Source organism: Rhinichthys klamathensis, unplaced genomic scaffold (assembly GCF_029890125.1).
Source record: "Rhinichthys klamathensis goyatoka isolate OS25496 unplaced genomic scaffold, OSU_Roscu_1.1 h1tg000240l_1, whole genome shotgun sequence".
NCBI classification, from domain to species: domain Eukaryota; kingdom Metazoa; phylum Chordata; class Actinopteri; order Cypriniformes; family Leuciscidae; genus Rhinichthys; species Rhinichthys klamathensis.
In genome coordinates, this window is record NW_026606762.1 from 676,795 (window position 1) to 1,253,510 (window position 576,716).

Genomic DNA, 576,716 nt, shown 5'->3' on the forward strand with positions numbered 1-576,716 from the left:
ACAACACATTAATGATATTGAATGTTTTTTGTTTTTTTGGAAGGCACATTTCCTTTTATTATACTTAGAAAAACAATTATTGCTTTTGAAATACAAATATTTGCAGTCATGTCAGCCCGTCTTATTGAGTTCTTTCTACACATGTATAGTGTCTCAAATTACTGACTGCACAAATCAAAGCAAACCTTCTTATCAACCTGTTGGACACATATTACAAGCTCAAAGTGATTATTTTCAGTTTTCACATTGTTTTAGAGCAGAGGTCTCCAACACGTCGCTCGCGAGCTACCAGTAGCTCGTGGCCTGATTGGTGGCACCTCGACAAGGGGCCGTTCACATATCGCGCTCACATATTTTGCGCGCTCAAGTTCGTTATTTCAAATGTAGGCGCGCGGCAAGCGCGCTCATAATTGAAGGGACGCGCTCATTTTTTCCAGGCGCAGTATGTTTGTACTTCGCGGTTGTCTATGACAACTATTGACAACAAACCCACCGTAAGCTGTCACGAGACTATCTATGGTAGACCATAAGGGATAAAAAAATATATATATTTTTTTTTAAACGCGGCACACGCAACGACGGGCCGCACTAACATTAAACTTTAATGTCAAGTAGGGGGCCACAAAATATCACCCTGCGGGCCGCAAATGGCCCGCGGGCCGCGAGTTTGAGACCACTGGCGTAGAGGCTCCGGCGTAGGTCCGACGCAGAAGTATAAATCAGCCTTAAGAAGTGACAAGTGTCAACAACACACGCTCTTCTTTCAAAATAAAAGTCTTGCGTAAGAAAAAACATTTAGAATTGCGTTTTTGACGTTGTTGTTGTTTCTTTGACTGCACACTCTGCAACGGTCTTGAGAAACCACTGTGCTAGGACACATTTCTTCACTACTTGGGTCACTTTTTCAAAACTTTTCAAACTATGGTTCTCATGACCAACTTTCAGCTTGGCACAGCAGTTCATTTTACGTTCAAAATCCACTAAAACTACCAAAACACTACAGCCCGGTTTCACAGACAGGGCTTAGATTAAGCCAGGATTAGGCCTTAGTTCAATTAAGGGCATTTAAGTAGCTTTTATAAACGTGCCTTAGAAGAAAAAACAATATTACTGATGTGCATCTTGAGACAAAACAATGGCACTGACATGTTTTAAGATACGTCAGTGCAAGTTGCTTTCAGTTAAAACAGCTCACACATGCATTTTAGTCTGGGACTGGCTTAAGCCTTGTCTGTGTAACTGGGGGTACGTCTCAAATCAAGTCATTCTACCATAACATTAGCAAAGGCTTTCACACAACAACACGCTTTGTCACTCATGGTTTTGTCTGTAGTGTCTAGCCTTAAAACAAACATTATAATCGGTTAACATCATGTAATATGTAACCTATTATGCCCCTCTTGTGTTGTTCATGTTCATGCCTTGCAAAATATATAAAAAGCCAAACACTCTAAATCGAAGGACATTTTCTCACACAGGGTCATCAATCATAATTATAATCAGAGTGTATTACCTCACCTCTGCCTGATGGACGTCTGATTAAATGTCCCCTGGCTGTGGTGAATAATTGAATTCTGGGAAGTCTGTCTGGTGAGATCACACTAATAGTGATACAGAGTTGATCTTTCGGCTTCTCTTTGAGCTCACCGGGTATTTTACTGCACTGTGGAATATCAGCTGTAATTGGAAAGGGAAAAAAAACACCAATTAATGGGAAAATAACATAGGACACCTAAAATGAATTTTTGATCAAAGGATAGCAGCAAATCTTATGAAAGCATGTGTATAGAGGTTACAGAGAGCTCAGTGCTTCAGTTATGAGCACAGTTCAGTTCACTGCTGTTCTCAGATCAGCCCTGCAGGTGTCAGTGTTTGCACTGACCATAGTTAATGTAGCCTGAAGACAGCTTGACTGCTCTGGGAGTTATGAGCTGTTCCTACTCATTTTATTCTGCAGCAAAGATCATCTGCAGGTAATAAAAGGGAATCTGAACAACAAGCATTGTTTATCACTGACCTTACAGCCTAAATTGAAATGTTCATCAGTGCCTAACCATAACTGTAACAATATAAACTGAACATATTAATTAATTACTCACATTAATAATTAACGAACTATACAACTGTATATCCAACCTTACCCAAACACATACAGTACATTCACGTTAAAGTCGGTATGAAACAAAGTTGATAGTCTTCCTTACTGTGACTTATGTATCCAAGTGAAATGGCTTCTTGAAAGAGGAAAAAATTAAAAAAAATGCAGGGCGGGACTTGATTGGTTGGTTGTGGTTTGCTATTGGTAAAATGCTATAAAAAAAAACCCACACATTTTGAACAAAAATCGTATTTTGTTAACGACATTTCATTTGGTAACAAGGCAGTTCTATCGTTTGTTTCTGCTTCTTCGTGTTTATAGGTTTTGATCCTGAAATTCTTTAATCTTTCAGATGTGTAATAGCGCCCCCTACAACATAACAGTGAAAACATAGGCCCTGTCCCAAATGGCGCACTTAATGCGGACTTTCGGTCTCGTGGACTTAAATTGCGCGTGCTCGCCGAGTCTATGAGTCCGTAGGCCGTCCCATTGGGCATTTTAACGCTCTGAAGTGTGCTCAGCAGCGCCCCCTTTGTATGGTCTTCCGCGAAGCCCGCATAGATGCAGGCTCCACGCACTTTAACTACCCAGGAATCCTTGCGCAAGGCCAATCAGACAACGGATGGGAGGAGATTTCGCTCACGGACAATTGTTAACATGGCTGAGAAGAAAATATTTAAGTGTAATTATCATTACAGTTTTTATGACAAGTTTATACAAACATTATGATCATCGACCAGTGGTTGATGTCTAAAACATAGGCTAATAATAGCGAGCTGAATAATACGATCGCATTATGATTCATTAAATAAATAGAACAGAATGTCAGGGCTTTACTGAGTCATATGTAAACACAACAACAATAGGCAGCATATTTCCCCGAACCTGTAGCTCCTGTTCATAACAACAATCAGACCGTCTTCCTGTTTCCGGCGAGACGATCGAGTCTGTGCCAAAAATACCTCTCAATGCGCCCTCGCGGTCTGCAAAACATGACGTCACCGAAGTGTGGACTCTGAGGAAGTCCACAAGTCCGGAGTGTGCCATTTGGGACAGGGCCATAGAGTGCAGAGAATATACGGTAGAAAAAAAAAGTGCGGGTACTTTTGAGGGATGACATCGCGTTGGGACGGGAATAATAATGAATAATATAACGATAATATAATGGGGGTCAGAATTCGGAACAACACCGGTGCGTACAGGCACACAACATTACTCATTTTGGATTTTGGGGTTCCGCCGCTACCCTGTACGGCCGCGTCTGCAGTTTAACTCAACACACCTGCCTGTAGGTGAAGTAATCCTGGCGACCTTCAACAGAAATCTCTTGTGTGTATAATTAGGATAGAAGCTCAAGTCTGCAGAAATGTGGAAGGTGAAGGATTGACAGCCCTGCCTTGTGGTGTGTTTGAAGACGAATAACTGATGATATGGATCATGTGTTTTAAATCAGGGAGCCATCCAAAATGTGCCATGCTGGGCAACTTCAGGCTTCCCACTGATAACTACTGTAGCCTACTGACTGGATTGTTCATTAGAGTTGCCGGTTGTCATCCTTAGTAATTTAAATGTTCATATTAACAAATGAAAGCGTTCGCATAATTTGTGAGCAATAAATTAGCATGATTTTTTTTTTCATGACTAATTGTTGCTAAATGATGACTATAGTGATTTTTATAAATTCTTATAGGCTATCATAAAGCAACATTTTGAAGAAAAAGATGGGTTTTTTTTTTTTTTCAAAGACTACAACGTGCATAAGAAATGCTTTTATCGCTTATTTCTGCTTTTTCTTTGCATGCGTTTTAATACGGATTGTTGTGTAATAGCGCCCCCTACCATATAACAGTGAAAACACAGAAGAAAATTCTGTCAATGGCGGGAAAGAGTTTTTAAAAAGTCCATAGATATCGCTGTCGGTTCATATACTGCCGTTAACACTTTCTCCGACAAGCTAAAGGGAAAAGACTAGTTTTCCTGTTTTTTCATGCTAAGTTTGACAAAGTTTTGTGCAGATGTATTAAAAATGCAGTGATCCAATTACCACATTACAAAGTGCCGCTGTGTTCACTTCTTTAATCTTGAAGATAAAACCATAAAATTGAATCACAGAATGAATTTGACATTTTCAAAAAATATGGTTATTCCTATTTTCCTGCGAAAACATAATTTGCCAGAGTCTAGACATGTTTTGACTTCTGCATATCTAAATCATACACACACAAAAAAAGAAAGAAACACAATATACAGATATGCTGTACACTAATGAAGTTCAACACACTATTTCAAAGCTTCCGGAAATACAAACAGAACAGCAGAGGCCTGAAAATCAGAGAGCAAGCGAAATAACCCTCAGTGGAAAGCAGTTGGTCATGTTGTGTTTTTTGTGGATTCTCAGCAGAGGCCTGTTATCTCTGTCAGTACACAGTAGATCTGTTCAATGACTTGCAGCCCAATTGCATCAAAGACGACACAGGGTTTGACCGCCGCCTGGTCAGTGTTGATTCCAGCAGTATGATGAAATATTCTAGCAATGTTTTTTTTTTGTCAGAATAACAAAGACATGCCTCATCCACAGGGGATTAACCTATCAAAGTACAGGAAGTTAATATTCATGGGCGCTCTGTGTTCTCTGAAAGAATGATACAACTGCTGCATTTCACAAGCCGAAATATGAGAGGATGCGAATTAGAATTCCAGGGTAAAGTGAATATTACAGAAGCACATGAATAAATTTGGCGGCTCTGGTTTATACAAACACTTCAAACTTTAAAAAAAACAAAAAAAAACCTGTTGTTGGGCTAAGTATACTTATAATGTCAAATAAAGACTGTTTTCTTTAGTTAAAGTGCCTTCAAAACTAAGAATGACGAAGGTGTTTGTTTTTTAATTTAAGCATTGAATCAATGTAAGGTCAGGTGCTGTGCAACAGTGCAAGCATCCTTTTTTCTTTTTCAGTCCCTTTTTTCTTTTTCAATCCAAAAGAAACAAAAAAAAATACACTATGTCTGAGAGGAAGAGATGATGACTGGAAATTTTCTCCTTATACAATTGCTCCTACTGCTGGCTAAACCTGGAAGCTGCATGCGACAAACACTATGATGATCATTAAAAAAAAAAAAAAAATTGCACTGAAAACAGCAACTGAACATAATAACAATATATTTGCAATATTATGCGGGTGAAATTATTGATACTATAAGCCAAATCGGGCCGGTGTCCGTTTTGGCGTCATAGGCGCTTCTTCTTTTCTTCCTGGGGTGCAGATCTTGATTGACCTGATTGAAAATGATGAAAAGACATTTTTTATTACAAGATGTTGATTTAAATAGAAAGATTGTGTATGTGACTGTAAATGTGCCATGCATCAGAAGTTGTGCGATTTGCTCTAAGGTTGAATGAGAAGAAAGGACAGTGTGTGTCTGTGGGGACCTGCGGGACACGGGTCTGATGTAGCTGACAGGGCGATGTATCATCTTTAATTACAGCAGTGCACAGCTCTCCTCCTCACACACATCCATCAGGCCGTGACCCTCCAGCTCCACACCTCCATCAGTTCACTTACTGATGCTCCCGGCTCAACTTTTAGCCATTTTAGACCTTTATTTAATCAAAGATTACAATTAACTAGATTTTTTACATCCTCTGATAAAAATATGAGTTCGAAAAAAACTCTCTGCCACAATTCGCAATTGAATTTAGACATTATTATTAAGACATCATTAATATTACATGAATCCCTCCTTCAAATCTAAAGGTCCTAGCACACTGAATCTGAAATTTTCATACAAGTTTTTTCATATTCGTCATTGAATTGCTCTGATTTGTCAAAACACCTCACAAAATGCTTGCTGCAATGAAAAACGCAGAAAATCTAACCGGATCCGAAAAATTTTTTTATAACGGATGAAAATTTCAGAGGCAGTGTGATGTAAATGTAATTGACACAACATGAGGTCGTATCGATTTTTTTAAGTGCGCAAATTTCGGTCGACAATTTCGGACTCGGTGTGCAACGGCCTTAAAGCTCCTGTAGGTAACTTTTGAAAACATGTATTTGCTAAAACTGTCATTATGTCCTGACAGTAGAATATGAGACAGATAATCTGTGTAAAAATCAAGCTCCTCTGGCTCCTCCCAGTGGTCCTATTGCCATTTGCAGAAATACACGCTCCCGGTCAGAAACAACCAATCAGAGCCAGGAGGAATGTCTTAGCAGTGTCAGTCACGCTCGTGTACGCGCTGATCACACCCCTCTCTTGCACAGCGCGAGCCGTCGTTAAAACTCAAGATTGCCGGCGTGCTGCAGCTGTGCTCATGACGGAGAAACAACCTAAACTGCCAATTCTCGAGTGACACCTGCTCATAAAACAAAGAGGTAAAAGGAAAAAGACCGATGACGATAAACAAGCGAAAAAGAAAGAATTACACAGAGCCCATTGACTCTGTGTCAAAACTCTAGCCGCATAACATGTAGATAAAATGTCACGCACTCTGCTAAGCAACAATTGAAACCTGCTAATTCACTGGCTTGTCATGTTGCTGAAATAATGTACTAGCACACCTTATCTAGCATTATATATCGCTAGAATAATTACTTACATACCGTAACGTTAGTTACCGTTATATTAACCTTATCTTACTAGCTATTTATAACTTATAGAAAGAGTGCAACGTTATAAAGTTACATGTAGGCTATTGGAAAATACATAGTGATTTGAGGACCAAGTTTGTAGTCAAAGTATGGGCAGGCCATAGTCAATGTAAAGCATATTATTGACGTTTAGTCCCTATTAGTGAATGTGCCATATAACTTTTTATCCGCCTTTATCGGTGGCCCTGTTTACTAGCCTGCGCGTTCACGACAGGCTCCGCTGTGGAGGACGAGCTGTGGAGGGAGGGCTGTAGCGCAGCAGAGAGCAAGGGGGTGGGACCTGTAAGCTGTGCTTGTTCAAATTTTCAGGCTAAGTCAACGTTTTCTCAAAACTCCCTACTGCAGCTTTAAGTCTGAGATTTGAGTTTGAATGAATCATATTTGATACACAAATTTCTAAGGCCTCTTAATATGATCAAAACTTTGCTGAAAAAACCCTTTGTACACAATATACTACGGTACATGCCTTCTTGGGCCATCTGATTGATAGTTTATACTTTTTTAGCTAGTAAAAGGCCTTATAGTATCATTCTGAAAAACTTTTTTCTGTGAAATCTTTCATTATTTTTATAAAGTAAACGTAAGAACAACTTTTATATTGTTAGTAATATTTCAAGATGAACACTTACTGGACCTAAGCAACTTACTGTATGCTTACCTAATTATCCATACATCACTTTTTTTGTAAAAATCGTGTTAAAATGTGATCCATCAGGCTTTTGAGGAACGTTTAAATGTGCATCTCTCAATCACCATTGTTTTGCATTGCATTATATATTTTCTTATTATATGCTTGTTATGCTGCCTGATACGGCAAACTAGTATTTCTTACCATATTATTTTAATGTATTGTCTTAATCATAAACACACTAGTTTGTAGCGCAAACAGTTTCACCGTTACTCTTCTCGTTACTTCCCCACAGTGGCTAATGAATCGGAAGTCTTGCACATTCACAAAAACTGCTAACGCTTTACAATAAGGTTCATTAGTTAACATTAGTTAATGTATTAACTAACATGAACTAATACTGAGCAATACATTTGTTAATCTTTGTTAATGTTAGTTCACAGTGCATTAACTAATGTTAACAAGTTTTTAATAAACTATTAGTAAATGTTGAAATTAACATTAACAAAGATGAATAAATGCTTTATAAGTGCAGTTCATTATTAGTTCATGCTAATTAATGTAGTTAACTTATTGTAAAGTGTTACCCAAAAACTTCTTATTTCCGCATTGAAAACTAAGGTGGATATAGCACTGATTTCCAAAGCATTTTCTTTAGCAGAAATGTAAAATGTCCTCTAAGTGACCTAAGGATTAAGGTCAGGTGAGACGAGATGAGCTGTGATCTCATCTTAGATTCCTATCAGCTTATTTAAAACCCCATGAAGGCATCAGAACCCAAGAGGGAGGCCGGCACCTTAATTATCCATCTCCCCATCATGCAAATCAAAAGTCTAATCCCCACTTTTAATGTGATTATTGTCAGGACGTCCATCAAGCGGACAGTCAGCCGAAGGCTTTGATGCAGAGATAAAAAGTCCTGATTAATTAATGAAGTGTTATTTTAGAGGACACATTTCCCGCTTTTGTGGAGCTGACAGGTGTGTGTAAAATTAATTTCCCGGATTAGTGGGAAAAATTAGCGTCTGTCTCTCTCTTCCCCGTCTGAGGCGGTACAATTTAAATTGCTACAGTAATGGGGGTCAGGCAGGAGTCAATATTATTTCTTTTTCTCTCCTGTGGAGACGGGAGGTGAGAAAAGCTCATCATGGAGAAGACAAGGAGACGCTAGGTGAGGAAAGAGAGGAGGAGGGTGCGAGGGGGATAATCGTCTTCCCAAAAAATTGCGACATTAGTATTTCAGCACGGCAGCCGTTTGATGGCTTCCTTCTAAATAGGATGATTCAGATTTCATGAGTGCGAGCAGGAAGTGACTCTAAACCCTGAGTGACAGCGGTTTTTGTGATGGCTAAAGTACCTGACACTGCCCAGGTTGTTCTTCCTGTCCTGCTCCTCTTTCCGTGCCAGGATCTGTTGTTGTGCGAGGGACATCTCCTCCTCCATGATGGTGATCTCCTCCTTGGCTCTCCTTCGGTTCTCCTGGAAGAGGGACCAGAAGTGAGCGAGACCAAAATAGAGGCGAATATCATATGTACTGTAAGTGTTGAATCTGTGATATTGAGGAAGGATGTTTCTCACCTGTCTGCTCTTGTTTGCATGTTTGATGCTGTAGAACATGGGCCCAAGCTCAGCCAGCCACTCGCCGTCCACTGCCGTCACACACTGCATGTACTCCTGAAACACAAACACACATGCGTGTCATCAAATAACTCTTCACCAGGGCTCTGGGATATGATATTTACAATATACTGAATAGTATTTGATTTGTGTGTGTGTATATATATATATATCAAAATTAACGCACACGATTAATCTTTTTAGTTTAACATGTTAAAACCATGTAACGCAATTAACGCAGCACCCGTTTTTTTACATCATGCTTTGGCTGGCGTTGCACTATATGACCATGCTCTTATTCATGCAAATGCTTTTAACCTCTTAACCAGCGCCCCATTTTTTGAGAATTTTCTGAAAATGACATACCCAAATACAAATGTCTGTAGCTCTTAAACCCTATGGTCCACATTCATAACTCTGATCTTTTTTTAAACTAGACACTTGAAACTTTGTTACCCAAGAGTCATTATTACTCAAAGTAGCATAGGAACAGAGTAAAACAAGGTAAAATTTACATGAATGTGACTCACGATTTCTTTTAATTAACTTCACTTAGGGAAAAAATGATCAGACTTTTATGTTAAGGGCCTGAAAACACCATAAAGATAAAATTGAATGTCTGACCATGTTTAGATTCAAATTTGAGGATGATACTCCCAAAAATGTAGCTTCTGTAAGCTTTTATTCAAGAAAAGTATAGGCGTCCTTTCCAAAATGCAATTTGGAGACTCCAAATGGACACCTGGCACCCAAACACTTTACATAGGGAGTAAACACTATAGGTCTGCAACAACAATTCAGAACTGTTATGCCCTTCAAACCACACAAGAAAAAAACGATTTCAGCACAACATTTGAACATTTTACCAAAATTATCTTTATTTTGAACAATTCTAATAGCAAAAACAGTGATTTCTCACTATGTATAGACATTGCAGAAGTGTTCATTTTCCAACTAATGTATAAAATATATAAAAAGAAAAACATAAATGTTTTAGAACATTTGTAATTACAAACGTGGTTTTTACCCAAATAAATTGCAATAAACTGATACTTATAATGAATATCCTATTACTTCCTGTTGCTCTTCGTCATTTTCTGCAAAAAAACCTTCAAATCTCTTCTGTAGTCGACGATCCATGATACAGATGCTCAGATATAAGCTTTAGAGTAAATCCGTGCATTTATGCAAGCTCCATGTGTCAAAACATCGCGTTTATGTGTCTGTTTACATTCTGGTCGGAACTATGTGTGTGCGTGCTGCGCGCGTGGCGAAAGCGCACATGTGAATGAAAACTTTGCGCAGTTGAATTTGACGAATGTGCTTGCATGAACTGTCTATCACTGCAATCGATTTTAGTTGGCTAATACTCCCATCAATCAAAACGTAGCTCAAAGGACATTGGATAGCATTATCCAGGCTTTTATCCAGTCGAAAGCCCAGCTGCGCGATGGACAGCGCGCTCAGCCTGTCAGGGACTCTCTTACTGTTTTGGTCTGTAACAGAGCCTGTGATTGAAGGACAGAGAAGTAGGATGTATCATTCGATCCGGAAGAGTCTAAACTGCGGGGGTGAGATGGCTTTTGAGTGTTGGAATATGGATTAGAATCGATATTTCTTTGAAAATGAACATGATGCGAACTCTATCTCGAAAACGCTCATGAAAACAAAGGAGGATATTTCATTTTTTTCCCCTATTTTTCGTTGTTTTGGATTAAAAAGTGGGATGCATTTTGAAGAGTGGACCCTTACATTGAAATGTATGCTGTTGTTTCTTGGATTCTTCCGAACTGATCTGAACCATACGAGATGAAAGATGAGTATAGCGGTTCATTTTTCTCATTTTCAAATGAGCAGTCCTTTTGCATTTTATTTAACCCTTTCCTCTCTGGTGTATTGATTGCAAAAACAAGTCTAGAACATGGTTCTTGAGTGTTTTAGCTTTCAAATGATGCATAGTTTATGATAGTCAGATGAATATTTGTTATAAAACAAAGCTTAAAAAAGGTAATAAAAGTATAGCCACGCCCTCGACGGCCCGCTCGCGGGCCGATGCGGGTTAAGAAGTTAAACCATTCACGCATAATAAGACACAAAAGAGAAGGCAGTGCTGTACTGGCGCGCGTCTGTGAATCTCCTGTCTATGTGACACACACACGACTTGTGCGCACAGCTTCAGACAGCGGTTGAACAGACAAAAATACACACAATTATGCCAAAATGCTTGTTTTGTCGAGTATCCTCGCAAGCAAAGTCTTAAATGAAGCCTTAAATCAGCGGTTCTCAAAGTGTGGGGCGCGCCCCACTGGTGGGGAATAGAGACGTGACAGGTGGGGCGCGCCAAACGGGAGGAAATTTTCCTTTTTATGCCTTTATATCTTTATCCAGACATCCCAAATGTTCCGGGAGTCTCCCGCATATTGATAGCGGCTCCTTGACGCCCGCAAATGAGATCCAATCTCCCGGAATCTGGAGCAAGACGGCGCACTAGAGTAGAGAGTGACTGAGCGCGCGCGCGCGTGTGTGTGTGTGTGCGACTATTAATGCAGCGCGTGTGAGAGCAAACCGTCCTTATAGCTGTGTGTTGCCGCTTATTAGACAGGTTCACCCCCGGGGGCGACAACAAGTAACAGGAATTCCCCACCCCCAAAATAATGATTGACGTGACGTCGGCATATTAATTGTAGCGGAACAAACTTTTGCGCCCATAGATATGTAGCCTATTATGTTTCGCGCCGATGGCCAGGCGCGCTGGAAGCTGTTTCATGCGTAAGTGGGGGCTGAGGGCAGGGTTGGAAAATATGTGACGTCATTATGTTGTGGCTTACGACAAGACATGAAATTTCTCTGAACATTGAACATGATTTGAGAGTGGCAGTATCAAGCCTGCAACCCTGCTTTGAGAAATTGTGCAATGCAAAACAGGCTCATTGCAGTCACTAATGCAGGGATAAATAGACCTGTCTTGCCAAATGGATTTCTCTTTTCTTTTTTTAACAGATTGCAAAGTGGCACTTTTATTTCTTTTCTATTTTTGAGGCACTTTTATTTTCTCTATTTTTGAATTTCATGCAAGTTATGACACAGATGCACTTCATTCTCTGTATTTTTTTAACTTGCTGTTATTTGATGTAGATAGTTTGTATTTAGATACAACGTGTTACTATACTGATACTACTTGTTACTTCAATAAATTGGAACATTTTAAGCTTGTTACGTATTTCATTAGCATTGTGTCGGGGCGATGGGGGCAGTGGGGCTTGAAAATTCCCCCTTGTCCAAAGTGGGGAATGACCGAAAAAGTTTGAGAACCACTGCCTTAAATGAACGTAAAGAGGTGTGTGAAAGAGTTGCGTCATGTGTGTCAGGTCTTAAAGTGACAGCAGCCTAATAAATCTGCTGCTGTCTGTTATCAAAGATAATCAAAGAACAAAAGACAGAAATTAATTCACCCACTGCTCTTGACCGAATAATGTGTGTAGCTTTAAGAAGGATTAATCTATATTTAATTTATAATTTATGCAGTGAAGACTGTGAAGTGTTTGATAACTTTATTCAACTTCTGTATATATCCTACCTGTTAGACCTACCTGAAAACTGTTACATGGGTCAAAAACAACAAAAACTTTGAGCATTTTGACTAGGCTAGTAAAAACCTGAACCAGTCTGACTGGGTCAGTAGAAAAAATTGAGCCCTGATATGTTAAAGCGCACAGGTAAATGTGACATTTATTATAATGGGTTTATGTGAAGATTGTTTTAAGTTCGCTTAAATTAAAAGTTGTTATATTATTTTATTTGTTTGTGTTGTATTTTGTGGTTTTAAAATTTTGTTTTGCTGATTGTTCGAGATAAATAAATAATAATTAAAAAATAATTAAAAAAATAATGGTGAATGCCTATAATTAATGGCTAAAATTGAGAAAAAAAATAATCAATTTCATAGAGACATCAGTAGTGGTATTGGTATCGGTGACATTGGCCATTAAACAAATATTTAAAATATAGGCTACTGTCTTTATGTTGTTTCTACATTAATTAGGAGATTAAACGTGAAATTATTAGAGTACAAAAATTATATTGAAAACATTAATGTTAGTTTTTATTAATGACGATTAATTACAGATTAATTAGTTAACTTTTTCAATCGATTGACAGCACTAATTACACTACAGTAATTGAAAGAGCTCAATACAACAAATGTTTCAAATGGTTTTGAACTAACTAAAAATGCAACTTTTAGTGACTTCTGCAGTTTTTGTTATATATAATAATATAATTGATATTTAATATTACTCAGTTCTTAAAAGTATAACTGCACTGAAACAAGGACACCTTAAAATAAACTGTGACCATAAATGCAAATAGTTTATAAACACAACAGTGGAAAAAAGACAATAAGGAAATAATCTGAGGAAAATAAAGGAACAGGATCAGGAAATGTTGCAAGCTAAATTCAAATTTGCATCACCCATATAAGCGTCTCATACTAACTTATGTCACTTCACATTGAGGGGCTGAGGAGGAAGTAGTAGTACCTTTGTGGTCATGACCAGTTCATGGTAGATGATGTAGTCAGGGGTGTAACCCATCCCGAACAGAGCGCTGGTGGGGTGCAGATGGCAGGGCATCCCAGTTCTCACATTCACATACTCCCCTATTCCCTAAACACACAAATACAAGGCATGAAGACACTTCAGATGTGACTTGATGAAATTGAATCATTACAATGCCAAAAATGCTAAGTAGCTGTGAACCTTTAATTTAGCAGCCTGGTGAAAGTACGCAGCACAGATGCACTTCCTGATCACATCCCAGTCGGAGCCGCTGGAGATCAGGTTCATTTTCTGCTGCACCATGATGTCTTTGAGCTGAGATCGAACCTCACGCACCTGTGACGCGCGCACACACACACACACACACACACACTGTTAACTTATTTATTGTAAACTCTACTAAAATAAAAAGCATACTTAATTTTGCACCTAAACTTGCAAAGCAAATATACAGTTAAACCTGTTAGATGGACATACATATTTAAATAACATCTGTGAATATTCTTCAGAAGGATCTCAACATTAGAAAAGTTCCTTATTTCAGTCTGATCTTATGATTGGCATTTAAAAAATGTGGTTGTGGTCAAATAAAAATTGTGTACATTATATATATATATATATATATATATATATATATATATATATATATATATATTTATCTTTAGTGTTATAAATTCATATATTATGAATTTAAATCTTTATACTTTTTAAATGAACCTGCACAGGGAATAAATGTGGCAAAATCCGGCACATATTGCATTAATCATTATTTGGATGGATGGATGGATGGATGGATGGATGGATGGATGGATGGATGGATGGATGGATGGATGGATGGATGGACGGATGGACGGATGGATGGATGGGACAGAGGCAACTTATATTGCGACTATTTTTCCATGCAAAGAGAATATTGACATAGAAGTCTTAAAGGTACAGCAGTAAAGAGCACATTAGCTGTAATGGTCAGTGTACTTCAGGAGAAATTTAAAATAACATGTCATGGAATGATATTGCCCCTTTAAATTCATGAATCTGATTAGTTGAGAGTGACGCCTCAGGTTGACACACCTTACGCATGGCTTTGGTGTGGATGAAGTGATCATTGCACCAGATGCTGGAGTAATTGTTGTTCTTCCACTGCAGGTAAACGTTGAGGTAGGTCAGGTGATCACTCTCAGGCACTGAGAACTTCTCTCTCACCTGGTCACTCTCCTCCTCTCGACCCTAGACAAGTAACGGCAGTTTGAGCACTTTGAAAACAGAACCCGCATGCACAGCACATTTGATAGTAAATAGGTTCTAGTAAAGAGCCTAGTAACGTACCTTTGGTCTGTAGAAGATGGACGGCACTGACAACATAGAGACGATGATAAGAATGTCAGCGCTACAGGCCATGTCACATGACACGATCAGCATTTTGGACAGAGCCGGATCCAGAGGAAACTCCACCATGAGCCGCCCGGTGGGCGTCAGAGCGCCTGAGACAGAGACGAGAAGAAAGCATCCTCAAATACAGGCAAAAGTCAAAAGGGATTAGAAAGCACCTCTTTCCAAAGTGCTGATGGTGGGAAAATGACTCCACTTTGAGATTCTGATCAAACTTTTCAGAAGCTCAGATTTCAAAGATTACATGACAGACTAAGAAGATTAGTGAGAGAGCGCCGTGAAAAGCAGAGAAGATATTTGGGCAGGTAAGCCTTAATCAGAAATAATCTGCTGTTAACACGAGACGAGAGCTAGAGGGAAAAGCGCTCCACATAGTCAAATCCCCACAAACCCCTGAGAGATACGCAGGAAATGAGATTGAGATCCCTCTCTGGTCACATAGACAGTTTTACTTCAGTTGCTACTGCTGAACTTTGAGTAAGACCTTAATACTTGACTGCAGCACTTCACAAGCTTAAGTCTCCTCAACTAGAACGCAAGTTACACTCGAGAGATTTATCCCAAATAAAAATAATGTCACTACCATCCGTTATCTTTAAACATTGATATATCCAAAACACTGGTGAGTGAATATATACTCAGCAAAAAAAAATAATAATAATTTTTTCAGGATACTGTGTGTTAAAGATAATTTTTTAAAATACAAATAAGCTTTACAGATCTTTCTTGGAAAGGGTTTGAACAATGCTTTTCATGCTTGTTCAAATAACCATTAACACACAATTTACAAACCCGTGGAACAGTCCTTAACAGTTTACATACTCTTTTTCATACCGTTACAGCAGAATACAAAAGAAAAAAAATCCAGCGGCTGAAAAGAGCTCTTGCCTAGATATTCTTATACCACGTCACATTAAAATACCAAGTGTAACGTTATTCTCTAGAAATTTTACAGCTCTTTCAGTCAAACTGACGGATAAGGATTATTTGTAGCGCAACCTTATGATTTGAAATTATTTGTTTCAATCTTTTTGATTGGAACTTCACCAAAACCGGAAGTGCCTCCCATTTAAAAAAAAAAGGTGGATATAGTGAAGTGATTTACAGCTCAGGAAAGTTCGTTTTCTGAGGTGAGAGACTTTTTATTTTGTAACAGGTTACAAAAATAAGGTTAGATTAATGACACACATATAGCCTGACATCATCTGACAGCAGTACTGAGTCAGGTTAACAGGTTTTTCTCAGGCACTCTTTACCTAAACTGCGTCTGACAGAAGAGTCAACAGCTTTCATGCACGTCTTTCAAAATAAAAGTCTCTCATCAGAAAAAACATTTAGAATTACGTTTGTTGTTGTTGTTTCTTAGACTACACACTCCCTGACCTGCTCAAAGTGGCTTTGCGACCCACAAGTTGAGAAATGCTGCTTTAAACAACGTCCAAAATAAATTGTAGTGATGTAGTACTCGAGTCTGGTCTCGAGACCGATTTCTGCTTTCTCGGACTCGTCTCAGACTCGTTCCTTCAAAGACTCGGTCTTGACTCGGACCACAATGGGAGGAGGACTTGTAATTTCAGACCGAGTCCTCAAGATTTTTTTTTTCCAAAGCATTTTTTTTTTAATGTTCATATAACATATGGGGGGAGGGAGACTACAACTATACATAGAACATAGTTGTTAACAGCAGTGTGACGTAGTGTGATATACATTATGTGTGTGTGTGTATTTGGGTGTGTGTGTTTGTGGGAGGGGAGGGGAGGGGAGGGGAGGGGAGGGGAGGGGAGGGGAGGGGGGTGTAAAAGAGTCAGTATTGTCATTAACTGCATTACACAGTGCAATTGTGTTTATGTAATGTTTGTGTGTGTTATGGGGGAATAAAGTTTTAAAAGATACTGAATTCGAGTGTATTGTCAAAATATTTAAAATTGGGAAATATTGGAAAATGTTATAAAGTAGCTAAGCCTACTAATTTAGACATGCCACTAGAAATTTTTGATTTGCTCTGCATGTCCTAACTATGATTAAAAAAGTCAGGATGGGCTTAACATGTTGATGACAGAGCAGCACTGTTGAAGCATTTTAGAAAAATAGGCAGAAGATGATGCATGTGGTAGGGATTTTTTAATGATAGTAAAAGCATAGTCCATATTAAGACTGCTCCTCTAAACAATTCCCAATCTAGCTTAGGTTGTAGGCCTAACTGTTGATTATTAACTGGGGTGATATTAAATCATGAATATCAAAACTGACATGTCGAGACAAAATCTCGACTCGGACTCGACCCTTCAAAGACTCGGTCTTGACTCGGACTCGACTGTATTTGAAAACCAACGGACTCGGTCTCGACTCGGACTCGACCCTTCAAAGACTCGGTCTTGACTCGGACTCGGCATAGGTGGTCTCGTCCCCATCACTAATAAATTGCAAAGATTGCAATTAAACAAATTTATAAAAATAAAAAAATAATTAAAATAGTTTTATCTACACTGCTGGCTTATTTTCTATTATTATTAATTAGCTTCTCTATTTAAGCAGTTGCTTTGATTCTGAAACGTCCCCATCAAGCATTTTCCCGGTTTCCCGTTATGGATGTGGCCTTACACCGCATACTGAAGACTTTTTGACTGGAAAAAAATACTACATAATAAATGTACACTTCATCCTGACGTTATTTGATCATTCCTGATACCATCTAACTACACAGTTCAACTCTAAATACCAGATTCACTCTCTACTGAATGTGATATAATGTGATAAAAAGTGGCAAAAAGAACAAAAAAATAAAAAGAAAGAGATTGATGTGGTCCTATGCTGCCTCAGTGGTCTCACCTGTGTTGTCAAGAGCTCCCAAGATCCACAGCTGGTACATGGAGTTCAGCATGTTGTCTTCAGGTGGGGGATCCATGAAGTGGAAGAGCAGAAGGTCTTGCACTCCCAGTGACTTGAGCAGCAGCACAACATTGGCCAGGTTAGTGCGCTGGATCTCTGGGATAGTGGTGGTGAGCATTTCATTCTTGTAGGCACTCTGAGTGTATAACCTGAAGTGAACAGACGCAATGGAAAGAAAGATTCATTCATTTTCTGTAAACATTACAAAATGTCCCACCCGACACAATGTGACACAGTGGTAAGCAAAAAAATCCAGTGTATTCCTTGTTAGGGTGCTAACACACTGCAGAGAGCTCTGCGTAATATTTAGATATGAAAGGGATGGATCAGTTAGATTTCCAAAACCATAACTAGACTTGCAGTTATCCTTGGTCAATCAAACTTCAACTTAAAAAAAAGTTACCTTGGCAAGTTTAAGTACTAAATTTCCTAAACAATAATAACAATAAAATTGCCGAAAAAAAGAAAAAAAAGAAAAAAAAAGTACAATAAATTAAAATTACAGTGAATTAAAAATATAACTGATACTATAATAGTATATAAATAATACTAAAATAACACTGTGGTTAAAATATGCCTATATATCCGACTGGAGTTACTATTTTCTCCATTTTTCTCAGCATACGTCATTATGCAACAAGACGCTTGCGCTCGACTGCCGTGAGCGCGCTCAGGACCGTTTGCTGAGGCTGTGGATTACAGGTAATATACTGTTGTAAATAATGTTCAGTTTCTTGCACAGACCGGTCGTTTCACTTCATAAGACCTCAATGTATCATCAGGAGCCACGTATTGATTTTGTCTTGCCTGTATATGTTTTTTGACTCTTAAAGTGACGGTAGCCATTGACTTGCATTATACGAATCACCAAGGACCACGGTTTCAGCAAGAAATCTTCTTTGCGGTCTGTTAAAGACACAATAATGACAAAGTAGTATCTCCCAAAGCTTGCCTACTCTTCTGCTACACACTCAAAAATATGTATTTTTCACCATAAAAACATGCATACATAGTGTAAGTAGGCGAAGTAAGCGTCATTTGAGCTAGTCATTACCAGTTCCAACCACAGCAAGTGACACTGCAAGACAATTTTAGTGCTGTTGATCTAGGTAGCTCCGCCCACAGTGAAATCTCATTGGTCCAAAAACCCACAAACCCCTGAGATATTTACATATTAAATATGTTTTGACTGGCAGTGATTTGCTTCATTCACTGCACCAGTTTGATGAATTAAATGCTTCATTATTATACAAGTCATGGAATAAAATAAAGAGAATTGGGCGAGATAGATGAAAATAATCTGTGTAAACATTCAATGCAAAAGGTCCAAATAAAGACGTATACATGACATATGCATGCAGCACATTCCTGAAAAAGTTTTCTACCTCCAACCTTTAGAAGAGCTAGAGCCATTAACAATGAGCCATTTCCAAGCTACCTATGAGGATCTTAAAATATCACAGCTCTCCTTGCTGCTCCATAGAGACAGATCTGAGAAAACAGCAGATTTCTGCAGCTATTCAACAAAATCGGTAATCCCTCAGAAGATGGCGTGAAGAAGGAACTCTGGGAAGCTCTGTAGTACAGCGTATGCATTTATGTATATCTGTCCTTCTGGCTCTTGTGCCGCAATCACAGCCAGAGCTTTTGAGTTATGCATTCATCACACACACACACGGCTCTTGGCCACATTACAAAGCGTCTGGCTGAACAGAATTGATTCTTGATGCACAGATGTTTGGTAAAGGACGCATGCAACTAATCCGATATGTGCCACACACTTTCACAAGCAACCAGAAACACTCACAGGGAGGCAAAACAATCCCTTGTGTGACAGTGAAACAGCGAGACAGTGTGTCATCAGATCTTTGGGGCTGTGCAGATTTGGAAAAAGGTCACAGTCAAAAAGCCCACAGGAGCCTTTGTATCAAATCCTCAGAGGTGTAAACAAAAAAGAAAATACGTTAAATCCTCTCAAGATCCCCCTCCTGCAGTCACCCAGCCTCACTGATAGAGGTTTCAGAAAAGAGTGAGCAAAAAAAAAGAATAAAGCTCATGAACACACTGTTCATCTGCCTGTATTAGCACAGAGACACCTGAAAGATTCACTTCCTTTGGATGATTCGCTTCAAAAAACTGATTCATCACTCAAGTCTGTCTCACCTTAAAGTCAGCATGAAATAAATATTGTGTTTAATGACATGCGTTTAAGCTTTGTTTTTGTTTTTTTACCTTGTAATTTTTCATCAAATTATGTTAATATTGTCGATCTTCTGATGAAATGACAGACTTCTCTCTGGTGAATTTCGCAGGACTTCTCCAATCAGTTAATGTGCTTAAACTCCGCCCCTTACAAGCTCACGTTCATCTGCCTCCACACATCTCAAAATCCAATCACCAACCATTGCATAGAACCAAGTCCCATCCTACATTTTTTTCTTTACATTCAGATGTACAACACAATATGGAAGAAAAGATCTGTCGCTACTTCCATTTCAGCAAGACTTCAATTTACAGCCTGCTTTGAAGCATCTCTGTCTTTTGAAATAACAAAAAAGCACTGCACAGCACTTTATATTTTACTTTTGTAGTAAAATACACTATCGTTCAAAACTTTGGAATAATTAAAAAAATATATATTCTTAATGCATTGATCAAAAATGCAGTAAAAACTGTAATATTGTGAAATATTATTACAATTCAAAATAATGATCTATCTGAATTAGCCTGAGTTTCCCCATGCTGCCTTTGCGCAGCGCGATTTTATTCACGCTGCTAGGCAGCCTGGATTCCATGGACCAGATTTTCGCCTCAGTGAGGGGACCAATCACAGAACGGGGAGGGAGGGGCAACGCTGGCAGGATCTTCTTGATTGCCCTGACCTAATAACGCTAACCTCTCGGATAAACTCTGTGGTTTTTTCAGGATTAGAGTATCCAGAGCCGGCTCTCCCTATTAGCGAACTAAGCGGCTGCTTAGGGCCCCGCCGCCACTAGGGGGCCCCCTAACTACAGATGGTAGTCGCCGGCGTCGCCGCTCAAAGTGCGGGGCGCGCCCCACTGGTGGGGAATAGAGACGTGACAGGTGGGGCGCGCCAAACGGGAGGAAATTTTCCTTTTTATGCCTTTATATCTTTATTCGTTCATGGCGAGTCCGCATCGTCAACTTAATCTTTGCAACGACGCAGAAAACACCAGTTTATTAATAAACAATTAAATGTCTCCTTGCTATTTTTTTACACATTCATAATCATTAGCCTGGCTACTGTTGCCGGTTCGTGCGCTTGAGTGCGGCTTTATAACACTCATTATCCTGTATAGCCTATTTAAGTTATTAAATCAATATAAAGGGGCGATTTGTCCACTAATGGCTTGAATAAACAACTACTAGTCGACTAGAAAAAAACTTTAGTCGGAGGCAGCCCTTATTCCACATTTTCTCGAACCAGCAGGGTTGAGCGCGCGACCCTGAGCGCCGGAATGAGCGAGCCGAGGAATATTCAGAAATGCGCTCTCCACTCACATGCTCTGATCGGAACAAAGGAATATTGAAATAATTCATCATTAGTTTATATCTCATACATTGCCCATCATTTTAATCCCATATCAAACACAGTAGCCTATGTTATGTCTATTTTTTTTTAAATAGACCTGACTTGCCAAATGGATTTCTCTTCATTTCTTTTTTTAACAGATTGCAAAGTGGCACTTTTATTTCTTTTCTATTTTTGAACTTGATACACATTTTGACACAGCTGCACTTTTATTTTCTCTATTTTTGAATTCCATGCAAGTTATGACACAGCTGCACTTTTATTTTCTTTATTTTTGAACTTTCTGTTATGTTATTTGATGTAGATAGTTAGTTTGTATTCAGATACTACTTGTTACTTCAATAAATTGGAACATTTTAAGGTTGTTGCGTATTTCATTAGCATTAGTGTTGGGGCGATGGGGGCAGTGGGGCTTGAAAATTCCCCCTTGTCCAAAGTGGGGAATGACCGAAAAAGTTTGAGAACCACTGCGTTAAGTCAACCAACCGTGTCAGATCGTTGTCTTCCCTGGACTTGGAAATTTGACCGCAAAAATGAAACAAGTCTATCCATCGGGTGCAGAAAAAAGAAGAATGTGTTTAAATCACTTTAGAAGGAAGCAAAGAAATTACTGGTCCAACTTCTCCCTCTTTTTAAAGTGTGGAAAAGGGAAAAGAAGTTCAAAGATCGAGACTCCAGCAACACCTGTAGCCTATATGCAACAATTTTATTGAAGATTTGTTAGATTGGGGTTAGATTGTATTTGCTGGTTTGCGGTGGCAATACTCCATTATTTACTGCAAGGCAGGGCCCCAAAATTTTCCTGCTTAGGGCCCCCAGATTTACAGAGCCGGCCCTGAGAGTATTCATATATACCTTCTACCCTCATGTTTGTCTTGCACAAACGGCAATAGTCGCTGAACGCCATCGTGTACACATAAATCTCTGACCCATCGTCTTCTTCCTCGTCTAATTTCTGTCGCTCTACATACGTCATCTGGTATAATTGAAACGATTGGCTATGAGCTACGTACAGGCGCATTTGATAGACATTCGTAGCACCCAATAAACAGCTCTGGGCATTCGTAAACCACGCCTCAAATACGAGAAAATGAACGTGGTTCCCAGACCGGTCTGACGTTAGCCAGGCTATATCTGAATATATTTTAAAATGGAATTTATTCCTGTGATGGCAAAGAATGATTTGTTTGCAAATCGAAAACCTTTTTGCCCCACTGCAAAAGGACAATCAACTTTTGAGCATTGTGTCTAAATATGGATAAACAAGTATAATATATGATGTTTTTGGATGGTCTTTTTTGAGGGAGGAACTGACTGATCTTACCTGTAACACTGTCCTGGGCCTGTTCTTCCGGCTCTGCCAGCCCGCTGGTTTGCGTTGGCTTGACTGATGGGGTACACCTGCAGCGCATCCATGCCGATGCGAGGGTTGAACACCTAAACAACACAAAGTAATACTTCTGTTAGCATCAGAAGTGCAATTCCTCCATTAAAGACTGGTCATTCATAGCAGTTTAATTTACCTTCAGTTTGCAGTAACCAGAATCCACCACAAACATGATGCCGTCCACTGTCAGAGACGTCTCAGCGATGTTTGTAGCGACAATACACTTCCTCACTCCATCAGGAGCCTGTCCCGTAAACACACAGGTTTAGTTCACAAACGCCTCATGATCAGGATCTTCCAGTGTCCAACAGAGATAGATGTTTACCTTCTGGAAGATCTTGGCCTGCAGGTCTGAGGGCAGCTGGGAGTAGATGGGCAGCACTGCCAGAGCCGGAGCGTTCTCTAGATCCTCCAATCGCTCCACAATCTGATCTGATGTCACCTGCAGGAACACACACATCATTTGTGTTATACGATGGCACAAACTTACCAAACACTATTTCGAACTAACCTCATACTTCTTATATTCCAAGAAATCTGACTACAATTGGCATATATATATATATATATATAGTCAAACCAAACCAATGTATTCAGACACCTTAAACATTTCTCACATTATCACAGTTTATTCGTTATAGTTTAGAAAATGGTTATAAAATATGACAAGAACTCAGTGTTATCAAATCAGTTGATATTTCACTGGTTTTGGCCATCCTTCTGTTTGACTGTCTCGCAAATAAATTAGGTTGAAGAGCTGTCAGCTGTTAAATTTAACTATACAATTAGATAATACCAATGTAAGTCAAACAATCACCAAGCAATGCTAAATTGTGTTCAGTCTGTGGCGTAAAAAGGTCGCATTAGCAATTAAAGAAAAAACACTTACGGTAAGCAAAACATGGTCAGGTCAAAGTGTCTGAATAATTTTTGGTCCCAAATATTTATAAATTTTACTGGTAGTCCACTGTATGAAGAATATTTTGGGTATAATATGACACAGTTTACTTCATTTTGCTATCCTAGCTTACATAAATGAACTATAGAGTCATGCACCCACTAATAAAACAAAATAAAAAATTATAGCTGGTGTCTGATATTTTTTGGTTTGACTGTATGTGTGTGTGTGTGTAAGATTTATTTATTTTAGTCTTTTTTTAGTCTTTTTAACTTTCAAATCTATAATGCTCGCGAAGGCTGCAGTAATATTGTGAAATATTATAAAATAACTTTTCTATTTGAATATATTTTAAAACTTAATTTATTCCTATGACGACAAAGCTGAATTTTCAGCATCATTACTTCAGTCGTCAGTGTCATATGATCCTTCAGAAATCATTATAATATGCTGATTTGATGCTTAAGAAATAATATTATCAGTGTTGAAAATAGTTGTGCTGCTTCATATTTTTGTGGAAACCGTGACACACTACCGTTCAAAAGTTCGTGTATATATATTAAAAGAAATGAATACTTTTATTTATTAAGGATGCATTAAACCTGTCACACTGTCCTGGGCCCATTCTGTCTGCTCTGCCGTCCCGCTAGTTTTCATTGGCTTTACTGATGGGATGTTTTCAACATTGATAATAAGAAATGTTTCTTGAGCAGCAAATCAGCATATTAGAATTTCTAAAGGATCAGGTGATAAAGTTTTGCTTTGCCATCACATGAATAAGTTTCATTTTAAAATATATTCAAATAGAAAACAGTTATTTTGAAATGTTATATAATATATCCAATAAAAGCAGCCTTGGTGAGCCGAGACTTCTTTAAAAAAATATTACCGACCTCAAATTTTTGAATGTCAGCGTGTATATAATATCAATAGTGTATAAAATCTGATCCCATTCATAACATCTTCTGCACAACTAAAATCTCCTCACCTCAATGTCCTCCTGACCCGGCATGAAGATGAGGATGTCACCCCCCATCCCGCTGAGATGAATCTGTAAGGCCTGTTTCACAGACGCCTCCACATAGTCCTCCTGAGGAGTCTGAATCACACCAGCACTCAGCGTCAGTCTATAGCACACCAACCAGCTTTAACTAAACACGCTATTAACACCTCACCTTGCTGAACAAGATATCCACTGGGAACGTTCTGCCGGGAATGTGGAAAATAGGAACATTGCCGAAGAATGCCGCAAATTTGTCAGAGTCCATGGTGGCAGATGTGACAATGAGCTTCAAGTCTGAGCGTCTAGACACCACCTAAATAATCCAAAATAAAGAAAGAAGAGAGAGAGTGACTCATCAGTATCAACCTCTAAACTCAACAGTACTCTTTAAAGGTACATGTACATCAAATTGGTGTACGAAAACCAATTATATTCACTAGGGTGCAATCAATAGTATGCAATACAATCCTCCTCGGTTCATGTGTAAGTGTGTGAGGAAGACAGACAGCTGGAGACGCGGCTCACCTCTCGGAGCAGCCCGAAGAGCACGTCAGTGTTGAGAGAGCGCTCATGGGCCTCGTCCATGATGACAGCGCTGTAGTGGTCCAAGTCTGACTCCCGCAGAGATTCCCTCAGAAGAATCCCGTCCGTCATGTATTTTATTACGGTCTTCTCTGATGTACAGTCTTCAAAACGGATGGCATAACCAACCTGGTATACACATTAAAGCAATAAAACCCCTTAGCCATGGTAAAAATACAATTATATAACTGTATAGAATACATAGATAATGTGTGTGTATATATATATATATATATATATATACACGCATACATACACACACACACATACATAGATACATTACAAATATAGTTTTTAATTTTTATGTCAGTTAGTTTTAGTACTTGAATGTTACCTTATTTAAAGGTTTTTCAAATTGAATTTCAGTTAACTTTTTTTAAATTTTAAGTAACTACTGACGAAGGCAAAGAGCCAAAACGTTTGTATAATTCTTTATCTCCTGTTTGTAACAAATAAAGTATTCTTAGAGTGCAGACCTTTTTTGCATATTTAATTTTAATTTCAAGTAACACTTTTTTATTTTTTTTAATGGTTTTAGTTTCGTTTTTTTGTTAACGATAATAACCCTGATTTAGAGACCTGCGCGGGACACAATTTTCAGACCCGCTCCCGCAGTGTTCAGTCCCGCTCCCGCAAAGATTTGTCATTTTTAGTGCCGCTCCCACCCGCATCTGTGATATAATGTCCCGCTCCCCCCCGCACTTTCTGTCTGACGAAAGGTCTTGGGGGAAAAAATGCGTGCGCACAAAATTCCTTACCAATACTTGGTAACATATTTATTGGTAAGCCTGCATATGTTCAACCATACAAAACATTAAATAGGCATCAGTAACTAACGCCATAAACATTAATCGTCCCAAATTCCATTAGGCTTAACGTGTAACATAAAAACAGCCTTAGGCATTGCCTACACATAGGAACATTTGTAAAACGGATAATTCTTATCTACTATATTATAGACTTCACTATATCACAGGCCATTTAAACATTTAAAATGTGATCACAAAACGGTCCCATATTACGAACAGCATAATATTCACAACAGTACTAACAGCTAACATGCAGTACCCAAAAACAAAAATATATTCGATTAGGTAATATTATTATCTATCTAATATATAGCTATAATTAGATAATGTTCCTGTCATATTATAGGCTAGCCATGAACTAAAACATTGAGACTAAAAAACTATTTGGGCTTTGAGCCGCTCAGTAAGGAATTGTCTCTAAACAAGTGTGCGTGAGATTAGGCTCCGCCCTACCCGACAACATTCACAAGTTTAGGCTGCTTAAAACGTTTTTATTGCTGCCAATTAGAATCTCCCTCACAACTACAAATTATGTACGCTACTTTAATCATTTATATATTTTACTTTACACTCATATTTAATTTGCGGGAGTGCAGCATATCATCCCTCCCGCCCGCACCCGCAAGTGCACCTCATCATCCCGCCCGCTCCCGCAATGACATTACAAAATTTGTCCCGCGCCGCACTGTTTTGCGACGGGACCCGCGGGTCCCGCGGGACTCCTGCGGGAGTGCAGACCTCTACCCTAATTATCATTATTCCACTGTATCACCCTCTCTTTAGGGCAAAATACATAACATACAAGTCACCTCAAATCCACCAGGTGGCAGTGTGTCCTTTAAAATCAATATCTTCTGTCAAGTACATGAACAGAAAATTGCTGCAAGCACACAAGATGTTGGGCACCAACCTCTTCTCCCAGGTTACTGTTTATTTCTTCGCTGACTCTCTTGGCCACGCTCATGGCTGCCACTCTGCGAGGCTGTGTGCAGCCCACCATGCCATAGCCGGTGTAACCGTCCTCATGAAGATACTGCGTCAGCTGAGTCGTCTTACCACTGCCCGTTTCCCCCACCACAATCACAATATTGTTATCCCTGCCAGAGAAGATACACAACACAAAGAAAACATCAGCATACCGGGTGGCCAGACACATTTAGAGTTAGATTGGAAGCTGATGTAAGTGAATTGATTTGAGTGTCACCCGGACCTGATGATGTTGAGCAGCTCCTGGCGAACAGCAAAGATGGGCAGATACTGTCTCTGCTCTAATAGAGTCTTCTTCTTAGAAAACTCACTGCTCGCTTCATTCTTCTCCTTCATGTGATCAGCAAACTTCTGCTCCGCTCTGAAAGATGGAAGAGAAGAAAGATGAAGAGGCCAAGAAAGGATCTACAGACTGCAAAATTCTGTGGAAAGAATTTAAACATGCCGGAATGTACCAAGGGGAGTGTGTATGTATATGTATATGACATGTATATGTATAACTACACACATATAAAGAAAAAATATCTACAATATTTTTAAAAGATTTTGTTTTTGAAAGAAGTCTCTTATGCTCACCAAAAATACATTAATTTTAAAAAAATACAGTAAAAAAAGTAATATTGTGAAATATTATTGCAATTTAGAATAACTTTTCTATCTGAATATATTTTAAAATGTAATATATTCCTGTGATGCAAAGTTGAATTTTCAGCATCATTACTCCAGTCTTCAGTTTCACATAATCCTTCATAACTAATTTTAATATGCTGTTTTGCTGCTCAAGAAACATTTATTATTATTATCAATGTTGTAAACAATTGTGCTGCTTAATACTTATGGAAACCATGATAGATTTTTTCAGGATTCTTTGATGAATATAACGTTTAATAGAAAATAATTTATTGAAACAAATATTTTGTATTATATGTATTCTAAATGTCTTCACTGTCATTTTAGATCAATTTAATGCATCCTCGCTGAATAAAAGTATTAATTTATTTCCAAAACATATTATTGACCCCAAACCTTTGAACGGTTGTTTATACAACACAAGTCATACTTTGAATAAGTCATACTTTTAATACTTTGAAATGCATCAAGGTATCATAATTGGATCCCAACCAATTGTCTACAAAAGTGAATGAATCTAGAGATTTGTCCCCTTACAGATATACTGTGAAATATAAAATTCTGCTATATTTTTATTTTAATCAGAAAATGACGAGAACACGGATATATCAAAGCAATATAGTGAGAAAAAGAATCACTATAAATATATATATGTATATATATATATACACATACATACATACATACACACACATATTGTGAGACACAATATCTACCTGTAATCCACATTTCCATCTTCTCCAACAGCTTTTCCATCTTTTCCCTCCTCCTCTGATTTCTTGATGCCCATGATGTCACCCAGCTTGGTGCCAGCGAGCTCCCAGTGTTTGTGTTGTGCCTGTCAAGTGGAAGAACCAAACGCAACAACAATTACATCTACACTACTGTCCAGGAGTGAGAGTGGAGTCCAAATGAAACAATAAAAACAAGATATGCACCTTCTTTCTCTCTTTCTGCTCTCGGTGTCGTCTGACCAGCTGACTTCCCTTGCGGGAGATGATGGCCATGTCTGAGGTTGCGTCTTTCACTGGAATGACCGGCTCTGGCTGGAATCGCCAAGACAAACGTGCAATCATCAATTAAAGTCTCAAAAGTTTGGTGACTCACCAATAAAGCACATCTGCATAGAGACGTCTGTACCTGCTTAGTGAAGACAATCCTCCCATCCAGGAAGGGTGGCACGAGGTTATGGACAAGTAGGTGGACTCTGGTCGCATTGTCTTCCTCAAAGTCCTCGTCCACCTCCAAGCGCTGAACCACTCCACTGGTGAGCATGCGGTTGGTTTCCCAGCGTTCGTTATCCTGGAGTGAAACACACATGTGAGCAAACAGTGGGGTGAACACCGGATGTGTATCAGTTTATTAGATCTGTGCATTCGGTATTAAGGCTGACACACCAAGCTGACGTCAAAGAACTAGCTGTGCCGAAAGCTGACTCTATTGACGTCTCAAAAGCTGCTCTTAAACACACCACAAAGACTACAGCTGACTGCCAACTAGCAAAGTGTGTTCTGCACCTGTGTGAAAGGAAATAACTGTCTATATCAGCAGCAGGCATATTTTCTATAGTCTATATTTGTCATTCAAAAAGCAAAAACAAAACTAGAACTGCAGATATATAGACGGTAAACAAAGCAGCGCTTGCTTGCCAATTTGAATTTCAATCATGATGAACCCTTTCTTCATTCCAGGCTGCTCATGTTATTATGAAAATATTTGTGCATTCAAATTCTCATGTAAGGTGACGTAAGATTATAACAGCCTTCTGTCTGTGCTTGCTTTTAATCACTTTCGCTTTTATTCTCATGCACTGACTCGTTCGCTAAGCTAGACTGCCAATCAGAGCGATCTCTCTCACCGCAGCAATTTAACATGCCGAATCAAGTGATTACAGCTGACGTGTGGAACACAACGCAATAACTATCCCAACAGACGCTCACCGACAGGCCGACCGCTGGCTAGGTGTGTCACGGCTCTTAAAGTAACAGCAGCCTGGCTACCTGTGTCATTAATGTTAATCAAACAACAAAAGACGAGGTGAAAATCACTCACTACTAATTAATTCATACAGAGAAGACTATGCAGTGTTTTATCCTATTGTTTGTAATTTGCTTCTAAGTTCTTATTTTTAACAACAAAAAGAAAATAACAAAGGCTGACCATGTTCACCGAGGCTGAATTTATTTGGTCAAAAATACAGTAAAAACAGCAATATTGTGAAATATTATTGAATTTTTTAAATAATTGTTTTCTATTTTAATATATTTTAAAATGTAGGCTAATTTATTTCTGTCAAGCCAACTCCAGTCTTCAGTGTCACATGATCCTTCAGGAATCATTCTAATATGAGGATTTGCTGCTCAGTTATTCATTATTTTTGGTGCTCAATTATTAATAATGGTTCTTAATTTTATCAATGTTGAAAACAGTTTTTGCTGCTTAATATTTTTGCGGAAACCGCGATAGATGTTTTTTCAGGATTCTTCGTTGAATATAAAGTTCAAATGAACATCATGTATTTGAAATAAAAAATTTGTAACATTATAAATGTCTTAACTGTCACTTGAATCAATTTAATGCATCCTTGATGAATAAAAGTTATTTTATTAAATGAATTTATTAAATTATAAAAATATTTCACAGAATTACTGTATTTTTCATCAAATAAATGCAACCTTGGTAAGCATGAGAGACTTCTTTCAAAGACACCTTAATTCTTCGTTCAGTGCTGAACAGTGCAGACGGGTGAGGACGTGTTGCGGTACCTCATTGATTTGCCGCTTCTGCGCTGAGATGCGTTTCTGGGTCTGCTTCTGTAGGATCTGCTCCCTCTTCTTCACATATTCTTCTGAGGTGGACGTCAATGGGTTGTGAAACTCATCATAACCTTCATCCATCATGTACCAGTCTCGATCAGCTTGCTGTTTGGACATGACAGTTAGTTAGTACTTGACAAAATACCAACTTGAACATGAAATAAAAGCCCATTTTACTTTCTATATTATGATGGATTACTAAATGAAACAGGATATTGATAACACTTTGTTTTAGGTCAAGTCAAGCCAAATTTATGCTTCAAAGAGCTTTACAGAAAATATCCATGTTAATGTTTAGAGTATCTTCATATTTTCATGCCTTATAGTCACATTTATCATAATAGCCCTGGGTGATAATATAGTTGCAAGTATATTGTGCTATCAAGCAGTTGAGATATGCTATATTTAGCATATTGTATATTTCGCCCTGCATGAGTATGCTGTATGTATGCAGATCGAGTTGAACATTATATATATATATATATAAATATATATATATACACACACACAACTCATATAAAGAGCTATATGTATTGTAAACTATCACACAGCTTCATATATATATATAAGCTGTGTGATAGTTTACAAATTGTGATGACATAAGCAGGACTTTATTAAGCATATATTACTTTCTGTTAGTATACTGAATGGTTACAGATAAAGTAGGACGTACTATATTTACATCTTTTAATATATCGCTGGGCAATAATATATTTGACATTTTTTTGATGATATAACAATTAAGAGATTTGCTGTATAGTGTAATTAAAATATATAGCACTATATATGTTTAAAGTGGCTTTATTATACAAGTTACATGCACCTTCTATAGTAATAACAGTAAATTATGTATAATTAAAAGCACCTAACCATATCGTAAATACATGTTAATTAATACTATTCAGTACCTTAATATGAAATGTAACTGAATATTTAATAAGAAAAGTGAAACTGACTGGATCGTGAGTTGTTTGAATTATGAATAGTGGGCATTATTAACCAGAATGGAGCCAGAGTTTTCTAATGTGACTTAGCTAAAACAATGACTTAATAGATATTTGGCTATGGCTATTGCTTATTATTTTCCAATAAGCCATATGGCCTACACATGACATCAGTGGAAATGGAAAATCAATTCAAAGATGGATCTAGGTATTACACTTTGATAATATTGAAAAAAACATTTGACGCACATTAAGACTAGGAACATATATTAAGAATCTGAAGAATGTAAAAGGGGTCAATTCTGATTTCCAGCTGACTTTAAAGAGCACTCACCCTCTGATCTTCCTCCCACTGTTCCTTCTCATCTTCATCATTAAACAGGATGCCGTCCTCTCTATCCTCCCTTTTATCTCCTACAAAACAAGAAGCCATATAAATACAACACTATAGGCGCTGTACATACACTACTGTTCAAAGGTTTGGGGTCGGGTTTTTGAAAGAGGAGTCTGTTCACCAAGGCTGCATTTATTTCATTAAAATATACTTAAAACAGTATTGTGAAAATTGTGAAAGAGTATTGTAAATATTGTGAAAAATTATTACAATTAAAAGACCTGTTTCCAGTTTTAATATATTTTAAAAATGTAACTTATTCCTGTGATCAAAGCTGAATTTTCAGCATCATTACTCCAGTCTTCAGTGTCATGATCCTTCAGAAAACGTTCTGATATGCTGATTTGATGCTCAAGAAACATTTATTATTATCAATATTAGTTGAAAATGTGCCGTTTGTGTGAAAAGTGTTTTTTCTTTGATGAAAAAGTTCAAAAGAACAGCATTTATTTCAAATGCAAATATTTTGTAACATGGAATGTAAATGTGTAAATTACTATAATTTCTGCTCAATTGAATGCATCCTTGCGTAATAAATGTATCAATTTCTTTAAAAAATAAATAAATAAATTCCTACTGTCCACAAAAGTTTGCTTAATATGTGTTCTTGATATTAAGATGGGAGATATTAGTAACACTCTGGGTAAAAATAATGAAAAAAGATTATAAAATATATAAAAAATATAAAATAGGAAAAATATTAATAACCAAACGGTAATAAACAGTAAATAAATCTAGAATAAATCTGATATAATGTACATTAAACAAAGTTTAAAATTTTCACATTTGAGTTAAAAGGTGTACACAAAAAAAGTCTCACAAATTTGACCACATTCTCCACATAAAGAACTTGTAAGGTGTGTCTTTACCTTTTCCTCTGGACAGGCGTGGTGTGGAGCCAAGATGCTTCCTGTCATTGGCCCACTCGTTGTACTTATATGATGGGGTTGGTAGAGGAGTATCTGCCGGATACTGAGGTTTACTTGACCTGAACAACAAAAGTGACAAGGAAACATCTATTAATATTCCTTCAGACCAACACAAACCATGTCACCACAAATAACCTTCAACCACACATTGATCACTGAGGCTTTGAGGAAGTGAGTCACACCTGTCTCTCCTCTCACTGTCCCGGACTGAACGATGGCTGCGCTCGGAGCGGTCAGTCTCCCGGTGCGAGGGGGCAGGAGACGGGCTCTCCCAGTGTGAGTGACGTGAGCTGGAATATCCACTGTCATCTTCATCCCAGCTGGAGCGTGACGGAGTGACCAAGCCTGCGTGGACATATGAAACACACTTAACACTTGTTGTTCCTGAAACAGCATTGCTATCAACCAATCGGATTTTTTAGGTTGATGTTTATAGCTAAGGTTAGGTCTGCACGATTTAGGGTGAAAAACTATAATTGCGATTTTTCTGATAAAACTGTGATAGCGATTTAAAATGTAATAATAAAAAATAAATAAATAAAAATGTGTGGTTATGATCTGCTTGCGTGTAAAACAGTGCTGAGCTTCACTCTAAAACACACAGCACATATTTATTTAATTAAACCGCAGGCTTTGGGATTTGATAATCGCACTTAGCCATATTGCGATTTCAAATTATTTTATTTTTTTATTAATCGTGCAGCACTAGTTAGGGTAAAACCAGGGTCAGGTTTGAGGGATGCAACAACATTCTTCTCAACCTATCATCTCATTCTGGTTCCAATAGTAGGTTATAGTTCAAGGGTGAGTGACATTAATTACTCCCCCTCATGTCATTCAAAACCTGTAAGACTTTCGTTCATCTTCAGAACACAAATGAAGATCTTTTTGATGAAATCTGAGAGCTTTCTGTCCCTCCATTGACAGCTACACAACTACCACTTTGACGCTTCAAAAAGTTCATAAAGAGATCGTAAAACTAATACATATTAATTGAGCGGTTTAGCCCAAATTTTCTGAAGAGACTCAAATCACTTTATATGATGAACAGATTGAATTTAGGCTTTTATTCACATTTTAAACATTGATCAGCGGAAATAAACAGAAGCTCAAACGTGATGCGTAACACAAGAATGAACCTCATTGGTTCTCGCATGTCAAGCAACTGAACTTTCTCTTTATGAACTTTTTGAAGCGGCAAAGTGGTAGTTGAGTAGCTGTCAATTGAAGGGACTGAAAGCTCTCAGATTTCATCAAAAAGATCTTCATTTGTGTGTCTTACATGTTTGGAACAACATGAGGGTGAGTAGTTAATGACAGAATTTTCATTTTTGTGTGAACTATCCCTTTAAAGGAGAACTCCGGCGCAAAATGAACCTTTGGTCTAATAACACATTGGTACCTAGTCAACCGTTCTCTGAGATTTGTTTTCATGATAATCGAATGTAAAGAGTTTTATCTCTAAAAACTGTTTAGAGTATAAAGCTACTATATAGGGCATAGAGTAATGAAAAATAAAGATCGCTAGTTAATAACACTAACAAGGCTCAAAATAGCCCCACACTAACACGGTAGCATAATGAGGGTCCCTACATGCAAACCGAAGCATTGAGAACTTTAGAAGTGTACAGACCGTTTAATAAGAAGATATTTTATAAAGACAGTCCACTTTGTGTATACAGACAGGAGCCATCTTTGGAAAACAGTCTCAACAAGTCGAACCACGAACGCCCTGCCAAGTGGCCCTTGTTTATGAACTGTATGAACGGCGTTCGTGGTTTGACTAGTCGAGACTGTTTTCCAAAGATGGCCCCTGTCTGTATACGCGAAGTGGACTCTCTTTATAAAATATCTTCTTATTAAACTGTCTGTACACTTACAAAGTTCTCAATGCTTCGGGTTGCATGCATTGTTAGTGGTATTAACTAGCGATCTTTATTTTTCATTACTCTATGCCCTATATACTAGCGTTAAACGCTAAACAGTTTTTAGAGATAAAACTCTTTACATCCGATTATTATGAAAACAAATCTCAGAGAACGGTTGACTAGGTACCAATGTGTTATTAGACCAAAGGTTCATTTTGCGCCGGAGTTCTCCTTTAAGGTTAGGAATGCATACATAATACATAGAAAGAAAGGTTCTACTTGAGTCAATCTCCGGAACAAATAACACAGGAAATGTATTGACAACTGACCTTCAGTATTGTTAAAACTGATCAGGCTAGAGCGTTCTGAGCAAATCTGGGAGCGTGACTGACCTTTGGTTCTGTTACGGGGTGAATCTGGCTCATCACGTCGAGTGCCACGACTCATTCGTTCGGACGAGCCGTCCCTCTGAGAGCGTTCACTCCTCACGCTGCCTTCACCGCGCTCAGAGCGACTGCTGCTGGATCCACGGTTGTGGCAGCCGTCCCGTACATCTGCACAAAGCCCATAAAACCATGATCAGAGCCTGAAGTTCTGTGCTGAGATCTCACAGGCGGAGAGACCACCTGACTTACCTCTGTCTTTTCTTCTGTCTCTGTCACGGTAGCGGTCGTGGTCTCTGTCCTTGTCTCTGGATCTGTCTTTGTCTCTGGTCTTGTCTTCTTTGGAGGATGCATAAACCCCATGTTCACGTCTGTCTTTTTCCCTCTGTTGATTTTTCAGCTTGAACTCCTCACTAACCCCTCCTGGGTTTGATGGCGTTTCTGAGCCAGTGACACGGTACTTCCTGTAGAGGCACAAAAAAAACCCCAGTAAACTCATGATGCATAGCATTTATTAATTTGCTTGTGTCCTTGATATTTAAGATGGAAGATATTAGGAATGTTATAGATACGAAAAAAAAAAAAGATTACAGAAATAATAATATAATATCCAAAAGTAGAGCTGCACGAATAATCATTAAATCTCGATCACAATCTCGATTCAAACACCCATGTGATCCTATTCCTAAATGACAATGACAGCTTCACAAAGTCTTTTCACCCACAGTTTGATTATGTCTGTTACAAAAATAAAAAATGTTGTAAAGGATTGTAAGGGGCTGGTTTTAGCACTAAAATGCTTTGTGAAATACTCTTAGAGCAAAAATTTAGGAGTTCTAAAATTAGGAATGACACGACCATTATTTTTAATAGGGATACATGATATATCGGCCACCATCAGTATCGGCCGATAAATGTTACATTTTAATCTTATCGTTATCGGCCTGATAAGAAAATTTGGCCGATATATATTAAAGCCGATAAATAATGGATTATTTCGTTCGGCTGAGACACTTCAGATGCACACTGTTCACCATGATGGTTTTGAATCACTTGAAATATGATTGAAATCACTTCAAAAAGGAAAATACGGTTAAGTGCAACGCAAGTCTGTCACATAGCCTACATAAAATTATAATAAAAACATTATAATTTTGTGCTTGGGACATGTCTTTTAATGGTGAGACTTTTTTTTTAAATCAGGCTCTCAAAAAATATATAAAAATTACAATATATCAGTTATTGGCTTTCAAATATAAAGAATTATCGGTATCAGCCAAAAGTTTCATATCAGTGCATCCCTAATTTTTAAGAGTTTCTCCTAAATCGGCAAGTTAGGAGATACTTTTAGCCTTAAGATGTTTTGTGATTACAGACTCTGTCTATGTGGCACAAATAATTTTTGGTTACACTTTATTTTAAGGTGTCTTTGTTAAGTATTACATTGATTGCTACATGAAGTTCGGTACTCTATAATGTTAGCATTAGGGTTTGGTTTGGGGTTAGTTGCATTTTATGCATAATTTACTATTATTACTATAGTTAGTAAGTACAGATGTCACATGTAACAAGGACACTGTAAAAATAAAGTGTTACCTAATTTTCTTGAAGAACAACCCACCTTTCTTTTTTCCCATTCCTGCTCTCGCCATCCTCTTCAGTTTCATCATCAGACCCTGAATCACTTTTACCCTCCTCCCAGTCCTTGTAGGACGACACCTTGGATTTCTTGGGTTGATCATCCAGCCCTTCCTTGCCCTCACGTTCCTTGCGTTTCTGGGCGGCCAGCAGATCCAGGCCCAGGAGCGAGGTGCGTGGAGCGGGTGCTCTGAACACATGTTGTTCTGTTGAAGCGATCTTCTTCTTCACTATCAGCCCCCCGACCTGCACACTGGGGTCACTGCCTTCTAGTCGATGCAGGGAGGAATCATCTTCCATCTCTTCCATCTCTGCTGAGGTGTCAATCACAGCACTCAGCTGATGGATTTCTGGTGTATCTAAAAAGACATTGACAAAAGTTACTCATAATAAGGGCCAACAATACACAGACTTTGTGTTAGAAGTCAAGTAAACACATGCTGATACAATATGTGATTAATATGAGTACATGGAACGAATAATAAGTAAAAAAAAAAATGGGAAATGGACGTTTAACTGATAACTTGTTACATTAAAAAAAATATATATTGTTACATAAATATATCTAAAATGCCCCTAAACAATACAACGGGTAGGTTTTGTCATTTCTAGCACAGTTTCTACCACAATACCAGTTACTACAGCTATCATTGTTCAAATAAAAATGTAGTTCTTAGCTTTAGCCATGGCCACCACTGTGACAACAACAATAAACGATAGGAAGATTTTTTAACCACCTATAACTTTAAAGGAGATCGCAACATAATTAAGGATTCAATATAATGTTTAATGTTTGGTGTGCGTTTGGTGTGGATAAGATATCCCTAATAAGTGTAGTGACAACAGTATTTTGGTTGCCACGGTAAGTTTGCTGAAAGGTTAGAAAACCTTAATAACTGAATTGATCATATAGCTTTTTGATAATAAAACCAGCGCTGCCGCTGTATTATCGATATGTACGTTAATTAGAATGAAGCTGATTAAACCGCGGTCATTGATGTACATGATAAATCTCTCAAATGTGTTAATGCAAAGCAGCACTGTGGCACTACTCGTTTATAAGGAAAAAACGGGTTTACCTTTGAAACGATAGGTTCCTCAAACCTGCTCTACACTGTATAATAAAAGTTATGTACTGAATGATACAATAAAAAAAACATTCAGTGAAATAGCATAGCGGTAAACGTCAACAATGTGTACAGTAGGCCGCCATTACTATCCCAGCATTCACAGGGAAGTGACGTCTGTGGTTTTCGTGAATCGATTCCTGAACGATTCGAATTTTTCAACCGGTGTCGTTTTAAACGACTCAACTTGTCAACTTGATTGCAAAGCTTTAGTAAACGAAGGAACGTGGCGATAACTATAGGCGATAACAGCATGCTTTAAACAAACAACACAATAAAATTGATTGCGAGCGAATTGGTTAATTTTAACCGATTATTTGAAACAATCCGTCCAAAAGAACCGACTCCCTAATGAATCAGACTTACCAGCACTTTTTTTTACCAAGCGATTTCTTCTTTAGAATAATTTCCAGCATATTTAATGTATTGTTGTTATTGTTATTATTAGTAGTAGTAGTAAAATGTGTGAACGCACAGAACCATCCTAATATTTTTACTTCTGTGGAGAAGATATATACAAATTGTTCAGTACTGGCAAATTTACAGATAACGGGTCTCACAGTGTTCATGTGACTGTGTAAATACAAATTGTAAGGTCAAATTGACCCCCATTCAAATGATAAAAATAGTAATTAGTTACTCTTTTCTTTTTTTTCAACCACATAAACTCAAATCCAGAAAAAAAAGTGTATTTGTGTTTCCGAGGTCTTGGACCACTCCGATGAACACAAATTTTTTATATTTTTTAAATGAATGAGTTTTGTGTGAAAATGACCTGAGGTTCAGTCAAACTGATACGGTTTTAAGTGCTTAAATAATATAGAATACATTCCTAAGTAAACAAGTAATTGTTAACCACGATATTACCACGTTGTTATCAACCAACTTTGTATGTGGATGATACCTTTGTACCTGCCCATTTTACATTTAAATGCATGTTCCTAATTTAGTCTGAAATACAATATAGACAATAATTACATAGTACACAGACATATTTGCATTTTTAACCATTTATTGAAACGTAGCTGAAATTTTTATAACACACTGACTGATTCAGTACGTCAATTCACTGACATACCACACATATTCCTAATCAGACGGATACATTATCATGATTATTCAATATATCACATGTATCTCAGCAAAATTAAAGGCCTTGAGCTTTGATTCTTCTGCTGTTGAACTAAAAGAGCAGATAGTGACCTAGAGATTAACACATTTGTACTCAACAACAAAGTTGTTGTTTTTCATCGCTATAATTAAATTATGACAAAAAAACTCACTATGCATTCATGCAGAATCCTATGACAATATGAAACTATGACAATATTTTCTAGTTTTCCTTAAAGGGATAGTTCACCCAAAAATGAAAATTCACCCTCATATCGTGCCACACCTGTACCTACCAGAATATATTTTAAGAAATGTTTTTTCCCCATAAAATACAAACATTCTTCAAAAATATCTTCTTTTGTGTTTTTGTAGAAGAAATAAAGTCATACCGGTTTGGATCAACATGAGGGGGGGGGGGGGGGGTAAATTATCATTTTTTCCTGAACCATCCCTTTAAACCATGTTGTATTTAAAATAGAAATGTCTTTTTAGTACCATGACTCCATGCTCTTCTCTTGGAGATGCAACTTTCAACTCCACTTGAATCATTTGGTCAAAATCCTCAGGTAATAAACCTAAGGTAATACATTAACAAACATCAACTAGCAGCTATGTGAAGGACATGCGATTTGTCAAAATGCTCCCTAAAATAGGATCCATCAGCAAAAGCTAGACCATACCTGACCTTTCCAACTACACTCTAGATTAATTTAAAGGAGTTGAAGTCATTTCCAAGTACATTTAAAAAGACAGATAGTATAATGCTGCAGATAAAGTCCTGCAGGCTAGACAGAATTGTGGATTCTGAAGGCTGGTAGAAAAACCCAGTCAAAATGAGCCAATGGGCTATGGACCATTTCCAGTCAGATGAGTAGAAACTAAAAAAGAAAGGATGAGCAGGAGTTTAGAGAGCGATCTTATAGGCTCACTCACTTAAACAAGTCAAGGCCTCCAGACAAGAGAAATACAGCGGTGACAAAGTTCAGGACGATTTGTGTTCCAGCATGTAGTAACGGTACATGATGCCCACAAGCACCGCAGCTATGGCAGGAATTAACCAGGTGGTCAATGACCTGAGCAAAAGACAAACAAACGGTTAAAGAAAAAAACCCACACATGAGCACTGTAGATCATGCAGAACTGAATCGGACTTCTTACCATGACTCCTTGGAAGTTGTAATGTAGACATCCTAGAACAGAAACGAGATAAAGCGAGGAAACATTAACAAACCGCAACTTATACATGATTGACAGTCGATATGTTTTTGCATCGGTCACAATGGTTCACAAAGAGTTCTTGGAATTGTTTTTTTTTTTTTTTTTTTACCTTTTTTGATTCATTCTTTCGATCATCCTAAAACAGGAAAGTAAGCATTATTTAAGTTTATGAATTCGCAATCTCTGAATGATTAATTGTATTAGGGATGTCCCGATCCGATCCACAGCATCGGTATCGTGCCAATACTGGCCCAGAACGCTAGATCGGAGATCGGAGGGGAGAAAAAATATGATCCGATACCTGCTTGAATATTAGCATTTCCCTTATCCAGATAAGCGGCGCAGCCTGCAGATTGGGCCGTTTTGCAATCTATTTTGCGGGCAAAAATGGGTTTGGGCGGGTGGATAAAAATTGGGCTGGTTTCGGATCAGTTCGGCGGGTTTTTGTACCCGAAACACCGGCACTTCAGATCCTGAAGATTTCGGCGACCGTCTCCCTCTCTCACTCACACACACACGCACATCTCTGGCTGACGCGTGCCCCCTAAACTCACATCAGACACTCCCTCCCACTACCTTCGGTGTACTATAGACGCGGTTTTGCAATCCGTCTCCTCGGTTTATAAACTGTACACAAGATTTTGACGCATAAAGCAAGTGTGTGTGTGTGTGGGAGTGTGGAGCGCGCACTGCATGGCACGGAGCGCGGGCGCGAACACTTGCGTTATTTATATATAACTTACGTCAAAATGTTCAACTTTGCGTTTTAAAAATACAACAACCGTTAATTTTTCGTTTTACGGGTTAAAAAAGGAAAAACGAATGGACGCAAGAGTACACGGATCAATGGGTAATTTTAAAGGGATACTCCACTTTTTTTGGAAATAGGCTCATTTTACAACTCCCCCAGAGTTAAACTGTTCAGTTTTACCGTTTTTGAATCCATTCAGCCGATCTCCGGTTCTGGCGGTACCACTTTTAGCATAGCTTAGCATACATCATTGGAGTGGACAAGACCATTAGCATTTCTCAAAAAAAAAAATACCAAAGAGTTTCGATATTTTTCCTATTTAAAACTTGACTCTTCTGTAGTTACATCGTGCACTAAGACCGACGGAAAATGTAAAGTTGCGATTTTCTAGGCTGATATGGCTAGGAACTATACTCTCATTCCTGCGTAATAATCAAGAAACTTTACTGCCTTACCATGAGAGCAGCAGGCGTAATGATATGACACAGCGCCTGAAAATAGGCTGCCTTCCGTCAACACAACGGAACTATTTTCAGGTTCTGTAGTTCCATAGTTCCGTTGTGTTGACGGAAGGTGGCCTATTTTCAGGCGCTGTGTCATATCATTACGCCTGCTGCTCTCATGGTAAGGCAGTAAAGTTTCTTGATTATTACGCAGGAATGAGAGTATAGTTCCTAGCCATATCAGCCTAGAAAATCGCAACTTTACATTTTCCGTCGGTCTTAGTGCACGATGTAACTACAGAAGAATCAAGTTTTAAATAGGAAAAATATAGAAAATCTTTGGTCATTTTTTTTTTTTGAAATGCTAATGGTCTTGTCCACTTCAATGATGTATGCTAAGCTATGCTAAAAGTGGTACCGCCAGAACCGGAGATCGGCTGAACGGATTCAAAAACGGTAAAACTCAACAGTTTAACTCTGGGGGAGTTGTAAAATGAGCCTATTTCCAAAAAAAGTGGAGTATCCCTTTAAAGCTTGTTAATGATTAACTTTAAACCCGTTGGTACTTTAACTTTTGAATAAAGGGTGGCAGTCTTTCCTAATCAACTGTGTTGTGGACTAGCCTATAGCCTACTGGAGAAGTATTTGTTCTCCATTTGAGTGAATGGTTTTTAGGTTGCTAATTGAGCAAAGTGCTTCCATAATATTATTAGTAGCCTTTTAGTATTAGTTCAAGAATAAAATAGAATAAAATAAAAATATCGGATTGATATCGGTATCGGCAAATAGCCAAAGCGGCGGAATCGGTATCGGAAGTGAAAAAGTGGTATCGGGACATCCCTAAATTGTATCACTCTACTCATATTTGCAGATGTGTTTTGTCCATAGAAATGCATTATAAAAATCAAGCACTACCATATGGAGCTCCCCGATGTAATACTGCTGGAGCATCTCTCTGGCATCTGTGGAATGACCCACATCCTCGAAGCTTTCTGTCGCATCTGAACCTGCTTGCTCCAGCAGAACCTCTTCACCTCCTGGATGCTATGAAAGAAAAGGAGAAGGAAAAGTTTGTATCCTCTGACCACAGGCACTCTTCATTGATCAACTATTCTGCACATCCCATAAATCCAGACACATCTGTTGCACAAAATGTAACCTCTGATCTCATTTTACAATTTCTGATTTTGATGTTACACAATGGTGAGAAAGTGTACCATCCAAGCAACTGACGTCAAATTTCTTTGCAAGCCTTTTGCGGGCAAAATCAAGTCCCACCCTACATTTTTTCATGTTCGAGAAGCCGTTTCACTCAGATATACGTCACAATAGGGGGAAAAAGACTATCACAACTTCTGTTTTATGCCGCCTTAAAACAGGAACTGAAATATTTTACTTTTTAATAATAATAATATTTTTTTAGTTTGGTCCTGGTAACGGTTCTGCCACAACACCGAAATAAAATACTTTTTAGGTGGATCAAGTACACCAATTCCAGAACAAATGACTCGTGTGACTCATGTCAAATGACTATGAACCAGCTTATTTTAGTGAATCAAACACTTCAGATTCAATTGCAGCAGTTACTAAAAAATTCGACAAAGCGAAAGAGAACTTAATTCAATAACAACATTTTAAATACATAAACTTGAATGAACTTTCTCTTTGGCGTCTTCTTGCACTTGAACGAAATAAATACACAAAGGCAAGTCGCATAGACACTGTCAGTTTACTGTCTTAACTATACGTAAACATTTGAGAAAAAACTCATGTGTAACAGTATTTTGGATCCGTGCATTCGGTCTTAAAGTGACAGCGGCCTTATAAACCTGCTGCTGTCTGTGTCATTAAAGTTAATCAATCACAAAAGACAAAGAGAAAATCACTCACTGATCTTGACTAAACAATTTTTCCAGCTTTAACATGGATTAATAGATATTTAATTTGAATACTGAAATACTAAATACTGTTAGTTTTCCCTGAAAAACACTGTTTATTTCATTTGTATCTTTGTTCTGTTGTATCTATTTGAGCTGTTGCTTGTAATTTATTTATATTAGTTAAGCTAGTAGTTTTTGCTGTGGTATCGAAATTGGAATCAATCAAGAATAGTGAAATTTCACAAGAGTCAAAACAAAAAAACGTCTAATTTTATTCATTTTTATGGCGGGGCCAGTGGGAAAAATCTTTAGTGTTGAGCCCTGTTAATTAGCTCACTTCCATCTTATAAAATAATTATTATCTTCCCTATTGTGACATATCTGAGTGAAACGGTTTCTCAAGCAAGAAAACAAAATGTAGGATGAGACTTAATTTTGTCCATGGGGAATTGATTGGATGGTTGTGGTTTGCTATTGGTCGATCTCATGTGAGCGACAGGTTGAGACGTAAACGTAGTCAATGAACTTACAATACTGAATGGTTGTTCATATTACAACATTACATAAAGTTGTTTTGTAATTAGAAGTATTTTATAATCGATGCATTATATAACAAATGAATGTAGTATGACATCACATTTTTTTGTTTAGTATTTTTGAACAAATGGAGCAACCCTATGGACTGCTTTTATGCTGACTCTAAAAATTGTGAACACACCTTTCTGATTTTCTATCTAATCAGCTGTAAACTGATTAGATATAAATAAGGAGGGCAGTATATGCAATATTATTTCTTCTTTCTTTCAAATATTACTTTTCATGTTCAAGAAATGAAAGTGGCTGTAGCATTTCTATCATAAAGAGGTGACCATTTGAATGAAATGTTGTTCGGACAATATTAAACAAGGAATTGATCTTCTGTAAAGTGTAACACCACCAGGCCATTGACGCCCTATGCAGGCATATGTACTGCATAAGATGATTGTTTATATTGTTGTTCTATAAAACCATGATTACTTGCTTTTTCGATAATGTGTTTTAACCCAATTGTTAATGTATGTGTATTTTAAGTCATTTTAAAGGCTTAGGTCTTTGCTTGGGTCTATTTTTATTTAAAAAAATATATATCCGATTAATCGTCAAAATAATCGACTGATTACCAAAATAATCGTTAGTTACAGCCCTAATTCACAAGATTTGATTACCGACTTGCTCGTTTTCACACGCTTCTTGTAAGCAACACAGTAGTAGTGTGTCATACTAAAATGAAAAGAAATGTAGGTTGTATAAAACTCCAAACCGTGCCAAAGGATTTGAAGGAAATAAATGTGTCAGAGGTGAACCGCACAAGCTGGAATCATTCATTTCACTGTGACAGTTCAACGTGACTGGGCTAGCCGGGTAAGTTAGCTATGTGGCTAATACCCAATCATGTAAAGCCTTTCTTTTTTGCTATAAAAAAAAAAAGAAACAAAAAAAAGATTATAAACAGTGTTAGCTAGTTTAATCCTTCAGAGTGTTGTTTACTGCACTGAATCTAGTATGCTAACACACTGATCGGGCCACACAAACTTTGATTATCTTGACACTTGACAGCAGCTTCTGTTTAGAGTCTAGAGACATTCCAGCGTGAATTAGTAAGAGTAGCTCGTGTAAAACATATATATGTGATAGAGAAAAGTCAAGTAAAATCATGCAGGGTTTAGTGATGTGTGTTTGCACAGTGTGAGCTGTGGTGTGGAGGACATGATGAAACTCCAACCGTCTTACCTCCTCCATGAAACTTGTGATATCGTAAACTTTATCGTGGATGACGAGCCATGTGTCTTTGATCATGTTATGATCTTGAACCTCTTTGACTGTGTAGTATTTCACACCGCTCTCCTCCGATGTGCCTGTATTTTCATCCTTTATGATCTGATTCTCTCTATTCACTGAGCTCTCAGTTTCTTCCCCCATCTTCACTCAGTTTCTGGCGCTTCTCTGCTGGAGTTCAGTGGAAACCAGTGCGCAGGTTTTACCTGTAATCTTTTTGCTTGAAGCTTGTTTTTTTTTTTTGTTATTATTATTACACGCAGCCTGTCCTAGTTCTAGTCCAACCGGCACACCATTTCACCACCAGTCACGAGAAATGACTGAATCCATTCGCTTCAACCAAACCAGCCAATCAGCGCTCAGTTCACTCGGTACACGGCCAGTGACGAATACAATAGCAGCCTATCAGAATCATGAGCAGAGCATCGCGAGACCGTGAAACGACACACGCACTATGCACACGCATGGTTTACGCACAATGGCGTCACGTTACACAACCCCAAAAGTCCTTAATACTGAAAAGTCTTTTTGGTTGTATGTACTGTGTATATTTTGTGACTGGGTTATGTTTATCATCAATTTTCTATTTAGAAGTGTAAAAAACACAAAGAAATTGAGCCTTACATCAAAAATCAAATCAAAAGTAGGCTGTATAAAAACAAACATACAAAAAGGGTTTTGTAAAAGCAAAGTTTTTTACGTACATTTTGAAAGATGATAAATAATAAAGTAACTTTAATACACAAACTCTGTAAAGCTGCCTTTTTTTCCAAAAAAAAAAAAAAAAAAAATCCTGACTGAAAGGTTTTATGACACAACAGGTGTTAAAATCACAGATTGAAACATATTCGTCTGTGGTGTTGTGGTTACTGATACCAAAGTCCCTTATATCTCTTTGTTGATACATATCTTCACAAGAATGAATAATCATCATGGACTTTGAATGGGTGATTGACATAGATTTAATAGGCTATTTAAGGGGATAGTTCCCCCCAAAATAAAAAAAGATTATCAGAATTTACTCACCACCATCATGTTGTTCCAAACCTGTATGAGTTTCTTTCTTCAGTTAAACAGAGAAGAAGATATTTTAAAGAATATTGGTAACCAAACAGTTGCTGGTCCCCATTGACTTCCATAGTATTTTTTTATTTTTTTATATATGGAAGTCAATGGGTGCCGTCAACTGTGTGGTTACACCAACATTCATGATTTTCATGTTTGGGTGAACTATCTCTTGACAAAAGTCAAGTGCTGTGAAATACGTAGCCTATTTTTTGTACTTTAGTTTGTAATGTTAAGGAGTAAAAGGTTGTTTTTTTTTACATTTTTGACTTGTAAATGTAATTAAGTCTCAATTAGCATAGCCTATTCAAGTACCGTAATTTAAAAATACCCCAAAATAAATTGTTAAGTAATGAAGTACAATTAATCTGAAGGTTAATTATCAGCTAAACACCCTTGTGTGTTTTAATTTTTTGTATGTTTTACTATTTAAAGGTTTCAGGTTTGCCATCTCAAAATAAATATGACCGCTGCTATTGTTTCTTACTTAGCAAGGTATATAAAAGGTTTTTTGTTTTTTTCTGACACCACAACTCAACCATATCTTCTTCTTCTTCTTCTTCTTCTTCTTCTTTTCTATCATGGCGGATTGCAAGCAACTTAAGGTGCATACCGCCACCTACTGTTCATGAGTGTGTAGCAACATTGTTTTACATCTATTAAATTCTATTTTTTAATTTTGTATTCTGAAGATAAATAAATAATGCTTTCCTTAATCTATAAATATCTTTTAAATTTCCTTTATTTCCCAATAATCCTTTAAGACTACATTCTTGGCCTGTCCTTTCAACTACTCTTCTCAATTTCTCCCTTTCAGGTTCATATGTTTTACAGTTCATCAATACATGTTCTATATTTTCTATCTCTCTACATCCTTCACATTTATCATTATTTTTCCTCCCTATTAAATATAAATTGTCATTTAAATAAGTATGACCTACTCTTAATCTGATCATTATTATTTCTTCCCTTCGGTTTCTCTCATTAATATTTCTCTTTACTACTGACTTTTGTACTTTATATAATCTTCTTCCTTTTTTATCTTCATTCCACCTTTTTTGCCAATTTTCAATTTCTTTCCTATTAATAAATGATTTTCCTTCCCCTTTCCCTAAAGGAATTGTAATTGCTATTGCCTCCTCTAAAGCCCTTTTTGCTAATTTGTCTGCCTTTTCATTTCCTTTTACCCCTTCATGTGCTGGTACCCAACAAAACCAAATATCAATGCCACCCCTGTATAATCTAAATAAACTGTGCTGAATTTCTAATACTAAATCTTTCCTATTATTTCCTTCTCCCTGAATACTTTCTAAAGCTGCTTTGGAATCCGTGCATATCACCACCCTATCTGGTCTAACCTCCTCAACCCATTGTAAACTCAATATAACTGCCACCATCTCTGCTGTGAAAACTGATAGTTGATCTGACATTCTTTTAGAAATGTGTATTTTGAACTCAGGAATATATATTCCCATTCCCACACACCCTTTTAAATTCTTAGACCCATCTGAATATATTTTAAGGTAATTATAATAAGAGTTTCTTAAATATATATCAGTCTGTATCCCTATTTCGTTTAAATTCCATTCATTTTTCATTTTAAGAAGTCTCATGTCTACATTTATCTCAGGAAATAACCATGGAGGAACAACACTAATTGGATTACATTGTGCTATTTCCTTATCCTCTAATCCAAACTCTTTAATCAATTTGCTTATAACCCATCCAAATCCATTACTATGGAACTTTGAATATTCCCAACAAGTTTTTAGAATTGTTGAAGTTACATTTTCATCCATACTACTTTTAATTTTCATCCAATATACTAAACCTGATTTCATTCTTCTCATTTCCAGTGGAGTTTCTCCAGTCTCTACTAAAAGAGCATTGATAGGTGTTGTTTTCACTGCTCCTGTACATATACGTAAAGCTCTACTCTGTAATCTATCTATCCTTTGTAGTGTTGTTTTAGCTGCTGCTCCATAAATAAAACTGCCATAATCTATTATTGATCTCATAAGAGCCCTGTATATGTTTAATAATGACTGTCTATCTGCACCCCAGTTATTTCCAGCCACAGCCTTTAAGAGATTTATAACTTTCTTACATTTAGTTTCCAAGTTATCTATATGTGTTTTCCATGTATAAGAGCTATCTAACCATAGTCCTAGGTATTTAAATTCTGTAACCCTTTCCAACGTCTGTCCATATAATGTCATTGTTCCTATATCAATATTTCTCTTATTTGTGAATACCATAAAACAAGACTTGTTTGCTGATAATTTAAAACCCCATTCATAAGACCATTTTTCTACTTTATTAATTGCTTTCTTAATATTTCCTACTACATGTTTTATATTCTTTTCTCTCATCCATATGGCCCCATCATCTGCAAATAATGCAGATTTAATATATTTGTCAGTATCTGAAAAGATGTCATTAATCATGATATTAAATAAAATTGGGCTTATTACACTACCTTGAGGTATTCCATTTTCCACATTGAATTCTTTTGAATAATCGTTCCCCATCTTCACCCTTATTTTTCTATCCATCAAAAAATGTGCTATCCAATTATACATCTTCCCACCTATTCCCATCTGCTTTATTTTTATAAGTAACCCTTCTCTCCATAATGAATCATATGCTTTTTCTATATCAAAAAATACTACAACCATTATCTCCTTCATTTTAACAATATCTTCACTGAATGAATTTGCTTATGACTTTTGCAGAGTGCTGGAGTGCAACCTCACTCATTTGCATATCTAATCAGCTAGTGATGAGTACCATGTGTACTCTAACTCTACTGATATCTGTTTAGGGGAAACAGGTGAAACGTAATTGGTCTCATCTGTGAAATGGCTCATTAAGAAAGCCCATATGTAGGCCAATGCTGAGGTTGTGCACATTCACGGTTTCACAAATTGGAATCTACAGCATCTACGGTGAAGTTGTGCTAATACCAGGTGAGAAAACTCAACCAAAATTGTTTCCCAAAGTTATTTGCTAAGATTAGTATCTTGAGAGACTGTCGTCTTTATGACGAGTTTTATTTTTATTTAGTTTTACACTTTTAGTTTAAGTTAGTGTAGTTTGATTCCACAGCCCTCCAAAATACCACTGCTAAATAGTTTAATCACAAGTGACTGGCTGAATTTGAAATGCTATATTTGCCATAGAAATGCACTGTAAAATGACTTTAAATATCTTTAAGGCAAAAGACTATACAAATCCTATGGTAAACCTGTTGGTTAATGGGCACGTTTCTTTACGCTATACAATGAGAACTAGTTGTTTTTCATGCAACTTTTAGTTTCTCAAGTTTCAATTCATACAATTTGTATTCCCAGAGTTGACTGCTTTCATTAAATGTTATTTTAAACATACATAGGGTTTTGTTACATCTTAAAATGTTTATTGCATTATTTTAGTGTCACTGTGCACCTTCTAGTGTTTACCTCCGCTTCTGGAAAAGTTAATTGTGATAATTTCTTTACCACCTGTTATTTTTGGCAATATATTATAAAGATTAATTTTTATTTTTTTTGGGTAATTTGCCATTCTGAATTGAGCTTTCTCTTTGGACTCATTGAATCACCAGTTCCACTCATTCATGCAGGAGCAAAATGCCAAGATGTGCAGCTCGGACACACAGCGTCCCAGGTTGAGCCTGCTTTGGCTTGGTTTGGAACTAATTTCATTGGCGGAGCAGAAACCGTAAGTAGAAAATGTGAAATTTTACTTGTTACTCCATTTTGTTTACTTGACTGTTGTATAAAGTGACCTCAGTCCCAGTTCTCTACACTGAGACCCTGCAATTTATGCAAGTGAAAGATTCCAATGACAATTTGTTTTGTGGCCTAAGCTATTGCATGCTCTCTAAATTGGTGACGTTTGTGTGTACTTAGAGAAGATCATCCCTCAAAAGAGTCAACTCTGACACTGGCACAAAGCTTGAGCTGCTTCACTTCTGGATGGAAGACATCCAGGCCATTATTGAAGCTAAAGCGTTTTGAATGAGCCCCAGATTGGACCACCTCAAGCCTTCCCTGGACCAACCTGAACTATCTACACCGGTTACCAACCACCATGGCTAGGACATCACGGCTTCTGTTATCATGGTTTTGACATGGACACTATTTTCCTCTTTTTCACTAGGCTACTGCAAGAGTTTAATGCATTGTATCAGATGGTAAAATTGTGTCCCACACTTGCTTGCTTTATTTTTATTTTTTTTTATATATGAGATTATTGACTTAATTGTTTTGTTTTGAACAGGGTGGTGTTCGGTTTCTCTCCAGTGTGCATTTTCTTGTGTGCTTTTTCCATATCTCTCAGAGATGCAGAAACAATGACTCTTTCCATAATGTGAACACTTGTTGGGTTTGACTTCAATATGGATTTGATTGCTATCTCACTCTGACTGCAAGAGTGAAGTTATGGGTTGCCACGGTGGGGTAATATCTGTTCTAAGTGAACTTTTACTGTAGTTTTTACTTTCACAACACCCACATGTCATAGTTACTGTCACTATTGCTTTTAATTGTATTTTAACCAGTTTAACTTGATGTGGTTTCCTTAATGGAGTTAATTTAACAAAAACAAGTTAATACAAAGAAAGATTGCTCTTTCTTTGTATTAATTTGAAGGACCTGACAATTAAGGCAACCAGGTTACTTAACATTTTAAGTTAAACACACAAATCATTTTAATATTTGTACCTGGTCAGGCCTTTCCCTCCAACCACCTTTATCACTTTTCACAGTCCAGTACATCCCAGATATTTTGTTACACTAAAGTCACTTCACTTTTTTTTTTTTTTTTTTTTTTTTTTTACAAAATTACCAATGGCAATGTGAACTTCCAGTTTTTTTTTTTTTTTTTCAAATCCCCTACATGTCACAGAGACTGTCATTATTGCTTGTAATTGTTTCCACACTGAGGACATGTGAAAGGCCAATCTGCAGTGTGTTTTGGTCACGAGATCAAAGTTTACCCTTATTTTCCTTGTTCTCTGATACTGTGAATGATTCATGAGTGTTCAAGGAGAGAGCATGTCTTAATCCTTCAGTGTACTTGACTTGGATCATCTCTGTAATGGCTTTTAGATTTTAACCAATGATTTGTTGGTTTAACTTGACGTAACCTGGTTTCCTTAATTGAGTTAATTTAACAAGTTAATACAAAGAAAGATTGCGCTTTCTTTGTATTAATTTAAGGACCTGAAAATTAAGGCAACCAGGTTACTTAACATTTTTAAGATAAACCAACAAATCATTTTTAACTTTGCACCTGTTCAGTCCTTTCCTCAACCACCTTTATCACTTTTCACAGTCCAGTGTGTCCCAGATTTTTGTTTGCAACACTAAAGTCACTTCACAGAATAAAAAAATAATTACAAATGGTTTCAAGTTGTCTTTATAGCTGCTTTAAATTCTGCCCCTTTTTTTTCTTCTCCACCCCTCATGTTGCACAATGGTTTAACTATAAATTTAGTTCCAGCCTTTTCTAAAAGCAGTACACTTTATTAAAGCTATGAAATGGGGTCTGCGATTGATGCCATAGAACCATTTTGCGTTTCCAAAAAAGCTTTTAGTGTCTGGATAATTTTGTCTGTGTGATGTCTTAATCTAAACATTTAGCCAAAGGATTCATTGTTAAGTGTTATTAATGGAACTGGTTTGGTTGTATGTACTGTGTATATTTTGTGACTGGGTTATGTTTATCAATTTTCTATTCAGAAGTGTAAAAAACAGAGCATTACATCAAAAATCAAAAGTAGGCTGTATAAAAACAAACATACAAAAAGGGTTTTGTAAAATCAAAGTTTTTTACGTACATTTTGAAAGATGATAAATAAAGTAACTTTAATACACAAACTCTGTAAGGCTGCCTTTAAAAAAAATAAAAATCCTGACTGAAAGGTTTTATGAAACAGGTGTTAAAATCACAGATTGAAACATTCGTCTGTGGTGTGGTTACTGATACAAAAGTCCCTTATATCTCTTTGTTGATACATATCTTCACAAGAATGAATAATCATGGACTTTGAATGGGTGAATGACATGGATTTAATAGGCTATTTAAGGGGATAGTTCCCCCAAAAATAAAAAAAAAGATTATCATTTACTCACCATCAAGTTGTTCCAAACCTGTATGAGTTTTTTTCTTCAGTTGAACAGAAAAGAAGATATTTTAAAGAATATTGGTAACCAAACAGTTGCTTGTCCCCATTGACTTCCATATTATTATTATTGTTCCTATATGGAAGTCAATGGGTGCCGTCAACTGTGTGGTTACACCAACATTCATGATTTTCATGTTTGTGTGAACTATCCCTTTAAGAAAGATGTCAAAGAGTCAAGTGCTGTGAAATACAAAGCCTATTTTTTGTACTTTAGTTTGTAATGTTAATGTTAAGGAATAAAAGGTTATTTGTTTTAGATTTTTGACTTGTAAATGTAATTAAGTCTCAATTAGCATATTCAAGTACCGTAATTTAAAAATACCCCAAAATAAATTGATAAGCAATGAAGTACAATTAATCTGAAGGTTAATTATCAGCTAAACACCCTTGTGTGTTTTAATTTTTTGTGGTGGTATGTTTCACTATTTAAAGGTTTCAGGTTTGCCATCTCAAAATAAATATGACCGCTGCTATTGTTTCTTACTTAGCAAGGTATATAAAAGGTTTTTTGTTTTTTTCTGACACCACAACTCAACAATATCTTCACTGAATGAATTTGCTTATGACTTTTGCAGAGTGCTGGAGTGCAACCTCACTCATTTGCATATCTAATCAGCTAGTGATGAGTACCATGTGTACTCTAACTCTACTGATATCTGTTTAGGGGAAACAGGTGAAACGTAATTGGTCTCATCTGTGAAATGGCTCATTAAGAAAGCCCATATGTAGGCCAATGCTGAGGTTGTGCACATTCACGTTTTCACAAATTGGAATCTACAGCATCTACGGTGAAGTTGTGCTTGCTAATACCAGGTGAGAAAACTCAACCAAAATTGTTTCCCAAAAGGTTATTTGCTAAGATTAGTATCTTGAGAGACTCGTCTTTATGAAGAGTTTTATTTTTATTTAGTTTTACACTTTTAGTTTTAGTGGTTTGATTCCACAGCCCTCCAAAATGCCACTGCTAAATACAGTTGAGTCACAAGTGACTGGCTGAATTTGAAAAGCTAAATTTGCCATAGAAATGCACTGTAAAATGACTTTAAATAACTTTAAAGGCAAAAGACTATACAAATCCTATGGTAAACCTGTTGGTTAATGGGCACGTTTCTTTACGCTATACAATGAGAACTAGTTGTTTGTCATGCAACTTTTAGTTTCTCAAGTTTCAATTCATACAATTTGTATTCCCAGAGTTGACTGCTTTCATTAAAGTTATTTAAAACGTACATAGGGTTTTGTTACATCTTAAAGTGTTTATTGCATTATTTTAGTGTCGTGTGTATGACACTGTGCACCTTCTAGTGTTTACCTCCGCTTCTAGAAAAGTTAATTGTGATAATTTCTATACCACCTGTTATTTTTGGCTATATATATATATATATATATATATATATATATATAAGTTTTGTTTTTATTTTATTTTTTTATGGTAATTTGCCATTCTGAATTGAGCTTTCTCTTTGGACTCATTGAATCACCAGTTCCACTCATTCATGCAGGAGCAAAATGCCAAGATGTGCAGCTCGGACACACAGCGTCCCAGGTTGAGCCTGCTTTGGCTTGGTTTGGAACTAATTTCATTGGCGGAGCAGAAACCGTAAGTAGAAAATGTGAAATTTTACTTGTTACTCCATTTTGTTTACTTGACTGTTGTATAAAGTGACCTCAGTCACGGTTGTCTACACTGAGACCCTGCAATTTATGCAAGTGAAAGATTCCAATGACAATTTGTTTTGTGGCCTAAGCTATTGCATGCTCTCTAAATTGGTGACGTTTGTGTGTACTTAGTTGACTCTTTTGAGGGATGATCTTCTCTCTGACACTGGCACAAAGCTTGAGCTGCTTCACTTCTGGATGGAAGACATCCAGGCCATTATTGAAGCTAAAGCGTTTTGAATGAGCCCCAGATTGGACCACCTCAAGCCTTCCCTGGACCAACCTGAACTATCTACACCGGTTACCAACCACCATGGCTAGGACATCACGGCTTCTGTTATCATGGTTTTGACATGGACACTATTTTCCTCTTTTTCACTAGGCTACTGCAAGAGTTTAATGCATTGTATCAGATGGTAAAATTGTGTCCCACACTTGCTTTTTTTATTTTTTTTTATATATGAGATTATTGACTTAATTGTTTTGTTTTGAACAGGGTTGTGTTCGGTTTCTCTCCAGTGTGCATTTTCTTGTGTGCTTTTTCCATATCTCTCAGAGATGCAGAAACAATGACTCTTTCCATAATGTGAACACTTGTTGGGTTTGACTTCAATATGGATTTGATTGCTATCTCACTCTGACTGCAAGAGTGAAGTTTTGGGTTGCCACGGTGGGGTAATATCTGTTCTAAGTGAACTTTTACTGTAGTTTTTACATGTCATAGTTACTGTCACTATTGCTTTTAATTGTATTTTAACCAGTTTAACTTGATGTAACCTGGTTTCCTTAAAGGAGTTCATTTAACAAAAACAAGTTAATACAAAGAAAGATTCCTCTTTCTTTGTATTAATTTGAAGGACCTGACAATTAAGGCAACCAGGTTACTTAACATTTTAAGTTAAACCAACAAATCATTTTAATATTTGCACCTGGTCAGGCCTTTCCCTCCATCCACCTTTATCAGTTTTCACAGTCCAGTACATCCCAGATATTTTGTTACACTAAAGTCACTTCACTTTTTTTTTTGTTTTTTTTTGTTTACACAATTACAAATGGCAATGTGAACTTCCATTTTTTTTTTTTTTTCAAATCCCCTACATGTCACAGAGACTGTCACTATTGCTTTTAATTGTTTCCACACTGAGGACATGTGAAAGGCCAATCTGCAGTGTGTTTTGGTCACGAGATCAAAGTTTACCCTTCTTTTTCTTGTTCTCTGATACTGTGAATGATTCATGAGTGTTCCAAGGAGAGAGCATGTCTTAATCCTTCAGTGTACTTTGACTTGGATCATCTCTGTAATGGCTTTTAGATTTTAACAAATGATTTGTTGGTTTAACTTGACGTAACCTGGTTTCCTTAATTGAGTTAATTTAACAAGTTAATACAAAGAAAGATTGCGCTTTCTTTGTATTAATTTAAGGACCTGAAAATTAAGGCAACCAGGTTACTTAACATTTTTAAGATAAACCAACAAATCCTTTTTAACTTTGCACCTGTTCAGTCCTTTCCTCAACCAACCACCTTTATCACTTTTCACAGTCCAGTGTGTCCCAGATTTTTGTTTGTAACACTAAAGTCTTCACAGAATAAAAAAAATAATTACAAATGGTTTCAAGTTGTCTTTATAGCTGCTTTAAATTCTGCCCTTTTTTTTCTTCTCCACCCCTCATGTTGCACAATGGTTTAACTATAAATTTAGTTCCAGCCTTTTCTAAAAGCAGTACACTTTATTAAAGCTATGAAGTGGGGTCTGCGATTGATGCCATAGAACCATTTTGCGTTTCCAAAAAAGCTTTTAGTGCCTGGATAATTTTCTCTGTGTGATGTCTTAATCTAAACATTTAGCCAGTAAAGGATTCATTGTTAAGTGTTATTAATGGAACTATAGATTGCAATAAACAACCTTTATTTTTTTTGTGAGGAACTGGCTGTCATGTTGAGTATTTGCTTAAAATCTAATAAACCCCAATAACTAAAGAACTTTAAGTTCTGCTGTGTAGTGGCCTTGCCAAGCCACCTTGGCTGACCCTAAGTGAAGAGATTTTGTGCATTCACTTTTAAAGCAAATTAAATATATACTTGAGACCTTGAACAAAGTCTGGTTGACAATTACACCAATCTGAGACCCAACCAAACACAATAGGCCTACATAATGTGACATCCAGCTCTTCCCATACCTCACTTTCATTATTTTTTTTTAGTGGCTTTGTTTCTAATTCATGTGGATGAAATCTAATCTAGAGATGCACATTAAACATCAAATTTGTTCTGATTGGCTGTGGTTTTGAAGTCATGCAGCGTTTTTTTCGCTTGTAGCATGAACAGACCATCTGGCATTGAATCGAATCTGGTTAATATTACATGGGGAGTCCTAAAATGTGATCCCATACAATGGGGTTTTACAAAATCTAAAGTCTTGAAAGTATTAAAATTGGCCACAAGGTGGCAATAAATACATTTAGTATGCATCTTTACACACTTCGTTTGTCATGGGAACAAACACAAACAGACATGTTATGTACACCACCAGTCTGCTCAGACAAGTATGTTTAAGATATAATAGAACTAGCTTCAACGGCAGCATCACTTGAACTACATGAACTACACAAGTTTGTCCAACCTGATGATCATTTTGACCATCATCCAAAGAGAATCTTGAGCTTCAGCACCTGACCATCTGTCACATGATCAACGTCACACATTTACTTATTGCAGTGGTTCTCAACCTTTTTAACTCCAAGGCCAACTTCTTATTTGAAACACTGAACACTATTTGTGAGCACTAACCCCTATGTGCTTTATGGCAACACAACCGTTTGTTCTTCATGCTTGTCTTTCTCTGGCAGAAGGACAGTGGGCAAAACCTAGTAAAACCTAATGGTACGTATAACCTGCATAATGGCACATGCAGACAAAAACAATTGAGTTGGAGACAAGCTGACAATGGAGTATCAGAACAGAAGAAAGGTGGTCCTGGTAATCAATGACCCTGTTTATTTCCGTCCGAGAATTATAATTTTTTTCTAAGGAAATCAGCGATTGGGATCTCTGATTAGCGCTACTAAACAGCTGGTAATGTTTACACAGGAAATTGGATGGCGATCTTCACTTTCTGTTCCCCCTTGTGCCATATGGAGTGATGCATTATGATAATTCGAGAGATGAATCACAAGTCAATGCCTCTATGAATTTTATCAAGATGCATAAAAACCCATTCTGTTATGATGCAGCCACGGATGTGGTTTCATCATGTTCATTAGAGTGCTATCCCGTACAAAACCCGTGAATCTTTAGCTGAATTAGACAATAAGTCATTGTACACCCTGCCATGTCCAGGTCTTTAACGCTTTATCCTCTCCTTTTCTACCATCATCTGTGCCTTATGGTCAATGGCAGCAGAGTGTGCAAAGATAAGATGTGAGATGTTTAGAGGTTTTATTGAACTCCGTACAAACTGGGAAATCTCATCTCGAAATGTGGCGTGACTCGATATGTCACCACAGCAACGGATCGTCGTCTCCACAGCCTGACGGGCCAGAGAACATCATAGGAACACAGGCCTGAAACAAACACCCAAGGTCAAAGCTCACTGCAGAGGCATGACAGCGTTGATAATTAAATCCACCCACGGTCTTTAATACACCAGAGCATCTTTTGTAGCAGCGAGCTGGATAGTGCTATTAAACGCATCTTGCTTTTCTAGGCTGTCAAGGTTTTGTTAATTCTGTCGTGATGGAATAGTGCTGTTGAATAAAACAGACCTTAGCAGATCAATGATGCATGGAGGTACTAGAATAAAAAAAAAACCTTGTGAAATTCTCAGCGAGTTATAGAAGATGCCACAAAAGTTAAAACATAAGAGCCTAAAACCTCTCCGGTTGTAATCTTTCTCAACCCCATATTTCTGGTAGCCTACTTTAAAGTCTTCTTTAAAGAAAAAGCAGCTCATTTTCAAACTTTTTTATTTACTGAAACTAGGAGTGCCAATAGAAATGAATGTAATGAAATAGTTAAATATTTATACAAATATTCTATATTTACAATAGCAACATTTATTAAACATTAAAATAATTAGAAGAAATAAAATGACAGAATTACAGAAGCAGTTTCAATAAACGAATCAGAGTTTACATTTTAGAATTAATGAATGACCTTTAGTCATTTGTGATTACAGAGGGTTTTTTTTTTACTCACAAATTGCAATTTCTACCCAATAACATATTTTAGAGCTTGACAACAACTGTCAATAATAAGTGTGTATTTTTTTTATAGAAATGTCCATGACTTTTTAAATATTTTACAAATTTCCATTACTTTTCCAAGTCTAGAAATCACACTTTTAAAATCCCTCATATGGTTTTCTAGGAATGTGGGAACCCTGGTTATTAAATTACAGGAGTTGATGGAATATGACATCAGCTTACATCTTGTTTTAGCTTATTTTAAAGTATATTTTGTCTTTTTTTTTAAAATAATTTTAAGCTGTCTTGAGGTCCCTTAGTGGCCCCCGACCCCCTGGTTGAGAACCACATGTGGGTTAGCTAACCCTAACCCTGCAGGTCACTCAATAATTGTTTTCTTCAATGAAAAAAGTTTGACACAAAGAAATGAATGGCACTTTTGGAAAAGAAAATGTTTAAAATGATGTACATTCACATGAGATGAACATACTGATATTCATATTAGAAACCTAATAAAAGCTGATTTATGGTCCCCTCGTGGGGGCCGCTTAGTTGAGATCACATGACCAGCTGAATTATAATCGCATTTTCTTAGTAACCTCCCAGTTATTAGACATATGGCTCATGGAATTGAATCATGTCTCTTTGTGAACAACGCAATGGCATCAATTACTTAAAGGGGAGGTTGATTATGGTTTCACTTTTTTAACTTTACTTAGTGTTTAATGTTGCTGTTTGAGCATAAAAAACATCTGCAAAGTCCAAAGCAAAGGGAGATAATTTCTTTTAAAGAAATTGCTTTTTAAGGACTACAACAAACGGCTGGTAGGGACTACACCACATTCCTCCCAGGTTAGTGACATCACAAACCCTAAAATTTACATAAACCCCGCCCCCTGGAACGTGATTTATATATTATCATGACAGAATATGCTAATCAAGGACTAGAAGATAACTACACATCAGCTACATAAATTCATCAACTAACCATTCAGAAATGTCCTGTTGCATTCTACATGTTGTCACTTCTTCTTGAGACTTGTCTGACTCTGGTTTTAACATAAAAGGCTAAACGTTTTTGAAATTTTCAGTCTGTGTCTGTCTGAGGTAAAAGGACACAAGCTGTTGAAGCTCCGCCCTCTGTGCCGGGAGCAGCATCAGATTATTTGCATTTAAAGGGACAGACACAAAAACGGTGCATTTTTGTTACCCTCAAAAAGTGATAATTTTAACATGCTTTATAAAAATATCTGTGGGGTATTTTGAGTGAAAACATATACACACTCTGGGGACATCAGAGACTTACTTTACATCTTGTGAAAAGGGCATTGTACCACCCCTTTAAAACTTGTGTGTGATATTACATTCACGCCACTAGGTGTCAGCATGACCGCTGTATAGTTCAGTAAAACAAACAAATAAGGCAATGTTTAATAGAGATATATAGTGATGAGAATGTAAAAAGAGGTTCTGAATTGCTATCATTACAATCAGTATAATTAGAATCCTGCGTTAGCAGGTCCAGCTGGCACAGATGAAGCTATCAGATGTCACTACACATGGCTAAATCTCAAATAATCCTGAATTTTGATGAGCTCTCACGGCCATTATGCTATGAAGTGTTATTTGTCATTTCAGTGGCTATCTACATTTTTGCAAAGCTCCAAAAACGTGACTTAGAAATACAATTTACTGCTGTTTCCAGCTGAAATGAACACTAGTGGCAGTAAAACAATTTACCGGTAATCCCTTTCACACAAATTATGATTCCTGGGGCAGAGTATCGATTAATAAACCCTTTATTTCCACGCAGTTACTTAAACTGAACAAAATTATACACGCAACACTTTTGTTTTTGCCCCCATTTTTCATGAGCTGAACTCAAAGATCTAAGACTTTTTCTATTGTAAGCCCGACTCAATCGATCCAATGGCGGCATTCGATCAGCGGGTGAAGGTCTCTGAGTGTTACTGTCTTTACGCGTGTGCGTGGCAAAGTAATTTGATTAAATGAAATACATTTTTCATGTATTAACTCGTTATTTCATCTGACTCCATAAATGAAAAGGTTTTAATGATATCTGTGCATCATTAAATGTGAGCGAATGTTTGACTATTCTTTTGAACTCTTTACTGAAAATAATGTCAGAGTCAGTTAGAATAAAATCAAATGTTTACAATTTATTATGTCAGGTAAATGTATCATGCCAATTTCATAATCAGTTCAAAGATAATAGATATAAAACATCAAATGCTCTGGAATAAAGAGAAAAGATGCGAGCCTCGACATTATGAAATACATGATGCAAAGTGTTTTTCTTACGCTTCACATCACAGGCTAGTCTGGGTTACAGAATCGCCCTGAGCCTCTTGTTGCATTTCATTATATAGACGGAAACCTCTTTCACATGGAAACATCTGCTAACAATGCAAATTTGCATTCAGAGGTTACACCTTTTGTGAGCAGGATGCCATTTGCCTGGAAGACCCACCCTTCTTTGTGTGCAAGTTATCCCTAAACTCTTAAAAACTTTATTACCTTTTGTTTTACTTCTTTGGGAATGAGACCTTTGTACCAGTCACACTGAGACATTTCAAATGATACCAAACGTGTAATACTGTATGATAATTATTAACATTAAACCGTATAGATTTTTGGGTGAATTTCAGGTGATCTCAGCATGATAGAAAGAGGGAACGGGGGAATGGGGGGTCAAGGGAAAAAGATGTAGATTAGGATAGCTTAGGTGAGACTTGCGCCTTGAATGGCGGTGAGAACTTCACAAGAGAGAGTTCAAATGTTCATTTCCTTTGATTTCTCAGAGAGTAGCCCTCGCTTCCAGTTTCTCCAGTCTTGCCCTATGTACACAAAAGGCCTATTTCTCTCAAATTTTGTTTACAATATTGTTTACAAATCTGTCTAAATCTGTGTTAGTGAGCACTTCTCCTTTGCCGAGATAATCCATCCACCTCACAGGTGTGGTATATCAAGATGCTGATTAGACAGCATGATTATTGCACAGGTGTGCCTTAGGCTGGCCACAATAAAAGTCCACTCTAAAATGTTTTATCACACAGCACAATGCCACAGATGTCGCAAGTAGAGGTCTTCACGGGTCCACTTGGATCCGAAAACCCGAGGTCCGACCCGAGACCCGAGCGGGTTCGGGTCCAAAACTCCGACGAGTGTCTCGGACACGGGTCGGGTTCGGTATTAGTGGCCTCGGGTCTCGGGTAATTTAAAATAAATATGCCTTTTCCAAATGGACCCGAGAAGACCCGAATTCTTTTAAACTATGTTGGGCATTTAAGAAAATTGCAGTATTTAAAACAACTCTATGACACTGACACCGTTCTCTCACTTTTTCTAAGTGAGAGAGCGAATCCGCGCTTCTACGTGCAAATGGGCTATAAGCATAAGCACGGTTGCCTCCGCATTTATTTACTCAGTTGCTCGCTCCACATAAACCAACCCCTCCCTTTGCCAAGAAGAACTAGTGCGCCATCATGTGGATGGATGTTTGACTAAATGCAAGTATTTGAATTGTCGTTTAGCCAGGCCTGTCAATCAATTTTAAAAATACGCGACACTGTCAGAAAAGCATGGAGGCGATAACAGAAATTGCGAAAAATTTCAGGGAAAACGAATGGTGGTTCTAATCATCGTATGGACCAGTAAATAACATTATGCCAAATTTTATAGGACGTAATGGGTTACAGTGATGTGTGATTGACATTTTAGCACTTCAGCACGCTTACACTTGCGCGTCTATGTTAAGTGCATTTTTGAGAAACGCAGGGCTGCAGGCTGTGCACAATGTAAATGCCGTTTACGTTCGGGTCCAGTCGGGTTCTAAAGGAAATGCCGTCAGGTCGGGTCGGACTCGGGTCTAATTTTATCGGGTCTGTCTCGGGTCGGGTTTTTCTTTAAAAAAAAAAATGTATGCACGTCGGGTTCGGGTAAGTAGTGATTCGGGTCGATTCGGGTCGGGTACAGTTTTTAGGACCCGAGAAGACCTCTAGTCGCAAGTTTTGAGGGAGCGTGCAATTGGCATGCTGACTGCAGGAATGTCCACCAGAGCTGTTGCCCGTGAATTGAATGTTCATTTCTCTACCATAATCCGTCTCCAAAGGCGTTTCAGAGAATTTGGCAGGACATCCAACCGGCCTCACAACCGCAGACCACGTGTATAACCACACCAGCCCAGGACCTCCACATCCAGCATCTTCACCTCCAAGATCGTCTGAGACCTGCCACCCGGACAACTGCTGCAACAATCGGTTTGCATAACCTGTCAGAAACAGTCTCAGGGAAGCTCATCTGCATGCTCGTCGTCCTCATCGGGGTCTCGACCTGACTGCAGTTCGTCGTCGTAACCGACTTGATGGTAAATGGTAAATGGACTGCATTTATATAGCCCTTTCACAGACCCAATGGCCACCAAAGCGCTTTACAATTTGCCTCACATTCACCCATTCACTCACTCACTCATACACCGACGGCGGTGTCAGCCATACAAGGCGCCATCCAGCTCGTCGAGAGCAGTTGGGGTTAGATGTCTTGCTCATGGACACCTCGACACTTGGTCAGGTAGAACCGGGGATTGAACCACCAACCTTACGGTATGTAGACAACCTACATGAACCACTGAGCCACTGACTTGAGTGGGCAAATGCTCACATTCAATGGCGTCTGGCACTTTGGAGAGGTGTTCTCTTCACAGATGAATCCCGGTTTTCACTGTACAGGGCAGATGGCAGACAGCGTGTATGGCGTCATGTGGGTTTGCTGATGTCAACGTTGTGGATCGAGTGGCCCATGGTGGCGGTGGGGTCATGGTATGGGCAGGCGTATGTTATGGACAACGAACACAGGTGCATTTTATTGATGGCATTTTGAATGCACAGAGATACCGTGACGAGATCCTGAGGCCCATTGTTGTGCCATTCATCCACGACCATGACCTCATGTTGCAGCATGATAATGGACGGTCCCATGATGCATGGATCTGTACACAATTCCTGGAAGCTGAAAACATCCCAGTTCTTGCATGGCCAGCATACTCACCGGACATGTCACCCATTGAGCATGTTTGGGATGCTCTGGATCGGCGTATACGACAGCGTGTTCCAGGTCCTGCCAATATCCAGCAACTTCGCACAGCCATTGAAGAGGAGTGGACCAACATTCAACAGGTCACAATCAACAACCTGGTCAACTCTATGCGAAGGAGATGTGTTGCACTGCGTGAGGCAAATGATGGTCACACCAGATACTGACTGGTTTTCGGACCCCCCGGACCCCCCTTTATCCAGCAGAGAAAAGTAGTTTGCTACTGGCCATACAGCGGTGGGATGTTTTATCGTTTCATTCAGTCTGTAATTAAAATAGCAATATGCGTGAGGGCTCGTGCTCTTCAGAAACAATCACAGAATGTTTTAAAGCGAAACACACTGGAATGAATAATTCGCTGCAAACGCAACGTGAGTCTCTGTTCTCTCTGCCATCTCCAATCATTGTAGATGCTCCCGACTTCAAAGATCATCTAACTGTAAATGTGTGACGTAAATTACGTTAATGGCGCAATATCACGTGCTTCAGTATTTTATTTGCGTTAAATTTGAGATTTTAAAATGAATCGAATGCATTAACCCGTTAACGTTGACAGTTTTAATAAACAAAAAAAGTATTGAACTATTAAAACAAGTAAAGTGGGTTATGAATGCTGTCTAAAGTGAGTTCTAGTATGATATGATCAATTCTCTAAATATGAGTAAATGAGCTTAATTTCCTTCACTGTTCTTGCTGATTAGGGGGAGACAGGCATCCTTCGAGTGTTTCTATTTGGTGCTCTGCTGCCCATGAGGGCTTCCACGTGATCGAAAATAGTCTCCTACACTCATCCTAATTGCGTCACCATGACAACAAACAGCTACAAAGTCACTGCCACCTATACTTGTGCAATACTGTCGCCAGATTTGCTGTTGAGAAGCTGGTTTAATATTCAGCAGATATTTTGGCAATGGGAATGGTGGTAAACAGATTCTTTTTAAATCACTTATCTTGTGTCTGAATATGCATACTTACTTGCAGTACTTTAAATGTCCATACAGTATTGATTTTACACCACACAACTTGCAGCTTCAACTCTATACAACCCAAGGCCGAAACCATGCCTTGAACATTGGAGGGGAAACTATAGGTCTACTTCTAGTTAGGAAATAATCATTTTGAACTTAAAATATATTTGCATTAAAATATGCACGTGTACTTTTATTTGTATGCCTGTCGAAAATGTCAAACTTGTCTCTTACACTCTAATTCCATGAGTCACGTAAATGCATATTTTCAATTCAAAACAGCCATATTTAAAGGGGCGGTAAAATGCCCTTTTCACAAGATGTAAAATTAATCTCTGATGTCCCCAAAGTGTGTATGTGAAGTTTTAGCTTAAAATACCCAACAGATATTTTTATATAGCATGTTAAAATTGTCACCTTTTGAGGGTGAGCAAAAACGCACCGTTTTTGTGTCTGTCCCTTTAAATGCAAATGAGCTGCTCTTCCCGGCACAGAGGTCTCCAAGTACATAGATATCCATAATAAAGGCTAGTGCTGCGTCCCAATTCGCATACTTATACTACGCCCTAAAAGTATGTACTCTTTTTGTGAAGAAAAAGTACATACTTTTGAGTGTGTAGCAAAAGAGTATGCAAGCTTTGGGACATACTACTTCGTCATCATTAACGGACATATCTGTCGCGTGCTGCGTGCATCCTGTCACCGTAAACTGCCCTGTCAATCATCTCGTCACAGTTAAAATCCTCCATTCAATCTAAGTTCATTTCTTACGGTTTCGGAGAGAAATGTTGTAGCACGTTCATCTGCCAGTCGTGGGTCTTTCATGCCGAGACTCTCCTCATGTGTTTGGATTTTGAATATAATAATGCATTTAAAAGTTAATGGCTAAACATATCTTTGCAAAAGTTCACCAGAGGCGGACAGAGTACAGAGCTTTGTTACTTGAGTAAAAGTACAGATACCCCTTGCTAAATTTTACTCAAGTACAAGTAAAAGTACTACATTCAGATGTCTACTTAAGTAAAAGTACTAAAGTACTTGTTTTTAAAAGTACTTGAGTATCAAGAGTACAAGAGTAAATTTTCTAAATATTGCATTACTAATCTACTGCCACAGTGCTTACATTTATGCACAGAAACGTCCTACATGGAGTTATGAAAAATGTTAATGTTAATACCTTGGAGAATGTAAAAGGAATTGAAAGTAAAATCAAGTCATTTTCATCTACCATGTTGCTTTATTTAATTTAATTAAAATTTTGGGGGGTCCCATCTTTAAATGCGGGGACAACACACACACACACACACACCACATGTAAGGGTGGCGCTGCCAATAAAGCACCTAAAAGCTGTCACAAAGAACCGGCAAAAGGAATGATTATGAATATGTAAAATATAGCAAGGAGATATTTTAATTGTTTATTAATAAACACTTGTTAATAAACAAGTGTTTTCTTTGTCAGTGTCGGCTAGATGAAGTTGACGATGCTGACTCGCGATCTTCAGTAGTGGACGCGCCAGAGAGAAATGCACATTTCATACGGATTACATAAGCAGAGAACAGTCTGTAGTCTGTTTTCTTTCGTTTTGAATTTTTCTGTTTAAAAGTAGACATGTCTGTGAGAGGCAAGTAGGCTACCTTATACACGGAGTTTCGGTTCATTTATGAGACGAGATCCAGTTCACGTGCCGGCGCCTCCATTTCTTATCTATCGTCTGCTATTTACTTCTTATTTATTAAACCCAGGCAATTGGTTGATGAAACATTGATTAAAATTAAGATACAATTAATGCAAAACGAAATTCAGGTTAAAGAAAGGTTTTGTGTTTTCTGTTTGATGTCTCTGTGAAAGTTTTAAAGCATTTTTTATGCCGCTTTCAGAACGCTCACGTCCGTAACGGAGAACACGTCCATAACATAGTTTTTTCCTCATAAATGCAAACCCGAAAAATAAAATAAAACAAAATTAATATTTTATGTACTGTGGAGACTGAGCGCCAACCCTTCTTCATTCGCTGGGTAGTAGCCTATTTTTGGTTTGTGCAGTGTAATTCACACAATCAGTAAAATATTTTGCCTCCTGAAGTTTTTTTTTTAAGAAATCAGAAATCCCTCGTGGGTACGCCACTGCCACATTTGAACCTGACTGTGTTAAACACACCACATACTCAAGAACATCAAACCAAATGCTTGGCTTACATTAATGTGTAATATAAAATCTGACCATGGAGTTGACTTTGGTGGAAAGCTGAAGGTGATTGCTGATAGGCTGTCCCAATCAGTGGCGCCTGCACAATCCAATCACGTTTGAGAGGGAAACAACAAATTGAGGGTTTCCGAGATTTTTTTTTTTTTTTTACTCGGGTACTCACGTTTATGGATAGAAATGTATTGGAGTAAAGAGTACAATATTTGCCTCTCAAATGTACTTGAGTAAAGTCATGAGTACTCCCCAAAAATGATACTCAAGTAAAGTACAGATCCTTCAAAATTGTACTTAAGTACTGTACTCAAGTAAATGTACTCCGTTACTGTCCGGCTCTGAAGTTCACAATGCTGCTGCAGATGCAATATAATGTGGACAACATTGATTAATAGAGGGTATGCGCATGACGTCACCGTCGGCCGGAGTGAATGCGGTCACGCCCACAAGTGGCAAAAAGACTGAGCGGCAGCATTTGTTTTCAGCGTGAATGCCGTGAAAATCACACAAAACACATCTAAAACGGGAAAGAGCTTTGCGATGGACTGTACAACTAGATTTGACCAGAAATCTGAGGTACTGTATATTTTTACAGACTGCAAAAAGCTACAGAACAGACTATATTCTGCATAATTGGATGTTTTTAAATAAACACTGACAAAAAACTATACAAGTTTTAGGGCTGGACGATATGATGATATACAGTATAACATTAATGTAAGTGATCACTCGGATTTAGACCTATCTATATTGTATTTATATAAAACGTTTACAGGCAAATTGTCTTCATTTATTTCCCCGGCGTCGAAATCAGGCACATATAAATGTCAGGAAACACGATTCCTGGCTGCATGTCAATATCCATGGATCACTGGATCTTTGATAAGTTGTAAGGAACACTATATCGAGTCCAACTTTTAGTTTAAACTGATAATAGTTTGTTTTACTCGCGTTAACGCAGTTTCCCCTATTAACTCCAGTCACGCAGCAGCTCTTCTGCCACTCAGTCCCGCTGAGGGGGGCGTGTTCCGGCGGGGAAGTGACGTTAATGCATTCCCTCTATTATCAGTATCTAACCTGACGAAAATGTATTTATTCACTCAAACCCCTTTATCTAAACCTCTCTACATAACCGTCGGACTCACGTGTCCTCCATGTCTGTAGTTTTTGAACACTTTTCACTTGTGTTTGTAGTTCTAACCGAATCCTCGTCCAACGCGCGATGGGTTGTGGGCAATATCAGCCGTTAGAGTGTGCAACGATCTGCACTTCGGATTCTGACCGGATATAGTAGACCATCCGGGTCTCTTTGGGAGACTCATTTCAACATACTACGATTTGGGACGTACTAATTCTATTTTCGAATACTATTTAGGACGGATAGTATGCGAATTGGGACGCAGCATAGATGTCTCGTCCGCACTGCTGGCCAATGGAGGTCGACGTCCGCACCTGGCGGCCATCTTGTCACAGGCAGCTCGCTTACTGGTAACATTGTGTTTTAATGGTGCATGTACTTTTTAAATAACCATAACTTGCTCAATTTTCTACCGATTTTCAAACGGTTTGGTATGTTATAAACGTCAGAGATGTAGTTATGACACTGCATACTTATGAATAATAAGTGTATAAATAAATAATCATCCATTCCAGAATTATAGCCACATTAGTAATGTTTGTAAGAAACCAAACCGTTTGTAAATCCGTCAAGATTTCAACGAGATAAGAGTATTTGAGTTCGTGCTGATCACTCATCTTACATCAGGTAACACAGAGCCCGCCAGAAAGCTTGCCTGTGACAAGATGGCCGCCGTGATGACGATAGAGACTCCGCCATAAGACATCTAGCCTTTATTATGGATATCTATGTCCAAGTACAGCTGGCTGCACATGCAACCCCACCCATAACACTTCTCATTGGTTATTGGCACAGTAATGATGTCGACGCCACGGTAAACAGGAAATGTGGTTGAAAACAATGCTTATGACTTATACATGGTAGTATAAATCAAAACTTTGAATCCGTTAATTACTTATATCTGGTAATAATATATAATATTATAAAAAAAAATATTTTTTGGAAAACGTTCAATTATGTACATTTCCAAGTGTGATGACGGGTGCTAAGATGTCGTCATCACTGCCGTAGTCATCACAAATTGTGGGCTTATGTTTCTTTTTCATTTGTTATTTAGGGTTCTCTTTCATCCTCTCGTTTCGAGATCCACCTATGGGAAGGGCATCCGTACCTGACCTCTGCAGAAGCATCCAATTGCACCAAGTCTGGCTAACAGACAGAAGCGCGCAGCCAATGCCAGGTGAGGCCACACCCCCTTACCTACGGGCATATCATAGCTGGGCGCGCTGCTATTCCTCAGTTGACATTCGCTTCTCGCGATCTCTGCATTGACACAGTTCGGTTGGATTAACGTTTTACGCTGCTCACTTTCGAGTCTTCAGGAGGACATATCGCCAGATCAGCCTCCGCCAGACGTGAGTGACAGTCGTTTCTTCAGCCTATCCGCTGTGTTTTTTGCATCCGGAGCCGCCCGAGCTCTCACTGTCCTTCACCTGCTCCTCCTTTACATGGCTGCCCGCCACGGATTTTTCCGAGTTCTTCACCGTTGGCCCACCCATGGCTATGTGACCGTCTAAACAGCCGCTTCCCACGGGGGAATAGGACCCTATAAGGACCCTCTCGCTCTGCGCGGTCTGCTTGGGCTTAACACGCTCAAGCTTTGGAGAACCCGGAGAATTGCGGTCATTGTAATTGCTGCCCATGTAGCTTTTACTAAGCCGGCTTTTAGTTGCACGACACAGCGCACCGTGCTCGGCCTTTCTGACTCGGAGGGGAGACACGGTGATGATGACGCGCTACCGGGGGACTCCCGGAGCGCCACTTCTCTAAAATATTTGAGCTGACATCAGCCCAAACCGCATTCCCTGAAGAGGACATCTTCGCGGGAAAACCTCACTCTCGTTGACGAACCGGTCGGTTCCGGCGACGGGGATGACGCGGTCCTTTTAGCGTTCCCTAGGCTAGCGCTCACGTGGCTTTGCCTCAGTCCATCCTCCTGGAAGTTTGTGAGCGAGCGGCCGTGCGTCTCAACATTGTGTGGCCAGCTCCACAGAGCGCCACCGACCAGGATAGGAATATTTACGACGGGTAAACGCTGGGACCACCGCCCAGTCTGAGGAAACAACTCTTAAGAACTTTTTTCCAGCGTTCGCGAAGCTCATAAGCACGGCTGGAGCGTCCCGCTAGACTGTTAACACGGTCTCATGGGCCTTGATGTGTTACGATTACGTGTTGAGGTTTTCAATTTATGCCTTCCTAGGAAGGCGGTTCCGAACGCAAGCGGCCTGCCTGTTGTTCGACCATTGGGAGTAACGTTAACTCAGGGTCTCCCACCTACGGTCGGTTAATCCCGTCTCGTGGCTGCCCAGCCGGTGTGTTAGTGGACGTTGTGTGTGTGTGTCCCCCTCCCCCCCACAACAACAAGTTACAGGGGGGGGCTGTCGTAGGAAAAGTACATAGCAGTGTTACCACACCGCACGCACTTGGTTCCCCTCACCCAGTTATTAAAGGCTTCGGCCCCAGTGTTTCCCAACACAAAACACACACATTACTCAACAACACATTTAATAAACGAATCAAATGAATTCGTGCAGATTTATATATCTGCCAACATAGAGAGCAAATCTCTCTGATCTGATGCATGTCGCCCTGAGTCGGTCCACAAGAGGGCGCCATTGCCTCACAAATCAACCAACTGGGCTCACACAGCTCAGTTGCGGCTGTCCAGCCGATGTGTTTTTAGTGGACGTTGTGTGTGGAAGGCCCCTGTGTTCCCCAACACAAAACACACACATAACTAAATAACACTTAAAAAAAACAAAAAAACACACGAATTAAATAAATCCGTTACAGAGAGAGTATCTCTCTCCGCAGATATTATTTTTCTGCCTGCACTTGAGACTGCCCAGTTCATGTGTTCAGGAGATATGTGTTTTTCCCCACTTTTGGGGGCACCTTGTGAGGGAAAGTTCAGCACAGTGGACACCACACTATGTTCCCCTCACTCTGTCAATAAAGGCTTCGGCCCCAGTGTTTGCCCAACACAAAACACACAAAGCTACGAATCAAATGAATTCGTTTTGGAGAGAAGACCTCTCTCCGCAGAGAAAACTTCTCACTGCAGAGAGAGGAAATCCCTCCGAACCCCTACATGTCGCCTCTAGTGTGCCCACTAGATGGTGCCTTTGCATCACAAATGAACCAGCTGGGCCCATACAGCTCCGCTCCGGCCCGAGCGGGGGCGCTCGCGAGTCACAAACCCGAGTGGGTTTTTGCGTACCGTAACCCAGGGTTACAAGCTGCAGTTTGCAATAAAACCTCCGCATTTCAACGGCGTTCTCTCTTCTCACACAGAAGAAAACGCCTCACACATTCTGAAAGAGGAAATTTCCTCCCTCCTAACAAGGGAGCGATTCAGATGGTGCCACCCAATCTGATAAACCATGGTTTTTATTCCTGGTATTTTCATGTTCCAAAAGGCGTGGCGCCCCCCGCCCTTTATTGGACCTTCGAGTGTTGAACAAACATTTGAGGAAATACAATTTCAGAATGTGACACAAGGCTCTCTCGCCTGTGCCATAAAGCAGAACGACTGGTTCACATCAGTCGATCTGAAAGATGCTTTCTTTCACATAAGCATCTACCCTCCACACAGGAAATATCTTCGTTTCGCCTACCAAGGCATTTGTTACGAATTCACAGTTCCTTCCGTTCGGGCGCAATTTGAGTCCCCGAACTTTCTGTCTGTGTGCGGAGGTGGGCGTGGCGCCCCTGAGACTATCAGGGTTGAGAATTTTGACTTACTGGCTCATCATAGCCAAATCAAAGGAGAAGGTGTCACTGGACACCGGCCGGGTGCTCGCGCACATCACATCCCTCGGGTTCAAGGTGAATGCGAGCAAAAACAATCTGACTCCCAGTCAGAATGTCATTTTCCTGGGCTTGGAATTGAACTCAGTCTCCATGCGAGCGCGTCTCTCTCAAGAGCGCGTTCGCTCGCTGATGGACTGTTTGTCTCAGTTCAGAGAAGGGGCGAGAGTACAATATCGCACATGCCTCAGGCTGCAGGATCTCATGGCTTCATCTATCCAAGTTGTGCCATTGGTCTCCTGAGAATGAGAGCGTTTACGAAATGGGTTTTGTCACTACATTTCAGCCCGATTCGCGATCTCTGCCGCTCGGTAACAATGACGCGCGCCTGCTCGGCGGCCCTGCGCCATTGGGAGAGCGAGAACTTTTACGCACGGGGAACCCCCCTCGGGACGGTACGATGAGAAAAGTTTTGACGACAGATGCGTCCTTAACAGGCTGGGGAACCACCCAGGAAGGCAGAACGGTGAACGGTCTGTGGCTGAGCAGACGTTCAGCGCACATTAACTATTTAGAGCTTTTACTATTTGGAAAGCTCTGAATCATTTTCTGCCTTGCCTGCAGGGACATCCCGTTCTAGTACGGTGCGATAATACCACGGCAGTGGCTTATATCAACCGTCAGGGTGGCATGCGCTCGTCGAAACTCCACGCTCTAGCTTACAGGCTTTTGGTGTGGAGCAGACAGGTTTTTCTGTCATTACGCGTGACTCATGTTCCGGGCATTCGGAACAAAGGCGCGGATCTGCTATCGAGGGGAAACCCAATCTACGGGGATTGGTGTCTTCACCCGCAGATAGTGGAGAGGTTATGGATGAGATTCGGACAGGCAGCCGTAGATCTTTTCGCCTCGCGCGAAAATCACCATTGTCCTATGTTCTTCTCGCTAAAGGACGTGGACGCGCCCCTCGGGGCAGACGCACTGGCCCCCCCATGGCCCAAAGTGCTGCTGTATGCTTTTCCTCCCCTGTGCCTGATAATTTTCACACTGGCCAGGGTGAGAGAGCACGGCCTGTCTCTCATTCTGATAGCACCCAGGTGGCCCAAAGCCCCGTGGCTGGCAGAGATAATCCCTCTGTTATACACCGAGCCATGGCGCCTCCCCCCTCGCACGGAAATACTGTCCCAAGCCAACGGGGAGATTTACCACCCCCACCCGGACAGGGTGGCTCTCTGGGCCTGGCCCGTGAGAGGACGAACCTAAATGCACTGGGGCTCCCGCCGCGTGTAATCGCCACTACTCAGAATGCCAGGGCCGTTTCCACGCGATCCCTATATGGCTGTAAGTGGCAAGTGTTCGAAGGGTGGTATGATGGGCGTGGTTTCACATCTTATCAGTGCTCGGTGCCTGATATTTTGTGTTTCCTGCAAGACCTCATGGAAAGAGGCAGGTCCTTTTCTACTATTAAGGTCTACCTGGCTGCGATTTCAGCCTGTCATGTGGGTTTTGGGCCTCCACCGTCAGGCAGCACCCTCTAACCCACAGATTTATGGAGGGTGCACGCCGCTCTTTGCCGGTCATCAGGAGATCTGTTGCAGAGTGGGACCTCTCCATGGTGCTGGAAGCGCGGTCTCTGTATCCTTTTGAGCCTCTGGGGAGTATTTCCCTTAAGCTGCTGTCCCTCAAGACAGCTTTGCTCTCGGCCTTGGCATCTGCTAAACGGGTCTGTGAGCTACATGCACTCTCGGTTCACCCCTCGTGCGCCAAATTCTCCCTAAGTGGAGATAAGGTTTTCATAAGCCTAACCCGGCCTTCATGCCGAAATGCTTCCCTGCGTTCACTTCGGAGGTTTTGGAGCTATCCGCTTTTCACCCTCCACCCTTTGCCTCCCCGGAGGATCAGGGGCTGAATGCTCTGTGTCCCGTCCGTGCTCTGCAAGCATATATGACCAGGACCAGTGCTTTCCGCAAGAGCGACCAGCTCTTTGTTTCAAGGGCTCCCCTGCACAAGGGGAGTCCCATTTCAAAGCAATGCCTCTCACATTGGCTTGTGGACGCTATACTATGGCTTATGAAGCAAAGGGAGTGCAGCCCCAAGGGGCATCAGAGCTCATTCCACAAGGGGCTCTTGGGCTTTGTCAGGGGAGTGCCACTGCAGGACATCTGCTCCGCGGCCAGCTGGGCCTCTCCTCATACCTTTGAGCTTTACTACCGGTTGGATGTCACCAGAACTTCGGTGGCACACTCGGTCCTAGGGGTAGGGTCTTCTTAGCCCTTTCCCACAGCCCCGTTTGGTTAACCAACGAGGAGTGAATGGGCCGGCTGGCCATGTTCATTCCTGTCACCAAGCATTCGCATTCCTTCTTGGGTTTAGCTATGTGCATTGGTGGTGCGGGGGCCATTATCATGTATGTGTCTCATGCATGTTTCATGCCCTGCTTGTCCACAGCAGTTAGTGTGGCGGAAAACTTGCAGGATCATGTTTGTGGGACGTGTCAGGCACCGCCTCTCTGAGGTGACCGTCCTTCTCTGGCCTTCAGAACCTCACTGTGAGTGTATTGGGCAATCGGGGAGCTGTCCATGTCTCTCCCATAGGTGGATCTCGAAACGAGATGATGAAAGAGAACAATAGGTTACTGTCGTAACCCCGGTTCTCTGAAACATCGAGTGGAGAGATCCACCAGCTTTGCCCCGCTTGCCGCACGAGAAGCGAATATACTTACTGAGGAATAGCAGCGCGCCCAGCTGTGATATGCCCGTAGGTAAGGGGGTGTGGCCTCACCTGACATTGGCTGCGCGCTTCTGTCTGTTAGCCAGACTTGGTGCAATTGGATGCTTCTGCAGAGGTCAGGTACGGATGCCCTTCCCATAGGTGGATCTCTCCACTCGATGTTTCAGAGAACCGGGGTTACGACAGTAACCTATTGTTTTGTGTTTCTGTTGACTATGGTGCAGTCCCTTAGGTTCATTAGTCTATAATACTCATTTATAATAAGTTTAAGATATGCTGTTGGAGTGGATTGCAGATAGGTGCACATATCAGTGGTCTTCACAACATGTTATGTCTACTATAGTTTCTCTTTGATTTTCTCATTAACCACACAGACAAGTTTTTAGTTATGCATTTTTGTTATTTATTATTTCAAATTTGTATTTATTTCTACATTGCAAACAGTTACGCCACATGATGTCTACTCACCATTTCCTGTTCCTGTGACTCCTCAAAGGAGGGGGCGGGTCCACAGCTTTCCTTTTTCTTGGGTCGGGTTAAACCATTTTTACTAATAGGGAACTTAACCCTTGGTAATGTAGGCATGGAGAAATGTCTTTTGGTGTTTGCATTTAGTTTAAGTTGCTGAATGAGTTTATTTTACTTATTTTTTTAAAGTTCATTGGATAATGGTCATATATTTAAGCTACAAAGGTTTTGTATTGATACCCCTGTAGTTGGTATGGTCTTGAGTGTAATGAGCCTGTTCTAGGCTATATAAGACAGTCTAAACCAGTGGTCTCAAACTCGCGGCCCGCGGGCCATTTGCGGGCCGCGGGGTGATATTTTGTGGCCCCCTACTTGACATTAAATTTTAATGTTAGTGCGGCCCGTCGTTGCGTGTACCGCGTTTTAATTTTTTTTTTTTTATCCCTTATGAGCTACCATAGATAGTCTCGTGACAGCTTACGGTGGGTTGGTTGTCAATAGTTGTCATAAACAACCGCGAAGTACAAACATACTGCGCCTGGAAAAAATGAGCGCGTCGATTCAATTAGAAATAACGAACTTGAGCGCGCAAAATATGTGAGCGCGATATGTGAACAGGCCCTTAGCGAGCTACCACCAATCAGGCCACGAGCTACTGGCAGCTCGCGAGCGACGTGTTGGAGAGAGACCCTGCTCTAAAACAATGTGAGAAAAATCACTTTGAGCTTGTAATATGTGTCCAACAGGTTGATAAGAAGGTTTGCTTTGATTTGTGCAGTCAGTAATTTGAGACACTATGCATGTGTAGAAAGAATTCAATAGGGCAGACATGACTGCAAATATTTGTATTTCAAAAGCAATAATTGTTTTTCTAACTATAATAAAAGGAAATGTGCCTTCCAAAAAAACCATTCAATATCATTAATGTGTTGTATAAAGAAAATAAAAAGGACATAAGCAAATATAAATATCACAAATATGTGTTATAGACAAAGAAAGTTTGTAAAATGAACTTCAACTGTCAGAAGGACAGCTCATGAAGAACCAATCATGTACAGAGAGGTATGTTCAAATTCAGAGGAACAGTTCAGAAGAAACGTTAATAATAAATATTGAGAAGATTGGATCAGTTGTGCTCCTTTTTTGGAATACTTGAATACAATTATTTGTGGAATACTTGATGCGGCCCATCCTGACCCCGACTCTACCTCCAGCGGCCCCCAGTTAAGTTGAGTTTGAGACCCCTGGTCTAAACTGAACCTTGGGAGGAAAGGATGGGGTTATATTGCTGAACGTATCATAAAGATTTTTGCTGCCTGTAGCAATTTGTTTTTCTTTGGTTATTGTTCTATCAAAGTTTGCACTGAGTCCAGTGTATGTTTATTTTTGTAAATATATATATATTTTTTTGGTTTAATTTTGGAATTGTTTCTGTGACACTTCACTGAGAGTTTGTACACCCCTACTACTCCACTGGCCTTTAATAAAAATCCTCTTTGGGATGATATCTGAGTCCTGAGCCTATCTACCACCTCCCCTTGATATCTACGGGACACGTTATGACACCAAGCAATAATCCAGTTACTTCTTTTGACTTGTCACATTGCAATGCGAACGAACTTAGTTTCAAGTTATTTTTATTCATTTGAATGTTGTAGCGACTCTGACAGGGTATTCGGGCAGATGTATCTAAATTAGCGAATCCCGATTTGCAAACAAAGGTCAGTTCTTCGTGAGTAAACAAAGGGGCATTCTGTATACGACCCCCTTCGGGCCTGCTGACCAGATTGGTGCCACTATGGCTAGCACATGACACATTTGGAACAAGCCAGCGTTGTCTTCAACAAATGGTCAACCATTCAAACCTCGCCGTCTCACGGGACACGCATCCCCCCCCCCCCTCACAGAAAGAGTCCACAAAGCTGCCTGAACGCTTAAGGACAATCACACATTAATGCACACACACACACAAATGTCCTATAATGTGTATATAAATGTATATAACACAGAAATTGTATCCAACCTTCCTGTACGCATGCATATCTTATTAGCTTTGCTTTATAATAGAAGTGTGGTTTGCTAGTGTATAGCTCTGAAGTCTAAGAGTTCATCAAAAGAATGTTCCAACACATTAACACACAAACACCAGCCATGGAACTTTTCAGAGAAAAGTACCTCTACATGTTTTAAATGTATTCATTTTTGTGCTTAGATGTCGTCACATGCCATACTGGAAGTACTGACAATTTTATTGTGTGTTGAGCAAACTTTTAAAGATGCTTGTAATTCTGCATATGAATGTAACTCTATATTCCGATAATCTTCATGTGACGTGTCTGATATGTCTGTAATTCGCTCAATCTAACGGAGCCGAATTCCGATAGCAGAATGAAGTAAGGTGCATTATTTTACACATTTCATATTTCAGGAGCCGAACGCTCAAATACAATCTCCTCACGAGTCAGTCATGTGGGAATCCCCCACAGGACAAAGAGAACTGTGTCCGCTCCAAATCCGCGGACGGTCATGTGTGATTCGCGCAAACAGAGGCGTGAACCTAAGTGTCCTTAAAGAGACGCGCCGAGCTTCCCTTGGCCCTTCTAAAACGCTTCTGAAAGCTTCCTGAAAACTCTCTGCCAAAACTCCCTGGCTCTTCCTGCTCTTCGTGGCTTCATCATGTGACTCCTCGTGCGTCTGGACATCGCCTTAGTGTGATGATCCATCGTTTCTCTTTTTGTTTTCTTCAAGTTTATTTTATCTTTTTCGAAGGCTCCTCTGTTCATGTCTTCTCGCGAAGAAAATGAACACAGCCAGACTGGCAAGCTTCACCTACAAGGACATTCAAACACGCCGCGCTCGCTGGACGAACCCGAACGCTCGGCAGCCACATGACAGAGATACACACACACGCAAGACACAGTTTTCCTCAGCAACACCAGGAGAACCAAAGACCTTTAAGCCTTCATTCAAACTAACGCGCTTTGCCCGCTCTGAAAGACCACGTGAACGCATGACGCGAGGACAGAGACACGCACCCTTCTCCACATCAACCACAAAGAGCTTTACCTGTGCAAGTAACCGTTTACCATTCTTTCAAGGTTTAAGATCTGTTGAGTCTTGTTCTAATTCAAAAGGTTCTGTGTCTGTGATGAATTTTGCCAAACTAGAAGATCTCTCATCTTCTTTCTCTCTCTCTCTCTCACTCCTGTTTGTTATTCGTCTGTCTCGTTAGTTTTACTGTTTAACTGTACATACATGTATCCTGTGTTCAAATGTAGAATTCTGTATCCGTAGTTTCAATTATTAAAACCATATTCTTGATTGATCCTGAAGTGCTCATTTACAACAAGTCAATGAAATGAAGATCCTATAGCTACGAAAGCTTTAAAAGTTGTTACTATATCAGTAACGTAAATTTTATAAACATGAGAAAATTAATGTTCACGGCCGGAACATTGAGATTTCTTGGAGTTTATAAAAAGGGACAACCTTGTTGAGAAGTTGGTAAGTTGATCTTACGGCTGTTTGCTGGACAAACCGATTGTTTGATAAACTAAATTAATTCCCTTAAAGTTGTCTCATATAATCGATATGTAATGAGACCATTGATATATGAATGAGGAGTTATAATTCGTTATGATTTACCATTCATATATACAATCGATCTATTTTCAATTTCGATAATTTAACTGTAACATGCAATATATTAATCATATTCATGATTAATTATTAAAATTCCCTATGCATAATTTGAGCTAATTAAGGCACATCTCGATGTGGCTACAATGTTATTTCAGTATATGCTCTACAGTTACAAGTATTAATTATTAACATTTAAATAAAAGTCGAATATTTTCAGTCTGAAGTCTCAAGATGTTATTAATTTATAAATTATGCATTTACTTGATAATGAAAAGGATTATGGTTAAAATACCAGCATTGTTTGTATATGAATAACATGCCAAGACAATTATGTCATTGTTATTTATTTAGGTATCAAACGGTTTAATTAGTTCTGATAAAGATAGGTGAGACTTTACATATACATTTCTCTGTACATATCCGTTTGTACAAATTAATTTGATTTTTGTACATATACATCTGTGGTTAGACATTAACATCCTTATACACTTTCCTAAATCTCCTTTCACCAGTTCACGTCACCTGTAACACACAAAATCTAAGGTCATGTTAGCCATGATACTGCTATAGAAAATGCAAGCAGCAAGATTACTTAAAAAAAGCCAACCATATACCCATGAGGCCTTATGCCGCACACATTTAAACTTTAACACACTTGTTTCCTTTTGTGCCTAAAAGGATAGCAGAGAATACAAGTCAAAATATACATGGTAAGAGAAGTAAAAATGTCTTATTTAATGTCTCATACATTCTTTTCAGTATGCCTCATTTGCCTTTTTATTGCCCGTTTTTCTTCATTAGACCTGTAATGAAAAGTAGTACAGGAAAGGTATGTGAAATGCACAGGCTTTGTACACATTTCTACCAATACATTTAAAGGTGCCCTATGTAAAAATCGAGGTAAAATTATCCAAAAAATGAGCTACACGCATCAAAAGAATGAGAAGAAATAAGTGCAATGATGTCATTAAAAAATTGACAAGTTATAGTGCTGCCGAGATATAAACCTAAATTAGCATGCTAAATTACTAGCGCCGGCCCGACTGGTGTCGTAATACCAGTTTCGGCCATGGGAGGCGGTATGCGGGCAACATACATAACCACTAGCCAAACTGCAGTACACGAATAACTCGCACGGCTTGTGGGCGTACTTGAACCTGATGTCAATCGCTTCTATATGAGACCGGCCTTTATAATTTAGTGTTGAGATGTTGTTCATTGAGTCTCTAATCTCTAAAAATCTCCAAATGAACTGCGGTCTTACTATCGTGTCAATTCATTTGATTAATATGCGCGAGGGAGAGAGAGAGCAGGAGGACTGCGCTCGTATTGTTTGAAGACGTGAGAGTGCGCGCGCGCGGCCGGGGCGCTCTCTCTCTCTCTGCTCGTTATAAGCCCTGTCAAGCGCAGCAGTCATTATATTCTACATCACTCACCGATCGAAATAGGCTTTGGCGGGACAAAGCAGACAATTTGACGGTTTTAGAAGATTAACAACCCGAAACTAAAAAACAGACTAGAGTAGGCCAACTTTCTTGAGGTATACTGCCCCCATCTGGTATGGAATATGTGGAGTATGAATTTATTTTTTGGCAGACATTCCACATGGCACCTTTAAAATTACTTTTAGGCAAATTTTCATGACCTAACGTTCCATGAAACGTCTGTGTATACATGTAAAAAAAAGAATAATAAAAATGTCATGTTCAAATGTCAAAAATCACAGTATATCTTAACTAATTAAATGACAAGCTATGTGGTTTAATTAATACAAAATAAACACTGACACGCCAGTAAGCCGGTTACTGTGTCTGACCCGATCAACGGATTGATATACATCAATGGGAGGCAACAATAAGTAAATACAAGTGTCCAGTAACACTGAGAGTAACAGTAACTTTACAAGGTGACAGTGCCAAACTTTTGGAATACCAAATTCGGTAACTAAGAAGACTTTATAACAGCTTTGCCTTCCATTATTAATCTTATTTGATAACCATGAATTATTAACAAGATAACGTATTTGAATTCACCCAAAAAACAGTCGAGTTTATTTTATTAGAAAGGGAGCAGACAATGAAAGAGAAAAAGTGAAAGTGACACATGATGGCCTTAAAATTAAACATTACAAATTTAAAAGCAAAGAAATCAGAAGCATGCACAGTGCATTATTGGCTGGTTCGTCACTATAGTATACTTAAAACTAACTAAAGTGACATAGGCAAAAGACTGTTAAACTGTTGCACTGCCCACTGAAAGTGATTTTTGATGTGGTAATACATCAACTGTGGCATGCTGGTGTACTGGCAAATGGGCACTTACTACTGCAGTCTTTTAAATACTGCTCACACTCCCCCCTTGCTTAATACAGTTGTGTGCATTTTTGCAGGGGGCAATGGCTCTTAAAAGAGCCTTTGAGTTATAAAGTGAACAACAACAACAAAAAAATAGGTGAGAGAGAGGGAGGGGTAGTAAGAGTTAGAGAATAATTAACACAGGCTAATATAAAGTAAAATAGCAAAAGTGGTACACGGGGAATATAAATGGGGATGAAAATGCCTAGGATCTGCAAAGATAAGCAAGTATAGAGCATAAGAATTAGCATAAAATGTTGTAGTGCAGGGGTGTCCAAAGTCGCTCCCGGAGGGCCACTTTCCTGCAGAGTTTAGCTTCAACTTGCCTCAACACACCTGCCTGGAAGTTTCTAGTATGCCTAGTAAGATCTTGATTAGCTGGTTCGGGTGTTCAGGTTGGAGATTAACTCTATAGGACAGTTGCCCTCCAGCAGGATTGGACAGTGCGTATAGCAGCATAACAGTATGCAATATATAAGACAAGCCCTACTTTCAATGATCGTTAAACTTAAGTTTTATTGAATTTGTATTACTATTTTCATGTTTAATTTAATAAATGTATACTTATTAATAATAATAATATTAATATCAAAATAGTTTACATTGAATCAATTTATTCATAGAAGTGTGTGTGTGTGTGTGTAGAGAGAGAGAGATATAGTGTGTGTATATATGTGTGTATTTGTAAATATATACACATACACACTCATATACTTAGGCCTACGATGCTTTTGGGAAACGTTGCCTAGTTATTTGTGTGATATGGTGAGTAAAGTTACACAATCTTATTTTTAAAATACTTCCTTTTAACATCACACTAAACGCCACTCAGAATAAAAAAATGAAATAATTTTTTTTTTTTTTTTTTTAAAGAGTTGCTTACCTGTACTCACCATGCTGCGATGAACCACGGAAATGAAAACCTGCTAGAATCGAAGTTATGACTTGACGCCACTAACCAATGAGAAGAGATGTGGGCCGGACGAGACATGCAGCCCCGCCCCAGGTGCATATGGGGTGAGAATTGTTGCATTATTCCAAATAAATAGATTATGATCCACAAATAAATGTAAAGAGATTCACAAAAATATATAAAATTCACAAATACATAGATTAAGATCCACAAATAAATGTAAAGAGTTTCACAAATTTTTTTAAAACTCACAAATAAATAAAATGAGATTTTTTGTGAAACTCTTTACATTTATTTGTGGATCTTAATCTATGTATTTGTGAATTTGATATATTTTTGTGAATCTCTTTACATTTATTTGTGGATCATAATCTATTTATTTGGAATAATGCAACAATTCTCCCCCCATAGGTGCACCCCTGCCCCGATCAGCAGGCTGCAGCCAGGTGCTTCTCGAAGGCAGAGCTTCAACAGCTTGTGTCCTGAAAACTTCAAAAACTTTTAGCCTTTTATGTTCAAACCGGAGTCAGACAAAGATGGAGAGACTCAAGAAGAAGTGACAACATGTAGAATGCAACAGGACATTTCTGAATGGTTAGTTGTTGAATTTATGTAGCTGATGTGTAGTTATCTTCTAGTCATTAATAAGCATATTCTGTCATGATAATCTATAAATAGTGTTCCCGTGGGCGGGGTTTATGTAAATTTTAGGGTTTGTGAGGTCACTAACCCAGGAGGAATGTCGTGTAGTCCCTACCAGCCGTTTGTTGTAGTCCTTAAAAAGCAATTTCTTTAAAAGAAAATATCTCCCTTTGCAGATGTTGTTTATGCTCAAACAGCAACATTACACACTAACTAAAGCTAAAAAAGAGAAATCATAAATCAACCACCTCTTTAATGAAAAAGTCAAGTAGTTTGAATCACTGGATGTAACTGTCAATCGTTTGACATTTCTATAGCAAAACATTTGACATGTATTAAATGTTTCGCTTTATACTCCCAACATTAAACTGACCTTTAACCACCAAGGATGCTGGAAGCGGATTTGATATGCCCACGATAATAGGATTTATGTTAGACTTTATCCTCTTAATTTTTCTCCATTAGCCTTCAGAGAGCAGAAAAGGGCAGGTTATTCCTTGTTACATAAACAATGATTACAAAAGCAGATTCTTGATTAATAAAGACTTTTTCCACATGATTCCTTGTAGTATACAGTACTATGACCTCAACATTTTTACCACAGTGCATGATTTGTACGCTAATACAAGTTAGCATTACATAAACAGCTCCATGGTACAGCATTGCACCATTTTCTTCATTGTAGAACGTATAGGAGAAGAGCTGAATTGATCTCATCTTCTGCAACTCTATGATGGTGCTGCAGCAGATCTACAGAAGTTGCTGAGCCAGCACTGAGATTCACAGCTGATGTTCCCACATCCCAAAACAAGAAAGCTCACAGCGCATATGCTGCAGCTTTTATGTGGGCTGTTTACCATAGCCATATTACAATTTATATTCTACTCATTTTTAAATGTTAGATGTATACAACTGAAATATTTAACACAAATATAATTGTATAATGCAACCATTCGGATACTAAGCAGCTTTTCAGAGAAATTTGCCATAAAAGCTTCAGTGAGCAATCTAAAAGCAACAGTGGTGAGAAACTAGATAGAGTAAAATACTTTTTCATATGCCCCTGAGCTGTACAGTAAACAACCCACAAAAATGCAGCATATAATTTGAGATGCAGGAACATTTGCGGCAAACTTTGGCACATCCCTTACATATCATGCTCCCGAGGTTTGTCAAAATTAACCACTATAAATGTAATGTTCATGAATCATCTATGAGCAGAGCAGAACCTCACTCCTCACATCAAGTTACATGTCTGAGTGCTCATGTGTGGGGTTTTTTCTCTCAGTAGACGGGTATATTTCCTCAACTACTTGCTCAACAACACCTTAATGTTCCACAAAGCACAAGCATTACACTACCAGCCAATTAAAAAGATTATTTATGCTTTTTTTTTTAGCAACACCTGATTTTAAGTCAATCATAAAACCAAACCAAACAGTGATGCTTTAGATAGTAAATATAGGCTTTGACGCTTTATTTTACAACAATTAAGTCTTAACATTTCACAAACACTTTTATAAACCATATAAAAAATTATTTACACATCAAAAACCTTTAAACTTTTTGTAATCAATCATTCTTTCAGGGTTTATCACTCCCAGGTCATTAACAGCTCTTTATATGCACCCTCCACCACAGGATGTATTTTTTCCCCCCAATTTAAATTCATCATTCTGCAACAAGTGCTTATGCTAAAACAAACTTAAAATCCAGATTTACAGTTATTCTAGTACAACGCAATCAAAAAGATGCATAAAGCTTCACCCTTGAAGCACGACCACTTTATTCAGCATTCACTCCGGCTCCATGGTTTATTTACAGTTCGGTAATGCTGGCCGTACGATGTTCCCCATGTCTGACCCTGACCAAAAAACCAACTTAATTGAACATAAAAATTAATGTTTGCTTCAAAGATGCAATGGAAATGTCATGAAACAGAAAAGGTTAAAGCCAAAAGGCATATTTGATCTGACCTTTACATTACGTACCTGGCTAATTACTTCCCCTTCTGCATAAACTGCATAACTGAGATTTAAAGGTTAAACTTCCACAGCTGCTTTATATTGCGCTTACGAATAGATAAGGAATTGTGTGCAAATGTTTCAAAGGCTCTTGCATGTTTAACCTGAAATGGCAAACAAAGACGCAAAACCATTTCAGTTAAGAAACAAGACTTCAATGAGACTAAGAAACCTGGTCTGAGTGAACACGAGAAGGTGCCATCAAGAAGTTAAAAGGCACAAATAGCATTAAACTAAAAGAGCATGAAGCTTTGGAAATATGAGTGTTTTCGAATGCTAACTTGTGATTAAAAAGACACGTATTGGAGAAAACTCTGTCCGATCTGGTTAATAACATATCAGTTGCACTCATGACGTCTTCAACTTGACCAGAGCTTTTAAAACTTCATCAGATCACAAGAATAAAAGGATTCTCAAGCCGGCTCTGGTTCACGCATGTTGGTCTGATGTGGCATGAGCATTAGGAGAGCGAAAGTGGACGACACGCTAGAAAACCGCTCATGGAGAGAGTTGTTACCGTTCCATTCAGGAATCACAGAGGATTCTACAGAGTTGAAGCAACTGGAATTACTGTCAGAACCTGGACAAAGTCCAAGACATAGTCTCTGAAGAACCAGATGGAATTTCCTTCTAAAGCTATGGTTGATCCAGAAGTAGAAGATACAATTGAGGAAGCCATTGGAGGTTGGTAACCACACAGCAATGAACTCAATCCATTCTGGGACACCACTGCCTGAAATCGCTGTGAACAAGGGAAAATGCTTTAGGACTTATTTTTACGTTAATATGTTAGCATCATGTGATGCGCTTTGGTCGATCGGGTCACAAGTGGACGACGCTAAATACAGGTGCAAACGGAGTCTAAAACGCTTTGAACTTGTCCATTTTCGACCACTTTGGGTAGTCAAAAACGCATTTGACTGAATTGCTTTCGTAGTGTAAACGCTCATGTGGTCGAATAGCCACAAAAGACCGTCTACTCTCTGACTACTGAATGCGTAAACATTATGGGAAGCGCTCTAGCCAAACGGGATTTAAAATTTGGGTGGAGACCCAAGTTTGGTTTGAAGACGAAAAACGTACCAAGCACAATGTTCTCTCACCATTCCTGATTTTTGAACACACACTCAGTGTTCGGCTGGTCTTGCGGCTGTCAGAGCAGAAAGGTGTGTTTTTCCGTTTTCTCCGGTTGGGTTCATATGTAAATTACGTGAGCTTATTTCGTCCATTAGAACAAAAGATCTCAAAAAGTAATTTGCTCATACAGTCATACATTTACCTGCCCATAGATCCTCCCCTTGAAGAAATCAGGACAGAAGTGGTTGAAAGTGGACAAAAGAGTCGGATTAAAACACTAGGTGAAAACGGGAATGTGTCTCCCAAATCTACTTGTGATCTGATCGACCAAAACGCATCTTAACACCAGGTGTAAACAGGACCTATGACATTTACAAAGCAGTATCTAATCTAGAAAGTCAATGTAAGAAATGTCTGACTTCAAGGTTAGATTAAAAAGGACAATTTATTAATTTGTCAGTTGCTCAATTTATTGTCATTCCAAACCTACAGGGCTTACATTAGAAAGCAAACTGATATGTTGGCCGACAGAAACAAATCAGAAATGCACTCGATTTAAGCTCCTTTTTTATCATCACTGTAACATATTTTGCTTTTTGGATTAGATAAGTGTTCCAAAATAGAAGCAAATGAGAGAATACTTAAAATATACATGTGTGTAATTCCAATGCTCTGTCTTTTGTGTTGATATTTAAAGATGGCCATCTGTAAGCATGACTGTTTGGATTTATATGAAATGGTAACACCTTACAAGAAGAGTCCATTTGTAATATTAACTAAGGTTAATAAAATTAAATAATTTCAGCATTTACTAATAGATTTTTACATTTTAAAATTCTCTCTCTTGACATTAATGCACTATGAACTAACAAATAATGATCAAGGCATAATTCATATTTTTTTTTCTTTAAAAAGTACAGTACATTTTCATGGTTCAGTACTGTTTTTCAACTTTTGTAATACAGTTCAGCGCTATTTTATGTGTTATGTTTGTTTTCATTCAGTATCCATTTTAAAAACTATCAGTTGATTAATCTGTCATCGGCCAACCTACTTATAGTTATCGGTCGACCTCTATGCAAAAGTTTTTGCGAAGAAACGCAAAGTTTCTCGGGGGAACGCAAAACATTTGCGAGAGAACGCAAAAGCATTGACTTGTTTTTTTTCCTCCCATATCTTTTTTTCCCCCCACCACCATGTCCCCTTAGGACATGTACTACCTGTTTTCTAAACGCAAGTAGAAAATATATATATATTCCATTTGGAAATTTTACTCCATTTCACTCATTGCTTTTGACTACTTTAACTATTTACCAAGTAAAACTGGCACACTGCCTACAATACATTTGGCTCAATCCAATATATTTGTATTTCTTTCACCCCTGAAGTTATTTAGCAGAAAGCTCAAGCTGCTCTATTCCACACAACCAAAGTAGACGGTAACCAAGGGCTGTCAAACAAGTGCCATAAAAGTGGGCAATTTAAACGCTATGTAGGAGGGACTTCAGTCTCCTTGTCTTGTCTTTCATCTCAGTCCTCCTGTCTCTGTGATTATCTCTTCATGTCTGCTGAAAACAGCAGCTGCAGTAAGCTAAGGTCATTGCATGCAGAGTCCTTCCCTTATCAGTTTTTTAACATTTATTTCCCCCTCTCAAGTCAGTGATGCACCAGCCATAGGCACCATAGCCACAAATAAATTTAAAAAGCATGGTAACTGTATCAGCAAGGTTCAATTTGTTTGTTACCATGACCTAACAATGAAAAATACTTCTAAACCTTTCATTAAATCATCTTAATTTGAACATTTACTTATACATTAAAAATCATTAAAAATGCATTATTAAAATATAACCATCTGTTAAAGGGTTAGTTCACCCAAAAATTCAAATTATCCCATAATTTACTGACCCTCAAGCCATCCTATGGCTGAAACAAGAAAGTCATATCCGCCTAAACACAATTTGCATTATATTAAAATATATCCTGGCTCTTTCAAGCTTTATAATGGGAGTGAATGGTACTGTACCTTAGATTTTGAAGCCCAAAAAAGCACATCCATCCATCATAAAATTAATCCATAAGGCTCCAGGGGGTTAATAAAGGCATTCTGAAGCGAAGCGATATGTTTTTGTAAGAAAAATAACTATATTTCTAACTTTACCAACTATAAATCCCTGGGTTCAGATAATGGCCGTACTTGAGTCAAGTTCTGGCAGAAGTTACCTCTTGGCCTATAAGAAGAAAGTCATATTCTGACTTGAAGATGGGTAAATTATGGGATCATTTTTGGGTGAACTAACCCTTTAATTTTATTTAATTGCCCTGAGTTGCCATGAACTAAAATGAAAAAGTTGTATTTTTAAGTAATGAACAAAACAAAGATTAATACTGTAACATATATTGCTCATTGTTAGTATAGTGGGACGTTATTGTAAAGAGTACCAAAGCAACGAAATACACTAAACAAAATACACCACCTCATTCAAATAAAGCCAATCCTTATGTGAATGCATGAATGAAAGTTCCTCAACACTGTGGCTTAAGATAAAACGGATAAGAGTAAAAAAACAAAAAAAAAAACTTTACCGGTTTGGATGAAAGGCACTTAAAATTAAAGTAATGTTTCATGTTGTTTCAAACCTGTAGGAGTTTCATCAATTTATTTTATTAGGATAAACCCCTTGAGATGCATCATCTCGTTTTCGAGGGGGTCCTAATGTTTCTTTCTTGAAAGTTTCTTTCTTATGTTGAACACAAAGGAAGATATTTTGATTAATGTTGGTAACCAGACAGTTGACGGTAGCCATTGACTTCCATAGTAGGAAAAAAAAAATGCCATGGAAGTCAACGGGTGCCTTAACGGTCTGTCTGGTTACCAACATTCTTCAAAATATCTTCTTTTGTGTTCAACAGAAGAAAGAAACTCATACAGGTTTGGAACAACTTGACGGTGAGTAAAAGATGACAATATTATCATGTTTGGGTGAACTATCCATTTAAGTGCCTGTGAGGGTAGGCCTATTTAAGACAAAAAGACATTGAATTGACCTACTTTTAAGTGTTTGTAACATTTGATCAAAGTTTACTTCCATTCTATGCATAAAAAAATAAAAGAGCAGCTTGGATATTCCGCTAAACATCTGCTTTTGTGTTTGGAACAACAGGAGAATGAACAAATGATAATCAATCAAGATCTCACCATTGTAAAGCATGATGACCATGCAGGGCGTCCAGCAGGTGTAGTAAACGGTCATGACTGGCACTAGAACGCGTAAGGCGACTTTAGGCCTGTATCCTCCACCCCAGCTGTGTCTTCTCAACTTTAACCTCTGTCTCTTGGCTGCTATCCACAGTCTGAGGTTACAGAAGGTCATGATGGCCGAGCACGGGAAGAAGATGAAGCACGTCAGCGTGAGGGAGTAAGTGACGTTGCTGGAGTACATGGGGTTGCAGACGAGAGACGCTCTGGAGAAGTGCACTTCAATGATGCCCGCTGGGAACGAGATGGGAACGAGGAGGAGAGGAGGGAAAATCCACGCGAACGAGATTAAAAGCAGAGCTCTTCTCCTGGTCAACACGGTGGAGTATTTCAGAGGGTAAAACACCGCGATGTATCTTTCCAGACTGATGGTTGCGAGCGTGTACATGCAGGTGGAATAAATAGTTGCGTTGAAAAATGCCACGACGTGACAGAAGGGGTCCGGGCCCTTGTTATATTCCTTCATGAAACTCACGCACAGATTTAGCGGCATGATAAGCAGTCCAAACGCCGAGTCCGCTCCCGTTAACGATAAAAGAAAGTAGCGAGAGTTTCTCGACCACCCCGAAACAGCTGAAGCTATGACCATCACTACAGCAATGTTTCCCAAAGTTATCATCACTCCCAAAACTGATATAATTCCAATTTTAATGGGGCGGTGAGCCTCCAGTGTCCTCTGTAGATCCGTGACATTCAAGTCCACATGTGATGCGATGGAGACGTTTATGTCGGACATCATGGCGCATTAATCAATGACCCATGGTGATTTGAAAAATCCTTATTTTTCAAACGTTACAAACAGGTTTAACAAAGATCAAATGTAAGCACACAAAATCTACATAGCAGACGCTGCCTCCAGGAAAGATGAACACCTGTAGCAAATCAAGATCAGTCACGTGATGCCACCCTGTTGTTAATTATCATCACATTACAGGTGACCCGTTTGGAAACGGAGCAACTCAGTCGTGTTTTTAAAGTCTCCGTGAAATCAAAATGGAAGTTTTTTTGGCTTATAGTATAGGCTATGAATCTTACTTTTATCTGCTTGTGTGCTCCAAAACAATGACAAAATTCGCATTTAGAAGATATACACATTCAAAACTTACTTGGATATCAATATGGATCAATGATTTTGATGACATCACCCTGCACTTCAGCTTCTTGTCAGATTTTCTGTCCAATCAAATGCTCTCTATAATCTACAGCATCCCGCCCCCAAATAGAGACTGATAATCAAAGTTGACAGTTCTTTTTTGTTTATGGAATATTGCAGTATTAATTAAAAATATTTTATCAATGTACATCATTAAAAAAAAAGGAAAAAAGATGTGCCCTCCTAATCTTTAATCAAAATAACTTCCCCTCCCTCTTGCAGCTCATCTCTTCTCTTCTCTGATGAGGTGTTTACTGACACGAGGGCGGGATCAACCTGTCACTCACATGAGATCGACCAATAGCAAACCACAACCATCCAATCAATTCCACATGGACAAAATCAAATCCCGTCCTACATTTTGTTCTTGTTCGAGTGCTGTTTCACACGGATTTATGTCACAATAGGAAAGAAAAGACCTATCGCATCTTCCATTTGATGCTGACATTAATAAGGTAGTAAACAAAAGCTTAAGGCTGAAATTAGATACAAAAGTCCCTAAGTGAATTGTGCTGAATTAATTGCAGAGGTTTTTAATACGTTAGAGGTTTAGAACAAATCAGGCGTGAACCACAGTGAATGGCATGATATGCAGATGAATGTCAAAGAACACTATGACATGGACGAATGCATAGATAATGTGCAGTTTTCGGCTGTTTTTACACTGATGAGCTGAATTACTAACTTGACAGTAAAGCATTCTGCTGGATGTTTCCCTGCCTATTATGACAGTTTTCCTTGCAAGATAATTATTAAAGAAGTGCTATAAGTGCTAAAGTTAAGTTGTGCCTCAACTAGATGTTCTTCTGTAAAAATCACTGTCACTATCAAAAATACAATTATCCAAAACATCGACAACTTGCTGTTGAAGCTGTATATGAAAGCACAACATCATAGTCCAACTCCTCATTGACTTGATGTGTTCATTAAAGGATTAGTTCACTTTTAAAAAAACTTTTGCTGATAATTTACTCACCCCCATGTCATCCAAGATGTCCATGTCTTTCTTTCTTCAGGCGAAAAGAAATTAAGGTTTTTGATGAAAACATTCCAGGATTTTTCTCCATATAATGCACTTTACTGGGCAGCAAACGGTTCAAGGTCCAAAAGACAGTTTCAGTGCAAACTGCAAACTGTTCAAATGGTTTTAAACGACACCAGACGATGAATAAGGGTCTTATCAAGCGAAACGATCGCTCATTTAAAAAAAAAAAAAACAAAGTTTAAGTTTTATAAGCTCACATGCTCGCCTTTCTCTGTTCTGTGTGACTCTCCTGTTCGAACTCGTTCATCAAAATGAACAAATCTTTTTACGAGTCAATTCGTTCATTTCGGTCGTTAAATGAATCAAATGACTCGAAAAAAGATTTGTTCATTTTGACGAACGAGTTCGAACAGGAGAGTCACGAACGTGCATTACAGAACAGAGCAAGGCGGGCATTTGAGCTTATAAAACTTAAACTTTGTTATTTATTTTTTAAATGACCGATCGTTTCGCTTGATAAGACCATTATTCATCGTCTGGAATCGTTTAAAGCCCTTTGAACAGTTTGCAGTTTGCACTGAAACTGTCTTTTGGACCTTGGACCGTTTGGTACCCAGTAAAGTGCATTATATGGAGAAAAATCCTGGAATGTTTTCATCAAAAACCTTAATTTCTTTTCGACTGAAGAAAGAAAGACATGGACAACTTGGATGACATGGGGGTGAGTAAATTATCAGCAAAAGTTTTTTTTAAAGTGAACTACTCCTTTAAGAGCCGAAACATTAAAATGCATCTTTTGTTCGGTAGCTCTGGGGTTCAGATTATCAGAAAGCCTTGCATGAAGATCACAAATCATTCAATTTGTCTGCACTGTAAAAAATTATTGTGATTTTAACGGTGAAAGACTGAGGGTGAGACTGTAAAAATGCTACAGTGAAAAACTGTTAATTGGTTAACAGAAAGTTTCCTTACTATATACGGTAAATAACTGTGATATGTATAATGGTACATTTTACTGTAAAATACTGTTTTTGGAAGCGAAAAAGAACAAGTCATTGTAAGTCATTGTATAAATTGACATTCCCACAATTCCCTGCGTGACACTTCACATTTGGTGTATTTTTTTTAAATAACTGTTTTTTCATAATTTTCTTTTAATCAGTTATGTACATTGGGGTTTTATGTTACATTTAATGTTGTTAAATTAATGTTTATTGCATTTTTAAAATTTCAACATGTTACCATGATGGTGTTTAATGTTTGTGTGAATGACACTGTGCAGCTTCTACAATACATATTAGTATTAACTTTCTTGTGGAAGAGCTGCTTGTGAAGAGCTTTGATGATTGATCATGTGACTCATCACTGTTGTGATTATTGGCTGTCAGTTATTACAATAGTACAAAACAGATATTAATACTTCAAAAGGTCAGTAAATTAACATTATATCAGATAATGAAATACGGTTTATTGCTGTAAAATTAAATACGGTTAAAAGTCTGTAAAACCTAAAATGTTGCTACCGTATTTTTTACAGGAAATTTCTGGTAACCACAGCTGACAGCTGATTTTTTTTTACAGTGTGTGTAATTATTATTACACATAACCCAAACATGGGTGAGAGGGACTTGTGAATGTTTCAATCATCTTTTGATTCAGAAAAGAGGCTCTTGATTAATCTCCCTGTAGTGTCAAAAGAATAGTTCAGAATCTCTGTTATTCTCTTTAATAACATCAGAAAACCTCCCTGCTGTAACTTCCAGCATGACTTCAGTAGTTAGTTCCACCAAATGACAACTGGCATGAGTGAGCATGAAGCTTTGATTGATAGAAAATTGAGAGATTGTGAAGGGAAAGTGGAGTTTGATTCGAGATTAAATTCGTCGCCGTGTAAGTCATGTACGTCACCTCGGATATTTGCTCATCTGACATTCTCTTGTTGATTCACGGTAAAATGAAGTTTTCATGAAAGTTCAGCGCTTTATTGCAGTGTGATGGTTTGATGTCTCACTTTAACTCTTGACACGTGCAGGCTTTGGCCTACTTGCAGATTAGGCCAGTTTATGACGAGGATTCTTAATGGCTAATCTTTTCATAAATTAATCGCTTAAACCATTAGTCACACTGAGTTATAAATATACCCATTTGATGTAAAATAACATAGTTCTAATCAAAGCTGGGCAAAAACCCTACTGAAACCATGCCAGTACTTTGAACTATTTGTTTAGTCAGTTTCCCAGTAGCTGGACGCTTGGCATTCTTTGTTTATTGCCTTTTTTCCTAGTAATCATCATAAATTAGGCATCATTTGGAAGCTTTACACTCACAATTCATCTTGTGACATCTTTTGTTTTTAAAATTGGAGATTGCATTACCATGGAAACAGTACTTAATAATTTTACCTGCTCAATTTTTGTGGTATTTGTTAGATATGGCTTTTATGGCGCTTTTCCATTACCAGTACCAGCTCGACTCGACTCGACTCGCCTTGGCTCGCCTCGACTCGGCTCGCTTTTCGCTCCGTTTTCCATTGCAGAAAGTACCGCCACAAATAGTACCCGGTCGTCATAGCGACGCATTTCGTTCCTCGTTGCCCCATCAAGCTCTCGCTGGATCCTCTCTTCGGCAACCAAACAAAGGAATGTCTGCACCTCCTCGTTTGACCACGGCGTATTCTTCCGAGTTGCCATAATAATAGTAGTAAGTTTAGTAACTATCTCTGGCCAAACTATTTAAAAATGGCGGGGTTATTCTGGATACTCCATCTGGCGCGTGCAATGATGACGCAGATTCTCTGTGACCAATCAGCAGTCGGCATTGTTTTCACGTCACATTTTAGTATCGGCTTAGCTCGCCTCAGCTCGCTTAGAACCTCGCCGGAGGTGGTACGAAAAAAAGTACCCGAAAGCAGGTACAGGTTCAACTTTTACACAGTGGAAAACCAAACAAAGGCGAGTCGAGTCGAGCCGAGCCGAGGCGAGCTGGTACTGTGTAGTGGAAAAGCGCCATTAGATTCCAAATTATATTTAAAAAAAATATATATATATATATATATACCGTATATAGGGTATAACGGGGCTAAAGGTACACCCTGAGAAAAATTTGCTTTTTACTCAAATAGTGTATGATTGAAATGATAATAAAAAAACAAAAAAAAAAACATAAATATATATATTTTTAAATCTTACAAATGTATGAGGTGGCAATGTGGGCCTTTTACCCCACACACAAGGTAAAACCGGCATGGGGCAAAAGGCACACATGTTTTTAATAATCTAAGTTAATATTTTTTCAAAACAATCACTTTAGCAAAGTTTGTACTATTTTCTTTTTTTTTTGATAAATGAATTCATTTAGGTTCAATAAATATATTGTTATTAAAATGTTTATTTTAAAACTACAGAAAAAAAAATATTTTAAAAAGTAAAGATTCTAAAAGCATTGAAAGAGATCCCATAATAATTTAATATAGCTTTACAGTAGTAACAAATAAATATGATATTTTATTATATTATATGATTAATATCATATTTTTTAAATATAATGGTTTCATTATAATCTTCATTGATTATCTCTAAGGTGGACACCCAACTTAATATATGATACTTACCATCTGAATCTAACCATGTCAACAAATGGAAAAGGGCAGTCAGCTGTTTATTATCATGTTATTTCACCCCAACAGCAGAGGTGACTTTTATATTCTTCCGTTATTTAAAAACTGTTGCTTTAATTTCCTTGAACAAAACTGAAAATCATTAACAAGACCTCGCAGAATCAACTTTACTATCAAGGATCAGCCAAATTTCCACGTGTATCATCAAAAGCGGTTGTTAAGATAAGTACTGAGCTCATTTTTTGTGCCATTTGAGGGTTCTAAAGAGAATGAAGTTAAATGCGCCTTTTACCCTGGTGCGCCATTAGTCCCGCTGTACCCTATATTTTGTATAAAATGTTTACTTAATCTAATAATCTGCTGTGTCTTCTTTAAAAAGAGACCAACATTATGTGTAATTCCAAAGCTTCCATGAATTACAACCATTTAAGTTCAGATCTTTGCTCTAAAAGGGGTGACTGTGACTGAGTTAACAGACTAATAGGTGAATTCTTCCTTTATCTTTGTATATTACATGGAACTTCTAATGTTGACTGAATACAAGCAACTGTGCATCTGTGTAGTGGATGACTGTGTGGACTGTGCACATGCTGTGCTGGTGAGATAGGGACCAATGGCTATTGATTGTATTGCTTTTTGTGCATGTCTCACCTGTAACTTGTGACACAAGGCAGATGCTACAGAGAGATAGCGCCTTTGTTCATGTAAAGGGGGGTGACTGATGAAAGGCTGTATTGTCACATTGTGTGAGGAAGGAGAAAGACACCCAGACTGATAGAAGGACTCAGGGTCAGAGATGTTAACACATGCTCCCTATTCATGTACAAGTGCCCTTATGATGTTTTGTTTAAGGGGCTACGTAATAATTTTCATGTATTAATTGCTTTTCTTATTGCCAATCTGTGAACAGCTTGTAACAAAACTTAAAAACGAGACCTTCCCAGACTTCCTAGATTGTCTATGAAAGCCTGTAGACTGATTTTTATGAGAAGGACAGGGACATTGTTACTGGGAAAATCAAAGGGATGTGAGTGACGTTTACACACACTCCCGAGAGCCTCTCTTCCATCCAATGACACGTGAAAACGAATGCTTATACAATGTTCAGGATAATGCCGAAAGAGCTATTCTGTTCTGTAATGTCAATGTATAATATAGTCTCACATTGCCAGATCTATATAGTCTATAGTATCAAGTATAATTTATAATCAAACCATCATAACAGTGTAATTTTTAATGACCTCATCTGTCGACATGATGCTGGTGAATCGCAGAGCTGGTGCAAACACATCGCTATGATCACATCGCTCTCACCATTTTCATTTTTGTTGTGTGTTTATTTTGTTATTGCGAGAAAACCGCACAGCACATAATTACATATTCATCTAAACATCGCTCTCAGTTATGTAGACAGTGTCAGGATGTTTGTTAACAGTATATCGCTGCAACGGTATTTCCAAACTTTTACCTCTAAGCAAAGAATGAAAAAGAAATTCACAGTGAGAATTTCAGGGCATTGAATTGCATTCAGTCTCTTGTACATGAGTGCGAGCACGAGCAATAAGAATCTGGCTGCAGTTCCCTTAACGGCCAGCGTTGTCAGTAATAACAAGGGTTTCTGAAAAAAAATTAAATTTCAACATTTTTTAATTATCCTCAAGGCATCCTAGGTGTATATGACTATCTTCTTTCAGACGAACACAATCGGAGATATATTTAAAAATATCCTTGCTCTTTCAAGCTTTATAATGTCTCGCCCCCCATTCACTATTATAAAGCTTGAAAGAGCCAGGATATTTTTAAATACAACTTCAATTGTGTTCGTCTGAAAGAAGATAGTCATCAACACCTTGGATGGCTGGAGGGTGAGTAAATCATGGTATAACTTTTATTTTTGGGTGAACTATCCCTTTAAAGGTTCCTATATGGATGTCTCCTACAACAGGTTTACATGCATCAAAGGTCAAAAACACTTTAATTTTTTAATTTTGTCATAATATACATTGCAGCATCATCTCTTTTCTAACAGTTTCTGTAATGCTACGTTCACACCGGACGCGAATAGCGCGTCAAATTCGCGCCTACCGCGTCTAGTTATACGCTTGACCACTTTGAATCCATTCGCGCGTCAAGAGCGAAATTGACGCGCGTAAAAAACAAAACTTTGAAGCGAAATTTACGCGCGTCTGAATCGAAACCCGTTGGCGGAATATTTGCTCTGAATAGCATATATTCTGAATACGAGAGCAGAACGGCGGCGTAGGGGTCATCGTCGCCGTATTTGTGTCCACCAGACCCTTCAAAGGCGAACCCAGTGTGGCGAGTTTCACCATTTGCTCGCTCCAGGAGCTGCGCCTGGATGACGGCCGCTGTCAGCAGTACTTCCGCCTGTCCCGCGCCCAGCTTGATGACCTGTTGTCCCGCATCGGAGCGAGGATCACCCTCGCCCTCATCCACCTAATCTGTCATTTATTTTTGTTTTGATGATAAATGGAGCCAGCCTCCAAAAGTGATTAATCTGTCCTGATTTTTCTCTCTCACACACATCACTGTCCAGACACGAATGTTGGTTGTCTTTACATTATAATAATATTTCATATAGGCCTAATCTAGATATGGAATAAATAGCATTCAATACAAAATGAATATGTCTCATAGGCCTATATTGAAATCAAGTTTTATGTGATAAAATATCCACCGTCAAATTACAAAATAATTTATTGAAGCATCCAGATACTTCAAACAGCTAGGCTCCTGATTGGTTAACGCGGCGCGAATTGACGCAGAAGTTCACATTTTTCAACTCGGGCGGCAGACGCGAATTTGCGTCAAACGCGTGAATGCACAAAATGCACCATTCGCGCGTAACGCGCATAACGCGCCAGACGCTCAATTCGCGCCATTCGCGCGAACTTGACGCGCGAATGAGGCGTATTCGCGTCTACCGCGCCGCGCTCTACGCCTCATCGCCCCGCAGGAATTTTTTACGCGCGTAACGCGTCTTTGCATTGACTTAACATTGAAATCACTCGCGCCTGGCGCGCTATTCGCGTCCGGTGTGAACGTAGCATAACAGTTTACATGAAATTACATGAAAAATCACATGAAATTTCCAATTACCATAGGATATTTAGTCTTTTCCCTTTAAAATTACAATAATTTTTTACAGTGTGAATACCATATACCACTATTTGTGTTTAGTGTGGTGCTATTTAGCACATACACTCACCAGGATTATTATGAACACCATACTAATACTGTGTTTGACCCCCTTTCGCCTTCAGAACTGCTTTAATTCTACGTGGCATTGATTCAACAAGGTGCTGAAAGCATTCTTTAGAAATGTTGGCCCATATTGATAGGATAGCATCTTGCAGTTGATGGAGATTTGTGGGATGCACATCCAGGGCACGAAGCTCCCGTTCCACCACATCCCAAAGATGCTCTATTGGGTTGAGATCTGGTGACTGTGGGGACCATTTTAGTACAGTGAACTCATTGTCATGTTCAAGAAACTAATTTGAAATGATTCGAGCTTTGTGACATGGTGCATTATCCTGCTGGAAGCAGCCATCAGAGGATGGGTACATGGTGGCCATAAAGGGATGGACATGGTCAGAAACAATGCTCAGGTTGGCCGTGGCATTTAAACGATGCCCAATTGGCACTAAGGGGCCTAAAGTGTGCCAAGAAAACATCCCCCACACCATTACACCACCACCACCACCAGCCTGCACAGTGGTAACAAGGCATGATGGATCCATGTTCTCATTCTGTTTACGCCAAATTCTGACTCTTCCATCTGAATGTCTCAACAGAAATCGAGACTCATCAGACCAGGCAACATTTTTCCAGTCTTCAACTGTCCAATTTTGGTGAGCCTCTTTTTCCTATTTGTAGTGGAGATGAGTGGTACCCGGTAGGACCTTCTGCTGTTGTAGCCCATCCGCCTCAAGGTTGTGCGTGTTGTGGCTTCACAAATGCTTTGCTGCATACCTCGGTTGTAACGAGTGGTTATTTCAGTCAAAGTTGCTCTTCTATCAGCTTGAATCAGTCGGCCCACTCTCCTCTGACCTCTAGCATCAACAAGGCATTTTCGCCCACAGGACTGCCGCATACTAAACCCTAGAAATGGTTGTGCATGAAAATATCAGTAACTGAGCAGATTGTGAAATACTCAGACCGGCCCGTCTGGCACCAACAACCATGCCACGCTCAAAATTGCTTAAATCACCTTTCTTTCCCATTCTGACATTCAGTTTGGAGTTCAGGAGATTGTCTTGACCAGGACCACACCCCTAAATGCATTGAAGCAACTGCCATGTGATTGGTTGATTAGATAATTGCATTAATGAGAAATTGAACAGGTGTTCCTAATAATCCTTTAGGTGAGTGTATATCTACTTCCTTATTAGACGAGTCAAAATGATATAAAAAATATGCACACACAAAAAAACTGACAGAAAAATAAATGTTTTTGTTAAATGCAATCGTGCTTATGAAAAGAAGAGTACATTCCATAGCATTTAAATAAATATATTAATTTATTAATATACCTTATGCAAGTTTGAGAGAGAATTTGCACAGATATATGTGCGCATGTTTGTGCTGATGTTTGTGTCTGTACTGTGGTTAAGACAGATCCTTTAAATAGCATGTTTTAACTCTGAGGGAATCATCTGATCCCAGCTGCTCCCCCATTTCCAGCTCTCTGCAAATAGACACCGGTGACCTACTGGATGTGTTTAAACTACACTTCTAATAAGCCTCGGAGTCAGAAGGCACTTTAAATGATACTATATGATAAAATGGTGTAATTTTCTGTTACATAATCACTTATAATGTCAATATCTGTTGTATAATGCTCTTGAGCAGCAGTTGGTTGTGTCCCATGCGGTTTAAATGCATGAATAAATAAATGAATAGACAAGAAAGAATAGAAGTTTTTAACTGAAAAGCACTGAAAGAGAGAAAATGTAAGAGAAGGTGGGGGGGTGCTAAGTAACACTTGATATAACCGCAAAGCATGAATATTTATAAATAAAAAATAACAGCTTATTTACAATGGCAATAAAACTAAAGGCATTTTAAATAGTGAATATACCCTGAGACTCAACCTCTTGACTACTTCCACCTCTAAAGCATAAAAATAAAAGAATATAAAAAAACCCCCCAAAAAACACAGCTTGTCTACAGCATCTGCAGAAACACTCAAGGATATTGACTTTCGTCAATTGCGCTCTCACTCTTGTTTGTCAGCATTGATTTGAACCCCTCATCTTTGCTTTTCATTCTCGTTCCATAAACCGATTCGGAAAACACTGCATAAAGATCCTGTGAGGTGGCTGATGAAGGGCGGCTAGGCAGACGTCCAATGTCTTAACCTTTCCAGAAACAAAAGGAAGCTGTACACTGGCATATGCAGTCAGCGGGTGATGCTGACACTCTGCCAGGGCGAACTATAGATCATTCTGGAGGCAAAAATACTTTTGAACAAGTCAGAAATGGGTAATTCACAAGGAAATGTTAGACTTTTGAGAGCAGTCTATGAGAAGCCTGCGGCCTTCTACATTAAACTTATTATGATTCGTCATATTATGATTTATTATAAGTAAAGCAAAGCAAACGCCCACTTCTTAACCCTTTAAAGCCTACTGTATTTATCAACATGATCAAAAGTTTGCTGGAAACCTGTTGTACACAATCTATTACATGCCTTCTGTCGTCTGATTGATAGTAAAAGGCCTTTTAGTGTGATTCTAAAAGTTCATGGTACACATGTTTTGTTTTGTTTTTTTTCGCTGTGAAAATATAATAACTTTTATATTGTTAGTAATATTTCAAGATGAACATTTACTGGAATGATGCAACATCGTTTTGAAAAATCATTAAAATGTGAGTTTCAAATATAGATCAGGCGTTTATTTGTTCATCTCTCAGTCATCATTGTATGGCATTGCATTATATGTTTTTTACCCCCCACAATTAAAGCGACAGACATTTGATCATAAAACTATAAGCATTAAATATAATCTTACTAAGACATATTATTGGAAGACAGAGTGACAACTGATATTTATATGCATTTTACATAAGTAGTCTTATATATTGTTATAAAGATCCTATTGATTTACATTTTTTTTCTTCTCAAGTTCCATATTTACCTAAATCATACTGTATGAGCATAAAAGCCCGATGTACCAAATATTATACTCATAAAAAAATTAATAACTGTTCTGTTAAAAAAGAGAAGATTTTTCTTACAATTGTTTAATATTTCAGGCTTTACGGGGTTAAATGGGTAGTTCACCCTCAAATGAAAATTCTGTCAACATTTACCCACCTTCATGTCATATTTTGAAAAAAAAAAACTCAGCGTTTTACTGTCTATGCAATGAAAGTCAGAGGTCGAGTGTTGTTTTCAGAGGTCGAGTGTTGTTTTGGACCCCATTGACTTTCATTGTATCTACAGAAACATTCTTCAAAACATCTTCTTTTTTGTTCTGCAACCTCTTTTCCACAAAAAAATGGAAACAGTCTATATAAAGTATGTAAACTTTTCCAAAAGGATGAGATTGTTGTGGCAATAACTTTCCATGCTTTCAATTTCAAAGTTCCTTTGATTATTTTCCGTTTGCTCAAAAGGAAATCATCACAAAATCTCATCAAGTACAGAATGGGAGAATCAGATACGAAGCCGCAAACCTGCAGCCATTACTATTATCAGATATTCACAGTTTGATAGTTCCATCAGGCGTGGCGGTGCTCCAGGAGCGGGCGAGCATAAAAAAAAGATGCAAACCGAATAGACAAAATAGATTTAGGATGATCAAGAATGTTTTCACACAGACTTGATGATCATCACAAAGATAACAGATTATGACACTCCCGCTTTGATTTATTCTGCTTGTCTTCACCCCAGTGGGTAAATTAAATAGTGTTATCACGTTATGCCAGTGGCAGAGCTACTGCAGAATGATTTGCAAACTTTCCTTTGAGACAATTATAGAATATGGCAATCCTTTATTGGCTCTACCGCCAATGTAGACAAGAATGAGTAATTATGCCCTGGCCGAGGGACTGAATAGGAGAGATAGGGCAGGAAATGAAGAGGAGAGCATTATTTTCCAGGCTGATAGTGCATGTTATTGCAATGATAATTGAGAGTAAACATTTTTGCAACACACATTGGCCTGTGTGCTGATGTGTGATTTTGTGCATCCACATCCCCTGAGTATCGCTGAACTGATGACGAGACACGAATAAGACCCGACGGTGCACTATACGCACAGACATGGCTGAGTGTTAAATCTAATCAGACAGATACAATAGAGTGTCATTGAACGCTGCACAGAACCTTCTGAAGGTGTCTTAAATGTACAAAGCATTCTCATCCCAAGGTGTCATATACTAACGCTTTTGCCAAAGCGTCTACATCCGACGCACATGGCACCCTTTAGCGTCAATATAACACGCTTCGGTTATGGGTAGGTTTAGCTCTGGGGTAGTGTTAGGGTTAGACCACTAGGAGGCGCCATATACCTGCGTCTCATATTGACGCTAAAGGGTGCCATGTGCGTTGGATATAGACACGTCAGTGACGCCTTGGGATGAGAACGGGCTGAAATGTAGCCTACTATACTCAAGGAGATAAATATTTTCTTTGTGATAAGGTTACTGGAGCAATTGTTGGCTATAGTTCTTACGGAAATCATGGGTTCCATTTTGGCAGCACTTTTAACTTTATTTGGTAACACTTTATTTTACAGTGTCCTTGTTACATGTAGTTACTATATAGTAATTTAGTAACTAATATAACCATGTAGCTAATCATGTAGTTAATTAATGTTACTTTGTACTTAAATGTCAAATTGCACTGCAACATGGACATCTTAATAAAGTGTAACCCTTTGTTACATTTACTGACAAGTTGCTTGTTTCTTGTAATTTGGGTTAGTTACACTAAGGGTTAGTTACTTGTAATTATGCGTAATTTACTGTTTTCGCTATAGTATGGACATGTAATGTAACTACATCACTCTTAAATAAAGTGTTACCAATTATCTTTTTGAAATTTTAAAGGGATTGTTTACCCAAAAAGGAAAATTCTGTCATCGGTTACTCACCCTCATGTCGTTCCAAACCTGTAAGACTTTCGTTAATCTTCGGAACACAAATAAAGATCTTTTTGATGAAATCTGTCTTTCTATCCAGCCCGTTCTCATCCCAAGGCGTCATATACTGATGCTTTTGCCAAAGCGTCTATTTCCAACGCATGGCACCCTTTAGCGCAGGGGTCTCAAACTCAAATTGGCTGGGGGCCACTGCTGTGAACGAAAGCTAATAGGAGGGCCATTTTACCATTCAAGCACAATCTTTTTCTGGAAATTTACTTTTCTCGTTTATTTCAGATTATGTAACTAACATATTTGTGTCATTCTTGACAAAAAATGTAAACATCAGTATATTAAACAGATATATTTAACAATATATAATATAATTTTAACAGTTAGTGCAACTCTTTTTCCCTTACTTTATATTAACTTAAATAACTTCAAAACATTGGACTGAACTAACAACCTTGGCTTGCAGTGAACACAATCCCTGAAAACATTTGCACACTATCACTATTCTATTTCTTGCCAGACACCTGGCAGCGCTTCTGCTCACACAACTGAGCCACGTTTGCCCTGATGGAGGTCACAGTTGAAACCCTGAGTACAGCTTCAAGATGGGCGTCACTAAGCCTAGACCTGTACTTACATTTATTAAAGTTCATAGTTGAGAACAATTTCTCACACAGATATGTGCTTCCAAAAAGGCACATTACCCGACTGAACACTTTGGACAGCTCTGGGTAGCATGGAGGTAACTCTCTCAAAAACTGTCCAGTCTTGTCTGCTTTTCCCTGTGCCTCTCTGAATTTAGTTTTTAGCTCACTGTTGCACTGCAAGTCAATAAGCTCCATTTGCAACACACTTGGGACACTCTCCACGTCAGTTGAGAAGGGATCTGCGAACAGCTGGAAAGTGTCACGGTGTGACTTGAAGTCAGCAAAACGCTGATCAAATTCCTCCAGTAGGTTGTCAATAGCAGAAGCATATTCATCACCACTGAATCCTGTGCCCTGCTCCACAAGAGATCTGCATGTAGTGAAATGACTGAGGTTTTTTGCAGAAATCTGAGTTTTCCACAATCGCAGCTTTGTGGAGAAAGCTTTCACACTTTCATATGCTGCTGCTGTGATGAGCTGACCAGGACCCTGGAGCTTCAAGTTAAGGATATTTAGCTCCTGTGTTATGTCCACCAAGAATGCAAGGTCCATGACCCATTTAGGATCATCAAATTCAGGAACATCCATTCTACCATCTTCCATGAATCTCTTTACCTCTGCTCTTAAGTCAAAAAATCTCTTCAGGACATTCCCCCTGCTGAGCCAGCGCACCTCAGTAAAGTAAAGTACATCGCCATATGTTGACTCAATTTCTGCTAAAAAGGCCTGAAACTGGCGGTGCTGTAAACCTCTCGACCTGATGTAATTGACACATTTCAGGACAACAGACATGACATGCTCATATTTCAAGCATTTGCTGCACAGAGCCTGTTGGTGTATAATGCAGTGCAGAACAACTGCTGGATTTGCATTTTCCTCTTCTAACTTTCTTTGTACCAGCGCAACCAGCCCGTTTTTTTTGCCTGTCATAGATGGGGCGCCATCAGTGGTAATGCCTACCAGTCTGTTCCACGGCAAACCAGCGCGCTCAATCGCGTCGCACAGCTGCTGAAATATAGCGTTGGCTGTGGTACGGCCGTGCATTGGACACAAACTTAATAACTCCTCCGTCACTTCAAATTGTTCATTTATACCCCTGATGAAAATGGCTAGCTGCGCAATGTCTGTTTTGTCTGTGCTTTCGTCAAGCGCCACAGAGTACGCAGTGAAAACTCTAGCTTTGCCGCGCAACTGATCATAAATGTCACTGGACAACTCGCTGATCCGCTCTGCCACTGTGTTTGCCGATAGAGAGAGATTGTTGAACAAGCCCTTCTTTTCTGGACATAGAATTTCAGCGACTTTTAACATACAGTCCTTCATAAACGGCCCTTCAGTGAATGGCTTTCCTGCTTTAGCGATCAACTCACTCACCACATAACTTGCTTCAACTGCAGCATCAGCATCCTTTTTGGCTTTGTGGAAAAGGCTTTGCTGGGACGTTAGCTCTCTCTTCAACTTCATGGCTGTTTTTTCTCTCTCGTCTGCCTGGTACTTCTCATACTGTTCTCCATGTTTAGTTGAGTAATGACGCTTGAGATTATACTCCTTTAGGACTGCGACCTTTTCTTTACATATCAGACAGGTAGCATTTCCATTAAACTCCACAAAGAAATACTGCAATGTCCATCTTTCCTGAAACTGTCTGTGTTCATCGTCCACTTTTCTTTTCGGTTTGGAATGAGACATTTTCGTTTTCGTTAGCAGCCAAACAAATAAACTCCTATGACCAAAATCATCTCTCTTTTCAAATATGCTGGGTTTGCGCGGGTTTTTTTTTTTTTTTACGCTTTCAAGTTAATTTTTTTTTTTTAATTTTTTTTTTTTAATAGAATCGTGTTCTTGTTTTAATTTAATTTGAAGTGGTATTTTTGAAATTGCCATGAAGCAAATAAAATAAATAAATAAAAAATGGTTTTGCGGCCGGATTATGTTATATTTTCTACATCAGTTGCGGGCCGGAGGAAGGGGGAGGGGGGGCCGTAAATGGCCCGCGGGCCGGCAGTTTGAGACCCCTGCTTTAGCGTCAATATGAGACGCAGATATATGGCGCCTCCTAGTGGTCTAACCCTAACACTACCCCAGAGCTAAACCTACCCATAACCGAAGCGTGTTATATTGACGCTAAAGGGTGCCATGTTGCGTCGGATGTAGACGCTTTGGCAAAAGCGTCAGTATATGACGCCTTGGGATGAGAATGCGTTGTTCTATCATAAAATTAAAGAGCACTTTTTAATTGAATTGTTTAATTGTTCATACAGTATAATGTAATGCAGGAATCTTAAACACTTTTGGTAAAAGTGAAAATTACCAACACTATCTGTTAAGTATGCATTAATTTTTCAGCCCCCATCCAGGAAAAAAAAATTATTGGAGCATTAAAAAAAAACGTATCTATGATTATGATGCAAAGAAAGAAATTTACCTAAGATCATAATGCACTGGATAGATAGTAAGTGTTAAAGGGGTCATATAATGCCATTTTTGTACAAGCTAATATGATTCTTTAGGGTCTAAATTAAAAGTTTGTAATATACTTTAATTCAAAATTCTCATTAGTATTGTAAGAAAACAGTTATTTTACCTGGTCAAAAACAGCTCTGTTTTCAGCACGCCGTTTCAGTGCATATGACTTTAAATGATAATGAGCTTTGCTCACCCCGCCTCTCTGTTCTGTGCATACACCGTAACTCAATAACACAATAACCATAACGCGTTGTTCAGTATAAACGTGGGATTATGAATTATATTGAGAACGTCATACATAGAAAACATGCCGTAATGTACCCTGAGTGTAAACCTTAGACGCATATGCATTCATTGTGAAGCGTGCAGCTAGCGATTTGCAAAGATTAATATATTAATATAAAGTTTAATAAAACGTTACACTCACTTCCGTTCTTCTGGAGATTCAGCAGGAACACGAATATCTGGTACCGATGCTTTTTTCATGAGCAGCTTCTAAGCAAATCCAGCTTTATACTGATCCTCGTTTATAAAGCAGTCTGGTGTGTGAAATGATTCGCGCAAACATGAAAGCATTGACGTTGCTCGTGGAGAATATTCCCTTCGAAAACAAACTCAGCCACTGCGTCTTCAGCGGTTCGGATTTAGGAACATTAAAATGACTGCTGTGTTCGTTATTACACCCAAGAACACAGTGGCGTAACGAGCCAACACCGGGCCCTTATGCAGGATTATCAAGGCGGGCCCCCCTACTACAGCACGTGATGACGCAATGTCCAAGAGTAGGCTACCATGAATAGGACAGGATAGGATCATAGAGACACAGGCAGCATATAAGAGATGAGATGACTGAGAAAATCAGGAGTAGCCTACGCGCACCAAAAAAAACCTGGTGACTGCAACGGAAAAAAAATAGCTGATGTCGGCGCATCATGACACATTGTTACTCACTGCTATGACTTGATCCACTGGTGCTAGCATTAACCACCGAGCTGCTACTACCAACGGTCGCTTCAGCTGCTTCACTCGCTTCACTCTCTTGCTCCATCTCAATCTCGATCTCCCCCTCCTGTGTCATCTTTTTAAAGAAGCTTCCTATTTTTGGTAATTTATTAATTCATTTGTCAAATTCCTCTTTTCGTTTGCGCTTTTGAAAGCCACTTTTTTGTTTGTAATTTGCCGACTCCATATCTGTCTCAAGTTCAACGGTTTTTTTTACTGTTTTGGACGCAATACGCATGTTCACTCGGGGATTCCCCAGTCCCAATTCGAAACAAATTACACCAAAATCCATCATTGTTCGTTTCAAACATGTATTTAATGATCAGTAAAATATGTTGTTGTCATTATTTATTCAAATAAGTTCGCGAAAATTTTAAATGCGATCAGACTAAAAGTAGTAAAATGCGATAGGGGGCCCCGCCCCCGGCTGTCAATCAATATCTTCCAGTCACGCGGGCCCCTGATTGGTCCGGGCCCGTAAGCAACCACGTACCCTGCTTACTGATAGTTACGCCTGTGCAAGAACAGAACACCACAATCGCTTAGACGCCATTCTGCTCATAGACAGTGCTCCAGCATATCAACAATGACCGCGCCAGTCCGTGCAGACTATGATTGACAGCTGGCTCATGAGCGAGGGCGGGTCTGTGTTGAAACGCGCCTGTCATTCAACAATCGCGGGAGGGGCGTGCGAGCCTGTGACGTCACAGGCTCGAACGGCTCGATTTGAGGCAGGGGAAAACATATAAGGAGATTAAAACAAAACCACTGGATGGATTTTTTATCATTATATGATGGTTGTGTATAGACACTGCCAACACACATTTCAGTACAATCAACTTGTAAAAGTGCATGTACCATTATATGACCCCTTTAAATTAATATGTTTGTCTGTTATTGCATCAAACAACTTGAAATATCTTATAGAACTAACAGAATCTGCTGTAATGTCTGCCCATGCTTTTTCTCCTCCACACCTCAAGAGATCCTGTATTTGGAATTGTGACTCTTTATTGACTTCATTTCCTGTTTGGTACCTTATAGACCTTATGTAGCCCCGCCCCGCTACCTGCTGTTTTGGATTTGTTTGCCTTTTCATATTTTGTGTGGAACCTTGTTTGCTTCTCATATTTCTCTTTGTGAATTTACCTATTGGATTGTTTGCTGATCTTCTAATAAAATCTGTTCATGGATCCTCGCCTTGGGCTTTTGTCTAAACTGTTACATGTAGGCCCAAAGCCGCTTTAAGGCATGCCTCCAAGGTTAGCAAAAAAAAGAGTAATGTTGCAGTACACCGGGAAGGAGACCAGATTTCCAGTGAGGTTTTTTTTAATGTCAATAGAGGGGAGGCTTTACAAACTGCTAAACTACACCATCAGGGTTGCTTGGGTCCAAGAACTCACTGATGTGGTCTTCAAGGGAGTGATCATAGTGAGGAGGAGGCGAATGGCTGGAATATCCATATCAATCTTCTCTAGGTCCAAGATTTTGATGTCCTATATTCTGCATGAACAGTCAGTAACTGGCTAGTTTTCTAAAAAGGCAAACAGGTGTTGTGGCAAAAATTCATCTCAAGCAAACATCACTGCGTAAGAGACACTCAGAGTCAAATTATATAAAATAGAAGAATTTATTCTTGCAAGAATAGGAGCAGTCTAATACACAGTTGTTACCCTGTGCAGAAGAGTGACACACCCCCAGACAGACTGAACTAGCTTTTATCTTAGTTTCAAGGCCTTCTTCCCCCCAGAGCCTTCCTCCCAGTAGTTTTCCATAGACGTCACTAGTTGGCCCAATAAGCCCCCCTGCACCAAAAATGGCCTTCTGACATCTAGGTCAGAGGTCCTTGTTCGTCTGTTCTCTGGAGTGTCTCCCTCTTCTGCCTCCCCAGGTACATAAACAGAATCTTCTCTCACTACAAGTGAGAGACACACATGTGACATTCTTTGAATCATCTATATTTTACTAAAGATCAATGAATATCATTAAAATTTCCACTACAACTCCTCACTTTTTATCATTCTGATTACCCATAATCACAATAATAAACAATAAAACAAATTTTAAGTCATATCATCACACTTATACTCCTTATCTCTGATTTTTTGCATAAATGATCACTCTCCTTGAACCTGTGAAGAAAAGTTTAGAATGAAGAAGCATAAGGCTGTTTTTGTGGGGGAAAGGCCCCGTAATATTTTAGCTAGCAAGTAAACATTTTTACGACGCCGGGCTAAGCGAGAAATCACTGTTCCTGCGCTCCTGTAAACAGACCCTCAGTCACGCCAGTAAGGAAAAAGGTAGTTATAACATAGTAAGGAAACAAACAGATAAAAGTATAATAAAAATCACTCAGTTTCAAACCCTATCTTTGTACGCCATCTCGTAACACGGATGACCGCTGCTTTTAACCCTCTTTAAATCTTTTGCCCTTAATCTTTCTCAGAAAATAAACAAATAGAAGAAAAACAAACAGAACATACATTTAACACATATCTGACTGTAGCTCCTGCTACATGTATCGTCACATAATTTTGTTCATCCTTGGGATAGACTGTCATTTTTTACCACTTGAACAGACAGCATGTTTCACCTGTCACTGTAATCATATTCACCCATGAATAACAAAATTATTAGAATAACAATCCTATCTCCTATCATTAAGCCTTTTCCATTAATCTACGCCCATCTCCATATTTCACCTCGGTTTTCCTAACCATATTTTGTTCACTTCTAATTCAATTTAGTAAGCTCTATTTAATGCCATATTTAACAAAATCTAACCAGAGAAGTCTTATAATTTTATCCATTCTTCCAACCAATGCAGTTGTTCAATATTAACTCTAATATTTCCATTACGGACACAATCAATACATTTTCTACATTTACAATCAAATCAATACCTAGTTTGATTCAATCAAACCAAATCATCACAAAACCAGATTCTTCTGTTAAAACTTAAACCATCAGTTGTGTTGATCATCTCGTTCGCCCCACGGACGTTCCGTGTTCTTTTACCTTTAACTTTTAATTCAAACATGCTGTGGTTCTACTTAATAAGCTTCAACAATTATCCCTATAATTTACATTAATTAATAGATCTTCTCTTCCCAAAAACATTTTCCTTAAATATTTCCTAATGAATAAGTAACCAATCAAATCTTTTGATCTACTGTATATCAATACTAAGCCCTATTTTGATTTAATCAAATAAAATCCTCAAAATAATCACAAAACGACATTCTTAAACCATTAGTTGGTTCACATCCTCCTCCAGGCGTGTTGATCATCTCGTTCGCCCCATGGACTATGGGATGGTTGTGGCCTGTCGGTGTTGTCTAAGGTGAGAGGCTTGGACCCAGGTGTCACACTCTCCAACCATTTTCTGATCCTTATAAGGTTTTCCCTTATATCACGACCGCACCCCCACTGGAGTGAACTGTCACCTGTGAATGGAGACCTTAAGTATTTTGTTAGTGACCGCTTGTCTAGCAGCTCGTCCCCTTTGGTGTGACCTGTGGAATCAACAACCTGAAACATTATCTCCGGATAATTTCTTGCTCACTTAATAGCACTCGGGGTCCTTTTACCCTGAAAAACACTCAACCCACTTTGCTCATGTCCACACAATATTTATACATTTGGAACAGAATTAGTTCTGTTTGATCCAATCCATCCTGACATTCTGTAAAAGGAAAATTTTAAGTTATGCGCTGCGCAGGTGTAGCACCTTTCTGCCACACTAATAACCCAGGCCAGGACAGTTAGCCAAATTCATCCATAACCATCATTTTATTGGGCACATTTTGCCCTGTCTCCCAATCCTGCATGCTCTCTGTAAAGAGAAACAAATTTCGAGGTTATTGTCAGATAGTAAAGTACGCAGTTTCTTTTGTCTACTGTTCTCCCGTGTCCTTCGATGCCCTGGCGTTTCCTGTTGAAACAATCTTTGTTATTGGTGTGTGCACACTCACAGACATCAATTTTGTTAGGCAGAAAAAAAATGGCTTCTTTCAGGGCTTTTATCAAATTACCCCTACTGTTCTCCCAACATTTATTCAGCAAATGTGAACCCCTTAATAAACCATATTTGGCAATTGTTATACCATCTCCCTCTTGATGCACGACACAACTCGAGCATCAATTTAACATAGTGTTTTTTATAAAGTTTGCCATCAACACTAACCCAAACGGCGTCCTTCAGCCAAATTTTGCCTCTGAAACAAAATATTACATTCTTCACTTAAAGCCACAATCTCATCTTCTTCTCGAAGTATTTGAAAGGCAACGGCCCTCAGTCTCACATCGAATCTTGCTTTTCAGGCCTGTTATTTGGTCTCTCAAGTCAGTCATCTACAAACATTTCCAAAGTCATCAATTTTCCCTATCAGGTCAAGTCGTGCTGTACAGACTTGGTCAATGTCAGTCAATCATTTCTCCCCCTTTGTTCACAATAATCATAAATGTGAGAGGCTCTCTTGATAATTTCATGTTGACTTAGCCAATATGTCACTTTGTTGTTTCCCTCAAATCTACAACATTTTCATTTATCTCAGCCCATGCCAGATGGTGATCTACAACTACACAATTCCAATTTACTGATCTTCAAATCTACATTATGTATGACAAAATTATTACTACCAGACAGAGCTTGATGGCCAATCAACTTAAAGCTTGTCCCATGTTCTGTATTGTCTTTTCATCAGAATTATCAGCTTCTTTAAAGTTGTCATTTGCCTTAACCCATCTGTAATGATAAACTCATTCCAGAGGTTAATGACGCAATATACACACCATTCAGGCGGAATATTAGTGCCCCAAACTAATACATACAAGACATAAAGTGCTGTCACCATCACACACACTCGTACTAGACACACATATGTTAACTGTTCATTTTCAATATTCATTTTTCTTTATATTATTGCTAAAAGATTTAAATTTTAAATAAGATTTTAAACTTCCCATTTTCCGGTAGCTTCTACCTAATTTTACATGGTCTCCCAAACAGTTTCAAAGCATGTCTTGTTCATTATTCATTAGAATTTAAGAAGGTCAGCTGGGTTGTTTTGTTTCATTATCATTATTTTGCTTCAGCTTGCTCTAGCAGGCCAATAACAGAAAGACAGACACAGTTACCATCCCTTCCTCCGCTCAAGCAGTCTCTCTCACTATAAACAAATAATTTTTTCACCAGCCTCCTAAGGCTGTAACTTAGTCAAAATTTGTATTCATTACAATAACCTTTGACCATTCACCTTTGTCATCCAGACTTTCCTTAAATCAAAAGCTGTCTTCATCTTTAGCCACCACCATGTCTAACGACCTTCAAGAGTTAAAACTATGTTATAACATATTAGTTCAAAATCAACACTATGATTTTCCTTGCCCATAAGGCAAACCAGTACATAAAAAGTTTTGCTACTGTCTCCACAACAACTAATGGGAATCACTTCATGGCCTCAGCTGGCTCCTGCTCGCCCACTCCTGTTAGCCCTTTATCTATAATCTCCATCAGGGTGTTTTCCCCTGGCATATTTGCAGACGCTTGTCACAATAAAAAAAACAAGCCATACAATGAATGCGGTTTCTTCTGGCGAGTGGTAAATAGAGGAACTCACATTTTCTGGGTCAGACCGCCGTGACTGTTCCTCACAGCGCATCTCACCTCTCAATGCTCTGCTGACCCCGGTGGCCTCCAGTAATCAGCGCTCAACTCTCATACCTTTCTCACATATAACACCTCCATCCCGGAGGTGCCCAATGTTCGTGACCCCCTGCGTTAGGCTGTCCCCTGGCCAGGAAGATCAAACCCGTCATTGAGTAGCCACTGTACCCACTGGTGACCGCTCTTTCCCATCACAGGCTGTTTGCTTCAACAGAACTCAGCTGTTTTCTAGAGCTTAGGAAAGGCACGTTCAAGAGTCACCAGAGCCATTCCGATTGCCTAATAGTGTTCACATAGGGAGACAGGTCAATAACAACAGTATTTAATCACTTAAATCCATTAACTATCTTAAAAGCAGCAACCTAGCTACTTGGATTATACTCAGTGAATTTAGATCACAACCGTACATTCAGTGTACTTCATCTGTAGCCGGAGCCATCGGTCCTGAATGGTGGAGACTAAATGAGACAAAGAAGTTACTGGTCCTAAATTAACCTAATCAAAATGTCATCTCTATCTGTATTATTATTTTAAATACTTTTTTAAAGTCATTCAGTTTTATTTTTAAAACATCTCTGTGTCTATGATCTTCAACTGAAACACTGTGCTTTACATTATCACAGATACCAGCTTTTAGCTGACTCATTGAATGAGAGAGACTCTGAGACTCTATTGGATGGTACACTGCTCTCTCATATACTTCTAACATCAAACATTTATCTATCATCTTTTAACTCTATCCCAGCTTAAGGCATCTTTGCCAGAAATTACATACGGTTTCAAATAAACATATTATTTATATTTGTCTTTTGCCCACCTCAGGGAATTTAGACATTACAAATTTCCACTCAGATGAGTCTCTGTCGCACTGGCAGTTTCAGGCACAGCACACATCAGATTTTAGATAAGCGAGCTGTTTCATTACAGCCAATAACAAACTTATCTTTTGAAAGCAAAACATCAGCTCTGTTCTTTTCATGGTCAACACTAGCAGGCCTTTTTTTGTTTAATCAAATGCCTTTCAACACATTTTACATTTAGCAACTGTTAATTCAGTAGCCTACTGCATCTGCTTATTTGTTCTTACATAATGGTAATTATTCTAGTTCTCAATAACATTTCACATTTCTCAATCTCAATTTTAGTTGTCAAGTTCTCAATTACCATAACTTAATATCTGACTTCAAAATTTTCTCTTCTAGGAGTTTATCAGTCTCCAATCAGGATTCACACTAACTTTGACAAGGCTACTCTGCATCTTTTCAGTTATTATAAATCATCTTTGAGATCTGTCTCTCTATATTACCTTTACATATTTTGCAACTCACATTTGTTGGAGTCACAAAAGGATTCACTTTAAGACTTCAATCTTTTGACCTTGTTTTTTATCTCTTATTTCTCAGACCAAAAAATTGTCACTGTCATCATTTAAACACTGATCTACTTTCAAACCCACACTATTATCAGAAATGTGTCACGTGTTAAATGGTCCTGTTGACCACAGTCAAGACAATCTCTGTCATCTGGTTGGTTCGTGTGTCAGCCTCAACTACAGCATCAGACACCTTGCAGTTTGATCACTGTGAGCTTCCAAAGGGCTTCAACTTAACACGCCCTTGAAGCAGTGTGTGTCCCATTCAGGAATGTAAACAGACCCACTGATAAGCAGTTCTCTGTATTCCTTTGACCCTCCACCAATGGCGGATTCAATCACAATAGCCAAATCATACTCTTCATCATTATTATTGGCAGAACATAATTTTCATGAGCAGCACAGAAAATGCTCAAAATATTCGAATTTGTTTTCTGTCTTTACCTTACTAATTTGGTATTATCATCAACAACACTAATTACAAGTACTGTTGCTGTTATCCCAGCTTATCTTTTACAAAACATCATCTGCAAATCTCTTCAAAGTGAGATCTTCAGAGCAGAGCTGTTTACAGCATTTGCTCTCTTCTGTCTCACTATTTATTTACTTATTTATTTTCCCGGACTGTTCCGTTACTCTTCATAAAGTGTAACAATTTGTACATCATTATTTTCATTACAACTGGTTTGAAGCCTTTTTTCCTTCCATCACATTATTGTCTCAGTCTTATCTCTACTGTTTCCCCAAAACAGATTATATTACTCAGTCCGTAAATTACACAGACAATCTATTATAGCTACTTGCTTCTTTAATCTTATTTTCTTAACATTAATAAAATAAAGCAGACATATCATCATTTCAATCATTATTTTATCAAAACCTAGAATTGTTCCCCATTCTGCTTAAAACATTCTTCATATCATGTTAATCCCTGTCAATCATACAATGCCTTATTTTATTCTAAAACTTTTCATATCATTTAAACTTCCATAAATTCTATCAGACCATGTCTATTTTCATCACATATAGTTTTCTACTATATTTCTCCTTTCTTTTCCCTACATGCCAGTTCCTTCATTATCCTCTCCTTTCTTTTCTCAAACATGCCAGTTCCTTCATTATCTAACCAGTACCAAGTCTCACTTACAGTTCCCTCTATTTCACACAGACAGCCTTATTGCTTCTTGCTACTTTAATCCTTGTCATATAAATTTGAGTTCTATAGACATCTAATGTCATGCATCCATTTACTGGATGAAGAAGTAAAAAACATTATTTCTCCTGGCAGTTCGACATTTTATCTTCAACTGAACAATCCATTATCTGTTCACATTTTTTACACACATGTTGAACGCAGCCACAACAACCTTTTGTCCCGCTGCCCTGTTCCACTGATTCTCGCACACTCTTAGTCTATTTGTGCTCATGGTAGCTCATGATCATGGTATTTTCTCAGTTTTTTTTTTCCCTAAAACATACATTTCCCCCCATACTTTCCTAGTTCTACAGAAAACCGGTGTATCAAATTTCGCAAGCTTGCTTTTGAGACATCCCCATACTGGCTGTTTTCTGTTCTCTGTGGATTTCTCTTCAACGCGCGTTTTCTTTAATCTGTTAGGCGTCCCTAAACAAATCCGATTCTTTTCTTTTAACCCAAATCGGTCGGGTTGCACTATTAGTGCCCTCCTAATTAAGGTTTACCAAAAAATTCTGGTTCCCCCTAATTAGCCTCAGTACCTAAAAACAATTTGCTCCGTCGTGGAACAACTAATTTTCAGGGTACCTATCTGTTTGAAATCTCTTGATCTGTTACAGTTCTCACTTAATCCCAGATTATTTATCTGCTTGAAATTTCTTGTTCTGTTACAGACCTCAATTAATCTCAGATTTTTCCCTCGTATCTGTTTGAAATTTCTTGATCTATATAGATCTCAATTAATCTCAGATTACGTACCACAGAAACAGCCTTCAGCCAATATGGTTCAATTTCACTCTTCTCCCCAATTAAACTGAATTTAATTAACTTACCCAAAAGAAAATAAATTGAACTGTCTCTTACCAGAGATGCTTCTGTTGCCACCTGCGGGTTCTTTAGATTCCAGTGGTCGATTCTCCCGGCCCTGATATCGGTCGGCCCCTCTCTCTCAAGTTTACGAGGTAGAGCTGGAACTTACTTAGTCCAGGTGGCCAAACACCGTCCGATCTCAGGTCCAGGAGGCACGTCCAAGGAATATCACTTCTGACACCAAAACTGTTGTGGCAAAAATTCATCTCAAGCAAACATCACTGCGTAAGAGACACTCAGAGTCAAATTATATAAAATAGAAGAATTTATTCTTGCAAGAATAGGAGCAGTCTAATACACAGTTGTTACCCTGTGCAGAAGAGTGACACACCCCCAGACAGACTGAACTAGCTTTTATCTTAGTTTCAAGGCCTTCTTCCCCCCAGAGCCTTCCTCCCAGTAGTTTTCCATAGACGTCACTAGTTGGCCCAATAAGCCCCCCTGCACCAAAAATGGCCTTCTGACATCTAGGTCAGAGGTCCTTGTTCGTCTGTTCTCTGGAGTGTCTCCCTCTTCTGCCTCCCCAGGTACATAAACAGAATCTTCTCTCACTACAAGTGAGAGACACACATGTGACATTCTTTGAATCATCTATATTTTACTAAAGATCAATGAATGTCATTAAAATTTCCACTACACAGGCTTTAGTGTTTTTCACCCCTTTTTGCCTTTAGCTGCCACAGAGATTTGATTTCTCCATTTATCTATTTCAGTGATATCTGAAAGACAGATTGCTTACAGCACCTTTAGCCATTTTAAAAGCTTTATTTGTGCACATTGCAGCAGTATAACTGATGTGATGCCTGCTAATGTTTGTCTGATCAATGAAGCAGAAGGAAGAGATCAGTCCAACGGTGAAGATGATAGAACCGACCAGTGAGCTGGAAGTTCAAGTTATAAATGGATCTAACGTGTATGCAAATGTGCCCACAACTATACATAACACTTTTAATTACTTGATTTTGATAACCTGAAAAGAGCCCACCCTCATGTGTCTATGACACACAAGCCCTTAGATATGGCTTGTCCTTCTGTGTAAGTCTAAAGGTTTTCAGCTTGTTTTATCATCCACAAGGTAAAAATCATAAGTCCGGCCACATAGAAAATGTGCATGGCAAATCTCCTCAACCAACTGCATGATTTGAGGTGTTGTTCATGTTTATAACACAAATGATGCTGAATGAGTTATGCACAAAGGTTTTATGGTAACACTTACAATAAGGGTTCATTTGTTAATATAGTTATCCGCATTAGTTAACATGAACTAACAATGAAAGATACTTTGGTAACACTTTAGTTTAGGGTCCAATTCTCACTAGTTGCTTATTAGCATGCATATTACTATATTGGCTGTTTATAAAGCACATATAAAGCCTTATTCTGCATGACCATACTCTACATCCTTTAATCCTACCCAATACCTAAACTTAACACCTACCTCACTAACTATTAACGGTAAGCAGTAATAAGGAGTTTATTGAGGCAAAAGTCGTAGTTCATATTTAGTAATAGTGAGAATTGGACCCTAATCTAAAGTGTGACCGATACTTATAAAGCATTTATTAATCTTAGTTGATGTTAATTTCAACATTTACTAATTCATTATTAAAATCAAAAGTATCAGTTATTATTAATTTAATGGACCTGAGCTAACATGAATTAACAATGAACAGTTGCGTTTTTATCTAACATTATCAAAATTGACTAAATACTGTAACAAATATATTGCTCATTATTGAAGGGTTCACCCAAAAATGAAAATTCTGTCAGTAATTACTCACCCTCATGTTGTTCCAACCACGTAAGACTTTCGTTCATCTTCGGAACACAAATTAAGATATTTTGAAGAATGTTGGTAACCAGACAGTTTACATTGACTTCTATAGTATAAAAAAAAATAAGTCAAGGTGGTTGGTGCCCTCTAACTACGACTCCCAGAATCCCTTGCGGTGAGGCCAGTTGTGTGATTTTTTCCCCCAAACCACTTCAGCGGAAATCCCGTCCTGCAGCCGATTCTAAAGTCTTCATTGGTCATGTCAATCACTGGATTGCCTGAAGATAAATAGAGGCTGAATCCGAAATCGCCCCCTACACCCTCAAATAGGAGTTATTTGAGGGGACAGACATATGTAGTGATATCCGAAACCATAGTAGCAGAGGTGGAAAGAGTAATAAAATATTCTACTCAAGTAAAAGTACTACTACTTCAATTAAATTTTACTTAAGTACAAGTAAAAGTACCTGTCTAAAAATCTACTCAAGTAAAAGTAAAAAGTAGCTCATTTAAAATTTACTCAGAGTAAAAGTTACTGAGTAACTTTTTTAACAGCGGGGGTGGGGGACTCTCCCGTGTAGGCTTGTAATGGTATGAGATTTTCACAGTATGATAACGTCTCAGAAAATATCACGGTTTACAGTATTAATCAATTATTAAATAAATAAACTGTATTATTAAATTATGGGTATTATTATTATTATCATCAGGTAAAATGACAGTTAAATTAAAGGGTCACTTCAGGATTTAGCGTATCAGTAGAAAACCTGTAGTATTTTCGAATTACCGTGCCCCCTCTCCCCCCTCCTCCTCCTCCTCCTCCTCCTCCTCCTCATATCCCCTGATATGAGAGATTTATGTATTTTTAGTCTGGAAAAAATCCTCCGATGACGCAAAAATCGTCATTTTGCGTCATCGGAGGATTTTTTGGCCAGAGGCTAAAGACTACAGTCAGTAGTAGGAGCTGTCCCGCATGTTCTCAACCTGCCCATAGAGGGTTTATCTCACTCACAGAATGTACACATACTAGTGTCAGCCATCTTTTTTGGACGCTAAGCTAGCAGGCTCTTGTTCTGTGGAGAAAGCGGAGTAGTAGGGGTTACCATCCTCTTTTTCCCAGACGTCGAGATCGTACAAAATGTCCGGGATTCAGCTTCTGCTTTCTGCAGTCGCCATTCATTGTTTACATGCACACCTTTTGTTTTAATCTAAGGCCCTGTCCACACGGACACGGGTATTTTTATAACCGTGACTTTTTTTACGCGGTTCGGCCGTTCGTCCACACGAAAACGCACTGAAACCGAACATTTTTGAAAACCCCTGCCAGGGTGAGGATTTTCAGAAACGCCGGTTACAGTGTTGTCGTGTAGACAGTGAAACCGGGGTTTTTGCCTTGCGACGTCAGAGTGTGCGCCGTTATCCGCTGTGTTTGACATGAGATTTGCGCTTCTGATTGGCCAACGTGGCTTTAGGGTTAAGGTTTATATCGCCGCCTGCTGGCGTGGCATGCACTTGACCGCGCTTGATTGCGTGTTTTTGCGTTTTCATGTAGACGGAGACCGAGCACGTGTGGACGGGATTTTTTTTTTAAAACGCTGTAGGAAAAACTCCGGTTATAAAAATACCCGTGTCCGTGTGGACATGGCCTAACTGAATTCATTCCGATTGGTGAATCTGAATGTAGTGTTTACATGAACGCTAAACAAGTGATCGGTTGATGTGTGTTTTGACATTGCTAAGAAAATTCCCGCTCCTCCGTGAGGGCCACGTTCTCCCGCGGCCCTCACTCGTCCTGCTCGTCCACAGTAAACATAATGAATGGCGACTGTAGAACGCAAAAGCCGAATCCCGGACATTTTGGGCGATCTCGAAATCCCGGGCAGACCGTCACGGAGACTCACTAGTAGCCTAGACTTGTTGTTTAACTACTGCGCTCTGTTACCGGTAGGCATGGCCTCCTAGGGCAGCGAAGCAATTGCATTCTGGGAGTTGTTGTCTTTCATCCACATAAGCCAAAAATACATTTTCTGGCTTTTCTCAGTCTAGAAAGCTCCAAATTCAAAAATAATTTCACATTTCTTCAACATAAATGACCCATTTTACATACACATTCATCTTCCCAGAGGTGAAGAGCCCCTTTAATGAAAACAGGATTTTTTTTTTGGTTGAACAAATGCTTTTATTATAACAAACTTGAAACCATTTGTTTGTTTTGTTTATTCAAATTTCAATAAAACATGTCTAATCAATTACATTTGATAATTAATAATGAATTAGATTAACAACTTATTTTTAACATTAATAATTTATTAAAATGTTTAAGAAAAATATTGTCCTATGAAATTTTATTCAGAAAATTAATGTTTCTTTTTATGATTTAATCCAAATATATTATCAAAAACGGTTGTAATCAAATGTAAATTCAAAATTGTGTCCTTTTATTTTTGGGGGAAGCGCTGTGAAAACAGATTTACTAAATTAAACCATGGACAAAAAATATATTCCTTTAAATAATGTTTAAATAAAATGTATTATTATTGTTGTTATTATTATTATTTAGAGAAGTAGGCTACGTTCTATTGTATGCCTATAATAGTAATATATTTCTGTCCTAATTTCTCCTAGTAAAACCAAACTTTTATTTTGACGGGTTGTAGTGAAGACCAAAAGTGTAAAAAAAAGTGTTTCAAAGTGTATTTGACAATGGTTTATCTCAAATAAAATTATGAAAATGCTCATTAGGCGTTCTCTCAGAGCAGCTTTGGAAATGTTCATGTATTCATATCCTCCAATTGTTTGTGAGACTCTGAATGTCACGCGTACTTGAGTATGTAGTAAACAAAGCGGCGCAGCTCAGCAGAAATAGGGTTATATATTTACATGCAGTATTTGTGCTTAGCTTAAATATTCACAGACCATGTCGCGATTGGATTTATTGCACAGTTCTACTTTCCATGTATTCATCCATCCATTATTTTGCGTGTTTTACGTGACATCTGCATTAAGTGAATTTCATTTTCATGACTAGATTCCGGGGTTCCCTCTGCATCACATAAATCGGGACATACCTTTATCTGCAGGAGGGATGGTGTCCTATATCCTCCTTTTGCAGCCACTTTGCGTCCACATTTCTTGCAAATTGGATATCTATCCTCGAGGACAACCACGCTTTTTTTCTACAAAGTATTTTCATACTGGCCATAATTCGCTTGGCGCTTCGGTTTCAGCTTCAGCTGGTTCTGCGTCACCTTTTTTGCGCGTTTGTTCTCCCGCCCTTCAATCAATGCAGTAGTTTCCGGAGTGTGTTTTTTTTCTTTTTTTTTCTTGTATTATTATTTTTTACTCAGTAACGGATATGATTTCAAATGTAGCGAAGTACAATACTTCAAAGAAAACGTACTTAAGTAAAAGTAAAAGTACAGATTTTAAAAACTACTTAAAGTAGAAGTACACAAAAAAACTACTCAATTACGTAACGCGAGTAAATGTAATTCGTTACTTTCCACCTCTGCATAGTAGACATTATTTAGTGCACTCATTCAATCCCACATTGCACTTTAATAACAAGTGAACAACTGACGCTCAACGGCTGTCCGAATTCGCTCACTCCTTTTCATTCACGCCTTCAAGTGAACGGTATTAGTGGACTAATCTAGTGAATGGTGCATGAGGGTTTAGGGGGCGATTTCGGGTTCAGTCAGAGACTCTTAGTTGAAGCAGAAATGGTATGGGTTATGTGTTACTGCTAACTTGGATCACGTGTGCCTTGATAACCAATCACATTACAGCTTTGACATTGAATTTTGATGCCGATGAGATGAGAAGTGCCGTAAACAGAACATAAACTGTAATATATCAATCCAAAACGAATGTTTAAGAGCAAACATGTTGAAGATTAGCCGATGGGCTGTTGAGTCATTAAATTAGCTGCATGTTTTCCCACAAAAGTGGTTTATTCACATAGACAGTAAAAGAATTGGACACAGCGACCCCATTGATTTCAACGGAGAAGACTGAAGCCCGATTATTGCACTTCCTGTCTGATGTCTGAGCGACTGCGCAGGCTCAAACTGAGCGTGACGACAGTCTGACAGTTGAAAATCTTCTAGTAGCTGTGCCATGACAAATCTGAATCACCTAATTCCTCAAAAACGTTGTTGAAATATTTTGTCCCGTGGCTTTTATGGACTCTCTATTTATGGGCTTCTACCTTGACTTTGTGCCTCCATGTCCCCCCGATTGCCTCATAGACAGTAAAAGATTGCCTGCGAGCTTCTCCTCCTGTCTATACGGTAATGTCTCTATTGTGCGACAGAAAGTCCCGTGGTTATGACGCAATCTTTAGCCTATTTTTACAAAAACGGCTTCTATGGGCCCGTAACGTATAAGATACAAAGTAATGGAGCATTTTATACATTGTCGTGTTTCTTTAGAAATAAATAATGGACAAATTAAGTCTTTGGACGCCTCAGATGTAAAGTTATTCGCTGTCAAAGTGACGCCAAAATGAATGGGAGTCAATGGGATGCTAACAGCAGGTGAAGTTCTGCTACAATGGCGGCTCCCGCGAGGCTTCAACTTCCGGCTGATGGACTGGGAATACCCCCTTGTTTATTCAGCGTAGTGAAGCCTCTCCTCCATTGATGTCCATTTTAAAAACGGCTGTTTTTTCCCCCTTTTGGAGGCCGTAGGAGCCGACAACTTTTGTTGAACTGCTAAGTAAGAGGAAAGAACTTTTTTGTCTTGAATTTGATGAAGTTTGTATGATTCTGACAGAAGCTGTGCTGCTTTGCCTTCCTGTGAGTCACCATACAAAGATCCTCAACCCCACAAATTACTACATTGTCTTAAGAAATTCTGACATTAAAACAAAACCTATATTTAGAACCTAAAAATCTAACATTATATTATGTTCTCATTTTAATCAGCATCCAGTTTGCTCAATTGAGCTATTTTGTTCTTTCAGGGGCTGAAAAATGTTGCAAATGGCAGATTGATTGAGCAATTCCCTGAGAATGGAACCTTAAACTGTAGCTTTGTGTTTTTATCACGTTTTCAATAATGTAATTGTCAAAATCACTGACATTTATTACAAGTATACTGGACACAATCCACCTAATCATTTAATCAGACCAACACACACACACACACACACACACACACACACACACACACACACACACACACACACACACACACACACACACACACACACACACACACACACACACACACACACTCACACCTGCTTCCACTGCTGCCACACAAGATATCATAGCCAGGAGCCTCGTCTCTATTTAAAGCCTGAAATGTGAAGCAGTCGAGCGTTCCAAAGAAACATTAAAAGAACAATCGTGTAATGGGCACAGCCACATCCTCTAATCTCTGAACCCTAGCGTACTGTGGGGATCTATAATGAGGCTCTGTTAGCTGCTTCTGGCTGTGAAGAATCGCTGTGTCTCCTCCAGCTCACTGTAAAACAGATTTTAGAGACTGTAGATCTAATCTCTGGTTATTTTCCACAAGCTCTGCTCTTCTCGTTCAGTCGCTGGGAGACTTGAAGACTACGGCTCAAGAAGAGGAATCATTAGTCGAATTGCCTAATGTCACATCCTGTTTTCCTCTGCACTAATAAAACGATGTACTCATCATGAACGTTTGAAATTTGGGTGAAGGGAAATTCAAACCGCCATACTAGTACGCTTGTTTTGGTGAAATTATTTAGTCACTAATCAGATAATAACAGGTCATTTGCATCTCATTAATAGATTGTCTCTGGGAATAACTAACATAGTTGCTGTTCTTGCCAATCTCTTCCGTTGAGAACAACATTAATTAAAAATTAATGAGAGTCTCAATGGCACACAACAATATTCCTGAAAGTGCAAACAAAGCATGCAATAGTGTGTAATCAGCAGTCGCTGGAGAGACCGATTGGCTAAAGAATACGCATTCAATCTTCTACGAATTGTATTGTAATGGTAGAGAAAATAATTGTCTGAAGAAAATTTGAGTGGTGCTTGCTTATGATGCTACTAGTGAATGTGGTTTTATGTAAATCTATGGGGGTTTTAAGCCTGTATTACCATCTGGTGTGTGAAAATCATAAGTTCGATTGCTTAGAAAAATAAAAGCACAAGTATTATTCAGCCCGATCTCACGGCAATTCGTACGAATTTTACGAGGTGGCTAATTCGTACTAATTCATACGACCTCACTCGTACAAATTCGTACGATTTTTGCTAATTCGTACATATTTTACGAGTTACCAAATTCGTATGAATTCGTACGAATGACCTACCCCTGACCCCGCCCCTAAACCTACCCATCACGTGGGTTTAGACAAATCGTACGAATTCGTACGAGTGAGGTCGTATGAATTAGTACGAATTAGCCACCTTTTAATCACTCGTACGAATTCGTACGAATTGGTCGTGAGATAGCGTGTCATCATGCTGCACAATCGGTAAGCCTTGAACGCAGATGAGCCCATGAGTATCAGTTGTGCGGTGACCAGAACTCGGACATCTTTAGGTTTCAGCGGCATGAAGAAACATGGGAAGATCCTAAGCTCTCATCTGTTTGATGGTGTTTATGCTACAAACATGGTAAAACGATGTGTCTGGGGTACTTGTAACACTGATTCCAGGTATCCTGAGTGGATGGGCAATGGAATTTATTTTATTCCATTTCCTAAACCCAAACAAGACAGAGCAAATGTCTGCTTTGGATTAAGCTCTGTATTAATCCAATGGTGTGGGTGCAACCCAGGTTAGCCGGTTCCCTAAGGATTCAACCCCAATCCCAATGAAGATGAAAACGTTCATTTTCTGGTTGTCATATACGGTAAGTTACAATTAAAGTTAGTGAGTCCATGCTAATGTACAAACCTAAATAGCTTACTATTTTCACGTCATGTACAATGTAGGTCAAAAATACATAAACGAAGGTCTACTTGTCAGCGCCTCTCCATATTAAACTGGTTAAATGAGAATTAATTTAATCTTATCCTGCGGTATGTGAACAGTGTTGATCCTAGATAATGTCATCTGAGATCGTGACGGCCGTGAGGCTTATCCCGCTTGCATTGTGATCTGTAGCCTAAACCCTCGGTTCCAAATTAATCTTGTTACCCACCATATTTATTTTAAAATCTTAAGTTGCACGCTCCTCGACGAGAGGTGATCCTTCTGTGTCCAAAATTGATCAAAAACATCTTGGGACAAGGTTTTCACACTGACAGCTGTCATTGAATGTCCGAGTTCGCGACAGTAACTAAGGGGGGCGGGGCTTACCGACAGGTCAGTTTGAGGTATCATTCATGTGGTCACACAAACTGCGGTAAACTTACACACTAAAGTTTAACACTTAAGATAGGGCATCGGGTTACAGCTTCGAGATGTTTGCTATATCACTGCAAAGGTATTTCAAGGTACTTTTTACCTCTATAAGAAAGAAAAATAACTTTGCTGTGAGTATATCAGGCCTTAATTCATTCCCTGGTTTTATTTAAAAAGTGACCACACAAATGACTAAATAATGGTAACAAATTCTTAATTCTCGCTCGGCACCGAAGCTTCATGTTGTCAGAGATGATGTATTTGATCTTTTCATAAAATATCACAATACTCCTTAAACCTCATCACCTTTGTTAAATCATGATACACTCTTCATGCACTGTTGTAAGCTCTTCTATCATAACTATAACTGTGACTCATATTGTTTGTATATTCTGAAGAGACTGAAGAAAAAGTAACAATGAATCACATTCACATGCACACCAGAGAGACACAGATGAAACAGGAAGGCGCAGTGTTGTGGGCGCATAACCCATTTCGGTCCTAACATCATGACTTGGCAAGAGAAATAACAAAATGCATATTGGAAAGAAGGACCTTGATATTATAGCACATCAATCCCTGATGATTCAATGTAATTCAAAGGGTTCATGATAAGAACTGTGTCCGTCTTTGATTGTTGCATGAACACATCCATCATTTCTGTACTCTGGATGGCCTTTGGCCTGTTATTGAACATGAAGGCTTATTTTAGGATCAGTGGAAATGATGCACATTATGAACCATAGATGTTATAAATTCTGTTCATTTTTCAGTAAGATTGGCACTTATAGGGATGGCAAAATGCCTGCTTGAGTTGAGCTAATCAGATGCGGTCTCTGAATGATATGGAGAGAGTGATTGTATTGTGATTGGAAGGAATTGAACATGTAATTTCCAATGTATCCTGAAGTGTATTTGTGTGTTATTTACTTTGAGAATAGGGTGTGTAATAATCATGTTGTTATTATGTATTGCTTGTATCTCCACTGGGAGAATCTACATATCATAATCATAAAGCTGTATCCATTACTATGATTAAAAAACATAACAAAGTAAGTTGGTCCACATATACACTGAAACACTACAGGAGTAGAAATTGCTAGTGAATGTATTACAAATAAACCCCAAGTATAGCACATAGAATTTATGAATTAGAAAGACTGAAATAGTATTTTATTGTAAAATGTACTGCAATAATCGTTGTTTTATTTACAACTTTTTTTTTTTTTTACAGTCTACAGTTGTGCATACGTTTACATACCGCATCAGTCTTTTCTCATTAGTCAACAAATACTTGCAGAATCTTTAAAAAACAATAAGAGATGGGAAAAGCTTAATCAGAGCAGTACTACAAAACAATAACAATAAAAGATGATGAACATCTTGCAGATTATTTAAGGGGTATGTGAGGAATGCGAATTCATGCATTTGCATAAGCATAAACAAATCCTATGGAAAAACTCATATTCAGCAATCAGTCTTCTTTATTTTTTTGGTCTATTTAAAATTGTCTTCTCACCACCCCCAGTGTAATCTTGATAAGACTGATCTCCTGTTTCAAAGGAAGGTCACCGTAGTGTTTGCTTTCAGATATGCAGAAAACAATCTGCCTCTTGTGGACAAAGCGACTGACCAGTTCTGCCACTTTCTGCTTCTTTTTTTAGAATTTGGTAATATAGAAATGCAAGATAGCAGCAAATTATTATTTCCATAATGGACAACGCAATCTACCCAGAGTAGCGCAAATTAGCGACTAGTTTAAGATTTTTGGGGGCAGTAAATAATGGTGCAAATACCAATAAGTTGATGAGCGCAAACCTTAGTAAATCACGTTGCGTGATATAATTCTCTCCTCCCATACATTTTGTGTCTGAAAGGGAAACTACTACAAATGCATATGCAATAAGGTCAGCCGCAAAAATAACCCTTTCTACACCTTTTCAACTCATTTTTCACTGCGTGTCTTTAGTAAATCCTGACAGTAGCTGGCGCAAGCTGTTAGTAAATCTGCCACTTAATATTTTCTATTGTCACTTAATACTTTTAATCAGCAAGGATGCATTACATTGATTAAAAGTGACAGTAAATACATTTATAATGTTACAAAAGTTTCACATTTCAAAGAAATGCTGTTCTTTTGAATTCTCTTCATCAAAAAACAAAATGTATCATGATTTCCACAAAAATATTAAGCAGCAAAAACTGTTTTCAACATTGATAATAATTAGAACCATTATTATTAATTGAGCATAGTACCAATAATAATTTAGAAGCAAATCAGCATATCAGGATGATTCTGAAGGATCATGTGGCACTGAAGACTGAAGTCAAAGACTGGAGAAAAATCCAGCGTTGCCTTCACAGGAATGAAATACATTTTAAAATAGAAAACACTTGTTTTAAATTGTAATAATATTTCACAATATTACTGTTTTGATCACATAAATGTAGACTTCTTGTGAGCATAAGAGACTTCTTTCAAAAAAAACATTTTTAAAAACACCAAAATATTCCAAACTTCTGTCCGGTAGTATATTTTTTTGTGAGTCAGTGCAGCCTACCCGCTACACCAACACCCCTTGCCAAACCAAACTTGCAGAGAGCTAAATTAAATTGGGCGCAGGACATTGAGACTATTTTTAAGTTTGCACAGTGTGTTAAACAAGCCTTTCCTGGCCTCTGCTCAGTTGTTGTGTGGTCCCTAGTCATTTCACAGTCAAACTACTGCAGCTTTTTTCTTGCCAGACTACCAGCATCTGCCCTGCATGTCCCCTCAAGCATAATATGTGGCTGGCCAAACAACTTTTTTAAACTCTGGAAGTTTTTTTGTTATGCCTCTCTTTGGGTCTTGACACTGACTGCCAGTATTTTCTGGAATTATATTCACACTGTTCCTGATCATTTAAAGGTTTAAAATATATATAAAATATATAACATATATTTATAATATATATATATATATATTGATTTATGATGTTACATGCACACATGTCTGCAAAGACAAAGGTAAAATTAGTAAATATACAACACAGTGTAAAATCACCAATTGTATATCTAACTGTGTCTGTTTCATTTATTGTATGAGACACAACCAAACCATCTTAGAATATTACAATTGAATATTTAAAGTCCCCCTGTAGTCAATCATTCTATACCTCAAAACTCATCTTTGATCACCAAAATTACATATTTAACTTTTTTCCCTCATGCCATAGCTTAAATGTAACTCTACACCCTTGCCTCATTTAGTACACATGGTTCTATATAAATATACAAATTAGCCCCTCCTTCACTCACTCACACCAGCTCAGTGATCCACTCTTTGACGATCACACATTGACCTGATTGGTTACAAGGTAGTTTGTGACGTCAGAAACACCAATGGTGTTGACTTATGAATTTGCACATGGTTTGTCTTAAAGCATATTAAAAACACCACATAGACATATAAACAACATTAAAAGATTGATTTTCAACACAGGGCGACTTCATTAGGAATATTTTAAACCGGACATGTACGTAAATAATGATTCTCTAGCTTGTGACTAAGTCCAGTAGATCCATTGGAGTCTTAAAGTCACCCTGAGGAATGAAGAGCCTCTTACAAATCAAGATTAGTGGAGAAGTTTATCGCACAATCAGGCCTTTCTCACGTTTGCCTTAACTTCTCGTTCTTCATTTTAAATGAGCCAAGGTGTGGTGTCTGATTGGCACAGATTAGAGAAATAAGGCAAAAATTCAGAGGAGAGTCTTGAGTATCTGAGTATCCTTCATCTCCTCCTTCCCAGCAGCACCTCCTGCTCTCTCTATACAGTGCTCTTGCTGGAAGCCAGTGCCAGTTCTTATGTAGTAATCCAAGGAGATTTTCTTTTCCTACCGAGTCTGCGACACAGCTGCCATTGTGGTTTGCCTGCACCCATTCACGCATTTCAAAGGGAAATGTTTGAGTTTGCTGATCTCAGGATTACGAAGTGCTCACACCATACTCTGCTCAACCTGTGAAGTGAAGTTATACGAGGAAAGAATAGCATCTAATTAGTATTATGGCCATGTGCATGAAACTGGTGTTTTCGATATGATAATCTTCCTCTCTGTTATTCTCGAAACAGTTTTTCCTATACTCATATTCAAACCTAGGACAACACAGCAACTGAATTATGTACAAGTTGAATAAAGTTTGAAATATAGGTGGATGCTATGGCAATAACAGCATGAATTTAGATTTTTGACCAAGGCTCATTGGAAATATGTGACTGAATACTGAAGCAGGGTGAGGGCGAGAGCTGTGGGACCGGAGTGAGGCTGGTGGAGAGAATCCCAATGGGCCTGGGTTGGACTTGAATTAAAATAGTGTTATATGAACTAGTTTCATTGTTGTTGTTTTTTGGAATTTTTAAAGTTTGACAGCCCCTGGTCTCTATCTGCTTTTACTGTATAAAAAGAGCAGTGTGAATATTTCACATGGGGCCCTATCTTTGCACCCGGCGCAAATGACTTTGTACACTGACGCATGTATCATTTCTATTTTGCACCCACGCAAAGCGGACTTTTCCCTCCACAGACACACGTCGGTTAACTAAGAAATACACTTGCGCTCCCCGGGGCGGTTCAGCACAAAGAGGAGGCGTGTTCTGGCGCAAACTTTCCCTCATGCTATTTTGCTGTTCTATAAAACAATTGCGCCACTGACCAGAAAAAACCTAGTCTATAGTCAGTGGCGCGTTGCGCGTTGTTCATTATGCTATTTTAAGCGCGCATGCTTGGCCATAATGTAGCGGGTGCACAACGCGCATCCACTTTGATTCTCTCATCATCAACACAGATGCAGCAGTTTTTATTTTTGCAAATCATACATTATAACAAGGAAAAATATTAACACATTAGGGAAATCATTGTGGTGTCCATGAAAATGTAAAAAAAAAATAGTATTTTTCCTCCCACGCCTGTTTAACCGACGCTGATTTGGGTGGGTTTCTCCCATCCCCATACAACGTCACTTCTCTGTCTTTCACGGTCCTGACAAGAACGCCGGTCTCCTCGGCTGTGAACCGCTCCTGGCGCGCGCCTGGTAAATCCGCCGTTATAATAGCAATCCGCCATGCAACATGCGCACCTGCTCTTAAAGGGAATGTGAGATGACGCTCTGATTGGTTTATTTCACGTTACGCCCAAACCACACCTATGAATAATGAAGCTACTTCAGACCAACCCCTTTTAGATTTGCGCCAGGCGCAAGAGGCATTTATCCCGCCGGGAAAATAGCAACAGCGCCGGGATCCGCCCACAAAGCTACTTGCGCTTTGCGCTTTGACACTTGCGTTTCAGATCGTTAAAATAGGGCCCATGATGTGATGACATAATTTCAGAGCACCTCATTAAATGTATATTTGCATGGCCTTTGCAGTGAAACATTTCTTGAAGTTCCATGTTCCCATGGCTGGAGTGCCGAGTGCCGATTGGGCCGGAGAGGACACGCAGAGCAAACAGGAGAAGGGAGGAAGTCGGAAGAGTTGATGTTGCGATGGACTTCTTCTGCATTGAATGAAGACATCAGGGCTCTCAAGTGTCACGCATTGAGCGTGACAGTCACTCATTTCGGTCTTTTCTGTCACGCTCTCCCGCCACACATTGTATTTCTCACGCTGAAGAACTATTTGTAATATATTTAATATGCCGAAGCGCCCAAAACTCTGGCCACGCCGCTCTCACTGTGGAACCGGCATGAATCAAGCGCGTTTCCTCTGGTGTTGTTCGTCGAGCTACACAATAGCCAATCAGAAAATAGCACTATTGTATCTGGGTAAGATTTAACGCAACAACCAATGACAAAAATGTATGTAGGCCTTGCTGTTTGTGCTAATTTATACTCAAATAGATATAACAAACACACACTGCATTCAATGAGAAGGTGATGTACACTAAAGTGTGAGTCATTAGATGACGATTAATTAGATAGGAGACACGATACAGGTGGGGTTACATTGACCGTTGGTTCTATCATAAAATACATAGGGCCCTATTAACGATCTAAGCGCATGGTCTAAAGCGCAGGGCGCAAGTTCACTTAGGGCGTGTCCGAATCCACTTTTGCTAGTTTAACGACAGGAAAAAATGGTTGGCGCATGGTCTAAAAGGGTTGTCCCTATTCTCTTAATGAGTAATGGGTGTGTTTTGGGATTTACGTGCGTTAAACCAATCAGAGTCTCATCTCCCATTCCCTTTAAATGCCAGCTACGCTCGCGCCATGGCGGATTCGCTATTTACATGACGGAATTTGATAGAGGAAAGACCGAACGCGTCTCCAGAGCGCAAACGGAACTGCTTGTGCACGAGGTAAAAGTGCGCAAGCAGACCATCTACGGGACAAGCCGGATTCCACCATATCTTTATGTACACAATAATAATGTTTTACATTGTAATCCTTTTATTTTAAATATTTGGCATGTTTGTGTGCTGCTGTGCATCCCTGTGTGTTTAATAAGCAGAGTGTACGCGCGCTGTGGATCCGCCTATAGGCGCACATTACTAACGCGTTCTTTAAATAACAACAAAAAAAATATTGCACCATTGACTTTAGACCAGGTTTCAGTTGGTCAATGGCGCAGTCTATTTCTGTTGCCTCAAAATAGCAAAGCGCCAACAATGCGCCTAAACACACCTCGTTTTCAGACCAGCAGACCATGGGTGCACAAATGGGCACAAATGCATTTCCTATTTAAACAAAGTGGCGCATGACGTGAAAATGATAACTGTGTCGGACTGAAACTAGAAAAAAACACTTGCGTTGTGCTTGGCGCTACATTGCGCCGGGTGTAAGATAAAGCCCATAGTATCAAAGACATAATAGTATCAAAAGACACTACACAAGACAGTAAATCGTTCAAACAGTGTCCTGGGGTGCATGTTAATTTACAGATCAGTTCGTCCATAAATGAATGCAGGAAAGTCTGTTTTAAGGGCTGTGGGTCTTTCCTATGGCCTCTGCTTTTTCCACGTGACCACATTTTTAACAGCAATGAAACCAACTTATCTGATCGTTGTCATGGTAATCAAGACCCTTTTTACCCTTGTTGGGGGATGGGAGCATAGATCCCAGAGTGAGTTTTAAAGATTATTTGTTAAATATAACAAATAATTGTGTCTGTTGTCTCAGTCGTTACATATATCTGTGCTCCCTAGAAGAAATAAGCTACATTCACGCTGGGTTTTGTCTCTGAATCAGACTCTATAGTAACATTACTTGCTTTATCTTTACACGACAGTTTGGTTTGTTTGGGATGAATGCACTCTAAGTAAAGTGCGTAAAAATAGGGCCTAATGCATATTTAATTAGATATCGCCTTATTAGCGTATTTAACATAACATTTCAGAAAACTTTTAATACAATTTTTTTTTTTTTGCAATTCTTAATGTAATCAATCAACTGAAGTATGGTGATATATACTTTTTTACCCTATTCAACTGGTGTCTTGCCTTAAGTGAACTATTCCTTTAAAAGGTGGGTTTCTAACAAGGAACAATAATGTAGAGCAGTTTGATGAAATAAAGCTGTATCCCAGTGTTTATCAGACTGTCTGTTTTGGTCTTTGGCAGCTGCGAATACACTGACAGAGTGCAATGTAACCCAGGTGGAGACATATCATTCAAGGGACATTCAGCAACACTGCTGCTGACATGTTTAGCACATCTGAGGGCCCTCTGGCCTCACAGTTCAGTTGACGAACACACGCTCTCTCTCTCTCTCTCTCTCTCTCTCTCTCTCTCTCTCTCTCTCTCTCTCTCTCTCTCTCTCTCTCACACACACACACACACACACACACACACACACACACACACACACACACACACACACACACATACACACACACACACACACACACACCCAGAGGGGTTGTCACGCAGCCTCTCTCTCTCTCTCTCTCTCTCTCTCTCTCTCTCTCTCTCTCTCTCTCTCTCTCTCTCTCTCTCTCTCTCTCTCTCCCTCAGACACACCTCAGAACATGAGGGCTGGCACCCCTGTAGTCCCACTCTTAACCCTTCCAAGCTGCTTGCTGGCAAAAGAAACTCTGTCACATTGCCTGAAGAGGAAGAACAGGTCATTTCCTCACAGCAGCTCTGACACTTCCTTGTGGATCAGATGGGATTTTTTTTTTTTTTTTAACATAGCATGTCAGAAGCACTTAAATAAAAACACCAACTTTGTTTGAAAGACTTGATATTTTATTAATTTCTAGGATATTAAACGTAATGTTCATTTGAAAAAAAAGAAGAATTTAATATATATATATATATATATACATATATTTAAACAGAAAGCAGTTATTTTAAATGGTAATAATATTTCACAATATTACAGTTTTTACTGTATTTTTTTTATCAAATGAATGCAGTCGTGGTGAGCATAAGAGACTTATTTAAAAAATATAAAAAATCTTACCGACCCCAATTACCGGTATTTGAACATTAGTGTACTAAATTGCATTAACATTACAAATGTGTTAATACAAATATATTTCAAAACATGTCAAGTTTTATAGAAATGGTATTAAAGCATAGTTTTGTTTACCTTATGAATTAATTTAGGTTTTTTGGCTCATATAGGGTTAAATTATCGCAATTTAGTGTTTTCTCTCAGCAAACACAGAAATGCCTGACTAATAATGATTCATGTGATTAATTAATCTGTTTATTGTATAATTAAATCAATTAAACTTTTAAAAATTCTGAAAGCTAAATTGCTTCCTTTGTACCATTTACCAAGGGCATTAATGGGAAGATAGGACAGGCCATGTTTTATTCGACCCAGCAGGATGTCTTCCCCCTTATTATTAATCAATTAAATCCAATATTCTACACATGGTTAGGAACCTCTCATCAGTTACAGTACACAATATTCATTTCATAGTCCCTAAAACGAACAGAGAGCAAAATGCATAGTTGTCATATTCTCAGGGTTGGAATACTATAATTTACCCTTGACTGTGCTAACCCATTTTAGTATGCTTTCTTTCTTCTCACTCACTGTCACAAGTGACAAGAGACCCGACTGGTGTGAGGGGGAAAGTACTTGTTTCGATGGGCAGCCTGGGACAGGGTTCTGCTTACCTTGACCTCTTCTCCTTGCTGCTAATTCCAGCCATCTGTGGCCGACTTTCCTGCATGACTGCCCTGGTCCTCTGTTGGCATCATCTGCCTCACTGGACAGATTTTCTAAAGAGACACAAAAGAGTCGAAGTGTTCGCCCTGCCCAATTATCCACGGCGTCGACTCTATGCTTTGTGGTATGAAATGCAAATAGCTTCCACCTTCTGGAGATTTGACAGTTCCCATTTTATTCTGAAAAGTAATCTCCAACCACTTTAGCATTTCAGTCATGTACGGTCTACTTCTACCACTGACGTGCATAGATAATTTTTATGCTCTGCCTTTAGTGTATTCTACGGAGCCTCCCTAGTCCCACTTTGTCAAAAAAATGTATTATAACTATCTCGTGGCCTCAAGATAAGTAACTCGTGGCCTCAAGATAGTATCTCGTGGCCTCAAGATAGTATCTCGTGGCCTCAAGATAGTATCTCGTGGCCTCAAGATAGTAACTCGTGGCCTCAAGATAACTCAGTTACAACTGAGAATGGTCTGGTTTTAACCAGGCTAGGAAGTAAACAAAGAGGAGCAAAATCCGGCTGACATGCGGAGAATTCGCTCAAAATGTATGTTCAGATCAACCATGTATGTGCACAAGCTTTATCCTTTCGCAAATCCCCTCATAAACAACAAAGTCTAGACGCGATATAAATAAGAGATTCACTGTGCAGTGCGGACAACTTCAGTGTTTATGATGAGATTTTAGTGAGAGTGCAGAACGCGGTAAGTCAGTCATGGCTTAAAGGGAGCGCTATTGACAATCTAAATAATAGTTTTGTTTGACTACGGCAGCTGGTTTAGTCTAAAAACGCACAGTTCTTTGGCAGTTGGGTCTGTTAGAGGTCAGATCATGTTCTCACCACAAACGAACAGAGTTCGTTTGAAAGCGTACTGAGACCTCCTCGAACGCTTGTTTGGTCCGCTTTTGGTGGGCACCCGAGTGCGATTGCTGCTTACTCAAGATAGTATCTCGTGGCCTCAAGATAGTATCTCTACCCTTGGTGGTACAGGTCAGAGCTCTTTAAGTTGTTTATGTTCATTATTTTTGTAATGTTATATGCTTTGAGACATGAGGTAGTTTAACGCCGTCTCTCGAGACACTCTTGTTTGCTCCCTGTATGCGTTCATGTGTTTTAAAGAATGGTAAATGGACTGCATTTATATAGCGCTTTCACAGACCCAATGGCCACCAAAGCGCTTTACAATTTGCCTCACATTCACCCATTCATTCATACACCGACGGCGGTGTCAGCCATACAAGGCGCCATCCAGCTCGTCGGGAGCAGCTGGGGTTAGGTGTCTTGCTCATGGACACCTCAACACTTGGTCAGGTGGAACCGGGGATTGAACCACCAACCTTCCGGTTTGTAGACAACCTACATGAACCACTGAGCCACTGCTGCCCCCTAAAAGAAGGCATGACTTTGGAGACGCTCTGAGGGGATTGTGGGATCTTATGCTTTCAAAGCTAGCTTGCTATTGCTAGCCTCTCCGAAAATTGCCTACCCTACCTTTAAAAGATTAGATCAGCCAATTATGCTTCAACTGTCTTTGTCCATACAATGGCAATGAGCGGGGTCTAAGGGTGCTTTCACACCTGCCTCATTTAGTTTAGAAGAGGTGGTCTCGGTACGCTTTCAAACTAACTCTGTTCGTTTGTGGTGAGAACATGATCTGACCTCTAACAGACCCAACTGCCAAAGAACGTCTCAGGTTACGACTGTAACCATAGTTCCCTGAGAAAGGGAACGAGACGATGCGTCATCGACGGTTTGGGAACGCCCCCAGCGTGAATGCGTCTGAGCATCAATGTTAACTAGTCCAATGGAAAGAATGAGCGTCACGGGCGGGTGACGTCATGACCAGGAAGGGATAAAGGCACATCCGGTGTAAACCGGCATTAGCTTCAAAAATGTCGAAGCAAGCCGATCACAGGGATGCAGGAAGTATGGCAGGGTGACGCATCGTCTCGTTCCCTTTCGCAGGGAACTATGGTTACAGTCGTAACCTGAGACGTTCCCTTTCGAGGGAACTCGCGATGCGTCATCGACGCTTTGGGAACGAGAATACCCAAAACGCCAGAATTCCAAGTACCTGAGTGTCAGTCTGTTGAAACTAAGCACTAAGCACCTGAGAACCTGGGGCAGCATCCAGGTCCAAGCTGTAAAACCTAACGAATGTGAGCGGTGAGGACCAGCCTGCCGCATCACAAACGTCTTGAAGAGAAACTCCAAATAGTAAGGCTTTAGAGGCCGCCATACCCCTCGTAGAGTGAGCTCTGACCGCCAAAGGACACGGCTGGTCAGAGTACTCATATGCAAGTGAAATAGCCTCAACTATCCACTTACTAACCGTCTGTTTAAAAGCAGGAAGACCCTTCTTAGGTGATCCAAAGCAAATAAATAACTGGTCGGACTTCCTCATTGAAGATGTCCGATGAACATAAGTATCCAGTGCTCGCACTTGACACAAGAGGTTCAGCCTTTCCTGGTCCGCAGATGTAAAAGGAGGAGGACAGAAACCTGCAGCACAATAGGCCTCGGAATAATGGTAGGCACCTTTGGAACATATCCATGTTTCGGGTAAGATTGCCTTGGCCACCCCGGTGCACTCAAGGCAGGTGGGGACCGAAAGGGCCTGAAGGTCTGACTCTTATAGGGACGAAATAGCTAGCAGAAAATAGTCTTAAAAGAAAGGAACTTCTGTGAGACCAAATCTAAGGGCTCGAAGGGAGCCCCAGATAGGCCTTCTAGAACTATTGCAAGGTCCCAAGCCAGCACCCTAGTGCAAGTTGCAGTCCTCAGCCTCAAAGTGCCACGAAGGAAACGAGTGATCAGGGGGTCTCGACCCAAAAATGTACTACCCACCAGGGCGTGGAAAGCCGTAATGGCCGCCACGTATACCTTAAGCGTGGAAGGACATAGACCTGATACAAAGCGTTCTTGCAGAAACTCGAATACTGTGTTTACTGAACAGTTAACCGGATCCCACTGACGCTGGTAACACCAAGAAGTGAAAAACTCTCGAAATAGTGAATATAGTTTCCTCGTAGCGGGAGCTCTGGAGCTTAGAATGGTCTCACAAACCTCGGTTGAGAGACCACTCTCTATGAGTTGGGCCCCCTCAGAGGCCAAACCCGCAGTTTCCAAATCCCCTGCCGGGGGTGCAATATTGCATCCCCTGCCTGAGACAGAAGGTCTCTCCTGATCGGGACCTCCAAGGGAGGTCCGTCGAGGAGAAAAATTAGGTCCGCAAACCAAATTCAGCTCGGCCAGGGTGGTGCAACTAAATAGGCTTATACCATCCTGGCGGAATCACTCCAGAACTCCTGGGAGCAGAGCAACAGGGGGAAATGCGTACAGACGTAGCCTCGGCCACGTATGCACCATAGCAACCAGCCCCGAGGGGACTGGTTGAGTGAGGGATAACCAGAGTGGACAGTGCATCGTATGCTGAGACGAGAACAAATCCACTTCTGCCTGGCCATAAACTCCCATATTTGCTCCACCGCCTCGGGGTGGAGTCCCCTGGCCTCAGCCCCTGCCTCGATAGGGTGTCTGCTCCAATATTCTGGCCCCCCTGGAATATACACTGCCCTCAGACAGCGTAATTTCCTGAGGGACCAAAATAATAGGCCACCAACGTGTTGTCTGTGGGTCAAGAACCAGAGTTTCCTCCATATAACCAAGGCGCAGGGATACTGCCGCGTGATCTTGATCGTACGGAGTGGGTTTCCCCTCAGGGAGAACCCTCTGGTCCTGAGCCACCACTGTAAAGGTCTCACGTACAGCAGGTCAAAGGGGTATCACATTGAACGCTGCTGCCCTGAGGCCTAACAGTCACTGTTTCAGAAAAACACATGATGGCCCCTCAGGTCTGGGAGGAGATGTCTCAACGCATTGAAGACGACCATCATCTCTAGGCAATTCATGTGCCAAGCGAGATGATGACTCCTCCCAAGCCCTGAGCTGAGCGGCCTTCCAATACCGCTCCCCAGCCGGTGAGGGAAGCATCTGTCGAGATCACAACTCGATGGCAAAGAGCTCCCAACACCGGACCCTGGGCTAAGAACCAGTGTTTCCTCCAGGCGCGGAGACACCGCCGCGTGATCTTGATCATACGAAGTGGGTTTCCCCTCGGGGAGAACCCTCTGGTCCTGAGCCACCACTGTAAAGGTCTCATGTACAGCAGGCCAAAAGGTATCCCGTTGGACACTGCTGCCACAAGACCCAACAGTCTCTCGAACTGTTTTACAGTGCATGACTGGCCTAGCCTCAGCTCTTTTGTGGCTGTTAGGATAGCAGCTACACGAACGGGCGACAGAGTGGCCCGCATCGTCACTGAATCTCATACCACACCAAGGAAAGTGGTTCTCTGTACTGGAGAAAGCACACTCTTCTTGGCATTGAGCCTCAACCCCATCATCTGCATATGAGCGAGAACGACACCTCGGTGCCGAACCGCTAACTGTTCTGATTCCGCTAGAATCAGCCAGTCATCTATGCAATTCAGAATGCATATACACTGCAGCCTGGCGGGGCCAGAGCTGCGTCTACACACTTCGTGAATGTGCGGGGTGATAGAGCTAGACCGAAAGGAAGTGCCTGATACTGGTGTTCTTTGCCCCAAAGAAAACCTCAGGAACCTCCTGTGCTGAGGGAGGATGGAGATATGGAAGTATACATCTTTTAGATCTATCGTGACAAACCAGTCCTCGGATCTGATTTGAGTCATGATCTGTTCGAGTGTCAGCATCTTGGACTTGAGTTCCAGCACCAAACACTCCAACAGACGAAGATCTAGTATGTGACGCAGCTCTCCATCCTTTTTTGGAACAATGAGATAACGACTGTAAAGACCCGACGCAATGTCGGGTGAGTACACCTGCTCTATAGCTTTCTTTGCTAACAGGGCCTTTACCTCTTGCTCCATTACCAGAGAGATTACCTTTACCCATAGAGATATATTTGGCAGTAGCTTCCGCGCTGTCAGAAATCTACCAAGGGAACCAGCCCCTCGAGGCTGGCCTCTGGTGTAATAAAGACAGCCAGTTCGGGGTCCTGAAGCATACTGGCAGGAACCACCCGAACTGACTGTTTTCGAACCCCCCTCAGAGGACGCGAGTCCTACGCAATGTCGAGTTGACGCTGCGCCAGAAGCTCGCTGGAGAACGCTGCGCCCCGAAGCACCAAGGGTGGCGGGGTTGGCAGAACGGTCCCCTGAGGGCACCGAGATGGAAAGGGCACCGTATAATGAGGTGTACACCATTCCACCCCGGTTGGGGCTGCCCTTACCGGTCTGACGCCGGTGGCGCCAGACCTTTTCTTTTGAGCTGCAGCCTTCTCAGCATGAAGAACGGTCCTCGGATCCGGCTTCTGCTTTGAAGGCTTTGGCTGCTGTGTTGTGTATGAGAAACTAGCCGGCTGGAGCTGCTCACGCCCAGCAGCCAGGGGGTTGGACATAGCGAGGGAGAGATTATCTTGTATCTTTCTCCATGATTCCCATCAAATTGAGCCAGAGGTGTCTCTCAGTGACCACAAGGGCTGCCATCCCTGAGAGATAAATCTGAGGCCCGACGGAGTTCTCAAACCCCATCGGGCCAAACTCCCTCACTTCTGTCCAAATACCACAGCAGGTCAGCCTGATATGCTTGCAGCACTACTATAGTGTGCAAGCAGGCTCATGCTAGACCCAGTGCCATATATGCTTTTCCCACTAGATTAAAAAATAGTTTTCTTTAATGGTTTAGTGAGAGAAGCCAACGCCTTCAGGGACGATACTGAACCGGGAGACAGATAGCTCGCAAGTGTCTGTTCTACCCGGGGTATTGCCCCATAGCCATACTCTCTTAACCCTCAAATATCTGAATATACATGAATGTGGGGCTAAAAGATGAGTAAGGCTTTTTCCATGATCTAGACAGCTCGCTGTGCAGATCGGGAAAAATGGAAGGCCCCGTGATGGAGGTGGAAAAATAGAGGGAAGGAAACTCGTTCAATTTATTTTAAGGACGAGTGCCCCCTTATTTCTGCTGGCCATTAAATATTTAATTTATCTACAGCCTTAGTAAACTCCTCCACCAGCTTATTATTATTTTTTATATATACATTCTTTATATACAGTATATTCACTTTATTTTATATATAATATATAAACTATCATATATATATATATATATAGGCTATATATATTTCTCATACGCTGGGGAAGAGATGGCAAATCCACTTCCCCCATGATTGTGTCACTTTCAATGCCCAGCACATCTACCTCTTTGGAGGTAGAGCACTGAAGCATTGATTTCTCTCCCCGGGCGGAAGAGACCGCAGCGCGGGCTTCCGAGACCGGCGAGAGAGCACTGGATCCCTCGTGGAAAGGGAGGAGATAAGATCCGCGAACCCGTCTCCAACCCCGTAAAGAGATCCTATTCGCGATCCACAGGAATGCATTCTCCGCGCTGCCTCGGCAGACGCGGGTCCTGCACCCTGAGGATCGCGAGCCTGGCCACTTTCCTCGAAAAGCATCATGCTGGCAATCAGCCCCCTCGAAGGCTGACACCGCATGCTCCACTCTCAAACAAACTACACAAAGCTCGTGTGTGTCCCCACCCATTAAATAACGCGGGCAGGGAAAAGCACAGAGTTTGTTAAGTTGTTTCGCCATAACTCTTCCCAATAATATCGAACAGACAACAATAAATAGACAGAGACAGAGTAACACAGATCGCTTGCTGAGACACAGAAGCTAATGCCGGTTTACACCGGATGTGCCTTTATCCCTTCCTGGTCATGATGTCACCCGCCCGTGACGCTCATTCTTTCCATTGGACTAGTTGACATTGATGCTCAGACGCATTCACGCTGGGGGCGTTCCCAAAGCGTCGATGACGCATCGCGAGTTCCCTCGAAAGGGAACTGTGCATTTTTTGACTAAACCAGCTGCCGTAGTCAAACAAAACTATTATTTAGATTGTCAATAGCGCTCCCTTTAAGCCATGACTGACTTACCGCGTTCTGCACTCTCACTAAAATCTCATCATAAAGTTGTCATCACTGAAGTTGTCCGCACTGCACAGTGAATCTCTTATTTATATCGCGTCTAGACTTTGTTGTTTATGAGGGGATTTGCGAAAGGATAAAGCTTGTGCACATAGATTGTTGATTCTGAACATACATTGTGAGCGAATTCTCCGCATGTCAGCCGGATTTTGTTCCTCTTTGTTTACTTCCTAGCCTGGTAAAACCAGACCATTCTCAGTTGTAACTGAGTTATGGTCTGGCAAAGCGTCATAGACAAATCATTTCCAGAGAGGCGTCACCAACGGACGTCGCGGATAGACCTAAAACCAATCAGAGCGATGAAGGAGATGACGTATGCAGAGCGGCGGAAAAACATTGAAAAACAACGTTTTTTAACTAAAAGGGAAACGTTCAAATTGCTTAAAACAGACGCGATAGCTGTGATTCGAACGAGTGATGTTCGACGGCGGCATCCATCTTTGTAATGTATCAAAATCTGCTTCAAAATCCCAGCGCTGTCGTCATCGTGTAAAGCCCGCCCCAACGTCTCTGATTGGTGCCGCGATTTCGATGGATTGGAAATGGGCTTGAATGGGCTCTTTGCCAGACTAACTTTCAGAGCAAATCTAAATTTGCCGGAAGTTGTCTGGGTTTTCCCAGGCTATTTACTTCCAGGAGTTCTGTTGGAATTTTCCCGCACGTTAATTCTGACCAATCGAAGTGCAGTTATGGAAATATGTTCAAGACACATCTGGCCAACGAGTGATGTGGATGTTGTCACGTGACTATATTTTGGTTCGTTTCATCAACTCATCAACTGATTCGGACCAGAGCAATCAGTGTGGTGTGAAAACGAACCAAAACCCCTGAAAAATGCTCCAAAGTAAAAATTTTCGCCCTTGGTCCGGACCAAATGAACCGAACTACATATGTGAAAGCACCCTAAAACAACACTCATTGACTATCATTGAACGGACAAAAAATACATTTTTCAAAATATCTAGTTGCACAGCAGAAAGAAAGTCGTACTGGTTTAAAACCACATGAGAACGATTAAAGGTGAACCTTGTGAAAATAGTGTGCTTGATTGTAATTAATCAATTCTTAAAGGTATATATATATATATATTAAGTACATGTACTGCGTTAGATTAAACTGGGAAGGGTCATAGCACTTGCATATTGTTGTCCTACTGTTAGTTTAACTGCTTCTATTGTTCTCATTTGTAAGTCGCTTTGAAAAAAAACGTCTGCTAAATGAATAATGAGTATAATGTTAATTTTAAAAATGTATTCACAGATAGTATAATATTAATAAAATAAATGGCCACTTAAGTGTACTTAAAGAGAGTACACTTTTATGACTTTAGGAAACACTTTCATGTTTCATAACACACTTTAGTGCACTTTGTAATAATGTATAAAAAAAACCTACTTCTTTTTCACAATCCCTTTAACAATCTCACAAATTAACTCTGAAGAGACAAATTAGTGTTATGTGTTCTGAGTGGGTCTGAGCGATTGCCAAGCTGTTTTGTGTGTTTGGGCGTTGATAGATGGTTGCTTACTTGTCAAAAAAATTATATTCTGGTCCCATGTGGCTCAGGTTTTTCATTCAATGTAAGTCTATGGGATTTTTTGGCCAAATCACTGCACACAAGCCAAAACATAAAAGTAACAGCAGACTTCTCCTCAACAAGCTGCACTATTTGAGACTGCACAAATGGTTTGAGACGAGTTACGTGTCAACGTTTAGTGCTGTAGTAGATTGAACAAACCCGTAACACTATGGATAAGCAATAGTAAGAGTGATGTTTGCCTTGGAAAACATCACAAAATATGTCAAGTATTTGCGTTGTGTGAGATACAGCATTGCGCGATTAATATGTCTCAGAACAAGCAGGACATAATGGTATTACAACTTGGCAGCACAGTCAATAAATAAGTCCTGTAGCGTGTCTAAGTAATGGCCCGTAAAGAATTTATTGAGTCTTACACCAGTCGAGCTAACGAGAATGGCAAGGGCATGCAGGCGCTTGTTCGTGCATATTAAGATTCTCTGAAATGTGGCAGCCATTAGCCTGTCCTCAGTAACTGATTACCTGTCAACTGAAGTGTCTTTGTCAAATAACATATAGCATGTAGAATACATTCATACATCATCTGTACCAAGCATTTTCCTGTCCTTTATCAAGGGCTTCCTGATTGTGATCAGTGCATGTGGACAGAGATCCAGATATAGGAGAGGATGAAACTGGGAAATGTAATAAATGGCTCCATTTAACACAGAAAGAATGAATCGACATTTATGGCCTCGTGAGTTTCCCAAAAGTAATTTGGGAACCTTTTATAAATAGAATTGAAAAAAATATTAAAGTAATTAACAAACCATTACTGAACAATGCAGAAATCTGTTTATAAATGTATTGTGTGTGTGTGTGTGTGTGCGTGCGTGCGTGCGTGCGTGCGTGCGTGCGTGTGTGTGTGTGTGTGTGTGTGTGTGTGTGTGTGTGTGTATTATTCCCAATTGGCTGGTGCTTTACTTGCTGAGAGAGCATAAATAAATCTATTTCTTTCTGGCAAGTATTAAGAGGATACGAATGCAATATATAAGTCCTATATAAATCCTTTGTGGTCTATCTGATGTACAACTTTAAAAATCTTTTCATTCTTAGCTCTTCCTATTCCTGCTTACAATGAGAGTGACTTTAGACTTATTCCATCTGATATGGCATGTTGCCATTATAACAACTAATTCAATTCAAGTACTTTTGGTCATCTATTCAACGTTCGGAGTGTTCTTTCATGGCTCCATCCAATTATTCACTGGAATAAACTCATTTAGACCTTCCTCAGGCCTCTAATCTGGAATGTGAGGAAATCTGTGAAACTCACACCAACATATTGTAAAAAATATGAAATCAAACATGTCCTACAATATTTGTTGCAATTTTTTTTTATATAGTAACAACCAGAATCAATTAATCCAATTAATCCCTAACCCAAACAAACAAAAGTAGTGCTACTGTACCATTGTTGAAACTTTCAGTGTATTCTGTTGTTCAGGTAAAGGTTTGGACTTCATTCCACCAACAAAGGATCATTGTTCTAAGATCTTTAGGTATAAACACATAATTTGCATGACATCAACCTTACAAAAAAAAAAAAAGATAATGACATTTGTGTCTTATCTGAAAATATACAAGGCCTAATCATTGACCAGGCATATGCTGTAGCAAATGATTACATTAAAGCCCACCTCAACCATATGATGTTGGTGTTAGTGAACAGTTAGTTTTTCAGCCTAAAACATGATGGTGAGTTGGTACAGTGCTGCAAAACAAACTTTCATTAAAGTTAAGGGCAGTAAAGCTAGAACAGAGGTAAAATTGAGAGCAAAATGGTAACACTTTACAATAAGGTCTCATTTTTTAAAACATTCATTAATGAGTTGATTAACATGAACTAACATACAAATGTTAGTTTTCATACAAATTATTGTTTTCATACAAATGAAACCTTATTGTAAGTATTACCAATAAAATAATATTTTTCTTTCTATTTTCATTTAGAAGATGCATTAGACTTCCTTTATTAACAGTTGTAAGTCAATAGTTTGCCAACGCCCAGGAGGAGGCAACACTCCTAGTGGAGTGAAACCTCACTCCAAGGGGGCAAGGCACGTCTTGGGATTGGTATGCTAAGACGACGGCATCCACTATCCAGTGGGACAATCTATGCTTGCAGACAGCCTTTCCCTTCTGCTGACCTCCAAAGCAGACAAAGAGCTGCTCAGAGCTTCTGAAGGTCCACATAAACACGCAGGGCACGAACGGGGCACAGCCATGCAAGGGCTGGGTCTACCTCCTCCGGGGCCAGCGCTTGCAAGTTCATCACCTGGTCCCAAAGGGAGTGGTGGGACATTTGGGCACATAGCCGGGCAGGGGTCTCGGGATCATGTGAGAAAAGGCTTGCCCGAACTCAAGGCACGATTCGCTGACCAAAACTGCCTGCAGATCCCCCACCCTCTTTATGGAAGTAAGCGCGGTCAGGAGCAGTCTTTCCACAGGATCTTATGTTCGATTTACCCTAGTGGCTCAAAGGGTGCTCTCTTCAGTCCAGAGAGGACCACAGAGAGACTCTTGGGAGGCAAACAGGTCTACCTAAGCCGCTGCTGACTCCAGAGGAGGAGATGGAGGGATGAGTTGTGACATGCGACGTGAGCATACACCGCCTTGGTGGTTTATGTAAGCAACCATCGCTGTGTTGTCCGTGTGGACCAACATGTGCTTGCCCTGAAGCAACAGCCACAACCGACGGACGGCAAGGTTCCCGTCCAGGAGCCCGAGGCTGCTTGCCCATTGCATACAGCGGCCCAGCCCATTGTGGAGGCATCTGTTGCAACAACAACATGCCTGGACACTTGTTCTAAGGCCGCTCCTGCCTGTAGAAAGGCAAGGTCTAACCAAGGGTTGAAAGTTTGGTGACAGATTGGTGAGATGGTCACACAGAGTGTGCCGTGGCACCATCCCCATCTTGGGACTTGGCTCATATGCATCAATCCGATCAGCGTTATCGAGGCTGCAGATGCCATACGCCCCAGGAGCCTCTGACATTTTCTTCAGAGGACCTCTGTCTTCCCCCTGAACGTATTGAGACACGCCGTCATATTGACCGAGTCCGATTCCATACCAAGAAAAGAGATGCTCTGGACAGGAGAGAGTTTGCTCTTCTCCCAGTTGACCCGAAGCCCCAGATGGCTGAGGTGCCTGAGCACCAGGGGTCTCATTTATAAAACTGAGCGTCGGATCCTTACTAAAGGTGTACATGCGCCCGAAAGCCAAAAATGGCGTACGCGAAAAAATATTCAGACTTATAAAACCGTGCGTACGCCAGAACTCACTTTATAAATCCCAGTCAGCGGAAGATTGTGTGCACATCCCTCCTCCCCGAAATAACCATATATGGAGCCTACCATGCCTAGTTTTATTATGCATATCCTCATCTGCATATAATTTGCATATGATTATTCATCCACGTGATAACATGTTTAACGGTACAAGACGTTATGAAGATATGAAATACGGATGTCCCGTCACATTACATTAATAAAAATCATTTAGTAGCCTATCCTTGCCTTGTTTTTGAATAAATAAATCAAATCGTATAAAATACATTTCAGAGAAAGTTTTTCTCAATCTTTTCCACTGGCCTAATAGTATTTTTAATTGATTTATATTTTTAATAGAAACAGATAGGCCTTTGTTGTGCATTATTTCCACGAAAATATTTTCTCAGACAATCTGCTATTATCATGATAAGCAATTATCTCTGTAGTTACAACATTAAAACACAGCATGCCACAGGAAAAGTGTTCAAAAGCATCGCATCCTCTACAAATATTTCTATTGATTGAAGCAAAAAAAAAATTGTAACTTCTCAGTAATGATTTCACGTGATTGAATTGTTTAACTCCATTAATGAGAATGGCATATTTAATCTAAATGTTTATATCAGGAGTAAAACGTAGTTTAAATCATTCCTTTATTCATTTAAACTTTTATTGTGAACATGCAATTAATATTAATGATTAGGACTCATAATGAAGATTTACGGTTTTACTTCATCTGGCGTTAGATAGTATATGCGTCAGTTTCATTAAACGACCCAACGCGCGGACATTTAGGAAGGGATGGATATTTACTTTAAAGTGATAGGCTTGGTGAGTGAAATTATATTTGTATTATCTTTCCATATGTATCATTTTCTTAAAATTTTTGGTGTAAAAGTGACCAAAAAGACATTTAACTCCAGCTCACCATAGGTGTCGCCAAACTGCTCCGTCTCCAAAATGTTCGTATACGCATGGGTCAGAGTTTGCGTGCAGGTGCGCAAATTTTCCCGTCAAGTTTGTTTTTATAAATCACAACTTATTCGTCGGAAGTGGCGTACACCTCTTTCGGGGCCTGTTTTGTTCGTACGCAATGGTTATAAATGAGGCCCCAGGTCCCTGTGTTCGCACAACAGATCTCAAGAAGCTATAATGAGCCAGTCGTTGAGATAGTTGAGAATTAACTTAAGAGGTTTATTAAGGTGTATTAGACATTCGGCATGCAAGGCAAATTTTATGCTGCAGATTGCAACTTCTAATACCTGTAATACCCATTACTGCTCTTACAAAAGCTTCACTACCAATTATAAATAGGACAGGGGAAGGGGAGAACAGGGAACGCTGACTCTAGTCATAATAAGTGATATAATGCAGTTTACATAAAACAGCTTGACCCACTTGCATTTTTACCAAGTCTTACTTTGATAAGTGAGTTTTAAGATACAGCCATTAAACCCTATGAAGGCCTTCTTCAGCATCACTGATAGAGAAGCAGTGTCTGATTGTCCCTTTTCATGATAAAGAACATTCTGCACTTTTCTAGTATTATGAAATCGCTGTCTGGGGTGAAATTCATTCTGTTCAATCTAAATAGGGTAATGAGCCTCCAGTCTCCTCTTCAGCTTTACACAGTGTCTTTGTGTCTGAATATAAAAGGCTGAGAGGGTGCATGTTTTCAAAGTTTATGTTGATTAAAGCCTTCCTAGAACAAAAGGGAAGAAGACCTTCAACAATAGTCTCACCCGTTTGTTCGAGTTTATTCTGACAAACGAGTACACTTCCTGCTGTTCTTGTTTCTAAAAAGGATGTTTTATCCAATATATAACTTGTTAGCAGCTCTACTCACTGACAGTGTAATATATTGGAACGAGCAGAACACATTCTGTGGGCCATCAGCACAAACATCCACGTTTTATAGATGTTGAATCTTAAGACCCAGAAATGTCAACAGTTGAACACAACCTAATAATTTCAGGGTTTTAAAGGCCTCCCATGTTATACAGGGAGTTGTTTTAGATGGGTTAAATAATAAAAATCAACTTGCTTACCTTGGACATACCATGCTAATCAAAAATTGCATCAGGGATAACATAAGTCTGCTACACTTTATTTTGATTGTCCACTTTAGACATTCTACTAACTACTCTCATTAGTAGTAAACTGTAATAGACTGTTAGTTAGGTTAGGGACAGAGTTTGGGTTAGAATTAGTTGATATGTAGTTGCAAAGTTACTTATATTCAGAAGAAAAATGTTCTAGAAAATGTTATGAATTTTCAATACTGCAAAGACGTTCAAGAACGAGTGCACAAATTCATGATGGTTTTTGTTTGACTTGCATGAATGCACAATATATAAGGTGTTCTGTTTGTGTTGCAGAGTCACTAAAACCTGTCAATTATCTGAAATGCCACAGCTGCTAATAATGGAAAATGGTATTTCAAGCTTGGTTTTGTTGTATATTCAGTAAGCGTTCCCTTTAGTTCTGGCCTTTTATTAGCATGTGAATAAAGGTAAACAGTTTGTGGATTGACGGAACTTTCTATAATGGGATATTGATTGAGATATTATAACACATTCAGTGTTTGAAACAGAGAAATGGAGTCGACACTAATAGTTTTGTCACAAGAAATAAAATCAATATTAAGATTTAGCATTCTATTTTCATTAAGAGTGACATTTATATTTTGTGCGTGACGTAGTCTGGCAGCAAAACAAATCATTTATAATTTCATATTAGCATGTTAATATTTGTTTTTCATAAATATATACTATATATATATATATATATATATATATATATATACACACATATATATACTGTATATATATATATATATATATATATAAAACAGTAATTTAATTTTGTAATGGTAAATTACTTTTGAAAATATTGGATGGATGGATGGATGGATGGATGGATAGAATGACGGATGGATGGATGGATGAATAAATGAATGATGAATGGATGATGGATGAATAGATTTACATTGTTTTTTACCAAACTGCACAAGTTGAAATTGCTAGTACTGAACTTATTTCTCTTACACATAACTACAGTGTTGAAGTTCAGTTCTTTAGATTAAAATGTTGACTTTTTCAGTCTTCAGAGTCAGTCTTATGAGGTTTGCCTGGGTTATGAAAGAGCAGCAATGTTCTTGTTCAAACAGGGCATGTTTCGGAGGGATATTAACGCTCAGTGCATTAGGATGAGTCTACTGTGCTTTCTCTCTGTCCTCATCTAACACACCAGCGCATGTGTCTGCTTATGTCTCCTGCGACGAGGTCATGCGGGAGGTCACATGGATGGGGCTCCATTCTCTCATATCATGAACAGAGATTAGGTGATGGTGAATTACGCATCTGTAATTGCATCCACATAGTCTGCTTCATCTATTATCTGTAATCCTGAGCTAAAGCAACGGCAGCAAAGATGTCAGCCGGAGCAACACAGAGCAGAGCCAACAAGCCCCAGTAATCCTGTGTGGGTTCAAGAGATGTCGTGAATTAGGCTTCTTTTACAAAGTCGCCCCTGTTATCCGCTGTCTGTGTTGCTGCTGAATATTATGGAAAATGTGTATAAGTATAAGTGAGGTTCAAAATCTAAAGCAATCAGTGAAAATTGTTCTACTTTGCATTTTTCAGTACAAAAACTATTATCAAAACAATTATCTGAGTGAGGAGTGTGAAGTGGAAAAAAAAAACTGGATTGAATTGTTTGGCTAATTTTCGTGTTAGAATTACAGTCATTTCCACGCGGTTGGAATTTCACGTAAAGGTGAAATATTTTCTGTTTGCTGATGTTTGTTTGGAAAGGGACTTCTGTGTGAGCTGTGCTTCATATATCGCTACAATAATAGACAATGGACCTTTTTTGCTAATATGATCACACCTTTACAGTAGCACACAACCTGCATGAACACCATTTCTGTGTAAATGCTGATGATTATGTTCTCATTGTTCTGAAAATTATTCCATTGAGAATTTCGCCCTTCAATAGAAGCAAGAACATCTGACAGTCTGTACAAAGAGTCACATGATCAGTCTCAAATTTACCTATTCAATTAGTTACCTATAGAAATGCAGATATTTATTTTGATTTTACATAATGAATAATTGCTTTAAATTCGGTAACCCTTTACAACTAGTTTCAATACTTTTACAGCATTTATTAATGTTAATATTAATTTCTACATATACAGTAATATTATTATTATTATTTAGTACACATGTTAAATATTCAATATTACTATAAATATAATATGTAGTATTACTAATATTTTAACATTTTTGTAGTCTATAAATTAAAAACTTAGTTAAAAAATAACAAGTTCATGTAACAATTACGAATTAACAATGAACAGTAGCGGGTTATAATTATGAATTTAGATTTAAAAAGTGCAGTAAAACATTTTTTATTGTTGACAAATTGAATCTTTGTAAAGTGTTACATTTCTTTCCATGTTTTAAATATATGTTGAGTTCCAATTGTTTTAAACGTGGTGTCATATTGTTGGTCTTATATTAAAAGCAAGCACGAAAGAAAAAGCTTATTAGGAAAGACTGCGAGCGAAAAGCCGGCAGTGGGAATGAGTCCGATGTTTCTATGGTCTCCGGTTATTAGTAGGGATGGCCCGATACCATTTTTTTTCAAACCGATACGAGTACGAGTATTTACATTTGTGTACTTGCCGATACCGAGTACCGATACCGATATTTCTACCGCAAAAGTAATAGGCTCCCAGAAAAGAAGACGACTATTTTAGAACACAGGTTAGAAGACTGTTTTTATTTTCTTCTCTGCTTGTTTTAACAAGTCTAAAAATAAATAAAAATTAGTAAAATAATAAATGTATTAACACACAAACCACTGTTAATTTAACATAAAAGCAAGCAGGCTACTGCGTGCATGGTCTGGCATGACTGAATGCGCGCAAAGTGCGCTCCCTTAATAAATCCTAAAAGCTGACAGTTCATCGCGATCTCACACATCTCTGTTATTATCAATGAAGCTGACTGCACAATCAATCTTTCATAATATCCACACTTTGTTTGTTATAATTAGAGGATTTGCCAGCATACAGAATTCAGCACTGAACAAAAAAGTCCGTTTTGAGCGGTGAGGGGAGTCTATCTTAAATGCTTCTGATTGGCCATTGCGTTCCAGAAATCAACACATATGTCTGTGATTGGCTACATCGCTCAACGCTGTAACCATGTTATGAATAGAAACTCTGGCCTGTAAATCGTTTCTATTTTGTTGTAGTTGTTCTTGTTGCTTTTCTGCAAGATATGAATAAAAATCTTTTAGTTTTTATGTTTTATTCATAGATATTTCTAGTTTGCGGGAGTCCCGCGAATCGTTTTATTCTCCCGTAACCCGCACACACAGAGTGAGTGCATTACCGCCCGCGCGCGCGCTCGGCCATCAGATCTATGATGCGTCTTCAGATGTTTAATTAGATTGCTGGTGTTAAACGATGTACTTTCTTTCCCTCCTCTCAACACCTTAGCTGAACATAACTCACAGTCTGCCTTGCTGTTGTCATCATCCCTTATCTTGAAATGAGCCCAAACCGCCGACATTATACTTTCCTATGCCTCAGTTCACCTCGACAAAGCACTCGCGGCGGCCAGTTTTGTTTTGCAAAATGTACGTGGTATCGGTGCGTGGTATCGGCGAATTTTTATGAGTACGAGTACGAGTATATTAGGACAGTATCGGCCCGATCCCCGATGCCAGTATCGGTATCGGGCCATCCCTAGTTATTAGTCACTGTCATGGTTCATGCCTGAGCAGTCGTAGAAGCTTTTCAGTGGGGATGATATCCAGACACTACACTATACACCCGAACACACACCAGCCAAACGCAGTAATATTTTTTATGGCTGCAGATCCATGAACCATTCAGTCCTTGAACTTGTTTTATGTATCTTTTTCTGAACCCATTACTCTGAAGATGGGATGTGGAAGAAAATACTTTTGAAGTGTTATTTGAGCACAACCCTTCTTCAACTCATTCACCTATACAGTGAGCTTTCATAGAAGTTAGTCATGCATGTTAGGGGCTCTGGTAAATATGAGACCAAACAGCTGTAGCAAACTGCATCTTTTCGTGTCATTGGACATTTCATCGGCCGTATGCTGCAAACTCCAGTTACCATTAAATAACACATTTCAATTTTAGCTCCCACATTATACCAGTGCTTGAGGTCAGTGTGTTCAGAATGTATTCAGAGAAAAGATTTGATTAGAACTGACTCATGTATCCTGGCAAGATATGAAAAAAGCAACCTGAGTGCATAAGACAACTAAACTGAGGTGCTGAGAAGTGCTTTTCCACTGTGAGGGCGAAATATCAATGGGCTTTCACAGCATTACACACTAATGCTGGACATGAAAGGATTTTTATCCATGTTAAAGTCTATTCTTGTGTTTCATAGTGAGACCCATTAGGATCATTCCTAATATTCTGCTGACCAAAAAATGTATGACCTCACATGATCTTGCATGCTTGAACCAGCAGAGGTTAGATTTTCTGTTTAAATGATTTTATTGATTTTCTGGTAAAATACTGAAAATTGTGTGTGTGTGTGTGTGTGTGTGTGTGTGTGTGTGTGTGTGTGTGTGTGTGTGTGTGTGTGTGTGTGTGTGTGTGTGTGTGTGTGTGTGTGTGTGTGTGTGTGGGTGTGTGTGTGTGTGTGTGTGTGTGTGTGTGTGTGTGTGTGTGTGTGTGTGTGTGTGTGTGTAGAGTAGTGTATTTGAATTGTAAACATGAGTTCACAGTCTCTATCAAATGTGATGCAATAAAATGCCCATTTTTACTGTAATAATGGTAAGAAATGTTGTTCTTGTAGGCTGAAATAAATTATATGATTCAAAATTAAGTGTCTGCATTAGTTAGCAGACTCTAATAACAAAACAGCATTTCAATTAGTTGGACCATATATATTGGACCAATTGAGCACCAGAAAATCACAGGAACGGCTACTGGAAATAGTGGATGTTCACTGAAGAACACAGGAGCCAATAATACGGTAAGTACTTTACTTTGAATAATTTCCCTAAATAAAAAGTAGGCACTCCTTGCGTAATTTACAGCCTCAGAAGATTGATTGTTTCTTTCATATGTGACATTATACATTATATTAAACTAATTGGAGACGAGTCAAAGTGAATCAAGACCTTGTGAATCCGATTTAAATCAGGACATTTTTCATCAATACCCAAGCCCTAAACATAAACCAGTCTGGGTTAGCACTAGGGGTTGAACGACTTACAATAAAGTTACATTTATATGAATGCATTAGTGAGAGAGCAATTGCATGTGAAATAATTCTACCCAATAGCGTCTCGCTGCTAATAGTGAAGCTCTGGGTTCTAGTTCCTAAGAAATATATGCTAGAACTATTTAGTTTCTAAGCTATTTTATTGATAAATCACAGAATAGTGTTCACAATACATTTCTGCGATACTGAATGTCTCTGTGTGCGCGCAATCTGGTCATGATGCGCGCGCTACTGTCTAGGCTATGGCTGAATCCGTAATCGCCCCCTACACCCTCAAATAGGGAGTTATTTGAGGGGACAGCCATTTGTAGTGGTGTCCAAAACTATAGTGGACGTTATTGAGTGCACTCATTCAATCCCACATTGCACTGCAATAACGAGTGGACAACCGATGTACGCTCAACGGCTGTCCGAATTCGCTCACTCCTTTTCAATCACTCCTTCAAGTGAACAGTATTAGTGGACTACTGTTGCGCCCTATAGGCCATGACCAGCGACTAGTTGACATCATGGCAGAGTATTAAAGTTGACTAGTCTGTGTAACCCCTAGTTATAGCACCCAACAACAATTGATTCTGACTTATGTTGGTGTTTTAAGCAGGGTCTGCTCAGAAGATAGAGAATGCGTCCTATAAAGGCCAATTCACACTGCGCCGACAGACAGTCACCAGATTACAGCATGTCACTCCTCAGACATTCAAATTCCCATTCAGCATGTTCAATTGGCAGAAACAAGGTCTGACAGACGCCAACACCGACAGGGTTAACACACTGATCGACAAAACACAATGAATCTGTTGCCGTCAGCCGGTGCAGTGTGAATTGAATTGAGATCAAATATGATGGAAAAATCTAAATAGCTTTTGGTACAAAGTCAAACACACAATGCAAGCAAATAAACCTGCTCTCCTCACCTCGGATGACTCTGCTGCAGGGCTGCTGAAGCTGATTTCTTAATCCATCCCACCGACTAATACAATTAACAATTAAGAGTTGACAAACGCAAGATGGGGCTGTCTTAATATGGTGCTGATGAAACTGTGGGTTTGGAGTGTTAGAGATTGGGAGAAATGCCTCTAAAGGCTTTATTAAAACCAGCTAATGTCTCTTTCTTTCTGATTTATCAAAACAAATGTCTTGCTCCCCTAGAGGTGATATAAGGCGATATCTCTCAGTGCAGACATGGGACTATGTGTTGTCAGTGCTTGCACGTATTTAGAAGAAAATGAAATGAATTGGAATGAGGAATATAGCCACAGAATGCATAGATGACTTTTGCTCCCATGGCTTGCGTCGGCAATGTGAAAGACAGCTGGAGCTCCTGTGGACTGAGCCGTTTGACTTGGGGAAGCAGCTCAATCAATACTCCTGGAGATGGAAGATCACAACCTGGAGAAAAATAACTGGTACTAGTTCATTTGTATTCCATATTTATGAGTCGATCGATTGATAGACATACTGTGGTGCTTATGGGACATTATGTGCTCTGTTGGTGTACTTATTGCCTAACAGAGAACAATCTTGACTACTGTGAAACTTTTCAAACATTTCCATTACCGAGTTCTGCTACTGTCTACTAGCATAAAAGTTTAATGATATTGCAGGTCGCAATGACAAAGGAGGTCACTTTTAAGTAACAGACTCAACATTTTAAGTTCCTATTCAAGGGTCATATTAAACCCTGGATTCATCTTCAGCTAAAGTTCTTAACATTTTTATGAAGTTAAAAGACATTGACTGAAAAGTGCAGCACAATCTGTTGTCACTAACCTGTTAACGGTTTGCCTCCAAAAAAAAAGAAACTGAACATAGCACATGAATATTTAATGAGGCAAGCATTTTTTAGTTTATGATTAGTCTCACGTAGCCACTTTGACACGATGGCAAAAGGTCGGTTTCACACTGCAGCTTATTCTGGCCAAAAATATCCCACTTAGACAGGAAGAGAGTGTCTGACTGACATGCAAAGCGTTCTTTTGTTTAACGAGGTGCATTTATATGAAAAAGATTATGCCGCAATAATAGACCAATGTGGAAAAAAAAGTACATTTAAATGATGTTGCAGTAGTTTACGTGAATTGTTGTACAGAAAACACCAGCAAAATAACAGAATCTGATAAGATATTCCATCCTTACAAAAGTAATAAAAACAGACTATTACTATTTCATTGACAAACCAGTTTGTTTCTTGTTGTTACTTCACCACTAGAAAAAATTACCCTTTTCAGCTTTAAATGCATCCCTGTGAAAAAGAAGTGCGCTTTAATGTAGGCCTATTCAATGTGCACTGAGTGTATGCGAGTCGAGTTCTAGTGGATGAGTGACCTCTGACCCGACGCATGATGTAGGATAGGAGTAGCATAAGCTTAGGTGAGAGTTGACGCCTCTCGCGGTTCACACAAATCGGATTCTAGCTCCTCCAACATTTCTCTTTAAAAATTCTAGTTTTAGACTTCTACTTCATGACCGGTGTTTTGATTGTTTTGCTCTATCCTCTGCAAGTCATGCGTCGAAAGTCATATAGAAGAAAGTCATATAAGAAGAAAGTCATATACACCTAGGATGGCTTGAAGGTGAGTAAATTATTGGATCATTTTCATTTTTGGGTGAAGAAGAGCGTACACTTTCATGACTAAGTTTCTTAACAAACTTAAGTACACTGTGACAATGTCAAGTTAAAAGTTTTATGTTTTAATAATCTTTTCTTGTGCTTTAATGAAGTGCACTTATTTTGATGTGCTGAATAAAAGAGCACCCGTAAAGTTAAAGTACTTGATCATAATTTAAACTGCACTGTTATTCGATGTTACATTTAAGGTTAACACATTTTAAAATGACTAAATTGCAACTTCAACATTCTGCAGTGCCATATTTCAAACACACCATAATTATAAAACTACATATAAACAGGTACCGAAGTCCTACTTAAGTAGCACTCCAAAGTTCAGCTAATTGCATTTAATATAAATTTAAACTGATACATTTTCATTTAATTGCAATTAAAATGCATTTAAGTGTCCAGAAACATTACATTCAGTTCACGCTTAAAGGGATAGTTCACTTTGAAATTCATTTTTGGTATGTTTTAGCTTACCTCAAGGGCATCCAAGATGTAGGTGTCTTTGTTTCCGCAGTAGTTTCAATTTTGATATTTTTAGGTCAAACCGTTCTTGTCTGTCAGTCATATAATGCAGGTCTATGGTCACCACCTCAAAGAGCATGCACAGAGAAGTCCAAATTAAACATGATTTAATGACTCGTAAATGTTAGTACACATTGATGGCCTAAGACACGAAACGAGCGGTTTGTGTGAGAAAACGAACAGTATTTATATCGTTTTTACCTCTTGTAAACACAGCCACGTCCAAGTGATCTGAGGGCGCGGGCGCTTCGGCCTTTTCCGGCAAGCGCCGGAAGTGATCTCTCGCGCGTGTACGTCACTCATACAATTTTTTTTTTTTTTTTTTTTTACGATGGTTTAAACATCCCGGATAAGCGCAAATTAGTACCATTTTAATTAGCCGTCATACCTACAATCTCTGTTCTGTGTAAACAATGAGTGACGTATACGCGCGAGAGATCACTTCCGGCGCTTTCCGGAAAAGACCGAAGCGCCGGCGCCCTCAGATCACTTGGACGTGGCTGTGTTTACAAGAGGTAAAAACGATATAAATGTTGTTCGTTTTCTCACACAAACCGCTCGTTTCGTGTCTTAGGCCATCAATGTGTACTTACATTTACGAGTCATTAAATCATGTTTAATTTGGACTACTCTGTGCATGCTCTTTGAGGAAGTGACCGTAGACCTGCATTATATGACTGACAGACAAGAACGGTTTGACCTAAAAATATCAAAATTGAAACTACTGCGGAAACAAAGACACCTACATCTTGGATACCCTTGAGGTAAGCTAAAACATACCAAAAATTTATTTCAAAGTGAACTATCCCTTTAAGTATATTCTTTTAAAATATAATAAGCACTCTTTAGTATGCTAAACTGTTCTTCTTTTTCACAAGGAGCTCATTTTTCCTTTAATTATATCTCTCCTCAGCAGGTTAAAGGTCCCAAAAGGTGACATGTCTAATGGGTTAAACCAGCACATCAGTCTTCACCCAACAGACTGATCAATGGCATTGATCTAGTGGTTAGCACTTTACAGTCTGAATCTGAGGCTACATGTAGAGTTGTATTACGGATAGGGTTGCACATTAGTCTAGACACCACACATCCCATCCACTGAGAGGCAGAGTGAAGATTTACCTGCCTGAATACAAACATGTCAGACTGAAGGGGTGGGCATAAAGTTAAGGTTAGCGCTAATGATGTTCCAGGGACAACAAAGATGCTGATCCAAGAGCACGTCTTACTCTGCGAATCACGTTGGCTGTTGTGCCACACTGAGCAGTGTATGTGTTACAGGTAAATGTGGTTGGGTCAGTCTGGAGGTCAGAGGACTTGAAGAGTATGCAGGTTGAACTAGAAGATAGTTGACAGGGTGTCCTGGTATCCCTACACTGTAAAAAAAAAAAATTAAATTTACAGGAAAACCCTGGCAGCTGTGGTAACCAGAGTTTTCCTGTTAAAAATACGGTAGCAACGTTTTAGGTTTTACAACTTTTAACCGTACATAATTTTACAGCAATAAACCGTATTTCATTATCTGATATAATGTTAATGTACTGACCTTTTGAAGTATTAATATCTGTTTTTTTTCCATTGTAATACGCTGAGAGCCAACAATCACAGCAGTGATGAGAGTCAAATGGTCAACCAAAGCTCATCATAAGCAGTTCTTCCACAAGAGAGTTAATACTAACATACAGAAGCTGCACAGTGTCATTCACACAAACATTAAACACCATCATGGTAACATGTTGAAATTTAAAAAGTGCAATAAGCATTAATTTAACAACATTAAATGTAACATAAATCCCTAATGTACATAACTGATTAGAAAAAAACTAAGAAAATTATGAAGAAACAGTTATTTAAAAACAAAATACTTCAAATGTGAAGTGTCACGCAGGGAATTGTGGGAATGTCAATTTAAATTTTTTCACTGTAAATTATACAATGACTTGTTCTTTTTCACTTCCAAAAACTGTAAATTTAACGGTATTTTACAGTAAAATTAAATTAAATGTACCATTATATATATCACAGTTATTTACCGTATATAGTAAGGAAACTTTCTGTTAACCAATTAACAGTTTTTCACTGTAGCATTTTTACAGTGTTTTACCGTTAAAATCACGATCATTTTTTACAGTGTATGGGAACACAGTGTGCGTATGAGGACCAAAAAATGCCCCTACAAGGACAAGGATTTCGGACAGTGCCATATTTGCGGGGACATTTTTTGGTACTCATACGGAAAACAGATTATAAATCATACTAAATGAAGGTGTTTTTTTATTTTTAAATCTAGAAATTCTGAACGTTTTCTGTGATGGGTAGGTTTAGGGGTAGGGTTAGTAATATATACAGTTTATCCTGTACAAAAATCATCATGTCTATGGAAAGTCCCCATGAAAACCCAAATGTGTGTGTGTGTACAACAAACAATACCATCAATCTTCTGTTAAACCTAAAGCAATGTTCCCTTCTTTGTAATCTTCTGCTGTGGTTTTTCCTTTAGTTCAACTCTTTGTTATCAGGTGCTGTCAGCAGATATTGGCATTTTTGCAAAGTGCCTTCATCTACATCTTTTCAGGTTCTCTCAGAGGAAGACTGAAGCTGCAGGCAAAAGCTGTGCTTGTTTAAATGCTGCATGTTATTCTCTTATCCTGGCAGCTGCTTCAGAACGTTTAGCTCCTTTATGACACTAACCATATCTACTCCCACCCAGAACACTCACAATATTTCAGAACAAACGTTAGAATGCCGCTAAACCACAATGATGGATGTGAGAATCTCTTCGAGCTTCCTGTCAAAAGTTTTCAAAAACACTGCAGAAGTTCTTGGAGACTGGGCTGGGTTTATCTATTACACCAATCAGAGGTAAACGGTTACCTCATTAACCAGATTATTACAAGCCAGTAATCTTCAATATAGAACAAATTTAATGTAATTACAGCTCTCCGTGTCAGGTTTTATGAGAGCGGAGCGTTAAATTTAGGATCACAGTGGAGAAAGTATTGATTAATGTCGCCTTTGAATGGACACTGAGCAATTACAGAATATTAAATCTTGTGAACAAGATGGTGCGGCCGTTCGTCATGACTGCATTTATCAGAGCTGGAGATAATGGAAGATACAAAAGGCGGGCATATTATAAACCATACAAGCCTTATGAACGAGGCTCATGAATATTAAATAGGTGATGTAGCATATACTCAGTAATCGTATACATTCTGTAGGCTAAAGATGGTAAATTGGTGCTATAGGTGTATTAGGATTACCAGTCACACTATACTTAGGTGTTTTTTGCTACTTTTTATATGTGTTATGTAAAATTTACTTATTGTGTTCTAGGGCTGGGCGATAAAACGATAACGATATGTATCGCGATAGACACGTGATCGATATCAATAAAAAATGTGTTCGATAAAACGTTCGATATTTTTTTTCTTCGTCGGAAGAAACCACAGGTTGCAAAGCAAGTTTGGTTGCATTATCAAAGGCACGCGCTCTCTGGTAACCTAGCAACGTAGGGAGTGACACGCTCAGGCAATCATGTAACGTGTCAGTTTTGTTGCGCCATATCGTTGTCTCGTGCTGCTGGGTTCCTCTTCAGTAACCGGCGATTGATAAGCAGAAAATGAGTGCCCTTCATCTGCATGCCATGCAGGCTAGAGTTGCGAAACATTATTGGATAATTCGCTCTATTCGCGTTTGATGTGAACACAGCATAATGAACAGGCTGCGATGTCAAGATTTCAATGCTGGAGTGTGTGTGTGTGTCCGACTCCGCGCGCGCGCGCGAGAGAGAGAGAGACAGAGAGAGAGAGAGAGAGAGAGAGAGAGACACGCGGGCGCGATCGAACAGTGGAGACATAAAAACATACTCCGTCATTTTGTTAATACAGGACATCATTCAGTCTGCAAAGTGTTTACTTATATTTGTGTAGGCCTATACTCGCAATAAAACACAACATTGTGCTTTTGTCACACTGTATTTCTTGTCAAACTGTAACCTACAACTGTCACACACCGTTTTAAAAGCAAAACATATTTATCCAACCCTTTTTAAAACAGTCTGTGTGTTCCATCTTTTGGACATTCATCATATCGCATTGGTTTTTATTTCTTGTCCTCAAAACAGAGCACTAATCTGTTTATTTTTAAGTTACACATTGATTAAAAAGAAAGTGAAATATGTTGGTAGATTATTTTATACGGAAATCAATTATTTATAATTCTGATGAGAATAAAGTTAGGGTTAATTAAAATTAAGGAAAACAAATATATTGATCTGAAATATAGCAAATTAATTTTAAATTCATTCAGGTACAATTACCAAACATATCTCATATCTATCTTTTTATTAGTTTAATTAATAAACCAATTACATAAAACTATTATCAGTGCACTATAAATAAACTGGTTATATGCCTTTATTAATCAAACTTATTTAAAAAATACAAGGCTTAAGACATTTATAAAAATGCCTAATATATTTCTGTTTTGCTTTTTACTCCATTGTACCGAAATCGTACCGAACCGTGATGTCTCAAAAAAGAAATCAAGCAGGGGGCACGTACGATCACAACCCCCCACCACCCCCGTCCCGCCGCGCCACTATCACCTTTTTTACTCTGAGGAGTTTGCCGGTCTGATTGTGAATTTAGACTTATGTTTACATTCTAATTATTTGAGTTTTCCATGGTTGTGTTGACATTTCTGTCTTGGGATTGTAATCAGAGGAAGGGTAAGTTTAAAATAAAAATGTTTAAATGTAATATATTTTTTCTCCTGGTCCTTATTTTAAATGGGTCATAAAAAAATCAATAATTATCGATATCGACCGATATGAAACACTGATATCGTGATACAGTTTTCAGCCATATCGCCCAGCCCTGTTGTATTGCAAAACACAATGTGCTGTTGAGGTAGGATACGGGTAAGGTTTGGGACAGGTTTGGTTTAAGGGTGGGTTAAGGTGTAAATGAAGGGTCAACAGTGTAATTGTAATCACAGAAATTAGTTACAGCTGTAATTACATGCAGGTATTTTTAAATAGTACAATATAAAAACACGTATGTAGACAATAAGGGCATTGTATCAAATTATTCATTTAAATGTTCATAGTACATGGTAGTTAAAGACATAATATAAAGTGTGACTGGTTATACAGCTATAGCTCCAATTTACCAGTTGGGCACCAGTGGGCATTTGTATGCTGATGCAACCAGTTGGCAAGGTTTGTGCTTGGTTTTGAAGATGTTTTAAGCAAAATTGGTTCCACTTTAAGTGTCTTTAACTACTATGTACTAACAATTAAAATAATAATTCGATGCAGTGCACTTATTGTGTACGTACATGTTTTTACATTTTAAAAATACCTTTATGAAATTACAGCTGTAAAACTTACTGTAATCACATCTATAATTACAGTGTTTACCCAATTCCTTTACACCTTAACGAACCTTAAAACTACATATACCACCAAACCTGTCCCAAATCTTAACCGTATCCCGTATAGCAAGTTTTTTTGCAATAGGTACAACACGAACACAATAAATACATTGTACTTATGTTTGATGTAATATAGTAGTTAAAGACACCTAATATAAGGTGTGACAGCAAAATTAAAGGTCTTATAATATTTAACTGGTCAAGAATGAAGGGACAAACTTTGCAACCAACATGTCTAGGTTTAAAATGCCTGCTACCTCTTTGCACAAAAATCTTATTATAATGCAACTGTAATGTTAGCTAACAAAAATGTGTTTTTCTGCTAATATTAGCAATACTTTCACCTGATATTTTCCCTCTAGCTTAAACACCAATAAGTAAACTACATTTATTAATGACTGAGCAACTGGCTAAAAGGAATTTGCATTTATGTGAAACTTAATGTGCAATGACTGGCAGAAACTTGACAGATGCATTAAGAGCATAGTTTATTGTTCTTTTAAAGAATATCTGTCATTGGCCAGACCCCATGACCACAAATCCGAGCCAACGGATTGCCACAGAATTGAAATCACATCATATATACGATATAAGATATAAGATATATACACATCCTGCACCTCTTCCATATTCATTTATTAACTGTTTTTGGCTCATCTATTGACTGTTTTGTTCATCTATAATATCAGTAGTGCTCTCATGCATTGAAAACAATTGACCATTTTGTAATATATTTTCCAGCAAATGTGGGAAAAAAGTCTCCATTATGGACATAAATGCACTGCATAGTAAAGCCATTCACAAACGTTAGTTACTAAGAATTGTGGTTGTTGGTTAAAGCTCATTAATTGCACATTGGTCACCAATCAACAGCTTCTTTCATTAGACTTGATATTACTTACAGCAAGTTTTTCCAGCCCTTACAGTAGTTTGGAACAGCATTAGAGGCTCTGTGGAAGTTACTTTAGTGCGTTCAGTCAATTAAGTATACAGTTTGTTTCAAGAACTGAGTGAATGCTTGTCATGCTGTAAGTAATAAATAAAACACTGTAGAAAAACTAAAAAGGCACTTGTAATTTTCTGTCAGGACATTATCCGTTAAGTTTATGGACATTTCTTTTAACCCTACAACACAACACATTGCATAATTCAAAATGCAGATAAAACCCCTATAAAAAATCAGTATGGGAAATTCATTTAACTTTTTTAACATTTCTAGTTGCAATTTATTTTACAGTATTTGAACTTACGTGTACTTAAAGTGTAAGAAAGTACTGGAAATGTTATAGGTAACTGAGTTAAGGTTAGGGTAGGTTCAGGGTCAGCACCTAGTTATTACCCAGTTATTACAATTACTATAATAATACATAGTACATGGGGAACAGGACTGTAAAATAAAGTGCTAACATTTCTTCATTTTTTGGTTACACTTTATTTTGATATTCCACTTAAGACAATCTACTAGTAACTTTGCAACTACATGTCAACTAACTCTCATTCGAGTATTAGTTGAGTATTAGTAGACTGTTAGGGTTAGGGTTTGGCTTAGGGTTTCTAGAATTAGTTGACATGTTAACAAACTTAAAGTCAGTAGAATATCTGTTGAGGAGCATCAAAATAAAGTGTTAGCAGATATTAAGCAGCCATTTTACTAATACTCTAATGAGAGTTAGTTGACATGTAGTTGCAAAGTTAGTAGAATGTCTAAAGTGGACTATCGATATGTGTTACCCATTTTTCCTTAATATCTGCAATATCCACGTTCAAAGGTGAGAGTGAGAAAGAGATATTAACCTGTGGGGTTTGGTGTTTCTCATATTACAGACCACGTTTATTCTGCTTTTTATTATAACAGAAGATTTAGCTTTGTTTGTTGTGGGACCGGTTGCACACTAGATGAAACTCTTACAAAATCATGTAGTGGTTTGTTAGCTTGGTGTTTTTCAAAAGAACTGAAGACGATCATTATAATTGCACATTAGCATTTATTGCAGAGGAAAATAAAATATTAAACAGCTGCAGTGGAATACAAATCTATGAACAATTTAGCCCAAGGGATCATCTTTGTGTGCGATCAGGACGAGCCTTGTTGAAATTTACCACATTAATGAGTTTGAGATTGATTCATTAATAAGCGTGACCAAAATCTCTTACAGAAACACGAACTTAAAATGCACTGCTACTCACTATATTTCCACCATATGCAACTGTTGTTGGTTTTCCATAAGACTATCTCTAAATATAATTTCCAAAAGTATCTCTAAAATGCAGTTAGATAAATAAATGACCAATGTGATATTTAGATCACTTTGCAACTGGTGGGAATAATCAGTCTTAAAATCATGTTTGTTGAAATAGGGGTGTCCGTGTGTTTCACTATTCCACTGATAATTAGGAATCTTTGAAGAAGTAATGAAACTAACCTTTCTGAGAAGCTAATCTAAATAACCTGCTAATATCTAGATTAACAACAGAGTCTATTTGCTTTTTCAGACGCTGCAGTTGGTGATAGAAACGTCTCTTTTTGGGCACTGTGGAGTCAGTGGGGTGAAATGCCACTGTTCTGATGTGCAGCTTGTGCTTTGAACATTCATTTACATCAGAAATGCAAAGTAAAGAGGGCAGACATCAAATACACGCAGCTCAATTGAAGTTGTTGTTTGTTTGTGTGCGTTATCAAGACATGGAAATGGAACTGCCTGCCACCCTGCTAAAATACTGCCAGTGAATTTGATTAGTAACACAACGCCAGTTCATTTCTCTTATAAAAGCTAAAATGATAAACACATTTTCTACTGCTGATATCAGGAATCCTGCCAAAAAAAAAAGACAAAAGACAAAATGTAGAATTAAACTTGGTCTTGAAACTTTTGCATGTGGGTGTTTCTTTAGCTTCGGTTCAAATTGAACATTAGACTAAGACTACTTTTCAAAGAAATTAAAATAATTTAATAAAAAAATGTTTTAAATTATGTATTTTCTATCTCAACTAACAGTTCTGCCCAGTAACTTTTCAAAAGTTAGTGTACCTGTTAACCAAGTTTGACAAAACATAAACATTTCATATAAAATAAATTAAAAAAAATCTGGTAACACTTTATTTCGATAGTCCACTTTAAGTACCTTTGCAACATGTCAACTAACTCTCATCAGAGTATTAGACTGTTAGGGTAGGGTTAGATAACAACTTATTACATCTATAAGTACTTCCATTCATCTGGGAAGGCTTTCCATGAGCTTTTGGAGTGTTTCTGTGGAAATTTTCGCCCATTCATCCAGTAGAGCATTTGAGTGGTCAGGAACTGATGTTGGACGAGAAGGCCTGGCTCACAATATCCATTCCAGTTCAATCCCAAAGGTGTTTGATATGGATCTGTGTTGGCCAGTCAAGTTCTTCTACTAATCTCATCCAAGCATGTCTTTATGGACACTTGTGGACTGAGGCACAGTCATGCTGGAACAGAAACAGGGTTTCCCCAACTGTTCCCACAAAGTTGGAAACATAGCATTGTCCAAAATGTCTTGGTATGTGGAAGCATTAAGATTGGCCTTCCCTGGAAGTAATGGGCCAAGCGCAACCCCTAAAACACAGCCCTATACCATTATCCCTCCTCCCCCCCATACCTTAATGTTGGCACAATGCAGTGAAGCAGGTAATGTTCTCCTGGCATCCGCCGAACCCAGACTGCCAAACAGAGACTCATGATTGGTCAATCCACAGATCAGGTTTCCACTGCTCTAGAGTCCAGTGGCAGTGTGTTTTACACCACTCGAGCTGACGCTTGGCATTGTACTTGGTGTTGTGAGGCTTGCATGCAGCTTCTTAGTCCTGGACAGTTTCTGTGCTGGTATTAATGCGAGTGGAAGTTTGGAAATCTATAGCTATGGAATCAGCAGAGTACTGGTGACTTTTACACACCATGCGCCTCAGCATTCAATGTTTGTAAATGCAGGCTAAATGGCTAGTCATGTGCACAGACTACACATGCTTGTGGCAGTGGGTCTGGTTGAAAAACCTGAATTAAATAATTAAGAGGTGTGTCCTAACACTTTTGTCCATATAGTGTATGTATGTCCACTGTGGTAGTAGACACAACCAAAAGTCCCAATAGTTGAAAAAATACACATTTATATAACTAGTTAAATCTTAATTATTTCAAGCCATATTTATTAGGCATAATCTTTAAAATAGTTTAATATCTAAAGAATGCCAGCCCAATTCTCATCCCTAGGCGTCATGAAACTGACGCCTTGGGAATCATTTTGACCAAGCTTCAATATTTGACGCTTTAGGCACCCTTTAGCGTCAGTTACATGACGCGATCCTAGGGCGTCATCTCACTGACGCTTTACCTTTAACGTCAGTTAGATGACGCTATCTAATCCTAACCCTACCCCAGACCTAAACCTACCCGTCATCTAACTGACGCTAAAGGTAAAGCGTCAGTAAGATGACGCCCTAGGATCGCGTCATGTAACTGACACTAAAGGGTGCCTAAAGCGTCGAATATTGAAGCATGGTCAAAATTGTCATTTTAGTGACGCCTTGGGATGAGAATGCCAGAAAAATTTGTCAGATTTTTAGCCTGCTCTCACCATTGTCCATAAGACGGACCATAAATGCCCATGGTCTTGCCGTCTGAAACTGAAACTAGGTTTTGTTTGATCTGTTTTAGCTACAGTATATATCTTTATGATGAAAAACCTTCTAAGCTGGCTAAATTCAAGGACAGACATGACTATATAATTAGGCAGGAGGGGCCGGAAACGGAAAGTCAGAAAGAAGTAAAACATAATGTTGAGGAAAATTAACAGGGACAACAAGAAAACCAAATGTAAAAACCCTGTAGAGGAGGAAAGGGAAAATTACAATTGTGATACAATTTATGATTTCTGAGGGATGCATTGAAACCTATACATATACCCCATTCAATGTATACCTTTGCCAGTGTATATCATCCTCAATATGATGCTCATCCATGGTTTGGGCAAAGGGTTTGGCGATGGTGTTCATTTTCACTGGCAGTTCAAACTGACTAAATAGATTTAAATCATCGTTTTGGCAGTAGTTTTTCTTTATTTGGGATGCATTCTTCATGTAGCTGCTATGATGTGAGACCAGTCCGCCATTAAAACTGAAAGTTGTCACATTCAGTTAATTCATTCAATAAATCAGTTAAAAGTGAACATATTTCTCCACAAGATGTTATTTACAGTATGTGTAAATAGTGAATGGTAAAAAAAAAACGTGCATCTGACCCTGAATAGGATTGGATAACTGAATGTTTTTCTTCAAAAAAAAAAATAATAATTACACCCAGATCTTCAATAAAGAACATAAGTATTTATGCTCATACAAAAGCGCATTTTTGATGGTCTTAAAAGCCGTTTATAATTCAACACAGTGTCAACATCGTCAATTCTGTTCTTTTCTTTGAAAGCCCTGAACTTTACTCAAGGTTGTTCGGCTCCTTTTTAAAAAAATTATCTGCTCCAACACATCTCACTCTATTTCTTCATTGCTGGCCTTTAAGCACCCAGCACCATCGCCATGGCAACTACAATCATTCATGCAGTCACCCAATGACGTGACACAACCGAGGTACGCGACATGAGAAGACCTCATCATCTTTAGTAAGGACACCAGCGATCCTACTGGAGCTGGAAACCACATCACACAAATCACAAGATTCACTTAGATATGGCTTTAGTGCAGCGCGTTTCGCTTTAATACTCATGGTGTGAAGGCTGACAAATTGAAAACATTGTGGATTTCATTTACATGTGGTTTGAAATAGGTTTATAACAGAATTCATCTGACTGTGAAATGAAAAAGCATAAAAAATATGTGCAAAAACTGGTCATGGGCAGAAAAGAATATGACTTAGGTATTATATGACTTGTAAAAAATGCTGGGCTGAAACACAGAAATAAAACAAAGATTTTTAAGTGTGGGCAAGAATTTCACTTTGGACCTTTAGCTGAAAAATAAAAATATTTTCCCTTTTATTGCATCTAATAAAAATGCCAGGATCTGTATCACCCTTTTTTGCCAATCAGGACAAGTTTAAACATCTCTTTTTCTAAATAATCTTTCTTTTCCTCAATTTTGGATAGCAGGGTGTGAATTACAAGAATTATACTGTATGTACTCTATACTGTAAGTGACCTTCCACTCTTAGGTCCGGTCTCTATAGTGGAGGTCCCAACAATACGTGTTTGGAACAGTTATATATTTTGTGTGTGATATCTAAGATTCACACACAGTGATGTCTAAGATTTTTTATGAGAATTTGTAAAGTCATAATTTCTCTGAACTGAATATGAATCAGATGTTTTCTCAGGCTATTATTATTATTATTTACATTTAGACACTTGTGTGTAAGGCACATAGAAGGCATTGAGATTGAGAAAACATACTGGGGGTGCAGGTTTACCTCTTAAAGGGGTCACATAATGCCATTTTTGTACAAGCTAGTATGATTCTTTAGGGTCTAAATTAAAACTTTGTAATATACTTTAATTAAAAATTCTCATTAGTATTGTAAGAAAACACTTATTTTACCTGGTCAAAAACAGCTCTGTTTTCAGCACGCCGTTTCAGTGTATATGACTTTAAATGATAATGAGCTTTGCTCACTCCACCCCTCTGTTCTGTGCGTACACCGTTTGTAACACAATAACACAATAACCACGCGTTGTTCATTATAAACGTGGGATTATGAATTATATTGAGAACGTTGTACATATTAGCAAACATGCTGTAATGTACCCTGAGTGTAAACCGACGCATTCATCGTGAAGCGTGCACCTGGCGATTTGCAAAGATTATATAAATATTAATATAAAGATTAATAAAACGTTACACTCACTTTAGTTCTTCTGAAGGTTCAGCAGGAACACGAATAGGTTCCGATCCTTTATTCAGGTGCAGCTTCTCAGCAAATCCAGCTTTATACTGATCCTCGTTTATAAAGCAGTCCACTGAGAAATGATTCGCGCAAACATGAGAGCATTGACGTTGATCGTGGGGAATATTCCCTTCGAAAACAAACTCAGCCACTGCGTCTTCAGCGGTTCGGATTTAGGAACATTAAAATGACTGCTGTGTTCGTTATTGCACCCAAGAATAGAACACCACAATCGCTTAGACGCCATTCTGCTCATAGACAGTGCTCCAGCATATCAACAATGACCGCGCCGATCCGCGCAGACTATGATTGACAGGACGAGCGAGGGCGGGTCTGTGTTGAAACTCCTGTGCTGACTCCTGTCAATCAACAATCGTGGGAGGGGCGTCCGTTTTATTGACGTCACAAAAACGAACGGCTCAATTTGAGGCAGGGGAAAACATATAAGGAGATTAAAACAAAAACACTGGATGGATTTTTATCATTATATGATGGTTGTGTACAGACACTGCCAACACACATTTCAGTTCAATCAACTTGTAAAAGTGCATGTACCATTATATGACCCCTTTAAGAAAAGTATGGACCATTTTTATATTTTGCACAAAGTAATAAACTACTAGAAACAAACAACGTATATAATCTAATAATCAAATCTCTCATCATGAGGACAAAACAAAGTTAACTAGTAATTTCAAAGTTTTTTTTCTTCCCTTGCCATACTGTATCTAAATAATTGTCCAAATTATAACATTGTGTATTATGAAATGCTCTTAATATGCTGATTAAAGGGATAGTTCACTTTGAAATTAATTTTTGATATGTTTTAGCTTACCTCAAGGGCATCCAAGATGTAGGTGTCTTTGTTTCCGCAGAAGTTTCAATTTTGATATTTTTAGGTCAAACTGTTCTTGTCTGTCAGTCATATAATGCAGGTCTATGGTCACCACCTCAAAGAGCATGCACAGAGAAGTCCAAATTAAACATGATTTAATGACTCGTAAATGTAAGTACACATTGATGGCCTGACACGAAACGAGCGGTTTGTGTGAGAAAACGAACAGTATTTATATCGTTTTTACCTCTTGTAAACACAGCCACGTCCAAGTGATCTGAGGGCGCGGGCGCTTCGGTCTATGCGTTACAAGAGGTAAAAACGATGTAAATACTGTTCGTTTTCTCACACAAACCGCTCGTTTCGTGTCTTAGGCCATCAATGTGTACTTACATTTACGAGTCATTAAATCATGTTTAATTTGGACTTCTCTGTGCATGCTCTTTGAGGTGGTGACCATAGACCTGCATTATATGACTGACAGACAAGAACGGTTTGACCTAAAAATATCAAAATTGAAACTACTGCTGGAAACAAAGACACCTACATCTTGGATGCCCTTGAGGTAAGCTAAAACATATCAAAAATGTATTTCAAAGTGAACTATCCCTTTAATAATGGGGAAAAACATAACGTCTAAAGGCACCACGTGTTAACTTGTCACAAACCTGGTTTAGTTAAATGGTCGGATTCATCTTTATGACAGATACAAATAATTGTATATGCTGCATTCTCATTTTCTGCAGCATTTTAGCAAAAATATCTGTACTTATTATAGTAATTACAATTACTGGGTAATAACTAGGTACTAACCCTGAACCTACCCCTAACCCATGTACTTACCTTAGATTAGCCAGTACTTTCTAGGTAAGTACTGTACTGTAAAAGGAAGCGTTACCAAAATAATTTGTCATCTGCAGCTCTTAATGTGATGCTTTAGCGCTCATTAATGGCTCAATTATGTCCCGTGATCCTGACGGAAACAAGCTGGGGTTCGGAACCAGACCTCGGTCCACCATTTGAATACCACTGCCATAAAATAACCATTTTGGGATCCCAAAAGAAACTTCCTGTTAACAGTTCTTAAAATAACCATTTTAAATATTCTAAAGAACCTTTTTCCACAATAAAGAACCTTTTATGTGATGGAAAGATTCCATGCATGTTAAAGGTTCTATATGGAACCATTGATGCAAATTGAGAAACTTTATTTTTAAGAGTGATACTCAATTAAATTACCAGACACACATAACATTTTAGTGCATGATTGACAATTAGAAAAGCCCATTTTTCCAATGACATGTAATTTTCTCTGATTACCATTTTAGCAATAATTGCAATATAATTCACTTTCTTTGAAGCTTAGTTCTTTAAAACACATGTTCTAAGGTCTAAATGGGCCTGATATTGTTAATATGTACAGACTATTCCACATAAAGACATCTGCAGGAGAATGAATGGAAATAAAGCAGCACCTTTTCACTGGGTTTAGCAGAAATGACCTGGAATTATGATCTTGTATGCTTTAAAATGCTGTGCATTGCCTGGGTGGCTTCTAGATGCACATTAGATGCTTTCTGGATGTTTATTTAATGGCAGATATAGCTTCTGCCATAAATCTTGAGACATATTTATGTTGCTGGATGCATTTAAAGTACCACCACATATAATAAAATAAAACAATTTTCTGGAAGCAGCAATGTTATTCTCAGGTAATAAATCTCAGGTTTTGCAGATTTGCAATAAGATACGGGTCACTCAGTTTGGTGGATTTTATGTCCCCGTGTCACATGGTTTTTCATGCATAGATGTACCCCAATAAACACAAATTCATAATGGGTAACAAATAAAATGTTTTGAAGCGCTGGTTACACTAAGTACACGTACTGTAAAATAAAGTGTACTTACAGTGTAGTAATAGAAAGTACTGGTAATGTAAGGTAACATGGGTTAAGGTTTGGCTTAGGTTCAGGGTTAGTACCTATTATAACCCAGTTATTGTAATTGCTATAATAAGTACATATAATGTACATGCGAAACAGGACTGTAAAATAAAGTGCTACCAAAGTGTTTGACAGGCAAATTCCCTCGTCCTCAATCATGTTTCCTCAACTTCACTTTGAAATAAAGGTTACATGCATTTTCTAAATTAGCCATTTAAGTATTAGTATATACATTTCCTTCTTCTCTTTGACATAACATACATTATCGTAATAATAACATTATCGTGATACATATTTTATATTTTAATGTAAAACCATTCGTTTATGTCCATCAAACGCTAGTTTGTTACATTGGTGCTGCTTGCCCTTTAAAATCTTAATGTATGCCTTAAATCACATGACTTACTAGAAGTGACATCATTTCTCGGAGGGAAAACAACTCCAAGAACAAAGTAAGAATCAATCATAAACTTTTCTCTCTTTTCCTCATTTTTACATGACTTATCTAATAGCGTAAAACATAACGTGCCGATTGTGTCGATTTATATTGGAATTCTTTTTTTATATTTTATATAAATCTATTACAAATCTTCCTAAATGTTAATCTTCTGCTATCATGTTGTTCTTTCTTAGCTAGTAATGGGCTTTATTTGCTTAAAACGTCCACCCTGTGGTCCACCCTGTTACAATGTGTAACAGGGTGGACCGCAGGGTGGACGTTTTGTTTCACAGAATGTGACATTTGTAATATGTGGTCAAGATTATTAGGTTATAGCTATCAGCCTGAGCTTTTTCTCATTTTATGCTAAGACTAAAAATAAATGTAATTTAAAAAATGTTTTCAACAAATATGCTCAGACCAAAATCTGCCAAACTGTAGGAACGACCCATATACACTATTAGTTAAAAGTTTGGACACACTTAATTTAAATGTTTGCATGATCTTTCATGATGATGTTCTCACATGATAGTTCAACCCCAAAATTAACATGCTAAAATGTAATGGGTGAGTTGGACTAAATAGAGAAAGAGAAGCAGCCAGCAAGTGGCCAGTATACATGGGAAATATGTGACCATTATCCCCCATTATCACTTAATTTTAATAGTGCATTACACAAACTAAGGCTGACCTACCAATCAAAGGTGCGTCAATAACGTCACTACCTCATTTAAAGACATTTTTCTATTTCATATTACTATATGTGCAATACTGGATTATATTCACTTAATAATAGTAATAACCGTACATATTTATTTATTTAGCTCCCAGACAGCAACATAGTGTCGCCCCAGATCCGGGCCTCATCTGCCGACGCTATGTTGCTGGGTTAACACTTCAATACTATAATTCATTCATATCTCACAGCTGCTACACAGTTTATTTATATTTAATGTCTTACTTAATTGTCTGTTTTATGTGTACCTACCTTGTAATGTCTATATTTACTTTTGTCTTTTTCTTAATCCTTCACTATATGCATCACTGTTGTTTCCTGAAGGAACTGTGATTCATTTTTAACCATTTGCCACCCAATGTGCTAAAAATGAAATTAAGTTGACTTTAACTCTCTCAAACATTAAGACATTGACAAGATTTTTCATCCTTTATGACACAATGCTTCCCTGCCATTGGCAAGTTTTTCTGGCAATCCATGTTTTCACTGTTATACGGTAGGGGGCGCTATTACACATCTTCTAAAGGAGTACAGAACAAGCGAAGAAGAAATTATCCATAGAAAATTGCTTACGCGCATGTGACTGAGTTATCGCGAACATAAAACATTCAACAGCATATAGATGAAAACTGCCTAACGTTAATAAATGAAACGTTGAACCCATGAAGAGGTACAGTGAAGCTTAGGGGGTGTGATCTCCTCTATCTATGTTTTGATCATTGTTCTGAATCCGATTTGGATGTAGTTCGTACACACCGGGACGAATATAAACGCGCGTTATTCGTCAGCGTTTTTCAACGCGTTTTTTGTGTTCACACCCAAGCGATTTTCGCTGACGATGAGCCGAGTGAACATGCCAATTCATTCCCTGACATTAGATGGCGCTTAATGTAAAACAGAAATAGTCCTATGTTGTAGTCGCTGTCGCGTTTGTCATATAGTTCTTTATGTTCCGACACCAACGAGACCAGCAGCTCTACATTCATCTTGCCTCGCATCTTCCTCGTCTTATTTCTTCCCGGCAGTGTAGACCATAGATATCCATAATAAAGGCCATATTTGGCTAGCAGCGCAGATGAGACATCTAGCCTTTATTATGGATATCTATGGTGTAGACGCTACTTGGCTGGAAGACGCTACTTGGAAGAAGACGCATCTTCTTCGCCGTTACGTATGTATATACGTATGTGTGCTCAGCAAGACCGTTTTGTGTTTGAGCGCCCCCAAGTAACTTCAGAAGCTCCAGACACGTGAGCAAAAGCGCCAATCTTATTGGTCGGATAGTTTTTGACGCGGCGCATCAAACCAAAAAAACGAACCCGAGGCGTTTAAAAAAAAAATGACGCTTTTACGCGTGGCTTTTTTCGCGTCGGTGTGCACACACACATTGGCGCCCTTTGTTTAGTCACGAGGCGTTAAACGTCGGCGAATATCGCGCGCGAAATTCGTCCCGGTGTGAACAGGCCTTTAGACCAAAAAAATCTTTTTGTTCAAAATGTTGCTTTTTTATGTTCTTTCTTTTGATGAATTAAATGTTCAAATATTGATACAACAAAATATTCTGTGGGCCATGAAATTTTTGCAAAAAAGGATAAAAAATGCTCTCGCTGGCAGGCAACTTTAAAAAAAAAAATGCTGGTGGGGAAAGTTCTTAACAAATAATCTGACAAAGCGTAAATATGTCTCCACTTGCATCAAATGGACATACCACCAACACACCACCATTCAGTCAAATTATTAAAAGATTTATTAGCCTCGATGCAGAAGTCTAGACTACAGGAAGCGGGCTTGTGCAACAGCAGACTCGCTTCCAACAAAATAACACTGAAAGAAATCCGACAGGTACATTTCAACACAGAGGAGTGCATGCAGTAAATCACAGCTTTTGAAAGAGATACTTCCAGTAATGGCACTGGCTCAAATCAAAGCATTGTTAAAGCATAGATGAGACAAAATATGTTCAAATGACTCCTCTTCCTCCCTGTGATCCAGCGCCTTTGACAGTAATAACAATACAGTTTAATGAAAATTACGCTTTGGACAGCATGATCTGCCTATCTTTTCAATGATATAATGCTTTAGGATGCAGCTGAATGTCTGTAAGCAGACATGATGTGTTGCCTAATAACTCCGAGGTCTGCATGAATATCTAAAGCTGCAATTACCTCAGGCTGCAAGAAAACACCACCAGGATCATGACCCATGATCCAAATGAATAGTAGAAGGAAACTCATGCTTAACATTTTCCTCTCCTTCTGCTACTACGTGGAAGAGTAGCACCTCCTGAAAAAGAGGGAGCAAACTTCACCCCAGGATACACTGAACATGCAAATGCAGTCCATTTGGAAATGGATTAAAAAGACAAGCAAAGAAAAGAAATAAGTATTAATAAAATGCTATGTACAAGACCGCTGCGGAAATTGGAATAGGCTACAGTACATGTACAGTTCAAAAAGCCATTTCAGAAACAGCAACATGTTAAGATCTGGCGTCCTTCATTTACATAACCATATCACAATGGAGTGATAATGTTGCAGTTGTGCAATAAGGGCTTCAGAATAGCAGAGAGAAAGAGGGAGCGAGAGAGAGAGAGAGAGAGAGAGAGAGAGAGAGAGAGAGAGGAGAGGCCGCTGCAAGAGTACAGGCTGTTTCGTTTGTGCTCTTATATAGACGTGTACTAAGCACATCAAACATGTGACACTTTTCAGTTTTAACTTAAGGCTATGCTATAATCTTAAGAGCAATTCTGATTCTGTGCCAAAAAATCTTAATTGGTCTTTATATATACCCTGTTAATGGAGAACTCCAACCACTGATTTGCACTTTGTTGAAATGTACATTCATTAAATGCTTTAAAATGATGATTTTTTTCTTATCTGGACTCAAAATTCAGTACATTATCACATGCCTGTCTGTTTTGTTGAACTGACAAACTGTCTAACAGATATATAATGCTGCTAACATAGAGACAGTTTCGCTCTAGTTATGAAAAGTTGCAATTCAGTCGATTGAGAGGGCAGGTATTTTTGTGCTATAGGCAATACTGAATGTCATGATATATTTTAATGAAGTTTTCGCTGTTCACCCAGTTAAGTTCTAGAGTAATATGTAAATATAGGCAAGACAGCAACATAGTGTCGACTTAGATCCGGCCCACATTTGGTATGCGTGGAATCCACATGTACCAGATGTGGCCCAGATCTGGGCCGACACATGTTGCTGTCTGGGCTGTTTGTTTGTACGTGTTAGTATTTGAGGTCATGCATGTACTGTAGAACCAGCCTGTTCTCATGTAAATGCGTCTCTATAGTACGCATTGTGTATTATCGTGCAATTTATACGCGAAAATGAGTTTTTACGTGCATATGATACGCCGTTTTCGCGTGCATTTGATACGCAGTTCATTTGCGTGTAATACACACCACCCCACACCACTAATTCTACCCAAACGTATAATACACACGCACCCCACACCACTACTAAACCTACCCTAACCAACCCATGCGTATCCTATGCACGTAAAAACTCATTTTCGCGTATAAATTACACGATAAACACACTGCGTGCTATTAGACGCATTTAGTGTGATCGGGTTGGTAGAACTGTGCAGCCATCCATATTAGACATGGCTGTGTAAGTGCCACTACACCAAAACATAAGAATGAAGACAGCACTTTACATGTATTTTTTGTCACTTTTTATATTCACTTCGCCTGCTTTTTGAAAATTTCAAATGAAAACTTGCTTAACAGCTAAAATGTGTTTCAAAGTTGATATGCTTTGTTTTATCGCACATAATGTGGCTACCCTTGAGAAAAATAGGTACACTTTATCATACTTTTTTTGAATGTAATGTTTGAGGACACTTAATCACATCTTATTTACAATTAAATGAAAATGTATTATAGTTTTAATTTATATTAAAATCAATTAGTTCAAATTTTTTTGTTTTGGACCCACTTAAGTAGGACTTAAGTACATCTTTATATGTAATTTCGTAATTACTTAGTGAGTTACTATTAAATTATAGTCAATTCAAATATACTTTAATGTCATATATTTAAATATATTTGTAATGAAGTTGCAATTTAGTACATTATAAATATATTAACTTTAAAAGTAACTTTTCACAACACGCTACAGTTAAAATTAGAATCAAGCACTTTACATGTGCTTTAGTTTGTTAGTGAACACATCAAAATTTTGTGCTTTTTAAAAGCACAAAAGATTCAATTAAAAAAGTTATTTAAAGTAAAACTTTTAATTTGATATTACAAAGTGTACTTTTTAAAAGCGTACTTAAGTGTGTTAAACATTTGTGCAAAGTGGACTCTCTTTAAGTACACTTAAGTGGCCTTTTTTCATTAATATTATATCATCTACATTTTTTTTAAATATACTTTTACGATTTGAAGTACACTACAAGTGCACATTCAATGCAATAAAGGGCATTTTTTCACAAGGGAAGACTTCATTCATAGGTGAAGTGAGTTTAGGGCGGGACTATCTGTTTGGCCCACCAATAACAGAAGGGGGGAGTGTTCATGAAACAGTTCTGATTGGTTCTACTAATGGCACAAAAATTATACTTCACTTTTTTAATTAGAGCAGAGATGTATGCACTTCTCTCATGATTGACTCATGGCTGTGGCAACGTTTCCACAAACCATTAAATCAGGGAAAAAATATGAATTTTTATGAAATAAGAGCAGAGTTGTTGTCAGAATGTGATGACTAAGGATGTGAACAAAACTTTTTCAACATGTTCTCGGGCAACCTATGACTTTTCACCAATCAGACGTGTTTGTTATGGGATGCTAACAGATGCATTCAAGTTAGACACAATGGAATTAAACAATTTCAAGGGTCTCAAGATACATTTTTAAAAGGTATTATCCTGAAAACCAACTCTTTTTTACTTGCCGTTAGCATCTTAAGAATGCTCATGGCACAAGCTGCTTTAAAAAACAGCATGTCTCCATGCCTATGGCTGTTGCACCGGTACTTTAAAGGCGATGGATTTGAAAACACAGGTTTTCCAAGTGGGTTTCACCGTGCAAATAGTCAAACAGCGCTCTGTCGGATGCTTATTAAAGCACCGCCGCTAAAATATTTAAACGTCGACCTGACTGACCAGTCAGTTGATGACCATTCTCACACCCGTTATCTTTACATCAAAATTATCATGATTTTAGCTATGAAATATGCATATGTTTCCAGCGAAACCAAAGCGAACTCTTTCAGTCAATGGACATGCAATTATCTACATTGTATGATTGTGGCCAGTTCTGTTCCAGTTCTCCAGGAGTCCAGAAATGAAAGGAGCCCGCAGGCAGTGAGAGCAAAGTCTTGGAAAGCTCTGAAGGGCGTACAAAACAGCAGAATGCAGAAGTGGCCTTGTGCAGTTGTAAAGAGTCAGCGGGGATCAGAAGGCCTGTGGTGCTGATGGGAATGCAATGTACTCCAGTTTGCATGCTGAGGGAGCAGTCATGGTGTCACGGGTAAGACAGGCCACCGAGATCCAAACCGTCAGTCGTGTGTAAACACCTTATGAATGAACAAAATGTAGTCAATGTACTGTGTGTTGTGGCAGAGCAGGCCTGTCCCAGCTCTCACTCTCTTTGCTGGACCGTTGAGGAGTAGAGGGCTTGACCAGAGGTTTGAGTGTTATTCAGGTGTGTTGGCGATGGAGTTGGGGTTTGAATTCATCACTGGGTTTATGGGTGGTATGGCCTTGTGACTGAAGTACTCCACTACCTGTTTAGGCACCTCCGCTAGGACACACTTTGCCAGTGCAGCTGGTGAAGCCTGCAAAAGTTACACTTTTATTGGCCTCAGTGAGAGGGAAAAACATTAACAATAGTGAAAAAGAGCAAATCAACCACATTCATGGTAAGTTGTGTCCAAACAAAGGGATGAGGAAAGTACAAATTGCGATTTAAATTGTTTGGTGGAGAGCCAAGCAGCAGGCTGTTGAGAGTATTTACACATTTTTAATCCTCGCTTCTCTAAAATTATTGTTTTTTTGTTTTTTTCTGGGTGTTTACATGCGCGGAGGGAACAAACCGCTCTTGTGGAGAAAACTGTGGAGCTCTAAGAGATATTTCTGCAACACTGGCATATGCTGGTTCGCCTCGCTGCCTGCATCATTCACCAAAGCACCACATCATTTATGCAAGGCATCCGTTGCTCCTTTTAGTTTTCAAATCTTAAGGCCATAAAAAATATTACAATTTGTCTGCAAAGGCCTTAAAAACTATAACCTATAATTGTATTGGTCACATTTTGTATTAGGTTTCTTTAACGTACTTACAAAAATTTTGTTCATGTTATATTGCAAGGCACGACTACACTTTATTTTAAGGTGTCCTTGTTACAGTGTAATTGTACAATAGGCTACTGAGTAATTTTATTGTAACAATATGTATACTATGGGGTTAGGATTAGGGTTTGGTTTTATGGTTTAATCATGACTTTATTTCTCAGAATATGCAACATTACATCTCACACTTGCACATATAATTTCACTGGCCACTTTCTTAGGTACACCTGTTCAACTGCTCATTAATGCAAATATATAATCAGCCAAACACATGACAGCAACTCCATGTATTTAGGCATGTAGTCTGCTGAAGTTCAAACTGAGCATCAGAATGGAGAAGAAATGTTATTTAAGTGACTTTGAACGTAGCTGGGTTGTTGGTGCCAGACGGGCTGGTCTGAGTATTACAGAAAATGCTGATCTACAGGGATTTTCAAGCACAACCATCTCTAGGGTTTACAGAGAATGTTCAGAAAAAGAGAAAATATCCAGTGAGCGGCAATTCTGTGGGTGTAAATGCCTTGTTGACGCCAGAGGAGAATGACCAGACTGGTTCAAGCTTATAGAAAGGCAACAGTAACTCAAATAAACACTCGTTACAACCGAGGTCTGCAGAAGAGCATATCTGAACACACAGCACATCAAACCTTGAAGCAGAAGAGCATCTCTGAACGCTCAACACGTCAAACCTTGAAGCAGAAGAGCATCTCTGAACACTCAACACGTCAAACCTTGAAGCAGAAGAGCATCTCTGAACGCTCAACACGTCAAACCTTGAAGCAGAAGAGCATCTCTGAACGCTCAACACGTCAAACCTTGAAGCAGAAGAGCATCTCTGAACGCTCAACACGTCAAACCTTGAAGCAGAAGAGCATCTCTGAACGCTCAACACATCAAACCTTGAAGCAGAAGAGCATCTCTGAAGACTCAACACGTCAAACCTTGAAGCAGAAGAGCATCTCTGAACGCTCAACACGTCAAACCTTGAAGCAGAAGAGCATCTCTGAACGCTCAACACGTCAAATCTTGAAGCAGAAGAGCATCTCTGAACGCTCAACACATCAAACCTTGAAGCAGAAGAGCATCTCTGAAGACTCAACACGTCAAACCTTGAAGCAGAAGAGCATCTCTGAACGCTCAACACGTCAAACCTTGAAGCAGAAGAGCATCTCTGAACGCTCAACACGTCAAACCTTGAAGCAGAAGAGCATCTCTGAAGACTCAACACGTCAAACCTTGAAGCAGAAGAGCATCTCTGAAGACTCAACACGTCAAACCTTGAAGCAGAAGAGCATCTCTGAACGCTCAACACGTCAAACCTTGAAGCAGAAGAGCATCTCTGAACGCTCAACACGTCAAACCTTGAAGCAGAAGAGCATCTCTGAACGCTCAACACGTCAAACCTTGAAGCAGAAGAGCATCTCTGAAGACTCAACACGTCAAACCTTGAAGCAGAAGAGCATCTCTGAACGCTCAACACGTCAAACCTTGAAGCAGAAGAGCATCTCTGAACGCTCAACACGTCAAACCTTGAAGCAGAAGAGCATCTCTGAAGACTCAACACGTCAAACCTTGAAGCAGAAGAGCATCTCTGAACGCTCAACACGTCAAACCTTGAAGCAGAAGAGCATCTCTGAACGCTCAACACGTCAAATCTTGAAGCAGAAGAGCATCTCTGAACGCTCAACACATCAAACCTTGAAGCAGAAGAGCATCTCTGAAGACTCAACACGTCAAACCTTGAAGCAGAAGAGCATCTCTGAACGCTCAACACGTCAAACCTTGAAGCAGAAGAGCATCTCTGAACGCTCAACACGTCAAACCTTGAAGCAGAAGAGCATCTCTGAAGACTCAACACGTCAAACCTTGAAGCAGAAGAGCATCTCTGAAGACTCAACACGTCAAACCTTGAAGCAGAAGAGCATCTCTGAACGCTCAACACGTCAAACCTTGAAGCAGAAGAGCATCTCTGAACGCTCAACACGTCAAACCTTGAAGCAGAAGAGCATCTCTGAAGACTCAACACGTCAAACCTTGAAGCAGAAGAGCATCTCTGAACGCTCAACACGTCAAACCTTGAAGCAGAAGAGCATCTCTGAAGACTCAACACGTCAAACCTTGAAGCAGAAGAGCATCTCTGAACGCTCAACACGTCAAACCTTGAAGCAGAAGAGCATCTCTGAACGCTCAACACGTCAAACCTTGAAGCAGAAGAGCATCTCTGAACGCTCAACACGTCAAACCTTAAAGCAGAAGAGCATCTCTGAACGCTCAACACATCAAACCTTGAAGCAGAAGAGCATCTCTGAACGCTCAACACATCAAACCTTGAAGCAGAAGAACATCTCTGAACGCTCAACACGTCAAACCTTGAAGCAGAAGAGCATCTCTGAACGCTCAACACGTCAAACCTTGAAGCAGAAGAGCATCTCTGAACGCTCAACACGTCAAACCTTGAAGCAGAAGAGCATCTCTGAAGACTCAACACGTCAAACCTTGAAGCAGAAGAGCATCTCTGAACGCTCAAGACGTCAAACCTTGAAGCAGAAGAGCATCTCTGAACGCTCAACATGTCAAACCTTGAAGCAGAAGAGCATCTCTGAAAGCTCAACATGTCAAACCTTGAAGCAGAAGAGCATCTCTGAACACTCAACACATCAAACCTTGAAGCAGAAGAGCATCTCTGAACGCTCAACACGTCAAACCTTGAAGCAGAAGAGCATCTCTGAACACTCAACACGTCAAACCTTGAAGCAGAAGAGCATCTTTGAACACTCAACACATCAAACCTTGAAGCAGAAGAGCATCTCTGAACGCTCAACACATCAAACCTTGAAGCAGAAGAGCACCGGTGACACTCCAGTGAGATAAGAACAGGAACCTGTGGCTACAATTCACACGGGATCACCAAAACTGAACAATAGAAGACTGGAAATACGTTGCCTGGTCTGATGAGTCTGGATTTAATGGATCCATCCTGTTGTGTCTCAACGGTTCAGGCTGCTGGTGCTGTAATGGTGTGGAGGATATTTTCTGGGCACACTTTGGGCCTCTTAATACCTTTTAACACCTCAGCCTACATCAGTATTGTTGCTGACCAAGTCAGACCCTTTATAACCACAGTGTTCCCATCTTCTGATGGCTACTTCCAGCAGCATTACGTGCTATGTCACAAAGCTCAAATCATCTCAAACTAGTTTCTTGAACATGACAGTGAGTTCATTATACTAAAATGACCTCCAAACTCACGAGATCTAAATCTAATAGAGCACCTTTGGGATGTGTTGGAACGAGAGATTCACATCATGGATTTGCAGCCGACAAATCTGCAGAAACTGCGTGATGATATCAAGTAACCATGGACCAAAATCTCCCATGAGGAATGTTTCCAGCAGCTTGTTGAATCTATGCCACGAAGAATTAAAGCAGTTCTGAAGGCAAAGGGGGGTCCAACCTAGCCTGGTTAAAACCAGACCATTCTCAGTTGTAACTGAGTTATGGTCTGGCAAAGCGTCATAGACAAATCATTTCCAGAGGGGCGTCACCAACGGACGTCGCGGATAGACCTAAAACCAATCAGAGCGATGAAGGAGATGACGTATGCAGAGCGTCAGAAACATCTCCGAGTGTTGTTCTTTGCTCGGTTTTTAACAAAAAGGAAACGTTCAAATCGCTTAAAACAGACGCGAAAGCTGATTCGAACGAGTGATGTTCGACGGCGGCATCCATCTTTGTAATGTAGGCTACAAAATCTGCTTCAAAATCCCAGCGCTGTCGTAATCGTGTAAAGCCCGCCCCAACGTTTCTGATTGGTGCCTCGATTTCAACGGATTGAAAATGGGCTTGAATGAGCTCTTTGCCAGACTAACTTTCAGAGCAAATCTAAATTTGCCAGAAGTTGTCTGGGTTTTCCCAGGCTAGGTCCAACCCGGTCCTAGCATGGTGAACCTAATATAGTGGCCAGTGAGTGTACAGTATATCTCAGTGTGATTTCTTGTTTAAATATTTTTTTTTTTTTTATGTAACATATTTTACTCTGAGGTGGAAACAGTCTTGATTAGTTAACATAAAGACTTTTGATAGGGTGAGGATTAAAATAAATGCTACTTAGTTTTTGTTTTTCATTGCAAACATTTAAAAATTATATTACAATTTTGTTTTGTTTTGTTTTGTTTTTTTAATTAAGAAATATTTTTTTTTACATTTTAAGTTTAATTCTGTAGATACGCAGATACCCTCTTTCTGAGATGCAGGATCTACAGGAGATACAGGATCTACAATAACACATGTATTTGCAAATTCCCAGTGACTGACAAAAACTGACCGTTTTAAAGTCTCTAAAGGGCACAAACTGGACGATGTCCCTCAAGACTGGTTCCCCTTTGGGTGAGCGCAGGACTCCATCATCTCCATCGAGGATCTGCATGTCCGTGAAGTCAGCGTTTCCCACTCCCACTATGATGATGGACATAGGCTGGTAGGAGGCCCGAACAATGGCCTCCCGTGTATCGGCCATGTCGGTTACCACCCCGTCTGTGAGGATCAGCAGGATATGATATAGCTGGCAGAGAAAAGGGTTGTTATCAGGTATTTTATTTCATTTTTACAATGCACTGTTATAAACATGTCTGAGGCTCATCCATTAAGCTCGTAATTTCAATGAAAAATGGAAACATTTAAATTCTGTAATTATTTACTGAGCCTCATGTTGTTCTAAACCTGTTTTGTAGTTTCAGTGGAACAAAAAATCAATTTGTTTAGCATAAAAAGCCCCCAAATAAAAACTGAATTTTAATTTTGAACTGTTCCTTTAAATGCCTTGATAGTAATTAACAGAATATTAGATACATTCTAAAATAGGCAGTCACTGGGCTAAAATTAGCAATATTTACTGGCCTGAACATCCCAGGGGTCCGGCCAACATTCAACATGCAAAGTCTACAGTTTGAATGAATGGCCTGGTTTCTGAACATTGATCTCACTGAGCTCATTTACTGTAAAACGATCACTTTTGGGGAAGGGGTGATCTAAGTTTAATAATAGATGAAGATCGTCACAAGGACATAGTGTGTAGAAGACAGCAATGAAATAGAGCAAAGCATAGGAAATTGCTAAGCTTGAGGGCAAATATTTGACCTGAGACCATTAAATGCCATGTTAAGTGACTTAATATAATTCTAAATTGATTGTAGCTGCGCTAATTACCAAAACAGCCCTCAAGATAATCAGCTCTAAAAGGTTTTATTTGGATCATGATTAAATTCCTAAGGTTATGTGCACAAACCAATGACATAAAGGGGCGAACAAAAGGATAGTCAGAGGCAAATTCATTAAACCACTTTAGAGCTGCATTTCAGAGAAAAATACTGTTTTTTTATTCACATTTCACCTAGTCCAGAAACTAAATGATTTTCACCTGCATATTTCATCGTGAATATTTACCTTAAATCACATTAAATTTACTTCTAAGGGTAGAAACCATCACTGCAATTTGCATGATGAAATGAACACTGCAATATTATTGCTATAGGGACTCAAAGCCAAATACCTCATTTAGAAAGGCACAAATAATGAACTCTAATGAACTTATATTATTGCTGAAAATATTCGTTAGACTGATTACCTAACAAGCACAAGGATAAAGTTGTATTTTTTAACGACCATCTAATATTCAGCACAATGGCGAGTGTGTAAAGCCAGTGTGACTAAGGCCTTGTCCACACTAATACGTTTTCATTTGAAAACTCATTTTCTCTCCATTTTGGCCGTCCGTCCACACTGAGACGGCGTTTTCATCCTGCCAAAATTGAGCTTTTTGAAAACGCTGTCCCAGTGGATACATTTGAAAATCTTTGTGGACTGTGAAAACTGAAGGATTCGAAAAAGATGACGCATGTTTAGTCATGTGACGCAAATTGCACCGATAGAGAGCTATGTTTATACTGGTTTTGTGCCTGTTATGTGCTATTCACTTTCACACTGTTGCTAAAGATAATGTTATTTTGTCCTCTCTTTATATCACAGTTCTGCGAAGATGACAAAAATATTCACTTGCAATTGCCGTCCTGGGGCAAAACATGAGAGCAGTAGCGTTTTAGACCAAACGTACGGTATAATGGTGATTGAATACGACCAAAATTAGCAGATATTAAGCAGACAGTCTACTAATACTCTAATGACTGCTAGTTGACATGTTGCATACATATGCAATAAAAATAGTTGCATCTAAAATAGAGTTAAAATTGTGTTTACTGTTTAAACCCTGTACACATCTGGTTTTATTAGAATATGGATACAGGCAGATAAATATACAGAAAATAGCTTCACCGCACACCCTGTTTATTTTAAGGTGTCCATTTTACAGTGTAATTACACTACATGTACTTACTATATGGTAGGGTTAGTATTAGGGTTTGGCTTAGGGTTATTTGAATGCAATTATGCACAATTTATAGTATTTTATTTTACTGATATTAACTAGATAGTAACTACATGCGACGTGTAACAAGGACACTGTAAAATAAAGTGTCATCCACACCCTTAATTACTGCCCATAGAAAGCTGGTGGTTAAAGGAGTAGTTCACTTTAAAAAAAACTTTTGCTGATAATTTACTCACCCCCATGTCATCCAAGATGTCCATGTCTTTCTTTCTTCAGTCGAAAAGAAATTAAGGTTTTTGATGAAAACATTCCAGTATTTTTCTCCATATAATGCACTTTACTGGGAACCAAACGGTTCCAGGTCCAAAAGACAGTTTCAGTCCAAAATGAACAAATCTTTTTCCGAGTCAATTCGTTCATTTCGTTCGTTAAATGAATCAAATGACTCGAAAAAAGATTTGTTCATTTTGATGAACGAGTTCGAACAGGAGAGTCACACAGAACAGAGCAAGGCGGGCATTTGAGCTTATAAAACTTAAACTTTGTTATTTATTTTTTAAATGAGCGATCGTTTCGCTTGATAAGACCCTTATTCATCGTCTGGAATCGTTTAAAGCCCTTTGCACAGTTTGCAGTTTGCACTGAAATTGTCTTTTGGACCTTGGACAGTTTGGTGCCCAGTAAAGTGCATTATATGGAGAAAAATCCTGGAATGTTTTCATCAAAAATCTTAATTTCTTTTCGACTGAAGAAAGAAAGACATGGACATCTTGGATGACATGGGGGTGAGTAAATTATCAGCAAAAATTTTTTTAAAAGTGAACTACTCCTTTAATGTAATTTAATTTTTAAAAGGATGTTTGTGTACATTTTACTGATTATGGCACTAGTAATTCATCAAATAATGAAGATGCATGCATCCAGACAGATGCAGTAAAATACACTTTGACCATTTTAAACTGCCTCACCGGGGACAAAATGGTGTAGAAAATTCACTTGCAAACAAATTTCACAGGTATTTACGACTCGGCAAGTAATGCATTGAAGGAAACATGACATTTTGAAGTAGAGAGACTGGTATTTTCTTGCAAAACGTACTCTAGTATTCTTTGTTTTATCTACAATTTTGACAAATAATTTTTACAATAATTTTACAGTACTTCCATGTAAATTGCCAATGGCAACACTTTCGTGACCGTGTTTTCACCATTACCTGACTGCATGATTCCTGTAGTGATTGCAGTGTTCATTTTTATTGCATTTCACCTTCAGTCCTGTACCATAAACAGACACTTTAAAGATACTCACAGAAGCGTCTTTGATGGGTTCCTTCCCAGCTGCCAGTTTAGCTATTCTGTTGATGATGGGAGCCACATTAGTGGGACCGTAGAGCTGGATCTTGGGCAGGCAGTTTTGGTAGGCTTCCACGACCCCCTGGATCTCTGATCAGAGAGAGAGGGGACACGGCTATCACTTCTGTTCTGGAGGCTTATTTGTATTTCTCTCTCGGTCTCTGCGGGTTTCTGAGAGCAGTGCTGAAGTATTGGCAGCAAAAGCAACAGATTTTGGGATCAAATCAGTCGGAACTCTTCATCTTTTGCAGAAATGTGAACGGACTGAAGCAAGCCCAACATTTCCCACAGTCTTCACACATTCTCTTTGAGTGCTAAAGGAATTTTTCACACATAAATTTAAATTCGATTATTGTTTACTCAACCTCATGTCGTTCCAAAACCGTATGTCTTTTCTTCTTCCGTGAAACACAAAAGCAAAAATGCTGAGCAATATTATGTACGCTCTTTTTCATATTATGAAAGTAACTGGGGTCGGAGTTGTTAATGAGCATTATAAAAATATGCGTGAGGAACAGTCTAAAATTTTGTAATCCCTGCTAGAAGAACATGGAAGCTGGTTCAGTCAACACCATCTGACGACCAATTCGTACGAGTGAGTATGAAGTGGCTAATTCGTACGAATTTGTGCGATTTGTCTAAACCCCAGTGATAGGTTTAGGGGCGGGGTCAGGGGTAGGTCATTCGTACGAATTAGCCACCTCGTAAAATACGTACGAATTGCCGTGAGATTGGGTTGGTTCAGTCCAGTCATCAGCTGGACATTAGTTGGTCCAAAAAACAGCTTAACCACCTTGAACTGGTATGACCAACTGCTTTGTTGCTGGCCCAAGATTATCTACCATGACTAGTTGTCCACACAAACACGGGTATTTTAGTTTTTCCTCCTGCGTTTTAAAAAAAAAAATACCTTCCACACGCAAACGCAAAAACACGCTATCAAGCGCTGTCAAGAGCATGCCACACCAGAAGGTGGCGATATAACCCTAACCGTAAAGCCACGTTGGCCAATCAGAAACCTAACAAAAAGTTATTACCGGTTCCGGTAGGCGGATAATGACGCACAATCTGACGTCAAACACGGCGGATAACGGCGCACACTCTGACTTCGCAAGGCAAAAACCCCGGTTTTACTGTCTACACGACAACACTGTAACCGGCGTTTTTGAAAATTCTTACCCTGGCAGGGGTTTTCAAAAATGTTCGGTTGCAGTGACCTGATGCTGCGTTTCCGTGTGGACGAACGGCCGAACCGCGTAAAAAAAGTCACGGTTATAAAAATACCCGTGTCCGTGTGGACAAGGCCTTAGACTAACTAGAAACCAGCTTCCAAACAAAGTTTGCAGCTTAAAGTTGAAGTATGTAATACATGTTAATGACACATAGCAACACAGCTAAAAGTATTCCTAATATGTACTTTTACTAGCCTGGGAAAACCCAGACGAACTTCTGGCAAATTTGAGATTTGCTCTGCAAGTCAGTCTGGCCAAGAGCCCATTCAAGCCCATTTCCAATTTTTCCAAATCGAGGCACCAATCACAAACGTTGAGGCGGGCTTTTTTTATACGATGACGATAGCTCTGATTGGTTTTAGGTCTATCCAATTGCGCCCAATGGCATTTGAACGACGTCCGTTGGTGGTTGTTCCATTGCTCCATTCGTGAACTTTTGGAAATGGGCTGTGAATGAACCTTCCCCAGACCCACTATCAGTTACAACTGAGAAAGGTCTGGTGTCAACCAGGCTATACTTTTACTGAAAGTAGCCTACTTTTACCTGTTGAGACATGCCTTCACAAGCACCCATAGGAGCTGTATTTGTGATGTTTGAGATGGGAGAGGCGCGGAAGGGGTGTTTGCAAGGTTGTACATTTTTGTAATTCCGATAGGTGCCACTAGTGTTGCAGAAACTACATACTTCACCTTTAAACTATAGATTTTCTTGCAATTCGCCTTTGGCTAAGGCACACCCTAGAATGTAGATTGACCAATCACAGCGCAGCCAAGAACGAGCTCCCACAGAGGTCCGACACTTTTTCACAGCGCTCCATTCACTTTAACACAGGCGTCTCATATTTTTGGTCTCGGCAGGCTATTACCGTCGTAGTTTTATCAAAAATATGGTTAAACGTTGTGCCTGGGGCATTTGTAACACATATACACATTTCCCAGAGAGGTTGGAGGGGGGTGTCCGTTTTTTTCCCTTCCCAAACCGAAGTCAAATCCTGACATGTGTCGTCTAGCACACGCTTCTAAAAAATACAACGTTATACTCGCGTAGTCCGTTTGCTTTGTAATAACGATTATAGAAGTGAATAGAGACCTACCCAGCTTGCATGAACAGTGTTGCTCCTTGATATTGTGAGTGCCAGCCTCCGTCTCGATTAGTAGGATATGTGCTGGTTCATTTTTTGACTGTGACCGGTATGCTTTTGCCTCTATTTGGATGCCTTGTTCCTTGCGTTTCACCTGTATGTCGTGAATATAGCCTTCGAACATATATTGCAGCCCCTTTTGCCTACTTCTATCGGACACTTTATTTGCTGCTTTATAAAAGTTTGATAAAATTTCAGCAGGAAGAGCTGTCACAGCATAAGCCATGTTGATACCAGAGCCCAGATGAAGTTTGTTTGTCGGACGTAGCAACAGTAACTAAGGGGGGTGGGGCTTAGCCAAAGGCGAAATCCATTCACACTTGTGCCTGCTGACAGATTTACCATGCCATGATTGGTATGGTGCATGACGCAGGTCTGATGTCGGTCGATCGGTCCCGTCACATTGGCGTCACTATAACATTGAGATCAAACTTACTCAGCCTTAAAGGCACGTAATATTTGAATGGCTGGTGACAGCAGAGGGAAAGATTTTCTTGTTCCTCACACAAAGATGGCATCAGATGGATTCAAGAGAAAGTCGTGCACAAGTCCAATGGGACCACTTTTATGAAATGTTTAAAGTGCCTTATTGAAAAGAATGGCCATTCCTCAACATTTCTCCTTTTGTGTTCCACGGAAGAAAGAAAGTCATATAAAATCTGAAACGTCAATGAGGGGATTCGTGACTGAACTTTTCCTATAACTGCGACAATAGCTTCAGAAACATCACATCTGTCTCTGTTCAGCTCCCATGAGATGCTCACTAACATACAAAGTGCCTGTCACTCTTACCTTCACATTCATCATCCTCCGGGTTGAAATTGATGGCAAAGTCATGAGACACCTGTAGTTTGGAGAAGAAAAACAAACAGAAAGGTTTTGTTTATTCAACTTCAGCTTGTTTGGCATGCTTTTACACACCTGGTTTCTGGTTAAAAACTGTTTTTCTGCTGTTAAAACATAGCAATAAATCATGCAGAGCTTGTTGGTCTTATTTGCATGTTTCTAAGAAGAATACTTTCTGCAACACTATGCATGAAATGACCCGATGATAATGATGATGACGCTAAAACAAAATAGCATCCTCCCTACAGATTTTCCATTGTAATCAACAACCACTGTGAAAGCCCTCAAGTACTTAGCACAAATTTCATTGAAATTGAATTTATTTTGTTGACAATGACATTCTGAACTGAAGTGGACTGTAAATCTGCCTGAACAAACAGACCATAAAATGAAATCCTGTGATAGTTTACTTTCAAAACAAGGGGAAGTTATTACAAGCTGTTATTATTCTGATTTTATATTATTCTGTGAGAATAACCCAATTTTGCTGTAAAGGTTGGTATTTCATGAGAGAGAGTCTGTAAATAAAATAAAAAAATGGTTATGACTTGTGAGATAAAGGCTGCGGCCTACACTGAGAATGGTAGATACTTCCACATTTGTAAAATTATACACCCTCCTTGTGAAAGAGAAGTGCACTTAATTGTATTGAATGTGCACTTGCGGTGTACTTTAAATTTTAAAAGTACAAGGATATAACAAAAACTGCACTTGCAGATAATATAATATTAATGAAATAAAAGGCCGTGGACTATGTTTCTTAACACAATTAAGTACACTTTTGATCATGTCAAATTAAAAACATTTTAAATCATTATGTTTTAATAATCTTTTGTCATGCTTTATAGAAGTGCACTTATTTTGATGCGTTGACTTACAAACTAAAGAGTAAGTAAAGGACTTGATTATTTAGTGTATTTTTAGAGTGTTCTTTTATATTACATTAAAGTAATTATATTTTAAATGTACAAAAATTGCGGTTACCCTTTATTTTAAGGTGACGTAGTTACATTGTACTTAAATAAGTACTGACTTTAACTACATGTATAGAGTTAGGGTTAGGGTTTGGTTTAGGGTTAGTTACTTATAATTATGCATAATTTAGTGTTATTACTATAGTAACTACATGTAGTAATGTGTAACTACGTCAACTTAAAATAAAGTGTTACCGAAATTGCAACTTCATCATCATTACAAATATATTTAAATATGACATACAAGTTTCAATAGAAATTACATCAAAGAATATTTTAGTTAACCATAAATTCTTTCAGTATTCAGCATTTTAACTAAATATACAAAAATAATTACGAAATTACATTTTTAGATGTACTTCAGTCCTACTTAAGTGTTTTAAAAAGCACTCTTAAGCATGTGATATCATTTAGACTATAATACATTTTTATTTAATTGCAGTCAAGTCTCCAAAATACATTATATTCAATTCACATTTAAGTATCTTTTAAAGTATAATTACTCTTTTTTTAAAGTAGTCTATGCTAAAGTGTACTTGTAAGGGGTATTTGTAATTTAGTTTCTTGTAATTATGCATAATATACTGTTATTACTGTAGTAAGTACATTAAACACGTATAAGGACATTGTAAAATAAACCTACCATGGTCAAGAAAGCATTTTGTCTTTAAGCACCCTAATGTTATATTGTCTTTTTTCCAAAATATACTTTCCAGATGTGAAGTACACTATAAGTGCACAATCAATACACTTAAGTGCACTTCTGTTTCACAAGGGACCACATAATATATACAATATACAAAAAATATATATATTTTTACCTCATAATTAGGTGGAATTCTTGCCCCAAAGCCCAAAGCAGAGAACCGTTTGTCACTGTGATCAGATAAAAACATTCATTAGTAAATAAAACAGCAACTAATAAACGAGTTAAACAACACTTTATGTGCATATGTGCAACGCTTAGGTCCTTTCTGAAATATTTTATTCATCAAAACCCACATAATCACACACAATGCTTAATATCGACATATACCTCACTAGCTCAACAAGGTTCAAATATCAATAAGGCACTCGGGTGAACATGGTGTACTGCTAGCCTATGGGCAGAGCAGAGGTGTGTGTAAGATCATCGTGTTGAAGGAATGAAAGAGACTCGAATGAAAGTGAGAGGGGAAGACACAGACTCAGCAGGACAGCAGATTCACACAGCTGGTCACTCAACATGACGTGAGGAAGGGTGTCATGAGATCACAACCACAGAGCTGAGACATGAGGAGCAAGACCACCCCAGGCACACAGCTAGTCTTTCACTCGCTCATGAAAGCTAGATGAGGTAGCGCCGTTCTGATAGCTGTCACCACTCATGTTGGACAATCAATGACACCTGATTTGAATGCAACAATTTCATTTATTCTCTGGATGAATTCTCTAAAAAAAAAAAAAAAGTGAGTGCACAAAACTTTTATCCATAGCTGGCATTCATAGCAAACAGGATTCAGAATTGCAATTTGAGTATGATCTCTGTATAATATCAGTCTTTAAATGCAAGATATTTAAAGTGTACGTGAAGTATACTTGCAATAGTTCCACTTTAGCACAATCAAATATACTTTAGTTATCTGGAAATAGTGCTGAAGTTCAACGAAAGATATACTTAAGTATATTGAGGACAAAATTAGTTGTTCCAATTTAGCAGACTTTAAGTATACCAATTTTGTACACCAAAATAAAAATGTCATGGGTATAATAAGTACATATGTTAATTTATTTGTAGTATACTTGGCATAAAATAAATGGGTTAAATGTATTAACATTTTGGCATATTTATTTTTCACTAGGGTTTTTGTTTTCAAAGAACTGTAGATAATTGATTGCAGATAATATAATATTAATGAAATTTCATGTATGGAAGCTTGTTTCCGCCACAGAATAAAAAAAAAAAAAAAGGTAATTGCGACTTTTGTTTCACAATTGCGAGATATAAAGTTTTTTATATTTGATATTTATCGCATTCTTTTTTATATATATCCCAATTGAGTGTTATAAAGTCAGAATTGTCAGATGTAAACTGTCAATTCTGAGGAAAAAAAGTCAGTCTTTTTTTCCTCAGAATGTGACTTTATAAACTGCAGTTGCAAGTTATCTCACAATTCTGATTTTAAAAAGTCTGAATTGCAAGCTTATTTCTCGCAGTTGTGAGTTTATATCTCGCAATCCTGACTTTATATCTAGCAATTCTGAGAAATAAAGTCAGAATTGCAAGATGAGATAGATGCAATTGTGAAATAAAAAGTTGCAATATTCATGTTTCATAAACTTAAGTACACTTATTTTTAATGTGTTGACTATCATACAAAAGCACATTTAAAGTACTTTATACTTGATATTACATTAAAGGTTTAATATATCTTAAATGTCCTCAATTGCAACTTCATCATTACAAATTAGTAACTAAATATATTTGAATGCATGACAAGTTACAATAAAAATGGCATTAAAGTATATTTCAGTTTTCTATAAATGCTTGTCAGTAACTTCAGCACACTTTAGCCATATTTCAAAGACAATGGAAACAATAATGTAATAAAGATGTACTTAAAACAGCACTTTAAGTTCAACCAGTGCATTTAATATAACTTTAAATAATAATACATTTTCATTTAATTGCAATTAGCATGCATTTAAGTGTCTGAAAACATTACATTAACATATGTCCATAATAAGAACTCTTTTTAAAGGTCCGCTAAAGTGTTCTTCTTTTTCACATGGGCCTTTACAGCAGATCTCGTGACTCTGGAGTATGTGGAGCATCGATGCGCTCTGTCTGGAAAACCCTCCTGCGATAGAGCAGAACCCTGGACTCGTGTGTGGCTCAGATTGCTTTCCTGAAGACATCATGCTGTGACGGCTATTGAGAATGCTCCTGATCTATGAAGAGGAGAACACTAATCTCTAGCATGATGCAATCTCCATCTCCATAATCACATCATAGCTCAAGTTAATGTGAGCTATTGAGCTGTGGCTTGTTTACCATAGTGAAGAAAGGAGAGATTACTGAGATACGGCCGTGAGAAGACAACACAGAGACTAATATTACATGTGCTCTATCCTGACTTACTAAACCCAAGCCCAGCAGACAAATAAAGTTGACAAAGTCTGTGATGATAACTATAATGTTTTAAAACAAATGGCATAAGAGTATGACTTTAAAAATAGCTTTGGGTTACACTTTATTTCATTAATTTCCAATTGATGTCCAATGAGCAGGCATGCATGCAAATTTGTGCAAATCAGTTTGAACATAATGCAAAAGAGTTCATCAAAACCCAAAAAGCAGAAAATCCAGAATATGATTTCTGTGGGTCAAAGAGGCAAATTTGTTTTTCCATGCATGAGTAGAGTTAATGTTATATTTCAAGTCTGCTGAAATGGGTCATTATGGGTCATTTAATATTTTTTACATTCCTGTTGCTAAGCAACCACAGCACTTATCCATCCCATAATTGAGACATAGCCGCAGAGATGATCTGCATCAGTGTTATTGTAGTATTTTATTTTATAATTTTTTTTATTTTTATGTAATGTTTATTTTATTTCAAGAAATGATTTTCTTATAGCTTTAGTAATAACTGCAGTAATAATCCCAATCTGCGTGGAGTGGAGGCGGGGCTAATTTGCATATTCATAGAACCGCGTATACTAAATGAGGCAAAGGTGTAGAGTTATCAAGCTATTTTCAAGGAAAAAAAACTGTTAAATATGTAATTTCGGTGATCAAAGATTAGTTTTAAGGGATAAAATAATTGACTACAGGGGGACTTTAATAATATAAATATAAAAATATAAAATCCTCCAAAGCACTCTGTGCCATATTTCAACACTCCAAATGAATTTTTTGACGTGCTGTATCCATCAGCATGATTTATATGTATAATACAATGATGCCTGACATGCTAAACACTCACACATCCGTGATCGCGAGGCAAGCTGTTCCGACAACTGTGACTTCTTCCCTCATTGCCAACTGCTTTACAAATGAGTAAAAAAATAGTGCCTTCTCAGCTTCCCAAAAGCATCCAGCTTACTCATAGGCCTCTGTGAAACTGGGTCACAAGGGGTGCATCCAGGGGCGTAGCCATCATTTCAAAAGTGAGGGGGACAGAATGTCAAGACGTGTAATACCATTTTTTTTTTCAGACTTTTGTTGACAGGTTAAGTGGCTTAATATGCTATTTATTTTTAAAGCAATAAAACAGAAAGAAAGAAATGTAGATGTTCAGTACTTTATATTGCAGGGTTTTTCCTGGCTTAAAACGAGGCGGAGGTGGTAAAATCCTGATCATGTATTTTAATTAGATAATAACATTTTTATTTTTCGTAGACCATCATATAGCCTACTGTTTTTCCCACAGTATTTTTGTAGATGAATCTCGGTAGCCTATTTCTAGGGGGGTCCGGGGGCATGCCCCCCCCAGAAGAAAATTTTGTACATTTTAAAAATAAATTCATTAATGTGGTGCACTTTGAGTCCCCCGAATCCACTGTTAAAAATAAATAATCCACCCGTCAACCGCCCAAACATGATATTCTCTGATTTAGATATCTGATCATCGCATTACAATTATTCAAATTGTCAGTGTTACTGTTAAGCATGATAATATGGTTAAATATCACACTGAAGTAGGCTGATTTAAAAATAACATTTACTTAAAATAAAAGTTCTTCTTTTGGCAAAATAACATTTCCTTAATAGCCTATAAAGTCTGTCTTAGCCTACTAAACTAAAACTTTCCAATTGAAAACCTTCAAACGTCAAGCTTTTAAAAATACTTCAAACTTTCTAGTTAGGCTTTTTCAAGAGAACTTCAAGTTTGTCTACAAACTTTTTTATCTAATTGTAAAGTGTTACCGAATTATGGTAAACATCATAGTCTACACATGTTACTGCCTGATTCAAGCAGATCGTGGCTGTTGATGCATGAACATACAAATTCAGCATTAACAATCACCATGTTTATTCTAATTTGAACGGCTTTGATAACATATCTGTGAAAATAAAAGACATTACGAATAAAAAAAGATTGAAAATAGTGCACGTTTGTGCGGGTATAGTGAATATTTTCAATTTACAACAAAACTTGTTAATTATTCAACAAGAGAAATAGACAGAGTTATTTTACACAATTCCGATACCACATGACAACTTACTTACAGTGCTTACTTACAGTGCTTGACTTTTTCGTGAAAAAGGAGTGAAGAGTTTTTTTTGCCGTTTTGAACTATCAAACTGATGGATTCGGCGCGGCTGCGAGCATGGGCGTGTCGCACGAGCTAGTGACTGATTACCATGGAAGCGTGAAAGTCACGTATGTAGATAGACTATCCTTTCTTTGGATTTTAAATCTCGATGTAGGGCAGGCTATACACATTACACACCCGCGAAAACCTCAGCTTGTCATAGACACATTTGCCCTATGAAAAAGTGCGGGGGACGAATTTACATTTTATAAAAAGTGGGGGGACGTCCCCCCCGTCCCCCGCGTAATCTACGCCCATGGGTGCATCCATATTATTCAGTCATATTCCATTAACTTATTCCAATCACTTGCATACTTTCTCTCATTCAGCATTCTGATTTAAAACAATAGCTCCAACTTTTTTGCCACAATGAAATCAAATAAAGTCGTGCTCAAAAGTTTACATACCTCGCAGAACCTGCAAAATGTTAATTATTTTAAAAAAAGAGGGATCATTCAAAATGCATGTTATTTTTTTTTATTTAGTAATGTCCTGAATAAGATAATATGAATAAAATATGTTTACAGTCCATAAGACAAAAATGAATAGATACATTTATAAAAAATAACCCTGTTCAAAAGTTGACATAACCTTGATTCCTGATGCTGTGTGTCATTACCTGGATGATTCGTTTGTTTTGTAATGGTTGTAATGCTTGAGTCCCTTGTTTGTCCTGAGCAGTTGCATAGTTAAACCCTTTCCAGCAGTGACTGTATGATTTCGAGATCCATCTTTTCACATTAAGGATAATTAAAGGACTCAAACACAACTGTATTAAAAAGGTTCAAACATTCACTGATGCTCCAGAAGGAAACATGATGCATTAAGAGCCGGGGAGTGAAAACATTTGAACAGGGTGAAGCTGTCCAAATTTTTCTTATTTTGTTTAAAAATATATATATTTTTTTTTTCATTTAGTACTACCCTTCGGAAGCAACGGAAGATACACACGTTTCCTGGAAGACAAGTTAAGTACAATTTACCTTGATCTTCAAATTCAAAAAGTTTTCATCCTATTTCATCCAAATACTTTTTTGTCTTGTGGACTATATGTAAACGTCTTTTATGTAAAATATCTTATTCAGGACAGTACTAAATAAAGAATAACATGCATTTTGTATGATCCCTCTTTTTTTTTTTTTTTTTTATAATGAACATTTAGCAGATTCTGTAAACTTTTGAGCACGACTAGGATGCACCAACATAAATATCAAGCACTGTTGTTGCAGTGTATTTCAGGCATGTCAGTTGGAGAACATCCATCATGCTGTCCACAGAGGCACAAGTGGTTCTAAAAGCTGAACAATTACCAAAGCAAGAGCTTTCCTTGCTCTCTCTCTCAAGTCGGTACACTAGGAGAAAATGGTATTTTTTATTTTCCTCAGCACTTTTTTCAAGGCTCCCCTGAGAGATCACATCCGCACATATCCAGCAGAATCTGATGAGGACAGTCAGACTGCCACCACCGTCCAGTCTCAAACCAGAAGCATGGACACACTTTTGTAAAAGGACTAATCCTGCTTTTAATAAAAGCCCAAAGGACAACCAGCAGGGAGCTATACAGCAGCAACAAAGTGAAATTAGTCATGACGCTGCTTGCCAAAGTCACGTTGGCTCTGACAATGTGAGCAACTGCAACAATATATGCACCAGTACCATGTTGAGCTGTGTTAACTGTTTTTTTTTTATACCTCTGAGTGAGTCATGCTGCCAAAGTTTTTTTAGACAATTATTGCAAAGAATCTCAAATGCAAATTTCAATTATAAAGTCTTAATTAGTATATGATTAGGTCTCAATGGTTACTTTTGTTTTAGGTATTATCTGACACAGCTGTACCACATGTGGAAGGCAGTGTATTTCAGGAAACAGCCATTTTGTAAATTCTCTCTCTGCCATTTTCTCTGCCCACCAAGACGATGCATTAAGCAGGCAAAATGAAATCAATATCCTCTTATTTTCACCACCAAAAGCAGTGGGATGAATATTCCCCCAAAGCAATGTGTATAACGCAGCTGCAGTTATAGGAACGTGAAGAGAAAAAGATTTCCACAAGCATTTCTATAAGAGCTGCAAAAAGTCTTTATCCACACATGAAATAAGACAAAATAATTAATGGAAATATTTTTATACGTTAAATAAATTACTTTTGCACAGTCCTTATATAGGCTACTTTTTGTGAACGATTCAACAATGCATGTTATTGCAAAGAAAAAAAATAGCTGACATCGCTGGCTGCTCATATTTAGGCAATGTTTTAGCAAACTCGCATAAAAGCTCCATTTCAGTATGCATCTGTACATCAGTAAAATTGTTCATGTTTATGCATGACTCAATACATCAATATGGTACGCTTTAGTGCCTATAAACGTAAGTAAATGTATGTGTGGTAGAACCAAACTTTATGTAAAATACGTACGAATACTCATGACGTCATGTGTGAGTATCTACGTATAAACAATGAGACCAGGCTGGTTTATCAAGTAAAATTGTTTGCGAAGGACAATTCTTATTGAAGAATGTAAAGTATCTCACCGTTACTGTATGTCCTCGCTTGTATTTAATGACAGTTATATAGATCAGTTAAAGTCACCATGAAGTTAAAATCAAGTCATGTGCCCTAATAATCTTCAATCAAAATTACTTCTTCTCCTCTTGCAGCAACATCTCTTCTCTTCTCTGATGACGTGTTTACTGGCACAAAGGCGGGGCAACCTGTCACTCACATGAGATTGACCAATAGAAAACCACAACCATCCAATCAATTCCACATGGACAAAATCAAGTCCCGCCCTACATTTTTTCTTGTTCGAGACGCTGTTTCACTCTGATATACGTCAGAATAGGGATGACAAGACTATTGCAATTTCCGTTTCATGCTGACTTTAAGATAATAGGTAGTTCATGGGAGTCAAATTCTACTTCTTGTAGAAGGGGGGGACAAACAAAGCACGCACTATCCCACTAGCATTATCACATCCATCCTGTTTTTAACTTCAAGTGGTCAACTGATGTGTAATGATGAGTAACTTTCAGCCTGATCAGGGAACCCACACAGCGTAGGTGTACGACCCAGGAGATCTTTTAAACATCCTTCAGCAAATACAGTTCACACAAAAATGTAAATTATGTCATCATTTACTAACACTCATGTCATTCCAAAACCATTAAACCTTCTGTTCATCTTCGGAACATACGTTTAATATTCCCTCATCCTTTTTGTCCATCCACTGAAAGTCCACACAAACAAAGTACAAAAAGTAATCCATGTGAATCGAAGAGTTTAATCCAGATCTTATCTTATAACGGTTTCTATGGTTGCTATTATTCAGATGTAAATATATAAACATTGATCAACACACATAAAGAACAGCAAATTTGATAACGGAAGCTCAAACGTGTTTGGTTTGTTCTCATTTGTCAAGCAAGCTCGGTTGAAATTTCGGTCACACTTTATTTTAAGGTGTCCTTGTAACACTGTAATTATACATTTAAGTATTGAGTAATATTAATTAACCACATGTACTATGGGGTTCGGGTTAGTATTAGGGTTTGATGTAGGTTAGTTGCAATAATGTAAGAGAATTGCATTGATTCTCTTGTGATGCATATATATATACACTGTTGGACATTGTTTGTAGTAAAATGGTCCACAGGGCTAAACGTTGCCAAAGCTGAAAAAACACCCTCATATGTTAAGCTTTTTCATTAAGCATAATGCCTCCTCTCTTTTGTCCATTAGGGGGATATATCTGTTTATAACTCATTTGGCTTTGATCTGAGGAGAGAATCCTCCCTTTGGAACAGATCTCATTATAAATGTGTATGACTGTAATTAACCAGCTCCTATAAGGCTAATTGTAGTAAACCCACAACAACTTAAGCAAATATTGATTTAGTCATTGTGAGTCCAGAACTACCATTGGATTAAACAGGAACATAATAAATGATCATGTGATACGGCTGTTTAAAAGATAAACAGTGAACGCCTTTCCGGGAAATAAACACACTAATGCACAGTTTCAGTGAATCAGGCAGGAAAAGGGGAAGGTGAAAATTGCAACATTGCACAATTAGAGAAAATGCACCAACTATATTAACCACCCACACACAATGCTTTAATTATCAGTTTGAATAAATAAAGACCAAATAATAAATGGAAATTCTGTTTGGCTGATTAGTCAGTTCAGATTTCTTCCAATTGTCTCGCACACTAGGGTTCCACAAGCACAGTTGTTTAATAAGCCACTGACTGCAGACATAGACGAGTTGCTGGCAGGATCTGCGGAGACATGGGTTCTTAGGATGTAGCCCAGAGGAAGAACTCAGCCTCAGTCATTGGATTGGACAGACCCCTGACATCTTCACTGGGCATTAAGTGAACTACCAGGCAGGAACAAATTAAATAGTGACCTGAGCTAACCAACAATGCATCAAAGTCAGCAAACAGCCATACAGGCAAGCTTACTAAACCGATCCCCCTAGTATTGTTCCAAGGTCTTTGTTATTTAAGCCATTTAACTTAGTAACAAACATCCAACTGGGTTATTCATGCATTTTAAATTAAGTGTCAACATAAAGATGTATTCACAACCCAATTTGCTTCTGTACTGTGACAATTTTTTTTTATATAAACAGAATATTTAATTTGAAAAAGGTTGGGTGGAACCAACTCTTTTAAAGCTGCAGTCCGTAGCTTTTTTTGGGTTAAAAATTATCCAAAACATATATTTGAGAAAATATATAACCAGCCAGTGTTCAAAACTCAAAACATTACAGCTGCGATAAAGTTGTTCAAAAGACTCTGTAAGTGCTTTCAAGGTGCCAGGAAAAAAATGTCATACTGTGCCACCAGTCAGCGGCACACATTCAGGAATTGTTCTATATGTTTCTATGTTAATTTTACATCTGTAGTGGCATGTTGTTGTTGTTGTTAGGATTCTCTCAGTTTGAGGCCTCTGATAGTCAGAGACTCTAAGGCACTGGCCCCATTGGCCTGGTCCATAATCTATCCTTGGACTTGTTTTTTTCTGCTGTGATCATTGGGTCATGAAAAGTGGGCATTCCAAACCTGAATGCGAGTCGGCTGAGGAGCAGTGCTCTCTTCCTGAAACACTGCCGGCACACACTTTTGAAGGGGCGTTTTAAACATGAAGAGGGGGCTAAAGGTCAAGTTCTTCCTGCAGAGCATCCTGGTGTGTTCAAATTGTAACACTTCCTTTTGTTGTTCAACTTTGGCTACTACTGCTGTACATCATTATATTAAAGTGCGCATATAATAATCAAGTTCATAACTTTGGGATCTACTAGAATAAATTGTTGCAGCACCTCTTTTCACCTTCTGCCTGAAACATTTGGCCTGATCTGATTGGTCAGCTGATGCATTCTCGTTGTTGTTCAACCGCTTAGAGTGTGTGTCAGAAATGTACCATAATATGGTTTCATCTCCCGAAGCTTCATGAGCAGCTGTAAACTGTGTCATATCTGTGGTAACATTGGAAGTCCATACAATGTTTTTTTGACCATCGCAGCAAAAAAAAAAAAACAGTGTCTCCTCGCCAAATCAAAATTACTTACTGACAGTGGGCCACAGCAGCCAGTAGGTGAGCATTATGTAAATGTCACAGAAATAATGGCAAGACTACAAACAAGGCATTCAGGAAGGTGTTTTATGTAGGAGAGATGAACTCCCTTTGGCATGGACTTTGTGCTTTGTCACTTTGCAGATTGTTTACATGGACAAACAGCTATATTACACAGCTATATGGATATTGGTTAGAATTACCAAGTGCCCATCACCCAAAAAGGATAGTCAGAGGCCGAGCAAATCCTTTTGAAGAAATATTACGAAGACTCAGAAGTGACAAAGTCCAAAAAGTTGTGGACTCTACATTTGAGCTTTAGTCACTACCTTTCAGAGACATTCTACATGCACTAAATTCCAGATATTAAAAATTGCAAACATGCATGATAGTGTCCACCTGCATCAGCACTAACCTGTCGTAATCCTGGCAGATCTCTCCCACGGCTATCAAAGCTTTCAGATACTCGTTTGGCTGATATGGGTTGATGTAGTGCAGGGAACAGCTATTGCGAGGGTCCCCATTGGACGCCGTGAAGTCAATGGCAACCTAGAGAGATAATAGTATGACACACTCCTGATGAAACTGCAAAATGCACGGCAAAAATGTAATGGGTTACATAATCTGATCGATCGTCAAATACGTTTAATCGTTTTAGTTTTGCGCCTGGAACAATAGTTGTCTCCATTGTAGAAAATTGAAAGGAAATGTCTGTCTACAAAAAGTCAAGCACTCAAGAGCTGTCTTTCCTAGGAAGCTACACAAAACCTGACTTGAACAGATCTGCAATCAAATGCCCATCTGTATAAATAATTAAAGTGCTTAAAATGGACAATATGTAGATTTTATTTGCTTAGAGGCATGCTGATTGTATAGTCATTCATCAAGCAGATGTTATAATCCAAAATAGCACAAACGGCTACCATATGCTCTGTAATACAGAGATACAGCTCATATCCCAGTAAACACTCGATATTAGGGTGTATCAAATTTAAATGGGAAATTTTAATTTCAAAATATCAATTTGGCTGGCATTGCATTTTGTTCCAATTAACATAAAAATGACTTTTGCTAAGTTTTAAGGAATTCAATTGAGATTTAGGGGTCCCACCTAACACATGAACTTTGGCGAAATATCAATTTTTAGTCTAATTGCCAAAAGGTTGACATCGGAATGTTGAGTACAGTGAACTTTTATACAGTAACATATTCTATAGGGTTATAAAAGTAAAAGTTGTTTGTTTGCCATTTGGGCAACTTGGGCATTTCTCAGAATTCAACTTTCAAGATTCTCCATTTATTTGTCCTATAGACAAAATGAATGGAGGTCAATGGGACATGTTCATGTGGCCTTACCCTGAATTTTGTGCAGCATGGATGGATGTCGGATAGATGTCTAGTGGCTAACTCACTGGCAACTAACAGGGCCTAATGGTAAGAGCTGACACTAACTAAATTTTAAACTTAATTGCTCAGTCTGTGCCAGAGTCTGCTCCACTGAGCAACATCACCAGGGACAAAGAGAGAGGAAATGGAACCTGAACTCTGAACCTAACCAGTGCGTCTCCCCCAGATATGTCTCCCCACCCGCCACCCAAGAGTAACCGTCCTATTCAGGGATTGGCTAGGGATTGGCTTGCGTTTGCAGTGGGGAAGGTTTGGCTGTATGTTGCGGTCATGTTCAACTGCCTGCAGCACATTCTTTCCTTCACATTCTGCTCCTTCCTTGACACTGTGACGAAGTCGGATGTGAGCTTGACGCCACGATCAGGACACAGTCATTGACCACGTTCATTGCACGTACATTGACCTCACTGTGAAAACCTGGTTCAGGAGGACCTCACCAATGTGGTGCCGGCACCCAGACCAAAGCAGTGGTCGACCCAGTGAGAGCTGTGTATGGCAATGCAGGCTGCTGTGAGATGGCCGGCGTTTGACGCAGTGGTGTCAAATGCCATGTTGTGTCAAATGCCATGTTGACAACCTGGTCAGTGCAGCACCAGTCCTGCAGCAACTTGCATGTCAACCGGGCAATGATCATTCCACATGCCTCATTGGTCTGCTTCTTATACGCTGGGACACCAAGCAGTTTCAGCCCCTCTGTATCTCCAACCACTACTGTAAAACGCACCTCCAACTGGCGCACATTCCTGAGCATCTGTGTTAAAGGGATACTCCACTTTTTTTGGAAATAGGCTCATTTTACAACTCCCCCAGAGTTAAACTGTTCAGTTCTACCGTTTTTGAATCCATTCAGCCGATCTCCGGTTCTGGCGGTACCACTTTTAGCATAGCTTAGCATACGTCATTGGAGTGGACAAGACCATTAGCATTTCTAAAAAAAAATGACCAAAGAGTTTCGATATTTTTCCTATTTAAAACTTGACTCTTCTGTAGTTACATCGTGCACTAAGACCGACGGAAAATGTAAAGTTGCGATTTTCTAGGCTGATATGGCTAGGAACTATACTCTCATTCCTGCGTAATAATCGAGAAACTTCACTGCCGTACCATGAGCAGCACCTGAAAATAGGCCACCTTCCGTCAACACAACGGAACTATTTTCAGGCGCTGCGTCATATCATTACGCCTGCTGCTCTCATGGTACTGCAGTGAAGTTTTTTGATTATTACGCAGGAATGAGAGTATAGTTCCTAGCCATATCAGCCTAGAAAATCGCAACTTTACATTTTCCGTCGGTCTTAGTGCACGATGTAACTACAGAAGAGTCAAGTTTTAAATAGGAAAAATATCATAACTCTTTGGTCATTTTTTTTTTAGAAATGCTAATGGTCTTGTCCACTCCAATGATGTATACTAAGCTATGCTAAAAGTGGTACCGCCAGAACCGGAGATCGGCTGAATGGATTCAAAACCGGTAAAACTCAACAGTTTAACTCTGGGGGAGTTGTAAAATGAGCCTATTTCCAAAAAAAGTGGAGTATCCCTTTAACTTGCTGTCCCAGTGTAGGGTGCACAATGGAGGTGGTGTCCACTGCTTGTGCTGTTCCTCACTGATTGTCTCCAGCACTTGGCGTCTTGCTCAGTCAGCATTTGCGTAAGATGCAGAGATAACAGTTACAAGGACATTTTACTTGGGAAATTTAGCGGAGAATGTAGTAACAAGAAGAAATGTTTAATTTGGAAAGGGCCATTTTCCCTTTGCTTTTGGCTGTTTGTAATGTAACTGATTGTTACTGTTGGTTGCCAAGGTAACAGAGTCTTAGACCTAAGTTAGCCTGGGGGGGAAGGCGTCTAATTTTTTTGGTCTAAATTAAGTCAGTCTTTATTTTTGTGAAACAGTCTAACTTGCATTAGACTAGTCTATGAGCAAATTTTAGACTTGTCTAACACTATAGACCGGTCTAAAATAGCTTTGTGAAACCGACCCCAAATGTGGCCACTCTTTCATTCTTCATGCTGGCCAAGAAAGCTAGGTCTTCTGGGTTATCAATCAGCTTTTCAACATTTGGAGGCCACAGCGGAAATGTGGCATCAAGTCTGCACTCCATTTTCTCCAATTGTTTCGCTGTAGTCTCACTGGAGCGATTGGCCTGGGCGATTTTCCGCAGCTTGGTGTTAGCATTGACTAAGTCTACCACCAACTACAATGCTACTCTCAATAAACATGAGTCATCTATACTGTGAATATGACATTGTCCACTCTAGACTACTGTTGATGTTAAGCTTAATAGCTTAGCTAACATAGATAGCTAACTGTGGTTAGCAAACTGTTGCTAGCTAACGTTAGCTAAATGTAATGAGCACCAAATACCTATAAATATGACTTAAATGACTTATGATAAATAAGTATACAAAGATACAATTCAAGATATGATAGTAATATGTAATAATACATACCAAACACAGAAAGATCACCTCAAACAGAAAGATCACCTCAGATTTCTTGAGCTGTAGTATTGTTTACCTCAGATCTCAATGGCGACCATTGAGCACTGTTAACCACTTTATCCAACAAAAACAGATGTACGGTGGCACCCCTAAATCATCATGTACTGGAAAAATATTTTGCATTTGTTGTTTCTACATATATTGGAACACTTTTAGCACCCAGCCATATCAAAATTCAAGAATTGTGTTTTTTGATGCACCCTACTCGATATATTATATTAAACCAGTGCACTACACTTAAATGAAGATCCTATTTGAATCCTGCTCCAAAACATTGACTCCAACCATTCACTCTGAGGGTTGACATCGGGTTATCTTTCATTTTAACAGGCAACGGGAGAATTCAGATATTTAAATAATGAATATTCAATTGGATTCATTAATAATCTTGGCCCATTTTGCTGCTCTAAAAGGGAGCATGAGGTGTGGGACTTAAAACAGTTTGGATGAGGTATTAATTTGTTTTGTTGCCTCCAGCCGTGAAACAATCACATTCTTACTTAAAATAAAACTCAAGAGAAGCTGGTTGACAAACGTGAATAGGGATTAAATAACGTATTCTGATCTGGTTTTAAGAATTATTAGCTATTTTTACTGGCAACTATAATCAAGAACTTTACGTTTTGCAGTCTGCCTCACAACATCATGTATAAATGAGCTGCATTTGCTGCGAGGAGGCAGTTATCAGTCCAGCACGTCTGGCATCAGTGTCTTCATGCTTGGTGGAGAACTTGGGCAGTAAATCTGTGAAGGGTCTGGATCGCACCGCTGTGCTAAATGTGGAGCGCACTGCTGTTCCCACTTACTGTGAAGTGTATTTGGCAGCCTCCCATGATGTAGTCCAGGAAGGAATAGACTCTGTGAAGCTGCAAAATGAAGAATGGAGGGTGAGTAGAAAACCCTGCCACATTTATCTGCAAGACTATCTGCAAAAGTTATGATACTGATACTGATACTACATACCAAACACACACATGTACTGTACATGAGCTATGAAGCAACTCACATAAAGAGTACAAAACATATGGTGTCCAAAAAAATGGTTGGGACACCATGAAAATATTATACAAAATGGCATTATACCGTTACTGTACCATCGTAGCACCACAGACACAATAGTTGTTGAATGGTTATACCCGGTGTTGGAGTAACGCATTACAAGTAACGCATACAAGTTACGTAATCAGATTACTTTTTTCAAGTAACTAGTAACTAGTTTAAATCTACAACAAAATATCTGTGTTACTTTTTTAAATAAGTATGTTTTCCCAATTACAGACTGACAGCTCTCCAGTCCCAATGTTGAGAGAAATGGAGAGAAAGGCAGGAGTTGTGTGGCTGTCTAAACATGATGGTTTTTGGGGTTGTAGTTGAACTATCTTCTTCTATATCCTATTCTTCTGTACAATCCAGAATGGCAGCACAGCTGAAAGGTTTGTTTGAACTGCTATACAGGCGTGAATTTGCATTTACTTAGCCTGAGGCTTATTCATTTCACTTTTGGTGTGAAAGTGCCATTGAATTTGCCAAAATATTACTTTTTCTGTTATTAAAAAACACAAAAAGAACACAATTCTCAATCTGAATTGAAAAATGTGAAAAGGATGAAAAAAACTGACGTAAACAGCTCTATAAATAGAAATCTCCCCTATGTAAATGTGCACAAACCAGACGAATGCATTGGCCTTTTCCCACCACGCTAATGTCTTTAGGCTAAGCTTGATTGTCACACCCACCCACAACAATAATAACTATGTCTATTCATTGACAGCTTGTTGGCCAGCATTGTGCAGTACTAGCATTCCTAAAACAGGACGGGCATATCTATAAAGCTCTCTCTGCGTGCGCACAAACTGCCAGGCTCTTACCTTGAGATCGCTGAGAATCACCAACCCAGAGTTCTTGTAGTTCTTCTTCTTCAGTTTGTATTTTGGATTGATGCACTCCCACGTGACCTTCAGGAACACAGGAAGAGATCAAAGAGGTGAGATGAAAATTGAAGGTGGCACTGCAGCGAAGTCACTTTAACCACGCATGCAGAAGGGCTGTGACTTTTCTTATGCTAATGACCGATTTCAAACACCAATGTATGGCTGAAGGTCTCACACTGACCTTGTTTCCTGAGGAAATCTTCTGCATTTCTTTGAAATTAGTGTAGAATTCACCAATGAAGTCATGCTTTCCCCTCGAGTCATAGTCCCAGACTAAGCACTGCAGTTCACAGACAATTACAACTCATTAACTCATGTGTCTCTTATGTTTCCATGTTTCATTTTGATTTTCATTTGAGAGATCCTATACAGTTACAAGATAATGTCAGTACAGTCTACGCATTCAATTTCTCTCACCCTCATGTCTTTCCAAACCCCTAAGACTTTCGTTCATCTTCGGAACACAAATGAAGATCTTTTTGATGAAATCTGAGAGCTTTCTGTCCCTCCATTGACAGCTGCACAACTACCACTTTGACGCTTCAAAAAGTTCAAAAAGAGATCATAAAACTAATCCATATGAATTGAGCGGTTTAGTCAAAATTTTCTGAGGAGACTCGATCGCTTTACATTTTGAACAGATTTAATTTAGGCTTTTAATCACATATAAACATTGATCAGCGGACATAAATATCATTGTCTCTTTATGATCTCTTTGAAGCTTCAAAGTGACAGAAATCTCTTAGATTTCATCAAAAAGATCTTCATTTGTGTTCTGAAGGTGAAAGAAAATCTTACAGGTTTGGAATGACATGAGGGTGAGCAACTAATGGGTTCATTTTTTGGGTGAACTAACCCACACCAAAATAGTTATATAGCAAAATGTCCAAGATTCTGTCTTACAACAGATGTAGACTGGTCAATCAAACAAAATGATGAAAAAACACTATAAATTCACCACAAAGGTAGTCCATGCATTTCCCAAGACTGTAATGAATGTAATCAACAAATTCAATGTCCTCTGCCATAACTCTGTCAAACCCCATTGACTCTTGCACGTCCAGACTTGGGAAGATTTTCAGATCTGTTCCTAACTGTCTTTATTGATGTGCAATTAAATTAGAGCAGGGGTAGCAAGGACAACTTTGATAGTGCTTTTATTTTTGTCCTAATTGGAACTTGGCCACTGATCACAATCTGCGCTTATTGTAAAAGAGCATCTTGGACATTCTGCAAAACATCTTTTTTTGTGCTGTACAAAAGAAAGTAAGTCACAAAGGTTTGGAACCACATGGGTGATAGAATGCCCATTCTGGAGTGACCTATTCCATTAACATTCACCTTTAACTTCCTTTCGTCATCACAGCTGCACAGAGAAATGAGAGACACCTTAAAGGATTCCCACACAGGGTTCAAGTTGTTTTTAATCACCTGCAGATGAAAAACAATATCATTGTATAAACTAAATAGGAATATTGAATTGCAAAAGAAAGATTATTATCCGATGGGATGAAACTACTTACTTCAGTTCTGTGCACAAGCTGTTCTGTTCCATCATCATTGATCCGGTAAATCTCCAAGAATGGATCTGACTTGCTGAAGAGATCCTATACAGTCACAAGATAATTTCAGTACAGTCTACGCATTCAAAGGAACACATCATGAAATGGACGTTTTCTAAAAGACCCCATGGATTAATGAATGCAATCTTTTCTGAATTAATGTATTTTCTGAAACAGGAAGTTGGGCGAGGACGAAAAAAAGGACTTTTTAACAGGCCAATCGAGTGGTGAAGGGATGAAGTCAAACCACGGAAGACTGATTCGCTACTGGTTCCCTAGACAATTTTCTATGGGGTTTTATAATGGGGGTTTATGTTACAGAACAAAGAGTCAAAGTATCATTAAGTTGTGTTTACCACAGGCTTTTACTCATTAATTGAAAAAAAAAAAAAAAAACATTATAAAACCCCATAGGAAAATCTTGAGAGAACCAGGGGCGAATTAATCTTCTGGGTTTTGACGTCATCAAAAAGATCTACAGCATAATACGTGGAAAAAGCTATAGCATTTACATTCATCTTAATGTTAGTTGCTCGGCTGACGCCGATACCACAGATGTATGCAATTTGAAATTTGTCATCTTAGCTCATGGGCACTTTTATTTTTCTGAGCCATAAATGTCACAAAACTTATCAATCTGGAACATGACTTCATGACTAAACTAGCTGTGATGACAATGACCATGTCATTCTTTTCAAAGCCCTCTAAAAACAATCACTGGCATCACATTTTTTTCTGATAATATCATGCTAATTTTTTACATTTATATTTAAACAAAAATATTTTTCGAACACGTGACTACTTTTGATTGGCTGAAAGGAAAAAAATATGCTTTTTGCCCCATTGGCAGTTATGGCCATGCTAACTGTTTTAGCCATGCTAACCTGCCAAAACTTGACACCTATGCTCGCTATTTTAGGCGATGAAAGGTCCTGTGAACAAGGTTAGCTATTAGTAATTCTGGTCCTTTACCCCTGAAGATTGTAAATTTAACTCTGAAGGTATTTTCACCGTTACCATTGTTCTGCACATTTTCTTGGGCAAAACCCAGTCATTTCAATAGAAATACAGGAAATTCCCGATCGTGTGGATTTCTATGAGGTTGAAATATTTCTCCAAACAGATTTCACTACAGGTTGACGTTGGTCATCATTCGAAACTGTAAAGAGCCTATTTTTACTTGTGCACACTCACAATAAAAACAAAACATTGTGCTTTTGTAAAATAAAGAAAATAATCAGGATGCCACTTTCTGCCATCCTGGTTTCCTTTCCATGAAGTTTGTGGAGCGCGTTCCAAAAATGAATTGAAACTCAGCATATAGACTACTAGCAAGCTCTTGCGTGCCAACTAAACTCTTGTTTTTGAGTGTGGATTGCCTGTGACTGACTGTATTCATTGTCTGACTGTATGCATGCATGACATGAAGTCTGTACCGTGACGGTTCGGGACAAATACGCGTACCGTTACACCCCTATTTATGATTATATTTGGTTAAGTTTTAGGGGTATATTTCCATATTGATTGCAAAAAGAAATTCTGAGTTCACTTTAACTACAAATTAGTAAAGTGAATGTGCAATAACACTTTCGGTATGGAATAATTGGTCAGGGGAAAATGCATATTTCAATATTATTTTTCAGAGTGCATGCCCATGTGTGTTCCTGCCAATTGTGCTCATAGCTGTGGAAAATCAAATCAACAATATTGTCTGAAACAATGATTCAACATAAGGTTTCTGAATTGTGGCTCTCCGGAGAAGCCACTGAGGACTTTGTTCCTAAGTGTGTGCAGATGTGAGAGAGAGAACTAGGCAGAGAGAGATAAAGGGAGAGAGAGAGAGCGAGAAATGGGTAGAGCAAAGAACGAGCCATTTAATATCCCCATTTCTCGCTGCATTAGTGTGCGACATCTCCACAGGGACGCTGAAAGAGGAGGTGCCCCCACTATCTGGTTGTCAAGGTAACATCTTGCCAGTGGTTTGAGTGAAGACTGATTTAGACAAGTGATTTGTCTGTTGTTCGCATTCATCAAATGCATCGCACCTCTGAAATATGTCATTGCGTTTGCAAAGTTCACTATGGACCGATGATGATTACCGGCTGCTCATTATTTCCGGAAGACATTTAAGGCTCCCAGACTCCAATGAGACAAGAACCTTAACGGCATTTTCCTTTAACAGATGGCTTAATGCACAGATTAAAGGTTAATTCCGTGCTTGTCTTTTATGATCCGGTGAAAAATAGAGCTATCAATGTCCCCTGAAAAAGACAAAATATGTGCTAATATCTGCAAAGAACCCAATGTGAAGGTACAGCGCCAAATTAAGCATTAAAAAAATCACAGAGAAATTGCCATTTGAAGAGTCTTTGATAAATGTCACATAACCCAGAGCGACTTTTCGATTCAAGATGCATTAGCGACTTCTTCATAAAGAGAAAATGGCATTCACATAAAGGCACAGACGTCTCCAGAATGAGTCACGTGCAGAAGCTGTCATGAAGTCCAATATAGTTTGATTTGCCAATGTGTCCATTTTGTTTAAATCATATCAGTCTGTATTCAGAGAAAGCCAACGTTATTTGAACAGACAGATCCTGTCCAAAGATAGCAGCACAGCTATTATTCTGCCTAGCCGTTTATTAGACTCCATCCATCCTCTCACTATGATATCCGGGCCAGGATGGAGCCAACTCTGGATTTTGTGAAGAAGAAACGCCGATCAGCTCATGTAATACAGCTAATATTAACGATGCTACACATTCAGAACTCCCATATTAATGATTGTAAAACAAGTACATGAAGTCCAGTGAGGAATAATTAACAGACCTGAGGGTAAAAATGTGAAAAAGCGCGCTGCAATTTGAACAGCAATTACAAGAGGGGGGACAATAAAATCCCCCTCCCTGAAAAAGAGCATTAATGTGGTAAGCTGATGAATATGTTGGGGCTGATTGCAGAGATAGCTTGAAATGAAAGTTAGAATTCAATTTTATTGCCTTATGGAATTTGCCATCATTAGCCTTTCAGAATTAGCCTGGTTAATGTTCTGTTGGGCAGGCGGACAAGCTTGTCGCTAGTACAGAAATAAATTAGTGATGTGACCGTGTAGCAACCTCTGCTTTCATGCATATGCAATGTGCAAAGAATGTGGTTCCATATTCTAAACACGATTTACTGCGTCAGCATATGCATTTTACCAAGAGAAACCCTACTTTAATAAACTTGAGATGACATGCTGGATTAGTTTAGTGCATTTTTCAATTTGAGAGATGGAGGATTATTATTATAGATGGAGAGGGCCCCACTTGATATGATATTATGGATACATTTGTATAGAGCTGTTTTCACACTGAATAGAAGCTGTGGATATACTATACGTTTAACCAGAGATGGCATAAATGTATTTACACAGATTGACAATTGATCACATGCATTGATTGTTGTTTTGTGTGCAAATCAGATGCTTTAGGTGTAGAAATTGCCAGGGGTGCTTATCCTAAAACCTTCTTTAGCCAACTATGGTTACAAGTTATATTGTTACAAACATAGGCAAATACTTTAGAGTCTATGATTGGATCATTATTGCAGTGATTATTATGTTTCTAGCATGTTATATGTTTGGCAACAGTTCTTATAACTCTATAATTGATGGAGTGTGTAGCTTTTCATTCATTCATCATGGCCATATTTCAGGATGACAATGTCAAGATTCATTCGGCTCAAACTGTGAAAGAATGGTTGTGAGGAGCATGAAGATTCATTTTCACAGATGAATTTCACAGACCTTAAATTCATTGAAAGTCTTTGGGAAGTGCTGGAGGAGACTTTACAGAGTGCCGGACTCTTGCATTGTCAATATAAGTTCTTGACCAAAAACTGATGCAGCTCTTGATGGAAATAACATCACAACAATTATTTCCATCAAGAGGTGCATCATTTTTTGGAATAGTGAAAGAGGAATTGTTAGAGTTTAGGGCTTTCCATTCAGATCATCCAATCATATCCATCTAATTAAAAGGGAGAGAGGAATGGTGTTCCAGCACCAGCAAAAGATTTTGATCCAGGAACACGTCCTAGTTGGCAAAATTACAGTCAGCCAATGGTTTGCGTGGGTGCTTTGGCTTACTGTATAAGCGTCTCCAATCAGAATCACAGCCTGTGCTTTTTGTCATGAAACAGATGCCAAATAGCATTTCTGTCTCACTGTAAAAAGATGAATAGACGATATATTGATTTCACCACCTAATGTGGGGTTGAGGGGATGTGAAGCTTGAGTGAACAAGTCATAGATATTGATTTGCTGTTTCCTTTCATTACTTGAGATGTATGAATTCATGAAAGCCAGATTTAAAAAGGGTTGAGGAATGAACATAAAAAAAAGCTGTTTTAGAGATAACCGCTGAGCACAAATGTCGCCCCAGGCTAAGAGGACGAGAACAGCAGCATACGAAAGAGGAAGAGGGAGGGCGGGAGAAACAAGAGGAAAGAGTAGGAGAAGCAGATGAGATGAGTGCTGAGAGTAGGACGAGGGCTGCAGAGGCGTTTGTGTAAGTGCAGACACCTGCAGGACTCCAGGGCACGGAGAGAGCTGCACCGTGGGCCGAGCTGTGTGGGAGAGAGTCAGCCAGCCACCCTACGCTCCCTCCGCCAGCCCTCGCTATTCACAGAGCTTCCATTCTCATTAGGAAACCTCAGCTGAATGAATAGGGTTTCAAACATTATGCCAAAGCCAAAAAGAGAGAGTGGGATTTTATGAAGCCATAATAGCTCTAATGGCTCTTAACAGGGGTGAAATGGACAATCCAAAACATTAAAAGTGAGTTGAAAGGTTCTTTGGCAGCTGCGATTATTGGTTTCAAAAGGTAAAAAAATTACTGCTTTACCAACAAAGAATATCATTTACTGTCACTAGGTCTACTTTAATGAGTGTAAACTCTGGTGAGTTGGACAACCTGTTTTTTGGTTTTTTTTTGAAAAAGATAAACATCCCTCCGTACCTTGTCATCTAACTTCTTGGCACAGAAGGAAAGCTCCAAGTAACCATTGTTCCCAGAAATCTCTTCTGCGTGAATCTGGGGAAATAAGAAAGGGATTAGCTGAGACAAAGCCAACATACTGTTATTGTTTGTACTCTATATTTGGACACAGACTCCACATCCATATGTGCTTTATAAACATCTCTCTATCTACCGACCCACCCACCACCCATCCATTAATCTTATCTTTGTGAGTTTTTAGATACCCTCCATTTTAGACACCCATACCATCCATCCATCCACCAACCCACTCATCCATTCATCCATCCATCCATAAACCCATCCATCCATTTTATCTTTGTGAGTTTTTAGATGTATAGATACCATCTATACACCCATACCATCCATCCGTCCACCCATCCGTCCATCCATCCATCCATACACCCATCCGTCCATCCATACACACATCCGTCCATCCATCCATCCATCCGTCCATCCATACACCCATCCGTCCATCCATCCATACACCCATCCGTCCATCCATCCATCCATCCGTCCATCCTTCCGTCCATCCGTCCATCCATACACCCATCCGTCCATCCATCCGTCCATCCTTCCGTCCATCCGTCCATCCATACACCCATCCGTCCATCCATACACCCATCCGTCCATCCATACACCCATCCGTCCATCCATACACCCATCCGTCCATCCATACACCCATCCGTCCATCCATCCATCCATCCATCCATCCGTCCATCCACCCATCCGTCCATCCATACACCCATCCGTCCATCCATACACCCATCCGTCCATCCATCCATCCATCCGTCCATCCATACACCCATCCATCCATCCATCCATCCATCCATCCATCCGTCCATCCATCCATCCATCCGTCCGTCCATACACCCATCCATCCATCTTATCTTTGTGAGTTTTTAGATGTATAGATACCATCTATACACCCATACCATCCATCCGTCCACCCATCCGTCCATCCATACACCCATCCGTCCATCCATACACCCATCCGTCCATCCATACACCCATCCGTCCATCCATACACCCATCCGTCCTTCCATCCACCCATCCGTCCATCCATACACCCATCCATCCATCCATCCAACCATCTTATATTTGTGAGTTTTTAGATGTATAGATACCATCCATCCAAAAAACCCACCCACCCATCCATACACCCATCCATCCATCCATCTTATCTTTGTGAGTTTTTAAATGTATAGATACCATCCATCCATCCACCCATCCCATCAACAAATCCGTCTGTCAATTCAACCAACTGCTTTTCCCATCCATCTGCTCAGCCCATCTGATCCATTCATCCAATTATCCATCCGTCCATCTGTCCTTCCATTCATCCATCCGCCCATCCCATCTATCCTTCTTTCTGTCTGTCCTTTTGTCCAGCCCATCCGTCTGTTTTTCCGCCCAGCCCAGATCTTTCTGTCTAAACATCTAAAAACTCACAAAGGTAAGTACAGTATGAACTGAAGAGAAACTGTAGGCACTTGATCAAAAGTCTGTGTTCTGGAAATGTTTTACTACATAATTTAATGTGAACAGTACTGATTAAGGAAGCCATTAATTGAGTTGTCTTTGACCTCTATTAGTTTGTTTGATAAGAAAATAGAGGGTGAAATGCTGAAACCATCCCATTTTGTTTCGTCAGCATAAAAAAAAAATCTACAACCCGAGTGAAATCCAATGAGGAGGTCCAGCAAAAACAGTCATTTCTTTGTCGTTTAAACATGAAAAGGCCATTAGTCTGCAGAGAAACTGCATTAAAACTGATGAGAAAGCAGAGAATCAACACCCATGATAAGGATGTGGTATTACGTTTTGTCTTACGAATGAACCTTGTCTGCCTGCAATAGAAACATGCAAAAAAAAAGCTTGGGGCATCACTTTTTTTAATGTGATTTGTTTTGCATGTGTGGCTTGTTTGAATTGAGTCGAACTAGCTGTGATGTTGTAATTGAAATACTATTTTCACATATTGAAATTTATATTCTACATTATTTTACACCATGTTAGCAGATATTGTAAGAATGTCTAGCGCCCGTCTACTTCCAGTACACCGGCAGAATTTAAGTTGGTGGTCAAACCGCCCGCACTGCAACCCAAACTACACAGACCTTACACAGGTTAGACCTTATTCCTGAAACCTGATGACTTTTTAATGCACCAGTGTTATAGAGATTCCCCATTATCTATCTCTCAGCCATCACACATACTAGCGGTTTCACTCAACTGTATCAAGAAATATTTTAAAGTGACATTTCATTCCAGAAGTAATAGGAAAAAAATCACTCATTTTGTAATGTGCAGTCATCCTCTGAGTATAGTGATGAGCAACGTGGGCAGGATTTGGCATTTAGTTGGCACTTCAAAAAAAAAAGAGGGTGGTCCTATAGACAGTGATGAATATCACTTCTGAGTGATAACTCAATGCATAACTGTTTTTTGTATAGGGGTGAGTGTAGGTGCCAACAACCCACCCATAGTTAAGGTCTGTTCACAGCAAGGATGATAATTATAAGTCCACACCACAATGATAACAACAATATATAATTGTGATATTTTTTAGAGTGATTTTTTTCAGCTGATATACGATTATCACGTGCATTATCATGTGTTAGTGTGGACGCTAATACAGTTATCGTTATAGTTATCAATGATGTGAACAAGCCTTTACAGACCTAATACTAAAAGAGAGACAGTGATTGATTTTGTCTAATTGAACACATTGATTTAGACACCCTTTGCCAAACAGTGGTTGGTCTGGCAAACAGTCTCTGCTATCTGACTGTCTTGTGTTTCCAGTAAAGTAACTCAAATTGTGTTGTTGTTATTCTGTACAGAAAATTAAAATGCCTTTGCGGATGCTAAAATTAAGTAAAGCCCGATGAAACTTCTACCATGAGAGCTCTTTCAGTGAATGTGTAAATGTAAACAGCAGCAATTAAACATCAATTGTGTGTGTAGATTGTTTCAACTCACTGTTATAGTGGATTTTCCAGCATATTTTCCATATTTCAGCAACAGAGGTTTCATCATCTTTTTTTGGGCCACTATCTATGGAACAGATTAAAAGGTTTTTAAGTCACCATGAAATCAAAATGGACAATTATTGTTTTTAATGGAATATTGCAGTATTTATTATAAATGATTTATCCATGCACATCAATATATTTTTTTTATTCCCTCGTAATGTATAATCAAAATAACTTCTCCTCGCTCTTGCAGCGACATCTCTTCTCTGATGACGTGTTTACTGACACGAGGGCGGGGCAACCTGTCACTCACATGAGATCGACCAATAGCAAACCACAACCATCAAATCAATTCCCCATGGACAAAATCATGTCCCGCCCTACTTTTTTCTCTTGTTAGAGATGCCGTTTCACTCGGATTTACATCACAATAAGGAAACTTGCATTTCATGACGACTTTAAGGAGATCAATAGTTATAAAATAGTAGATAGTTGAGAATGGCACTGTACACTACATGGACAAAAGTTTGAGGACAACTGAGCCCCAAAAGGTGTCTGTTGAACACTTAATTTCAAATTCAAGGTCAATTATAATGAGTTGGTCCTCCTTTTGCTGCTATTACAGCTTTTACTCTGTAGAAGGCTTCCATTCGTTGTTGGAATATGGATGCAGGGATTTGCTCCCATTCAGACATGAACATCAGTGAGGATTACCAGAAATATCCAAACCCATTAATTAGAAGTTAAATAATGCTTTTGGAGTTAAAAACTACAGTCAGGATTTACTAGATGCGCTGAGAAAAAAAAAACAAGGAAAAGAAAAACATGAAAAGGCGTAGACAGTCATTTTTGCAGTTGACCATATTGCATTTGCAGTTGTAGGAGTTTCCCTTTCAAAAGCAAAAATATTTAACGGCTAAAAAAAAGACACAGCTGCGATTGTTGTAGAATTTTGTCCACTCGTGATCACTTATTTGGAATTTCAGAAGAAGACTGTATCTGAAAATATCGTTTGCCAAGGTATTTTTAATTTGTGCTGCTCTTGCCTCTGCTGTTATGGAAATTAGTTGGCAGCTTGTTCTTTCATATGCAGATTGCCTGTAGATCACCTGCAGAACTTCCCAACTCCCAATGGCACTTTTAAAGGGTTAGTTCACCCAAAAATGAAAATTATGTCATTAATGACTCACCCTCATGTCGTCCCAAGCCCGTAAGACCTCCGTTCATCTTCGGAACACAGTTTAAGATATTTTAGATTCAGTCCGAGAGCTTTCTGTCCCTCCATTGAAAATGTATGTACGGTATACTGTCCTTGTCCAGAAAGGAAATAAAGACTTCATCAAAGTAGTCCATGTGACATCAGTGGGTTAGTTAGAATGTTTTGAAGCATCGAAAATACATTTTGGTCCAAAAATAACAAAAACTACGACTTTATGCAGCATTGTATTGTCTTCCGGTTCTGTTGTGGATCCGCGTTCAGTGCCGCCGCTGACGTAAGACGCTGCTGACGTGTGTCTGGTGTGTGTGTGTGTGTGTGTGTATTCTGGTTCTGTTGTGGATCCGCGTTCAGTGCCGCTGCTGACGTAAGACGCTGCTGACGTGTGTCTGGTGTGTGTGTGTGTGTTCTGGTTCTGTTGTGGATCCGCGTTCAGTGCCGCTGCTGACGTAAGACGCTGCTGACGTGTCATCTGGTGCGCCCGAGCTTCGTTTACAGTCTGAGGGAGACGCACGCTGGAAACGAAACAATCTTCGCAAACATGTCGAAGGATTTCCACACAGAGGAAGACTTGCATTTTTTTGCCCAGCCATATTTATTTGAACCCGAATACACGGACGCACCAGACACACGTCAGCAGCGTCTTACGTCAGCGGCGTCACTGAACGCGGATCCACAACTGAACCGGAAGACAATACAATGCTGAATAAAGTCGTAGTTTTTGTTATTTTTGGACCAAAATGTATTTTCGATGCTTCAAAACATTCTAACTAACCCACTGATGTCACATAGACTACTTTGATGATGTCTTTATTTCCTTTCTGGACAAGGACAGTATACCGTACATACATTTACAATGGAGGGACAGAAAGCTCTCGGACTAAATCTAAAATGTTGCTTAAACTGTGTTCCGAAGATGAACGGAGGTCTTACGGGCTTGGGACGACATGAGGGTGAGTCATTAATGACATAATTTTCATTTTTGGGTGAACTAACCCGGACCGGATTGTGGTCTCACGTTAATTTGCCCTGTTTGGTAAATCTGGCCCTTGGTGTATAAGATGTACAGGAAAAGTGACATCACCTGTCCAAGCGTGCATTCCACGCCACCCAGGAAGTCGTCATCGCGCGTTCCAATGCTGTGGGTTCCGTGGATGTCGTAAACTTCAAAGCGCAGTTTCTGTACTTCCTCAAAGTAGTAGTCCAGCATTAAGACTTTAGCAAAGACGGGATTCAGGTTACTCTTGATCACCTCAGTACGGTCCAGCTGAAAGAGAAGACAACAGATCAGTCAACAGCTAAAAACTGTCTCGCTGGAAGCATCTGGCTTCGCCACATTATCAAGAGTCAGATCACAGGCTGTGCTGTTTATTGGTATGTTTGTGCGCTGTCCCTGGATGAAGTCAAAGAAGTGACAGCAGCCGGGATGAAGGCCTCATGAGTCTGATTGTTGAGAGCTTCCACACATGCAGCTGTGATGATCATGGCCTTGCGCTCGTACAAAACCCATTTGTTCTCGTTTCTCATTCATCAGCTGTCTCTCTCCTCACCTCCCCCTGCTTTGCTATTGTTCTCTGGTGCACGTCAAAAACAAACAGAGCAAATACAATCATTTCTGAATTAAAACCTCACTGAGGCAATTAGCTGTAGGAGTTAATGCATCATTCTCCGAGACATTAAGGACATTAAGGAAATGTTGTGTTTAGAGATGCAATCTGAAAATAACAGTATAGGCATTGAACGAGACAAGCATTTGGGCTTTACTTTCCAATATACCAACGCAAAGGCTGAACGAACAAAGAATGGAAGTTCTACTCAAATGGAAATTTGGGTTTCACTTTATTTTGACGGTCCCTTTAACACATTCTGTTGACTATAAGTAAAGTTGCACCTACATGTCTACTAACTCTCATTTGAGTGTTAGTAGAGCATTATAGACTGGTAGGGTTAGGGTTGTTAGCAGATATTAACAGTCTACTAATACTCTACTGAGAGTTAGTTGACATTTAGTTGCAAAGTTACTTATAGTCAAGTTCAAATAAACAATCCACCAAATCACTGGAGACCCTGCAGAGAAGTGCTGATGTTTACGACACATTTTTAATGGTTTTACTAATCCCATTTAGTGTAAATGTATCCCAAAATAAGTCACTGTTTTTGAGCAAGAAAACTATTGCTCTGTTTGCAAAAAGTGAAGCTATGGGATTTTGCCTCCTTAGACAGCATCAAAGTAGTTTCTATTTTTGTTAGTAGCTTAGTTGACTACTTTTAAAAAAAGGAAGATCTGTTTATGAATCTGTGGGAAATTATACAGTCTTAAAGTAGCACCCAAACACTGCTAGACCGACTGTCATTCTCTGGTGTATTTCTATAAAGGTCATTTGTTACTGTCACACAAAATGTAGAAGAAAAAAAAACGTTTAAAATCAGCATGTGAGGTAATCAATCACACTCCCAGTAAATCAGATTAACAGTGTCAAACCTCTAATGTGTCTGTATAGCATATATCAAGCAGGGAATGACCCTCCTCCATCAGTCAATGTTTGACAAAGTCTCAGCGATTACATACAGCCTCACATATAAAATATTCAGCCCTTCAATCTACTATGCATGTGCCCTTGAACTAAGTCGTACGCACTTTCACATAGCGCAAGTGGTAGTTAATCCAACTAAAGGAGCTGGTATGGGACGAATATAAAAAAAAACATTATGTCCAGGTCATAATTCATCCAAAATCAAAAGAAGGAAATGAGAATTCAGCATTAAAAAAAGGACCATTAATATATTATCCTTTGTGATATTGTTTTCATGATAAGTGCATTTCCCCCATCAAATTCTCATACTATAATGAGACACTGTAAAGTAGTATTTGTACAGAAAAGTTTCACGTACTGCCTTTAATTTATGATAATTTAAATAATAAAAAATGTCACAATGCAAAACAAAAAAAAGAATGGTCCATATTAATTTCAATGTTTTTTTTTGTTATAGAGTTTCTTTATAGAAAATATAATTTTCCAATAGACCATGTTTTAAAGAGATTTGCATATGTAAATATAATTTATAGCACTGGACTGTTTAGACTTAAAATAGATGACTTCCTCCTGGGAGGTCAAAAAAATGCATTTCTGATTGCTAATATTACTTTTGAGGAGGATCCTGGATGTAGAGCATGACATTGAGAAACCATTATGTCCAATAACCTCTCGATTGGATTACTGCAATACTGTGCTGGCCGAATGGTTTCTGAATCCCTATAGCTAGTTCATACTGCTGCAACTAGAGTCTCTGCTATCGCTCCGAACACCCAACTGCCTCCCGCGGCTCCTCCAATCACAGGAAAGCAGACCTCTTATCAATTCCAAGTACATCTGCTGCTGGAAACCCATTTTGTTACAGAACTCCCTATTATGGAACGACCACCGACAACATGCAGAAATCAGACACATTCCCTATACTGAAAACTCTGGCTGCATGGGTCAACTCCCGTACACAGCCAAAACTGGATCACGTAGAGTCTGAAATTAAATTATGATATTGTTAACCTTCCAATTATCTTGTTTTCTCAAGTTATGAGGTGAGGCGAGGCGACGGCTGTGTACCTTTGAGTGGATTTCTCATTAGAGCTTTTATCACTTACCACTGTTTGCTCACTGCGAGTTTAGACTTATCGCCATATTAAGATTGTTAAAAGCTTTGAATAAACAAATAGGTCCCAAACTTCTGTTTAGTTCAGCGGAACAAATCTTCAAAAACAGCGAGTTAGGAAACCAAGAGGATCTTATTGTCAACATGAAGAACATCATAGTGAGTTAAACAGCTGTAAGGGGGCTGTTAAATGAGCCGGCGTTTGTCTCTTTACCCCTTACGGTGGCTGCTTTATGATGTCTGAGCAGTATAAGAGAAGCAGTGACAGAAAGGAAGTGATGTACAGCCTAAGAGTGTTGTAGAGAGATTACACAGCAGGTTCTTGAGGGTCTCAGTGCAACAGAATATTATGCTAAATTTACACATACTATGCAACGTTCATCTTGAGAGAGAGTAAGTGAAAGAGAGCGCAAAGAGAGATATGAGTAGGCTTAGCTCCCACTCAATTTTAGCTCTTGATTTGCATAACAATGGCACTTCCCATTGATAGGTGCTGCATGAGCAGATAGTGGAACACCTAATGGCTCAAGAGCACCAGAGAAGCACTCAGTACAACATAGAGGCAAAAATCCACATGGTCAGGATCAGTTACGAATAGTTACAATATAGCTGCATACGGATATGCCGACCCAGGCTCATTGGAAAAATAGCAATATTTCTGCATGATGAAATGTCTAGAGAGTGTCACTAAAAGCATGTTTGAGTTTTAACCAAAACTGATTAACGTGAATCTGGTAAGTTTTTATTACTGTTGTCCCAGACAGCAACTTATGCTTTTCCACGGCATGGTTTGATACGGCACGCTTTGGCGCTTTTCCACTGCATGGTACGGTACGGCACGGCTCACTTATGGCGCTTTTCCACTGCATGGTACGGTACGGCAAGGCTCACTTATGGCGCTTTTCCACTGCATGGTACGGTACGGTACGGCTCACTTGTGGCGCTTTTCCACTGCATGGTACGGTACGGCACGGCTCACTTGTGGTGATTTTCCACTGCATGGTACGGTACGGCACGGCTCACTTGTGGCGATTTTCCACTGCATGGTACGGTACAGTACGGCTCACTTGTGGCGCTTTTCCACTGCATGGTACAGTACGGCACGGCTCACTTGTGGCGCTTTTCCACTGCATGGCACGGTACGGCTCACTTGTGGCGCTTTTCCACTGCACGGTACAATACGGTACGGCTCACTTGTGGCGCTTTTCCACTGCACGGTACGGTACGGCACGGCTCACTTGTGGCGCTTTTCCACTGCATGGTACGGTACGGCACGGCTCACTTGTGGCGCTTTTCCACTGCATGGTACGGTACGGCACGGCTCACTTGTGGCGATTTTCCACTGCATGGTACGGTACGGCACGGCTCACTTGTGGTGATTTTCCACTGCATGGTACGGTACGGCACGGCTCACTTGTGGCGATTTTCCACTGCATGGTACGGTACGGTACGGCTCACTTGTGGCGCTTTTCCACTGCATGGTGCGGTACAGCACGGCTCACTTGTGGCGCTTTTCCACTGCATGGAACGGTACGGGACGGCTCACTTGTGGCGCTTTTCCACTGCATGGTACGGTACGGTACGGCTCACTTGTGGCGCTTTTCCACTGCATGGTACGGTACAGCACGGCTCACTTGTGGTGATTTTCCACTGCATGGTACGGTACGGCACGGCTCACTTGTGGTGATTTTCCACTGCATGGTACGGTACGGCACGGCTCACTTGTGGCGATTTTCCACTGCATGGTACGGTACGGTACGGCTCACTTGTGGCGCTTTTCCACTGCATGGTACGGTACGGTACGGCTCACTTGTGGCGCTTTTCCACTGCATGGTACGGTACGGTACGGCTCACTTGTGGCGATTTTCCACTGCATGGTACGGTACGGTACGGCTCACTTGTGGCGCTTTTCCACTGCATGGTACGGTACGGCACGGCTCACTTGTGGCGCTTTTCCACTGCATGGTACGGTACGGTACGGCTCACTTGTGGCGCTTTTCCACTGCATGGTACGGTACGGCACGGCTCACTTGTGGCGCTTTTCCACTCCATGGTACGGTACGGCACGGCTCACTTGTGGCGCTTTTCCACTGCATGGTACGGTACGGCACGGCTCACTTGTGGTGCTTTTCCACTGCATGGTACGGTACAGCACGGCTCACTTGTGGCGCTTTTCCACTGCATGGTACGGTACGGCTCGCTTCGGCTCGGTTTAAATGGTACCACCTCTGTTGAGGTTCCAAGCGTATCGTACCGATACTAAAATGTGACGTGAACACACTGCAGATCACTGATTGGTCAGACAGAATCGTCACTACCAGCGTCATTGTATTTGCGAGACATCAAACCCGCTAGATTTAAATAGCCAGTAACAATCTACCACACTCACTTAATAATCTACCACACACACTTAACCTAACCGATAATGTTAAAAGCAAACGTGAGATCAAAACGCGTTTGTTCAAGCAACTATGCCGTTTTAGCTTGCTTCTACAAGTCTTCGAGCTCTTTTATCATGACTCGTGTTTCACAGGACTCGTACGCAGGCGCTCCACATCACAAATGCAGTGCTGGAACACGTGGATTCCACATCTACCAGATGTGGCCCGGATCTGGGCCGACACTATGTTGCTGTCTGGTAAACCACATGAAAATCATTATTAATAGATAATTTGCCCCTATAATCATAATTTTTGTAAAAAAGGAAAACAAGATGTTTGCGTTTTACTGTCTCTATTGTTAATTTCAGCTGGAAACTGCAGTAAATTGTGTGTATAGGTTTGCATTTTTTTTTTATGCATACACTAGCGTATGCATGTGCAGAGAGTACAGTTGGTGGCAACACTGGCCCTGGGCCGTTTCACAGTCGAAGAAGCAGTGGAAGAGAGAGAACTACAACAAACTACTGAAGATCGTGATGTGGAGCGCTCGGTCCTGTGAAACACTAGACACAATAAAAGAGCTCAAAGATTTGTAGAAGCAAGCTAAAACGGCATGGTTGCTTTAGCAAATGTATTTATCAAGTTTGCTTTTGTGAACACTATCGGTTAGGTTTAGGGAAGCATTTAGTGTAGGTGGTACATTATTTTCAAACGCAATAAAGCATAAACCTTTTAGAGCCACTCACTGGACATTTCGTTTCCGAACTGCTGTGATTCGCACAACCAGTGTGATAAAACATTGCCAGATTCAAGTTCATCTGTTTCGGATAAAACTGAACCCGCTTTTAGGGACACTCACTGGACATTTCACTTTGAAAGTCTGGAAAAAAAGTGCAAGAAGCAACATAATATTTTGTATTATGTTAATAAGCCTGGGTTTACCAGCTTAGTTTGCTTGAAAGTAGAGTGACTATGCTGGTCCACCAGCACTACCAGATCTAACCAGAATAAACCAGCCTTGACCAACATGGAATTCCTGCTGATAATGCCGGATTTTTCAGCAGGGTACCTGTCCCGAACTGGTCGGAGACCAGAAAGTTGAGATCCAAATGCAGCTTTAATTATGGGCAATCCAGACACGTAATCCAATAAACAGGCAACAGGTCAAAACACAGGTAGGCAGTCCAAACAAACAAACAAACAAACAAACAAACAAACAAACAAGCAGGGGTCAGAGGCAAAAGAGTAATCCACGGAACAGGAAAGAAATCCAAAAACCAAACGACATGAAACCAGGGATAAAGCTCGGAAATGCAATGCAGCAACATACAAAACTTCGCATTGAGTGAATGAGTGAACATGGTATAAATAGGCCGAGACTAACAGGGTAATGAGACACAGGTGAATGCAATCAGTGATGATGAGTCTGGGCAGTGAGTTATGGGAAATGTAGTTTGTGAGGGATTGCTAATAGTCTGGTGTGGAGTGCCCTCTAATGGCTCTCAAGGGCACTCCAGCTGGTGACCGTTACATAACCCAGCAAACACCCAGAATACCTTAGCAGCCATATAAATATATATATACAGTACATAGATGCCTCATTAGTGGCTGTTTCTACGCTGTAAAATTATATGATCGATAAGTTACAATATGTTTTTGCATTGCTTCAACTCATCAAAATAAGTTAAGCAATTTTCTACTTTTTTTTTTAAGTTATACAAGATTCAACATTTTTTAAGTCAGTTTAATGTCATTTAAGTTGAAATTACTTGATCATCCAAGTTGATTGTACTTAAAAATGTAAGGCAACAACTTATTTTGGGCCGCTATACAAATATTAACACTTATTCGTGTATCATATCGTACAAGGTTTAAAACACTTAAATAGACGTCGTTCTAAACTCCGCTTTTAACCCCGGGTAAAGGAACATTTCACACTTATTTAGAAGCGGGGTTAGCACCGCTTTTTACCCGGGGTTAAAAACCCTGCTTCTGAGCAGAACTTGTACAGTGTGAAACGATGCGGTGTTGGAATGTTACAGCTAGACGCTTAGCAACAGACACGAACTCAAGCCACCGATCACGAACTCAAATTTGCGTGTTTTGGAAAGTCTCGGAAACACTGTGCATTGTATATAAACAGTATATTCAGCGTTTGAGAGCAAAAATGTCAAAGGCTGACAAAAAACATGACAATTTGAGTGGAAAAGACACACACCAACTTTGGGTCAAATATGGACAAACCCAGCCATTGGGTTAAATTTTTTAATTGCATTTTTAAAGGAGCACTTCACCCATTTCAACATTAATCTTTATTGAAAGTGGGTCATATATGTAGTCGAAATGTAAAAGAAATTTTGAATTTGGTGCCCTCTTGACCGAGAAAAGACAGAAAATAACTTTTGGGCGCATTTGTATGTAAGACAACAACTCCCACAATGCACCACATTGCACAGCTCCGCAAGCCACTCCCACTAATCCAGAACAGCAGCGCAAACATCACAAATCACTCTTCCGTCTACAAGGCTAACGTTAGCTGCCACCAGAGTTAGAAATTCATTTCACACAAAATTTATAGTTAGTTGGCTGTGGCGAGCAGGACGAGGGCGAGCCGAGGCACGTGAGATGACTGCGCGAGGCCGGTGGTGTGAGTGATAATGAACGACACCGGTGAGACGCACCGGTCTCTCTCGCGTCTCTCACCGAGGAGCGACGACAGGGCAGATCGAGTGAGGAACAGGCCTGATTTTATGTTGTGTTTTGTTTCTGTTGTGTGTGGCCAACAGTGCGGGGCTGCTGGCTTATACTTTTGTTTTGTATTTGTTTATTTTACTATTAAAATGTTTGCCTGTTCCCGCCTCATTCTTCCCACAACAACGAACCCCGTTACATTGGCAAACTCATTAGCGAATTACTCCTCGTTTGTATTTCTTTCTATATGGTGAATTATTGCATGATACCTGGTTCAGTCAGAACATGCGGTGCGACACGAGGATGGTTCACATCACAACACAAACGTCCGTGTGCTCGTCTAATCAGAGAGAAATTGCTATCGTTGAAATTCTCTACAGCAGACGGAATCTATCTGTGTCCGTAGCGCACAGCGAGAGCACAGGCACCAGCAGTCCGCCCAGCTCGAGCCAGTCCGGGCTCCTCGTCCGCCTCCATCAGCCTCAGCTGCTCTTCGCTATATTGTGGCTCGTATAAATAGCCACGAACATCAGTTTCGAGCAGTAAAACACTTAAATCCTTTTTTCTCCCATCTCAGAAAAAAAAACAAGCAAAATTCCACCATCATTATAATATATGACTGGGTTTCTAACAATACAAACCTTAATGCAAATGGGTGAAGTGACCCTTTAACCCAACTTTTGGGTTTGTCCATATTTGACCCAAAGTTGGGTTAAAACAACCCAGCATTTTTAGAGTGCACAGTTTCATTCTTTCCTTTATAGTCCGAAATGTCTATTCAGTATTAACTCGATAGTACAGTCGGCAATACGAGGATGCGCAATGCTAGGGCTTTTATGTAAACAGGTCGAGTGCTGCGATCCAGTCAGTGACGCTGACACTGCAAATAAGAATGTTAACCTAGGATTTAGGAACGACCAGTGTGAAACGTCATCTTATGAATACCCAGGATTAATTGTTAACTATTAATTATGAGCAGTGTGAAACGTGAAGCAAGATTATCCAGGATTCCATTTACCCAGGGTTTAGAATGACCCAGGGTTAACTTTTTCAAGTGTGAAAAGCCCTATTGATTTGAACAGCATCTAAAATGTTGTCTGTTCCAAGATGGCGGACGCATCGTAGTGTCTGGATTGGTCGAATGTGGCATCTATGTATATCCATGCTAGCATCTGCCTAGAATACACAGACAGTTACATAGCAACACTCTAACAACAGCTTAGAATGTCTTCGCAACCACACCGAGTTTTGCATGGGAATTTTCAGGCAGAATATCTGAAAATCTACTTTTGTTATACACTGGAGAATTTCTTGACTCAATTTTGAACTCAAGTTTTTTTGCGGTGCAGTGCATAAACACATTCTGAATTCATATTTTGTGCCCTAAGTAATGTTTTAAAAACAGTGTATTTTTAAATCCAGTTTCAACATCTGTCTTTTGCTGGGAAGGGACTGCATTTGGAAGATAACAAAAACTGATAGCAGTCAGAGATTTGGTAAGCTTTTTACAAACCACTTGACATCTCAACAAAACTGCCTAATGTGTTCATCGAGCTATGATTTAAATGGATACGTTTAGCAAAACAGGACAATGGTGAACATGTCTGTTGCTTCGATCATTCAATTGTACAGCAGCAACAATCGTGATGTTGTAACAATTCATACGCTCATTGCTTGCATGAGAACAGCGTAATGTTTTACTTATCATATTCTGGGCATTCTGATAATATGATCATGGATCGATGTAACGTGTTCCACTTATTTAAGAAGTCATGGGATGTAATGTAATGGGAATAACATGGGAACATGCATAGGATGGGACTGAGAATGTGGAATATGTGAAGCTGGGTCTCCTGTAAGCAAAATGACACTATATTGACACATCCTAGACACGCATGCCAAGATCCCTGAAATCGTCTGGCAGACATTCAAGACAGAAAATGTAGACTAATGACGATGGCAGGAAAACAGCATTGCATATATGTTTTGCGCTGACTTTGGCAAAATGCCTGTGTCTAATATTAGGTTTTTCTGCTCCTGTGAAAAGCAATCTAGAATGTGTAAAAGCTAATGTCAGGGAAAAGATCAAAATCATTAATTACATAAATACTGCCGCTCTTTGGCTGAAGTGTAAAACCATGCAAATGATATTCAGAGTGAGTCTATATTTTCTCTATGCGTGAATATTGATGGCAGTGACACCTCTAATACGGCAGTCTGTAAATATTCTGATAGCATTCTATAAAGCGGTCATTAGTTTGACAGACTTGTATTGAGATATGAGACAAGGAAGGTTGTCAAATATGGATCTTCTATGCTCACAGAAAAAATGCATTCAAAAATTTGGGATTCTCCAAAACCAAAGCTCAATATTTCACATTCATTCTTTTTTCACAGATATTTTACACAACACACTTTGATCACTGTTCATTAAAGGGATAGTTCCCCAAAAATTAAAATCCTTATTACTTATCAATGTAAAGCCGCTTTGGAACAATCTACATTGTTAAAAGCGCTATATAAATGAATATGACTCACTTTCTCACGTTTTATTGCGATAATCCACTTTATACATTTTACTAACTTTGCAATATGTCAAATAACTCATTAATTTGCAACTAACATGTCAACAAACTCTCATTCGAGTATAAGTAGACTTAGAGCTAGTAGAATAAGTTGACATGTACTTGCAAAGTTACTTATAGTCCGTAGAAAGTCTGTTGGAGGAGCATCAAAATAATGTGTTAGCAGATATTAAGGAGACAGTCTACTAATACTCTAATGACTGCTAGTTGACATGTAATGCAAAGTTACTTTCAGCTAGTAGAATGTCTAAAAAGTGCAATACAATACAGTAAGTCAATTGTGGCTACTGTCTACTGTGGTTTCGGACCCCACTGACTTTGACTGTATGGGGAAAAAAATGCTAAAATAAAGATCTTTTAGGTGTTCGACAGAACAAAGAAAGTCATACAGGTTTGGAACAACATGACAGTGAGTAAAAGATGACAATGTTTTCATTTTTTGGGGTGAACTATCCCTTTAAGAGGCTTTTCATCCAGTGACTCACCAGCACTATCATCAACCACTACAAACACTTCACAACGAAAGCTAATCATGTTTACAATAATGCATCTAAAACTATCACAACTTGCTGCTGCAGTCAGACTTAATCATTGCCACACAGTATGAAGATGGTGTATTTATTGATATGATTGTCTTATCCACGCTGACGAAAAATCATTTTTCCTCTTGTAACACGGCTTATTTTTGTGTATTTTCAAGAAATTCAACTCATGTTGATTGTCAAAAACATCTTGGTAAATGAAGCCAGTGATGATTCATAGTGATAATGTCCACAACAACATCTCAATGGCTTTTTCATTTTCATTTTCCATGAGTCCCTGCTTTAAAAGGAATCTTTTGAAATGCAAGCTGAAGCAGGATGGCATCTCTCACTTTGTTCCCTGTGATGTTGAACGTGACACAGTTGTTGGAATAATGGGGCCAGGATTAAGATTTCATCCTTCAGCCTGACACATTGCTGTAGACACTTTCGCAGCTTTGCCGAGCTGTCTTCAGAACCACTGCTGTGGCTCCAGATAATTTTTTTTTTTCCTCACAGTGACTGCTTTGATATGGGAAAAAAACACCAGAGTGGTCTCTCTCCTTGCTTCAAGCGCCCTTTCCTGCTGTGTGACAATTCCCTGCCTAGATTCATTCCAAAAAGTGCCCACTCCCCCCACTCGCATGCACTTTGAACAGCCCAGTCAACCTTCACAATCAGGCCCTATACTTTCAGAATGTCAACTGAAGGCATTGTGCGAAATTATACCCATCCAACACTTCTTAACCCAAAGCCTTCAGATATCAAGCGTAGCATCAGTTCTGGCAGGTCACGTTAGTCAAGCTCGCATCAGCTGACTCTCAGCTGAGTCACGTACCTATAGGAATACGACGCCTATCACTGTATACATATAGAAGCTCCTTCAGTATTATCAGCAGATATCGCGTTTCTCAGGAGCTGATTACCCTCCTCCATCCCCAGCTCCTCCTCTCGTCAGGTCAGGATTTGGCATTCTGATTCCTCTTGAATCAGAATAAATACTCAAATTATGTTGTACTTTAAAATTTTGAATTAATTATATCTGCATACATTCATGTTGGTTCAGTTTTGTTTACCCTAAGGGGGGTTATTGCTTATCCATGCTAGGGAGTCCTCGCCCAGGGGTGCGCTTTTCCGTACAACGAAGTAACTCGATGCTTCACTGCCATAGTGCGACGCATCGGTGAAGAAATCAACTAGCTAGTCACGACTGTTTCCCGAAACCATATTGTCGCAAAGTGGTCATTCAACCACGTTGGTTTATGACATCACGCACGTGGTGGAGTAATAACTTATTTTAATGAAACTGTTTGAGATCGAATTAATGCTAGATGTTTTTATATAAATTACAGACATGGAATCTGAGGAATATTTCAAATTTTTCAAAATTTCGGTTTATTTCCAGATTCAATCATAGGCTCGTTCTTACATAGTAGAGCACGTTCGCACATGCGCAGTCTTCAAAAACGGTGCTTTAAATCTCTTGACAAACTCAAAGACATAAATTACATTTGTATGTATTCTAAATAAAAGACACAGGTTGTACTGAATGCAGGGGCATTTTTATTGTGCCACTATATTATGAGTTTTGTGGCATTTTTATTCATTTTGGAGGCCTTATTACTGGCCAGGCCAATTAATCGGTCTATATTGGTCATTTGCAAAGTATTGACCTTGTCAATAAATAGCGCTCATCTCCTGTTTTCCAATATTTTGGTGAATTGTGAGTGTTTTCTTTAAAACAAAATGGATTCTAATTCAGCAATTTATCTTATTTCCTATCATAAAAGGGTTAGTTTAACCAATAAAAAAATATGTCTGTCCTTATTTACTCATCCAAACCTGTATGACTTTCTTTCATATATTTTCTAAAATTATTTCATTTTTGAACGCTGCCGTTTATGCTTGCCTTTGTATTGTTGCCACTTTGTCCATGCATTTAAAGTCCCCGTGAACCGGAAGTTGCAAACGACTTTTCTCCAGTGTTGTGACGTATTTCCGAGAGAAACGGAATACTAAATGAGGCAAAATAGTGGGCGTGGCTTTTTTTCCAACTAGCACCTGATTGGATCTAGAAAAGTAGGTGTTTTCATTCCGCCTGTCTACTGTCAGTTGGAGGGGCGTGATTATGGATGTTAAGCAGACACCCAAACCGTCAAACCTACGTCATCAGGGAAGGTCCTCCAATGCAGAGGGGAGGGGAAATTTCAGATTTTGATTAAAGATTACGAAGCCAAAAATGTTTTTGTGTGGATTGACTTGCATGGATGAACTGTTCACCACAAAACGATCAATTTAGGCAAACAAAGTAAGTATGGTCAATTTTGAATTCATGGGGACTTTAAGGCCAAAAGTGATTTTGCCAAGTAAGACATGTTCCTGGAACAACATTCTTGTTTAAAAAAATAAACCTAACCCTACTCATAACGTATCCCTAAAGTCTGAGGGAAATGAGAGTTGCTCATTGAGTTACCATTGCTGTAAGCCTCAATTCTGTAAACCTATTCCTCAAATCTGATTGGTTGATTAGAATGTTGCTCCAGGATCAACAAGGATGTTCATCCAGGAACATGTTTTACTTGATAGAAAAAACACTCCTGCGACTGGGTGAAGTACAACATGCCCTTGGAGCAACATTTGTTGATCCTGGAACAACATTCCAATCAACCAATCAGATTTGAGGGACAAGTTTACAGTTTTGTCAAGTTTAGGCTTATAATCAGGGTTAGATGCTTCTACATCAGTGTCGATCCTCTATCATTTACCCCTGATTTTAGGGATAAGTTATGGGTAGGGTCAGGTTTAGGGGTATTAGGGATAGGGTTAGGACTAAATGTTCAAATGGAAAGTTGATCCACAATCAACAAAATATGTTGACCGTAAAATCACAGTAACCACTGAGACTGATAGCCTCAGTCACAGTTAGGTTTCATTGCATCTTTTCCCCCTTTCATGGCTGTATTTTTGTTTTACAGAAGAAAGAAAGTCATACAGGTTTGGAATTACATGATACAATTTTAATTTTTGGGTGAATCTACTCTCTCGGCCACGGCCATTAAAAAAACATTGGTTGACCAGTATTTATAACTGAAATACATTATAACAAAACCAATATTGTAACATAAATATTCCAATAAAGACCTAATCAAGGAGAAAAAAAAGGAAAACTCACTTCAGTCCATTGACCTTGGTTCTGTACCATGAGCATGACGCAGGGGTCAGACTTATTGAGCGTGTCCCGGTCCAACAGGGACTTGCAGCAAACACGCAGCTCCACCTTGGAAACACAAGCAACAGGACCTCCTATGCCTGCCACTGGGGACGTGGCTTCCTGCGAGTCACTCATCCTGACAGAAAGTTGAGTGCGGAGGGTCAGCGGGAGATGGGAGATGGCACTGTCAATCGGGCGATCTTTAAAAGCCTCAGTTTGATTGAAGCAGGACTCTCCCATTCAGGGAGTCTACCTTTTAATGTGACCTTGTGTTGTTTCTTCGTAAAGCAAAAGATGTGAAATGTCACCAAAAAAAAAAAGAATCTGTCAGTTCGACTTAAAGCTCTTTACGGAGAGACATCTCTATATCTGATTCGCTTTAGAGGAGAGCGGGCTGCTGGGAATGGTTCAGATATAAAGGGATCAAATGGGGTGTTGTAAATCAGAGATGTCCATTAGTATTACAACAGGGAAATCCCAGATGAGATCTTCAGTTAACAGCCTCTTCACAACAGACTCCTAAGCAAGAAGTAAGCATGTGAGGGAAAGAAATGTCAGGATGTACATTCTAATGATTTACTTTTAACATCCAGTGAATATCGACTTACATTGAATATAGGGAATACAAGGTAAATAAGTGAAAGTCTCAATTGAAAAACTGTAAGCGAAGAGAAAGAGTAACCCCTGACCAGACGCATGATGTATCGACGAACGCGAAAGCACAGATGATAGAGCAAAACAAAACACCAGTCACGAATTATAACGAGAAATTTTAAAGAGAAATGTCGGAGGATTTCGATGTAAAGAGAAGCTTGAGTTTGTTGCCCAGCTCTATTTGTTTGTTGAGGGTGAGTAAATCATTGGGTCATTTTCATTTTTGGGTGAACTAACCCTTTAAAATCACTACTGCAACTGGGTGAATAACATGCCCCTGGATCAACATCTTTGTCTCCAATCAACAAATTAGATTTGAGGGATAGGTTTACAGTTTATGTCAAGTTTAGGCTTTCAGTCAGGGTTAGGTGCTTCTACATCAGTGTTACTCACATCATTCCCCTTGATTTTAGGGATAAGTTATGGATAGGGTTTGGTTTAGGGGTATAGGGAATACCATTGCCATAAATACGAAGGGACCGTGCACACAGAATGCGTTTTTGCATTCCTCTGCGCTGCTTTTCTATTTTATTTATTTATTTATTTATTTATTTATTTATTTATTTATGTAAACATGAGCTAGATTATTTTGCATCATCTTGCGCATGACGTGGCGTTCTAAACGCGACGCTTAAGTAAAAAAATAAAATAAAATAAAAACGCGCCTCGAGACCTTGCGTTTTTTTTTTTAATTCGACTGCCGATTTGTGCCAAAACAGGTTACGTGTGGATGGCTTCCAGACCAGGCGAATGCGATTTCTCCACGCCAGGATCTTTTTAGACGCTCTGACTAACTTGTCATGTAACTTTGTAATAAACCTCAGGAAGACTATGCAATTTTAAGACCCCCTCCAACCTTTTGTTTTGGATTTCTTTACGGTGTTCAAGCCGATTCCCGCGCCCTATAATTCGTACCCTGCGGTCATATTTCGTCATCACATTACCAATATCATTAATGGTGTGTTTTATGCATTATAGCTACTCAACCTTTAAATGATCAAATAAACAAAAGAGACTAGTAGGTAGGAATATATCAGGCAGCAAAGTGCTCCAGTAGCCTAGTGTGCGCGTGGTTCAGCACCACAGATCGTGGACAGCTCCTCTCACATCTATATCACTTCACTACAAGAACCAACCGAGCCCTTTCAGCACGGTTAGTAGCCTAATGTATCTTACTTGCGTTATACAAGACAATACACAGCTTGTGCCTGAAACATTATTTGATTTGAAGACCCACAAGTTAAACGACACATGAAACGGGCTAACTGTCCCTTGTACTGTATACATTATTTTAGCATGCAACAAGAAAACCAAACTTTTCTCGTTTAACGCGAATAATCTCGTTTAAATGGCGTTATTATAATGGAGTAGCCTGCTATGAAGTAAGTGTTAATAGATTACACTTTAGTCCAACTTGTCTCGCGCGCGCGTCGGTAACGCAACGTTCCACAATCCACTTTATATCCTCTATTACTTGTCAAACTCGCATGAATGTGTGTGTCGATTAAGTAATGCAGTTTATCACCTATTTATTTTACTGCCTACTGCCTTCCGCAAAGACTTGCAATCACTAGCAAGTTCATTCTCACATAGTAAACACCCTAATCGTGTGTCCCTACTCATCATTGACATCGCATGCAAAAAACACAATAATACACAATACATAATACAACATAATAATAATAATAATAATACAAATGACTATAAATAAGAGAGCTGTGTTCTTACCTGCTGCTGTTGCTGCTGCTTCTCTCAGTGTGTATGTGTGTGTGCGAGACACATGCCCACCGCGCGCTAGTTCATGTTACGTTGAAGAGCCACATTGGAGTGAATTAAGCAGCTTCTTTATCCGACACCCTCAGCAGGAGAAATGACGTCAGTTTCGACAAGAATCGACATACCAAGCTTGAATGAATGTGCAGAAATCGTGTCTATATGGGTTATGCCATTTGCTGAATTTTTTTGTTTTGTTTTGTTTTTTAAACACATTTCTATAAAATTCTCAGTCACACCTTATATTAGGTGTCATTAACCACTATTTACTTGCATACAAAAATAATTGTTAGTTACAATGTATACTATTGTGCTCATGTTGAATTGCAAAACACTTGTGCTGCTATTGAGGTGGGATACGGGTAAGGTTAGGGACAGGTTTGGTAGTATGGGTAGGTTTAAGGGAGGGTTATGGTGTAGGGGAAGGGGAAGGGTCAACAGTGTACTTATTAGGCTACAGCTGTAATTACATGTAGGTCATTTTTAGACCTACAATGTAAAAACATGTTGCCTTTATGTGCATTGTATCAAATTATTAATTTAAATGTTAGTACACAGTAGTTAAAGAAACTTTAAATAAAGTGGGAAATTTTAATAAATTGCATGTGCCACTTTTGAGTAATATTTCTGTTTATAAACTTAGGGATACCTAATGAAAATGCAGGGTTAGTGGTAACAGAGTTGACACTGCTATAAACAAAACTATACTAACAATACCATACAAAATCATGGAATCTTGACATTTAAGATACTTCCTTACTCAAATACAGAGGAAACTTTTCCTTCTAGTTTCATGCACTTCCTGAAAGGAATGATCATGTCGTTATGACAGAATTTTACATTTTTTGACTTTTTGATTTCAATATGCGATACAACTTTAAGTCTCTGAACCACTGCTGTGAGTGTTTTTTTTATCGCATTAACTAAGAACATTAGCCACTGATGTTTTATAATCAGAATGTTTACTTCAAATAGTTTTAATGTAATATTTTAATGGGTGAATAATAATTAATTGTTTGGTTGAAAAGAGTGTTATGATATCCTCGAAAATAAATTCCACTTGGATATAAATGTTGTGATTGAATTCAAAGCCATTGATGCGTTGACAAGGCCAGAAAGGCATCTACATTAAACAAGGGAATGCAATTATACCTTTTCATTGTCATTATTAACACATGTGTTACTGAAACACACAAAGGCTCCCATTCTTTGTGGAATGGCTTAATGTCATGTAGCTGTTATCAGGATCTGAGTATAATGTCAGTGTGTGGTGTATCAGCCTGGCCACATGAGCAAGATGTTGAATGCTCAAGAGTTATTGAAATGCTTTTATGCTGTTAGCTGATGCATTCTTTTTTTCTTTTTGATAGCATAATGGCATCGCGCCATAATGGCAAAAGTGGTGAAAATAGCACTGTTAGGCAATTCTTACATAATATTATTATTTTAAGATACCATACAATCTGACCAGGATTCTTTTGTGTGGGATTTTCAAAAAGCACTAAGGTCCAAGAAGCAAATTTGTCTTTATTGCAAATCAGAAGATTGTCATTAGACAAGATGTTGAGATAAATTAGAAATGATATTCCCATTCAATTGGAGGGAGTTTCCTGTCATTTGTTTATTGAGCAGCACGGATGCATGTTGATGTCAGCTAAGCACAAACACCAAGACAGGATATAACATAACTTGGAAATCATTTAAGTTGCAGTCTAAATAGTAGAGCAATTGACATCTTATAGCAGTCTGAAGGCGTACACAGAGGTAAAACCTAAATGCATGCAACAAATGCCACTGTTGTGCTACCAGAACCTTTTTTGGTCCATCCACAATTTTCTTTCTCTTCATTATTGTTATTTGTTTAGATAGGACAGTAGTTTCACTCATAAAAAGAAAGGTTCTTTATTGGTATTTATGGCTCCATGAAGAACATTAAAGGGATACTTTACTTTTTTTTGGAAATAGGCTCATTTTACAACTCCCCCAGAGTTAAACTGTTGAGTTTTACCGTTTTTGAATCCATTCAGCCGATCTCCGGTTCTGGCGGTACCACTTTTAGCATAGCTTAGCATAAATCATTGAAGTGGACAAGACCATTAGCATTTCTAAATAAAAAAAATGACCAAAGAGTTTCGATATTTTTCCTATTTAAAACTTGACTCTTCTGTAGTTACATCGTGCACTAAGACCGACGGAAAATGTAAAGTTGCGCTTTTCTAGGCTGATATGGCTAGGAACTATACTCTCATTCCTGCGTAATAATCAAGAAACTTTACTGCCTTACCATGAGAGCAGCAGGCGTAATGATATGACGCAGCGCCTGAAAATAGTTCCGTTGTGTTGACGGAAGGTAGCCTATTTTCAGGCGCTGCGTCACAAGTTAACTCATTCTACTAACCCGAACCCCGACACCTAACCATAACCTAACAGTCTACTGAAAGTTTACTACAGTCTACTAATACTCTAATGAGAGTTAGTTGACATGTAGTTGCAAAGTTACTTAGTTAGTAGAATGTCTAAAGTGGACTCAAAATAAATTGGAACCTGTTGTTATTATTGTAGTTTTATACACTTAGGTGCAAATAGTATCTGCCACTATTTGCACTAAATATAAATAACATCTAACTACTATTTACACTTATAGTACAAAGAAAGACTGCTATTTGCTCTTAGTGTAAATAAATTCTATCGCTGTTTGCACTTAGTGTAAATAGACACTGACAAAGAACAATGTGTTTTTGAACATTTAAGCATGAAAACCTATTCTATTAGACCCCAAAAACAAAAGTAAGACTTTGTGAAAGGGCATAATATGGCCTCTTTAAGAGCTGTTCCGTGAAAGGTTGGGGAACCTCAAAATGGATCTTTAGTGGCATCGCTGCAAAGAAAAAAACAACAACAACGTTTGGAACCTTTAGAGTGTAGATTGGTCAGGAAGTGAAGTGGGAGAGAGAATGGAATGGGCTTCATCAAATGTAAAGTGCTGTTTGGTTTCTGAAAAATAAGGAGTTGCGGTCTTGTGGCCACTGTGCTGATCATCTTAACCCGGCTCTGCTAATTCAGTCGGCGATTCTAGGAGAACATCAAGAGCCACTCCATCCAGAATCCTGTTGAGAAGGACAAACAGCATGTGACATCATTCAGAGCGGGAACATCTACTTAAATGTACAACATCTTTTTAGATATTTAAACAATTTGGACTGTTTCTCTCCTCAATGCATTAAAAAACCTAATGCTATTTAATTATTCAACTAGAAAAGCATTTTTTTATTATTGAAGCAAAGTGTCAGTAATGGAGTACATGGTGCAAATGCATATGATCATCTTCTAAAAAGCCAAGATTACTTTAAATATGCTGAGGAGGAATATGTTGAATCTATGCAGGTAGGCTAAATGTTTACAAATAGCAGTATTTTTCTATTCAACTAAAAGGGGAAAAACCCGTTTATGCTAAAATGGTTCTTTTACTTCAAGTTTAGCCTTTTTCTTGTATCTGTAACCGTTTCATTGTTGATCTGGAGCTCAGCCATTCAACTAAACACAGTCTGTCAACACACTCTCAACAGGTTGATATCCTTCTTAAATGTCGATACATTTTAGCTGGTTTCCTACCAATCATGTTCTTTTAAAAAACGCACTGTATGTTAAGTGTGTGTAATACTTCTCTCATCTTTTCCATTAAGTGACAGAGATATTGAATTTAGGATCCATATTGTTAGAGATCTAAATTATTACTTGGGTTTATGCATAAACATTCTATGACTTCATCGCTTTTTCATCCTTTTAGCATTGTGAAAGGTTCACACTCTGTCCATTCACAATAGCTACTTTTGGCCTTCATAGACTAATGGCTTTTACTTAAACAAATAGAAGAGACATTGTGTGACTCTAAACTCATTTGTGTATTTCTACCCAGACAACCTCATCACCTGCAAACTGCCACTCAATTACACCCAAATACACACATAAAGATATATAGAGGATTGTGTATTAGCCCACACTGGAACCTGCCGTCATTAAGTCAAGTCAAGTCAAGTCACCTTTATTTATATAGCGCTTTTTACAATACAGATTGTATCAAAGCGCTTCACAGTGATAACATGAAAACAATATAACAAAGTTTGTTTCTAAAAGAAATTGCGTCAACGTCCACCTTAAGTAAGGCAGATCAATAATATTATTGAATATTAAATGTCCCCAACTAAGCAAATCAAAAGCCAAGCCAACAGTGGCAAGGAACCAAAACTCCATCAGGTGACAGAATGGAGAAAAAAACCTTGGGAGAAACCAGACTCAGTCGGGGGGCCAGTTCTCCTCTGACCAACGAAGGAACAGTGCATGATTCGGGCAGCATTACAAGTCAGATTGGATCGGAACATTTAGAGTATTTTTTGGAAGTCCAAGTATGCACGCCGGTCTTAAGACGAGTTGTTGAGGATCAGTGCCGTCCACCATAGAGAGTCCATATCGCCCGTGCTGAGTCGTCACTTCACAGGCTTTGTGATTGGAGCATCTGAAGTCTCCGTGAGAGGCTGGATACAAACTGGAGCTGACGAACGCCATTTTCTCGGGACTCGCGTCCCGAGATAACAGCAGAAAAGCAAAGGGAAAATAATTAGCGTAGCTGCTGTTCATAATGATGATTTCCATAACACAGGCGTAAATGATAAAACATGAAGACAGTGACTCTTGCGTCCCAAAATCACCCCCCTCCGTCCCCCACTCAACTCAGCCTTGCTTACTGACCTCTACGTCCCTCCTGCTGCTGAGACCTAACCACAATCTCACAATCTCTCCGCAACCCAACCATACGCACCAACCCGTTGACTAAGGCTGTCGAGCCCCACTGGTGCGTGAATAGGCAGTTTCAGTGGACAACGGTTCCGTATGGCATACCACCTACCGCAACACAATATCTGCCCAACCACCCGTCATTCACTCAATATACACAGGAACGTAATGACTGCAAATACTATGCAACCTACAGATAACCTACAGTCTCTTCAAGTTTTATAGTATTAAATCCATTTGATCTGATTCAGCAGTATAATAAAAGGTAAGCATTATGTAAATGCTTGGCTATAGAGATGCGTCTTTAATCTAGTTTTAAACTGGGACAGCGAGTCAGAGCCTCGAACAATATCAGGAAGGCTATTCCAGAGTTTAGGAGCTAAATGTGAGAACGCCCTCCCTCCTTTAGTCGACTTAGATATCCTAGGAATGACCAGAAGCCTCGAATTTAGTGATCTTAAAGAACGCGATGGATTGTAGGGCGATAGAAGGTCCATTAAATACACAGGAGCTAAACCATTTAGGGCTTTATAGGTCAGTAATAGTACTTTGTAATTGATACGGAACTTGATAGGTAACCAGTGTAGAGATGATAAAATCGGTGTTATATGATCATATTTTCTTGACCTAGTAAGAACTCTAGCGGCTGCATTTTGCACTAACTGTAGCTTGTTTATTGAAGATGCAGGACAACCAGCTAATAAGGCATTACAGTAATCTAGTCTCGAGGTCATGAATGCATGAACTAACTTTTCTGCATCGGAAACAGATAGCATGTTACGTAATTTAGCAATGTTTCTAAGATGGAAAAAGGCTGTTCTTGTAACATATGAAATATGATTTTCGAAAGACAAGTTGCGGTCTAGTATAACTCCCAGGTCTTTTACCGTAGAGGATAAAGTAACAGGACATCCTTCTATATTAAAGTTGTATTGTAAGTGGTTTTGTGGATAGTTTTTTGGACCAACAAGTAATACCTCCGTTTTATCTGGATTTATAGCAGGAAATTATGCGTCATCCAGCATTTTATATCTTTAAGACACTCTGTCAATTTTGATGAGTTAGTGTTTTCATCTGGCCGTGATTAAATATATAATTGAGTGTCATCAGCATAACAGTGGAAATTAATTCCATGTTTTCTTATAATATTACCAAGTGGCAGCATATATATTGAGAATAGCAGAGGGTCTAACACCGATCCTTGCGGCACTCCATATTCTACTGACGTTATCTTCGATTTTTCCCCATTTAAACAAACAAAATGGTAACGGTCTGATAAATACGATCTGAACCAGCTTAATGCCTGTCCCTGAACACCAGTGTAGATTTGTAGTCGATCCAAGAGTATTTTATGATCGATAGTGTCAAACGCAGCACTAAGATCGAGTAGAACTAATATTGAGATACAGCCTTGGTCAGAAGCTAAAAGTAAATCATTTGTAATTTTAACTAGCGCAGTTTCTGTGCTATGATGCGGTCTGAATCCTGACTGAAATTTTTCATATATATCATTTTCTTGCATGAAAGAGCACAATTGAGCGGACACAGTCTTTTCTAGTATTTTAGACATAAATGGAAGATTTGAAATCGGTCTGTAATTTGCTAAGTTATTTGGATCTAATTGCGGTTTCATAATGAGAGGTTTTATAACTGCCAGCTTGAATATTTTTGGAACATGACCTAAAGATAAAGACGAGTTAATAATATTAAGAAGAGGCTCTTCCACTACAGGTAACACTTCTTTCAGAAATTTAGTTGGTATTGGATCTAATAAACATGTTGTTGGTTTAGATGCAATGATAAGTTTATTTAGCTCTTCCTGTCCTATAGTTTTAAAGCGGTGTAGTTGTTCTTGAGGGGCCATAATTGAGGCTGAATCATAAGACACCATAGAGGATTGTACATTTACAATTGTGTTTCGGATGCTTTCTATTTTCTCATTGAAGTAGTTCATAAAATCATTACAGCTATTCTGTAACGGAATAATTTGCTCTGGTGATGTCTGTTTGTTTGTTAGTCTAGCCACGGTGTTAAATAAAAACCTTGGATTATTTTGGTGATTTTCTATTAGTTTGCGGAGATGCTCAGCCCTGGCTGCTTTTAGAGCCTTTTTATAACGTGACATACTGTTTTTCCACGCAATTCTAAAGACCTCTAAATTAGTTTGTTTCCATTTACGCTCTAGGTTACGAGTTTCTCTCTTGATAGCATGCGTAGCACTGTTGTACCATGGTGCTTTAGTTTTCTCTCTAACCTTTTTTGATCTAATTGGTGCAACAATATCTAATGTACTAGAGAAAATGGTGCTCAAACTGCTAGTCATTTCCTCTAGTTCATCTGTTTGTTTGGGTTCTCTGAGCAGCTGAGATAGATCAGGTAAGCTATTTGAGAATCTATCTATAGTGATTGGAAGGATTGTTCTGCCTGGTCTATAACGTGGCGCAACATGACAAATTTCAGCAGTGCGTATTATACAAGTTACCATGTGATGATCGGTGAGATCGTCACTTTGCGGTATAATATCTATATCGGTTAGATTGGTTCCATATGATATAATTAAATCTAGTGTATGATTTAGACGATGAGTGGGACCACTGACATTCTGCTTGACCCCAAAGGAGTTTAATAAATCTGTAAACGCAGTCCCTAACGCATCGTTTGTGTTATCTACGTGTATGTTAAAATCTCCAACAATTATTGCTTTATCGGCATTGACCAATAGATCTGAGAGAAAGTCTGCAAACTCTTTTAGGAAATCAGCATATGGCCCTGGAGGTCTATATACAGTAGCCAAGGCTAGAGATAATAGGGATTTCTTTCTTACATCTAAGAGCGTAACGTTTAGGACAAGTACTTCAAACGAGTTAAACCTGTGACCTGTTTTCTGAGTAACATTAATAATATCTCTATAGATTGTTGCAACACCGCCGCCACGACCGATCAGACGGGGCTCATGTTTATAACAGTATCCTGGCGGGGTAGACTCATTTAGACCGAAATACTCGTTTGGTTTAAGCCAGGTTTCAGTAAGGCAAAGTACATCGAAGCTATTATCTGTGACCATTTCATTTACAATAACCGCCTTAGGTGTGAGCGATCTAATGTTTAGAAGACCTAGTTTTAGAAATTGTTTTTGTTCACTGATATTTAGATTTTCAGGTTTAATTACAATAAGATTTTTTCTAGATCCTACAGTGGATTTATTATTTGGCCTCACTAAACGAGGAATAGACACAGTTTCTATATAATGTTCTACACTACTTATATCAATTAAATTGGCACAGCAAAGACTGCTATTTGGAATTTGATTTTCTAGTCATACGGTGTGTAACGTATTGGAGATGTTGTCTGACAGAACAGCCGCTCCGATTCTGCTGGGGTGCAGGCCATCAGCACGGTAGAGCCTAGGTCGCTCCCAGAACAGATTCCAATTATTTACAAAGAGCAGTTTTTGTTCATTACACAATGACATTAACCATTCATTTAGTGCAAATAATCTACTGAACCTTTCCTGTCCTTGTCGGTACGTGGGAAGCGGTCCAGACATGATGGTCGTTGCCTCAGGCGCCGTGCTGCGTACCGTCTCGATCAGGCTCCTGTAGTCCTTCTTCAGAACCTCCGTCTCCCGCAGCCTGATATCGTTTGTTCCAGCGTGAAGCACCACAGCTCCGACGTGCTCTTCACCGTTCAGGATCTCGGGAACCTGTGCGGCGACATCAAGAACACGAGCACCAGGAAGGCAGTGAGTGCGCACCTTACCCTTACCTGAGGTAGCGCGGACATGACGGACCATGGAAGTGCCGATGATCACGGCGCCGTCGCGTTCTGACTCGCGAAGAGGGGAGAAGCGGTTCCGGGTGGAGATCTCGAAGACCGGGAGGGGCGGAGAGGTTCTTGCTCTGGTCCTGGCTCGTGTCTTCCGCTGTGGGATCACCCAGGGTCCATGGTGTTGGGTTGGTGCCGGAGTGAATGATGCCAGAGATGATCGCGTCCTCCTGGGCAGAGAAACGCACGGAGTAGACGAAGTCGGAGTCAAAAAGTTACTAACCACTGACTTGTGTGCATCGGCGCGTGAAGTTTCAAGCGCTGATCGCCGATCCCGCAGCTCGGCTTGCCTCTCTAGCAGACCACGGATCTGTTTCTCCACCGATTCCAGTTCCAATCGTACCGAAATCAGTTCGAATGTGTCCTCACCTGCACTCAGAGGTAACGTTAGACACACATCTGATATGTTCGCCATAACAGATGAACAGTAGATTAGTAGTGATACTACCAATATCACTAGTAATTTAGGACTGAAATGCCGGATATAACCTGTATCCTTTCAGTGAAACGGGTGTAAAATCAGACGGTCAATAGGCGCGAGGCCACGCGTGAAATGCTAGCGGACTAAAGGCTAGTAGCCGAGATTCGCAAAGTTGGGTCTAAGTAGCGATATCAAAGCAATCCGATTGTTTTTTATAAGGAATAGTATCGAGGATAAGTTCCCATGATATAAAAATAGAAAGTGCTTGTTTATAAATTACATTACATTCATTTGGTTTCTATTTCGTGTAGCTATTTCTTTGTGTTCAATGTCAATTATCATTAAATGTAGCGTATACACAGCTAAAAGCCAAGGAGAGTGAAATGGGGCGCTAGTCTCACGAACGCTAGTACGCCTATACAGCCATGATCAGGATTTTTGTTAATACGTTCAATTTCGGTTTGTTTTTCACCAAACCCTACCGTATACGGTATACCCCAGAACATTTAAAATATACAGCACGTGTCGCCAGGCTGAGTAAATGATGACTTAATTTTTATTTTAGGGTGAACTATCCCTTTAAGGTTCTATGTAGCACTTTCAACGCATTTGTTCTTTATGGAATTTTATTGAGTTCTACTTGCGCAGTTAACGTTCTCTCAGAGCTAACGTTCCGTCAAGGTTCTCTCAAAGTTATGAACAAAAGTTCTTCCAAAAACAAAATGTTTGTACAAAGTTGTTGTAGCCTATTAAATATTCTTAAAACATTACCAGAAAAAAAAAAAAACTTTATTTAGGCCTATAGGCTACATCATGGATCGTCTTTTTCTGCAATGTTTTAGTTTGACGTTCGTCTAACAATTTTTTTAATGTTACTGTTTCAGATTGTAGCTACAGAGAACATTCAAAGTAACATTCCCATAATGCTTGAAGAAAATTGAATGTTGAAAATTGAATGTTTCGTTCGCAAAACTAAGAAAAACGTGTTTCGTTTTTTTTTAACTGGACATTTTGAATTTTCAGCATTTAGAAATAAGGTTTTCATAACTTAACGGAAACGTTAGCAAAACGTTCTTAGATCATATATTTGTCCTTTTGAGTTAGTCGAACCACCATAATAGGCTATACTGTTTTCAGAACCATTTGTCCTAAGAATGGACTATTTAATGTTTATTGTTGCTACCATTCTCCAGTATTTGAATGAGTGGTCTAAATCAAGTCTTTCCACCACTGATTCAGAAATCAAGGGTAACTACAGGACACATTCTCCATTTCTTATGTAACCTCATACGTGATTATCTCCCCACTCATCTCTCCTGCAGGTCAAGATATTTTTGGTTTATTGATCCGTGAAATGTAGGGTTTCATAGAAAAATCCCAATGGTTCATTGATTGTGGACAGTCCCAGTTATAACAGTCCCTTTACTTCCCTTATAATTGATTTAGACCACTTCACCTTCAGTTTCAGTTCAGCAGCACTACTGGGACATAATGAACCATTACCCAATTATTATCGTTTCCTCACTAAAACAGTCACTAAAGCTTCCGAGTGCAAAAGCCTCAGAGAAACAAGTTGATAAAACAGAGGTTACGCAATACAAATAAAGATAGCACCAAAACACAGTCCTGGCAGGAACCGAGTAAAGATACAACTCACACACCACATATAGATATGATGTGGGAATGCAATGTTTGCATAATACACCCACAGCCCATTCATCCACCAAAAACCTCCACTGGACACCATGACATCACTCCAGGACAGAGTATGCTGGCATTTCTAAACATGAATTAAAACACCAGGTAACTGATTTGTATTTCCATCATGAAGACAAATTCCACACTTAAACTGTGCTGACAGATGTTAATCAAGGCTTCACCTCAGGTTACAAACACAATATGCAAATCCAGCAGCTATGACAAATCCTTAAAGGCATAGTTAACCCCAAAATGCAAATTCTGTCATTTTCACACCCTCAGGTCTGTTCTGTGGAACAATATATTATGTAAGAAATGTCTGTTTTTTCCATCCATACAATGAAACCAATGGTCTCCAATGTTGCTTGGTTCCCAACAGTCTTCAAAACATCAGTGTTCTGCTGAAGAAATGCAGAGATATGGAATGTCACAAGGGTGAGTAAATGACAAAAAATTAAACATTTTTGGGTGCATGATAGTCTCACTAGCACAGGCCTGTGAACATAATACACTGTCCTGACTCTGATCTGTCTAATGACCACTGGAAGAGTGCAACCTCTGGTATGTATGTGCACCGTTCATATTTATAGCAGCTTAAAACAAGACAGCACCTATCAGATTTCTCTAGATAAAGTTATCGCTGAACTATGCCATTAACAAACCACAAAAAACTTCAGAGCAAAGGTAGGTAAACACTGCCATCTCCTGGAGAACTAGTAGCATTCTCACTCACCTCAGTTTATACAGCACTTGCCAAAAATGTTGTTCGGTCAATCATATTACTTAGTTGTACTTGAAGTCACGTATTTGTGATGTAATGACACATGCGGACAATTTTACCCAAGTTTAATTTTTCCCCTCATATGTATAAAAACATATTTCTCATTTTGATTGTTTAATCAAACTTGTAAGGTCAGAAATACCCCCCCCCCCCAGACATTACTTTTGGCCACTACTGTATTTGGAAGATACTTTTGTGATAGATTCAGTTTGTACATTTTATCAGAGTCTGTTCAGTAGCAATTAAACCAATGACTTGAGCAATGCTGGGAAGGCACTTAAACATCCTCCACAAACCAGACGTCTACATTATATAAAGGTTTCCAAGAAATGACTCCAAAGACAAAAGATTTTTTAGACATTTATTTTGACAGTTCCTTACAAATCAACGTTTATTTCTTCTTTTCGACGTCCTGCTCGGCGGCCTCCTTTGCCCTCTTGGCACGGATGCCGAACAGACGGGCATTGGCACGGGCCATACGCAGGCTGACGAAGGCCTGGAAGTTCTTCTCCTCCTCGGAGATCACGCGGGCCTTCTCTTTCGGGAAAAACTGCAGAAAACAACGACACTTCCTCAGTTGTGGCAAAACACTACATTATATATGAAGAACTATAACATTATAAAAAAAAACAAAGGAAAGAAAATCCAATTTCCACACATTACTCGCTGATTCTTTAGCCAGTAAACTGACATATGAAACAGCCAGAAAAATCTAATGTTTAGAAAATGGAACAAAGCCTTCAAGTCAAGATATTGAGAAGATTTTTTTTTGTATAATTTTTATTGAGTATCATACGTGATGCTTTTATGGATCACATAGTATAAATATAGGAGAATATGGAGCACATACAGAAAAAAAGTCATTCAAGGAATGCAATTTGGTAAAGTTGCTGATATTTATACAGCCAAGAAGAAAATATTGATAGCTTGCAAAACAATGAGATATTTATACGAGTATAGCAGACTACTTTGATCAAATAAACAAAACCAGTAACCACTCTATATCTCCCAATAATATGTCTTGCTACAGAGGTGTCAAATCCTGCTCCTGGAGGGTCACTGTCCTGCAGAGTTCAAGTCCAACCCTTATTACACACCTGAACCCAGCTAATCAGGGTCTACAAAGACTCAATAGAAACGTCCAGGCAAGTGTTGGAGCTAAAATCTGCAGGACGTTGGCTTTCCAGGAGCAGGATTGGAAGATATTTAAATGCTTAGTTGTAGATGTAGTTTTTATTGTGGGGGGCAAAACATAATGCAACGATAATGATTGAGAGATGAACAAATAAGCGTTCCACAAAAGCCTAATGGATCTAGTGTTGTCAAATACAATACTGAAATATCTGAAACTGTTCCAATACTTATTTCCCGCAGTATCGATACACAATACCTGCTGCTCTTTCTCGCTCCCTTCACTCCCAACACACACCCTCCTCCTTTCACTCACTTTTCTTATACGCTTCGGCAGAATAGTGTTGGGGTCACAGGGCCTGAATTTCAGCAAACTGTTCATTTCATTTGTATCTTTATTCTATTGTATTTGTGCTGCTACTTATAGGCATGGTTTCACAGATAGGGCTTAGATTAAGCCAAGATTAGGTCTTAGGGCATTTAAATAAATTTAATTAACTTGCCTTAAAGAAAAAATTACTGGTGTGCATCTTGAGACACAACAATGGCACAGATATAAGGTAATTTGTTTATTTGAGTGCCCTTGTGCTGTGTAATCCATTGCAACAAAATTGAAAACATAACAGGTGACCAATTACCATTAAAATGATCTCGCCTAAATGTTTGCTCAATGTTTATGAATAAAACCCTAAATTAAAATCTGTTTGCCATTTGAAGTGATCGTGGCTCTTCAGAAGACTAGGATTAAACCGCTCGATTGATATTACTATTATGCGTCAAGTACTTTTTGAAGCTTGAAAAAATGTATTCCCCTAGAATCTTAATGGATGAAAAAAGTCCATGGCAGTTTTTCCCTGTGGTATCAAATGCAATCGAATAATTAAGCATGGGTTAGAGTTAGGTATTACAGTTAGAAATTACAGTATTGTGACAACACTAAACAGATCATATTTTTCTAAAGTCTCTTGTTGTTAATATTGACATTTTACTTAAAATAAATAAAGATTTCGGATTCAATATATGCACCAGGACTTTAAAAAAAAGAATCGTACAGTAGACTTTATATGGTTAAAAGATACGTACGTTTTTGATGGGCATGACAGGTCCAGTGAGCTGTGTGGCCATCTTAATCTCCTCCTCCTACACACAAAAAAGCAGCAAACAGTCAAAAGACCAACAAAAAAAAACAAAAAGGAGAATTATAGTTGAATAGTATGCAGTCATCAGCTAAAAAAGGGTTCAAAAGTCATCAAGGATGTGCAGAGATTCCGGAGAAAGTGTCATCACTTGACTGCAAACACTGAAGCGCTTCTCTATGACAGTAAAACTAAATGAACTGAAGTAAGCCACTTACAGTGCTGTCTCCCTTCTTGGGTGCAGAAGCCTTCCTCGGGAAGATGATGAGTTTGGAGCGGTACACCTTCAGCCTCTGAACGTTGGACTGCAGAGACTCTGTGGATCGGTTACGCCGGCGAGGGTCAACGGCGATGCCAATGGTGCGGGCCACCTTTTTGTTGATTCCTGCTGCCTGTATGGGCAGATTACGGTGTAACAGACATGTGAGACGTGATAATGCTGGAACAGCCCTGATACTCAAACAGAGTCAAGAACAGTCATCAGCGAAAAGGGTTCGTGGATCATCAAGGAAGTACAGCGATTCCGGAGAATTGTCATCATTTGACTGTCTGAAATGACTGCAAGTGCACTTTATGAACAAGCAGACAGATAGAACTACATAACAGTTGAAGAGATAGTTCACCCAAAAACATCGTACATATTTACCATCTATGTATGCGTGTGGATTAGATGTCGAAGGATTGATCAGTTTTGCAGATTAATTTCTCATGCAGTTTTTGCGTCCAATGCTGGAGTGGCTGAGAAGGGTCCAGTACTAGAGCGGCCTCTAGAGGCGAAATCACTGCCATCTTGTGGTGTTTGTTTTGACACATGAGGCTGTGCGCTACACAGAGCAGCACACTTCAGATGCAGACTTAAAACAGACAATGAATTGGTATGTATACAATACAGTACATGAGTTGACTAGATGCTGCATTAGTAGAGAAATAGCAGTGCGTTTGCCATCGACGCGGAGAGAACGCTAACATTAGTACCTTAAGCAGTTAAAATAATGTGACAAACACACGCAAGTCTGACCCAAATGTTTAATGTCACGATTGTTGCCACCTATTGCATTAGTTTATATCCAGCTGGTCACTTTTATAGTCGTTATGCAGCAAAATTGCATATTTAAAGCTAGTGACGTGAGAAAGCAAATTGATACATTTATGCAGCCGATAGAAACAACATGGTTACTTTTCTGAAATCCAATGGAAATATCAGAGAATTTCAAAATGAAAATATTAAAAAATAATACATACTTATTTTGATTAGATAATCAAGTGTTCTGTAATAAAGGCAAATTAAGTGAGTATACATTTAATATACATGTGTAATTTCAATGTTCTGTCCTTTGTGTTGATATTTAAAGGTAAGCATCTGTAAGCATGACTGTTTGAATTTAAATGAAATGGTAACGCTTTACAATTAGAGTCCATTTGTAAAATTAAGGTTAACATTTTTCAGTTTGTTAATTTCAACATTTACTAAAACATTTTAAAGTTGCATCTCTTAAAGTTAATGCAATATGAACTTACATGAATGATCAAGGTATAATTAATAAAAATATTTGTAAAGTACAGTAAACTTGCATGGTTAAGTAATGTTTTTATTGTGTGTGCGTTTTACTTTTGTATAAAAGCATAGGCATTTTAAAAGCTATAGGTTGATTAATCGGTTATCAGCTAGCGATGTCCGACCCTGTAAAATCCAGTATCGGTCGACCTCTAGTGTGGATCATTGTTTGAACGAAACCAAAGCCTAAATCAAATCTGCTTATCATAAAATTATTGCATCTCTTCACAAGAATTGGATTAAACCACTCGATTCAGTTAGAATAATTTTACGACGCCTTTAGGACCTTTTAAGTTTTGGTTATCTGGACTTTTCAACGGAGAGAGAGACACCTCAGAGGTTTCATTAAAATATTTCCTGATTTGTGCTTGCTTATGAGTTTGGAATAACATGAGGTTGAGTAGACACAATTTTAATTTTTAGGTGAACTAAATCTTTAAGATCTAGCACAACTGGGCACCAAAGTTACCTTCAACTCCTCCAGGGTGAAACCACGTCCGGCACGGATCTTGTTGTGATACCGGATGGTTGGACACCTGACTATGGGTCGCAGAGGTCCAGAAACTGGTCTTGGAGCAATACGCCGAGCCTTTGCCTGACGGGCCTTACGTCTGAGGAAAAAGCAGCATTTTTATAAACTGGCACTTTCCATAATAAAACATTAAGACATTTGTCAGCCCAAACTTGTTACCTGCGGAGCTTTCTGGCGGGCTGGTTGAACCAGGTGCGCACTCTCTTCTGCCAGTCTTTGTGAAAGTGAGGGTTCAAAATCATGCCATTCCGGCTGGGAGCCATGGTTGTTCACTCCTAATGCAAAACAAATGTCATAACAATAAGCATGCAGCTCCCTGGTCACATTTAACTTACTTCTACCAAGATTAATTAAAGCTTTGCGCTGTCGTTTGGTTCTAGAAAGAACTGCAGGTTCAGGAAAGCTATTAGAACATCCTTGCAAATATTGTAAAAGTCAAACGCACAAGCGAAGACACTCCATATGAGCTAAGCTAGTGCCTGACGAAGTGTCGTACATGTGGAAGAAGGCGCAAAGAAAACAGCTCAGGAGAAAACGACAGTAAACACGCATATGGAAGTCTTATGCGGAGTCGTTTATTTAGGTATTTAAACAGTTGACTGGTTCATGAGCGGAGGTTTAACATTACAAATAGTAATTGAAACGTGAGTGTGGAGCTGCAACACGGTACCGTGTCCTAAAATGATCTTTTTTCTCTCTCAAGAAAAGAAAACACCAACAATACAGACTGGTACACATGTAAAACAAAGCACATTTTAATGTTGGACTATTTAAATTACTAAACAACAAAGAGATACTGAGGATTAAAACGGATAAACTTGATGTTTAGCCGGAATAAATGCACATACCGTCTTTAGCGGAAAATGGCTGAAAGGGAAAAGGAAATGACAACGCAGGGTTATATGGGAAGTGAAGAAAAGAGCCAATAGCAACGTCCAACGCGCCAGTCAACCGGAAGTATGAAGCCGGATCTTGTTGCGACAAATTAGCACGTGGATGGGACGTAGATTAAAAGTTCGACAACGGATAGTTTTATCATTTTAATGTTTAGACAATTCTACAACTAATAGTTGCTATCGGACTACCATAGGCTCTGGCGCATGATCGTGAATGTAAAGTCGTTAATTTGATGCGTAAACGCAATTTTTTTTTTTTTTTTTTTTTGCAGAAGTAGATAGTAACGTTAGGCTAACGGTTAAAAGTTTGGAAACATTAGCATACTATTTTTAATATTTTTGAAAGAAATCTCTTATGCTAATCAAGCCTGCATTTATTTGATCAAAATAATATATTATTAATAATAAAATATTTTAATATTTAAAATAATGGTTTTCTATTTTAATATACTTTTAAAATATAATTTACTTCTGTAATGTAAAGCTGTATTTTCAGCCTCATTACTCCAGTCTTCAGTGTCCTTTAGAAAGCATTCTTATATGCTGATTTATTATCAATGTTGGAAACAGTTGCTGCTTAATCTTTTTTTTTTCTTTTTTTTGGAACTTGTGATACTTTTTCAGGATTCATGGATGAATAAAAAGTTAAAAGAGCAGCATTTATTCAAAAATAGAATTATTTTCTAACAATATAAAAGTATCACTGAATACAAATATTAATTTCTTTCAAAAAAAGACAGAAAAAAAAATTACTGACCCCAATCTTTTGACCGGTAGTAGTGTATAGTTACAAAATATTTCTATTAAAGTAAATGCTGTTCTTTTTTAACGTTTTATTCATCAAAGAATCCTGCATCACAGGTTCTAAAATAAATATTAAGCAGCAAAAACTGTTGATAATAAATCAGCATATTAGAATGATTTCTGACGGATCATGACAGACTGGAGTAATGATGCTGATGAAAATTCTACATATTTATATTTTAAAGTATATTAAACAAGAAAAGCATAGATTGTAATAATATTTCACAATATTGTTTTGCTTCCTTTTTGACCAGTGCTGTGTTATATATAGGGGAAACCAGGGATGGTTGTAACATCGGGAGAGTTGTAACACCATCAATTCCACCAATTAGGGATAGAAGTCATATGATCATTTCAGTAATTTCCTACTTCTTCCCCGATCCAGCATGATAGTCAAGACTGGAAACAGGGCATATGCAGAATACATAGACTAAATTACAGAGACTATATTTTGTTTAGTATCTGTACTATTGCAGATAAAATTGTATAACTTATATTAGATTAAATAGTAGTTTCTTAGGCAATATGTGATGCATTTCCCCCCTGCTAATTTCAAACCACTATGCTAATACGGCTAGCTAAACATTGGCTGACAGGGGTGGGGTGCGTTGTAACACTTATTTAAAAAGTGTTACAACCACCCCCTTACTAAGAATATAACTAAGGATTTTCTTGATTTTAATGTTTTTAAAGAATGACTAGGGCATGGAAAAGAAAGACTGACAGATGTGTCTCTGCCAGTGTTTTAAATAAAGTAATTTGCATGGAGCCATTTAACAACTCAAAGCCAAAGAAGGTTTGGGTGAAATGCGCCCTATGCAGTTTCTGGGCCCATCAAGCCTGCACTCCAGGGTTACCAGCATCACACACATTAAGAATATACATACACACACACACACTCACACTGACATGATGTTATTTGTTTTTAGACTTAAATATGTACAAAGATGTTCTTTAATCTGGTACACTGTAGTAGTGTTTATTAAAGGGGTCATTGGATGCCCATTTTCCAAAAGTTTGTAACATACTTTAGTTAAAATTCCTCAATGGTTGTGTAAAACAACAGCCTTTTTACCGCCTCAAAAACAGCTCTGTTCACAGCGACCCGTTTCGGTGCATGTCTCTTTAAATAATAATGAGCAACTAAATATAATATATATACTGATTAATACATAAAATAAATCAACTATTCAAAGTAAAACTAATAATGGAAAAAAATATATAATGGAAGGAATTAAATATCTTACTATGTCATACTAAATATAATAAATTTTTTAAATATAAAAGCTTATTTAAAATATTAAAGCTATTTAGACTTATTTTTCCATATTTTACATTACTTTTGCAGTCATTTGTGATATCTTGATAAGGATTTTTTTAATGGTTTGTAAATATACCTACTTTATAACTGAACTATATTATAATATTACTTCTAGACACATGTGCATGATCAGTAATATTTTCATTTTTAAATTCTGATATTTCCATTGGATTTCAGAAAAGTAAAAATTATTCAACAATTGTCTGAAGTCTAATGAGAGGATTAAAATCAATCATTAGGGGGCGTTGCAAGTCCTTGCGTAGAAATCAGAAAATATGGTAGGATATATCAGGAAAGTAATGGTTTGTTAGAGCCACACAGGTTCTTTCTTAATTGAACAGTTTTATTGTTGATTCAAACTGGCTTGTTTGTGAGTTTTAAAACAAAAACCGTTGGTATGGTAAAACAAAGGCTTAAATAATAATATATTAATTTGCTTTCGACACTTAGCCTATGTTATCAATGTCAATTTTCATTTTCAGTACATATGCATGCTCAAACAATTAGCCATATTTGTTTTGCTACCAGAGATGGTTGCATTTCGTTACATGGAGTTCCTAGAATAGATAACTATTAATCAGTATTATAGATACAATCTGTATATAGTGACCAAAATAAGCAATATTAAAAACATCTAAATAAATGTCCATCTGATCAAAGAGTTATATATTAAAGAAATCTAATGTGAATTCTTTAACACATGGTTTCAGATTTTCTTCAGGCAGAAAGAGATACTGTGATCTCCCCTTCATTAATCATTGATCATTGGAACACTAAAACTCATCAATCTTTTAATCTAAGGGCAAAGGTCAAGGAGTGCTGGGCTGGGAGGCGGCCATGTTTCCTTCTTTCTCTACGCTTCTCTCAGCATCAAGCCGTCAAAACAAACCGTGCATAATGTACAGTACAGAAACAAAACGCTGTCTCAAAGGATTTTAGTGCCGTTTGCCAACAAAGAAAACAAATATCAGAAACAAACTGGTGCATTTCTTGTGATAATGTTTACAAAAAATTATATTTAAAATAAAGGCTGTTCTTTTGAACTTTCTATTCATCAAGGAATCCTGAAAAAAAATGGTCACGGTTTCCACGAAAAATTTTAAGCATTGCAACATTGAACCGTTTCTTGAGCAGCAAATCGGGATAAATTACATTTGGAAATACATTTAAACAGAAAATATTATTTACTGTTAAATATTATTTTAAATTGTAACTTTTCACAATATTAGTTTTACTGTATTTTTAATCAATTAAACATAGCCTAGGTCAGCATAAGAAACGTCTTTCAAAAACATGACCAACTTTAAACGGTATTGTAGATATTTTGGTAAAATATGATGAAAGCATTTGCTGTAAGTACTATCACAGTACTCCTGAAGCAATGCTTCACATTCATGTGTTAAACTGATTGTGTAGTGCAGGTATGAAAACAATAAATTACAATATGAATCTGAAATGGTAAGAGCTGAACACATCAGAACACAGAAGCAGACTGTGGCGATTTTATTGCATGTCATGTTACTTCAACGTCACACACGTTATACTGGAAAACATACTATTTAAGACAATCAGCCCTCTCTTTGTTTGAGTCCATGTAAAGCACCTCAGACTGTATCAACAAGCCCTTTGAAATATTTGGCTCTTGACGGCAAAAGTTTGTTAAACTAGCACATTACAAAAGATTATTTTGGTGGAAAAAGAAATTACAAAACCAAAATAAATAGATTTCAAAAGACTTGTATTAGTACTCATTCTACCATCAGCATTGTGAATCCTTAAATGATCTGAATGATCAAGAACAAAAGGTCTGAAAACCTTTATGAATCAAGGGATTTGATGAATTTTTCATAAGCAGCTTCATCCATGAGTTGATCAAGTTCTGCAGGTTTCTCTATGGTCATCTTAATTAACCATCCTTCAAGGAGAAAGGAATGTTTTAGCAGTATATCATACATGCATGTGAAGTATTTGGTGAACTCAGCTGCACTCACCGTCTTCGTAGCAGGCTTTATTTACTAGTGCAGGGTTATCTGCCAGATCTGTGTTGATTTCGGTCACCTCTCCAGTCAGTGGAGAATACAGCTCACTAGCAGCTTTGACGCTTTCTAAAACGCCAAACTCCTCTGGGAAAGAAATACAATCCGTGTTGTGTGTGCTGTAACAGGCAAAAGGCAAAAGATGGAGATTTCAAATGATTCTCACCTATTTGTTCAAGCTTTGTTCCCACTTCTGGAAGCCCACAGTACACCACGTCACCTAAAGCTTCCTATGGTGAAAGAATAAGTACATTTAGGAGGAAGACCATTAAAGGGATAGTTCACCCAAAAATAAAAACTATCCCTCATGTCGTTCCAAACACGTAAGACTTTCGTTCATCTTCATCATATAACGCGACTGTCTCTTCAGAAAATGTGTAAATCGCTAAATTCACATGGATTAGTTTTACGATCTCTTTATGAACTTTTTGAAGCGTCAAAGTGGTAGTTGCGTAGCTGTCAATGGAGGGACAGAAATCTCTCAGATTTCATAAAGAAGATCTCCATTTTTGTTCTGAAGATGAAGGAAAGTCTTACGGGTTTGGAACGACATGAAGGTGAGTAATTACTGACAGAATTTTCCCTTTAACTAAACTTGAGAACTCCATGAAAAGAAAATATTGCAATAACATCAATGTAAAACAACAGTATGACTTTAAAACTGAACCCTCAACTATGGTTATGTTTCAACCCCTCTCTCCCCTCCTACTTACTGAATATTTTACTTGGAAATGCATTACATTATGAAAGTAAGGGTGTACTCTCTCACTGCATGCGTACCGTACCCGAGCCCAACCGAAAATGACATTTCTAACTTAAATTGTTATAACTCTTGAATACTTTGAAGCACAGACTTAAGTTTGGCAGAATAATGTAGTTAAAGAAGTTTAAGTTTACACGAAAATGTAAACCTTTTTTTATATTTTATTTAAAATATATATATATATATATATATATATATTACAAAACATGTTCAACTTTAAAACTGCAAGAAAATCAAAACCATAAATCTGGGTTGATATCTCGAACAACCAGCTTTCAGTAAGATTTTGTGTGGGCGCAATACCAAACATTTCCACTAGATGACATCCAGGCAACATTGGTGGACGCGCACATTTCCATATATGGTTAGAGTGATATGAACCATATTTTTCACAATATTTATGAAGTAAACCTCCTATTCAGAAGCAGTATGGGCAGTTTTTGAGTTGAATTCAACCTCTAAGCCTTTATGTTCAGACTGCAGGCAAATCAGATTTTTTTTCTCCAACTATTGCTAATGATCAAATAAGATTTGTGTGGAGGAGACTGGTATACATGGTATGAATATCCTGTATTTCCGTCAGCAGTTTTGATGAGTGACGCAAAAGACAATATGAAACCCCGATTGAGCAGCCAGAGTGCACTGTCCAGACAGAGACGCATCTGTAAAAATCTGATTGGAATCGCATTTCAAACCACCTCCAAATGTGGTTTTACAAATCTGATTCCATGTGTGTGTTTTTTTGCTGTCCAGACTATCAAAAACCCATCTGGATAAGATCTGGATATGCAAAAAATCTAATTTTGCTGGCAGTCTGAACATGGCCTAACTAACATAAAAGACTTGCGGGGAAAGAACCCTCGCCGCCTCATCACAAATGGAAAACTGATCTGTTTTACTTAATATAAAAAAAAAAAAAAGATTTTTTAAGTGCATCGCCATTTCAAAAAGGTCTGAACACACCTTGTGACACTGATGAATATTCTTGTTGCAAATTAATAAATTACTGTTGCTCTGGCATTTGTTTCAAAAATTGTATATATAGTTTGTCAAGATTGGTGTAGGTTTAGACTAAGATATTATATATAATGGCAAACGCCCCACTGGTGGGACAGTGAGAGGTAACAGGGTTCATACCGTTTCAGCAGTAAAAAGTGTAAAAATAAGGATAACACATTTGACACTGAACCGACACCATGTCTTAACACCCATTTCTTTATAGAGGGGAGCAAACCTGAGCAAAGTTGCTGATGCCGACTGTACCCACACCGCCCTCCACTCGCACCCACTCGTGTTTGTCTGTAAACTTCAGAGCTGTAAACACAAGACAATTTGATTAATAAAGAGAATTTGAATCATAAAAAGATCAAGATAAACAGAACAATTAGTTAAAGCAGAGATGGTCTTATTATTGGGAGGGAGGGTCCGTGGCTCTACCATTGGAGAAAGTGTAACGGCTAACTTGGATCACGTGTGCCTTGATAACCAATCACATGGCAGTCTTGACGTCACTGAATTTCGATCAGAGTTGTGCGACAGTCAATCACTGTTTGTAGATACCATGAATGAGAAGTGGCGTAAACTGAATCATACCTGGCATGCAATTATGTGTGACTTTTCTTCTAAAACAGCATTTTTTTCAGTGTAAACACTTTAAATATATCAATTCAAAACGAATGTTTAAGAGCAAACATGTTGAAGATCAGCCAAAGGACTGTCGATTCATTAAATAAGCCGTTCTCCCACAAAAGCGGTTTATTCAGCGCAGTGAAGCCTCTCCTCCATTGACATCCATTCAATAAAAGTCAGCCTATGGTCTCCTTCCATTAGCAGGCGTTATGATTTCTTTGTTTGTTGCTAACCTTCAAATGGCTTCGGTTAAAGTGTCAATGTCAATTACTCACTCTCACATAGTGTTATAGTATTATTTTTATACTAGTATTTATCAATTTATTTTTCACTTCAACTTTAGTTTGTGCTTTTGTCATTTAAAAAATACATATTTCTATAGCTTTAATTTATTTTAATTTCAGTGTCCGTAATTTCAGTATTTTATTCCCAAGGCAACGTTTCAACATTTAATTAAAATGTTTTTCATCAAATACTTTATTTCAGCTTTATTTCAATCCCCAAATCCAATTTTGAATAGTTGTCAAAATAGTAATAACATTGTTATAAACATGACTTGTGACTTTTTTCTACTGTGGAAGACAAAATGAGGACATTTTGAATAATGTACTGATTCTTTTTCATGCAATTACAAAGAACGGGCCTTTCAAATGTCCAGTGGTACATTTCAGTAAGGGGTCGTTTAGACAACACTGGTTTCAACTAAATGCATTTTGGCTGTTTATTTACACGATAACACTGTTTCGGGGGCCTGAAAAGGCAAACTTTAAAAACAGGTTTTAAAAAGGCAAGTTCTTGAAAATTATAGCATTGTTTCCATGTAAACTACAAAACTGCTTTGTATGTGTGTGTCAGTCATATGGGGTTGGAATGACACGAGAATCATTATTTGCTATTACTTTAAACACTGTCACTTTTTTTTTCCAAGGCCAATTATTATATATAAATATTAACTTCCTGACTGATAATAGTTGACCATTTGAACTCCATGAGGCTAACGATGCATTAATTATTTCCAGATCAGTCTCTCCATTTCACTGCATTGTGTTTTCTAAATGATTCGAACTCTGAAACTACCTTCTCATTCCATTGCACTGAACATGACGGAGTCACTAGGGGTGGAAGCAACAGTAAAAAGGTCACGTTAGGGCATGCGGAATCTGTGCCAGGCAATTGCAAAATAACTGCCTTTCAAACAGGTTTCTTAAATACCCATTCATGGGTTTCTGTACAAGAAAGCTACAAAATTAAATTCACATGATAAATAAAGTGATTCACATTAAACATCCACTTCCGTATGAACAAATATGTCAGGATGCCTCAATAACCCTTGCACAGGACCTGATTCAGAAAGCAAGCAGTCATAATTTGAAATAAAAATAATATAAACTGCATATTAAGGAAAATAGTCTGGCACACCAATGAACCAGTGCTGAGGACTCCCAGAGGGGTAATGCCTCAACTGAGTCAGATTCTAGCATCTGCCCATGCAGAAACAATACAGGTTTAAACCAGATTGTGAGCAGGGCTGAATGCTGGAGCATGGCTGGGCTTTATGCAAAACACTCCTGTTGTTATTTCTGATCTTGAGGGAACATAAGGAGGTGATGCATGGGTGTAATTTCATATACACATTACACACACAGATTAGTCAATGACAGATTTCGGTGAGATATAATGTGGAGTCAGGGGCCTCTAATCAAACTCCACAGGCACGAGATGCAGTCTTAACTTTAAATAGCCACATTTTAAAATCTCATGACCACATGATTATACTGAAGCGAAAAAATTGGTGCATGACGAGTTTGATCCGATGCAAGCGTCAGCAAAAATTACATAGACCTTACACGGACTAAGTAAATAAATCTGTGCGCTTTAAATAAGAATACTAAAAAAAAGATGGAATAACGAAAAAGTCTTAAAAAATAAAGAGACCAGTGAAACGGAAGAGTTCGAAAATCGAATCCGACAAGTAACGTTAACTTACGAATAAAACGTACAAGACATTCATGACGTAACAAACGAACCACCAAAATTCCAATGTAAGTTAACGAACGTTCAATCTCAGTTGATAAGCACACATTAGATTCCAGCACGTTAAAGCTATTGAAAAGACCAAAAACGCAAACAGGAATGGCTGCAGTCCTCACGGAAAAGCTAAATGTGAGATGTAAAACGTGGGAACCGTGAGTTCAGTAAAGTTTTTACCTCCCGAAAGCCGCGAGCTCGTGTAAAGCGTCCTTAAGATGTTTGGTCTTAGCGAATTTTGGCACGTCCAGATATGTGCAGGTCTCGAGAGCAGGGGCAATGCTGCCGAAAAGTTTGTCGAAACGCATCTGAGCGCCGCACACATCGCCATCTTCACCGAGTCTGGGCTTCACACATGAATAATACCAGCCTGATGCACTTGACCGAGCGAGAGGCGCGCGACAGAGGCGAGAAGCGCGCTCACGCTAAACCAGGGACCTCACGGTGCTGATAAGTTAGACTGAGAACAGAGATATCGATAACGACAAGAACATTGGCACAGACTAAACGAGCCATTATACAAAGTCCAAGCATTACGAAAGCAAAATGATGTGTGTAGCACAGTAAGTAGAATCAAATCCCTTGATTTTGAAACACGTTCATGTACAAAATACATAAGAGTTTCTTTAGAGGGGCCCCTAAAATATGTGGATATTTAAGCCATATATACATATATCAAACCAAGTGACATCTGCAAACTAGAAAGCTACACCTTTTCTCTTCTTAGACATTTTTTCCAATTACTTTTAATCAACTGGTGATTCTCACTGCATGTCTAAAGTCACACCTGTCTGTAACCACAGGTGTTTTTCATCAAATTAAACATGGTCCACTAACGTTTGACAATCCAAAGTGTCATATTACTTAAGCATATTGTATAAATAATAGTTTTATAAAACAGTAAAATGTTCTGATTATATTAAAATATCAAATATTGTATTCATTCTATAAAATACACTTGATGTTTTGCTGTCTAATGCAATGACATTCATACTTGGAGTCAGTTGTGTTGGGAAATTTCCCCCCGGTTTCACAAACGAGGCTTAAACTAGTCCCAGACTAAAATGCATGTTTGAGCTGTTTTACCTGTAAGCAACTTGCACTGACATGTCTTAAAATATATCAGTGCCATTGTTTTGTCACGAGCTGCACAGCACACCAATATTGTTTATGAAGTTTATAAAAGCAACTTAAATTTGCCTAAGCCCTAATCCTGGCTTATCTAAGCCCTGTTTGTGAAACCAGGCCCTAGTTAGATTTCAACAAACTTGCAAATTATGACAACTACCATTACAAAACTGCTTTAAAATAGCATATATTTTGAGCAAATTGAGAAAAAAGGAGAGAAAACTAAGATGAGATGACGTCAATCTGTGAAATAGAAACAAACAAACAAACCGTTTGGGTTGTATAAGTCATTATTTAATGGGATTCAATTGAACAGCCATCGTTAAAAAATACAGTTGGACAGAAGATCATAAAACATCCAAATATGTCTGAGAAACATCTTGTTTAATCACCCCAGGCCACAAAACTGCGGGAAATCGACAACGGGCAACAGAGAAAAGAAAACAGGGTTCCTATTCCCCATACAACTGTGAGCCGCATGTTAAAATAACTGCTGAAATCCTTCCTTTCATTATGAACAGTGCATAGGTCTTGAATATTCAGGCTATAACCCTCAACAGTGACAATAAATTGGACAGTTCAGGCTGAATCAAGAAATCCAGAGATGGATGAAATCCTCAGGTGTGTTTTCCTCAGAGTTACACTGATGTGCCCTCTGCAGGTGAAGCTGCTTTATTATCTTCAGGTTTCATAGCAGGGAAGAGAAGCACCTCCTGAAGTAGAGCACATCAATTCATATCAGACCGAGTTTTAATGTCAAACTATCCACAGAATCATCTTTGACTTGATTTATTTACAGGGCTACAGTTCTAATGAAAAGGTGTCATGGTGGGTCATACCTTGATGTTGTTGGAGTCTGTGAGGAACATGGTGAGCCGGTCGATGCCCATGCCCCATCCTGCCGTGGGTGGAAGCCCGTACTCCAAGGCAGTGCAGAAGGTCTCATCAATGAACATCGCCTCATCGTCACCTTCTGCCTTGGCCTGTGGACAAAATATGAACATTCATTCACCTGGAGGTTACTTTCTAACCAAAGCAGCTTGTTAGTGATGTGCCCGAAGCCAATTCTGAATTCGAAGGACAAGTTAGGCTTGCTGCTGTGTACAGTACATCACGTGAATATAGTAGGGAGAAATGACTGACAGGACGATGTCTGAGGATTTGATGTATATATTACCTTTATTTAACCAGAAAGAAAACTCACTGAGATTAAAAATCTCTTTTCCAAGAGCGTCCTGGCCAAGACAAACCGGAGTCAGACAATGATGGAGAGACTCAAGAAGAAGTGACAATATGTAGAATGCAACAGGACATTTCTGAATGGTTAGTAGCTTATGTGTAGTTATCTTCGAGTCCTTGATTAACACATTCTGTCATGATGATCTACACTCACCGGCCACTTTATTAGGTACCCCATGCTAGTAACGGGTTGGACCCCCTTTTGCCTTCAGAACTGCCTCAATTCTTCGTGGCATAGATTCAACAAGGTGCTGGAAGCATTCCTCAGGGAGTTTGGTCCATATTGACATGATGGCATCACACAGTTGCCGCAGATTTGTCGGCTGCACATCCATGATGCGAATCTCCCGTTCCACCACATCCCAAAGATGCTCTTTTGGGTTGAGATCTGGTGACTGTGGAGGCCATTTTAGTACAGTGAACTCATTGTCATGTTCAAGAAACCAATTTGAAATGATTAGAGCTTTGTGACATGGTGGAAGTAGCCATCAGAGGATGGGTACATGGTGGCCATAAAGGGATGGACATGGTCAGAAACAATGCTCAGGTAGGCCGTGGCATTTAAACGATGCCCAATTGGCACTAAGGGGCCTAAAGTGTGCCAGGAAAACATCCCCCACACCATTACACCACCACCACCAGCCTGCACAGTGGTAACAAGGCATGATGGTTCCATGTTCTCATTCTGTTTATGCCAAATTCTGACTCTAACATCTGAATGTCTCAACAGAAATCGAGACTCATCAGACCAGGCAACATTTTTCCAGTCTTCAACTGTTCAATTTTGGTGAGCTCTTGCAAATTGTAGCCTCTTTTTCCTATTTGTAGTGGAGATGAGTGGTACCCGGTGGAGTCTTCTGCTGTTGTAGCCCATCCGCCTCAAGGTTGTGCGTGTGGTGGCTTCACACATGCTTTGCTGCATACCTCGGTTGTAACGAGTGGTTATTTCAGTCACTGTTGCCCTTCTATCAGCTCGAACCAGTCTGGCCATTCTCCTCTGACCTCTGGCATCAACAAGCAGTGATGGGAATAACGGCGTTATAAATAAACGGCGTTACTAACGGCGTTATCTTTTTCAGTAACGAGTAATCAAACGAATTACTGTTTCCCCCGTTACAACGCAGTTACCGTTACTGACAAAAAAAATGTGGCGTTACTATAATTGAACTCACTGAAGCGGCTTTCATCCGAGTAGGCTCTCTCTCCGCCATAGGACCTGCAAAGTTTTTTTCTCTGGTGTGTGTGTGTGTGTGTGTTTATGAGGCGCCGGAGTGGACAAAAGCGAAGCGATTGGCGCGAGCGCGCTCAATGCGCGAGAGAGACCGAATGTGTCCGAGAGCGCGCTCAACAGTTGCGCAAGAGAGACCGAGGGTGTCCGACTCCGAGCATTATATAGTTTGTTTATAAATAAATGACACATATCTGCAACGTTAATTAATTTACAGGGTTATACAAGTAAAATCTAAAAAATTACCGTCAGGTAACGTTCTGTTTAGGTTATAAAATAAACCCGAAAATAACCTGCAGGGAACATTCACAGAAAACATATTTGTTTGACCGGTTGTAAACACGTGCGGCAAACATGTCTAGAATTTGGCTTAAATAATCTCTGATGATGACGTTCGCTATTATAAAAATAAACCCCCAAAATATTATATTTTAGTATTATATATATTTTTTTTTTGGTAAATTGTTCAGTATTATATTAAGAGAGCACTTGTTAAACTGTTTACTTTTGTTAGGAAGAAAATACTCAGGCTACAGTATGTCTACTAGTTGTGAAGTTGTGTAACAGTTTTATCATTTTAATATGCACAAAGAGTATGCATATTTTTTATTATTATTTATTCATTTTTGGTACATTTCTTAAGAAGCATAATTTATTTTTAAACTTATTTGTTGGCCAGTTGGGGTCTGTGCGATATTAAGTAAACCATCTATAATGTTTTATTGTTCTACTATAGTAATGCTAATATTTAGAATAATATATTGAATTTAATAGGCGTCTCTCACATTGTCCCACAGCAACATTAAAATAGTATAAATTATTATTATAAAACATTGAACACTAATCTACACTATTAAGTGTCCATTTCATTAATTTAACATATTTAATACTGGGGGCATCCAAATTATTTGACATAGGCCTATTTGATTTTTTTTTTTTTTTTAAGTAACGCAATAGTTACTTTCTTTGGTAATTAGTTACTTTTATAATGATGTAACTCAGTTACTAACTCAGTTACTATTTGTGAGAAGTAACTAGTAACTATAACTAATTACTTTTTTTAAGTAACATGCTCAACACTGTCAACAAGGCATTTCCGCCCACAGAACTGCCGCTCACTGGATGTTTTTTCTTTTTCGGACCATTCTCTGTAAACCCTAGAGATGGTTGTGCGTGAAAATCCCAGTAGATTAGCAGTTTCTGAAATACTCAGACCAGCCCTTCTGGCACCAACAATCATGCCACGTTCAAAGTCACTCAAATCAACTTTCTTCCCCATACTGATGCTCGGTTTGAACTGCAGGAGATTGTCTTGACCATGTCTACATGCCTAAATGCACTGAGTTGCCGCCATGTGATTGGCTGCTTAGAAATTAAGTGTTAACGAGCAGTTGGACAGGTGTACCTAATAAAGTGGCCGGTGAGTGTATAAATCGCGTTCCGGGGGCAGGGTTTATGTAAATTTTAGGGTTCGTGATGTCACTAACCCGGGAGGAATGTCGTGTAGTCCCTACCAGCAGTTTGTTGTAGTCCTTAAAAAGCAATTTCTTTAAAAGAAAATATTTCCCTTTGCTTTGAACTTTGCAGATGTTGTTTATGCTCAAACAGCAACATTACACACTAACTAAAGTTAAAAAAGTGAAATCATAATCAACCACCCCTTTAATTTAATGCATCCTTACCGAAAAGTATTAATTTCTTTAAAGCAAAATCTTACCCCCAACCTTTGAATGGTAACGTACATGATACAGATATCATGAAAATACTAAATGTAATTGGTCTAACGCAGTGTTTCTCAACCTCTCCTGCAGGGACCCCCTGACAGGCCATGTTTTTGTTTTAACTCTGAAATGGCACACCTGATTCAAGTAATTAAAGGCTTAATGAGTAATTAGAGTAGGAATAGTTCAATTAATCAATTAGTCAACTACTCATTAAGCCTTTAATGACTTGAATCAGGTGTGCCATTTCAGGGTTAAAACAGAAACATGGCCTGTCAGGGGGTCCCTGCAGGAGAGGTTGAGAAACACTGGTCTAACGTGAATGCAAAATAAATTATTTTTTATTAAAATTAGTATACGTCTCAATATAATTACAATAGCCATGCAAATACAGTGCATCAACACAAACCACCAGAGCCAACGGCAAGTGATTGGAATTTTTGCAATAGTTTGATATTTTTAAGGACAAAATTTGAAAACTGAGAAAGTCCCCCGAAATTAAACTTCAGGACAAGATTAACACAGAAAATTAGGTATGTAGCGGAGTTTAGCTTCACCTTAGCCTGCTGCTCGAACAGTTCTCGTTGTCTGACAGGATCGTTCAACTCTGTGTAGGCATTGCAGATCTCCTTCTTCATCACAAAGAGTTCAAAGCGCTCAGTCAGACCTTTCTGTGATCTGTGCCTGAGGAGGAGAGACAGAAAATACATCAGCTGAATGTGTTTGATCAGGGGTGTCCAAACCTGTCCAGAGGAGTTCAGCTCCAAATGGAACTATTTTCAGTAAAATAAATGTAGTATATTTTTGTTCAGTAATATTTTTTCTTTTTTTCTTTGTATTTTGAGAGAATTTCATGGTACTAATTGATATTAATGTGATAATTATGATACTTTTTTTTCCATTGAATATAATAAAATAAAAAAATGTTCCACAATTTCTTTTTTTTTAATTATTTTCAATTAAAGCAGCATTTAATAGAGACACTGCCTTTCAAATATTTTTTTTGAAGGCATATTAGTGCCATCCAGTGGGAGTTCTGTAATGTCATTTTTTTAACCATTAGATTCCTATATAGCTCCATTTAAAAAGGCTTATAAAAGTTGTTTTTAGACAAATACTTATTCTTTATTAAGTTGTGGATTTGGATATACATTTAGACTTCTCAAAGACAACTTTGTAAAGGTTTAGATTTAGTTTGAAATGTTGGTTTGAAGTGTTTTTGCATTAATTTTACTAGTCAAACCTGAACACAGATAAAGACATTTGGTCTATTTTGCACTCTTGATATTTTAGAGTTTCACCCCTCTTTGCTGTGAACTTTTTTCTGCATAGTGAATTATTTGTAGATTGTACACAAAATATTATCTGTATTTTCGTATCTTTGCTAGGGGTGTAACGATATTTGAACCGAACCGAAAAACCGCGATACACCACCTACGATACGTATCGCGATACTCTCATGGCGAACCGAACACGCCCCGCCCCCTGCGGCCCCGCCCAGCCCCGGCTCATTGCACCTCATGCGTTATGTGTACACAACGAATACGGGGCTGTTGCCTAACCACCATTAACCACATATAATCGCAATAAGCTCAGTGTTTTGTTACTTTTGATAATAAGCAAGGTGTAATCTTTCAAATTATGTCTATTTGATCACGAAATGCAAACAATAAATGCCGTTTTGGCGCTCTTAGATGTGGCGTGACAGATATCACTGTATGCATGGCATGCGGCAGCGCGGAGCGCGATCATCTCTTCCTCAGTTACAGAATAAACATGAATGGACACCCGAAGGTATGTTGAAAGATACAGTATACTTACTGAAAGGCATCATAACTTGTGTAAACACTCAATCAGTGTTTCAACAGCGGAAATACGTCAATAAAACGCTTAGTTTTTCACATAGCTTTATATTTACCTCAGGCAAGTCATTCAGTGTCCACAGCTTGCTGGTTTGCTAACTCTTTCACTAAATAAATGCTATATATTAGCCTATATATTATATTTTACTTAACCTGTTTATGATATCTTGATTATTTAATGTATGTTTAAAATAGTTGTCATGAAAATAACAGCAACTGTGTAAATTATTATATGACAATAACAAATTAGAGTAAAAACATGTTAATGCAAAAATTGCCTTATGTGCAGTTTACATGTTTTCATACAATTTGTTATTTGAGTGTTGATTATTATTATATAATTTAGGTTAAAAGTCTAGGCTCTGTTGTTAAGCTTTAATGTTATAGTAATGTGCAAGTAAGGGCTGTAGTTTACAGCATTAGCAGATAATTTTGTTATCCTTGAGAAACGTTTACTTGTAATTGAATTAATTTAAAGACAAGGACACAATTTGTTCATTAAAGCACTGTTTAATAAAAAATAAAAGCAATTTTAGCTTTCTAACCCCCCCCCCCCCCCCCCCCCCCACCCACCCCACCGAAATGAACCGAACCGAACCGAGACCTCAAAACCGTGGGACGAACCGAACCGTCAGGTTTGTGTATCGTTACACCCCTAATCTTTGCGCATTTCTCATTAATTTCCTATGGCGGACATTTTTGACCGTGAACAAAACAAGTGTGAGGTGTTTTTTTTTTTTTTTTTAAACGACCACTTAGCTCCATACTTTTTTTTGGTGGTCACATAGCGACTGCCACAAAAGTCATCAAGTTACGTACCATTCCGATGCAGTAACAATATTACAAATTAACTAGTGAAAAACTAGAAATCAAAGTCAGGCACATACCCTTTTGCTAGAGGACTCATGATCTGTGGATGATCACAGATGAATGTTGGGTTCATGCACTTCACCTCCAGGTAGTCTCCCACCAACTACATGGAAAAATCAACAACAATATGGCAAAATCAGTTTAAAATGTGTACATGTTGATGAACACAAACAACAAAGTACACATCTTTTGTAAATAACCCAACTGTTGTTTATGATATTGAGTTCTTTTGGTGTTAATACATATTTTTGTGAGAAATGTACAATTTCTCTGGACAGATGGTTAACACGGCTGGTCCATGCAGGAATGTCGGACAGGAAATCCAAAGTGTGGGAATATTGATAGGGTAAAGAAAAAGGTGACGCATGACCTCAAACATGACTTATTTAAAACATGCAAGTAGTAGCCTTCATTTTAGCCACCTAACATGGCCGTTAACCTCGAGAAAGGTGCTTATAGGCTATTATAGTTTATGTATTGAATGTAAACAATTGAGAAAGAAAATGGAATGCGTATCAATACGCAAAATCTTCAATTCATTACTGACATTCCTCAAAATATCTTCTTTTGTGTTCAGCAAAAGAACAACTCACTCAGGTTTGGAACAACTTGAGGGTGAGTGATGACAAAATAAAATTTTTTGGGTGAACCATCCCTTTATTTAAAATGTATTAAACAGGTTATCTTTGGGAATCTAAGACAAGTTGGAGGTTATCCTAAGCTTGCGAGGTTATTTACAATGATTTTTAAAAACTTTATAAAGTTTTGTCTTTAGATCAATCTTAAAAAATGTTTTTGGGAATACAAAGCATTCTTAACTTTATATTCAAGTAAGAAAATAAAAAAATAGCAGAATTTTATCTAAAGAATGTTTAGTGAATCCGTTTCCCCGAGCTCTTTTCCATCGCATTTCTATGATAGTGTCAGTTTTTGGCCAGAAGATCATACCTTATCAAGAAGACGAGCAGTCGTCCTAGGAGGAGGGCATTCAACTTCTTTCTGAGCACAAAGGTCGTCTAAGAATTTGCGTGTTTCTGTAAAAAAAAACATGAGTTTTGAGTAAAGCTCCACCGCCCATGTTCGATTATGTCAAGTAATTTTCATGTAGTGATTGAACAGCTCTTCTCTGTGCTCTTATTGACTGTAACCCTCACCATCACTGTCGTAGGTGTCAGGAGCTGGAAACTTCACTCCCAATTCCTTCTCCAGGTCTCGAGTCATGCTGATCCGTCTGAAGGGAGGAGTGAAGTCTATTTCTTGGGCCTGTCCTTCTGGACCATCAGGATGATACGTCACCTTATAGCCTCCGGTAATGTGCTTCACCATTCCTGTGAAAGCACCAAAGAAACGTCACTTGGTGTTTTCAGACACGTTATATAAATGAAGGGATAGTTCACCTAAAAATTACAATTCTCTCATCATTTACTAACCCTCATGCCATCTCCGATGTATATGACTCTTTCTTCAGATAAAAACAAAGAAAGATTTTTAGGAAAATAATCCATCTCTGTGTGTCCATATAATGCATGTGAATGGGTGCCGCGTGTGGGATCACACACACAGTGAATGGGTGTAGTGACCCATACGACCCCAGTGAATCAATGTCTTCTTCACGTGTCACAACTTCCCTCTCATGAACGCTCGTATTACAGTAGACCGTAAGCAATGATTAATAGTTAAAACCGTTAAAGTTAAAAACATTAGTATTTTTCTTACACACATCTAACATTTCACTTTAGAAGACAATGATTCATCCACTGGGGTCGAATGGATTACGGTCATGTCCGCTGTGTGTGGTTTGTCACTTGGCACCAATTCACTTGTGTTTATCTCATGAAAGAAAGTCATAACTCTGTGATGGCCAGAGATCGAGTAAAGGATTATAGATTTTTCATTTTTGGGTGAACTATCCCTTTAAATCATGAACTTACAGAATTATGGTAGTTCAAATACTACTGACGTCAAAATATTCATGTTAAAAGATTTAAATAACCCAAAAATGAGCAATTACTTGCACGCAAGTCGTTTCAAAACCCACAAGACTTCCCTTTATCTTAACACTGATGAAGATATATATTTTTTGAAACCTGAGAGATTTTTGAATCTCAAAGATTCAGTTCATTTCTGAATACCGTTACATTTAAAGGATATTCTGAGTGAGAGGAACATTTATAGTGTTAATAATGTCTGTAAACATTTCGTTTTATATATTTTACATTTCAGAATGTAATAATAAAATGTGACTTATACTCTGATGTCACTTATCTGTTTATTTTTCCTCAATGCAATTTGAACAAGTACTGTCATATTAAAGTAAACACAGAGGTTACTGAAGTCAGCATTTATGCGTTCACTTATACGGTTATGTGCCACGGAAGACAGCGAATTTGTGCGAAGGTGATCTGACGACGCAGACGAGGAGGAAGAGAGCAATGTTTTTCTTGTAGTTTTTCCTTAAGTTTTGCTTGTATAGAGCGGTCACCTTAATATTTAAGCTTATAACTCCGTTCCTTGGCCTCCACTGAGTCTTCCATATTCAAAGAACTACTAGAGTTGAGAAATACTGACTAAATGTTGATCTAGAGTGACGTAAAAGTCAGATAAATTCAGTGACTGTTCAGACTGAGGTCGCTTTGTAAAACATCAGACCTGTATCAGAATTAGGACCACATATGGAAGTGGCCCAAATCAGAATGGTAAATATCAGATCGGAGTCACATGAGCAAAATAAATTGGATTTGGCCCACTTCTGTCTGCAATGTGAACGTAGCCTAACAAACCTGAGAGAAGCTTCTCTGTGATTTCCATCAGGTCATGATAGTCCGCATAAGCCATGTAGAACTCGCATGTGGTGAACTCAGGGTTGTGGGTGAGATCGATGCCTTCATTACGGAACTGACGCCCGATCTCATACACACGGTCGATTCCACCGACTACCAGCATCTGAAACATTGATGAAGGTTAGATATCCAATATAACTCAAGAACTTCAACATTTCAAATCTGAACAGCTGCTGCAGTGACACATTTACCTTATGGTAAAGCTCAGGAGCAATTCTCATATAGAGGTTCATATTGAGCTCATTGTGGTGGGTGATAAAAGGTTTTGCTACAGCTCCACCAGGTATCAGATTCATCATTGGTGTTTCAATCTGTAAAACACATCATAAATGGCAACCAGTAAAACATGGAGCAATTGAAGAAACTTTCTCAGCAGACCATCTCAATCTGCACGATATTGGAAAAAAGTGACATTGCGATTTTTTGTTTTTCAGTTATATATATATATATATATATATATATATAGCGATATGAAAACAATTCTTTCCAAATAGAGCTATTCAAGTCATCTAGTGAAATTAGGCATTCTAGAATGATTGTGGTGATTTTGAAGGGGAGGGAATATGCATTAGGGGTGTAATGGTACATGTATTCGTATTGAACCGTTTCGGTTCGAGGCTTCCGGTTCGGTACGCATACAAACCGAACGATTCCTTGGACCATTTTTCCTGCCGAAAAAAATTCGCGCTGGCGCAACCACCACAACGTTGCGCAACATCAAATGGCAAGTGTAATGAAAGCGGAACGAAACTGCGCTACTCATTATATAGTGCTTAACGGACCATTTATCAGTTCGGACCAGCAACATCTGTGCAGCGCGAGCCGATCTTGATCAAGCGACACTGTTACAACACAGCGCTAAGATCCAGTAAAGAAAACATTTGAATTCGCCACTGAAGTAATAACATCGCTGCGAGATCTAGTGAGAAGCATTCACATTTCTCCGTTATTAACCGTAGATCTCTATTAGATCAAACAGCGCTGACGTGGACACCAGGAGAAATATTGTGCCGTGAATGAACTAGTAATACTTTACGTCCACAGACCAGCAACATTCACCATGGATTCAATATAGTAACACTAAATGTAACCAGTTTGTCTGGAATAGTGAAATGCTTTCAAGTACTTCACACATCTTTTTCCAGCACTTCAAACTCAAATATTATATAAATAAATATATGAAGAGTTCAGATGCAAAAGCCTCTAAGTGCCATTTGAAATTTTCTTCTAGAATGATCATTTTTATGAAGCTTGTATATTTAAGTTCAGTAATTTCACTCAAATGACAATTAATAGGTAATCTTCATTGCCATTTAAGTGAAATTACTGAACTTAAATATACAAGCTTGATAAAAATGATTATTCTAGAAGAAAATTTCAAATGGCTTTTGCATCTGAACTCTTCATATATGTAAATGTTATTTTTAATGTGATGACCAAAACATTATTTGTTCATCCTTCAAAGATGAGACCCATTTATAAACCTGAAAGTTTCAAGATGTAGGAAAACTCACACTTATTTAAAAAATATGGTTTCTTTTAACAAATAGGAAATTTCTCTGGCATTTCTTACTTTTTGCTGTATCGAAAACGTACCGAACCGTGACTTTAAAACCGAGGTACGTACCGAACCGTGATTTTTTGTGTACCGTTACACCCCTAATATGCATAGAACATAATAAACATTACAAGCAAGAATAAATACAATAGAACAAAGATACAAATGTAATAAACAGTGCTTTATGTTTTCAGGTAAGTCTAACAGTATTCCGGTACGGAAATTGACTACTCAAATGTAAAAATAACACTGCATAGTCTTCACTGTATAAATGAAAAATATTTCATCTTTGATAAAGCTACACAAGTGTTTTTCTCTTTGCATTTTGTTGTTTGATTAACATTAATGACAGACAGAAGCAGGTTTATTAGGCTGCTGTCACTTTAAGACTGAATGCACGGATCCAATATAATGATACGCATCTGTTCTCTTGTTTCCGTTTAATTGTTTACATTCACGTGAGCAATAAGCAACTGTGTTTACGAGGATACTCGTAACAATTTTGCATGTATGTGTCCGTTCAAGCACATATAGACGTGAAAGAGGACGGTGTTCGTGTGCTGTCGGCGCGCACAGAAAACAGCACACAAGTTCCGAATTGAGTTCGCTTTCGCATCTTCTTGCGCTCTAATGGTTCAAAATTGATTGAATGTTTAAACTGACAGGACCTAAAACATGTGCAGATGATAAACTTCCACTGTTTGATGGTTAAACTTTGCAATTGATCCCTGAATCACGTATTGAACCATAGTGCAGATCAACTACAATCCCTATGACATCGCACATCCTGCAAAACACAGCACATCACGGATGCACACTGTGATATCAATGCTAAAACTATATATCGTGTAGCCCTAATCTGCACTTCACTTGTTCTTTACAGAGATCTCCCTCTTGTGTCATCCTTACCTCAAGAAACCCAAGCTGGTCCAGAAAACTGCGGAGATAAGTGATAATCTTGGAACGGGTAACAAACTTCTGTCGCACGGTGTCATTAAGAATCAGGTCCAGATATCGCTGTCGGAACCTGGTTTCCTAAAGGAACAATGAATAAACATCAGTACCTGCGACATCATGAATGACGAATGAAGCATTCGATTTGGCAATATCATCAATAAATGCTACTGGCCTCTTGCGTAGTAACAGATGAGTGTGCATACAAAATGAATAATGGAATACAATTTCCCCATCAACCGTTTTTACTCTATTGAACAGATGAAATGCAGCTTTTTATTTATTTTGGAAAGATGAAATCCTTCCGGTGATTGCACTACATAACACACACACACACACACACACAAACACATCGGATGAATTTGCTAATGAGCACTTGGGCATCTCCTGCCAACTGTGTCGATTTGTAAACACTAAAGCTCTGGGAGAAAGTCAATGTCTTTGCACAGTTTTTGCACTACTATTTGCACTACTATTGCACTAACTGATGTCTTAAAAGTATATTATCAAAAAACAGCACTTTAATGAAATAAAGGCCACTTAAGTGTACACTTTTATGACTTTTAAAAGTGCAGATCATGTCAAATTGAAGGGATAGTTCACCCAAAAATGAAAATTCCGTCAGTAGTTACTCACCCTGATGTTGTTCCAACCCCGTAAGACTTTCGTTCATCTTCGGAACACAAATTAAGATATTTTTGATTAAATCTGAGAGCTGGATCACTCCTCCATAGGCTTCTAAGGGATCGAAACTGGCCGGCCCAAAAGTTATGAAAGACATTGTTAAAATAGTCCGAGTGACTACAGTGGCTCAATCTTAAGTTTATCAAGCGACGAGAATACTTTTTGTGCGCAAAAAATAAACAAAAATAACGACTTTAGTCAACTATTCATTTCCTCCTCTGTACCGCCGGGATATTGCGTAAAGCTTCTAGGTTGCACGTCACACGTAGGCTCACTATTGGCCGACGCTGGTCATGTGTGTGGTGTGTGATGTGTGACGTACAACCTAGAAGCTTTGCGTAGTTTCACTACGTGAAATATCACGGCGGTACAGAGGAGGAAATGAATAGTTGAATAAAGTTGTAATTTTTGTTTGCTTTTTGCGCACAAAAAGTATTCTCGTCGCTTGATAAACTTAAAGATTGAGCCACTGTAGTCACTCGGACTATTTTAACGATGTCTTTCATAACTTTTGGGCCGGCCAGTTTCGATCCCTTAAGAAGCCTATGGAGGAGTGATCCAGCTCTCAGATTTAATCAAAAATATCTTAATTTGTGTTCCGAAGAGAAACGAAAGTCTTACGGGGTTGAAACAACATCAGGGCGAGTAACTACTGACAGAATTTTCATTTTTGGGTGAACTATCCCTTTAACATTTTTACTTTATAGTAAATCCTTGTTTTAATAACCTTATGTCAATCTTCTGATGTGTTGACTAACATACTAAAGCACATGTAAAGTACGTGATTATAATTTTAATAGTGTGTAGTAGTGTGTTATTGATTTTACATTTAAAGTTGACCTATTTTAGATGTATTAAATTGCAACATCATTAAATACATGACAAACAAGTTAAGAGAAATTACACTGATAAATGCTTGTCAGCATATTATTATTTAGCATATTTCAAAGACAATAGAAGTAAATATGAAATTACATAAAGATGTTCTTAAGTCCTACAAAAAAAAGCACTAAAGAAGTTAAACTATAATAAACTTTAATTTAAATGTAATTAACATGCAATTATGTGTCTGAAAACATTACATTCAGTTGCATGCACTTAAAGAGCATATTGCAGGTAAAAAAAAATCTAAATTAATATATAACCTTGTATGAAAATACAATATTAAAAAATTTTAAAACGACATAAGGGCACTAACTTAGTAGATAAAGTGAGCGTTTCTTGGACTGCTCGTAAAAACGTCTTTTTTTTCAACATCGCGTCATTTTACGTCACGCTAGGGAGCCTCAGCCTCGGCTCAGTGCAGAGTAGGCTGGTATTCAGTGAGAGCGGCCGTGAGTCAGTGTGTTTTAGGTAGTTTTTGTATTTCAATCTATCATCGTCATGGTAAATTATTGTGTTTGTGGAGGTTGCAAAAACTCCGGCCTGTCAGGACATCGACTCCACAGGTTTCCATAACAAGAAAAAGGACGGTGCTGTATATCTTTCGTGCCTGGTGCGGTGTGTGCAGGTGAAGAGACGGGATTTCTCTTCCGCATCGGCTTCGAGAAACGCGGTCGTGTGTAGCTTTCACTTCAGATCGTGTGTAGCGTTCACTTCAGAAAGGAGGATTATCATCCCGGCGATATGATGGAGTTTAACATGGGATGCCGAAGCAAGAATATTGATCGTCTTATACTGTACCAATGGCATCAAATAGATATAGGTAGTCATGCCCTAAATCATAGGTCGGCAACCCGCGGCTCTAGAGCCGCATGCGGCTCTTAAGCGCCGCCCTAGTGGCTCCCTGGAGCTTTTTCAAAAATTTGAAAATGGAAAGAAATATTTTTTGTTTTAATATAATTTCTGTAGGAGGAAAGGAAAAACATTACATATATTCTTAAAGTTTTTCAACGTTGTAAAAATGTGTATAATAAATATTTAATTTAAACATTTCTGTCAACGAAGAATTTACGTCATAGACTGTGACACACGTGTCAGTCAGATCGGCGTGATGCTAGACCGGTGGCTGACAAACAAACAAAAAACCGGCGGGTGTGTCATGGGCCATGGATCCCAAGGGGAAAAAGAGAAAGATAGCTGAGCACTCCCAACGCAATAGAGTGCGGCGCGGGACTAGATTTGATGGCCAAGTGCGAGCGCGGGCGCGGGCGGTAATGCACTCACTGTACTAAAACAAAATAGAAACGATTTACAGGCCAGAATTTCTATTCATAACGTGTTCGCAGCTTTGAGCGATATAGCCAATCACAGACATATTTGTTGATTTCTTGAACGCAATGGCCAATCAGAAGCATTTAAGATAGACTCCCCTCACCGCTCAAAACTGATGTTTTTGTTCAGTGCTGAATTCTGTATGCTGGCAAATCCTCTAATTATAACGAACAAAGTGTGGATATTATGAAAGATTCATTGTGCAGTCAGCTTCATTGATAATAACAGAGATGTGTGAGATCGCGATGAACTGTCAGCTTTTTAGGAATTATTAAGAGAGCGCGCATTCAGTCATGGCAAACCATGCACGCAGTAAACTGCTTGCTTTTATGTTAAATTAACGGGTTTTTTGTGTTTTAATGCTTTAATAACAAATAATTTATCAGGAGGATGTATGGTGGCGACACGTAGGCTAACTTGAAAGTATTTGGAGGTACAGAAAAAAGTGTATTTGCGGGCGGGAGCGGGACAAAACATAAATGTTGCGGGCGGGAGAAAGAAAGTTGAGAACGTCAGTTATAACGACCCACGCATTAAAAAATGGTCGGGTTAAAATCGGGATCGGGCTCATAATTACGTTTAATGTGTCGGGCCGGGCCGGGCTTGATTTTTTGGGCCCGATCTAAGCTCTAATTTGTAGCCTACTTATCATTTTGATACTAATAAAGCTAATATAACACTTACAGCATGTGTTGCCTTCATTATAAGGCTTATATAAAGCTTTTAATTTTTTTGCGGCTCCAGACAGATTATTATTATTTTTTTGGGTCCAATAATGGCTCTTTCAACATTTTGGGTTGCCGACCCCTGCCCTAAATAGAGGCAACTTGTAATTGAAAAACAAAATTACTAGGTTGTTTAAATATTAAAATCTTTAATTTTCTGTTTATGTTATAACCCAGGTGAAAAATATGTTTTAAAAATGTACTTGAGTATATTTCTATTGTAAGTTACTAAAATCACACTCAAGTATAGGTTTTATACATTTAATAGTATAAATCTACCCTAAACATACTAATGTCTGCTGGCCTGATATATGATGGTAATAATCTGTCCAATATTGTGAGCACAGTGTATATCGTTAGCGAACGTGTATCTATAACCACGTCTCTCACCAAGACACCTGTCCTGTTCTCCACTGGTTCTCCTCACACCACAACTCAATTTGTCTCTGACCGTTCTGTCTAACATTAATCCTGGCCTGTCCCCGCTCTCTTGGCAGCATAGCAGGCTCATAATTGTATGTCTGTGGTCCGTCATACGAGTAAGTATTTCCTCAGCGTCCGAAATGTCATTGCGATCCATTGTTTTCCTGTTGTTTGAATCGACCGCTCTCCCGCCCGTTACGTCACGCCCGCCACACCCATTTTCAGACGCGGAAGTAAAATTCTCTCACAAAAACGACTCCAGAAGCTTCTGTAGCGTATTTATAAGAATATTTTAAAGAAAATCTAGTTCCTACATTATTTTTCTATACATTGACTCGTTGGGTCCTCTAACCTGCAATATGCCCTTTAAGTATATTCTTTTAAAAGTAATACAAACTTTTTAATAAGCATATTAAGTCCCAGTCAGTTGCATATATTCGTTTTTGCTGTGCTGCTGTACTGGCACTAAATTGTACCCCTAAATACCAGAGTCAAAGGGTGTGCTGAAAACGAAGGGTAAAACCTAAAGAGAGTTTAAAGGAACTAGTCTTTACCTTGTCTTTCAGGCCGAAGTGAAGGTGGGGAAGCATATGAAGGCACGGAGACAACAGCGTCATCTCCACTGGGAGGATGCTCAACTCGCCCTTCTTTGTCTTGCCAGGGTTCCCCCGGACACCAATGATGTCCCCGCGCCTTAATTTGTTGTTAATGTGCACAAAATCTTCTTCTGATTTGTAGTTCCTAAGAATAAATAACAAAACACAGGTTAAGTTATTACGTCAAAATGTGAAATGCCTGTGAAACGTGATGCCGTAGAGTGCAAATCCGACCTGGAGTTGGCCATGACCTGCAGCTTGACCCCTTCTCCTCGCAGGTCATAGAACAGCAGCTTGGCACCCGAAGCCCTCTTAGCGTGGACACGACCTTTCAATCAAGCAAAAACACAAAGGCACAAAATAAGGAAAGAATCTAAATGTTTTTTAAAACGATGTTTTAGATCAAGCAGCAGAAATGTCTCTTTTTGTTAAAGAAACATTCATTCTTGAATCACATTTCTAGGTGGATGAAATTTGCGTTGTGCGTTACCAACGGTCTAGTTCCGGCAGAAGAGTGACCTTTGACCCGATGTATTGACGAATGCGGAAGCGCAAAATGATAGAGCAAAATAAAACATGGGAACGAATTAGAAGTCTAAAATGAGAATGATTTTAAAGAGAAATGTGAGAGGAGCTTGAGTTTGAACCGGGAGAGGAATCTACTCTCACTTTATGCTGGGTAAGCACTACAACATGTTGAATATGTACGATCAGAAATTAGCTCTGGAGATTATCACGTGAAACGAAACAATATCCATTCAGAAAGCGAGCTGACGGAAGACTCGCCACCAGCTCGCACTGTGACAGGTAAAGTTCATGTTCACACCGTCTCCACGACTTCATTAAATATGTTTTCTTTTTTTCCCCCCACAAATTTTCTGTAAAAAGCAGTCTATACACCATTTCTTCTTGCCTGTCGTCCGCCATGTTTGTTTACTTTAAAGTCACGTTTGATGCGGGAGATTTTGCAGTGTTTCCTGTGTTCAAAGGCTGGACTCTTTGTGAACGGAATCTGTTAGTGTGTGTGTTGTTCTTTCCTGATCACATCATGGCACTTCACACACTAGAGGAACAAAACGGTTAAATTTATGATTTCTTATCGTCATGTTTGTGGTCTCTCACATTTTGAAATTTTTTTAGTGTGGCCCCATCTTAAGCTTACACCACTCCTACATCCTACGTCATGCGTCAGGTCAGAGGTCACTCTTCCGCCGGAACTAGACTCGCGTACGACCGTTACCGGAAGCCAGTGATTATAGTTTTTAAAGTTATAACTATGAATATTTTTCTCACAAAAACAGATGGATGTGCTTTTTTGGGCTTAAAAAAAAGAAGAGGTCACATTCACTCTCATTATAAAGCTTGGAAGAGCCAGGATATTTTTTTTTATATTAACTGAGTTTGAACCGCGAGAAGCGTCTACTTTCACCTAAGCTTATGCTATTGGGTCAGAGGTCGCTCTTCCAACCGGAACTAGACTCACGTACCAGAAGCCAGTGATTATAATTTATAAAGTTATAAATATGGATATTTTTCTCACAAAACGCATCGCTTCTCTTCAGAAGGCCTTTATTAACCCCCCGGAGCCGTATGGATTACATTTTATGATGGATGGGCATCAAAATCTAAGGTAGCATTATAAAGCTTGGATAAAGCTTGTATTATAGTATTATAAAGCTTGGATATTTTCTTCCTATAACTCCGATTGTGTTTGGCTGAAAGAAGGAAGTCACTAGGGCTGCAGCTATCGATTCTTTTTGTAATCGATTAATCTAGCACTTAATCGATCGATTAATCGAGTAATCGGATAAAACACTTTTTTGTGTTTATAAACAACCAAAACAAATAATGCATAACGAAAATGATGTGGCTGTAAAATGATCAAGCATTTGGCTTTTATTTATTAAAAAAAACCTGGTATTTATTCCAACTCCAACATTTGGCTCCAAACATAAGCCTATTTATTGCAATTTTTACCCATTTAGTAGAAGTGCCAACAATATTCTATGCTCAATTACTTTGGTAGCCGATTAAAATGTCTTCCCCAAAAGTACGAGTGGATTTGGAGAAGCAGGTTGGGGAATTTCATTTTTTGTTGTTGTCTGTAACTATTTGGAAGACGTGACATACGAACAAGATCTCGCAAAGACTGCAATACAATATTTGTTCCTCCATCAAGTCGCGGTGTATACAGAGAATGCATGCTGAAATTATTGTTGCGTGGCTACATAAAAGTTTAAGCATATGTGATGTATTGCCGCAATTGATCTGACTGGCGCATGAGAGAGACGAGGGTGCGTGCGTGCGTGTGTGTGTGTGAAGGGGTTCTTTTTTTAGGCTATACTCTCTTGCAATTGAACGTGAATACGTTTACTACTTAAAAACATCAAAGCTAAACATCATATCTAATCAAACCGCATCACGACATCGCTACAAATACAGTATGGGATTAAAATCAGTGAACATTAGGGGTGTAACGATATTTGAACCGAACCGAAAAACCGCGATACACCACCCACGATACGTATCGCGATACTCTCATGGCGAACCGAACACGCCCCGCCCCCTGCTGCCCCGCCCAGCCCCGGCTCATTGCACCTCATGCGTTATGTGTACACAACGAATACGGGGCTGTTGCCTAACCACCATTAACCACATATAATCGCAATAAGCTCAGTGTTTTGTTACTTTTGATAATAAGCAAGCTGTAATCTTTCAAATTATGTCTATTTGATCACGAAATGCAAACAATAAATGCCGTTTTGGCGCTCTTAGATGTGGCGTGACAGATATCACTGTATGCATGCGGCAGCGCGGAGCGCGATCATCTCTTCCTCAGTTACAGAATAAACATGAATGGACACCCGAAGGTATGTTGAAAGATACAGTATACTTACTGAAAGGCATCATAACTCGTGTAAACACTCAATCAGTGTTTCAACAGCGGAAATACGTCAATAAAACGCTTAGTTTTTCACATAGCTTTATATTTACCTCAGGCAAGTCATTCAGTGTCCACAGCTTGCTGGTTTGCTAACTCTTTCACTAAATAAATGCTATATATTAGCCTATATATTATATTTTACTTAACCTGTTTATGATATCTTGATTATTTAATGTATGTTTTAAATAGTTGTCATGAAAATAACAGCAACTGTGTAAATTATTATATAACAATAACAAATTAGAGTAAAAACATGTTAATGCAAAAATTGCCTTATGTGCAGTTTACATGTTTTCATTCAATTTGTTATTTGAGTGTTGATTATTATCATTTAGCCTAAAAGTCTAGGCTCTGTTGTTAAGCTTTAATGTAGTAATGTGCAAGTAAGGGCTGTAGTTTACAGCTTAGCAGATAATTTTGTTATCCTTGAGAAACGTTTACTTGTAATTGAATTAATTTAAAGACAAGGACACAATTTGTTCATTAAAGCACTGTTTAATAAAAAATAAAAGCAATTTTAGCTTTCTAAACCCCCCCACCCCACCGAAATGAACCGAACCGAACCGAGACCTCAAAACCGTGGGACGAACCGAACCGTCAGGTTTGTGTATCGTTACACCCCTAGTGAACATCAATGTATCATAGGCTTATGGTGTGTTCACACCGAACACAAATTTAATTATTTGCGCGAGTAGATTACATACAAAGTCAATGCAAAGACGCCAATAGACGCATCATTCGCGCCGGGCGTCGCGACTGACGCGAATTGGGCGGCGCGTTTGCCACGAACATGTTCCGCGCAAGTTGAAAAATTGGAACTCGAGCGAATGTTCAAGCGTCTAACTAGACGCGATAAACGCGTATTTGACGCTCTATCCGCGTTTGGTGTGAACACACCATTAGTTTACCTTGTTTCAGCGACGCTTGGTGAAACAGCACGGAGTGGATGTTTTTGGTTCAGATGCTGAATCATTGAAGTCGTACTGTTGTGGTATGCCAGGTCTACTTTCCAGTTGACACTTTGCACCTTGTTCTCTTCCTTTTTAAGTATGTAATGATCCTAAACTTTAGACATTCTCTGCCGTTTATGGACATCTTTACTCTCCGCCATCGCGCCAATTAAATTAAAAATGTATCACGCGCTATAGTATAGATCCCTGCGCGTATAGTGCGCGTCATAGGAATTTAACGAGGCTTCGAGGCAGAGTTTTTGCCTCGAGGAATTTTCGTAATCGAGTTAATCGAGTAACTCGATGAATCGTTTCAGCCCTAGAAGTCACATACACCTAGGATTGCTTGAGGGTGAGTGAATTATCATTTTCATTTTTGGGTGAGCTATCTCTTTAAAAAACAAGAAGAAAACATTTACCTGATAAATTGAGGACAACATCAGTCAAGTGGTCCCCTGGCTGAAGGTGGCTATATCGCTCAATGAACTCCATAAGCGACAAGTCCACATTGAACTTGTGAGGGTACGGGTCTTCAGCTGTTCCCTTCAAGGCTTGAATGGCTTGTGAACGGATCTTGAAGTATTGCTGTATTGGAAACAAGAGAGGCAAGATAAATCAGTCACAATTGATTCTGAATTTGAGTGCCAGAAGTATGACTTCCATAATCAATACCCAACATACATTTGGGTCCAGGGTTTCCTCATCGGCCCCAAATGCATTTTGCTGTGGCTTGTCATTGGTCTCCTGTTCCTGCTGTTCTTTGACCTTGGCTTCCTTCTCAGCTGCCTTCTTCTCAGCTTTCATGCGCCTTTTCAACTCACTAAAGACATATAGGGTTAGAACGAAGCTCAGACGCCACGCGGAGAAACACTACTAGCATTGGTGTTGCGCAGCTGGCACATTCATGCTGTGGAAGTCTCTAACAAGCAATATTTTTTAGTGACAAAAGGTTGGTCGCTTTTCGCATTAAATGGAAAGACCACCAACCTTTTGTCACTTCTCCAGCGACTCCCTTGAATAAGCAAAGGCAGGCTTTGTGAACTGGGAAGAGCAAACGTCTGCGCCCTGAACGCTTGCAGCCTGCATATTCTGACCAGAGTCAACATGATGCGAACGCCCTATTTGATGAATCAAAAAAAAAAATTAGGGTCAGATTTATTGCACCCTTACAGAAACGTACCATGGTACAAGAATTATATTATATGGTGATGATACCATGGTAGCCTCCTATGGTATTAGTTATCACTATCATAAATGCATAATGGTATCATTGTTGTTGTTTTTTTTTTAATAATGTTGATGGTAATACTTTACAATAATGTCCCATTAGTTAATGCAATGACTCTTACATTTGTCTCAGTATGTATCTATTAAATATTATTAACAGATACAACTTTTTAATTTAATAATGTAATAGCAAATGTTACTATTAACATTAAGAGTAATAAATGCTTTCGAATTTTTTTTCATTGTTAGGCCACGCTGTTAACTAATGTTAACAAAACCTTACTGTAAAATGTTACCATGTGAAGAAATTCTAGAATAATAATACTGCGATTATGAAATACTTTCTCGTCCTGGCAGATGAAACAGCTAACTTAAACTTACTCTATAGAGAGAGAGAGAGAGAGAGAGAGAGAGAGAGAGAGAGAGAGAGAGAGAGAGAGAGAGAGAGAGAGAAACAGCTGACCACTCGTTCTTTTGAGTCTGATATTTCCAATGAATCATTTGAATCGGTTCAATAATAAGAATCTCTTTAGCTGAATTCGAAACGGCATTATAATGAAACTAAGTTACTTCTGTTGTAAGAATAGTATCCTAGCATGCTAGTCCGAATTCAGCATGACCTGAAAACCGATAGTGAAAGCATTCAGACAATACTTAGACTGATAAGGCGAAAAACAAGATACTTTAATAGCCTAATCGCAGGGACGTTACAATAAGATATATTGACGAAGTCACGACGTAAAATAATTGCCGAATCGGTTCTTTGAAATACTGGGTAACGGAAAATTCTGACCTCTCATGAGCGAATACGCCATTAGCTTTCTGTAGACCCGCTAAGGAATTATGGGGAAGGAAGTTGTCATTTGGAAGAATACATGCAACCGGCTGTGCAATTTTAGGATTTACGAGCATAAACGAGATTCGCGAGAATGCTGGCGAGAGAATTATCGGCACAAACACTAGGAATCAAAAAACTCTTGTCAGTCAATCGCGTTCACGCGGATCTAACCACGTTGCCCAACATGCGTTTAACCCGAATCTCACAGCAGTGAAATTCACGCTAAGCCATACAATCCACACAAGCAAACTTATGTTTAGCGTTTCGTACAGGATAAGCATAATGCTATAAATATGTATGTACTTTTTGCTGAGTTTGTCTCCATCCACGACAGCTCCGTCTGCCATCTTCTTCTCCGCGCTCTTCCGCCAAACACACACACACACACACACACACACACAGCGGTAGCTAGATATACAACACAGCAGCAATACACTAGCTAATATTCAACCACATTTCAGCGTAAAAGTACCGTTGCATCAGTCACTTTCTCTTCTAATGATTTATTTTATAAATATTTGCATGTTAACATTAACAACACCAAGAGAAATGTTCATTCATAATAATATTAAAACGAATAACACAATATTACACAAACTAATGGTTAAATGGTGGTTAATTGTTAAATGATGAAACTGTAAAATATAAATAAATATAAAAAAAAAAATTTAACAAAACAAACACACACACACACACACACAATACTTCCTCAATAATATTTGAAGACCCTTTCCGCATGGTCACTTCCACTTATGACATTTTCTGTCATGTTGCATCAGTTCTTGTAATTCTACTATTTCACCCATTAAATTTGAGGCACAAATTAACCCTCCTATTATTGTGATTTAAATTTGTGAAATGTATCAGTATTTAACCTGTTAATATTTAATTCTGTGAATTAAAATAGGCCTACAGCTACACATAGATCTCTTTTGAAGTAGTGTTAATATATCATTAGTGCTGTCAAATCGATTAATCGCATCTAACAAAAAAAAATATTTTATATATAAATATATATATACACATCATTTTTTCTTACAATATATATATATATATGTAAGCGTATATAAAAATTTAAGCGAAACTGTTTTAAAAAGTGGAAAACTACAGGCCGTTGAATTATTAGAAAAACAATCCACAACCGAGGTGGTAATGCGGTAATGCAAACAACGCCGCTTAGCTGTTTTAAATTAGTAAATTACTACGGCTGCGTCTGAAAACGTAGGCAACCTGACTTGTTGCCTCGTTGCCCTTTCAGGCAGTGACTTTGCAGGCAGCGTCTGCGCGCGAAGGTACCTCACGAAACTGATTTCAGACAGACTTCTGAGGCAGCGTAACAGTTTAATGATCTACAGCAAAATAGAGAGAGAGCTTTAGTGAAAACTAAGTGAATATTTAATGACTACCGTAGAAATGTATCGCTAGAAATGACATCGTAAGTCGAGTCTGGTCTTGTCTAATCATTTTTAGGTGACTGAATGAAGTGCAATGAAGAAGCAGAATCTGTTGGCTGAGAGCAGTGACCTCTATTGCTCAGAAAACCTTACTGCAGTTCTCTTTCATTGCAAACACAGGACATATGAATAATAAAGTATTACTTCTGTAATTATTATTAGTTATTAGTATTAATAGTTATTTAATCCTAACTTCAATTTAAATAACCTTGTTTTCCTTTTAGGCCGATCACAGCGACAGAAAATAAAATTGAATCCTTTCCGTGGGTCTAGTCTTTCCATGATCTGTTTGTTTGAGTTTTAATTCAGGTCTCTGATGGAGTAGAATTGGTGTAGATGTCACAACAAAACTAGAAATGCAGTCCTGAAACTGCAGTACTTCTTGCAGGAAGGATATAGTATTGATTTTCAGAACCAAATAAATGATTGACAACAAGATTCTGTAATTACTTTTATTTAACCTATTTTTATTGATACATAGCCGCATAACATTTACGGGAAAATAGCTGCAAGAGTAAAAATGCCCCAACAAAAGCAAAATGCTTCTATATGATTTTTTTTTGTAGCCTTAAGTGTCACAATTATGTCAGAAGTAATATGTTATCATCACAACAGAAACTTCCAAATCAGACAACAACACAATAGAGCAAACTGACACATAAAAGTATATTGCCATAAGACTGACATAATATTGACATTCTTTATGGCACATTAGGAATTCTCATACATTAATAAGCAGCAGAACCGTAACAAAGAATAAATTCCAACTGAATATGCACTCAGTCTAACTGCATATCAGTTTAAACAAAAATTTAAAAAGAAGCATATTAAATAAAAGAATTGTGTTTATTGTGAATAATATTGCTTATTCTTGATCTAGTCAATTTAAAGGTGCAGTAAGCAATTTCTGAGAAACGCTGTTAAAAATGGTTCAGACCGAGCAGCTCAACACACTTGTAGTTCAAGTGGTCAGCGGTAGTGGGCGTGTCCACTCATGATGGGGGAGGAGAGAGAGTGAGCCAATCAGCAGTAAGGGGCAGGTGTCCATTCATGATGGGGGAGGAGAGTGAGCCAATCAGCAGCAGGGGGTGTGTCCACTCACTGCTAGTATTTACTCATCTTCGTTTTACTTTTTACAAAGCTTTATTTTGCTTCGCTTCAGCTATGATAAAGAGACGTCGACTCTTGCAATGCATGTTTGTGCATTTAGGGGGCGGAGCAATGAAGGGAGGGGCATGTTTGTTTGGGTTGATTTCAAATATCATCAGTGTTCAACAATAGTTCTCAGAAATTGCTTACTGCACCTTTAAAGTGAAACATACAACATGGCCTACGTATCCATTGTGGAACAAATTTTAAAGGGGTGTCGTTTCATGACCAGTCAAAATAGGCAATGGCCAGGAAATGATCTGCTTTTAAATCAGAAGGCACGACTAATTGCTGTATATTTACCATGTCATGCAACCAATTAAAAAATTAATTGGTTTTAGTCCATTTAGAGGCACATTGTTTGGTATTCATTTATTGACTGGGATGAGTAGGACGAATGTGTCAGAATATAAATAAATGAAAAAAAATGTGATATGCACAGCCTCACTTGCAATATTGAACTGACTTTTATTATATTTTAAAGAAAAACACTTAAACACTTGTGTTCCTATTACATTTTGTTGAATTTCTTTTAATTTATAAATATTTACTTTTAAATTATAAATGTTATTGCACCCAAAACAGATGATTAGTTTGCTAAATTGAACTATAAATAATTCATAATTGGTCCCAAGAATCATACAATATAGAATTTTTAGGGGCAATGTTTGTTTATATGGCTTATATTTCCCAAAAGATTGATGAAATCATTATAGGAATTCAGTTATATTTAAATAATCGCCGAATCGCTGTGCATTATAATAATGATTCTCAACAAAGTCTCTATAGCCTAAACATGATGTTACAATAGTATATGGGATACACACACAAACACACGCACATTTTTTTTCTTTAAAAGATTTGACATAAAAGAAACAAAAGCTACATATGAAATATGTTATAATTATGCATTCTAATTGAAATCTAATAGACTTTGATTCTAATTGTGAAAATTCTTGAGACACAAAAATAAATACTTTCTAAAAAGAGGTAGGGTGAAAAAGTAAATATTCACATAAATATTGATTATGGAAAAATATTACAATTAGTATTGTACAGAGATGAAGACTTTTTTCCAGTTCCCGTTCACAGTTCTTTCCCATGCAGAGATATAAAAAAGCACCCCTTAAGCAAAACTTCTCCCCCCAAAAAAAGGAAAAAAAGATCAAATCGTCTCTACTAAAAAGTAGGCATAAAATCACCCAAATTTCTGAGAAAAGAAAATAGTCAAAAAAAATTGACATTTAATACCAAACGTAGCAGGCTCAAATGAGCCATTTCTGTAACATTACAGAGAACAGCTCCCTCATAATGTATATATTTTCACCCTCATGCTAACAACAAAACAATCTGCCAACTAATGTCACATCAGCCTAATATTAAGCACACAAACTAGTTTGGCAGCTTTACATTATGTCTGACACTAGAACACATACATGAGCTTGATATTACCAGAAATATATAGCTCATAATGTTTCTCTACATTCAAAACAAACTCACTTCATAACCGAATACACAAACATTGAACCAACTGAGCCACAAAATTGACCAATTTTCGATAAAAGTACGGTAGATAAAATATTGGTTTTGACATGCCGACGGCTATAACATTTTAGCATTTAAGTAGAAGTGATTGATAAAAACGGTTTCTGCTACAGAAGATAAAAGGTTGCTTCCCCAGCATTTATAGCGTTTGTATTTACTGTATATTCAGAGAACTTGTCGATAATACTGGTTGGACACTGCCTTCTAATTTGCCCCCCAAAAAATGCAATCAGCCCTGTTCCAGCGTACCAGACACTGGTAAACTAAATAAAATAACCTACCACGATGACACAAAATGATTTGAGCATCAACTGTCAATATTTTAGAATCATTATAAGAATAAATTTAATAGAGGTTTACTTTTAGAGGTATAATCAGAAAATATGTCACACATACACACATATATATATAGGACACTCAGACATGCAAAACATAGATACCAATCGAACTATGATGGCAAGAAATGACTTGTGTAAACCAAAATCAAAAATAAATATCAGAAGCTTTGTTTTTTTTAGATTACTGATAACTACTTGTTTGATTTTTAACCAGGAATGTGCATTTCTAATTGCTAGTACTATACGGATTAGTCTAAAAAACACAGAGATGAAAGACAGTAGAATTATGTATTCAGTAAACATGGTTGGTTTGAGATAGAAAGCTTGATGAAATGTCAATGAGTCAGGAATAACTAACCACACTGAAAACATACATAAAGTGCTAGAAGGAAAATGCCAAAACACATTTGTTTTCTCACTTATATTCTAAGTGAATGTACATATGTATATTCTACACAATTTATTTTCCCATTTGACTAAAAAGATTTTTCCAAAAGAGAAATAGCTTATACTCAAGTGTGTCAGAGAAAAAGGTATTAATGACTGTTTACAAAAAAAAAAAAAAATGTCACTGCAGACTGCTTCTATCAGGCATTCTTGATTATTTGTTTAGTTTACAGCTAAAAACGGACATCTCATGTGTCCTGATCTTCACAAAATGCTCTCATCATCACTGTAAAAATAAAGAGATACTCAAGGCACCCTTTTAGTTCCTTAGACTGCCACACCAGGTTTCCAGGTGCCTCAAATATCCTTTTGTGTACTCAAGGAACTTCAATAACTGCCTTGAAGCCTTAATTTATGATGGGGTTGCTGCAGAACCAATGACGGTCTTTAAAACATATGGGTTGCATTTTGTAAGATCCATGGAAAACTGCCCTTCTTTAAGGATGCCTTGAGGTTCTCCAGAGGGTTCTGCCATTTTGCCTAAGAATTTCAGGTCAGAATGTGTATACCATGGTTTTAGTTGTGATTATTCAAGAGATTTTGCCAAATCTTTCAACAGGCGACTCTACTGTCTCAGTGTCAATGTGTAGAATGAAATAAAAGTTAATGGCCTACTCTTGCTATAAGGGGTATGATCAAAGTATCTCCAATCCAATATTTTTGCAATATCCAAAATAAAGGATACCAAAATATCCAATATGTGTGCAAGAAATATCAACAATCATATATGGAATGGAGATATTGGGCAGCTTATCCTTGAAGACCCTAGTAGGAGTGGGAAATGTTATTGCCTTGCTCCTGAAGGCTCACCAGAAGATCGTCAATCTTCTCCATGTTCTGAGAGGTTGTCAAGGTGCTCGGCACATTTCCAGGGTCTGGCATAGACTGGCCAAGTAAAGACTGGATTTGCCCCTCACTCTCTTGCTGTCTCTGCCCAGACTGACTGATGGCAATGATCTGATCAGATAGTGTAGATCCTGGGCTGTTCATTAGCTGACGGCACTCTGCAGGAAAGAAATCATTAGAATGAGTTACAACTCTGAATTACGAAACAAACAAGTCGTCTAAAGGATGTTTAAGAACACTGCCTAACCATTCTGGATCTCAAAAAGGAAGAGGTCGGGCTGCTGATTCCGGTTGGGCTGGTTGAGGTCTCCACCCATTGTAGTCTGAAAGAGTTGACCAGGCTGTTGTACTGGAGAGGAAGTGCTGGTTTGAATTCCGGTTACATCACTCTGTGGTGCAAAAAGGGTTTCTTGAGAAGCCATCCCCCCTTGCATGTTGGACTGGGCCATGAAGAGGTTTACAGACTGCGAAGGGCCTGTACCAGAACTTGGTGCCAACTGCATTGGTTGCTGGTCTTGGAAAATTGGCTTATTCGAGGACGGGTTGACCACCATAGTAGTCTGATCCTGAAATGTCATGGGTTTAGATGACTCCTGCTGCCTGACTGTAACCATGCCGGCCTGAGAGAAGGGAAGGGAAGTGTTCTGTTGTTCTGGAGAAGCTAGGCTGCTGTTGTTCATCGATCCAATCTGAACTTGTCCACTGAATAACATATTTGAAGTTTGCTCTTGTGTTACTGGAGAATTTAAGGACCCAAGAAGTAGACCAGCCTGCTGTTGCTGACCAGGAGACAGTTTGCTTGGTGATTGGGAGATACTCTGGAAAATGGAGCCAGGTTGGGCATGCTGTGGTGACTGCTGCTGCTCCATCGGAGTGCCTTGCTGGATGGGGGACAGTTGGGTTGGAGTCTGAAATACAGATGGGGCCTCGAGAGTCCCCTGCATAGAAGTGAGGAAAGCCAGTTGCTGTGGCTGACTGGCATTAACGGTAAGTTGACCTGGTACAGCATTCTGGGAAAGAAACATACTGGTTGCAGAGGACTGAGCTTCTACAGACATGTTGGACCCACTGAGAACATTGAGATTGCTTTGGAAAAGGGAAGCCTGGACCTGATCCTGGTTGGGTGAGGTCTTCTGTGTGTGGAAAAGAGCCTCCTGTGGGCTTTGGGCTTCAGTCATGGCCGTCGGATTGTGAAACAGGGAAGGTGAGGAATGACTGGGTTGCTGCTGAAGAAAGCTAGTTGCTTGTTGAAACAAGGTTGCTTGCTGCTGCTGCTGCTGCTGCTGTTGTGATGGGGTTTGCTGGAAGAGGGAATTTCCATTCTGCACGACGATTCCCTGGGAAGAGCTCGGTTGCTCCGAACTACAATGAATCTGAACCTGGGGCTGAAAAATCTGATGTTGTAGGTTCTCCAGAGTTTGCTGTTGCTGGTGTTGCTGCTGCTGCAGATGGATTTGCTGCTCTTGTTGCTGGATGTGCTGCTGCTGTTGCTGAATTTGCTGCTGTTGTTGTTGGATTTGCTGCTGCTGTTGTTGGATTTGTTGCTGCTGCTGTTGAAGTTGATGTTGTCTTTGCTTTGACATTGAATTCTCATTCTGGAGTTGGATGTTGCAGAATCCCTTTGCTTGCAGCTGCCGCACAGCCTGCTCTAGTTGTGCCACCTCATCTGGAGGTAGAAGGGAGAGCTGTTGCTGCGGGTTGTCATCTATCTGGGACAGACCCACCACTGATCCGCCACTGTTGCCTGATCTCTCCTGTCCAAGACTGTCTCTGTGTTCCAAGAGGAATGGCTGAACTCCTTGCTGGAGAAGAGATTTATTAGGCACGTGGAAAGACCCGCTGGATGCAAGATTATGTTCCTGGATGGTGCTGAATGGTTCCTTGTTAGAAAAGACAGAATTCGGAGATTGATCCTGTTCTCTTGTTTGGTGTGCCAGCGGACTGGAAAACTTGCAGTTATTGGTGGAGATCTCAGTACTCATGTCTAAGGCTTGCTGGGCTGAATTGATGACTTCAGATGTCTGTTGGGTTTAACATAGGCATTCATCAAATTATACGGAAATGCTTGATGCTGATTTATTATGGTGATTTCTGTCTCATGATTTATACAAACCTTGAAGGCCGAGGGATTACTAGAGACCTCCATTGGTGTGGCCTCTTCTCGTTTAACAAGAGGCAAAACCGGCGTCATCAAGGCAGTATCGATTACTGTATGAAACAACAGACAGAAGGCCAATGACTCTTCCATTTCAGGAAATACCCTGGCACTCATAGCGCAACATCACGTTATGCTAATTGTCACATAGATGTTTGCTCACCTTTTATTTGTTCAAAACAACAAGGTGTCACTGGAGGCAAGACTTCCTTTTTCACAGAGGAATCAACAGCTGTAAAAATGTATACAAAATTAGTGATTTTTCTAATTGGTAAACCGTTCTAGCACAGTGTTTCCCAACCCTGTTCCTGGAAGCACACCAACAGTACACATTTTCAAACTGTTCCTATTCAATTACAACTGATTCAACTCATCAGCTCATAGAGACTCCAAGACCTAATATGGATGGGTCAGATAAGGAAGACGCCCAAAATGTGTTCTGTTGGTGTGCCTCCAGGAACGGGGTTGGGAAACGGGGGTGGAGATTAAACTGACCTGGCTCTGGAGTGTACGTAAATGGTTGAACATCATGGGATCGTCCGGCATTTGTAACAACATAGATACCAACAGATACAGGAGATGTGATAGCTGGATTCTGATATGGAGGAACTTTGACAATAATGTGATTCTAAAAGGGGAGAAAGTCAAAGATTAAAAGATAACATCTTTTTTTAATCACAACATTATGGTGGTGTCATATATATGAAAAGTCTTCAAAGAAGTGTTGGAAGACTATCAGACTATTTTATATATTTCACTCAAATCACCTGAAATAAAATGGGATTTCTGACCATGCCTTTTGTTGCAATTTCAACACTAGCCAGATTTATTTACTCCTCAAAGCCATTTTTGGCTACATTTGTGTAAATGATGGTCCCTTTGCATTAGTATAATATAGTTTGCTGTGGCAGCACATAAAGTATTAAAAAGAACATTGAAAATGACTAAAATCACTTCTGACATTTCAGGACAAGTCACTGTAAAAACAGATCTATTTAAATCACTAGCTCAAAAAGAACTAAAAACTTTATTGCGTACTGTTTGTGTATTTAGGTCATCAATCTGCCGTTCTTTCCATATTCATGTCAGGCAACAATTGGGGACACTGATGTCTGTGACCTGTGCAAAGCTGCCTCTATTTTTGCAGTGCTTGATCATCCCACACAGTCAAATAATAGACACAGCAGATGCTATGGCTTACCTGATGGAAAAACTCCATGTCAATGTCAGCCTCTGCCTTCCAGGACTTATCATCTGCTACAATCAAACAGGCAGCGGTTAAACAGTGCAAGTGTTATGCGGGAAAAGCTGCACAGAAAAGACTATGACACCTTGAACATGTAAGGATACCTGAAGCATTCCCCTGAAATATGACCTTGGTTCCTTTGAGAAAGTTTTTTCCGATAATAAAGACTTCATTCCCCCCTTTAACAGAACAACTGTGTAAACTCTTCTTGAGAATCTCAGGTACTCCTGCAGGCTGGGCTATAAAAACAGAACCAATCGGAGAAAGAGAGAAAAAATCCATTAGGATACACAGCTAGGTAACAATATTTCTGTGCAGCAGACCATGACTAAAAATGTTGTTTCGGTAACACTTTACTTGAAGGGGTGTACATAAGACTGACATGACACCTTCATAACCATGACATGACATATGTCATGAATATGAAGTAGGGTTTATGCATGTTTATGACAACTGTCATTAAGTGTCTTTCGCTCAATAATGACATTTTGAATGCAAATATGACATTATTTAAGATGTCTTTGTTATGACACCTTGACATAAACCATAACATCATAACCTGTCAGTGTCTTTGTCATGACAACTTGACATTAAATTAAGTTAAACTGTCATGTGGTTGGTTTTGACATTGGCTGTCATAAGGCCATTATAACTGTGTCATGAATATTTTTTAGTGACCTCAACTACAGTGGTACAAATTGAATTTGTCATTAAACAGTTATAATGGCTTCATGACAGCCAATGTCAAAACCAACCACCTGACAGTTTAATGTAACGTTAACCAATAAAGCTAAGTGGTTTCTTAAGTTTGATAATTAATCTGTTATGTCATGTTTAAGACAGGTTGTGTTGTCTTAGTAATGTCAAGTTGTCATGACAAAGACACTGACAGGTTATGATGTATTTGTTTATGTCAAGGTGTCATAACAAAGACATCTCAAACAATGTCATATTTGCATTAAAAATGTCATAACTGAGCGAATGACACTTAATGACAGTTGTCACAAACATGCATAAAACAATGTGTCATGTCATGATTATGAAGGTGTCATGTTAGTCTTATGCACACCCCTTCAAGTAAAGTGTTACCGTTGTTTCTGCACATCTGACATTACATGTGGGCCAACAAATCCATACAGCAAAATCAGCCTGTAACTAGTGGAAAACCTGCATACTTTTACTTTGTATCCACACAAGGAAACCAGGAATGGACACAGATTATATGCTGGTAATGCATAACCAGAAGTGCATTTGCCTACAAAAGCAGGCAAGGAGGTACAGTTGCTTCTTAAAGGGGTCATATAATGCCATTTTTGTACAAGCTAATATGATTCTTTAGGGTCTAAATTAAAAGTTTGTAATATACTTCAATTAAAAATTCTCATTAGTATTGTAAGAAAACAGTTATTTTACCTGGTCAAAAACAGCTCTGTTTTCAGCACGCCGTTTCAGTGCATATGACTTTAAATGATAATGAGCTTTGCTCACCCCGCCTCTCTGTTCTGTGCATTCACCATTTGTAACTCAATAACACAATAACCATAACGCGTTGTTCAGTATAAACGTGGGATTATGAATTATATTGAGAACGTCATACATAGAAAACATGCCTTAATGTACCCTAAGTGTAAACCTTAGACGCATTCATTGTGAAGCGTGCAGCTAGCGATTTGCAAAGATTAATATATTAATATAAAGTTTAATAAAACGTTTCACTCACTTCCGTTCTTCTGGAGATTCAGCAGGAACACGAATAGCTGGTACCGATCCTTTTTAGCAAAGCTTCTTAGCAAATCCAGCTTTATACTGATCCTCGTTTATAAAGCAGTCTGGTGTGTGAAATGATTCAAACATGAGAGCATTGACGTTGCTCGTGGGGAATATTCCCTTCGAAAACAAACACAGCCACTGCGTCTTCAGCGGTTCGGATTTAGGAACATTAAAATGACTGCTGTGTTCGTTATTACACCCAAGAACAGAACACCACAATCGCTTAGACGCCATTCTGCTCATAGACAGTGCTCCAGCATATCAACAATGGCCGCGCAGACTATGATTGACAGCTCCCTCATGAGCGAGGGCGGGTCTGTGTTGAAACGCTGCTGTCAATCAACAATCGCGGGAGGGGCGTGCGAGCCTGTGACGTCACATGGTCGAACGGCTCGATTTGAGGCAGGGGAAAACATATAAGAAGATTAAAACAAAACCACTGGATGGATTTTTATCATTATATGATGGTTGTGTACAGACACTGCCAACACACATTTCAGTACAATCAACTTGTAAAAGTGCATGTACCATTATATGACCCCTTTAAGAGTTAAATTATAAGCGAATTACATCTTGTCAACACTGCAAAAAATGATTTTCTTACTTAGTATTTTTGTCTTGTTTCCAGTCCAAATATCAAAAAATTCTTAAATCAAGATGCATTTACTAAAGTAGTAAAATGCCATAAGATATTATGTTTTGTTTTCTGGGGGGAAAAATCTAAATGAAGTGAGTTTTTGATTAAAACAAGCAAAATGATCTGCCGATGGGGTAAGAATAATAATCTTAATTCAAACTGAATTTTCTTACCCCATCGGCAGATCATTTTGCTCGTTTTAAGCAAAAACTATTTTTTTACATAATAATTCTCATTACATGATAATCAAATAAATTGCAATTATTCCACATGTGCACTTTTATATTGTCTACTTCAGTGTTAACTGTTTTTTTAGCATTTCACGCCACATTTTTAAGAAATTGTGTCAATGTAACAACACCTCTTAAAAAGAACAATTTAGAAATGATTGCACTTAATGATAATAAGAACCGATAAGAATGTAAATGTGTACCTTGAAATTCAATGTAAGTCGTTTTGGATAAAAGTGTCTGCCAAATGCATAAATGTAAATGTAATGAACAACAACCCCAGCAAATGTCTTTTCTGTCCTTACTAACACAATGAGGGATAAATCAAAAGCATTTTCTGTGGTAATTGACAGAACGCTACAGATGGTGTCAGTAGAACTTAAGTTGTAATCAACCTGGAATATTTGCTGGCGACACAGAAATTCAATTTTAGTACAATTCATCACAGTAAGCACCTGATGTTCTGCCTAATACTCATTCTCTCTCCTTTTTTTTTTGGCTCTATGGCTTTAATAATATAAACATTCATTATCCCCCCGTCTAATCCCTACCTCTCCTATGTGATGAGAGCACCAGCTGGGCTCGCCAGCAGGGAGATGCTATGAATAACCCAAAGCCACTCACTGCACAGTATGGGAGACGACGAGGTCTGTAACGTGAGCACAGAGCCATCGGGGCGTGGGATGTTGACTCGAAACACCAGTCTGGCACGGGTACTCTTCTTTTTAGATCCAGCCACCCCAATACGGGCCTCCACATCGGCATTCCTGAGCTTCAGGATCCCCACACAATCTACACTGTAAAGACACCCTGGTGTCAGCTGGTCATCATCAATATCAATACTTCCAACCACATTTGATCAATACCGCCTCTGGATTAGAATACTGGGGATTGTTCTTTTTGAATATTCAGTTTAAAGGTTAATGAACAATTTTAAGCTTCAAAGTGGGGTGCAATTCTACTAGTTGACACGTTGTTACATACGCCAGAGTCATGTTGCTGCTGAGATCCAGAGGCACTTCGATGACAGTTGTGCCTTCAATGTCCACTTCCTTACAGGCAGTTGTGTTCCGGCCTGTAACTCTGCAAGCCTGGTAGAACCCATGGGGTTTCACACGTCCAGCATCATTGGCCACAAAAATCTGCAGGACCACTGACTCCTTCACACCCTCAAGCTGCGAGGATCAAGAAACTTGCGGTTAACAGAGTAACAATGCATATATCAATAGGGAAAAGTGAGAAGAGAACCATTTCATAAGACTCATCTTAAAGGTACATTCATTTGTGTTGCAACTTTCCCTAAAGAGACAACAACTGTAGGTAACCACCTTGATAGTAGGGAAACCCTGCTGTGTTCGGTCTTTCACAGACCCACGACTGCCTTCGGTCAGGTAACGCGCTCTATGCTGAGTCTCAGGCTGCACCACAATCTTCAGTTCTTTCCCTTCACTTTTCTGAGGATACTGACAAGACAGTATCCCGCCTTTGAGACCAGATGCTTGAGGTCCATCAGAGCTATGAAACAAGGATCATTGGTGAACATCAGTCGAAAGCTAATTGGGGTTTTTGTACCTTTATTTCATCCAAAAATGATGTTCTGTCAACATTTACTCATTCACTTACTCACTCACTCACTCACTCACTCACTCCATTTTAGTTAGATGTTCATCTAATGTTTTTTTTTTTTAAATCTTACTGGTTTCAGATAGTTCAGAGAACATTCAAAAGTTAGGTTTATTAATGTTTGCAAAATTATAAAATGGAGCCTTCCTTAATGTTGTCTCTAACATTCACATAACCATGAAAAACCATCTCTTTAAAAAAAAAAAAAAAAAAACGTTTTAAACAACCAGAGAACATTCAGAAAGTTTAGAAGTTTTCACAACTTAATGGGAACATTAGAAAAGGTATGAACAAACATTCTTCCAATATGTTAATTAAATGTTTGTTGAATGGTCTTTAATAACGTTCTCAAAACTTTTGCACAAAAACATTATTTATACATCATTTATGGAACTTTTTTTCTGAAATATTTTAGTTAGACATTCATCTACCGGTTTCTGGGCCTCTTCGGTCAGAACTGAGCAAAAAAATGTACTCCATTTTAAAAAGAAAAGTTTTGCTTCATCTTAATGGGATGACACTTGGTGACTTTTGTCACATTAGCTATGTGAATACACAAAAAAATCATGGACATGAGTTGGATATGTTAAAGGCCTCAAAATTCAAAATGAAGGGGCTCAGAGGATTATACTTATTAGCAGTGTTTGGTAAGTTACTCTAAAAAAGTAATTCTTTACTAGCTACTAATTATATCTTCAACAGTGTAATTAGATTACTACACTAATTACTCTCTCTATAAAGCTTTTCCATAACTTATTACTAATTACTTTCTAAATCCCATATCAACCTCGACCAGTTGAACAATAGATAGACATGAAACTGCTCTTTGAATTTTTCCAAATATATAATATAAAATTGCATAAATTATTCTTAAACTGACCAAAGGGAGAAGGTTACATTAAAACATACACTTTAAAATAAGACATTAAATTAATGCACTATTAATCCACTATTGTTTCATATACATTTTTTCTACAGTCTATACAGTATTTAATGCAATTACATCAGAAGTTACTGTAAATAAATGACACAGGGAAATGATAAGGGAGGAGTAATCCCTTACTTTAAATTTTCAAGGGAAAATTAAAATTTCTTAGTAATGCGTTTCACCCAACACTTCTTATTAGTTTCAAATAGTTCAGATAACATACAAAAGGAACATTCCCATAATGTTGCCACTAACATTTACATAACCAAGATAAAAAAAAAAAAAAAAATCATAATTTAATGGGAAAATTAGCGAAACGTTCTTAGAAGATTTTTGGGGGTTTCCAAGATCTTGGGTCTATAATGACATTATAGTAATGCAAATGATGCCAGATTTTTTATTTTTGAGTGATCTATTCCTTTATTTTGATTAAACATTTTGGGTTCTTCACACCAATCTCCAACAAACAGGCACCAAAACGTACAAGAAGGCCATGAGGCCCAAAGTATACCATGGCACTAAATGGCTCACCTTGCTTTGGAACAGGTCTTGCTGTCTGGGCCAAGTTGTGAGAGCACAAAGTGTGGACCTTTGGCACTGTCCGCATCAAAGACATCCATGCTGGCCTCTTCAGCGGCGACCGGCTTTGACCCCGGCTTCTGTCGGGGGGTACACTTGCGGGCCTTGCGGGGCACTTCAGTGTTGTCATTGTAGGAGCTGGAGCTCACAATGCTGAAGTTAGAGACTGAGTTTTCCATCCAGATGCTGTTACTCTGCTCTGAGTCGAGAAGCAGCTCATCCTGGCAGGACATGTTGCTGTCATCGAACAGGTCCTCGGGTGGAGGCGAGATGTTGAGGACAGGCCGTTTGGAGGGTGTCATCTGGTGTTGCTGCTGGGTCTGCTGGCCACCTTTTTCTCCACAAACCCTGCCGGAAAGCTTGTTTTCCGCAGCCAGCACCTCGGCTTTCCTCCGACTGCTAACATCTCCTGGCGTGCTGCTGTCATTCCCGGCGACCCGTTCTGAAGCTGAGGTGGAAGAGGTGGGAAAAGCACTGCGAGGACTTCCCGTGCTCATAGCAGAAGAGGCGGACGACGCATCTGTAGTGTGTACAATTAGACAGTGAATAAAGGTATCGGTATCAACATGAGCCAACAGTCCCAGTCAAGACAAGACATTTCTCTTTCTTTTCGTTACAGCTGTCCCAGTTTTGTTTATCTTTTACAGAGCATTATCTATCATTCGGGCAAATGTCAAAAAGCAGTTGAAATGCTCGCTGTGGAAATAAATAAACGAACAACGGGAGCAAAACGATCATGCTGAATAACATCTGTGAAAAAAGAAAAACAAGCATTTCATGTAGAGTTACTGCAGAGCAGGCCATGACATCACTCTCCAAGACATTACGCACAGCCCGCTAGCCATAATATCCTCGTATGTCTTGGGTTTTATTTAAGCATACATTGGAAATCTACAGTAAATGAGCTCTTGCATATGACCTTCAAAATAAATGGGTCTATATGGGGGTCTATATCTCTCATCCAAATGATGCAAGCAAATTCTTATACAAATTTGCACAAATTTTGATGGGAGTGAGCATAGCCACAGAAACAAGATAAACCAGTGTCTGACCTATGAAGCAGAAAACTGCAGAGCATTTTGTATGCAGACACTCCCTGCTTCAGAGAGAAATTCCTGGAATGAAAATGAGACAACCAATGAGTAATAAAAGCTGATAGTAAAATGAAGAGGCTTTGTTCAATTTTGTTGATTTGTTTTTGGTGCATCTAATGTATTCATTTGCCTTGGAAACCCAACTACACACCTTCCACTCCTCATTTGAACAAATGATGAGGTGAAGCATTTGTCACACAAAAAAAACAGTATAACGCCTGTCTGTGGCATAATATATAAGACATTTTTGATATTTGTGTTTGTTTTGCATAAATAAACATGCATATTCAGGGAGAAAACATGTATTAAAGTGATAGTTAACCCAAAAAAGGACAATTCTATCATCATTTACCCTCATGCCATTCCAAACCTGTATGACTTTTATCTTCAGAACACTTTTTTTTTATATTCTCTCATAATTTCTCTCTCTCCATTGAAAGAATATTCAAGCTAAATTGTCAAAAAGTTCATAAAGGCATTGTTAAAGTAATTCATATGAATCGAGAGGTTTAATCAAAGTCTTCTGAAGAGACACGATCGCACGATATATCATTAACAGATTTTTATTCACAATTTAGGCTTTTATTCACATCAAGCAAGCATGTTTGAGCTTCTGATTGAGCTCTATGTGTGTGAATAAAAGCCCAAATTGAATCTGTTCATCATATAAAGCGATCGAGTCTCTTCACAAAACTTTGATTAAACCTATCAACTCTCCATATGGATTACTTTTACAATGTTTTTTTGTACTTTTGTGTGAAAATATTGGTTGAGTGGACTTTCAATGGATGGGCAAAAATGATGAGAGTTGCATCATGGACGGTTCAAACCAGCAATCTAGGGCTGTGTCCGAAATCGCCCCCTCATTCACTATTCCCTACATTAGTCCACTAGTATAGTTCACTTGAGGGAGTGAATGAAAACGAGTGAGTGATTTTGGACACTGGGTGTGCCGGAAGGGCTGCCGCTTTTGCATAGTTTGTGCTTGCTGTTTAATAATCATTTGAAACTTAGCAAACTGGCCACTCCAATAGTACGATGAAAAGATTTATCCTGAACTCTGTCATGGAAACATGTATACATCCTAATTAAAGAATTTAATTATCAATTAAAAATAAATGTATACCTGTTTGATATTACACTGTACCCACATTGGACCACTGGATGATTCAGCTGCGAGCGCCATCTTCTGGCGAGACGCGGGAATTCATTCGACGCGCGACTCTCACAGTGCATTATGGGTATTCTCTAGCCTTTGAGCGTAGATCGGTTGTACACTCGTTATTGCAGTGCATTGTGGGATTAAATGAGTGCACTCAATATCGTCCGCTATGGTTTCGGATACCACTACAAATGGCTGTCCCCTCAAATAGTGCCCTATTTAAGATTATAGGGGGCGATTTTGGACACAGCCCAGATCTTCAACCACCACACCACACTGCTAAACTCTGACAGCTGTCTAATGACACATATCAAGATGAGGACATTACAAAAGCATTGAAATGCTTTTTTTATTTATTTTTTGTCTAGCGTGCTCTGAATATCATTGATTTTAAGCAGGACTGGATTGAAATTTTAGGATTTATAGAAAAAAGCGATCACTAGGTGGCACAATCCCAAAACAGTGTCGATGATGCGTACCAAGTGTCGTCCTGACCAACCAAGTAAAAGCTGGTATTGTTTTATTAAGTAGGTGGCGCTGTCCCCAAACTTCTCAAATACCTTCAGAACATGGTGATAAAGACTGCTGCAATCTTTCAATAGCCCAACATTTTTTCTGGAAAACTGTTTGAAACTTTCCTCTAAGCAGTTCTAATGGCTGCCATATAGGCTCAGCCAGACGAATAATAAGAAAAGTAACATATTACCAACCTAAGGTTGGCACTTTAATAATAGTCTTTGTTTGAATACAAGCCTATGAACCTATATGGCATGAATGAGACAATGACAATAACAATGGGGTGAGTTTGACATCCCTCCTTATAAAACAATGTCAAATTCTGAAAGTTGCCTCAGAGTGGGCTCTTTACAACAAGCTCATGAAATGAATTGTGCATTGTAATCCTATCTATGAATTATCAGAACAGAAGATCAGCTCACGATTTGGATGAAAAAATATTTATGGGCCATTTCAGAAATGGTTTCTAACCACAATGGCTGTGGAAGAACATTACATAAAAACATCATTATTCTGATGACAGTGTTGTTTACATTTGGAAGACTAGTCTAGGCTAATCAGGCCACATTCTAGTCCTCCCACAGTCCAGTCTTCCCATTCCAAATGCTCAAATATGTGGGAATAATGCCCTGTTGCAACAAGCACCATTATACTAACGGTGTTTCACAACTTCCTTAATTCTAAGGAGAAAAGATCATTAATAAATGAAATATTCAACACTTTTTTCCTTTCAGATTCAAATGGAAACAGTAAACAACATTGCTTAAAATTAAGACAAAATAAACAAAAATGAATAAAAATAAATACAAAAAATAAAATATCTTCTAAACAAATGTCCCAGTCAAACACATGACAGTCAAATATGCACAAAACAAAAACAATATGAATTTTCATAGACGTACAGAAGTTTGAACATTGGAATTAATTATAAAACAGCAAAGATGGGGATGTCTTAAGATGGCAATCATCACATTAAAATACAATTAATATTTAGTAATACTATAGATTTAAAGGTAGGGTAGGCAATGTTTTTCAGAAACAGTTATTGTTGTACTTGTTGAAACTCTTTTCACATAGTGATAATTAATAATAGAAGTAGGGGTGGGTGATATTCCGGTAGAAATTTGTCAACCGGTAGAGATTTTTGGACTTAAGTCTCTATCGCGGTTATACTCATGTGACATTGCTGTGCTGAGTGGTCACGAAAGATTATCATTTCCATTTGTTTTATGCATTGCGGTTTAATAAGTGATTTTAAACTGTTGAAATGCAATTAGCAGCGAAAGATAACTCATTTTGCCTACCCTACCTTTAACTACACTGTCAGAAGAATGATTTGGGCTGGATAATGACACTAACTTTGTAACATTGACACTGTTATTGAACTGAACTGAATCAACATTGACCTGATATCACCTTCTGTAGAGCTGCTTATAGCTGATAATTGAACTTGTTTCATAACTTTGAAACACTGACAGTTATTTAACCGAATTGAAACAAACACTGAGCTTCTAGTTTCATTCATTAATCCACAGTGAATTAGTTTCATAATTCATCAACTTTACAACAGTAACACTGTTATTTTCCTGTTTATTAATGAGAAGATTAATATATTAATGAGAAGACATAAAGAGCTGTATAAATAAATGTGACTTGACTTCCCGTCCTTTAACCATCCTAACCATTTAACCACGGTATGCAAATCAAATTGGTAGGATGCATCCAGAAGTTTTAATTTTCACTATACAGCTGGTTTAAAATCAAGACTTGTATAGACAGAATTCAAATAGCAAAAACAACAACAACGATTCAACTACAACCCTAACAAGACCATAACTTTTGGTTAACAACCAGAGACAAAAATGATACCCTCAAATAAATCAGAGAGAATGATTTGCGTCCACTTTGAGCATTTATCCCAACACATGGCACTGAAAAGATATATGCCTTCTTCTCTATTGATGCCTCATGTATTTGTATATCCTCATTTATAAGTTTTGTTGTCATGCCTCACAACAAGACAGTTTAAATGAATTATTTTACAGAAGGATTGCTCAAACTGGTGCATAAATGCGGCATGATTAACATGAGGACACCTGCATGCACACGAACTGTGGTCACCCAAGCCATACAATTAAATCAGGAAGAAATATATCATGTGGGAGATACTTTTCGACATGTGACAAGAATAGAAACAACAAACCATTCTCTATGCATGTACACACATACACATCTATCTATCTTAGAGGCCCTTTTTCACTTTGAACGCATCAATGGAGAGCAGGTTGTATGGTGGGAGAAACGATTTGCCAAACTGTGACATTTGAGTCATCTGCTCCTATGTTTGTGCAGAATTGTTAATGAAATTAATTGAAACCCTGTTCTGGCGGAGCACTACAAAGGCAGAGTTTTTCAGTGCGCATTATGTTGCGACCTCTTGGCAGGCGTGCAACAACACAGACACAATGACACTGAACACACAGTGTCTCTCTCTTCTTGCTCTTGGCTGAAAGATGGCTGAAAGTGGCTGCAAAGCATTTTTATATGTGCAGTGGGTTTGACAGTACAATATCAAGTTTGATAAGAATCTGGGAACAATGCAAAATGCAGGTTAGACAAACTCAAAAGATTCACATTTCTTACAAGACCCCCTCTGATTCATTAGTCTGGCCTTCATGTTTATGACCGTACTGTACTCTTTACTCGGCAAATGGCCAACTGAACACAGCAACCTGAGTGTGTTGTGTTATACTGAGCCCTCAGAGCTTTCACTATTGATAGAAGCAGTAACACAAGCCAACGGGAGCCCTGAGGGTCCAAACTAAAATGAAATCTGAATTCACCAATGGAGGACACACATTCCTAGAGAGGAGCAGTAACAGAATTACACCTTTTTTGATTTAGGTACAGTAGCAGAAATCTTGCAGCTGACTCCATCTCAGTGGATAAATAAACATTTAAATTCATTTAAAGATTGAATAGGGGATCATTTTTTTGGGGGGGGGAAGGAAAAAAGTTAAAGTTAAAAATAATAGTAACAGAATCCTGATGTATGATTTGGGTCAAGATAGTCTCCGCATATTGTCTGTAAGTAAATTCTGATTGATATGTATGGTATTGCCTTCCATTAAAACTTATCAATTTTGATAAACAGAATGTTCTGTTAAAAGGTGCACTATGCAGGATTTTCCAAAATAAAATTAAGTATAGGCTCAAACTAAAATAATGCCACTAAATCATCACTAAAGCCCCGTTCACACAGAGCGCTGATCCCAGAACATTGCCATAGAATTGCTAGAGTGCCTTCTGTGTGAACACAAACACGTCCCGGGATAGATCCTGGGCTCGATCCTGGGATGCATACCTAACATTGCTGGGATCGTTCCCGGAAGGTGCCCTGTGTGAACAAAAGCGACGACCAATGCCGTAAGGAGTGTGTCGTAGTGATGATGCATGTGTCTCTTTGATCTGCAGTTTTAAATGCATATCAACGTTCACGTTGCACATTAACAAAGAAGAAAGTTTTTGTTTGTCATACTGATGTCACGTGTCTTTAAGGGATCTTTATGGGATGTGTGTGAACGCACGCACAGATTCCAGAAAATCACTGCCAGTGTGAATGAACCAAAACCAAACGATCCAGGGACACATTATCAGTGTATTTTCCGGAATATCTGTGTGAAAGGGGCTTTATAGTCCACTAGAAGTATGTGGTGATGTTTGTGTCTACAGAGACACAACCTGGTTGTGCCTGTATTTTTATATTTTCCTCTTGAATTTCTGTGCTTTAGCTTTTGTGTCGCCCCAGCCAACAACGACACGTGGCGGGACTTTATCGTCTGTGTCTGAAGTTGCTTAATGTAGCTATTGCCTTGTTGACTGCTATCTGTAACTCGACAGATTATTAGGCATTCTAAGAAATTTTTTATGATGACACGTAATTATTGTTTATTAGCAAGCTAGACTGAAGATGGCTAAACTCACTCACAAATTACAGTCAGTCATCAAACTATTAGCATAAGTGCTCATTCATATACACAAAAGATGCTATTTATGCATAATAAACACAATATTTGAAAAAGAAAATGGCTCAATAGCTCATCACCCATCTTCTCACTAGTATTCGATTCGGTTGGTCTGCGTGTGCAACTGATATCATGTCAGAGGAAAGAGAGACAGTAACTAAACATTTCTGCATAGTGGACCTTTAAAACATGTAGGCAAACTGAATTAAAAGTCAAACTTTACATTACAGTTAAAATTATTTATATTATCAGGACAAAAATGCTTAAATGTGTTTAAATGTATGAGCAGTGAAATGGGAGTGCAAAAAGTGATTCAATGAAATGCTTTCAAGAAAAATGGAGAATTCATGGAAAATAATCTTAAAGGTACACTATGTAACTTTTTTGATAATAATTAACTAAATATCAATAGCGAGTCAATACATCATCAATCCTCCTTCAAAACGTGTTTTTGTCTTACCCTGATTCACTATAGTAAGCCTATTATAAGTTTTTATTAGGGATGCACCGATGCATCGGCTGAACATCGGTAACGGCCGATATTTGCCTCGTTAACTGCCATCGGCCATCGGGAAATAAAAATGACATTCGCCGATGATTATTATGTGTCATGAACGCTGTGCTCAGGAGAAACTTTTTCCCTCTTTTTATTTGGGCGCGGGGAGATACCGAGACGGAAGAGGGCGCCCGCGCACTCTCCGTCCTCAGTAACTTAGATTAAACAAAGAAGATGTACGGCGATTACCTGCAAGCTGACCAACAACGGAAAAATGAAGCCGCCAAGAAAGCGCAAACCCCCGGTAAGACTCAGACTGCAATTGACACGGCGTTTGAGAAAGCCAAACAGCTGCCTTCCGACAGCGCCAAAGCGAAACAAATAACAAACAAGGTGATGGAGTTCATCGCTTTAGATGACCAGCCTTTTATTGGAGAAATAACCACCTGCGTTTTCCAGAACTCGCACAAATGGCACGCAAATACCTTAATGCGCCATGCACCAGCACAGAGAGTGAGCGGTTATTCAGCTCTGTGTCTCATGTCTTGGATGAAAAGAGAAATAGGCTTTGCTGTGACAAGGCAGAGATGCTTATCTTTTGTAAAGAAAAACATGCATCTTATTAAGAAGTAGGCCAGAGATACATGTCTTATGACTTATGACATTAATGATCAGAAGTGGAGGTACTGTTTTTGTTTTATATAATGCCCCATGTTCCAGCCTGTGAGTTCTGAAACACTGTAATGTTTTATTCTGTATGAGAAATACACAAGGTGAAAGATAGCCCTATTTATGTTTGTATTTATGAATAACATAATTTATTTATTTGAATAACATAATTTATTTATTTCACTTGTTTTTGCATTTACACTTGATGTTTTTTTTTTTTTTAATCAGAAAAATATTTTTTATTGGGCCATGAAAATAATCTCATTGAGTAAGTTTTTGTTTATCAGGCTAAAACCACTAAAATAATTTTGTTGGGCAATGTACTGAAACAATCTTTTCATTGATTAGAGTTAGCAGTCAAAGGTTTTTGAATGTTATTTTTCAGAAAAGAACTTGTCATAAATAAGGTTATAATGTCAACCAGAAAGTGACATTAAAGGTTGTTTTTGTTTCAGAAATTGGTCTGATTGAATTTGTGCTCATTCTAGGATAGTGTGATCAAGAGCCGAAAGACTTGTATGTTTCCGTGGCATAAAAGAAGGAATAAATAACAAAAAGAAAAAACATCGGCATCGGCATCGGCCATCGGCCAAGTTGTTATGTTAAACATCGGTATCGGTATCGGCCCAGAATTTCCCAATCGGTGCATCCCTAGTTTTTATATTTTAGACGTAGCAGGAAGATTTTTGCGGGAAATTGCGTACATACGTCCCTCACCCGTGTGTGTCTCGTCATATTCATAAATAGAGAAAACTATACCAGACCATGACTTCTGAAGCTACTCGACGCGGGTCTGGTGTGGGAGTGGCAAAGGTTAGTTGTCACAATGAGCGAGAAAGTTTGACATGGAGCAGCTGAATCTCCAACCTCCGGGAATCACCCTTTTTAAAATAAACCCGGACAGAGGAGGCAAAAAGAGATCGCGACAGAGCTCGTAATAAAACAAGAATCAACATCGGCTTGGCTTTTTGGAGATGGTGATGGCGAGAACTGAGGGATTTGAAATGTTGTAAAAGTGATGTGAAGATGGCGTTTTTATTACTCAACAGGTGAGTAAGGTGTTTTATTGAACATCATTTGCCATATGCAGCTCTCTAACAGAGTTCATTGTAAAGCAATATCTATTGTGAAGGGTCATTTCATTATGGTTGTTGAGGCGCTGTGCTGGAATATATTTTCAAGGAAGTACCGTGTCTGTTAATGGGTAAAGCTACAGTAATGTCTTCAGCTTGTCAGCTGAAGATCCTTTCCATCTAAACTGGTTATATCTCTTAAGCCTAGTAGTGGATGTTTTATGAGCAGCAGGAGAACCATATTCATCAGCACATTCATGCAGAACCGAACCAAAAAGTTTTGTTTAACCGCTAGAGGTTACATAGTGTACCTTTAGGAAAGGAACAGTAATTTGCAATTATGTTAGACATTACTCAGACAGTGTAAAAGAGAATAAAAGGTAATAAAAGTAATAAAGGGCTAGGGTTAGAGACAAGGCGGTGACACAATGGCTCAATGCAGGTGAACCCAAATATCTCTGAACAGAGAGAATAGATCATGTAAAGAAGGGACATTAATATGGCAAAAAGAGACAACCATCACAAAACAAAATAAAACATAGTAGACAAAATATAAAGCGAAACAAAACATAAACACAAAGAAATCAAAAACAAAATGAAAACAAAACAACAAGCAAAGAAAAAAAAGAAAAAAACAAATGCCAATCAATAAGTCAAACAAATAGCAAATACAATGAGCACATGTTTGATTGCTAAGAACATATTCTTGATTCAAAAATAAAAAGATACACAAACAAAAATATTAATTAAACAGGAGGAGAAAATAGCCAGAAGAAGCAAGTCCAATTTGCAGTGAAACCTAAAATCCCACAATGAAATTCATTTAAGCTGGAAAATACGTCACCTTCCTTCAGCTGCAGCCAGCATGTCCTGCCTCGTCAGAGGGATGCATTTGGCTGCAGTTAGGTACAGATGTCCAAAGGCAACAGACTTCTGGCTTACAGAAACTCACCCTAAACCTGGGCACTTTGATAAAGGGGCAGAGTAAAAGAAACTAAAGTGAATTGCATTTTGAATGTACAAATAGGAACTCAAAAGAAAAGTTCTGAGGAGTGTTTTGTGGACAGTTTCTTTTCTCAGTGTTCAATGCAAGTCAGGAGGAATTTTAATTGAAAATCCTTTAGAAAGCATTTGCCAATTATGCATGCATTTCTGAGAATATAGGCTTTTGTATATCGAATTTCTGAGAATACATTTTGCACATGGTGATTTTTCTCATTGGAATTTTATTCTAAACAGAATAACCTTTTTTTGTTATTTTGTTTTTTCCTCACATTTTTTCAGTGCAAAACCAAGTGAGATTGGGAATGTGGGACCTAAAGGCACTGAGCCAATTATGTTCATTCATAAAACTAAAAAAAAATGCTGGAGAGCAAACTGGAATTTCACAAGGGAAGACAGTCTGACTGCTTTGTTAAATTTAATTTTTTATTAATAATATAAGTTTATTATTATTATTAGTAGTAGAAGATTATTATTATTTTACTAATTGTTAATTGTATTACAAAACATGTCCAAAAAAACTATTTGCAAAGCATGTTTGCTACTCTAATGCCCCAAAAATATTTTAGTTTACTCTGAAATATCGATTTTTCTTTTCATAAAATGTCTTTTATTCTCTTTGAAGGCTTTTCTTTACATTCTTCCAGCAAGGACCAACATTCACAACCGGATCTAGATTTTGGCAAAAGACATGCTAAATGCAATCAGATTTACATTTTTAATTAAATAATGAGTAATGTTTTAATGTTTACCATTAAAACAGTTTTCTTTATACTGTTTGATTAAAACTGAAATTAAAAAAAGGTTCCTATTTACATCTTAATGCACGTTCCTGGTCTTATTGTGAACAATTCATCAGTGCATGTTCTCTGTAATCTTATATCAAAACTCGCTCCACCTCTGAAACGACTTTCCTTTTTCGTCTGATGTCACAAGCCCTCCCTTCAAACCACCTGTCATATAGAGACCATTTTTCAATTACCAAATTAATAAACCACAGAAAAAAATTGGCCAGTTGAATATGCATCTTGATGTAGGCCTTAGTTCCAGTCTTCAGCATCAGACTCAAGTCAGCTTGAGAGAAAAGATGGCTTAAAAGACAAAAGCCAAGCTTACCTGCGGCGAGAGCTGTTGACGGAGGAGGTCCCGCCTCTCCACCACTTTTTTGACTCATAGCGGCTGCGTTCTGCTCTCTAGAAGATGGCAGCTGCAGCTCTTTCGGGAGAAGATCATATACTGATTCTAGAGGGAATCAGAAGAGAAATCGATCAATTATGGGTACGTTTACACAACAACTATGTACTAAAAACGGTTTTTCGCATACAGACGACAAAGCTGTCAAAACGATACCCGTTCACACAGATGATGTCCCCGGTTTCACAAATTCATGTTTTTGTAGTTTACACGGAGACGATAACGGTACTGTTTTCAAAGGTTTGCAATTTCCGGCCCCCAAAACATAGTTTCTGTGTAAAAAAGCGGCCACAACGCATACAAAGTTTTCCGTTTTTAGTTGAAAACGGTGTCGTGTGAACCATTTTCAACTATGTCTCAGTAAAACACAGCAAGTCAAAATAGCCTTGCACAGATTTCCTTGTGGCAACTGGTGAATTTCCAATATCTCATTTCAAGTGGATTATCGCCAGGCAGAGCCTGATAATCAGCACAACATTTATTTCAGTACTTTTCCATGACCATAAAAGTCATCTACATCTGTCAGTCCAATTCCAGGTATACAGTGTCTTTCTGGAACCTACACAGCCTGGCCATAGACATTGAAAAAACATGTGAAAAGTCCTGACCGCTTATTTTACACCAATAGTAAGTGATAAATACCATTTTTGGCATGCCAGAGGCCTTAGTCACCACTCTTGTGATTGTAGTGGGTTATTTTAACAGAACAAGAACACAAAGCACTTCAATCCTTGTTCAGGACTCTGATCAGTACTACTTTGAAAACAAGGCTGCTACAAAGGGATGAGGAATTTGAGAAGTAAAATTGTGATTTTCCCACCAGTTAGGCCATATCAAAAAAAAAAAAAAAAAAAAAAGTAAATGAAAAAATAACCGTTCTATCCATAGTCAAGCTCCTCAAATCCTCAATTCTGTACCTAGAGATTCTAATGTTTCCATGCAGATCATCTCTCATAGTTGTGTGGTCTCAAATTATGAAAACAATATCATTAATTGTCACACCTGCCAATGGTGGGTTAATGGAAAAAATTTATTAGTAGTGAGGGTTGCCTGACGCCATATTAAATGTGAATGAAGATGAGGCTGTGAAGGATACGAATACAATCTGATCAGTAGGTTGAGCTATCTTAATGTTATAGGTCAGGGATTTCCACATTTTTTGTCAGACCGAACCCCTTCGAATATCTATATTTATATTGGGCTGCACAGTTTGGTTAAGAAATTATAATCTGTTATATGTTGCATTTCAGTTAAAGCATCCATGCAAAAAGAACTTAGATGCCACACTATTAGAAAAAAGGGTTCTGTCAGGTGATTCTTAGTATACTTAGTATCCTTTTATGGATTTAGTATTAATTAATTAATTTTGTTTTGATTACATTTTATGAATTAAACAGCTTAAAAGTTGAAATAACCAATTAAACAAGAAATGATTATGCAATCATATAAGACATTTCTCCTTTTTAGCATAAAGGGTTCTTTAAAATTGAGTCGAAAAACACTAAAAAGTGAACGTGCATTTGTTGCTTTAAGGAGGTATTTCTAGCTGTTTCTGCCTATAAATTCTAATTTTGTTGTTGTAACCTAATTCAATCAGGTTTATTTAACGAGCTGTTTTAACTTAATTGAGTTACATTGACCCAATTTCCAATGGACACATTCAAGGATGGACACATTCAACACATGAGCACTACAACTGCACTACACCTATAGAGGGCAGTATAGCAGTGACTCGTGTCAGCAACAGGACATCTGCTCTGGAGGACAAAGAAGAAGAATAGGTTTGTGTTTGGCTGTTCCTTGCTGATCTGAGAATTTTGCTTCAATGAGAAATTGTGATTTGGGGTTATTACAGATTATGTTGCATCAAGTGAAAATCACTATTGACACTGCGCTACTCTTCAGCACAATGGTAACTACAACATTCAATAACTGAACATTAAACATTAACATTCACATAACAAACATTCTCTTTACTGCAAGTGCAAAGCACATAAAATAACACTTAATCCCTAAATGTTCTCTCCTAATGCAGTCCCTTGCAAAGCATGTTGGTACAGATCCACTGCCCAGGGCTGCATTTCTCAAAAGCATCGTAAGCCTAAGTAGATCGTAGAGCCTTTGCCACCAATGGTCTCTCTACCATCAACATAAGCCGCGTTTCCACCGCAATTGCCCGGAACAATTTGTCCCAGGAACTTTTTTCCCAGGAACTTTTTTTGCCCCAGACCGGTAGCTTTCTGCGTTTACATCGCGGTCTAAAGTACCGGGTAAACTGCGCGCGACTGCTCATTGCTTGCTTGTGACGGACAGTAGACTGTAAAAGACAGTAATCAGTTTTGAGCGCCACATTTATAATAAATATGGAAGAGATTCACACTGTGCTGCAGTTGTTTGAGATGTATTGGTTTACTAACCAGGTAATTAACAAAACGGCAGAAAAGAGACGAGCACTGATACTAAAGCGTGTTCAGAAAGCTCGTAATGCTAACGTTAGATCTAAAATTAGACAGCGTATGTTATCAGCTATTGCGGACATTGACCGTGAGAAGGCTGGGACGAACGCGCAGAAAATTTCTCTTCCGCAAATACGCTTAATAAAGCCTGAATCTCGTCGTCGGTCCAGCTGCCTTTTTTATTTTTATTAAATTCCATATTTGCAGACAGACAACTCTTACTGCATGGAACTTCATTACTGCATGAAGCCACGAACTGCAATAGATTCTAAAAATTCCGGTTAAAATAAAATGCTGCGCGGAGTTATCCAATCATAATGCGGCGTGAACACAACCAATCAGCATGTTCAGCGCACAAGCCCCACCCGCGAAAGTTCCTGAACTTTGAAAAAGTACTACCTCGCGAGCAGGGACTTTCGGAGGGGGAAATATCTACCCGGAACTTCATTTAGACCCTGGTTCCTGCGGTGTAAACACACCGAGTACCAGGCCAAAGTTCCTAGTTCCTGGGTAAAGTTCCTGCGGTGGAAACGCGGCTTTAGCTCACAATGCATTTTAGAAATGCAGCCCTGGGCAGTGGATCTGTAGTTCCCAGCATGCTTTGCAAGGGACTGCATTAGTAAATTTAGGGATTTGTGTCCACCAGTGGCACCAAAAAGAAATGCAAATCACAAATGGTTTACTTGTAGAAGTCTCTGCACATTGGTGAACAAACTATTTTCCAGATCTGAGGGTATCTGCATGTTCACACTCTTTCCGTCTGCATCTACAATGTAATAGATGCTTAGATGATTTCAAGCAGTCCCACAGAAAATAAAATGTGAAAAGCACAGGTATGTTCAAAAGTCTCTTAAATCCTGAGAACAAATTCATCTCTTATATGGCCTGAAACAGATGCAAACATGGGGGCAGGTAAAGGCAAATTCTCAGTAAGGCCGTGAACACAGTTTACAGAGGCGAGACGGGGAGCAACAGACACTCTCTGTTTCTAAGTCAAACAAGCCTAGGAAAGTGGATTTTAAAGGTCTTGAGACCAACATCACAGTTCTTGCATAACCCACCATTACTTTTTCCAAATATCATTGTCTGGACTTTAAGCAGACTTCATTTTTCCCTTTTATAATTCAGAGCATGTCCCAAAAAGTATGGTATATCAGATGCATTACCGTGGTACTTTGACTTGTACTTTTATATGCCTATATCATTCTATTTGATATAGAATTATTTCATTTCTAGAGCTTGCATCTTTCTGCATGGTAATACATTGCAATACAATGAATTTGAAAGTTTAGTGATATTTTAAACACCTTTCATGGCTTGTTGCTTAAGAAGGACCAACATGCAGATTAATACAGAAAGGATGCACTGTATGCTTGGAATTTGCTTCTGAATCCTCACAACTCTGAACAATAGTAATTGAGTCTGCTTCCAATTAACATCAGTAGTTTTTTCCTACACAAACAAGCACATTAATCACATTTAAGAGAGGATCCTGCTCTTTCCCTGCAAAACCGTTTCCCATTTTTGTCTTCTTAGGCTGGTCTGCACATGCAGGAACATGTGCCGTGTGCACAGAACCCTTCCAGTAAACAGATTGCCAACCACATAGACAGAAAATATGCGCTGTGCACTAAGACTGCGGCTGCAGAATCAGTACCTGGATTGTTTCTAAGTGTTTCCACTCATTTTAAGAGAGAAAATTCCTATTTTGCTGCAGTTTCTTCCCACACAAACAGGACACGGTGGCTGCCGTTCCTGTCCCAAAACACAGTTTTTCTTTCACTAGGGAAAAGAAAAACAAAGAGCAGTATTAACTTGGTAAACACTATGATTTCATTGCTTCTACAAAACAATTTCCCACTTTCAAGCTTCTTTCTTGTTCAGACTAGATCTGATGCCAAAACACACTTACACTGAATTAAAGGGCAAGAAGAAAATTCCGACATTTACTCTTCCTTGTGTTGTTCTAATCTAAACCCAGAAGATTTGCTTTTTCCATGTAACACAAGAGAAGAAATTTATCTGAATCTCCGTGCTGCTTTTTCATTAAATTTTTCCAGTGAACTATAGTTGACACCTTCAGTTTGGAAGTTGGTAGTCAGGAATCAGGATTTTTTTTTCCCCATTAGAATTCATATGCAAACGACCTTCAACGTCCACACAGCTTCTTCTACTACGTGAAGTTTTGTGAAGTGGTTCAACCAAGGAACCTGTAACCAAGGATTCCTGTAACCAAGGAATATGCCACCTAAGAAAAATTCAATCCTACCCGACTTCTTGTCGGCGGAGGTTTCGACCGTATCAGCGCAACAGAAGAAAATTGTTGATCTGATGGGGGAAATCCAAATGCTAAAGAGGCAAAGCTTGGAGAAGGACCGAAAGATCGCTATCCTGGAGACTCGTGTTGCGGACCTCGAGCAATACTCCAGAATCAACGATGTGACTATCAGCGGCCTGAGAACCAAACACCGGAACTAATTTAATGTTCCAGCATATGTTATAATATAATAAAATTATTACTTTAAGGGATATCGAAATAAACCATAATCGCAATATGGTTTAGTGCGATCATCAATTTGCAAAAGCTTAGCTCAATCTCCTCAAGTCGCTTATAACAGTGTTTCTCAACATGCCTTTGGGTCACAAGGCTGTTTTGAGTGGGTCGCGTAGTGTGTAGTCAAAGAAACAACAAAAACGTAATTCTAAATGTTTTTCTGATGTGTAATGTTTATTTTGAAAGACGTGCATGAAAGCTGTTGACTCTTCTGTCAGACGCAGTTTAAGTAAAGAGTGCTTGAGAAAAACGCAACCTGATTAAGTATCTGCTGTCAGATGAGATGTTGTCACGCTATTGTGCCATTATTGGGATCTTAATAACACAGAAGTTCGGCCACACGTGGACGATTGACTGAAATTCATGCTCTCGAACCATAAAGCTGAACATATTTGAGCCCATTGTGCATGAATGGACAAAAGTAAAGGAAGGAAAAACACATTATGCAAGTAATTCCGAACTCTCATTCACACTTTCATTCACTATTGCAGATTCCTGGCACTTGTTCTGATTAGCCCTGGATACGCTAGAGTGCCAGTGTTTTTGGCTGTTGGCCCGTCAGCTCCCCGTTAGCCCCTCGTGTTTTTTTCTCTTGTTAGCTTTTTGGCTTGATCCTCTTGCTTTATTTAACTAGCTAAACAGGTTTTGTGAAGTAGCTTAGAGGCTTGTCAAGCAGAACTGCCAAAAAAGACAGGCAAAACAGAGGTGGGAAACATATTACAAAGGAGTAAGTGACGTCACTGAGCTCATGAATATTAATTAGCTCATGATGACATTGCTCAGTATGCAGTCATGTTACCCAACTAATATTCAAACCAAATCTTGGTATTATTTATGAATTGCATTGAATGAATCAGATATGGTTCATTTTAATGACCTTGAAGACATTTTAGTTTTTTGACAAAGATTCAGTATCAGGATATTCCTTTTTTCAATATATTTATAGTATCTGTCAAAAGTTTGGAAACATATCATTTTTTTTATATTTTTGAAAGAAGTCTCTAATGCTCGCCAAGGCTGCATTTATTTGATTGAAAATACAGTAATAACAGTAATACTGCAAAATATGATTACAAATATAAGAACTGTTTTTGCAATAAAGGTGAGAAAAACGGACCTATTCGCCAGAGGTGTGAATATTTATTTAACACAACACTCAGAACACTAGAAACAGAACAACCGCTATACACATGACGAGAACTGAAAATCAACTGAAAGAAACATGGAGGGCAAATACAGACCAAACTAATTAATGAAATGAATAACAGGTGCAAACAATGAGAAACCACAGTAACTAACTAAAACATAGGAAACTCATGAAAACCCACCCAAACATACATAGAACACAGATCCCCCATATCCCCCCATCGAGGTGACACGTCCTCGCGCCTCAATAACTTTACAAAAAGGACAGCAGAGGAGGGTGGGAGGGGGCTTTGGCGGAGGACTTTGGTTGCAGGAACATAGGACAGGAACCTGGGTGGAGAAGACAACGGTAAGAGCAAGGGCGGGAGGGCCAGGACGCAAGCCCACGGTGGAGTCGAGAGAGGGAGGAGCCATGGTGGAGGCTTGGCAGTAGGAACCAGGGGGACCACGGCTGAGATGGAGCTGTTGGCGGTGGAGTCCCAGGCGGAGAACTGAGGGATCAGGCGACACAGAAGGTCCTGGAGGGCAGGGCGGTGCCGAGGCAGAGCTGGAGGGATGGAGGAGCCCGCCAGAGCTAAAGAGGTGGAGGGACGAGTCACAGACTAAGTCCCATAAGTCCATGGTGATGGCTGTGTGACGACTGACCAAGGTGGAGCCGGAGGGATGAGGAAGCACAGTGGAGCCATAGGGATCAACAGTCCCAGGTGGAGCCGACTGGTCAACAGGCCGAGGTGGAGTGACACCCACACGGACGTTCTAGGTGAAGCTGGACTGGCGAACACTCAGAATGAGGTGAATTTATCAGGGAGACAAAGGGTTGAGGAGATTGCAGATAGGTTTGAAGGACTGGCAGTGCAGGCTTTGACAGAGATTCAGTATCAGGATATTTCTGTTCCCCCCCCCCCCCCCCCCCCCAACATATTTACTGAACAAAACACATGTTTTCAGTGTGTTTGAATTGCCTAAGCTAGAATCAGAAATGTGCTTTTAATGCAAGCCAGAGGTAGGCATTGTATTTTATTATCTGCAATGGGATGTGGGATGAAAGTGATCCAGGCGGCCCTGATACAGACAGCGCTTTTAAAGATTTACAAGGTGAAAGGCTCCATTCAAAGGACAAGAGGATTTAAGCAGGGAATCATTTATAACACTCTACAAATGTTTATTACTTATTCCACCCTGCTGCCGATGGCACCATAGCAACCAGGAGCAAAGCGCAGCCTACATCTCCAAGTATTCTGAGCATTAATTAGGTGGTAAAGGGAAATTTAAATGGGTGCACTATATGAGGAGAAAAACAAGGCAACAGTTGCTGTCCTGTCTGGTTTGTCACTAGCAAACCCGAGAGAGAGAGAGAGAGAGAGAGAGAGAGAGAGAGAGAGAGAGAGAGAGAGAGAGAGAGAGAGAGAGAGAGAGAGAGAGAGAGAGAGAGAGAGAGAGAGAGAGAGAGAGAGAGAGAAAGTAGAAACTGTCTAAAGTTGTACATTTATATCATTAATCAAAATGTGTGTATGGGAGGCTGTCTGTCATATATACGTACTATAGATAAAGTGAAGGACATTTTAAAAAATGGTCAGAAATTGAAAGTCAATTTCACAATTTATTACAAAGAAACGGCAAGTATAACACTCAAATTTTAAAGATCTGCATGATTCTGGATAACTTTTTTGTGTTTTAAACAGAGATCACGATTCTCTCATGATTCTGTACAGACAACTAGGCCTAAGCAAAATAACATACCATTTACTAGAGGTTCTGACAAAATGTTAATTGCTGCAGTCTATTTAAAAATATGTATATCTTATTTTAATGTATGGTATTTAATTTTAATTATTTTATTTATTTTTAGACTTTTAATGATTATTCGTGCAGTTCTAATTTGAAGTAGAATGACAATAAGTGTAAATAAAAATCTTGTAATACAAGTTCATATTTTTCATATGGATGTAGTGCTATGCGGAAATCATAAATATTTTAAACTAGAATATTGAGTTGAGAATGAAATTGCTCTTATGGTGTGACTATAAAAGACATGATGTCAGCAGTTCACATTTGAATTCAGAAAACTTTCAAACTTAAAACACAACGCGACAAAAACACAAGTTATAGGCTAAGCAAAGCACCATCTGAGATGATCAGGATTGTTCAATTACAAGCCAAAACACTTGTGATCTGCCATGAAACTCTGTCACCCAGACTCTGACACATCAGGAAGTGGAACATAACAATGGATCAATGCTTTCCCATCTAATCTAAATCATCTCATCTGTATGGATATTCCCTCCACTCACACACTCAATTTAATTCACTGGTCAATACTCGCACTAAAATAAAAAAAGGACACTAAAATAAAGTGTTACCAAACTTTTTGAATTTGGAGAGAAAGTACTATGAGGATACTAACTGATTTTGATAACGACACAAATAGACCTAACTGGATGGTAACTTACATGGCAAGGCAGTTTCTTGCATTGTATGATATCTCAGTCATAGGTCTAGTTAACTTGTTTTTTGTCCTAAATTGCCATATACCCTTAATCAAACTTACTGTCAACATTCACTTTTTCCCCCAAAAAAATAGTTTTCTCTCAATATTCTAAAGAGATCGTTTCCATGCTTTTTACAGTGTCTTTAGTCAAAATAATATTTTCAACAAATAATATCAGACTAGTCAGAAAAGTCATGGTCTGAGCACTAGCACATTGACAGATGTGGCAATGACAGCTACAACAGAGATGCAAACACAATCTGTTGTCAGACATTCAGAGAAAAGCTGAAGTATACAGTAAATTCAGAAAGTCACAAAAGTCAGACACACTCAGCAGCACTCCTTCATTCAGAGATATAACACAACCAGCATCCACTTCAGTTTAAGCTCTGGACCAGACGGGATCTGCCCTATGTCCCATAAGGGCAATAGATAATGAGAACATCCAAGGGCAACAGATTACATGGCCTAGATTTTACAAGCATGTCAAGAGGTCTTACTGTAACAGAAGCCAGGAGGATAGATGGGTACTCTTAGTCCAGCGTCAATAGCTATGGGCTAAACAATGGCCTAAGCTTGAGGCGGACGTAAACCGTAAGAAGGATGTTTATTTTATTCTGCGTGCCATCACATGTAGGTTAATGTATTATAAATAAAGGTTCCAAAAGGGGTTTTTCACAGCAATGCCATTAAATGACCATTTTGGATTCCATTCATGAAACAGTTCTTAAAAGAAAGATTATTTTAAGCCGGGTGCACACTGTACGAGTTTGGCCACGACCGCCAAATTGTCTTCATTTTTCAAGACAAACCATGACCAAAATTAACGTTAGAGATTACTTTGTAGCCACCATTTCTATCTCACATGTAAATGCAGCTCACTGTCACCGAACGTGTCATTGATGGATGATTTAAATTAAAACTCCAGATGGGTTTTCTTGTGCGTCCGTTTTTAATGCATCTTGACTTTCGTCCAGTCTGACATTAATGACTGAGATATTACAGTGTGAAATGGCTTACAGCTGGGATCATGTTCTTACAGTCTGACAAGGAACAATTGTAAAAGACTATTATAAATCGCAACTTCTTAATAATCTTAAAACCCCTTGTCAACTATTAAGAACCTTTTGTGCAAATGAAAAGGTTCTATGGATGTTTAAGGTTCTTCATGGAACCATAAATGCCAATAAAGAAGCTGTATTTTTATATAGTTTCCAGAGGAGTTCATTGAATGTGGAAATGAGGATGGTTCTCAACAGCTAGCAGCCAGATAAACAAACCTCTTGTTGTTACATTCAGCTTTCTAAAGACCCAAACACAAGGAGGATGGAAAAAATAAAGGTACCATCATCACTATCATCAGAAGTTGATGAAGTTTACCATTTTTCACTTTTTCTCTGTGGTTTATGTGTGCGAACATTCAGTTTGCACTTAAGCATATTCTTTTTAAGTACTGTATGTTATTTCCATAATAAGTAGCCAGTAACACTTTATTTTACAGTGTCATTGTTACACATGTTACATGTAGTTACTGTAAATTATGCATAATTACATGCAGTTAACCCTAAACCAAACCCTCATCCTAACCCCATAGTAAGTACATGTAGTTAATAATTATTACTCAGTACTTAAATGTATAATTACACTGTAATACTGACACATTAAAATAAATTCAATTCAATTAACATTTATTTGTATAGCGCTTTTCACAATACACATCGTTTCAAAGCAGCTTTACAGAAAATGCATGAGTCCAAATTACAATTTAGAGTGATCTGTTATCAGAGATAACTGTCATGTTATGTATTTCAGAAATGTATACAAAATCACAGTTAGCTAAAAATGTATTAATTTAAACAATGTGATAATTTAAGGCAGAAACAATGAGCTCTTTGAAGTAATGAATACTTGTTTGTTTCTGATGCAGAAAAGTTAGTTCATGCATTCATGACCTCGAGACTAGATTACTGTAATGCCTTATTAGCTGGCTGTCCTTCATCCTCAATAAACAAGCTACAGTTAGTGCAAAATGCAGCCGCTAGAGTTCTTACTGGGTCAAGAAAATATGATCATATAACACCAATTTTATCATTTCTACACTGGTTACCTATCAAGTTCCGTATCAATTACAAAGTACTATTACTGACCTATAAAGCCCTAAATGGTTTAGCTCCTGTGTATTTAATGGACCTTCTATCGCCCTACAATCCATCGCGTTCTTTAAGATCACTAAATTCGAGGCTTCTGGTCATTCCTAGGATATCTAAGTCGACTAAAGGAGGGAGGGCGTTCTCACATTTAGCTCCTAAACTCTGGAATAGCCTTCCTGATATTTTTCGAGGCTCTGACTCGCTGTCCCAGTTTAAAACTAGATTAAAGACGCATCTCTTTAGCCAAGCATTTACATAATGCTTACCTTTTATAATACTGCTGAATTAGATCAAATGCATTTAATACTATAAAACTTGAAGAGACTGTAGGTTATCTGTAGGTTGCATAGTATTTACAGTCATTACGTTCCTGTATATATTGCGTGAATGACGGGTGGTTGGGCAGATATTGTGTTGCGGTAGGTGGTATGCCATACGGAACCGTTGTCCACTGAAACTGCCTATTCACGCACCAGTGGGGCTCGACAGCCTTAGTCAACGGGTTGGTGCGTATGGTTGGGTTGCGGAGAGATTGTGAGATTGTGGTTAGGTCTCAGCAGCAGGAGGGACGTAGAGGTCAGTAAGCAAGGCTGAGTTGAGTGGGGGACGGAGGGGGGTGATTTTGGGACGCAAGAGTCACTGTCTTCATGTTTTCTCATTTACGACTGTGTTATGGAAATCATCACTATGAACAGCAGCTACGCTAATTATTTTCCCTTTTTGCTTTTCTGCTGTTATCTCGGGACGCGAATCCCGAGAAAATGGCGTTCGTCAGCCCCAGTTTGTATCCAGCCTCTCACGGAGACTTCAGATGCTCCAATCACAAAGCCTGTGAAGTGACGACTCAGCACGGGCGATATGGACTCTCTATGGTGGACGGCACTGATCCTCAACAACTCGTCTTAATACCGGCGTGATTACTTGGACTTCCAAAAAATACTCTAAATGTTCCGATCCAATCTGACTCGTAATGCTGCCCGAATCATGCACTGTTCCTTCGTTGGTCAGAGGAGAACTGGCCCCCCGACTGAGTCTGGTTTCTCCCAAGGTTTTTTTCTCCATTCTGTCACCTGATGGAGTTTTGGTTCCTTGCCACTGTTGCCTTGGCTTTTGGCTTGCTTAGTTGGGGACATTTAATATTCAATAATATTATTGATCTGCCTTACTTAGGTGGACGTTGACGCAATTTTAATTAAGAAACAAACTTAGTTATATTGTTATATTGTTTTTGTTATATTGTTTTCATGTTATCACTGTGAAGCGCTTTGATACAATCTGTATTGTAAAAAGCGCTATATAAATAAAGGTGAATTGAATTGAATTGAATAACAAATGATTAGGCTATGACAATTAGAAAAATGTAGCATTGGTGCATATTGATTAAGAGTTTCGTCATCTGAAGTCTTCGCAGGGGTTGGCGTCGTCTTTTCTTTTTCACATACTATCTGAGCATGACATTTGATCTCTTGAGTGTGGATACATTGACTGAATTCCTGACAAAAAAAATGTAAACATTACATTTGCTGCAGGTTCATTTCGGCGTTGATAGTGTTGAACAGTTCAGAATAGAACGTCACAGGATGCCATCTTGTAATTACGCTTACAACAAGACATGAACGTAGCATAAGCTCACTGTTTTGGTTCAGGAGGAGCTGTAAAAGGCGGCTGCTGTTTGTTTGTGGTGCTCGGTGACTGGTGTCTGTCTACAACTCTGCATAGCCTTACAGAACGTGCTGATGACGTGTGATGTCTGTGCGAGCAGGTGCGCGGAGGTATGGAGCCAGCAGCCATACCACCCTGTAGAAAGACCTTCTGAGAAAACCAGGTTGCTGCTGGAAGAGGTGTTAGTGAGGCCAGCAGGGGGCGCTCACCCTGTGGTCTGTGTGGGTCCTAACGCCCCAGTATAGTGACGGGGACACTATACTATCAAAAGAGCACCGTCCTTCGGATGAGACGTTAAACCGAGGTCCTGACTCTCTGTGGTCATTAAAAATCCCAGGATGTCTTTCGAAAGAGTAGGGGTGTAACCCCGGCATCCTGGCCAAATTTGCCCTGTGGCCTCTGTCCATCATGGCCTCCTAATCATCCCCATATATATATACACTGATTGGCTTCATCACTCTGTCTCCTCTCCACCAGTAAGCTGGTGTGTGGTGGGCGTTCTGGCGCAATATGGCTGCCGTCGCATCATCCAGGTGGATGCTGCACATTGGTGGTGGTTGAGGAGATTCCCCCTTCCATGTGAAGCGCTTTGAGTGCCTAGAAAAGCGCTATATAAATGTAATGAATTATTATTATTACTATTATTATTGTTATGGAAATACATATGTTGACAGGCAGGTAGGACATCCTATTATTGCATTCAGACTGAATGCAATAATTGGACAAACATTGTTTGGTCCTGAGACTTCCAAAGAACATTTACAAGTATGTACATCGTTAAGTATTTAGACCACTTTTATTATTGATTGCTATCAGGATATGAAGAGGATTTCAACCAATATAACAAAAAGTGTTAATGAAAAAAAATTGCCTACCCTACCTTTACTGCCATATATTTATTTTGAAAACTTAAGGGGAAATGCATTCATTGCACCATGAAGTGTGGCTTCACCTGAGGTGACACTTGTGAGAAGCCCGTTCTAGCTCTCAGCCGGATCTCAAAAGTGTGTTTTTAGCACAGAAACAAGTCTGTGTCTGCTGTGTTTACCAGCAGCTTCAACAGGGCGGCAGAGAAGGGAAGAAACAGCCATTGGTCGCGGATGAAAGCAGGGCCTCAGCGCAGTGAGGAATTCACGCTGTTTACACAAGCATGGCCACTGCTCTGACAGGCTCACATGCACACAAACACTCTCACAGACACAAACACAAAGCCATCCAACCCTCACTGAAAGAGTAAAACTTCACATTTAAATCCCATTTAACAGTGTACCACATAAACATCTGCAATGCAATAATGAAAACCATCTGAGAGAGACACACACTAAATGCCATTTCCAACTTTACAGGATGGTTGTCAACCCTCCACATAGCTATGTGCAAAACTACATATGTTCAGAATTTACTAATCAAAGTATATCAAATCAACCTGGTAAAAGTCAAGATATTCTAAAACAAATTAAAGAAAATTTGCGATATCTAGCACGCCTGGCCTAATGAATGACTGGTAAAAAGTCGTTGTGTCAAAGCTGTGTGTTTATTTTTGGTGTGTAATGACACTGTATATTATAATGCCACAAGATTTGCGGTACAAAAATTTGACAAAATGCATTATGGATGTAATAATTTGTGATTTTTTTGGGGTCACCCTATTCACAGCAGCGCCATCTTTGATTTTTAATGGGAATGAAAGTCAGGCTGTGAGGGATAGACCCACATCTCTTCAGTGGGTTGTACTGTTATTTAATTGTTTTTGGATTGTTCTGCTGACGAAACACTGCAAAAATATCTTTCCAAGAAATTTCAGTAGACAAAAAACTACAGGCAACATGAGCTGTGGAAAATTATAAGTGATCTAGGAGCTTTATACAGCTTTTTACAGTGGATGCCATTGAAAACACCGTAAGTCTATCCATAACAGCCTCGCTTTCATACCTGTCATGGCACTGCTCTGAATAAGGTCAATTGACTTGTGCATTGGGGACCAGAACCAAGTACACCATTGATTTGACAATATTTTTATGAACAGTAACTGTTTATCGGCCACATTCTTAGTTACACCTGTTCAACTACTCATTAACGCAAATATCTAATCAGCCAAATACATGTCAGCAGCTCAATGCATTTAGGCATGTAGACATGATCAAGATGATCTGCTGAAGTTCAAACTGAGCATCAGAATGGAGAAGAAATTTAATTGAAGTGACTTTGAACGTATCTGGGATATTGGCGCCAGACGGGCTGGTCTGAGTATTCTCGAAAATGCTGATCTACTGGGATTTTCAAGCACAGCCATATTTAGGGTTTACAGAGAATGTTCAGAAAAAGAGAAAATATCCAGTTCTGTGGGTGTAAATGCCTTGTTGATGCCAGAGGTCAGAGGAGAATGACCAGACTGGTTCCAGCTGATAGAAAGGCAACAGTAACTCAAATAAGCACTTGTTAAAACCGAGGTCTGCAGGAGAGCATCTCTGAACACACAGCACATCAAACCTTGAAGCAGAAGAGCATCTCTGAATGCTCAACACGTCAAACCTTGAAGCAGAAGAGCATCTCTGAACACACAGCACATCAAACATTGAAGCAGAAGAGCATCTCTGAATGCTCAACACGTCAAACCTTGAAGCAGAAGAGCATCTCTGAACACACAGCACATCAAACCTTGAAGCAGAAGAGCATCTCTGAACACACAGCACATCAAACCTTGAAGCAGAAGAGCATCTCTGAACGCTCAACACGTCAAACCTTGAAGCAGAAGAGCATCTTTGAACGCTCAACAACACATCAAACCTTGAAGCAGAAGAGCATCTTTGAACGCTCAACACGTCAAACCTTGAAGCAGAAGAGCATCTCTGAACACACAGCACATAGAACCTTGAAGCAGAAGAGCATCTCTGAACGCTCAACACATCAAACCTTGAAGCAGAAGAGCATCTCTGAACGCTCAAGACGTCAAACCTTGAAGCAGAAGAGCATCTCTGAACACTCAACACATCAAACCTTGAAGCAGAAGAGCATCTCTGAACGCTCAACACGTCAAACCTTGAAGCAGAAGAGCATCTCTGAATGCTCAACACGTCAAACCTTGAAGCAGAAGAGCAGCTCTGAACACTCAACACATCAAACCTTGAAGCAGAAGAGCATCTCTGAACGCTCAACACATCAAACCTTGAAGCAGAAGAGCATCTCTGAACACTCAACACATCAAACCTTGAAGCAGAAGAGCATCTCTGAACGCTCAACACGTCAAACCTTGAAGCAGAAGAGCATCTCTGAACACTCAACACATCAAACCTTGAAGCAGAAGAGCATCTCTGAACGCTCAACACATCAAACCTTGAAGCAGAAGAGCATCTCTGAATGCTCAACACATCAAACCTTGAAGCAGAAGAGCATCTCTGAAGACTCAACACGTCAAACCTTGAAGCAGAAGAGCATCTCTGAACGCTCAACACATCAAACCTTGAAGCAGAAGAGCATCTCTGAAGACTCAACACATCAAACCTTGAAGCAGAAGAGCATCTCTGAATGCTCAACACATCAAACCTAGAAGCAGAAGAGCATCTCTGAACGCTCAACACATCAAACCTTGAAGCAGAAGAGCATCTCTGAAGACTCAACACATCAAACCTTGAAGCAGAAGAGCATCTCTGAATGCTCAACACATCAAACCTTGAAGCAGAAGAGCTACAGCAGCAGAAGACACACACCAGTGACACTCCTGTGAGATAAGAAAAGGAAACTGAGGCTACAATTCACACGGGATCACCAAAACTGGACAATAGAAGATTGGAAAACGTGGCCTGGTCTGATGAGTCTGGATTTCTGCTGCGACATTCAGATTGGAGGGTCAGAATTTTAACTAAAATTAGAACTATAGAATTAGAACTAAAACTAAAGCCATAAAAAAAGAAAACCTTCGTTTTACCTAAAAAAAAATACAGGTTAACTGAAATATAATAAAATAGCTGACCAATGCAAAAAAGCTGATAAAACATTTGGGTTATAAATATTTGGATAATTACATTTTCTTGCCACATGGTGAAGTCCAACAGCCTGAGACCACAGGTGGAAATTAGTGACCTAATGTATAAACAGTGCGGATTTTCACTTTTTTTTCTTCTTTTTTTTCAAACTTTGCTTTGTGTTCATTTCTTTAAATCCTAAATCTAGTTAAAAAAAATCAATATATACATAAACATCCCATATTTTAAAAGCGGCCCCAGACTTTTGTTACGTATTGCCCCACTGTTACTCCATGTCATCTTGTAGGAGAGAGAGTCCTCAGCTCAGTGTATTTGTCCTTTGGACTCAGTCAGACTAAATCCACACCTTGAGAACATTAATAGCATAAGAGGATTCGGCCAGCAATCTAATTAAGGCTGTAGAATGTCTGCCGATCCAATAGACACAAGGAGAACACACCTATTATTACAGCAATGCACCTTGTTATTTGATGCCGGATCTATCCTATATCTCCTATATATAGATCGTTTACATCTTCTACCTTATTTTGTTTATACTCTCAGGTAAGGTAAAGTATAGGTCAAATTCTACCATAGATAATAAGCATACAAATTTATACTTACAGTCTAGAAGAAAGACCCCTCCGTGGTTTAGTTCTTTTGTATAAAGCAGAGACTTGTGGCAGGCAATCTTTTTATAATAGTTATAAGTAGATTTATTATAATGGTTATTCAAAGTTTTTCCATACAAAGTAACAAGTTAAAGTTTCAAAATCAGTTCACAAGTTTCACCAGCAGGTGTCAGGCTTGGATCATCAAACAATGGAGAGACTGGCCCATCATCCAGAATCTGCCTCTTACATGAAATACAGTTCCTTTTATAATACATATCACTCATCACACCTCCTCATTACATATTCAAACTCATATGCACAATTTATCCAATCCTAGATCTTCTACAAAGGTTAACTCCTTCAATCCGTTTACAATTTCCTTATAAAAGGTTCTGTACTCCTTCATCCTCCTTTTTCGAGCTCGTCTCCTCATCATTCGTCGTCTTCTCGTCTATAACACAGCACTCAGGTAATACTTGCATTTTGTCCTTTACATGCATGCTTTACTATAGTTTCTTAATACAGTTTATATGTGTTTCTTTAATAAAACATTTCCACAAGACAAGCCTCACTGTTTCTTTCTTTCACAATCCTTTCAATAAACATTTTCAATACATCATGCTTTCTGTGTGTTCTTTTACAAGCTTAATAAACATTTTTCAACATTTCATTCTACTGCGTATTCTTTGTAAATCCATTAAACATTTTTTAACAAATCATGTTTCTGTGTATTTCTTACATACCCAATAAACATTTTTAACCAATCATTCTTGTGTTTGTCACAGTCGTCACATTGTCACACTACATAAGAGACTTAATATAAAAGTCTTTACACTACATAAAACATAAGAGACTTAATATAAAAGTCTTTACTTCAGACTTCTTATAAAAGTCTTAAATCACATAAGAGACTTAAAAAGTCTTTACATTACATAAAACATCAGAGACTTAATATAAAAGTCTTTACATCAGACTTCTTATAAAAGTCTTAAATCACATAAGAGACTTAATATAAAAGTCTTTACCTTACATAAAACATAAGAGACTTAATATAAAAGTCTTTACATCAGACTTCTTATAAAAGTCTTAAATCACAGATTGAGATTAAATGAACAAATTGCATATTTTCCACAACATGCCCTTCATGCAATTTATTCCTTTATCTCCAAGGTCAGGTAAGTTCTGTAACATCCTCTTTTCTTGTCATATTTAGACAATTGAGCATATACTTGCCCAGTTTCTGTATACACGTTTTTCTGGAATATGTTCATGTATCCCTCTACCCAAGGTCTCTTATTTTTCGGTCTCAACACTTTACTCTCAATTAACTTTCCCTTTATAGGATTTCCAGGAGGCCAGATTTTTGTACTTTGTTTCACTATAGTCAAATAACATCCAAATGCACTGCGCATCCAATTGCCATTAGTAATCTCATGTATACAAGCCGCAACCAATTGTCCATCAGGAGTCTCACATATGAAGGCGCGGCCCCTTCCATCACTCACACATTTTTTACATCGATTGAATGTCGGAATTGGAGCTCTCGTAGGCATCACTACCTTGCTCTGGGCCGCTTTCCCTCTCCTGGACTCCTGGTGTACCAACTGGACTGGGCGAACCCACTGGACTGGGCGTACCCACTGGACTGGGCGTACCCATTGGGCTCGGCGAGTCTGCCTCTCTCTCACTTGGAACGCATCCATTTTCCTTTTGGGCTATAACATAAAATACCCCATCATGTTTCATTACTTTCAGATTATTCTTTATCGGTTTTGCTTCTAGTACATGTACAACCAACTGGTCTCCCTTCCTCCACATTTCATGAGCCGACAGATCACTATATCTCTCTTTGGCCTCTGGGTAGAGCACCCTGAACATATGCTTAAATCTGTCCAATATTTGAACATGCATTTCTTTCACCAGATCGAATACATTAACACAATACTCTATTGTGTCGTGTTCGTTGTACCAAATCACTACGTTTGTTCTTTCAAAACAGATGTTACACAGACTTCCCATCGGTAATAGTACAGATTTCCTATCTACGATCAAACTCTGGCATTTCATACATGAATATCTTCTAATTACAATCCAGAGGTTATGATATTTGGATAACACATGGCCAGCAGGGGTCCTTGTAAGTTCCTACAAACAGATTAATTTATTTGCACAATTATTTCATATTCATCCTTCATTATCATTTTAATCTACATATATTATTGTAATAGGTTTATATCTACCAGATTTCCAAAATCCTCAGGTCTGCCAAAGTAATTCTGTGTCCCTTCAGAATAGTAGCTGTGTGTGCTATGTGCCATGATGTATCCTTTCGTCTCTCAGCTTTCTTTGCAGTGTTTTACTGTTTAGACATAGCTTCTTTTATTCTCTCTAGGCCCACCTCCATGTTTAGAGGATGGTCTCCTGGTATGCCCTTCCATGTTTTCTGAAGTAGCCACACCTCTCTCACAGCACTTGATATATTTGCATAATCTCCAAATTACAATAATACATGTTCTACACATCCTTCCTAATCCTGTGCACTCAATAATGATTAACACAAACAAGATTGTTGCTACTGTCAATATTAATTTGAAATTATTAGTTATCCATTTTACCGTGTTGAAAGCACTGTTTCCCATTCCTGCCATTATTAGAATCTTTCTCTGTACTTCCTCACTCATGGATGACCATTTTTCTTTTATTTTTTCTTCAATATTTCCTATTGTTCTCCGTGGATTTATATCTTGCATTTCTCTATCAAAAATTTGTTTTCTTGCTAACATAAAGTAGAATGGGAATGGTGGCATACACCTACTATTTTCTTGTGTACTGAAGTTTTTATCGGAATTTTGTTAGCACATTCTAACCCTTGCTGGTCAAATTCCATGATTTTCTCATATTCCTGTCGGAATTCTTCTCTTTCTCTGTCTGTCATTAGCAAGTTTATTCTCTGAAATCTTCCCTCGGAATTACTGATTATTCCTGATATTATTCCTTTTATCATCGCAGTAACAGAATGTCCAAACTGCCCTGACCCTATCAGATTCATGTGTATTTCTTTTATTTTATTTTCATTTGCTATGTTTATCAGTGAGGACATTATTGTCTCTATCTCTTTTTCTGATTTTTTAGCAGTACATAGCTTCTTCCTACAGTCTGTCATTATTGCATGAGCTATTAACTGCCAGTAAGGAGTTCCAGATGTTAGCCTCACAGATCCTACTGATTTCAACATCAGCCTTTGTTCTACATTTTCGATTTCTTTTAGGGCCTGTGCGTCTAACATACTTTTAACTATCCGTTTTTCCTCACTGCTTTCGCCAGCATTTAGGACTACTATTCCTTCTCTGGTATTTTTTATTAGTCCATTACTAATTATTACTTCAATATCTCCAATTTTTATCCTTTGTTTATTCAGCTCGCTGATTTCTAATATTTCCTCCATATTTGCACTTGTAGCTCCTTTCTCTTCTAAAGGAGTTTCTTCTTCACTCTCAAAATAAATGAGTTGCTCTTTATCTGATTGTCTTGCTGACATTCTGTTTAAGTGTTTTATTTTTTGTTTCTTATTTTGTAACTGTCTTCTCTCTTCTCGACCTTTCAACAGTACTCTCTATTTCTTTATTTATTCACTGTATTTTTTCCGAACTTATCTAACTACTTCTCTCTTTCCAGCCCACTCTATCCCTGCAGTAGCTGTTTTTTATTTCATTAGATTGTTCTTTGATCAATTGTTTTCTGGATGGAAGCCAAAATAGAACTAGATTAAAATCTATTTCTCTCACCGATTTATTTGCCTGTAACGCTTCCTCTACCCATATAATTTCTCTAGGATTATTACCTCTGTATATCCTATTATGGGTCTACTACAATCTCCATCCAACGATGTGCACTTCGCTGGACAGTTCATGCAGTCTTCTAAATCTCTATGTTTCAGATCTAGCTGATCTATTTATCTTATAGAGATTTCAGTAGTGTCGTGCATGCACTCATAACCCTGACCAGGTTATCTTAATAATTCTACGGCGAATTATTGTGTCTATAAGATTCCTCCTCTTTTAGACTTATCTCATTCCTTGAGATTTCAACACTACTATTTGTATAACCTTTCCATTAGGTTTTTACAAATCCACTTTTTATTTTATTATTATGTCATCTACATAATAATTCGCGTTTTTCCTTCAGCACTTGGTTATTGATTTTGGCCAGAAATCAATAATCAATGTGCCCCACACGTTGAGCGCCATGTTATTTGATGCCGGATCTATCCTATATCTCCTATATATAGATCGTTTACATCTTCTACCTTATTTTGTTTATACTCTCAGGTAAGGTAAAGTATAGGTCAAATTCTACCATAGATAATAAGCATACAAATTTATACTTACAGTCTAGAAGAAAGACCCCTCCGTGGTTTAGTTCTTTTGTATAAAGCAGAGACTTGTGGCAGGCAATCTTTTTATAATAGTTATAAGTAGATTTATTATAATGGTTATTCAAAGTTTTTCCATACAAAGTAACAAGTTAAAGTTTCAAAATCAGTTCACAAGTTTCACCAGCAGGTGTCAGGCTTGGATCATCAAACAATGGAGAGACTGGCCCATCATCCAGAATCTGCCTCTTACATGAAATACAGTTCCTTTTATAATACATATCACTCATCACACCTCCTCATTACATATTCAAACTCATATGCACAATTTATCCAATCCTAGATCTTCTACAAAGGTTAACTCCTTCAATCCGTTTACAATTTCCTTATAAAAGGTTCTGTACTCCTTCATCCTCCTTTTTCGAGCTCGTCTCCTCATCATTCGTCGTCTTCTCGTCTATAACACAGCACTCAGGTAATACTTGCATTTTGTCCTTTACATGCATGCTTTACTATAGTTTCTTAATACAGTTTATATGTGTTTCTTTAATAAAACATTTCCACAAGACAAGCCTCACTGTTTCTTTCTTTCACAATCCTTTCAATAAACATTTTCAATACATCATGCTTTCTGTGTGTTCTTTTACAAGCTTAATAAACATTTTTCAACATTTCATTCTACTGCGTATTCTTTGTAAATCCATTAAACATTTTTTAACAAATCATGTTTCTGTGTATTTCTTACATACCCAATAAACATTTTTAACCAATCATTCTTGTGTTTGTCACAGTCGTCACATTGTCACACTACATAAGAGACTTAATATAAAAGTCTTTACACTACATAAAACATAAGAGACTTAATATAAAAGTCTTTACTTCAGACTTCTTATAAAAGTCTTAAATCACATAAGAGACTTAAAAAGTCTTTACATTACATAAAACATCAGAGACTTAATATAAAAGTCTTTACATCAGACTTCTTATAAAAGTCTTAAATCACATAAGAGACTTAATATAAAAGTCTTTACCTTACATAAAACATAAGAGACTTAATATAAAAGTCTTTACATCAGACTTCTTATAAAAGTCTTAAATCACAGATTGAGATTAAATGAACAAATTGCATATTTTCCACAACAACCTGTCCTGGGCAAGAGTTGAGGTTAGCAGAAACGAAATAAAATCATCTCACAGAGAAAGAAAAAAAATCAGTAGGCTGACTCTGGTGACTATGAAGGCTGAGTGAGTGAGGGAGAGCCTGACATGATCGTGACAGGAATGTTATGGGCAAACTGAGGGTTATTTTTAGGGTGCTTTTACAATTGTTTCGATTGCCTGTCCAAACCCGAGTTCAATTGCGCCCCACTCCCCCTGCCCCCGCTGGATTGAGTTCACATTATAATTATTTGTGTCTGAACTGCGGTGCGTGTGCGCGATCAAATCAGCAGCTGTTTTCCCTTGTTGCTTGCTAACAGGAGAAGGCGGTAAAATGCATAGCATTGCTCACCTCACTTTTATATTTTGGTTTTTGAACCTTTGGTTTTGTTTTCAAAGCATCAGCACATAACAGCACTTGTGCCTATCTGCACCAGATAGGCTACGCACATTCAACGAGCTCATTTATCCCAGCACACAGCATTATTTTGAAAGTTCGGTAAGTTCCGTCGCAAAATACACGTCATAAAAGCCGACCAATCAGGTTGTGAACATATTCCTATGCCTTTAGGTTCGGTATCTTTAGGTTCAGTGTTAAAAAATGCCAATGTGAACGCTAGCGGACCAGGACATTTTTTTGGGGTGGGGGGTCCGAACCAAGCGAACCGAACTACAAGTGTGAACACACTAAGCAGACTCGGGCATGATTCGCGGGTGCGTACCAGAGTTCGGAAAAGAGCTTTCACATCATCCAAACGAACCAAACTGACGTCAATCGAACCCGAGTGCGCACCAAAAGTGCAAGTGTCAAAGCACCCTTACACTACTAAAAACTGTAATTGTCCTGAAGTACTAGTTTACGCCAGATTTGGTGTATTAGTGGTCTACAAAAATGTGGTCCACCAAATTAAGAAGTTTGCTGAAATCTTCATCTCATGGTTTCATATTTTTCCCCATTCCTTTGTGTAAAACATTTTAATGGCTCACTTTTTATTAGATTGTGATATAACATAAATCAGCACTGCTTTTATCATTTTTAGAAGTCTTTTGAAGTGATGAGTCACTGATTCAAAACCTCATCCCATACAACAAGAATTTGCCTGTCAAGTTTGTCTAGTGCCAAAGCGATCAACTAGAAATTGAACAAACTCTTCTCACTCTAAGCTTTGCCCTAAGGGGAGAACAGGTGAGTCACTGAGCAGGAATAAAAAAACAGGAAATTTTAATTAAGCTACTGCTCTGCCCATCTCCCCTTCAATCTCAGACACGCTCACAAAACTGCTGGAGAAACAAAGTCATGGATTATGGCGGTGAGAAAGCTTTTGAACTTTGACCAAGAGTTGTTTGTGATTGAGTGAAAAACCTTTTAAAGGACAACCACCCTCACAAATCTGGATCTGGCTTTAGGCTTTCAGACCACACTGTCCGTCGGGATACTCTGCCAAGTGCCGGATGGAAAAAACGCCTGCTCAGTCAGGGACAATATGTGACACAAGGAAGTGCGTTCTACGGTGTGGCTCTGGTTTTAAGAAGAAAGCCGATCCCGTAACCTGAGTGTTTCTCATCAGCCAATGGAAAACCTACTCCTAGGATTTTTTATTAACTTCCTGCATATTTAACACCGTGTGTGGCTTTAAAAAAAGTGTCTGGGTCAGGGTAGAAGAGTCAAGGGTTTTAGGCACTTTTCATATATGGCCGTTTTAAAAGGAGACAGACAGTTGAGTCCACTTTAACTGATCCCTCCTTACTTTATTTTTCATGCATTAATTATGCCTTGTAATGCACCCTATAATGCATTGTCTCATGAATAATTGTAACCATTTGGCAGTTATAATGCATTATAATATTGATCTATTCATTCTTACACTTTTAGAAAGCATAAGGCATTAAAACACATGGCAAACAACAAATTTCAGATATAAGAAGGAATCTGTGAAAATTATAATGCATTATAACTTTTTCTTTTTTATATATATATTTATGAAAGGCTATAGTGCATTATACATTATGAATACCTTTATAATGCATTATACATTAAGGCCTTGAGTAAAGTGTTACTAATTATTTCTTTACCGATCAAATCTGCCAACCTCGAGGAAATTTGGGTATTGATGTTAGCCTGAACTGAAGTATCATTGGTTCAATCACAAGCAAATCTCTATATTGTGCCACGGTCTTAGAAATGTAGTATTCATGATGGTTTCATATGGTTTTGAAAAAAAAGCCTCTCTTGAAAATAGAAATAAATAAATGAAAATGTTTTTGTTTTTTTTATTAATGACTTGCCATTAAATGAAAATGTCATGAGGTGTAACCATTACATGGTAATGTAAAAACATGGTAAAACATGGTAAAACATGGTAATCGTTATTTCACGTTATTTATTCAGATATCAATCAAGTTTTGGGGGAGTCACACAACATTACATTTTTCATGCAGGGGTCACAGGGTCACATGACTTGGTGGACAAAACTTTTTCAAAAATAAACAAACATTGAAGCAGTTTTGTTACACAATTTTTCTTTCGAGAATAATTTTTTTTTAAGCTCAATGAATTTTAAAACGGAAAAATCAATAATCAAGGTGTTTTCAGGTCACTGTATGAATTGCATCGATTTTTCAATAAATTAATAGATTCAGACAAAAAAGGAATGTCATGTATTTAACCCCTTATTGACATGACAGCACATATAACACATTAAATGGACAGACAAACAAACAAACATATATTATTGTAATAAAGTTATAAATTAAAATAAAGTCCATGCTTATACTTTACTCAGAGACTCATACTGAAGAAGGGACCACAGTCATATCTATGCACCAGCACTTCAAACAGACACTAGATACTTGTGGATTTTCCTTAAAGGTGAAGATGGGAAATATACAGCCTTTCCAAAGCCCTCTTCAGCAGTTGCCAGGGGCTGCTGATATAGTTTAACCACTCGTGCATTTCTTTGTTGGCTCTAGAACAACATCCAGAGTGTGCACGGCAAATAGTGGGGGAGGTAATATTTTGACCCAGAGTCAGGAACTCTTTTATTTTTTCTTTGCCTCTTTAAATTAGTTTGGTTAGTGTTAACCATTAACTACCAAGGAATTTTGAGGCAGGAGTTATTGGGGCATGACAGCAGCACACTTCACCTTAGGCTGGCAGAGGAAGAAGAATAAAGAACGTGACGTCAAGAGAAGGCTGGCCCATCAGGATCACATTTCATAAGTCAAAACAAGTCTGCTTACATCTGTCATTTCTCAGTGTAGACAACAAACAGCTGAGCTTAAAGGTAACACAGACACTAGGCGCATTTACATGGAGCAATGCATTCTGATTACAATAGAAGTCTAATTCGAATGAAAATGCTCCATGTAAACACCTCAATTCGGAATAAAAATATCCAAACCGATTGAAATTTCAGTTTGAGAGGGGTGGGATAAACCTTTTCTAATCCGTTTGATAAGACATGTAAACATTGGACTGAAAAACGTGCAATGACGTAGAAATTCACCCCTTAAACCCTCACTATAAGTCACTTTAGATGTAGTCTCAGCCTCAGATTTCACGCCCATGGACCGTTGGCTGAACGCCTGATGCGTATGGCACACAAAATGGGAAACACTTGGGGAGTTTTGAAGTCGTTATCTGATTGGTTGAATTCTCCAGGATTTCGGGTAGACGTGTGTGTCACGTTTTCATAACAGTCCGCCAAGAAACAAAGCCAAACCCCCTTATGGAAGAACTGTGACAATGAGCCTTTATCAGGATCAACTAAACCCATGATTTTAAAAAAGTATGTGTGTCAGGGATCAGTCAGGCTCCTCCATCACCCAATCACAGAGATTACGTTTACTGTTTCATCTACCTGCATCCTCCGTGGATTCCTTGTCTTCTCTCTCGTACAACGGCTACTTACCTCTCTCCCTTCTTCTGTGTGTGCACCAGCTGCCATCATCCACCTCATCCACAACCTCCTCATCCATCTACAACACGAAGGAACTGTCAGTATCTCATTTATCATTCCTGTTTGTCAACATCAGTGATACTTACTTGTTTTATGTCCGTATACCTGCCGATCTCAAATAAACTGTTTATTAACCTTATCATCCTTGTTGTGAGTCTCTGTTCTGTAACAGAAGACCAGACCAACACAGTTTTAGAATGAGTACCCCGGATCCATTTCAGGAGGATGTGGATGCACTCAAGAGAGCACTTTCTGGCACCACTTCCGCATCAACCGTCCCCCGCTTCTTCACCACCCATGATTTCCAGTCCCGTGGCTAATCCAGCGCCCTACTCTGGTTCGGCGGAGGATTGCAAGGGATTTCTCCTCCAATGTTCGCTGGCCCACCCTGGAGATGCAGTCCCAGCAATTTCCCACCGAAAGATCTAAAATCGCCTTCATTCTCTCCCTGCTGAAGGGGCGACCGCTCCACTGGGAACAAACCAGAATGGACCTCCTTTCCGCGATGTCTTTGGAGTCCCTCAAAGACTCATTCACCAGCGCACCGCTCCTGATTCATCCAGACCCTAACAAGCCATTCACTAACAAGCCATTCATCGTAGAGATCGATGCATCCACCCGGGGTCTGAGGGGTGCTTTCTCAGCAGCAGGGGATTCCCTGGTCACACCTGGGAGTAGATTTTGCCACCGACCTACCACCATCAGAAGGTAACACATGCATACTAGTCCTAGTAGACCGATTTTCTAAATCCTGCCGCTTAATTCCTCTGAAGGGCTTACCCACTGCCATGACCACTGCGGAACTCCTCTTCAACCATGTATTCCGGTACTATGGGATTCCAGAGGACATAGTATCTGATCGAGACCCTCAATTCATCTCCCAGGTATGGAGAGCTTTCTTCAAACTCCTAGGTGTGACCATCAGTCTTTCATCAGGATACCATCCTCAGTCAAAATGCAAATGGAGAGGAAGATTCAAGAGATTGGGCGCTTCCTGAGAACCTTCTGCCATGGCCACCAGAACTCTTGGAACCAATTCCTAGGCTGGGCAGTGTACGCGCAGAACTCCCTCCGTCAGCCTGCCATTGGACTCACTCCCTTCCAGTGCGTGCTCGGTTACCAGCCTCCACCGTTTCCGTGGTCCGGGGAACCATCTGATGTCCCCTCTATCGACCACTGGTTCTGAGAGAGTAGGAGGGTCTGGGACGAGGGACATCACCACCTGCAGTGCGCAGACAGAGGATCCAAGCGAACACCCGGAGAGCCGAAACACCTGCCTACCAGCCAGGACAGAAGGTTTGGCTTTCCAAATGGGACATCAAGCTGCACCTGCCCTGCAAGAAGCTGAGTCCCAGATACGTTGGTCCCTTCATCATCACACGACAGATCAACCAGGAGCGGGCTGTGGAGAGGAGGGGAGGTACTGTCAGGGATCAGTCAGGACCCATGTATCGTTGGCTGAACGCCTGATGCATATGGCACACAAAATGGGAAACACTTGGGGAGTTTTGAAGTCGTTATCTGATTGGTTGAATTCTCCAGGATTTCGGGTAGACGTGTGTGTCAAGTTTTCATAACAGTCCGCCAAGAAACAAAGCCAAACCTCCTTATGGAAGAACTGTGACAATGAGCCTTTATCAGGATCAACTAAATGCAGGATTTTTAAAAGTATGTGTGTCAGGGATCAGTCAGGCTCCTCCATCACCCAATCACAGAGATCGCTATCACTTGAATACTAATCACCCGCACCTGCACGTCATTCATGATCACCTGCACATCATCATCTCATCACCACAGGCAGTATATAAGCACACACATCACTATGTCACATTGTCTGGTCTCATTTGAGTAAGGACTCTCATTTACGTTCATCACTTACCTCCAGTATAGTGTATGTTACGTTTTACTGTTTCATCTACCTGCATCCTCCGTGGATTCCTTGTCTTCTCTCTCGTACAACGGCTACTTACCTCTCTCCCTTCTTCTGTGTGTGCACCAGCTGCCATCATCCACCTTATCCACAACCTCATCATCCATCCACAACACAAAGGAACTGTCAGTATCTCATTCATCATTCCTGTTTGTCAACATCAGTGATACTTACCTGTTTTATCTCCGTATACCTGCCGATCTCAAATAAACTGTTTATTAACCTTATCATCCTTGTTGTGAGTCTCTGTTCAGTAACAATGTGAAGTTGACCACACTATTGTTGTGGCATTGTTGCAGTAAACTTGCACAATATTCTTGAATGAATTGCACGGCGGTGTGTCATTGTGGGGGCATCGACCTTTCATTTTCACCTCCCTATAAACATGACACTGAACAAAACAAACTGTAATTGGTTGCTTTACGGTTGCTTGGTTGCTTTAACTGTGATTGGTCGCTTTCTTGGGCGGTCCTTGGCAAATGGAAGCTAATATGTAGTGCAGACCTGCCTTCAGTCTGAAGGTCTGGCTACACACAAGACTACTTTAGATGTGAACACCATTTTCCAACAACTTGCATACAAAACTAGTAAGAAGAAACGCATTTAGCGCACACATTGCACAATTTAGGCTGGTAGCACATGTGACATTAGCACATAGTTGACTGGTACATTTCAGCAGTCTGTGAAATAGAAGCATCACCAGAGGCCAAACCACTCAGGCCTAATTTTGTTCTGCATGGGCCTTTGTGTTTTGTTTATTCAGAAAACATGGATTGGCTCTGGAGAATAGTAAACAAGAAAAAAAAAAACCAATAAAGACAAATATTAGAATAAAAACACATTTACACAGTGACAGTTTACACTAGTAAACTGCCTTGCAATCTTCTGCCTAAAGAAACAGCATCCAAACTGAAATGGAACCTTATAAATGACTGATTCAGAACAGCAACTTTGACTGACGTGAAGCGCAAGAGAGACTTTTGATCAACAATTGCTTCAACAATTGAGTTAACAATGTGATTTCTATTAAGTACAAAAAGACATAGCACACACATATATTGAGTTAAGTGAACCATTTTCATTAGATTTAATGAAGAAGGGGACAGAAAGAAAAGGGAAAGGGAAATAAAGATAAACAAAAGGGAAAGAAAGGAAAGGGAAAGTGTAAGAAAGAAAGGAAGGAAAGAGAAAGGGAAAGAAGGGAAAGGGGAAGCAAGAAAAGGTAAAGTGAAAGAAGGGAAAGAAAGGAACGGGAAAGGACAAGAAGGAAAGGGAAGGGGAAAGAAAGGAAAGAGAAAGGGATAGGGAAAGAAATGAAAAGGGACAGAAAGGAAAGGAAAAGTGAAAGAAGGAAAGGAAAAGTGAAAGACAAAGAAAGAAAAGAGAAAGGATAGAAGGGAAAGAAAGGAAAGAGAAAGGCAAAAGTAAAGAATTGAAAGAGAAAGAAAGGAATGAAAGGGAAAGGAATGAAAGAAGGAAGGGGGTAAGAGGAAGTGAAAGGAAAGGAAGGAAGTAAAGAAGGAAGTGAAAAGAAAGGAGGTAAAGAAGGAAGTGAAAGGAAAGAAAGTAAAGGAGGAAGGGGGAGAGAGAGAGAGGAAGGAAGGAAGGAAGGAAGGAAGGATAGACAAAACTAAATAAAAACTAAAACCAACCAAAAAAGATGAATTTATTCCTTATACATTGAATACATTTGAGTGCACACATCTTAATCATTATTTAAAAAAACGTTTTTATACATTTCATGGTAAAACATTTTTTACAAACATCATGAATTATTAATTCAGAGATCAATCAGGTTTTTGGGGAGTCGCACCACATGACATTTTACATCCAAAACTAACATTCTTGCCTTGTCATTAAAATGTCAAATGATCTTATATTTTAATAGACTTATTGGTCTGCAGGCGTGACCCATGACTTTGATTTTGCAGACAAAACTTTTTCAAATATTAATAAAGAGTGAAGCAGTTTTGAGTATTCTTTATGTTGACAAAGCAATTGAAGCATATTTGCCATTCCAAACATATCTACTCAAAAAAAAATAAAAAATAGAATGTTCTAAACTGCAAGCGAGTGTCAGGATACAGGCTCGGAGACAGAGGTAAGTGAATGAACATAAAGCTTTATTAATTAGAATAAAGTGCAATGGTGAGTCTTTCAGAGTTCAAGGGAGAATTCGGTGAAGATTACGGTGCGAGAAGGATTCCAGGTGAGTAGATCCTCTTCAGATTATCCAATGTCAAACAACACAGTTCAGTGATACTTGTCTTTTCTCTTATAGATGAAGCCACGAGCAGGTTGAACTCAGGAGGATTACTAGTTCTCAGGATACACGGGTTCAAGCAAGGATTCTGGAAACATCGGAACAAGGACACAGAGGTTAGTAATCCACAGGTGAGTATACTTTACTTGTCGGGTGTTGACAGCATAAGAGAACTGGTGCAACTGGGGTAATGGTCTGTTCCTGTTGGAGGCTTGACAATGACTGAGGCTGTGGTGAGTGTTTATATGCAGAGGTTGATGGGGCTGTTGATTGTGAACAGGTGCAGGTGATTGGTAATCCGGGGAGAGTGATTGCAGGTGCGCCAAAGAGGATTCTGGGAAATGTAGTGCAAAGATAGACGGTGAACCGTGACAGAACCCCCCCCTCTCCGAAGGCGCGTCCTCGCGCCGTATAACATCCAAAGGGGTGGGAGGGTGGGCGCCCTGGAGGCTGACGAGGGCATGGTGATGCAGGGACGGGAAGCCTCCAGGGCGGAGCTGGTAGCTTGGGGAACCGGGGTGGAACCGGCTGTGGACGTGGCCATGGCGGAGCGGGCTGTGGGCGTGGCCAGGGCGGTGCAGGCTGTGGGCGTGGCCACGGCGGAGCTGTCGGACCCTCGGGCGTCCACGTTGGAGCTGTCGGACCCTCGGGCGTCCAGGGCGGAGCTGTCGGACCCTCGGGCGTCCAGGGCGGAGCTGTCGGACCCTCGGACGGCCACGGTGGTGAAGACCCTTCCGGCGGCCACGGTGGTGAAGACCCTTCCGGCGGCCACGGTGGTGAAGACCCTTCAGGCGGCCACGGTGGTGAAGACCCTTCAGGCGGCCACGGTGGTGAAGACCCTTCAGGCGGCCACGGTGGTGAAGACCCTTCAGGCGGCCACGGCGGTGACGACCCTTCGGGTGGGCGCCCCCCCAAAATTTTAATGGGAAAATTGACAGGAAAGGGGGGATCCGGCAGCAAAGAGGGTCTTGGGCTGGGCAGGACCAGCAGTGAAGAGGACTTTGAACTAAGCAGGACCAGCGGCAAAGGAAACTCTGGGCTGGACAGGACTGGCGCAGGATCAGTGGGCTCTGGCGCAGGATCAGCGGGCTCTGGCGCAGGATCAGCGGGCTCTGGCGCAGGATCAGCGGGCTCTGGCGCAGGATCAGCGGGCTCTGGCGCAGGATCAGCGGGCTCTGGCGCAGGATCAGCGGGCTCTGGCGCAGGATCAGCGGGCTCTGGCGCAGGATCAGCGGGCTCTGGCGCAGGATCAGCAGGCTCTGGCGGGCAGGCGACGGGCTCAGGCTCTGGCGGGCAGGCGACGGGCTCAGGCTCTGGCGGGCAGGCGACGGGCTCAGGCTCTGGCGGGCAGGCGACGGGCTCAGGCTCTGGCGGGCAGGCGACGGGCTCAGGCTCTGGCGGGCAGGCGACGGGCTCAGGCTCTGGCGGGCAGGCGACGGGCTCAGGCTCTGGCGGGCAGGCGACGGGCTCAGGCTCTGGCGGGCAGGCGACGGGCTCAGGCTCTGGCGGGCAGGCGACGGGCTCAGGCTCTGGCGGGCAGGCGACGGGCTCAGGCTCTGGCGGGCAGGCGACGGGCTCAGGCTCTGGCGGGCAGGCGACGGGCTCAGGCTCTGGCGGGCAGGCGACGGGCTCAGGCTCTGCCGGGCAGGCGACGGGCTCAGGCTCTGGCGGGCAGGCGACGGGCTCTGGCGGGCAGGCGACGGGCTCAGGCTCTGGCGGGCAGGCGACGGGCTCAGGCTCTGGCGGGCAGGCGACGGGCTCGGATTGGCTGGACGGAACCAGCGGTGCAGGCTTGGCTGGGCTGGACGGAACCAGCGGTGAGGGCTTGGCTGGGCTGGACGGAACCAGCGGTGAGGGCTTGGCTGGGCTGGACGGAACCAGCGGCGAAGGAAACTCTGGGCTGGAGGTGGAAGTAAGACCTGGGACTGAAGACCGGAGAGGGAAAACTGATTTTAATAACGCTGATCGCACGGATTGGAGCGCCGGATCCGCCAGTTTTGCCCCCAAGTCCCTACTGTTAGAAACCAGCTTGCGGGCTCGGGGCCACACGAGAGTCTCAGGCTGAACAGCAGGGAAGCGAGGAACCCCTGGGGCTGGTTCTGTGCTGGAACGAAACTCTGGCTGGACGGTCTCTGGCTGGACGGTCTCTGGCTGGACGGTCTCTGGCTGGACGGTCTCTGGCTAGAAGACTGGCTCTGCAGGCGTGACATGAAGATCTGGGCTGGGTCGGACCAGCGGCGAGGGCTCTGGGCTAGACGGGAACGGTGGCGGATGGAGCCCGTGACTGGACATCATCAACCCAGGGTTGAAAAGAGGCCAGAATGTAGAGTGGTGTCGGGCTTCTACTCGACCACCTCCTCTACTGCGGCCTCCACGGGTCCCGCGAAATATGGCCAACCGGGTCCCCGCAAATGGATGTCCTCTCTCCCGCTCGGTCATCTTCGGTTTCCTTTCTTCTTTTTGTAATGGTCAAGCCTTCTGTCAGGATACAGGCTCGGAGACAGAGGTAAGTGAATGAACATAAAGCTTTATTAATTAGAATAAAGTGCAATGGTGAGTCTTTCAGAGTTCAAGGGAGAATTCGGTGAAGATTACGGTGCGAGAAGGATTCCAGGTGAGTAGATCCTCTTCAGATTATCCAATGTCAAACAACACAGTTCAGTGATACTTGTCTTTTCTCTTATAGATGAAGCCACGAGCAGGTTGAACTCAGGAGGATTACTAGTTCTCAGGATACACGGGTTCAAGCAAGGATTCTGGAAACATCGGAACAAGGACACAGAGGTTAGTAATCCACAGGTGAGTATACTTTACTTGTCGGGTGTTGACAGCATAAGAGAACTGGTGCAACTGGGGTAATGGTCTGTTCCTGTTGGAGGCTTGACAATGACTGAGGCTGTGGTGAGTGTTTATATGCAGAGGTTGATGGGGCTGTTGATTGTGAACAGGTGCAGGTGATTGGTAATCCGGGGAGAGTGATTGCAGGTGCGCCAAAGAGGATTCTGGGAAATGTAGTGCAAAGATAGACGGTGAACCGTGACAGCGAGGAGGATTTCACAATTTTGATTAACCTCAGATTATAAAATAGCGTTTTAGGTATTTTACAATAGTCCGGAAGTTTGACAAATTCACTTTTAAAATAAAAAATAATCTTTAAAACAATGCAAGGTCACAAAAACAGAAAGTATTGTAATCATTAAAGATTAAGTTGTTAATTTAAACTATTTTCGATTCATTATAATGTCACATTTAGGTAGACCGGCTTCCTACAGTATAACCCATTGACTTAATGAATGTAGGGAGCTAATCCAGTGAATGAAAACAGGATTTGCCTCTATAGAAAACAGTGATCAGCTGCATGGAAATAATCAGATCTTGGCTGCAAATCAATCCCACATCGCACAGCCACTCAAGCTGGACAATGTGTTTTCAGAGCTCACATACCAAACAACATCTAGCTAAAAATAAATTCACAAGCCACATCTCCAGGGCGTTTTGCCATCCTTCTGGGAATGCACAGCCATATGCTTAGCTACATCTCATCCCACGTCACATGACACACGAGCTCATTAGCCAGTCCACTCCAAGAGATCCGCGCGGCAGGGATGCGGAAGGGGAAACAACAATGTGAAAAGGTCAACTGCAGATGTCAGAGAGTGACAAGAATACTGAAAGAGCGGACACGTGCGATGACGGGACAAAACTGGCCTGGGTCTATGAGAAAAGGCCTAATCTACTGACTACTTTAAATAAGCTCATTAGACGGATTGCCAGTTTCCCATAGACCCCTGCCACTTTTTTAACTCTCACGGCACGCCATGGATATACTCAATCTACAATTTTTTAAACATGTCTAATGTTTTTTTTAATTATTCAGCATGCAGTTTCATAATAACTGAGATATGTGAAATAATGTCTGACCAGGACTATTTAGAAAGAGGATTAAACGGAACATTAACAAAACCTGTAAATGTCAGAACATATAAAAACTGCGATTTACAGGCCTGGAAAAGTCACAAGGAACCTCTAAAAGTCAGTGAAACAGCATGGGAATCTCAATAGTAAATATCACTTTTTCAAACAATTGTTATCTAAAAATAGCTTTGTCCAATTAAAATTCTTCTTTGTGTGCTCAATGTCAAAATAATAAATGATTAAATAAAAATAAAACGCATCCAGTATCATAAGCAAATAGCAGGATTATTATCCTTAACTAATATAAAACTAACACAAAATTTTCATTATTTAAAAAAAAACTAATTATAGATATAGAATAAAGTACTAAAATAACTAAACATTTTAATAAACTGAAACTTCTTTAAAAACTATAATAAAAATTACAAAAACACAACAAATTTACTAAAAATGTAACTAAAATTTATATATATATAGTTTCTCTTTCACATGTCAATTTTAGCCTAAAACATCTGAAGACCATCCTCCAAAACCTGACTATTATTCTTCGTAGTCAACATCTCATTTAAAAGCGAAAAGGAAAATGTCTCACGACTGGTCTTATCTTGTTAACCTGATAAGGTTGAGGTTTTTAACCCCCGTCACTGTGTAACCTTGTGTTCACCTCCGATATCTGGCTAGAGGAAGTGGATATGGAGGTCATTTATTTATTACTCTAGGCCAGGGGTCTGAACCACCAAAAGGTCTTTAACCTGAAGAAGGTTTAAGGAGACGCAGCAGGTGTTACATAAATGGAGTGTTGTATTCACATACTGTATTTCTTATGATGGTTACAAAGTAAAGACAATCATTATTATTGAATCAAATAGGCATGCAATGCATTACATACTCCCTCTTAAAGTTCCCCTATTATGCTTTTTTTAAGTAAGGGTTAATGCCCGACGAGGTGTCCATTGTCAGGTATTAATGGACGACGGCGAAGCGGATATATTCAAGATTATCTGTCATGCAGTGTGTAATATAACTAGGATGAGGTTTCCTCTAGGATTTTTTCCAGCCGTGGTGGCAGGCCCATTTCGCCAGGGGGAGGGGGCGTGGCCAATATTCCCATTGACCACGCCCCCTTGTCCCAGGTGTTTAAACCTCCCCTAAGCATTATAACATGAAAGGCGCCAATAAGAGCGGCAAAGCGATTATGCGCATCGTATAATGATGCACTTGAAGCAACGCGAAGTCACAGCGTGCGGCGCTTCGCATTGAAAAGTTCAAAGCACAAAGCGAAGAGATTATATCTATCTATGCTTAATCAAGTATTATATCTATGCAACAGTTTATTGAGCCTTTTCTTTTAACAGTTTTAAAATTTCAGTTAACTTACAGTGCGCATGAAGAACAATTCATAGTGCTCTCTACTCCAGTGCTGTAGTAACAGACACCCGGGAGAAAGGAATATGATTTAGAAAGCGCTATAAACTCCAGCAAGATAAAGTAATTTTATGCATCTGAATCTTTTACTGAATCTTTTATCAAACCGTTTCAGACACTGTGAGAAAAGAGTTGAATCTGCATTGTATATTATGAGAAAATTCACATGTTTTTTTTTTACCTTGGATGCATATAAACCTGTTGGAAACCTTTAAAATAGCATAGGGGCACTTAAAAAAAAAATGCCATCAATGAATCCATGAAGAAACTTTAACATCCATGGCACCTTTCCATTTCACAAAAGATATAGTGGAAAAAAGGTTAATAAAAATGGTTATTTTGAGAACTGTTCTTTGGGGAACCCAAAATGGTTCTTCTATGGCATCGTTGGGGAAAAAAACCTTATTTACCTTTATTTTTAAGAGTGCGCGACATTTTCATTGTACTAAATACATTTCACAATGAAACATTTAGTTGAACAGGGAACACTTCATTACTTGAACAACAGAAGTCAATGTCAAAGTGTATCTGAAAAGAAATGGACAAAAGCAGCTAAACAATGACTAAACCTTTGGTCTGGATGTCTTGAATATGAAGCAACAACAATAACAACAGCCATGGCGGGCCAGCAGACTATTAACAAGAATTGCAAATGAGATTAGGCTGAGTCTTACGTAACATGTGTGACTAAATCCCTGATTCAGGATACTACAACACACACCTAGGCAATAGCACTCGTCACCTGTAATAAGATGAGAATCCACATCAAATCACTGGGCAAATTAAAATCTAAGACTGCAGCCTCTCTGTTTAAGGCTGATACAAACAACATCTAATGCACAGGAAATTAAAAATGCACCAATAGAGGACCTCAGCGAGAGCGGTGTATTTCATGAGAACGCTGCCTATAATAACTCTACAAGTATGAGAACAATGTTTGAGGCCACCACAGTTTGAGTTACTCCCAGTTTTTATGAAGTGCTGCTTGAAATATTGTTGTTATTGTCCTCTAAAACTATTCGAAAGTGCAGTCAAATCAATTTCTCGTGATTAATTGCATCTAACATATTTTATATGTATATTATATGTGTGTGTGTCACACATTTGTGTGTGATTTGACAGCACTATTAAAAATAGTTGTGCTAATTAAAACAAAGCTCAAATAAAATATAGTTATTAGATCAAAATAAATAAACAGAAAACAATTCAATGAAAATTAGAATTGTAACATTGGCATCTAACTGAATAGCCTAAAAAAACTGAAGTACTTAAATGACTAAATCTGGAATAAAACCAGAAATAGGCTATAATAACAAAGAACTAATAAAAATAACAAAAGCACATAGGCTAACAAAATTACTACCACTTAAATAATGAAAACTAAAAAATAGATGGCAATTAAAATATGAATAAATACGATAAAAATAACACAGGTTCACACATTAACACTGGCTTCTCTCATACACACACATTTAGATATGTCATATTCACTCTCTTTAGACCTTCATTCAACTTTCAATCACTGTCAAAACAACAGACAGTCTCTGATGACTGAGGTTTTCATTATGAGAGTTCATTTTCCTATAACCAAAGGAGGCGGAGGCATCATGCACGAAAAATTTGAAATTTAAAGCTGTTCTCATTTTTCTAAGAGAGTTGGGAGGGTTATATATTCTGCACAATTATACTTTCACCAGATGGTTTCATGTAGAATGTGTTAAATAGATGTCAAACTCCATCGCGGGTCCATTAACCATGTCTGAATGTCTTCTCATTCATTCAATCCATCAGAGATATTTATAAACCAAATAAATAGTAATATGCTGATGTAAGTTACAACTGCACACCCCGCCCCCTCAAACACACACACACACACACATGCAATATGTGTATCATCTCACACCATCTCATTTATTTGGTCACCATTTAAACCACTTGTCACATATGTAAACTAACAACAAACTGCTTGACAGTCCAGTGTGGCATTACACAAACGAACACACAACAAATCCAAGTGAGCACTGTTACACTTTAGTTTAAGATGTCTGTGTTACAGTGTCATTCAAGTACTGTGTAATAACAATTAACTACATGGTTAGATAGGGGTTTGGTTTAGGGTTAGTTGCATGTAATTATGCATAGTTTATAGTTATTAGGCTACTAAGCAGCCACATGTTGAGACTGTAAAATAAAGTGTTACCACCAAGACAGCACTTTTGGGCATCATAATAGACCTTGAACGTGCCCGTGATGCTGTCTAGGTAGGCAACGCACTAGGTTTGGGAACACAGCCCGGCTGCGCGTGCACACAGTAAATGTACAGTATGAGTAGTGTGCTGAAAGTAAGCAGAAAGTGAGTTACCTTTGGAGTAGAGGGACTTGGGCGAATCGAGGTCGATATCCGCGCTGAAGAGCGTTGTGAAATCAGAGGGCATCGCAGATCCTCCGACCCGCCGAGAAAATGACAGACTTGCTCTTCAACCGCAGCTTCTAACAAACTGCCATCGTTTATTTGACCGAAACGAAAGACGAAAACGAACAAAAGCCAGGTGTCGAAAAAGCAGGCAATGACACTTCTAAATATCATTTAAAAAACTGTTTGTGTCGGCCAGCGCTCTTCGTAGTGTGTGTATGTATTTGTGTGTGTGTGTGTGTGTGTAAACACTCAGCCAGCAGCACGACTCTTGAAACAGTTGTCTGTTTCCTCTGCGGCCCCGCCCACTCCACGCGTCATCACTTCAAGAGCAACGCGTTCCAAACACAGGTTAATTAGATCAATAATAAATATAGAACTCAGATTTTTATTACAGTGACATAGAATGGAAAGAATTCTGTCTTTTTCGACAAAATTCGTCTGTCCAACAAAGTTGTTAAAGTTTCTTTTTAAATTATTAATAATTGTTGGCCTATACCTAAACTATAAACTTAAATGCCCGGTTTCACAGACAAGGCTTAGGCTAGTCCCAGACTAAAATGCATGTTTGAGTTTTAACTGAAAGCGACTTGCACGGACATATCACTGCCATTGTTTTGTCTCAAGATGCACACCATGTAATCTTTTTTTCTATAAGGCTTGTTTATAGAAGCTACTTAAATGTCCTAATTGAACTAAGGCCTAATCCTGGCTTATTCTTAGGTTCACCTTGCTAGTACCGGGTTGGACCACGTTTTGCCTTCAGAACTGCCTATAATTATTTGTGGCATATATTTAATATGGTGCTGGAAACATTCTTCAGAGATTCTGGTCCATATTGACATGATAGCATGTCTGTGCTTTAAAAAAAAAAAAAACAGTTTCTGTGATACTCAGCCCGTCTGGCACCAATAACCCAGCTATAACTTAAATCACATTTCTTCTCCATTCTGATGCTCAGTTTGAACTTCAGCAGATCATCTTGATCATGTCTACATGCCTAAATGCATTGAGCTGCTGCCATATGATTGGCTGATTAGATATTTGTTTTAATGAGCAGTTGAACAGGTGTAAGAAAGAGGACAGTGAGTATATAAAGTATAAAACCATTAAAAATGATGACTCTCTGACCCTTGACATATGAAGTTTATAATTATCTACTCTAAAAATGCTGGGTTGTTTTAACCCAACTTTGGGTCAAATATGGACAAAACCAAACGTTGGGTTAAAAATGTAATTAAAAATGTAACCCAACGGCTGGGTTTGGCCATATTTGACCCAAACTTGGGTTAAAACAACCCAGCATTTTTTAGAGTGTATTTATTATTACAATTCCTCGTGAAATGTAAACTTGGCCAAGTAAAGTTTGTTGAGTAATTTCTTCTTAGTTGAAGTTTAGCTACTTTGCAATACGCTGTTTCAAGTGTACATTTTACAAAATACAATATGACACTGAATTAAGCTATGCTTTTTAATTGTATGCTTTACTTAGAACATCTAAGTAAAAATAATGCAGTAGATATTGTATACAACATTAGAAGTAATGTGGCACCCACTTAAACATCAACATTTTTTGCTCATCAAATGTTCGTGGAACATGTTTCTTAGAAAACAAACATGTTTAACAAAAGCACCCAATCAGTGTCCCTGAAGGGTCATGCCGTTGCCAGTGATGTTCTGAGGAAAAATTAAAGCATTATTGTCTAGGAACAGCGCAGGCTGTGAGGACTGTTTGACACAATGTTTGGCAGCTTGACACATGATTCATGTTCAGCAGATTCACCATTGTCCTCATACAATGGATGTTAAAGGGTAGTTCACCCAGAAATGAAAGTTCTGTCATCATTTTCTTTTTGGGTGAACTATCCATTTTTAAGGTGCACCATTCAGAATTAAATTGAGAATGCCTTTTAAATTCCAATTCAATTCCTGAATTTCATTTGAGGTACACGATCGAATTTGAATGTAAGGAAAAATTGCAGTAATTGTTAACAAGAAAAGCTTGTCGAAACAAAATTTGACATTATGAAAGTTTCAAAAACCTTGAAATGATGATGTAAGCAGTTGTTGACATTTACTTTTTGTTTTACAGCTATTAATAAATTAATTATAATACAGCATTGTATCATTATAAATTGTGTTTATTGCCTATAAATCTGCAAAGCAAATGAGATTCGCTGATCAACTTAGATAGATTTACAATTGTTTAATCATTGACGAATCATTAATAATAACTCTATAATACCTCTTTATATTTACGTGTCATTTGTCTCTCATGGATCTGTCACAGAACCCATTTAATATTCAGACCTCACAGCAATACTTCACTATCTCTCAAAGTTCACAAAATGTGTGGGGTCAACTTCTAATTACTATGAAATCAAAATAAAAAAATGTTCAGAAGGGTGATGGACCTAGTTTTTATAGCCCTGTATGATTTGATCTGTACTAGATGTATAACTTCTTAGACCTCACAGTGATTTATTACTCTACAATGGACATATCGACCAAACATTAAGGTCATTCTATGATGATTCATAAGGTGATGTCAGAACAGCGTAAATTATTTGCCCTCTATTTACAAATAGATTATGTTGGAATTGTTGACACTTTTTATTTGACTTTAGAGAGACTCCAATTAATTTGTCAGTACATATATCAATTGACTAGAATTAGTTAACTTGATGACTCTCATATAAATAACCAAATATATAAATTTAAATGTATCTATGCATGAAGTAACACTAAACACGATAAACAGCGCCATCTGGTGTCTAAATGATCGCTGCACTATAAGCAAACAAAACATATCACAATGCCCATGCATTCACAGATAAAAGCATACTGAATATTTTCGTGATTGAAAATTAATTATATCGAAGGTAATGTATTGTTATATTGCAATGCTCATCTTGATTTTAGATGAAAGGGTGTAATTCCTCCTTCACTCCAGAGGGCGCTCGCGTGCGTCATGCTGAAGCGCCACTGTGGGAAACAAACACGAAGCAGAAGCGGAACAAGCGGAGAAGCGTCCATGAAACTGGCGTGCTGAGCAACAGAAAAACAATATTTTTTCCATAAGTACTCGGATTTATTGAGTGAAAATGCCGGACTTAGCGGTAGAAAGGGTCGTCGTTCATCCCCTGGTGCTATTGAGTGTCGTGGACCATTTTAACAGGTAAATATGAGTGTTGTGGTGTTGCTGTAGTAAAACTGTTAACTCACTGTCATTATGGCAATGAAAGTAGCCGCTACAAGCTAAAGGCTAACTGGATGTAAAAACATGAAAAGAAGCAACATTTTAAGTGTTTATTCATTGAGGCATACCATATTATGGAGTTGCATATCGGCTGAACTTAATAATATTAAAGTTTATGTTAAAACGTCGTCTTGTAGAGGCACCGATATCTGTAAGTCAGTTATGATTATTAACATGTAACTTACAAATAATTTTATTTGCAAGAAGGGCTGTAATCTATCCAACAATGACAATTCAATACACACACTATATAATTTAATAGTCTGCTATAATTTCAATATTGAACCAAAGTATTCCTCGGTTTTTGTTGTTGTTGTAGTATTTGCTTCATTGATACATAACTTTGCTGTATGACATATTTATCTATATTAGTATAAATTCTAGAATAAACTTAGCTTTCTGAACAGATTTATAAAGTGGTATACATGTTATACACTTATATATTCAAAGAGCCATACATTTATACTTTCAAAAACATTCAATTTGTCTATTTTTGTATTGTTTGTAAATCTTGTCTTTGTTTGGTAGGATTGGTAAAGTTGGCAGTCAGAAGCGAGTTGTTGGTGTTCTGCTGGGTTCATGGCATAAGAAAGTGCTTGATGTGTCCAACAGCTTCGCTGGTATGCTTGCATCTCTTGGTGTAAAATGCATTTCTTTCCTGTTGAAATATAATGTAAGTAATGTCTCGTAATTGTGTGCCAGTGCCTTTTGATGAGGATGACAAGGATGATTCAGTTTGGTTCCTCGACCACGACTATCTGGAGAATATGTACGGCATGTTCAAGAAAGTCAATGGTAAGATCCCTTGCTTAACTATGCACATGTCAAGAACCAATGTTATATTTTATACAGTCTGTTATGTCATTGTTATAGAACATGACCTCATGCCCCAGGTCTAATAGAGTCGTGGTGTTGTTTCTTTCAATTCTAGCACGGGAGCGAATAGTTGGGTGGTACCACACGGGCCCAAAGCTGCACAAGAATGATATTGCCATAAATGAGCTCATGAAACAGTACTGCTCCAATTCGGTATGTAATACTGTTTATTTTAATACTGTATTAGCTTAGTTGTACTGGGTTGAATCTGACAAAAGCATGTCTGAGTAATGTTTCATTATAAAATTAAAAACGGATATATTTTGCATAAAATTATACAAAATAATTTTTATTTTACATACATTTTTAAAATATATAAAATTAATATTTAATATAATTTTATGCTAAATATTCAATCTTTTTATCTGTAATATCTAGGGATGCACAGGTCAGGATTTTTGCAGACAACCTGCTCTAAATGAAGATGTGCAATTTACTATGGTTTACTAATGTTTCGCGAAGTTACAAAGCAGAATGTGGCGCATAAGTTAGTTTTACGTCCTCAAATTGCGATCGGCCACATTTAGTGACTACCGATCGAGTCATAGAATGTGATTGTCGGCCGATGCCGATCGATTGGAGCATCCTTAGTAATATCTTCATCTGTAATAATATTTTTGTTTATTTTTTTATTAATACACAAATTATAGTTAAATAATTAATACTAATACAAATATTTAAAAAACTTTGTTTTTAGTAATATTAACCTTGTCGGCATTGTGAATGTTTTTGAATTTCCACTGTCATTCGCGATAGTAATTCACATTACATAAATTTTTTACTTGATGCTTGAATTACAGTCAGTACAACAAATATTATAGTGATGTATAATTTACAATTTAAGTCTTATATTACCTATTGTTATTTTTTTGATTTACAGTAATGCAATTTTTTTTAAATGTATTCATTACATTTAAATCCTCTGCCAAATCGCATTACTGTAAATCAAAATAATAACAATAGGTAATATAAGACTTAAATTGTAAACGCCACAATACAAAAATAGGCTCAATTTTCTTTACGCAAAATATAATTTCCTATTTTTCTTCTGATTTTGGGTTGAAATGTATCCTGTATCTTTTTTTACTCTACCAAAGCATAAAAAATACCATAATATGTTTGCATATGTTTAGGAAACGTACTCGTTGATATGAAAACACTTCTACAGCCAGTTATTTGATTTATTATTTTACACATTCCGTGTTGTCAGTCGGGGTTTGTATTGGTCTGTGTGATCTCGCCCACTGCCGGTTCACCCAGTAGTATTTCGAAACCCCGGGATGTCAGTTGGCAGGAAACACAGCGTATTGCAGCCAGCAAACAAACTGGGTCAGAGATTGCAGATTCCACACAACCTAAAAAACGTCGGTATCCATCTAAAAATCTCTATGAACGAGAGCATATTAAAACATGGATAAATCAACTCATCAACTTACAGTGTGTAAGTCTCCTGGGCTTTTATTGTCAATTGCGCTCATTTCAGTTGCGTGTCCTCAAACTGGCAACCCGCGTGAGCGTCTGAGGAGGAGGGGAGGGGGAAGCAACGATCTTTGATATTTTGAATTAGGACTGCAGTACCTATTTCAACCACTAGCTGTCATTCTTACAGACAGCACCTTTAAGCTTATTAAATTCCTTTGTATTTTCCAAAAGGTTTTAGTCATTATTGATGTGAAACCCAAAGACCTGGGGTTGCCAACTGAAGCTTACATCTCAGTGGAAGAAGTGCATGATGTAAGTATTTGTGCTGTTCTATTATACGTTAAGTTAAGTTTGTATCTCTCATGCTAATTGTTGACATTTACTCTTTGCTGAAGGATGGAACTCCCACTTCTAAGACGTTTGAACATGTGACCAGTGAGATCGGAGCAGAGGAGGCGGAGGAAGTGGGTGTTGAGCATTTGTTGCGGTAAGACGGAGACAAACCTGTACATTATTGATTATCGGATTCATTTTACATGTATTAAAGTGCCCCTATTATGCTTTTTTGTAAATTACCGTTCATGTAGTGTAATATAGCTGTTTGTGAATGTAAAAGCTTTGCAAACTTTGAAAGATCAAAGTGCACGACAAATTATTATTTTCTCCCAAAAGAATCGATTCTGAACTGCCTGAAAAGAGTCGTCAGCAATTCCAGTCTTACTTCCTGAACAGACTTATGTAGGTTTGTAACAGATTTGCAAAAGTCCAGCCCATAGTATGATCTTCATTGGCTGCCCGTGAACAACGTCTACTTTTACCCACCCTAAAAATTGTGTTGTCATTGCTAAAGCATGGAAGAGTTTGCTTCGTGTTGTCGACATTACTAGAAGACGGTATTTTCTGCGCTGCGAAAGCAAATCCACTTTGCTTGCACTTCCAAAGATGAGGACTCACGCTGGTATATCGATACCCCATTGTTACTGTTTGTATCGCTGTTTATGCAAGTGCTGAGGAAGATCCAGAGCTGAAATTTCGATATGTTAATGGTTGTTTAGTTTCCAACACGGTCGACCAATCACAACAGACTGGGCCATCTGACCAATCAGAACAGAATAAGGTTCTTGGAAAGAAGGGGTTTAGAGAGACTGAATCTTTTATCAAATTGTTTCAGACACCATGAGAAGAGAGTTGATACTGCAATGTATATTAGGAACAAAATTGTGTTTTCTTGACCTTTGATGCATGTAAACTATTGTAGGAGAACTACAAAGTAAAATTAGGAACCTTTAAAATGGCATAATAGGGGCACTTTAAATCATCTGTCAGCAACCTAGTTTATTTATTCTCATGATGCTTTCTTGCAGTGATATCAAGGACACAACAGTTGGCACTTTGTCACAACGCATCACCAATCAGGTGCATGGCCTGAAAGGGCTCAACTCCAAGCTGGTGGATATCAAGAGCTACCTGGAGAAGGTTGCAACTGGAAAACTACCCATCAATCACCAGATCATTTATCAGCTGCAGGACGTGTTCAATCTTCTGCCTGATGTCAACCTGCAGGAGTTCGTCAAGGCCTTCTACCTTAAGACCAACGACCAGATGCTTGTGGTCTATCTGGCCTCGCTCATCCGCTCTGTAGTGGCACTCCATAATCTCATCAATAACAAAATCGCTAACCGTGATGCAGAAAAGAAAGAGGGCCAAGAGAAAGATGACAGCAAGAAAGAGAAGAAGGACGAGAAGGATAAAGATAAGGACAAAGACAAAGAGAAGGGAGATGCTGCAGCCAAGAAAGATGACAAAAAGGAAAAGAAATAAACCTAAACTGGCATGAACTTGGGCTTACACAATCTTGGCTGAATAAAGGAGGAAGTCTGCGTTTCTTTGCCGCCTCTTTTAACAATCTCCAGGCTAAATCGGCCATTGTGTCTGTCTTTTTGATATAAAGGACTTATATTCTGTTGTGATTAAAAGAGAGAAAGAAAGAAATTTACTTCAAATGTTTTTTTCTTTCTTGAGGTTTTGGTCCTGATCAAGGTTGACCCATTTACATTTATATTAGTACCATTATTAGACCATCGGAATATTAGGACAAGTGTCCAGTGTTACAGCAAAGCCCAACTGCAGCCATGTCATTGTGTCATTGTATTTACACTGATGAGATTTCTTCTTCTTTTTTTAATCATAAACAGCAGTCATACAAGCTCCTGTGGCCTAACCTGTTTTATTTTGTTCACTACAGTGTGTTACAAGTTCACAAAAGTACATTCTCAAAACATGTCTACTGTAGTGTTTATTCAAATACGTTTTTCCTTAGTAGTTTATAAAAGATGTTTCAGAAATAATGTGCTCTAAAAAAGTACATTTTGCTTTTACTGAAAAAAATTAAAGTTTGATCAAAAGTGCCATATGTTATTGCTGAAGCAGAGTTATTTTTTAAGTTAATTCAGCAGAGATACAGATATTTGTTTTCTTTGTGCTGATTAAGTAACTGAAGACAAAAATGCAGAAGGTCAGTTTGTACATCCTCTGAGGAGCACAGGCCAATGATGAGGACTAGGTATTCTTGTCACCATGATGAATTTCTTCGGCTTCTTTCTTCTTAGATTTGATCCCAAAAAGACTGAGGATCTTCACCAAAATCAGGTCGACGATTTCCTCTTCCTCAGAAGGCTGAGTACCAGAAGAGTAATTTCAGTTATTAAAACTTAAACCATATTTGGTGCGTGCAATGTTATTGACTTCACCTGTAGACTAAGGCCGCCTTTACATTACATGGTTCAAGTGACCCAATTCCGATTTTGTCCTCCCATGTGGCACAGATCGGATATGACCCACGAACGTGTAAGCAGGAAAAAAGCCCATGGATTCCGATATTCTCAGATCGGTTTCAGGCCTCATTCATACGTGGAAATAAATCTGATATGAATCTGTTACGTGCGTTTGAAAGTGATGGTGGCGAATAAACCGCAATCACTCTTTTCAATGGAGCAAATGGAGGACGAAGGCTCAACTCAATGTTTTGCTGACCTTTAAAGCAGGGGCGTAGCCAGAATGTTATTTTTGGGGGGTCCCGTCTTTAAATGAGGGGGCAACATATATATATATATATATATATATACAAATTTTATATATACAGGGCCTATTCTGGTGATGCGGTGGCGACTCATGTAACATGTAAGGGTGGCGCTGCCAATAAAGCACCTAAAAGCGGTCACAACCGGCAAAAGTAAGGATTGTGAATATGAATATAGCAAGGAGATATTTTAATTGTTTATTAATAAACAAGTGTTTTCTTTGTCGGCTAAGATGAAGTTGACGATGCTGACTCGCGATCTTCGCAGTAGTGAACGAGCCAGAGAAAATGCATTACATAAGCAGAGAGCAGTCTGTAGTCTGTTTTTTTTTCGTTTTGAATTGTTCTGTTTAAAAGTAGACATGTGAGGAGGCAAGTAGGCTACCTTATACGCTGAGTTTCGGTTCATTAATGAGACGAGCTCCAGTTCACGCGCCGGCGCCTCCGTTTCTTATCTATCGTCTGCTATATTTACTTCTTATTTATTAAATCCAGGCAATTGGTTGGTGAAACATTGATTAAAATTAAGATACAATTAATACAAAACGAAATTCAGGTTAAAGAAAGGTTTTGTGCTTTCTGTTTGATGTCTCTGTGAAAGTTTTAAAGTCTTAAAGTCATCTTTAATCTTTTAGTGCCGCTTTCAGAGCGCTCACGTCCGTAACATTGTTTTTTCCTCATAAATGCAAACACGAAAAATAAAATAAAATGAATATTTTATGGACTGTGGAGACTGAGAGCCAACCCTTATTCATCCGGTGGGTAGTATTACTTTGGTTTGCGCAGTGTAATTAACAATCACAAAATAATTTTTTTTTTTTTTTTTTTTTTTTTTTAAGCAATCAAAAATCTGAGGGGGCCTAGAGTGGCTACGCCACTGCTTTAAAGATGATGTGGAAAGCAAAAGATTGTATTCTCATTTTGTCTGTATCCCTTGCAAATCGCACCGTTTTTACTTCCTTTTCAGCCTAAGCTTTTCCAGGTCAGTACGTCTACCTTGGGTTGTTCCACCAAGTACATAATGTAAAAGCAGATATAGGATATGGGTCACTTTTAAAAGAAGATAATGTCAATCGGAATTGGGCATCAAGACCTGCAGTGTAAATGCAGCTAACAGTAGTTACTCGGTATCAGTCGTTAGTTAGACTGAAAAATGAAAGTGACTCATAAAACACCTGGTGATCCTGCTGTTCTTCACTGAACGCCTCAAGGATGACTGAGACAAAGAGGGTCAGTATCACAAACGTAATGAAGATGACACAAGTGGAAATGATGAGAGCGCCGAGCACGGGATCAGATTCCATCACCTGTAGAGATAAAGCAAAAGCTTTTCGGTAACACTTTACAATAAGGTATCATTTGGTAACATTAGTTAATGCAGTAAATAACAATGAGAAATATATTTTACAGCATTTGTTAATAAAAATGTTCTTCGTGTTTGTTCAAAGTGCATTAACTGTTAACAGATACAACTTTTGATCTTAAAACTGTACAAGTAAACATTAACTAAGATTAATAAATGATGTAGAAGAATTCTTCATGTTAAGTAATGGAGTTAACTAACGTCTTACCAGCTTTTCTGTGTTACTTTCCCAGTCTTGGCCTGTAAATCATTTTACATACCTCATCATAATTGAACAAGCCAAACTGCAAACTGAAGATTGTCTTGAACGCATCTGGGAACGTTTTGTACGAGTACAGCTTCCATCCAAATATTAGATTGCACTATCGAAAACAAATAAATGGTATTGAAATGCACCCAAAATGGAAGTCTATGGGGCAGCTATTCAATGTTTACTGCATAGACTTCAATTGTAATGTGCTCCTGTCAAAAGATAGTTTTTGGCTTTTTTAAATATAAAATCTTGTTTTTGTTTGATTTACAAACTGATGAGCAAACAGAAATTGTCTGTGGTACTGTGGCTGCTTATAGAGCTAAAAGGTGTCTGTTTTTCAATGTTAAGACACGTTTATGAGCCAAAACAGTATTTTAAAGTCATCATGAAATTTTTATTTTTTATTTTCTCTGATTATGTATTTACTGGTGTGAGGGCGGGACAACATGTCACTCACATGAGAGTGACCAATAATAGCAAAATTAAGCCATTCAAACAAACCGATCAATTCCCCATGGACAAAATCAAGTCCTGCCCTATATTTTTTTCTCATTTAAGAAGCTGTTTCACTTGGTTATACATCCCAATGGTAAGAAAAGGCTACCACAACTTCTGTTTCATGTTGACTTTAAACTGTTATTGACAGTAAAAATTTGTTACCCCTTACAGAGAGAGAATAGGCCAAGAGGATAATGAAGATAACCACAATGAAACTGGACATTTCGTTCCATGCCCGCTGCAGTGAGGAGGTGATGAGGTGTAGTTTAGGGTTGAGTCTCAGCAGATGCCAGAGTTTCACACAGGCCAGGAGAACCAAGAAAGCCATGAGATATCCCAGTGTAGCATCTATGACAGCTGTGTCGTGGAAACTGGGAAACCTAAAAGACAGGAATAGCATGTTCAGTTCACCCATCCATTCTCCAAACCTGTCGAGTCGTGGGATGTTCAATTCATGCTCATATCAAAACATTAGAAAGAAACGATCTACTTACTGATCTTTGTCTTTCTGGTAGTATTCAATGTCTTGGTCTCCCTGCACTGTTCTCTTGATGAACACTGATAATGAACTCCAACTTAAAATGATGATGGCCAGGTCTAACAGATTCCACTTGTTTTTGAAATATGCCCATTTCTGCCGCTTCAGCAGCTTTCCCTGTTCAACCACAAATGTGAATGGTTTAATATGAGCATTGCAGTTTAAGGAACGGTTCACCCAAAAGTTCAATTTCTATCATTATTTACTCAAGTACTTCTTTATTCTATAAAACAAAAGAAGGAGATGTTTAGTAGGGGTGTAACGGTACACATAAGTCACGGTTTGGTACGTACTTCAGTTTTGGGGTCACAGTTCGATACTAGTACGGTACAACAGGAAAAAGCAACAAATCCCCAATGCTAGGTTTATTTTCATTTATTTTGAACAGACAGAAGTGCAAATTATAGTTTGATCCACCAAGCATTTAGTCCCCCCTAAAGTAGTTGGTACAGTTCAGCTTCCTTTAGTGTATTAAAGGGATAGTTCACTTTGAAATACATTTTTGGTATGTTTTAGCTTACCTCAAGGGCATCCAAGATGTAGGTGTCTTTGTTTCCACAGTAGTTTCAATTTTGATATTTTTAGGTCAAACCGTTCTTGTCTGTCAGTCATATAATGCAGGTCTATGGTCACCACCTCAAAGAGCATGCACAGAGAAGTCCAAATTAAACATGATTTAATGACTCGTAAATGTTAGTACACATTGATGGCCTAAGACACGAAACGAGCGGTTTGTGTGAGAAAACGAACAGTATTTATATTGTTTTTACCTCTTGTAAACACAGCCACATCCAAGTGATCTGAGATCGCCGGCGCTTCGGTCTGTGCGTTACAAGAGGTAAAAACGATATAAATACTGTTTGTTTTCTCACACAAACCGCTCGTTTCGTGTCTTAGGCCATCAATGTGTACTTACATTTACGAGTCATTAAATCATGTTTAATTTGGACTTCTCTGTGCATGCTCTTTGAGGTGGAGACCATAGACCTGCATTATATGACTGACGGACAAGAACGGTTTGACCTAAACATATCAAAATTGAAACTACTGCGGAAACAAAGACTCCTACATCTAAAGCTAAGCTAAAACATATCAAAAATTTATTTCAAAGTGAACTATCCCTTTAAGCACTAAACAGTAAACAGAATGCACTTTTGCATAGGTTATATTTTTTTGTAGGGCTGATCATTTGGTCAAAATCAGCTACAAACCTGAAAAGCATCTCTTGTGTTATAAAAGTACAAAATAACTAGAATAATGTTTCTAGTTCATGGAAAGACGGAAGGAGAAAAAGAGCCTACTTCACCTTTCCAAGAGGAGACAGTGAGTGAAGCGGAACAAGATACTTTCCATTTCCAGGACACGCATATTTCATCACTGCATCATGGACTGTAGTAGCGAGACTTCCACGACACAAATCATTATAACAGCGGAAACAACTTAAAATACTTAAAATCGTTTGTTGTTATACAGATAAGTGTAAGACAGCATTCGAAACTGTAAAGGGTCTATTTTTATTTGTGCACACTCACAATAAAAACAAAAGATTGTGCTTTTGTAAAATAAAGAAATCCATCAGATGCCACTTTCTGCCATCCCGGTTTCCTTTCCTGTGAAGTTTGTGGAGCGCGTCACAAAAATGAATTGAAACTCGGCGTATAGGCTACTAACAAGGTCTTGGCCTGTCATCTGAACGATTGTTGCGTAGAGATCATCTCTTCTTCTTCTTCTGCTTTTTCCTGTTTTGGCGGTTAGCAAACAGTGTTGCATTACCACGTGCACCCCCTTCTGGATTGGAGTGTGGATCGCCTGTGACTGACTGTATTCGTCGTCTGACTGCATGCACTGAACCGTGAAGTCCGTACCATGACGGTTTGGGACGAATACATGTACCTTTACACCCCTAATGTTTTGACTTGATCTTCAAGCTACTCTTTTCTATATAAAGCAAATGAATGATTAGTCAAGCTCCAAAAATACTAAAAAAGGAATCCTAAAAGTCAAAAAGCTCATATGCATGACATTCCAAATATTTCAGTTTGTTCCTTGCGAAAAGCTCATGAATGGCTTAAGGGGAGTTGAAATATAGTGCACAAGTCAGAAGGTCTACTTTTATGGTTTCTTTTTATCAGTTTTGGAGCTTGACAGACACTGGTCATGCTTCACTTTCATTATATTTGAAAAGAGATCTGATTCTTGTGTTCTTCAAAATAAAGCTTCTTTATTGGCATCGATGGTTCCATGAAGAACCTTTAACGTCAATAGAACCTTTCCATTGCACAAAATGTTCTTTAAAGTGAAAAAAGGTTCTTTAGATTATTATATATATTATATATTATATTATATTTAGAAAAAAAAAGTTATTTTAAGAATTGAATACTGAAAGGTTCTTCGGTTAACTCAAAATGGTTCTTAAACAGTGTTGTGTGTAACGCGTTACAAAGTAACGCGTTACAGTAACGTAACTACTTTTTCGGGTAAAAAGTAGTGTAACGCGCTACTACTGAAAATTTGGTAACGAAACGTAGTTCCTTTTTTAATTCGGCGCAACGTTACTTTCCCCAGGGACAGATTATCTGTCCCTGGGATTTGACAGCGATCTCCGTCATTTGATAGATTTGACCGCGATCGCCATCTCCGTAGTGAACGCCCCAGAGAGAGAGATGCACATAATGGATTACATAATCAGAGAGTAGCCTATTTCTTTTCGTTTTGAATTGTTTCGTTTAAAGACATTTCAAGCTTAAATTCTATACGTTGAGTTTCGGTTAATTTATGGTGAGATGCTCCAGTTCACGTGCAATGCAAGTGACCACGCCGGCGCTTCCATGATTATATTGTCCCCTTTATTTGCTTCTTACTTGCAGGCATTTGGTTGATAAAAAATTGATTAAAATTAAGATACAATTTATACAAAACGAAATTCGCTTTAAAGAAAGGCTTTCTTCAAAACAAAACTTAATGAAGTGGTCAAAATCATGTCTGATTGACTCAATGTCTCCCGATATATTGCGCATCCATCTTACTCGCGCTGTTCACTTTTCATAATCAGCATAGATGGAAAAAAATAACATTATAATATTTTAACAAATATGAAACTAAATGCGCTTATTTAATGGCTACAACACGTAGGCTATAGTAGGCCTACAGACTCTCGTGTATTGCTGCACATTCATTTAATTCTGAATTTTGCACACATAAGTTGAAAGGCATTTGTTTACGTGCATAGTAAAACATCTGCAACATTTATCAAGTTCACGGATAATTGTGCGTGCATTTATTAATCATTATGATACTAAAATCATAATAAAGTAGGATATACTATGTACAAAAAATCAGATGAGCCCAGAATATGAACGCAACGTGTTTACTTACACGTTAAGCATTTTCCTCCCATAGAAAACCATTATAAGAACGCTTAATTTGGCTTAATGCAGATTAGAATGTCCCCTTATTATGTCTAAATATCAAGATAAGTTTTCTTTTTTTTTCTTCACCATGCGGTTCAGGACTTCCATAGAATACAGCCTGAATATAATTACTTCCAGAAAGGATTTTTGGGGGTGCTAACGGGGTGCTTTGGTCTTTCTTGGGGGCTTTCTTTCTAGCCCCTCCCTAGCGCCGCCCATGCATATGCCTAGCCATTAACCGGCATTTCTTCATAAATATTAACATTTTTGATAAATGCATTATGCATTTATGGCATTATATATGGCATTATGCATAGTAGAACTTTGTGTAGGGCCTACACATTTAGGAACAGATATTGGGTTCTGCCCAAAGTCAAGCAACATAAAAGTAACGTAAAAGTAACGAGTAACGTAAAAAGTTACTTTCTATATGGGGTAACTAAGTAAAGTAACGGATTACTTTTTTAAAGGAGTAACGAGTTACACTACTTTTTAAAAGTAACTTCCCCAACACTGTTCTTAACTGACATTCACTGTGAAAACCCCTTTTTGAAACCTGTATTTTTACTGAGTATTTAACTTCAATTTTCAATGAAATTATGCTTTCAGAGAGCTGACCTGCAAAAACATGTAGTAGACGATGAAGAGGAAGTAAAAGACCTGAGACGCCATGAGAAACGATTGAAAGCCACCTGTGGACTGGTAGAGACGGACACTCTGCACCACGCTGCGAAACTGAAATGCGCCTGAAAAATAAGAAATGTCAGCTCAGCTTTGCAATAAAACATGATGGTTTTATATATATGGGAATGATTGTTCTTTTTCCTCACCTACTGCAGTGCTCTCCAGTATCAGCGTGACAATGCAGAACAGGTTGACATTAGCGTTGTACACCGTAAACTCTGCAAAAACCGCCCTTGTGTACACATCCAACCAGGTGGAGTCAAATAGATATTGAAGCTTCCTGTTGGTTGAAAGGAGGCATGTCATTAGTATAGTATGCATAAAATAAACCCTTGTGAAAAAGAAGTATACTTTTAAACAGAGTTTTTATTATGTCAAGAATATACTTAAGTGTAAATGGAATGGAATGTTTTTCAGACTACATGCTACTCAATAAAAAAAGTATTATAGCTTAAATTTATGTTAAATCCATTTAGCTAAACCTTAGAGTGCTTTTTAGACCCACTCAAGTAGGGCTTAATTACATCATTGTATGTAGGCACAGTTTCACAGACAGGGGTTAGATTAAGCCAGGATTAGATCTTAGTTTCTTTCTTTCTTTATTTTATTTATTTTATTTCAACAGGGACAATGTGCAAAAAAACATTAATTAAAGATGCTTTGCACCAGATTTAGCTTAAGCTAATTTCAATTAGGACATTAGTTCAATTAGGACATTTAAGTAGCTTTTATAAACATGCCTTAGAAAAAAAAAACATTACTAGTGTGGATCTTGAAACAAAACGGGCACTGAGATGTTTTAAGATATGTCAGGGCTTTAAAGGTAAAAGGTTTCATTTTTCTGTAATAAAACTTTCTGTTATCCCAATTCAGTGTGCAGAGTCACCTAATAGTGAGCCTTTGGCTGCATCCAAAATCGCATACTTGCCTACTATATAGTAGGCGAAAATAAGTATGTGAAAAAAGAAGTATGTCCGAATTCTCAGAACTCATAAAAGAGTAGGCAAAAAGTACCCGAATGACCTACTACTTCCGGCGAGATTCTGAAGTGTGCATATGATGGACACTTTACTATCCCATGAGGCCACAGGAGAGGATATATGAATGGAGGTGAACTGATGCCGGTGGGTCATGATAATGACAACATGGCAAATGTATTCTTTAGGGGTGAGTAGTAATACCCCGGACATTGTGTCAAGATGATTTATTACCCTATGATTGACAGGTGGGCGGGGCTAACCTTTGACCTTCCGGAGTGTGTCCCGGAGGTCGCTTTGATCTAGGGATGACCCTTTGACCTATCGCTCCACCACGCTGGCTTTCAAATCGGTAGCGGTGGCGAAATGATTAATGTCGTGCTTTTTCATTAAATTTTGAAAATGTTTGTTAAAAAATTCCTTTCCCTGATCCGTCTGCAATTTCTGTGGGACACGGCCCTCTTCGAGTATAGACTCGAACGCTTTAGTAACCTCAAACCCACTCTTATTCTTCAACACCCTCGTCCATGCGTGTTTGCTGAAAACGTCTATGCAGGTCAGCAGATATTTATGACCGTGATTATCCTGGGCATAAGCGGACATGTCGACTAAGTCGGCCTGAAATTGAGTATCGACCCCGTATACAATCACCCTATTTCGTTTGTAATTTATCGGCGCTGTTTTGTGTAATGTGTAAGCATCCTCACCAGCCAGCCATTCTGAAACCTGTTTATCGGTCAGACGGACTCCGCTATCTTTTAAGACGGCATCTTTTAATCGTTTTTTACCCCCTAAAGAACCGGGGTTGGACGGTGTATAATAAGCCTTTTTCATGAGGTCAGACATGATGATGATGATGATGATTCAGCTACTGTGAAAGAATGAGAGGTGAGGGTGATTTCAATCAATCTTTTATTAAAAAATAATGACGTCACAGGATAAAAACAGTAGGTAAAAACTGATTATAATAGAAGACATTAAGTAAAAAATGGTTATAATGACATAAGCAAAGTAAAAATGGAAATAATAGAACAGACAAAATGGTTATAATAACAGGTGTACACAGGCTACGTAAAATGATTATAATAGATCTAAGTAAAAAAGGTTATAATACCATGTATGGATGATCAAAGTAAAATGGATATAATACAACGGTCTAATTACAATTAGAATCTAGCCAGAATAAAAAGTCACGGAACACAAACATGTTTTTGTCTGCGACATAATCGGTGAACAGTTCAATAATTTGGTCGACGTTGTTAATCAACTGACGACGTTCGACCATCTCCTCCTCATCGTCACTGTCTAATCGATTTGACTTTTTCACCAAATCAATACATACATCGGTTACAAACGTGACCATGCACAACGTATCGGTGACACCGATGTCAGACGGTGAACCGTACATCCAATCGAGAACATGTTTTATCATATCACAGACAGGCAGGTTGTAGTGGTAAAGACATGCAGAGATCATACAGTACCACGTATTGTTAGGACTAAGGCCTCTTACATGTTTCATGTTTTTCTTGAGATTGGCCTCACGTGTAGTGTCGTCATCATCACGTGGAATTTCAAACGGGGAATCGGGTGCGTCCTCAATAATCTTGTTCATAAGACCGATGATCTGGTCTTTGTAATGATCTTTAAACATGGAAATGAGGAAGTGCGCCAGACTGCCCGCAACACCCATGTCGGAAGAGGTTTGATCACTGGCCATTGACGATTGAGAGTAATTCCCAGAGATCAACGACGTCGTGGACTATTTCCCTACAGGGTTTGTCCAAAAGTCTCCCCCTGATTTCTTCCAGCTTGGCTACGATGAATGGCTCGTCTTTTAATTCGCGCAGAATAGCTCCGACTGTTCCTTGAATTCGGTGGGATCGAGATTTTAACCCACAGCGGTTGAGGATGATGGCGATGATGGAGTGAAAATGCGGTTTAAACAGTTTGCCTGTCAGTTCATCAAAGTGTGTGTCGAAGAAGTAGTTAGGGGGCTCAAACAGGCATGAATGTTGCAGCTGACTTGGATGGTCGATCGCACACCCCTCACATTCTTTCTTGATCTTGTCACCGATGAGATGTTCCAGCAGTATCACGATAGCTGCTTTTACGATTTTGAATCCAGCGTCGCTGAAACAGCCGTCTGTAGTGTCGAAACTGGGTTTAGCATCCGCATCAGACGGTATGGTGGGCATGTAAGGTCCGTAGTCTGCACCCAAATTATAGCTCCAGTCCTTGTGTAGGTCCGATGGTGAGCCGTCGCCGTTAGTCAGAATATGGTCGAGAGCGTTGTCGTCGAGAATGCTGCCGAAAGAGATTCCGCAGCTGCACACATGACTGGGGTCTGTAGCGTTGTCTTCTGCCATGGTTTATATATGTTGCTCGGGTGGGTCCGGTCGCCGGAATTTATGTGGGATGTAGAGGAGGGGCGGAGTCGTTCTAGCATTTCAACCACGGTTTGTAAAGACGCTTGGGAGGGTCTGAAAGCTGAGCTTTACGATGACTGTAGTGAATGGGCGTGGACGGTCTAGTAAATGAACTGCTCCGTGCGCATCTCTCAGGGTTGAACAGCTGCACTTTGATTTTGTTGTATCCGTCGTGCATGTCACACCATTTGAACAATTTGTTAATGGCTGAAAAAACACTACTCAGCAGATCCAGATCGCACCAATTGAACAAAAATTGCAATTCATACAGATCGTGATGCTCGCTAGGATCGATGACTCCTGACCTTGTGCTGTTGAGCTTTGTCTTGTCTTTACAGCAGAATATGTAGACGGAATCATCCGACTTCTTTTTAGTATGGTCGCCAACCAAACGGTACCGGACGTTCGGAGTCACCCCGTCCCATTCGGCGGTGTACAAAGGCTCTTCGCCGACGTCGTGCAGATCCTTCCAGACAAATTTGTAAAATAGAGACCAGTCTTTTTCAGGAAATACAACGCAGGCGTCTTCCCCAGGCTGGAACTCATCCACACCATCGGTGGTGTAGAGCATCACAAAACGCGAGGGTTTGTGAAATTTGTACCCGAATACGCGGTTACTACACATCGTGTATTCAGCTTTAGTCCATTCCGTATTTTCGTGGAGAAAGTTTGTCAAACGCATGTGACCCGCGGGCTTTTTCGGTGCCATAGTCAGACTTTCCATCATCACGCGGCTCAGCTCCGTGTCGGGGGTTTCAGGGGAGGATAAACCGTCCATACTCACGTAGCTCATGTTTTCCCCGCTTATGGCTTTCTGTAGAACAGCCCGACAAATTTATAGCCCCTGCTTCAGGAATGCGGAGGGTATCATGTAACACACCCACACACACACACACAGATGCAGTGACCATGGCTGTCATGAAAAAAGGCCGGTGAGCAAGAGAGTCACTCGGAGGAACATCTTTGGGGAACGTCTGATAAAGTAAGATGATTTTATTTATTGCACACCGCTTCAATGTTTTATTCTATAATACCTCCGGATCAAAGACAACTGTCAAAATAAATGATTATACACCCACATCAAAGACAACTGGCATATCCAGATCAAAGACAACTGGCAACTTGACGTATAATAGAAAGGGCAATAGGGCAAAGACAACTGTCAAAATAAATGATTATAGAACCACATCAAACACACCCGGCATAACCCAGATCAAAGACAACTGTCAACTTGATCGATCGATAGGTCAAAGGGTCATCCCTAGATCAAAGCGACCTCCGGGACACACTCCGGAAGGTCAAAGGTTAGCCCCGCCCACCTGTCAATCATAGGGTAATAAATCATCTTGACACAATGTCCGGGGTATTACTACTGGGGTGGGAATCTTTTACCATCTCACGATTCAATTCGATTCCGATTCTTGAGGCCACGATTCGATTCAAAATCGATTTTCGATTCAAAAAGATTTTCGATTTAAAACGATTCGATTTTATCCATAATGATTTCTAATCGGGTTTCTGATCATGATCTACTCTCATCTGCTTTGCTATACAGAATGACAAACGGAGACCAGTGTTTCCTCTAGGATTTTTTCCAGCTGTGGTGGCAGGCCCATTTCGCCAGGGGGAGGGGGCGTGGCCCATGAGTGATATTCCCATTGGCCACGCCCCCTTACCTCAGGTGTTTAAACCTCCCCTAAGCATTATAACATTATAACATGAAAGGCTCGAATAAGAGCGGCAAAGCGATTATGCGCATCCCGTGCGCAGAATGATGCACTTGAAGCAACGTGAAGTCACAGCGCGCAGCGCTCCGGATTGAAAAGTTCAAAGCACAAAGCGAAGAGATTATATCTGTCTATCTAAGCTTAATGTATTATATATATGCAACAGTTTATTGAGCATTTTCTTTTAACAGTTTTAAATTTCAGTTACAGTGCGCATGAAGAACAATTCATAGCGCTCTCCAGTGCTGTAGGCCTAATCTAACAGACACCCGGGAGAAAGGATTATGATTTAGAAAACGCTATAACGCGACGCGCTGTGTTTGAATGCTGAATGGAGAATGACTGAGGAGAGATGAGTTTCTATTAACTTTAACTAACGACTTAAATATTCATTTTTACCTCAAATTATGCTATTGAATGACTTTAGAAGTCTTGGAATATAGTGCAAACACTTTATGGTGCTTTACAATGTTTTTTATGCCTTTAGCTTAACAATAACACAATAGTATGCACATTAATATCGGACCTCACTGAGAAGCTGCAGCCGTGGCGGGATTATTTTAGGTGTGGCGGCCGGCCACGGCAGAATGAATGTAGAAGCATCATATTTAGAAGCTTCATAGAAGCATCCATATTTGCTTCCTTTGATTTGCCGCTCACGTTCAAAAACCGGCTGCGTGCATGACGTCCGGACGTCCCGTATCGGCTATAGTTACAAAAATGGAGGCGAACAGCCAGCTGATTTTATTTATTTATTAAATCGATTCTTGGACATTTCAGATCGATTCTGAATCGTTGCAAATGAGAATCTAGATTCTTCTGTGAATCGATTTTTTGGCACACCCCTAGTATTCTTTGGGATGTGCTGGAAATGGAAAAGACTTTACAGAGGGATTGACTCTTGCTTTGTCAGTACAAGATCTTGACCAAAAATGAATGTACCTCTTGATGGAAATAACATCTCAACATTTATTTCCATCAAGAGCTGCATCAGTTTTTGGTCAAGATCTTGTAATGAAAATGCAAGAGGCGAACTCAGTAAAGTCTCCTCCAGCACTTTCCAAAGACTTTCAATGAAGTTAAGCTCTGGACTCAGATGGGCCAATTCATGTGTGAAAATGAATCTTCACGCTCCTCACAACCATTCTTTCACAATTTGAGCCTGATGAATCTTGACATTGTCATCCTGGAATATGGCCATGATGAATGAATGAATAGCTACACACTCCATCAGTTAGGGTTATAAGAACTTTTGCCAAACATATAACATGCTAAAAACATAATAATCACTGCAATAATAATCTAATCATAGACTCTTAAGCATTTGCTTAAATCCAAACAGCAACTTTTTTTGGCGTGGCAGTGTATAGAACATACTTTTTTATTGGCCGTGATTTACTTACTTATTTAAAACAAGTACCTACTTAAGAGAGTATGCGATTTCAGACGCAGCAACTCTGTTTGGTCCAACTAAAATTGAGGTCGTATTTATGCGATTACTCACCTGCTCGCGTTTTGCCGGTCAGAACCGAGGTCCATAACATAGCCTCCTCCTCTATAAAGTGCAATCATACCCCAAACGGGGACTGCTTTGAGCGTGGACTGGCTTTGGTACTGCCAAGCTGTGACGGTGTCCTCAGAGCCATTTACAAAATTAAACTCTTCCCAGCCTGGACCGTAAGAGCCCATGTCCTCATTTTCCCAAGAGTAAGGGGCATTGCAGTGGGGAACAGCGTGACGCATGGACTTAGCAATCATGCAAGAGTCTCTCGTCACCCTAACTTGACGAAGACGAGCACCGCCAACAAGTTTTGAGTTTCCATCCGTTATAAAGCCTTGGAAATGAAAATTAAGTAGGCATTAAACACATCAGTCAATAACGTGGCTATTTACTGGAGCTCAATGGGTTTAAACTAAAGCTCTCGCTAACCTCCTGATAGATTTTTTTTCACTACTATTTTGATATTATAAAATGGGAAGAAGATTTTAAGAAAACCAATCTGTTAGGAGTCTTTAAAGATCTGATGGCCCAGAACTACTTTAAATACAAATTAAAGACGATTGTTGTACACTGAGATTTTCTTGACAAATCAAGATATTGGAACTACCTGGATATTTTCCAAACAGGTTACTAAGAAGTACACTATTAGCCCAGGAGAACACATCATTGTGGTTCATACTGTCTGAAATGCCATTGCTGAAGCTCTGCCGGATGTGGTGTGTGAGGTGAAATCCATTTTCATCTCGCTGACCATATGCCACCAAGAGCAGCATCCACAAGAACCCCAGAAAAACTGCAAAAGAAAATACAGGTCTGTGCACAACCGTTCTTTTACATAGTCATTGGCTGAAAGGGAACAGTTGTTTTTCCTACCTAAAATCTCCATGATGAGCGCCCGTGCTTTCTGCTGTTTGACCATGTTTCTCTTAATCTTTTCAATATCACTGGAAGGTGGAGGCTCATAGAAGCTGTGTGTACAATCCCTCTTAGCAAGTCGCACTCCATTGAGGCCATCTATTGAAGAGATCGTGATTGAAAGTAGCAAATCACAAAGATCTGATTAGGCTCTTTAAAAATAATATGAGAGACATCCCCCTATGAAAAACAAGTGCACTTTAGCATACTTTTAGAAATAGTATTATTACGGGAATAGTATCCTTTAAAAGAGGATTTCATAATTATTAGATTATTATTATAATTATTAAATTATTTCATAATTACTATTGTCAAAACTTAGAAATCTACAACTTTACAAATTTTCTGAAGAGAAGAGATCGCTTTATATGATGAACAGATTGAATTTAGTCTTTAACTCACATATAAACATTCAACTCACTCATAAGTTGTGGTAAACGGACCAAAAGCATGTTCGCTTGACGTGCGAGAACCATTGAGGTTCATTCTCGTGTTACACAGCCCGTTTGAGCTTCAGAAAAAGGTTTTATTTTCTTATCCTATGAATTATTCTCTTGCGTCAAGCAGGTTCGGTTGAGCTTCTGTTTATGTCCGCTGATCAATGTTTAAATGTGAATAAAGGCCTAAATTCAATCTGTTCATCATGAAGAGCGATTAAGTCTCTTCAGAAAATTTTGACTAATCCACTCAATTCATATGAATTAGTTTTACGATCTCTTTATGAACTTTATGAAGCGTCAGAGTGGTAGTTGTGTAGCTGTCAATGGAGGGACAGAAAGCTCTCAGATTTCATCAACAAGATCTTCATTTGTGTTCTGAAGATGAACGAAAGTCTTACGGGTTTGGAACAACATGAGGTCGAGTGATTAATGACAGAATTCACATTTTTGGGTGAACTATCCCTTTAAGATTTGAAGGACAACAACTGCATATTAAACACAATTAAGCTAATTTCTTTTCACAAGGGTTGGCTATTTGATCCGCATACCTGATTTCCAATTACCTGAGCAAGTGGTTGTTTTCTTACTTAAAGAGTCAACAAGTTCTGCATCCTCAAAACTGATTTTCTTCACCACCAATGCAAAGAAAATTGCCAAACAAAACACCTGCCAAATGAAACGCACAAATAACATAGTCAAAAAAACATAACTGTGAATACAATACAAATATATAGCATTTAGACTGCAGCTCTTTACTTTTATGGGCTGGGTAAAGAAGAGGCTCTCAGTGAAGGACATCGCAATGGTGATTATCCAACTGATCGAGCGATCCTTTCCATATTTCAGTCCATACAACATGGTAAAGTATCCTGATATCACACTTGTGGCTGCAACAAGAAGCCAACCCACAAACACAAACCACCATGGGAGACCCTTCCTGCTGCCGCTGTCTTTTTTGGGGCTCAAGCTACGGGTCCGCTGCTCAATGAGGGGTCTGGAGGAACAGAGACTTTCCAGCAGTTTCTTCATGCTCTGGATCTGGAGTAAAACCTGGCTGTAGCACCCAGGCCTAGAAAAGCCTGAAGGCCCCAGCAGCTTCACTTCTCCCTCCAAGTTTTCAAGTTGTCTGGAAAGATGATGGCTATAGGCCCAGAAAACGGAGGAGGTTTCGTTTTTGTGTATGAAATGCTGTTGTTCGATGAGGTTCTGCAGCTCTGACAGTAAAGTGCTGAGGTCTGCTTGATCAGGGTTCTGCTGTGTTTTCAGGACGGGGCATCTCATGGCATTTCCAAACAAGTATGTGATTCTCTGTATGTCCTAATGAAAAACAGTTACACTTTATTTTAAGGTGTCCTTGTTACAGTATAATAATACATTTAAGTACTAATAATACTTACATGTAATTAGGGTTAGTTTCTTGTTGTAATTATGCCTAATTTACTGTTATTACTATAGCAAGTACATGTAAGAATAAAGTCGTGTAAAATAAAGTCTTACCGAAAAATTATAAAATATGTACATTTTGGCTAAATATTGCTGCAATAAACACAACAAGTAATAACAATATACCCATGTTGGTTTGAGGTCATTGATTTTTTTTTTTATTACTTTTATTGAGTATGTACACTCTTGAAAATAAAGGTTCCAAAAGGGGGTTTTCGATGCCATAGAAGAACCATTTTCGGTTCCCCAATGTTCCCCTTTAAGTAAACAATTCTAAAAAGAACCATTTTTTCTTTCTGTGAAGAACATTATTAACCTAAAGAACTTTTCCACTATAAAGAACCTTTTGTGCAATGGAAAGGTTCCAGATGTTAAAGGTTCTTCATGGAACCATCAATGCCAATAAAGAACCTTAGTATTAAAGGGTTAGTTCACCCAAAAATAAAAATTCTGTCAGTATTACCAGAGACTATTTATATATGGTATTACTCACCCTGATGTTGTTCCAACCCCGTAAGACTTTCGTTCATCTTCGAAACACAAATTAAGATATTTCTGATTAAATCTGAGAGCTGTATCACTCCTCCATAGGCTTCTAAGGGATCGAAACTTGCCGGCCCAAAAGTTATGAAAGACATCGTTAAAATAGTCCGAGTGACTACAGTGGCTCTATCTTTAAGTTTATCAAGCGACGAGAATACTTTTTGTGCGCAAAAAACAAACAAAAATAACGACTTTATTCAACTATTCATTTCTTTCTCTGTGGGCCTCGAGTGAGTTCACGTAGTGTAACTGCGCAAAGCTTCTGTGTTGTAAGTCACACGCATCACACACATGAACAGCGTCGGCCAATAGTGAGCCTACGTGTGACGTACAACACAGAAGCGTTGCGCAATATCACTACATGAAATCTCGAGGCCCACAGAGAAGGAAATGAATAGTTGAATAAAGTCGGTATGTTTTTTGCGCACAAAAAGTATTCTCATCGCTTGATAAACTTAAAGATAGAGCCACTGTAGTCACTCGGACTATTTTAACGATGTCTTTCATAACTTTTGGGTCGGCCAGTTTCGATCCCTTAAGAAGCCTATGGAGGAGTGATCCAGCTCTCAGATTTAATCAAAAATATCTTAAGTTGTGTTCCGAAGATGAACGAAAGTCTTACGGGGTTGGAACAACATCAGGGTGAGTAACTAATTACTGACAGAATTTTAATTTTTGGGTGAACTATCCCTTTAAGAGTGTAGGTACATGAATATAGTATTGATGGCATATACTAAGTACTATAGCTGAATTGCTGAAACATACTGTACTTTTTGTTTAAACAAAAATAATGTGAATAATTGATTAAACATGGAGGACTTACATTGATAATGAAATCTACTGTTAAATTGTTCTCAACATGTGGAGAGAAGGTCTCATCCAGGATCTCTTTCTCCATCTGAGGAGGCTCAGGCTGCTTATGAGCCTTTTGTTTCTTTGTCTTCTTTTTTCGGGGACGTGAGTGTCTGAAGATTCCCACAATTAGTAGGTTCACGGGGAACACAATGAAGGAGCTCTGGATGCCAATCTTCACCTGACTCCAGGTCAGTTTAATCTGGCCTTTGGATAAAAGAGAATCCAAACACCCACCAAACATCAGTTTTGACTAGAGCTGTCAATCAATTCAAATGTTCAATATTTATATGTTTTTCTTTTTAAATTATATAAAAGGACATTCAAAGACACGATTATAGTATTGTGGCAAGACAAGTGAATCTTTGAATAGACTTTACAAAAAGTGGATTTAGAAGTTAATAAATAGTTTATTTCCATGCCATTGAACACAACTAAGACTATTATATACAGGTCCTTCTAAAAAAATTAGCATATTGTGATAAAGTTCATTATTTTCCGTAATGTAATGATAAAAATTTAACTTTCATATATTTTAGATTCATTGCACACCAACTGAAATATTTCAGGTCTTTTATTGTTTTAATACTGATGATTTTGGCATACAGCTCATGAAAACCCCAAATTCCTGTCTCAAAAAATTAGCATATCATGAAAAGGGTCTCTAAACGAGCTATTAACCTAATCATCTGAATCAACTAATTAACTCTAAACACCTACAAAAGATTCCTGAGGCTTTTAAAAACTCCCAGCCTGTTTCATTACTCAAAACCGCAATCATGGGTAAGACTGCCGACCTGACTGCTGTCCAGAAGGCCATCATTGACACCCTCAAGCAAGAGGGTAAGACAGAAAGAAATTTCTGAACAAATAGGCTGTTCCCAGAGTGCTGTATCAAGGCACCTCAGTGGGAAGTCTGTGGGAAGGAAAAAGTGTGGCAAAAAACGCTGCACAACGAGAAGAGGTGACCGGACCCTGAGGAAGAATGTGGAGAAGGACCAATTCCAGACCTTGGGGGACCTGTGGAAGCAGTGGACTGAGTCTGGAGTAGAAACATCCAGAGCCACCGTGCAGAGGCGTGTGCAGGAAATGGGCTACAGGTGCCGCATTCCCCAGGTCAAGCCACTTTTGAACCAGAAACAGCGGCAGAAGCGCGCGCCTGACCTGGGCTACAGAGAAGCAGCACTGGACTGTTGCTCAGTTTTGCATGTCATTCGGAAATCAAGGTGCCAGAGTCTGGAGGAAGACTGGGGAGAAGGAAATACCAAAATGCCTGAAGTCCAGTGTCAAGTACCCACAGTCAGTGATGGTCTGGGGTGCCATGTCAGCTGCTGGTGTTGGTGCACTGTGTTTTATCAAGGGCAGGGTCAATGCAGCTAGCTATCAGGAGATTTTGGAGCACTTCATGCTTCCATCTGCTGAAAAGCTTTATGGATATGAAGATTTCATTTTTCAGCACGACCTGGCACCTGCTCACAGTGCCAAAACCACTGGTAAATGGTTTACTGACCATGGTATTACTGTGCTCAATTGGCCTGCCAACTCTCCTGACCTGAACCCCATAGATAATCTTGGGATATTGTGAAGAGAAAGTTGAGAGACGCAAGACCCAACACTCTGGATGAGCTTAAGGCCGCTATCGAAGCATCCTGGGCCTCCATAACACCTCAGCAGTGCCACAGGCTGATTGCCTCCATGCCACGCCGCATTGAAGCAGTCATTTCTGCAAAAGGATTCCCGACCAAGTATTTACTATTGAGTGCATAACTGAACATAATTATTTGAAGGTTGACTTTTTTTTTTGTATTAAAAACACTTATTTTATTGGTCGGATGAAATATGCTAATTTTTTTAGACAGGAATTTGGGGTTTTCATGAGCTGTATGCCAAAATCATCAGTATTAAAACAATAAAAGACCTGAAATATTTCAGTTGGTGTGCAATGAATCTAAAATATATGAAAGTTTAATTTTTATCATTACATTATGGAAAATAATTAACTTTATCACAATATGCAAATTTTTTGAGAAGGACCTGTAATTATGTTACGGTAACAGTATTTCAATAGTTCACTTTAGACATTCTACTGAGAGTTAGTAGACATGTTGTTATATGTATGTTAGCTGAGTTGTAGAATGTCTAACGTGGACTACTGAAATAAAGTACTTTTTGAATCATACCCATATCCATTGTCTGCTCAGTGGGGTCTGTGGGAATCCCGTAGAACATGATACTGGTCAACATGGAGCAGAGCAGCACTGAGAAACAGCACGAGACACGCTGCACACGGGTGAAGTTACTGCTGGGGGGTCGACTGACCACAGAGTACCAGATGTGGCCATCACAGAAGTCTGTTGTTGTCTTCATGAAGAATAAATTGCTGCAAAAAAAGAAAGTCTTTTGGTTGCATTTCCAAATATCCTTATTTGAAAAGCTGCACGGCGAGATAGTGAACTCACCTGAAGCCTTTCATGTCCATCTCTGATGCAACGGGAAACACTCTTTCAACAGTACAATCATCTATATCAACAGCCAGCCACGCGCTGCACAAGAAGTGCCACTTCTGCTCAGTCTGCAGGTCTTCAACCATCACTGAGTTAACATACCTGAGAAATATAAAATACATTTTTCAAACATGCTGGCCTTGGTGGAAAAAGAAGTGCTCTTAATTGTAATGAATGTGCACTTGTAGCGCACTTTAAATTTTAAAAGTATGTTAAAAAAACACTGTACTTGCAGATAATAAAGTTTTAATGAAATTATAGGCCACTTGCACTTAAAGAGAGTCTACTTACATGATTATCTCTTTAAAAAATATTTGTAATAATGTTAAATAAAAAGTTTTACTTTAAGGTAGCCTGGGAAAACCCAGACAACTTCCGGCAAATTTAGATTTGCTCTGAAAGTTAGTCTGGCAAAGAGTTCATTCAAGCCCATTTCCAATCCGTCGAAATCGAGGCACCAATCAGAAACGTTGGGGCGGGCTTTACACGATGACACCAGCGCTGGGATTTTGAAGCAGATTTTGTAGCCTACATTACAAAGATGGATGCCGCCGTCGAACATCACTCGTTCGAATCAGCTATCGCGTCTGTTTTAAGCGATTTGAACGTTTCCTTTTTGTTAAAAACCGAGCAAAGAACAACACTCGGAGATGTTTCTCCGCCGCTCTGCATACGTCATCTCCTTCATCGCTCTGATTGGTTTTAGGTCTATCCGCGACGTCCGTTGGTGACGCCCCTCTGGAAATGATTTGTCTATGACGCTTTGCCAGACCATAACTCAGTTACAACTGAGAATGGTCTGGTTTTAGCCAGGCTAACTTTAAGGTACTTTAATATTTAAAATCATTGTTGTGATTTAAAGAAGTATACACTTATTTTAATGTGTTTGAAATTACATACAAAAGCACATGCAAAGTACTTAATTATTACTGCTGTGTGTTATTCAATATTACTTTAAGGTTATAATAATATATTTAAAATGTACTAAATTGCATCATTACAAATGTGTAATTGCAAATATTTAAATACATGACATTCAGGTTTTAATAGAAATTACATTAAAGTTCGCCTGTGGTTAAAATCAAGCGTTTACTGTTGTTTATATGTCTATGTGGTGTTTTTAATATGCTTTAAGACAAACCATATACAAATTCATAAGTCAGCACCATTTCTGAGTAGTGTCTTCTCAAAAACTGCAGTAAACCAAAGACGCGGTTTAAAATCGCTGGTGTTCCTGACGTCACAAACTACCTTGTAACCAATCACGTCAACGAGTGGATCTCTGAGCTGGTGTGAGTGAGTGGAGGCGGGCTAATTTGCATATTCAAGGATTTTTTTTTTTGCTTTATTTTTTAAATTAAGATTTTTTTTCAAGGAAAAAACGTTTAAATATGTAATTTTAGTGATCAAAGATTAGTTTTAAGGGATACAATTATTGACTACATGGACTTTAAAGTAAATTTTAGTTTATCATAAATGCTTGTCAGTACATTGTGCAGTGCACTAACCATATTTCAGACAATATACGTGATTATGAAATTACATATAAAGATGTACTTAAGTCCTGCTTAAGTGAGTCAAAAAAAAGTACAGATAATTGCATTTAATATAAATGTAAACTATAATAAATTTTCATTGAATTGCAATTAACATGCAATTATGTGTCTTAAAACATTATAGTTAGTTAGCACTTTGACAAAAAATACTTTCTATTTATTTTTTTACTTTATTTATTTAACACTTTAAGCTGCGATCACACTAGACTTTGAGCTTGCGGAATTTCTATGGACACTGCAATGGTCGCAAAATGACATCTCACTAAAAAACATAATTCACTTTTCAATATGCAATCTACTCCACTTTACTGCAGTCTTGCTTATTTAAAGTTTGCGTTCTTTTAATTCAGCTAGAAAAGTTCATGGAGTGGCGTATTAGTCTTCTATTGGTCACACGTCTTCACGTGATACAAATTCGCAGGGCAGAATTCCAACTTGATCTTTGAAAAGCAGCGAAAAAATGTCTCCGCTTGAGCTTGTGTTTCTTTTCTACCGCATTCACATTCGTCAATTGAATGAAAAGTGTAGTGTGTCTGCCCCTTTAGGAATAACAGTGAAGGTGAGTGGACTGTAGGACTAGATGAACTGTTCTTTTAACACCATTTTACCAAGCAGGATGATCTCCTGAGTTGTCATGCCACAGTCTGATGCTCTGCAACTCTCCCAATGGGAAGGCAGTGGTCAGTAAGAACAGGTCCACTCCTCCCCTTTCAAACACTGGCTTATCGGGGTCAGTGAGGTGATGGGGCTCACATTCTCCCTCTGCACCTTGTAGAGTCACTATAACCTGAAGTGACAATGCAGAGTTGGTATGTAACAACATATGATCAGAATTCCTGAAAAAGTGCTTACGATAATAAGCACTAACCCGCGATGAAGTGGAGGCTCCCATGCGATGTCCAGTGCTGATCTTCAGCAAGTATCGGTACTCAGCGAAGGGATCATTGTCCTCTAGCACAGAAATCTTCACCTTCAAAGAATATATCTTTTTAGATAATCACATCATTTTTTAGAAAAATCATGTTAAAATGTGAGTATCAAATATGAGCCATTGGCTTTTGAGGAACATTTATTTGTCCATCTCTAAAATATCATTGTATTGAATTGCATTATATGTTTTGTCCCACCAGTAAAAACTACATAAAATTAAGTATTTAAATATCATCTTACTAAGACATAATTATTGGGAGATATAGAGTGATAACTAATATGTATATGCATGTTATGTAAGATATATACAGTATCACTTACTTAATAACAGTAGCTATACTGTTATAAATACCTATTTATATATTAATAATTAATAATCTATATTTCAAGCCATATAAATATCAGCCATTCCCCAAAATTGCATATTTTGTTGCTTATTATGGGCCTCTGAATAAAAATAAGGTGTTATTTTTCCTATTTGAGTATGAGCTCCATATGAAGCATAAAAGCCTGTATCAAATATGATACAAAAAAAATAAAACATGTATTTTTTGTTGTTGTTTTAGATTTTTTTTTAAAGTTTCAATAAACTGTTCCATAAAAAAAAGAAAAGATTTTTATGACTGTCATATAAGGGTTCAAAGGATTAAGAAAGTAAATAGGATCAATTATTTTTCAGCATGACGTTAAAACAAAGAATTCATGGTTGGCTAGGCCAGGGTCTAGAGAGTATAGATGCAGTAAAGTTAGACAGACCTTGGCTTTGTCCTGCAGGTCCTTCCTGCGCGCCCATGCCGCGGTCAGGATGTAAGCTAAGAAGATAGACCCGATAAAGCACACCACCACTGGGTTATTCGCAAAGTTGGAAAAAAGCTCAGCAGACTTGGATGGATCTACCGTATTGGGCATGACAAAGAAACTGTTCCCAAAAAAGGTTAAATGGTTACACAGGCACTGAGTAACTTCTGCAGTCGTTTTAGGGCCAACCTAAAGAATAAAGAAGAGTGTTATCTCACAACTAAACCTTTGACAGCTAAGGCCTTGTTAGTCTTTAACTGATAGACTGATGCAAATTGACTGATAGCAAACGTCATTTATATTTCATTGATTCATTATTTATTTGGACTTCACTTAGGCCCTGTTTACACCTGGTATTAAAGGGTTAGTTCACCCAAAAATGAGTTAGTTCACCCTTCTTCTTCTACTACAAAGCGCGCGTCTTCCTCTGCTTGTAAGACGCGCGCTGTGTAGTAGAAGAAGAACATCAGTTCTCGCGCATGCGTCCTGGAAATCTCTTGAACTCTTGTCTCAGGCCCACAAGGAAGCAATGGAATAGTCGAATAAAGTCGTTATTTTTGTTTTGTTTTTCCGCACAAAAAGTATTCTCGTCGCTTGATAAACTTATAGTGGAGCCACTGTAGGCACATGAAATATTTAAACATTTTCTTTAATGACTTTCTGGGCCGTCAAGTGTCATTCCCTTAGGCAGCCTATGTAGCAGTGATCCAGCTCTCAGATTTAATCAAAAATATCTTCATTTGTGTTCCGAAGATGAACGAAGGTCTTACGGGGTTGGTACAGCATGGGGGTGAGTAATTAATGACTTAATTTTCATTTTTGGGTGAACTAACCCTTTAAGATGCTTTTTGGTTGATCGGATCACAAGTAGACAAGGGAGACACGTTCCCGTTGTCATGTCTTGTTTTGGTTCATGTTTCATGTCAGTCATGTCTTGTCATGTGATTCCCTGTTCTAGTCTTGTGATCCTGCCACGTGTCCTGTCTTGTCATTGGTTAATTGTCTTGATTATGTTAATAGGTGTCCCTTGTCTTGTCATTTAGCCTTGTGTATTTAAGCCCTCATGTTTGCCTTGTTCCTTAAGTATTGTTTGTGTAACCACTGTCGGGTGAGTTCAATGCCTTGCCTTGCCTTGCTTTGCCTTGCCTTGCCTTGCCTTGCTTCTTAGATTTTTTTAGATTGTTTTGAATAAATTGCACTTGGATTCGTCAAGCTCGCCTTCAGTGGAATGATTACACCCGTTTACACCTGGTGTTTTAATCTGCCTCTTTTGTCCACTTTTAACCATTTCTGTCTTGATTTCTTCTATGGGAGGGTAAATGTATGGCCTTTTTCAGATCTTTTGATCTAATGGACAAAATAAACTCGCGCAATTTACATATGAACACAACCCGAGACAATGGAAAAACATACAGAGAGCAGCAGCTTTCGTTTCTGCTCTGACTGCCGCAAGTGTGTTAGAAATCAGGAATGGTGAGAGAACATTGTGCTTGGTACGTTTTTCATCTTTAAACCAAACTTTGGTCTTCAGCCAACAGTTTAAACACCATCTGGCTAGCTCAAAACGTTTTGGACCCTGCTTTACACCTGTTTTTAGCGTCGTCCACTTGTGATCCGAACAACCAAAATGCATCTCAATACAAGGAGTAAACAGGGCCTTAATATTAGGTCAGAGGTCAGCAACGTTTACATTTATAGTTTCCACCATTGGCACACAAAAAGAAAAAGTCACCACTCACTCACCCTACAGCCATAGTCACTCCAGTTGGATCTGGTTTCTTCCCAGAAAATGCACTGAGCAGTTATGGATGTAATTGTTACTGATGCATTAACAGATTTTACGCCCGGAGGAACAACAGGTCGTATCAGGAGGAAGTAAATGCCCACGTCTATTGCCATGTCACTGGGGCCCAGTACCCATGTGTACCTTTGGTCTGTATGAAAAGATTACAAAAAGTACAAAAAAAGTGTTTGTTGCAGCTCGGATTGTTAACAAACCATTGTGTTGTTTCCAGCAAATGACTCACCTTGTGAATCTCCTTGTTGAGGAAGTGTAACTTTGGCCACGTGGTTTTCCTCAGTAGGATAGTTCTGATAACCCAGCAGTACCACTAGTGTTAACTCTTCAGAGGGACGTAACTTTAAGACCAGAGGAATGTTGGGGGTGGTTATATTGATCGTCGAAGTGCTGAAGTTTCTCAGATCTAGAACTGAGCTGTTCACTGCTGTGTCCACCAGCCTTGGTAAAAAGATCTGGAGATTGACCGAAGTGAAAGATTTTTCAGTTTTCAACAGTAAAATCTCTTGACTATTTACAAATTCTAATGACATAAACTTTAATAAGTGTAATGTTGAAGTAATGATGTTAAAATTCTTTCCCCTGTCCAAAAGCATGCCCACTCAAGGCAGCTTTTAAATCAAATTTAAAAGGGATTTTCATACTGGGTAGTTCTAAACCCTGGGTAATAAGAATCATGGGATATCTTGCTTCACGCAGATCATAATTTACCCAGGGTTATGGATTACTCCTGGGTATTCAGGGGTATACTGTCCATTTCTAAACCCTGGGTTAAAGGTGCAGTATATGTAATATTGACATCTAGCGGTTTAAGGGCCAAATTTATTAAATTGGGCAAATTAGCGTGAGAGTCCAAAACCAAAAAAGTGATGATAGGAGTGGAAAATTCTGCGGTTGATCTACTGACGACATGCAAATTAAAAAAACACAGACACCATAGGTTTTCTGGTTTAAGACATGCTTTTTGGGGCATTAAATAATGGCACAAATACCAGTAAACTGACTAGCACAAACCTTAGTAAATCACCTTGCATGATTCATTTAAATACTCTCCTCCTATAAATTTTGCGTCTGTAAGGGAAACTACTACAAATGCAATATGCAATAAGGTCAGCCGCAAAAATAACCCTGTCCACGCCCTTTCAGCGCTAATTTTTCACTGCGTGTCTTTAGTAAATCCCGACAGTAGTTTTTTTTAACGCCAAAATAGAGTTTTCGCTGGAGCAAGCTGTTAGTAAATCTGGCCCTAAATGTTTACTGCAGTCCAAATTCAGAATATTCTCGTCAGATCCACGCTCACGCGGGTTGCCAGATTGAGGACACATAACAGGAACAAGCTGAATTGAAAATGGAAAGCTACAAGCTGGATCAGATAATGTATATGTGTTTTAATATGCTCCTGTTCAGAGATTTTTAGATGGATGCCGAGACATTTTAGGTCGGGTAGAATCTGCGATCTCTGACCCAATTGGTTTGCTGGCTTGTGGAATACCCGAATTTGACCACAAGATGTCGCCATGACACAACGAGTGAATCTTTAAAAAAAAAACATAAATGCCAGTGATCGCTTTGAAAAAGACAAAAAAATTAAGGTAACTTAATTTTTAATGTTAAAATAAAATGAATGTTAAAACTTAATATCTAATGTTAAAGTGTTTTTACATTTGACACAAGGTAGCGCTACGCCCTGTCCCAAATGGCAAACTAAGCACTTTGCGGTCTTCCAACAAGTACGCATGTTAGTGACGTAATGTCGCTTTGACTGTCGGGAAGGAGTCAACTGTGGAGCTTGCTTCAGTGCGGGCTCGGCAAAAGTCTTCATCGAGGATGAAGTTTTCTCTTGCGAGCACCCTTCTGAAAACTAAAATGACAAATGGGACGTCCTACGGTCTTGTGGACTTAACGGACATATGCACACGGCAGCTATTTGTAAGTACACAAGACCGTAAGTGCATATGAAGTGTGCCATTTTTGACAGAGGGCCCTACTCTTTGCTGGAGGCAGCAAGTAGGACTGATGATTTGTGCTACCCGTTCAGATTTTACTACAGCGAAAAATGCTACCTATCAAATTGTGCTTCATCATATTCATGTGGTTTGAGGCTTTATAAAAGGGGTGCCCTTTTCACAAGATGTAAAATTAGTCTCTGATGTCCCCAGAGTGTGTATGTGAAGTTTTAGCTCAAAATACCCCACAGATATTTTTTATATAGCATGTTAAAATTGTCACTTTTTGAGGGTGAGCAAAAACGCACCGTTTTTGTGTCTGTCCCTTTAAATGCAAATGAGGGCGGAGCTTCAACAGCTTGTGTCCTTTTACCTCACACAGACACGCACTGAAAATTTCTAAAACCTTTAGCCTTTTATGTTCAAACTGGAGTCAGACAATGATGGAGAGTCTCAAGATGAAGTGACAACATGTAGAATGCAACAGGACATTTCTGAATGGTTAGTTGATGAATTTATGTAGCTTATGTGTAGTTATCTTCTAGTCATTGATTGGCATATTCTGTATGCTGTATATTGATTAGGGGGCGGGGTTTATGTCAATTTTAGGGTTAGTGATGTCACTAACCCGAGAGGAAGCTTGTGTAGTCCCTACCAGCCGTTTGTTGTAGTCCTTAAAAAGCAATTTCTTTAAAAGAAAATATCTCCCTTTGCTTTGAACTTTGAGCGTTGTAACTTTGCAGATGTTTATTTCTCCAACAGCAACGTCCATATACCTACCCCTACCCTTAAAACAATGCAAATATAGTGTTAGCAGCACAATCTGATAGGTAGCAATTGACACCAGATCAGGTCTCACTGAGGTCGGGGTTTATTGATCTGCCCAGAGTTCACAGGTCAGAAATATGACTTTGAGCGACATTACAGATGTTATTTTCGAGTAGGACATGGAAAAATCCCAATTCCGAGTTGTCTGGAATGCAGCATAAAATGGCATTGTTTAACACTGTACACGTTTGGCACCACAATGCAAGTTAACACCGCAAAAACAGTTTCATAACCCCAGATTTAAAAAAGGTGCTTACCAAGCTTGAAATGTTTCTTTACCCGGGGTTAAAAGCGGGGTTTAGAACGAGAAGCGCTTTTGAAAACTTATTTCCCCAGTTTCAAAAATTACTTTTACAAGTCCATTTGTTATTTTTGTAATTCCATTTGGTGATGCTAGTGGCACATAAATTACACACTGCACCTTTCCAGCTCTAGTTACTGTCAAGAGGTCATTCGTCTTTTTACCTCAATCTCCTCAGTGAGGTTTGCCACTGGAATGACAGAGCCGTCTGTTTTGGAAAGGGACAAACCAGCCACAATACTATGAATGGGCTGACCTTCAATCCATGGATCGATGTTAAATTGTGCCATCTGTGAAAAGAGGACAGGTGTGTGTACTGTATCATATGTGTAAAGTATCTGTAGTACAGCATTGAATAAAATGCAGACCTATATTATATCATTGTTATTGTAGAAAGGGTCAAAACAGGTGCATTTCTAGGATTTCAACTGAAATCCTGAAATTAAAGCAATGTGGCTCAGAGGAATATTTCATTTCAAAAGGTTGCATCATTCCTGACTAAATGTTTTTGAATAAACAAATTAAAATAGTCTGCTGTACATCAGGAATAGTGACATTTTTAGTTGCACTTTTAACTAATAGGTTTTTAATGGAAAAATGAAATGGAAATGAACTCAGAAATCTTACACTTGCTGATGTTTCCTCAACAAACTTGAGTAAATAATTATATGAAAGACAGGAGGGCTATGGAGCAGGCCAAATAAATGATCTCATTAAGTCTTGTATAGATGTTTTACGGCTTGTGGTGAATGACAAACACTCACTTTCACATCCACTGGCTCATCTACAGGCAGTATTATATCAGAGCCCAGATTTGGAAGCTTGAAGCTGGTTAGACTGTTCTGGACACTGAAAGGCTCTTTCTGGAGGTTAGGTGGAGATAACCTAACCAGGAAAAAAAAAATCAAAACTCACACAAAATGTTTTCAATGTTCAGTTTTATTTCCACTGATCACAGTGATTAATTGAACTCTGATTGTCCTACCTGTTGACGTAAACACTGACATGAGGAGTGATGATGATGTCGGGCTCCAGATCAGGTAATTTATTTATTAGCAGGAATGACTGCACATTGTCCACTACATTGACCACATAACCATTGATGTCAGACTAAAAGGAAATGAGAATACATCAGTAGATTTCTTCACTTAGTTAACTGTTTAAGAACATGATAGCAGGTAGTCAACACCTAGTCATTAACTGGTCCACACTGCTAGATAATCTCGGATCAGCAACAAAAAAAGCTTCTGTGTCATGCAGTTTAACATGGACTGAACAAAATTATATTTTGCATCAACTTAAAAAAAAAAAAAAATCTAATTTGTTACAGCCACATTTATTATTTATCTCTCAAATTATATTGTTTTGCATCAAACCTCAAATTTAGATTAAATATTTGAATCCAAAATATTTATTTTCCCAAAGACAAAAACATTGACACAAAGTAAAAAGATTATTTATTATAAAGGCCATACAATTTACTTAATCAAAGTGATATTTCTTTGGGTTTTTACATCTTAATTTCACCAAGCGTTAAATGAACTATACTGTGATAGTAGAATTTTTATAGAGCCACTAAAGGGACATGGTGATGGAAAAAATGTGAGATGGGAGGGAAAAAAAAATATGTCAATGCGTCTTTGCGTTCTCTCGCAAAGTTTTGCGCTCCCCCGAGAAATTTGCATTGGCTCGCAAAGAACTCAAACGTTTCTTGGGGGAACGCATCATTTGCAAGAGAGCATTGACTTATTACTATTTTTCCTCCCATCTCATCTTTTTTTCCACCACCATGTCCCTTTAGGGGCTCCGTACATTTTAACTTAAGATAAGACTAAAAAACACTTTGTTAGTCAGTGTTTAACATACTTTACTTACTACCAATTTGAAAGACCTTCATTTTTGTGATGTCTTTTTAAAATCATATTTTCTGTTATGTACTTAAAAAAAACACCTGAAAAATTAAATAATAATTAAACCCAGATTAATTTCTGCAGTCAGTGAAGCTAAACAGTGTGTGTTCTGCACTTCAACACTCTGATGTCAAGCGAAAATGCACTTTATTTGATCATGTGCTAACTTTGCAACTACATGTCAACTAACTCTCATTAGAGTATTAGTAGACTAGACTGTTAGGTTGGGGGTTCAGGTTAGTAAAGTAAGTTAACGTAGTAATGTCTGTTGGAGGAGCATCAAAATAAAATGTTAGCAGATATTTAGCTGACAGCCTACTAATACTAATGAGAGATAGTCGACATGTAGTTGCACAGTTACTTATAGTTAGTAAAATGTCTAAAGTGGACCATCGAAATAAAGTGTTACCTTTTTTTCTATGGGGAACAAAACATGCTTAAACCGGAAACTTTAAACAGTTTGATTTTTTTTTTCAGTGTGGTCTTTAAACCAACAATCCTAAGAAAGAATAGATCTGCAGGTTTAATCAGACAATTTTTGTAAAAAAAAAACGTACCTCTTTGTCGTTATTGAAGGCACCGAGAATGTGACTAGCGGACTCAAGGAGGATTTTGACTGTTCCAGTTAGTGCAATGATGTTATCTGGAGTCAGATCGAAGGATGTGAGGGATTCACTAAGAACCTCTAGTATGGAACCAGCAAGCTCCTGTGAAAGAAAAATGCCTCATCAGCCATTATACGTAACATTTAATCACATGTCTAATGATGTTTTTGGTCACAGTGCTACCTGAGCATTAACATTCACTTTGCCCTCATCTTTAATGATGCTCTTCAAAACATCAGCATAGAACTGTACGTCTGAGGGTTCCTGGAGTTCCTCAGAGTCTTCTAACAATGCACTTATATCTAAAAGAAGATCCTCTTTGATCTGGAAGTGGGAAATGGATATTTGAGAATATAGATTGGTGTGGAAAACCACAAAAACACCTTTTTTCATTGCTAGACCTACAAATTAAGTCTTGTTAATTATATATTTTTCATCCTTTTTACCTCTTCTGTGTCGTCTGCTCTATTAGTTAGAGTCAATAGTTTTTTGACGTCTTCCTTGAGCTTATTCTTGTCTATCTCTATTAAGGAATAGACTATGATGAACTCCCCATAAGAAGTTGTTCCACCTTTTTGGCCTAAATCATACAGAAATAGTTATTAGATGCCCTTTGCACATTGATGTAATGCATTTGATTCTGTATTAAAAAAAAGTGAAATCAACGCACAAGCCACCACAACGAGGATGTCCTTCTTGAAAGATCCAATCTCTTTAGCTTTAACTTCCAATGTGTCATCATCATCGTCTTGTAGTTTCAGCACCTTTTTGCCATTTTTTAAGCAGTCTTCCTTAAAACTGTCTTCCTAGAAGCAGAACAATGTATATGTGAAAAAAGCCAGTTATTATAAAAATTAGAGAAGCATCTGCATATCATTGCAAAAGTTAAAAAGCTATAGCAATTTGATTCAGTATATAGTAATGTTGAAAATAACATCATTTGAAATAGACAGTACTTACCTTCTTTTTCTTTGACTTACTGTCTCCTTCCACATACCAGTTAGTTTTATCACAGTTAGGGTTTTCTAGCTTCAAATAGATTTTATCAGGCTTATTTATACAATTTGAGCAGCTGGGAGAAAATACAAATACATACAGATCAACTTTCTTCATAAACTTCATCCAACAAAAGTTATGAAAGCCTCAGCAAGTAAATACAACTTTTTTTTGGATACACTTTATTTCAATGGTCCACTTTAGACATTTAAGTAACTTTGCAACTACATATCAACTAACTCTTATTAGAGTATTAGTAGACTGTTAGGTTTGGGTTAGTAGAATAAGTTTAAGTGTATTTGCAAAGTTATAGTCAGTAGAATGTCTGTTGGAGGAGCATCAAAATAAAGTGTTAGCAGATATTAAAGAGACAGTCTACTAATAATGTTACTTGTAGTTAGTAGAATGTCTAAAGTGGACTACCAAGATAAAGTGTTACCCTTTTTTTCCCAGAGTTCAAGGTAATGGAAAATAAACGTCACAAAAATGTGTCTTACCTGATTTTCAAAGTGGCTGTATCCTGTCCATCAGAATAACAAATCCCTTTCTCATCTGGTTTGTCTTTACCCCCTTTGCGAGTGTCCTGTCTCTGAGTACTTTGATACTTAAAAAGGTTTAGGAAAGCAGCATTTAAGAATCAATCTTAATGATAAATTCATCCGTTTCCACATTGAAAATGACTAAAGTAAAAAATGTTAAATAAAGTAATGAGAATCCCTAGAACTATTACATAGATATTGAATTTGAGACAGACACCTGTTTAGGATTTTCAGTAAATAAATATTGTAAGTAGGGGGGAAAAATGTTCACCATTTGTTGGTTCATAATTTTTAATAACTAAGTCCATGAAATTTCCTAAAATCATTTCTTGTTAGAGGAAAGGTGTCATCATGACAAAATAAACCTTGACAAGCTGTTTAAAGACCTTTCATGAAAAATGTGTTTAAAGTGAATAAATAAAAGTATAAAAACGTATAACTGCATCACACTGAAAAATCAATTTGATCACCTTAACAAACGATTCTTCTCCACCATCATCTGCAGATCTTTTCACAATAACACCAGAGGCTTCTGCATTATGGAAAATATACATTGTTTGGTGAAATAGAAGTCAAGTCAACCATACCCTTTTTTTCATCCTAAACGCAGGTCTTCACATATAGGTTATTTATTCTAAGATTGATTCTAAAACGTATCATTAGTATGTTTCTCTATCCACTTTATTTTAAAATGCAGCCATTTGTAAATTGAATGTGTTTAAAAACAGTGTTTAATTGCATATATAAGTAAAATAAACAATATGAAGAAAAACAAATCATGCTTTGGTAAATGTTAAATATAACAAAATTAAAACAATGTCATAATTATGACATACCAAGTCAAAATTATGCATACTAATGGATGAGATAAAAGGCTAAATTATACGGAGCCTATAAGGACATGGAATGAGAAAAATATGAGATGGGAGGAAAAATTATATGTAAATGCTTTTGCTTTCCCCCGAGAATCGTTGCGTTCTTAATGAGCGAACGCAAACGTTTTTTTGAGGGAATACAACGTTTTTTGCGAGAGAACGCAGCAGCATTGACATATAATTTTTCCTCCCATCTCATGTTTTCCATCACCATGTCCCTATGTCATAACTATGACTTTTTATGTCCTAATTATGACTTAGGGACGGGTAACACTTTATTTTAAGGCGACAGTTACACATTACTACATGTTTATTACTATAGTAATAACAGTAAATTATGCATAATTACAAGTAACTAACCCTAAACCAAACCCTAACCGCAACTCTATAGTACATGTATTTAATTAATATTACTCAGTACTTATTTGAGCAAGTACAATGTAACTACGTCACCTTAAAAATGTCAAAATTATGATTTGCCAAAGCACGATTCTTTTCTTAAGTGGCAGAAATGGGCTTTCGTAAAAACGCACTGGTATGTAGCGCAAATAGTTTACGGCATGTCATAATTTTGACCTTTTAAAGTCATAATTATGACTCAGAATGTATGATTCACCAAAGCATGATTTTTGGGCTTCCATAAAAACACGCTTGCTTTGTAGCACAAAGTTTTACTCTGAGTTTAACCGTTTACTGCATGGATAATATACTGTGCGTTAGAGAATATAAAAGAGCTCTCACGGCTTTTGCAGTGGTATTCCACAGACAGGTAACTTCCTAGGTCAGGACACGGCTCTCCAGAAGATGAACCGTCTGCCACAGCCGTGCAAACCTGCTGTCCATTACACAGCTCTTGGAAGGCAACAACAAACCTCATCATTACTATTCATCACTGTAGCCAGCCAAAACAGCATTACTGAGATGCAGTAAAAGAACAGATGCAGAGATTCTCAATGCTTTTTAAACACTAAGCACTTTGACAACAACAGTAAAGTACTATTGAAACAGAAGAATCATCTTCACAAAGAGATTGCCTGAATCCTCTGTAAATATGTATGTTCACAAATAAATATGCTCACAATTCTTTAGCCTAATGAGACTTTTTTCAGGTCCATTAGTTCCTATTGAACTATCAATACATTGGTCTTTTTTTCCAAGTTCGCTTTGTTTTCCAGCTTTACATGCAGTATGATGAAATATTAAACCGCAGGAGCCCTGCATATTCAGGTAAAAGAAGCTCTGTTTGCATTTCAGATTTCATATTGTTTGCTCTGCATTCGAATTAAAAGAAAGAAGCCAGAAAAAGAGCATCAATTCACAAGTACCACACAAAAGCACTGTCTGTCCTTGACAGGTGGAGACACTAAGACTCATTAAAGGTTTAGAAATAAAAGGATGCTCTCGGATTACCTATGTAGGCCTACTAAACACCTGCAATAGTTCACGAGGCTGAATCCAGCTTCTTATTCGCAGCTTCTTATTGACGCTATCCGTTCCACCTTAAATGACGCGAACTTCCGCGTTTGCTGGCTTCTTATTGACGCTCAACTTAGGGACCGTGCGGTTTTCTCTTTTTCGCGTTTTTAAAGGGATTGTGTTACTTTTGGGTCTATATTCCGAATAAAATGATAATAAAAAATGTTTAAAAGCAAATAACACTGATATATCAGCGAAAATGGACTGTACAAATATTAAAGCACATAAATATAATTAGGCTACATTATTCTTTAATTATTGTATGTCATCAGCTCAATTTAGGGACCGTGTGGTTTTTCACTTATTCACACTTATTAGAGACCCTGTTTGTATTGTTTATATTTTTCCAGAAAAGAATAATAAAGTATTTTGAAAGGTAAATAAATAATAATAACACATAAATGTCTGTTAAAATATAATTAGGCCTACATTATTCTTTAATTATTGCAAATAACATCATTTGAATGTATTCAATACATGTTTTTTTTAAATTATTATTATTATTATTACAAATTAGAATTTCACAAGGTACTGAGATTATGCTCCAGCTTGGATCCAGCCTCTTATGAAGACTTCAGATGACCCAGCACATTTGAATAGATGAAACCTACCCTTGCAAGGACTCCAGAACATCAAACATGAATGATTATACAAAATGATCTATTTATAATTGCTTTAACACATTAATTTTGCTTAGATGCATATATGATATTTGTAAATACTATAATTTGTGGTATCTTATAACTGTACTTTCTGATATCATCTCATTAAATCCTATTGTGGTTTTGTAACATAGAAACCTGCATTTTCTGTAAAGCTGCCTTGAAATTATATGTATTGTGAAAAGGGTTATACAAATGACTAATTAAATTCAATTGCATTGACTTGAAAGTGCCATTGCATGGTTACTGTACATTAGAAAGATATGGACCCAATCTGACAAAATACAGAAGAGTTATCACATTGTTGGCCTATTTGGTTTTACTGATGTTTTACCCTGTATCTGCTTGAATATAATCATGCACAATTTCACGTTTTACTGTATAAAAAGCCATTGCATTGTTGGCTCAATTGGGGGCTCTATATCTTAGCTGTATTTGATGGAATTTTTTAATTTTGCACTTTAGACAGTGCACAATAAGCCGCCTAATGCATTTTCTGCCCATTCTGCGGCGCTGTTTCTCGGCCGCCTCAGAGGGTGCGTTAAATTTGACATTGTCCCATTAGACTAGAGCTCCTACTCTGACGAAATCCACATTTTGAGCAGTTTTTACTGTAGAATTTTTTTTTAATGAATTTTTTAATTTTGCACTTTAGACAGTGCACAAAAAGCTGCCTAATGCATTTTCTGCCCATTTCGTGGCGCTGTTTCTCGGCCGCCTCAGAGGGTGCGTTAAATTTGACAAAGTCCCATTAGACTAGAGCTCCTACTCTGACGAAATCCACATTTTGAGGAGTTTTTACTGTAGAATTTTTGTTTAATTAATTTTTAAATTTAGCACTTTAGACAGTGCACAATAAGCTACCTAATGCATTTTCTGCCCATTTCGTGGCGCTGTTTCTCGGCCGCCTCAGAGGGTGCGTTAAATTTGACAAAGTCCCATTAGACTAGAGCTCCTACTCTAACGAAATCCAAATTTTGAGCAGTTTTTACTGTAGAATTTTATTTTAATGAATTTTTGAATTTTGCTTTTTACAGTGCACAATAAGCTGCCTAATGCATTTTCTGCCCATTCTGCGGCGCTGTTTCTCGGCTGCCTCAGAGGGTGCGTTAAATTTGACATTGTCCCATTAGACTAGAGCTCGAACTCTGACGAAATCCACATTTTTAGCAGTTTTTACTGTAGAATTTTTTTTTAATGAATTTTTGAATTTTGTACTTTAGACAGTGCACAATAAGCCGCCTAATGCATTTCTGCCCATTTCGTGGCGCTGTTTCTCGGCCGCCTCAGAGGGTGCGTTAAATTTGACATTGTCCCATTAGACTAGAGCTCGAACTCTGACGAAATCCACATTTTTAGCAGTTTTTACTGTAGATTTTTTTTTTAATGAATTTTTGAATTTTGTACTTTAGACAGTGCACAATAAGCCGCCTAATGCATTTCTGCCCATTTCGTGGCGCTGTTTCTCGGCCGCCTCAGAGGGTGCGTTAAATTTGACATTGTCCCATTAGACTAGAGCTCCTACTCTGACGAAATCCACATTTTGAGCAGTTTTTACTGTAGAATTTTTTTTTAATGAATTTTTGAATTTTGCACTTTAGACAGTGCACAATAAGCTGCCTAATGCATTTTCTGCCCATTTCGTGGCGCTGTTTCTCAGCCGCCTCAGAGGGTGCGTTAAATTTGACAAAGTCCCATTAGACTAGAGCTCCTACTCTGACGAAATCCACATTTTGAGCAGTTTTTACTGTAGAATGTTTTTTTAATGAATTTTTGAATTTTGCACTTTAGACAGTGCACAATAAGCTGCCTAATGCATTTTCTGCCCATTTCGTGGCGCTGTTTCTCGGCCGCCTCAGAGGGTGCGTTAAATTTGACAAAGTCCCATTAGACTAGAGCTCCTACTCTAACGAAATCCAAATTTTGAGCAGTTTTTACTGTAGATTTTTTTTTTAATGATTTTTTTGAAGTTTGGTTTTTACAGTGCACAATAAGCCGCCTAATACATTTTCTGCCCATTTCGTGGCGCTGTTTCTCGGCCGCCTCAGAGGGTGCGTTAAATTTGACAAAGTCCCATTAGACTAGAGCTCCTACTCTGACGAAATCCACATTTTGAGGAGTTTTTACTGTAGAATTTTTGTTTAATTAATTTTTAAATTTTGCACTTTAGACAGTGCACAATAAGCTGCCTAATGCATTTTCTGCCCATTTCGTGGCGCTGTTTCTCGGCCGCCTCAGAGGGTGCGTTAAATTTGACAAAGTCCCATTAGACTAGAGCTCCTACTCTAATGAAATCCAAATTTTGAGCAGTTTTTACTGTAGAATTTTATTTTAATGAATTTTTGAATTTTGCTTTTTACAGTGCACAATAAGCTGCCTAATGCATTTTCTGCCCATTCTGCGGCGCTGTTTCTCGGCTGCCTCAGAGGGTGCGTTAAATTTGACATTGTCCCATTAGACTAAAGCTCCTACTCTGACGAAATCCACATTTTGAGCAGTTTTTACTGTAGTATTTTTTTTTTATGAATTTTTGAATTTTGCACTTAAGACAGTGCACAATAAGCCGCCTAATGCATTTCTGCCCATTTCGTGGCGCTGTTTCTCGGCCGCCTCAGAGGGTGCGTTAAATTTGACATTGTCCCATTAGACTAGAGCTCGAACTCTGACGAAATCCACATTTTTAGCAGTTTTTACTGTAGATTTTTTTTTTTATGAATTTTTGAATTTTGTACTTTAGACAGTGCACAATAAGCCGCCTAATGCATTTCTGCCCATTTCGTGGCGCTGTTTCTCGGCCGCCTCAGAGGGTGCGTTAAATTTGACATTGTCCCATTAGACTAGAGCTCGAACTCTGACGAAATCCACATTTTTAGCAGTTTTTACTGTAGATTTTTTTTTTTATGAATTTTTGAATTTTGTACTTTAGACAGTGCACAATAAGCCGCCTAATGCATTTCTGCCCATTTCGTGGCGCTGTTTCTCGGCCGCCTCAGAGGGTGCGTTAAATTTGACATTGTCCCATTAGACTAGAGCTCCTACTCTGACGAAATCCACATTTTGAGCAGTTTTTACTGTAGAATTTTTTTTTAATGAATTTTTGAATTTTGCACTTTAGACAGTGCACAATAAGCTGCCTAATGCATTTTCTGCCCATTTCGTGGCGCTGTTTCTCGGCCGCCTCAGAGGGTGCGTTAAATTTGACAAAGTCCCATTAGACTAGAGCTCCTACTCTGACGAAATCCACAGTTTGAGCAGTTTTTACTGTAGAATGTTTTTTTAATGAATTTTTGAATTTTGCACTTTAGACAGTGCACAATAAGCTGCCTAATGCATTTTCTGCCCATTTCGTGGCGCTGTTTCTCGGCCGCCTCAGAGGGTGCGTTAAATTTGACAAAGTCCCATTAGACTAGAGCTCCTACTCTAACGAAATCCAAATTTTGAGCAGTTTTTACTGTAGATTTTTTTTTTAATGAATTTTTTGAAGTTTGCTTTTTACAGTGCACAATAAGCCGCCTAATGCATTTTCTGCCCATTTCGTGGCGCTGTTTCTCGGCCGCCTCAGAGGGTGCGTTAAATTTGACAAAGTCCCATTAGACTAGAGCTCCTACTCTAATGAAATCCAAATTTTGAGCAGTTTTTACTGTAGAATTTTATTTTAATGAATTTTTGAATTTTGCTTTTTACAGTGCACAATAAGCTGCCTAATGCATTTTCTGCCCATTCTGCGGCGCTGTTTCTCGGCTGCCTCAGAGGGTGCGTTAAATTTGACATTGTCCCATTAGACTAAAGCTCCTACTCTGACGAAATCCACATTTTGAGCAGTTTTTACTGTAGTATTTTTTTTTAATGAATTTTTGAATTTTGCACTTAAGACAGTGCACAATAAGCCGCCTAATGCATTTCTGCCCATTTCGTGGCGCTGTTTCTCGGCCGCCTCAGAGGGTGCGTTAAATTTGACATTGTCCCATTAGACTAGAGCTCGAACTCTGACGAAATCCACATTTTTAGCAGTTTTTACTGTAGATTTTTTTTTTAATGAATTTTTGAATTTTGTACTTTAGACAGTGCACAATAAGCCGCCTAATGCATTTCTGCCCATTTCGTGGCGCTGTTTCTCGGCCGCCTCAGAGGGTGCGTTAAATTTGACATTGTCCCATTAGACTAGAGCTCCTACTCTGACGAAATCCACATTTTGAGCAGTTTTTACTGTAGAATTTTTTTTAATGGATTTTTGAATTTTGCACTTTAGACAGTGCACAATAAGCTGCCTAATGCATTTTCTGCCCATTTCGTGGCGCTGTTTCTCGGCCGCCTCAGAGGGTGCGTTAAATTTGACAAAGTCCCATTAGACTAGAGCTCCTACTCTGACGAAATCCACATTTTGAGCAGTTTTTACTGTAGAATTTTTTTTTAATGAATTTTTGAATTTTGCACTTTAGACAGTGCACAATAAGCTGCCTAATGCATTTTCTGCCCATTTCGTGGCGCTGTTTCTCGGCCGCCTCAGAGGGTGCGTTAAATTTGACAAAGTCCCATTAGACTAGAGCTCCTACTCTAACGAAATCCAAATTTTGAGCAGTTTTTACTGTAGATTTTTTTTTTTATGAATTTTTTGAAGTTTGCTTTTTACAGTGCACAATAAGCCGCCTAATGCATTTTCTGCCCATTTCGTGGCGCTGTTTCTCGGCCGCCTCAGAGGGTGCGTTAAATTTGACAAAGTCCCATTAGACTAGAGCTCCTACTCTGACGAAATCCACATTTTGAGCAGTTTTTACTGTAGAATGTTTTTTTAATGAATTTTTGAAGTTTGCTTTTTACAGTGCACAATAAGCTGCCTAATGCATTTTCTGCCCATTTCGTGGCGCTGTTTCTCGGCCGCCTCAGAGGGTGCGTTAAATTTGACATTGTCCCATTAGACTAAAGCTCCTACTCTGACGAAATCCACATTTTGAGCAGTTTTTACTGTAGAATTGGTTTTTTATGAAGTTTAGAATTTTGTACTTTAGACAGTGAACAATAAGCAGCCTAACACATTTTCTGCCCATTTCGCGGCGCTGTTTCTCGGCCGCCTCAGAGGTTGCGTTAAATTGGACATTATCCTATTATAGGACAGCTGTTCCTCTGATGAAATCCACAGTTTGAGCAGTTTTTACTGTAGAATTTTTTTTCTATGAATCTTTTAATTTTGCATTTTACAGTGCACAAAGAGCCGCCAAATACATTTTCTGCCCAGTTCGGGGCGCTGTTTCACGGCCGCCTCAGAGGGTGTGTTAAATTGGACATTGTCCCATTATAACAGAGCTACTCCTTTAACGAAATCCAAATTTTGACCAGTTTTTACTGTAGAATATTATTTTTATGAGTCTTTGAACTTGGCACTTTACACAATGCACAATGAGCCGCCTAATACATTTTTCTGCCCATTTCACGGCGCTGTTTCTCGGCCGCATCAGAGGGTGCGTTAAATTTGACATTATCCTATTATAGTAGAGCTACTCCTCTAACGAAATCCACATTTTAAACAGGTTTTACTGTAGATTTTTTTTACTGTGGAATTATTGTTTTATGAAGCTTTGGACTTGATTTTTCACAATGCACAGAGCGTATTGCGCCTTAGGCCCAATTGGTGGCGCTGTTTCTCGGCCGCCTCAGAGGGTGCGTTAAAGTGGACATTGTCCCGTTATAGGACAGCTGTTCTTAATGAAATCCAAATCTTGAGCAGTTTTACTGTGGAATTATTGTTTTATGAAGCTTTGGACTTGACTTTTCACAATGCACAGAGCGTATTGCGCCTTAGGCCCAATTGGTGGCGCTGTTTCTCGGCCGCCTCAGAGGGTGCGTTAAAGTGGACATTGTCCCGTTATAGGACAGCTGTTCTTAATGAAATCCAAATCTTGAGCAGTTTTACTGTGGAATTATTGTTTTGTGAAGCTTTGAACTTTACATAACCCAATGCACAAAGAGGCGTATTGCGCCTTAGGCCCATTTGGCTGCGCTGTTTCTCGGCCGCCTCAGAGGGTGCGTTAAAGTGGACATTGTCCCGTTATAGGACAGCTGTTCCTATTGAAATCCAAATCTGGAGCAGTTTTTACTGTGGAATCATTGTTTTGTGAAGCTTTGAACTCATAACACACTGCAGAAAGGCGTATTTGTGCATTGTGTAATGTGTCATGTTAATTGATTGATTGGTTAATGAGTGTGCTCCCAATTATTGTGGATTCCTCTCAGGTGTGTTTGTCATGTGTCCATGCCATGTGATGTTCTATTTAAGCTGCACCTGTAGCAATAATTGATTGTGTATTCTCACTGCAACCTGTGTAAAGCATGATTATTCTCTTTAACAGGTATCTAGTCAAGCTATGTTTAACATGTCAAGGTAAAAAATTCATACAAAAAAAAATTCTACAGTAAAAACTGCTCAAAATTTGGATTTCGTTAGAGTAGTAGCTCTACTCTATTGGGACTTTGTCAAATTTAACGCACCCTCTGAGGCGGCCGAGAAACAGCGCCACGAAATGGGCAGAAAATGCATTAGGCAGCTTATTGTGCACTGTCTTAAGTGCAAAATTCAAAAATTCATTAAAAAGAAATTCTACAGTAAAAACTACTCAAAATGTGGATTTCGTCAGAGTAGGAGCTCTAGTCTAATGGGACAATGTCAAATTTAACGCACCCTCTGAGGCAGCCGAGAAACAGCGCCGCAGATTGGGCAGAAAATGCATTAGGCGGCTTATTGTGCACTGTAAAAAGCAAACTTCAAAAATTCATTAAAATAAAATTCTACAGTAAAAACTGCTCAAAATGTGGATTTCGTTAGAGTAGGAGCTCTAGTCTAATGGGACAATGTCAAATTTAACGCACCCTCTGAGGCAGCCGAGAAACAGCGCCGCAGATTGGGCAGAAAATGCATTAGGCGGCTTATTGTGCACTGTAAAAAGCAAACTTCAAAAATTCATTAAAATAAAATTCTACAGTAAAAACTGCTCAAAATTTGGATTTCGTTAGAGTAGGAGCTCTAGTCTAATGGGACTTTGTCAAATTTAACGCACCCTCTGAGGCAGCCGAGAAACAGCGCCGCAGATTGGGCAGAAAATGCATTAGGCGGCTTATTGTGCACTGTAAAAAGCAAACTTCAAAAATTCATTAAAAAAACATTCTACAGTAAAAACTGCTCAAAATGTGGATTTCGTTAGAGTAGGAGCTCTAGTCTAATGGGACAATGTCAAATTTAACGCACCCTCTGAGGCAGCCGAGAAACAGCGCCGCAGATTGGGCAGAAAATGCATTAGGCGGCTTATTGTGCACTGTAAAAAGCAAACTTCAAAAATTCATTAAAATAAAATTCTACAGTAAAAACTGCTCAAAATTTGGATTTCGTTAGAGTAGGAGCTCTAGTCTAATGGGACTTTGTCAAATTTAACGCACCCTCTGAGGCGGCCGAGAAACAGCGCCACGAAATGGGCAGAAAATGCATTAGGCAGCTTATTGTGCACTGTCTAAAGTGCAAAATTCAAAAATTCATTAAAAAAAAATTCTACAGTAAAAACTGCTCAAAATGTGGATTTCGTCAGAGTAGGAGCTCTAGTCTAATGGGACAATGTCAAATTTAACGCACCCTCTGAGGCGGCCGAGAAACAGCGCCACGAAATGGGCAGAAATGCATTAGGCGGCTTATTGTGCACTGTCTAAAGTACAAAATTCAAAAATTCATTAAAAAAACATTCTACAGTAAAAACTGCTCAAAATGTGGATTTCGTCAGAGTAGGAGCTCTAGTCTAATGGGACTTTGTCAAATTTAACGCACCCTCTGAGGCGGCCGAGAAACAGCGCCGCAGAATGGGCAGAAAATGCATTAGGCGGCTTATTGTGCACTGTAAAAAGCAAACTTCAAAAATTCATTAAAAAAAAAATCTACAGTAAAAACTGCTCAAAATTTGGATTTCGTTAGAGTAGTAGCTCTACTCTATTGGGACTTTGTCAAATTTAACGCACCCTCTGAGGCGGCCGAGAAACAGCGCCACGAAATGGGCAGAAAATGCATTAGGCAGCTTATTGTGCACTGTCTTAAGTGCAAAATTCAAAAATTCATTAAAAAGAAATTCTACAGTAAAAACTACTCAAAATGTGGATTTCGTCAGAGTAGGAGCTCTAGTCTAATGGGACAATGTCAAATTTAACGCACCCTCTGAGGCGGCCGAGAAACAGCGCCACGAAATGGGCAGAAATGCATTAGGCGGCTTATTGTGCACTGTCTAAAGTACAAAATTCAAAAATTCATTAAAAAAACATTCTACAGTAAAAACTGCTCAAAATGTGGATTTCGTCAGAGTAGGAGCTCTAGTCTAATGGGACTTTGTCAAATTTAACGCACCCTCTGAGGCGGCCGAGAAACAGCGCCGCAGAATGGGCAGAAAATGCATTAGGCGGCTTATTGTGCACTGTAAAAAGCAAACTTCAAAAATTCATTAAAAAAAAAATCTACAGTAAAAACTGCTCAAAATTTGGATTTCGTTAGAGTAGTAGCTCTACTCTATTGGGACTTTGTCAAATTTAACGCACCCTCTGAGGCGGCCGAGAAACAGCGCCACGAAATGGGCAGAAAATGCATTAGGCAGCTTATTGTGCACTGTCTTAAGTGCAAAATTCAAAAATTCATTAAAAAGAAATTCTACAGTAAAAACTACTCAAAATGTGGATTTCGTCAGAGTAGGAGCTCTAGTCTAATGGGACAATGTCAAATTTAACGCACCCTCTGAGGCAGCCGAGAAACAGCGCCGCAGATTGGGCAGAAAATGCATTAGGCAGCTTATTGTGCACGGTAAAAAGCAAACTTCAAAAATTCATTAAAATAAAATTCTACAGTAAAAACTGCTCAAAATGTGGATTTCGTTAGAGTAGGAGCTCTAGTCTAATGGGACAATGTCAAATTTAACGCACCCTCTGAGGCAGCCGAGAAACAGCGCCGCAGATTGGGCAGAAAATGCATTAGGCGGCTTATTGTGCACTGTCTAAAGTGCAAAATTCAAAAATTCATTAAAAAAAAATTCTACAGTAAAAACTGCTCAAAATGTGGATTTCGTCAGAGTAGGAGCTCTAGTCTAATGGGACAATGTCAAATTTAACGCACCCTCTGAGGCAGCCGAGAAACAGCGCCGCAGAATGGGCAGAAAATGCATTAGGCAGCTTATTGTGCACTGTAAAAAGCAAAATTCAAAAATTCATTAAAATAAAATTCTACAGTAAAAACTGCTCAAAATTTGGATTTCATTAGAGTAGGAGCTCTAGTCTAATGGGACTTTGTCAAATTTAACGCACCCTCTGAGGCGGCCGAGAAACAGCGCCACGAAATGGGCAGAAAATGTATTAGGCAGCTTATTGTGCACTGTCTAAAGTGCAAAATTTAAAAATTAATTAAACAAAAATTCTACAGTAAAAACTCCTCAAAATGTGGATTTCGTCAGAGTAGGAGCTCTAGTCTAATGGGACTTTGTCAAATTTAACGCACCCTCTGAGGCGGCCGAGAAACAGCGCCACGAAATGGGCAGAAAATGTATTAGGCGGCTTATTGTGCACTGTAAAAAGCAAACTTCAAAAAATTCATTAAAAAAAAAATCTACAGTAAAAACTGCTCAAAATTTGGATTTCGTTAGAGTAGGAGCTCTAGTCTAATGGGACTTTGTCAAATTTAACGCACCCTCTGAGGCGGCCGAGAAACAGCGCCACGAAATGGGCAGAAAATGCATTAGGCAGCTTATTGTGCACTGTCTAAAGTGCAAAATTCAAAAATTCATTAAAAAAACATTCTACAGTAAAAACTGCTCAAAATGTGGATTTCGTCAGAGTAGGAGCTCTAGTCTAATGGGACTTTGTCAAATTTAACGCACCCTCTGAGGCGGCTGAGAAACAGCGCCACGAAATGGGCAGAAAATGCATTAGGCAGCTTATTGTGCACTGTCTAAAGTGCAAAATTCAAAAATTCATTAAAAAAAAATTCTACAGTAAAAACTGCTCAAAATGTGGATTTCGTCAGAGTAGGAGCTCTAGTCTAATGGGACAATGTCAAATTTAACGCACCCTCTGAGGCGGCCGAGAAACAGCGCCACGAAATGGGCAGAAATGCATTAGGCGGCTTATTGTGCACTGTCTAAAGTACAAAATTCAAAAATTCATTAAAAAAAAAATCTACAGTAAAAACTGCTAAAAATGTGGATTTCGTCAGAGTTCGAGCTCTAGTCTAATGGGACAATGTCAAATTTAACGCACCCTCTGAGGCGGCCGAGAAACAGCGCCACGAAATGGGCAGAAATGCATTAGGCGGCTTATTGTGCACTGTCTAAAGTACAAAATTCAAAAATTCATTAAAAAAAAATTCTACAGTAAAAACTGCTCAAAATGTGGATTTCGTCAGAGTAGGAGCTCTAGTCTAATGGGACAATGTCAAATTTAACGCACCCTCTGAGGCGGCCGAGAAACAGCGCCACGAAATGGGCAGAAATGCATTAGGCGGCTTATTGTGCACTGTCTAAAGTACAAAATTCAAAAATTCATTAAAAAAAAAATCTACAGTAAAAACTGCTAAAAATGTGGATTTCGTCAGAGTTCGAGCTCTAGTCTAATGGGACAATGTCAAATTTAACGCACCCTCTGAGGCGGCCGAGAAACAGCGCCACGAAATGGGCAGAAATGCATTAGGCGGCTTATTGTGCACTGTCTAAAGTACAAAATTCAAAAATTCATTAAAAAAAAATTCTACAGTAAAAACTGCTAAAAATGTGGATTTCGTCAGAGTTCGAGCTCTAGTCTAATGGGACAATGTCAAATTTAACGCACCCTCTGAGGCAGCCGAGAAACAGCGCCGCAGAATGGGCAGAAAATGCATTAGGCAGCTTATTGTGCACTGTAAAAAGCAAAATTCAAAAATTCATTAAAATAAAATTCTACAGTAAAAACTGCTCAAAATTTGGATTTCGTTAGAGTAGGAGCTCTAGTCTAATGGGACTTTGTCAAATTTAACGCACCCTCTGAGGCGGCCGAGAAACAGCGCCACGAAATGGGCAGAAAATGCATTAGGTAGCTTATTGTGCACTGTCTAAAGTGCTAAATTTAAAAATTAATTAAACAAAAATTCTACAGTAAAAACTCCTCAAAATGTGGATTTCGTCCGAGTAGGAGCTCTAGTCTAATGGGACTTTGTCAAATTTAACGCACCCTCTGAGGCGGCCGAGAAACAGCGCCACGAAATGGGCAGAAAATGCATTAGGCAGCTTTTTGTGCACTGTCTAAAGTGCAAAATTAAAAAATTCATTAAAAAAAAATTCTACAGTAAAAACTGCTCAAAATGTGGATTTCGTCAGAGTAGGAGCTCTAGTCTAATGGGACAATGTCAAATTTAACGCACCCTCTGAGGCGGCCGAGAAACAGCGCCGCAGAATGGGCAGAAAATGCATTAGGCGGCTTATTGTGCACTGTCTAAAGTGCAAAATTAAAAAATTCCATCAAATACAGCTAAGATATAGAGCCCCCAATTGAGCCAACAATGCAATGGCTTTTTATACAGTAAAACGTGAAATTGTGCATGATTATATTCAAGCAGATACAGGGTAAAACATCAGTAAAACCAAATAGGCCAACAATGTGATAACTCTTCTGTATTTTGTCAGATTAGGTCCATATCTTTCTAATGTACAGTAACCATGCAATGGCACTTTCAAGTCAATGCAATTGAATTTAATTCATACAGTCATTTGTATAACCCTTTTCACAATACATATAATTTCAAGGCAGCTTTACAGAAAATGCAGGTTTCTATGTTACAAAACCACAATAGGATTTAATGAGATGATATCAGAAAGTACAGTTATAAGATACCACAAATTATAGTATTTACAAATATCATATATGCATCTAAGCAAAATTAATGTGTTAAAGCAATTATAAATAGATCATTTTGTATAATCATTCATGTTTGATGTTCTGGAGTCCTTGCAAGGGTAGGTTTCATCTATTCAAATGTGCTGGGTCATCTGAAGTCTTCATAAGAGGCTGGATCCAAGCTGGAGCATAATCTCAGTACCTTGTGAAATTCTAATTTGTAATAATAATAATAATAATTTAAAAAAAACATGTATTGAATACATTCAAATGATGTTATTTGCAATAATTAAAGAATAATGTAGGCCTAATTATATTTTAACAGACATTTATGTGTTATTATTATTTATTTACCTTTCAAAATACTTTATTATTCTTTTCTGGAAAAATATAAACAATACAAACAGGGTCTCTAATAAGTGTGAATAAGTGAAAAACCACACGGTCCCTAAATTGAGCTGATGACATACAATAATTAAAGAATAATGTAGCCTAATTATATTTATGTGCTTTAATATTTGTACAGTCCATTTTCGCTGATATATCAGTGTTATTTGCTTTTAAACATTTTTTATTATCATTTTATTCGGAATATAGACCCAAAAGTAACACAATCCCTTTAAAAACGCGAAAAAGAGAAAACCGCACGGTCCCTAAGTTGAGCGTCAATAAGAAGCCAGCAAACGCGGAAGTTCGCGTCATTTAAGGTGGAACGGATAGCGTCAATAAGAAGCTGCGAATAAGAAGCTGGATTCAGCCTCGTCAATAGTTCCATGGTACAGTGCATCAGGTGCTTTGATACCATGGTACTGAATTATTGCGCCATATTTATGTATTTTCATAGTGTAAGATTTTTCCAAATGCCAACATACTTAATAACACCTAGGTTTTTGCTTTGTTTTGGTACTTTTTTGTTAGTGTGGTCCAGTACCTGCGACTAAATCCCGCACATCGATCCAGCTGCAGTGCTGAGGTAAAGCTGCGCGAGGGCTTGACGTGTTGGTCCTGCAGTAATGTGGCGTCTTTCTTCCGTAGAAACTCTCCTCAACCTCGATCACATGATCTGAGCCACACCGCAGGATAGTGTTGTCCGTACACGACAGAGAGCGTCCCAGTTCTACAGAAACATTTTTAAAACTACATCATGTTTCTAGTAAAAATGCCTTTATAATGTTCAAATGAAAGTTTTTTTTTTTCCCTCAGGCGTACAATTAAGATACCTTGCATATCTCAAAATGTCTTTGGAGTAACATTGTTTTCTGTTGTTTGCCACGCTGTAAATAATGAATTCATTTTATTGGTGTAACTTAATATAATTGGTAGTGATGCACGATATATCGGCCGCCGATATAATATCGGCCGATATGGTCAATTTTTTACACATCGGTAACGTTCCGATGTCATAATCACACGTGTGCCGTGGTCCGTTAATGACACGTCCGATTCGCGAACTAATGACTCATTAACCATTCACTTTAATGAATGGTTAAAACAACTGATCTGTCCAACACTGAACTCAAGAGACATAAATCGGAAACACTTTACAATAAGGTTCCATTTATTAAAGTCTAGTTAACTACATTAGTTAACATTCTATTAATATTAGTTTCTATGCGGATTTACTCCATGACAAAACCACCCCAGTCATTCTAGAATGATTCATTATTTCCAAATAGAGCTACCATATTCAAGTCATCTGGTGAAATTGTCTTTATCACATATATCGCAGAAAAATAAAATATCGCAATGTCATTTTTTTACCAATATCGTGCAGCCCGTGTGTTTTCTATACAGAGATATCGACTCACTTTACATAACGAATAAGCATACCAATATATTAAATAAAATAGCCTACTTATATTATTTATCATGCTTAATTATAAATGCTATAAAAAAAGAAGGAAAGCGTAAAATACACCAAACTCACAAATGAAGTAGAATCTCTGACTATTTACTCAATAGAAGTGGGCTTATTCATATTACATACTTGTCTTTTTTTATTTGAGTGTTGGGGAATATTACTTTAAAAATGAATGCATTACAATATTGTGTTAATCCTAATTAGTTGCTTGAATGGAAAATAACGTGTTATGTTACTTTTGCGTTACTTTTTCTTACCTGGGCTGGACTTTGTTGTTTGTTTTATAACAAAAATAGTTCTGTTTATGGCAAATGTAAAGGCCCTTTCACACCAAAAGTGAAATGATGCAGAAGAATAAAGTTCAACACTCTTACTTCAGCAAAAAAAAGGAAACACAAATTTGATGTTTACCTAAAATAATTTTAGCTTACTAGTATGGCTGAATTGGATCATCAAAGGTCAGCAGCAAAGACTTTGGTTAATAAAGTGAGATTACATACATAAAGTATATTTGTGTTTAACATGTTTACTGTTGGTTTGCATGATATTCTGAGTTTGCATTTTATGGTTTTTATTCATTTTGAGGAATACTGAATTTGTTTTTGTGCAAGTGAGATGAGTAAATGCCCACATTTAGTCTAGAACTACAACAAGCATCATGTTTACACACACAGCACACACAAAGCTTTTTCACTTACTCCTGATTTCTTTTAACATTAGCACAGGAGAGGTGTAAGTCAATAAATGGGAAACAGTAACTTGCGTTACATATTTGAAAAAGTAACAGATATTTTGTAACTTTAAAAGTAATCTGATTACATAACTCATGTAATGTGTTAATGTGTTAATTACTTGTTGTAATACTGAAAACTAATGAGCATACCAATATATTAAAAAACTTATATTGTTATGCATAATTATATATAAATATTATATAAAAAAAAAGAAAGAAAGCGTAAAACTCACCAAACTCACAAATGAAGTAATATTCCTGACTACAGTTACTTGAGATCATCCAGTGTAACCCAGAGTGTGTGTTGATGTGTCCACAGCCAGTTTCCAGCCTCGGCTCACTGAGCCAGTTTGAGTAGACCACATCTGTACCATCTAACCAGATCAAGCCATCTGAGGACATATGTTGATGCAGGTCAAATGATTTCTCTACTCAAAAAGTCATGGAATGGATTATTAAACATTTGCCTTTATTTGCTTTCATTTCGATCATAAAATCATATTCTCAAAATGCATTTATTCAAATTGCTTAGAATCAGCACAAATCGGTTTATTGTGAAAATAATTACATTTATTCAGTTAAAAAGGATGAACGTGGTTAAAATATGGGCAAACAATATGTATGAAATCAGAAAAAAAAGGATTTATTAATGACAAATACTGTACCTGGTTATTTAAAACACATTCAGTTTAATAGTACTATTACATAAATCCTAGCTGTTTATGTATGACAAATGTGCATCAAATTCATTTGATTTTATGATGTCTAATCCAAACAGATGGAAATTGTGGGCCTAATACATACATTTAGGCCAAAATATTTTAGCCTAAATGTCTTACTATTGCTAAATAATAGAAAGGCCATAATATTTCAACTAAACCATCGCAGCATTAATTCAAGCTTTCACAATAATCTAGTGCCGTCACACCATGTACCTTCCGTGTCCAGAGCGAGGTTGATGGAGGTAGACACTAGTCCTATCCACCAGTCCTGCTCCGCCTTCAGGTGTTTCTGGAGAAAGTGCTGGGTTTCATCACTCTGGATGAAGGCCAGGTGCCCACCGTCCCGCTCACACCAAGCCTGAGCGCTGAGGAAACTGCTCTTCAGGGCCACAAACTCATAGCAGGAGCTCTCGAAAGCCTGTTGGTGCTCGGGGCAGGAAAGACCTTCAGGTCCTGCTTCGCCACATGCTGAGATGATCAGAAATAGCAAAGTAAAGAGTCTGCCATCCATCTCTAGTCATACATGAAGACTAGAAGAAGCATCCTGGTGTTTTTGTCTATATAAAGGGTTTTGAGCCCAGCCAAAAATACACCAGCTTTCCAGATGAGTCTATTGATTGGCTCTCAAACACAACCCATTGATGTAATAGCCTAATGGATGCATATTGTGTTTTTATACAAACAAAGGCAATGTTCATTTAGATCAACTAGATAAGACAGCCTTTACCCACAGAGTGACGCACGGTCATTGGATAGGCACTGTTAGTAGTTCCAGCTTAGTTTTTCACAAATCAGTCCACCAAGAATGAACTAACTGGTTTTGCCAGATGGTCTTTTAGCTGATCTCCCAGCTTGATCAGCTAAGACCAGTCAGGTCAGCTATAGACCCTAAATGTCCAAATATGTCCAAAACCAGCCTGGGAGACCAGCTAAAACCAGACAATATAAAGAAACAGTGACAAACTTAAGAGTTAAATAAAAATGTGAAAATGTTTACGAATTGAAACACTATGCAGCTTTCTTATTTTTTTTAAACACAACGTGTTTAGATATAGTTGAATTTCTGATCTTAAAATTAAAATCAAAGGCTTATTTCCTCCAAATTTACATATGAATATAAATTTAGCTTACGTGTTCAATAGTGTTTCGTATCTTATGATAAGAAATATTACTTAGATGAAACACTATAAATTGAACACATAAGGCATGTGCATGAAGTAATCGTTTTCAAAGATTCACGTTTTTGTTGTTTGCACTTTGAAACAGTTTAGATGTAGATGGTGCTGCACACGACACCGTTTTCAACTAAAAATGTTAAACTTTTTATGCGTTTTGGCCGTTCATTTACATGACGGTGTTTTGGGTGCCTTAAATTTTTTTTTGAAAACGGTCTTTGTGTAAACAACAAAAATGCGAATCTGTGAAAACGATGACGTCATGCACATGCGTATTGTGTTCAGTCTATAGTGTTTCATCGCCATCTAATGGCCTGGCAGCAGAATACAGCGTTTTTAGTCGTTTTTGTGTTGTCTGTACACAGAAAACTCAAGGGAAAAACTTCTGTTTAAAGCGTTGTCGTGTAAACGTACCCTTAGTTTGTCTTGAAAATCCAAGGTTTTTTTGTTTGTCTTTTTTTTTTTTTTTTTTTTTACTAAAATGAGGAACTGAGAACACATAAAGCTTTACATTTTCAGTGTAAAATACAGTCATTTCCACTACTGAAGTGTGAGTTGATGAATGTTTATGTGAATAAAAACCTAAATTATATAAATAGATCGAGTCTCTTCAGAAAATGTGGACTAAACCGGTCAATTCAGATTAGTTTAACGATCTCTCTCTCTCTCTCTCTCTCTCTCTCTCTCTCTCTCTCTCTCTCTCTCTCTCTCTCTCTCTCTCTCTCTCTCTCTCTCTCTCTCTCTCTCTCTCTCTCTCTCTCTCTCTTTTTTTTATACTTTTTGAAGAGTCAAAGTGGTAGTTGCGTAGCTGTCAATGGAGGGACATAAAGCTCTCTTTATTGTGTTCCGAAGATGAAGGAAAGTCTTCGGGTTTGGAACGAGGGTGAATAATTAATGACAGAATTTTCATTTTTAGCTGAACTATCCCTTTAACTGGTAAAGTGTATCACTCCTGAACAACAGGGGGCAGAATAAACCTCTTCACTGTGTTCTGTGACATCAAAACCACAGAAGAATTTTACCAATTCAAAACACACCGTTGTATTTCCCGATGTTAGGGATCTTGATATATGGAAATATTAAACATATAATATCATCCGGTTTGCCGTATCTGGTCGATTTGTGTTCTTCATAGAGGTGAGTGTCTGAAACACCAAACACACATCTGTTATTAATGTTATAGATCAGGTGATGTACTACATAGCTACTGTAAATCAGATTCGCATCAGCAGCATAATAAACCATGTTTATAAACACTGTACTGAAAGCGATCGACTGTACGTGTCGCACGGCTTGTTTACATCTTTCTGACACTAGATATCGCGGCAGGTTAACAGCTACTTTGAGTTCACATCCCATTATGTCACGTGTCAATGTTTTCAAGCGTTAAAGATGTGAATGCTTAGGGTGGATTAACACTAATTAATGAATTTATTTATTTTATCAAATGATAGAAGCAAACAGGGTTGAATCAATAGCACGTGCAGCACTACTGAGGCGACTAGAAAACACTACACATTTGAAGGACAAAAGTTTTTTTGAGAAAAGGAAGTTAACGTTAAGCTTCACGTCTGGTTAGTATTTTGTGATCGTGTTAATGGATTTTTAGTTACAAAACTGATATAATCTGAATCCTTATAAAGTCTACTTTATCATACTTGATACATGAATTATAAAAAATCTGAATTCTGATACTTTCTCTTTTAGCAAGTAAAAGGCCTAGTATAATTGTAAAAACTGTCCCCTTCAGGTTGCTTGTGTCTTTTTGCAGTGACGATTTCTATGAAGTAAACGAATGAATATTAGTAATATTTCAAGATGAACACTTACTGGACTGAAGCAATTTATGTTTGCTTGATCATCAATGCATGTTTTTTTTTAAAGAAAAATGTTAAAATGTGTGAGTATCAAATATTATTCATCAGACTTTTGAAGAACGCTTATTTGTTCATCTCTCAATCATCATTGTATTGCATTGCATTATATGTTTTGCACACAAAATAAAAACTACACAAAACTATAAGCATTTAAATAACATATTACTAAGATATAGTATTGGGAGACATAGAGTGACAAATTACATTTTTATGCATTTTATGTTATACTGTTATAAAGGTCTTATTGATTTTCATTACAATCATTCATATTACTTTTTGGACATATAAATATCAGCAACTGCACCAAATGCATATTTTTGCTAAGTTTGGGCCTCTGAATAAAATGCTTTTTTTTTCAACTCCAGTATGAATATGAATATCTTTTCCAAAATTAAAACTTAATTTTATAAAAAAATACTTTGTATTAAAAATATTTATATTACTACTGTATAATCTATATAACTGGCTTTCTATTTATGCAATACAGTGAATGACAAGCATCTGTAGTCTCCCAGTAGTATGCAGTTAGAACAGTTAAACAGAAAGAAAACATGTAGCCTATGCCTTCATCTCCGATTTATATTTTGTCTTCCATTTCATAATGATCTCATACAAGCTCAATGCCGACTCATTTTCTGTCAGTTCTTTTTCCTGAAGTGGAATGTATGCTAATGTTTGTGGGTGGTTGGAGGACGCGAAGGCTACACTCGATGCTTCCTTTAAATGAGCCGAATGAAGGACGCGAAACGAAGGCTGCCTTTCAAGGATCCTTTAAATCGAGGTGGCCTTCGGCAGGGCTTGATGACGGGGCAGCCGAGATATATGCAAAGCACCCTAAAACTAGATATATCATGATGGAGCATTGTGTTTTATTCCCATGTTGACCTGTAGCCTATGTAGCTGTATGTTTAAGGGGAAAACGGTCATGAAAATAATTTTTTTATACTATAATTTATAAGGTTAGAATTATTATATTGTTATAATATATTCTTAATCTATCTTGTAAACCCTTGCAACATTCTACTGTAAGGGGTATACAGTCAAAGACCCAGAACCAGATATGAAGAATGAAGACCCGGAGTCAGAATTATAAAAAATTAAAGAAAAGTTTTACTGAAGATAGTTTGCATTTTCATCAGCAGAAGTCAGCTTCAAGACTCACACAGGAGTTCGTAGGCCGCCCCCCTTACAGTTACAAAGATCACAGCAGTTATACCATTTCCAAGGTCTAAGCTACGTCATTGCTTACAGGTTGAATGATTCTCATTGGCTAAGAAACATGAAAGCCTAAACAATTTAACACATGTGAGGAGATAGGGGTGCCTATCGCCATTAGTAAGGATAGTTGTCGTCCACTCATTGGATTTAGGTCTGTGGTGGCCTCGCAGGTTAGAGAAGGGCGCCGGGGTGTCTGGTCCGAACGTCCAGAACCTACATAGAATGTCATACGCACACACACACAAATAACAGACACTAGCAAATAACAGCTCCCATCAAGGCTGAAGAGAGTCTGAGCTCCTTATTATCAGTTAAGTATACCAAAACATAATGCTAAAACATTCACTCGTTTGGGAGAAAAACAGATCACTGGCATTTACTCCCAAGGAAGGAAATATACTGGAAAGAATACATTTTAATACAACAATTAAAGTTTGATAGTAACGCTCAATATAGCTTGACTATATGTCCAGCGAAGAATCATATGTGCCCACGCTGCCTTTAGGACCCTCTAACCTTTCTACTGATCCCAGAGAAAGAGACAAACGGCCTTGTGGGTTACGTGGCCTTCGTGTCCTGCGTGTACTACGTGCAATCTCAAAGTAAGATTGGGATGCACCTAAAAGAAACTGGTTACTTGCATCCATGCATTTAAGAAAATATAATTTCACAAGCACAAGAATATAAAAATTATTATGTGATAATGAATATATTTGATTATTGATTTTTATAAAGGAAGTATATAACCATTCAAAATGACATATGATTATATATGTATTTGAAGAGGCAAGGGATTTTGACCAACCCTTCAGTCCCCCGTTTTAGACCAATGTGGGGTCCAATACCGCCACGTCTGGTCTAACCAGTGAGGTCACTACGGAAGGGAGGAGTGGTGACGCATGCTCCCCTGATGGGTCACACTTGTCTCTTCACCTCGTCATGGACATGCTGGATACTAAAAATTCCAGTCCCCATTAAGAGGCTCTCCCACCTTCCACTCACAACAGGACATCAATGTCATTCTTCCTCAGTTTATCAGTCAGGTTAAAATTTTTATAAAACACATAACTGATTACGAAACAAGTACATATTGGAAGCCAGGCTAAATAAGCAAGCACTATTGCTGTATTCCTACTAGCATGGGCTAGATCCACAGTCACTACTCAGATCCTAAATAAAGACATTGTCTATAATCATGAATACCAGAATATATGCACTAGTTTTTTATTTATTTATAAAATTATGATTTCCAAATCCATTTATTATAAACAAAGTTGGATGGTTAATCCATTATTTTCACTACCCCTTTTATAGACCCTTTAGGTTTAAAACACAATGGTTGTCTAACTAAAAATAAACAACAAACAATAAAATATTAATAATTAAGACCCATAATAATCGATGTAAGCACTTTAAGTCTTTACTGAAATCATCCTTCAGTTTACAGTCACATAGCATGTACCATTTTAATTGTATAACATCTTATACCCTTTTTTGTTTGTTTCAAAAATAGAAATAAAATAAAACAAATTCACATCATCATTTCAGTCATTATTTTACCACTTAAATATAGGATCGTTCCCCATTCTGCTTAATAAAGCTTTTGTTTATTCCTTATCTTTATATCACTTGAATCCCTGTCAATCATACAATGTCTAACCCTAACCTTTTTCATACCATTTAAACTTAATTTGACTTCCATAAATCCTATCAGAAATTGTATTTTCATTACATACATTTTCTTGTACTATATTTCTTCCATCTTGCCCTAAATGCCAGTTCCTTCTGCATCCGAGTCTCTCACCACTGTCAGCCTAGTGACACTTAAAGTTCCCTCGTTAGGGGAATCATGGTATTTTATTAATTCTTCAATACTCTTGTTTTCTTATCATTAACTTCAACTTTATTTTTCATTATAACTACTTCTCACAGTATTTGTCTCAGTTCCACTTATCTTTACAGTTTTACAGAAACCAAAATATTATGTTACTCAGATCCCAGCCCACAGCCATATAGCTGCTTTCTCTTTTTACCTTTATTAAATTGTAGTTTTCTTAGACATCTAATGTCATACATACATTTAAGGGATTGAGAAATAAAACCTTTTCTTTTTAGAAGTTATATTCACTCCTTCTTTGTTCGCCCTCCGGCCTTTCAATAAAAATGAGGGAGCTCACTCTGGATAATTTGGATAGTGACTTAGCCAATGTGTCACTTTGTCTCTCTGCCGTCAAGTCTATATATATATATATTTTTTCCTACGTTTATCCTTATGATCCCACCTAGTTGTCTATTTAAATTTAGACCCTCAGTTGAATTTAGACAAGAGTTTTACCCCATAATGGACGGCAATCTTCTTTACAATTCCAATTTATATAAAATACTAATCCAGAGAGTAATTCAGTTCAATATCATAAATGACAAAAGCATTCATAATTACCAATAGCAGACAGAGCTGGAAAACCACTCCAATTAAAGCTCGTCCCATGTTCTGCATTGTCTTTTCATCAGATTGACTTAGAATTATCAACTTTTCTAAAGTTGGTCATTTCACTTAACCCATCTGTAATGATAAAACACTAATTCCAGAGGTTAATGACACAATATCCTCAAAATCAGGAAATAATAGTACCCCAAACTAATACATACAAGACATAAAGTGCTGTCACCATCATACGCACTCATACTAGACACACATATGTTAACTGTTCATTTTCAATGTTAATTTTTCTTTATATTATTGCTAAAAGATTTAAATTTTAAATAAGATTTTAAACTTCCCATTTTCCGGTAGCTTCTACCTAATTTTACATGGTCTCCCAACCAGTTTCAAAGCATGTCTTGTTCATTATTCATTAGAATTTAACAAGGTCAGCTGGGTTGTTTTGTTTCATTATCATTATTTTGCTTCAGCTTGCTCTAGCAGGCCAATAATTGAAAGACAGACACAGTTACCATCCCTTCCTCTGCTCAAGCAGTCTCTCTCACTATAAATAAATAATCTTTTTCAACAGCCTTCTAAGGCTGTAACTTAGACATAATGTAATATTAAATTAATTACAATAACCTTTGACCATTCACCTTGTTATCCAGACTTTTCTCAAATCTACAAAAGCTGTCTTCATCTTTAGCCACCACCATGTCTAACGACCTTCAGGAGTTAAAACTATGTCATAGACCTATTAGTTCAAAATCAACACTATGATTTTCCTTGCCCATAAGGCAAACCAGTACATAAAAAGTTTTGCTACTGTCTCCACAACAACTAATGGGAATCACTCAATGGCCTCAGCTGGCTCCTGCTCGCCCACTCCTGTTAGCCCTTTATCTATAATCTCCATCAGGGTGTTTTCCCCTGGCATATTTGCAGACGCTTGTCACAATAAAAAAACAAGCCATACAATGAATGCGGTTTCTGGTGATTGGTATTCGAGGAACACTCACGTTTCGGGGTCAGACTGTCTGTAACTCCTCACAGCTCATCCGCCCTAACGATAAAGGATGCTGCTGGCCTCACAGTCATCCGCTCCACTCTCATACCTTTCTCACATAAACACCTCCATCTTGAGATGCCCAGTGACTTTACGTGATCCACTCTGGCTTGGGTTGCCCCCTGTCTGGCCAATAGAAGGTCTTACCCGTCATTGAGTAGCCACTCGTGCCCACTGGTGACCGCTCTTTCCCATCACAGGCTGTTTGCTTCAACAGAACTCAGCTGTTTTCTAGAGCTTAGGAAAGGCACGTTCAAGAGTCACCAGAGCCATTCGGATTGCCTAATAGTGTTCACATAGGGAGACAGATTAATAACAACAGTATTTAATCACTTAAATCCATTAACTATCTTAAAAGCAGCAACCTAGCTACTTGGATTATACTCAGTGAATTTAGATCACAACCGTACATTCAGTGTACATTTCCGTCGGCCCCTCCCCCGTTTCATGGTGGGGACTAAGATCAGACAAAGAAGTTACTGGTCCTAAATTAACCTAATCAAAATGTCATCTCTATCTGTATTATTATTTTAAATACTTCTTTAAAGTCATTCAGTTTTATTTTTAAAACATCTCTGTGTCTATGATCCTTCAACTGAAACACTGTGCTTTACACATTATCACAGATACCAGTTTTTAGCTGACTCATTGAATGAGAGAGACTCTGAGACTCTATTGGATGGTACACTGCTCTCTTATATACTTCTAACATCAAACTTTTATCTATTATCTTTTAACTCTATCCCAGCTTAAGGCATCTTTGCCAGATATTACATACGGTTTCAAATAAACATATTATTTATATTTGTCTTTTGCCCACACATCAGGAAATTTAGGCATTACAAATTTCCACTCAGATTGAGTCTGTTGCACTGGCAGTTTCAGCCACAGCACACATCAGATTCAGATAAGCAAACTGTTTCATTACAGCCAATAACAAACTTATCTTTTGAAAACTAAACATCAGCTTCTAGTTCTTTCATGGTCAACTTTTCAAGCTGTTTGTTTAATCAGCATTTAGCAACTGTTAATTCAGTACGGCTTCTGCTTATTTGTTTTACATAAAAATAATTATTCTAGTTCTCAATAACGTTTCACATTTCTCAATCTCAATTTTAATTGTTAAGTTCTCAACCATAGTTTAATATTTGACTTCAGTTTTCTCTTGGAGTTTATCAATCTCCAATTAGGATTCACACTAAGTTTGACGAGGCAAGCACTCTCTGCTTGTGATACTTTTGCAGTTATTGTAAATCATCTGTGAGATTAGTCTCTCTATATCATCTAAAACCTTTTTAAAATGTTTAATTACAACACAATCATCCTTTAAGTTACTTTGATATATTTTGCAACTCACATTTGTTGGAGTCATTAATTTTACATCAACCTGTATTCATCAATTCACTTATAAAAATTAGTATTATAGATCTTTTCTTCAAAAGGATTCACTTTAAGACTTCAATCTTTTGACCTTGTTTTATCTCTTGTTCTTTCTCAGACGACAACTTTAATATCGTCATTTAAACACTGATCTACTTTCAAACTCACATTATTACCAGAAATGTGTTGTCATTTTATCACATTTTTAAACACCTTCTCGGTGGGAATTTAGAGTTACGTATTAAATGGTCCTGATGACCACCATTAAAACACTCTCTGTCATCTGGTGGGTTCATGTGTCAGCCTCAACGGCTCCAACTTACTGCACGCCCTTGAAGCAGTGTGTCCCATTCAGGAATGCAAACAGAGCTACTGATTAAGCAGTTCTCTGTATTCTTTTACAGTCCACCAGTGGCGGATTTAATCATAATAACCCAATCATAATCTTCATCATTATTATTGGCAGAACATTAATTTTCATAGGCTGCAAAATATTGTTTTCACAAAGTGTCTGTTTAACTTTAGTCGCTTGTCCAGGGAAATTATCCCTGACCCAGAATTTCTTTCACTTGCTTCTTGTAATCATCGTAAGCAATACGAGGCTAAACATTTTAATTTTTCAGTTTCTTTGTTTGTTTGTAGCCAGTCAAGTTTTTTTTTTAAATTTCCAATCAGAATCAAAATCCTGACTACCATTTACTTAATCATTTCTGCAAATTTATTTAAAGTGAGGGCTTTAGAGCACAGCTGCTTACAGCGTTTGCTTTTCCTGTCTCACTATTTGTTTCAGGACTCTTCAGGTTACTGATTAAGTTATTACATTTTTCTGCCATATCTTAATCATGGTTCATACTCACCTGAAGTTATTGCAGAAATGGAGGCGGCGATCTTTGAACAACACAGCTTGGCTTCTGCGTGATGAAACTGCAAAGTATACTCCAAAATCACAGTTACATATACTGGTCCATGCCAATTTGGGTCACAACTTTTTTAATTTTTCTCTCGGAATTGTTCCTGATGCATCCCTGGCAAACAACCCTATTATTGTTAGTATCCCTAACTGCCTGATTCACTTCACTAAGTTCGGGGATCCCCTATCTGAGATGGAAGAGATTGAGCAGGTTTACGGTGCCACTGGACCTCTAGCCCAGGGACGTGCTCTGCTGGGGTGGTGCTACACCAGTAATGCCCAGCGGGGCCCCCACAGAGCACGCTTCGCTTGCGCTGTCTGCTGCCGTTACCCTTAACGACGCTCTCAGCGACTTCTTATACTGTCAGCAGTATAATTAACTTACTCCTTCACTCGCCTCATCGGAGTGAAGCTTCACTCGCCTCATCGGAGTGAAGCTCTCCCGCTCTCCTTCAAAATCTCTTCCAGTCAGACAGCCCTAACAATTAACAAAAGCTTACTACCTTGTTTGTTGATTTGCCAGGGGTGTCACCGAGAATAATTGCCAGCGCATCCTCCACCATAACTGTAAGGGGTATACAGTCAAAGACCCAGAACCAGATATGAAGAATGAAGACCCGGAGTCAGAATTATAAAAAATTAAAGAAAAGTTTTACTGAAGATAGTTTGCATTTTCATCAGCAGAAGTCAGCTTCAAGACTCACACAGGAGTTCGTAGGCCGCCCCCCTTACAGTTACAAAGATCACAGCAGTTATACCATTTCCAAGGTCTAAGCTACGTCATTGCTTACAGGTTGAATGATTCTCATTGGCTAAGAAACATGAAAGCCTAAACAATTTAACACATGTGAGGAGATAGGGGTGCCTATCGCCATTAGTAAAGATAGTTGTCGTCCACTCATTGGATTTAGGTCTGTGGTGGCCTCGCAGGTTAGAGAAGGGCGCCGGGGTGTCTGGTCCGAACGTCCAGAACCTACATAGAATGTCATACGCACACACACACAAATAACAGACACTAGCAAATAACAGCTCCCATCAAGGCTGAAGAGAGTCTGAGCTCCTTATTATCAGTTAAGTATACCAAAACATAATGCTAAAACATTCACTCGTTTGGGAGAAAAACAGATCACTGGCATTTACTCCCAAGGAAGGAAATATACTGGAAAGAATACATTTTAATACAACAATTAAAGTTTGATAGTAACGCTCAATATAGCTTGACTATATGTCCAGCGAAGAATCATATGTGCCCACGCTGCCTTTAGGACCCTCTAACCTTTCTACTGATCCCAGAGAAAGAGACAAACGGCCTTGTGGGTTACGTGGCCTTCGTGTCCTGCGTGTACTACGTGCAATCTCAAAGTAAGATTGGGATGCACCTAAAAGAAACTGGTTACTTGCATCCATGCATTTAAGAAAATATAATTTCACAAGCACAAGAATATAAAAATTATTATGTGATAATGAATATATTTGATTATTGATTTTTATAAAGGAAGTATATAACCATTCAAAATGACATATGATTATATATGTATTTGAAGAGGCAAGGGATTTTGACCAACCCTTCACTACAATTTTAATAATGGGTTTCCATTTAGTTTGACATTAGAACTGAGGGAAAACAAAACATGACAGTGTTTAGTGCAATCAGCCTTCTGTACCCTTAAAGAAACTGTATCACTATGTTTTTTTGGACATGCACCATGTTTTTTCAGTGGTACATGCATATTTTTTAATATTTTATAACCGTATTTAGTCAAACAATCAACCATTTATACAATCTGAGACCATCAATTCATCACAGTTTCATAACTCTCACTAAATGGGATCCATATAGTTATATTGTGTTCCTAACATTTGATTTCTCCTAGGTTATAATGCTGTTGGCCCAGATAAATCAGTCAGCAGATTTCCAGCATGAGGGTGATGCTCAGGAGGTCACGCTCTGCTTAACTGAGGCTGTGGGGATTGCAGGTCAGACTTTATAAATGAGTTCTTTTCAGACATTGACCTTTTATTAAAGGGAAAGCTGTGCATTTCCCCCCCCCCCCCCCGAAAGAAATGAATACTATTATGCATTAAATTGATCAAAAGTGAATGTGAAGACTTTATATTGTTACATTTTTTTTATATTTTAAACAAATGCTGTTCTTTTAAATGTTCTATTCACCAAAGGGTCCTAGAAAAAAAATTGTATCAATGACGTTTCCGCGAAAATATTAAGCTGCACAACTCTTTTCAATATTGTTAATAATAAGAAATGTTTCTTGAGCAGCAAATCAGCATATTAGAATAATTTCTGAAGTATCATGTGACTGGAGTAATGATGCTGAAAATTCAGCTTTGCATCACTAGAATAAATTATAAAATATATTAAAATAGAAAAGGGTTATTTGAAACTGTAACAATTTTTCACTGTATTTTTTATCAAATAAATGCAGCCTTGGTCAGCATAAGAGACATTTGAACGGCAGTGTTCCCTAAATTACGGTCATCATGATATATTTGTTAATTATTCAGATGGTGATCAGAGCATGGACACAGTCAGTTTGCAGGCTGTGACTTTATCAGATGGCTCCACTGCATATATACCTCACAACCCTCAAGGTATGTCTATTACGAGTTCTGAGCACAAACATTGTTCACCTGAGACACTTTGAGATATAAAGCAGCATCACCTTCTATAAGACACAAATAAGCATAATGATGATTACCAAATTTTATTTCATTATTTTTTTAATTATTTTTTTGGTTATTATTAAGCACATTCTTTCTACATTTTCTATCAAACATTTGCATGTATGTGATTTGAAGAACAGTAATGTGTTCTCCGGGAATCAAACCCATTACCTTTTCAATTAGTTAAGATACAGGACCTTACAATTATTTGTTTTAGTTTTTTTACTTAGTGTGTGTATATATATTAGATAAACCTGGCTAGTACTGGGTTGGAGCCCCTTCTACCTTAATTATTTGTGGCATAGATTCAACATGGTGTTTGCTTATCATCTAATCCATCCAGAACTTAATATGTGGCCTTGTTAGGAGATGATCAACAATATTCGCTTCACCTGTGACTGGTTATAATGTTTTGGATCATCAGTTGATATATAATAAATAAAATCTTTCCTCAAAAAAACGGTTTATTGAAAGTGACCAGGAAGCTTTATAAACAAATCAATGTTGTGCATGTTTTTACTTTCCCATAAATTACTACCATGGAACTTTCTTTTTTAAATCTCATATTTATTCACATGGTATTTTTATTTTATATGAGTCAGGTATTAACTGAGTGCTGGTTGTTTTCCCCCAGAAGGCAATCTAGTTGAAGGACAGGTGATCCAGTTAGAAGATGGATCCTCTGCTTACGTGCAACACATTGCTGTTCCAAAAGCAGGTACTTTCCTCCATGTTAGTTTCATTGGAAGTGATCTAGCTTTTATTATTTTATGATCGTGCGGACTAATGATGTTAATATGCAAATAATTTTAATTTTCCATATTATATGCTCACTAGATGAGCCAAATAACTGGACGGCCTCGTCTGTATGTGATGTTGTTGGTAACGAAAGCTTGCGACTGGAAGATGCTCAGACTGTCCAGTTGGAAGATGGAACGACTGCTTACATCCACCACACCACAAAAGGTTTTTCATTTACTCCCGTTTTTGTTGCACTCTTAAAAGAATAAGTTCTATATAGAACCTTAAATTGCCCCTTTTATGCTATTTTAAAGGTTCCTAATTTGTTTTGGAGCTCTCCATGCATCAAAAGTATATATAAAAAAAACTTTAATTTTTCTCATAATATGCAAAGTATTATGCAATCATTTAAGACATTTTTCCTTTTATAGAACCTTTCTGGCATAAAGGGTTCTTTTAAATTGAGTCAAGAACCCCACTGCACCTTTTTTTCTAAGAGTGTGTGCAGGATGTTAAATAGGATTTGGTTGTAGCCTACGTGCTTTTGTATATATATATATTTTTTTTTTTGTGTGTGTGTGTCATTAATGCATTTTCAGATACATATGAACCCAGTACCCTGCAGGCGGTCCAGTTAGAGGACGGGTCTACCGCTTACATCCATCATGCTGTTCAGGTGTCTCAGCCTAACACCATTCTGGCCATCCAGACAAATGGCACAGTAGCAGATTTGCAGACAGATACATCCATTGACCAAGAAACAATCAATGCATTGGAGCAATACACAACCAAGGTACCCTTTAAAGATAACAAGGGCTAATGCAAAGACACTCACAGTGTATTTAGCACGACTTTGCTGGTGATATAAAATTAGGTGACGTTGTTATATATTGTAAATGTTTTTTTTTAGCTAATCATTTGTCAAAATTGGTAAGAAAATGATTTTTGTAAAGTGTAATGATCACTTTTGAATTCTTTCCTGTAGATTGAGGAAATGGACTCGTACACAAACTCTGAGCTGATCACCAATGATCCTCACGGGGTTGTGGAGATGCAGGTTAGAATATAATATCCATGCAAAATACAAATATCAATAGTCAAACTAAGAGATGCTCAAAAATATTTATCCTCCCTCCCTATAGATCGTACTTCAGGGTCAAGAAATCCGGCGTAGTGTGCCTGGGGAGAAATGTTTTCGGTGTAATTATGAAGGATGTGGAAAGCTTTACACCACTGCAAATCATCTTAAGGTTATTATGGCTTGTGTATTTGAGCTTATCAGCTTGTAATTCACCATAGACAACATTACAAATGTAATGCATTATGATTATTTTCTCGTGTTTTGTTTTGTCAGGTACATGAAAGAGCGCATACAGGTGACAAGCCGTACTGTTGTGACATACCTGGCTGTGGAAAAAAGTTTGCAACAGGTAACAAAAAGATTTACAGATCAATTTGTCACCTCAGCAGGGGGGGTTTGTGTCCTATTCAGCAAGGATGCATTAAATTCGCAGACAAGTTAAGACATTTGTAATGTAAGAAAAGATTTTTATTTAAAAGGAAAACCTGTTCTTTTGAACTTTCTATTAATCAAATAATCCTGATGAATCTCTTTTTCAACATTTGATAATAATAAATGTTACTTGAGCAGCAAATCAGCATATTAGAATGATTTCTGAAGGATCACGTGACACTGAAGACTGGAGTAATGATGCTGAAAATTCAGCTTTAATCACAGGAATAAATTACATTTTAAGATTGTAACACAGTTTGTTGTCATGGGAAGAAAGACGCGGGAACCGGCGAACATTTAAAGACTTTAATAATAAAATAAACAAATACAAAATGAAAGTAAAGACAGCAGCCCCTCACGGATGACTGCTGTCACATATAACAAAACACAACATAAATCCAGGCCTGGCCTCTCTCGATCTCCACTGTCGTCGCTCCTCCTTTTATGCTTCCGCTCTTCCGTGAGAGATACGAGACCGGAGCGTCGCACAGGTGTCGCTCATCAGTAATCACGGCCCTTTACCTCGTCCTGCTCGCCACAAAGATATATTACAATAGAAACCAGTTATTTAAAAGGGTACACTGTAACTTTTTTTTTTGTGCAAAATGATTTTTTTTTTTAAAGAGTCAATACATGTGTTTTTGTCTTACCCTGATTCACTATGGTTAGTCTATTATTAGTGTTTATATTTTAGACTGTAAAATTACTTTACTTTAGTTAGTTGTCACAATGAGTGAGAAATCTCGAACCTCCGGGGAATCTCCCGTTTTAAACAAACGCCGAACAGAAGAAAAAGTCTGCTGGCAAAAAGAAAACGCGACAGAGCTCGTAATAAAACAAGAATCAACATCGGCTTTGCTCTTCGGAGATGGCGAGAACTGAGGGATTTGAAAAGTGATGTGAAGATGGCGTTTTTATTACTTAATGGGTTAGTAAGGTATTTTATTGAACAGATAATTTGCCATATGCAGCGCTCTAACAGAGTTCATTGTAAAGCATTATCTATTTTGAAGGGTCATTTCATTCTGGTTGTTGTTGCGTTGTGCTGGAATATATTTTCAAGGAAGTACCGTGTCTGTTAATGGGTAGATACAGTAACGTCTTCAGTTTGTCAGCTTGAGATCCTTTCCATCTAAACTGGTTATATCTCTTAAAGGGGTCATATAATGCCATTTTTGTACAAGCTAGTATGATTCTTTAGGGTCTAAATTAAAAGTTTGTAATATACTTTAATTAAAAATTCTCATTAGTATTGTAAGAAAACACTTATTTTACCTGGTCAATAACAGCTCTGTTTTCAGCACGCCGTTTCAGTGCATATGACTTTAAATGATAATGAGCTTTGCTCACCCCGCCTCTCTGTTCTGTGCGTACACCATTTGTAACTCAACAACACAATAACCATAACGCATTGTTCAGTATTAACGTGGGATTATGAATTATATTGAGAACGTCATACATAGAAAACATGCCGTAATGTACCCTGAGTGTAAACCTTAGACGCATTCATTGTGAAGCGTGCAGCTAGCGATTTGCAAAGATTAATATAATAATATAGTTTAATAAAACGTTACACTCACTTCAGTTCTTCTAGAGGTTCAGCAGGAACACGAATATCTGGTACCGATCCTTTTTTCATGAGCAGCTTCTTAGCAAATCCAGCTTTATACTGACCCTTGTTTATAAAGCAGTCTGGTGAGAAATGATTCGCGCAAACATGAGAGCATTGACGTTGCTCGTGGGGAATATTCCCTTCGAAAACAAACTCAGCCACTGCGTCTTCAGCGGTTCGGATTTAGGAACATTAAAATGACTGCTGTGTTCGTTATTACACCCAAGAACAGAACACCACAATCGCTTAGACGCCATTCTGCTCATAGACAGTGCTCCAGCATATCAACAATGACCACGCCGATCCGCGCGGACTATGATTGACAGCTGGCTCACGAGCGAGGGCGGGTCTGTGTTGAAACGCTCCTGTCAATCAACAATCGCGGGAGGGGCTTCCGAGCGTGTGAAGTCACACGGTCGAACGGCTCGATTTGAGGCAGGGGAAAACATATAAGGAGATTAAAACAAAAACACTGGATGGATTTTTATCATTTTATGATGGTTGTGTACAGACACTGCCAACACACATTTCAGTACAATCAACTTGTAAAAGTGCATGTTCCATTATATGACCCGTTTAAGCCTAGTAGTGGATGTTTTATGAGCAGCAGGAGAACAATATTCATCCGCAGAGCCGAAGCACAACAAAACAATGTTCTGCAGCAAAAGGCATGCACCTTTAAATTGTAATAATTTGTTCACAAAATTACACTTACTGCATTTTCAATCACATAAATGTATTAAAAATAAATAAAAAATCTTACCGGCCCCCAACTTTTCAAAGAGCGTTTCTTTTTTTACGTATTTGCTGTGTTATATATTCATCCCTTGTCATTCTTTTTCTATAAGGTTACGGTTTGAAAAGTCACATCAGGACACACACTGGAGAAAAACCTTACCGCTGTCAGGAGTTGGACTGTAAAAAATCTTTCAAGACCTCAGGGGACCTTCAAAAGCACACCAGAATTCACACAGGTACTTTCTTTGCCTTCTTAAAATCTTACATCTATTCCTTGGATTATTGTATTCATTATATGATCTTAATATGAATATAGTTATCACACAGCACTCAGTTAAAAATACCATGGTATTGAATAGTAGACAAAAAAGCTGCATGCATAAGAATTGTACAAGAATAAAATCGATGTTTCATATAGTCACTCTCGGGCGGAAACCTTGTCCATTTTCGTCCATTTTTCGCCATTTTCATAAATCATTACTATTGGTCACCATTTATGTCTTTCTGTGGGTTTTTGTAAATGTCTAACCAATGAAAAGTATTAAAAACAGCTTTCGACTAAACCCTGTAACTCCATTGGCTCCTCAAACTGTCAGTTAAACCTCATAACTGATAACTCTATCGTGAATGAAGCGTTGTACGCAGTTTGGACCGTTTCTGCTTGTTTGCAATGCAAGGCTAAACAAAGAACTGGTTCTTTGAATAAGTTCAGCGTTTTCTTTACTCAAGAAACACTATATATAAAGGCTAATGTTTTATGTATTTGAGGAGTGGAGAAGAGTCTAGCATTTTTTGTCGAGTCAAAGCCAACAATACTGACCTGTGCGAAGCACTTCTTCTTTAATAACATGGGATTTTGGTCAAATGACAGAAAAAACTGAGCGCCCACATAGCTACATTAACTTTATAACCTGTAAGTTGATGAAAACGTATTACTGCCTAATATGTTTACGGTATTATTTGGCCGTTCTAATGACGGACAAAACACATGTCCGAAATTTGCTGGTCAAAAACCTTAAACTCCACATGAGCTTGATTTTGGTAAAATGTTAATAATACAATGACATTTAAAGCCACAGTATCAACTTTGACTGCGTGGTGTTTAATTATTTTTAAAATATGTTGTTTTTTTCCATTTCCTGAAAACTAAGTAGCGTTTTTGGACATACAAGGTTTCTGCCCAACAGCGACGATATGCAGATTTGTCATATTATCAGCCTTATTACCAATGTGATAACACTACACATACCACCACATTACTTGGGCTCCTACCAATGACCTCTGTTCTTTTAAGGAGAGAAGCCATTTTTATGTCCTTTCCCGGGCTGTGGACGATCCTTCACTACCTCAAACATCTGTAAGGTCCATGTTCGCACACACACAGGAGAGAAACCGTATCACTGCCCAGAACCAGGCTGTAATCGGGCCTTTGCCAGCGCAACAAATTACAAGAACCACATACGGATCCATACAGGTATGCTGCTTTTTAGCCTTAAAGGGGTTGTTCACCTAGAAATTAAAATGGCCATCCTTTTACTCGTTCCAGACCTGTATGACTTACTTTCTTTACGTGGATCTCAAAAGGAGAAATTTTGAGTGACGTGCTGATTCTCAAACAAAGCTATCGTATGAATTCAAGAAGACTTCGAGTATAGAGCATGACCACTTTCATGGCGGTGCTTGTCATTTTGGAGCTTGTCAACTCCAGTCCTCATTCCCTTTATTGTATTAAAATGATAGTTTAGCCAAAAATAAAAATGCTTTAATCATTTACGCTACTCAAAACATGAATGACTTTGTTTCTTCTGTGGAACATAAAAAAACGATACTTTGGTAAAACCTCACAATAAGGTTCAATTTGTTAACGCTGGTCAGTTAATATAAGCTAACAAAGAAAAATGTGGTAACACTTAATTTTAAGATGACATAGTTACACGTGGTACATGTACTTACAATAGTAATAAAAGTAAATTATGCATAATTACAAATAAATAACCCTAACCCTATAGTATTTACATGTAATTAAGTAATATTACACAGTACTCATTTGTGTAATTACACTGTAACAACACCACCTTATAATAAAGTGTAACAAAAATACTTTTAAAGCATTTATTAATCTTAGTTAATGTTAATTTCAACTATTACTAATAGGTTATTATGCTCAAAAAATGTATTTGTTAATATTATTTAATGGACCCGAGCAAGCATGAACTAACAATGAACATTTGTATTTCATTAACTAATGTTAACAAAGACTTATAAATATAATGATAAATGTATTGCTCATGGTCAATGTTAGTTAATTCATTAACTAATGTTAACTGATGGGCTCTTATTGTAAAGTGTTACCAATATATTAAGAAGTGTCTCAGTGGTTTTTGGAGTGACACGAGAGTAAGTAAATAGTGACAAAACTGTCATTTTGGGAGAACTATCTCTTTAAGTATCCAAAAATTCACCAAAAGAAAGAAAGCAAGTCATATGGAAATGGGAAGACATGAGGGGGAGTAAATAATGGCAGAATTTCCATTTTGGGTGGACTATTTGTTTGAACTCTTTCTTTATAATATGTAATCTAACCTAAATGTAACTGTGAATGCAACTCTTGTGAAACATCTAAACCAGTGTCTTTTTTAACATGCAGGAGAGAGGCCGTATGTTTGCACAGTTCCTGGATGTGACAAGCGATTCACCGAGTACTCGAGTCTATACAAACATAATGTAGTGCACACTCCCTGTAAACCCTACAAGTGCAACCACTGTGGAAAGACGTACAAGCAGATTTCCACACTAGTCATGCACAAACGTACAGCACACAATGACTCTGAGCCTATAGAAGAGGAGTCGGAGGGCTATTTTGAACCCCCTTCAGGTTGGTTCTAAAAAATATCTAGTATATCCTAGATACAGATGAGATTTTGATGATGTTTCATGAGTGGAACTGGGCTGTTTTTTGCTTTTAGAGGCTATAGATGACCCCTCCATGAGTGTTAGCCCTGTGAAGTGTGAAGACACTTGTCCTGAAATGGCTTCTGAAGTCTCTGATGTCACGGAACAACAGCATGTAACTTTTATCACACAAGATGGAGCATCACAGGTTTGCATCTAAAGTTTCTCAGAAGATCTACATGTTTTTATATTAAGTGTTTTGAGTCTTTTTGGTTATGGTTTCGACTACCAATTAAAGTGTGGTACTCTGTTTAACAGGATAGAAAAAAGTCAGCAGATTCTTATACTGTAAGCTAAAAAGGTCATTTGAACGGCTGGTGACAATAGAGACTGACTACAAATTTAGTCAGGTGACTTTTCAGACCTTGTCCTTAAACTTGGCAATTTTCAAAACGATGTGAAATCATTTCCATCAGTGCTGGGTAGATTACTTACAAATTGTAGTCCACTACTGAATACAAATTACATGATGAAAATTTTATTTAGTGATCTATTATATAATCGTAATCTATTACATTACACATTTTAAGTAATATAATCTAACTACTTTTTGATTACTTTTAGATTACCTTTGACCTAACTCGTTTATCGCATTGATTTGAATAGGATAATCTTGTACCATATTCATATAAAAAATTCAAAGAGAAAGAATATGTATTCCATTTTTTTTCCGTTATAAACAATATAAAGTGCATTAAACATTACAATATGTCAGGGTTTCCCAAACTAGGGGTTATAAAGGAACTGCAAGGGGTTAGTAAATTAATGAATGAATCATAAAAATTATCAAATTCAAATATATTTAATTTTTTTTTCTTTTTTTTGTGATTTTAACAGGCTATTGGAAATACAATCACAATGGTAACACAAGATGGCAGTATGATCACCTTCCCACCCACTGAGTCTTTGCTGTCTTCAGGAGAGGCTCATTCAGTGACTATGGTCTCAGAGGACGGGACTGAAGGACAGGTGTGTAGGATTTTGGAGTGTTTGAGAACCAAGTTCTTTCATGTGTGTGGTTTTCATTTCCAGCAAACACATAAAAGGTTCTTTCCAAATTATCACAAGACTATATCCTGCCCAATGCTGATCTGTGTGCATATAGAGTGCTGCAGTGATGTTTTTTTTAGGCCAACCTGGAAGTTAGCATGGATAGCAATCCAAGTTAGCATGGAAGTCAACAGGATTTTTCCATTGGCTTTTGGATTATCGCAGAAAATAAGCTTTGTGACCAACAAAAGTTTATGGCTCTTACATGTTTTGTTCACAAATTAATACAACTTGAAGCGTCAAAAGCAAAACGTAGGCTATAAACGAACTACACCAAGGTCACATGACTTCACTAAGCTTTCGACAACTATTTCAGGCTTTATTTAAAAAAACAAAAAAATCCTAAAAGTTTGAGTTAGAATAGTTTGCAAGAGCGTGATTATAAACACAATAAGGCTTTGAAAGTGGACTAGTGAGTAAATGAGTTTACTTGTTCGGCCTGAGTACCTCTGTGGTCCCATTTAGCCACTTGTTAGCAACCGCATTTTTCAAGACAAGTAAAAGTTTTAAAAATCACAAAGGGACATTACTGATGTATTTTATGTTGTTGAATGAAACTTGAATATATCTTAGTATCACCACACTAAAAACCCATTAAAAAAACCATTGAATCAGGACGATGGAACTAGAACTGCTAAAATGCTAACTCTTTTACAGGTTTTGGCCCACTATAATACAACATCACCCCTGCAGCACTCTATAAACTGATCATAGGAAATATTTTTATGTATTTTTTTCTGTTTTCTTCAGATGACTATTATGATGCCAGATTTAACATCTTGCAGGAACATACAGGATGGGTTATCAGCACACCCAATTACACTTCTGGCTACTTCTAACGGCACACAGATTGCTGTTCAGGTAGAATAAGGCTGGAATACACTACATGACTTTTGCCCAGAGTTTTGCCTGATTTACAATTGGAGGAGTTGACCAATTTCACGGGAAATCGTATATGATAGCCACAGACCACGATTTTTTAGGTTCAGACTTTGATTTCATCCAGTCGGAGAATATCAAACATGTTCGATATTGTGATTGTCCACGTTGGTCGGTGTCTAAATTCAATGAATTTAGACACCGACCAACGTGGACGATCAACAGATTTTAGTACATAACTTCTCAGACTTTCCACATCCCGGCAAATGGTAATTGAACATGTTTAATTGGCGAAAACAATCGACCAGCGCCAGCAGACGCCGACACACTGATCTGGCAAAACCCGATGAAGTGTCTGGTGGCGTTGGTCTTGGCTGTCGGTGCAGTGTGAATTAGCCTTTAGTTGTGTTTGGAACAAAAGTCCGGTAACCATTTACAAAGTTGGCAAGTTTATGATCCCTAGTATTTTTAAGAATCATACAGACTGCGTCCAAAAGCTGTTACATCCGGTCTACTGAGATACCTGATTTTTGAAGGTAGCATAGATACACTGATGAGCCAAAACATTATGACCAGTCACAGATGAGGCTAATATTGTTGATCATCTCCTAACAAGGCTATTAAGGTCTGGGTGGATTAGATGGCAAGCAAACAATCAGTTCTTGTAATCAACGTGTTGGATGCAGGAGAAATAGGCCGGGATAAAGATCTGAGCGACTTTGACAAGGCCCAAATTGTTATGGCAAGGCGACTTGGTCAGAGTATCTCTGAAATGGCAAGACTTGTGGTCAGCAGTGGTGAAAATCTACCAACAGTGATCCGATGAGAGACAAACCAGAAACCGGCGACAGGGTGTTGGGCGCTCAAGGCTCATCGATGCACAAAGGTCCGAGTCGACAGAAGGTCTACTGTGGCACACGTCACACAAATGTTTAATGATGGTAATGGGAGGAATGTGTCACAACACAAGTGGCCTCTTTCAGCAGGATAACGCACACTGCATACATTGTTCAGGAATGGTTTAAGGAACATGATGAAGAGTTCAAGATGTTGCCCTTGTCTTCAAATTCCCCAAATCTCAATCCAATTGAGCATCTGTGAGATATGCTGGACCAACAATTTCGATCCACGGTGGCTCCACCTCGCAACTTCAGAACTTGAAGGATCTTCTTCTGACTTCTTGATGCTGGAGACCACAGGGCATCTTCAGGGCTCTTGTAGAGTCCATGCCCAAGGTTTGTCAGCGCTGTTTTGACAGCACAAGGAGGACCAACAGCATATTAGACAGGTGGTCATACTGTTTTGGCTCATCTGTGTACGTCACACTATGATTTCCCACTATCCTGTGCATTCAATTCCCTGACAGTTGAGCTGAAGGAAACAAATTGAGTCTGAAAGTTGTGGTTGTTGGTTCCAGCCTCAAGTCTGGCCTAGTTTAGATGATTTCACTCGCTTTTATTTTTGCAATGCTAGTTTTGACCTTTATCTTTAACTGTATGGCTGGGAATATTGATGTATTATTGAACATAGGTGTTGTATTCTATCTTGTAGCTCAACGAACAGACTTCACTGGAAGAGGCTCTGAGGATAGCATCGTCATTACAGGGAGGAGAAACTGCAGGACTGGCCAATTAACTACCTTCACCGTCAGTATTCAGTGTAACTAGTGATTCCAATGATGAACAAATGATGAACTTTTGTAATCACCCTTTCACCACAATTGTACAGAGGTTACACTGTGCACTATGAAAACATTTTTAACAGATTTTGTTCACAATGATATAGATATCTAAAAGGTGGAAACCTGTTTGCATTTTTTAAATAAAAAGAGATGAAGGGGATGTTTAGTGTGTCGTGATGATTTATCATTTATGACATTGATTTGACTCCAAATGTTCTTTCTTCCCTTGAAGAGCACAAGGTTTGTGCCATTATGTCATTAAAGCAACATACCTAATGCAAATAATAAATTTTTCATATGTAAAAGTGTTACCCAAGTGTTATGTTGATATGTATAGTAATAATAAAACTATTTTGTAGTAAATTAGAAAATGTAAAACAAGCATTTTTTACTAGTTGTCTCATATATATATATATATATATATATATATATATATATATATATATATATATATATATATATACAGATGAAACTCAAAAAATTAGAATATCGTTCAAAAGTTATAATTTAGATGATTATGGCTTACAGCTTATGAAAACCCCAAATTAAAAATCTCAGAAAATTAAAATATTACATGAAATCAATTAAAAAAAGGATTCTAAATACAGACATGTCGGCCCTCTGAAAAGTATAATCATGCATATGTACAGCGCCGCCGCTCCCACCACGCGCATCACGCGCTGTGCGTAGGGCACCAAGTGCTGAGGGGGCACCAAAAATAGCCTAATGAAAAACCAATCATCAAACTTCTTGTTATAATCAGATTCAGCGCGTTCTTCCTCTTCATTCCGCAGCGGCGCCGAGCAGAGACAGAGAGCACGTCAGAAACACAGGACAGGGTGTGTGTGTGTGTGTGTGTGTGTGTGTGATGTGTTCATGTGTGTGTTCATCATTGGTCTGTCACTGCTCGTCAATGTCAGAATATTTGAGATGACCAATCAAATCAAAGTAGGCGGGCTTTATGTTCACAGACGCTGAGCGCGAATTTTAACAGTGCAACTCGACGCTTCAGTGTACGGTCAAGTGCGAGATAAGATGTAAGTAGCTAAACTTAACTTTATTTGACAGTTTTTTTTTTAGGTCATAAATGTTAAACGAATGACAAAAAATAATTAGGCAAACTAATATAGTTTTGTCTAATTTCGCCATTTTGAACTGAAAATAGGCCTATATGTAACATGTAGCCTAGTGTAATAGTTTAGGCTACTGTCATTGTGAGGGGACAAGAAACATGAACAAAGCCGTTTTCATCATGTTAGGCACAGGATTTATAATGAATGTGTACATATTGAGAATAAAATACAAATTGTAACCTTTAGTAAATTAAAAAAGCCAACTTTAGGAGGGGAAGAGACAGGGCAAGATAAAAACAAAGAGAAAAAGAGTGTGATGCTGATGAGGAGAGAAAAATAATCAGCTGCCCACTGACATAGTTTTAAAGCTGTTATCGAATTTTTTTTTTTTTTGCCTTCACAACATCTTTAAAATGCACATCTGTAGTTCAGAAAAATCCCACATTTCCCCCGAACACCCCTAACTAACCTGCCTCAAATTCGGGATCCCAGTGATTATAAAACCATGCCATTGCATGGTAATGAAACTAGTTAATAGTAAGCATTAGACCCTAATCTAAAGTGTTACTTTTTAGCTTTTTAATTTTTTTATAAATCATACCCTCATTGGGGGCTTAGCCCCCCTAAATGAAAATCCTAAATAAAAATGTTTTTTTTTTTTAGGGGGGGCGGGGGGACATCATAAAGGAATTATGCTTAGGGCACCAAAATGGCTAGCAGCGGCACTGCATATGTATGTAGTTATATATACTAAATATATTAGTTTCACCTTTTAATTTGAATTACTGAAATACATGAACAGTTGCACGATATTCTAATTTTTCGAGTTTCACCTATATACAGTATATAAGGCCAAATTGTTAAAAAAATATATCTTTTTGGGGGGCAAAAAATAGTTTTGACAGATGAAAAAGTAAAGGCAGCAGTGAAGTTGGGCAATAGCTAATCATCCATACAGTCTTTCAAGACTGGTGGAGGCAGGACTTTTAATTTCACCAAGCAATGCATACATAATGCATGTTTAATGAGGAACTGTCATGTCAAGTTGAAAGGGAATGAATTGGTAAAATTTTTTATATTTAAATGTTGTGCAAACTGCAAAACATATTCATGTTCACAGCTTTTGTTTACAATTTACTTGCAGTTACTACAAAAAAAAATTAGCTTGTTTATCTAGAAGAAACATGGTTAAGAAACGGCCTGTGTGATTGAAATTGTATTGTAGTCCGTACTGTAAAACTGAAGATTTTGAAAATGAAATCACTGGAAAGCAATGCAGTCTGTAGAACTTGTTTGTTAGATGACTCAAGGCCAAAACACTATCGGCGGATTCTTAGCACTTGAAATTCTTTTTGTGAAACATTAGAACTTCCCGCTCGTACTCTTCTGACTTCATTCCTATGGTTGTTTCTGGTATGGGTTATTTACAACAAGACCTGTTTTTCAGGGCTATAAGTAGAAGTAGTGTTTCCCCAGCATGAGCTAGTTGCTTTGGCATTTTCTGCCTGTGAATGTGGTGAGGACAATCCAGGAAAGTGTTTTTAGATGTTTTAAATTACACATGGCTTGATACATCTGACACTTCTTCTTTAATTCCTTTTTAAAGATTACAGTGAATGCAGAGCACTACAAGACTTAATTCACTTTTTATTTGTTGTAGGTTGCAGTTTTTATATAGCTCTTTTTGCTCTGGGGAGATGAGATGATTCAGCAGTCCATTCCTAAAAAATAAACTAAGTATTTTCCTTTGGATAAAGTAGGCTATACACATTTATATTTTTTCCACACACACCAGGTATATACGTTTCAGCAGTTTTGCAAACAATTCGGTTGCCATAAGATTGCGTACTCTGATAGCACATGTAGGCCTACATCAAGGAGACGTCTGCATTTACATTTGCAAGATGTATTTTTTAGAATGTTTGCTCATCTGCAATATGTCTCTAAGATGTTTCCTGTCAGATGTTAAATAGACATTTAGAAAACGTCTTTAAGATGTTTATGATTTAGTCAAGTCATCTTCATTTATATAGTGCTTTTAACAATGGAGATTGTTTCAAAGCAGCTTTACAGAGATAAACATACAATTTACGGTAACAGAGATTGTATTGGCTTTATAGCGATTTTTGAATAATGTTATTTCGGCTAAAGTTGGTTTTGATTGATTCACTTCCAGCAAAATTATCATTTGTTATTACATTAGGGGCCACTTAGACGACGGCGTTCTCTCTAAACAGACTTTAAACGCGAACCTGTGACCTGATGGCGTTCACATGCGCATTAAAAATTGATTCTATAGTTATATTTGTTTGAATATGTGTGCGCAGGTTTGTAATTTCCCTACAAACCATGCCTAAACAAACTACTTGTCTTGCCTATAAATTTGATACAGAATTTTATTTTATCACTTTGGGGTACGCAAACCGGATTTTCAACAACACTTTATCTGCAGAGTGGGAAAGGGATCCTCCATAGGGAGAGGATAGTTGACACTTCAGCACTGCATTGTCATCGGGTCCAGGCGAATCTCCTTCGTCAGATCTGGATACGGCCTGGATCCGGCAGGCTGCAGGAAAACCTCGGGACAAAGACACTAAAGTTAGCGTAGATGCCATATGATGAAACGAGTACATCAGGATTTAAGGGAAGTGTTCCCAGTTCCGGCTGACCTAATCTATGCACCCTAACATTGAATTATCGAAGTCTATAATGTATTATGTGTATGCTAGGTCAAAGAGATGTGTTTTTAGTCTAGCTTTGAACTGACAGAGTGTGTCTGCTTCCCAGACAATGGTAGGAAGACTGTTCCAAAGTTTTGGTGCTAAATAGGAAAAGGATCTCCCGCCAGCAGTCGATTTAGATATTCTAGGTATTATCAACTGGCCGGAATTTTGAGATCGCAATAGACGTGAAGGACTATAATGCGTTAAAAGCTCACTCAGGTACTGCGGAGCTAAACCATTTAGTGCTTTGTAAGTAATCAACAATATTTTAAAATGTATACGATGTTTAATAGGCAGCCAATGCAGTGTTGACAGAACCGGACTAATATGGTCATATTTCCTGGTTCTGGTAAGAACTCGAGCTGCTGCGTTTTGAACTAGCTGTAGTTTATTTATTAAGCGTGCAGGGCAACCACCCAGTAGAGCATTACAATAATCTAGCCTTGATGTCATGAACGCATGAACTAATTGTTCTGCATTTGTTAATGAGAGCATATGGCGTAATTTAGATATGTTTTTAAGATGGAAAAATGCGGTTTTACAGATACTAGACACGTGACTTTCAAATGAGAGATTGGTATCAAAGAGCACACCCAGGTTCCTAACCGACGACGAAGACTTGACAGAGCAGCCATCAAGTGTTAGACAGTATTCTAGGTTATTACGTGTGGAAGTTTTTTGTCCAATAATTAGAATCTCTGTTTTTTCAGAATTTAGTAGTAGGAAATTACTAGTCATCCAATTTTTTATATCGGCTATGCATTCCGTTAATTTTGTGAATTGGTAAGTTTCGTCAGGGCGTGAAGAAATATACAGCTGAGTATCATCGGCATAACAGTGAAAACTAATTCCATGTTCCCTAATGATATCTCCTAAGGGTAGCATGTACAGAGTGAACAGCAGCGGTCCTAGTACTGAGCCTTGTGGTACGCCATACTGAACTTGTGATCGAAAAGACATCTTCATTTATTGCTACAAACTGATAACGGCCAGATGAGTATGATTTAAACCATGCTAGTGCAACTCCACTAATGCCAACATAATTTTCGAGTCTATTTAAAAGAATGTTGTGGTCAATAGTATCAAATGCAGCACTAAGATCAAGTAACACTAATAGAGAGATACAACCACGATCGGATGATAAGAGCAAATCATTTGTGACTCTAATGAGAGCGGTCTCAGTGCTATGGTACGGTCTGAATCCTGACCGAAAATCCTCGCAGATATCATTTCTTTCTAGAAAGGAACACAGTTGTGAGGATACTGCTTTTTCTAATATCTTTGATAGAAAAGCCAGATTCGAGATCGGCCTGTAATTGACTAATTTTGTATGATCAAGTTGCGGTTTTTTAACAAGCGGTTTTATCATAGCCAGCTTAAATGTTTTTGGTACGTATCCTAGTGACAAAGATGAATTAATGATATTGAGAAGAGGATCTATGACATCTGGAAACATCTCATTCAGTAGCTTAGTCGGTATAGGGTCTAACATACATGTTGTCGATTTAGATGATTTAACAAGTTTAGAAAATTCGTCCTCTCCCATGGCAACAAATGAATCAAATTTTTCCACATGGAGACTATGCACTGTCTGATGAGATACTGTGGTAGACGGTTGCATAGTTATAATTTTGTCCCTGATATTATCGATCTTATAAGTGAAGATCTTATAAGTGATTTAGAGTGTATAACTGCTTGTTCTAAGACGTTTATCAGATGTTTGTACACAAAAGATGTTTTCCAGATAAAGTGCTCTTTAGCAGACATATTAGAGACGTACCTGTGCTATGTATGTCATAATGTGGCATAAAGAGGCTAAATTGAAGTCTTCTGAGGAGGTAACCACCCTGATAGCACACATCTCTGAGACGTCTATTTGATGTGCCTGTTTTCATCTCCAAGATGTATTTTTTTTACACCAAGGAGACGTCTGCATTTACATTTGCAAGATGTATTTTTTAGAATGTTTGCTCATCTGCAAAATGTCTCTAAGATGTTTCCTGGCAGATGTTAAATATACATTTAGCAAACGTCTTTAAGATGTTTATGAAACTGACTTTTTTTAAAGATGTTTATCAGATGTTTGTACAGCAGATGTTTTCCAGATGAACTGCTCTTTACCAGACATCTTGGACACGTACGTGTGCTATCTGGGCATGGCAAAGTTTCACTTATCGACCCCGTTTCATTATGAAAAATATTGTGCAGTATCATAGCTGTCAATCAATTTGTTTTTGATTTACAATATATCACAAAGGACCTTAAGATAAGTTGATGGTCTTGTATGGATAGATATTAATTTCAAGGTTCGGTCACACTTTGTGTTCATATTGTATTGCAAAACAATTTTTACTGCGGTTGATGTAGGATATGGGTAAGGTTAAGGACATGCAGGTTTGGTGGTGGAATGGGTAGGTTTAAGGGTGGATTAAGGTGTAAAGGAAGTGTCAACAGTGTAATTATGTAATTACATAAATTAATTACTGTAATTAATGTTTTTTTTTTACAAATATAAGTAGCCTACCCTACATTACAATATAAAAACGTACACAATAATTGTATAATAATAATTATTGTGCATTGTATGAAATGATTAATTGAAATGCTACATAGTAGGCCTAGTTAAGATACTTTAAATAAAGTGGGACCAAAGGTTCGACTGAAATCATGAATAATCAGCACACATGGATAGTGTTTTTCTTTTCATAATATTTCCTGTTTTACATTTGTCTACGCCACTTTTATGTAGTAATGCCCACATAAAAATAAAATAAAAAAACTCGGTGCGTTATAAAAAAAACCCCAAAAGAAGACATAATTTCGGTTCTGTTTAGATTACAGTTTTAATTGTAGCCTATGTAAATATGTGAGATGTTGTAAAGCCGTGTTGGTCACATGACTCGTGCTCTGATGTTGCGCTGACTGACTGAGTGAAGAGGATTAGTTTTACACGCGCTGTCATCTTTCACTGAAGTTATAATGATATCCCGGGACGAAATACTCAAACCCATATGGTACGCCTTTACTGCTCTGGATGTAGACCGAAACGGGAAAGTATCCAAATCCCAGTTAAAGGTAAGCAATCCTTTTAAAAACTAGATCACAGCGCACGCACCTGTTAGTTTCCGTGTATCGAGACAGTCTTGTCCACTAAAAAAAATGTAGCCTAGGTTTGTCCATACAGAGGATTTAGCGTACTCATACGAGTTGTTTCAACTGTGTCTTCTACTTATTTATTGAAACAGACCTTATAATCAAAATAAAGTAAAAAATCAATTACACATCTGGTAGAGAATTTCTCTTAGCTGTTCTCTAACCAGTAAGATTATTCCGTTTCAATACCCTTTTTCAACACTACTGGCAGGTGCATTAACATTAGACCAATTGTTTTTCAAGATATTTGCAGAGTATAATGTTATATAATAAAAGAGAAAGAGAGGCACAGAATTCATTTGTTTACTAATTTTTTGAATAACGCTTGGTCGGTCTAGCAAGACTTTCATAAGGGTGTAACGTTATGCAGATAAGTTATATGTGCACTGAAGTGGAGAGACTGACTTTATCTTTATCATCTGGATGTTTTATCAACTTCATCAAAAAGTTTTGACTCTTATTCATTCTATGTTTTTCGATATCTTTTCACATTTTAGATCAACAATCAAATCAAATCAATAATGACTACTAAATAAAGCAGAACTGTCAAATAGCCTATTTGAGTTTCTTCAAATCTGGTGGACACTTGCAGCTGCTTTTTCTTCACTATCCACTCAGATTAAAACATATTGACTGATTTATTTTTTGAATAAATGTATACATTGGCACAATTTACATACGTCTAAAACGAATTCCAGGTATTTAAGTGTAAATTAGGGCTGTGCTCAGAATATCGATACGACGATACATCGTCATGAACTCCTGACGATGCGCGTATCGATACAGCAACTGCTGTATCGATACTGTAGTGCTTTTGAATGTAGCCCAGGGCTCGAATTTCAGCGCGGGATTGCAAGTATTACGCATTATTCTAACCATTCCCGCAGGTCTCCCACTTATAATGATTAATCCATACAGGTTATAACATCGAATTAGTCATTTTAAAATATTCGAGACACAATTTTACAAACAGCGTGACGTGAGTGTTCAGCTGTGCCGCGTCTTCTGTCTCTGTCTCTCAAAATGGGTTGCTCAAGGCAAGCGTCAAACGCGCTGAAGGCGGCGATACACTCTCGCTTTCGGGAGTTGGGACATGACGGAATATTCACTTGCATATTCGGGCGAGTATTGCATTGTCACTTAAGTTTACCATTCGCTCGTCTTTTTAAGTCTTACCACGCAAAACATTCAAGCGATTTTAAACTATTCAGTGCTCGCACGCTCTCTGAGAGATGGTTTTCTCTGCATGCATACATAGAGTAAAGCCGCCTCACAAACAGCCTGTGAGTAACAAAAGTTCTTTTTCACGGATTATATCGCTTTTACGGACAAAAACAAGCAAAATGATGTCAAAAATGTCAATCTTGGTGAGTATCTAATACAGTCGGTTAATGCATGTGACAGTATAATGAACACAGGATCCGTGCAGTAGCTCTTAAAGTGACAGCAGCCATGTGTGTCTGTCATTAATATTGTCGTCAAAACAACAAAAGATAGCTTTAATTATAAGGAATCTGGATTTATAGCCAATGTATTTAATTTAGTCAGGACTAAAATACTACCCAATGTTATTTTACATTTAATTACTTTAAGTGTCTGTAGTATTTCTGAATACTACTGCTAGACCTATTCAAAAACGTTTCTCTTTATTGGTAGGCTATATTTATTCTATTGTATTTATTTGTTTAAAATGATTTCAACGTAATGTAAAGAAATTACTTTGTTTGGTGCACATTCCAACACTTATTTAATTGAACTCTCATTGTTTTTTAATGACAAAAACAAAATAGTTTTTCAGTTATCACAACTGTTATAACACTGTTTATTCAATAAAGATATTACTGCTACTAAACTCTGCTCAAAAGAAATTTAAATTCCAAATTGATCCATATCGTGATACGTATCGTATCGTGGCTTTAGTATCGTGATGCGTATCGTATCGTGACATTGTTGGTGATACACAGCCCTAGTGTAAATAAGCATAAATTCAATCAGGTGTCTAAATTTGTGACCTCGCTTAAAGGGGCTATATGTAAGAATTTTCATGTAGTCATTTTTTTTTTCCAACGTGTGAACAGCTTGTTTCGCAACTTAATAAACAAGACCTTTTCCCACTTCCTAGGTTGTCTAAGCCTTTTTTTTTTTTTTTTGCAAAGGACTAGGGGCATTATTGCCGGAAAAATTTAAATAATGTGACCTTTACACGCACTCCCACTCTTCCATTCAATGACACGTGAAACAAATGCTTATACAATGTTCAGGATAATGCCGAATGCTACTCTTTATTATAATGTCAATGTGTCATGCAAAGAAAATGTATTAATTTAAACTATAGTCTCACCTTTTTTTTTTTACTTCTAAGCAAATAACGAACGATTCAGGGCCTTGAATCACAGGTGTGTTCCAAATGAAGAGGCACTGCGCAGACCGATCTCATGGTACTTTAAAGTAATACCCGGTCCGCGCAGCACGAGTGCATGCAGTTCACTTAATGGCCACTGGTGTCGCTAATAACAAGGGTTTCTGAATTCTACAAATAGCCCCTTTAATCCATTTTGCATAATGAAACCATTGCTGTCTGTCTCTCTGAAGGTGCTGTCTCACAACCTGTGCACCATACTGAAAGTCCCTCATAACATTTCAGCCTTGGAGGAGCACTTTAAAGATGATGATGAAGGACCAGTGTCAACACAAGGGTACATGCCCTACCTGAACAAGTTCATACTTAATAAGGTAACAAATACACTGTCTCTTATCAAAACATAGACTTTCCTCTCGCCAGACAAGCCTGTGTCTGTTTTAAGAACAGACGTTTATTATTTCCTCTGGAATAAGGCTACACATTATTTCTCATGAGTCATGACTCACATAGAGATATTCTTTTGTGTGTGTGTGTGTGTGTCTGCTTTTCTGTACAAAGACATTGGGTGGGGTCAAAAATCCGGGATGCAAAATCTAATTTAAATCTGGAAATTAAAAAGATGTATGATTGTATAGCCTACTATTTCTAATCAAATAGGTACATCTCTCACACTGATCATGTGACTCTTTGTATAGATTAATTGAAGCACAAGATGCTCTTTTGGATAGTTCTGCTGCTGGATAAAATGAACCTGTCAGAAATGCAAAAGGCCAACATACAAAATACCGAGGCTCAGAAATTCATGTGCATTTTTCAGTTCAACTGAAAATTTTATGCTGATAAAACCATTATAACTCTTAAAGGTGACTTAGTTACACGTACATCATAGTAATAACAGTAAACTATGCATAATTACAACCAACTAACCCTAAACCAAAACCTAACCCTAACATAAATAACATATAGTAAGTACATAATACAGTACTTATTTGTGTAATTACAGTTACCTAAAATAAAGTGTAACCAGTTTATAATGTAAAATATATTGATTTAGAAAACAATTCAGATGCAGAAGCATCTTCATTAGTGGTCTTAAACTTTTGGACCCCATATTTTTTAATTGATGAAGTTTTTCATCAATATTTAAAATTGGAAAAATTGTTTGTGAATACAAAAGAAGATTGACCCTAAAAGGGCAAAAAGACTGTAGGGAAGTCCATGTTCATGGGCCGTCACTTATGACTCACAGGGCATGAGACTTGTTACTCACATATTGATGTCTCCTGAAAATGGAAATAAAATGAATTTAAAGAGTCACTTCAGTGAGTGTTTAATATTGTAAACTTAGGCTACGTTCACACGGCAGGCTGAAATGACCCAATTCCGCCCTTATGCGACCTGTATCTGATCTTTTCATGACAGTCTGAACGACACAGATCCGATCTTTTCAAATCCGATATGTATCCGATCTTTTGAAATGCGACTTCAATCTGAACGGCCAGGTCACATGTATCCGACCCGCACGTCATTGATATGCGACAAACATCATAATTCTGCGTTGAAGTAGGTGGGAATTGACCGTTGAGTACTCTTCTGCGCATGCGGGTCACTTCTGGGTCATTTCACGTTCACACAGGAGATCACAAAAGGTCGAATTTAATTGGAAATGTGAACGGCCTTGCAAAAAAATCTAATTTTTAAAAAAAATCGGAATTGAGCATTAAGCCCCTGCAGTGTGAACGCAGCCTTAGTGTGAGATTTCATGCTGATTTAAAGTGAAATTGCTCTCAGTGGGCACAGCACTATGAGGTTTGCCAGTTAGTTACAATGTATGGTCTTCTAGTGTTATACTATTAACATGATATTTTAGCTGTGGGTTCAGTTTGCTGCTGATGATATATATATGTATATATATATATACATGCAGACAAATACATTCTTGCACAGCTATCTTTGTGAGTACATTCATTAATGTCCTAATAGTGAGGACACCCTAACCTTACCTATTAACACTAAGTTCCTAATCTGAACCCTTACCCTAAACCTACCCTTATCCCTAAAACCAAGTCTTGACCCTTAAACAGACCTTTAAAAGGATCACAGAAAGTAAGGACCGGCCAAAATGTCCTCACTTTACTCACTTTGTCCTCACTCTGATAGTCTACAAAGATAGTTGTACAAGTACACACACAACCACACACACGTTGGGTTTCCGTGTTGAATGGTGACTTTCCATGTGTGTTTGTGTGTGTTTACATATCTAATGATTTGTGATTCTACAGGCACCTCTTATCATCTTGTTGGTCAATTGCATTTATTCACTGTTGTCATCTTGATGTTGATGTTGTTTTTTTGTCAGATTTATTGGAAGTTTCTATATATTTTCATCTTAGAAGTGAATAGTAATAATAAAGGTTCTTTATTGACATCGATGGTTCCATGAAGAACTTTTAACATCCATGTAACCTTTCCATTCCAGTACAGGTTCTTTATAGTGGAAAAATGTTCTAAACCCAAAATATTTCTTATATGGCATTGTGCAGTGTGATTTGTTTTCCCCCTCACTAAACCATGCCACCAGTCCTGTACACGATGACGAGTTACAGTGTCTTTAAAATAATTAATTTCAATCCAACGTCATGTTCTTAACTGACTGAAGTGGAACCTGTTGTGCTCTTCGGTTTCTTTGTCCATTCAGAAATGCAGTTTGCATCCTGTCAGCTCAAACCTGTTTGACTATCCTTCTTTGACTTCTCTCCAAGGAATTTTAGTCTCCAGAACTGCCACTGGATGTTTTTGTTGTTAACACCATTATCTCAGCAGTTCATACAAACACATCACGTACAGTATTTCTTCACCCATTCTGATGTTTGGTTCGAACAACATTCTAAGAAAAGTCAGAAAAATATATGCCCAATGTACCGTGTTAATATTTTCTGTATTGATTTTCTTTTACAGGTTACTTTACCCATATTTTGAAATACAAACTGCATTTGGTTGTATTTTAGGGTTGAAAGAAATGTCCGTAAACTTAGCGGAAAACGTCAGTAGCACCTCATTGCAGTACACGAGATCCAGGGGGCGGAGTTGGATCCAGATCTAAGGGGTGGAGATGGGTAGGATTAGGGGTGGGGTTAGGGATCAGGGGGTGGAGATGGGTAGGATTAGGGGTGGGGTTAGGGATTAGGGGGCGGAGATGGGTAGGATTAGGGGTGGGGTTAGGGATCGGGGGCTGAGATGGGTAGGATTAGGGGTGGGGTTAGGGATCAGGGGGCGGAGATGGGTAGGATTAGGGGTGGGGTTAGGGATCAGGGGGCGGAGATGGGTAGGATTAGGGGTGGGGTTAGGGATCAGGGGGCGGAGATGGGTAGGATTAGGGGTGGGGTTAGGGATCAGGGGGCGGAGATGGGTAGGATTAGGGGTGGGGTTAGGGATCAGGGGGTGGAGATGGGTAGGATTATGGGTGGGGTTAGGGATCAGGGGGCGGAGATGGGTAGATTTAGGTATATGTATGGTGGGAGGAGTTGGATCTGGATCCAACTCCTACCCCCCTGGATTTCGTGTTCTGCAGTGAGGACCATCTCGAAAACGTAGCCTACTGGTAATTTTATGCTAGGACCTCATACGTTTTTCTACAGTGTTATTTCTTATAGTGAAAAACCAAACCCCTTGTCCATCTCTACATGCTTTTATGCATTGACCACTGAGTGTATATTTAGATCTTTTAAGTTTTCATGATGCCATCAAGACTATATCTACTTTATTATATTCATATTGTACAATCCCTTTTTTATAACATGTCCTACACCTCATATACTCCATAACAGCAGCACTTTGGTATCAGCTTTCTGGAATACTTGATTTTGATTGATCAAATATCTTTGTATAATGACTACTAAATAATACAAATATTACTATATACAAATTGGCCATGTTCACACTAAAGTTCAACAGAATTCCTACTTGCCTGCCGGTATTATCTTTATAGAATAAGTGGTTAGTTAACACAAGACAAACTTCATGCCTCTACATATGAATTCTGCAGAAAAGATATGACATTGTAGCCCTAAATTAGATTCGAGTCATTTATTAATTATTAATATTTGAATGGCAGATCCAGCCCAACTTTGACTTCATGGAGCTGAATAAGATGTGCTGGACTCTGTCTGCATCAAAACACATCAGCAACAAGAATCTGCTCATCTCAGAAAGTGATGCCTTCAAGGTGTGGTGTATCTTCAACTTCCTGTCTGAAGATAAATATCCACTGCACATTGTCACAGATGAGGTTGGTTCTACTTATTTTTAATCTTAGGATTCCTTGTAATTGTATGGAAATAATGAGGTATTTCTGTATTGTAACAGCTTGAGTACTTCCTGCGCAAGCTGTTTGCAGCAATGGGTTGCAGTTGGAACGAGGGCAGATTTGAAGACTACAAAATGCAGCTCAGCGCAAAGAAATGTCACCTGAATGTGTGGGAACTGATTGAGCTTATTGGCATAGGCCATTTCACCAAGGGCATAGACCCTCAGACTCTCTCCATGGGCATCAATGAGGTCTGTCAGGAAATTGTTCTGGATGTTATTAAGCAGGTGGGTGTCTGTGTTAATGTATTTAAATAATATGGGTTATTCCAGGTCTGCTCTGGTCTGTACATGAGAGTCACGTGCTGTCAGTTAAATTAGTTGTGCAAAGACCACTGACTAGCCAGTGAACACGTAAGGGTTAATGCCCGATGAGGTGTCCATTGTCATTTGACGGTTGCCTCCGCCGAAGTCCATGGACACCTCAAAGGGCATTAACCCGCTTATACCATGATCACTTGCCAAATAACACATTTTTAAAACATTAGTTTATATTTCAATTAGTTTTACAATCGAAATCTAAAGTTTTTACAAACAATAACTTGGTTTCCCTGGTGACGCCTGACGGTTTATTTAGCAACCGGTGATATTTATAGTCCGCTCAGCTCGTAGAACCCTTCAGTTCCCTTTCGAGAGGTTCCTCCTATTGCGTAAGTAGCTTACGCTATTGGAAAACTCCTTTTCTCGAGAAATATTGAAGTCTTTATGTAAAACGCATTGCAGCTGCACAGCATACAGCAATGAGCGAGGCAGCTCGGTCATTGGCTGTGCTGCGGCAACTGCACGAACCTATGACGGGGCGACTCTGAACCCGCTTCCAATGAGCGTGCTTCGCGCCCGCGCGCGAGTCAGAGCCCGCCAAGATGGGCGTGGCCAAGGGCTATATATTGGGCGCCCCGTCGTCTGAGTTCTTTAGATTTAATCTCCTTCAGCAAAGACCTTCTCTTCGCTGGATCCTCCGGATTTTTGGAGTCTTTTCGCCGCCGCCGTCGACAAGCCTACAGCAGGACTGCTTCGAGGACGCCGGCGCCTTCAGCCGCCTTCGATCGCCTTCTGCTAAGCCATCCGGCGCGCATCACATATATCCTTTTCAAAGCTACCAGTGTTCGCCCCCGCGACACTTTCTAAAAGAGCAAATTAACTGGGCGTTGTTTCAAATGCCTTCCTGCGCCTCGTGTCGAGGCCCTCTTCAGGACGGGGATCGTCACATCATTTGAACCCGCTGCCTGGGACCGGACCACGCAGAGGCTGCCCTTACTCGAGGCGGATGCCCCGAGTGTGACGCCCTGGGCCTCACCGAGCTGCGCGCTCGCTTCGCCGCTTTCGCCGCGAAAGAGCCCACCTCCACCGTGCTACCATCCCCTCTGGTCGAGCCGCGCAAGAAGAAGCGCCGCTCACAGAGGCCGCCAGAGCACGCGGTTTGCAGTGACGTCACGCCGGGCCAATCCCCGCGTGCTTCACCACCACCCGAAGACTCCCCGCCGCCAGTCCAGTTCACACAGGCGGACCAGCACCCCTCCAGCAGAGCGATGGGTCTCGTCTCGTTTGGCGCGTCAGGGGATGACGACGAAAAGTATGACAGCCTTTCCTTTGATGCTGCATCCGACGACTGGCCGGGCTCGTCCTTCGACCCCGCGCCATCGACGTTAGCGGGCACGAGCGTGGGCTCCAGCATGGACTGGGAAATCGTCCGCATCCTGTCTAAGGCCGTGGAAGACCTCGGGCTCGATTGGTCTTCCCCGGAAGAACCCGCCCGCAGCCGACTGGACGAGTGGTTCCTGCAGGGGCGCCGGCAGGCTCCTCGGCAAAGGCCCTCCCCTTTCTTTCCGGAAGTTCACGGCGAACTCACGAAGTCGTGGAAAGCCCCGCACTCCGCTCGCCTGAAGCCTTCTTTCTCTTTGTCGCTCTCCTCTGTGGACGGCGCGAAAGAAAGAGGCTACGAGGGGACTCCGCCCCTCGAGGAGGCTGTGGCCAATCACCTGTGTCCACCCTCCACAGCTGGATGGAAAGCCAAAGCTTCTCGTCCCTCGAAGCCTTGCCGATCTACTTCAGCTCTCGCCGGTCACGCATACGCCGCCGCCGGCCAAGCTGCGTCAGCGCTTCACTCCATGGCTGTCCTCCAAGTGTTTCAAGCTAAACTTCTCCGCACCATGGATGAGTCTGGACCTGATCCTGAGGCATTCAAGGATCTGCGCAGCGCCACTGACATAGCACTGCGAGCCACAAAAGCCACCCCCCAATCCATCGGCCGTGCCATGGCTAACCTGACTGTCCTTGAGCGCCATCTGTGGCTGACGCTAACAGAGATGAAGGATGCAGATAAGGCGTCGTTCCTCGACGCGCCTATCTCCCAAAGCGGCCTGTTCGGACCAGCGGTGAAGGAGTTCGCTGAGCGCTTCACCGAAGCCCGTAAGGATTCGCAGGCTATGCGACACTTCCTGCCCAAGCGATCTAGCTCATCGCAGAGCCGCCAAAAGCCGCCTCAGCAGCAGCGAGTCAAGACGGCGCCTCCCGTCTCTCAGCCCAGACCTGAAACTGACTTTCGACGCCGCTCGCGCTCTGCCAACAGGAAGCAACCGCCCGAGCGACGGGGACCTCGGCCCAAGATTGTGCTGAACCCAGAGCCTCGTAAGTCTTCCTAGCTACAGGGAGAAAGAGAAAGAGCGCGTGTCTCGCAGAAGCCGGACCGCTTTCTCCAAAACGTCTAAAGCATTACCCAGTCCCCTTACAGGCGGCTGAAAATGTCTGTACAGCAGCCAACGGGCCAGCCGCACAGCTCGCTCACCTGCAAACAAACGCCGTTTTTACGGCGACACACAGAAATCACATAAAGAGCCATTTTCTGCCTGTGTCATTAAGGGGTCACGTGTCCACACTAAAGTGCGCATTCCCACATATCAAAACTGTCAAAGCAGTGCCAAATGCTTTCCCAGCTCAGGCTGGACGCCCCATAAATGTAGATTGTGTGCCCACTGTCATGGATGCACCACTACACATAAGCACTGTTCCCACAGTTATAAACACTTCCCCAGTAAAAGCGGGAAATTCTATAAGAGTAGCGCGTGTGCCCGCTGTTATGCACGCACCCCAACTCACAAACACTGTTTATATGGCGCCCGCGCCTCTGAGAGCTGTAAACTCAGTATTAGCACAGGGCGATTTGCCGGCGGGAGCCATACGTCACTGCGACACGCCCCCAGCCAGCATTCAGCCTATATCTGTGCGAGCGAAAGCTTGGGAAAATATCCCCGGCATGCCGAAATGGGTTTTGAACATAATAAAACACGGTTACTCGCTTCAATTCGCTCGCAGACCGCCCCGCTTCACAGCGGTGGTCGAGACGAAAGTGAGAAAAGATGTTTCACATGTTCTACGCACCGAGGTGCTCAAACTGATAGAGAAGGGCGCTATAGAAACAGTCCCTCCCTCTATGAGCGAGGCAGGTTTTTACAGTCGCTATTTTCTCGTCCCGAAGAAGGATGGTGGTCTCCGCCCCATTCTAGATCTCAGACATCTGAACAAAGCTTTAATGATTCGCTCGTTCAGAATGTTAACAACCAAACATATCCTCGCGCAAGTTCGCCCAGGGGATTGGTTTCTATCTGTGGATCTGAAAGACGCTTACTTTCACATTCCGATAGCGCCTCATCACAGGCCATTTCTGAGATTCGCTTTCGAGGGACAGTCATACCAGCACACAGTACTACCATTCGGCCTGTCACTGGCACCCCGTATATTTACGAAATGCATGGATGCAGCACTTTCCCCCCTGAGACAGCGGGGAGTGCGAATACTGAATTATCTCGACGATTGGCTAGTCCTAGCACAATCAGAGAGCCAGTTAGTGACACACAGGTCTTGGATTATCAGTCATCTAGAACGCCTGGGTCTAAGAATCAATTTTGCAAAGAGCATGCTATCCCCCAGCCAGAAAATATCTTTTCTGGGAATAGTGCTAGACTCAGTGCAGATGACGGCGCGCCTCTCATCAGAGCGCGCGCTCACTATCCGGCGCCTTGCAACATCGTTCAGAGCGGGCGCGCGCGCCCCCCGTCAAGCGATTTCAAAGGATGCTCGGTCTCATGGCCTCAGCATCAGCTGTACTCCAGCTAGGATTGTTGCACATGCGTCCTCTCCAACGCTGGCTCAAAAGCCGTGTCCTCACTCACGCGTGGCGCTCGGGCCACTTTTTAATCAGAGCGAATCACGGCTGCATAAGAGCCCTGACGCCCTGGAAAGCTGTCGACTGGTATCAGTCCGGTGTGAGTCTGGGCGTTAACACAAGGAGAAAAATTATCACGACAGATGCCTCCAAAATAGGTTGGGGGGCCCTTTACGAGGGCAGGCCTGTCTCCGGCTTGTGGTCAAACCCGGAGAAGCGCCTACATATAAACTGTCTGGAATTGAAAGCGGTCGCTTTGGCTCTCAGAGCCCTGCTTCTGTACCTGAAGGACGAGCACGTCCTGGTCCGAACGGACAACATGTCGGTAGTCTCGTATATAAATTGTCAGGGTGGACTCAGGTCGAGCTCCTTGCACTCGATGGCCAAGGAACTCATCCTATGGTCCCAGCGCAACCTGCGCTCGCTGAGAGCAGCGCATGTGCCAGGTGTTCTGAACCAGGGAGCGGACATGCTGTCCAGAGACAAAGTTCTCCCAGGAGAATGGTCTCTCCACCCCCTGACGATTCAGTGGTTATGGCAAACCTTTGGCAGAGCAGAGGTCGTCCTCTTTGCCTCCAAGGGAAATGCGCACTGCCCTCTCTTCTTTTCAAAGAGCACAGACACGCTCGCCCAAATCTGGCCGAGCCGCCCGCTGTATGCCTTCCCTCCGGTCGTGATGCTACCTCAGGTCATCAGTCGGATCAGGGAGGAGAAATGCGCAATGCTCCTGGTAGCCCCACTTTGGAAGAACCAGACGTGGTTTCCAGAACTGATGCAGATGATGCAATTTGCCCCATGGCCGATTCCGCTGAGGCTAGACCTCCTCAGGCAGGCCAACGGGATGATCCTCCATCCCCGCCCCGATCTGTGGGCCCTCCATGCATGGCCCCTCAACGGGTTCCCGGGAACCTCCCCAGTGGAGTGTTGAGAACCATCACTGAGGCGCGAGCGCCCTCTACGAGGCGCTTATATAGGAACCTGAACCCTGAGACATGCGAGGTACCGAGTGTGCTCGTTTTCTTACAAGAGCTGTTGGAGGCAGGACGCACCCCCTCCACGCTCAAAGTATATGTGGCTGCCATAGCGGCATCACACGACCCTGTAGAAGGATGCACACTAGGGAAAAACGACCTAGTTGTTCGTTTCCTGAGGGGCGCCAGGAGGATAAATCCCCCACGCCCCCCCTCAGTGCCGATCTGGGACCTGGCCACGGTCCTGGACGCACTCAAAACTGCCCCGTTCGAACCCCTCCGAACTGTGCACCTTAAACAGCTCTCGCTCAAAACTGCTCTCTTGCTGGCTCTCGCCTCGGTCAAGAGAGTGGGCGACCTGCACGCGCTGTCATCAAGCGCTGCCTGCCTGGAGTTTGGACCTAACGACAGCAGAGTTGTCCTCAGGCCAAAACACGGGTATATTCCTAAGGTGCTCTCTACACCCTTCAGAGCACAGGTGATATCTCTGGCCGCGCTATCGTCTCCAGCAGACGAAAGCGACGCTAATTTACTCTGCCCGGTCAGGGCGCTCAGAGTATATTTGGAACGTTCTGCCCTGTTCAGACAGACAGAGCAATTGTTCGTATGCTTTGGCGGCCGCACCAAAGGTCTCGCTGTTTCAAAGCAGAGAATATCGCGCTGGATAGTTGATGCTATAGCGCTGGCTAATGAAGCCAAGGGCCTTCAGTGCCCCTTGGGCATCAGAGCTCACTCTACGAGAGGCATGGCCTCCTCGTGGGCGTGGTCGAGTGGGATACCCATTCAAGATATTTGTGCGGCAGCAGGCTGGGCCTCACCGTCAACATTTATCAGGTTTTATAACCTACAGGTCCCCTCATTGCACTCCAACATACTGTCGGTCTAACTATGCATAGGCTGGAGTGTGTACATGCTGAGCATTATCTCCTTCCTTATAGGGTCCGTCTCTGACTGACTTAGAGGGTTTTTCATGCATATCAGTACATAAAATGTGCTTGTGTGTTTTCTCTGGACGCCCATTGGGCCGTTCCACATTGTCCCTTATAAAGCCCGCCTTCGGCCGGCTCATTGGATAATTACTTTGCTTAAAGGCTCAGGCATCTGCCTCCGGCTTAATAGAGCGAAGTCAGCACGCACAGTGTTTTACATGGTGTTCCCATAGCGTAAGCTACTTACGCAATAGGAGGAACCTCTCGAAAGGGAACGACTCGGTTACTAACGTAACCTCGGTTCCCTGAGAGGAGGGAACGAGTATTGCGTAAGCTGCCGTGCTTGTGCTTGGTCAGTTCGCTTCAGTCGATTGAACCTAAAGAACTCAGACGACGGGGCGCCCAATATATAGCCCTTGGCCACGCCCATTTTGGCCGTGGCGCGAAGCAGGCGCGAAGCACGCTCATTGGAAGCGGGTTCAGAGTCGCCCCGTCATAGGTTCGTGCAGTTGCCGCAGCACAGCCAATGACCGAGCTGCCTCGCTCATTGCTGTATGCTGTGCAGCTGCAATGCGTTTTACATAAAGACTTCAATATTTCTCGAGAAAAGGAGTTTTCCCATAGCGTAAGCTACTTACGCAATACTTGTTCCCTCCTCTCAGGGAACCGAGGTTACGTTAGTAACCGAGTCGTTTAGCTAACTTACGAGCCAGGAAGTTAATGTATTTTTTTTATGTAAGTTAAGTTAGGCTTGTCTAGCCATGGGCGTTACACTTTCGTTTTTTTAACCTATAATTAAAACACACAGGTAGGCATAGTTAAGTATAACGGCTAACTAGATGTTTGTTTTGATACAATAATTTGTAAACGGATACTTTGACTGCCTGTTGCTATGGTTACTCACAGGTGATGTAGCCACCCCAGCGCATTTATTCATTAATTTCGAACAGTAAACAGTCAGTTTCACCAGAACTCCCTCTATCACTTTTTAATGGACACCCTGCAGCCAATCAGAATCGAGTATTCACCCAGACCATGGTATAATAGAGAAATAAACGGATATCCCTGACAAATCATTAACTTGGTATATTTTTCATTCAAAAAGGGCTATATGATGAAAAAAGGCCATAAAAGGAAGAACTGGACAGAGCGATGGTTTAAGCTCCATCTCAACTACATATCCTATTATGTGAGTGAAGACCTAACAGAGCAGAAGGGATGTATTTCGCTTGATCGCAACTGCTGTGTCGAGGTAAAAGCTAATAAATTTTTTTGTAGTATTTGTTGTTCTGAGTTGAATTTTAAAGGTACTGTATGTTTGACTATGTAGCAGAAGAATAGGCAAAATTTGGGACATACTAACTTACTACGTCAGGACTGTGCATCCTGTCACCGTAAACTACTGGCCTGTCAATTATTTTGTCCCAGTTAACCACCCCATATACACACTCCACATTTCAGTTTTTTTTATGTATGCTACTCAACAATTCTTCCTACCATTGGAGAGAAAAGAAGTAGCTATGTTGATCTGTCATCCGTGGGTCTTTATTGCGCAGAACTCTCTGTTTTTGCATAATGATGCTTTTAAAAGTGAATGGCCAAACACATCTTTAAAAAAGTTCACAATGTTGTTGCAGATTAAATATATATAAAAAATGATCAGGTTGGATATTGATTATTAATCACTCAAACTCCTTTATCTAAACCTCTACTTAATCATCAGTCTTGTACATCCATTTTTACGTGTGTTTGTAGTTCTAAAGTAACTGAATCCTCCTCAAAAGTGCAATGGGTTGTGAGCAATTTTAATGTGCATAGGTCTGCATTTCGAATTTCCACCATAAATAGTAGAGCATCCGCACACCTTTAGGATATTAATTTCAACATACTATGAATTGGGACGCATTCATTCCAATGTTGAAAGCTATTTTGGATGGATAGTTTGCGAATTGGGACGCAGAAATAGAATATCTTGTCATCATTTACACACTCTAATGTTAATCCAACCCTGTATTATTGGCTTATCTTATGAATGCAAATGTTTTGCAGAATGCTTCCTTTTTCAGATAATAAAAGTCAATGAGTATTGTGGCTGTCAAAAAGGGCACCTAAAGGGATCATAAAAGTAGCTCATATGATTTATGAGATATATTGCGAGTCTTACGATAGTGTGAGGACATAATTTTAAGTTGTTATTCACAAAAAATATCTTTTGCACTTCCATGTATTCAAACTTGCCACCTCAAGTTGCTTGTTTTATAACATTATGGTTTCTTTCATGTTTTGTGGTCATGCTTTCTGATGACACGGTGTGTTACATTTAAATATTCTGAATGGATTGCTATGGCAGGACAATATACAGGTTTGGAACAACATAATGGTGAATAAATGATGAAATGATTTTTGGGAGAACTATCCCTTCAAATATCTAAATTGCTCTGTCTTTGCAGTCCTTACCAGACAAGGATGGAAGGAAAAACCTCTTCATTATAAGATGTGTTGAGAAAAGTTTTGAGATCAGTGCATCGGATAAAAAGACAAAACAGGAGTGGATTCACGGTATCACATATCTTTGCTGCTCACACAAATTTTACACTGATGACATTGACATTTTTGTACTGTATATCCACAATCTCCTGCTGAGTAAGTTTTTGTTCATGTGTATGTTAGCCATCCAGGACTGCATTGTCCGCATAAGGCAAGGCCTTTCCTCCGCACACCGAGAATCCAGGCAGAAACGCAGGGAGCTGAGAAACAGGATGAAAGCTGAACAGGAGATCATGGAGAAGAGAATGAGACAGCTGCAGTTGGCCAACGAGAGCAAACAGGCCCAGCTGGAGGCCATGAGTAAGGTATTGTGGCCTTCCTTAAATCATTGAAAGATACAAACATACAAACATCACCTGCAAAATGCCTTAGATTTCAAGCCATTTAGTAGAATCTCTGTTGGAGATGTTGGATTATAGCTCCAGTAGGGAGTTTTGAGAAAACGTTGACTTAGCCTGAAAATTTGAACAAGCACAGCTTACAGGTCCCACCCCCTTGCTCTCTGCTGCGCTACAGCCCTGTTGTCCCTCCACAGCTCGTCCTCCACAGCGGAGCCTGTCGTGAACGCGCAGGCTAGTAAACAGGGCCACCGATAACAGCGGATAAAAAGTTATATGGCACATTCACTAATAGGGACTAAACGTCAATAATATGCTTTACATTGACTATGGCCTGCCCATACTTTGACTACAAACTTGGTCCTCAAATCATTATGTATTTTCCAATAGCCTACATGTAATTTTATAATGTTGCACTCTTTCTATAAGTTATAACTAGCTAGTAAGATAACGTTAATATAACGGTAACTAACGTTACGGTATGTAAGTAATTATTCTAGCGATATATAATGCTAGATAAGGTGTGCTAGTACATTATTTCAGCAACATGACAAGCCAGTGAATTAGCAGGTTTCAATTGTTGCTTAGCAGAGTGCGTGACATTTTATCTACATGTTATGCGGCTAGAGTTTTGACACAGAGTCAATGGGCTCTGTGTAATTCTTTCTTTTTCGCTTGTTTATCGTCATCGGTCTTTTTCCTTTTACCTCTTTGTTTTATGAGCAGGTGTCACTCGAGAATTGGCAGTTTAGGTTGTTTCTCCGTCATAAGCACAGCTGCAGCACGCCGGCAATCTTGAGTTTTAACGACGGCTCGCGCTGTGCAAGAGAGGGGTGTGATCAGCGCATACACGAGCGTGATTGACAGTGCTAAGACACTCCTCCTGGCTCTGATTGGTTGTTCCTGACCGGGAGCGTGTATTTCTTGCAAATGGCAATAGGACCACTGGGAGGAGCCTGATTTTTACACAGATTATCTGTCTCATATTCTACTGTCAGGACATAATGACAGTTTTAGCAAATACATGTTTTCAAAAGTTACCTACAGGAGCTTTAAATGTGTATTCAGTAGTTCTTTAGCTAACGGTAGCATTGCCTTTCTTTGTGTAATTTGTACCGATACCACGATGCCATCTTTCGATGTGGATCAGCATGATCGTCGTTACATCGTTTTATATAAATTACGCATTACTAGTGAGTTTTAGAGAGCGGTTTTCACAATAATGAATTCCCCTAGCTGTTTAACAAAACAGAAGCAACTTGTGCCTCTACTCAGGATTTTCTCCGTCATCTAATCTCTCCACATCATGTATGCCGTGCCGATGTTTACACTTGTTTTTTGGCTGTACAGGTACAGATTCTCCTGTTGTCTCCACTGGCAAAGCTGGATAATAAGTGTGTTCCACTGTCCAATTTTCGCTCTTCCGATCACCAAACTACACTGCGCTACTAGCGTATCTGCAGAGGCGGCAGCCAGTCACCGTAAGGGTTCTTTTCGACGCTTAGTGAAATTGTGCGTTCACGCCATGTTGGAATTACGTAATTATGGGATTCCGACTTGTTAAAAGCATTCACATCCTTGGAGAACTGCTTCGACTTGTACCACGTGAACGCTGCAGATTCTTTGTGCCGTTGATAGTGTTTGATATTGGCATTGATAACTATTATGAGTTCAATCTTCATCTCATGTGAGTGTATACAGCAATCAGATGACTTCACAAAAACACAATATATTTCATAATGTCTAAAAGGTATTAAATTAGCACCATACTAATCAATGCACCTTTAAACTGTGTGCATATTACTCTATTTAAATACCCTTTTCTTTTTGTGCACTTTTTTCTGTCACCTCACCCTTTGACTCATTTTTATTTGCCTACATTATGTCTGTTTATAGCACACTATTAGTAATATGTGAAGAAAGTTTCACATCCTTGTCTGTTTTTTTTTCTTCGTGTTAAACCTTTAATTAAGTTCCATGTTAAACGTCTGACTCTTGTAATCCTGTTCGACCATGAAGAGAAAGCTACTGAACCTACTGAAGCTCTTACTGAACCTTCTCTCACCTCTAAACTGAAGCTGATAAATGTGAAGATATTTTTAGAACATTTTTATGCTAAAACAGCCCTGCTGTCGGAGCCATAATCTTGTAGATCGTGCTCTGACATATAGTGCAACAGCACCGCAGGCGACAATCCCAACTGTCCTGTCATATATAAGCAAAAAGGCCCAAAATATAGCTTGAAAACGCTCATATTTTAGGACATCTGCAAAAGAGAACTCCATAGCAATGAAGCCACACTTCCTGTGTATGGGTGGTTTTGACTTTTACCAGTTCCTGTTTTATATCTTCAATCTCAAGGGATTGTTTCATACTTTATCATCTATGAAGCAGGAAATATGATTATTACTTGGCAGCATGAGACTAGTTTGATTTTTAACTCCTGTCAACCATGCAAGGCTGTTAAACTTGGAAACTTTTGCACAATACACGCTGTGATAATGCAAAAATGCATAACCAAACTAGTCCCACACACACTTTTTTTTTTTATATACATAAATAACATACATCTTAAGCACTTTAACAAGTTGCACAAAGTTGTTCTGAATGCCTTGTGTCATTTACTTGTACTGTAAGTGCATTATTATTATTGCATTATTATTGTAAACGTGTATTTGTTTTTACAAATTGTGGGATGAACTGAAGTGATTTTGTTGAAATTTATGAGCTGCGGTTGATTGAAACTGGACCTTTTTTTTTATTAATTATACAGTGACTGAAAGCTAGTTGTTATTTTCTGTGTTTCTCCCTTTCTGGCTCACAGAAGCCTTAGTTATTGCTTTCATTTTGTGTGGATGTTGCAGGACCTACAGGACACATCAATCCGGGGTGATCTGGAGGAACAGAGAAGACTTCAGGCCCAAACAGAATTACTGGACCGATGCAGACAAGACCTGGAGCAGGAGAAAATGGTAATTACAACCACCTTATGTCTTTTTCACAATGACAGTGATTTTATTAATGGAGGTCACCAGGTTGCTTTTAGGTGTTCATATGGCCGGATGCCATAATTGCTGATGTGTAAGAGGCCTACACTTTTAAAAATCTGTTCATAAATTGAATTTATTGCTATAATAAAATGTCATTTTAGTTTGACATGTAATCGGTTTTCTTGCTGCCAAAATTATTATTTTAATTAATTTGAGCCACACATGTTATTTAAAATCGGTGTTACATCTCTGCCTTAATTAAATAAACACAAGGACACGCAGTCGGCATGAAACAGAAGTTGCGTTAATCTTTTTTTCTCAATTGTGTCGTATATCTGAGTGAAACAAGAACAAATGTAGGGCGGGACTTGATTTTGTCCATGGAATTGATTGGATGGTTGTGGTTTGCTATTGGTCGATCTCATGTGAGTGACAGGTTGCCCCGCCCTTGCTTGGGAGGGGTTATTTTGATTAAAGATTATGAGGGCACATGAATAAAAAAAAACAATGATGTGCATGGATAAATGTTTTATAATAAATACTGCAAAATATATATAAAAAAGTCAACTTTGATTTTATGGTGACTTTGTTAAAATTAAGGGTGTCAATTGATTAAAATTAATAGAGTGTGTATGAGTTGTTGTGATTAGTTTAATTAGTTCTAAACATGTTAATGCATTCAGCTCCTTTTTAAGAAAAGAAAGAAAAAAGAATGCCTAAATTATTGTATAGAAATGCAGCTCTTTTCCGCCGAAAGGCTGTCAGTTTGCAAGAAAGCACAATAAAGTTGCTCTTCTGTGCCACATATGCAGGATGTGTGGTCTGATGTATGAATTTAAAATGGCTTCCTTCCTAGGCTCGAATGCAGATGGAGGAGCAGGTGGTTGAAAAGTCCAGTGAAGTGGAGCAGTACTGGCAGCGTATGCAGGAACTGGAAGACATGTACCGTCAGCTGAAACAGGCACTAGACGATGAGAAGCAGGCCAAAGAGGATGAAGAAATCTTGCGCAAACTGCAGGCCAGGTAACAGTGCGCAAACACCCAACGTCCAGATTCAGTATGCACAGAAGGGCCACAGAATTATGCAGAACATGTGTGTGTTTTGTTTTGCAGGCTGTTACAAGAGGAGGCAAGCAAGAGGACAGAATTAGAGCAGATTCACCAGCAGCAGAAAGAGGTCTTATCCCAGTCCCAGAAAGAGAAAAAAGAGCTGGAAAAAGAGAAGGTAGAGAGGGAACGTGCCCTGCAGGCTGCACTGGAGCAGCTGGAGAGCCTTAGACAAAAGAGACAGGGGGCGCAAGATGAATACAAGGTAGCGGATTTTTTAATGATTAGGGATTTTTTACACAATTTATTATGTTCGCTTTATCAAATTAACATTCTCCTTTTTAGTATATTTTTTCTTTTACAACATATTTAGTTTAGCTTCTTTTACTCTCTTGCTCTGTGGTTCTCAACCAAGGGTCCAGGGCCCACTAGGGGGCCTCAGCAAACTTCCAAGGGGCCCTCAAGTTGTCTTAAAGGGGTCATATGATGCTTTAAAGGAAATGTCACAATGTGAAATATTAGCATAATGACCACCAAAAGGCATATGCAAAGAAAGAGGCAAGGCTTTAGTGAATTGAAGGGGTGTCGTCATGTCTCGGAGACGCTGTGTGTTTTGGTGAGAAAGCAAATCCGCTTTGTCTGGCCTTCCGAAAATGGGTGAAAATAGGAATTAGAGGTTAAGATTAATTTATAAAGCTGTTCCTGAGCAGGTCAACCCAAATTTTTGCTTATGCATTTTACAGAGGACAGCTTCCTGAACCTGGGAGAGCACAACGCCGGCTATATACAACGACTGCTTATCACTGTGAAACGTCCTGCTCAAGTTGTGCTTGCAAAGTTAGTTCCGATCGATCGGCTTGATTATCTGCATTTTCAGAATCTGACTCGGGCTCGAACTTATACGATAAAACGATAACATTATTAGCTGTGTTTACAATTGCTTATGGTAAGGGACATTATGTTTCCAACCAACGCTTGAGGTGTTTGGCCAATCACAAATCACTGGGTCATCTGGCCAATCAGAGCACTCTGAGCTTTTTGCAAGTAGGGGCTTTGTAGAAATCAACGTGTTTCAGACAGACTGGGAATAGAGTAAAAAATAATGTTTTTTGACCATTAAAGCGTTACCTAGGCTATTAAACCTAATAAACAAATAATTAACTTTTAAAACATCATATGACCCCTTTAAAATGATTTAAAACAAGACAAAACACGCTTTAAAATAAGCTAAAACTATTAAAAATCGAGATAATTCTTGTTTTATTTCACCCCTCAACAACTAAAACTTATTTTTTTGACGAAACCAGTGAAGATTTCCACTGCCTTGAAAACCTGGATATATGAGAAGAACATCTGATTTTAATTGTCTCTAATAGGTGTATTTCTAGACTTGGAAAAGTCATATAAATTAAAATGCCATGAGCGTTTTCTAAAATATTTTGAGATTTTTCCTTATCCTTATCTGATAATCATGTAATCACGAATGACTGGAAAAGTCAGAATCATTGGCTAAAAATAGTGGGGACCCTGAAAAACAATTTAGCTAAATGAATCATTATTTTAGTTACTTAGGCCTATATATGGACATATATGGTGGGGACGGGCTTCAAATTTTGTTGTGGACAATTGGAGTCAAAAAGGTTGAGAAGAATGAAAACCACTGCTCTAGCACTAATATCCCTCTCATCAAACAGAACAGACATTGCTTGTTGTTTCCACTTTTAGTTTCATTTTTTAACATAAGGTAAATGATCAGGATTTCAGTGACCTTTATTGTTTTTCAGGCCGTTACGAAGAAACTGGAACGTGCAAGTAACAAGACAAAGACTTGGAAACACAAGGTCTCTAAACATGAGGGCCTACTTCGAACCGTTCAACCAGGTGACCGAGTGTGAAGTTTCTCGAATACCAGATAGCCTTACCAAAAGCACCACTTTATGTTTTATCATGTATTTCTCAGGCAACAGCAAGTCACCCGGTAAAATGACCAACTGGGGACAGGCAGCGTTCACCGAAACAGAGCTGGATCAGATGGAGAAAATTTGGCAGGAGAACAAGAATAGAGAATGGGATGGAGAGTAACACCTAATACATCAATTTCCTTTATTTGTATATTTATTTTTTTATTTGCCAGGCAGTCCTCATCCTGATCTTATGTTACTGGTTAAATCTGTTGTTACTGAATTTTTTTTTATTTATTCAACCGTGTGCTTTTTGACGTCTGTCAGAGGGTTTGAAGTCTGCTCAGATGAAAATGGAAAACAGGAACAAACAAACTGGTAGTCCCACGAGTCTTTATAGATGGTTTGCACAAGCACACTCTTCATATACATGTAAAAGAGCGAGTATAAAACAGAAAAATAGGTTAGGTTAAACCTAACCCACTCTGATAAACAAAGTGGAAATTAACACATTAATAGTTAGCGGTAGAGCGGCCATCTCTCTCTTTACTCAAGGTCTCTCTTTACTCAAGGTCTCTCTTTCTCTCTCTCTCTCTCTCTCTCTCTCTCTCTCTCTCTCTCTCTCTCTCTCTCTCTCTCTCTCTCTCTCTCTCTCTCTCTCTCTCTCTCTCTCTCTCTCTCTCTCTCTCTCTCTCTCTCTCTCTCTCTCACTACCTGTGAGCTATGCCTGTGAGTGCGAGCTCACATAAGAACAGCATGCATATACCCACAATAACCTACCATAGAAGAAGACATCTTAAAGGCACATCAACACACATGTCATGAACAGTATTTAACATTAGGTGGCAGTTACAGCTTGTATAATGGAACATGAGTAGAAAATATGTGCAAGTTGATTGTGTTGCTTTTGTTGTTAATGTAGAAAATTACATCCAAAATTGTTATACTTATATATGTTGTTTTTAAAAACAATGTTACATATTCTACATTCCAGGTGTATTTTTGAGTTCGAAAAATTGCTCAGAGTCAGCAGATTCACATATTCCTGCTGTGTCCTCTAGATGTCCCTGTTGATAGACAGATTCACCCCGTCATACACACATTTTCTGCACACAAGAGCCACCAATGGACAAAAGATACATAACTGTGATACTGTGTTACTCTGAGCAGTGCATTTAGCCTTGATTATTCTTTTTAACCTTTCGCTTCAGCTTGTTTTGAAAATATATAAAATAATACATTGTGTAGTTCATGATGGGTTGTTGTGGCACATTTTGTCTTTAATAAATAGAATCTATCAACCAAGGTGAATTATTTTAGTATTGATGGCTTTTTACGTGCTTTGCATAAGGTATACTTTTGTATCAGTTCATGTTTTTTTGGGGAATCAAACCCATGACCTTGGTGTTGCTAACTCTACTGTTTTTAGCCACAGTAGGCTATATATTTTTTAAATTGTGGTATTTTACTATTTTTTAGTACTTTTACTTTTGTATGTATAAAATTCTTAAATCTTTTTTCTTTCTTGTTTTACTATAGGCCTTGTCTGGTTGGTTGTTTTTATAAAACACAGGCAATGTCAATATAAAAGACACCGATGTTGGAAAGTTAAACTGTCAAAGTAGCCTGATATTGAGCATATTGTAAACCAGGCACGTTATTAAAACAATCAAATTGTTTCACTCTGCTTTTCTGTTAGCCCGTTCCAGACAGACAAGACAGTCTGCAGTAATGTAACCTGGCTGAAGAAAGTGTCACTAAGTGGACTTTCTGCAAGTTACATCGATACTACAGTAGGGAGAAATGGTGACGGTCTTTATAAGTGAATCATTGAATCATTCATTCCACCGATTCGCTCGAACACTGATTCATTCAGGAACAAATCTCCACTGTTGCTCAGCCACATTCGACGGTTGATAGAACTATTTTCGTTGGCGGAGTAAAAAAAAAACTAACTGGTACAATATTGTCTAAAATGTAAGTTACTCTTTATTTTAGTCTTAGTTGTTACCTCGTGCCTTCTGCGTGGCTGTACAGATATTTATAACAGCAGCATTTTCCTTTTTACAAGGACTTTTAGTGCTAACTTACTTATTCTTTCAAGACTTCAATGTAGACTACGTGATTGGACAGGGCCGAATTCAGTTGCCTGTATTCACATCACCGCACTCTGACACGATCAAATTTTGACAGAATTACAATTGTAAGTGACGTTATATAAGCATACTTTTCATTGAAGTGCATTTTAAACCTCCATTTTCAAAAACCCGTTTCAAACGTTTGCGTTTTCAGGCCTCCAAAACGCAATTGTCATGTAAATGACACAGTGTTTAATTGAAAACAGTGTGTGTAAACAGCCCCATGCTTTGATTTCTTGAGATGACTTTTCAGAAATTTGGATAGGCTTTCTCATTTCTCAAGACATCTTTTCATACAAAACAAAGATCTATCCTATCTATTGTGATGTTATACACAGCAAGGAGGCGCACATGAGGGAGAGAGGAGGTGGAGGATGCGAGAAGAGCAGGAAGGTGACCGGTGGTGACATGAAGGTTAGTGCAAATAAGCCTTATAAAAGGAACAAATAGCCTTTTATTTTATTTTGGGACTTCCCCCCCCCAATTTTATGGAGTGTAATAACCACCCAATTTCAACAGTCAAACATTTGGAACGATTTTGACTGTTTATAAGTTTACAATTTATTATAAGTATAAAAATAATATATTTAATACAAAAAATTGAAAAATAATTAGATTTTGATTAAATAATTATTAGTATATTAGTTAAATATACAGTAGCCTAAGTTAGAGTGTAGGGAGACCGACTCATGGTACTGGGCAGTCACTTCTGAGCTCTTTTTCTCCTTTAATTGGTTCAATTTGATTGGTCAATTTCTCTTTGTCATCATCATAGTGAAGTTCTTCACGTGCGGCCATTAAAAAAGTATGTTCTATATTGTATGAATGTGTGTGGATGTGCACCTCAGAATTTCGTCGGAAATAGTTGGGGTACTTTGTTTTCACCTACTCTTTTATGAATAGTAGGAAATCAGACATACTACTGTAAGACAGGTAAAACTGGAAGAACTGGACGAAAGGGCAACTCTCTGAGAAAACAAAGTAAATTAACATTTGAACTCTCTCTTCGGTGAAGTTAGTCTCACCTCAGAATCATCCTAATTTACATCTCTTTCCCTCTTCCCCCATTCCTTCTCTCTCTCATGCTGAGATCACCAAAATTCACCCAAAAATCTATATGGTTTAACGTGAATGATTATCATACAGTATTATACATGTTTGGTAGACTGGTACAACTGTCTCATTCCCAAAGAAGTAAAACAAAAGGTAATAAAGTTTTTAAGAGTTTAGAGATAACTTGCACACAGAGGATGCCATTTTCTTCCAGGAAAATGGCATCCCACTCACAAAAGATGTAAACTCTGAATGCAAATTCCCGTTGTTAGCAAATGTTTCCGTGTGAAAGAAGTTTCTGTCTATATAAAGAAATGCAACAAGAGGCTCAGGGCGATTTGTAGCTCAAATTAGCCCAAGACACTCCGCATCATGTGTTTTCTAATGTCAGGTTCAACTTCACATCTTTTCTCTTTATTCAAGAGCATTTGATCTTTTGTATTTATTATCTTTGAACTGATTATGAAATTGGCATGATACATTTACCTGACATAATAAATTGTTACATTTGATTTTATTCTGACTTGCTCTGAAATTGTTTTCCCAAGTAGATTAAACGGATTCGTATGTTACCGCAAAATCTGCGTCAGATTAGTGACGACTAATATTTGGCACTAATTCAAGTGTACTTGGTCTTGTAAAGACAAGAAGTGAATTTCTGTTTAGGACAGCAAAATACTGCTTGACCAACCTAAATTTGAGTGTGTCTTACCTGCTACTTTAGATAAGTGTACGTGGGAAACCAAAAGCCAATTCTAAAGCTATTATAAGAGAAGTAATGTTGGTTGACTTATATCTGTAGTAGTGGCCATACCTCTGCCTGAAGTAAACGTTACTTTAGATTCAAGTGTATACAAAAACCAGGGGGGGCTATACAAAAGTGTCTTTGATTTCGTGAATGCGACCATCTCAGGTCTATAGCCAATTACCTCTGACATTGGTTATGCTCATCTTTGCTTGCTCCTTTGAAAGTATCTTGAGTAAAACGGCTCTACATTTAATGAAGCACATACAAAAGACCTGGGCCATTATGTATAGAACTTCTCAGAAATGCTCTTAAGAATAGTCTTATTAAGCTTTGACTTTAGTGTCAAAAAATTCTTAGTAAAAAGTAGGACTTGTCTAAGAGTAGGAGACTTTTATAAAAAGAAGCTAAAAGCAACTTTCAGCAAAGTCTAAGACTGAAGTGATGACTGAAGTGGCACTTAAAGGGTTAGTTCACCCCAAAATGAAAATTCTGTCAGTAATTAGGCTACTCACCCTCATGTTGTTCCAACCCCGTAAGACTTTTGTTCATCTTCAGAACACAAATTAAGATATTTTTTATTAAATCTGAGAGCTGGATCACTCGATGTCTTTAACTTTTTTGGGCCGGCCAGTTTCGATCCCTTAAGAAGCCTATGGAGTAGGCTTCCCTAAAAATAGGCTTCTTAAGGGATCGAAACTGGCCGGCCCAAAAAAGTTAAAGACATCGTTAAAATAGTCCAATTGACTACAGTCGCTCAATCTTAAGTTTCTTAAATCTTTACATAATGCGGAAGTTTGTTGCTAATAACCCCCATTAGCAAGTAAAAGACACTTGAAATTTCAGTGAACAATGGTAAAAGGGATTGTTCACCCCCAAATTAAAATTGTGTCATTTACTCACCCTTGTTATGTCATTCCAAATCTGTATTACTTTCTTTCTTCTGTGGAAGAACTGGCATTCTTTTTATTCCAAAGTGTTTGTATGAGCTGACTATTCTGGATTAAGCAGCTATTTTGGGGAATTAAGCGATAATTAAATGTGCTGTATTAGAGGTTCATGTACTTTCAACAATATATAATAGTTTAAAACGTTCATATTAGTGCCATGCGACAGATAAACCTGCAGATTCAGATCTAAGGTAATGAATCAAATCAATGTGCTGAACTTCCATTGAACTTTGTTGTTCATGAAAAGAAACTGAAACTTGTTCCGTAAATGCTGATGAATTAGAACATTTCAGAAACTAGATTCCTGAAAACATGTCCTTACTGCGTAACATAAGACATATAATAGACACTAGTCCTCACAAGTGAGTGTCAAAACAAACAGGACTACGTTACGCTGCGTCTTTGTTTCTGGCACTGGGCGGGAAAAGAAAGCCCACGTGCAGTTCCTAACGTGTAATACCTGCAGAAATTGTCGCATTATCTGAGATCATCTGTGGGTTTTAACAAAACAAATGTTAGACATTGGAGCCTGACACTGAAGTCACTCTCCAAACTGCAGTGATGCAAAAGAAAGAGAATAGTTCATTCTTAGGCCAGAGCTGGTTTGGAGAACAGGCCTTGACATGTCAGTTTTACTCTACTGGGTCATCGCCATTATAAAGGCCTTGGACAAACACCTACAAATTACAAACACACAATGAACTGGTTTTGTTTCAAGACCCAGATTTACACTGGACATCAAAGACCAGAGTCCCAAAATCACAAGTAAACTAAAAATGTCTTTAAAAAAAGTTTTTGTGGATGAAGTCATGTCTCACAACCTGCCCATGCCAGAATCCGCCTTATTTGGCTGCGTAAAGTGACAGATATTAGTTCTCACTCATTAGGCTTATTCTAATAATGAATTTGAAGTATTCTAAATGCCCAAAGTTATTCATTTGCACAAAATACGTCCAAACCATCTCCATATAAGGACTTCCTGCACAAGCTTTCCTTTACTGCCTTTCGTCACTCACAGCAAACATACTGACGCTCTCTCAAGATCCTCGAGAAACACCAAGTGTACCATCCTCAAAACCAGTTCAAACTCAATAAACACCATTATGCAGTCCCAGATTACAGACCTCTCATTAGCCAGCTGTACACGTATGTGTCTTTATGCTGAGGAACCAGCATAAACTGATTCAGAAGAAGAGGAAGAACGAATTATACAGGGTCGTCTACAAGTCAATGAATCAGAATAGTATATATGTATCGCTCTCTACAACGTCAGACACATAACAGTAATTAATATGACAGAAAAGGAAGAATCGCCGGTGCAACGCACATGTCTTCTTAATAATACATTTATTTAAGGTGCATAACAGTGACTAACGTTTCGAAGTAAAGTTACATCTTCATCAGAGTCCTTGGAGAGAATGGGCAATGAAGCCATTAATAAAGGATCATCAACAGGTGTGATTGTGCGTTAAGGGGGCATTAGCCACCCAAAGACCCACCCATCTAAACCAAGGTGCCACATTCACAATCAGTCATTAAAGGGGTGATGAACTGAGAAATCAAATTTTCCTTGAGCTTTTGACATCTAAGAGGTCATCATATTATAAGAATATCCTGTAAGTTTCAGAACTGAAAACGTCCTTGTTAGTCCAATAAAAGCTTTTATTGACACCAGGCTCAGCAAACGACTCGTTTTTCAAAGTGGGGAACTATGACGACAAAGAGGATAAAACCATAGACAGTATAAGAAGTGGACAGAGCCATCTCATTGGAACTCAGTTGAGACAGTTGAAGCCCATTTTTAGCGATTTTTGAGCACTTCAGTTCCTGACGCGCAGACTCAAACCGACTCAAACTAAGCTTGATGACGTGAGCAACCTGTCTGACAGACGTAAATCTTCTAGTAGCTGTGCGTGAAAATTGCCAACGTTAATCTTGCAGAGACGGGGAACTTGAGCAAAGAGTTCTTTGGTGTGAGTGAGCAGGAGTAAGTATCCCGTTGCTTTTATGGACTCATTATCTATGGGCTTCTCCCTTGACGGGACGTCCCCCCGATTGCCTGCGAGCTTCTCCTCCTGTCTGTATGGTAATTTCTGTACAGCGCGACAGAGAGTCGAGTGGTTATGACGCAATCGTTAGCCTATTTTTACTAAATCTGTTTCTACGGGGCCATAATGTAACATAGAAGGTAATGGAGCCCTTTATACATTGTCTTGTTTCTTTAGAAATAAATAATGGACAAATGGAGTCTTTAAACGCCTCAGATGTAAAGTTATTCGCTGTCAAAGTGACGCCAAAATGAATGGGAGTCAATGGAAATGCTAACGCAAGTGAAGTTCTGCTACAACATGGCGGCACCCGGCCGGCTTCAACTTCCGGTCGATGGATTACTCCCTTGGATAAAACACCACCCCCGCAGAAGAAGATCAACGCCTACTTCAACACGGACGGTTTAGCCCCGCCCACCGATTCGCGCATTACACGAAACTCATTATAATATGCAAAACTGTTATCCACTCACAGCAGTGGGCGTTTACTTCCAAGTCTTCAATGCGAGACGCCCATAAAAACCGAGCGTTTTTGAGCTAGGCTCAAAACTAGGGTAGAAAATAGCCTATTACTTATTCATTTTGATGTTTTTGAATGTAAAAACCAAGCGAACGTCATAAGTTGACCTCAGACAACAATATAATTTTTTTTTAAAAAGCCAGTTCATGACCTCTTTAAAGGGCAAGTGCCCACACACAGGTAACAAGCATAAAATGTTCACAATACACTGGGAATCGAAGTCTATTCATCTTACATAATGTATTTTAATATGCTTAAATGTTTAGAGAAAGCATGATAAGCTCAATTCTTCATTTAGACCTAGAGGTTCAAGAGTGTTAAGTGTATGAATCCAAAACGCTTCCCTGCATAGAAGTTTATTGATAATATCTCCACCACCTCTGGGTGGGGGTGTAATTTTCTCAATTCCCCAAAACTTCAATGATGCAGGGGAACCATGATAATTAATATGATTAGCCTTTGGCTTGGCTACGTTATCAAAGCTAATAATGTGTTGATTATGTTACACAAACCATGTTCCTGTTCACCATCTCAGAGTCAGACCGCTGCCTTCTAAAAATCTGCATCCTTAGAAACGCTTTGAACAACATCAGTGGAGAAATGCTCCACCCATCATGTTGACGGGATTGGTTACATGTTTGTGACGGTAGGAAACATGGGCGGTTTTAAAGCACGTTTTTGAGACTCTTTGGTTCACTAGACTTTTAAGGAGAAAATACTCGGCAATGGACTGATGCATCCGCACATGGTTTGTCTTAAAGCATATTAAAATCACCAGACAGACATGTAAACAACATTAAAAACTTGATTTTCAGCACAGGTGGGTCTTCTACATTTTTGTACGGAAGAGATTGAGACCCATTGTCTGGACACGTCAACAACAAAAGATATGAGACGCACTGTGACCTCGGTATTGGAAATAAAAAGCTTATTTTGCTATCATACTTGTGTTCAAAACAAACTGAAACTCCTTCAAGCACTAGTTCTCCAAGGGCATCAGAAAACATTGCGGCAATAGCTCTTTCAAAGGGCTTGTTTGTTTGCATGATTGGCTGTCATTCAAATGATATACCTCTAGGCCTCGTCTTACTCAATAACAGAAGAATGAATGTGATAGCTGCGTCCTGGTAGTGCTCAACTTTTCCGTAAACTATCGTTCTGTTTTTCTCCTCAGAAACGTGATGACTAATAGAAGCCATCACTGTAATTGAAAGCACACAGATAAACCAACAGACACGTGTGAAATGACTTCATATGTTGGGTTTTGAAAGCACAGTTTGACTTACTTTTGTACAATGCAAAGTGTATTCGTGAATGTATCTTCAGGCCTGAAGGTTTTTGTGATGTTTTCTTGGTGACTTTATTGTTTAGTGCTCATCATAGTCTGGGCGGGTGGTGAATGTTACAGTCCACAGTCATGCTGGCTAAATGATATCAACAGATGAATGACACCGAGTGAAAGCCAACAGTGTGTCGATTCTAACTGCCTCTCGCAGAGGGAATAGCTCCTCCGTGGTATTGTAAATTAATTTGCTCAGGGGTCCATCCGTTTTTGGTTCAGTTTTGGACCTTTGATATGGGTTTAGTGTTCCCCAATGCTGGCGAGCCCAGCCTTTTCTAGTTTTACTGGTGTGACCCATTCAAGGTTGGCACAATCCAACTTCCCTGGTGAAAATTGTAACGTTTTTTGATAATATGCTTTGCTTGCGTGGTATGCGCAGATTATAAAACTAAAGTTACTTCATTCCCATAACAATTGTGTGACTAGCACGGGAGACCTGGAGGGCAATACATCCATAGAATTGCAGCACAGGCCTGTCAGTTTTCCATCTGATCCTTTCCATCATATTTAGATCATCTCTCAAAAGAAGAAAAATGTGAACAAAATACAAGTTTTGGCCACTTGCGACCTATATACAGCACTTGCTGCAGAATTTGATTCACTAAAAGCAGTACATACTAAAACGCTTAACATTCCCGGACATACTAAAACGCTTAAAAATGTGTAACGTGCTTTAATGTACGAAGACAGTGATATTAAAAGATCAAATTAAACACACCTTATTGATGATGCATACTATTTACGAGCAGATGAGCCCAGAATATGAACGCAGTGCACAATTGAATGTTTTCTTTATAATAGTTTTCTATGGGAAAACGCTTAATGTGAAACTTGGCATGTTGCATTCATATTCGGGGTTCTTCTGTTTGCCTGTACAAAGTATGTTTTATTAATAAGGGGTATACTGATTCATTTGGACCCCCAATACCACTGTTTTAAAGTATTAAGCCACATTAAGCACATTCTTTATGATGGATTTCTATGGGAAAACCAATATAAAGAATGCTTAACATTAACGTGCAAGTTGCGTTCTGGGCGCATCTTTCTATCTGTGTATAGTATGCGTAATAGATAAGGTGTATACTGAATGTGGTCTTTAATATCACTAATACTTAGTATGCATCTGGTAAAAGTAACTGGCGCTCAACAGAGGGAAGTCTTGTTTTGCCATCCAGGTGGGCGTTCCTATTAGGGTGTGAAAACTACGAATAGCAGTTCATATTAGATCATGTTGAGCTACAATAAGCCAACACTACCAAACTTACATCTTAGTTAGCAGCTAGCTAGAGAGGGTGCTAACGTGACGGTATCCAGCATCTAGTGTGCTGTCGATTCTTTTCTTTTTTATGGTAACAGGAAGTGGAATGAACGTGACCTATCTTTGTGACAGGTGTGTTCTGCACGCCAGTGCCACCTGCATTCGGCCCACATGTAATCCCCATTCTGCATGCTTTTGTCACACTTGCATTGTTCACATTGCTGATTTGTGAACAGTCAAGCACTTTAGTGTTTAGACAAGAACATCTGCCATGTGTGCCGGCTGCCAACAAGAATGTGAAGCATCTCAGACCGTCAGATTTGCTCTGAAATCCTAGTTTAACTCGAACCAGGCAATATAAGAGCACAGAATAAACAATAATCACTTGTGATAAATCTACATGACTCAATAAAAGTAAACCGGTTAATGTGTAAATCCTTAAAATAAAATGTTGATCTATTTTATGGAAGAGAATGGTTGGTATTTGTATAAGCTCATAGTCTGCATGAAAAGAAGACACATTTAAACCATCATGAAAACGAACTGTTATGACTTCAACAGATTCACAAGTCTCCTGCGACGGCCTGTTAACTGCAATTTCTCCATTTGTCCCATTCCAGGCATTCTGGAGGGATTCCCTCTTCCGCTGCTTCCCCTCTCTATTCCTCCACTCCAGGAGACATCTATATTTGGAGAGAATTGTGAGAGCGCCTCAGTCCAGATGTTTTGCCAGGACAACACCTGCTCTTAATACAAGTCAGCAGGGAGCAACTAGCCCACATGCACGTCCTCAACGCTCTTGCGAAGCTTAGTCCCATCAGTCTTCTGGGAGCTGAGAGGCGCTGCGGTGTCTCGCCTCAAAGGCGCCCGTGGCCTCGTTTGCTGCAAGTGAGAGCACTTGGCTGTGATTGTTAGATGCGACCCGTTAGGTGTATCCAACAAGGATCTGTAGACGGTTCATCTTACCGTTCATTAAGTGAGATGTCCCGTTCAGAACACCGGAAGAAAGGCGAGACGTGCGGTTTCGCAGTTTTTCCTCAATGAAGGTACATATTACAAATGAATTGGCTCAATCACACGGTGTATCAGATTATACAAGCTGACATGCTGAAGGCCTGGCCAACTGATGACGAACTTGAACTGTCCTGGCCTCTACAGTGACATATTAGTCTACTGAGGTCTGAAGAGAGAAGCAATTATTGACATTAACATTCCATTACTGCAACATCTGTTCTTGGCAGAAAAAACGTTGAAAATATTTTCAATCATTTCAACCAAACATTTTCAGGATATGCTAAACTAAACTTGTTTGTGCAGATCTTCCATCGAGTACCAAAGGCTGGTCTCTTCTGGGATGTCCTCTCATGAATAGAATGGCATCATTCATGAAACATGAGCAGAACTAATTTCTGTGCAAATTGTTCTTTAAATTATTATAGTTTCAAGTCAATGTATGGCCCAGGCTGTATTGCACTTTACAAAAATGATTTTGACAGAGTAAACCAAAATTTCATTTTGGCAAGGCAATCAGATCAAACCCTGTTTGGCGAGCACATCGCAAGCGTGATCCTGTCTCACTTCTCTTATGTGTTCTTTAGTTACCGTGACTGTGACAATCTGATAGAGGCTGATAGAGTTACTTCCACGTGTCGGTGCTGTTTAACTCAAGGTGTTATTGTTAAGGTAGTTAGCTAAAAGCATGTTGACAGCTGAGGAGTGTGTGCTGCCATGACAGCTGTTGACCTGAAAGAAAAACAGTTTACGCTAACGGCCACTATAGAACTCCTTATGGCATTACTAATAATAATACAACGGCAGGGCTCGATAAGGAGGTTGGGCTAGTTAATGGGACAGACACTAGCGATACATTTATCCCGTTAATCTGTACAAGGAGGCATTTCTATTACGTTGAACAATATGCAGGGATTTAGAGACTCAAAACTGCACTCATTTTAACATTAACAACGGTCTAGTCACAAGATACTGAAAAAAGTTGCCAACTACCTCAAAGCAAAGTTTCTATGCTTGACAGATATTTACTTAATTGTTCTAAATTTGTGTTGTATCAAAATCTTAATGTTAAATTAATCTGACACAATTTAAAACCTAAGGATTTTCCTTGTTTTCACAACACATTTAATTTGAGTTTGGAGACATTTCGGATGCAGCAGTAAGTGAATCGTGATTTTAGCATTTACATCTGGGCTATACTTTTACTATTCATGGATAAATCAAGATATACACAAACACACACACACATATATATTTAGAGAGAGAGATTCATGCAGTCGCAAAAAGTAACTCGAGTTCTTTAGATTTATTTCAAATGACAGCAAGACCCAAAATAAAACATAACCAAAACAGTAAACAAACCAAAAACATTAGTGGCACCACATAGTATTGTACATACAGTAACGTCATTTTAGGTTCAGTAACAGACATCATGCCTGATCATTTTTCATTTTGCTTCTTAACTTTACAGATACACCACCAAACAGATAAAACCTTAGTGCCTTAAAAAGCCATCAACATCACATATATCCTCACGGAAAATAGAGAAATATAGTGTTCATCCCTTCATTTCAAACAAAACTGCTTATTGACAACCATCTCAGGCAGGAAGTGCTTTGCTTGGTCCGTAAACTATCCGAAAATTATTTAGTATAAATTTAAGTGTTTATTTCAAGTTAGACTAAAAGGTTAGAAAAACATTTTTAATAGCATATCAGCAGAATATAAAAAGCTTGAATTGTAATTTATATACACACATCAAACTCTCCATTCAACAAAAACACACAGGTGACACTTTTTAATGTTTAAAAAATAATTTACAGAACAACAACTCTGTTACGCATGAGTATAACATTCATACTGAAAAAAAGTTTTCGCACATATATATATATATATATAAAAATACTTTGCACATTAGAGCATAAAGTTGTTCGCTCCAAGCTTAGATATGTAGTCAAAACATAATGCCTTTTGCCTAGTTGTTCTAGCCATTAAAAATCTGTTTTGTACGGAGTGCATATCATTAAGTGCAAATCATTTGCCTTTAACACCTTGTGCATATTTCTAAATATAGTTGTCAGATTTTGGTGGTCGTTTTGCATTTGATCAGCAGCAACAGTATTTTTGTTTCGCAGAACACCTCTTGTCACTATTTTATTGACCCCCGAGTTTAAGATTAGCGCTATTGCTTGGTCTCGGTCAGTTACATGTGGCAGTTTGTTCAGCGAATGTCAGAGTAGTGCATTGCATCATTTCCCCCGATCCCCTGAACATAGGCTCAGGATCAAGCTTTTGGGCCCAGGGAGTGGGACACATTAAATGCAGTGTTTTTGTGCTCAGGAGTCTTTTGGATTTCCAACAGGCACTGAAGGCTTTACTACGGTCCTATAATTGCACAGTGAGTCTCCCTGCAGTGAGAGGTGGTTCTGATGAGTCATGTGACTTCATGCATCTGAGATGCAGCTCTGGATCTTGTCAATCCACAGCTGGGCGCTCGGAGCATCCGCTGCACAGAAGTTGTACACCCGTTTAGTGGTCTTCAGCTGCAGGGACAAAGACTTTTTCAGCAAGGAAAGGACACATTTAATTGATCAAAAGTGACATTAACTTTTGATGCACTAGCGGTGTTTTTTGTAAGTTGCCAGCCAGCGCCAGCGCCAGCATTTTTGATCATTTTCACAAAACTTTTATGGCTCGCAGAATATGTTGTTGTATGAATATCTGAACATACCGAACAACATATCAAAAGAAAGTACAGAGTAAGTCATTAAAAAAGCAACATTCTGAACAAAATCACTTTTTTGTCAAAGACTACATCCGGATCGGACTCAATGATCAAAACATAGATGGAGTAGATCGAGTCCATCAACACCCTCAAAGCTTCACAGTCCTGTAGCTCTTCATGGGTTCAACATTTCATTCGGGCAGGTTTGATTTATATGCTGTTGAATGTTTGATGTGCATAAGCAATGCTTTTATCGCTTGTTTCTGCTTCTTCGTCGCTTGTTTTTGGATTCAGTATTATTTCAGAAAATGCACCTCCTACCGTATAACAGTGAAAACATAAGATTGATGGGAAAACTTGTCAATGGCAGGGAAAGAGTTAATAATTACTTTTATAATGTAAGATTTCTATTTTAAATAAATGCTGTTCTTTTGAACTTTCTACTAATCAAAGAATCTGGAAAAAGGTATACACAAAAACATTAAGCAGCAAAACTGTTTTCAACATTGATAATAAGAAATGTTTGAAGTGCTTGAGCACCAAAATCAGCGTATTAGAATGATTTCTGAAGAATCATGTGACAATTAAGTAACACTATTTCACACTATTACTGTTTTTACTAGATCAAATAAATGTAGCAGGTGTGAGAATAAGAGACTTCTTTCAAAAACGTTAAAAATCTTACCAACCCTAAACTTTTGACCGGTAGTGTATACAGTGAATAATTAATAGTAATTGGCATTTCTCGTCCTGGATGCTGATTGGTCGAAGTAACAGCTATGATGTAAAACCATGTCACTGCGCAACACCTACAGAGGTCAACCTTATTTCACATAGCGAGAACTAGCTCCTCTAGCATGAAGATTGCACCTACAAAATTCCCTTAATTTTTTTTAATATATTTTCAGGCACAGTGTTAGTACAGTAAGAGTTAAAGGATCCTCACGCGCTGTATTATCACCGGGTGGAATACTTACATCAAAGAAAGCCTTTTCACTGATGTGTTTGGGGGCTCCTATGGTTGGTGTGGCGATCAGGACAGACTCCACTTCAGCCAGGTCAATATATCCACGACAGCTTGTGTCCTCATCCGTCTCATAATACCTCAGCTATAGAGAGAGTCGTTTACCTTAACTCATTCTATTATTTCTGTATTTTAAAGTACAAAATACCACAAGTGTAATCAACCACTCACCTGATGTTTTGTTGTGTCCAGAACAAACCACCTGGCTTTCCACGCCTTAAGTAATGCCCCTCGCTTGTACAGAATTCCCTCAAATGATCTGTATAAACAAAGAATTGATAGCTTGTTTGCTTTGTCCATGAAGTTAGTTGAAGCGGTATCGACGACAGTGTTGTCGTCTGTCATTGTTACCTATTGTCTTCATTCTTCGGGGTAAACTGATTGTAGAGTGTGGCTGCTCTGCGATTAACACCATTGACTGCAGTGGGGCTGCTGTCCTCTCCGAGGCCGCTGTCAGGGAGGTGTAACATGGAGCGGCGCTGATAGGCCTGCAGGTTGGAGGTGGGGATCAGGCCAGAGATGGACACTGACTCTTTCCGCAGCTATGAGATTAAATGCACAACAGGTGAGATCAGGAGATCTGAAGACAGACACTTTGCAACTTGTTCACTGCATTGGTGCTTTTTAAAGGGGACATAGCACTCAAATACAGAAAAGTCAGATTTCATGATATAATCGGGTCCCCGGTGCAGCTACCAACCCAGAAAACATGGAAAGTGAAACCCAGTAACTTTGTTTAGGTAAGCCTTTCTCTGCAAGCAAGTAAAAAAAATAAGCCGATCAGATTTCGCTCCCCTTCTGACGTAAGAAGAGGATCTTATTATAATATTACCACCCCTTAATCTGCAGGTTTCCACCCACGGCGCCGCCATTTGGTTTTCGCAAGCGACAACAGTGTAACCAGTTCTAACGCAATGGCAAAAGTCCAAGCAAAGCATGCAAACTGTTCTGTCGTTGCTGCACAGACGAGCACAGAACACTATTTGACCAAAAAATGTCACAGCTGTCTTAAAGACCTCAGAGAACTGTGTCAACTTGTGTAAAAGTTAAACATGACATGCAAGTCGATGAGATGAATCAATGTAACTCCACAACAACTACATAAATGTATCCATTAGAAACGTCCAGGTGCGTCTACAAGTTGCAACCTCTTCCTGAGTCTCTCTGTGAGGCTGCACTCCGCTACTGGTTATTTCTGAGATTTTGGATGAGTGAGATTTGTGTGTTTTGTTATTGTTTGTATCCGAAGCTCGTGTAAAGAATCGGCTGTCTTCTGAATGGGGGCGGGGAGCAGGAACTCATTTGCATTTAAAGGGACTCACAAAAACGTGTTTTTGCTCACACCCAAAAAGGGGCAAATTTGACAAGCTATAATAAATGATCTGGGGGGTATTTTGAGCTGAAATTTCACAGACACATTTTGGGAACACCATAGATTTATACTGCATCTTGTGAAAAGGGGCATAATATGTCATCTTTAAAGCCTGTTTCACACACTGCATTAAAGCTCCAGCTTCAATGCAGAAATGTTAATATGGCCGTGTAATAATACATGTTGCATTTGTGTGTGATGTGAAACAGGCCTAATACTGTGCACATGCACATTTACAATATACTATATGGAAAACTAGCTAAACAGGTAAGATGACCGGCAATTGTGGCTACATTTGTGAAGGAAAGAGGAACAAAACATAGGTGAAAAGTGTCAGTACTCACATTGCCCTCCAGTTTGAGGTCTTCCTGGATGCTGTCTAGCAGCTTCTCCAGCGTGGTGTGCCAGGGCTCAGACTGCTGTCCCAGCTCTCCCTCCAGCCTCTCAATGTCCTGCAGCCATACAAGCACATTTTAAGGCTTCCTGTCTTACAGGTTCCTTTGATCAAGCCCTATTCAGATGGGATTAGTTTAACATGGAGTGATTTTCAGTCCAGCTTTTCAGTGATTTTAGTCCCGTCCGAATGTGCCATCTCAGTAATCATTACGGACAATGTCAGTAAAGATTACAGCGACTTTTACTTTGTAAAAGGTCTGGAAAATTACCTCAGCTAATGCTTATCCTGTGCAAATAGACCAGCTGTAAATATGTACGTAAATATTCTGTCATTTTCTGTTTAAAAGAAAGTAGTTTTCCATGGTTTTTCAAGTATGGAGGCGCTTAAAAGTATTCAGTTGTGTTCTAGGCGGTGGAACAAGTCTGTGGCAAAACTCGAGTGTTTTCCGCATACCATTCAGATAAAAAAGAAGATCAAACGCAAATGTTAGAGGCATAAAACTTCTTTTAGCTTTAGGTACTGTAAGTGCCTATTACCACCAGAATCCGATCTGAATTATATGAATTTAATTAATAAATCGTTCGACCGGACCTAACTGTTTTATATATATATATATATATATATATATATATATATATATATGTATGTCTCTGCAGTCTGCACACATGATATCAGGAAGCAACGTAATACGCACATGATGACAGGAAGGTGGCGGCGGTGCGCAAATCGAGTTACCCCTCTCACTTTTGGTAGTTTTAATGAGATTTCTTATCCCGTGCAAATTCGCCATTAATATTTCAGACATCCTGTGGTAAAATTACATTACTCCATCTACCCTTATAAAACTAACCCCGTCCGAATGGGTTTAAGAAATGTTTGGTTCCTGCTAATGTCTGACACTTAAGCTTTTGCCCTCACAGTGTTAGAGACCATACAAACAGAAAAAAAAACATCCCTCCACTCTTCTGATTGGCTGTGATTTTGAGATTTTGGCCCTGATAAAGAGAAACTATAAATGGACAAAGACATATGGACTCACAGCCAATAGTTTGGTGATGGCATCAGGCTGTGCGCGGCTCACACTGCTGTAACAGGGCCAGACGATCCTTCTCTTGGTGGTGGCGATGGTGTCTGAGTCTACCGAGCTCTGTGAGCGCACTGCGAGCATACACCAGTCATAAGAGGGGCCTGTGGACAGCGTCTCCCCTGTGTAGAACTCCCATGTTGTCAGATTGGGAATCGAAATCAATGGTTTCAACACCGACTAAGAAGAAAAGGACAGAAAGCATTGTTTATTGTATATTTCAGTTTTGACATTATATAAAAGATGCTGTAAGTGATGTTAGTCGCTATCCAAAACCTTACCCTATCTTTACATGCACTACTTTTCATCAATCGGAAAGATCCAATCTGATTTCAGATTCAGAATTTTCAGTGTATGAACACTAAATCCTGGTTTCACAGACAGGGTTTAGATTAAGCCTGGATTAGGTTTTAGTTCAATTAGGACATTTAAGTAGCTTTTATAAACGCGCCTTTGAAAAAAAAAATACTGGTGTGCATCTCGAGACAAAACCATGGCAGTGCAAGTTTCTTTCAGTTAAAACAGCTTAAAAACATGCATTTTAGTCTGGGACTAGACCGAAGAAAGCCAAATGTGATAAATAGAGATACCACAAGCATAATTGCCATTTTTGCCTTGATGACATGTTTGAAAATAAAGCTGGCATATGTCAGAAGAGCTCAGAAGAGAAGACCGTGAGGTATAAATAAAAATTGTTCATCACGGTATTGTGCATGTGCACAAGGTATGTTTGAATCGTTTGATCGGATTTTTATTCGGATTGAGCTCAATCTGATCGACTGAAGTGTTTACATGAAGACTTTTCAGTCCAATTGAGCCATCAATCCGATTATAAACAGATCATTTGCTATTGACATTCAGGACATTTCAGGACTGCGAATTCAATGATATATATTAGGTGACATTATTTTGAGTGTTATTCCAAAGCAAAGAACCTTTAACTTAGAAGCATGATACTTCGTTCTCAACCTTAAAGAAATCTTGTTTAAGTTTCAAGATTATAATGTGTAGCCCCATTTACAGTGTTTGGTTGTGAAAAGGGAATGGGAAAGAAAGAAGAAACAGGCCACAGGATCCTTTGCTCTCACTAAACTTCCTCAAATATGTTTTTGTTTGGGCTATGGGTGACTATGGATGAACTGATTCACCCATTTTGAAACAATGTCAGGGATGACTGCCAGTAAGAAGATCCCTATGTGAAAAACAACCTTTACTCACAGCCTGGATTTGAGCATTCTAACTTTTTTTTTTTTCAGACTGTGACCACCTGATTCAGATGTAACAAGACTGCTTTATAAGGTCAAAGATGCTGTTTTGCAATTGTGGGGAACTATTCTTCACTGTGAATGTGATCTGGCAATAGACGACAACATATTTGGGACCGGTCACCAACATAACCTCTAAGCAGAGTGCTCTAGGGTAACAGCCATTAGAGCTGTCTGGTGCTTCGACACACACCCAGATATACTCTTTACCTCGGTCTCTGATGGGCTGTACAGGTAGTTGAAGAAGAGAGGGCTCTTGCGGTGCATTCTGTTGATACACTCCCAGATACAGATTCCTCTCTTGGACTGCTTTTCTCCTTTGTCCTCAAACAATGTGCCTTTATTGAGGAGACACAAAGGAGCACTTGTTAACCCAGAGTAATGTGATCAGGTGTGAAACAAAATATCAGAAGTCAAGTCTGATAAGATTAGCAGCACTTAAAAGAAGTGCTTCCAAAGGTCATCAAGGCTGTTACAGGTAGGTAAAACTTTTCTGAGCAAGATTGCACATGTCTGTTGTAATACTATAATGACATGCATCTGAAAAACATTTGCACAATAATGTAATTATGACAATAATAAAATAAAATAAAAGGTTGTGCTACACACCGTGCTCCAGGCGCTCGTAGTCCGAGTCCAGAAGGAAGTTTTTGAAGCGACTGGAGATGTAGTGGTATGCCAGAAACTTCAGATAGTATTGATTAAATTCAAACTCAAGGGGGTACTGGTTATGAACCTGGAATAAGAAAGTTAACGTGTCATATTGGAGGAGCTTTTTGGCCTCATTTCACGGCCACGGTAGGACACCACTGAGACTGCAGTTCAAGAAAATGATTAGTAAACGCCCAGGAAATGATTCGTTGAGGAGATTTTAAAAAGTACCAAAATAACAGCAACAGGAGGGACATAATGTGATAATGTGGTGCCAGCAGGATCTAGACAGAAGAGCTTGTGAATTTCTCACACTCCGGGCCACCTGGACTTCCTGGCAAAAACAACAGCTGCCTCTAAGATGAGACACTTCTATTTTCAGATGCATTCGCTATATTTCTGTGGTTTGTGACATTGGAGGACCTCCGCTGGGTCATTGAAGTGCTCTACGCCTTGATTTCATCACACATGCCTAAAACAATGCATGTCTGTAAAACCATGGGAGTGGTGCGCATGTCTCCAGAGGGAGAACAACTTTTCCTGCCCTTTACTTATTCTAATGTAGCACAGACTTAACAGAATCCCCAAATTGCTGTTTTCCGCCGTTTGTGCTAAATGTGCGGATGTTGGGAGGTGATGGCGAAACACTCAAGCAAGTTCAATGCTGGCTGCAGGTTGAAACACCATCTGTGTACGATCATTTCAAAGGGGGTGGGGGGTAGGAAGATGGGCCGAACAAGCATCTCTGTCTAAATTACTTGCCCACCATGGGGATTGCAAAAGGAAAGCTAGAGCATGCATTCTGACAGCTGAGTGCTTCTCATCCTCCTCTTCCTGGCTGGACGCTGCAGGAATGCTGTGAGCTCATGGACGAAGCATGGTGAGAACAAGAAAGGGGTGTGTGTGTGTGTGTGTGAGAGAGAGATTGGGAGTTATGAAGTGATCCTGAGCAGTGTGTGAAAAAGAGAGATGGAGCAATTGGTCATTTGTTTTTTAGCTGAAACGTACTCAAATTTAACATAGACGGTCCCATTTGGTGCAACCTGGGGTTAAGGTGTCATGCTCAAGTACACAATGGTCATGGGGTTCATGAGTCACTACATCTGTTGTTTGAATCTACAGCCTTTGGGTTTTCCAGCCCAGATCTTTAACCACTCCGATGGAAGACATCAGAAGATTGCTTATTCAAGGATCATCAAGATCTCATCAGCCATTATTTCCTTGAGCAAGACACATTACCCCGGGCGGCTTTGGATAAAGGAGTCTGCTACATGACTGCTTATAAGGACAACTTGCCTGATGGACACAGTCAAGAAACTGGAGGAAGATGGGAGTAAAGCCGCTGCCCTGGCTGCTGGGGGTCAGGGTGCCACGTTGGCTGAATTTGTGGCCAAAAGACAGCCACTCTTTCTCCAAAAGGACCTGAAAGCCCTCTAGGGTCCTGTAGAATGGATCACTGAGCACCTGCGTGAGGGAAACCACCTACAGAAACATTGGGAGAGGAAGAGAGGAAAATAACCATGAGTTGCAAACAGGGTCCAACGCTTGCTACGTGCCCAATGCAAGTAAATATTGGCCCTATTGGACCTGACCCTTGCTGACCCAATGTCAGTATCAGAGACTGTCGCAACTTGCACATCCCGACAGCTTTTACCTGAAAACAAAATTTACCATCAGTACCAGAACTCCATGTGGCAGCCTAATTATATGTGCAATATTCTGAACACTAAGGGCCAGATTTATTAAACAGGGAAAATTAGTTGGGAGTGGAAAGTTCTGCTAGTGATCTTCTGACGACGCGCAAATTAAAGAACACAGACGCAGCCGGATCATTTTCATAATGACCACGCAATCTACCAAGAGCAGCACAAATTAGAGTCTGGTTTAAGATATGCTTTTTTGGGGCGGTAAAACCAGTAAATTGACTACCGCAAACCTTAGTAAATCACGTTGCGTGATTCATTTAAATACCCTCCTCCCATAAATTTTGCACCTGAAAAGGGAAACTCCTACAAATCCATATGCAATAAGGTCAGCCGCAAAGATAACTGTGTCCATGCCTTATCAGAGCTAATTTGTTTACTGCGTGTCTTTAGTAAATCCTGACAGTAGTTTTTTTACGCCAAAAGAGGGTTTGCGCTGACGCAAGCTGTTGGTAAATCTGTCTTCACATTTTTGTGACAGGTGCTGTTTCCCAGAGATTGGCTAATCTTAAGTGACACAATGGCCTGCACTGTTTGTCACAAGAATTTAAAGTCGGCATTAAATCAAAATTTACCCTATTTACTTAATGCACAAAGTCGAGTGGTGAACAAATAATCCATGCAAGTTAATCCACAGATGATTTTTTTTTATTTTTTTTTTTTATCTTTAGCCAAAATCTGAACATTTGTTTCCCCTCTGGACTGGCGTTCCTTCGTCAATTTGACGGCTTGGGATTAGTGTCGAGGTCTGCTGAAATCAAGCCCTGCGCCACCTATTAAATATCCCAGAGATACGTCACAATACTGTAGTAAAGACACCTGGTATTACCCAGAGTTTTTTTTATATATAATCAAAAATGCAAAATGTGAATACCAATTCAAAAAATGTCTGCCAGATGCATGATTAAATTTAAATTTCTGTTGCAGTTTCTCCTTTTAGTTAGAGCAAAGCTTTAAACTGCAACACAATCTGTTTTCATGAATTATATAAAGATGATTATATTAAGCATTATCAGAGCAATATCGCAAACCAATAAGCAATATCACAAAACAACCAAGACTAAAAGCATGGCCACATGACAAAAGCATGATTTTGTTCTCCAACAGAGCCAGACATATGGAGCCTATTTAGGTGAATACAGCAGAGAGAATGGCAGAATGGTCAAGAGGCAGGGAAAGTGAACAGTAATGGTCTTGTTCAGACACGTGCCTGATTCTGGCGCTGACCACTGCTAAATTTTACAACCCCAGTTGACAGCCAGAGAACATAATTCTGTTTCTGATGACCATTAACTGAAGTGGGCATGGAAAATATGAGCTGTGACTTGACAAGTGTTTCTCTAATGCAATAAAATAAATCCTTAAACATCCCAGTTTCAATTGAAAATGTGTTTTTGAATAAAATGTGTTCTCCTATCCCAGTTTAATGTGCAAGACAACTATAAAGCATTTGTAGGTAGACATTCCCATTGCTCTTTTCGTTTGAGCAGACCGACATGTTAATTTTTTGGGGCGACTACCAGTAAATTTTCTGTTTCTCGGAAAATCAGTGTTTTTTTGTTTTTGTTTTTTAACAATCAAAAGATAATGGAAGAGCATTTGGAATCCGGTTTGGAAACATTAATTTGGAAGTTCCATTCGTCATCTTAACATTAATATTTGAATCCGATAACAGTCAAAGACAAGGCAAGCACGGTCCCCTCCACCCGAAAAAACACTCTCAGATATTAACTTGGTTGCAAAATCTTACAAGACTTATCTGAAACATTGTAACATTGTTGTCTTAACTTGTTCAACTTCATACTGTCAGTAGCTAATGTTTTGAAGCACACGACGCACTGCAGTCTCTCTTCAATACCCACAGTTGTACTGGTGAATCCGGACTGGTGTCGACACCGGACGTGCCGCAACAGCTTGAGGCTGTATACTAGATGCGACCAAGTGAACGATGCAAAACCAGTTGTCCTTTGTGTCAGAATTTGCGCGAGTGCAAACGGCGTCAGTTTACTGTCTGGGATATGTCATGTCGTGCCGCATCACTGATCGTAGACAACATCACTGATTATAATCTGTTCTATTTGCTTTTGTCACGTTGCAACGCTCACATCTGGTATAGACACGTTCTTTTGGTACTAGTTGTGACGATTGAAGTAGATTCATTGTCTGCCTTACATTTACCTGACACTGGCAGTCCTTTCACAAACTTGTACTTGCTTAGTGCAGAATAGAGAGCCTAAGTCCCTCCCCTCCGCTTCCGGCTCATGGGACCTTTTTTCCGGGAAAAAATATGTATGGTAGTCAATGGCGAGAGACAACTTATCTGTTTGTCGTAACATATGATGTTTGTCGATTTAAAAGATAATTATGAAAGTCAAGAAAGTCGCAGTTTGTCATGAAACAGAAGAGTAACATTTAGTTTTGTGTGAAAATCGCTCAATGAACTACATCTCCCGGGAAGCGAAACAACGAGCGAGATCCACTGCTCGTGTGTGTGCAGTCTGGTACAAAACACTCAGGCATGACGGCGTAACGTTACGATTATAACGTAAGACTATAGAAAAAAATGACAGACGTTAGCTTCAGTAAAGTTAGCTTCATTCATTGAGAGAAAATGTGCGCCTTTTGGGTTTGTAGTCTTTGTAATTACGGATTTTCACAGTCTCATACCTCAACAGATTTTCATCAAACTGCGACTTTCTTGACTTTAAAATGTATCTTTTAAATGGACAAACATCATATGTGTAATTCAGGGCACAATTCAAACGAGATCAAAATATTTGTTGTCTCTCGCCATTGACTACCATACAATATTTTTCCGAAATAAGGTCCCATGGTGGTCGACCGGAAGGGGAGGGACTTAGGCTCTCTATTCACATGCTTAGTTCTCAATTCTGATTCTTCAATTGCGCCATTGAGTGGTCTGTGTTTGAACGACAACAACCACTACAACTGATAACAGACCTCTCAAGCAGGTACTGAGAAGCATCTCTTGAGGTAATAAAATGTCAAATTTATATTTTGTGTACTTATGTGGAAAGTACCCTCATAATAAGCAGGATAATTTCGCAGTGGGGTCTTGTACCACCGTGAAGATTTGTCTTTTGCATAACAATCTGCTGATTACACACTATCACTTAGGCCGTGTGTCCACCAAAGAGTTTTTCCACGCGCCTGGCATATGTTTTCAATTGTTTTCAATGGGAGCGCCGCGTTTTTTAAATGAGCTGTATGTAAGAAATGTATTTCAATTAATCATAAAATGGCCCTGATGTGTCTCTAGACATTAAGAAATCATGTTCATATCAAATACTTATATCTCTGACAACAGTTAGTACGGCCACGATATTGTTATTTAAAAAGTGAAGTTGCAGCCCTCAACTGATGTTGATGTTGTCATCTTGTGTTTTGGCCTGAAGCCCCACCCTCCACCTATCTACCAATCACGAAGTCAGTAGTGTTTCGGCATCCGAGTTGCCAGCTCTGCTCTAGTTGAAAGCTCCTTGTAGCAGCCTATGTTCCTGCTGGATCCTGCAGCCTATCTGGCAACCTCGAGTCAGGGGGGAGGGGGAGGGGATACACAGCTCTACAGTAATTTGAAAGTGATTGCAGTACCAATTTTGGCCACAATCTTACATACAGCTCCTTTAAACGCCATGAGCGTAACGAGGCGCTGAGCGGTTTTTACTGGTCGCCGAGAGTTGAAAAATGATCAACTTTGGATAAAACGCAGCGCTCATCACTGTCACTTTTTACCCAGCCGTCCAATCACAGTGGACGAGGGGCGGGACTAATACCACACCGACCAACTGTCACAACATTCTTTCTGTACAACGACATCAACCAGCAGAGCAAACCGAACAAAATGGATGAAAAATTAATTTTTAGTATGAAACAAATTATCTGCGAAATCAGTTAAAAGTAAACTGTGCTGCGGATATTCTGTATCATAGCAACGAAACGTCTCAACGGAAAAAACGCTGTGCTGCCAAAACGCTCTCAAGCGCCCACAGCTAGGCGTCTTCAGCAGAGCGTCTAGCGTTTTCAGCTGGCTAAAAACGCTTTGGTGGACACATGGCCATAAGGCCCGGGTATACTTCATTTTCCACGTTCTGCTCTGTCTCGCGAGCCTTTCAAAGTATACTCCTTTGGCCATGAGTGCAGAAAGCGCAATATCTAGTGGACTTTGTTTTTAAGCACTCAAGTCACTCGCACATGCGCACCATCTGCGTGGACAGAAAAATTAGGCTGCATGTGGACAGTGTACGCAGACGTCTGAAGTATACTTTGGGCTTTTGCCTTGCCGCACCCCCTTTTTATAACTCCGGGTCCCCCTAGGGGATGCGCCAACCAGTTTGGGACCCACTGCTATAGAACACGTGTGAGATGATACTCGCCTGAGTGGTGATGTCCCAGCCATCCTCAAGACTAACTAGAACAGATGATCCACTGTCCAGTAACTCCACCGCAACCAGAGCCAGCTGCAGCAGCTTGTGTAGCTGTTGAACACACACACAGAGTACAAAACAACACTTCTAAGTTTAGCAATTCCTGTACATTTATTGTAATGTGATTGTGCACTGCTGACTAAGAGCTCTCGGAGTGTCTTGGCAAGGATATTTACAGATAATATTGTTTTAGTGTCTGAGACGGAGTGGAACGTAAGGCCAAAGGGGTTTGTGAGTGCATGGCTTTTAGTGTGGTAAGCAACTTTGTTTTGCTTTAATTGTGTCATACAATTTTCCCATCTTTGTGTTGTATAGTTTCCCAGGGGTGTCTAGTTTTGAGGAAGGAATTACCAACAGGGTCAAAGTCACACAGGTCAACGTGTCTCTGGTTTTCTCACTTTGCTATCAGTGGATTTGCCAGATATATGCCACTCGGAGTCACAATAAGGTGAAGGTGCAGGGGTAGTTTACATACAGAACTGGGTTCTACACAAGGAATGTGTGTTGAGAGGTCCTGCTAACCTGCAGCATCCATTCGCTCTCCTCCAGAGCCTTAAGGAACGATTCCTCGGTGTCTGAGGACATGGAACTGGGTGCACATGCCCTCAGAAGCTTCTTGAAGGAGCTCTTCACCTGTCTGGTTTCTGCAAACTCAACCGGCACCAGTTCACAGTTCAGTGCTGAGTCCAGTTTTAAGCCCTGCCATGAAAAAGCATTTGGATTTGAATTTTTAACTTTGTTTTGTTTAATTTCTGGAAAGATCATAGCATAAAAACAAACATTTGGATTATGCCTCGGGGTTGAACGTTGTGTTGTGTAGAAGTTTTGCTTACTTACAGACCAAAGTCACAAATTTGTGCATCAACAAAGCTATTATATTCTATCCAAGACCATAAATTTGAGCAGACCAACTATTTTACTAATGTGGATGAAATTAAATTTCCACTTCATAGGCATCAACAAAAATTCAAAACAGACTGTTTATGTACTAAGCAGGACAAGCCAAATAACTTTGAGTTTACTTAACTGTTAACCTCTCTTCTGATTTATTCCAAATATTAATCTTCATTTTTACATTCAAGGTTAAAGGAACACAAAAGCAGCACAAAGTTCCTTCAGGCATCCAAATGTCATATGATTTCAGCCCAAACAGACAAATTGTGTCAATAAATCAGGGCTTTTATAAACGGCTATTAAAAGGTCCTTATCTAGTCTTAAATTTATTATGCACTGAGGAGAACACTATCAAAGTATTGCAGGGTGATATGACCTAGTACACTTCAACACAGAAATAAAAAACGCATTTTAGAAATGAATGCTGCTTTTGGCCTGCTTTCTTGTACAATTACTACGGTTCATCACACAAGGTCAGCATCAAATCCTTAGCTTCTTCTCTAAGCACTGATTGTAAGTGTAACACCTTTACCCTCAAGTGAGACTTTTCACCAAAGATGTAGAGAGCGGCTTGATGCTTGAGGAGTTGGGTCTGGAGGGTCTCAATGCCTGTAGGGGGCGCCAGATCCTTGCTAGCCAACCGCGCGCCCACGTCGACAGCGGGGTGCTGCATGAATCTGCTGCTAGACCGCAAACTAGCCCACACACCTTTCAGAGAGAAGCGGTACAACAGATGTATGAACACAGGTTAGGCAGGAGTATAAAAAAAACGTAATAAAAACAAACCAGCGTAACTAATAACGAGAATAAAATGGAATCTTCTGATGTGCTAAAGGGAGCTGAGAGTACTATATTTTTATTGGTAGCTTAAAACCATAATCAAATTAGGCAAAATCTTAAATAAACATGTAAGGGGCAGGAGATATGTGGAAGTTGAAGTGTATATATATTGGCACCTCAATACATACACAAACTGGTCAAAAGTTTGGAATAATTATGTCAATTATTATCAATTATTACTGGAGATTAATGTGATTAATTATTAATAATCATTCTTGATAGTATCAATGTTGAAAACAGTGTGTGTGCGTGTGAGAGATACACTAACGTGTTTCTTTGGAAGCACATCATCATATAGTTTACTGACCTCTCTCCTAAAACTTGTCCTGGACAGTTCAGTTGAGAACGACTGCGTCATGAATGTTAACTGGCTTAGTAAACAGGGTCAATGCTGCTGCATTTTAGTGATGATGACTCAAGTGACCTGTCATCAGCTAAAGCACTAAGATACCAGTGAACCTCACTACAGACCTGCCAGTGCAAACTACTACAAGTTCTGTAAACCAGAAAAGTCATTGGTAGCCTAACCTCAATGTGGTTTAAATGTCAGACACTATGGATGATGGATGTATGGATAGAGGTAGAGAGCACATGCATAGTAAGTTAAGTATGGATTTAGGTTAGTAAGAATGAGTAAAACAGAGAACTATACCTTGATTGGGAATTCTTCCCTTAGCTGAAGCTTTTTGGTTTGAGTGAGTGAATAGTTTATCCCTGTACCCGAGTACTGGTAGATTAAGGGTGCAGGAGTTGGTGGTGGCACAGGGGAACAGGAAATAAAAACAGAAGACAAAATTCACACACATGCAACCATCACCCTCTCTGAAGACAGACAGAACAGTCATTAGCACCTCAGCTCATGAGACAGACAGGAGAGAGAAATGCTGCTTTGAGATTTGAGGTCGACCAATTTATGGAACTGCTCTGCTAATGACACACTACTACATGATTTTCAAAGTTGTTGGATCGATGTTCTTCTCACACTACATGACAGTCTGGGGTACCAATAAGGTGCTGTTGTGTGCACATTACACAACATTTCAATAGAAAGAATCTCCGACAACTCTGGTCTACAATCTACGTTTCACAACCAAACACACACGAGAAGTGATATTGACCGGCATTGGCGCTTCTCTCAAATCGCGTCTTTGATAATTGGTGAACGCTCACCAATTTGCCTCCAATTTTGGGCATTTGTTGGCGATTTCTACAAAACTGTCGGCAACTGAAAATCATGTAGTGTGTACCCCAGCATAACTCTGACACTAATCACTTATGGCGAGCAATCGCTGATTTATGGATCGCTTTTATTGGTTCCAGTACTCATCTTTTTTATATATATTATTGGGATTGGGATTTCTGGTATAGACTGCACACAGGATTTCATAAAAGCTATGTGGAAATCTGCTTTTTGCCCCCATAAAAATGATCTTATTGGCAAAATACAATATTGGTCAACCTCAATCGAAGATCACCTGAAGAATCATGTGAAGTATGCAAAGATGGGGCATCAATGAAGACAATAAGATGGCTGAAGGTTTACATGAATGACAGGAATTATATCAATGAGATGAATATATGAAGAATAGAAGAAAAAATAGAAAATGTATATTGAAATCTAGATTTTTACATTTTCTGAAGAAAATGTGAGTGGTGCTTGGCCATACAAAACAAAGACAAGTCATTTCACTCGGCTGCCATCTTTGAAACACCTCTATGCATGCAAGTAAACTGATCACCAAGCTTATGATTACATTTCATATTTGAAATCACCATAAAATCTGTCTCATAAATTTTGTTTCTAAATGCTCGAATTATGACAAAAAAATTTAATTGTTTAGGCAGGACCAGCTAATGCACATGCGCAGTCTCAGAACACTTACTGTTTCTATAGGAACCGGAGCTTCTAACGGCAGCTGCAGTGATGCGAAGACTTTACCAATCAGCGATTGGCTCTTTTCTTTAGGAGGCGGGACTTATTTCTCCATATTGCGCATTGCACTTTCTCCCATTCATAGTAATATGAGTGCACCGCCTTTCTGTATATGAAGTCTTTGATACAAAACTAGCGTTTAGAATGCTAAGGTGTTGTGGGTGGCCAGGGCATTGCTGTGGTTCAATGGGTATTCTTGGGGGTTATTTACTGGCAAAAGTCAAAAGAACCCACCCACCAGTTTCTAAAGTGCATGTCTCCCGATCAAATCACAAGATTTGAGATATTGATCATGTGGCAATAGCTACATACAAGGTGCTGAATGAATCAGACCAGTTGATGCTTTCACCATTAATGATAAAAAAAAATGATTTTACCGAAAATGAGGAAGTGAAAAATCAGTTCCACATTTCTGTGAAAAACACATGATGGGAAATGTCTTAGCTTGCACCTGCTTGAATATATTTGGCTGTGGTGAGACTGACCCATCTGATTTCAGTGCATAACAGCAAAAAAATGAGTCTTCAAGAGCAGCTGCTATCTATAACCCAGATTTTGAGAAATACAGGGTTCTTCCAGATACTGTAAAATGAAATTCCAGGACTTTCAAGGACTTTTCAAGCACTACTTTTTTGGTTTTCAAGGACTAAAATCAGAGACTTATCAAAAAGGTAAATGGATAAATAAAAAAGGTACAAATAAAGTGTGGTAACTTTAGCCATTAAAAGGATACTATCACAAAGACATCGCTTTTGTCATTTCAAACAGATTTTTTTATCTTATGAATATATGATTGACCTGAAGAATGAAAGCTGTGTCATATGCTTGAATATTTATATGAAGCAATTTGACACTCATAGCCATGTGAAATGGCTCCTATAGCAATATCAGATGGGTGAGAACAGATTGTTTTATCAATAAAATTAAACACTATTTTCTAATATAGCCTATAGTCTATCAATAGTTCAAGCACTTTCAAGTACCTTTTCATAAATATGGCTGATTTCTAGGGTTTTCCAAGACTTAGATTTCAAAAAATCAAATTCAAGCACCTTGTACGAACCCTGGAAATATGATGAGAAACATCATGGAGTTAACATTGAGCCATCAGCTGAGACTTGCATCTTATACACAGTCTCTGTTAAAATCATGAGCTCTTTTCCAAGAACTTGACGCATCATACCTGACATAAAATGATTTATGCTAAGACTTGAAGTTCAAAACAAGACGTTCTGAATATTGTCCTCATTTACCCATACTCATGTTGTTCCAAAATCTTGTGATTTTCTTTCTTCAGACTTTCACATGGGTTTGGAAAGAAATGTGTGTGAATAAATGACTGAATTTTCATTTTTGAATGTCCTTAACATAAAATTCTCTCTCTCTCTCTCTCTCTCTCTCTCTCTCTCTCTCTCTCTCTCTCTCTCTCTCTCTCTCTCTCTCTCTCTCTCTCTCTCTCTCTCTCTCTCTCTCTCTCTCTCTCTCTCTCTCTCTCTCTCTCTCTCTCTCTCTCTCTCTCACACCTACACACACACACCTACACCTACACCTACACCTACACCTACACCTACACCTACATGTGAGTGTTTGGTAATGGGAGAAGATGTGAATATCTGTACAGGTGTTTCTAACCACCACTCTAAATAGGATCTATGTTATACCCTTCCCATGATGTACAACAAAACACAAGACATGATCACAGCAAAGACCTTCCACCTTCATGCTTGTAATATCATTTTAATTTTCTGTGCAGATATTGACCTTACTGGGGAGGTGAATACTTCTGAACAATCATTCACAATGGGCGTTCTAAATGTGGCTAAGTGTAATTCTCTGTACTTTGGAGGATTGTGGCAAGTTAAAAATATCTGCAAGTTCAGCAGAACCATCACCGCAAAAAATTAAAGAGCGGGCCAAAGTCAAAGCAGCATGATTGTGTGTATGTGTGTGGGAAGAGTTGTGGTCTGTGACAGAACACAGATAATGAGATATCAAGACAGAAGTCAGTCAACTAAAGATATCAGATGAAGGATGGGGAATTTGTTTCACGCTAAATATCACCGTGGAGTCGACGGAAATGAAGAGTGGAGGCCAACTCACCTCCTCTGGTGAAGCTATTGGTGAAGGAAATGTCCAAATGGACAGGGGCCATCTTTGATATTCTTGTTGCCCTTCTTTCGCTTGCTAAACAGATAAAGATAGACAGTCACACACCATGCATCACGTATAAACATGAGCAAACAAGGCATTGCTTCCCTTTCCACACCCTAGTGAGCAGCTAACTGTCAAATACCAACATAGATAGCATCCTAACATTCAGTAATGGATTGAAACATTGAGCTGAAATGCTCTTCATGGGTCTGTTAAGTCACTCAATTATCACGCCATCATTCACAATTTTTATCTAACCAGCATAGCAATATATAAAACATTCGAATGTTAGGTAAAGCAACAATGCAAGGCATTCTGGGATTGCTGCATTTGTTTTGCTTGACTTGCTGTTGGAAAAGCATTTACACTGAACAAAATTATAAACGCAACACTTTTGTTTTTGCCCCCAACTCACAGATCTAATTATTTTTCTATGTATTTCCTATTTCTCATCACCTCATGAGATGTTGGAATGAGATGGTTGGAAGACATTGAATTTAAAAACAAGGACTTAAGACAAAATATCAATCTCAGCCGATATCAGTATTTTATGGCAAATTGGTTACTATAGTGGAATTAGCTACTGGTTGTTGTAGTTAGTAAACATGTCAACTGAACTTAAACCCTTTTTTTCAGGCCATAACAGACGGGGATTAGTACTAGAGCTAGACCTTTAGCTTATGGATGCTGATGTGACTTGGTGACTTTTGCCTTCGTAAAAAGCATTACTGGTATTCATCTTTAGACAAAACAATGGCACTGACATATTTTAAGATATGTCAGTGCAAGTTGCTTTCAGTTAAAACAGTTAAAACTTGCATTTTAGTCTGGGACTGGCTTAAAGGAGAACTCCGGCGCAAAATGAACCTTTGGTCTAATAAAACATTGGTGTCTAGTCAACCGTTCTCTGAGATTTGTTTTCATGATAATCGAATGTAAAGAGTTTTATCTCTAAAAACTGTTTAGCGTATAACGCTAGTAATGGGGGCATTTAATAAGTAAAAATAAATCGCTAGTTTATACCACTAACAAGGCTCAAAATAGCCCCACACGAACACAGTAACATAATGAGGGTCCCTACATGCAAAACGAAGCATTGAGAACTTTGTAAGTGTACAGACAGTTTAATAAGAAGATAAAGATAAAGACAGTCCACTTCGTGTATACAGACAGGAGCCATCTTTGGAAAACAGTCTCGACTAATCAAACCACGAACGACGTGCTAAGTGAGCTGAACTGTATGAAGTTCAGTGAACTTCTGAACTGTATGAATGCCGTTCGTGGTTTGATTAGTCGAGACTGAAGGTCTGTTTTGAATTGAGAGGACTTAAAGCTGCCATGCAGCACTATCATCAGAACTAAGATGAGCCATTTACTGGTGAAAGGAGGCTGCCTTTTACCCAGCAGGTGGGAATAAATGAAAAATGAATGGTGGCGACAGAGCATAGCTGACGGGGCAGGATCTGTGTGGTCTGAGCCATCTGCAATACGGCTGTGGAGAGCAGTGAGTGCAAGGAGAGAGATGGATGGGAGGTGACCTCGTCATGTCCTGCTCTCCTTACATAACCACACAATTGTGCTCCAGTTCCTTTGGAGATCAGCCCAAAACATAAATAACATTTTGTGCAACCAAGAGGAAACCAGGAGGAGATAAGAGCCTTGAAGAACACATAAAGGGGCAAAAACAAATCTACACAAGGAATTGAAGAATCAGGCGTTAAGTGGAGGATGCACCTGATATCTTTGCAGTACCTGGGGACAAGCCGATGAGGGAACGGTTGGTGAGGGTGTTGCTGCCGTGGGGTTTGAAGTAGATGGGGATGGAGCTGAGGATGGCCTGCAGGTATTTCTCCTGTTCCAGACTGCTGGAGGTCTCTGAGGAAGCCGGAGCTGGTAACAGCAAGAGAGCATCATTAGAACAGTTGCTTCTGTCTTGACAACTTATTATTATTCTCACATAGCCAGACCTTTGAATAAATCAGTGGTTCTCAACCAGGGGGCCAGAGAAAATTTCGGTAACACTTTACTTGAAGGGGTGTGCATAAGACTAACATGACACCTTCATAATCATGACATGACACATGTTATGAATATGAAGGAAGTTTTATGCATGTTTGTGACAACTGTCATTAAGTGTCATTCGCTCAGTTATGACATTTTTAATGCAAATATGACATTGTTTGAGATGTCTTTGTTATAACACCTTGACATAAACCAATACATCATAACCTGTCAGTGTCTTTGTCATGACAACTTGACATTACTAAGACAACACAACCTGTCATAAACATGACATAGCAGATTAATTATCAAACTTAAGAAACCACTTAGCTTTATTGGTTAACATTACATTAAACTGTCAGGTGGTTGGTTTTGACATTGGCTGTCATGAAGCCATTATAACTGTTTAATGACAAATTCAATTTGTACCACTGTAGATGAGGTCACGAAAAATATTCATGACACAGTTATAATGGCCTTATGACAGCCAATGTCAAAACCAACCACATGACAGTTTAACTTAATTTAATGTCAAGTTGTCATGACAAAGACACTGACAGGTTATGATGTTATGGTTTATGTCAAGGTGTCATAACAAAAACATCTTAAACAATGTCATATTTGCATTCAAAATGTCATTATTGAGCGAAAGACACTTAATGACAGTTGTCATAAACATACATAAACCCTACTTCATATTCATGACATATGTCATGTCATGGTTATGAAGGTGTCATGTCAGTCTTATGTACACCCCTTCAAGTAAAGTGTTACCAAAATTTCCAAGAGGACCACAAGATAACTTAAAATTATTGCATTATATTAAAAAATAAGAACAAACCAAAAATCAATATGTAAACAGAAATCATATTTTCTTTTCCCCCTATTATTTGTTATGAAGAACATACAGAATCACAAAACAAATAGTATTTACTTTAATCTAATCAACAATCCCAGTTTCTGTTAATACAATTTTGAAAACAAGCATCATTGGCATAATTACAGCAGAAATATCTTATGGGACCAAAATGAAGACATTTGAATATTGCATTGGATAATGGGGGCCTTTGATCAAAAAGGGTCACCGCCGGACTAAATAGCCAAAGGTCTGGTCCACATTGCAGCTTATTCTGGCCAAGAACCACCTACAACAGGAAGACTCTGAATCAGACACTGAAAAAGTGGCCCACCACAGTTTGTTTTCTTTATGTTCAGCCACGAAAATATTGAACTAATGCTGTGGTAGTTTGAGTGAAAAACATGGCTACCTTTGTCAAATCCAGTGATTATTTCATCCTCCAAAGTGCTTGCTCTATCAATTTGGTACCTTGTAAACAAAAACCCTGTGTTCTCATAGTCCCCAAAGTTGCATAAAGTCATCAAATCAAGATTAATGCTTGCCAGAACAATGAATCACTTTCCAGTGTTGTGTGCAGCATGCATTAGACAGTCAGTGAACAGGCATGTCGTCTAGGGCTGAGAATAACCTTTCATCAAAATCATAATCTAGTTTTAGTCAGAGCAAATATTTACACCCCTAGCTATGTTTCACTGTAAAACTTCCCGAAGACTGCTTGGTGAACTCTGCATAGTTTACTCCACAAACATACCTGCTGAGGAAGGGTTCTGAGACTTGAAAAGCCCGACAACACTCTTGCTATGAAAACCTCCCGAACGAAGTAAAATCGCTTTGGTGCGAGGGTGTTTCCAACACACAACTGGCAGACGGTTGTGCCGATAGCACCGGGACACCTTATGGAGACTGCTGTCCTGCACGGTGTGAGGCACCACCAGGAGACCAGGGTAACTGCAAACCACACCATTTAGGAAGAACTCATGATTCAACAGTAATAGCTAAGAAACTGCTGATTCTAAATAAATAAAAAATGGTATAACAATTTCTGTCATTGTTTTTCATAGTGCACTCTGTTCCAAAACCTTGTGAGCTACCCACCTAGACTGAAACAGCAGTTTAAAGTCACAATGAAGCGGAAGTATCACCAGATCTTTTCTTATGTATTGTGATGTCCATCTGTGTGGAAGCTTGTTCCCGCCATAGAATAAAACAATTTAAAAGATAATTGCAACTATTTAGACTTTTCTCAGAATTTTAAGATATAAACTTGCAATTGTGAGTTATAAAGTCAGTATTACAAAATATATAATTTAAACACGTAATTGCGAGTTTATATCACGCAATTCTGAAGGAAAAAAAGCTTATATCTCACAAGTTTACGATTCAGACTGTGAATGTCAGTTGAGTCTCACTGTTTCTACAGTTGTTGTCTATGTAGGCAGTAGACAGCATGGCTGCTCACCAGGTTTTCAAACAAAGTCTAGGTGTTGGGTTGCTTCTTGCCTGCGACATAATGAGTAGAGCCTGTTGACTGCCGTAACACGGAACTGCTCTCCGCTTTTAGACCGTGTGGAACTAACACTAATGGTACCCAGGCCCAGCCTCTGGTAGTCACGAAAACAGGCTCGCTCCACTAACTGCTCCATAGTGGACTTCTCTGAGGCCTTCAACGTGCTGCTGGAGGGCGGCTCTCCATCATCTGAGACTGAAACACATCAAACTAGTGAACGACCATGACTGCTAACACAGCATATTTTGGTAACACTTTACAATTAGGTTCCATTTGTTCACATTAGTTAACTATAGTTAACAAGAACTAACTACTTCTAAAGCATGTCAATTTAAACGTTTACTAATACATGTTTAAAAAAAAAAAAAGTTGTATCTGTTAATATTATTTATTGAACCTGAGCTGGGTAACCCTTTATTTTACAGTGTCCTTGTTACACGTTACATGTACTTACCATAGTAATAGGAGTAAATTATGCATAATTACACGCAACTAAACCTCAACCAAACCCTAATCCAACCTTAGCCCAATAGTAAGTAAGTATGTAACAATGACACCTTAAAATAAAGTGTAACCCAAATGTATTACTCACTGTTATTTAATGTTAGTTAAAGCATTAACAAATTAATGGGACCATATTGTAAAGTGTTACCAAAATGATTCTTTGTGAACTATACTCACTGGAGATGTCATCATCCTCATGCCACGTCATGCGACTGCCCTTCTCATTTTTCTTAAGAGTGGATTGGCGGCCCATTGTGATCTTGCCGGCCCTTTTAGCCCCTTTCACAATGGTCTTAGATAGGGTGCTACAATAAACAAGATTTTCATTAACAGTACACCCACAATTTTTGTCATCATTTACTCACCCTCAAGTTGTTCCAAACCCTTATGACCATCTTTCTTCCATTGAACATCTTGGAAACTCGTTTAAATATAATGAATGTCAATGAGCACTGGGGTCACACAAAATGATCATTACTGTAGTACGTATGACTTGTGCTATATTCCAATTCTGGTGAAGCCATATGACAGTTTTATGTGAAGAATAGATTTGAAAATTAAAATTAAGCTGTCATACACTGAAAATCTTGACATCCGCTCTAGCTCTCGCTAGTGTGTTCAAAGGAGCTCTTTAGAGAAGTAGCAATGTCTAATTCATGAGTGAAATCTGTTAAAAGACAGTTTGCAAAACTGGTCTGAATGATTCATTCACAAATTTGACTGATCCAGTTCTCAAGTTCAGATGATGCAGTCATAGTGCTTAATGCACGTAAAGTTTGACAAACAGATTGGCGAGCATGTTTACATGCACACAATACACTCATAACAACCAAAAAATTAGTTTATTGAAGTAACCTGCTTTACCGGTTTATATGCAAGTCAATAACCTAGCAATTCAAGTAAACCACATTTACAAGACTCTATTAAAAAACACAGGTTATTCCCCGGTGGTGACGTCAAAATGTAAGCATCCACATATTTCACTCAGGGTATTCTATAAATTACCTTATTATTATTATGTGAGTTGTAAAAGTAAAAAAAAAAAAAACATTAAAACCCCCAGAGTATTTCCAAATGTCAGCAGGAAACTCATTCTCCTCTCATATTTAAAGTTTATACAACTGTAGCACTGGAACTTCAGCTGCAGGAGATGAGAACACATATTTTATATTTCTTGGGTCAAAAAAGTCAAAGTTTATGCAATATTTTTCTCCTCCCCTACCGCGAAACACTCGCTGTGACTGGAAGCACTTAAACCTGCCGTATAAGGACGCGTTCCTGTCACATATCACACATGTGCACTTCAATAAGACGACAGAAGACAGGTTAAAGGGATAGTTCACTTTGAAATTAATTTTTGATATGTTTTAGCTTACCTCAAGGGTATCCAAGATGTAGGTGTCTTTGTTTCCGCAGTAGTTTCAATTTTGATATTTTTAGGTCAAACCGTTCTTGTCTGTCAGTCATATAATGCAGGTCTATGGTCACCACCTCAAAGAGCATGCACAGAGAAGTCCAAATTAAACATGATTTAATGACTCGTAAATGTTAGTACACATTGATGGCCTAAGACACGAAACGAGCGGTTTGTGTGAGAAAACGAACAGTATTTATATCGTTTTTACCTCTTGTAACGCACAGACCGAAGCGCCCGCGCCCTCAGATCACTTGGACGTGGCTGTGTTTACAAGAGGTAAAAACGATATAAATACTGTTCGTTTTCTCACACAAACTGCTCGTTTCGTGTCTTAGGCCATCAATGTGTACTTACATTTACGAGTCATTAAATCATGTTTAATTTGGACTTCTCTGTGCATGCTCTTTGAGGTGGTGACCATAGACCTGCATTATATGACTGACAGACAAGAACGGTTTGACCTAAAAATATCAAAATTGAAACTACTGCGGAAACAAAGACACCTACATCTTGGATGCCCTTGAGGTAAGCTAAAACATATCAAAAATTTATTTCAAAGTGAACTATCCCTTTAAGGTGTTTAAATGCCGGGCGAAATCGGGGTAAGGGGCAAAAATCAAGCTCTGTCTATCGGTTTATTACCTAATGACGATAAACACACTGATTGTATGCCTTACGAAGGCTTAGAATATAGTACAGAGCTGTACGGTGCACACAACCCCAGTCCTTTCATTAAATTTCAAAGAAAATCACGTGGGCTTGGAATGACATGAAGATAAGTAAATAATGATAGAATCAGAATTTCTAGGTAAAGTATTACTTTAATGTTTTTCTTATGATTAGGATATCAAGGGTTTTGTTGCAGCCTAAACAATAGTATTACATTTAAATTATGTCCTCTGTATAAAACGTATATTGCACTGACCGGAAGCCTGTGTTCCTCTCTTTCTGTTTGGGTAATATGAGCTGTGGAGCCGTCTGTCCTGCTGCAAAGGCAAAGGTGCTGAAGATGGATGGTGGGTAGCGGATCCGTTGCAGGTGTTTCCTGAAGATCTCTACCATCTCTGAGCTCACCTCCTCGTCAAACGCCACCTTAATTAGCTAAAACAAAGCAGGATATATGATCAGAAATTGCCACGGTCCAACTACCATACTAGCCAGATTTACAGAGTAAATATAATAGACCATTTCCACAGACTGTGATGATGCCTTTTCAGTTATTAACATTGTATATCTAGTAGAGCCCGACCGATATATCGGCGGGCCGATATTATCGGCCGATTTTAGGCATTTCCTAACTATCGGTATCGGCATTTATAATGGCCGATAAATAAATATTTAAAAAAATGCGGTGCGGTGATTCATGTAAGGGTGGCGCTGCCAATTAAGCACCTAAAAGCTGTCACAGGAACTGGCAAAAGTAATGATTATGAATACAACAAATATAGCAAGGAGACAGTTTAATTGTTTATTAATAAACAAGTGTTTTCAGTCAGTGTCAGCCAAAGATGAAGTTGACGATGCTGACTCGCGATCTTCAGTGAACGCGTGCCAGAGAGAAATGCACATTTCATACGATTACATGAGTCTGTCTGTCTTTCGTTTTGAATTGTTCTGTTTAAAAGTAGACATTTCAATATAGATATATTTCAATTCTCAGGTCTATACGCTGAGTTTCGGTTCATGAGATGAGCTCCAGTTCACCCGCAGGCGCCTCCGTGTCGAGATTATCTATCGTCTGCTAAATTTACTTCTTATAAATTAAATGCAGGCAAATGGTTGATGAAACATTGATTAAAATTAAGATACAATTAATACAAAACGAAATTCACTTTGAAACGAAAGGTTTTGTGCTTTCTGTTTGATGTCTATGTGAAAGTTTCAAAGCATATTTTAGTGCCGCTTTCAGAGCGCTCACGTCCGTAGTGCTGAACTGTCGCGTCTGTAACATTGTTTTTTCCTCATAAATGCGAACACGAAAAATAAAATAAAATAAAATGAATATTTTATGTAGCCTGTGGAGACTGAGAGCCAACCCTTCTTCATCCGGTGGGTAGTAGCCTACTTGTGATTTGCGCAGTGTAATTCACAGAATTGATTTCTCTGCAACAAGCCTCTGTCACGTATTGTGTGAGCTTGTGACTATTGCAAAGCGCGCAGCTGAGAAGTCCTGATTATATTGTCTGCTATATTTAGGCCTACTTCTTATTTATTAAGGCAATTGGTTGATGAAACATTGATTAAAATGCGTGGCGCGAGCGATCTCCGACAGTAAACTGATTCTGCTTTGTCTAGGGTCCGGTGTCTAGGGTCCGGCCGCGTCCGGTGTAGACACCGTGTTAAAGCTCATTCTGCCTGATAACGCTACGTTACAACATCAAGCAATATTCCAAAAATGTATATAATTATAACACTTTATATAGGGCCATTTTGCATTAAGAGTAGCCTAGTTTCACGTTTAGTACATTTTGCTTACTAATTATTTAAAATAGTATAAAAGTACTGTACATATGTAATTAAAAACGTTTTCATTATGATATTATTAATTTTACTTTAGTAAAAAGATCTGAGTTCTTCCTCCACTGGTAGAGATTAGAGGAATTAAGAGTAAAAATAGAAGATAATAAGGTTTTGTCAGTGACACTTTTTATATATTTATTGATACAAGTTATGACTAAATTAAAAGACAAAGTCGTCGTTAGTGAAGATTATGCAACAGTATTTAGAATATAATATAATATAACATGCAATGCAAACTAGTTTGGTTACAGCGCAGCTGTATAATTCTCATTCTATCATTCCCCCTGCCTCCATTACATATCTGTGTCACACAAGTGTTTGATTACCACATTTGAGTGATCATTGCAAAACGTGTTTATAAAATATATCTATTCTGTTTATAGCTACTGTGTAAAGTACCCATCAAAAGTTTGTACACACCAATAGGAAAGTGTCCAAACTTTTGACTGGTATACTGTACTATAATACACATAAATAATATTGCTACTGTATTATAATATACACATAAATAATATCGGCCGATATATCGGTATCGGGCTTTTTTTACTCCCTAATATTGGTATCGGCCCCCAGAAATCCATATCGGTCGGGCTCTAATATCTAGCAAAGTTTTTTTATATTTTCATTTATAACACTATACTTTGTGTTTTCTTACCTTGACAAAGGTTCAATTACAGAATAGTTCCGACTGTTTCTAAGACAACAGCTGAGGGAGTGATGGCAAATTTGACATCTTTCTCTCTCTTCTGACCAAAGTAATCAATCTCTTTATTTTTTCTTCTTTTGGAAAGTCATAGAATTTCTATCGTTGATTTTTTATTTTGCTAATGGGGGGAAATGGGAACGCAAAAACTATTTGTTGTAGTTTTCGTTCCTCAATATAGAAGTTTACTCAAATGATGACTTCCGCTTCTGAGAAAGACGGAAATGTGAAAAGCGTCCATAGTTGAGGATAGAGCTGCCACACCTTCATGAAGCAAGAAAATCTGCAAATAATCGTTTGAAATTTTCCAGGGCAAGAGAAATGACTTGCAGAACTGCTCTGAGCTGGATAGCAGTATGGAACAAGATCTTTTCCCACTTTTCTGGGGAGAACAGTCCAAAAGGAGGTTTGGCCATGTGAATGCTTGTCTGTGTGACCCCATATCCCTCAGCACTCTTCTATCTGACCTGCAGGTCTTAATGAGGGCTTGATAATGTACCCCAGACACCGACTGCTGGCAGTCACACGTGGGCAGACCAGCACAAATGACCCTCCCTTCCATACATGGCCAGATTTTATAGCTTAAGTTAGTAAAACGATAGGAATGAGCCATAAAATCTTTATGGCCCTATAGGCCATGCATAGTGAAGAACACAACATGTGCTTCTCTTGCTCTGTCCTCATCCATGAAGAGACTTATAATGAGTCAAGCAGAGAGAGCAGTCTAAAACGTGCACATTCCTCTTCAGAAAACATCCCTGCTTTAAAACAGACCGCGCTTGGCTCATTGAAATCAAAATGACTTTTTTGATACAACCTGGGGTGGTGAGGCACAACAGAGAGTTTGTATGTTCAAACCAATATATAGGCATGTAGGGAAAGCTGACCACTTAAAATAATACACATAATATTTCATACTATAATATATATATCAGGGTTTCTGCAGGTTTCACAAAGTCAAATTTAAGACTTTTTAAGACCATTATGAATTAAATTTAAGACCTATATCACGACATAAAAAAAACGTACAAAGGAAACGCAGAGCCTCAAAATTACTTGCAAAGTAAATTAATTTATTCAAACTGAACAGTACTGAAGACAGCTTAGATGGATGCACAAAGCTGATTGGCTGTTGCATGTTGGTCTATTTTGTAGTCGTAATTAAAGTGAATTATATTTGGACTAGCGAAATAAGGAACTATAACACCACCCAATAAAAAAAATAAAAAACATTCCAAAGCGCTGTGGGAGGACATAGGAAAATTAAGACCTGTTTAAAATTATTTAAGACCTAGAACACAATACTTCAGCAAATTTAAGACTTTTTAAGGCCTTAAATTGTGAATTTGAAATTTTAGACTTTTTTAGACTTTTTAAGACCCCGCGGAAACCCTGATAAATAATATTTCATACTAATTTTCCAGTATAGTCCAGTGACACAACTTACCCCATGTTAGGGGTAAGCTAAAGTCAGCATGAAATTATTACTTAATAATAATCCTCAAAGTAGTAAGAGCGACAGACAATTAGGGGCACGGGAAGATGTTTTAGGTTGGGGGTGCTGGTTTTTTTTTTGGGGGGGTCACTACTTTTGAATTAGAAATGATTTCAAGTCTATAAAACTCGTCAAAACTCTGTGAATCACAACAAGCGAATCGGTCAGAAGTTGAAAAGCCTAACACACCCGAATTGACTGCACTTTTTGTCATTTCAATCGTAATGTAACGGACCTACAGGACATAAATTAAGCCTTTAAATAAAAGAGTTATTGAGCTTTTTACACTGTCATTTAAAAGAGCCTGCAAAGCGACTGGAAATAGAGATGAACACAAAAAACCTGCCTAGTCCCTACCTTACACAACACTGACGGTGGACTTGCGCTCACGAGTAGAGCGGCTGCGGACATTTTTTCTTCTTCTTTTAAGCACTGTCACATCTTACCCCACTCTCCCCTATGTAATATGATGCGTTATCAGCCTTTCACTAGCTGCCCATTTAGTGTGTCAGTACCTGGAAGGAGGAGGATCTCAGCTGAAGCCCCTCCTGCATGTTCTGCTGTAGCTGGTTCTGAATGGTGATCTTTTTCTCCTTAGTTAGAGTGGATATCGGAAAACTTCTGATCACAGCCTGTTCGCCAACTGCGCACACACAGACAGAGATGTACATGCATAAATACAGATCTCAGAGGTAAAACTCTCTAAATGAAGAACTGTTCAATTAAAGGATTCAAGCAAATTTAGGATCAACTTGGTTTGATGTCAAACCCTTGTGAGATGCAACTTGTGGCATAAAAACACATGATCCAAGAGCTACAGTAGAGAGTTTTATTTTCGACAACAACAAAAACTTTCCCTCACACAAAGCTATTGAATGTCTTCAGATGACTTGGAAGAGTGGCCTGGGCATTCTGTAAAATGGACAGTTCACCCAAAAATTCACCCATTTACTCACCCACATGTCCTTTCAAAGCCATAAGACTTTGTTTAATCTTCAAAACAAAATTATTATTAAATATTTTTTATGGAACCTGAGAGGCTTCTCTCCCTCCACTGAAAATCCAAGTAACCAAAACGTAGAATATCCAAAAAGGCAACAAAAGAAGTTGTTGTAAAACTGTTCAAATTATATGATTCACATTTTTAAAGCAGCACTCAGTAAGAATTCAGTTTTTGTCAAACAGCGACCCCTAGAGTCGCTGTGGAGTACTTGTACTGTCGTGAAAAGCACTCACGCAGAGATGGCTCGCACTCACGGCCGGATCCCCTCCCCCTGTACACCGGTACCTGTTCAGTAGGATGGACGCTGGAACGAGTGGAAATAAGGTATGGCCCCTTTAAGAGCTGCGTGCGCCCAACACCCCATGTAAACGGCGCCGGGTTATTTCTGTTTGATGCTCATTTTATCAGAATTTTATCAGATCTGTTTTTTTGCCGTAAAGCAATTCGTTACCTCGCGAGACCTGATATCACACGATACTTCCTAACACTCAGGCCGACGGCTCGCCGGCCCAAAGTTGCAAGGGTGGTTTTGCGGCTCACAGGCACCAGGGGGGTGCGAGACGACCACCATTCAACACGAAATCAGTAATATAAACATTACAATGACTCCAAAGCTGTTCGGTTAAGGTAAAAAAGTTACTTAGTTCACCTTTAATTTAGGCTTTTATCCAAACAGGAGGGTTATAATAAGTGTTGTTACCAAGTGGGTCGTGAGGAGTGCCTTTGAAAACGATACGGTAAGTGGTGAGGAAGAGTGCTCCCTCTGCTGGCAGGATGTGTGGTCCTCCCAGAAGACCCCCAGTGGCCTCCTCTCGACCGTCAGGGTCTAAGACCACCCGTAGCCCCTCGGACACCAGCTCCTCTCCAGGCAGCAGGGCAGGCCGCAGGATCTTGGGCTGGAGAAAATGACTGTCATTAATGCAAGACCAGGAGCACATGCTTTGGTACAGAGACGATTATATTCACAATCTTTCTAGTAAACAGAAATATAAGGCCCTGTTTACACCTGGTATTAAGATGTGTTTTGGTCGATCGGATCACAAGTGGACGACGCTAAATACAGGTGTAAACGGGGTCTAAAACGTTTTGAGTTTGTCCACTTTCAAGCACTTCCAGAGGTAGTGGAAAACACATTAGACCGGATTGCTTTTGTGGTGTAAAAGCTCATGTGGTCAAAGGAACAGCTGCAAAATACCGCCTACTGACCTAATGCGGAAACACTTTGGGAAGCGCTCTAGCCAGACGGGATTTTAAACCAAATTAAAGTTTGGTTTGAAGATGAAAAACGTACTAAGCACAATGTTCTCTCACCATTCCTGATTTCCAACACACTTGCGGCAGTCAGAGCAGAAACGAAATCTTCTACAATGTATGGTTTTTCCGTAGTCGCCGGTCACGTTCATATGTAAATAGCGCAAGCTTTTTTTTTGTCCAATTGTCCAAAAAAAAAATACGTTCACCTGCCCTTAGACCCTCCCCTCGAAGAAATCAGGACAGAGGTGATAGAAACTGGACAAAAGAGACGGATTAAAACACCAGGTGTAAACAGGAATGTGTCTCCCTCGTCTACTTGTGATCCGATCGACCAAAACGCATCCTAATACAAGGTGTAAACTGGGCCTAACACTGTTATTCAGTTTGCACCAGCAATAAAAGGCAAGTATTTTTGGTCTGGTTTTTGACAGATAACAAATGATTCTCTTGATGGAGTAAGCATCAATTATTAGGTTTAGTTCCAGGCACAGTAATCACACTCAAGCCTTGTGTGTTTACCACCAGAGAGACAAGCCATCAGTTTTTACACTGTCCAGACAGTTGTTCTGTCCAGGCCCTGTCCGGTGCCATTATCTAACTCATTAGTTGGATTCAGAAGGGTGACAAGAACTAACACAGAGCCAACATAAAAAAAAAAAAAAATAGGGAATTACAGCAAGTATTTGTTATGTGGAAAACTGCGGTATTAGAAGAACAGTCCACTTCACACTGGGGATGCCAGTTGGGTTCTCCATCAGCTTCTTCCCTCGATTTGCACACTAGTAAACAATCTATCATGGTTTCTTTTTCTCTCGAAAAACAAACTTTGTACAGACAGCAGGACTTTATCCAGCTCACAATTCTCTCTTCAACCAAAGCATCTCAGAAGCCCAGCACAAAAGACAGATTACTGTGTATCCCTGATATTATCAGGTGTCTCAATTGTTTCTCCAGTGACCATTTATAATCAGCTTTTGACTCCATGGACACATCACTTTCAGCTTGTTATTGAAGCCAGGCAGTATTTTCTGCAGAGAACAGTAGTGAGTCTGACTTGTAAGTCAGATGCAGGGCTCTAGATTGGGCCCGTTTTTTGAGAATGTGCGAGTTAAAATTGACGTGGTTGTATTGTGCGAGTGCATGGTTGGTCACGCACTCAATCGTCTGCCTAATTGCACTTTCATTAACGGCCGCCAGCAACCGTGAGCGGTGCATGTTTTTTTCCCCATGCATGTTAACCAATGAGTGCATTCACACCGGGAGCAGGAGCAGCAATGAAGCGGGGGTTTCGGCGCAGAGTCTATTTTTGCTGCGCTTCTTACGCTCAATTAAAGATAAAGCACACTTGATGGACAAATCAAATAATTTCCCACAAGAAGTGATCCAAATGCACAGAATAAGCATGTCTAGTGTGTTTTAACAAGAACTGGAGTATGTCAGAAAAGAAAATGAAGAATCACAAATATTTAAACAATATTTAAACTTGTTTTTAAATATTCAATAAGTATGGTGTATTGCAAAAAACTACAGTAAACTAGCCAGAAAATATATATAAACTTTCTTTAAGTTTATCAAGACACAGACAAGTAGCCTATATAGGCTCTAGCACTACCCAAATCAAACCAGAGTGTGCGGCTTTTATCCGTAGAGTTTGCTGTCTTGTAAACATATCTAAGTAACGATTCATTTGTGAATCTGACTGATCCGACTGCAGCTTTAATTAATGAAAGAATTTTCATTTTTGGTTGAACTAACCCTTTAAGTACATTAAAGAACAAGTACTTTTTAGTAACATTGAAAATGAGTACTTCTACGTTTACTGGAGAAATATTTTATTAGGGTATCTGTACTTTAACTCAAGTAATTGATTTGTGTACTTCATCCACCACTGCACATCAGTGATAATAAATCTCCAGGTCAATGGTGACAAAAGAGTTAATGTCAATTATTGTGCAATGTGTAAGTAAGTCTGCATATAATGCACAAAGCAGGTACTGCTATCAAGGGAAAGATCAACTTCTCTATGACCAAGACAGCAAATCAAATGACATACAAGCTTTGCGTAATTTTCACCAGTGGGGAACAAGTTCTTACCTTATGAATGGGAGGCAGTCTTCTGCTTTCTCTATGAACCGCCTCTAGAGTCTCCATCTGCATTGCTACAATACCTGAACAAACGGATAAAAACCTTGATACAGGAAACTTTCTGAACTGTACGACATGGGGTGACAGTACTTTTTCAGTTTAATACTGCTTAATATCTTGAATTGTTCTTGAACTTTAATTATCTTGAACTTTAAATTGCATTTTTTTTAAATTGTATAATAATTGTCCATGCAGTTTTGACTACAAGGAATATTTGTGAGATAATAATCACAAGAGAGAACTGCTGAAATTAACTGTGAAAATGGTGAGCATTGACAGTATATATAAGTACTGTATATGCATTTTAAACAAAAATCTTAATGTTGCACGTTTATGTCAATGTACAGCTGTCAGCATGTTTCGAGCCCTAGAAAAGTTGAAATACTCTGACTGTGTCTGTATGTGTGCACACAGTGTTTTACCTGGAATCATACTATGCAGGTTCTTGATATGATCCTGGGTCACTCCACTCTCTGTGCACACTTTGTCAATGAAACGAGAGATGAATCTCCCCACAGAGTTGGCAACGTCACTGGTCTCAGAGTCTTCGAATCCACTCTCGGTGTCAAAGCTCTCGGCCACACTCCCTGCAATACTGTTTATTACATGACAATAATTATATTGCAGCCTTCAACACAACAGCAATGGCACTCTCAATATTATTAAAATAACACATTTAAGCATTTAAAGAGGCTTTGATGTAAGTCTGCTCACAATTCAATGTCTGTTTAGTCTGTTACACACAATCGGTCTGAAATACCACTGTTAGGAAGTGGACGGCTCTGATATCTCCCCTGGGCTTTAGTGCAGACTGTGCTGGTGGGAAAGTGATGTCACTCGCCAACTCCGTTTACAAATAAAGAGACCCGTTGCTGACATTTCAGGTGGGAAATAAATCAAATCCTTTCCCCAATTTGCAGAAGAACAACTGTTTATGAAGTCGTGTAGGAGATTATTACATTTTATAAAGAAAATCTGAGAGGCGTTTGCTCTAGCAGAACTGTTATGTGGGCCGTACAACTGGTTGCAAGGGTGTTCAAAAGAAATCAACCCCTCAAATCTTGTTCTTCCAAAAGTCAAAAGAATACTTCCCTTGTCTGTGTCTCTCAGGCAATCTGCGGCTGCGTGACGTAATTTTTCTTCACCAGCACAGTCCGCACAGTCCGATCTTGTGTGTGGGCAACAGTAATGTGTGAAGGACGGCGAACGCGTTCATCCAGTCACGGTTAATGAAGTATACTTTGGAAGGATTGCAACTTAACTGTCCGCGAGATGCAGCGGATGCTGAAAAATTAAACGTACTAGGGCCTTAAATCAGAGTTTCTCATATGTGGGTTCACAAACCCCCTGTAGTTTTTGTACTTGATTAAAAGCTGTAAAATTAAAATAAATAAATGGGGCTGCACAATAATTGCATTAAAGCTTAGTGCGATTATCAAATCCAAGGCTGTTTTTTAATTAAATATAGTCTGCATTTTATTATTATAATTAACAAATATTAATTTTTATTTGACATTACAATGTGATTTACAAAAGTCATTTATTTCTGTCTTCATTTTATAATTAGTGTTTAAACATACTTCTACTACTACTAATAATAATAAGAATTATTATTAATATAAATAATATTAACTCTTTCCCTGCCAAAGTAAAAAAAAGAAGAAAAAAAAAGATGCCAGCCACAGATAACAAACTAGCTTCATGCATTCTTTTTAATCAACACTTGACTGTGGGTAAGTTTAATACATTTTGAATAAAAAGCTGAGAAAACACTTTCCCCCCAAAGACTACAACAACCACAAGCAATGCTTTTATCGCTTGTTTCTGCTCCTGTTTTGATCTGGAGATTGTGTACTTTTTAGCGCCCCCTACCGTATAAAAGTCAAAACGCGGAAAGCTGGAAAATTCTGTCAATGGCAAGAGAGAGCATTGTCTCATAAATGATGGAATATTCTGTCAATGGCGTGGAAAGAGTTAACAATAAATTCTAAAATTAGCATTGACATCAGAGAACCGAGAACATGCATATGTGTTGTAATGAAATATTAACTTAAAATTTCAGGGGGTACTTAAAGTAAATATTTGATGTCTAAGGGGGTCGGCTGACGGAAAAGTTTGGGAACCCCTGCCTTAAAGGATTTATTGTCTGGCAGGTGAAAATGATCAAGTCTGATTGCTTAGAGAAATAATAGCATACCTCTCCTCAACGAAAGACATAATTGGAGAAGTCGTTTAGAAATATCCCTAATCCTACATGTAAGCAAAAGTACGATTAATCGCTTGCCTTATCAAAGACCACTAATTATACAGAAAAAAGAAAAGAAAAATTGTGACATCTGAGACAAAAAGCACTTAAAACTCTCAGTGTGCAGTTATTGGCCTTGAAACATTTCTGAGAGGAAGAGAAATGGACAGGAGGAAGGAAAGATCCACTCTGGAGATGTGGATTTGGCCAAACATCACCCATTTTGACTATGAAGCCTCCCAAAACTCACACATATTATTATTATTACTACAAAGGCTCTATCCCTACTGCTCTCCCTCCATCTTTTCTTGGCTATGTCTGAGTGCTCCCTCCACAAACAGCCAACTCATTTCAGCAGAGCAACACTCAGGCTACTGGAGAAGGATGTGGTGTATAACTGGATAGGACTCCTGAGGACCTACACCAGGCTACTTCTCCTTACATTTCTGCTCACTGACTCAATCAACTGTATAATTTTCTCCGAGAAGCTGAGAAACAATCAGGTTTATTTACACTAGAATGTGTGTTTCGTAACCAAGGTGAAAGGACAACCGTCAGCCCCTGCAGTGCGTCTTTTCCATTTTAAGTGATCTATGCCAGATGGACTTGAGCACCAGTGACCTGCAAAAGTGTTCAGACCCGTAACCAATTCTCTCACATTTCAGGACTACAATTGACATATTGAAATTTTGCTTTTCTGTGACATTTTTATTTCAGCGCACTGAAACGGATTTAAAATATTTTCAAATGTTTAAGTAATTTTATAAGACAACTTAAGCCTGAAATATGCTGTTTGCATAAGTATTTTCACATTTTTAAGAACCACCTTTGGCAGAATCATTCTGTCAATCAATCATTCTTTTTTTCCACAGATTAGCTTCAAGTTGGTCAAATGTCACTGGTGCAACGATTTTCAAATAGTGCCACTAGTTTTCAACTCTACTGTTACAGCTGCTCCAGGCACTAAATTAGACCGCCACATTCAAACACACAAAATGACTGTGGCGAGGGGGGGGCGTTGGTCCCCGAGGTCTGTAACGGGAGAGAAAGGAGACGAGTGGTGCGCAAGTAGGTCAAGTGCAAATGACGAACACCTGTGTCTTGTTGCAGTAATTGGCGTGGAGAGACCGGATATAAGCCGCTGTGGAGTGAGAGACGAGAGAGAGAAGGATTGAGGACTTGTACGCCGTCAGCAAGTGGAATGAGTGATCGAAAGTGGAAAGAGTCTAAGCTGATCCAGCGGAAAGAGTATTTAATGTGACAGTGTTTTGTGCTGTAGCATGGGTACGGTGAATGCGCTGTGTGCGCACCTTTGGTTTTGAGTTTGCAATAAAACGTACGAGTCCCAGTCACGCCGACCCTGTCTTCTTCTTTCAAAACACTGAACCTCATCACACTGGTGCCGAAACCTGGGAAGGAAGAAGATCGTCGGGCCGCCGCCATCCTGCGACCCTTCGTGATGGCGCAACAGCTCCGGGACTCATGTGCGAATGGCTGATGGCCAGGGGAAGCGACGTCGAGGAGGTCATCGACAAGGTGGTGCTGGAGCAGGTCGTGTTGCGGCTTCCGAGGTAGACCACGCAGTGGGTCCAGTGCCACCGTCCGACGTCCTGAACCAGGCCATTCAACTGGCGGAGGACCAGCTTCTCTCTTTCTCCCTCTTCCCCTGTGTTTTCCCCCACTCCTTCCCCCTCTAAACCTGTCCCGCTCCCTAGGTCACGAGGGGGTTTCACGCCCCGACCGGCACCCCGATGGAGGAGTGGGCCAGAGGCAGAGCCGACAGCTGGTCCCAGAGCCCCGCCCAGGGTTCCTGCCACTAGGGCGGCGGGGAGGTCTGGGCCGGCCTGTTGGCATTGTGGGGAGCTGGGTCATTTTCTCAATCGGTGTCCAGTGATGGATGTGGGGACAATGATCCGAGTCCCGGACACACCGTAGGCTGCCCCCGATCAAGCTGGCCTGTATCAGGTACCTGTGAGTATCAAGGGGGGTATGTATCAGGCTTTGGTGGATTCAGGATGTAACCAAACCTTCATTCATCAAAGCCTGATTCAACCAGAGCCATTGTATAAGAGCTGCATGGTTCAATATGTACTGGACCTGAGAACAAAACTCCACACGTTGGGGCGGCTCTCTATGGAGAATTTATTACAGGCACTTGCGAAGTGGCAAGGACCCTTTGAGGTCACACAGCGAGTTGGGGATCTCAATTATGAGGTAACGCGAAAAGACATGAACAGGGCACATCGGATTTATCATCTCAATCTCCTTAAAAGGTGGAGGGAGGAGGAATCAGTGATGCGTGCGACTGTGGTGAGTGGAAGATCTCGGGCCAGAGGCGAACACAAAAAGGCAATATCTCGCACTGGCGCCAGGAGGAGATCACCCCTCACCCTCCCAGCTCACTGATGTGGCCAATTTACAGGCAGAGTTTGTCGATGTGTTCTCGTCCCTGCCTGGGCGAACAGACCTAATTCCTTATTCAGCACCATATTGAGACAGAGCCAGGCGTGGTAGTGCGCAGCCGGCCATATCGCTTGCCTGAACACAAAAAAAAAGGTAGTTCAGAGCGAATTAGAGGCGATGCTAGATATGGGAGTAATAGAGGAATCCAGCAGTGATTGGGCGAGCCCGATAGTTTTAGTGCCTCGGTTCGGTTCTGTGTGGATTATCGCAAGGTGAACACTGTGACGAAATTCGACGCATATCCAATGCCGCGGGTTGACGAATTGCTTGATCGGCTGGGTACTGCTTGATTTTACTCTAAACTGGATTTAACAAAAAGGATATTGGCAGATCCCCTTATCTCCTATGTCCAAAGAAAAATCAGCTTTCACAACGCCAGTTGGATTACACCAATTTGTGACACTTCCTTTCGGGTTGTTCGGGGCTCCGGCCACCTTTCATGGACAAAATTCTCCGACCGCATGCTGCATATGCCACTGCCTATCTGGAAGACATTATCATCTATAGTAACGACTGGCAGCGTCATATGCAGCATTTGCGGGCTGTCCTGAGGTCGCTAAGAGGGGCTGGACTAACGGCCAACCCGAAAAAGTGTGCGGTTGGGGGTCAGGTATCTGGGCTTCCACTTGACTCACGGACAGGTGTGCATCCCCAAATTGTTAAGACGGCAGCAGTTGCAACCTGTCCGAGACCCAAGACCAAAAAGGAGGTGAGGCAGTTCCTGGGGCTGGCAGGATATCATAGAAGGTTTGTACCTAATTATTCGGACCTCACCAGCCCGATGACTGACCTCACTAAAAAGGAAGCACCAGATCCAGTCCAGTGGATGGAGCAGTGCCAGCAGGCTTTCACCGAGGTAAAGGCTGCTTTGTTTGGCGGGCCACTCCTACATTTTCCTGACTTTTCTCTCCCTTTTTTGTTGCAGACTGATGCATCGGACAGGGGGCTTGAAGCGTTCCTGTTCCAGGAGATAGAGGGTGAGGAAAGGCCGGTGCTGTACATCAGTCGGAAGCTGCAGGCTGGATGGCTCCCCGGCCTGAGTCGGGTGGTGGGGGTATGTGGCGAGGGGGGCGTGGTTCCGCGATGTAACGGGAGAGAGAGAAAGGAGACGAGCTGTACGTAAGTAGGTCAAGTGCAAATGACGAACACCTGTGTCTTGTTGCAGTAATTGGCGTAGAGAGACCGGTTATAAGCCGCTGTGGAGTGAGAGACGAGAGAGAGAAGGACTAGGACTCGTACACTGTCAGCAAGTGGAATGAGTGATCGAAAGTGGAAAGAGTCTGAGCTGATCCAGCGGAAAGAGTATTTAATGTGAAAGTGTTTTGTGCTGTAGCGTGGCTACGGTGGCTACCTTTTGTTTTGAGTTTGCAATAAAACGTACGAGTCCCAGTCAGCCGACCCTGTTTTCTTCCTTCCAAACACTGAACCTCATTCATAATGACATACTGTAGGCAGAAAGCATTTCTGATTGACTGGACATAAGTGGGGGATACTTTTTTTTGCTGTTTACAAAGCCTATGGCTTTTTACTTATTATTATGCATTATAATTTTAAACAATGCACATTGCTGTAGCATGATGCTAGATCCTCATATTTCACTGTATTTATGAGTTGGGGGCAGCATAAATTTGCTCAGATTTCAGATCTATTGTGTCTATTGGCTTATTTTGTTTCATCCTCATAAACGCCTGATATAAGCTGCATCTGTGCTGAACTCTGTATCTCCTTCATACATGATCGCTGACCTCTATGTGGGTTCTCCTTGATCGCACAGTGTTTGGAGTGACGACCTTTATTAATCAGTATCTGGGAGGTTTGATGTAGAGATTTTGACTTCCTGATTAGGACACCACAAAACACATATTACCTAATTTTTGAATTTTTTCCCCCTTTAGCTTTAACATCAGATTCACAACTTGCACAATGATCCATTAACTGAGGGGATTTTATACTGAGAAATGTGGAAGATATTTTAATCATTTGCAGGTGGAGGTCAATTGTAAGGCAAATGAGTGAGCATACATAACGTTAGTTTTATTGTATTGTGTTTTATCTTAAAAGCCTGTTCTATAATAAAATGGCACATTAAATGAATTATTTAAGAGTTTAAGAGCTTGGAAAACAAAGCTTGAAACAAAATGTTAGAGTGTGTTCACAATTGGTTTGAATAAAACAAATTCTGGTGTGATTGCTCTGTTAGTGCGCTTCAGTTGAATAAGTATGGTGCACAACAAACAAGCAAACAAGTTCTAAACGCACTCTGGTTCGGTTCAACTATAATATGATCGCAACACGGAGCAAATACATTAAAACCAATAAAAAAACAGGACGTGATGTCACGAAGCAACCCTACAAAGAACAGAATGCTCAAGCATACCTGTTTTTTCTCATCATGAGCAATGTTTACAGTTCGGTAAAGTACTCCTTTACACATTTTATAAGCTCTTCACAAGTTTTCAACTGGTAAAAAATACTATAATATGTACGCACATACAATAAGTGAGTTTAGCCCAGCACACAGCACCATTTTGGATGTTCGGTAAGTTCCATTGGAAAATATATGTCATAAAAGCCATTTTTTGTTGTTGTTTGATATCTTTAGGTTCGGTCTTAAAAATGACATTGTGAATGGATAGCAAAGAAGGACTAAATGTATCAATTTCTTTTTTGGTCCGGACCAAAAGAACCAAGGGAACCAAACAAGTGCGAACACACCCTTAAGGTGATGATACACAGTAGAGGGCTGCATTGGGATTGAGTCCCGCCGGGTCCCGCGGGACCCAACGCAAATCTCGCGGGAGCGGGCGGTTTGAACTTTGCTGCGGGCGGGAATGGGCGGACAAATAAAACCCCTGCGGGATTGGGAGGTAGCCTAACGACATGATGGAGATGTCAATGATGTGGAAAAGAACCTTAAACGAGGTATTTACAGCACAAAACGAGCAAGGCAAGTCTGACATTTACTATTCATCTTCCTGATCAGTGCGTCAGAATACATGCAGGCCAGGGAAACGAAACCAACAACCCCATGAATCTCTTTAACAATAGCAATACAAATACGGGTTTTTTTCCTGCGGGACGGGAGAAGACACAAAGTCAGTGCATCTCTATTATTGTGCGGGAATAAATTATCCGAGTTTTGCGGGTGCGGGCGGGAGTGGACATACATATTGCGGGAGCGGGCGGGAGTGTAACACATACGTTGCGGGAGCGGGCGGTAATGGTCAAAAATTCGGCGGGCGCGGGCGGGAGCGGGATGAAGAAAACAGTCCCGCGCAGGACTCTAATACACAGGACAACTTTTTGATCAATGTTGCTGGGCAATGTTACCGAGCGATTGTTGCTTGGGCACTTTCCCATTGAGAATGGGCAACAAATTTCTATCTGGATAATTTAGATCCATTGACGGCAACATTGCTCAAAAAGTTCCCCAGTGTATCATCAGCTTTAAAGTCGCATCTGTGATTCAGTAAAGTGAGAGAACCTGTTCTGCGAGGCACTGTAGAAGCAAGTCTCTTGCCTGTTTGTGAGGATGCTGTTGCTGCCGCTCTCCCAGTCAGCTGTAGGGTTGGAGCGCAGCAGCTTGTTTTTACTGGTGTCCAGTGGTACGAGCAGGTAGACCATCAGGCTGGCGTAGTGGATGGCCTGGCTGAACACTGTACTCTCCTCGTTCTTCACCAGCTCCTGTTGTTTCTCTTTGCTCAGACTGGGCCAAGCACGCAACTGCTCTGCTGCGAGGTCCATAGCGGTCCGTTCTGAATCACTGGATGCGGTGGACAATGTACTCTGTTCCTGATCAGGGTATATGCAGGAATCTTGAAGTTAATTTTAATACCTTTTCAAGACTTTTTCAAGACCTTCTCAATATTTTTTAATACCTCACCGCCACTTCAAGCTGTAACCATTTACATCACTGATACTTTTAACTTAACAGTTTTAGTTTGTGATAAAGACTATAGACCACTCTGATAAAATAAAAAAAATCAAATAGGCTGGGATAGTAAATCAAAGCAAAGTTTATTAAAAAACAAAACAAAACTTTGCTCCACCCTCAACAACAATCATGCTGACATGTGCCTCAGTTCTTCGTTTTTTTTAAAATAAAAATGACTGAATTCACACACTTTTACGATGTTTTTGGGACTCAAACTGTTGGACAGCTAATTCAGAAAAAATTAGGGATGCACCGAAATGAAAATTCTTGGCCGAAACCGAAAACCGAAAAAGAGGAACCCAAGGCCGAAAACCCGAAAGAAATTATGCCAATTATAAGTACCATTGCATTTATGGTTATGACTGTGTACAAACTTTACTAAAATCAAGGCATTGCAATTGCATAAATTAACATTTTCAAAGAATAAATCAATTACAAATTATGCAAATATTTATTTAGCACAATGCACAGTATAAAATAAAATTCAAACTAAAATGTTTAACTTGACCCCACTCATGTGTACATTAAACAATAATCTGCTGGCCTGCAGAAAGGTTTTAAAATTAAATGTTCTCTCATAAAAACAAAGCCGAGCACGAACTTCTCATCACACCAGCACCCAGTTTGCACGTCTAAATTAGTTGATTACATTTTAAAAATGAGCATACACTAGCATAAAAAGCCATTTTAATGAACAAAGGTCCATGTTTAATACAAATGTACACGAAACTTAATGAAATATGTTTAGTGAAATTAGAAAATATTTAAGAGAGCGTTAATTTAGTACATATTCCTATACATATTTTGTTGTAATGTCACAAGTAATAATCTCAGGGTTTACTGGGTTTTACATGATTATTTTTGTATTGGTGGTGGTAGGCTACTAAAAAATAAACATTGTCACATGTTTATCTTTCTTCTTTACACCGATTCCTGATGGTTAGAGGACAGTTACTTGAGTCGTCCCCTGTCGTTTCAAAGAATAGTACAACGGCGAGCGCGTCAAGTATAAACGCCTCGACCGTTTGGAGAGGTAACGTTACGCGCGCTGTCTGTGGAGACTCGCGCTGCAGAGGCAGACGAAAGTATAAACAAGGCTTCCGTCTCCTCGCGGGTTCCTTCAGATATACTGAAATACGTCCACACCGCAGACATGTTGCTTCAGACAAGCACGTGCAGGTCGCGGTTTCTGTTTGCGTCATCACAACATTTCACATCATAAAAGTCTTTCGGCCGAAAACCAAAAATGCACTTTTGGGCTATTTTGGCCGAAAATTTTCGGTGGCCGAATATTCGGTGCATCCCTAGAAAAAATACTTTAAAAATTTAAGACTTTATAAAGCCGTGATAAGACTTTTTAATACTTTTTAAGGGTCTTAATTTTCCCAAAATTGATTTATCACCTTTTAATACTTTTCAAGACCCCGCGGATACCCTGCTGATGAAGAGATGGGATCCAGGGTTAAACGATATCCCTTTTCTACTGAAATGGTGTCAGAGTCGGTGCTCGCTAAGGTTTGTGTGGACCTATATCAAAACCAACAACCTAATTGACAATGATACTACGTAACATATTCATAAACAAGGCACACCAGTCTTTGTTTACAAGCCTTACTTCAAATAAGAGTTATTATCTTTTTATAGCTTATAAACATAACTGCATAATCATAAATCACATAAAACATCAATTTTAAGTAGGTCAGTGATGAAAATGGATGGGTGGATGGATGGATGAATGGATGGATGGGTGGATGGATGGATGAATGGATGGATGGGTGGATGGATGGATGGGTGGATGGATGGGTGGGTGGATGGGTGGGTGGATGGGTGGGTGGATGTGTGGATGGATGGATGGATGGATGGATGGATGGATGGATGGTTGGATGGGTGGGTGGATGGATGGGTGGGTGGATGGGTGGGTGGATGGGTCGATGGATTGATGGGTGGGTGGGTGGGTGGGTGGATTGCTGAATGGGTCTGATGGGTGGATGGATGGATGGATGGATGGGTACATGGATGGATGGATGGGTACATGGATGGGTGGATGGATGGATGGATGGATGGATGGATGGATGAATGGATGGGTGGGTGGATGTGTGGATGGATGGATGGATGGGTGGATGAGTGGGTGGATGGATGGATGGGTGGGTGGATGGGTGGATGGATTGATGGCTGGGTGGGTGGGTGGATTGCTGAATGGGTCTGATGGGTGGGTAGATGATGTATGGGTGGATGGATGGATGTATGGGTAGATGGATGGATGGGTGGATGGGTGGATGGATGGATGGATTAGACCAGTAAAAAAGTCGGCTTTCAAGACTTTACCTTGATCTTGGCAGTGATGAGTTGCTTGTCCTCAGGGGCAGTGAGGTAAAGCGCTCTGATCTGGTTTTGCACCTCAGAGTAGAAGGTGGCCTCCCAGAACTGCTGATTGGTCCAGATAGGATGGTCTTGTATGCAGGTGTAGGCAAACTGATCCACCCCAGCTGCCAGTTTCTGTAAGCAAGAAGATGGATCAGCAGGACAACACAATGTGAAGGAAAGTCTGGCAGACTGCTAAGATAAACATAGTGCCTGCTACTGTCTACATAACAGGTCAGATCAGCTCATGAAACCAGCTGGGCTGTAGAGCGCTTGTAAAGGAGTCCATTAAAAAGCATGGTGAAAACAGGAAAGTAACACACTGTTGCCAAAGGTTTTAGGAGCAATAAGTCATTTTTAGTGGTCATAATGTTCTCAAAACATACAGTAGGCCTCATACAGAGAGAGATTGCAAGGCAAGACTTTGAAAACATGACCATAGTGTTATTCTGTGCGCTCCAACGCAAACCATGTCACATGTGGGCTGCTTACTGACTCTAAAGGAAATCTGCTAAAGTTATGAAGGTTATTGTAATTGCACATGCGGAACTTTGTGGATAACACACCATGCATGACATCTTTCTCACCTTCCATTGGTCTGTAAACCTCACACCTCAGATTAGGTTACCATCCAATGTCCTCTTCTCAAAACCCATACAATATTATGACAAACTGTCTTTGCTACTTAGTTCCCCTACAACTTACCAAACCACAATCACAAGTGAAATGACGGATGGAAAGAGGGAAAGAGAAAAATCAGGAGCAATGGAAAGATGGAGACAAACATAATAACCAAGAACAGATTCTGGCTATGCCTCAATTAGCATACTTTACTAGGCACTGAAAGTATGTGCTTCACTGGTGATAATAAGTACATATATTTGAGTGTGTAGAAACACAGTTTGCTAGTATAGGGTGATATTACCATGTCCTTAAATTACATTCTAATACCATAGAAACCGTTGTTGCATACTGTGCGAGTTTGAAGTGCTAGCATGTTCCTAAATTCATTTTAGTTTCCCCCTTCAAGAATCATACAGCAGTGGCTTATTATCTGTGCTTGGGTTTCATTGACTAAGCATGCATACACAAGTATTTGCATGTGAAATCTGCATACAAACATTTTGAAAATCATGACTCACCAATAACTTTCGTACTAAATTCACAAAAAAATGCAGTAACAGCTGAAACCATGCATATGCAAAAATCACATATGCTGGGTGGCCTTATGATCATGTTAAGATGAAATTGTATACAGAGAAATCCCATCTTAAATAGATTTCTTCATACACAGTGAAGGGGTAAAAAAAAAATTCTCTCTTCCTCTTCTTGAATCAGTTTCTGGGGTCAAACATATGGCTGAATTAAATCAATATTTCCACTTGCTATTGCTATTTACAAAAGTTGACTGTGTGGATCAGGTAGTCTGAGCTTCTGTGATTGAGTGGAATATTTTGCATATACAGATGGAATTCAAGAGAACCGTCAAACCCCGTTTCTATTTCCCAACAACTTTTGGGTAATGTTATATAATCAAGCATGCATGGATCCAGTGGAAATGGTACACCATCTGGACATCTTAGTATAATGTTTTTAACATTACATAATGTGGTACGCACTAAACACAATATTGCATTCTATTTACGAGACAGCATGCAAACTAGGACACAACCTCTGAAACCGTTTCACGATAACCTCAACTTGAGAATAAATCGTAACCCCCAATCCTGTATATCTGTCAGCCGTTTCACAAAGGCTGACATATATGCATTTTTCCTTAAGTATGGCCCTCGATCACTGGGAAATTACCAGCACTGACATTAATGTGAAGGTTTGTTTGGACAGTTTATCTTTCCCTATGTAGCCTGGAATGTCTAATATGTATTTCAACACCACGAGACCATATAATAGAGACTGGCCCATGTCAGGCTGTGCTGATAAATCCAGTTCATCTATAATTTTTTGCAGAGATAGCTAAAGCTGGCCAGGTTAATGCTTTGAGGGCTTGCATGTATTATTGGCCTGTCTAGACCCCATTTCCTAAAGGCTGACATACAGATGGAGCTGTGTGAAAAAGGGGCAAGAATTGCAGCAGGAGGAACAGTGCAGTTGTTATTACAGGATGCGGACCAGGAACACACTGCCAGAGATGTATTATTTGTCTTCAACATGGTTGTGCGCCATCTGACTGGCAACAGATGTGGGTGGATGTGTGCAGATTTGTTGGTTTTCCAACAACAGATGTGAGGGGGTCACTTTGACCTCTTCCAACTGTACAGCCTTGACGATAGGAGAGAGAGAGAGAGAGAGACAGTGTCTTGACAATGTCAAGATGGACGACTATACATTCCAGGGGGGGATTTTTTATCAGACTTTGTGAAAGTGTTATTGGCAGGTACAATAAAAGAAGATTTTGCCTCTTGTTCATATTGAATAATTCAAATGAGCTAAAGTAACAATTTTTTACTTAATGTCATTGTGTTCAATCCAACTAATATATTTAAAACGGAAGTGTACTTAATCCATTTGTTTCAACACTACATAAATAATTTTTATTGACATAATAACTGGGCAGTGGATCTGTAATTCCCAGCATGCTTGGGAAAGAACTGCATTTAGAGAGTAAATTTAGGGAGTAAGTGTTATTTTTAAAAAGACCTTACTGTTTAATGCTCAGTTATGTTGGACATTTAGAGCAGTTTCTGCAATGTCTTTAAATTTCATTGTGCTTGTGCTTAGGCTGTGGGTACACAGTGAATAATAACTATACTAATGTTGGTATTGACACCAGTCTTTTCTTATTTGTTACTTATATACATTGCGTATTTTGATGAATGAAAACTAGGAAATTCATTCAAATTAATGAAACCTCTGAAAAATAATTTAAAAAAAAAAACATTAAGTTGGACCAACATGGGAAAATTTTGTTTGAAAATAAAGTTGTTAAACTTACTAGATTCAATTAATTTGACCTATACCAACTAAATTGTGTTGACACAAGCACACAACTAAACTGATTTACTTTTAATGAACAAAATTAAATTGTGTGTAAATATGAATTCATATTATGAGTGTAAGATGTGGAGTAAAAACTGGTGCCCTTGAATGGGTTGAAGTAAAGCTGCACGATAAAAGGTCACAATCTCGATTTCAACATCCATGCAATCTTATTCCTAAATGACAGCGATTCACCAATGAAAAAAGAGCCATAGTGACTTTCCCAATTGCAGCAACTTCCATTTTAATGACAGATATTTTGTACCAATTTTTTTGTACTCCTGAACACATGGGATGGAAATCCGGATTCATTCGCAAAGCAATATTCCAATTTTGTGCATGTTTTTGATGGAAACATGGCTACCGGTGTGGTACCCTTTCAAAAGGTACTAAAATGTATACTTTAGGTACTTATGTATACCTTTAAGATACTAATTTTCACCCTGTAGGGGTAGATAATGTACAATGATCCAGGTTTTGAAAGGGTACAGGCCCATTGACAGCTTTTGTCTGTATTTTCAGACTTTCTGCTCAACCACTGCATTCAATGGTATTAGGTGGTGGCTCATGTGAACTTGTGCCTACACTCCTATAGGTAGTCACCGAACATTTGCATAAAACTGCTTAACTTTGTTGCATCACCAACATCTTGCATACTCTCCGTCACTAATGTTACCTCAAATCACCAACCATCGTTGAAAAATAAAGAGACTTCTTGATGCTTTTCAATGCAAATCACTGCTGGTAGCTGGTTTGTATGTGGTCTGGGGTGGTCTATAAGCTCCAACCACCTTGAAAAATAAGGTCTACAAGCTGATCATCTAGAGTCCAACTAGAAAACATGTAAATCCAGTCACCATCAGAAGCTGTTTTAGCTGGAATTTTCCTACAGGGATTAAAATCAAATGCTTCATTTGTGTCAGAAAATAGAAAAAACAGATCTTGCTTTGATCCGTGACCAGCACAGTGTAATGATTTACCAACATTATGGAACAAATCCCTGCTTACTTAATACTAAGAGACATTCCGTTTGGAGAGCCAGGAAGGAATCGAAATAGTCAAATGCAAATGCATTGTGTCGTAAAATATTTGCTACTTGAGCTAAAAGACATCTAGGATTAAACAGTGCATTTGCAATTATGATTTATGTCAAACAAAAAATAAGCAACAAAGAACATCAGGGCAAAATGTTAAATGGTTGAACAAACAGAACAGTCTCGCCCATCGGTATGCAGGACATGCTGTAATCATGTCCCACAATGCAAAGTAAACAGGGGAAGGTCAAGCTATGGTCAGCAAGACTCATGACGGTTTTATGCTAACTCGTGGATTGACAAGAAATGAACGTAACGGCTCGACAACAGCAAACACACCAGATCCATTTCTGCTGAACTGTGGCTTAAACACTTGCCTGCTGGAGACAGTGCCAGAGACATCTGTGATACTTTCAAACCACAATTGTACATGCGAAATTTATTATTTCAAGACAGATACCCGACACTTCACATAACGGATTTACAGACATAACATTATTTACTGACAAACACAATGGAAAATCTCTCCCTTTCCCATAATACAGTCACGTAGAGTCTACAGTGCGAGTCGAGTGACTGGATCGCTCCTATTATCACCTAGCCTTCTACTCAAAAAAAATATTTAGGCCTATATCCATTCATATTACAAGGTTTTAACATTACTTCTCAAACAAATACCCAACATGTAAATGGGCAGAGAAGGCAGACATTAAACATTCATATCAACATCTCAGGACAGACAACACACAGGTACAGGATGTGATACACTCATAAACATGAACAGGTGCACAAACATAACAAAACAAGCTCTTGAAAGATCCACAACCCTCCCAGACATAACTTCACACAGCGCAGCAACAATGAGGATATCGGTCAAGAGTGAAGTAATGTTTTTATATTGAATATTCACTCAAATACAGACCGTTCGTAGACCGACACGCTCACCGAAAGAGAGCATGTTGAGTACGTTCCCATGTTCAATGGCATGCAGACCTTGACTACAGAACAGCATAGCCCTCTGGGAAAGACGACAATGTGCTGGAGGAGTGCCACGATGACCCAGCTAACCGAGTGAAAGTGCAAAACACAACTTGTGGATGCCCTCTCACATTCTCACAAGTATAAGAACACACACACAGAGCAGGAGGTGTTTATAGGGCTTATCATATCATAACCACAAGTTTATCAAGGTGCAAGTGTATCTTTCTAAGGAAATGGCATGTATGAATATAATGCATGCCCGAATATATGCAAATACATCTAAATAATGTAACAATTATAGATCAAAACTGATTTGTTGCCCCCATGTTACACAGTGAAACTCTTTTTCCCAATTTAACATTTTCCCAATTCTGTTTTAATGATTAAATGAAATATTAGTAATGTAACAAAATGGATGTCTAATTAATTGAAATCATGAAACCTATGCAAATAAAACTTTTTTTTTTAAGTTGAACAAAAATGAACTTTTTAAGGGCCCTGTGAAATCCATTTGATTTTTTCCCAAATTGCGTTTTATTTTTCCCAAATTCTGTGTTTTTCATTTTCGTTTTTCTGGAATTCCATTATAATGGTTTAATTCAATTGTAATAAACATTTCTAATCAATTTAAAGAATCTCTAATCAATTGAATTCATAAAAAATGTAACAATTTCATAATTTATTACATTTTTTACAATATTACAACCATATGAAATGTTTTATCTTTTTCAGAAATTTTGTGTTGGATGTTTTAATTTGTCTGGATTTATCATTTAATGCAAATGTACAATCAAAAACTGCTGGACAGCTGTGGCATTGTGCAGGGGTCGCCAGTCACACACTGAAACCCAACCGACCTAAAATCCTGCTCCAAATTGATGTTATTTAACATCAAATATGTTTTGATTGGTTGTGATTGTGTCACGCCGCAGACAAATTATTTGATACTCAAAACTTGTTTATACAAGAGAAAATGAGCCCAAAATAGAGCAACAAAAACAAGACTCTGACCTAATTTTTTCCATATCTAATATCCCCTACTATAACACATGTAAACAGTCTGTATATGTCATCTTTAACTGTTTCATGAGCAGGGAGGCTCTATTTGAATGATGAGAATGACAGCTCCGTGTGTCAGCGACCTTGCTTATTAAAGATCAATTAACTGCCTGGAGACTGAGCTTTTCCCAGAAGAAAGAGAATGAATCAGAGCTCAAAGGCTAAACGAAGTGCATGCTGATCACTTGCGAGAAACCTTTTGACCTGCTATGGCAACTGACCTGCCTACATATTCATGCCGTGTGTGTGAGAGCGCGTGATTTCTCACAAGGGACGTAATAACGTATCAGGTGTCACTCCGAATACCAGACTAGTTGTTTTTCGTCCTACACAACTCCATTTGAGGTGACTTTGAGGTATCCATGGCATAAAAACATTCTCAAGCAGAGGAACAATGAGCTAAGATTCATTTAGGTTACGTAAAAGCACTCATTTACAATGCTGAAAAAGGTTTAGGCTGTAAATCATGGCAAAGAGGTAGTTGTAAATGGAGCGGATCTTTGTGGGAATTGTTTTGTTGACTTTGTGGTCAAGTCTTTGATTTCCTTTGGCTCTGAGGTAAAAAAAAAAAAAAAGGTGTTTACTAAACCAGGCATTGCAGTTACTCATACTTAAGGTTAGGGATTCAAAACAAACCCTTATCCAAGGCGCATAACCCGTTGGTCATTCATGTTCAGAAATGTGTGCTATGAATGACACCTCAAGTCATGTATTTCTATTATTAAGGGATCAGACTTCAAGAATGCAAAAGGCAACATTGAGCTCTGCGGTAGTGTCCATACTTCAGTTGGGTCATCCTTAAGTAGTGACAGAAGAGAGACGGCGTTCAAGCCTTTATCTCCTGCCAAGCCAACACTGAGAACCTCAATAACGCAGTCTGGTTTAGTACAAGGCTACTGAGAGTGAAGGGGAGGGCATGTGGATCACAGGCTCACGGAAAAATGCATGACGGTTTAATGGTGGTGCGACACAGGGATCATCTGAGGATAGCCCTGAATGCTGCATTTAAAGTGCATCCTGCTGGGGTTAGAATTGATTTCAGGTGATGAGTGAAATATATCAGTCGTGTTGACCATAACAATTTAGCCTGTGGTTTGTGTGATATCAATAGCATAAGTCTACTAAGCCTAGACTTTTCTTTAGCACTGCAAAACAAGCAAAGTTTTACTTACAGTTTCTCTCTCAACAAACGTGTTGTTTATCTCTATCACAAATCCGTCAGCTCTTTTCTGTGTCACGCTTTAATCAGGATTCGCTCTTACATAAAAATGGCAAATGGGAAACAGAAAAACTGAAAAACAGGAACTTCGGGGTTTAAAAAATAGCTTTCAGATGTCTTAATGAAAGACTTGAATTGTTCGCCTCACCGCACGGAATCTAGGGCTCTCGGGAACAGTCTGATTGGCAGGTGCATCTCATCGATGAAAATGAACAATGACTGTGGAAACATTTCTGATTACATATCCCTATAACTACTTAGGGATTGTTCAAATGCAACCAAGCACCACTGAGTATTAAACGGACACGACCCTCGACCAGCACTGTTCATGTTAAAAATATGAATGACGCCTCAAATCGTGGCTTGTTGAGAAAAGTTGTGCTATTGCTTTTCTAAGCATTTCGCCTGGTGGAAGATAAACGGGTAAACTCAAGTAAAATTCAAATTTGCAATCAATTTATTATGCGTGTCTGTGTAGTGTTTATTTTAGTCCATAGGTGGTGTTGTGAAGGATTCCCCAAGGATCCTTGAAAGTGGAGTGACGTCATCTGGGATTTTTGGCCAAATTGTGCCACCTTACAAACAAGCACAGCAAACCTAGAGCATATATATATATATATATACATGTATATAATGTGGCGGGCGGAGCAAACAACAGACACAGTGGGAGTGGTGTCAAACTTCGGAGAGGCATTTACTAAATTAAATATACATAAAAATGTAAAAAAAATGGGGAAATAAAGTGTTAAAATAGAAGAGGATCTGGTGTCCTCGTTGTGCCAGGGAATCGTGAAGGAAGGGTAGTGAAGAGATGGGAATGGGATGGGTCCAGGTAAGGGGGAGGAGTCTGTCCGGTGGTCGCATGAGCTTCTCTCTCTCCTTGGTCAGATGCACGAGGGGGCGGCGGCTTCGGCATCGCAGCTTGGCGCCGACAACGGAGGGGAATAGCGCCCCGGCATCCTAGCCTGTCAACGGCGTCACACATGTTCTCCGTCCGGCGACTCACAGCTCCGTCGGCGTGGGAATCCCTCCGCGCTCTCTTCGAGGTTGGACCCATGAGGACACCAGTGTGCATGCACAGGGAAGGGACTGGTCTCTCGAGGAGAGGCGAGCTCAGCATTTAACAGCGGCGGTGATGAGGCTTCACTCTCGTCAGGTGTGCCTCATCACACGCCGCCAATTCTCCTCTTCAGCGCCCCTCCTCTCCAATCACACACACTCCAGTCGGGAACCTGGCGAAGGGCGGCGAATTAAGGGACGGGGTGGCGCTGATTACAAGGGAGAGGCAGACGATCCGTCACAATATATTAGGGGTGTAACGATACCCTTGTGTCACGATTCAATACATATCACGATACTGAACTCACGATACGATATTATTGCGATACTCCAAGACATATGATAAAAGGTTAACAATAAATTTACTGTTGATTAAAATGCTAAATTTGATATTACATTGTGAGTGTACATGAATAGGCTTGGATTTGGTGCTGGTAACCCAATGCACACACTCGCAATTTGTATCAAATTTAAAAAACATTATTGAAATCAAAGATTTTTTTCCCTAAATCATGTAGCCCTACCCAGTATGCAACCAAATAGTGTAGCAATGCCCTAGCAACCACCCAGAACACCCTAGCAACATCTGAAGTTCTTTCTAACCTCTTCAAGGTATGAAATTCAAGTTCTGACAAGTTGACAAAGTCTGACAAAAATCTAATTGTTGATATTTTCCTGCAGGAATTACAATCCCAAAGGAATTTAAACCTATTCCTGGATGGAAGAAACAATCTTATCTTATAAGTATTTGGGTTACATTGACTATGCAAATGTATAATGTAGTGTTACAGTTGCTATTGTTACGAGCGCTATTGTTCTACAAATGAACACGAGGGTCACCAACCTGATATCTGATTTCATCACGTCTCTCTGTGCAGAGTGAGTCACTGAGGACCCACAATTAAAAAGCAACAGAGTCAGTTGTGTCTGTCTCTATGACAACAATAATGTGGGTACGTGATGGAGCGGTGTTGAAAGCCAGACACTCTTTAAATCCCTGCAGCCTCTGCCTTTCCCTTTTCCCACTGAACCACGACGAAACCAAACTAGACTAGAGTGACTGTCACACTAGTTAAAGATTTCCTTCAGTGATGAGCTGAATGGAGTGGATAACAAAGCCTAAAGCGAAAGTTATACTGCAAATTCTTATTCGTTCTTCGCTTAGGGATAAAATATGTCACATTTATTTATATAGATTAGATTAAAAGCTGGCATCTGACCTCGATGGACTAAACAGAAGAAATGAAACAGAGAAGAGTTGCACATGAAAGAAGGCGGAGCCTCAGAGCCACGCCCACCTATTATGTCATCACTTTTTCAAGTTCGCTTTGACAAGCATTTTCGAACTCTTCGAAATGAACTCCAGGCGAACTTCGTTTTGGCCTGATTTTGTTTGAAATGACGTCACACCAGTTCGTTTTTCGATTTCGCTAGAAGTATATCAGGGCGTTAAGAGTTAAACTGAGCAGATGGAGACAGGTGGAAAGTGCCCCCTTCTTCCAGCATTAGTGAGTTTCGGTGCCAGTGTTGATGTGCTATGATTAAGATCCAGTAACTAGAGCTGCCAGTATGCCTGCTGCCAGTCTGACCTCAACTGCTACTTACCCGGTAAAAGGCCGTCGTCAGGGGCAGCAATGCGGCGGCCACAGTGTATTCCTCAGAGCTGGAGCAGTCCTGGAGTAAACAGAGACGAGGAGATGTTAGACGATATCACTGAAGCACATAAGCTGATGATAAAATGAGCCAATTGTGCACAAAACATGACATCACTTGCTATTTTCCCTTATTATTAGGTATGTCAAAGTATTGGTTGCAGGTCCATTAAATTACATTTTTTCTTTAATAAATAAACATATACATACTGTATGGGCAAAGTCATGCGTATTTAAAAGAGGTTTGGCTTCCATTCAGTCGGATTTGCATGCTTTCGAGCTGTTTTCATGCATATGCTTTTAATATTTTACATAATCTTGCCTCCGACACAGTTTTCGATGTTCAATTTAGAAGTCATTTCATATTTTAAATTCCAAACTGACATGACATCATCCTATTTAAACTGAACAAAGCTATTAAATCAAAACTTGGGTTGTTGCATAAAAAGATCAACTAGTGTGGGAGTGACATTATATTTTATGAGGATCCTGGAAATAGTCAAAGCCAGATGACTGCTTTTTAATGAAAAAATAGCTATTGGTTTTATAGCTCCATGAAAAGTCCCTGATTCATGATTTGTTGTGTGTGATGATGTGGCACTGCAAAAATCAGTTAAATAGATGAAGGCACATTTTTTTATCAAGATTTGTCACTTCTATTATGTTCTATATTGTCGTATATAGGAATGAAGATGTTGTAAGCAGTGTCAGGATTATATTTCAATACAAAAACCAGCCACCACCTCTGCTCTCTATCCTGGCATACACATCTAAATGTAAAGACAGCAGCAAATCTAAAACATCGGTTCCTGCACAGATCTCGCATGCCTGGCCCCCCATGGACGGTGCAGCATGCGTTGTTTCTCTTTCAGGACATCAGGTTTGGAATGAACTGTGTCGTTTGCCAGGGGAGCTGAAACATTCCCACATTCTAAGCTTCTGTACACAATTAAATCACTGGGAATGACCTCGGAGCAAAGACTGTAATCCTTTACCATTAAAAGATCCCAATTATTCTGCGGGGAGAAATCATCCTGCTGCTCAGAATAGATTTTCCTGAAGAAAATATCAGTGGTGCTTGTCTGTGAACAACTCATTATGATGCTTACTGGTTGTTTACTGGCCTAAGTCAGAAGAACCCTATCAGAAGTTTGCCAAAAAAGTAATGTTGTACAACCAACATGTAAAAAGAAGGGAAAATAACAACAACAAGAGGCAATTACATAACAGAGGGGTCAACATGTCTCTTAAAATATCAGATAATTTGGCCTTTTTATGACAGGGCTCGACAAGGACAGTTGACAGAACTGATCAGGCCAGAGCTGCATCGTCACGAAAGTTTATTATTTTCACGTATTTAAGCCTTGGCAATTTTAATATTTAAGCGCAGGAAGACATGAAAGAGAACTCAATTTGGTAATTGCCCAGTTTTGTGCACACACATCCGAAAAGCACACGTAGAAAGCCGTGTCTCAAACAGCGCGCGAATACTGAATTATGTTCTCTTTCATGTCTTCTTGCGTTTGAAAGGACAAATTCACACAAAATTATGTCAAGATGCCCGTATTGGAGAGTATCCACATAACTTAGGCCCCGTCTGTCAGGGTTGTGCAGGTAACTGAAGACGAGGAAACATAATTTCAATGCAGATAGTTTAACAACAAACTCAGGATACAGGGAAATGCAGGAACTCAGGAAAAACACAACCATACATAGACGACGATCAACAAACACTGAGGGAAAACACAGGGCTTAAATGAACAGGGCCTAATGGGAAGATTAACTGAACACAGGTGAAGGGAATAGCTAATTAGACAGAGCGGGAAAAAACTAACAGGACTGAACCAAAATCACAAAAGACGGGGGAAACCAAGATCACAAAACAGAACTCAAACACATTGAAAACGTGACACCGTCCACACAACTGCGTTTTCGTTTAAAAACGGAGAATCAAAACGAATACGATCTCCGTCCACACCAGCGTTTTATCTGCGTTTTAGAATTGATCTCCGTCCACATTAAAACGGCTGAAAATGCGGATCACGTGACCATTCACCAACACTGGGCCTGCGCGTGCCGGTGTAAACAGGAAACGGATTGACATGTGATGGGTGGCTGACGAATCAGGGAAGGATACGTCATGACTGATGACACCCAATCATAGAGCCGAGCGTGAGCCTCTGCGTCATCGTTTCTAAAGTCCTCCGTTTTGTCCCGTCTTCACTAAAACGCCCTCCGGAGATTCAAAACGCAAAACGGAGCTGCAGCGTTTCTAAACTTCTCCGTTTTAGGTCTTCGTTTTTTCCGTTTTAGTCTGGACGGGAGGTGCAAACGTAGCAAAAGGTCTCCGTTTTTAAACCAAAACGCAGTAGTGTGGACAGAATCTTAAGCATTGAGAAATAAAACGTGTATCTTTATATTGGATCTGTGCATTAGGTCTTAAAGTGACAGCAGCCTAATAAACCTGCTGCTGTCTGTGTTTTTTAAATGTTAATCAAATAAGAAAAGACATTAAAAAAAAATCACTTACTGTTCTTGAATAACTTTTGTAACTTTAATAAGGATGAATCCATATTTAATTTATACAATGAAGACTATGCAGTGTTATTTTACATTTGATTACATTATTCAATTTCTGTACCTGTAAACTACTGCTAGACAATGTGATGTGGTGTGAAAAATGTATGAATAATATGTAATGATATAATAAAAATTAGTTTTTACCATATATAAGACCAATTTTTATTGTGGACACTCTTACTGTGTATGTCATTGACCCATTACACAGATCTTCTTTAACACATTCATCTCAGTATGTACAGTAAGCACACACATACCCTTTGTGCTGGCCAGTAATCAGATTATTGTGTCACCGAGAGACTTCAGGGAAGGTCAGAAGAGTGTTGTTTGTCTGCTGCTGCACAGCACATATTTATCTTTACTCATTAAGGCATAAGGGAGGATGTTGAGTGACTGTCTGTGACTCACCACAATACGTGCTGCTGCACAAGTGTGAGCAGTTTGAATGGAAGTCTATGGAAGAGCACATGGATTGTGGCACGTCGTTCCCCATAGTTCAGTCTGCGATGGGATCCGTAGTCATATGATGTGACTTACTAGCATCCTGTTTTACTCCCATATAAGCAATGTGTTAAATTCCTGTAAACCAAAACCTTTCTTTTGATTGCTTTCTAGGAATGGCTTTGACACAGCAGTTTTACAAGTCCAAATACAGACTTTGTGAACATAACAAAATTGCTTCTCTGTAAAACAGAAGTTGTGGTCAACCCTAATTGTAAAAAAAAGCATGCTATTAATGTTGTAACACTCATGCTTAGTGTTAGGGTTTTGAACCTTAAAGTCACCATGAAATCAAAATTTACTATTTCTATTTTTTTTCTATGGAATATTGCAGTTTTTATTATAAATTATTTATCATGTGCACATTATTAAAAAAACTAAAAACATGTGCCCTTGTTTAGTCAAAATAACTTCCCCTCCCTCTTGCAGCGACATCTCTTCTCTTCTCTGATGATGTGGTTACTGACGTGAGGACGGGACAACCTGTCACTCACATGAGATCGACCAATAGCAAACCACAACCATCCAATCATCAAATCAATTCCCCACGGACAAAATCAAGACCCACCCTAAACGTTTTCTAATTTGAGAAGCCGTTTCACTCGTATATACATCACAATAGGGGAGAAAAGATTATCGCAACTTCAGTTTCATGCTGACTATAAACTTGAGGTAAGTACATGAATGATACATTATCAGTCAAAAGTTTGGAATAATTGCGGAATAATTGGAAAATCTAAACCAGCATATTAGATTGATTTCTGAAGGAACATGTGATGAGGCTAAAAATGCAGCTTTGCATCACAGGAATAAATTACATTTTAAAATATATTCAAACAGAAAACAGTTATTTGTAATTGTTAATCTTAATAATTATTACAAACTTTATTATTACAAACAGCAGTGTACCTAAAATGTAGCATGTCGAGGACAGGTGTACTTTTCCCAAGCAAACAAACTTACAATTTATGCTTGGCAGATGGAAAAAAAATTGAAAAAAAAAACACACTCTGGCATTTAAAGAGGGACCAGAGCCATATCTAGAGACCAATATATCATAGAGACTAAGGGTTGAGCTCTTTTCATTTGAAACGGAAAGGAACGAGCCAGAACACCCAGGCAACCTCTTAGCAACCACCCAGAACACCTTAGCAACCATCAACAGCATCCTAGAAGTGTGATTACTTTTTTACAGACAAGTACTACTTTTAGTTACTTTTCTAGATACTTTTATTGCAATAATGTGTCCTATCTCAGTTGTTTGTTAAAGGGATAGTTCACCCAAAAATAAAAATGTTGTCATAATTTACTTAAAGGGATAGTTCACTTTGAAAATAATTTTTGGGATGTTTTAGCTTACCTCAAGGGCATCCAAGATGTAGGTGTCTTTGTGTCCACAGTATTTTCAATTTTGATATTTTTAGGTCAAACCGTTCTTGTCTGTCAGTCATATAATGCAGGTCTATGGTCACCACCTCAAAGAGCATGCACAGAGAAGTCCAAATTAAACATGATTTAATGACTCGTAAATGTAAGTACACATTGATGGCCGAAGACACGAAACGTTTGTGTGAGAAAACGAACAGTATTTATATCGTTTTTACCTCTTGTAACCACAGCCACGTCCAAGTGATCTGAGGGCGCCGGCGCTTCGGTCTGTGCGTTACAAGAGGTAAAAACGATATAAATCTCACACAAACTGCTCGTTTCGTGTCTTAGGCCATCAATGTGTACTTACATTTACGAGTCATTAAATCATGTTTAATTTGGACTTCTCTGTGCATGCTCTTTGAGGTGGTGACCATAGACCTGCATTATATGACTGACAGACAAAACGGTTTGACCTAAAAATATAAAAATTGAAACTACTGCGGAAACAAAGACACCTACATCTTGGATGCCCTTGAGGTAAGCTAAAACATATCAAAAATTTATTTCAAAGTGAACTATCCCTTTAACCTCAATTTGTTCCAAACTTTTATGAAGTTCCTTTTTCTGTTGAACGCAAAAGAATATATTTTAGGAAATGTTGGTTACCAAACAGTTGACAGTAGCCATTGATTTCCATAGCATTTTTTCCCTACGATAGAAGTCAATGGCTGCCGTCAACTGTTTGATTGCCAACATTCTTTAAAATATCTTCTTTTGTGTTCAACAGAAGACAGAAACTCATACAGGTTTGGAACAACATGAGGGTGTGTAAACGATGACACGATTTTAATTTTTGGGCAAACTATCCCTTCAAGCTAACGAGGCTGAGCCAAACCGGAATCCTGCGGCCTCCTCCTGTTTACCTGGCCTCATGGGAAGGTGTCCTGGGGAAGCTGCACTTGTTCAACATGGGAATGATGCACTTCACAACTTCCCAGCACATTTATTTCTGCAGCTTTCACAGAGCATTGAGCAACTTCATCTGACTGCAAAGTCAGATATCACGCACTGAATGCTCTTTTTCCAAGAAAAATAATCTAGCACAGTGGGTCTCCTGCTCTAGAGTTCACATGGAGCAGTGGCAAAACAACTGCAGACAAATGAGGAAAAGAAATGAAATCAGCAGGTGGTTCACCTAGACTTAAAAAAAATAGATGGTGTGAGACCCGAGTGTGCCTTGCAAACGATTATCACAGGACTCATTTGAATGAGCAGATAACAAGTTGTCTTTAAAGGAATCGTTCACCCAGAAACTGTTGTGGGCGCTTCAGAGAGCTTCGCTATATGTGCTATATGTAATTTCTGTGGGGCTAGCATCTGAGTTCACAAATAGTTTGTTTTTGAGTATAAAAATGTCGACACAATGTAACGTACTTGCTCTGCCACGCGATTTGGAAGAAGAGATGTGCTTGTTGTTGTCATCTGTTATTGCTGTACAAGCAGAATGAAGGAAATCATAGTAAACTAGGCCTATATCATTTCCTGAAAAGGCTGTGGACTTATATATCAGTATATATATTAGGAATGATTTTTTTCAACATTGATGATAATTATAATAAATGTTTCTAGAGCAGCAAATCATCATATTTGAATGATTTCTGAAGAATCATGTGACACAGAAGACTTGAAGGATTCTGAAAATTCAGCTTTGCATCACAGGAATACATTTTTTAAATATATTAAAACATAAAACAGTTATTTTAAATAATAATAATTTAATAATATTTCTAGGGCTGTCAAACGATTAATCGCGATTAATCGCATCCAAAATAAAAGTTTGTGTTTACATAATATATGTGTGTGTACTTTGTATAATTATTTTTAATACATAAATACCCACACATGCATGTGTATTTAAGAAATATTTGCATGTATATACTGTATATAGACTGAATGTAGCCTATATATAATGTATATTTTATATAAATATAAACATTTTATATATAAATAACATATTTTTCTTAAATATATACATGTGTGCATTTATATACAAAATAATTATACACAGTACACACACATTATGTAAACACAAACTTTTATTTTGGATGCGATTAATCGTGATTAATCGCTTGACAGCCCTAAATATTTCACAATATTACAGTTTTTTTGTTGTTGTTGTATTATTAATCAAATAAATGCAGCCTTGGTGAGCATAAGAGACTTAAAAAATCTTACTGATCCCAAACTTTTGAACGGCAGTGTGTTTATATACATAATGTTCTTTAAACAGATATAATAAATAGAATAGAAGTAAGTGGCTCATCTCCTTGTATGTGTCACAGTGTGTCATGAACTTAGCTTAACTTGAAACATTGTGCTTCTGCGTTCCACAGGCAGAAGAAATTCATGTGGGTTTCAAATTACATGCGGTGGGTAGATGATGAAAAGACTTCAGGATTTTCATTTGAACTATTGACTTAATTGAATGATTACAGAGCACCTTCAGCAAAGGCTTCAAAACGCCTGCAGAATGGATGTGCAAAGCTCTGATCTACTTCCCTTCACCCCCAGCACAGCATAAAACAAATGTGTGACTGACAGGCTGAGTAAGTGTTTGCAAGGGCCCCCTGCCGATAAAGCTGGCCCATAACCCTGCGGCTCAGGAAATGACTGGGATGCCATAGTGCATCTCCACTTCAGAGCATGCCAGACCTCTGCTGGGCTTGCACAACATTCAGCACCAGAACCCGCCACAGCTGGACATAGCAGGAGAAAACAAGATTCTGTAAATTAGGCTTATTAATGGTCTCGTTTTAAACATGATAAGGTCTATCATTTACAGCCTGGCGAGATAAGTACAGTTCAAGAGCACTGACTCCGGCACCATTCTTTCGTCTAAAGTTGACAGGAGGTGTCCTTTATGTTAACAGTCGAAGAATTGACAGCAAATATTTGTTAACAGCTCTCTGATTTTCCGAGAAGTTGCATAAAATCAGGCTAGCTCCACTGGGATGTGGTACCACGGCTCTGTCTTCATCTGTCACACACGCTACACAAACCGGCCGATCTCAAACAGATGGACCCGCAGTCCAGGCGCCTGAGATCATACGCATACGCATGTTTTGATGACAATTAAATAGTCTGCATATTATAACAAACACTTTGGAAGAAACAATAAATGTCATCTAGCATTTAAACAAAAGCAGTGTGATGATTCAGGGAAGTAGGAACGGATGTCCACAAGCGTGTTTTCTTGTTTGCTACTATCACAATACAAATGGAATGCACACAGTTTTAAGTATTTCCATATCTTGATGCTTTCCCTCACGGATATTTCCAAACAAATCAGGCTTTAAACCTTTTGTGAATTAATCTGATTAATCATCACTTATCCTGATGCTTTTCTTCACGACTATTAAAAAAGAAATATAACTTGCTTTTTTAACCTTTAAATTGAATTCATCTGATTCATTTATTAGTAATAAATAGCCTAAATCTTAGTTACGTGGTGTGACTAAACTAAAACATTGAACTAAGTGGCGTTATAATCAATGTTCCCTCTAAGCTGCGCGCGTGCGCGGCCGCGCACTTCTGATGCCTCGGCCGCACACTTCTAAGCGGCGGCCGCGCAGAAAAGAATAAAATGACACACAGAGGACTGACGCGAAACGTGTGGGGAAATCCATTTGATTGTAGTTTAAGTGAGAAATAATTGCAGTGCTCTGGTCAACCGCTATAGAGAGAAAACTGGTGAATGCAGTTTATAGGTTTCATAGAAAGAGAACGATGTGAGCGCGTGTGATTGGTAGTGAGTCGTGTGTGCGGACCAAATAGCTCAATACGAGAGGCAACGAGAAACGCATAGACATGTGAAATAAAATCAAATCATAATGTTTTAAAGAAGAGTGGTTTGATTAAAGTGGTGGAAATAACGGTTATGGAGAACGGTAACAATTACACACCCACCCGCGTGCAAATTCAAAATGCATAGTTTAAATAGATGTTTTTGTCTGTGGGGGAGTTTCAGGGATGGTTATATTATAAAAGATTAGATTATATTCATTTTTCTTGAAAATATTTAGCTATGAGATCTATTTAAATGCTTTGTTTTCATAATAATATAATATGTTAACAAATTTAAGCATTTAAACTGATATATTATATCACTTCAAATACTTCAATTCGTTTTTTTTATATTATATTATGCCTATATTTTATTATATTATAAGCCTAAATAAAGAATCTCACAAGGGTATTGTTTAGGGCTCCTTGCCATTAAAAAGTTTGAAACCCCCTGCTAAAGAAAATATTGGAAATTCATAAGAAATAAACAATCATTTACTTTGATGGTTTAATGCTTCCTGTACACAATTAATTGACTGTCAAAAACACTTTATGGTTTTCCCAAACCATCTCGGTGTAACAGCTTACTTTTCTTTTATACTATATTCTATTATTGTAAAGAATTGAACTGTCCTGCAGAAGATTTTGTAAATTATTTTTCATAGGATTTCTTGGTAAAGACTGTACAGTTAACAGCACTGTAAAAAAATATCAGGTAACCTAAAATGTGCTTCATTTAGTGACTTCTTAATTTGTTAAGAAGCTTGTTTTTCGAAAATATGATTTAATACCAATAAGTTACATCAAGGGTCAAATAAAATAGAAATGGCACATTCAAGTTAAAAGTTACAACTGAATGTTGAAACCATTGTGTTTCTACATGCTGTACAGGTCAGGTATAAAGAATATTTTTGCTCAGGTGGCGAAAAATGTCCGCCCAATAGAAAAAAGTTTTGCTCAGCAAGAAAAAAAATTTGAGGGAACATTGGTTATAATCAACTACACATCTTTATTATTGATGTTCACTTTGCAGTGTAGGACATTTAGTTCCTTAAGTTCAATTTTCAGTAATATTATCGAGTTAACTGCAGTGACACTCGGATGAGAACAAAATCAAACTACATTGGGCTGGATAATGACACTAAATTTGCTACATCAATATTGTTATTGAACTGAACTGAATCTACAGTATACAATGAGCTGAATAATGACACTATTGTCTTCTGTAGAACTGCTTATAGCTGATAATTGACCTTGTTTAGTAACATTTAGTAACATTGACACTGTTATTGAACTGAATTTAATTTAACTAAATTAAGCTGCATAATGACACTTATCTCCTGTAGAATAATAATAATGAATTTGTTTCATACAAGATACATTTTCCAACATTTACAACACTGTAATTTTCCTGTTTTATTAATGTGAAGCTGCTTTGTATTGTTTACTGTAAAAATAAATGTGACTTGACTTAAAGTGAACATTCTAGTTTGTTGCATCACTTGCAGTCAGAACAAAGATTTAAAACAAGCATATGACACAATTTCACTGAGGCATTAAAAACATCAGTGTGCGTGTGTCTGTGCGATTATGTCTCCAGCTATTCTTAGTGCTGATGTAGTAACAAAAAACATAACTTGAATAATCACTGGCGTCACTGCTGTATGTTGTAGCTCTTCGGCGAAGGCGATGAGAGCACCCGCAGTGTAATATGAAAGCAATTAGGGTGTCCAGGCAATCTGCTATTTTTGTTTGTCTTACAGCTCATCTGAGACAAATCCATTGACCTCGGCGCCACACATGAGACAGAGTCATGACAAACTATCCCGAAAATGTGGAGCTCTTTTATAACGCTTGTTGCCTTTGCACAAACTAGCAGTGCTACATTACCATAAACATGCAACAGGACAATTATTAAAAAATTCTTGCGATGCTTTCCCTGATCTTGTGAGCAAGGTTATCAAATAACTAGGCTATAAACTCACAATATTTGCTCTGTAATGCAAGTTTTGTTCTTCGAAAACACGCATACCTATCAGGAACCGAAAATTTATGTGAGCTCCCCAACAAATCGCAAATACCAAATGCTCCAAGGAGACTAAGTTTTAAAAGGAGACCTAAAGATTTATGTCCTACATAAAACAAAAAAAGTTTCCAACGGTACGGTAGTAACACCATCGATATGATCTCTGCTATTTCCAATGAGAAGGAGAATATTCCTCATAAAGTCTCTAAAAACTGGGTAACACTATTTTTTACGGTGAAATAAGCCTCGTGCAGACTGTCAGTCCAAGTTCGATATTTGTGCACATCCGCTTGGAATCCGATCATATTTAGCAAATGTGAACATGAAATGGGATTTTTACAAGTCAGTTTTGAGCTACATTCATATGTGCTTTGAAATCAAAGCGCATTTCTGGAAATCCGTTTGTCAGACTGTTCTAATGGGATTTTGTGTGGTTTATGTCACTTTCTAACACCACGTACAACTTAAAAATGTCAGACGTTTTTATAGGAAACATGCTGAAAGTCGTGGCAGATACAAGATCTTGTCCAAAAATTGCACCACTTGATGTAAACAACATCACAACATTTATTTCCATCAAGAGCTGCATCAGTTTTTGGTCAAGATCTTGTTTTGACAATGCAAGAGTCCAGCACTCTGTAAAGTCTCCTCCAGCACTTCCCAAAGACTTTCAATGAATTTAAGGTCTGGACTCAGATGGGCCAATTCATGTGTGAAAATGAATCTTCACGCTCTTCACAACCATTCTTTCACACTTTGAGCCTGATGAATCTTGACATTGTCATCCTGGAATATGGCCATGATGTGTCTTCCTACATGCTTGTTCAAGAAATGAAAAGCTACACACTCCGTCAATTATAGGGTTAGAAGAACTGTTGCCAAACATATAACACGCTAGAAAAATAATAATCACTGCAATAATGATCCAATCATAGACTCTTAAGCATTTGCCTATTTTTTTTTTGTCCGGGCAGTGTATTGTATTGTATTGTAGTAGAATAAGTGGCTCGTTTCCTTGTCTATGTCATGGCGCATCATTAACTTTACATTAACTTTCATTAACAATAACTGTGTTGAATCAAAAAAACAGAAACAACACTGCACATTTCTAGCAGGTTTAGAAGAGGAGGTCAATGACAATCAGACACACGGACTGTCCATATGCTGCTTACCTTCTCCGGTGTTATTCAGACTTCTACATAATATAGCTTGTCATTTTCATCCCTGTTTCATGTCAAGTTGTTGCCTGTGGTGCCAAACAACCTTTGCCCTTGGCACGGTCTCTGGAGGGAGGTCTACATGAAAACACTCTTGCTTGGGCCCAGCATGCTTGTTTCTGTCTCTCATCTTGATTAACAGACTCTGATAGCTGATAGCACGTGCATTTCATCTTTTGAAAGCTGCTCCACATATGCATCTCATCTCTCAATGGAAAACAATACATTACAGACCTACGTACAGCTTAGCTATCAGATGACAACTACACAAAAATATTTGTCTCCATTGGTTTTGAACTTTTTATATACTGTATATATAAATGTACAAAACTTTTTTTGGTCTAACAACCCCACTCTTCTCATCTGCAGATGTTGACATCCATGGCCCAAGCTGGTCTGTATTATTTTGATGAAAGTATGTTGGGAATGTCCAGTGACTCTATAAAAGTCGCTTGCTTTTTAAACAGCACAGCGTCATTAAAATCCCCCCTAACCACACCGACGTGAAGTTGTAAAACACAAGGAACTACCAGCAAGACCCTACTCCGCTCTGAGATTAATGGCAATGTGACAGTTTATAAAGGAATGTGATGGACTAACACACAATAAGTCATGAAGCGCTGTGACAAGAAAGAGACATAGCTGCGCAAAACTCAAACAACTTCACATAAATCAAGTGAACCTCTTACAGGAAGCTGCAGAGCTATAGATCAGTGAGCTGTTCGAAATTGGGACAAACAATAATACCTTTCTGAATTAAAGCAATATTATTTCCTTTAGTAAAATAAAACAGTGCAATAAGTCATGCTGGCTGTATGCAGGCACAGTGCTGGCTGAAATATTCTGGAAAAATCTGGAACTTTCAAACGAAAAGGTTCATTTCGATTTGCCTTGTCAGAGATGTTTGTTTAACACTAAATCTGCTGTTCCCTTTCTAAAAAGACTCCAGGCATTGCATTTAATTAATAACCTACTTTACGTCATAGATCCTATCAGGAGGGCCCCATCGGCAGTATTTTAAATGGAGAACAAAGAGCTGCTGATTTTCCCTAAATGGCAGTTTGTGGTGTATACACTTAACCCCTTAAGTGTCACCCCCCTTTTTTTGAATATACATGAAAATGCACATTTCGAACTTAAATGGTTGTAATTCAAGAATGCTTTGGAATAAAGATGTAAGATTGGTCTTGTTTTAAAGAAGACATTTAGCAGATTTTTGTAGAAGTGAAATAAATTGAGAAAGTGAAACAGAAAAAAAGTTATAGAAGTTTGAGTTTAGGAAAATGTACAAAGTAAAAAATTTAATTATTCATATTTTATATAAAATATATATTTTCAAAACCTGGGCAACTCTACAACTGCAAAAAAATCAAAGCCAAAAAGCTGAACAAGTTGTGTTTCAAATTTTAGGTTGATATCTCAAATAATGAGCTTTCAGTAAGATTTTGTTTGGGCGCAGTACCAAACGTTTTCACTAGATGACAACCAGACTCCATTACTGCCCATATAAGGGCGCCTCCATTTCCATATGTGTTTTGAGTGATCTGAACCATTATATCCACAATTTTCATACAATTTATGAAGTAGACATCCTATTCAGAAGTAATATGAGAAGTTTGGCAGATTTTGATATGAATTCAACCTCTAAGAAACACATAAAAAGAACACGTATGTGCATTATAGCTTCCTGCAACAAAATGGTGAATTTATCATTTTTTTCTTTATATTTAAAAAAAAAAATCAGACCTTTTTTTCTAAAATAATTGAATGGATGCTATCTTTTGAACTCTTGGCATGAAAACAAACTGAGGTTTCTACCCTTTCATGATTTTTCATGTCCATCACTATTTCAAAATAAAGGTCTAAACACGCCTTAGGAGTATGAAAATATTCTTGTTGCAAATTGATAAATTACGGCTCCTCAGTAATTTATTTTGGAAATCAATCACCAAATATGGAAACTAGAGATTGTAAGCTTTCAAATGATATATAGTTTGTCAAGATTAGTTTAGGTTTAGTATAGGATATTACTGTTTAAAAAATGTAATAGATTTGGGCCCACCGGTGGGCCGGTGACACTTAAGGGGTTAATATACATTTTAAGAGACTCTTTCCACGACACGCATAACATTCCCCACTAACCTGCACTTTAACTTTATCCATCCATCCATCTACTAAAAATGTATAAAATAAGTCAAAATTAGGGCTGTCAAACGATTAATCGCGATTAATCGCATCCAAAATAAAAGTTTGTGTTTACATATTATATGTGTGTGTCCTGTGTATAATTATTTTTAATACATAAATACCCACACATGCATGTGTATTTAAGAAATATTTGCATGTATATACTGTAGGGGTGGAACGGTACATGTATTCGTACCGAACCGAAACGGTACGGGCGTCACGGTTCGGTGCACGAATTTACACGGAGAATACACGGTATAAAAATAAATAAAACTCGCGTGGAAATTAATTAATGTAATGCGGAACTACTGTTAGATACGCGGGTTCTTTAGGGACACATAATCTGTACCATCGGCTTAGCTCTGAACGCGCGTTCACTTCAAACGTTGGCTTTATACGCGCGTCCTATTCGCTTAGGACTAGCGTCGAACTAGACGCGATAGACGCGAATTTAACGCTCTATTCGCGTTTGGTGTGACCGCATAATGAACAGGCTGCGATGTCAAGATTGCAATGCTGGAGTGTGTGTGTGTGTGTGTGTGTGTGTGTGTGTGTGTGAGAGAGAGAGGCGCGGCCGCGATTGAACAGTGGAAACATAAAAAACATACTCCGTCATTTTGTTCATACAGATCATTAAACCTGCAAAGTGTTTACTTATATTTGTGTACACTCGCAATAAAACACAACATTGTGCTTTTGTCACACTGTAAACTCTTGTCAAACTGTAACCTACAACTGTCACCCAACCAAAATCTCTCCCTCTCTCTCTCTCACACACACACACACACACACACATACACTGTTTTAAAAGCAAAACATATTTATCCAACTCCATTTCAAAACAGTCTGTGGGTCCCATCTTTTAGACATTCATCATATCGCATTGGTTTTCATTTCTCGTCCTCGGAGCACTAATCACACACATTCTACATTGATTAAAAAAGAAAATCGAATGCGTTTTTAATGGTAATATTATTTTATACAGAAATCAATTATTTATAATTCAGATGAGAATAATGTTACATTGTTAATTAATAATGTTAATTAAAATTAAGGAAAACAAATATATTTATCTGAAATATAGCAAATTAATTTTAAATTAATTCAGGTTCAATTACCAAACATATCGCAAGGTCTTTTTGTCTTTTTATTAATTTAATTAATATAAAACTATTGTCAGTGCACTACAAGTAAACTGGTTCTATGCCTTTATTAATAAAACTTATTTAAAAAATACAATGCCTTCTGCATTTTTGTTTTGCTTTTCCCTCCATTGTACCGAAATCGTACCGAACCGTGATGTCTGAACCGAGGTATGAACCGAACCGTGACTTCTGTGTACCGTTCCACCCCTAATATACTGTATATAGACTGAATGTAGCCTATATATAATGTATATTTTATATAAATATAAACATTTTATATATAAAACGTGATTAATCGTTTGACAGTCCTAGTAAAAATATAATATTTTTACAAAAATTAAAAAAAAGTTTCATTACCATAAAATTCTTTCGTGAATATTTATTTTAAATTAAAGTAATGTTTAAAATATAAAAAATATTCTAAAAAATTGCATTGGCAGCCACTGAATAGCACTTCTGGTAACGCTGCACTGAAAAAGTAAAATCCAATGTTTTAATGTTGCAGCATTCCTGCATTCCTATATTCTCGAATTACTTGATTAACTGTTTTTTTCTTTTAGGTCGCTGCCTGTGGTAATAAATTCTGCTAATATTGATGCCCACCTGTAGAGCGCAGTTCATCATGCGGATGATATGATCAAACTGCTGGTGGTCCAGAATGGCACGGTTCTGCTGGACGTGGTGGCTGAGCTCATCGGTCAGGCACTGGCGTGCTGCTTTGCCTTTCAGGGCCCGAAGAGCCGCAGGGAGTGTCTGAAGAAACAGCAGTTTCAAGGCATTACCAAAACATATGCTTTTTTAAGTGCGTACCATTCACCTAAACCAGAGTGGGCCGCCCTCATCTGGACGCAGAAGTGGTTCGCTTCAATACATGCATGCAAAGGGCGCGATCATTCCAGCTAAATCCAGCCAGTTGACCTCTGACCCATAGTTAAAATTCCAGAACGGTTGTTATTGATGAGATTTTACGTCTAGACGAAGGCAGCACCCTCCGCTCAGGTTTACTCGGGCTGAGGTTGTGTGGAGGTGATGTCTTTACTGGCACAGAGAAGCCGTTAAGCTGCAAGCACAACCTTTTTACAACTGTAAAGGGATGCAAGCTTGCATTGTATAACCTACCATTTAAACTCAATGTGTGCAGGTAGCTGGCTACCATTCCAATGCAAACACACTGGGGATAGATCTCAAATGATGGCAGGCTCCAAACATCCCCTTGTGAGCAAATTTCCTTTGCTACAGGTAATTTGCACAAAGCTATTTAGACTAAAAATATGTTAAAAAGCTTTAGACAAACACCAGTCGTGGTTAATGTTAGAATAATATTAGCATTAGTGATAAGGGCAGGGAAATTAGAAGAATATGTGTGACTGTTTGTTCACCCCTTTCCTCCTACGTTTGTACGACTTGCAGCTGGAAAGCTTTGCTTATCGTGCTACGAATGGCATCACTAATGCGAGCTAATCTGCATGCTGTCTTTTTCCAGCTGTACAAGTGAATGTGTGGGTTTAATCCTTCTGTCATCACAGAAACGATTGCATCACCTTCTCTGTCTCCAGAGTCTTGTTGTCGAAGATGAAGCCGATGCACGTCCGGACCACCTCCAGTCTACGAGCGCTGTTAAACACCGAGCTGGCCTTACCCAGGATAGATACTGCATAAAAGAGAAGAACCGTTAACAAATGAAGAGGCCATGTGTTGTTATGCTCAACACAGAGCAGAGTGCCTATAAACGCCTTAACTGTGATAAAATCACTGAAACACCATCTTAAGTGCCTTGTTGCGATTAAAACAGTTTAAAGGCAAAATAAAAGACACCAATGTAAGCCAACAAGTAAGTATTGAATTAAACCGCTTGTATAAGCAAAATAACCCCCTTCAGGATGATAAAAGACCCTCTGCTTTGCAACAGGATCGTGATCCTGTCAAGATTTATTTTTCTTACTAAGTTAAGTCACCTTCATTTATAAAGCGCTTTTTACAATACAGATTGTTTCAAAGCAGTTTTACAGTGATAATAGGAAATTAATGCAGCAAAAATTGTTTTGGCTGTATAGCAGCTCTAAAAGAAAGTCATTGTCTAGCTTTTTCGTTGTAAAAATCATTAGATATTAACTTATGGCGCTTTTCCACTACACAGTACCAGCTCGCCTCGGCTCGGCTCGGCTCGACTCGACTCGCCTTTGTTTGGTTTTCCACTGTGTAAAAGTTGTACCTGTACCTGCTTTCGGGTACTTTTTTTCGTACCACCTCCGGCGAGGTTCCAAGCGAGCTGAGGCGAGCTAAGCCGATACTAAAATGTGACGTGAAAACAATGCCGACTGCTGATTGGTCACAGAGAATCTGCGTCATCATTGCACGCGCCAAATGGAGTATTTTAAATAATTTGGCCAGAGATAGTTACTAAACTTACTACTATTATTATGGCAACTCGGAAGAATACGCCGTGGTCAAACGAGGAGGTGCAGACATTCCTTTGTTTGGTTGCCGAAGAGAGGATCCAGCGAGAGCTTGATGGGGCAACGAGGAACGAAATGCGTCGCTATGACGACCGGGTACTATTTGTGGCGGTACTTTCTGCAATGGAAAACGGAGCGAAAAGCGAGCCGAGTCGAGGCGAGCCAAGGCGAGTCGAGTCGAGTCGAGCTGGTACTGGTAATGGAAAAGCGCCATTAGGGGCCTCTTACAGGACACCGTTTTCAACAGAAAACTTTTAATGCGTTCTGGCTGTTCATTTACACAACAACGGCGTTTTGGTGGCTTGAGATGATCAGTGACTGATCATCACATAACAAATAAGTAAATCAGTGGTTTACAACATTTTTTTAACTGCAAAACACTAAATCAGGATTCCTAAAATCCAGCTGGTGGACCACTGCCCTGTCCAGTCGGTCAAGGTTTGAGTTTGATCAAGGTTTGAGTTTGATCAGGGTTTGAGTTGCAGTGGGCCAAAGAATTTAAGTTGGCATGAAATCAAAACTGAACCTATTCAAAAACTCTATTCACTGACCCTCTTTTTTTTAAATAATGTTCTGTCTTCATTATTTTCAATCAAAATTAAACTTCAGTTTCATGCTGACCAAACTTAACCTGTCAAATTCATTTCACAAGATCGTATTATCTTATTTTATATATAATTCCGTTCAAATGTTTGGGATCTGTAAGATTTTTTATGTTTAAAAAAAATAAATAAGTCTCATGCTCACCAGAGCTGCATTTATTTGATAAAAAACAAAAAAACAAAAAACAAACAAAAAAAAAAACAGTAATGTTGTGAAATATTATTACAATTTAAAATAACTGTTTTCTATTTTAATATATTTATAATCAAATTTATTCCTGTGATGCAAAGCATTTTCAGCATCATTACTCCAGTATTCAGTGTCACATGATCCTTCAGAAATCATTCTAATATGCCGACTATCAATGTTGAATAACAATAATTTTCAATGCTTTTGTGGGAAACATAACATTTTTTAAAAGTTTGGGGTAAGATTAAAAAAAATTATACTTTTATTCAGCAAGGATGAAAAATAATAACAGATTTCAATTTCAAATAAATGCTGTTCTTCTGAACCTTCTATTTATCAAAGAATAAAATGTATCACGGTTTCCAGAAAAATATTAAGCAGCAAAAACTGTCTTAAACATTGATAATAAAAACCACTATTAATATTAAAGCACCAATAATAAGTGATAATAATTATATATACTGTATATACATGACCCCGTCACTCACCCACAGGGGATCCGGCGGGCACCACACACTTCCTCTCTGGACGGGTACTGATGGGGGCGGTGTGATGTTTGGCCAGGCCCTCCTGTATCAACTCGTCCACCCTCTCCTCCTTCAACAAGGGAAAGGGCACCACGTGCACCCGCAGGTGCGAGCCCTCGCTGGGACGAGGCACTTTCTGGAAGGCCATGTGGGGGTTGGGGTTCTCCTACAGAATGCGTGACAACACAACTGTTGAAATTCAGGATTTAGAGATGTTTTCTGGATCAGTGGCTTATTGTTTGTTTGTTTTTTTCGTGTAAAATTTGGAAAAAATTCACCATCACTCATCAAGAGCATAACTCTGTGAGTACTATAATCTCCATTGCATAAATGTTATTTTATACTTTATTCTGTGAGAGAAAGTTTCCAATAACAGGAGCATAATCAAGATAAACTGATCAATATTTGAAAGGTAATGTGACCTGAACATGGCCGCCCACTTGAGGTGACCCGATGTCACCTGAGTGTACATCATTTACAACACTTTTGTTTAAACACCTGAAGGCACTGACAAGAGAGACGGCGTCATGTGCTTACGTTTTTGTAAAGTTGCTCTGACAGATCTCTCAAACGCTTCTGGAATTTGACCAGGCTCTCCTCTTCCTCCTTAAAGCGGTCTACATCTAAGGCCACCAGCTATAGAACAGAAACAGAGCAGTTTAATGTAGAAACCAATGAATCTGTGGTTACAATGTGCACAAGAAATCAGTTTTTCCACCTGTAATTGATTTACCATTGCCCAGAACAATAGCTGGAATTTCACTCAGCTGAGTCACGCGTGTATTATCTTCCTCTTGTGGAATGATGTTACTTAGTAGGAGAGTAAATATTTGCTCTAACAATGATTCGATCCGATTACGGTTGTTTACTGAATCATGCCATACAGTACACGATGAAATGGACACGGATTTCATTCTGATTCCATCTTGTTCTGTTTTTCTTACGTTATTCATTATTATTTTTTCAAAAATATTCTGAAAACACAAATGCAATGAGAAAATGCATTTCAAATACCCGGATGAAACAAAGTGTTGAATGTTGGACACTTCAGTTTTCCTTGCGTAGCAGAGAGGAAGAGGCACCAATGTTGCATGACAAAATAACCAGTATCACTTTATTTTAACGTGACAGTTACCAGTTTAATATACTTACTATAGTAATAACAGTGAATAATGCATAATTACAAGCAACTAATTCTAAACCAAGCCCTAACCCTACAGTCAGTACATTAAGTTAATTAATATTACTTATTTATGTAATTACACTGTAACAACATGTTACCTTAAAATAAAGGGGGTAACACTTTACTTGAAGGGGTGTACATAAGACTGACATGACACCTTCATAACCATGATATGACATATGTCATGAATATGAAGTAGGGTTTATGCATGTTTGTGACAACTGTCATTAAGTGTCTTTCGCTCAATAATGACATTTTGAATGCAAATATGACATTGTTTAAGATGTCTTTGTTATGACACCTTGACATAAACCATAACATCATAACCTGTCAGTGTCTTTGTCATGACAACTTGACATTAAATTAAGTTAAACTGTCATGTGGTTGGTTTTGACATTGGCTGTCATAAGGCCATTATAACTGTGTCATGAATATTTTTCGTGACCTCAACTACAGTGGTACAAATTGAATTTGTCATTAAACAGTTATAATGGCTTCATGACAGCCAATGTCAAAACCAACCACCTGACAGTTTAATGTAATGTAAACCAATAAAGCTAAGTGGTTTCTTAAGTTTGATAATTAATCTGCTAGGTCATGTTTATGACAGGTTGTGTTGTCTTAGTAATGTCAAGTTGTCATGACAAAGACACTGACAGGTTATGATGTATAGGTTTATGTCAAGGTGTCATAACAAAGACATCTCAAACAATGTCATATTTGCATTAAAAATGTCATAACTGAGCGAATGACACTTAATGACAGATGTCACAAACATGCATAAAACTTACTTCATATTCATAACATGTGTCATGTCATGATTATGAAAGTGTCGTGTCAGTCTTATGCACACCCCTTCAAGTAAAGTGTTACCCTGGGGTTTGGTGTCAGGGTTAGTTGCATGTAATTATGCATAATTTGTAATTATGCATAAGGACACTGTAAAATAAAATGCTACCCCATAGTGTAAAGTCCATAATTTGGGACATAATTTATATCTGATGTGATCATTATGCTTCTCAAGCATAAAACATACATTTAGTTTGGATTAATTTGTTTTATTTTATCTTAACTTCTGGTATTAAATGAATTATGAGAACATTTATAACCAGCATTTCTCCCGCTTTCCCCATCTTGGAGATTTTTTTGCCTTTTCGGTCACAGTTTTTAGTATTTCTTGGCCTTAGCTACTATGCATTAAAATTCACTTTGTAAATACATGTTGTTCTAGAAAGTTTTCACATTAACTGCTAATGAGTTTGGTTAGGTTTAAGAGTTAGGGTTAGGATTATAGGGGTCAGAGTAAGATTTTGGGGTAAGGGTTGGGTTACAGTTAGGGGTAAAGTTAAAATGCACATACTTTAAATGTTGTTACAATGAACCAACATGTATGTACAAAATTATTTTGTATTAAATGGTTAAGTTCATAGTAATTAAGGCCACCTAACAAAGTGTGACCACTGCAATTACATGTGAGGTGGAAAGAAAGAAACTTAAAAGGCATCCTAGTGCCTATAAATGATGCCCTTCTGCATCTCTATTACTTAGTAAGCTCTGTTAAAGAAGTACTGCACCTCATCGAACAGATCACAGGCTCTGTATGGAGGTCCCCGTTCAGACACGAATCCCGCAAAGGCCATGCCATCCAACACCTTGGTCAGAAAGTCATTTTCTATCAGGCCCCGCTGGCCTAGGAAGGCAGCCTATATATCAGAGAAAAGAAGGTCAGTGATCAAACTAAAATTGCAGCATCTGCTAAACTTCCACTTCAAAATGAGTGGCCAAGTTTGATTCAAATGGTGCAGAGAGATTTTTCTGAACAAAACAACTTCCAGAAGAAACTAAGTCTGTTATCTGCATCACCAGATACATCAAATAAGATGGGCATACGTATATTTTAAACAGATCCCGTGCGTTAGCATTAGCCAGTAAATTTAGCAGCATTTGGCAGGGCAAGATGCTCAGTTTCCAGACGTGAAGCATTCTTGTACTATAATGCGAGCCATGTGGGGTGCTTTATGAGGGGTCGTATTGAGACGTTGCCACAGAGACATCGGCCCGACACAAACAAAAACAGGTTGGGGGGTGAAATAACACTTGTGAATGCAAGTTTGATGATTTTCATATGGCTCACTGCAGGGACAATCCGATGGACCAATGGACCAAAGTGTTTTAAACAAATTAACCGCGATACCGTCGGCATGAGCGCTTACGTTTGCAGCGAAGCACTTCAAAGCAAAACGTGGACGAGGCAAAGCTCAGTGCTTATCTAGTGAGTTCATTGAGATTATTCTTTCATTCTCTGGCGCAGACCCAAACTCACCGTGTTTATGAAAAGGCAGGTGTTTGTACAAGTGCAAGCTGCCTTGAGTTAAAGCCAGATGCTGTATTTCAAACCAGTCAAGAGTTGTTTGTACCGTACAGCATGTCCGGCAGTCTATATAACATGACAGGTCATCAGATTAATATTTTCTCATGTGAAGTTCTTATTTACGAGTTGAGAAAACGTAATTATGGTGTCAGATGAGTTCAAATTACTTTGCTCGGAGCAAGATGGTGTACCTTTTCTACAAAATATACAGCAAGTTTTTTTTCTTAACTCTAATTCTACAAACTTAATAAAGAATGTGTATCAGGTGTGTTTTTGCTTTTTGTTTTTGTTCAATTTATGATGCTGCTGTACACTGAATAGTTATATATTCTATTGTAATTGTACAAAACTATCGTATTTTGTACAAGCAACTTAGCCAGTTTAATTGTAAATTTAATCAAATATTAATAACTTCACACATTGTGAACAAATTTACCGTCAACTACAGACTGTATTCATGACGTCTGCCATGTTTTCTCACTGATAACTCGGAAACTCTGGGCTAAAAGGAAAAAGTTTTCAACTTATAATTAAGACATTGTGGTGCCATTCGTGTGCGTCAAATGAGCAAATACAGTCTTTTCGATATATGACTTGAACGCCTCATTTTTACCTTCAGAATGTTATGTTTTGCACTTACTTGCCCGAAAATTTTAATTTTTGTCAATTTAGTATTATAGCAGTAGTTCATGACTCATGAAAAGTCTTCTGAATTTATATGATAGATTTGTGTGAGGGACAAACAGAAATTTATGCCATTATTCACTGTTAATTAATATTGACATCCCTCCTGATATGATCATACTTTCCCAAGTCGATTAATTACAGTACATTACAGCAATTGTTATGTATTACAAGTTTAATGAAATTTAATTCTTAAATACGCAAAATAGGCCTTATCTAATTAACTAATTTGCATACATATCCAGAAAATAAATCTGAACATTGGATAGAGTTTCATTTTGTTGACATATTAAGAGTTAACTGTTGTTGAGGAGGAAATTTTGGAATTTAAAAATCAGAAAATGCTGTAAGCAGCCAGAATTTATAGGAATAAATGTTATATAAATCAGGCAAATTATATATTCACAAAGCTCTCTGTAAAACCTTCAGGATATATTATGTGCCACCGAAGTGGAGATTTATTGCACGGTGCAGGAGAAAAACTCATTTTGAGAAAACTGCCTTAAAAAAATATGTATTGTAATTGAAATCTATGCAAAGAGATAGTGTAATAAATTAAACTTGAATACATATTTCGAATGTTTTCTTCCCACTAGTCTGAAAGAAGACATGTTATGGAAGCAAAATTGCCTAAAATCTCAAAACTGACCAGTGCATGAAAAAAAAAAGGGTTTTGCCAGTAGTGTCTTGCTTTAAATTTTGACTTTAAAAGACTAGACATATAGCTGAAGCATTGTATGGCCTACTTTCATTATATTTTTGAAGCATTTTTTCATCCCTATAAGCTTGAAAGCATCCCAGACAGCAGCATAGTGTCGGCCCAGATCCGGCCCACGTCGTGGACGTGTGGAATCCATGTTTACCAGATGTGGGCCGGATCTGGGCCGACACTATGTTGCTGTCTGGGATCCTATTCATTGAGTAACTATATAACTACATTTGCATTTTTGAGAGAACTACTCCTATCACAGGTCATTAATATACCACATTTAGAAATGAATTTTCAAATATATAAAACATTGGTAAACTTCTTAAAGAATATCTTATGTGTTTTATACTGTAAATCTGTCCACAGACCCCTGCAGAACCGTTATAGACCCCTTGTTGAAAACCCTGGACATAATTAGTAAGAAGATCCTTCTCATACAGTCATTATGCAAGCACTTGAGAAAGTCTTTTGCAGGTTTGCTGGAATGATCTGGCATGATGACAGTAATTGCTCCTAATCGCTCGTGGGCTGATGGGGCCATTTACTCTGCAAATGAGTTTTAACACCATAAAGTTGCCGATCAGCGGCCTCCTCTCACCTTGTGAAAGTGAATCACAGGTTCGGAATGGATGCGAATGAGCTGCAGACAGGACCGGTAGCCCTGGAAGAGTTGTGCAAACAAGCGCAGGAAGACCGCTCTCACCTCCTTATCCTGTCAAACACAAGAAAGCCAGAATAGAAGGGACTGAGAATCATTCCAGACCAACGTATGAGGATGGAATGAGTCAGTGTGAAAATGTTCTCGTCTCAAAATAAACTGCGTACGTGATGGGAGTTCAAACTCCTTTAACAAACAGATAATTCTGCCCCCTGAAGACCCAAAAATTGACTCCCATGTCGGCCATATGTGTGTCCGCCACCTTAACATGTTATTTTGCGCGATTGTAAAAGCGAAAAATAGACATATAAGGCTTTTACCAGCAGTTTGAGGTTGGATGGAGCAGAACGAGGGGGTGGGAAGGCATTATCTGCTCCTTCCAGATCTGGATGCAAAACCTGAAGACAAAGAAGGTATTTACAGTGTGAGGAAATATCCTGCTATCTGTGGAAACACGACAAATGGTGCAAATATAGCTTATGGAATGTCTCTGGTCACAATCATCTTTCAATTCTGTGTAAAACAAACAAACAACAACAAAAAAAACACGTATATGTTGAAAATGCAGATTAGCTACTGAGGAAAAATTATGAAATATGTTGATTTAAAGGTGAAGTGTAAAGAATTTATGCACCACTAGCAAAAGCAAATAGTTATAGTAATATATTTATTTAGTAATATATAGTAATATATATATATTAGGGCTGTCAAATGATTAATCGTGATTATCACATCCTAAATAAAAGTTTTTACATAATATATGTGGGTGCACTGTGTATAATTATTTTATATATATAAATACACACACATGCTTGTATATATTTAAGAAATATTTTCATGTATATACTGTATATAGATTTATATATAATTGCATGCGTGTGTATTTATATATATACAAAATAATTATACACAGTGCACCCACATATATTATGTAAAAAAAACTTTTATTTTGGATGTGATTAATCGTGATTAATCATTTGACAGCCCTAATATATATATATATATATATATATATATATATATAAATATATATATATATATTTATAGTTTATTGTTGTACTATAACATCCAACAATAAGTTGCATGTTATAGTTTATTGTTGTACTATAACAATAAACTTCCACTTAGAAACCATCCTGAACCCTAGTAACCACATAGTAACACCATGGTATCTAACCACAACACCCTAATATCATTGTGGCCAGGTTTGCACAGGAATCACCATATTTTATATAAAAATAAATACATATTTTTATATAAAATAAATAAATATATATATATATATATATATATATATATATATATATATATATATACACACTCACCGGCCACTTTATTAGGTACACCTGTCCAACTGCTCGTTAACACTTAATTTCTAAGCAGCCAATCACATGGCGGCAACTCAGTGCATTTAGGCATGTAGACATGGTCAAGACAATCTCCTGCAGTTCAAACCGAGCATCAGTATGGGGAAGAAAGTTGATTTGAGTGACTTTGAACGTGGCATGATTGTTGGTGCCAGTAGGGCTGGTCTGAGTATTTCAGAAACTGCTAATCTACTGGGATTTTCACGCACAACCATCTCTAGGGTTTACAGAGAATGGTCCAAAAAAGAAAAAACATCCAGTGAGCGGCAGTTCTGTGGGCGGAAATGCCTTGTTGATGCCAGAGGTCAGAGGAGAATGGCCAGACTGGTTCGAGCTGATAGAAGGGCAACAGTGACTGAAATAACCACTCGTTACAACCGAGGTATGCAGCAAAGCATTTGTGAAGCCACAACACGCACAACCTTGAGGCGGATGGGCTACAACAGCAGAAGACTCCACCGGGTACCACTCATCTCCACTACAAATAGGAAAAAGAGGCTACAATTTGCAAGAGCTCACCAAAATTGAACAGTTGAAGACTGGAAAAATGTTGCCTGGTCTGATGAGTCTCGATTTCTGTTGAGACATTCAGATGTTAGAGTCAGAATTTGGCGTAAACAGAATGAGAACATGGAACCATCATGCCTTGTTACCACTGTGCAGGCTGGTGGTGGTGGTGTAATGGTGTGGGGGATGTTTTCCTGGCACACTTTAGGCCCCTTAGTGCCAATTGGGCATCGTTTAAATGCCACGGCCTACCTGAGCATTGTTTCTGACCATGTCCATCCCTTTATGGCCACCATGTACCCATCCTCTGATGGCTACTTCCACCATGTCACAAAGCTCTAATCATTTCAAATTGGTTTCTTGAACATGACAATGAGTTCACTGTACTAAAATGGCCTCCACAGTCACCAGATCTCAACCCAATAGAGCATCTTTGGGATGTGGTGGAACGGGAGATTCGCATCATGGATGTGCAGCCGACAAATCTGCGGCAACTGTGTGATGCCATCATGTCAATATGGACCAAACTCCCTGAGGAATGCTTCCAGCACCTTGTTGAATCTATGCCACGAAGAATTGAGGCAGTTCTGAAGGCAAAAGGGGGTCCAACCCGTTACTAGCATGGGGTACCTAATAAAGTGGCCGGTGAGTGTATATATATATATATATATATATTTATTTATTTATTTATTTTTATATAAAATATGGTGATTCCTGTGCAAACCTGGCCACAATGATATTAGGGTGTTGTGGTTAGATACCATGGTGTTGCTATGTGGTTACTAGGGTTCAGGATGGTTTCTAAGTGGAAGTTTATTGGCCCAAGTAAAAAAAAGCCCAGTCCCAAGTATTTATGATCTGGCTCAAGTCCTAACTTATCTTCATATAATTGCTGTCAGATGAAAAACACATACTGTATAGAGCATGGAAAAGCTCTTTATCATAAAAAAATCTTACAAAATGAATCAAAATGATTTAGTCACCTTTAGCACAATCTATCATAACATATTTGTTAGATATTTGAATTGAACTTTTTTAATTGGGGTTCAATGGCTCATGTTTCCAGTACTCAGTTGGTTGATAATTGATTGTTGTAGAATTCATTTAAAAAAATAAAATAAAAAAGAATTATATATATATATATATATATAATCTAAGTTTTTACTTACTATTTTACCTCAAAATCAGTTTTCTGGGCTTAACACATAAACTACAGACTCTAGTGTAAAGTGGCAGCCAGACAGCTGGGGAAACCAGAACATACGAGGTTTTGACACACACTTCTCAAAGTCAGTGGAGATACTTGTAATATAGATAATCAGACTAAACATCCCTCCAATGGTCATTTTGATGCACAATTCAAACAGTAGGAATACAGTCTTCAGTAAAAAGCAACAATAACAAAAACAATTTCAGATTATATTACACTATATTAATACTAATACATATACTTGCTATATCTACTTAAATGCAAACCAAGTGGCACATTAAAGAACTGACACAACATCACAATGTGTGTGTGTGTATAAAGCATTTTTTTTTACCATGGACAGTGCTTTTTGAGTATTGTGCAACAGGGGTTCGGGAAGCTGGGAGAGGTGTATACACTCCGGGATTTTTATTGTTCCTCCATCAAGGTCAGCAATGATCACATCGAGCTGTAAACAGAAACCAAAACGAGTGATATTAGCGAATGAGTCACGGAGAGCAGAATCTGACCATTGAAAAATGTCTTTCTGTATGGCCTTGAGCTCACCAGCTCTTGGATCTCGCTCTGGAACATGGAATGCACTCCGATGATGAAGGGCGTAGGCGAACTCAACACCTCCAGCAGTCGAGATGGGAGGACGGGGATGTAGGGGTAGCTGTGGTCCAAATGAGAGTTAGGCAACCACAATCAACATGTCAAGCAGATGTTAACATCAGACTGTTCTCATTACATACCAAGCATAAAAATAGTACATACTATTGCAAAAGACCCTAAAAATAGAACTGTTGGCAAAATTACACTCTTATCATTTGTGAAGAGTACACATTAATGGGAGCTTTTTTTGGCAAGTATTATTTGATACAGCAGTGTCCTAGTTTTTACGCAACGCACTTAGATTGAACTAGATCGGCTTAAAATGTAGCTAATGAAATGAGATGCTGTTATCAAGGCAACTGAAGATCCATTATTCTGGGTAGGGATGCACGATATATCGGCCACCATATCGGTATCGGCCGATATCTGTTAATTTTTAATGTTAGCGTTATCGCCCTGATAAGAAAATTTGGCCGATATATTAAAGCCGATAAAAAATTTATTATTTCCGTCAGCTGAGACACTTCAGATGCGCACTGTTCAACATGATGGTTTTAAATTGCTTGAAATATGATAGAAATCACTTCAAAAAAGGAAAATACACTTTAGTATTTTGTCTGCAAGTCTGTCATATCGGCATTAAAAGACATGAGAACATTATAATTGTTTGCTTGAGACATGACTTTTAATGGTGAGACTTTTGTTTTTGTAATCAGGCTCTCAAAAATTCTATAAAAATTTAGATTTATCGGCCGATATATCGGTTATCGGCTTTCAAATAAAAAGAATTATCGGTTATCGGTATCGGCCAAAATGTTCATATCGGTGCATCCCTAATTCTGGGTATATCACTAACATTGGATGTTGACCCACCTGTACTTCAGAGGAAACATGAGGGTCTCTAAGGCACGGCAAGCCTCTCCTAGTCTCTGATAGCTGGAAGAATGGAACAAAACCTTGTGCTCCGTCAGAACCGCACAAAAGAGACTAAGAACATTCTGGATTCCTGGAACATAGAAACACAATATATATATATAACACAAATGCATAATTACTAATGCAACACTTGCTGAGCAACATTTCTTCAAATGTATTCAAGAACCGTTCCTGAAAACAGAAAGGGCTGAATATCATCCGCTACCTCATGATATCACGACACATACATCAGAAAATACGATTGTCACATTTGCCGGTAAGAAAGCAAGCAAGCAAGCATGGCGAGTAAGATACAATCCAACAGTCTTATTTACAATCCCAAAATACTCAGAACAGGAATCGCGAAGCAAACATAAAGTTAACGACACCGAACAGACAGAACTCAAGACTTAAAGGGGTGATGAACTGAGAAATCAAATTTTCCTTGAGCTTTTGACATCTAAGAGGTCATCATATTATAAGAATATCCTGTAAGTTTCAGAACTGAAAACGTCCTTGTTAGTCCAATAAAAGCTTTTATTGACACCAGGCTCAGCAAACGACTCGTTTTTCAAAGTGGGGAACTATGACGACAAAGAGGATAAAACACCACCCCCGCAGAAGAAGATCAACGGCTACTTCAACACGGACGGTTTAGCCCCGCCCACCGATTCGCGCATTACACGAAACTCATTATAATATGCAAAACTGTTATCCACTCACAGCAGTGGGCGTTTACTTCCAAGTCTTCAATGCGAGACGCCCATAAAAACCGAGCGTTTTTGAGCTAGGCTCAAAACTAGGGTAGAAAATAGCCTATTACTTATTCATTTTGATGTTTTTGAATGTAAAAACCAAGCGAACGTCATAAGTTGACCTCAGACTACAATATCTATTTTTTTTAAAAGCCAGTTCATGACCCCTTTAAATACACAAAGATAATTAATAGAACAAGAACCAGGTGCGTAACTCAATTAGAAACCATAGTAACAAACAAGGACGAGAACTCAGGAAAACGAAACAGGGAAAACTAAACCAAAACTGCAATGTATCCAAAGCCATAATATTATTATATCCACATAATATCAGGGCCTGGTTTCAACGACAGGGCTTTGAATAAGCCAGGATTAGGCATTAGTTCAATTAGGACATTTTACAAAAAAATTCAAGATTAATTTTATATAGCAAGTATAAAATAAAAGAGAGAGAGAGAGAGAGCTATTAGATCTTGATTATTACTGGTTTAAATTCAAAGCAAGAAACAAAATTTTATATTGTATGAAACAAGAGATGTAAGACAGAACTTAATAGATGAAAAATAGATTTTAAAAAAAGAAATAAAATAGATGTTCTACCATTACTAAATATGTTAGATAACTAGTCCATTAATAAGGTTGCAGATTAATACCAATAATACATAAATTATGATTATATCACTGCAATCTACATCTAGTTTCTAGGCCGATTGCTACAGTATAATGGATTGTGTTTCTTGAGCAATTTTTTTAAAAGTTAATCTACAAGTAAAATAATAATTTCAATATATCTTACTTATTTGGCAAGTAAAGTAGCTATGAATAACCAAGATAATGTACCAATGTCGTTATCAATGTGTTGAAATTGTGACTTTCTGGGCTTGTTTCCGTCGCTTTACATAACTCAGTGAATCTGGCGTTTAAACAACACAGAGAACACATGCAAATAAACAACACTATCAGCGGGTGCAATTCATTTGCATATTTGTCTCTATCATGATGATGCAAAAATGCCTCAAGAATGGCAAATATGAAATAGAGACATAAATCATACAGCAAACTCCTCAACGGGAGTCGTCGGAAAGAGTGAGAGATAAAAGTTTACAGTTCCTGTTTTTGTTTGTCATCAACATACCACTGAGACTATAAATCACACGCTCGGCCAAAACCGACAGGCAGCCATTAACAGACATATCCGCAGCGCTGTCGGGGTCAGCGTTCCCATTATGTCTGTGTCAAACTATGATATGCACCAATAAACAGGAACAAGATATGAAAATTTACAATGTCTGTCCCGTTGAGCAAATACCTGAATCCAACAATGCGCAAAGAGAGGATGAAATGTTTGGGAACATGAAGTCAATTGCATACTTGTCATTCCATTCGACCCGTTTTAGAAACGTAACAAGTAATCGTGAACGTGTGACATGTTGAATCGTCATGCTGAGTGGTTTCTAGCATGTTGCCAACAGGAATGACTACCTGCTCCTGACTGTTTCTTAGAATCACAGTGTCGTCTCCAAAAAATACAGCAACACATTTCATAATCTTGTTTGTGAGGCATCCAGTAAAACTTGTCGTCCTGACCTTGTGACATTTACTTATCTTTTGGAATGGCTGCACATTTCTGACCCATACATAGACAGGGACACAAAAAGCTGCAAACAATAAACAGTGAGCCTTATGTTGGCAAACATGTTCCTTTTCCTCTATTTCTCATGGTGAGACAGGCCATTCTTCAGGCCTCACTCTGATGTGACCTCTCGGAAATGTGGATAAAGTCATTTGCACTGATGTCCTATTGCAGGCTGCGAGAGGAAACGGACGTCTAATTTGACAGACAAGTGTTCCTGTGTCCCTTATTTGATTAAGAGAACCTGAAGCTGAGATGTTGAAGATGTTAATCGCATGAATCCACGGTAAGATGAAGATTTGCATGTGAGAAGAACGCAGCTTATTAAAGGTCGCTAATGTTGACATAACCCATTTAAAAATATGCAGTCTAGCCAAGGATGAGCTCTGAGCCAGGGGACTCTGATAAATCTGTTGCTGATTCACAGAGGAGAACAATGGAGAAGAGGTACAGCATAAATTATACAAAGCTCATGTAGGTCGACATGTTGTTGGGATATTACAGGCTTATCAGTCCCAGAAGTACCAGGCGTCTGGGAGGATGATGCTCTTATCAGAGACCATGCACCTAGAATGGTATTTGGGGTGGTGTTTTCTCCTCTGTTAGGTCACAGACCATGGCCGTCTTACACCCCCACTTGTGAACTTTCTATTGGAGGACAAAGAGCAGGTACTATGATCTTGACAGGCATCCAGGGAAGTTGGTTTGTTTCTCTCAGAACATCTTAAAACATCTTGGGAAGCAAGAGATGATGTTGATATGATATGATATGATATGATATGATATGATATGATATGATATGATATGATATGATATGATATGATATGATATGATATGATGATATATGATATGATATATGATATGATATGATATTATATTATATTATATTAAACAAACTATCATTCAAAAGTTTGAGTTTAGTACAATTTTTGTAAAGAAATTAATAACTTTATTCAGCAAGGATTAATTAAATTGATCAAAAATTTAACTAAAACATTTATAATGTTACAAAAGATTTATATTTCAAACAAATGCTATTCATTTGTTTTTAACAATGATAAAAATAAGTTTCTTGAGCAAAAAATCTGCATATTGGAATGATTTCTGAAGGATCATGTGACTCTGAAGAGAAGTTAACTCTGAAAAATTCAGCTTTGCCACCACAGGAATAAATTACATTTGATAATATGTTAAAATAGAAAACAGTTGTAATAATGATATTATTACAATGTAATAATATTATAAAATTGTAACAGTATTTCAAAATATTACTGATTTTAGATTAAATAAATGCAGCCTTTATGAGCATAAGAGACTTAATAAAAAAGCTTGTATGTACACTATCGTTCAAAAGTTTGGGGTCGGTACGATTTTAAATACTTTTAAAAGAATTCTCTTCTGCTAACCATGGCTGCGCTTATTTGATTAAAAATACAACAAAAATCAGTTATAGTATTAAATATTATTCCAGTGTAAATCAGCTGTTTTCTGTGTGAATATATAGTAAAGTGTAATTTATTCCTGTGATCAAAGCTGAATTTTCAGCATCACCAGTGTCAGTGTCTTCAGTGTCAAATGATCCTTCACAAATCAGTATAATATGAGGATTTGATGCTCAAGAAACATTTATTATTATTATCAATGTTGAAACAGTTGTTGGTCTGTCAGTTGTACAGTTTTTTATTTTTATTTTTTTTATTCTTTGATGAATAGGAAGTTCAAAAGAACAACATTTGTTTGAAATAGAATCTTTTGTAACATTATAAATGTCTTTACTGTCCTTGATAAATAAAAGTATTGATTTCTTTCCTCCAAAAAATAAAAATAAAATTCTCACTGACCCCAAACTTTTGAACGGTAGTGTATATGTAATCTATAGAATTGTATGTAATCCATATCTATCTATTCATCCATCCATCCATCTACAGTATATCTAAATTTTCTTAATATTATATATTTTTATGTTTGATGCAATGTGATTTTGGGGTGAAACATGATCCAGTTCTTGACTAGCTTTGTGAGGATCACCCTTTAAGATGACAAGGCGACTGTCGCTCGTATCAACGCACTTAGAAAGATGGTCATGTGAAAAGACAAATGTCAAAAGAAAACACGGCTTTAAAGGTCATCAGGTTTATAAAGAGACTGAAGGGATTGTTTAGTAAGAGCATTATTAATCAGAGATCTACATAAATCCGCAAAATATGAGAAACCTCAGTGAACTGTGATGAAAAACTCCACATTAGCCCACTTCTAAGTTGAATAGTTCAAGTCAAATGCTGGCCAAAATAAAATCATGACCAATCTTAAAAATAGTGCACAGTACAATTACAAAACTATGATATTATATGACAGGAAAAGGGGGAAAAGGGTAAAACTAATTTCTCCATTTCCACCACACAAGGTGAACAAAAACATTCAGTGCTGATTCTGAATCAAGGCCTCCGAGTTCATATGACAGATTTAGAACGCTCTGTTTGTTCAATTTGAAAAATCAAATCTTACATGCTAACAAATGGCGTAAAGGATGTTGACATGGTATTAATTAGTCAGTAATAAAGTTGTGCGTACACATCTGTCCAAATGCTGCGTGTTGTGCTCCAGCTGAACGTTGGACAGCACACACACCATTAGTACATTCCTCTGCAGGTCACTGCAATGCAACACCATTCTTTCATAATAATAATAATAAATAATTTTAAATGAATATAAAATAATAAATAATTTTTATCTTGATAATGAGAACTGTATTTCTTGAAACTTATTTTTTGTTTTTGTCTAACAAAATATGACACATTTGACTAATCACTGTACCCTTTCAAAACCATGTGAGCATTCATAGGTTGTGAAAGAACATTGAGCAGAAAGATTTGTTTGTGAGTACTTCTACATAGAGAACGAAACATGCACCCAGTGTGACTTCACACAGCAGAGCTGCATCAAATTATTAGCACACTGGAAAATGGACATTTTTCTTACAAGAATAAAAACAAATCTATCCGCAGGTTTTTACATATTGCATTCTTCAAATTGAATACAACTGTTTCCATTACCAATTATCAGCATATCAATTTAAGTGGAAAAAGTTGAATTTAAAAAGGAACATGAATGTCGGAATTTATGGTGTGTCTCCCTTTTGTTTTAATGCACTTATTTTCAGCTGATATGAACTGCACAAGTTTGTGTAATCCTAGTGATCATGTTCTTTAGCAAGATTTGAGAGGGAAATCTAAAGAGTATCTTGTTCTTCAATAAAAGCAAAATTATCTGACCATCTGGTACAGACTTCACAATGTCACAAATGTACTTATTTGATTGTGAAAGAGAGGGCGTCTCAATCAGCTCCCTAGTTCAGTAGAATTGAATTGAATTGAAATATCTTTAATGTCCCCTAGGGGCAATTTAGTTCACAGCTGATAGCCAACATATACACATTCACACACAAACAGATAAAAACAAGTAGTCAGGGCACTGATCAGGGAGTCGGACACTTTAAGGGCTATCTCAATTGCAAAATACTTCCAGTGCGCTGAAAACATGTGCTCCCTAAAAAGTCCCACGATGCAGTGTGAAAACCAGGGAGCCACCCTAGAAATTTTTAAAAATCCTAAAACTTTAATTTCCATTATTGTAAGTTTATCTGTGAAAGTAAGCGTCTGATCAGTCGTACTTCAAAGTAAAATATTAAATATAAATCATTTTTATTTGTCCACTGTTATGACAGAGAGGAAAAAACAAAGTATATATAACACACCTTGACCTTTGGTGATAATATGAAGGCATTTACAGTATTCAGAATATATACAATGTCAGGTAGAATTTGTAGTTGTATTTAAGCAGAAAAAAAATGTGTTTTCCCCTGTTCTCCTTATGCTCATATGACTCCCCTCTACAAAAACATGTTTACAGGAAGGGACAGTAAGCGGAACTATAAAGGACAGGAGATGTCTGCATAAATATGGAAAAGATAAAAAAAATGGGTCAGAGGCCCTGTTTACACCTGGTGTTAAGATGCGTTTTGGTCGATCGATCACAAGTGGACGACGCTAAATACAGGTGTAAACGGGGTCTATAACATTTTGAGTTTGTCCACTTTTGACCACTTCCAGAGGTAGTGGAAAACACATTCGACTGCTTTCGTAGAGTAAACGCTCATGTGGTCAAATGTGTTCAAACAGCCACAAAAGACCGTCTTCTCTCCGTCTACTGACCTAATGCGTGAACATTATGGGAAGCGCGCTAGCCAGACGAGATTTAAACTTTGTCGGCTGAAGACCCAATTTTGGCTTGAAGACGAAAAACGTCATTTCTAACACACACACATACGGCTGGTCTTGTGGCTGTCAAAGCAGAAAGGAAAGCTGATGTTCTCCATATGATTTTCTGAAGTCTCCGTGTGCATTCATATGTAAATTACACAAGCTTATTTTGTCCATTAGATCGAAAGATCTCAAGGAAAACACAAAACATACATTTACCCGCCCATAGCCCCTCCCCTCGAAGAAATAAGGACAGAAGTGGTTGAAAGTGGACTCGGATTAAAACACCAGGTGTAAACAGGAATGTGTCTCCCTTGTACACTTGTGATCCGATCGACTAAAACGCATCTTAAAGGGATAGTTCACTTTGAAATACATTTTTGATACGTTTTAGCTTACCTCAAGGGCATCCAAGATGTAGGTGTCTTTGTGTCCACAGTATTTTCAATTTTGATATTTTTAGGTCAAACCGTTCTTGTCTGTCAGTCATATAATGCAGGTCTATGGTCACCACCTCAAAGAGCATGCACAGAGAAGTCCAAATTAAACATACACGCGCGAGACGTACACGCGCGAGAGATCACTTCCGGTGCTTTCCGGAAAAGACCGAAGCGCCGGCGCCGTCAGATCACTTGGACCTGGCTGTGGTTACAAGAGGTAAAAACGATATAAATACTGTTCGTTTTCTCACACAAACCGCTCGTTTCGTGTCTTAGGCCATCAATGTGTACTTACATTTACGAGTCATTAAATCATGTTTAATTTGGACTTCTCTGTGCGTGCTCTTTGAGGTGGTGACCATAGACCTGCATTATATGACTGACAGACAAGAACGGTTTGACCTAAAAATATCAAAATTGAAACTACTGTGGACACAAAGACACCTACATCTTGGATGCCCTTGAGGTAAGCTAAAACATATCAAAAATTAATTTCAAAGTGAACTATCCCTTTAATACCAGGTGTAAATAAGGCCAAAGAATAGTTAAGATCTTACGGAAGTGGAAGTAGTATACCATGCAATATACACTGTTCTACTGGCATACTCCTGTAAAAGTCAAAGGTACCCACCTAACTGTTGGAAGAGGAGCGCTACGCTTTTACAGCTGATTGGCAGGCTGTCATTCAGTGGGGTCTGGATGAGCTGCCGGTCCCCCGCTCCCAATGAAAAGAGCTTCTGAGAACATCAACACAAACATTCTGGTCTGAACAAATGCATGACGTAAATAACAATCAATGAACACCAAATAACACCTCAAAGTTACACAAATAGTAGAATACAGGCTGAAATCATAATAAACATTTTACTGATATCCACTATGATGTTAAGGTCATGTTTCGACAACTTAATTGTTTAAGAGTTTTTTTTAAGGGGTTTAGTACGTTTTTTTCATTTCCAGATCTTGGCTCTTGTATTGAAAGAAACAGCGGATGTGCATTAAACAGAGCCAATAAGATGCACATGGACTGTTTCATGAACAGATGCGCACTCATGTCACATTCCAAGTCTCATGACACATTCCAAGTGGATGGAGTTAGACTCGCACTGAAAGATGAATATATACCTCTCCTGAGGTTTGTTTATAACTTAAGCCCTGTTTGATCACCATGATGTCCCAATCCAGCTGGGAAAACAATGGTTTCTAGAGGAATTTTCAAATGTGTTGGTGAATTGCATTAAACACAACATAAGCTGGGGATTTCAACACGAGTGCGTGCAAAACTCTGCGGTCTGTATATATATATATATATATATATATTTCCCCTGAAACCAATATCTAGATTGTTTAACTATCTATTTGGTGATTTATTCATTTAGACTGATTTATATGAGCGGAGTGTACAATAAAGAGTAGTGGATTTAGAAACTGTGTTTAAAGAGAAAACATACGGTTTGAGAACAGATTTGTTCACAGCTGCTGCATTAGGAGAAACAGAAACCAAAAAGAAAAATGAGACGCATAAAAGTGAGGGGAACTGCGTTGCTCAAACCAGAAGATGAGTTACATTTATTAATATTTTAGCTCTAAACAAAACAACAAGGCTTCTCTCACTGACCCCTAAAGCCCTTTCCACCTCTCAGGAGTCCCCAGTGAAAACAATATGGAATGTGAGACACCCATTAGATGCCGTCCTCAAGGTATACAGGTACACAAATGAACCCTGGCTAACCCTCGGTGTGCTCGGATATCCACAGGGGTCAGGGTCGAGACTGATGAGAAATTCTTTGGTTAAAGTAATGTCTGACCTGGGAACCTCCTGCCACTGGAACCAAGCATGTGAAGAGGTTTGCCACCAGTCCTTCCAGAGGGAAGCTCAGACTGTCTATGTACACGGTGTAGATCAGTCCCAAGCAGCCCTAAGAGGAAAAAAAGCAATACATACAGCTTGTCCTGACAAATGTAAAAGTACATGCAAACAAAATCTGAGTGATGATGGATGAATATGGATGTATGGATGAATATGGATGGATGAATATGGATGTATGGATGAATATGGATGGATGAATATGGATGGGATGTATGGATGAATATGGATGTATGGATGAATATGGATGTATGGATGAATATGGATTGGATGGATGGATGAATATGGATGGAATGGATGGATGAATATGGATGGATGGATGAATATGGATGGGATGGATGGGTGAATATGGATGGATGGATGAATATGGATGGGATGTATGGATGAATATGGATGTATGGATGAATATGGATGGGATGGATGTATGGATGAATATGGATGGGATGGATGGATGGATGAATATGGATGGGATGGATGGATGGATGAATATGGATGGATGGATGGATGAATATGGATGGATGAATATGGATGGATGGATGGATGGATGGATGGATGGATGGATATTGGTCAAAAGCATCTATGATATTCTGGTCCATCCTACAATGAAAGTCTAGAGAGTCTAAAGACTTTTTTTTTATTGTATTCCTAATTTAAAATCACAAGTCTGATCATTTATCAACAAGACACCATATGGATTTGATTCAAATCCATAACCTAAAGAATGAGCGATAGTAATGATGCTGTCTTTGGCAAACATAAATACCAGTGATATTTACTTTTCAATCGTTCTTTGGAAAATAAATCTGGAGAATTATCTGTATAAATAATAGGAAATACCAGCAGGGCATAACAGTGCCCTCTACAATGGGCACATTGAAAAACAAAGGGATATGGTGTGTGACTATAAACATTTGGTCCTTTACCAAGTAATACAAATCAACTAACTTATTCCCAGGCATAGCTCATGCCAAATACATGAATGAAGGCCAAAAGTACAAAAACTTGAGGCAGGCAGTGAGCAAAAAATTGGATGGAGTGGATTTCCTGCTTTTAAGCTCCTGTGATATTCCTCTCTGTAATCCCTGTTTTTATTACATCAGCAGACATAAGTCTTTGATTTAAGGACTGACAATCAATACCGTTCTCAAACCAGTGATGGGTTTAATTATCCTAAATCCAACTAAAGCTCCAGCATGAAAATTCCTAATTATTAACAAGAGATTCTAAATCGAAAACGTGAGTAAAAATGGATTTTGCCTAATTACTAAAGTTACTGGTCACTTGGGAATTGTATGACATTGCATGGTCTGCTAAAGAACAGCTCACTCACTAATTGGCGGATCTATTGTACATCTTCGGAATATAAAAAATCGGAAGTTTACCAAAGAAACCAAAGTTTTTGTTGTTGATGTTGTTTTTTAATACACGTTCCTAGCCTGAAGTCACAACAAAATAGGTTTTTTTTTTGAGAGACGGTGTTTCACGATGGTGGATGGATGGATGGATGGATGGATGGATGGATGGATGGATGGATGGATGGATGGATGGATGGATGGATGGATGGATGGATGGATGGATGGATGGATGGATGGATGGATGGATGGATGGATGGATGGATGGATGGATGGATGGATGGATGGATGGATGGATGGATGGATGGATGGATGGATGGATGGATGGATGGATGGATGGATGGATGGATGGATGGATGGATGGATGGATGGATGGATGGATGGATGGATGGATGGATGGATGGATGGATGGATGGATGGATGGATTGGATTGGATTGGATGGGATGGGATTGGATGGGATTGGATTGGATTGGATTGGGATGGATGGATTGGATTGATTGGATGGATTGGACGGATGGATAGACAGAGGGACGAACAGACACATGGAGAGACAAACAGACTTTACATTACCCTAAATATTTCTGGGTAATCCAGCCTGGTGACAAGAATCAAACTTTTGGGTGAAAAAATTTGAGCTGGCTGGATCAAACCATTCTCCTCTTCCTCTTCCTCATCACCATCTGCCTCCAGCGTCTTTGAGCCCTGAAATGGAAAAGAATCAAAAACATTATTTTTGTTTATTTTTTTTTAAGTTTGGGCTAAATAGAATTCCATGTGGCTGAGGTACTCCTTGAGTTGGTGGACAAGTATAGAGCAATCACATGAGATAAGACCTGGGGTGCGTTTCCCGAAAGCATCGTTAGCCAACTATGGTCGCAAGTTGGTCGCAAATGCAATTGAACTCTATTGGTAACGACGGAACTTGCGACCATAGTTCACTAACGATGCTTTCGGGAAACGCACCCATGGACGTGATTCCGGAAGAATCAACATCTGGGTCAGATTCACTTATAATGTCTTTAACTCTAAACAGACTCTAATCAGACTTCTGAAATGAGGAGTTTTTTCCAATGGAAATATTTTCATTTGATATTTACACACTTTTTTTGCGTTAAAAGGCATAAGGAACACAATTTACTTTGCATTATCCAAAGGCAACCAATATTATAACATTGCAATATATTATATTCATTTACATTTTAACTGATTAAAACACTATTTATTGAAACCAAATAGCATGAGAAGTTGCTAAAAATTCAAACCAGCAACAGGGTTGCTGGTTCATTCAAAGCGCATCATTTCAAGTTTGTACTTTCGTGACCAAAAGTGGTGTTGTCCGAGCTGGTGAGTTATTTAATGACAGAGCGGAAAAAGAACAGCAAAGAGCGAAGACTGAAGACTGAAAATCCAATGTCCTCAGAGGAGATGGACAGTGAGTCTGATGGGGGATTGCAGGGCTTTGTTTCTTAATTCTTTGTTATTCACCACTGATAAATATCTAGGTTGAGGAGTTGAGAGAGCATTGGAAAATAATGCATAAAGATCAAATGATTGCATGTTTTCAGAATCACTGATAAAGCTGAGCTTATAGATAAGCTTAGTCTGTATAAAGTGACTGTCGCTCAGTATACAGGCTCAGTCCGGTTTCCTAAAAAAAACTAAAAACAGCCCTGCACTTCAATACATCAAATGTGATAATGATCATGAGGTCAGCCGAGCAGCGCTGCCTTCTTTCAAAGAGCAAGAGAACGATAAGAGAGGCAAACCAAAGCGTGACAGCGTGTTGACAGAGTTAGTGTCATAAAGGATGGAGAAAAGTTAAGATAGGCTTGCATGATGAATAAAGGAGTGACCCATGCTGGGTGTTATGAAACCGCAAAGGGAACCTGGAGGTGCCGGTCTAATTATAGATTTTACTTTTGGAAATTGGCTAAATTTGGGGTTTGTTTTGTGCAAGGGTCTTGTCCCAAAGGCTGAAATGCTATTGAAATTAATCTAGGCTCACATTACAAGTCCTGGTTTAGTGTGCGAGTTGAATTTGTCTCCATGTGAGTATTTGGAAAAATTTAATTTCCTAAATAATCACATCCAAAGATGCAATCAGTGAAAAAACAAATCATAGTAATTACACCATGTACAACCCAAACTGAGTTTATGGGACAACGGGAGGATTAAATCAATGATAAACTATCAATTTAGGCAAAAAATGTACTTGTACTTGTACAAATGTAAATGTTCTTAGAAATGTACTTTTTTAAAATTCATGTTGGTTTCCTTTGGTTAAAAGAAAAACTCACATTTATGCTGAGAATCGCCTGTTCATAACCAGGGTTTTTTTTTATGCTGGAGCTGCAGTTGGATTTAGGATAATTAAAACCAAAACCATCATCAGCACTTAAATCATTTAAGTCAAAACAACTTTTGATATAATAACAATATCGTGGTGCAACCATGAAGTGAAAAGTATTAATAGTTTTTAGTTTTTGGGGAGTCACACCACATGACATTTTGTCATAAAAAGGTCAAATTACCGGATATTTTATATTAGGGTTGTCAATAGATTACATTTTTTAATCGTGATTAATCGCACACTTTATTAAGCATTCACCATTTATCTTGTTTAACACCATTTAACACGTTCATTTTGTCATCATTTGCTATATCCAGCAAAGTAAACCAGGTGATACTCACAAAACTGTATTTCATGCAAGATTTCTAAGGTAAATTTAGGTGTCTTTACAAAAAGGGACACTTGGAGACTCCAAAAGGCACCAAATAACCAAGTGATGCATATACCTATTACAGTACACAAATCCATTCAGAAATTACTACACACAGCAACATACAAATGACAAATTAAAACCTTATCCTGAATGTGTTTGAAACAATGTGAATGTACTCAAATGTGTCTTCACAATTTTTTGTGGTGAAGGTTTCAATATAACCGACTCACGAGTGCTTATGGTACAGCTCCTGTACATCCATACCTTGATTGCAATCTTCATCTATCAAAAATTAACTAGCAAGATGCTGCTTTGCTTTATCCAGCAGAGAAAAGTAGTTTGCGTATCATCTGGCCATACAGCGGTGGGATGTTTTATCGTTTCATTCAGTCTGTATTTCAAACAGCGCGATGCATGAGGACTCGCGCTCTTCAGAAACAATCACAGAGTATGACAGAGCTAGAGGTCTGCTACCCGACCCGAGCCCGACGGGTCCCGAAAAATGTGCGGGTTTCGGGTCGGGTTCGGGTTAATGTTAATGAACAGCCTCGGGTTCGGGTCGGGTTCGGGTTTAACTAAGAAAAACTAAATAGGCTATATATAGTTTGCGTGCCGTGTGCTTTGCCTGCTTGCTGTGTTGTGGTGACCGGCACGCGAGAGAGAGAAAGTATAGGCTACGTGCGCAGATGTGCAATATGTGCGCGATTTTCTCTCTCTCAAATATAATGATATATAAATATAATTTTTTTAATTATTTGTTTTATTTTATCATATCATTTATATCACAAAAATGTTTTGCGCATGTGCTACCGCTCTCGCGCCCTATTTCAGTAACAATACAGACAGCCGACGACAACAAGCAAACCATGAGTCTGATAAAGCAAAAAATTACTTGGTAAGTTTTTTCTCTTACTGCTGTGCTGCCTGCTGATAGCTAGGGCCGCTGCGCCTACATGTATTTGTTTAATATGTCAGTCAAGCAATCATTAAATACAACATAGCATATTGCAAAAATGGTATTGCTGTGAGAAACAGAATGGACCTCGGGTTCGGGTCGGGTTCGGGCTTAATATGTAAATGTAATTGTCGGGTCGGGTCGGGTCGGGTTAAATGATCGCGGGTACGGGCCGGGTTCGGGCTTCAGTTTAAAGCCCGTGCAGACCTCTAGACAGAGCTCGTGTTTTAAAGGGATACTCCGCTTTTTTTTGGAAATAGGCTCATTTTACAACTCCCCCAGAGTTAAACTGTTGAGTTTTACCGTTTTTGAATCCATTCAGCCGATCTCCGGTTCTGGCGGTACCACTTTTAGCATAGCTTAGCATACATCATTGAAGTGGACAAGACCATTAGCATTTATACCAAAAAAAAATGACCAAAGAGTTTCGATATTTTTCCTATTTAAAACTTAAGACTCTTCTGTAGTTACATCGTGCGGAAAATGTAAAGTTGCGATTTTCTAGGCTGATATGGCTAGGAACTATACTCTCATTCCTGCGTAATAATCAAGAAACTTTACTGCCGTACCATGAGTGCAGCAGGCGCAGTGATATTGGAACGTTGGAAGTTACCGAGCTGGGGACTATTTTCAGGCGCTGCGTCATATCATTACGCCTGCTGCACTCATGGTACGGCAGTGAAGTTTCTTGATTATTACGCAGGAATGAGAGTATAGTTCCTAGAGACATAAGCCTAGAAAATCGCAACTTTACATTTTACAACTCAACAGTTTAACTCTGGGGGAGTTGTAAAATGAGCCGATTTCCAAAAAAAGTGGAGTATCCCTTAAGGTAAAACCCACACTGGAATGAATAATTTGCTTAAAACGCAATGTGAGTCTGTATTCTCTTTGTCACCTCTGATGTAATCAGCCTGGGCTCCGTTTCCCAAAAGAGGAATATATGCATATATATGTGTATATTATAGCATTAATAATGACCAAAAAGCAGACATCATTATCATTCACCGATAAGGAGAGGTTTTGCCTGCATCACCTCCCACTGCTCACAATCTGCTTCTAATTGTCCGGTTTGAGTCAGCGTCCAGCCTGCGAGCTCATAACGATACCTACCTCTCAAACCCTGCTGTCTAACCCCCCGCACTGGAGTCCATTTGATTTGCTCAGACAGTGAAAACATGCCACAAGATCCACCACATCTTATCAGTGGGAGCACAGGATTAAAATACCCTCACAGATGGGAAACACATTTCCAGCTTATTGGGAGGATTTGGTTCAATTATGAAGAAAAATACATTCCAATGCTGCCTCTTCCAATCTGAAAGTAGAAAAATATCTTTCAGTGTGTCATGATTTTTACATTAAGTGGGCTTAATGGTGTAGCTTTAGGAAAGAACGCAACACCTGAAACGCTTGGTCCTGCAGACGCATTAAAAGAAGCCCATAAAAAGTCAGAAATGGAATTGAGAGAATTGTCTACTTTCAATGGGTCTCATTCATGAAACACGAGCAGAACGAATTTTTGTGTAAATCGTGTGTAAAGTGGTTCTGGCGTAAATTTTCGGATTCATGAAAATGTTCGTATTTTCCAAATGTTAGTTGGTACGAAAGAAATCTACACCTGCTCCCAGCCACGCGTAAATAGTGAGTTTAACATCCGAACGTTTTGCGCATTAATAACTAAGGCTGCATTTTAATTCACCTTAATCGGGTACATATTTACACAGCATTTTGAAAAAATATTATATATAGTAATTACATATGGTTTTTCTTTTTACTTCTGGGACTGTTTGATTAACAGATGAAACTCCATTAACTGCATCTGTAATATGCTGCCAAGCTTCCTTTTTTCTAGGACCTGATACGCCACTATGTAGCCTACGCTTGAAAATAAAATGTGGTGTTTTGAATGAACTTCTGATAATAAAACTTCGATTTCTGCATTTGAGAATTTTTTCTTTTTCATTCGCTTTTGAGAAGACATGTTGAAATCCTTCGTTTGGTGTCATAATATGATGCCCATATATAGTTGTCAGTCGGATTTAATGGGCGGGATTTATGGTAATTGAGAATGAGCGTGCACGAGCGTCCCATTTACGACTGATTGGAATTCATTAACACACACACACATTTCACTATCACGTCTGACGTTTACGAAGTATTTGTGAATAAGGAGATGAGTTGGCGGGAAGGTCTCTTTACGCGCAAATCACTCTCATATTTACTCGTATATTTACGAATGTTTCATGAATGAGACCCAATGACTTTACTTCAAGACTACCACATACAGTCCGAGAAAACTTAATGGATGCATAAAATGTGTTTGGACGGATTATACTGTAGCGTATAAGTGCCCTCAACATCTTCGCTAAGCTCCACGCCTTTACTTAACAAGCTTTGCAAGCATCCCATAGGAACGAAATAAAGATTCCTGTGAACATTTCAGTAAAATGGCTCATAAATAGTAAAACTTGATTGAATATTATTCTTTTGTTGGCTGGATGTGACAGTTTACACCTGGTCACTTCATGCGTTTTCTCTGATCGGTTAGCTATCCGGTCGTGAAAAGACCAGGCCAAAATGCTTTCGAGATTTAAATTTAAATCCAATCACTCAAACCACTTCAGGAGGTAGTTTGAGACAAATTCCAAATAAAACTGGACGAATGTAAATGCATCTGGTGGTTAAAACCACGTATGTAAATGTTACTCCTCCCAAAATTAAAAAAAAAATAAGCGTGTGAGAGCATGTTATAGACTAATATGACATGTTATTGCCAGATATAGCAGCAGAGGAGTAGGAGTAGCTGAGTATCTCTTCAGCAAGCCGATGTGCAAACTGTCGCAAATGAAACTGAAAGTAAGTTGCAGATGCTCAACACACAATCATCTTCATTAAAAGTAGTTACTTAACAATGTGATAAAAATGCTGAGACTGCAAATCATCAGAATAAAGAAAAAGGCATCTCGCAGTTGACTGGTGCAGACACATTTATTATTGTTTGGAGAATTTCTGAGGGCAAAATTCAGTCATTTTAATAGGAATCCATGCGATTAGGAATTTCACTGCATTGACCAACAAAAAGCTGAATAGTTTGCATTTAGAGGCATGGATGAATAGTATGTGGATTGGGACGCAGATATACACTCCATGGGTTAAGAGACCATCTAGCATCTATTCACGAAAACAGTCCCAGGAGACCTACAGCATAATGAGATAATGGGCTATCATGGTCACTACGTGAAAGAAGCCACCCTGCACTACGAACTTCTGGATAAGTCTATCAAAGAAAAATAGTGTGGAGGAGACAAAAGCAGACAGATTGAAAAGACCTTTCCGAAGACATTAAGGCAGTGAGGTTGCGATTAAGAATGATTCTTCAGTCTTAATGTGCCTGATGACACTGTGAAGTACTCTTTATGGGTGGTCTTCTCTCTTAATCTCCCACAAGGCTCAGTAAGGATGTAATATAAATAAATAAGATTTACAGTCTCACTGAGAAAGAGAAAGACAGAAAGCGATAGAGAGACAGGGGACAGAGGAGGAAGACAGCGCCAGCCAACAGCTGGGGGTCATCAAAGCTCAAAGACATGACGTGCTGAAGTTCCTGCCAAACAGTTTTGTAACCTTCTGGAGCCACCAGCCTCTAAATACAAAGAATTCCTGCTTTTATTGACCGTTTAATTACACATTCTTTATCCTGTCATGAGTTTGTTTATTTGTACTCAAGTAAAGCAACAGGAAGTTAACAGTAAGTCAGCATGCTGGCATCCATGTAGATGCTTGTGGCAAACAGGCTGATTCATAGTGAATCTGCGAAGGAAACCATTAAACTTCTAAGCATTTAAACAGTAAGCAGTCTGCTCAACAAATTAATGTGATTCACAGCATTGGTCATGATGACCAACACATCCTGAGTGTTGAATTAGGTTAATTACACAAAATGCCACATTGCCGGTACTAGGATGGTTCTCTCAATAGACGAGGAATGTCGGAATGTGATCAACTGGTTTTCCTCACAATTACGTCTTCATTTTCACAGGTAAAAAAAAATAAAAAATGAGTACAGTGATGGTTATCTGACCTGCTTTCTGAGGAACAAGAGCCTGTTGCGACATTCTAAATGATTTAAAGCTGTGAAGCCAATTACCTTGAACATCCACTACTCTTTTGAAGACATCACTCAATTTTTCTCCTAGAAAACAACAGCAGTGTTGCATTTGCCCACAGTGAAATAAACTTGAACTGAGGAGCTTGACTAATGCGCATCATGGCTTTGCTCGGAATCTCACCATCATCTAATGAAAAACCTTTTAGACACAGTAATCACGAATGTGGTAAAATTTACTGACATAACACGCACAAAAAAGTGCAAAGCATTAAGGAGAAATATAGCTGGAGGTAGCAATTACGGTAACAAGTAGGTTCTGTACCAAAAGTATGACGCAAAGAGTTAAATGACAACAGAGGTTGGACAATAAACAATCATATGAGGGATTTGAACCTACAACCTTTGGGATATTAGACTAAACCTTTTCCTCTATCACCACCTTCTACCTGTTGGAAATGTAACATGTTGAGAGACAACATAAAATTATAATGGCAAAAAAAAAAAAAATGATGATTCTTCAGGCAAATTGTACAAGAATAACAATAACAGGCAAAAATCTGACTCAAATTTGGTGACAATTGGACAAACATTGCAACATGAGTTGCAAGAAAAATGGATCAGGGGACTATTCACACTAGACTCCCAGCCAGAGAAAGTAG

The 576,716-nt window shown here is 38.8% G+C and overlaps 14 protein-coding genes and 2 non-coding genes across 25 annotated transcripts in view; 3 read left to right on the plus strand and 13 right to left on the minus strand.

The window, feature by feature from the left end:
- Nucleotides 1-5,087: 5,087 nt before the first annotated feature.
- Nucleotides 5,088-37,889, minus strand: dhx38 (DEAH (Asp-Glu-Ala-His) box polypeptide 38). Its single transcript, XM_056265822.1, has 27 exons — nt 37,732-37,889; nt 36,636-37,011; nt 35,267-35,478; nt 35,024-35,185; nt 32,946-33,108; nt 32,704-32,822; nt 31,775-31,854; nt 30,446-30,601; nt 28,821-28,982; nt 28,619-28,726; nt 28,397-28,518; nt 27,274-27,411; nt 26,974-27,160; nt 25,198-25,383; nt 24,845-24,985; nt 24,658-24,768; nt 23,097-23,213; nt 22,908-23,015; nt 22,709-22,821; nt 17,772-17,980; nt 14,880-15,034; nt 14,625-14,780; nt 13,755-13,889; nt 13,536-13,661; nt 8,959-9,054; nt 8,738-8,859; nt 5,088-5,376 (listed from the first exon to the last, which is right to left on the minus strand). The coding sequence occupies exons 2-27, from the start codon at nt 36,959-36,961 to the stop codon at nt 5,295-5,297; spliced, it is 3,792 nt and encodes a 1,263-aa protein (XP_056121797.1). The 5' UTR covers nt 36,962-37,011; nt 37,732-37,889; the 3' UTR covers nt 5,088-5,294.
- Nucleotides 37,890-39,484: 1,595 nt separating this feature from the next.
- LOC130100379 (cytochrome b5) lies at nt 39,485-45,262 on the minus strand. The gene is made up of 5 exons (XM_056265824.1): nt 44,955-45,262; nt 42,220-42,348; nt 40,220-40,246; nt 40,051-40,082; nt 39,485-39,965 (listed from the first exon to the last, which is right to left on the minus strand). Exons 1-5 carry the CDS (start codon nt 45,141-45,143, stop codon nt 39,875-39,877), a joined length of 468 nt encoding a protein of 155 aa, XP_056121799.1. The 5' UTR covers nt 45,144-45,262; the 3' UTR covers nt 39,485-39,874.
- A 38,215-nt stretch (nt 45,263-83,477) lies between these two features.
- On the minus strand, nt 83,478-89,316 carry zgc:162592 (uncharacterized protein LOC561993 homolog). Its single transcript, XM_056265823.1, has 2 exons — nt 88,318-89,316; nt 83,478-84,783 (listed from the first exon to the last, which is right to left on the minus strand). Exons 1-2 carry the CDS (start codon nt 89,114-89,116, stop codon nt 84,455-84,457), a joined length of 1,128 nt encoding a protein of 375 aa, XP_056121798.1. The 5' UTR covers nt 89,117-89,316; the 3' UTR covers nt 83,478-84,454.
- A 13,447-nt stretch (nt 89,317-102,763) lies between these two features.
- Nucleotides 102,764-104,593, minus strand: LOC130100352 (general transcription factor II-I repeat domain-containing protein 2-like). Its single transcript, XM_056265780.1, has one exon. It carries the CDS (start codon nt 104,591-104,593, stop codon nt 102,764-102,766), a length of 1,830 nt encoding a protein of 609 aa, XP_056121755.1.
- A 73,302-nt stretch (nt 104,594-177,895) lies between these two features.
- On the minus strand, nt 177,896-235,655 carry cpne7 (copine VII). Its single transcript, XM_056265828.1, has 16 exons — nt 235,540-235,655; nt 233,119-233,673; nt 219,205-219,387; nt 216,912-216,986; nt 213,909-213,983; nt 208,870-208,953; nt 208,688-208,777; nt 207,528-207,626; nt 207,284-207,370; nt 206,222-206,281; nt 201,919-202,052; nt 191,444-191,498; nt 189,595-189,646; nt 186,385-186,518; nt 183,019-183,255; nt 177,896-178,180 (listed from the first exon to the last, which is right to left on the minus strand). Exons 2-16 carry the CDS (start codon nt 233,395-233,397, stop codon nt 178,040-178,042), a joined length of 1,785 nt encoding a protein of 594 aa, XP_056121803.1. The 5' UTR covers nt 233,398-233,673; nt 235,540-235,655; the 3' UTR covers nt 177,896-178,039.
- An 11,792-nt stretch (nt 235,656-247,447) lies between these two features.
- rpl13 (ribosomal protein L13) lies at nt 247,448-252,438 on the minus strand. Its single transcript, XM_056265829.1, has 6 exons — nt 252,303-252,438; nt 251,614-251,729; nt 251,392-251,533; nt 249,586-249,759; nt 249,315-249,371; nt 247,448-247,650 (listed from the first exon to the last, which is right to left on the minus strand). Exons 2-6 carry the CDS (start codon nt 251,715-251,717, stop codon nt 247,492-247,494), a joined length of 636 nt encoding a protein of 211 aa, XP_056121804.1. The 5' UTR covers nt 251,718-251,729; nt 252,303-252,438; the 3' UTR covers nt 247,448-247,491.
- On the minus strand, nt 249,436-249,517 carry LOC130100389 (small nucleolar RNA MBII-202). The gene has a single exon (XR_008808861.1). It is a non-coding gene; the product is annotated as a small nucleolar RNA MBII-202 (small nucleolar RNA).
- Nucleotides 249,829-249,907, minus strand: LOC130100386 (small nucleolar RNA MBII-202). The gene has a single exon (XR_008808858.1). It is a non-coding gene; the product is annotated as a small nucleolar RNA MBII-202 (small nucleolar RNA).
- A 3,830-nt stretch (nt 252,439-256,268) lies between the features above and the next one.
- gcshb (glycine cleavage system protein H (aminomethyl carrier), b) lies at nt 256,269-261,362 on the minus strand. The gene is made up of 5 exons (XM_056265830.1): nt 261,112-261,362; nt 258,509-258,588; nt 256,678-256,741; nt 256,467-256,598; nt 256,269-256,390 (listed from the first exon to the last, which is right to left on the minus strand). Exons 1-5 carry the CDS (start codon nt 261,260-261,262, stop codon nt 256,293-256,295), a joined length of 525 nt encoding a protein of 174 aa, XP_056121805.1. The 5' UTR covers nt 261,263-261,362; the 3' UTR covers nt 256,269-256,292.
- A 1,260-nt stretch (nt 261,363-262,622) lies between these two features.
- Nucleotides 262,623-285,329, minus strand: kars1 (lysyl-tRNA synthetase 1). 2 transcript variants are annotated; one of them, XM_056265826.1, is made up of 15 exons: nt 285,236-285,319; nt 283,855-283,985; nt 283,549-283,687; nt 283,287-283,452; nt 279,208-279,301; nt 278,932-279,118; nt 274,287-274,412; nt 272,011-272,130; nt 271,760-271,922; nt 270,134-270,307; nt 269,928-270,013; nt 268,997-269,082; nt 266,805-266,931; nt 262,899-263,042; nt 262,623-262,772 (listed from the first exon to the last, which is right to left on the minus strand). In XM_056265826.1, exons 2-15 carry the CDS (start codon nt 283,971-283,973, stop codon nt 262,698-262,700), a joined length of 1,806 nt encoding a protein of 601 aa, XP_056121801.1. In that variant the 5' UTR covers nt 283,974-283,985; nt 285,236-285,319; the 3' UTR covers nt 262,623-262,697. The 2 variants fall into 2 exon arrangements, with proteins under 2 accessions (XP_056121801.1, XP_056121802.1); XM_056265827.1 differs by lacking the exon at nt 283,855-283,985 and having other exon boundaries at nt 285,236-285,329.
- Nucleotides 285,330-290,153: 4,824 nt separating this feature from the next.
- nfat5b (nuclear factor of activated T cells 5b) lies at nt 290,154-349,860 on the minus strand. Of its 6 annotated transcripts, none has more exons than XM_056265833.1 (14): nt 349,527-349,859; nt 315,224-315,348; nt 311,033-311,158; nt 299,832-300,399; nt 298,078-298,264; nt 297,734-297,924; nt 297,374-297,546; nt 294,217-294,351; nt 294,068-294,123; nt 293,362-293,494; nt 293,030-293,098; nt 292,825-292,919; nt 290,959-292,732; nt 290,154-290,869 (listed from the first exon to the last, which is right to left on the minus strand). In XM_056265833.1, the coding sequence occupies exons 3-14, from the start codon at nt 311,088-311,090 to the stop codon at nt 290,631-290,633; spliced, it is 3,678 nt and encodes a 1,225-aa protein (XP_056121808.1). In that variant the 5' UTR covers nt 311,091-311,158; nt 315,224-315,348; nt 349,527-349,859; the 3' UTR covers nt 290,154-290,630. The 6 variants fall into 6 exon arrangements, with proteins under 6 accessions (XP_056121808.1, XP_056121809.1, XP_056121807.1 ...); XM_056265834.1 differs by lacking the exons at nt 315,224-315,348; nt 349,527-349,859 and adding exons at nt 300,932-300,994; nt 309,759-309,880 and having other exon boundaries at nt 311,033-311,160; XM_056265832.1 differs by lacking the exon at nt 315,224-315,348 and having other exon boundaries at nt 294,068-294,120; nt 349,527-349,860.
- Nucleotides 349,861-352,565: 2,705 nt separating this feature from the next.
- On the plus strand, nt 352,566-357,128 carry psmd7 (proteasome 26S subunit, non-ATPase 7). The gene is made up of 7 exons (XM_056265772.1): nt 352,566-352,755; nt 353,365-353,456; nt 353,539-353,631; nt 353,768-353,865; nt 355,366-355,446; nt 355,530-355,621; nt 356,499-357,128. The coding sequence occupies exons 1-7, from the start codon at nt 352,682-352,684 to the stop codon at nt 356,953-356,955; spliced, it is 987 nt and encodes a 328-aa protein (XP_056121747.1). The 5' UTR covers nt 352,566-352,681; the 3' UTR covers nt 356,956-357,128.
- A 473-nt stretch (nt 357,129-357,601) lies between these two features.
- pkd1l2b (polycystic kidney disease 1 like 2b) lies at nt 357,602-409,246 on the minus strand. Its single transcript, XM_056265781.1, has 33 exons — nt 408,911-409,246; nt 408,209-408,367; nt 406,313-406,498; nt 392,114-392,224; nt 390,948-391,029; nt 389,923-390,034; nt 389,633-389,768; nt 389,409-389,542; nt 389,146-389,286; nt 388,915-389,064; nt 387,433-387,557; nt 387,212-387,332; nt 386,612-386,737; nt 383,602-383,827; nt 383,318-383,508; nt 381,533-381,763; nt 380,715-380,816; nt 380,455-380,633; nt 378,246-378,392; nt 377,967-378,166; nt 375,758-375,993; nt 373,705-374,265; nt 373,512-373,614; nt 372,467-372,607; nt 372,201-372,386; nt 371,597-371,927; nt 365,106-365,239; nt 364,894-365,021; nt 360,822-360,982; nt 360,497-360,707; nt 359,837-359,938; nt 359,389-359,520; nt 357,602-357,810 (listed from the first exon to the last, which is right to left on the minus strand). The coding sequence occupies exons 1-33, from the start codon at nt 409,206-409,208 to the stop codon at nt 357,694-357,696; spliced, it is 5,700 nt and encodes a 1,899-aa protein (XP_056121756.1). The 5' UTR covers nt 409,209-409,246; the 3' UTR covers nt 357,602-357,693.
- A 1,618-nt stretch (nt 409,247-410,864) lies between these two features.
- Nucleotides 410,865-432,760, plus strand: znf143a (zinc finger protein 143a). Its single transcript, XM_056265724.1, has 16 exons — nt 410,865-411,009; nt 420,623-420,725; nt 421,272-421,358; nt 422,065-422,148; nt 422,268-422,396; nt 422,771-422,964; nt 423,157-423,228; nt 423,314-423,421; nt 423,526-423,601; nt 426,145-426,270; nt 427,329-427,508; nt 428,682-428,909; nt 429,001-429,134; nt 429,824-429,955; nt 430,787-430,897; nt 432,467-432,760. The coding sequence occupies exons 2-16, from the start codon at nt 420,629-420,631 to the stop codon at nt 432,548-432,550; spliced, it is 1,842 nt and encodes a 613-aa protein (XP_056121699.1). The 5' UTR covers nt 410,865-411,009; nt 420,623-420,628; the 3' UTR covers nt 432,551-432,760.
- Nucleotides 432,761-439,320: 6,560 nt separating this feature from the next.
- swap70a (switching B cell complex subunit SWAP70a) lies at nt 439,321-461,457 on the plus strand. Its single transcript, XM_056265804.1, has 12 exons — nt 439,321-439,467; nt 442,138-442,278; nt 446,022-446,195; nt 446,273-446,500; nt 453,440-453,586; nt 454,785-454,893; nt 455,005-455,186; nt 458,084-458,191; nt 459,066-459,232; nt 459,323-459,521; nt 461,041-461,145; nt 461,228-461,457. Exons 1-12 carry the CDS (start codon nt 439,372-439,374, stop codon nt 461,336-461,338), a joined length of 1,767 nt encoding a protein of 588 aa, XP_056121779.1. The 5' UTR covers nt 439,321-439,371; the 3' UTR covers nt 461,339-461,457.
- Nucleotides 461,458-473,513: 12,056 nt separating this feature from the next.
- Nucleotides 473,514-576,716, minus strand: part of sbf2 (SET binding factor 2) — a 148,872-nt gene continuing 45,669 nt past the window's right edge. The window contains exons 4-42 of one of the 4 annotated variants that reach the window (XM_056265750.1): nt 568,839-568,970; nt 566,857-566,967; nt 565,680-565,785; nt 557,920-558,052; nt 556,999-557,107; nt 556,787-556,900; nt 553,689-553,766; nt 553,309-553,422; nt 550,521-550,649; nt 548,301-548,399; nt 547,725-547,929; nt 545,530-545,639; nt 544,592-544,741; nt 529,072-529,140; nt 519,082-519,252; nt 516,343-516,614; nt 508,537-508,709; nt 508,064-508,137; nt 505,416-505,611; nt 504,228-504,355; nt 499,920-500,095; nt 497,755-497,882; nt 497,067-497,268; nt 496,318-496,514; nt 494,459-494,596; nt 492,656-492,739; nt 489,275-489,349; nt 488,315-488,490; nt 487,411-487,587; nt 486,838-486,939; nt 482,037-482,222; nt 480,699-480,825; nt 480,300-480,427; nt 478,780-479,004; nt 477,688-477,795; nt 476,323-476,513; nt 476,143-476,230; nt 475,925-476,056; nt 473,514-474,765 (exon numbers count right to left, since the gene is read on the minus strand). In XM_056265750.1, the coding sequence (XP_056121725.1) occupies nt 474,667-474,765; nt 475,925-476,056; nt 476,143-476,230; nt 476,323-476,513; nt 477,688-477,795; nt 478,780-479,004; nt 480,300-480,427; nt 480,699-480,825; nt 482,037-482,222; nt 486,838-486,939; nt 487,411-487,587; nt 488,315-488,490; nt 489,275-489,349; nt 492,656-492,739; nt 494,459-494,596; nt 496,318-496,514; nt 497,067-497,268; nt 497,755-497,882; nt 499,920-500,095; nt 504,228-504,355; nt 505,416-505,611; nt 508,064-508,137; nt 508,537-508,709; nt 516,343-516,614; nt 519,082-519,252; nt 529,072-529,140; nt 544,592-544,741; nt 545,530-545,639; nt 547,725-547,929; nt 548,301-548,399; nt 550,521-550,649; nt 553,309-553,422; nt 553,689-553,766; nt 556,787-556,900; nt 556,999-557,107; nt 557,920-558,052; nt 565,680-565,785; nt 566,857-566,967; nt 568,839-568,970 (5,412 nt within the window). In that variant the 3' untranslated portion in view covers nt 473,514-474,666. The remainder of the gene's footprint in view (nt 474,766-475,924; nt 476,057-476,142; nt 476,231-476,322; nt 476,514-477,687; nt 477,796-478,779; nt 479,005-480,299; nt 480,428-480,698; nt 480,826-482,036; nt 482,223-486,837; nt 486,940-487,410; nt 487,588-488,314; nt 488,491-489,274; nt 489,350-492,655; nt 492,740-494,458; nt 494,597-496,317; nt 496,515-497,066; nt 497,269-497,754; nt 497,883-499,919; nt 500,096-504,227; nt 504,356-505,415; nt 505,612-508,063; nt 508,138-508,536; nt 508,710-516,342; nt 516,615-519,081; nt 519,253-529,071; nt 529,141-544,591; nt 544,742-545,529; nt 545,640-547,724; nt 547,930-548,300; nt 548,400-550,520; nt 550,650-553,308; nt 553,423-553,688; nt 553,767-556,786; nt 556,901-556,998; nt 557,108-557,919; nt 558,053-565,679; nt 565,786-566,856; nt 566,968-568,838; nt 568,971-576,716) is intronic. The other 3 variants (XM_056265752.1, XM_056265751.1, XM_056265753.1) reach the window with 3 other exon arrangements.

Excerpts from the sequence above, each read along its gene's own strand:
- dhx38 (XM_056265822.1), bottom strand. The coding sequence starts at position 36,961 with ATGGAAGAGATGGAAGATGATTCCTCCCTGCATCGACTAGAAGGCAGT. Across the intron at positions 32,823-32,945 it reads GACAGTGAGAGGAGAGACAG|GTCAAGTAAACCTCAGTATC; the intron begins GTGTGACTCACT and ends TTTGTTGTTCAG. Across the intron at positions 9,055-13,535 it reads AACTGGTCATGACCACAAAG|GAGTACATGCAGTGTGTGAC; the intron begins GTACTACTACTT and ends TTTGTGTTTCAG.
- LOC130100379 (XM_056265824.1), bottom strand. The coding sequence starts at position 45,143 with ATGGGGGAAGAAACTGAGAGCTCAGTGAATAGAGAGAATCAGATCATA. Across the intron at positions 40,247-42,219 it reads ACATCGGGGAGCTCCATATG|GATGATCGAAAGAATGAATC; the intron begins GTAGTGCTTGAT and ends TTCCTGTTTTAG. Across the intron at positions 39,966-40,050 it reads ACAACTTCCAAGGAGTCATG|GTCATTGACCACCTGGTTAA; the intron begins GTAAGAAGTCCG and ends TCTTTTGCTCAG.
- zgc:162592 (XM_056265823.1), bottom strand. The coding sequence starts at position 89,116 with ATGATGTCCGACATAAACGTCTCCATCGCATCACATGTGGACTTGAAT. Across the intron at positions 84,784-88,317 it reads GGTCATCATGCTTTACAATG|CGATTTCAGGCAGTGGTGTC; the intron begins GTGAGATCTTGA and ends CCTTGTTCACAG.
- LOC130100352 (XM_056265780.1), bottom strand. The coding sequence starts at position 104,593 with ATGTCTCATTCCAAACCGAAAAGAAAAGTGGACGATGAACACAGACAG.
- cpne7 (XM_056265828.1), bottom strand. The coding sequence starts at position 233,397 with ATGGGAGAGTCCTGCTTCAATCAAACTGAGGCTTTTAAAGATCGCCCG. Across the intron at positions 219,388-233,118 it reads ACCAAGGTCAATGGACTGAA|CTGGACCGTACTGAGGTGAT; the intron begins GTGAGTTTTCCT and ends CTTCTCTTTCAG. Across the intron at positions 207,371-207,527 it reads AGATTTCCTCAGGAAACAAG|GTCACGTGGGAGTGCATCAA; the intron begins GTCAGTGTGAGA and ends GTGTTCCTGAAG.
- rpl13 (XM_056265829.1), bottom strand. The coding sequence starts at position 251,717 with ATGGCTCCCAGCCGGAATGGCATGATTTTGAACCCTCACTTTCACAAA. Across the intron at positions 251,534-251,613 it reads CCCGCCAGAAAGCTCCGCAG|ACGTAAGGCCCGTCAGGCAA; the intron begins GTAACAAGTTTG and ends CTTTTTCCTCAG. Across the intron at positions 247,651-249,314 it reads CTGTCATGCCCATCAAAAAC|TTTTTCCCGAAAGAGAAGGC; the intron begins GTACGTATCTTT and ends TGTTTTCTGCAG.
- gcshb (XM_056265830.1), bottom strand. The coding sequence starts at position 261,262 with ATGGCGATGTGTGCGGCGCTCAGATGCGTTTCGACAAACTTTTCGGCA. Across the intron at positions 258,589-261,111 it reads GAGCTCGCGGCTTTCGGGAG|CTCTGAAGTTTACAGACAAA; the intron begins GTAAAAACTTTA and ends TTGTGTTTACAG. Across the intron at positions 256,391-256,466 it reads TAAAGCCTGCTACGAAGACG|GATGGTTAATTAAGATGACC; the intron begins GTGAGTGCAGCT and ends TTCTCCTTGAAG.
- kars1 (XM_056265826.1), bottom strand. The coding sequence starts at position 283,973 with ATGTTGACTCTGGTCAGAATATGCAGGCTGCAAGCGTTCAGGGCGCAG. Across the intron at positions 279,302-283,286 it reads TGTTGTCCTCAATTTATCAG|GTCGTGTCCACGCTAAGAGG; the intron begins GTAAATGTTTTC and ends CTTGATTGAAAG. Across the intron at positions 266,932-268,996 it reads ATGAGTCCTCTAGCAAAAGG|GCACAGATCACAGAAAGGTC; the intron begins GTATGTGCCTGA and ends TCTCCTCCTCAG.
- nfat5b (XM_056265831.1), bottom strand. The coding sequence starts at position 349,599 with ATGCCCTCTGATTTCACAACGCTCTTCAGCGCGGATATCGACCTCGAT. Across the intron at positions 297,925-298,077 it reads AGGGTTTCCCTACTATCAAG|CTTGAGGGTGTGAAGGAGTC; the intron begins GTGGTTACCTAC and ends TGATCCTCGCAG. Across the intron at positions 292,920-293,029 it reads TTGTTTTGAACAAATAAAAG|TAATCGATACTGCCTTGATG; the intron begins GTGAGCAAACAT and ends TGTTTCATACAG.
- psmd7 (XM_056265772.1), top strand. The coding sequence starts at position 352,682 with ATGCCGGACTTAGCGGTAGAAAGGGTCGTCGTTCATCCCCTGGTGCTA. Across the intron at positions 353,632-353,767 it reads CATGTTCAAGAAAGTCAATG|CACGGGAGCGAATAGTTGGG; the intron begins GTAAGATCCCTT and ends TTTCAATTCTAG. Across the intron at positions 355,447-355,529 it reads CAGTGGAAGAAGTGCATGAT|GATGGAACTCCCACTTCTAA; the intron begins GTAAGTATTTGT and ends TCTTTGCTGAAG.
- pkd1l2b (XM_056265781.1), bottom strand. The coding sequence starts at position 409,208 with ATGGATGGCAGACTCTTTACTTTGCTATTTCTGATCATCTCAGCATGT. Across the intron at positions 380,817-381,532 it reads ACCTGCAGGACAAAGCCAAG|GTGAAGATTTCTGTGCTAGA; the intron begins GTCTGTCTAACT and ends TATTCTTTGAAG. Across the intron at positions 357,811-359,388 it reads AAGAACAGCAGGATCACCAG|CCTTCTGAGGAAGAGGAAAT; the intron begins GTGTTTTATGAG and ends TCTGGTACTCAG.
- znf143a (XM_056265724.1), top strand. The coding sequence starts at position 420,629 with ATGCTGTTGGCCCAGATAAATCAGTCAGCAGATTTCCAGCATGAGGGT. Across the intron at positions 422,965-423,156 it reads TGGAGCAATACACAACCAAG|ATTGAGGAAATGGACTCGTA; the intron begins GTACCCTTTAAA and ends TCTTTCCTGTAG. Across the intron at positions 423,602-426,144 it reads TGGAAAAAAGTTTGCAACAG|GTTACGGTTTGAAAAGTCAC; the intron begins GTAACAAAAAGA and ends TTTTTCTATAAG.
- swap70a (XM_056265804.1), top strand. The coding sequence starts at position 439,372 with ATGATATCCCGGGACGAAATACTCAAACCCATATGGTACGCCTTTACT. Across the intron at positions 442,279-446,021 it reads ACAAGTTCATACTTAATAAG|ATCCAGCCCAACTTTGACTT; the intron begins GTAACAAATACA and ends TTTGAATGGCAG. Across the intron at positions 459,522-461,040 it reads GGGCGCAAGATGAATACAAG|GCCGTTACGAAGAAACTGGA; the intron begins GTAGCGGATTTT and ends ATTGTTTTTCAG.